At 39.4% G+C, this 487,587-nt stretch overlaps 1 protein-coding gene and 1 long non-coding RNA gene across 11 annotated transcripts, besides 15 other annotated features; one reads left to right on the top strand and one right to left on the bottom strand.

The window, feature by feature from the left end:
* Positions 19,757-20,394: an enhancer, noted in NCBI's record as "OCT4-NANOG hESC enhancer chr12:103115830-103116467 (GRCh37/hg19 assembly coordinates)". NCBI's record gives its function as "activates a minimal SCP1, AML or CMV promoter by ChIP-STARR-seq in naive and primed H9 embryonic stem cells {active_cell/tissue: H9 hESC(naive and primed)}" and the evidence as "EXISTENCE:reporter gene assay evidence [ECO:0000049][PMID:30033119]".
* Positions 30,451-462,872, bottom strand: LINC02456 (long intergenic non-protein coding RNA 2456). Its single transcript, XR_007063427.1, has 13 exons — positions 462,762-462,872; positions 461,050-461,180; positions 460,148-460,246; positions 437,690-437,814; positions 426,956-427,135; positions 393,514-393,563; positions 338,215-338,333; positions 334,825-334,958; positions 328,374-334,114; positions 319,266-319,375; positions 258,558-286,659; positions 52,243-52,340; positions 30,451-35,166 (listed from the first exon to the last, which is right to left on the bottom strand). It is a non-coding gene; the product is annotated as a long intergenic non-protein coding RNA 2456 (long non-coding RNA).
* Positions 201,791-202,990: an enhancer, noted in NCBI's record as "P300/CBP strongly-dependent group 1 enhancer chr12:102933234-102934433 (GRCh37/hg19 assembly coordinates)". NCBI's record gives its function as "activates an origin of replication core promoter dependent on BRD2, BRD4, P300/CBP, MED14 and CDK7 cofactors, with strong dependence on P300/CBP, by STARR-seq in HCT116 cells {active_cell/tissue: HCT116}" and the evidence as "EXISTENCE:reporter gene assay evidence [ECO:0000049][PMID:35650434]".
* Positions 229,136-229,285: an enhancer, noted in NCBI's record as "active region_6885". NCBI's record gives its function as "activates an Ori minimal core promoter by ATAC-STARR-seq in GM12878 lymphoblastoid cells {active_cell/tissue: GM12878}" and the evidence as "EXISTENCE:reporter gene assay evidence [ECO:0000049][PMID:35858748]".
* Positions 258,002-258,061: an enhancer, noted in NCBI's record as "active region_6884". NCBI's record gives its function as "activates an Ori minimal core promoter by ATAC-STARR-seq in GM12878 lymphoblastoid cells {active_cell/tissue: GM12878}" and the evidence as "EXISTENCE:reporter gene assay evidence [ECO:0000049][PMID:35858748]".
* Positions 258,594-258,653: an enhancer, noted in NCBI's record as "active region_6883". NCBI's record gives its function as "activates an Ori minimal core promoter by ATAC-STARR-seq in GM12878 lymphoblastoid cells {active_cell/tissue: GM12878}" and the evidence as "EXISTENCE:reporter gene assay evidence [ECO:0000049][PMID:35858748]".
* Positions 260,607-346,572, top strand: IGF1 (insulin like growth factor 1). 10 transcript variants are annotated; one of them, XM_017019262.3, is made up of 5 exons: positions 260,607-260,743; positions 266,647-266,803; positions 322,756-322,937; positions 324,443-324,491; positions 339,880-346,572. In XM_017019262.3, the coding sequence occupies exons 1-5, from the start codon at positions 260,630-260,632 to the stop codon at positions 339,903-339,905; spliced, it is 528 nt and encodes a 175-aa protein (XP_016874751.1). In that variant the 5' UTR covers positions 260,607-260,629; the 3' UTR covers positions 339,906-346,572. The 10 variants fall into 10 exon arrangements, with proteins under 10 accessions (XP_016874751.1, XP_016874752.1, XP_016874748.1 ...); NM_001414007.1 differs by lacking the exon at positions 324,443-324,491 and adding an exon at positions 262,046-262,127 and having other exon boundaries at positions 260,699-260,743; NM_001414005.1 differs by lacking the exon at positions 339,880-346,572 and adding an exon at positions 262,046-262,127 and having other exon boundaries at positions 260,699-260,743; positions 324,443-324,955.
* Positions 263,028-263,077: an enhancer, noted in NCBI's record as "active region_6882". NCBI's record gives its function as "activates an Ori minimal core promoter by ATAC-STARR-seq in GM12878 lymphoblastoid cells {active_cell/tissue: GM12878}" and the evidence as "EXISTENCE:reporter gene assay evidence [ECO:0000049][PMID:35858748]".
* Positions 263,168-263,427: an enhancer, noted in NCBI's record as "active region_6881". NCBI's record gives its function as "activates an Ori minimal core promoter by ATAC-STARR-seq in GM12878 lymphoblastoid cells {active_cell/tissue: GM12878}" and the evidence as "EXISTENCE:reporter gene assay evidence [ECO:0000049][PMID:35858748]".
* Positions 266,194-266,693: an enhancer, noted in NCBI's record as "H3K4me1 hESC enhancer chr12:102869531-102870030 (GRCh37/hg19 assembly coordinates)". NCBI's record gives its function as "activates a minimal SCP1, AML or CMV promoter by ChIP-STARR-seq in naive H9 embryonic stem cells {active_cell/tissue: H9 hESC(naive)}" and the evidence as "EXISTENCE:reporter gene assay evidence [ECO:0000049][PMID:30033119]".
* Positions 266,694-267,195: an enhancer, noted in NCBI's record as "H3K4me1 hESC enhancer chr12:102869029-102869530 (GRCh37/hg19 assembly coordinates)". NCBI's record gives its function as "activates a minimal SCP1, AML or CMV promoter by ChIP-STARR-seq in naive H9 embryonic stem cells {active_cell/tissue: H9 hESC(naive)}" and the evidence as "EXISTENCE:reporter gene assay evidence [ECO:0000049][PMID:30033119]".
* Positions 276,080-276,249: an enhancer, noted in NCBI's record as "experimental_23075/23079 CRE fragment used in MPRA reporter constructs". NCBI's record gives its function as "activates a minimal promoter by MPRAs in K562 erythroleukemia cells, with activity observed for both the introgressed and non-introgressed 12:102860060 variant alleles {active_cell/tissue: K562}" and the evidence as "EXISTENCE:reporter gene assay evidence [ECO:0000049][PMID:34662402]".
* Positions 320,125-321,324: an enhancer, noted in NCBI's record as "P300/CBP strongly-dependent group 1 enhancer chr12:102814900-102816099 (GRCh37/hg19 assembly coordinates)". NCBI's record gives its function as "activates an origin of replication core promoter dependent on BRD2, BRD4, P300/CBP, MED14 and CDK7 cofactors, with strong dependence on P300/CBP, by STARR-seq in HCT116 cells {active_cell/tissue: HCT116}" and the evidence as "EXISTENCE:reporter gene assay evidence [ECO:0000049][PMID:35650434]".
* Positions 322,508-322,677: an enhancer, noted in NCBI's record as "experimental_23056 CRE fragment used in MPRA reporter constructs". NCBI's record gives its function as "activates a minimal promoter by MPRAs in K562 erythroleukemia cells, with activity observed for both the introgressed and non-introgressed 12:102813632 variant alleles {active_cell/tissue: K562}" and the evidence as "EXISTENCE:reporter gene assay evidence [ECO:0000049][PMID:34662402]".
* Positions 415,178-415,347: an enhancer, noted in NCBI's record as "experimental_23014 CRE fragment used in MPRA reporter constructs". NCBI's record gives its function as "activates a minimal promoter by MPRAs in K562 erythroleukemia cells, with activity observed for both the introgressed and non-introgressed 12:102720962 variant alleles {active_cell/tissue: K562}" and the evidence as "EXISTENCE:reporter gene assay evidence [ECO:0000049][PMID:34662402]".
* Positions 419,488-420,229: an enhancer, noted in NCBI's record as "OCT4-NANOG hESC enhancer chr12:102715995-102716736 (GRCh37/hg19 assembly coordinates)". NCBI's record gives its function as "activates a minimal SCP1, AML or CMV promoter by ChIP-STARR-seq in primed H9 embryonic stem cells {active_cell/tissue: H9 hESC(primed)}" and the evidence as "EXISTENCE:reporter gene assay evidence [ECO:0000049][PMID:30033119]".
* Positions 429,009-429,544: an enhancer, noted in NCBI's record as "H3K4me1 hESC enhancer chr12:102706680-102707215 (GRCh37/hg19 assembly coordinates)". NCBI's record gives its function as "activates a minimal SCP1, AML or CMV promoter by ChIP-STARR-seq in naive H9 embryonic stem cells {active_cell/tissue: H9 hESC(naive)}" and the evidence as "EXISTENCE:reporter gene assay evidence [ECO:0000049][PMID:30033119]".
* Positions 462,873-487,587: the final 24,715 nt, after the last annotated feature.

Raw genomic sequence — 487,587 nt, 5'->3', positions numbered from 1 at the left:
CTCCTCAGACCCAGTACTGGGAACAAATGCCTGTCTAAGTGTTGTATTGTCTCTGTTACTGTTGCTGTCATCATTGTCATCATCTTGTTGTAGCTTTAGGGCTTTTCTATTTGCAAAACTCAGTGCTTCAGCATGAATAGTTAAATGGGGTGAACATACTTCTTTTGAAATTGGCTCTCTGTTATGTAAGCAATGTTGTAATAGAAACATATATATTTAGATTAATGAGCTAATGAAAGATGGTGGTATCGTAATTGTCAAAATATATCTATGGGAGGTAGAGAAGATACAGATTACTCCTTTTTTTAACAGGAAGGAAAACTGTGTAAGACCAGTTATATTTTTTGCTCATAACAAAAATGACCAGTGTGTGGCCCTCTTAAATGATGCTTTGCCACTAGTACCAAATTGGGGGTGGGAGAGAGTCATCATTTTCCTACAAGTAAGAAAAACACCGAGAACACACACACACACACAAGTATATGGACACACACAGAAAAACACACAAACACACAAACACACATACTTGCACATGTTTCTAACTTAGATATGACGGCTTAAAGGAAGAATTGAGGGAATACAACAGACCCTTAGCTTGTAGTAGAAACTTTTAACACTGGAAAGTTCTAACTTTAGAAGGTCTTCTGAGCTCCAGTGGGCAAGAAGCTATTTGGCATACTGTAAATAGACTAGAACCACAACATCAAGGGTAGGAGACTGATAGTTACAGATTCTTCCTTAGAGATTCTCTAGTTACCAACTGTCATAATATCTATTAGCAAACAACAGCAATAAAAAAAAGCATCCTTAGAAATTTGGAATAGAAATCTCCTGTTTTCCTGTCTTTTACGTGGTCCCCTTTTCAAGTACTTTCTTATATTCTAGAAGAAGAGATTCAACAAGCAATTGGATATTATACAAGTGATTCACGCATTAGAAATGTAATTGAATTTAATGAACTTGATGGTCCTTGCCTACCCTAAGATGCTGTGATCCTATAACTTTCATGTCATACAGCTGTGATGACACCATCTCCTTCTGCATCCTATGATGTCATTGTTTGGTACCATAGCAAGTGAGATATGCACCTGTATGTTCATGTGCAAACCATCCAGGAGAAGAGTAACTAATTTTTGTATCAGTTAAAGAACAACTGGTTAATAAATTAATTTCTCTTGGGATCATAACGTTCAACTCCTCGGGATATTATAAAAATCTAACCCTGTCAACACCAACCAAAAACCTATGTGTTCAGTATAAGATGACCAGAATCAACACTTGCATTTTGCATTTAGAAAAGTGAAAACTGAAGAGGCAAGAATCAAAGGCGAAGGTTACATGAGGATCCAGGTCTCTGGTATTTGGGTTCCAAAATTTTCTTGGTAAGCTCGCTTTTCTTCATGTTGAACTGTACCCAATTTATTAACAAAGATAATTCAGTGCCAAAGTTCTAAATTGCATGGAATGGTCACCATGAGTGCATGTGGGAACCCAGGACAAAATAAATGTTCACTGTAATACAAAAGAGATGGTAAGTTGTCTTGAGTATATTTCAGTGTTATTGATATTTTGTCCACAAGATGGTAGCGTACACTTTCCAGTTAATGTAAAGCTGGCCTGTGATCCTAATTTCCCGTAAACTAGAGAATGGTTGGTGTTGAACGAAGGCCAGCCACTCTGGATATCACTCAGTATTTTTTTTTTATTGTGATGAATTGTTGATTTTAAGTATATTTAGTACTGCTATAGCAAGGTGGGGATTCAACTGAAATAAAGAACACTCAGAAATGCATTGCATTCCAGCTTCTTAAAGGGAATTTGAGAAGTGGGAATACTTTGGACATCTAAAAACCACACACCAAGGATCAGATACTGACATTTTTAAAAAAAAAATCCACTTTAGTACATTGTGCAAAAGACATTCAGGATGTCAAGTTCAATTAATCTTTGGTGAAATTTTGCACTGTAACAAAGTTCCTTCCATGAAATGAGTTCAAGAGGACTATAGATGTTTTCCCCTCAAATCCAGAGGGAAAGTAAGACCTTAGATGTTATGACATTTCCATGAGCTAAATAAGAGGGCAGTATTAGCAAGCTAGCCTGCTCTTCTGTTGTGTGCCTCTCTCCCTCAGCTAGCCCCATGTCAGAGGGGACAAGACACAGATGGCAAAAACATCTGGCCTGTCTGCCTCTATTGACCAGAGGGCCTTCTTTGAGGTTCTCAGGCTTACTTTATCTTTTTTTGAACTCTTTTTAAAATGAGAAGCTCAAGTGGGATTTCCTTTCATCTTACTATATTATTTTCAAATTAAATTAGGTCTAATGCCCTGTATCAGAATTACAAAAGCAGGGCTCCAGGGCATATAAGTGACTTCCTATTTTGTTTTTCAGAACAGCTGAGCTCCCCACCTGGGAAGGAGAGAGACAGATGAGCCACGAGCAGAAGGTGGGGTAGAATAAGAGCTGAGGGCAGGAGGGGAGGCCCTGCAGCCTCAACTCTAGGGTTTGCCCTTCCAATGGGCTTCAGCATCAAATCAAGCTTCCTCAGACCTCCAGAGTCCAGCCCTATCACAGCTATCTATTTTATTCCCCTTGTTCTGCAACATGCATCCTCTGATCTAACCTTAGAGAGGTCACTTTGCTGCTATCTATTTGGTTCTCACTGCCTTTATTGTTAGGCTTTGCCTTTCACATTGGTTTTTGGTTCCAGTAACTCCAACCTCAATCAGAAATTCCATGGCTCCAGCTTACTTATGAGAATTTATTTCTCAAACTTTCTCAAGAAGCAATGCAAACGGCGGATGTAGTCACCTTTTTTTTAAGGAGTATAGAGTGATGATTATGAAAATAAGAGAAAAGTATACTTTAAAACATAGAAATAGGCAGCTTTTAAGTCTAGCCATGATTATGACTGGGTAACCCTTCTGCTTTCCATTAAAAACTGGGTATCTTCTCTTCTAGGTCAACACATTTCATGATATGTCTGCCTAACTATATGGCAAATCCAATGAAACCTGATGGGGTTTTCTGTCCCTCTTACCCCTGATAGGGTGTTCTTTACTATAAATAACCCCATAAATTATATGTGATGAGCTAAATATTAGCAAGAGGAGTTCACCTCAAAAAATGCCTCACTCTGTAACCCCCAGAGGCCTTAAGCCTGCTTCTGTGGAGGATTGCAAGGCTCTGTTAAGGCCAGAGTGATGTTAAGATGCTGCAGAAATGTGTAAAGGGGTGGGAAAACCATAGAGATAGAAAGGAAGCAAAGATGGAAAGAGAGCAGCAGAAGAAGGACCCCCGGTGACCACTGGTGACTCAGCGAATAGACTGAATGGGAACTCTGGTGTTGCACCATGCTCTGGATTCTCTACATTTCTGCATTTAAATAATGGTTATGATTGTTTCCTCCTAGACATATACTCTGTCTGCTTGTCTTTCTAGATAACATAAGGCAAAACAGAGAGTTATAGAAACATGGTTCCTCGGTTTGAGATTGAGTGTCTCGAAGAGCTCTTCAGTGTTTTGAGGCACTCATCATCTTTCATGCTTGATCCATTTATCATCTATCTACCTATCATCTATCTATATTACAGTGTAATAATTTTTTTCACTTAATAATCCATCATCAACCTTTTCCCAGATGGTTAAATAATTTTTAAAAGATACGATCTTCAACAGCTGCATTACATTCTATCATATGGAAGCACCAGGTGTGCTTTGGCCATCCGCACATGGTTGGGCATCATTTGACAGAAGCTGTGTGAAGATGGAGTGACTGATCTCCAAGACATTGTTATCTCCTTGCCCATGGAAGAGGGAAATCGTAGGCTGGACTGCACATGTTGAGGAGGAACATTAGCCCTGAATAGGTGATTGTGCCACACCTTCAGACTGAAAGTCTGAGACTCCAGCTGACTGAATGGGCTTCCAGTCATCCAGGCCAGAGCACTGCAGGAGGAAAAACACAGACAAGTGCCACGACCTGGGGCCATTGTTCAGCTCTCTGCAATTGTGGCCTCTTTCCCATTGGAAAGAGGGTCCTGACCTTATAGTCTAAAGGACATGTGCTTGACCCCAGAGTCACCTATGAAGGCAAGTATCGATTGACCTAAGCTCACACAAAGATTTATGTGTGGGAAAGTGGTGCTGCCTGAGGCCCACACTTAAGATTTACAGATGTTCTGCATATAATGTCATTCCTCTGTGTAGTGGAAATGAAGAAAATGTTCTGTTCTTAATTAAGAATCTAGATGGAGTTCAGGAGAAGGCACAGCCCAAAGTGAGCCCCGGGATCTAGGAGGTGGACCAGTGCCTGGACAGGGTGACTGGAGAGCCTACGTACAGGTTCTTTCTGCTACTGGGAAGGTGGAACACACTCTAAGTCCTATTACTATTATGATTAAATGCCCTCATTTCCTCTTTTATCCCAGCTTTTGTCTTTTTCAATAAAAAATAAATGTTCTGCCACGGGGCTGGAGATGAGGCATGCAAGTAGGAAACTGATAGGTTCCCATTGACTATACTCCCCTCTCCCCTTATGCGCTGTGCTGAGGTGGGAAAGAGAAGCAACATGAACAAGTACAGTTGGCTTAGGGGCTATTAGCACTCACCCAGGAATAGGGAGGACTGGGTCAAAGAACCAAGAAGAATGAACCAGAATGTGACTCCTGATGCCACCCCCATCTGAAACCTCAGCTCCAATTCAAATCAATATTTACTAAGCCCTACTTCTATGTCAGGGACTATACTAAAAAATGATAATCAAAAGATAAATTTATTTGTTCATACTACAAATATTTATTGATGGCCTATAATATGCCAGGCACAATGATAGGCCCTGGGGAAGCAATGATGAAACAGATAGAAGATCTCTGCTTTCATTGACCTTCCAGTCTAGCAGGCAATACAGATATTCAATTCAAAACAATTTAGCATTTTAAAAAATCATGTCATTATACCATTCTCTTCCCCACCCAAGTTCTGGATCACCTGAGAGAGACACGGGAGTCAGAATGGTAGAAATCAAAACACCAGGCCCGGCATGGTGGCTCACACCTCTAATCCCAGCACTTTGGGAGGCAGAGGTGGGCGGATCGGTTGAGCTCAGGAGTTCAAGACCAGCCTGGGTAACATGGCGAAACTCCATCTCTACAATCATACAAAAATTAGCTAGGCATGGTGGTGCTTGCTTGTAGTCCCAGCTACTTGTCGGGCTGAGGTGGGAGGATCACTTGGGCCTGAGAGGTCAAGGCTGCAGTCAACCGTGTTTGCACTACTGCACTCCACCCTGGATGACAAAGTGAGACCCTGTCTCAAAAAGAAAAGAAAGAAAAGAAAAGAAAAGAGAAGAGAAGAGAAGAGAAGAGAAGAGAAGAGAAAAGTGAAGAAAAAGAAAAGGAAGAAATAAGCACACCAGCTTTATGACTGATAAAACTGTTTGGAGCATGTGGCTTACTTAGCCAAGAGGGCTTTATAATGTGCCCCTGAACTGAATTTTTTCCACAAAACTATAGGCCTCCTTCACAGGGAACTAATTTAATCATCCGACTTATAGTCCCTGCAGAAAGACAGAGCCAAACATCATTAAGGTTCTCTGCCAATAGCACCCATTGCCAAGCAATCTGTGCCCACTTTCACCTTCTCCTATCTGACCAGCAGCCAACTCAGGATGGCCCTTGCCAATCAGCTGGGCCACACCTCTGGCTAAGCTCTGTTGGTTAAGAGAAGAAAAAGCTGAGATGGGATAAGAGACCAGAATTTTTACTCTAGTAGAGACCCCTCCAGAGAAAGTCAAAAGAGCGCAGGCTAAACACACTCCTTACAATTATGAAGAGTGCTCCAGAAAGAGCAGCCCAGGGGATTGTGAGAGAGCATGACACAGGGGCCTAACTTATTCCAGGAGTGGGGTGTATGAGCAAGGCATGGTTTCTGCTCTCAGGTAATTTACAGCCTCACCAATGGGGAGGGGGAATCAACATAAAACAGTGATGATAAATTATCTACTAGCAACATAAATTAGGTTCAGAAGAAGTATGAAGAGGGGTAGCAATTGATGATTGGCCATCATTATTTCCTGTTCATCTTTTAAGTACACCTCTTACCCCTATTATCTATAGTATTAGAAGACAATGTCATGCAGAGATGGTCTCTGCACTATTTCAATGTGAGAATAAATCAATAATAAAGTAAAAATTTCAGTCATTTAGGGATAAATTCCAAATCTGGATATCTAGGGATTTTTTTTTGTTTTTTTGTTTTGTTTTGTTTTGCTTTGTTTTATGCTTTGTTATTAGATCTGTTGGTTGTCTAAGAAACCACCATATCAATTGAGCTTTATGACATCATGTAAGCAAAATCTGAAATCCACCCAAAAGTGCAAACACATCTCAAAATACTTAAAATAAAAGCTGTTTTTTATTATAAAATTAGTGTATATTTGTTAAATATTTTAGAAAATGCAGAAGTGCCCCATCATTTAAACTCAGCCATGGTTATCACTTTGATATATTACTTCCTTTGCTTTGATTTTTTTCCCTCTGCATAATCTTTATTTTGTTTTCTTAGTGGTTTTGTTTTGCATGCATAATCAACTCTCAGTTATCTGCAATGGATTAACTAATTTGTGGATTAACCATCATTACATATCAGGCAAATAATCTGTGAGAAAATATTAAAGATATCACAAGTCAGTGAAAACCTTTATTAAACACATATCTATTGAATGCTTATTATGTGCCAATCACTCTTCTATGTGCTGGGGAATCAGAGATGAACAAGAAAATATGACTCCACTTCCCATTTAGCCTACATTTATCACCCCTGTATTGGAAGGCATCTATTGTCTGGCATTGTAATCAGCTGACACACAGAATTAACTACGTGAGGGAACATCTTCTCTTCTCTCACCTACAAGGAGAGGAGACATTCTTTACAGCATCCACTCTGCCCCTCACAACCCAGACAAACCAGGTTGGTGGCCCAGCAAAGGGAAACACTTGTGACAACTGTGAATTTTATAAACTCAAGGCTAGAGAGGGAGGTGTTAGGTGAGAAAAAGCAAGATAAAAGAGGAAGCACATTTCAATTCCACTCCTATATTCGGTTTTGGTTTTGTTTTGAAACAGTTTTGCTCTGTCCCCCAGGCTGGAGGGTAGTGGCATGATCTTGGCTCACTGCAGCGTCTACCTCCTGGGTACAAGTGATTCTCATGCCTCAGCCTCTTGGGTTGCTGGGATTACAGGTATGCACCACCACGTCTGGCTGATTTTTGTATTTTTTTAGTAGAGATGGGGTTTTACCATATTGCCCAGGCTGGTCTCAAACTCTTGGCCTCAAGTGATCCTCCTGCCTTAGCCTCCCAAAATGCTGTGACCACAGGCATGAACCACCACACACAGCCTGTTCATTTGAATTTTAAGCTTATTTATATTCACTCTATGTGTTGATTTGTAAAGAAACACTTTTTCAAAAAATTTATTCTAGGCCCCACCCTCTCCAGAAGAAGCTCTCAGTTTATTAAAATCTTTTATGCCTCTCTTAGTTCATGACTAGTATTTTATGACTAGTACTTTATAATATATATAAAATATTGGGATAGTACATATAGTTATATGGATATATGGATATTATATCTGATACATTATTATGTATCCATTATACATACTTATATATTTATATATTTTATATATATTACAGTTGATATATTTTTCATGTCTTCAGGTTATTAGATATCTATAAAGGAATTTTGATTATTTATATTGTCTCAAATTTTTAAACCACTAATTGTTTTTCAATTGATTCTTTTTAAAGTATCAAATCATCTATAAATAAAAATAATATTCTATCTTTTTTTTTTTTTTTTTTTGAGACGGATTCTCGCTCTGTCGCCCAGGCTGGAGTGCAGCAGCATGATCTTGGCTCACTGCCTCCACCTCCCGGGTTCAAGCGATTCTCCTGCCTCAGCTTCCCAAGTAGCTGGGACTATAGGCGCGCATCAACACGCCAGCTAACTTTTGTATTTTTAATAGAGACGGGACTTCACCACGTTGGCCAGGATGGTCTCGATCTCTTGACCATGTGATACACCTGCCTTGGCCTCCCAAAGTGCTGGAATTACAGGCGTGAGCCACCATGCCCGGCCTCTATCTTCCTTTTTAATGCATCTGCCTTTTATACCTGTTCCATGTCTTTTACTCCTGTTCCATTGGGATTAGAACTCCCAATGAATAATAATAGTGGTGATAGCAACATATTTCTTTTGATCTTAGTTTTTGTCAAATATTCTGATATTTAAGTGTTATCTTTGGTTTATGATAGTTATTTTTACCATGTTAAGAAAAGTCTTCTGTTATTAGTGTTTTAGATTTTCACAGAAATGCACATTATGATTTATTAAATAGATTTTGGGCACTCATTTAATGATCAAAAGATTTCCTTTTTTATCTCATATATTATTGGATTCATAATTATAAAACTATTTGCATTTTTTACTTAGATATTCCTTGGTCCAGGTGGAATTGTATTAAAGAATTAAATTGGCTAATACTTCATATATACATTTCCTTCCATATTTATGAGAAGATGGTTTAGAGTTTTCTTTTACCTCAGTATTTTTTTTATCAATTTTGGGCATCAGGTTTATGACACTTTATGGATCAACTGCAAAATTTTGTACTTTTTGTATGTACAAAACTTTTTTTTTTGAGACGGAGTTTTGCTCTTGTTGCCCAAGATGGAGTGCAATGGTGTGATCTCAGCTCACCGCAACCTCTGCCTCCCAGGTTCAAGTGATTCTCCTGCCTCAGCCTCCCTAGTAGCTGGGATTACAGACATGCACTGCCATGCCTGGCTTCTTTTGTATTTTTAGTAGAGACAGGGTTTCTCCATGTTGGTCTCAAACTCCTGAGCTCAGGTGATCTGCCCATCTCGGCCTCCCAAAGTGCTGGGATTACAGGCGTGAGCCACCATGCCCGGCCTGTATGTACAAAACTTTTAATTAGCATCATAAGCATTATATTTTCTTTAAAAGTTTGTAAGAAACTCATCAATGAAATCATTTGGTTTTTCAGTGTGTTTTATTTATTTTTGCTTATTTTTTCTTTTTCCCTAGGATATAGATCATGATGCTTTCTATGTCTTCTTGAATCATCTTTGTTAATTGATGCTTTTACATAAATATTGTTCACAATTCATTGAGGTATCTACTTAGACATTTCACTCATTCTAATTGTACTCAGAGGAGTTGTTTAAAATAATTTCTTAATCAACTACCTGTTTAAATGAGTGCAGTTCTTACCTCCAGTGATTTCTATTATATTTAACTAATGATGAAGTTTTTACTTTTGACTCATCTCTCAGTCACCTGGCATAAGTAATTTTTATATTTATTTATTTATTTATTTATTTATTTATTTATTTATTTATTTTTGAGATGGAGTCTCGCTCTGTTGCCCAGGCTGGAGTGTGGTGGTGCGATCTCGGCTTACTGCAAACTCTGCCTCCTGGGTTCACGCTATTCTCCTGCCTCAGCCTCCCAAGTAGCTGGGACTACAGGCGCCCGCCACCATGCCTGGCTAGTTTTTTTTTTTTTTTTTTTGTATTTTTAGTAGACATGGGGTTTCACTGTGTTAGCCAGGATGGTCTCGATCTCCTGACCTCATGATCCACCCGCCTCGGCCTCCCAGTGCTGGGATTACAGGCATGAGCCACAGCACCTGGCCCATTTGGGATTTTTTAAAAGAAGTGCACATAGTATATTTTCTAAACCCTCGTATATTGGAAATTTTCTTTTGTAGCTTCGCATATAAATTATGACTTCACTATGTATAAAAATATCGGTTACGTTTTTCCCCTTAAAAATTTAGAGACATTGTCCCATGCACTGATGTTATTTTACACCCAAAAGTAGAAGCCAAACGTCAGCCTGACTTCTGTAGATTTGTAGATGTGGCAGATACTGCCAGTTGCTGACTCAATATTCATTCTCTTCTTTCTTACTAACTCTGTTTTAGTTGGGTATATAAATATTCCCTGCCAAAACCATATTTCCCAAACTGCCCTGCAGAGAGGATGGCTATGTATCATGGTCCTGGCCAATGAATTAATTTTAGGTGGAAGTCACCAAATGCAGGCTTCTCAGAAAGGCCCTTAACAGGGAGAGAATCACGTTTGAGCATGTGTTCCTTTTGCCTCTTCTTGTCTTCCTGCCTGGACACAGTGGCTGGAGTCTTGGCAGCCGTCTTGAGAGGATCACCTTCAGAATGTCAAAGGGGAAAGCTAGAAGGAAGCTGCTCCCTTGAATGACACAAGGGCTGCCTTTGGAGCTCTGAATTGCCTCTCCAGATGTATTAGTCCGTTTTCACGCTGCTGATAAAGACATACTGGAGACTGGGTAATTTATAAAGTAAAAGAGGCTTAATGGACTCACAGTTCCACGTGGCTGGGGAGGTCTCCCAATCATGGTGGAAGGAAAAAGGAACATCTTACATCGCAGCAAAGGAGATAAAGGAGAGCCATGTGAAAAGCGTTTCCCCTCATAAAACCATCAGCTCTCATGAGACATATTCACTACCAAGAGAACAGTATGGGGAAAACTGACCCCATAATTCAATTATCCCCCACTGGGTCCCTCCCACAATACGTGGCAATTATGGGAGCTACAATTCAAAATGAGATTTGGCTGGGGACACAACAAAACCATATCATCAGACTTCTTTTGCATGTGAGAAAAACAAAACTTATCTTCTTTAAGCCATCAATTTGGACCTCCTGTATTAGGTAGCCAAACCATCTCCTAGCTAATCACTGAGTAATTAATTGTATTGTCATGATCCTTGTCAAGTTTTTATTCATACATGTATTTTTTTAAAAATTGTCCACAGTCTTGGAGTATGTATTTTTATTTGTTTCCTTGGAATTTAATTGGGCTTTGGAATGATGTGCGGAAGACTATTTCTAGGCAAAGACAGTTTTAATTATTTTTAGTTTGACCTCTGTTCTCTGCCTTTCATTTCCATCATCTTCAATTTAAAGCATAACTAAAGTGCAGTTCATTTGCACAGCTGCTCGCCTGTGCCTAGCAGGCATTTCCTCAGGATGGTTCTCTGGCCCACAATGGAATCTTTCCTACCTCCATCGTGTGGTTCCCTGCAACTCTGAGCTGCACAGCTTGTGCTATTATCAGAATGGCTGTGTACCTGTTACGTCTTCCCTATAGTACTTTGCTCAGGAGAACTCTACCTCTAGAGGGCAAAAGCACAGGGGTAACCACCTCACCCTCACGCCAGTATCGCCACCACCCAACAACCTCCTGCTTTGCTTTCTGGAAGCAGGCTGCAGAATCATGTCTGGAAGCAAAAAGCAGAGCACCCTACAAAATGATCGTAAAAGACGGATCAGGAACAGGATGGAAAGGAAAACTTCTATGGCTTCTTACCTAGTAGAAACGTGACTACCTGGTTTTCTGATGAGTAAAGGTTTTCAGTGACTGAGCCAGACAGCAGAGAATGAGAGAAAAATATAATATTATCCCACCTTGTCCCAGGAGTCCAGGACTGTTCAGTCTTCTTGGGCGATGCATTGGTAGGCCATTGATGGATTTTCTCATTCAAACTCCATAGACAAGAAAATGTGTGGAAAATTATCATAGATTCTGGCAATGAATTGTGTCAATAGTTATGTTCAATGTTGTGATCCGCCCCACTCCTGGCACAAGACGACAAATGTTTATATTTGTGTCCTTGAAAAAACATGCCACATATGAATGGCATGATATTTAACCACATTTTATAAGCTCTTATTGTTATTTTAAAGGCAAGTTGAGTGAGACTCCACCAGGGGCTGTAGAATCATAATTAATAACTCAATAATCTACAAAGAGGCAACTTATTTAATCATTACTTAAAAATTCAGATTATAATTTTTGCTATCATGAATAGTCGTAAATACCATATTATTTCCTCAAGAAAGAATTCCAAGAGTGAGATTATTGTGTCAAAGTTATCACTGTGTTTAAGGTTTTTGGCATATATTAAAGACATTGATTAAGCACCTTTAGAAGTCATCATCTGAATGTCCCTAAGTCTTCTTGTTCTTTTGCAAACCCTAGGTATATAAAATCTTTCTTGACTGGTCTATAATTCTTCTTTACTTAATTTAATCTTCTCAGTAACTTCATAAAATTTTGATGTATTATTCTCCCAATAAGGGACTGTGGTTTAGAGGGGCCATTTGTCCAAGATCATGAAGTAAATAAGAAGCTAGTTAGAAGCAATTGAATTGGAGTTGTTTTGAGAAACACACTCTTAACTGCAAATTCATTGCATTTCCACCTTTCCAAACCACTTTTCCTAGCATCCTTATTTTACAGATAAAGAAACTGATATCCGAAAGATAAAGGAGCTTGTCAAAAGCCGCAAAGCAAGGTAGTGGCATAGACCCAAGTCTTTATTAATAAAATGATACTGTATTCAAGATCAGTTTGTAACAATTATAAATAATATGAAGAACTGATCAAATACAGTATCCCAAAACTTTGTGAATCATTATGGAGTATTTATGCTTTTGTTTCTATAGCCCCAGTAGAGTTTGGCCCAACTTTTCCCAGGGTACTTCCCACTTTACCTTTCTGCTCCAAACAGAACATCATGGAGCTCAAATCCAACCCCAATCTGAGTCCAGAATTTAAGGAAGGGGCAATCGAGAAGACAGATTTCAAGAAGAAAAGGATGCTGAAAAGGAGAGCATTTCTTATGTCCAAAGTGAGGGATCATTTGCACAGCTTTCCCAGTGGAAAAAAAAAAAAACCTCTCCTTGGAATATCTCTTTCTACAAAAATGATTGGCTTTCCCATCTTGTATCCAAAATTTATTTACTTGTCTTTTTTTATGACTATGCAAGGGGCCTCAAGACATTTTTCTCTTTATCTTTGGATTTTCTTTTTTGTGTTGTTCACATTGTGCTTTGGAAAATAAGGTTCCTGTTATGAATGGTTAGCAATTCCAGGGAAGGAGTTTTCATAGTTTCCCAATCATAAAACATAACGTTTCCACAAAAACATCTTTGCACAGACATAAATTAGGAGGCTAATGTCACAATGACCGACTCCACACCCACTATTCTCCCCCATCCTTACATGGCTAAAGATAACTGTATCCATCGTAAAAGAGTAAGTCAGCCTGCAAGCTGCAGCAGCTCTGATGAAGGCTACAATAAGATGGAAAGGGGATTCCCGTGTCAGAATTAGAGTTTTGTTTTGATTTCATTCTAGGACCCACCCACCACTAGCCTCAATTACTCCTTCTGTCCCCACACACAGATGCTATACCACAATGGGCAACTTAATGAGTGATTCCCACACTTTCTGCTTCCTTTCCTGCCTCCTTTGCTCATACTGAATCCTCATCTGAAATACCTTTTTTCTGTCCACTGAGCAAAATTTCAGACAGTGAGATACTCAAATTTTATCTCTTATTCAGGGACTTTTTAGCCACTTTCATAGAAAGAACTAATCATTTCCTGCTTTGTAATCTCATCCACATGGTTTACACAATTAGTTGAAAAATGTCTCCACTATACTGGGTTTTTGTTTTCTTTTATGTCCCTCACTCTAGTCTGTAAACTCTTTGAGAGCAGGCACAGTGATCTTTTTGCACCTGTGCAGCCTAAGCATCTAGCAAAGGGGTCTGCATACATTTCCTGTAAAGATCCAGATGAGCAGTTACAACTACTCAACTCTGTGGTTATAATGTAAAAGCAACCAATATGTAAGCAAATGGAAGTGGCTGTGTTTCAATAATACTTTATCTTCAAAAGCAGGCCGTGGGACACATTTGACCCACAGGTCATAGTTGTCAACCTCTGATCTAACATAACATCTGGCACATGCACACACGCACACACGCGCACACACACACACACACACAGCTCAATAAATGGTTATTGCTGAATAGCCATACTTTCTAATAGTCTCATTATAGTCACCAGATAACATCTTATAATGCCATCATAAAAATATGTGCTTATTATATGTTAGGTACATAGTATTTAGTGGCAGCCTGCAAAACCAAACAATATATATCTTTCTTTGAATCTGTGAGTAGTAACTCAGACTACCTTATCTAAAAAAAGTAGACAAAAAATTAATTTGAAAATGGCATTCCGTGATAGTCAAAATTCTCAGATACAGGAATTGAAAGTTAGTAAGGAGAAAGTATTGGCCCTGTGGTGACTAGCAACTATTCCTGCTAGAGTTGAGAGAGGGCTCTGACCTCCTGATACTGAGAAGTGGTAGGGCAAGGCCCCCAAATACAGGGAGATGGAACACATGGCAGAGGAACCAGCTCTTACATCACTGAGTAATGACAATGTTAATAATAAGTATTATCACTATAGCAAACACTTAACTGAGTAGTATACTTACTATGTGCCAGGCACTGTTCTAAGTACTTGGCATGCATTTAATTTTCACAAAAATCCTCTGAAGAAAGTATTTCTTTTATCTCAAATTTACGATGAAAATGAGGCTCAAAATGGTTAAATAATTTATTGAGGGTAATGCAGCTAGCAAGTGGTGATACTGGCAATGTAAAATTCAAGGATTGGTGTTGGTGTATGCAATAGATGTGGTTCTTAAATACAGGTGTATAGACTACTGAACAAGAATCACCTGAGGAATTAATACAGAGTCCTAGACCTCATCTTTAAAAACACTGAGTCAAAATGCCTGTGGTGAAATCAAATAATCTCTCTCGTTTTTTTGTTTTTTGTTTTTTTAAAGTTGCCCCATGATTCCAATGTGTAGCTATAGTGAATTGAATGGTAGCTTTCAAAAAGATATGCTTTGTTCTAATCCCTGGAACCTGTGGGTGTTACCTTATTTGAGAAAATCTCAGTGAGCCCTAAATTTACTAACAAGTGTCCTTATAAAAGACATGCAGAGGAGATAGAGAGGGAAGAGGAGAAGGCAATGTGATATGGAGGCAGAGATTATAATGATGCATCCACAAGTCAAGAAATACTAACAGCCAGGTTCGGTGGCTCACACCTGTAATCCCAGCACTTTGGGAGGCGGAGGCGAGTGGATCATCTGAGCTCAGCAGTTTGAGACCAGCCTGGGCAACATGGCGAAACTCAGTCTGCACAAAAAATACAAAAATTAGCAGGGCATGGTGGTGCATGTCTGTGGTCCCAGCTACTCAGGAGGTTGAGGTCAGAGGATCACTTGAGCCCAGGACATGGAGATTACAGTGAGCCAAGATCATGCCACTACACTCCAGGGTGGGGACAGAGCCAGACCCTGTCTAAAAATTAAAAAAAAAAAAAGACAAAGAAAAGAAAGAAAAAAATGCTAACAGGCATCAGAAAGCTGAAAGAGGCAAAAACAAATGATTTTCCGCTAAAGCCCCCAGGGGGAATATGGCCCTTGATTTCCACTTTATGAATTCCAACAGCGTGACAGAGGAAGTTTCTGTTGTTTTAAGCCATGCAGTTTGTGGTACGTTGTTATAGCAGCCTTAGGAAAGTAGTACAGAAACACTCTCACTTCTACTTTATAATTCCCAGGCCCACGTAGGCTGAGTATGAGGGAGATATAATGGTGTCTGATTTGAAGCATATACTACATCATGTAAAACAGAATCCCATCCTTGCAGGGTATTGTCTCCCAACTGATGTCATAACCAAGTCTTCATCAGCCACCATCTTTCAATTAGGCCAGCTAGTTCTAAGTAATGGAGGTGTGTAGTAAGACTAGCTGATTTTATGGGCATGCATCCATTGCTGTACATCTGTTGTTGTGGCATGAGATTCTTGATCAGATACAATGCTGTGCAGAATACCATGACAATGGATAAGGCATTTCATTCGTCCATGGATCATGACACTAGGAGAAGTATTATATGTATAGAAGGCAAATCCATTTCTAGAATATGTGTATATTCCAGTGAATGTGAATCTCTGCCCTTTCCATGATGAAAGAAGTCAAATGCAATCAATCTGCCATCAAGTAGCTCACTGGTTCCCCTGTGAATGGTCCATATCAACAACCCAGTGTTGGTCTCTGTTGATGGCAGATCGACTCAGTAGTTTTATTTAGGTTAGCCTTGATTAAGGGGACGTCCATGTTCTTAGCCTATTCCTGCCACCATGACCATTTTGTTCATGGTCCCAATGAACAAGCACTGATGTGGCTGGGGAAAGAGTGATTACATCTACAGGAGAGTGCAACATTCTGTCCATCTAATTATTAAGCATCTCTTCTACAGGGATAACCTGTGGTGGACATTTGGATGAAATACAAATATCTTCACCTTCGGTGCCAATTCTGAATAGTCTACCCACATACTTCTTCTGTAGACTTTCTTGCCACTAATTTTCCAATCCTGTTCCCACTAAGCACCTGACCATCCAACTGCCCATGAATCAACATAGGAGCCATACTTCTGGCCTTCTATCACTTCAAGCATCATAGACAATCAAACATGCTGCTCAGAGTTCTTCCCACAAAGGGAATTTTTCTTCACCACTGTCCTAGCATAAGAAATATGGGTTTTCTCTTGTGGGTAATGGGGAACCTGAGAGAACATTAAACAGAGAATTTTAATAATTAACTTTTAAACAGAGATTTGAATAACTCACCAAGCCAATTATTATATGGTAACAAACCCCACTCCTAGAAATAAATGGGCTCCTTCAAGGCAGAATTCTGTCTTGAAGGGATTTTTACCTATAGCCCCTTCTTAATACCAGAACCCTGATTCTAATCAAAAGTAAAGTCTACTTAGGTTTAAAAAATACATAAAGCAATACCTAAATGTTTATTTAGCTGGGAATTTTGGAAGAAAGAATTTATTGAGAATGTCTAAGCTTACAATCAGCAACACAAACCCTTATACAATGAATTATATAAACATGTGCACTATAAATGTTCTCATATTAGTGTTCAGTTATTTCTCATTAATTAGGTGGTGAGAAGTCTTAGGCCATGCAGCAAAGAGGCTAGTTTTCCAGAATTGGATCCACTTCTTCTAGGCATCCTTGCTGTAATGTTTAATTTTTATTTTAGGGTCCTTGTAGTATTTAATAATTTCCTATTGAATGCTATACTGAATTGCCACAAACTTAGTGGTTTAACACACAACAAATTTATTTTCATACAGTCCTGTAATAAGTCCAAAATCAGGTCACTGGGCTAAAGTCAAGGTGTCAACAGGGCTGATTCCTTCTGGAGGTTCTCAGGCAGAATCTACTTGCCTTTCCAGCTTCTAGATCCCCCTACATTCCTTGGCTGGTGGCTCTTTCTCCCATCTTCAAAGCCAGGAGTACAACATCTTCAAATCTCTCTCCTGACTTCCTGACCTCTGCTTTCATCATTACAACTTCTGTGAAGAATCACAGAAGTGATTCTTCTGACTCTCTTCCCTCCCTCTTGTAAGGACCCTTGTGATACATTGGGCCACCTGGATAATTCAGGGAAACTTAATTATCTCAATGTTCTTAACTGAATCATATCTGCAAAGTCCCTTTGCTATGTAAGGTGACATATTCACAGGTTCTGGGGATTGGGATGTGGACATCATTGGGAGATCATTATTCAGCCTACCGCAGTTCTTAACGCTCTTTACTGAGATGAGTTAATCTTTGCTTGTGAATTGCTTGAAGTACCATTTTTGCTGTTAACTGATTCCTACAGAAGATGTTGCTTTCCTCTGAAAATGCTCCCTGCAGCTTTCTCTGTTAAGGAGAGGGGCTGTGTGAGGCTGCACCCCTGTCCTTCCCAGGTACACTCTACATCTGAGTTCTCTTTGATAATTCTGTTCACTACTGGGAACTGACATTTTCCATGGGGATATTGGGCTGGAATGTGCATTTTAGACCTTATCTGGCAGAATACTTTTCTCCTTGGAGTTGCAGCCAGAAACAAATTCCCTTTTGTACAAAACATGAATACCATCTTACTTTCTGTGAAAACACAAATACCTCCTCCAGCCACACTGTGTTGCTAAAGTTTCAGAGGCCTGAAAAGGAGCACACTTCTTCCCCCACCCAAGTTCTGAGCCAATCAAGAAATAAGACCACCAAGTAAGGCAGAAGAGAAATCAAAACATCACCTTTATGGTTATATTTGAGAATTTTGCCTGAAACACTAAGCAAATAGGCTTCCTAATACTGAAACCTAGAATTAGGCCAATTTTCCCATGCTATGACAAGCAGCATGAGTACTATAGGTCTCCACATGTGAAGTCTTACCCTAGAAAACCTTATGGCTTGGAGACACATGGCAGGACACATGGTTCCTGCAGGCAGCTCATACCTAAGAGCGAGTGGCTGAGCTATGCATACCCACTTCTTTTCTCAAACTCGACAATTAGATTATTTACTCTACTTGCATCAGAAGAGGCAAGAAATGAGACAAGATCCAGGAATGTCCCATTAGTGAAGCTTACTTCACATGCAAGGAAATGGCAGTAACGTTGGAAGGAACTTCCACTACTGCCAATAACACACTTGGCCCAGATAGGTGGATACAAAAGCTAAGGAGTAGTACTAGAGCATTACCATCTCTGATCAAGCTGTCTACAACAGTGTTGCTAAGAATTCTTCAAACACAGAAATGTTATTTCTTATATAATTCTTTCTTTTTTAAAAAAAAAAAAGATGGGACATATGAAATGTCAGTTATATGTAAATTCACTCATAGGCGACTGAGCCAAGTCACACAAACATGTTCTTGTTTTAATTTGTATACATAATTGCCTAATAATCATCCTGGTTCACCTCTGAACAGTTTGCTTTAAGAGGCACTGGTGTTATATAAAAATATACAAAATGGACAGCTTGAGTCAGAGCATAAAGAGCTGTTAAATGACACATATTTACCCTGTCTCCCTGATCCCAGTCTCTTTCCTTACTGATGTTCCAACCAGATTAATTTACTTGAAACCTACTCTGTTCACATTACCTATCCACATGATTTCACAGTCAAACACAGACTCCTTAACCTGGAATTCAAGGTCTCAACCTGTCACCAACCTTCTTTCCTACTAGTTTTCTTCACACACCCTTTGCCTCGAACTATACTCTTCATCATTCTATACACACGGCCAGGCATTTCCTGCCCCTTTACAACTTGTCCCAATATTCTCTCTTTCAACTTTATTCACATTTCCATGTTTCTTGATCCGATCTTCATCCTGACATGCAATTCAAATGTCACAACCTTCCAGCTCAAAGGAATCTTTCACTTCTCCCACCTGCCCATTCAATTCCTCTCTGGGCCTTGGACACTAAGTCTGTTGCAGCAGAGACTACATCATGTTTTTATCTTTTGTTTTCTAAAGAAGGATAGCCATGGATAGTTGTGTGGGTTGTGCATGGTAGTCTTGCCCTGAAACACCTAGCAGACTGCCTAACAAATGAGAAGTACTTGATCAATCATTTTTAATAAATGAATGAATGACTGTGAATTGAGGATATTGGCATTACATTGGTAATTACAATTACCAACGTAATGAACTCAGACCTTAAGACACTGAAAAGCCTGAAGTCAGAACTTAAGGACTAAAAAAAGGGAGACAAGGCTAAAGGGAGCTTAACTCTTTTATCACATGAACTAAGATCTAGGCTCCATTTTAGGTCTGATGAGACTCCTCCATCACGCACGCACGCACGCACGCACACACACACACACACACACACACACACACACGACAGAGTTTCTTCCTAGCCCTGTAGATCCTTCCTTCCAGGATCACTGTGTGTGGTCATCATGGTTGTGCAGGGTCCCCAGCAGGCCTGTGCTTACCTCACTGCACCCACTCCCCACCTTCAGCCCTTGCCAGGACCCATTTAGTAAGAGTCGATCTTACCGCTGAGTCCCTGTCGCCCATACCAGGAAAACTGCTACTAGAAACAATATCCAACGCCAACTCCACTCTTTTCATGGGAACCTACCTGGCTCTGGGAAGAAAGAGTTAGAACATATTATCATAACAATAACCCTGAGAGCCCCCATTGTCAAGAGATCAGATTCTGAATAGGTGGACTGTTCTGGACCTGGATGGCTGCCTTCAAACACAGCTTGCTTATTCAACAGAACTTTGTCCCTGAATAGGTATCACACTCAGAAGAAGGGGAAAACCTAGCAAGATAACAGCCCAGAGCTCTCCAAATGAAACCAGGCCCCTGACCACTTTCCTTACCACTTATGTAGCCAACTGAGATGAGTAAACAAACCAAGGAGTCCTGACAGGTTATCCAGATGGCCTGAGCAGTTAGTGCCACATCTCACCGTTCTCTTATGGACCTCAGTGCCAGAATTTGGAACACATCCATCTGTGCAGACAAGTTACACAGAACTCAGGACAAAAGGTGATATTGCTTAGAATCTCAGATTGCAGGTGTTACAGCTAACAAACTTGGGCTTGAATTCTGATCTACAGCTCACAGGGAAAGTTCACTTTCCCTCATTCGCATTCCACCGTTTGGGGATGTGAATTATGGGATGGGAGGGAAAGAGCCAAATTTTCCTTTGTGCCCTCAGGACAGTATGTAGTTATGAGTACTGATCCTGGATCCAGACAGGCCCAACCTCCACCACCAGGCCTGCCACTGCACTACTTAACATCTCTAAGCTTCAGTTTTCTCATCCGCAAAATGGGACTGCTTATAATAGAACTGAATTCAAAGGTTTCTTGTGAGGGTTACATGAGATAATATTGGTAAAGTGTTTGGTCTAGAGTAAGTCCTCAATAAATAATAGTTACTTTTAAAGGAGAAAATGACATGCAATTCAATAAACATTTTTTTCTAAGTGCTACTATATTAGAACTTAGACTGATTTTCTCTTTTACCAGTTTCGACTAGCTATTATTCTTTTAAAAGGTAAATAGTCCCTGTCATTTCTAAAATTCCTTTATAGCTCATGTGGTTTGAATACCTACCCTAGGCCTGGTCATGTAACACATTTAATACATGAAATCTCTTTTAGCCCTTACTGTGGTTATATATATGCAAAGCAGGTGATACTATTCCTGCTTTATAGCTGAGGAAACTGAGACTCAGGAGAGTTAACTGCTTTGCCAAATGTATTAAGTAGATATATTTGAATCCAAGGGTCCTGACTCTGAAATTTCCTCAGAGCCTAAAACTAATTCATGCGCAATAGCCAAATGAGAACCAAAATATTGACTTTATCCATGACCCAATAAAGTAGAAATTGTCTACATTGAGGAACACAAAATGAGACTCTTCTCTCTCTAGATCCAGACCTGGAGACTCCTGTAGCAAGGGATGGGTCTCCAGTTAGCCACTAAGCTTACATGTCCAGCCAGTCACAAGTCCACCTCACCTCCTACCTGACCCCAGAGGAGAGCAGCTAAAAGAGGATGGTGACATTTCCCAGGTGTCAGTGTTTCCACATGGAGATAGGAAACAAGGGTTAGAGGCAACGCGAGTAAGAAATAGAGGAGACTACACCCATTAGTAAGAAGAAATGGCCTAGGTTCTCATCATCCTGATTTGCCACTCCTACCCAAGGGATGAGGGGCTGTCGGAGTGAGCACGGGCAGAGAACAGCTGAACAGTTCAGCTGAGATGCACCATTTTAATGGAAACATGTCAGGTGAGGAAGGGGAGGTAAAGGGCCTTTTGTAATCATTCCAATTCCAAAGCTCACTTCACACCATCACATCTGTCCATATAGGAATGTACACTGCTCAATAGATAACAGAACTTTTTTATTTCAACTTATAAAACTGTCAGCACAGTTGTCAAAGAAAATAATGCCACCTCTTGGTCAATCCACCTAGTGGGAATGCCACCAGACCCTTGACAAAACCTCTAAAGAGAAGGAGGGCGGAGAATGAATTAGAAATACATATAATAGTGTTTTTATCCCCCTGGAATCAGTTGGGAGCTCTATTGTCTTAAAAATTTGGAAGCCGGATTTCTTACTACAAATTATGAGCCTTTCAGGATGGTGGTTGAAAGTTTGGATTTTGCTGTTAGAGAAATCTGGGTTTGAATTTTGACTTAGTTGTGCAGAATCGTTCTTTTTGGCTGGCTAATATTTGAAATTCCTTCCAATGTTTGGAAAATACCCTTCCTTGTATGAGTCTTCATAGGAGGTATGGCTCACCTCCCACTTTGGAAAGCAAATATCATTTCTCCAACCTCCTTTACAGCTGAACTTTAAGCATGAGGTCTAGAATCTACCAAATAAATGAAGCCAGGTAAATTTCTAAATTAGGAGCTACTGACACTAAGAAATAGGGACCCTGTAGAATCTACTATAGGTCAAGCAAGATCAAGTTCCTATGGTTGCAGTCCAGTGGTGCCAGTGGAAATGTCCTAAATCCGGTATCAGTGGCCTGGGTGTTAGTGTCATTAATGGACCTTGATTCTGGCTAAATAGCTCATGATCTTGGTACTCCTGCCCCCACAACAATTTTGCATATTAGTAATATTCTCTAAATACATTTCTTTTTTTGATTAAATCAGCCAAGTTAATTTCTGTTGTTTTCCATCAATAATCTTCATTTAACATTAGGTAAATTATCTTTTTAAGCCTTGAATATTCTTATATATACTGAAAAAAACCCAGTACCTGTCTCTTAAGGCTGATATAAGACTAATCGATTAACTGAGGGTATGCATGTATATATATAGACAGAGAGAGAGTGCATGTTTACCATGATGTCAAGCACATAAATGTAAATAAATGCTAGCTATGAACATCTGTTCTTTTAAATAACAATGTAAAAATATAATTACTGTGAAGTTTAAGTAGTACTTAATTTCACCAAAAAACTTTAATTAAGCAGAGATGATCAAGCAGGAAGCCCTTTTCTTGATATTTCAAGAACAAATGGTTATTTGCCCATTATCATGTGAAATAACCCTTATGTTTATAATTCAGGAAGAAAGAAACTTAAAAACTTTTTTTTCACTCCTAGTATGTCCTGGAAATATACCTCTTACCAGTAGTGTGTGTGTGTGTGTGTGTGTGTGTGTGTGCGCGCGCGCGCGTGCGTGTGTGCATTTTACATTTATTTTTTAAAGCATTCACATTTTACACATTTCCATATAGGTAAAAACAGTACATTAACTAATAATGCTTTCTGCTGAAAGCAACGGAAAACTATGGCTTCAATACATAAACATTTTCTTCTTTCACATATCAAAAAGCCAAGAGGAAATTTGTCGAGAGTGATGTGATTGTCTAAAAATTCTGCCAGGGATTTAACCTCTTTCTATCATCTGCTTCATTGTATTTAAAGTGATGGTATCACTGTTGTTTCATCACAGTCACAAGATGGCTGTCACACCAATAGCAATTCAATCCATTTGCATTCCAGGTGGTAAGAAGAAAAAGGCAGAAAGAACTAAGTGTCAAAGAATCATACTTTCTGAGTCGAGTTTTTTGAATAAAATTTTCCCTGAAGTCCCATCCAGCAACTTCGAGTTAGAGATTATTGAGTCACACGTGCATTCCTAATCCAACCTCTGAAAGCTTCCAGGGAAAAGCAAATTGTGACTGAGGATGTGTCCAGGAACCCTACGGTGTCTGCCATGAATACTAATATGGTCAAAGCCTAGGTGGATGAATGTCCAAAGATGGCATAAGAAAAACAATCTTGTATCCTTCATTTTATAACAAGAAAAAAGACTAAGGACCATGTATGAAGAATAATGATTAAAATATGGATAATGCAACAATAGCTATCAGTAACTAATATTTGTGTGGGACTTACTATACTCCAGGTACTATTAAAAACACTTAGATAATAATCATTATATGAGAAATTTAAACTACAATAAGAAACAAAGAAGGTCATTATATAGTGATAAAGGGGTGTATTAGTCTGTTTTGCATTGCTAAAAAAGAATAACTGAGATTGGGTAAATTATAAAGAAAAGAGGTTTATTTGGCTCTACAGGCTGCCCAAGAAGCATGGCACCAGCAAAGAAGGCTTCTGTTGAGGGCCTCAAGAAATTTTAATCATGGCAGAAGGCAGAAGGGAGCAAGTGTGTCACATAGCAAGGGAGGGAGCAAGAGAGAAGGGGGAGGTGCCATGCTCTTTTTAACAACAAGCTCCTATATGAACTAATAGAGCAAGAACTCACTTATTACTACAAGGACAGCACCAAACCATTCATAAGGTATCCACCTCCATGTCCCAAACATCTCACTGGGCCCCGTCGCTAACATTGGAGATCAGTTTTGGACTATATCAAGGGGCTAATTTATCAAGAGGATATAATAATTGTAAATACATATGTACCCAACATAGGAGCACCTAAACATATAAAGCAAATATTAATAGACATGAAAGGAGAGCAGATTGTAATACAATAATAGTAGAAGACTTCAATACCTCACTTTCAGCAATTGGCAGATCATCCGGACAAAATATTAATAATGAAATATTGGACTTGAACTATATTTCAGACCAAATAAACCTTACAGTCAGATACATGACATTCCATTTAACAGAGACAGAATACACACTCTTCTCAAATGCACATGAAACATTCTCCAGGATAGATCATATATTAGTCCACAAAACAAGTCTTAACAAATTTAAGATGATTGAAATTATATTGAGTACCTTTTACGACCATAATGGTATGAAACTAGAAATCAAGAACAGGAGGAACTTCAGAAAATCTACAAATATATGGATATTAAACAGCATGCTCCTGAACAACCCATGAGTTGAAGAATAAATTAAAAGGGAAATTTGAAAAATATCCTGAGACAAATGAAAATGGAAACACAACATACCAAAACTTACGGGATGCAACATAAGCAGTTCTAAGAGCAAAGTTTATAGCAATAAATCCCCACATCAACACAAAAGAAAGTCCCCCCAAAAAACCTAATGGTATACCTCAAGAAACTAGAAAAAGAAGAACAAACTAAGCCTAAAGTAAGTAGAAAGAAGGAAATAATAAGATCAGAGTAGAAATAAATAATAGAGACTAGAAAAGCAATAGAAAAGATCAACAAGACTAAGAGTTGGTTTTCTGAAAGATAAACAAAATTGGTAAAACTTTAGCTAGATTAACAAAAATGAGAGAACTCAAATAAAATCAGAAATCAAAAAGGAGACATTACAATGGATATCACAGAAATGCAAAGGATCATGAGACTATCATGAATAATTATACATTGACAAATTGAATAACCTAGAGAAAAATGAATAAATTCCTGGATATACACAACCTACCAAAAATTAATAATGAAGAAATAGAAGAAAATCTGAACAGATCAATAATGAGTAAGAAGACTGAATCAGTAATAAGTTTTCCATCAAAGAAAAGCCTAGTACTTGATGGCTTCACTGTTGCATTCCACAAAACTTTTAGAGAAGAATGAATACCAATCCACCTCAAAATTCTTCCAAAAATTTGAAGAGGGAATATGTCCAACCTCATTTTACAAGGCCAACATTACCCTGATACTAAAACCAGATGAGGACACTACAAGAAAAAAAAAAATACAGGCCTATGTCCCTGATGAATATAGATAATAGTAAACTGAAATCCACAGCATATTAAAAGGACCATTCACCATAATCAAGTTGAATTTTTCCGAGGGGTGCAAGGATGATTCAACATACACAGACCTATAAATGTGATATACACCACATTAATAGAATAAAGGACAAAAACATATGATAATCTCAATAGATACAGGAAAAGCATTTGACAAAATTCAACATCTTTCATGATAAAAATTCTTACCAAATTAGGTATAGAAGTACAATAAAGGCAATACAACAAACTTGTAGCTAACATCATATTCAATGGTGAAAAGTTGAATACATTCAATGCAACCAAAATTCCAATGATGTTTTCATAGAAATAGAAAAACATTTCTAAAATTTGTCTGGAACCACAAAAGATCCCAAATAAACACGGCAACCTTGATAAACAAGAATAAAGCTGGAGGCATCACAGTACCTGACTTCAAAATATACTACAAAGCTATAGCAAGCAAAAGAGCATGGTACTGGTATAAAAGCAGATACATGGACCAATGGAGCAGAATAAAGGCCAGAAATAAACTCATGCATTTATAGTCAATTGGTTTTTGACAAAAGTGCCAAGAAAACACAAAGGGAAAAAGACAGCTTCTTCAATAAATAATGTTGGGAATAAAGGATATTCACATACAGAAGAATAAAATTAGGCCCTTATTTCATATCATATACACAAATCAACCCAAAATGTTTTAAAGATTAAAACATAGACCAGAAACTATTAAACTACCAGAAGAAAACATAGTGGGAAAGCTTTATGACATTAGTTTGGACAATGATTTTTTGGATACAACCCCAAAAGCACAGGCAACAAAAGCAAAAATAGACTAATAAGAATGTATCAAACTAAAAATTTCTGCATACTAAAATAAGCAATCAACAGAATGCAAAGGCAATTTATGGAATGGGATAAAATATTTGCAAGTCATACATCTTATAAGGCAGGGGTCCCCAAGCCCTGGAGACTGGTATGGGTCTGTGTCCTGTAAGGAACCAGGCTGCACAGCAGGAGGTGAACAGTGGGTGAGCCCTACCTCCTGTCAGATCAGCAGTGGCATTAGATTCTCATAAGAGTGCAAATCCTATTGTGAACTGCACAAGCAAGGGATCTAGGTTGTGCATTCCTTATGAGAATCTAATGTCTGATGATCTGAGGTAAAACAGTTTCATCCCAAAACCATGCTCCTGTACCCCAGTTCATGGAAAAACTGTCTTCCACGAAATGAGTAGGCCAAAAATATGGGGACTGCTGCTATAAGGGATTAATAACCCAAATATATAAGGAACTCAAACAATTCAATAGCAAGAAAATAAATAACCTGATTCAAAATTGAGCAAAGGGCATTCTTTCTCAAAAGAGTATGTACAAATGGCAAACAGGCATACATAAGAATGTTCAACCTCACTAATTATCAGTTAATTGCAAATTAAAACCACAATGAGATGTTTCACACCTGTTAGAATGACTACTATAAAAAAGACAAATGAAAACAAATGTTGACCAGGATGTAGAGAAAAGGGAACCCTTAGATACTCTTGGTAGAAATGTCAATTAGTACAGCCATTATGGATAATAGTATGGAGGTTTCTCAAAAAATTAAAAATAGAACTACTATATGATCCAGCAATTTCACTTCTGGGTATATATCTAAAGGAAATGAAATAGTATGTAAAAGCATTCCCATGGTCACTGCAGCATTATTCACAATAGCCAAGACATAGAATCAACCTAAGAGTTCATCAATGGATGAATGGATTAAAAATATATGGTATATATATATAATGGAATTCTATTCAACCTTAAAAAAGAAGTAAATCTTTTTATGACAACATGGATGAACCTGGAGGACATTATGTTAAGTGAAGTTAACCAGGCACAGAAAGAAAAATACCACATGATCTCACTTAAATGTAGAATTCAAAAAAGTTGAACTCAGGAAAGTAGAGAATAGAATGGTTGTTACCAGAGGCACTGGGGTGGGGGCATTGGGGACATATTGGTCAAAGGATGCAAAATTTCAGTTATATAGAAGGAATAAGTTCAAGAGATTTACTGTACAACATGGTGACTAAAGCTCATAACAATGTATTGTATTTTGAAAACTGCTCAGAGGGCAGATTTTAAGTGTTTTTACCACAAAAAGTGAGGTAAAATGTATGTTAATTAGGGTCACTTGAGCCAAACCACAATCCATACATATTTCAAGACATCATGTTATTCACGATGAATACTTACAATTCTTATTTGCCAATTTATAAAAGCTTAAAAATGCTTATATACCTTATTTAATCCTTACAACAACCTTATGAAGTAGGAATTATTATTATCCCTGTTTAGCGTATGAGGAAACCAAGGCACAAAGGAATTAAATAACTCAAAGAAAGTCTCTTAGTTAATAAGTGCTCAATCTGCAATTCAGATACAGGGAGCAACAATTCTAACTCAAGTTTACTAAAAACATAAGAAAACGATCTTTTGCTTATTTTATCTTTTCTTAAAAATAAGGGATTTCTCTGGAAGTCAACAAATATTTAATAAGCCAACCTGAGTCTGAGAGTGAAATTTCCAAACTCAAATGATCAAAATATCAGAACAAAAATACTAGTCAGTCCATTATTTAGCATAGAACCCATCTGTTGGGACTCGTTATCCTAAATGGTAGGCTGTGGGAGAGAACTTTTTCCTTGCCTTGAAAGTATTACCGCTAGTGATATCAGTAATATTCTGCTTATAGGCCTCCTCAACCTGCTGGTATCAGGATGTTTTAGAGAATAGCAGATGCAGAGAAGGCAGCAATCACTTCATGAAAGTGGCCTGAAGTGGAGGCATCACCTCTTCACACCAGCGGAAATAATTCACAAGCCCCAGGGAGTCACCACTCCTGTCAAACACCACCAGCAACAAGAAGTTTAGATATAAGCTAACTTCTCATTGGTTTAAAGCAGTTTTCCTCATTCTTTTTTCATTATTGTTCCCTAAAAAGACTTATTTATTTATTTATTTATTTACCAAGATGGAATCTCGCTCTGTCGCCCAGGCTGGAGTGCAGTGGTGCGATCTTGGCTCACTGCAACCTCCGCACATTTTTTCCTAATTGTCCCCACCATGATATGTAAATACCACATATATATTATATGTCTGTTTATGTAGTGTGGCCCTTTGGAGGTCCACAAACCATCATAAGATCTGAATTTTCTCATCCTCCAAGAACCAATTTTCACCCTCTTGGGGTGATACTGCTTTTGTAAGAACGCATGGTATTACGGACTTCATGTTTGTGTTCCTCCCGAAATTCATGTTGAAACCCTAACCCCCAGTGGAATGGTATTAGGAGGTAGGGTCTTTAGGAGAAGGTCATGAGGATGGTGCCCTCCCGATGTGATTATTGCGCTTCTAAGAAAAGACACAAGACAGCTTGCTTCCTCTCTCTGCTTTCTGGCCATGTGAAGACAGAGCAAGAAGACAGCCACCAGCAAACCAGGAAGAGGAATCTCATCAGAACCTACCAATGCTGGCACCACAATCTTGAACTTTCCAGCATCCAGAACTGTGAGACATAAATTTCTATTGTTTAAGCCACCAGTCTATTTTGTAATTTGTTAATAGCAGCCCAAAACTAAGACACGTGATTCAAAGTGATTAGCTTATGATTCTAAAAGTCATTCTGGGAAATGGAGCTGCCTCATGGCCTCACCAAAATTCTAATAATGGTCAAGTTCCCATAAAAAATTAAGTTAAAGCCTTCCTTAAATGTAGTAGTCATTATTGCTATTAATAGTTTTGGAATGTAGTCAGATTGCAAACATACTTCCACATGGTTTGGCAGGGAACATGTGACTAGCTCTGTCCAGTGAATTGTAAGTTAAAGGATCACATATGACTTCCAGGCCAGAACATTCTATTGCTGGTTCAAAACCTACAGCTCACTTTTCCTCTATCCAGTGATAAGCAAAATTCAAGATGGCAGCTTCTTTGTCGGCCTGGGTTCCAATGGGAGGAAGTATGGAGGAGAGCTCCCAACTGACCTCAGTGCATAAGAGATAGACCACTCAGATTTAGAGGTTGTGTTTACTGCAGCACAACCCAGGTTACCTTGACTGACACATTGGGTCATTCATTTATTTATTTAAATGAATGAGAACCCACCATATGCTGGATACTGTCTTAGGCACTCAGGATATAGTTGTAACTAGACAAATCCTCATCCACATGGAACTTATATTCTAATAGAGGAATCTAGTGAGATCAAATTCAGCAATGCTTCAGCCCAGACAAGAAGGAATATATTAGGGAAGAAAATTAATCCTTCTTCTTGAAGACAAAGCTAAAATTATCAAATTCCATCCCATGATTTACTTTCAACTCTCTTCTCCAAGATGAAGCCAAGTCCAGAGAATACTAATTCCTCTGCCCCTCTCCCAGGACACCAGAGGAATGTAAAATCTTGTCCTTTTAATTTTGAAGGTAAATGATTTGGGAAGGTTATTGGGGAATCTTTGAAGAAAGAGCAGGATTCAGCAAACTGAAAGTGTGAAGGGGCCTTCCAGATTGTAGGAATTTAAAGGGACAGGGATGTGAAAGTGCGGATACCCCTTGCCCACACTAAATCCATCACAGAAGCACCAAGTGATTAAATGAACTAATTTACCAGAACATCAAATTGGGCTCTTAAAAGTGATTTTATTTTGTCTAAGCCCCCATAATATTCACAGAGAGATGTTCATTTCCCACAGGATGAAGCCCATTCTTCCTTAAGAGGAATCCTGGACAGATAATACAAACAATTAAACGGAAATAAACCATTTTAACCACCCCCTACCCCCGACACCCCCAACCTCTGCAGTTCAAATGCTCCAGCCATCAAAGCTGGCCAGCCCAAACCAGCTGCTTAAGATCATCCTTTGAGGTACAATGAACTAGGGCTTTGTTAGATCTGGAGTGAGAAAGGATTTCAAAGACAAGTGCCCTGCTTGGGAAATGATTTCCTGATGACCTCTTCAAATTACATACTTTTTCTCAGAATACAGTTAGGTCCTAGTCCTTATTCCCTCCACTATGAATCTCCCCTAAACCCCAGAGTGAAGCATGGCTAGAAGAAAATGATAAGAGAAATGGTGAGATCTCCCCAACCCATGACAAAATTTCACTGATTAACCACTGCCTAAAAATATAAAATGAACTAGAGACAAGATGTCCTCCATTTCTGACTCTGCACATTCTGGATAACTTGATTCTGTGTCTTTATATCTTGGTTTAATTTCAAAAAACAAAAGGTTTCTAGATGTTAAGTCTTGTAATTAGATCATTTTTAAATTTCTTGCCTTATTGACACTGTCTAATACTAACTAATGCTATTTCTTTTTTCTTTTTTAATTTTTTTATTCACACATAATATGTATACATATGTGGGGGGAAACATGATAATTTGATACATTTATATAATGAGTAAAGATCAAATCAGGGTAATTGAGATATCCATCAACTTACAGCTCTTTCTGAAGATTTTCAATACTTGGGTAATTCTGCTTGGAATTTTCAGCTAAAAACAAACGCATATTTGAGGTTTAACATCAATTGATGCTTTTTTTCCTGTAAAGTTGTTTGAGATAACAATAATTTTTAAGGGATACATACCATAAATTCAGCTGTCTGGCTTTAACCTAGGACTAATATTATTGCTCAGAAATTTATGAAAAGGCTGTCTACATGAAGAATTAATATCATAATATCAGAAGGGAAAAAGAATAGAAAACAAACGTGAATCGATATAGTTACTAGAAGCAAACACACACAATGAGACTCAAGTATCAATTATGTTGAGAATGTTCATAATAATCTGCTGTTAAAAAAAACATACTTGCCTGGAAAACAGGATTAGGAGTGAAAAATTCTGTTTTCTGACATTAACTACATGGATGACCTTGGGAAAGTAACTTTGCACACTGACTGCCAGGCATCGTAGGAAGCGGTTTTCATGAATGAACGCATTTACTCTTCATGTTATAACCTTCATGGCAAGTATTATTATTATCCCCACTTAAGAGACAGGAATCTGGTGTTCAGATAAGTTAAATAACTTACCCAAGATCACAAGTTTCAAGAGCAGGTCCTTTACCTTAACTCTTTCATTACCAGATGATCTTTAAAGTCTCATACAGGCTTAACATTCTGGTCTTCTAAAATCTTTAGTTCTAACACTGCACCCTACTGCTTCCTTTCTAAAATTATGCATAATTCTACCAGTGACATGTTTACGGGTTTTTTCCTCTTAAAATGTTTTATTTTGAAGACATCAGACTGAAAACTTAGATGAAATCTTTTGCTTAGTTTAAAATTTTAAGAGAAGATGAAAAACAAAGAAGGAAGAAAACTCCACTGATTATTTCTTAAACATTTGGCCCAAAAGAGTGACCTGTAGCTGTATGTAAACTCTTACTGATTTTTCTCAAGGGAATGGAGTTATTATCAATCAATTGAAAGAAGCCCAAAGTGATGGAAACCAACAAGCATATGTCATAGGAACATTTATTCATTCCTTTATACTTTTTTTGTTCGTTACTTTTCAAATAGTTCCATTAAACCAAGACTGATTTAGGGCCCTACCATCTCACTCTGATTTTGTTTGTTTGTTTATTTATATATTTATTTATTTTAGAGACAGGGTCTTGCTCTGTTTCCCAGGCTGGAGTGCAGTGGCACTATATAGCTCATTGCAGCCTTGAACTCCTGGGCCCGAGTAATCATCACCATGGCAGTGACCATCAACACACCCAGCTAATTTTTAAAATTTTTTGTAAGGCAGGATCTTGCTGTTGCTCAGGCTGGTTTCAAACTCCTGGCCTCAAGGTAATCCTCCCGCATTGGCCTCCCAAACCACTGGGGATTACAGGCATGAGCCACTGCATCCAACTTGACTCTCATTTTAAAATTGCAAACCAGAAAATCATTGTGGCAAAGTAGCTCAGCACAAGGACTCAGAAGGCCAATGTCTGAATTAAAACCTGTCTTCTATGTATTTGCTAATTGTGAGACTATGATTTAACCTCCCTGTGCCTCACATACTCATGTATAAAATGGAGACAGTAGTACCTTCTTCCCAAGGTTGTTTTGAGGTTAGCATGCCATGGAATACCTATTAAGCACACAATACATGGTGGCTATTATTCCAATTACTTTATAATTATGAGAACGCAGTTTGAAGCTGATATGGTTTGGATCTTTGTCCCCACCAAATTGCAATCCCTAATGTTGGAGGTGGGGGCTGGTGGGAGGTGATTAGATCATGGGGGCAGATTTTTCATAAATAGTTTAGCAGCATCTTCTTGGTACTGTCCATGTGACAATGAGTGAGTTTTCATAAGATCTGGTTGTTGAAAAGTGTGCAGCACCACCCCGCTCCCTCTCTTTTGCTCCTGCTCCTGACATGTGAGATGCCTTGCTCCCCTTTGCCTTCCGCCATGATTGTAAGCTTCCTGAGGCCTCCCGAGAAAGAGAAGCCACTATGTTTCCTGTACAGCCTGCAGAACTGTGAGCCAATTAAACCTCTTTTCTTATAAATTACCCAGTCCCAGGTATTTCTTTATAGCAGTGCAAGAACGGACTAATACAGAAGCCCTAATCGCAAATTTCTAACTCTCCTGAAGCAAATATTTTCTTTCATGAACTTCTACACACTCAGGAAATTTAATTCCTTAAGAATTATGTTAGAGCATTTTCTATGAACCAGACACTATTCTGTATACTTTGAGTATAAGTAAGGCAATGCTTCCTTTGAATCTCACCAGACAGGTACTGTTATTATATCCATTTTACAGAAGAGGAAACTGAGGCATAAGGAGGTAAGAAATCTACCCAAAGTCACTAAGGAGATAAATGATACAGCTGAAGTTGTAATCTAGGCCCTAGGGCCCAGCGGCCCCAGTTCTACATTCTCTGAACTCCCACCCCTGCTTTGCCATTCTCCCCCTACCCTGCCCCAACTCAGGGCCTTTGCATAAGCTGCTCCATCTGTCTAGAACACATCTGCATTGAACCTGGACCCTCCTTCACATGGATAATTCTACCCTTCTCTTTCTCAGGACTTCTCCATCACCTGTTCTACCTCCAGGTACACAACAGGCCATCCATAGTTCTCCTCACCTCTGACGTTCAGCCTCCTCAATGTAAATGCTACACTGTTTCCAGGGGCCCCTGCTTGGCCACCATCTCCATAAAGGTGGGGACTGGGCCTTATTTTTCTTGGTGCCTACCACCACAACATCTGGGAGCACAGAGTAGGTGCTCAGTAAATGTGACTGGTACAAAATCATTTAATTCACCTCTTTACTAAGCACCTAGTAGGTCCCTAGCCTTGTGCTAGCCCTGGGAATACAGTGGTGAACAAAACACAACCAGACAGAATAGTAATAGAAGGATTTTAGAGAAATGGTTAAGTCTCTGGACCTTAAAGACAGATAACCTAGGCTCAAATCCAAGCTCTGTCAAGTTTTGTGAGGCTGGGCAAGTTACTTAGATTCTGTGATGATTAATACTGGGTGTCAGCTTGATTGGATTGCAGGATGTCTAGATAGCCGGTAAGGTGTTGTTTCTGGGTGCGTCTGTGAGAATGTTGCCAGAGGAGATTGACATGTGAGTCAGTGGACTGGACCCACCCTCAATGTGAGTGGGCACCACCCAATCAGCTGCCAGCGTGGCTAGAATAAAGCAGGTGGAAGGAGGTGGGATAAGCTGTCTTGCTGGGTCTTCTGGCTTTCATCTTTCTCCTGTGCTGGATGCTTCCATCTGTTCCTCTTGCTCTTGGACATCAGACTCCAGGTTTTTTGGCCTTTGGACCCTTGGACTACTTACACCAGTGGTTTGCTGGGGCTCTCAGGCCTTGCCACAGACTGAAGGTTGCACTGTAGGCTTTCCTGCTTTTGAGGCTTTTGAACTCAAACTGAGCCACTACTGGCTTCTTTCTTCCTCAGCTTGCAGGTGGCTATTGTGTGGAACTTCACCTTTGACTGTGTGAGCCAATTCTCCCTAATAAACTCCCTTTAATATAGACATATATCTGACTAGTTCTGTCCTTCTGGAGAACCTTGACAAATACAGCTTCTGTGTGCCTCAGCTTCCTCACTTATCTAGTGGTACTATGCATAGAAAAGTATCATCATTACACCATTGCTCTAAGAATTAAAAGAGTTAATTTACTTCAAGTGTGTAGAACAGTCCTGGCCTCCTAGGAAGCACACAGAAAGTCAGCTCTTACTGTTAACTGTCATGGAACTTACATTCTGGGGGGTGGAATGGAGAGAGGATAGACACATGCCAACCCAAAATGTAATACAATGGGATAAGGAGATATTTGGCTAAATGATATAAAATTGCCAGATTTGTAGGTCAAAAATGGTTACATAGAGGCAATTTTATATGGTACAAACTAAAATGTACAGAGAACATAGAGAAGGGAGCAACTAATTTTGCTTGGAGAAGTAAAGAAAAGCTCCATAAAGAAGTTGCACCTTAACTGGGCACAGTGGCTATTACCTGTAATCCCAGCACCTTGGGAGGCTGAAGTTGGAGGATTTCTGGAGGCCAAGAGTTTGAGACCAGCTTGGGCAACATGGTGAGACTTCATTTCTACAAAAAAACAAAAAAGTTAGCTGTGCATGGTGGTGCATGCCTGTAGTACCAGCTACTAGGGAGACTGAGGTAGGAGGATTGCTAGAGCCCAAGAAGTAGAGACTGCAGTAAACCATAATCATGCCATTGTACTCTAGCCTGGACAACAGAGCAAGACCCTGTCTTACAAACAAAAAAGAAATTGTACCCTGATGGAGCCCCACAGGATGGGTAGACAGTCACTGGACAGAGAAAGGGAGAAATGGTATTTAAAGAAGAAAAACAGCAGGAGCAAAGAAGGGGGCTTGATAGAGTGTGACCAACAGACGCTTACAGAACTCAGAATCTCTTTTGGGAATGTCAGAATTGAATACTGGAAAGGAAACAAAGGATTGCTAATCACACCAAGCTCATTCTGCCTTCAATGTTTTAAGTGATATTAGTGTTTTCTAAAGAGTTAAGAAAGCATTATGGCATAAAAGCAAAAAGTATACATGGGTTTTGGTGCCAGAAAGACCTGGTTTGAATCCCAACTCTACTATTTACTGAGTGAGTGAACTTGACGAAATCACTTAACTTCTATGAGCCTCAATATCCTTATCTGTAAAATGGGTTAAATATGACTTACCTAGGAGGATGTTTGTAAAGATTAGAGGAAATGTATATAAAGAATTTAGCAGATTATCTGATACATTAGTGTTTTTCAATTAAGAGTAATTCCTTTACTAGTATTGCTAATGTCTTTGAAGCCTCGGTGCTTTATAGAAAAAAATTCACTGGTAACCTGAAGGGACTAGTAACTCTAATTATAATAAGTCTAGGTGATTGGCTGGGCGCAGTGGCTCACGCCTGTAATCCCAGCACTTTGGGAGGCTGAGGCAGGCGGATCACGAGGTCAGGAGATCGAGACCATCCTGGCTAACACGGTGAAACCCCGTCTCTACTAAAAATACAAAAAATTAGCCAGGCGTGGTGGCAGGCGCCTGTAGTCCCAGCTACTGGGGAGGCTGAGGCAGGAGAATGGTGTGAACCCGGGAGGCGGAGCTTGCAGTGAGCCGAGATCGCGCCACTGCACTCCAGCCTGAGTGACAGAGAGAGACTCCGTCTCAAAGAAAAAATAAATAAATAAGTAAGTCTAGATGATTTAAGGTAAATGCTATGATTCCCCAGTCAGAAGACTTTAAAAAGACCAAGAATTATTGTGCTGAGAAGATGCATACTCCAAAGAACAACTACATCAATTAATACTTGCATAGCAAATGTCCATATGTGAAGTACTTTCCCATGGGTTAACTCATCTGCTAATCACAGCAGGCTTATGATGGAAGTTTATATTAATGGAAGTTCATATTAGTTCCCCATTTGGAGAGAAAACAAGCTTCAGAGAAGTCCTTGCTGAAGGTCCTTAATATTGATGAAAATGTAGACCACGGCTTTGTCTCTTCCTTAAAAGACTAAAAACGTAATTTGTTTGGAAGGTTTAGAATGTTGTTACCGGATGGTCTGTTAATAGTGCAGGAGATTATACAATCATAAAATTTTTGAGTGGGGTTTATCGAAGCCCATCTCCCTTAGCCATCTCATTTTACAAAAGAAAATTGAGAAAAGAGGAATTAAATGGCTCTTCTGTAGTCACTTTGAAAATTCATGGCTGTGCTTCTAGTTGAAGATGGCAGATTTAACATATGCTATACATTACATTCCATCCCCCAAGCTCACTAAAAAGACAGTAAAGGGACTGATTTTAAAGACATTCACTCATAAAGACAAAAAGAATTAGGAGGAAAACAACAACAACAACATTTTGGAAGATGGAAAGCAGATGGTAGAGGGGTAACTGGCTTAGCCGAACCATGAAGGCTGAAATTTAAGTTGACAGTGGGTGAAACCCAGAAGCAACCTGCTTTGCATTGCAAAACCCTGGAAAGGCTCAGAAATTGGAAGCAAGAAGTACATATGAAAGTGGGGATGCAGGTGAGGCAGATACAGAATTTGTTAATTGTTTGAGAAGCAGTTTCTTCACCCTCCTGGCAGGAGACTGAAGACTTACTCTCTGGAGAACATGTTTCAGAAAGATCTAGACAAGGGATGGCAGGCACTACTCAGGGCAGGAGCACCCCCACGGAAAACAAGGAGAATTACTAAAGGGGTACATTCTGAATGGTGAGAATCCCAACCTCCTGGTCTACTTTGGCTCCCAGAAAACTGACAGCCTAAAGACTGAATGATTCTGCTCTAAGTGCTCAGTGAAAACCTAAAGATGCTAATGGTCAGGGATCCTCTAGTGAAACAGCCCAGCCAGATCATCTTAGTAACACCCAGTAGTCAACAAGTCCTATCCATGCACACAGACGTTTCTTCAGCTGCTTCTTGCCCCTCTCTTGGGGTTGCCAGATTTAGCAAATAAAAATGCGGTCTTTGGGACATATTAAAAATGTATTCATTGTTTATCTGAAATTCAGATTCAAATGACTGTTCCCTATCTTGTCTGGCAACTCTGTCCTCTCAAATAAGAATGGACATCCAAGAATCACCAGACATTTCAGGAAAACCTCAACAAGAAAGACAGTAATTTAAACATACTAATGGGGGAAAAGAAACAGAAAGATGAAAAAAATGCAAAGAAAAAATAATTTCAAAAATAGTACCATTCGTTTCCTCAAAAACTTAAGACAGGATACTGTGGCTTTGAAATAAGAACAGTTTGTTATAAAAAGAAATACTCAAATATCATCAAAAGGCTATTGTTAATTACAGTTATTGGAGCAGAAATGAAGGAAAAGCAGAAGTACAGAAAAATAAAAATAGGAAATGGAGGGAAAATTATAAAAGAAATAATTCAAGAAACTTTCCCAGAATGGAGGAAATGAGTTTCCAGATAGAAAGTACCCTTTAAGCACAAAGGATGACAAAATGCTCCCAGTAAGGAAATAGTAAAATAGAAGGGAACAGGTAGGGAGGGAAGGGAGGAAGGAAGGAAGGAAGGAAGGAAAGAAGGAAGGAAGGAAGGAAGGAAGGAAGGAAGGAAGGAAGGAAGGAAGGAAGGAAGAAAGGAGAAGGAAAGGAGAAGGAAAGGAGAAGGGAAGGAGAAGGGAAGGAGAAGAGAAGGAGAAGGAGAAGCAGGAGAAGGGAGAAGGCAGTTGAGCTAAGATATATATATATATATTTTAGTTCCAGGACATCAGGACGGAAGATGCTCAATAATTATTAAGCAATTTGTTTATAGATGCTCTAGTCTAACCTTAATAGAATACAAAAGTTTAATAAGTCTATAAAGCCTTAAGAAATGAAGTTTCATAACAATAATGTTGTACAAGAATAAACACAATGTAGTCAAAAGAACTCCAGGTCAGGAATCACAGACATATATTCTAGTCTTGTTTCTGCTTCTGTATAACCTTATATGTCTCACTTCATGTCTTTGGACACCAGTTTTGTCACCTGCAAACTTAGCTTAGGTTATAACATTCTAAATTCTATTTAATTAAGCAGTCATAACATATAGATTATATAACTGAGTAATTAAACTTTAAAAGTTCATATTTCAAAATACTTATTAAATGCACCAATATTCTCTTTCTTGAATTGCTTTTCCTACTTTTTCTATATTTCATATTATCTTATTTATATATAATAAATTCACATTTCTATAACATTCCACAGGTGTCATTTATTCATTCATTCCCCAAAGTCCAATTGATGCTATTTACAGGTGCAAGATAGACTGTAGTGAATTATACAGTTATGGTACATGTCCTCATGGAACTTTCACTTCGGTGGAGAAGATGGTCAAAAATAGCAATTTAAATAAATACATACTTGCTATACAGGATAAGACCTATGAAGGAAAATAAGATTCTATGAAATAATATAATAAAGTGAACTATTTTTAGAACTAGTACTTAGCAAAGAAATTCCTGAGAAGGTGGCCTTCATTCAGAAAGAAGATAAATAAGAGTTAGGTAGGTGAAGAGTAGGAAGACGCTTATAAAGGGGAGGAGAAAGTACATATACGGGCCTTAAGGGGGAAATTGCACTTTCAAGAAAATGACAGTTGACCTGTATTAAGGGGTGAGATTCTCCAGGGGGAGAATGGTGTGGCATGAGGTTGACAAGGAGGCAGTGGATAGATTGTGCTGGGTCTTTGAGTCCATAAAAAGAGGTTGGATTTTATTTTAAGGGCAATGGGAAGACATTAAATTATTTTAAGCACTGGAGTGACCTCATCTAATTTACAACATACGATCACACTTGCTGTTATTTTATCATTTTGGATCTTTGATACTATGCTTTGGGATAAGTAGTGCAGATATAATATAGCTCATTGTTGAGAAAATGAAGCACCGGAGGTGAGGTGGCCGCCTTGTGAACAGGTTGAATGGTTGGTTGCCATATAAAAGACCCAGAGGAAGACCTTGGGTTTCCCAACTCGAATCACTTAGTACATTGCCTGGCACAAAACAGGAGCTCAATAAATATTTGTTAAATGAATGTACACCACACTAGGACATTTTAGCTACTGAGATCCACGGGTCTTGGTAAAGAAAAAGGTCTATGTGTAAATCAGCCACCAGGGGGCGGGTATGCTTCCCCCCACATAATAGAAACATTGACCTTGGCAAGGACAACTGGTAGGGAAGAAAAAAAATCTTTAACTGAACAAAGTGCTTTCTCCAGTTTATACCAAAAAAAGATTTCATGAAATAGAATTGGCAACATCACAACAGACCCTTTGTTATGTGTTTGAGCTGACCATTTGTCCATGAGACTCAGCTATGGACAGCCTCCTGACTTAGGGTTCCTCTGACTCTTAAAAAAAAAAAAAAAAACAAAAAAAAAACCTCCAAAATAAAGTGTAATAAAAGGAAAGTACAATATCTCCTGACAGAATTCAAACTGTACATGCTGAACAAAAGACTTATTTTTTCCACTCAACCTTGCTGTTTTGAATTTCCTTGAACTTACTTCAAAATAAAGTTTGGGAAGAAGAAAACATTGTCTGTGTCACAGAAATGGTCCAAGATGGCTGGAGGAATCTACCTACTGAAGAGGGCTCCAATCACCCAAGGTGAGATAGGATGACTGTTTAATACATGTGGCAATAAAAACAAATAAAACACATATACACCATAAAAAAAAAGCCTTCGAGGACTTGGGTTCTACCTGCCAAACACATTTTCCCTATTAAATAAAGGTTGAATTTTTGTCAACAACCAATTGTTTGACAATATTGGGTGTGTTTTGCTCTGAGCCAATGCATGCTCTAGACACAGGTTTTCTCTACACACGTTGTCAGACTTCTGAGTTGAGGGATAGGAGAGTTTCCAGAAAGCATCTCGTAAATGTAAGTCAATAATCTATAATCAAACTATGAGGATTGATTGGTCATTCACTATGTACTCAGATTTAATCCTGTGGGAGAAATAAACAAGTTATTGAGACATGGTCCATGTATCAAATAACCAAGTGATTTTTTTTGTTAGTTATTGAGGGTGTTTTTAAATATATATTTTTATTTAATTTGAAGATCCAACATTCAAGTAGCTGGCTGAGTTTAAAAAAAAAAAAAAAAGCTTTTCTTCTGGATGTGTAGGGTAATGAAAAAACTTGTGAAGGTCTAGAAGAGGCCCCTCTTAAAGTTCTATAGCCAATTATAGCACCTTCTGCTATTTGTCCTTCCCCAAATCCTCTCATGGGTGCAATGTAGGCAAAGAGGGTTGGGTGTTTAGAAAGAGTATAGGAGACTTTGTGCTTAGTGTCTCAAATGTCTCACTATTACAAAGCGTTGACCATTTTGGGTTTTGCTTATTTGTTTGTTTTTTTGTTTTAGAAGGAGTACAAATTTCATAATATCTTGTCCCAGGAGCTTCTGTGTAGATGACATTCAGATCTTTGTTTCCTATTTTCACTTAATTATTTCAATAAAAAGGCATAATCACTCTCAAAATGTTTTTTTAATTTTTATGGGTACATAATAGGTGTATATATTTATAGGGTACATGAGATGTTTTGATACAAGTGTGCAACACATAATAATTACATCATGGAAAATGGGGTATCTATCACTGCAAGCATTTATCCTTTGTGTTACAAAAAAATTCAATTATACTCCTTTGGTTATTTTTGAATGTACAATTAAATTATTATTGACTATAGTCACCCTGTTGTGCTATCAAATGCTAGATCTTATTCAATCTATATTTTGGACCCATTAACCATTCCCACCACCCCCTTAACAACCCACTTCCCTTCCCAGGACTTGGTAACCTTCCTTCTACTCTCTAACTCTGTTAGTTCAGTTGTTTTGATTTTTAGGTTCCACAAATGAGTGAGAACTTCTGACGTTTGTCTTTCTGTGCTTGGCTTATTTCACTTAACAGAATAGCCTCCAGTTCCATCCATGTTGTTGCAAATGACAGGATCTCATTCTTTTTATGGCTGAATAGTATGTAAGTATCACATTTCTTTATCCATTCATCTGTTGATGGACACGTAGGTTGCTTCCAAATCTTGGCTATTGTGAACAATGTTGCAACAAACACAGGAGTGCAAATATCTGTTTTACATACTAATTTCCTTTCTTTGAGGTATACACCCAGCAGTGGGATTGCTTGTACATATGGTATTTTTAGTTTTTTGAGGGACCTCCAAACTGTTCTCCATAGTGATTCTACCAATTTACATTCCCACCAACAGTGTATGAGGATTCCTTTTCTCCACATTCTTACTAGAATTTGTTATTGCCTGTCTTTTGGATTCAAGCCATTTTAACTGGGAAGAGATGATATCTCATTGTAGTTTTGATGAGCATTTCTCTGATAATCAATGATATTGAACACCTTTTTATATGCCTGTTTGCTATTTGTATGTCTTCTTTTGAGAAATATCTATTCAAATACTTTGCCCATTTTTTATCAGATTATTAGACTTTTTTCCTATAAATTGAGTTCCTTATATATTCTGGTTATTAATCCCTTGTCAGATGTAGAGTTTGCAAATGTTTTCTCCCATTCTTTTGGTTGTCTCTTCACTTTATTGACTGTTTCCTTTGCTGTGCAGAAGCAGTTTAACTTGGTGTGATTCCATTTGTCCATTTTTGCTTTGGTTGCCTGTGCTTGTAGGGCATTACTCAATAAATTTTTGCTCAGGCCAGTGCCCTAGAGAGTTTCTTCAATGTTTTCCTTTAGTAGTTTCATAGTTTGAGGTCATAGATTTAAATCTTTAATCCATCCTGATTTAATTTTTGTACATGGTGAGGGCTAGGGGTCTAGTTTCATTCTTCTGCATATGGATATCCAGTTTTCTCAGCACCATTTCTTGAAGAGCCTGTCTTTTCCCCAGTGTATGTTCTTTGCACCTTTGTTGAAATGAGTTCAGTAGGTGTGTGGCTTTGTTTCTCTATTCTGTTTCATTGGTCTCTGTGTCTGTTTTTATGTCAGTACCATACTATTTTTGTTACTATAACTCTGGAAGATAATTTGAAGTCAGGTAATGTAATTCCTCCAGTTTTGTTCTTTTTGCTTAGGATAGCTTAGGCTGTTCTGAGTCTTTTTTGGTTCCATATAAATTTTAGGATTTTTTTTTCTATTTCTATAAAGAATGTCATTGGTATTTTGATAGGAATTAATTGGTTTGGGTAGTATGAACATCTTCACAATAATCATTCTTCCAATCCATGAACATGGAGTATTTTTCCATTTTGGGGTTTCCTCTTCAATTTCTTTCATCAGTATTTTATAGTTTTCATTATAGAGATCTTTTCACTTTGGTTAAGTTGATTCCTAGGTATTTAATTTTATCTGTGCCTAATGTTAATGGGATACTTTTAAAATTTCTTTTCCAAGATTGTTCACTGTTGACATATAGAAATGCTACTAATTTTTGTATGTTGATTTTGTATCCTGCAACTTTACTAAATTTGTTTATCAGTTCTAATAGTTTTTTGTAGTCCCCACATTTCTCCAAATATAACATAATATCATCTGCAAACAAAGATAAATTGAGTTCTTCTTTTCTAATTTGGATGCCCTTTATTTATTTCTCGTCTGATTGTTCCAGCTAGGACTTCCAGTACTGTGTTGAATAACAGTGGTGAAACTGGGCATTCTTGTTGTGTTCCAGATCTTACAGGAAAGCCTTTCAGGTTTTCCCCACTCAGTATGATACTAGCTGTGGGTGTATCATATATGCCTTTTATTATGTTGAAGTATATTCCTTCTATACCTAATTTTTTTGAGGGTTTTTATCATGAAGGGAGGTTAATTGTATCAAATGCTTTTTCAGCATCAATTGAAATGATCATATGGTTTTTGTCCTTCATTCTATTGGTAAGATGTATCACACTGATTGATTTGCATATGTGGAACCATCCTTGCATCCCAGGGATAAATCCCACTTGGTCATAATGAATGATCTTTTTAATGTATTGTTGAATTAGTTTGCTGGTATTTTGTTGAGGATTTTTGTATCAATATTCATCATAGATACTGGCCTGCAGGTTTCTTTTTTTCGATGTGTCTTTGTCTGGTTTTGGCATCAGGGTAATACTGGCCTCACAGAATGAGTTTGGAAGTATTCCCTCCTTCTCTATTTTTTGGAATAGTTTGAGTAGGATTGGTATTAGTTCTTCTTTAAATGTTTGGTAGAATTCAGCAGTGAAGGCCTTGGGTCCTGGGCTTTTCTTTATGGGAGACTTTTCATTATGGCTTAGGTCTCATTACTTGTTATTGGTCTGTTCAGGTTTTTTTATTTCTTCATGGTTCAATGTTGGTAGGTTATATGTGTCTAGGAATCTGTCCATTTCTTCCAGATTTTCCAATTTGTTGGCACATAGTTGCTCATTGCTACTGATGATCCTTTGAGTTTCTGCAGTATTCATTGTAATGTCTCCTCTTTCATCTCTGAATTTATTTATCTGGATGTTCTCTCTTTTTTTCTTAATTAGTCTGGCTAAAGGTTTGTCAATTTTGTTTAACCTTTCAAAAACACAACTTTTTGTTTCATTGATCTTCTGTGTTGTTTCCATTTCAATTTTATTTGTTTCTGCTATGATCTTTACTATTTGTTTTATTCTAAACAACACAAGATTAGGTTTGGTTTACTCTTCCTTTTCTAGTTCCTTAAGATGAATTGTTAGTTTTTTTTTATTATTATTTGAAGTTTTTCTTCTTTTTTCATGTAGGCACTTATAGCTCTAAACTTCCCTCTTAGTACTGCTTTTGCTGTCTCCCATAGGTTTTTGTATGTTGTGTTTTGATTATTTGTTTCAAGGAATTTTTCAATTTCTTTTTTAATTTCTTCATTGACCCACTGGTCATTCAGGAGCATATAGTTTATGCTTGTATTTGTATCGTTTCCAAAATTCTTCTCGTTATTAATTTCTGGTTTTGTTTCATTGTCATCAGAGAAATGCTTGATATTATTTTAATTTTTTGAATAATTTAAGAATTGTTTTGTGACTCAACATGTGGGCTATCCTTGAGAATGATTTAAGTGTTAGGAAAAGAATATATATTCTGCAGCCATTGGATGAAATGTTCTGTAAATATCTATTAGATTCATTTGGTCTATGGCACAGATTAAGTCTGATATTTCTTTGTTGATTTTCTGTCTGGAAAATCTATCCAATACTAAAAGTAGGGTGTTAAAGTCTCCAGCTATTATTGTATTGGGGTCTGTCTCTCTCTAATAATATTTGCTTTATATATCTGGATGCTCCAGTGTTGGGTGTATATACATTTAAAATTGTTATATCCTTTTGCTGAATTGACCCCTTTATCACCACATAGTTTCCTGTTACCTCAGTTGTTGTCTTGAAATCTATTCTGTCTGATATAAGTATAGCTATTCCTTCTCTTTTTTGGTTTCCTTTGGCATGGAATATCTTTTTCTACCCCTTTACTTTCAGTCTATGTGTGTCTTTATAGATGAAGTATATTTCCGGTAGGCAAAAGATTACTGAGTATTGATTTTTTTTTTTTTTTTTTTTTTTTTTGAGACGGAGTCTTGCTCTGTCACCAGGCTGGAGTGCAGTGGCGTGATCTTGGCTAACTGCAACCTCTGCCTCCCAGGTTCAAGGGATCTCATGCCTCAGCCTCCCAAGTAGCTGGTATTACAGGCATGCGCCACCACACCCAGCTAATTTTTGTACTTTTAGTAGAGACGGGGTTTCACCATGTTGGCCAGGATGGTCTCGATCTCCTGACCTCGTGATCTGCCCATCTCCACCTCCCAAAGTGCTGGGAATACAGGTGTAAGACACCATGCCCAGCCTGTTTTTTGTTGTTTTTTTTTTTGTTTCTTTTTTTGTAGTTGTTTGTTTGTTTGCTTGTTTTTACCTATTCAGCCAGTCTATGTCTTTTGATTGGAAAGCTTAGTCCATTTACATTCAATGTTATTATTATAAATAAGGTCTTACTCCTGGCATCTTGTTATTTGTTTTCTGGTCTTCTCTTCTTTCTTTCCTTCCTGTCTTCCTTTTACTGAAGATGACTTTCTCTGATAATATGTTTTAGTTTCTTGCTTTTTATTTTTTGTGTACCTGTCATATGTTTTTGGATTGAGGTTACTATGAGGCTTGCAAATACTATCTTATAATCTATTATTTTCAGCCAATAACAACTTAGCACTGTTTACATAAACAAACAAGCAAGCAAAAAGAAAATGAATAAACACTCTGCCTTAACTTCCTATCACTTTTTAACTTTGTGTTGTTTCTATTCATATCTTATTGTACTGCCTATGTCTTGAAAAGTTGTTGTAGCTATTATTTTTGATTGGTTCATCATTTAGTCTTTTTCCTTAAGATAAGAGTAGTTTACATATAACAGTACAGTATGATAATGTTCTGTGTTTTCTGTGTATCTACTACTAAGAGTGAATTTTGTACCTTTGGATGATTTCTTCTTACTCATTAACATTCTTTTCTTTCTGATTAAAGTACTCCCTTAGCATTTCTTACAGGACAGGTCTGGTGTTAATGTAATCCCTCAGCTTTTGTTGGTCTGGAAAGATCTTAATTCTTCTTCATGTTTGAAGGCTATTTCTGCTGACTATACTATTCTAGGATAAAAGTTTTTTTTTCCTTCAGCACTTTAAATATGTCATCCCACTCTCTCCTGGCCTGTAAGGTTTCCACTGAAAAATTTGCTGCCAGACATATTAGAGCTCCATTGTATGTGTTTGGTTTATTTTCTCTTGCTGCTTTTAGGATCTTTTCTTTATTCTTGACCTTTGGGAGTTTGATTATGAAATGCCTTTAGGTAGTCTTCTTTGGGTTAAATCCGCTTAGTGTTCTATAACCTTCTTGTACTTGCATATCGATATCTTTAGGTTTGGAAAGTTCTCTATTATTATCTATTTGAATAAATTTTTTATCCCTATCTCTTTCTCTACCTCCTCTTTAAGGTCAATTACCTTAGATTTGCCATTTGAGACTATTTTCTAGATCCTACAGACATGTTTCATTGGTTTTTTCTTTTTTCTTTTGTCTCGTCTGTGTAGTTTCAAAAGCCTGTCTTCAAGCTTACTAATTATTTCTTCTGCTATCAACAGACTCTGATGCATTCTTCAGTTTGTCAATTGCATTTTTCAGCTCCAGAATTTCTGCTTGATTCTTTTAAATTATTTTAATCTATTTGTTAAATTTATCTGATAGGATTCAGAATTCCTTCTCTGTTATCTTCAATTTCTTTGAGTTTCCTCAAAACAGCTATTTTGAGTTCTCTGTCTGAAAGGTCACCTACTTCTGTTTCTCCAGAATTGATCCTTGGTGCCTTATTTAGTTACTTTCTTAAAGTCATGTTTTCTTGGGCAGCCTTGACATTGTAGATGAGCGTATGAGTCTTGGCATTGAAGAGTTAGGTATTTATTGTAGTCTTTGCAGTTTGGGCTTGTTTGTATTCATCCTTCCTGGGAAGGCTTTCCAGATACTCAAAAAAAAAAAAAAAAAACTTAGTTGTTGTGATCTAAGCTGTATCTACTTTAGGCACCCCAAGCTAGCAATGCTCTGGTTCCTGTAGACTCATAGAGTCTTGAACATGATCCAGAATTCTCTGGATTACCAGACAGAGAATCTTGTTCTCTTGCTTTACATTCTCCCAAAGTCTCTCTGTTCTGAGCCACCTAGAGCTGGGGGTGGAGTGACACAAGCACTCCTTTGGCCACCAGCACTAGGATTGTGCTGAGTCAGATCTAAAGCCAGCACAGCACTGAATATCACCCAAGGTTTTCTATAACCACTCCCTGGCTACCGTCCATGTTTTCTCAAGGCCCTGGGGCTCCAAAATCAGTAGATGGCAAAGCCAGCCATGCCTGTGTCCTTCCCTTCAGGGTGGCAAGCTTCCCAGTCTCCAGACAGGTCCAGAGGTGCTGTCCAGAAGCAAGGGACTACGGTCAAAAACCTTAGAAGTCTACCTGGTGTTCTATTGTACTGCAGCTGAGCTGACACTCAAACCACAAGATGCAGTCCTTCCCACTCTCCCCTACACTTTCCAAAGGCAGAGAAGCCTCCCCCGTGGCCACTGCCACCACAAGCCCACAGTGAGTACTGCCAGACTGCCACCAATGTACCCTTAAGGCCCAAGGGCTCTTCAGTCAGTTTATGTTGAATGCTGCCTGGTCTGGGACTCACCCTTCAGGGCAGTGAGCTCCCCTCTGGCCCAAAGCAGGTTCAGAAATACCATCCAAGAGCCAAATGCTGGGATTGGGGACCCCAAAAGCCCACTTGGTGCTCCACCCCACTGTGGCCAGAGCTGGTACCTAAGGTGCAAGACAAAGTCACCTGTACATTTCTCTCCACTTTTCTCAAGCAGAAAGATCCTTGCCCCACAGCCACCACAGCTGAGAATGTGCTGAGTCTCACCTGAAGCCAGCAAGTCTCAGCGTATCACCAAGGCCCACAGTGTTTTGGATTGTTTACCCGGTTATGGATGCTGGTTATTTAAGGTCCAATGGCTTTTCAAGTTAGCAGGACTGCCAGGACTGGGTTCTTCTTTTCAGGGCAACAGGTTCCCTTTTAGCCCATGGTGTGTCTAGAAATGTCATCCATGAGCTAGGGCCTCACACCTCTAATGGGTTCCCTATCCTGCTGTGGTTGAGCTGGTATCCAAGATGTAAGACAAAGTCCTCCTCACTCTTCCCTGTTCTCTCCTCAAGCAGAATGAAGGGGTCTCTTTTGGAGCTGCGATCTGTGAAGCCTGTGGTTAGGGGAGGAGTGATGCCAGCACTTCCTTAACCACCCCAACTGATGTCTCAGTAGGTCTAATTCCCCCCACAGCGCGCTGGCTCTGGGCCCATTTCAGCATTAGGACTCACCTAGCAGTTGCAGTTCTTGTGGCCCAGGCTGCCTTTGAAATTTATTTGAGGCCCCAGAGCACTTTAGCCCACAGTGGCAAGGCTTATGGGAACTTATGTTCCCATGCTGGGATTGGCAATTACTCTCAGTCTTGGGCTGGTTTAAATGCCCCCTCCATGGCTGGGTGTCATGTGAGTTTGGCCTGTTTTTTACCTTCTACTTGAACAAGGCAGCACTGAGTCAATGTCTCATAATTACTCCACTCTTCCTTTCCCCAGAGCATAGAAATGCTTCACACCATGCCACCACTGCAAGTGGTTTAAGGAGGGGTGGCATTGGTGATTCAGGACTGTTTCTCCTGCCTCTTCTGTGCCTCTTTCAGTGATACAAAGTTAAAACCAGGTACTGTGAGTGCTCACATGATTATTGGAGCTTATGAAGGTGCTTTTGTGTGTGTATAGATAGTTCTTAAATTGGTGTCCTTGTTGGAGGGACAATTAGTGGAGCCCTCCAGTCCACCATCTTGCTTCTGAAGAATTATCTCTAAATGTTGATGAATGTAGTCATCTTTGGGAGAAATGAGTTTGTTTTGAGAATGTTTATGTGAGGTGAATAGTTACTAGTATTTTCCAGTCATTAATTAAAATAAAAAATAAATAAAATTAAAAATTTAAATATTTTCCAAAACAAGAAACTGAATATAAAGTTTCTAAAAATATGATTAGTTTATTTAGCATTCAACAAATATATATTGGAGCCTACAATGCAAAAGATACTGCCTCGGATGCCATGCAAGATTCTAAGAAAGCCTACAGTACACTCTTTCCCTTCAAATATTTTATAAACTGGAAGAGATAGAAGTAGGATAATTAGGCTACCAAAATATGCAATATTAAGCAGACAATGATCAGGGTAAAAAAGCAGGCACAAACTAAGTTTTATAGGGTTTCAGAGAAGGAATTGATTCCACTGCATTTGAGCAAAAGTGCTCTTGGGGGAGCTAGGTAAAGGAAAGAATATAAACAAAGGGGCAGAAATTGGAAATTACTGGGAAATTTTGAGCCATCACATTTGATTAGAAAATAGATTAATTTTAGGGAAGTCCTGAGAATTGAGCCTTGAAAGATCTTTAAGACCTTAAATGCCATTTTAAAGGTTAGCTTAATTTAGCAGAGAGGTGAGACCAGCAAAGACTCATCAGGCTTTAAGAAGATCAATTTGCTGAAGTGGGTGGATCATTTGAGGTCAGGAGTTCGAGACCAGCCTGGCCAACATAATGAAGCCCCATCTTTACTAAAAATATAAAAAATTAGCCGGGCATGGTGGCGGGTGCCTGTAATCCCAGCTAATTGGGAGGCTGAGGCAGGAGAATTGCTTGAACCTGGCAGAAGTTGCAGTGAGCCAAGATTGCGCCACTGCACTCCAGCCTGGGTGACAGAGCGAGACTCTGTCTCAGAAAAAATTTTTCAAAGAAGATCAGTTTGTCTGAGTGTGTTAGATAATTGGAAAAGGAGAAAACAAAATCAAGGAAACAGTCACCAAACAGGCTAGTGCAAGCATCCAAGCAGAAAGATAAACTATGCATTCAGGTGAGAGCAACTGCAGTGGAAAGCAGGGAGTAGAGCCAAGAGCCAGTGCAGAAAACAACCAAACAGAAAAAGTGAGTTAAATAAATAGAGTGATGCAATGCAGAAGCAAATATTTTTAGTTTGCCTGACTCAGGTAACGTTTATACCATTTACAAAAGTAAAGAGGCTGAAAAGGCTGAGTCTGTTTCAAGAAGAGGGGAATGATTTGGGTATTGAACACTCTGGGTTAAGATGCCAGCAGTATACCAAAGGAAAAATCCAGCAGGTAGAATTGAGGGACTATGATCCAGGAGGCAAGAGACCTCTGGAGGCAAGGATTTGGGAGTCATTTCTGTAGAGGTAAGGGGTAGTCACCAAAACCATGGCAGTGCATGAGACAAGGGGAGGGGAGAGTGGAGTAAAGGCAAAAAAGGGAGGAGAGGAGAAGAATCTCAGGAATGCCAAGGAGGCATCATTTAGGAAACTTGAGAAAAACTATCCCTGGTTGAAAGAGAACTACTACTGTAGTGTAGCAGAAAGCATTCATTTCAAGAAGCAAGGGGATGTCAGCAGTGTCCTATGCCCTGTAGTGAGGGAAGGGTGAGAATAAGACTGAGAAAGAAAGAAAAAACTGACTTGGATGGTTTGAGAGTCATCAATGGTAAAATCATTACACCACCAATTATGTTTCAATATTGCAATTTGACCAGAAGTAAGATCCCAATCAGAATTGCAATCTGCAGATTGGAAAGAGATGAGGTGAGAAAGAGGAGCTAGTCAGTGCAGGCTGCTAATTTAACAATTCTAAAAGGAAGGAAAAGAAAGGTAGGGTGCACATTGAGAGGGCATTGTGTGGGAAAGACTGAGGGTCCTTCTTACAGAAAGGGTGAGACTGAAATTACTCAAGAGGAGATCACTGAGTGATATTTGATCATGAGCCCAGGTCAGGGCCTTCAATTTGAAAAGGAGAACAAACCTTCCCCAGATGCCAAAGGAAAGGAAGTGAGTGAAGAACAAAGGAACATTTTGAGACGGAGGGGAATAGTGAGCAGGGAAGATGGATGTTTCCAATGCAGAGGGGGAGCTGGTGGCATTTTAGAGAACTAGGTGGGGAGGGTGAGTCTGAAGATTTGAGAATCATGGAGAAGCTTTAAAACAACCCCTAGGCTGGTGTCAGAGGACACAATAAGAGTAACAAGTAAGGAAGTAAAAGGCTGGTAAGCAGCAGCATAGTTGATTCTGTGTGTGTGTGTGTGTGTGTGTGTGTGTGTGTGTGTGTGTGTGTGTGTGTGTCTGCCTGTCTGTCTCTCTCTCTCTCTCTCTCTCTCTCTCTCTCTCTCTCTCTCTCTCTCTATCTATCTGCCTGTCTGTCTCTTTCTGGACTCCTGGACTCTCAGGATCCTGTGGGCCTTGACTTTCAGATTGGTGACTACTCCCAGCCAGACTTCAAAGATGCAGAGTTGGAACTCCAAGGTTGGCAATTCCAGGCAGTAAGACCATGCCACCTGAGATTGCTGGGAGAGGCTTTTCCAGGCCCCTCCTGCAAGAAAACAGACACCAAAGAACAAGGTAAAGAAGTATGGAAAAACAGGGTTGGACCCTATCCATCTTTTTACTAGTCACTGCACTAAAATGTCAGAATCAGGGAAATGCCTGACCTCGTTTCTTGGGAAGAATGAGGCACATATCAAAATACATAAATCCTAAAAAGCTCGTTGTGAAGGGCAGAGTCCTAATAATTTGTATTTTGATAGCTTTTAAATATTTTTCAAATGGGTGTTTCCAGGAGTAAGGTAAATAGTCCCATTTTTGTGGGGCTTCTGATTAAATTCCAAACATATCAATGTTCTGGGGTGTGTCCAGTGACTCTGATACCTCTCAGCAGGTTTGCCAAGAAAGTGCAAATGTGAGTCTCAGGGAAACAAGGAAACCATTCTCCCAGTAGCAAGTTGCAGGGCTGTGCAAGGGAGAAATGTGCAGACTTTTGTCTCCCCTGTGAAGAAGAGATTAGAATTAGAATGGAATAAATTGTCGATGTGAGCAAGAGCTGTTACTATGTAACAATAACACTTTGTGTTCCATTCAAAGAACTGCAAGCCCTTTGACATGCCCTGAGCTCTTACTTTCTCTCTGGACTCCAAGAAGGGACTTGCTAAGCGCATCCCAGGTCCAGAGAGAATCTGCCCGCACCCCCCACCCCCGCCCCCCGCCCCCTCGCCACGACCAACTTACTGTGCCTCACTCTTTGCTCCTTCTTCACCAGTTACTCTCCTTCTGTTCCTTTTTGCCCACCTCTGCTCAGCCTCCAACACCAAACAGTCCATTTTTGCCTGGAGGAGGAAACAAGACTGTATTGAGCACACAAAAAGACATTTGCTTATTGAGATTGTAATGAGATCCTCAAAAAAGTTGTATAGACAAGTGATAGTCAAAATATTTAACAACACATTCGACACGGTCATCAGCCACCCAGAAACTACAGAAGTTTTACTGAAGCAGAGTGGATTCACCCACTGTGACGGGCATTACTTCTTATTTGCTGGACTGTGGAAAGTTCCCAGGACAGGGTAGGGCATGAGTGCCCAGAGTAGCAGGAATAGGAGATACTTGAGTGGCAGTAACTTTTACCAGCTGGGACAGAAGTATTTCAATGTTTCACCAACCAGTACTGCTGAATCTTAGCCATGACTTATGTCCATATAATAGATAAAAATTGGGCCATGGAGGTGTTAAATAACTCATCCAAAGCCACCCATTGAGTGCTAGGATTGGGACCCAGTGACTCTACTGTGAGGCCTTTTCCACACTCCCCACCTCACTGGCTCAGTACCTCTTCTCCCTCATCTGTCTCTTTCTGCTTAGAGATGAGAATATGTAGTAGTCTGGAGAGGGCATGCAAGGGCACCTGAAGACCCTCTCCCAGGAAAACTCTAAAGGTGTGTCTGTTAACTCTCTGCTGTGGTCCCACTAAAAGTATTCTCCGTAGTAGCAAGGTTAGGGGAGAAGATTGAGAAGAAAGCCTATTATTTCCTCTTTTCCCCCTAATGAGGCAAGAACCTTGTTTCTTTTGTTCCTCATGATGTTGTCAGAGTACAGCACATGATTGATTCCTAATACAATTTTGTCAAATGAATGAGTGAGTGAGTGAATGAGTGAGTGAGTAAAAAGGTATTTCTTCCACTTCTATAGTACCTTATATTTCTGCAAAGTGCCTTTATACTTTATCTCATTGGACCCTCAAGGAGTGTTTAGAAACATTTTTATTTCAGTTTACTAATAAAGAAGCTCGGATGCAGAGAGGAACACTAATTATCACAATACTAACTGGGGTGGAGCCAGGATTGCGACTTGCCAGCTCCCTGTCCAGGGCCCTTTCTCCCACATTGCAGTATCCCCTAAATATGAATAAAAGTTAATATAATTGGAAAAATGAGGTTACTTGTAATTTACAGCCTGTAATATACTTAGTGATGAGCAATGGCAAACAGGAGAACTGGATCTTCTTCTGTCTCCCGTTTACCACCCCAACCCCACCGCAAGTCACCAGACCCAAGCCAGTCCCTCACTCCCTCCAGGGCTCAACCTTGTGACCCTTGGGTAGCATCTGACTTCACCTCTTTGTGATTTTTTACTGAATTTCCACAGGAAATTATGTTTTGTGAACTATGCCAGCTGGCATAGCCCTCCCTTGCACAGCACCCTCACTAAGTTCAAATATGACACTTAATGGAAAGAAAAGACTGCATCCATCTACCTAACTAGGGAAAATATCTACTCATCAACTCCCTCCATGAAGCCTTTAGAGGATAAGGGAATTGAGTGGCTTCATACAGTTGCCTTCCTCTTTGTTCTCTTTTTATCTAATACAGAAGTTTTCAAAGTGTGGTTTCTGTACCAGAAGCATTGGCATCACCTGGGAACTTGTTAGAAATGCAAATTCTAGGCTGGGCGCAGTGGCTCACGCCTGTAATCCCAACACTTTGGGAGGCCGAGGCAGGCAGATCACGAGGTCAAGAGTTCAAGACCGGCCTGACTAACATGGTGAAACCTCACCTCTACTAAAAATACAAAAATTAGCCAGGTGTGGTGGTGCACACCTGTAATCCCAGCTACTCAGGAGGCTGAGGCAGGAGAATTGCTTGAACCCCGGAGGCAGAGGTTGCAGTGAACTGAGATAGTGCTACTGCACTCCAGCCTGGGTGACAGAGTGAGACTCCATCTCAAAAAAAAAAAATAAATAAATAAAGAAATGCGAGTTCCAGTGTCCCAGACCCACAAGAATTAGAGGTTCTGGGGGTGAGGTCCAGGGATTTGTGTTTTAAAAGCCCTGTCGGTGATTCTGGTGCATGCCAAAGTTTGAGTACTACTATTTTCTTATGTCCTGTTTTTTTCCTATCTAAGCCAGGGAATCACTTACTTTCTGTTCCCAGAGGTCTTTGGTGGACCCCTCTGCTCACTCAGTGCTCTAACCCTTCTTCTTTCCACATGAAAGCCTGTACTATGGTTCTGTTAATGACAATTTTAATTTACCTCCATGAAGTAAGGGCTGGAATAGATGATCTGGTGAGATTTTTTGAAATCTAGAAGCTCTGATTCTTCAGGGGAGCCATATCAAAGCAGATGGCTTAAGGAGGGCAAAGGAGGACTTCTGCCTTGTGAGTTTCCTTTTGCTGTAGGCCCCAGGACTGGAGTGAAGTGAGGACACAGGCCAGTTGCCAACTATGGTTACGGCCCCAGGAGATCTTTGATGTTCTCCCCTTGCTGTCTAGGTCCCTGTTTTCAAGAATTTATCAGAATGACCCAGACTTAGTAAATCTGTTCTATGTACCTTGGACAAAATAACTGCTGAGTCAATCCTGTAAGGAGTCTTGGATTGCCAGCCTAAAAACCTGTTTATAGTTGACTTCCTCTGGCAAACTGCTATGAGATGCAAAAAAACAGCATCATCAGTTTGGCACATACTGGACCATTCTCAGCATTTGCATTAGGTAGGTAGTCAGTGCAAGAACAGATCACAAATATATTTTAAAAATCCAATTCCTGCCTCTCTGTCTCCCTCCCCTCTTGCCCCTTCTATATTTTCCAAAATCCCTACCCCTGAAAAGATGACTTGAAGACTCAACAGGAGGATGATTTTTCCACATTCTGAAATTCTGACAATTAAGAAAGAAAGATCCTAATCTCTGTTCAGTTGCCAGGCTCTGATATGCTTTTCCTGTTTAAGCATTCATAATCTACCACTCATTGATACATCTTGCCAACTACAAAAACTACTTAACTCCTGACCTTTGTAAACTTTCCTCCCTCACAAGGTTCTTCAAGTTATGAAAGCACAGTAAGTGGATGGAGATGATTGGGTAGGATAAGACAAAAATGTTAGTCTCCACTGAAGATAACAGGCAAAGGTCCTAGAATTAAAGTTATGAGACATGAGTTCTAACCAGGCCTTTGCCTCTGGTGACATCCTGAGATATTGGGGCAGGTTACTTCCCCATTGTGGGTCACTGCGAAACAAGGGGCTTCAGCAAAGCAGATCTCTAAGCTGTTTTCCAACTCTGATATGGTGACTAAGCAGGTATGACATAGATATGTCCTGTTTAGGAGTGTCAGTGTCCTTATCTGAAAACCCAGGTTTGGTGATAGCAGGTAGACTTCAACTTTTTGCCAATTGGTTTTCGCTGAGAGGAATGTGGGAAAGGGTGTAATGGTTGACTAACAGGTCTGCCATAGATGTGATAGGAAGAAATTCCCAGAGTTTTGTGTGTTTCTTTCATAGTTCTTTCGCCCTAGCAATAGTTGTATGTATCTGTTTAGTGTATTTTAGCTGCCTAAAATATAAGTGCCATCCCGTCATAGAGCCCTGTGCCTGACACAGAGCCTATTAGCTGATAGGTGCTCAATATTTTTTGAATAAATGAATGAGTCTAAATAGCTTAAGGACCGTATCTTGAGCATTTGGCCAACAGCAGGACAAGGCTCCACTAGTACTGGACTCACATAGTTAGAATAACCTCATTCCATTTGTCCTTTAAGGGTCCTTGCCAAACCTGATTCTTATTTCCTCTAAGACTGACCTCAGACCTTCAACTTCATAGGGGAAAGGGCAGTGGTGGTAGGAGGAGGAATTTTCCTGGGATTCAATGAATACCTCTTTTTGATACTGCTTCTTTATAGTATTCACTGAGAGTTTGAATAGGGGGTAAGTAGCTTGAGAAAACGGGTTCTGACTTTCCAACCACCAGGTGAATTTTCATTGACGTAAAGACCCCATTCTCCTCCCTTTTAGTCTTCATTTATGTTGGAGGGTTCATACTGTTATAGTTGGGTATTAGGCTTTACGTAAGGTTGGGAGGAAAGAAGGCTTTCTTGGTGAGCTTGGCTCTGTGGCTTGGCAGTCGCACAATTAAATGACTTTATTCCCAAAACAGATGTTCAAGTTGTTTTAATAATATCTTATGATCCCTCCTCTAAATAAAACAAAAAATCACTCCATCAGAAAGTTCTTCAGGATTAGAAGTTCAAACTCTGCTGTCTGATTTTACCCACCAGAGGGTAGCACCAAGATGAATTTGGAATAAATCCCTGAGAAAACTCAGACATGGTTTGGGATGATTTGTTCTGGATTCTGTGTGAAAGTACCTGAGGCCACCAAGATATGTCTCTAAATGCCTCATAAAGTTTCTGGGAAGACACTGGTCTCCACTTGTTCCTAGGAATAGTGTTGAGACATTGAGTAAATCCTTATAAAGTGGCATGGATTCATATTCTCCATGAACAATCAGTTTACCCAGAAGTTTATTGTGAGCCCTTCCACTGTATGTGAAGTTTGGATTCAATGATTATTGAGGTCTCTTTAACTCAATCATTCTAAGACTTCTTGTAAGAATAATGTATTGACTTTTCCAGACTTGTCCAAATCTGCATTTAATTGGCCTGCAATAAGAAGTGGCTATTGACTTGAGGTATATCCTGGAGAGTCAAAGGATGACACATTTGGTCATATCCTAGAGAGTCAAATGATGACACTTTTGGTCATATATTAGAAAGTCAAAGGATGACACATTTGCGCATATCCTAGAGAGTCCAACGATGACACATTTGATCATATCCTAGAGAGTCAAAGGATGTCAAATGTGTCATCCTTTGACTCTCTAAACTATACCCTGAGTTCATATGAACTTGGTAGGATTGGGGGCTTTCTCTGAGGCCCAGGGACCCTTCTGTTTAGCTTTACATTTTCCCATAACACTCTGTATAATTTTCTCAAATTTTTGACAATTCTGGTTAATGTATCTAGACCCCCCAGTAGTAGACTGTAAGCCTCTTATGAACAAGAACCGTGTATATTTTTTTTCACCTTGGTATTCCCAGTCCACAGAAGAATGCTTAACATAAACAGGTCCTCTCTTAATAAGTATCTATTGAAAGAATGAATAAATGACTAGATGTAATAAGTGAATAAACATTCTTTCCATCAGGCTCTTGAAAAATGGGAAGTAAATTACACATCCCCAAAAATTAACTAATTAAACAAACTATTTATTCAGCACTGGGTGCTAGGCACTATGAGTGGAAAAGTTTCTGATCTTAAGGAACTCAGACTCATGGGAGCAGCAGACAAGAAACTGGATGATTACAGTTGAGGTCACATGAAAAAGGAGAACAAAAGGTTTTATAGAATTACAGAAAGCAATATCTGGCTTCTTCTGGAAAAGATTAGGGACAACTTCTCAAAGAGGATGATGCCCAGTCCTGAAGAGTAAATGAGGGAAACTCAGTGCAAGGAATGTCTCCTTCAAGCAAAAGATCCTCAACACAAAGGGTGAAACTTGTTTATCCCTCCACGTGCATAAATCTCCTATAGGGCCAATAGTCAAAGAGAGGATACAATATAGCACAGAAGTTAAGAATACAGTCCCTGGACCGGGCGCAGTGGCTCATGCCTGTAATCCCAGCACTTTGGGAGGCCGAGGCAGGCGGATCACTAGGTCAGGAGATCAAGACGAGCGTGGCCAATACGGTGAAACCCCATCTACTAAAAATACAAAAATTAGCTGGGTGTGGTGGCACACAGCTGTAATCCCAGCTACTCAGGAGGCTGAGGCAGGAGAATTGCTTGAACCCAGGAGGTGGAGGTTGCAGTGAGCGAAGATAGAGCCACTGCACTCCAACCTGGGTTACAGAGTGAGACTCTGTCTCAAAAAAATAAAAAACAAAAATTACAGCCCCTGAAGGTAGATTCCCTAGGCAGGAATTCTGCTTCTATCCTGCCTATAAGCTTGTGTGACCTTAAGCAAGTTAATTAAACTCTTTACATCTCCATTCTTTATTTCAGAACTAAAATAATAGTACTGATAACCTCATGGGATTGCATGAGGAAGAAATAAAATGAAACATGAAAAGCACTCAGAATAGACCTTAACAAAAGGAAAGACTCAATAAATATTAATTATTATTATAATCATTGTTACTACTGTTGAGTACTTCCTGGATGTGACATGTTGAGGGCATGGTTTGGGGACAATAAGAGATGGAACAGATGAGTTAGTGAGGGACCACACTGATTTGATTTGAAACAACAATAACAACTGTATCAACCCTATCTAAATAATGACCACTAATTTTGGTGCACCCACTGATCTTCCGTGGGATTGTTCTCATATTATTAATTGTTTGAAGAATGAAATTAAAAATCCATGGGTCTTACCATATTACATTCAAACCTGCCTCCTCGGTTCCTAGAACAGATTGGGAAATTAAATCATCCACATCATCGTCATCATCACCATCATCATATTTATAAATATGTGAAGAGCAATCTACCTTTCCAAATTAAATGTTCATTGTCAAATTTGTTTTAAAAACCTTTACTAAGCACCTTCCGTGTGCATGGGAGTCAGAGATGACTATGACATGACTCCTGCCTGCACGGCTCAGAGCCTTATAAAATAGGCAGATATATGCACAGAAAATTAGACTATAATAAGTGTGATAACTGCCACAGGAGAAGTACGCGCAAAAGCACAGAGAAGCAAGAGATAAAGCATAGAGAAAGAGCAACATGTCTGCCTAGGAGTCAGGAAAGTCTCCACAGGCAATAAATAAGAATATGGTGAACAAAGATAGGAAAGTCAAGGACTCTCAGATTCAACCTGATATACCTTCTACGCTTATTAAAGTACCTTGTACACAATGGAGCTCAATAAATAGCTATAAAAGTGTTGAATGGATGAATAGAGAAGCTAGTTTTTCACATCACTCCCTTCTTTTCTACCCCTCCCAACTACATCTTCCCACACACTCTCTTCTACCCCAAGGGGAACCTCCATTTCATTACTCATCCCTTGCACTGCCTAGCCTTTTGTAAACCTCTCAAAAGCCTTCTCTATGATTGCCTAACAAACACAGGTGTCCTGGTTAAAGCTTACAACATTTAAATCATGAGGAAAGACTGACACAAATGAGTATTTCTTGCTAATTTTCCACTGGAGAATGTGAAGTGCTGAATCAGAGAAGAACAGTGTGTGCTATGTGGTCACATAATGACCATGCCATGTCCCACCTGGCCTTTCCCCCTGAACAACCCAGCAGAATGTCAGGTCTGGTGAATTTCACATCTATGTACACAGACACCAAGCACAAGTTCCCACTAGTGCCAAGAGGGCTGAACATGACATGCCCTGTGTCTCCTCACCACTGTATCAGAAGGAAAGGAGATCTTATAGGAATCTAGGGAAATGGGACCCCTAAACCATTCCACAGCTGCAAGCAATGCTGTGCTTCACTCAGGGCCAGCCCCTGCATCTTGTTCAATCCATCTTTCTACTCTGCACCAGCCCCACTTCTGCTCTATCCCTTGGGCACCCAGATTTTATTCTCAGTACTAGACAGCCAACAGTCTAAAACGTCTTCCAAATAAAATCACATTTCCTTCTCTTTTCATCCCCAGGGCATGGTGTGTCCAAACCATGTGCAAACTTCACTCCTCATAAGTCACTTGTCTAATTGACAGAAGAGGGGGTTTTGTTTAGAGACTGACAAAATTCAAAAATTCATGTGACCCATATTCTCCAAATTCCTTGATGGTCTATTGTTTCCCAGGAACTTTGCAACTCCCACAGGCTAGAGAAGGGTCAAGTGACCGCACCCCAATTCTCTCCCCATTTCTCTAGTCTGAGAAGATGAGAAGTTCATCTGGGATTTACAGTGAAGTGTAATTTGTGTGGCCTCCTTGCATGAGGATGTGATGAAGTATTTGGATGCAGAGCTTTTTCTTATCTATAGATTGCACACAGTGCAATACAGAGAACTCTCCATGTTTTGAAAGAAAGAAAGAGAGAAAAGAAGGAAGAAAGAAAGAGAAAGAAAGGAAGGAAGGAGGGAGAGGGAGAGAGAAAGAAGGAGGGAGAGAGGAAGAGAGAAAGGAAAGAGAGAAAGAGAAAGGAAAGAGAGAAAGAAAGAGAAAGAAAGAAAGAGAAAGAAAGAATGAAGGGAGGGAGGGAGGGAAGGAAGGAAGGGAGAAAGGAAGGAGAAAAAGAATGAGAGGGAAGGATGGAAGGAAAAAGGGGGACTTTCAAATATTTGAGGAAGCATTCTAGAAAGTTCTAGGGGGACTAGAAAGTGGTAAGATTACAGAGAGAGAGAGAAATGCAGAGAGTAAGAGAATTGAAGCAGAAGGAAAAACAGGAGGATGAAAACAATAATAACAGGAGGCTCATATCCGGAAGTTTCTTCCTTTCAGCCGATCTGCCACTTAAATGCAATTCTAAGCTCAGAGAAGAGGTAGTCAATATCTGTGCACTGACTTCTGTAGGGTCTCAGAATACCATGGAGTAAATGGGTATCTAAGAAGAGGGTGACATCATGTTTCAGGGAGAGCCCTTCTTTATAATCAGAACCTGTGGGTTGTGGTCTCTGTTCTGCTGACAAAGCAAATGATCTCAGGCATGTCTCCATCCGTCTGGCCTCAGGTGTACTGTATCCTAGTCCAAGTGCAACCCCATCTAACAACCTTCCCTGTGACCACTGCAGTCCCTATCACCATAATCTCTCTCCTGGGGAAATGCAACAGGATCACAAAGAACTGAAAAGATTATCTGGCCCAGGCTCCCCAGACTTGGGCATATATTAGAATCATCTAAGTAGCTTTTAAAACTACAAAGTGCTGGGCTCCGCTGCAGCCCCAGTAAATGGGCACTGCTGGAGGGTGGTCCTGGCTACTGTATTTTTTAAAAGCCCTCTAGGTAATTCTAATGTGCCTATCAGGACCGAGAACCAACTGTTCTAGACCAATCACTGGGAAACAATTTATTGATGTATTCAAAGCTATTCTTGAGTGCCTACAGGATAGCAGGAACTGTTCTGTGCATTTAGCAGTGACCATGACAAAGTGCTATGCCCTTTTATGTTTGACTGGAGGAATACAGACATACATAAAGTAAAGAAGTCAACCGCAGAGTTATAGATAGTGGTATGTTCTTTACAGAATATAAGACATGAGGATGTAATAGAAAGTAACTGGAGGAGTGCTAGGGTGGTCAGAGAAGGTTGCTTTAAGGAGTTAACCTCGGAGCTGTGAACTAAATGACAGAAGAATCCTCCAAGGAAGTCTGGATAAAAAGCATTCCCAGGCAGTGGAGCAGCAAGTGTAAAGGTCCTGTGTGCTTGACTAAGAAACTGAAATGTCAGCATGGCTGGAGCAGTCTCTCAGTAAAACAGGGATAGTGACACCTGCCCCAAAATTATCATATTGTTATCTTTTAAATATGTGTGAAGTACTAGGAAACATTTGCAAAAGAAAAGCCCAATATAAATGCAAGAGGTGTCTTGTTTCATTGTTATCACACCTTTCTAATGTACTTCAGTGGCTCAGACATCCAATGACATAGCCCTGTGACAGCCCACTAACAGCTGTGGTGTCCAAACACTGCACCATGATGCAATTGCAGATTCTGGGCCTGGGCTTTTCTGGGAAGTCCTAGGTAACTTTTGCAGAGATGCAGCTATGTTCCAGGAATCTTCTGTAATAAAATGCTGAGACAGGTTTCCATTTATTAGATTCTAGTCCCTTTACGCAAAAGACAAAGTTGAAAGTGAAAGTCAAAAGTCCTTAAAATACACGAAAGAAAGATGATTTACCATGCTAATAAATTGGGTGGTGGGCTACCCAGATGGCCTCCTCCCAGGGCAATCTGGAAGTTTGCCTTTTGCAACATTCCACAACTTTACCCTAGAGACGGGAATAGACAAAGTTCAATCACATTATCACTTTCCACTCTCTCCCCAAAAAGGTACTTTGGGAAAAGGAGGTTAACATTTTTTTAAGCCAATGTTTGTTCTATTAATGTTTTTAATCATCTTTAATCCCACAAGTAATGTAGCTTGTGTTTTCCTTATTATGAAACTAAAATATTATAGAGAAGCAAAAAGTCACTTTGAATACTACCTTGATCCTCAGAAGTAACTACTATTAACAGATTGTTCCTATGCATTTATGTAATTACATATATGCCCATACCTTGGAAAATATTCAGACTTTTTTTTTCTTTTCACATAAATGGAATCATAGTGAAAGTCTTCCAGGACTGCACAGGATGCTTACTGCAAACAATGTAAACTAAAAGCTATGTATATGGCCACCAGTAGAGGAATGGTTGAATGCATTGTGGTGTATTCAAATTATGTGATTCTCTGCAGCTGTGAACTGAATGATGCCCACCCACATTGAGGAGAGCCATCTACTTTACTCAGTCTACCAATCCGAATGCTAATCTCTTTTGCAAACACTCTCACATCATATGCAGAAATAATGTTCAACAAGATATCTGGGCATCCCACAGCCCAATCAAGTTAATACACAAAATTAACCATCACACTGAGGTTTTTTGTTTTGTTTTGTTTTTTAACTTTTTGTGGACTTGATTTTTCTGTTCCCTCAGTCACGTCTCAGGACTTGGGGATGTGTGGACAGTTACATATATCAAATTGAGGCAGCTGGGGGAGGAAACAGGGACAGGCTCCAAACTTTCCAAGAGAAGTGCAATGGTGGGACACAGAGCAAGAGAGAAGATGCAGTTTGGCAAGCCAAGTATGATGACATCCAAGGGGATAAAGCAATCTTGTCATGGTTCAGGCAAATTGGTAGCAATTAGAACAAGGGAAGGTAAATTCCAGGAGGTGAATGCAGCACAGAGGTGGAGAATTCAGTCTACTTCAACATGCTCAGCAATGGCAAGCCCTGCTAATGGTAGCTGGGTTCTGGGGACTAGGCTGGAATTAAAGGTCAGTATTTCCAGTCCTTAGAGGGAGGCTACAAAGAACAAGGTAAGATCACCATCCATAGTTTTATTCCTTCCTTTCTTCATTCATTCATTAAATATCCTCCCTTTTATCATCAAACATTTCCTATGTGTTAAGTACTGTTCTTAACTGAAAATGCGGATTCTAATAAGAAAAACACAATTCCTGCCGTCCTATAAACACATAAATAATATATTTGCAGAGGGTGACCGATAAGAAATTAGAAAGGATCAAGTGCAGACTACGTGAGATAGGGGTCAGGGTAGGCCTTTCTGAGAAAGAGACATTGCTGCAACGACCTGAATAAAGAGAGGGCTAGAGCCAGATAAACAAATATAAGTGAAGATAGTTCCAGGAAGAAGAAACAGAGAATGTTTAAAAATGAAAATATTCCAATGGAATTGGATTGATATAATCCATCTTGCTTCATTCATTCATTCATCTGCCAAATATTTTTTTAGGGCCCATTGTGCAAACCCCCATGCTGCAACTAGGGGATATAATGATTAACAAAGTAGACAGGATTCCTGCCTTCATAGAGCTTATATTCTATTAGGGAGATAAATAAAGAACAGACATAATGAATGTATTAGGCCATTCTTGCATTGCTATAAAGAAATACCTGAAAGTGGGTATTTTTATTTTGTCAAAAAGGAGGTTTAATTGACTCACAGCTCTGTAGGCTTTGTAGGAGGCATGGTTTCAGCATCTTCACTATTACAAAAAGAACACCAAGGGGATGATCTAAAGCATTCATGAGACATCCACCCCGATGATTCAATTACCTCCCAACAAACCCCAATTCCGACATTGGGGATTTCAATTCAACATACTTAGGTGGGGATGCATATCCAGGTGATATCAATGAACATCAAGTGCAAAGGGCAAAGACATGAAGTTAAGTGTTTAAAGAACTGAAAGACGTCCATTGTAGTTGGGGTCTAGTGGGGTGGGTCTGGGAGAATGACACTAGAGATCAGAGAAGTTGATAGTAGTATGGTCTTGCAGAATATTATAAATCGGAAAAAAGTTTACATAAATTAAAAACATAATGGAAAGACATTTGTGGAAGGCTTCATGCAGAAGATGGGGGCAAGGGATGACATGATCTACTTAATATTTTAAGAAACACATTTTTTAAGTACAAGAATGAACTGGAGGCAAGCAATATGGTCATAGAGATATGAGTTAGGATGCTATTGGAACGGTCTTGGCAGGAGATGTTGGTACCTGGACCACGGAAATAGCAATGGAAACAAAAAGATGGCATATTTAAGAGATACCTCAGATATGGAATCCAAGGCTTCGTTGATGGATTGGAGTTAAGAGATGAAGGCAAGAGAGGAAGACAGGTTGATGCCCAGGTAGACGCTGGTCAGATGAATTGGGCGGATGATTGTTCCATATCCCATGGAGACTCAATTGACTTGCACATACCTCGTCTTCTCTTCTTCTGAATTACACTTCTCACTTTTAGTTAGTGCCTTTTGCAATGGCTAACAAACTGTTCAATAGCATACTACAGTCTCTCCACATGTTTTTAAATTAATTTTATCCTTTATTAAGAAGTAATACATTTACACAATTCAAAAAATAAAATGACACAAGCCTCATTGAATAAGGTGTATGACACAAGCCTCATTGAATAAGCCTCATTGAATAAGCCTCATTGAATAAGAAGTCTAACTGCTACTTCTGTCCCCGTCTGCTCTGCTACCCATCTAGCTCACCATTTTTAGATAATTACCTGTATCAGTTTTGGATGTGCAACAAATGTAGTGGCTTAAAACAACTGTTTATTTAGCTTGTGATCCTATGGTAAGCTGAACAGTTCTGGTCTGGGTGCTGCTGGCCAAACTGCTGAGTAGGCTCATGTGTCTGGGGTCAGTTGGCCATTTGGCTGGAGGCTGAATGTGTTAAATTGACATGGTGGTTATACTGCATTGACTTAGCTTAAATTCAAGTGTATTTCCTAGAATTCCCTTCCCTGTGTAATTCTGGATTAGGGCAGACAACACAAGCTATTTGCATGATACCTGGAAGGTAGAAGTAAAGCAGCAGTCTTTATACTTGCAATGTTGGTGCAGGGCCCAAGCACTGTTGCAACTCACGCATGCCATTGATCTGCTAGCTTACCCTTTGGCATGGGACAGCAGCAAGACACACAATTCCTCCAGCTCCCATGAATCTCCTCCTCTAGCTTCCCTAAATCCTGGGCCAGGCACATGTGCAGCTCCATAGCAAAGGAGTTAGATGCAATAGAAGACAGACATGGGTTCCAGTGTGTCCTCATTCTCTCTTGTTTTGTGCCCAGGTTTTCTTTTTGACTACCTGTCTTGCTTCAGTGACTTCAGAAATAGTATCAGATGCAAAATCAACAGCTTTCCCCAGATCTCCATTGTGGTTTCTGGTCAATAACTTTCAACTGTGCAAGGTCTAAGTCTTATGGTAAATCCCTTATTACATATCACTCTGCAGTTAATAGACTGCTAGATAGGTTACAGGAGGTAAGAAGTGGGTAGGCAGCTGGTTCTTGTGTCTCTCATTATCCACCAGGCCAGTCTGGGCATCTTCAGATGGCAGGCAGAGGGTTCCAAGAACAATAAGAGAAGGCAATTCCCAAATTCTGCTTGCATCACATTGGCCAAAGCAAATCCCACGGCCAATCTCAGAGACAGTGTGGCACAGTATTACCCAAAGAGAGTAGATAAAAAGAGGTGTGAACCTATAAGGCTATTATTGCAAAAAATATGTAACAGGAATGACACAGTATAGATTACTGCCTAGGCATTAGCTTACCACACCCAACTAGCCAAGCCAGTGACCAGAGATAGGAACTTAGAGGTATCTTCTTCACCAAGTAGACTAGGTGTATTAGTCCCTTCTCACACTGCTATAAAGAACTACCTGAGATTGGGTATTTATGAAGAATATAGGTTTAATTGACTCAAGTTCTCTAGGCCATAGAGTGAGCATGGCTGGGAGGCCTCAGGAAACTTATAATCATGACAGAGGGGGAAGCAAGCCTGTCTTTACCATGGCAGAGCAAGAGAGACAGAGAGAGAAGAAGGAAGTGCCGTACAGTTTTAAACCATCAGAACTCATAACTCACTCACTATCACGAGAACAGCAAGGGGGAAATCTGTCCCCATGATCCAATCACCTCCCACAAGGCCTGCCCCCGACACATGGGGATTACAATTTGACATGATATTTGGATGGGGACACAGAGCCAAACCACATCACTGGGCTCCCCACTTTTCCTGCTGTTTCCTTTAAACAAATCATTCAGGCATTTGCCCACAAACTTAAAGTGACTCATGCCCTATTCCCTTATATATATACTGCTAGTTGTCATGCTCTCTTTCTCTGTCTGATTCTTCATTCCTGTTTCACGTGACCTGGGGACAGAGGACTGACCACCCAACTCATTGTGCCCTCCTTGCCCGCAACTTTTTTCCCATTTCCTATGGCGGTGGTATATTAAATTTTTGCCTTCCATCTGAAGAACCAGGAACTACCCCAGGCCAAATTTTCCCCAGAGGTGATAGGGAGAACACAAGTTTCTGCTCCCAGTGGCAAAGCAGTAGTCAGGCAGGTGAAAACTGGAGATGGGTTAGACAAGAGCCTCAAGGGCATCTACCTGCATAAACAAATTTCTCATGTGAGGGATCCCCTAGTCACAGGTTGAGCAACTAGACATCTTCCAGGGATGCCACAAGTTTACTGTGAGAGGCACACTATACACACCTATGTCCAACTCTCCTTCATTTTCTGCTAGGAAAATGAAATGAAAATCCTAATTTAGCTGGAGGTTCTCAAAATAAAATGCCACACGACTTTTGTTGGTTTCTTCTGTATCTCTTCAGCACTTCCTCATGGGAATAAACACAGCTAATCATGAACATATATTTTACTTTCCTCCTTTTTTACACTATATATTGCTCATAACTTTTTGCTTAACAACATACCTTTGCAATATATGGTTTTCTCATTCCTTTATACAGCTGGATAGTTTTTGTATGTGAATGTGCTGTAGTTTACTTAATCAGTACCCCACCTATGAATAATTGTGTTGTTGTCAATCTTTTGCTAGTTCAACAGTGCTATAAAGAATTATCTTGCACTTGTGTCATTTTTATTTATACTGTTGCTCTTTTAAGTTAGCATATTTTCTAGTTTCCTCCAGTAATTATTTACGGAGATGAGATTTTTCCCTTTCTCTATATTTGTTATATTGGTGTTATACAGTCTGAGTATCCAACTTATCACCTGATGATAGACTCTGGAAAGCGCACCTATTCACTATCTTCAGGAGAGTCATTCTTAAACATTCACCTCAGTGGCCAAATAAAAATTCAGATTCCCAAGTCCCATTCTCTAGATCCTTTGAGAAGTAGCTTCAGAGTGGAGCTTCGAATCTGCATGTTAAACAAGCACCTCAAGATCATTAGGAATCATTGATCTGCCACATACATAGAAGTAGGCTTTCAAATATTGCTCATCTGGACCTGTAGAATAGCTAGCATACCAACAGGAAGATATATTCTCTAGAAAAACAACCCAAAATGTAAAGCAAACTTTACATGTAGGTTCATTTATTCTGTCTGTCCTGATAATGGTGATAACGAAACTGCCTCTACAAACCTTATAAAATTAATCACGGAAGAAGGGAGAGGGAGAAATAAAAATACACCAAGCTTGCAGCATATCTGGCATTTACAGTTAAGTCAGCTCACTCTCTAACCTGCTTCCTCATAGTTGTTTGGTGTCTATTGTCCTGGAATTATATCACATTTCAAAATTATATTAATAGTCCCCCTTAACTCCTCATGGATAACAAAACAGTGTGATAGGTTAAGTTTTCCCTTTGAGATATTCCTTCAGGTCCTGCATACCAATGAAACTACCAGCTCAGTTGGTCTGAAGAACCTCACTGACACCAGGTGGTCTGAAGGACCCCACAAGAAACTGACTCACTGAAGAATGCAGTTTCCATATCCTGATGATTTTATTCCTCTTACCCCTACCAATCAATCACCCCAACTCTCTAGCCCCTTGCTCTCCATGATCCCTTTATTAACCCCAGCACAGAAGTCCTTGGGGAGATGGATTTGAGAATCTCGTTACTCAGTACCCTGCAATCAAACTCTTTCTCTGCTGCAAATTCTGCTGCCTCAGTGTAATGGGTCTGTGACTACACAATGGGCATATAAACCTGTTGGTCTTACAACAATAATGATCTCCCTCACTGTATACCATGAGGAGAGAATTGTTATGCTGATGGGATAGGGTGTAAAATCAGAAGGTGGTTGTGAAAGATTGTTCAATTTGTAAAGAAGCCCAACCTATGTATAATAGGCTCTAAGATACTAAGAGGAAGCTTGAGTTCAATAAAGTCTCTTGAGACTCAAGGATTACTGAACTCTTTCTCTGAAAGTTTCCCAACATACTCCAGGAAAACAATAAAGAGTAGGTCACAGTAGTCGTGAAAAGAACCTGAGAACAAGGACTAAGCAGAAAGCCCAAAACTAAGTACAAAGTACACAGTGGGAAATAAGATTCAGGAATGAGGAAATGGCTCTGTTATTCAATTGAGGGCTTTAAGATGGTGTTAGACAGGTTTCCTCTGACTCAAAGTCACATTACCTGGGCCTCTGTTTCATACTTACTCCATTACCCATTATAAAATATTTATTAGTGAGGCTCCTAACTTATGTGCTCTTAAACAGCAATGGTTTTCTTCCCAAACACTTATCTCACATGTTTTTGGGGTGTTTAATTGATTATCACCTGTTTCTCTCTAGCAGGCTGGAAGCTCCATGAAAACAGGAGTGTATCTAAATTTTGCTCCTATTGCTTATCTGGCCAGCTCACTGATGTCATGACAAACCAGAGGCCATATCTAGCTATAAGCATATCCAATGGTGCCTGGCTCCATAAGCATATGAGTAGTAGAAGAAAAGCCAGGTTTGAACTGTGTAGAACTAGAACTAGTCTGTTGAAACTTTTCTGATAATCATACACATAAGACTGTGAAAGCAGAGGATACAGTTCTCATAGATGCCTATGTACAACAAACTTGAAAATGCAGTCTATATAATTGTGAATGCCAGGTGCATTTATTATTTTTCTGTCTTTAATAGGATAAAAAATGAAATAAAATTTATCATTATACCCATGTTTATAGGGTGTAAACCTATACTGACACTATTTTAAAAAGTTTGAGCAACTAAAAGACAATATTTCTTCTATTCTCTTTACAGAAGATGATATTATTAAACCACGGTCATGAAACCACCTTTGCAAAAGTATGACTGATACATTGAAAGAGATCTAACTTAACTGACTCCATTTTGCTTCTAACCACCAACCTGTCTTTGTTCATTCCTGGGCATAGGCTGAACTAACTTTTGGAGAAACTTAGTTTTATAGTTTATAGTTTAAACAAAGATGGTAACAGCCCTTTCTCAAAGCAGACCTCCTTCTTGCCTGGGGACTAGATTGCCTTTTTAGGACTAACATTAATGACAAGATTAGAAATAATGGTTTAGGAGTCATGCAGCTGGAGGCTGCAAGATTCTGACCCTCCCTAAACTGCTCCTAAGATCAGTGCTTGAGATACTTTGCAGACTCTGCATGTGATGGAGCAGCTGGCACCACCCAGATTAATAAACTGACTCATCTGATCTTGTGGCCCCCTCCCCAGGAACTGACTCAGCACAAGAAGATAACTTCAACTCCCTATGATTTCACCCCTGACCAATCAGCACTCCTGGCTCACTGGCTTCCCCCTACCCCCAAGTTATCCTTAAAAACTCTGCTCTCCAATGGTTGAGGAGACTGATTTGAGTAATAATAAAATTCCAGTCTCCCACACAGCCAGATCTGCATGAATTACTCTTTCTCTTGCAATTCCCTTGTCTTGATGAATGGGCTCTGTCTAGGCAGCAGGCAAGGTGAAACCCTCAGGTGCTTACAGTCATATGAAGAAGTAATCAAGGAATATGTTATCAAAAATGTAGTTAGAAAAATTATAATAGGGAGGCTGAGGTGGAAGGATCATTTGGGCCTGAGAGGTCAAAGCTGCAATAGGCTAGGATCATGTAACTAGCCATAGAGCAAGACCCTGTGTCTAAAAAAAAAAAAAAAGAAAGAAAGAAAGAAAAAAGGAGAAAAGCTATATCAATGTGCAGCCAATTAAAATTTTTATTTTGTGATATTTATGGTCTTTATCAGCTTTTTAAAATCTGTAATTTGTTGTGATTTTTTTCTATAATCACAATTTTTATTTTTTTCTTAGTTTCCCCAGAAACCAAGATATGCCTGTGGGCATGCCCCATGACCTTTCCACACATGCTTAGGTAGTGGACAGTTGTACAATTACTTTAAGTTGCAAATAGTCTCAGTTCAGAAAGTTTAATGTCAATCCAAGATATCATTTAAAAATCCCAAGATGACTTAGAGTTAATTCTTCTTTTCTCCTTAGTTTGAGTATATTTCAGGTTGCAGAACTGCAGAGGAAAAGGGGAATCTTTGTTGATTTCTGCTATATATTTTCTACCTTATGCTTCTCTTCTCTACTCCCTCCCTAGGTAGCCAAAAGTTTCTGACCTCTCCAAGGTTAGAAGGGAATAGTAAAGGAAGGTCTTAATGGAATCTCAGAGCTTGCCTGTTCTCTGGACCTGGCCCATTATATCTCCTCAGTGGTGTTTTGATGGGAGTGTCTGACGGTTCTGCACGGAGTCCCTCCCAACTTCAGGTCCCTTGATTCAGGCAGATGTGGATACATTTCTCTTTAATGGTTGCTCTTGATTCCTCCCTTATCCAAGGTGTTCACCTACAGATTCTTGCTGCTGGGATCCCTTTGCACTCCCAAAATCAAAAATGATCCATCTCTGACTCTGTCTCCTGGTAGCACATGTATGGTCCTTAGGAAGTCATTTTGTATTCCTTGCTCCAACATGCCTTGGGAACACAGTCCAACCCCAGTAGAGAAATTTTCTTCTGATAACAGCACCAAAACATTGGGCAGCCCTCCTCTTTTTTTGTAGATTCCCCAGACAGCGGTCAGACCCTGTACCCAACCACATAGTGGCTTCCTCAAAATCTCCTCTCACTACACAAGAAGTGAAGAAATAGAAAATCACCTCGCACCTCTCCCTTTTTATGGTCTTACCTGCCTGAGGGGGTCAAACATTTATCAAGCAGTTCCTCAGGCTCATTTCCTTTATAAATATGCAACTGGCAATCAGGGACTCCTTTTTTGAATTTTTCATCAATTGTATTTTGGAGCCTGCTTATAACTTCAATGTTAACACCCCATTATAGTCTTAATTGCCTTTGTTTCATTTCATGGTAAGCAGCTGTTTTCTTCTTTGGACTGCTAAATTCACTATCTGTAAAGAAAGACAGTGTTTATAAAATGCTAGATATCACCAGTTCAAATTAGCTCACTCTTTCTCTTATATTTCCTCATTTTTAACTCCTCTGGAAGGAATAAAATTGCACTGAAACACCTTTGGTCAATGCGTGGGCCTATATAAACACAAAATTAATTAATTATTTTAATTAACTAGTTAATTCCTTTAACATTGAAGAGGTATTGAGCATTTCTTTTGTGCAAGTCATTCTGCTAGGTACCAAAAAATCAAGCCACAGCAGAGGTTGTGTGAAGTAAAGATATGTGTATTATTCAGTATTGATTTCCTATCCCTTCTTTTTTGCCTAAACTCTTCTCAAAACCCAAAGAAGCTAAAAACCATACTGGAAGGAGGATTCTGCTAATGATACCTCAATGCCTTCCCTCAATGTAATACTAAACTACTTCACCTAAATAGATTGGAACTAAGAGGCTGTCCTTATGTTCTCCAAAGAGTGTCAGCCCTCTTAGCAGTATTTGTTTATTAACTCACAGGCACTAGACTCCAATGTGGTAGTTCCTCTGCCCAAGAGTGAACTATGAATTCCGCCAATGTAAATTTCCATCTCTCCCTGGCACCTGAATCTTCTCCTCAACTTCTGCCTTGATTCTTATTTTGAAATTAGTTATTTTCATTTAAATTAGGCCTTTCAAACCGCATTATTTGATGGAATTCTTTACAGCTCCTCTTGCTAATGCAAGTTGGTGACTAATTCCTAAGTCCTAGAAAAATGACTTTTTCTTTTTATTTTTTTCTATCTTTAGGGGTTCTGTTTGGCAAGGATCCTTCAAGAGCCCTGTTAAGAAGACAGAATACTTTTCTCAAGTGTTAACTTCCTCAATCAAGACAGGCTCTATTGAGAGTTGGATCTCTGTCTTGCCAATAATCTATGCTTTAGATGGGGGGTTGGGAGGAGAGTAAATGACTTTCCTGGAACCCAGGAGAATGAGTGACCTTAGATGACTCCTCCCAGAGACTTCTGAGAAGAAGCTGCAGCTGCCATTTTAGTTTTCTTACAGACAGTATTCTGTGTCTTTTTTTTTTTTAATGGCTTCAAGGAGTAAAATCAAATATATCTTCTTTATGACCATGTCAGGTTCTACTTCTGCTAAGTACTAAAGGTTTTCTTAGGTCTTAAAACAAGTGTCAGGGGTGTAAATTCTATAAAAAAGAAAGAACTGGATGTTCAAAAAACAGACCACATGGTGGCCACTTGAAAGTACAAGTTTATAGCAAATGGCTGAAACTTTCTAGTAATGCTGAAATGATTTTGTTTAAGTGTAATGTTTCCAAATATTTTTCAGGATTCATTTGGGAATGATTAAGATAATGTTACATCTTTTCAGTGTTATGAAAAAGATGGCTTTCAATCGGAGAGAGATTTCAGCAGGTCACTAAGGAAATAAAGCCAACCTAGTCATCTTCTCCCCCTGGTATGTGGAGGGAATGAGCTTTTGTTATTAGGGCACCTCAGGACATGCTAGTTGTCTGCTGAGTATCCAAAAGAATGAAGAACATGCACCCTCAGGAGCTCCCTGAGGAGTTTAGAACTGACTTTTAGTTAGAGTAGGGTATTGCTATCATGCCCATGACAACCTTGGAACCTCAGAAGGCATGCCACCAATTTGCTCTGCAGTCCCAGCAAGGATATGCTTCACTGCATTATACAAATATACAAATAAAATGAAAAGGACTGGTCAGAAGCATCTGGGAATGGGTCAAGAACAGAGTCTGTAAGGCATAGTTAGCCAACAGCTGAATGGGTGTTGTGAGGACAGGGTGTCTAGTGGTGGGGAAGCCCCTGCATGCATTTGGACAAGCCCTTGCTGACAAGGAGGTCTGCTGGATGTTTTATGTTCTGAATACATTCCCATGAAGGTTAGCCTAAAGCCACTGATGCATAATGGGGAGAGACACAGCTTAAACAAGGTAAGAGAGAAAAAAGCAAAGTTGATGCAGATAAAATATGATTTACAAGTCTCTGGGTTGGTGCCCTAATTGGTTCAAGAAAGGAGGGAGCAGAGTTAGTGAAAGTCCAGGCCAGAAAGCATTTACAGACTGGTCTTATTGACAATAATGAAATTCCAAATTAATATGGCTATATAAATCCTAAGGACATGCTATTTCATGGATTTATATAAGGTGGGGGGTGTTGGGGGAGAGAGAGGTTATGTTTAGTAATGAAGCATGTAGAAAAATGAATGAGATTATAGGTTTCTGGAGGCCAAGAACTCTAAAGTCAAAATGCCTGGGTTCAAATCCTGGCTCTGCCTTTTTTCAGATATAAAACCTTGAGCGAGTCACTTAACATCTCTATGCCTCAGTTTCCTCATAAGATTGTTGTATTAATCTTTATAAACCACTTACAGTGTCCCTAACACATAAGTGCTCAATTAATATTACTTATTATTCTTCTAATCTTATCATTATCATCATTATTTTAAACATACATCTGTAAAACACATTGTATTAGTCAGGGTTTTTCAGAGAACCAGACTAATGGAGTTCATATGCATAAAATATACTGTTGGGAGCAGGCCCCCCAAAATCTGGCCATAAACTGGCCCCGAAACTGGCCATAAACAAAATCTCTGCAGCACTGTAACATGTTCATAATGGCCCTAATGCCCATGCTGGAAGGTTGTAGGTTTATGGGAATGAGGGCAAGGAACACCTGGCCTGCCCAGGGCAGAAAACCACTTAAAGGCATTCTTAAACCACAAACAATAGCATAAATGATCTGTGCCTTAAGGACATGCTCCTGCTGCAGTTAACTAGCCCAACCTATTCCTTTAATTCAGCCCATCCCTTCATTTCCCAAAAGGGATACTTTTAGTTAATTTAATGTTTATAGAAACAATGCTAATGACTGGTTTGCTGTTAATAAATACGTGGGTAAATCTCTGTTCAGGGCTCTCTGCTCTGAAGACTGTGAGACCCCTGATTTCCCCCTTCACACCTCTATATTTCTGTGTGTGTGTATTTAATTCCTCTTGCGCTGCTGGGTTAGGGTCTCCCCAGCCGAGCTGGTCTTGGCAAGTGGCATCCATCATGGGGGCTCAAATCCAGGTCGAAGGGTCACCAGAGTGATGGCTGGAACAAAAAACTAACTGGAGGACACCCAAGTACTCTTAAAGCAATCCCCATGGTGAGTAAGAAGAGGAGCTCAGAAGCATCAGGATAACAATGGGACAGGTGTGGGGTCTGGTTCATTTCACCTTGGAACTTTTTCACACTGATAATGAGGAGGAACGAGAATATAACGAAGTAACAGAAGAGGTTACAAAGCATGTTTATTTACCAGCTAAAGCTAAAGCAGCAAAGGAAGGAGAGGTTCATCCCAACCCTTCTACACCCCCTTCTTATTATTTTGAAGAAAAAGACCCTCCAGATTTTTCTTTACCAGAGGACACTGGGAGAAAAGTAGTTGCCCCAGTGACTGTTCAAGCAGCACCTCGAATGACCACTCTTAGTTCTATTCAGGCAGGAATTCAGCAAGCTAGACAAGAGGGTGATTTAGAGGCTTGGCAGTTCCCTGTTAGAATACATCCCCCAGATCAACAGGGAAATATTATAGCTACATTTGATCCTTTTCCTTTTAAATTCCTCAAAGAATTTCAACAAGCTATAAATCAGTATGGACCAGGTTCTCCTTTTATAATGGGACTGTTAAAGAATTTTGCTGTTTCCAGTAGGATGGTTCCTACTGACTGGGACACTCTTACTCGAGCTTGTCTAACTCCTGCTTAGTTCTTACAATTTAAAACCTGGTGGGCAGATGAAGCTTCCATTCAGGCTGCTCCCAATACCCAGGCCCAAACTCAAATTAATATAACTGCAGACCAACTTTTGGGGGTTGGCAGCTGGGCTGGTTTAGATGCACAACTGGTCATGCAGGATGATGCCATAGAATAGCTTAGAGGAGTGTGCATTAGAGCTTGGGAAAAAAATCACTTCAAGTGGGAAACAATACCCTTCCTTTAGTGCTATAAAACAGGGACCAAGAGAACCATACATTGATTTAGTAGCTCAGTTATGGGAGTCTCTTAAAAAGATGATTGCAGATTCAGCTGCTCAGGATATAGTGTTGCAGTTATTAGCTTTTGACAATGCTAATCCCGATTGCCAGGCTGCTCTGTGACCTATCAGAGGGAAAGCACATTTACTTGATTATATCAAGGCCTATGATGGTATCGGAGGTAATCTGCATAAAGCTACTCTGCTAGCACAGGCAATGGCAGGACTGAGAGTGGACAAAGGAAATACTCCATTTCCTGGAGCTTGTTTTAACTGTGGGAAGCAGGGTCACACTAAAAAAGAATGTAGAAAAAAATCAGCCAGTCAGGCCGCCAGATGGGGGAAAAAAGAAAACTGCTGATCCTGAAAGATGTCCAAAATGTAAAAAAGGAAAACATTGGGCTAATCAGTGTCACTCTAAGTTTGATAAAGAAGGGAACCCAATTTCAGGAAATGCCATGAGGGGCCCATCCTGGGCCCTGTTCTAAACTGCGGCATTTCCAGCTCAGGCCATTCCCTCACCCCCGTACAATGTCTGTCCCCCACCACAGCCGGTGGTGCCGCAGTAGATTTATGCTGCACAAAAGCTGTAAGCCTTCTGCCTGGGGAACCACGCAAAAGGTCCCAACAGGAGTCTGTGGACCCTTGCCAGCAGGGACAATAGGATTACTTTTAGGAAGGTCTAGTTTAAGTTTAAAAGGTGTACAAATACATACAGGAGTCATTGATTCAGATTACAATGGGGAAATTCAAATTGTTCTATCTACTTCTGTTCCCTGGAAAGCAGAGCCAAGAGAGTGCATAGCACAGCTCCTGATTGTGCCGTAAGTAGGAATGGGAAAAAGTGAAATTAAACCAACAGGAGGATTTGGAAGCACAAATAAACAAGGCAAAGCAGCTTATTGGGTAAATCAAATTACTGATAAACGTCCTACCTGTGAAATAACTATTCAAGGAAAGAAATTTATAGGTTTGATAGATACAGGAGTGGACATTTCAATCATTTCCCTACAGCACATGCCATCCATGTGGCCAGTTCAACCCACTCAATTTAACATAGTTGGAGCTGGTAAAGCCCCTGAAGTGTATCAAAGTAGTTATATTTTGCATTGTGAAGGGCTCAATGGACAACCTGGGACTATTCAACCAATTATAATTTCTGTACCTATAAATTTATGGGGAAGAGATTTATTACAACAATGGGGAGCACAAGTTCTAATTCCAGAACAATTGTATAACCCTCAAAGTCAACATATGATGCATGAAATAGGGTACGTCCCTGGTATGGGACTAGAAAAAAATTTGCAAGGTTTGAAAAAACCGCTTCAAGTGGAAAGACAAAGTTCCCGCCAAAGATTAGGAAACAATTTTTGATGGTGGCCATTGTTAAGCCTCCAGAACCTATGCCTTTAAAATGGTTAACAGATAAGCCAATTTGGATGGAACAATGTCCGTTAAGTAAAGAGAAACTGGAGGCTTTAGAGAAATTAGTTACTGAACAATTAGAAAATGGGCACATAGCTCCAAAATTTTCTCCTTGGAATTCTCCAGTTTTCATAATTAAGAAAAAATCAGGTAAATGGAGAATGTTAACTGACTTAAGAGCCATCAATTCAGTTATACAACCTATGGGAGCATTACAGCCAGGATTGCCTTCTCCTGCTATAATTCCAAAAAATTGGCCTTTAATAGTCGTAGATTTTAAAGACTGTTTCTTTACTATCCCTTTAGCTGAGCAAGACTGTGAATGGTTTGCATTTACAATTCCTGCAGTAAACAACCTGCAGCCTGCTAAGCGTTATCATTGGGAAGTGTTGCCATAGGGCATGTTAAACAGTCCCACAATTTGCCAGATGTATGTGGGGCAAGCAATTGAACCTACTCGTAAAAAATTTTCACAGTGTTACATATTCACTATATGGATGATATACTTTGTGCTGCCCCCACTTGAGAAATATTACTCCAGTGTTATGATCACTTGCAAAATTCGATTTATCATGCTGATTTAATTATAGCTTCTGACAAAACTCAGACTATTACTCCTTACTCCTACTTGGGAGTAGTAGTCTTAGTAAATGACACTACCATTGTGCCACAGAAAGTAACCATACGTAAGGATCAACCAAAAACGTTAAATGACTTTCAGAAGTTACTAGGGTACATTAATTGGATATGACCTGCTCTAGACATTCCTACCTATGCCATGAGTAATCTGTTTTCTATCCTTAGAGGAAATCCTAGTCTTACTAGCCCTCGGCAATTAACAAATGAGGCTGAGGCAGAGTTACAACTAATTGAAAAGCAAGTCCATAAAGCTCAAATAAATAGAATAGATCCAGAGAAGACTCTAGATTTGCTAATTTTTTCATCTCAGCATTCACCTACTGGTGTTATTGTCCAAGAACAGGACTTAGTAGAGTGGCTTTTTCTTCCACACACTAATTTGTGGACTCTAACTCCTTATTTAGATCAAATTGCTACTATGATAGGAATTGGGAGAACTCGGATTGCTAAATTACATGGATATGATCCTGGAAAAATTATTGTCCCTCTCATGAAGGCACAAATACAGCAAGCTTTTATAAATAGTCTTACTTGGCAAACCCATTTAGCTGACTTTGTGGGTATTCTCGATAATCATTTTCCTAAAACGAAGCTGTTTCAGTTTTTGAAATTAACTAATTGGATTCTCCCCAAAATAACTGAATTCAAACCAATTGAAGGTGCTGAGAATGTTTTTATAGATGGGTCTAGTAACGGTAAAGCTTCTTATTCTGGCTCGAAAAGTAAAGTTTTCCAGACGCCCTATACTTCAGCTCAAAAAGCGGAACTTGTAGCTGTAATTGAGGTATTGACTGCTTTTGATATGCCTATTAATGTGAATTCTGATTCTTCATATGTGTTTCTTTCCACACAGTTAATTGAAAATGCTCAGTTATGATTTCATACAGATGAACAACTGATGACTTTATTTACCCAATTACAAACAGCAGTTAGGAGTAGAATGCATCATTTTTACATCACTCACATTAGGGCTCATACACCTCTTCCAGGACCTTCGACTAAAGGGAATCAAATGGCTGATCACCTAGTTGCTAATGCAATATCTAATGCTAGACATTTTCACAATTTAACCCATGTTAATGCCTCTGGTCTCAAACACAGATACAACATTAACTGGAAAGAAGCTAAAGCTATTATCCAGCGATATCTAACTTGCCAAATTGGTACATTCCTCATCTTTTACAGGAGGAGTTAATCCTTGAGGATTGGAACCTAACTCTCTTTGGCAAATGGATGTCACACATGTTCCCTCATTTGGGAAACTAGCTTATGTACATGTACGTGTGGACACCTTTTCCCACTTTGTCTGGGCTACATGCCAATCAGGAGAGTCTTCTGCCTGTGTTAAATGTCATCTTTTGCAGTGTTTTGCGGTGATGGGCATTCCAGCTTCTAGTAAAACAGATAATGCCCTAGGCTATACTAGCCAAGCTCTAGCTACATTTATCTCTACATGGAATATTAAACACATTACTGGTATCCCATACAATTCTCAAGGACAAGCCATAGTGGAAAGAATGAATCTCTCCCTAAAACAGCAGTTGCAAAGGCAGAAAGGGGGAGACAGAGAATATGGAACCTCACACATACAACTGAATCTAGCACTATTAACTTTAAATTTTTTGAGCCTGCCCAAAGGTCAGATATTATCAGCAGTTGAACAGCATCTACAGAAACCAGTTGCAAAGACAGAAGCAGAACAACTGATTTGGTGGAGAGATCTGATAACAACAAGTTGGGAAATAGGTAAAATAATAACCTGGGGTAGAGGTTATGCTTGTGTTTCTCCAGGACCGAATCAACAGCCGATTTGGATACCATCAAGACACCTGAACCCTTAACATGAGCCAGATGCCAAGGAAGAGACTCTGGGAGGATCCCGAGGACCCCCCAGTTGCAGCCATGTTGAGACTGACACTGAGGAGGACCCCAACTGTCATGAGCAACACCCATAGAACACAGCCACCCACCTGGGGACAGATCAAGAAGCTGTCTTAGATGGCGGAAGAAAACCTGAGGAAAGCGGGACAACCAGTCACAATGAATAATTTAATGGTAGCTATGATAGCAGTTATCACCACTGCTGTGAGTATTCCTTCAATAAGGGCTGACACAGAGAACAATTATACTTACTGGGTATATTTATCAATCTTGGCTGGCAATAATGCCTGGATGCAATCACTTTATGACACAGTTACACATGCTTTCTGATCTCAGCATTTACTACAATAAATCTGCTCCTATAATTGAGGCATACCACCCTCAAAAACCTATTTGTAAACAGGATTGGACCCAGTTGGAAAAAATAAATGTACTTTTTTAGGAAGATTGCATCGCAGAACAGGCAGAGGTTCTGCACAACGATTCCTATGGAAACATTATTAATTGGTCCCCTAAGGGGATGTTTAGCTTGAATTGCACCTCTCAGTCTGCATGCCATGGCCACACTATGTTCAGCTGGTCTGAACAAAATGGCCAGATGGTAGATACAATAAGAAGTACGGCAAGAGTTCCTATTATCTGGAACCATGGCGGTATAGTGGCACTTCAACCTCAAATGATATGGCCTGCTCTAGGAGCTTAACATAAGGATTGAAAACTGAAAGAACAAATATTTAAAGCATCCCATGCAAATCTGACCTTAATGCCAGGAACTGGAGTGCTTAAAGGAGCTGAAAGTGGATAAAAACACTTGGAAGCTCTGTGATTTCAATGATGGTTGTGCTTTTAATCTGTGTTGTGTGTCTTTGTATAGTCTGCAGATGTGGATCCTGACTCCTGTGAGAAGTAGCTCACCGTGACAAAGCTGCCTTTGTGTTTATTGATTTGCAAATCAGAGAAGGGGGACATGTTGGGAGCAGGCTCCCCAAAATCTGGCCATAAACTGGCCCCAAAACTGGCCATAAACAAAATCTCTGCAGCACTGTAGTAAGTTCATAATGGACCTAATGCCCATGCTGGAAGGTTGTAGGTTTACAGGAATGAGGGCAAGGAACACCTGGCCTGCCCAGGGTGGAAAACCGCTTAAAGGCATTCTTAAGTCACAAACAATAGCATGAGAGATCTGTGCCTTAAGGACATGCTCTTGCTGCAGTTAACTAGCCCAACCTATTCCTTTAATTCAACCCATCCCTTCATTTCCCATAAGAGATACTTTTAGTTAATTTAATATCTATAGAAACAATGCTAATGACTGGTTTGCTGTTAATAAACATGTGGGTAAATCTCTGTTCAGGGCTCTCAGCTCTGAAGGCTGCGAGACCCCTGATTTCCCACTTCACACCTCTATCTTTCTGTGTGTGTGTCTTTAATTCCTCTAGCACCACTGGGTTAGGGTCTCCCCAACCAAGCTGGTCTCAGCAATATACTATATTATACATACTTGGTATGTATATAATAAAAGAAAGAGAAAGTCTTATAATAAGGAATTGATTCACATGATGATGGTTTAGTTCCAATCTGGCTCCAAAGGCCTGAGAACCACAAGAGCCAATGATATAGTTCCCATCAAAATTCTGGCAGGCTAGAGATCCAGGAACAGCTAACGTTTCAGTTCAAGACCAAAGGCAGGGGGGAAAAAACCAGTGTCCCAGTCAAAATCAGTAAGCCAAGAATTTTCTCTTACCTAGGGAAGGGTCAGTCTTTTTGTTCTATTTAGGCATTCAAACTGATTGGATGGGGCCCACCCTAATTAGAGAGGGCAATCTGCTTTACTCAGCCTGCTGATCTAAATTTAATCCTGTCCAAAAACAGCCTCAAAGAAACACTCAGAATAATGCTTGACCAAATACCTGAGTTCCCCATGGCCCAGTCAAGTTGATACATAAAATTGACCATTACAAACTCACTCCATGTCAACTTGGCACCCATATACAACTCCTTAACTCAAATTTAACCTTCCAATAAATATAAAATAACATGGCTATAATTCTGCCTAACTTGATACAACTATCCCACATGCAACTAAAAATACATCAACTCCTTCCCCAGTTGAGGGAGTAAAGTCTTTGAATGATGTTTACCCTTCTTCTTGATATTCCATAACTTAAGTTCCATGATGTAAAGTTAACAACATTTCAGTACTATGATATAAAGTCAGTACATCCTGTATTATATGATAAAAGGATAAAGAGGGAAGAAAACAAAGATATTTGCAGAAATTTGTGATACCCACACACATATTCATAGCAAAATAAGGAGGAAATACTCATGACAATTACAATTCTCATTTCTGTAACTGGTCATGTGGTTACAACTTATATTTATAACTGCCTTCTTGGAAGTTATAAATGGGTAGTGTTTATACCCACCCATTCCTGTGTTCCTTTTACTTTAAGCAGGCATCTTGGCTGCTGGTGGTTTGTGTTACCTGGTGGACTGATCCAAACCTTCATTACTGAGGGGTCTAGGTCATTAGTAATCCTGCTTGGACTGGCTTGTTGTATTTTCTGGTAACTTTAGTCACAAGCCATGGTAATACTAAGAGACATGCTAAGGGATCTCTAGTATTCAGACATGCTCTATCTTACTTCCATTGACAAGTAGTTATCCAATTTCCTCTTGGTAGTCAGGATCAATCATCACAGTCAACACAGTAACTCTCTTCTTTGCCCGCTGATTCAGAGGCATGAGGAGTACAAAGTGGCTGGATGACAGTTCAGCGAAATTATTGCTACATATCTTGGTGGAAGCCTTCCTCCCTTTGGAGCTAAGACTGCTAGGCCAGCAAAGCATAAGGTTGTGGGAACAGGAAAAAAAATGTGTGAATATGTCAATAGGGGTAATAGTGAGTTATGCTACTTCCATTTCCCCATTGATTCCTGGCCTCATGAATCCTGGCTACAGGAGAAACACATCATATATTGCACACTGATTCAGAGCACACCTAACCATCTAGAAAACTTGCCCCGGCCCTGCAAAATACTGCCACCTAGCTGGCACTGTAACTGAGTCTTCAAAAGGTCACTATACCATTCTAACAAGACAGCCGCTTCAGAATGGTGAGGAACATGGCAAGATCAGGGAATTCCATGCATATGGGTTTATTGCCACACATTTTTTTTGTTTAATTTGTTTTTGCTGTGAAGTGAGTTCCTCAATCGGAAGCAATGCTGTGTGAAATACCATAACTGTGGATAAGGCACTCTGTAATTCCACAGATGGTAGTATTGGCAGAGGCATCACATGTAGGGAAGGCAAAAACATGTGTCCAAAATTAGTGTCTATTCCAGTATGAACAAAACTCTGCCCCTTTCATGATGAGAGTGGTCCAAAGTAATCAACTTGCCAGCAGATAGCTGGCTGATCACCCCTTAGGAATGGTACCATATTGAAGATTTATTGTTGGTCTCTGCTGCTGGCTGACTGATATGGTTTGGCTGTGTCCCCACCCAAATTGCATCTTAAATTCCCATGTGTTGTGCGACAGACCCAGTGGGAGGTAACTGAATCCTAGGGGCAGATCTTTCCCATGCTGTTTTCATGATAGTGAATAAGTCTCACGAGATCTGATGGTTTTAAAAAGGGGAGTTTTCCTACACAAGCTCTCTTCTCTTTTCTGTCACCATGTGAGATGTGCCTTTCACCTTCCACCAGGATTGTGAGGCCTCCCCAGCCATGTGGAACTGTAAGTCCAATAAACCTCTTTCTTCTGTCAATTGCCCAGTCTTGGGTATGTCTTTATTAGCAGTGTGAAAATTGACTAATACAGTAGATTGGTACCAGTAGAGTGGGACACTGCTGAAAAGATACCCAAAAATGTGGAAGCAACTTTGGAACTGGGTAACAGGCAGAGGTTGGAACACTTCAGACGGCTCAGAAGAAGACAGGAAAATGTGGGAAAGTTTGGAACTTCCTAGAGACTTGTTGAATGGCTTTGATAAAAATGCTGATAGTGGTATAAACAATATGATCCAGGCTGAGGTGGTCTCAGATGGAGATGAGGAACTTGTTGGGAACTGGAGCAAAGGTGACTCTTGTTATGTTTTAGCAAAGAGACTGGCAGCATTTTGCCCCTGTCCTAGAGAGTTGTAGAACTTTGAACTTGAGAGACATGATTTAGGGTATCTGGCGGAAGAAATTTCTAAGTAGCAAAGCATTAAAGAGGTGACTTAGATGTGGTTAAAGGTATTCAGTTATATAAGGGAGGCAGAGCATAAACGTTTGGAAAATTTGCAGCCTGACAATGTGATAGAAAAGAAAAACCCATTTTCTGAGGGGAATTTGAAGCTGGCTGCAGAAATTTGCATAAGTAACAAGGAGCCTAATGTTAATCCCCAAGACAATGGGGAAAATGTCTCCAAGGCATATCAGAGGTCTTCATGGCAGCCCATCCCATCACAGGCCCGGAGGCCTAGGAGAAAATGGTTTTGTAGGCCAGGCCCAGGAGCCCCATGCTGTGTGCAGCCTAGGGACTTGGTGCCCTGTGTATACCAGCTGCTGCAGTGGTGGCTGAAAGGGGCCAGCATAGAGCTTGGGCCGTGGCTTCGGAGGGTGCAAGCCCCAAGCCTTGGCAATTTCCATGTGTTGTTGAGCCTGAGGGTGCACAGAAGTCAAGAATTGAGGCTTGGGAGCCTCCACCTAGATTTCAGAGGATGTATGGAAATGCCTGGATGTCCAGGCAGAAGTTTGCTTCAGGGGTGGGGCCCTCATGGAGAACCTCTGCTAGGGCAGTGCAGAAGGGAAATGTGGGGTTGGAGCCCATACACAGAGTCCCTACTGGGGCACCATCTAGGGGAGCTGTGAGAAGAGGGCCACCATCCTCCAGACCCCAGAATGGTAGATCCACCAACAGCTTGCACCATGTACCTGGAAAAGCCACAGAGACTCAACACCAGCCCATGAAAGCAGCCAAGAGGGAGCCTGTACCCTGCAAAGCCACAGAAGCAGAGCTTCCCAAGACCATGGGAACCCACCTCTTGCATCAGTGTGACCTAGATGTGAAACATGCAGTCAAAGGAGATCATATTAGAACTTTGAGATTTGACTACCCTTCTGGGTTTCAGACTTGCATGGGGCATATAGCCCCTTTGTTTTGGCCAATTTCTCCCATTTAGAACAGCTGTATTTACTCAATGCCTGTATCGCCATTGCACACCCAATTTTATGGCTTGGTGGGTCAGATAACACCCAGTTCATGATGGGCAGCTCAGTTTGCATGGTACTTGGTGATCCATGGTTAAGCATTCAGCCTCTCCTAGAGTCCAGTAGGAGGTCAAGAGCTGTTTCTCAAAAAGAGAGTAGTTATCTGCAGAGGATGGAAAGGCTTTGTTCCAAAATCCTAAGGAACTATGCTGAAATCCACTTATAGGGGCCGGCAAAAGCTCCAAACAGCATCACTATCTGCCACAGACACTTCAAGGACCATTGGATCTTCTAGGTCATATGGTCTGAGTGGCAGAGTAACTCACACAGCAGCCTTGACCTGTTGCAGAGCCTTCTTCTCTTCAGAATCCCACTCAAGGCTAGCATCTTTTTGGGTCACTTGGTAAATGGACTTGTATTAGTGCATTCTCATGCTGCTATAAAGAACTGCCTGAGACTGGGAAATTTTAAAAGGAAAGAGGTTAAATTGACTCACAGGCCTCAGGAAACTTACAATAATGGCAGAAGGCACCTCTTCACAGGACAGCAAGAGAGAGAATGAGTGCCGAGCAAAGGGGGAAGCCCCTTATAAAACCATCATATCTCGTGAGAACTCACTCATGAGAACAGCTTGGGGGAAACCACCCCCATGATTCAATTATCTCCACCTGATCCGACCCTTGACACATGGGGATTATTACAATTCAAGGTGAGATTTGGGTGAGGACACAGAGCCAAACCATATCAGGCTGAAGTAACTCACTCAAATGAGGAACATTTGCCTCTAAACTTCAAAGATGCTCAGTAGGCATTGTGCCTCTTTTCTGGTTGTAGAAGCCAGATGTAACAACTTATCATTCACATTAGAAGGGATATCTCATCATGCCCCCACACCACTGGACCCTTAGAAATTTCACTGAGGTAGAAGATCCCTAAATTTTCATCTGATTTATTTTCCATCCTCTGACATGCAAATGTATTAATAATAAGTCCAGAGTAGTGGCTAGTTCTTGCTCACTAGGTCCAATCAGCATGTCATTGACCAGTGTAATGTCTTGTGGAAGGTCTGGCATGTAATGGCCCAAAGAATGGCAAGGTCATCAATATCCCTGTGAACTAAATTATGATATAACCTGTAGAGTTGATATTTGTGTAATATATAATAATAACATATTAAGTTGCTATTATGATATAAACTGGGAGAGATACCCCTGAGATAGGACAATGAAGGTATATTACTGGCCTTGCCAGCTAAAGGCAAACTGCTTCTGGTGGTCCTTAATTGACATGTATGGAGAAAAAGGCATTTGCCAGATCAATATCTGCATACCAGGTACCAGGGTATGTATTTATTTGATCAAGCAATAAAACCACATCTGGTATAACAGCTGCAATTGGAATCACCGCCTGGTTAAACATATTTGTCATTCTCCCAAGATTCATCTGCCTGCACGGGCCAAATACGTGAGTTAAATGGGGATATATTGGGAATCACGATTCCTGCATCTTTCAAGTTCTTTTATGGTGGCACTAATCTCTGCAATCTCTCCAGCAATGTGGCGTTACCTGTGGTTTAAAATTTTCCTAGGGAAAGGCAGTTTCAGTGGCTTCCACTTGCCGTTTCTCATCATAATATCCCTCACTCCACAGGTCAGGGAACCAGTGTACAGATTCTGCCAGCTGCTTATTTCGTCTATTCCAATTACACATTTCAGAACTGGGGAAATAACTACAGGATTGTTTCAGATCCACTGGGCCCATTGTGAGACAGACCTAAGCTAAAACTCCATGAAAGCACTTGACCTGTAAGCCCCTACTCTGACTGGTGGACCATAGTGACCTTTTGGGTCTTCTGGAATTCATGTCAGTTCAGAGCCAGTGCCTCAAAATTCCTGAAAGATCTGATTCTTTTCTTTTCCCCAATGCAGAGTTACCCTAATAAAAAGCTATAGGTACTTTTGGAGAAGAGTGGAAGAACATATTGATAGTATAGACTTTTAGCAGTGTGCCAGGGTTCTTCCTCAAGAAACCTGGCCTCCCCTATACTGTAGTGATACTGGGTCTGTAAACTGGATCAAGGTATCAAATTGGTTGTGGGGCTGTGATTCTTTGTTTTTATTATTCAGGTTAGACATTGATTCACTTGACCTAGAATGTTTTTGCTTCTTATCAAATCAGGTGAAAACTTAGTAAGTTTCTTATCCATTTCACTCCCAAGGACACCATGATCAACCAGCCAATGCCACAGGACTGCATGACTCAGACTATTCTGATTGCTGCTTTCACTCATCTGTCCATTACAGTAACCACGTCCACCTTGCCTTTGGTACTTGAGTGCTGCCACTTGGTCCCTGCCATTCCAGGATCCAGTTACTCTCCTTGCATTTAGGTTTACCAATTCAGGGATTGCCATTCCCACTGTAAGGTCTCTGTGATTGCAGAAAAGGGCAATCACAGAGCTCTTGGATGTGGGACTCCTCTGACAAATTTATTTCTTAGGCTTGATGAAAGGTGTGTTCTCTGGACCCTTTCAGGGTGGTTGAGTAAGTCTCCCAATCTCCCTAAGCCCCCGAATCCCTTCCTCTACATTAAGCTAAAGCAAGCCTGGCATTTCTAACTTGCTCAACATGGGTCACCTTTTGGTCTATGTTTTAGATTACCCATCAAACTGTTAGAGTTCTTTCTAACTCCCTGAGCTGCAACAGTAAATGCTAAATTTCTGCTTAGTGAGCCCATATCAATCAGTCTGATTCAACCTTATTTTTCCACCACCATTATCCCACACCTTTAATATCTATAACCCTACATATTCTCAGATATTTGTTTGTATTAATTTAAAAAACTCCAACAGTTATTTTGGAAAGTGCTATGCCTCTTCATGTGTCATGCTCTATACCTCACCTTTAGGGGCCTGCTGGAAATTGAGTCTAGTTATTTGTCTAAAAGCAATGAGGTATTGTGGAAGTGGGTTCTGAGGAGAATAATCATTTCTTGCAAGGTAATTGTCTCAGGGGAGGCCATTCAGTTTCCTCAAGCAATAAAGGGTTAATTCCCTCAGACAGGGGAGGGTAGACCACCCACTAGGGGTGGAGAGGCAAAGAAGGCTTAGAATTTAAGACTTTAGTGTCCCCATTTTCATCAAGGTCATCCCATACATTCCCATTCCAACTTTCAGGACCCTACTTCTTTTCAACCAATGACCTCACTTTAACAGTAGACATCCTTTGAGGCCAGGAGTTCAACTTGCATTGTAATCCAGCCAGTTGCAGGATGAGACTCTGGATTTATAACTCAGCAAACCTGGCTCTGCAGCTGCAGGAGATGAAGGTCTCCTTCAAGGAAGACAGAAACTTTCAGGTCATTTATGCAGCCTTTCAGCTGGGAATTTGAATCCTGAGCTCATCCTTTTCTTTCCCCACTTTGTCCAGCAACATTAGCAGCAACCAATTCACTTCATTTTACTCATTCGTTTGACTAAAATGTTCAAAAGTATTATGTACATAATTACCCAAATCTTTGCTTCTCAAAAGTGGTCGATTAGGAGCATCCAGTGGTCATATTTTCTGTTTATCTATTGCCAGAGCACACCATGATTATCAGTTTTCTCTTTACTACTGGAAATAAAGTCATCAGCATTTTAAATCTAATCAGATTGGACAGCCAATTACAGCAGCTATAAAACCAATTCAGAAAAACCCATTCTTAAAATTCTGTTCCTCTAAAACCACTCTCAGTTCCAAAACCTATATCAGTCAGGGCTCTCCAGAGAAATGGAACCAATAGAATGTATATATAGAGAGAGAAAGAGATTTATTATAATTGGCTCATGCGATTGAGGAGGCAAGCCAGTCCCCAGATCTGCGGGGTGAGCCAACAAGCTGGAGACCCACCAGAGCTGATGATTTAGTTTTAGTCAGAGTCCATAGGCCAGAGAACCAAAAATGCCTATTGCATAGTTCTTGTCTGAAGGCTGGCAGGATCCAGACCCAGGAAGAGCCAAAGTTTCAGTTTGAATATAAAGGCAAGAAAAAACCCAAAGTCCCAGTTAAAAGGCATTCAGCCAGGAATAATTCTCCCACTTAAGAGACAGGCAGACTTTCTGCTCTACTGGGCTTTCAACTGATTGGGTGAGGGCCACCCACATTAGTGAGGGCAATCTGCTTTACTTAATCTACCAATGTAAATGTTAATCTCATCTAAATACAACCTCACAGAAATCCAGTGAATAATGTTTGGCTAAATATCTGGGTACCCTGTGGCCCAGTCAAGATGGTACAAAATTAAGCATCATACACATCAAAATAACCCACCCTATATTAAGTTATTATATACTGAGTAATATACGGGAAATGAGAAGTTGTGACTTATAATAAGCATTTTTCACTCAAGCCAAGAACCACCTCAATATATGCCACGATCAGGGAAACAAGTTCTACTGTCAGATGTGCATGAGTTTCAGTGCTACTTCTGCCACATAGTAAGTCTCAGTTTTGTTTTCTGTAAAACTGGGCTAATGAATTGGTGTTAGCATTGGACAATGCTAAAATCAATTAATGTGAAAAATCTTATCATACTACCAGCACAAAGTAAGCTCATCTACCTTAAAGATCAGACATACCAAGAAGTAAGCCATGAATAAAACTGATAGCACACCTTCTCCCATGGAAGTGTCAGGACCAAATCTACTGTGACTCACACTTCTGTTTACTCGAGACACCATCAGCAGTCCCAAGTCCAAGCCTCTTCACCTGGAATTTTATTCCGACATGGCTCAATAAAGCCCTGAATCTATTCCAATCTCCCACCTCTCCTCAACTTGAAAAACTCATGGACTATAATCAACTAAATCTAAATCCTCAGCTCCTTCTTAGAACCTTTTCTTTCCCTCTTGTTTTAGGTCAAAAGTAACTTTCTCCTGAAGACACAGCTTTCTCCCCAGATTGTTTTCTCTTTCTACATCCCTTATGCCTCAGACCTCAGATTCTCCTGCAATGTGGATATCTTTACTTTTCAACATCCCCTCCTTGCTTGAAAAGAAATTCCCCTAAGCATCTGTCATACAATTGCGTCCCTCACTGCCTCTCCTTTTTGCAACCACTCTGCACCTTCTGTGAATATTTTAGCATCTAGCTCACAGTCTTTCTCTGCACCATTACACTTGTCATCATTTTTGATGCCTTCAAAATCACTGGAGACAGTCACTCACTTTTTCTTATTTCTCCAACTCAAGCAATTTTTTTCTCTAACACTGTTTCATGTCATCCTTTTCACTAGACAATTCAGGTCTCGTAGTCCATGATTACAATCTCCCAAACTTCCTTGCATATATTCTCAATCACCTCACCCTTATTTCCTGCCATTTTACCTACCTGGGAAAAGCTCAAACTGAATTAAAACCAATTCTCTCCCTAACCTGGACCTGTACCTGAGCAGCCAAAACTGGAAGGAGAAAAACACAAAACTCTGCTTACTGGTTTTCCTTCAAACTCATGGCTACCAAGTTCACATCGGTCTTCAGGGTTGCCTGGCAATACTCCTGCATTTCCCTAGTCAATTCACTCTCTCCTTCTCAAGACAGTTATTTCACACTATGTCTTCTCCATCCTTCTTCATCTCCAGCACTCTCCCTATTCCCTACTCCTGGCTAATGGCCTTGGTTCCTGTTGCATAGAGAAAACTGATGCAATCAGAAGAGGATATCAGATTTTCCCATTGTCAAATATACATGCACCCTATATCTGTAACTATTTTCTCTGCAAATTGTGGTGGGTAAGAGCAAGTGCTTTGGAGCCACACTGCCTAGGCTCAAATGCTGCATCTGCCCCTTCTCAGATCTTACAGAAGTGCCTGAAAAGCTCTATGCTCAGCTGTAAAATGGAGAAAATACTTACATCTACCTCAGCAGCTTGGGGTGAAGATTATATGAGTTGATTCATGTAGACAAAGCAGGTGTTCAATAATCTTCACTTCCTTCCTTCCAGTAAACAGACTGTCCTCTCCAAGGCAACTTCTTGTATCAATCTCTTGATCTGTACCCCTCTCACCTCTCAGGGTGCTGCTCTACATCCTCTCCCCCCAGAATCAGCATTTATCCTCCTGGTCACTAAGTCATAACCAACATAAAACATGCTGTATTATCTCCTGAAATTTAAAAATACAGCAAAAAACACGAACAAAATCCCTCCCTTTCATCCTATCTAGTTAAACTCTGTAAAAGAGATATCCATATTTATCATTCCCAGCTCTTTATCTTTCACCAGGTTTTTATTTCTGCCACTGCACCAAAAAGCTTATTGCCAAGGTCTCTGCTATTTTCCATTTGCCAGCTCTGTAGACAATTCTGTCTTCAACCTGACTGACGTTGGAAGCAGCACTTCATGCAGGTAATCTCACCTTCCTTTAGAAAGCTCATTTCCTTTACTTGGTTTCCGGCAGCCACACATTTCTGGTTTGTCTCCTGCCTCACTGGTTGCTCGTCTTCAGTCTCCCTTATGGGTTTCTTTTTTCTTTCTTCCAAGAGCATCTCTGGGTTTGGTCCTTAGGCTTTTTTTCCCTGGGCTCTAAATATCACCCATACTCTGAAGGGTGCTGAGTTGAATCCTTAGCACTGGCCTCTCTTTTAAACTCCAGACATGTGTACCTGCCTACCTGACATCTATGTGGATATCCAACAGGAATCTCACACTTAACATATCTTGTTATTTCCACACCATCTTCCCACTCCAGTCCAGATTCCTGTTATTCATCTCATCCCTACCTCTCCACCTCATTTTAGTCAATATCATCATCCACTCTAGCAAAAAACCTGGAAATCATTTATGATTCCTCTTTTTGTGTCATACCTCACATTAAATCCATTATGTTGGTCCTGCATCCAACATTTATCTGCACACTTTTCACTCCTTTCACCCTTTACGTAGTTCAAGCCACTATCTTCTCTCTCCTGGACTGCTGTCAAATCTCCTCAGTGGTCTCCTGGCTTCCACTCTTGAACCTCTAAATTCTATTCTCTCTGCAGCACCAAGAGTGATCCTGGTAAATATAAAGCAGGCATGTCAAGACTTTGTTTAAAACCTTAAGCATCTTCCTGCCATAAATAATGTCTAAGGTCCTTCCACTGACCTATGAGCTCTGTATGATCAGGCCTGGTCATCACTGTAACCTCACTTCCTCCATGTTCCTCTATGCCCACATTGGTCTGCTTGATGTATCTCCAATACATCACACTCTTTTCTGTTTTGAGACCTGAATCACCCTTCTCTCAGACATTTTCACACCTTACTTGTTAATTTCATTTGGCACGTTATCTAAGATAGAGTCCCTTAGAGTCAGTGACAATGCTATGTAAAAGTAATCTTTCCCTTGCAACACTCTCTATTCCTTTACCCTGATTTGGCACTCTCAGTAGTTATATTTCTTTGATTTTTTTTTTTTTAAGACAGGGATTTTGCTCTTGTTGCCCAAGCTGGAGTGCGATGGCATGATCTCTGCTCACTGCAACCCCCGTTTCCCGGGTTCAAGGGATTCTCTTGCCTCAGCCTCCCGAGTAGCTGGGATTACAGGTGTGCACCACCACGCCCAGCTAATTTGTATTTTTAGTGGAAACGGGGCTTCACCATGTTAGCCAGCCTGGTCTCAAACTCCTGACCTTAGGTGATCCGTCCACCTCAGCCTCCCAAAGTGCTGGGATTACAGGCGTGAGCCACCGCACCCAGCCTATTTTTTTTTATTTATTCACAGGAACGTTTACTGATGGCTCTTATTTTTATTTGTCTTCTGTTTATGTCTGCAAGTCTTAATGGGTGTGGGTGTGTCCATTTATTTATTTGTCAATTATTTATTGAGCATCTACTATTTGTCATATACTATATTATGTCTTGGGCATACACTAATTACATACACAAATTACATACCATCCTCATTCTCATATTTCTTAAAGAAACTGAGGAAGAAACAAACATTCATGAAATAATCACAGAGGTAAATATGTAATCAAAAACAGTGATGAATGCTATGGCAGAAAAGCATAGGGGGAATAAGAAAATACTTAACAGGAATGTGACTTATGTGAGGGGTTGAAAATGTTTTCCAAGTAAATAATGTCCACCAATTTCAATTTCCAATCTATATTTTTCCATCACCATCTTCAATTTTGATCATATAACCACTTGGTCAAAGTCTAGTCACACAGAAGCTTCCTGACCTTTTTTTCTCCATTTCCTGGAAGATTTTGTCATCTGCTTGCAACATAGTGTATGGAAAGAACTACAGATTCTAGGAATCCCAGTTCTTCCACTTCCAGTCCTAGGAATCTCAGTTCTGCCACTTGCAGCACTGAATACATAAACTCTGAGTAAATAATATAAACTCTCAGAGCTTTAATTTTCTTAATTATAAACTGACAAATTAAATATCCATATTCATAAATTTATAAATTTGATTTCTGTTTGAAGTGCTTAGACACCTCATTTGTGAACCTTACATGAGTTAAATGTTTGTACATTCACTACTCAGATATGCCTGAATGTATCTTTCCTTCTCTCTTTTTATTTTTTGAGGTCTCACATTGATATGCCTTGGATTTGTGTCCCGACTTAAACCTCATGTTGAATTGTAATTCCTAGTGTTGGAGGTGGGGCCTGGTGAGAGGTGATTGAATCATGGGGGTGGTTTCTAATGGTTTAGCATCATCTCCTAGTGCTGTCTCGTGATAGAGTTCTCACAAGATCTGTTTGTTTGAAAGTATGTAGCACCTCTCACTTTTCTCTCTCTCTCTCTCTCTCTCTCTCTCTCTCTCTCTCTCTCTCTCTCTTTCTGTCTCTCGCGGGCCATGTGAAGAGGTGCCTGCTTCCCCTTCACCTTCTGCCATGATTGTAAGTTTCCTGAGGCATCCCTAGAAGCAGAAGCCCATGTAGCCCACAGCACTGTAAGCCTGTTTGATTTTAATAAATTACCCAGACTCAGGTATGTCTTTTAGCAGTGTAAGAACTGACTAATACATCCCAAACTAAACATCATATTACAGATGCAAACACACCCATTTTGTACAAGGGAAACACAAAGTTTTCCCAGGAGTTTCTATATTCACTCCTGATAACATCTAGAATTCTCTTATTGTTGGGGGTTATGGCAACACAACGGGACAATATCTTCAAGCAATTCAGAGTGACTTTTGTGTTCTAGATTTTTTTCCATAAATACAAGTTGTAGTATTGATTGAAAGTTTACCTTTTGGTTTATAATCTATAAAACATATTTTCTTGAAAATATAAATAGGTTATATTGTATACCCTTCCCTTATTCTTGGTAAAACTGAGAAGTTTCCTTTCTACATTATAAATCTTGCTATCTTTCTCCTTATGAGTTGTGTTTGCTTTCAGTGTCTGGTGATCCTACTATCTTTCCTGGTATCATAGGAGCTAGCATTTATTCTGTGCCTATTAGGTACCAGGTACTGTTCTGAGTGTTTTACTGATATATTATGTAATCTCCACCCAATTCTATATAGGAGGTAGTGTTAATACAACCATTTTGCAGATGAAGCAATCTGCACCTAGAGGTAAATGAAGTTACCCAAGTTTGCATGGGCAGTAATAAGTAGAATAGCTGTAATGTAAATTCAAAGAGTCTGGTTCCAAAGGCTGTGCTTTCACCCATCATTTCCAGGCTGAGTAAGAAAGATGACAGTGAGACACCCAGGAGTCTGTAGTTCCTAGGGTCCTTTCTCTTTTTTTCTGGATAGTGTCTGAAAGACCATCTACTGTAAGGCCAGTTGGCTGTTTTAAACTCTAGTTAGGTTGCTTATCTGTGTTAGGTTCTATCATTACCTCATGTACAAAGAAGAAAGGTCTCTCCTTCTATGTACAACTAATCTCTCTCTCTTTAAAACCATTATTTAATTCCATCAAAAGAACCCCCTCTTTCCTGTATGGTCACTTTCCCTGTCTCTCCTAATTATTTTCCCATCCTACATAAATATGCTCAGATCTGTTCTATCTTTAACAACAAAACAGAAAACATAACAACAAAAAGCAAATTAAAACCTTCTTAAAGCCTATCTATTGCTCTTAGTTCCATTCTACTTTTGGCTTTGCCCTTGGCCAATTGAATATCTAGAAATAAGTATCTACACTTGCTGTCTTCACTTTTTAACCTCTCATTTCCTCTGTAACCCACTGGAACCTATTCTGTGCCCCCACTTTACCACCAAAATAGTTCTTTTCCTGTTCTCCACAGTTTCTTAGTTCCTAATCCAGTGGTTTTTATCTTCACTTGGCATTGTTGAGGCCCTCCTCATTCTTGAACCTCTCTTCTCTCTTGATCTAGGCCCTTTTCTTTTCTGTTTTTTTTTTTTTTTTTTTCTCTTTCTGGTTGGCCCTTAAATCTTGGTGTTCTCCGGGGTTCTGTTTATAGAACTGCTGATAACTTCCCGGTCAACACTACCATTCCAAAGCTCACTCCTCAGCTCCAACTTGGGTATCCAACTGCTTCTCAAATATCTCCATTCAGGTGTTCCACAGACACCTACAATTAACTTCTTCATTTTCTTACCAGAAAACCACTTTCTTCCCATTGATCCAGGTGCCAAAATCAGTGCCCAAATCTCAACACTTCCTTCTCCATTGCACCCAAGTTATATAAATTTTACCTCTTAAGACTATATCAAGAACACCCCTTCACCATTCCGCTGCACTTCTCTGCCTTAGGCACCCCTCCTCTCTCATTCACTAAGTCACTACAATGTCCTCCTATGTCTCCCTGCCTCAGTCTTTTTTTTTTTTTTTCCTTTGAGACAAAAGTCTCACCCTGTAGTCCAGGCTGGAATGCAGTGGTGCGATCTCAGCTCACTGCAACCTCCGCCTCCTGGCTTCAAGTGGTTCTGCCTGTCTTACCCTCTCGAATCTCTCCTCCAGAGTGGTCTCTCTAAAATACATTTGGTCACTTTTCTGGTTACAACTCTTTGATGGCTCACCTATTGTCTGTAGGATAAAGCCCATACTCTTTATCAGATCACAGTAAGTAATTCATGATCTCTTTTCTTCTATTTTGCCCCATCATTCCCTTCCCACAACAGCCATCCCAAACTTTTTGTAAATCCTATAACATATCATGCTACCTTATTTCTTTGTCACCCTTGTACACACTAGTTTCTCTGTGTGGAATTTGATCATTTGTCCAATTGAAGACGCTTGAGCAACCTTCAAGTCTCAGCTCAAATACACCTCTTTAATGAAGTCTTCATGACTCCCCCATGCTAGATAAAGCCTTCTTTCTTCCTTGCTTCCATTTCTTTCATAGTTATTTGTACATCTAGATCTGGCTTTACAAGGCTCTCATTTATTGATTCAACAAAAATTTATTGAGCCAGAGAGTAATAAACAAACCATATTAACCCTGTCCTCAGGATCCTTACATTGTAGCAGGCCAGGTGGATTGACATTGTAATAACTATTTGCTAAATGAGTGAACTTATAGACCCATTCTCAAACATGTCTATGATTTCACATTTGGAGCTTTCTATCAGGAGAGGCTGTTGGATCCCAGCAATTTACCTAAGCACTTCAGTCTCCCTCAATCATAAGAAAAAACCCCACAGAATCCTCAAGAACATTTTCAACTTGGAAGTCTCCTGGATCAGTCAGGAGCTGAGATATTTATGTCACTGTATGTGATAGGGGATGATGACCCTAGTGAAGAGAACCACCAAATACAGATGTTTCTTGACTTACAGTGGGGTTATGTCCCAGTAAACCCATTGTAAATTAAACATATCCTAAGTCAAAAATGCATTTAACACACCTAACGTACCAAACATCATAGCTTAGCCTAGTCTACTTAAGCACTTACATTAGCCTACAGCTGAGCAAAATCATCAAACACAAAGCCTGTTTTATAAAAAGTGTTGAATATCTCATATAATTTATAGAATACAGTACACTGTAAGTACAGTATGAGTTGTTTACCCTCATGATCGCATGGCTGACTGCGGCTGTGCTTGCCGCTACTGCCCAGCATCAGGAGAGCATATTGCACCACATACCACCAGTATCCTGGAAAAAAGATCAAACTTCAAAATTCAAAGTATAGTTTCTACAAATTGCATATTACTTTTGCACCATCATAGAGTGGAAAAATCATTAAGTTGAACCATCGTAAGTCAGGGACCATCTCTAGTTGTGAAGATAGTAATAGGCACTCAAAACTCTGCCCAAAGGAGACCTGCATCTTCAGAATTTCTCCAGAAAAGGTGAGGTGAGGGTAGGAGACAGGAAGGATGCCCTAGATGATAAAATTAATCAGAGCAAAAAAAATTAGTAGATAATTAGTGTGGTATACAAGTATAAGAGACACAAGGAGGAACTTTTTGCTACAAGATTCATATCCTGGCCCAAATCAACATGATAAATCCAATAGCCAAAGGAAGACTGAAAAATAATCTTGATCAAGGAGACATTGTGTGTCTACTGTGAGGTGGCCCCACTGTAGGTCAGATGCTCTGAGGAGAAGGAAGGCACAATCCTGCATTGTGCCTGCCCAACAGGAGCATGTGGGCCTCAATTAGCAAAATGAAGACATCCCAACACAAAGAAATTGCAAGTCTACACTATCCCATGTCATTTGGAATATGAGGTAGGTATTATTGCATTTACTTTACACACAAGGAACAGAAGCTGACAGAGATCAAATGTCGATTTCAGAGTCACACATCTAGCAGAGCTTGGATTTAAACCCAAGTTAGCCTGACTCCTAACACAATCTGATTACTGAGTCACTGGCACAGTCTAGATAACTTGAAGGGTTGGCATTTCTAGACTTGAGTGTATGGTGGTCTGTCTTCTCTGAGCAGGCATTTAAACCTTTGTTTTCAAAAGGGAACTGATTAGGCAACTGTGAATTTCTGGAGATTAACCTGTGAACAGGGACCCTTGTTTATATAACTCACCTAATGTGCATTCAATTGTGTTATAAAGAATTTGAACATGCAAATATTTTTGAAAACAATAACAACAAGAAAAACTCCTCCAGCTTACACTTAGACTTGGCACCTCCACCCTTCCCTGAGGCAAGATGTGAGAAAAAAAATATAATTATCATCCACTGAGCCATAGACTCAGGCCACAGTTTTTTACCCTGGTATTAATCAATGCACATTTAGCCCTAGCCAATGTACACAAACCCAGGGTTCACAGCTTCTCCCTCTTCTCCACTCCACCCACTGGCTCAGACACACACTGGAGCTCAAAAGAGCTTTCAGGTAGAGCCCTGGTCCTGTTACCTCACTCTGTGGCAAAAGCAGGGAAAGTGTTTGGAATGGCAGGCTTTCCAAAACTGGGGGAATCCAAATCCAGACAGACACCCAGAAAGTGGCCAAGCATTCTTTGGTGGGGAGGATTCCAGCAGGCAGCTTCTTAGCTTGGTAATTGCTCATGTACCATGCAGAGCTCCTCTGGCTGAGCTGGGGCTCCCTAGCTACAGCTGTACCATGATCTCCTCCGATCTAGACAAACTGAGTGCGGTGCCTCCCTGGATGTGCTCCAGGAACACCAGGACCCACAGACAGAGCCCAGGCACAAGCAGAGGTCCTGTTTGTACCCTTTGGTCATCTGATGAAGGCTAAACTCCTTCTGAGAACAATTTGTTTAAATGCTTAAAATAAAGTGCAGAAGATTACAAAGAAAGTCCATTATGTTAAAGTGATTATCAGGTCTTTGAAAAATCAAATTTATCATGGGCTTATATAATACTGAATTAAATAACAAAATCTTCCTTCCCCTTTTTTATTTAAACTAGGTTTTTCAAGATTATACAAAATAATCTCAATATGCATAATTACACCCAGCATTTTTTCTCTTTGTGATGAAATTCTAATCATTTCACTCTCCTAATGATACATAGTTTAGTTCTTCCATACTCATTCATTCATTCCACTCAAAAGTATATACTGAGCAAGATATCATGATCATTTCTAACCTGGGATCAAAAAATGATGCCAACTAGCTAATGCTATCCACAGTCATTCACCTACATATGGTCTGTGACTGCTTTCACATTCCATCAACAGGGTGGCAATAGCTGTATCTGAGACTACAGGCTGTCAAAGTAAAAGATATTTATTACATAGCCCTTTTTAGAATAAGTGTGGCCACGCTTTATGTGAAGTGTACGGGCTTATTAGAGTTTACAGTAACTTTCAATGCAGTGTTATGTCAATTTACCAACAAAAATCTGTCTTCAGTATAGAAATTACTACAAGAGGAATGAATGGTAAGGATCATGGAAGGTTTCCTAGAAGAGGTAACATTTTAGTCGTTTTTGAATCGACAGAAGTTGGCCACAGGAACAGGTTTTCTGTGCAGAGGATATTGCATGTTCTGCAGTCTGATAGCATGAATGGCATTGTGTTTTGGGGAATTTTAAGCATTTCACTATCACAGACATATAGAGCTCTAGAAGGGAATGGCAAGAGATGATGAAAGAACAAGGCAGGGATCAGACAATAATACATTTTATGTGCCATATTAAGGAGCTCAAATATTCTCCCATAGATGTTGATAGCACTGCTCAAGAGAACATTCTGCACTGACAGACATGTTCTAAAGCTGTGCTGCCCATGTGATATCCACTTGTTATGTGTGGCTACTGAGTACTTGAAGTGTGGCTACTCTAACTTAGGCACTGAATTGTTTATTTCCTTTAATTTTAATCAATTTAAATTTATATAGCCACATCTGGCTAGTGTCTTTCATCTAGGAGATAGAAATTGAATTAAGTATTTAAATAGACAAATGGAATATCAACTCTTCTGTTTAACAAGATTAGTCTGGTTGTGGATGAACTGAAAGAAAGCAAGACAGGAAAGCCAGTTAGAGACTAATCAATAGCTCTGAAAAGACAAGATAAAGTTCTGATCTAAGGTAGTAATGGTTTAAATAGAAGGATAGTTTTGAGGTATGTTAGGAAAGAGAATTGACAGGTGTCTTTGTCCACTTAGTGTTGCTGTAAAGGAATATCTGAGGCTGGATAATTTACGAAGAAAAGATGTTTATTTGGCAGATGACTCTGATGATTGGAAAGTTCAAGATTGGGTATCTGCAGCTGGTGACGGCCTCTAGCTGCTTCCACTCATGATGCAATGCTGTGGTGAGCTGGCATGTGCAGAGATTACATGGTGAGAGAGGAAGCAAGAAGGGCTGGGGCAAGCCAGGTTCTCTTTAACAACCAGCTCTCCTGGGAACTAATAGAGTGAGGACTCACTGACCTCCAAGGGAGGACATTAATCTATTCATAAGGGATCTGCCCTATGACCCAAATACCTCCAACACTGGGGATCAGATTTCAACATGAGGTTTGGAGGGGACAAACAGCAAACCATAGTGACAGATCTTGGTGATCAATTAAACATGAGCTATGAAGAATAAAGGAGGAGCTAAAACTGTCTCATTGGATCCTGACTGCACAGAAGGGTGGGTGCTAAGACAGGTGTGAAGGATTAAGAGTAGGCTTGGTGTGGCAAGTAGAAACGGAAAAATGAGGAGTTGCCTGTGGGCAATATGAAGATGGGTACCCAGGTCTAGTGAGGGCTCTGTGTTGATGGTACAGATTAAGTACATTAACTGGTGGAAAGAACAGTACCATGTGAGCCAAAAAAAAATTAGCTTCTTGTCTTAGTTCTACTCCCAACCAGCTGGATGATTTTGGACATGTCTTTCTGGCCTCAGTTTAATCACCTGTACAATGAGAGGGTGATGGACCATAGAGTTAAGCAATTTTTTTTTCTCTAAAGGGGAAGATAGCAAATATTTTAAGTTTTGAAGATGATATATGGTTTTTGCAGTATATGCTCCTCCTCCTTCTCCTCTTTCTTTTTTTACAGCCCTTTAAAATATAAAATCATTCTTAGCTCATGTTCCGTACAAAAACAGAGCTGCAGTTCGCTGATCCCTGGAATAGCTAATCTCCAAGATTCATTTAAACTATAAATTGTTTTGATAAGATAATATGTGAGCTTCCCTGAAAAAAGTAGCTTTTATTCCAGTAGTTTAAGTATATTTTTAACTGAAACATAACACACATATAGAAAGGTACACAAATGATAGGAGATCATTTTGATGACATGTTATAAAGTGAATGCACTCATGGAAATATCACTGCCCAGATCAGGAAACAGAACAATACCAGCACCCCAGAACCTCCTCTTGTGTCCTCTTTTGTCCATGTATACTCAACATTTAGCTCCCACTTATAAGTGAGAATGTAGTGTTTAGTTTTCTGCTCCTGTGTTAATTCACTTAGGATAATGGCCTTCAGCTGTATAAATGTTGCTACAAAGGACGTGATTTTTTTCATGGCTGCGTAGTATTCCCTGGAATATATGTACCACATTTTCTTTATCTAGTCCACCATTTATAAACATCTAGCTTGATTCCATGTCTTTACCATTGTGAAAGTGCTGCAATGAACATACACATGCATGTATCTTTAGGATAGAACAATTTATATTCCTTTGGGTATATACCCAGTAATGGGATTGCTGGGTTGAATGGTAGTCCTCAGTTCTTTGAGAACTCATCAAACTGCTCTCTGCAGTGGCTGAACTAATTTGCATTCCCATCAGCAGTGTATAAATGTTGTCTTTTCTCTGTAACCTCACCAACATCTGTCATTTTTTGACTTACTAATAATAGCCATTCTGACTGGTGTGAGATGGTATTTCATTGTGGTTTTGATTTGCATTTCTCTAATGATTAGTGATGTTGAGCATTTTCTCATATGTTATGGGCCACATCTATGTCTTCTTTGGAGAAATGTCTGTTCATATCCATTGCCCACTTTTTAACAGGGCTGTCGTTTTTTGCTTGTTGATTTTTTTTTCTTTTTTTTCTTTTTTTTTTTTTTTTTTGAGACAGAGGCTTACTCTGTCATCCAGGCTGGGGTGCAGTGGTACTATCTTGGCTCACTGCAACCTCCGCCTCCTGTATTCAAGTAGTTTTCCTGGCTCAGCTTCCCTGGTAGCTGGGACTACAGGTGCGTGCCAACATGCCCAGCTAATTTTTGTATTTTTAGTAAAGACGGGGTTTCACCATGTTGGTCAGGCTGGCCTCAAACTCCAGACCTCAGGTGATCCAGCCACCTCAGCCTCCGAAGGTGCTGGGATTACAGGCGTAAGCCACTGCACCTGGCCGATTGTTGATTTTTTAAAGTTCCGTATAGAACCTGGATATTAGACCTTTGTTGGATGCATAGTTTGCAATTATTTTCTCCCATTCTGTAGGCTATTTAATCTGCTGATAGTTTCTTTTGCTGTGCAGAAGCTCTTTTGTTTAATTAGGTCCCACTTGTTACTTTTTCTTTTTGTTGCAATTGCTTTTGGAGTCTTTGACATGAAATCTTTGCCAAGGTCTATGTCTGGAGTTGTATCTCCTAGGTTTTCATATAGGGTTTTTATAGTTTTAGGTTTCATGTTTAAGTCTTTAATCTATCTTGAGTTGAGTTTGGTATGTGGTAAAAGGAAGGGATCCAGTTTCAATCTTCTGCATATGGCTAGTCAGTTGTCCTAGCATGATCTATTGAATAGAGAATTCTTTCCCTGTTGCTTGTTATTGGAAACTTTTTCAAAGATCAGACGGCTATGTAGGTGTGGCGCTTTATTTCTGGGTTCTCCAACCTGTTCCATTGGTCTATGTGCCTGTTTCTGTACCAGTACCATGCTGTTTTAGTTACTGTAGCCTTGTAATATAGTTTGAAATTGGGTAGTGTGATGCCTCCAGTTTTTATCTTTTTGCTTAGGATTGCTTCAGTTATTTGGGCTATTTTTTGGTTCCATATGAATTTTAAAATAATTTTTTATAATTCTGTGAAGAATGTAACTGGTAGTTTGATAGGAATAGCATTGAATCTATAAATTTCTCTGGGCAGTATGGGCATTTCAACAATATCGATTCTTCCTATCCATGAACATTGAATATTTTTCCATTTGTTTGTGTCATCTCTGATTTCTTTCAGCAGTGTTTTGTAATTCTCACTGTAGAGATCTTTCACTTCCCTTATTGGCTATATTCCTAGGTATTTTATTCTGTTTGTGGCTATTGTGAATGGGATTACATTCTTGATTTGGCTCTCAGCTTAGACATTATTGTTGTATAGAAATGCTACTAATTTTTGTACAGTGATTCTGTATTCTGAAACGTTACTTAAGTTGTTTATCAGTTCTGCCTTTGGGCAGAGACTATGGGGTTTTCTAGGTACAGAATCATATAGTCTGTGAAGAGAGATAGTTTGATCTCCTGTCTTTCCTATTTGGATGCATATTATTTCTTTCTCTTGCCTAACTGCTCTGGCTAGGACTTTATATACTGTTTAGTATTAGAATTTACCTCAACAGTATGTTTACAAGATTCATTCATGTTGCACATAAGAGTAGTTTGCTTATTTTCATTTTTGTTCTATACTTTGTTATATTAATATGACAATTAATTTATCCATTCTATTATTGACATGTATTTTGATTGTTTCCTGTTTGCAATCACTGTGATAGTGCTTCTATGAAGATCCTTACATCAGTGCTTTGATATGTGACCATATATACGGAAATGGAATTGCTGAGTCATAGTAGTATGCATATTTTTAGCTTTTTAGATACTGCCAAACAGGGTTACAAAGATATTATACTAATCTTTACTGCCTCAAGCAATTTGTAAAAGATATAGTTGTTCTTTATACTGCTTCAAGCAATATATGAAAGATCTATTTTATCACAACACTTGGTAATGTCAGCCTTTTTAATTTTAGCAATTCTAGTATAGGGTATGTCTGTGTAGATTTATTCAAATTTCCCTAGTGAGAAATGAGGTTCAATATCTTTTATATATTTATTTGCCATTTAGATTCCTGCTTGCTCATTTTTCTATTGGGTGCCTGCTATACAGGTTCTTCATATATTCTGGATATGAGCACCTTATCTAATACATGTATATTACATGTATCTTTTCCCACTCTTAGGTTTGACTCTTTATTCTCTTAAGGTTATCTTTTTATGATAGAAATTTCTAACTTAAACATAGTCTAATTTATCAATCTTTTCCTTTATGGTTAGCTTTTTTGTGTCCTGTTTAAGAAATGTTCATTCATGTATACCCTGTTGGCGGGAATGTAAATTAGTTCAGCCACTATAGAAAGCCACTTTGAAGATTTCTCAAATAACTTAAAATTCCCATTCAACCCAGAAATTCAACTACTGGCCATATACCCAATGGAAAATAAGTCATTCTACAAAAAAGACATATGTACTCATATGTTCATTGCAGCACTATTCACAATAGCAAAGACATGGAATCAACCTAGATCCCCATCAACAATGAACTAGATAAAGAAAATGTGATATAGCCTGTAATCCCAGCACTTTGGGAGGCCGAGGCGGATGGATCACGAGGTCAGGAGATAGAGACCATCCTGGCTAACACGGTGAAACCCCGTCTCTACTAAAAATACAAAAAAAATTAGCCGGACATGGTGGCAGGCACCTGTAGTCCCAGCTACTCAGGAGGCAGAGTTTGCAGTGAGCTGAGATCACGCCACTGCACTCCAGCCTGGGTGACAGAGCAAGACTCCGTCTCAGAAGAAAAAAAAAAAAAAAAGAAAAAGAAAGTAAGAGAAAAGTATACTTTAAAACACAGAAATAAGCAGCTTTTAAGTCTAGCCATGATTATTATGACTCCGTCTCAAAAAAAAAAAAGAAAAAAGAAAATGTGATATATACATACCATGGTATACTACACAGCCATAAAAAGGAACAAAATCATGTTCTTTGCAGCAACATGTATGTAGCTGGCGGCCATTTTCCTAATAAACTATTGCAGGAACCAAATACTGCATGGTCTCACTTATAAGTGGGAGCTAATATTTAGTATACATGGACATAAAGATGGGAACAATAGACACTGGAGACTACTATAGGTAGGGAGGAAGGAGGGAGGCAAGGGTTGAAAACTACCTATTGGGTACTATGCTCAGTACCTGGATGATGGGATCATTCATATACCAAACCTCAGCAACATGCAATTTATCCATGTAGCAAACATGTACTCCCCAAATCTAAAATAAAAGTTGAAAGAAAAAAACTGAAATGTTCATCTACTCCAGTGTCATGAAAATATACTCTTATGTTGCCTTCTATAAGTTTTATTATTTTATCCTTCACAATTATATATACATTGCACCTGGAGTTGGTTTTTATATACAGTGTGAGGTGGAAGAGTCAAGATTTATTTTTCCCATATAGAGAGCCAATTGACCCAGCAACATTTATTGAAAAGACTATCTTTTCCTCTGTTTGCAGCATTACCTTTGTCTAATATTGTGGCCATACACATGCAGGTCATTTTTTGGAGCCTCTATTTATTTCACTTTTCTAGTTATCTGTTCATAAACATAGTACCTCATCCCTCTAATTAGATCTTCTTTAATTTCCCTTAAAAATATTTTATAATTTTCTCTATTGAAGTTTCACATTTCTTTTGTAAGATTTTATTTGTAGATATGTGATGCTGTTTGATGCTATTGTAAATAATATCATTTTAATTTGTTTTATTCTCCAGTTTGTTTCTAGAATATAGAATAACAATTAATTCCACATCTTGATCTTGTTTCTAGTGGCCTTGCTGAATTCACTTACTAATTCTCATCTTAGTAATTTTTAAAACCACCATCAGCTCAATGGCTGGGCATCTGAACGAACCACAGCTGGATTTCAAAGATTCACCCAGGCCTTAGATATTCTCAATGTCATTCATGTAGTGTCAGCAACTGGGACACAGTACAATCATAAAACAGCTCTAACCCAATCTTAGTGTGACCTCAAATCATGTATGTTTGTATCTACAGATATGCCTAATTTCCAGAGAAAACATCACTTTGCATAATTACAAATTTAATGATCAGTAAAACAAAGAATGGATATGTTGTTTTTGCTGTTGTTTCTGTTTTTTTTTATTCTTAAGGAAATTCTTTAGTAGCGAATATCATCAAGTAAATGGTGATAACTACTGATGAAATTTCAATTAGTTGTCGGGCTCTATTAGATCCTGTGGAGATACTGATCATAAAAGCAGACAGTTGTTTGAAATCAAAGAGGCCTAAGAGATCAGCCATTCCAATATACTTCTTTTTACAAATGAGGAAATAAACCCAAAATGGTAGTGATTTACTCAGTTTCAGAGCTGGTTAGCAGCTCTGAACCAAGCCAGGTGCCTCAATTTCTCAGCACAATGGCCTTTACCACTAAAACCATGCAAATTGACCAGCATCGTTATTTTAAAAAATAATTCAGTTAGAGACATTAAATAGTTTTTTAAAATTCTGGGCTTGAGTCTTGAGTCCCACCTACCTTGATCACTGGGCTCTCTCTTTACCTGAGAGTCCCCAGCAGCATCACTGCAACATCTCCAAACTGACTGATGGCAACAGGAGAGCACCTAATTAAATTAGTATGTTCTGCCTTGATTATTTACAACTTGATAGTTACCCCATAAAATAGATTCAAAATTCAGCTTGCCAAATGATCCCTCAGTCAAAATATCTTCAGGAAACTTGCATACACTTACCTACATAAGCCACTTTCTCATTCTGCTTGAATTTAATTAATTAATTAATAAAAGACTTCCCTAAGTGATCTGGGACAATCCACAAAGCATGGGAATTAAAAATGGGTATAGGGTCACAATTGTAGAATACCAAGCCCAGGGCCACTTCATTCATTCATTCACACATTTATTACTAAGTACTTCACTGAGCACTTATTATGAATCAAGCCCACTACTAAGTGCTGAGAGACTCAGATGGATAAGGTGTAATCTTTGTAACAACATAAATTTTGTAACAACTCATGCATTTACATGGAGACATGCAAGCAAACATTAGACTCATCAGGCCCCAACTAATAAGTTCTTAAGAGAGGTATATGCAAAATGCTATAGGAAAACTGAGAAGGGACCAGTTGTATCTTCTTGTAGAGAAGGGGAGACAGTGTCAGGAAATGTTCACAGAGGAAGGAACTTTTAAATTGGTCCTCGAAAAGGAAGAATAATTTCACCCATTATCTCTTACCTGGAGACCATCATCCACCTTCTCCCTGGCCTCACGTCAGTGAGGAATAGACCTATTCATGCTTCCTGCCCACCCACTCACATAGCAACAATGTGAGCTTTGCACAACAATTCAGACTGCACCTTCTTTCATCAAGCCCTCCAATGGCTTCCCAGTGAAATTAAAATGAAATCCAAAACTTTTAGATAGTCTTCAAGACCTTATATGATCTAGGTCTTGACTGCCTCTCTCCTCATTGTACTCCAGTTTCACCTCCACCAACCTCTATCTCTATACCCCAGCTACTCTGGTCTTCTTTATGTTTACGTGTGAGTTCTTTCTGAATATCACATTTATGCCAAAGTAAATTTTTAGGCCTTCAAAATATTTATTGTGGAAAAAGAATCCAACACCATGAAATTAAATGTCAAAGAATGCTGTCCTCCTTCTTGTCTTTGCACTTTGCACTTGTTCCTTCTGCTGAGGCTGCTCTGTCCCAGATCTCTGGAGAGTTGAGGCCTTCTCTTCATTAGGATGTCAATTACTGAGAGGTCTGCCCTAATTATCTTAGCTAAAATACCACACCCCTCCCATCTGCCCCATACACATACACACTAACTTACTCTCTCCTTCATGATTCTGTTTTACCTTATTCATTACTCAGTAACAAAATAATTTTATTTATTTATTTTCTACATTCGCTCATCTTCATAATTAGAACATAAACTCTCTGAAGTCAGGGACTTTATTTTTTTTTCCACTAATTTTCCAGGGCCTAGAACAATGTTTAGCAGATAATAAATGCTCAATAACAAATGAGCAAATGAAGACAATGTAGGGAGGTTACTGTAAGAGTTCCTAAATACTCTGCTTTTATTCTCTAATTACACAATAAACTAGTTTTGTTGGTATCAAAAATTTTAGGGAGAGAAGCACTAAAAATATGCAAACTGTTATGTAGCAACCTCTTGAGCTTTTCTTGGTTCAGATGACATCAGCTCACCGGAATGATTGAGGATACAGGGACTACATTTTTCCCATCTGGATCAGTAAAAATCTCAAAGTAAATCTTGGCTTTTTAATTCTGTTTTCATTGAAGTTCTTTGATTTTAACAGCCAATTGCCCAGCCTTTCTGTAAAACATTTTAGGACATGGGTATGATGTATTTAGGGAACTGTCAAAATGTAAATTGATGTTGTAATAGGTTTTCAGCAGTCAGTCCCTATGAAGCAGTAAAAGCAGTGTTCAGAAACTTAACTGTCAGAAACTCCAACCAATATTCCAGTGTGTGCCTTGTAAACCTTAAAAGGCCTTTCACCAGCTTTAAATATGACCTTATGGGTCTTATAACGCTCCTATATAATCCCCAAAGAAATCATAAACATGGCAAGCTTTATTTCCATCTACTAAGATTATCACAGAGCTTTCCACTAGCACTGGTTCCTGTAAGGTTCCCAGAGCTGTTTATTAATCCTTTATGCCCCCAATCATAGTTGAGTAGGGTCTGGTGCTCACCCACAATCTGGGTGGTGAATGTCTTCAGACTTTGGATGAAGGGGAACAACTTAAACATAGATTTTGGTTTGAAGAAATTTTCTCAGTGTGTATTTCCAATTTTATTCACTGCTTGGAGTTGAAAAGGAATTAATAGATAAAGCAGTTCATGAAAAGATTGAATGAACTAAGTCACAGAAAGTAATCAGTAAAATGTTCTGTGAGTTCTCAACAAATGGTAGCAATTAGCTATGATTGCATTATATTTATATCATGCCATTTAATTCATGGTGATAAAATATGATTTTGTGTCTGTCTCCCATCAGATAGGGAACTAATGTCCAGGGGACTGATTTCTGCAGCACCAGAAATTAGCAAATTACCTGAAATATATTAGTCATCCAAATTATGCTTCCTGACTTGACCTGGTTCAGAACACAGAGCACTGGCTTCTGGGTCCCACTCTTTCACTGATTAACTGTGAAACATTGGGTAACTTTTCTTAGCTCTACCAGGCCTCACTGTCCTCATTTGTAAAAGGAAGAGGTTGGATTTTATGGTCTCTGAGGTCTTTTCCAGTTCTAACATTTCATGGCTCTATAAAGCATTGCTGTTAAGGAAGATTACTAGGAAATGTTGGAACTGAATCCTGTTTCTCTTTGCCTGTCCTGACCATGTCCTCCACATAGATGAATTATCCAGGCTGATTTCCATGCAATCCGAGTGATAGTCTTGCCATTATTAAGATTTCATCTTAGACTTTAATAGTTTATTCCAACCCAGAAAACATGGTGGGAGGTGGAGATGGCTATGAACCAAATGCTACCTTGGCCACTTTGCCCCACTCTACTTCCTAAGAGCCTATGTGTGGGTTATGGAGGCCCATGGTTTCAGTTAGCAAATAGTTATTTGATAGTTTAATTTAAAACTTATTTAATTCAAAAAGGTTTAATTCAATTCAGCAAATAATTGTTGCATGCCTACTGTGTGCCAGGTACTCATTAGACTCTACAGATACAGAGATAAATGATAAAAGTCAAAATCTGTTATGACTACAAAATGCTATCTATAAGATTAATAACATCTTATTTATTTATTTATTTATTTAGATGGAGTCTTGCTCTGATGCCCAGGCTGGAGTGCAGTGGCCACGATCTCGGCTCACTACAACCTCCACCTCCTGGGTTCAAGCGATTCTCCTGCCTCAGTCTTCTGAGTAGCTGGGATTACAGGTGCGTTCCGCCACGCCTGGCTAATTTTTGTATTTTTAGTAGAGATAGGGTTTTACTATGTTGGTCAGGCTGGTCTTGAACTCCTGACCTCAGGTGATTCACCCACCTCAGCCTCCCAAAGTGCTGGGGTTACAGGCATGAGCCACCGCACCCAGCAGATTGATAACTTCTTCACAGCTAAGTTGGACTTATTTTTTTCCCAGATAAAGACAACTAGATGTAGAGATACGAGGCTGTCTTTGTTTGTTTGGTGTGGCTATAACAGAATATGTGAGACTGGGTAACAAATAATGAAAAGAAATTTATTGTTCAGTTCTGGAGAATGGGAAGTCCAAGATCGAGAGGTCAGCATCTGGTGAGGGCCTTCTTTCCAAGTCATCCCATGGCAAAGGTCTCAAAAAGTAAGGGGGGAGGGAGGGAGGGAGAAATGGAAGGAGAAAGAGAGAAAGTAAAAAGGGGCCGAATTTCCCCTTTTATAACAAACTCACTTCTGCAATCATGACATTAATCCATTAATTCCACCCTCATGGCCTAATCATCCTCATTGGGCTCTACCTTCCAATACTCTTGCATTGAGAATTAAGTTTCCAACACACGCTTTTTGGGAGATACATTTAAATTATAGAAAAGGGCAAATCAGTTAAGTCCTAATATAAGTAAAAGAGAAAATAGAGGCCTTCTGGGCTCCACATGATCACAGATATAAATAATTAGCACAGAGCATAGGATTCAATAAATGTTATTTTTCTTCTCCATCTTGTTTAGGTTAATACCTAGAAGTCATTCTGCATTTCTCTGCCATTCATTCCCAAGTTGTCAGGTCTGCCTTATTAATATTTCTAGAATTTAGCCACTTCTCTACATTCCAATCTAAAACAAACTTCAAGTTTCTACTATAAATCTCTTTGTATTAACCTCCTAAATTTTTCCTATTGCCAGTCCTGCCTCCATCAATCCATTTTCCATGCTGAGACTGAAGTGATTTTTCTGAAATTTAGATTTGGTCATTCCTATTTCCACTGCTTAAACCAGAGATGAGGAGCAGGGGACAGAGTCTAGAAATGTTTAGACATGTAGCAATCAATAACTAGTCATCTAGGGTGAGGAAGTAAAGGTTATGAAGAAGAAGGAGTCAGGAATAATTTACACACTTACAACCTCATTGAATAATGGGTGGTGGTGCTATCAAAAGAAATGCAATGCAGGAGAAGCAGATTCAGTGGGATGATGGTATAAGGAATGCTATGACTCACTGCCCAAGATTTAGACTCTTATTTCCCTAGTTGCTGGGCGTGTGACTGCTGATGGCTAATAACAAAGACTGTCTGTAGGAATGGCCATCAGCAACTGCCCTGGTGTCTTTCCTTCAACTCACACCTACGCCTTCATGAGAGCTCCTTTTGACCAAGTAATGGAGGAAGAAAAATGCCAAACTAGGAGCACAGATGGGTTAACTCAGTCTATAGGTACAAGCCAAAAATGATTGCTGCTGCAATGTAGCTCTACTCAGAGGTATCTCTAAAAGATGGTGGTGAGAAAAAAAAAATCCCCCCAATGAGTAGAGCTTAAGCTTAAGATTATCCGCTTGATGTGGAAAGAGAGGTGGCTTCAGAAAAGATTACTTATGGATTCACAGGCAGTGGTGAATGGCTCAGTTGATTGGCTCAAGGCCTGGAAGAAAATCTGGAATATCATAAGCAAGAGGATCTGGAGAAAAGGTATATGGATTGGTCTATGAGAGTGAGCACAAAGTGTGAATAATGATGTATTAAGGCCCACAAATGAGTGTCTAAAATGGAAGAATCATAAATAATCAAGTACACAGAATAATTCAGCCAGTTGACATCAGTGATTTGTTAATCTGGTGATGGCACAATAGGCATTTGAATAGAGTAGCCATGGTGGGGAGTATAGAAGCTATGCATGGGCTAACAGGATGGGTCCTCATTCTTTTCGCTACTCTAGCTACCATCATTGCCAAATATCCCCTCTTCCAACAACAGAGACGCAACACTGAAAACCCAATATGAAACAATCCCATAAGGATCATAACCAGTCACTTGGTGGCAAGTCAACTGAATTGAACTCTTTTCATGCTAATTAGGAAAACAATTCATTTTCACTAGAATGGACACATATTCCAGTGATGGGTTTACCTTTCCTGCCCACAGAGCCTTAGCCAGCACTATCAGGAAGCATAAAGAGTATTTGATCTCCAACGTGAGATCTTCATGACATCAAATTCTCCTGCCCTATCCTGCTTCCTTCACTCCCTCTCATGAGTTCTGCTGCTAATAGCACTTCGCAAAAAACTCCCAGCATGCATATCTTCTTTTAAGTGTCTGTTATCCAGGAAAACCAATTTAAGACAGGTAATGAATTCAGTCTAGGTTGAGGTGATTGCAGGACACTCAAGCAGAGATATTGCATTTTTGCATATTGAAACTACAAGAATTAGACAAGATTATTCAGTGAGAATGTGCAGAGTAGCAAGAGTGGTACACGGAGAATAGAATATGAGGAAAACCACAAAAAGGAGGAAAAGGAAGTAAAACAAACCAAGAGAGGGTCAAGTTGCACCAAAAAGTCCAAATTTAAAAAAAAGACTGAGAGATGCGGCAAGTTGGAGGTTATGGATGACCTTAGCAAGAGCTCAAATTGTGGGGCTAGAAACAAAAGTGAGGTGAGTTAAGGAACACATGGGAGGTGAGGAGGTAGTGGCAGTGAGTAAAGACTAGGGGTCAGATATTCAAATACAGGGGCCAGATAGGTGGGGTAAATGGATAAATTAACTTCAATAAATAATATGTGTCCAGGCCTACATGGTCCAGGTACTATAATAGGCACTTGAGTTTTCAGTAGTGATGTGAGAGGAGACAGAAAAAGTAAGAAAAACTGTAGTTTCAGAATTCTTTAAAAATGAAGAAAATAAGAGGGAAATGAAGCAAAGAGCAAATTCCAAGTGAATGAGGGGGAGTAAGGAAAGATTTCTCTGAGGAGATGACATTTCAATGAATTCCTTAATAAGAAGTCAGCCATGTGAATACTTTGGGAAAGCATATTATAGGCCAAGAGAAAATAGTAAATGTGAAGACTCTGAAGCAGGAATGAGCATCTATATATTCCTAATAAAGAAGTCAGTATGGCTGGAAACTGTTAGCAAAGAGAAGGGTGTCAGGAGATAGGGTAGGAGAGCTAGACAGAAGCCAGCTTAACTCAGGCTAGTTGGCCATAGTAAAGACCATGATAAAGTGCATCTTGGAAGCCAACTGTTGAGAAAGCCAAAGGTCAAGCATAAGAATGAATCATGATGGTGATAATAGGAAGTGGCGGGAACTGTGGCAGAGTGGAGAGCATTTATCTAACTTAAAGAGGACAGTTGCTGATCAACAACAGCTAATCAGCTCTACTTAAGAATATGGACCCAGCCTGAATATCACAATTCTAAGAAAAGTAGAAATCTGGATTCTTAAATAAAATCTTCCAATTTCTAAGTGATGTCATTCAATTCCAATCTTGTTTTTTAACTAATCTGATCCAAAACACTGTGCTGATCAAACAGTAAATCTGAGGCTAGACTTAGCCAGCAGGTCTCCAAATGCAAGTCCTGGTTCTCAACATTGTTCTTCCAAATTTAGATGAAAAGGGGAGACAGAGGGTAAGAAGTAGCTAAAAGAATAATATGCTGCTGTTTTAGTCAGGGTTCTACAGAGAAATAGAATAATAGAATTTACATATATCTATGTATCTCTATCTCTATCTATCTATCTACATGGGGTACTGGGGAGAAATACTGATTTCATTGTCTCATGTGATTATGAGGGCTGACAAGTACAAAATGTATAGAGGAGGCCAGGAGGCTGAAAATTCAGGTAAGAGTTGATGTTTCAGTCTTCAGTCAGAATCCCACAGAGCAGCAAAATGGAAGCACAGGCAAGGTTTCTATGTTGCACACTTGAGGAGAATTCATTGTTTTTCACAAAGTGTGTCTTTGCTTTTAAGACCTTCAACTAATTAAATGATGCCCACTCATCTTATGGAGGGTAATATCTTTTACTTAAAGTCTACTGATTTAAATGTTGATGCCATCTGAAAAATATCTTCACAGCAACATTTAGGCTAGTGTTTTTACCAAACAATTGGGCATCATAGCCCAGCCAAGTTGGTACATAAAATTATATATCACAAGGGCCAAGAAAGCTTTAATTTATAATGAGATAGGTTTGAACATGTTTATACTCTGAGAAGACTGTAGTAAGGAAGACAGGAAGAAAAAGGAAAGGAAAGAAAAGATATACATAGAATGAGTGAGGCCTCAAAGGAGCAGGAAGTAGGATCATGGGATAGAGTGAAAGGATTGGCCTTGAATAGGAGGAGGACACCCTCACTCTCTAGAATAGGAACTAACAAGCTGTGCCCCAAAGGCCAAATCAGTTAGTTGCCTGTGATTTTGTTAGCAGCAGTGAATCTATATGGGTCTGCAGCAACTTGATCTTTGCCTCCTCAGAAGAAAGAATTTAATAGAGGAGTGAAATGCAGAGGGAGAGACCAAGGTAAGTTTTAGAGCAGGAGTGAACGTTTGTTAAAAAGCTTGAGAGCAGGAATGAAAAGAAGTAACATAAAGAGGGCCAAGAGTGCAACTTGAGAGATCCAAGTGCCTTGTTTGACCTTTGACTTGGGGTTTTATATGTTAGCGTGCTTCCAGGGTCTTGCATCTCTTCTCCCTTGATTCTTGCCTTGGGATGGGTTGCCTGCATGCACAGTGGCCTGCCAGCACCTGGGAAAGGCTGCATGCACAGTGGGTTTACTGATGTTGTGCTCATGCTCATTTGAGACATTTTTCCCTTACCAATTGAGCATTCCTAGAAGAAAGTCATATACCAGTTAAATTCTGCCATTTTGTCTCTAAGTATACATGTTTGGGCCCACTTGCCCAACTCCTGAGATCTTATTGGGAAACTGCTGATCATCAGTTTCAGATGTTTTCTACATGTTGGGAGACTGCCTATCCCTGGCACCAGCTGTGACCAATTATTATTTTAGAGAGACAGTTTAACAACTGCCTGACAATCACCTGATTGTCCCCTGACATTCTTGGTAGAGAGGAGGCCCTTTCCTGCCCTGCCTATGTCTGCCTAACTACATATTCTAACAATTGTACAGATTCTAGAGCTAAAAATAGTCACTGCATTTTTAAAAGGTTGAAAAATAGTAAAAAAAAATTTTCAGGAACATGAAAGTTATATGAAATTCAGATTTCAGTATGTATTAAGTTTTATCAGCACACAGTCATGCCAATTCATGTAACTGACTGTATTAGTCAGGGTTCTCTTGACCTATAGATTCATATTGTCCACTGCCCAGAAACTGCCAATTTATCAAGACAGGGGAATTGTAATAGAGAAATATTTTAACATGCAGAGCCAGCTAAACAGAAGATCAGAGTTTTATTATTACTCAAGTCAGCCTCCCTGAAAATTTGGAGGCTAGAGTTTTTCAAAGATAGTTTGGTGGGCAGGGGTACTACTGATTGGTTGGTAATGCAGTCATAGGGGTGTAGAAAATGGTTGTCATGTGCCTAGCCCTCTTCTAGGTGGGGGCCACAAGACTAGTTGAGCTGAGAGTTGTGGGTCCAGGTGGGGCTATTCAGTCGTCAGAAATGCAAAAGCCTGAAAAGACATCTTAGGTTCTACAATAGTGTTGTTAATTACAGGAGTAATTGGGGAAGTTGTAAAGCTTGTGACCTCCAGAATAATGGTTGGTAATCACTTAACTATGCCTACATTTTAGCAGAATTCAGGCCCCTCTCATCCTCCTAACCTGGTGGCTTTTCATTAATTTTACAAAGGTAGTTTAGTTTTGGGAAAGGCTATTATCATTTCAACTATAAACTAAATTTATCCCCAAATTAGCTTAACTCATGGCCAGAAATGATCAAGGGCAGTTTGGAGGTTAAAGGTAAGATGAAGTTGATTAGGTCAGATCTCTTTCACTGTCCTACTTTCCTCATGTTATAATTTTTGCAAAGGTGATTTCAATCATTTACATATTGTCAATGGCTACTTTGTTTTTTCAATTTTTAATTGATACATAATAATTATATCTATTTATAGGATACATGTGATATTTTGATAAAGTATACAATGTGTAATGATCTAATCAGGGTAATTAGGATATCTATCACATCAAACAGTTATCATTTCTTTGTATTGGGAAAATTCCAAATATTTTCTATTTTGAAATATACAATAACATATTGTTAACTACAGACAACCTACTGTGCTATCAGACACTAGAACTTATTCTTTCTATTTAACTGTATTTTTGTACCCTTTAACCAGCCTCCCTTCTCTCCCCCTTTATCCTTCCCACCTTCCCAGCCTTTGATAACCATCATTCTACTCTCTGCCTCCAAGGGATCAACTTTTTTTTCTCCCACATGTGAGAAAGAATATGTGATAATTGTCTTTCTGTGCCTGGATTATTTCATCTAATGTAATGACCTCCAGTTCCACCCAACTTGCTGCAAATGACAGGATTTTCTTCTTTTATTAATGGTTGAATAATGCTCCATGTCAATGGCTGTTTTCTTAATACAGCAGCAGAATTGGGTTTAATGCCCTACAAAGCATAAAAGATTTACTACCCAGTCCTTTATAGAAAAAATTTCCCAGTCATCAAGGGTGTGGTCACAGGCATGTTGACAGTATAGAGAGCACATGTGGAATGGCAGCATAAGTGCTCCAATTAGGCTGTAGCTGCTGAGCCTGCTGAGAATCTTACAAAGACTGGTAAGGAAGCGGGCTCCCATGAGGGCTGCAGGGCAGTCCTGAGTCTCCCACTAGACAATAATGGTGGAGGCCTCATAATCAGGAAGATGTGGGACACTGGTGTTATGGACCCAAATCAAGTACAACTTCCTTGTGTGCTTTTGCTCAGAAAGAAGCCTCAAAAAAGGGAAGGGAGGGGAGTCAAATGCATATGCACTCTCTTTTTTTATTCATTACTGAAAAAAAAAAGTTAGAAAATAGAAAAGAAAAACTATAATCTCTTGGTAGACATCATGAAAAACAGTGCATACATGTATCAAAATATCACATGTATCCCATAGATACAATTATTATGTATTAATTAAAACTTGAAAAAATAAAGAAAGCAGCCATTGACAATATCTAAATGATTGAAAGCACCTTTGCAAAAATTTTAACGGTGAGAAAAGTAAGACAGTGTTTCTCAAAGTGTTGCCTGAAGATGATAGGCATTAGTTTCACTCAGGGATGCTTCAGGTTTGCTGAATTAGAACTTCCAGGGCTGGATACAGGAATATTCATTTTTAACAAGTGTCTTGGGAGATTTTGAGATGCATTAAAATTTTTGTGATTTATTTGTAGACTAATAAAACAAATAATTATCAAACAATAATTGCAACATTCTGTTAAATAAAACCTCCAAATCCAAATTCATTTGAACATGTAATACAGGTTGAAAGTTAAATTTACATCTGATTCCATGAAACAGAGAATATGGCAGGCTATAGCATCATTTCAAAAAGTCTAGTCTGTATGTGGACAATCACCACATAGTTTGGTAGGGGCACAAATGAATGTGGGTAGAATGGGAATTATGAGATTTTCTGATCTAACTGAATAATGTAATAAAAAGTATCAAATCAAGTCAGTGTGTAGAAACTAGTATCCAAAAAAGTAAAATAATTTTATTCCTTCCTGTTTGCCTAGCTAGAATTTTTTATGGTTAAAATCAATTTCATATGTCTTAGCTGCAAAACATTTAAAAGCCCCTGCTATGGTATAAATGTGTCCTCCGAAATTCATGTGTTGGAAATTTAATCCCTAATGTAATAGTGTTGGGAAGTGGGGCCTAATGGGAGGTGTTTAGGTAATTCATCCATCTTCATGAATGAATGAATGCCAGTATAAAATGGGCTTTCAGGAGTGTGTTCACTGCCTTCTGCTCTACTACCATGTGAGGACAGAGTTCCTCTCTTTTTCCCTTCTGCCTTCTGCCATGTGACACTGTCCCCTCCATCTTGGTCTTTCCAGCTTTCAGAACTCTGAGAAATAAATTTCTATTTTTTATAAATAAACCAGCCTCACATATTGCATTATAGTGGCACAAACAAACTCAAACAGTTTCCTCAAATAATTCATTTTTCTTTGCCTACTCAGTCTTCATGCATGGCAGAAATAACCTTTCCATTATTCCATAACTAACATCATTCTTTGAAGGCAGCTACTAAGATGAAAAAAAAAAAAAATCAAATGGTTCTCAGAAAATCCTAGCACAATGTAAACAGTGGAAGGTACAGAGAAGACACATGTTGTAGGCTGAAATTACAAAGCAACAATTAAAAGTTGGATCACTGGTTACCTTGAGTTAGCCATGTTTACCTTAGTTATGCTGGATCTCAATGCTTTGTGGGAAAAAAAGTAGAAAATGAGCCTTCATCATGGATGTCCAGAAAATTAACAGATGACAACGGATACCCTCTCCATGAGGTTTGCTGCATGCCAGACACTGTGCAAAGAGCTTTACGTGCATTGTCTCATTTATTTTTGCCACAACTGTGTGAGGTCAGTACTATTATTCTATCCATTTTTTTTTAGGTAAGGGATCAGAGATTTAGAGAATTTAAGTGACTTGAACAAATTTAAACTGGCTAACAATGACAAAACTAGACTTTAAATGCAGGTCTGATTCCAGAGCTGCTTCTTTAAATCACTAGGTCAGGTGACTACTGGAATATCTTAGAAATTCTCTAAAATACCCAACCGAGTTAAAATGAATGTTTGGACTCTTAAATCCTGTCCTTTAATTTCCCATTCAATATATACAAGAACAACTCATGGGCCTGATGTGTAAGCCAGAACTCCAGTGATTGGTACCTCCGTGCATCTATAGAGGATTTTTGCAGTTCAGTATTGAGCATCTATCAAGCCATTTGGGGAATATAAATACATTATCTCTGCCTTTAAGAACCTCACAAATGTATTATGAGTAATTGTACAAGAAAACAAATGGAGAACAACACAAAAGAGTCATGTGTTCAAGAACTAAAAGTCATAGATAGCTTGGTTAGTTCACACATTGACACACTGAACTGGTTCATAGGCCTGCTCGTCAAATTATAAGAGGAGAAAACCAAAAAGACATAGCTGAACTATTTTTTTTTAATAAAATACGAACATTTTAGTGCACTTGAAGTGGAACAGAAATGCTAAGTTATAAACTAGTATACTGGGCTATGGGTCTACAAACTGGTAACAGGGGCCAGAAGTTTGGCTCCTGTGGGGTAATGATACAAAGGCTGCATGTGAGAATGAGCAGCTACAATTAGCCTTCCACTAATAAGAATTGTCCCGGATGTAAACACCCTGTTAGCAACTGGTGCCTACTGCTCTAAGTTTGTAAGACATTGAGGTCCAAGGCAAGAAGAAGGTCATAGATGTAGCTTTACTACCAGAAATTTTAACAGCCATTCAAACTTGGTGTTTGGATAGCTGAAGACTCCAAGAGCACCACAGCACAAAAACTCTACACAGTCACTAGCAGACCTGCTTCTTTTAATTGGGATTTAAGAGACAGATTGAGCCCATTGATATGGAAGGATGAATACAGAGAAAGACAAAACACTCAAAGAAATCTAGTGAAGGGCAAGAGTGCTGTGGAAAATATTGTAGATTGGCTTAATGTCTATTCCCAATCTCCCTTTTACTTATCTTTCTGTACTATAGAAGCTAGAAAAAGAAATACTCATTATTCCAGCTTCTGTTGCAGCTATGGAAGGCCATGTGACATAGTCATGGATGGTGAAATAAAGCAGAAGTGCCTAGGAAGACATATTTTTTTCCTGGAAAAAAAAAAAAAAAACAGACAAAGCCTCACTGGGATAAAGTCCTTTTGACCTTCACCCTTTTTCATATCTAGAATGTACACATTATGCCTAGAGGCACACACCCATCTTGTGAAACTGAGAATAAAAGATTACGGCGCATAAAGGCATAAAGGAGCTGGATCATTGGTGACATTCTTGAATAGTTGCACAGCCCTATACTGTCTACTTTGAAATCTCTTATGTAAAACAAAAATTCCTATTGGTGAAAGCTAGACTTAATGAGGTTTTTCTGTTTATCTGAGGTATATTTGCAGTATCCCTAACCAATACAAGAACTAACAAAATTAACTATATAAACATAAATTGACTAAAGAGGAAATAATGTTTGTATATAAATTCTGACAAAGGCTTTGAAAGAATTACTTTTAAAAAGTATAAGAAGATAAATGTTAATAAAAGAGTAATTAGGAGGCAGAAGGCAGAGATGGAGATGTCCAACACACTTTTACAGGGAATTCTGGAATAAGCAAAGAATAATAGCTGAAAAGCGATATTTTCCAGAATTAAAAAAAAGAATGGAATCCCCAGCTCAAAAATGTATATGAAAGATCTATTAACATATGCATAATTTAAATGTTCAAAGAGAAAAAAAAGAATGGAAACTAAAAGGCAAAATAAAACTTTTTTAAAGAAGAATCAAGTTTGAAAAGAAACCATGTAGAACATTTCCCCCTTCTGAATAGACCTTATATTTTAGAGCATTTTTAGGTTCACAGCAACATTCAGCAGAGGTAGAGATTCTATATATCCCCTGCTCACACAAATGAACAACCTCCTTCACTATCAATATCTCACATCAGAGTGGTACCTTTGTTACAATCAATGAACTTACATTGACACATACTTATCACCCAAAATGTGTAAACTACATTAGGACTCACTCCTAATGTTGTATATTCTATGGGTTTTGACAAATGTAAAATGACATGTATCCACCATTATAATATCATACACAGTAGGTTTACTGCCTGAAAAATCTTTTATACTTTGCCTATTAATTCCCACTTCCCTACTTAGTCCCTGGCAACCACTAATCCTTTTACTGTCTCCATAATTTTGCCTTTTCCAGAATGTCATATAGTTGAAATCATATAGTATTAGTATTTTCAGATTGGCTTCCTCCACTTTGTAATATGCATTAAAGATTCCTCTATGTCTTTTCATGAATTAATCTTTCATTTGTTTTTAGTACTGAATAATATTCCATTGTTGGGATGTACTACAATTTGTTCATCTATTTACCTATTAAAGCTTTTCAGGGTTGCTTTCAAGTTTGTCATATGAATAAAGCTTCTATAAACAGCCATGTGCAGGTTTTTGTGTGGACATAAGTTTTCAACTCATTTGTGTAAATACCGAAAAATGTAATTGGTAGATCATACAGTAGGAGTATGTTTACTTTTATAAAACTTGTCAAGCATCTTGCATAGGTGGCTGTATGATTTGCATTCTCACCAGCAGCCAATGGGAGTTCCTGTTGCTGCATACAACCTGCTAAACATTTGGTCGTAGACAGAGTACTAGCGTTGTGACATTCTAATAATTGCGTAATGGTGTCTCATTATTGTTTTAATTTACATTTCCCAACGACATATGATGTTGTGCATCTTTTCATATGCTTGTTTACTATCATATACTTATTACATATCTTCTTTGGTGAGATACCTGTGCAGGTATTTTGCCTATTTGAAAATTAGGTTATTAGTTTTCTTATTGTTGAGTTTTAAAAATTCTTTATATATTTTGGATAATAGTCCTTTATCTGATATGTCTTTTGAGAATATTTTCTCCAAATCTGTGGCTTGTCTTCTCATTCTCTTGAAAGATATACATTTTTAAAATAGAAAATGGCACTGAAACTTGAAAAACACACACAGACCTATGGATGGTAAAACAATAAAGTCATTGTAGACATAGCTGAAAACAGTACAAGAAAATTAGAAGACAGGTCTGAGCAAATCACCCAGAGTTGGAAAACATGTAAATGCTATTAAAATATGTGAAACAAAGGGTGAGAAGTTCAAACAAATATCTAACAAGAGCTCAGGAAAAAGAGAAGGTGGGAAATAGGCAAGAGGTAACCATCAAAGTAATAATGTAATAATGGCTAAGAATTTTCTACAATTGGAAACAATTTTTTTAAAAATCCATCTTAATACACCATGGGAGTATCAGAGACAAATAAACTAAATTTAAAATTACAAAAACCAAAAAAATTGATTATCTACAGATGAATGAGTTCTATAATTAGGTCTATATAAACATCTTACCTGCACTAAAATTTGTCAGAAGACAATGAAATAATGTCTTTGAAGTGAGGGGGGAAGGGATATGTGAGGGTAGAGCTCTATATTTAGCTAAACTATTATTCAAGAGTATAGGTAAAATGAAATCATTTGCGTATGCAAAAACAGAAAATTTACTATTCACGTACCTTAACAGAAAGATTTAGTAAAGGCTATAAAGAAACAAGAAATTTTACCCAGAAAGAATGACAAATAAACAATGGTAAAGAAAGAAATATTGACTGCAAAAAAGGGGATATGTTGTTAATTTGAGAGAGCATAAGGGTGGATGAAGAATGTTAAAAATCTAATGGAAATATAGTCTTCTAGGTGAATAGCTTTTATAGCACTCTTTATTAAATAAATCTTCATCTTCATCTTATATTAAATTCCTATATAGATAATTTATTTTGGGCTTCCTATTATCTTCCTAGTGAGCTATTTGCTTTTTGCCAAATCAATATCATACTATTTTGATTATCTAACTCTATAATATATTTAAAAATCTGCTTGAAGTTTGTCACCCTTTTCTAATTATTTTCCAAAATTTTCTTGGCCACTTTTATTTTTCATGCACTAAACCTGAGGTCAGAATACCTTCTCTGTAGAAAGCCAAATAGTAAATATTTCATACTTCTGTGGCATACAGTTTATCACAACTACTCAACTCTGCCATTACAGCATGAAAGAAGTCACACACTGTATGTAAATGAATATGTATGGCTGTGTTCCAATAAAGCTTTATTTACAGAATAGGCAACTGATTAGACTTGGCTAGTAGGCAGTTTGTCAGTCCCTACACCAAACCATTTCTTACTTCCAATTTATTTTCAATACTAACCTGACTTTCCCATATTCCTTTGCCATATTCCGTCACTTCAAGGTTGGTTACTTTAATTATCTAAGTGTCAGTTTTCCCTAATATTTTGGATACTGCACCACAGTAATAGCGTCATACTACTTTGGAAGTCTGTGTATGAAACTTCGTCTAGTTGAAGACAGGAGAAATCCTTTCCTCATCTTTATGACTCCAAGATCTAATTGAGTATTTAACACAAAGTAGATGCTCAATGAGCACTGTCAGAAGAAGGTAGAGAGCTAGGATGCTGGAATCTATTCTAATACCCTTGTTTAATACTGGTAAAATCAAACAAGATACAGATATCTTGGCCATAAAATCTTTTGCTCAAATTTTAAAATTAAGTTAATGAAAAAATGGAGAGACAAGTATAAAGACGATTACAATACAGAGAAGTAAGGGCTGAATTGGGGTCAAGCTCTATGGGAACCAATGATTGGCACATAGAGGTCAGAGAGGATGTCATACATAGGTAGGAATTTCAAGGATCATCAGGAATTAACAAGGAAAGGGGGAAAGGGAGAAAGGAGAATGCTCTAGGAAGAAGAAAAGTCACTTAAGAAGTCTTAGAGGTGAGAGAGAACATGGCTGGAACTGCAATAGTGCAGAGGGGCTGGAGCTGGGGTGAGAAGTGGGATAGGGAGTGAAGCAAGGGGTAGAAAAAATAATAGACAAATGAAGTGAATAGTAGGGAGCAACCTGTATCTAAAGGCTAGGTTTAAGGGCACAGTCTTTTATCTAACAGATTTTTCCAGGCTTAGCAAGCAAAGCTCTGGATGAAGTAAGGGTGATGGTTGTATCTAGGCAAAAAGAAATACTAGAGTCTTGGGTAAGTTGTGGTTAGCATGAAGCAGGGGAGGGGGAAGAAGCCTTGGTGCGAGGGGGCCAGAGAAAGATCAGCCAGTTGGACAGTCAAGAACATCTGCTCACAACTGTAATGGGAGCAAAGGGAGGAGGAACACACTTAAGCCCAGGAGCTCGCCTGCCAAACAGTTGTCAGTGTGGGATTCTCTTGTTCCTGCTTGTACTCTCCTGATCAAACACACAGCAGCAACACAATGTGCTCTCCCAAGAAGGGAAAGGTTTCAGCATTTGGGGACTAGGGTTGAGGGGGGAGGTGAAAGGGAACATCTGCTCTGTGAAGCCACTTGAAAAGTAATCCTCTGGTCACTTGGGGAAAACATCTGGGCTGCACACCCCAGACCACCAGTGGTGCAGTAAGTGGAGAAAGATTGGAGGAATTGATGAGGAAGGAGGCAGAATGGACACAGAATGTGCCGTAAGCTAGAGAACAATGACGTGGGTTTCGGGAGAGTGATGTGGCCCCTCTGGAAAGGTCAGTCACTTGGGGACTCTTTCAGGCAAGGATAAAAGGCAGATGGGGTTTTCACCCACTGAGTTCACTGAAAAGGCTTACTTGATTCATGCCACCCCTAGCCTCTCAATCTGCAGGGTGCAAAAACACCAAGTGGTGAGCAGCTACCATAAGAAGAGAAGAATAAAACTTCCGAAGGCTTCCCTCGTGTTTAAGAAGGTATGTGTGGACAGGAAGGAAGGGAGTCAGGACTATTTTTGAGATGAACAGAAGGGCTCCTTGAATTCGACATGTTTCTCAGGCCTTATCTTTAATCTCCAGTCAATCTATTAATCTGGGAAATTCAACTTGACTTACTTCAGGTAGATTAGAATATCACAGGTTTTCTTCAGTTCATCTAAAAGTATTATTTGAGTTTTTATCCTTTTCCTAGGACTATGCAATACTCTAAGCAAATTTAGAGGACTGTCTCTTAGTCATTGGGAGTTGTATAGAGTTTTTCAATCCTCCAAGGTCAGGAATTTGAGGAAAATGACATACAGAGAAGCAAATTTCCTTTAAAGGACCATGTGACTGATAAGGAAGAGATCCTGGGCTGGACTAGATTTTCTGACTTTGATTCTGATTTTTTTTTCATAAGCCCATGATTTTTTTTTCTATGTAGAAGGACAATCAATAAACTCTTTCTTGCTGAGAAGGTAAGATGGCCAAGCAGAGGACAGTTAGGGAGACATTGCAAAGCCAAGTCTAGAATAAAGTGTTTGCTTCAAACCATGTGACCATTCAACATTGAGAAAAGTGAGGGGCCAGAAGGGAGAAGAGAAGAGAGAAAATATTCTCCTTGGATGAAGGAATCAAAATGAAGTTGGACATGGCTAGTCTTTCCCTACATATGAAAAAGATTTAATTCATACACATTTTTGTACTACAAAGTCTCATTTCTGGAACTCCAAGTTGGAACAATGGGGGACCTTTAGACACCTGGGTCTCGACGCAGTTGTGAGAAGTAATGGCTGCAAAAGAAAATTCTAGAGCCAGGAAAAGGCATAGACATGGTTACTCTGCATTGTACAATCATTAAGTCCAGGCACTCTGTTGGGTTCTTTACATCTTCCTAACAACCTTTGAGGTGAGTGTTACCTCCCTCACTTTATGGAAGAAGAAACTGAGGCTCAGAGAGATCACACATCTAGTGAGCAGGAAGAGAAAGACAGAAGAGATCTCCAGCCTCCTCTGCCATAGATATTTTGTATGACTGGGCTCTATAACTGGGGTCAGCTTTACTGAAGTTCAATGCATATCACCTGTTACTATAGAAATGTAGTCTCAAGTCACATCTCATCATATTACTCACATGTTACCCTTGTTTCTGGACCCAAAATTTTATACTGGACAGATCAGGTTAAAAGGAACCAACAAAGACCAGCAGAAGTAAACAAGTCCCAAAGGGCAGGCTGGTATGTATCTGAACCTGATTAGGCAATGCTCTATTCATTCCAACTGGTGGCACAGATTGGGTGGAAATGGACGGATCCGGAATCAGAGCTGTCACCTGGGAAGAATGAAGGTAGGAGGACAGCTATAGGAGCTGCAAGGAGTTCAGTCTCATGTTCAGGATAGCACCATGAAGGAATGGCAACAAACAACAGGTGGAATCCACACAAAAAGGCAGAGGCAGCTGGCACCTGGGGAGCAGGGGCCCACCCACCAGAGATGAGGACTGTAGTTCTTGTGAGGGAGCTGGCAAAACAATGCAAGTTCTGCAGCAGTGGGCAGTTGAGCAATGGAGAGGCTGATACAGAGGAACAAGATAGGAATCCAATTTCCAAGAGGATAGATAGTATAGGCATATCTCTTTACCTGAATTTAACCTATTTCTAAAAACCTGTTAAATAGCAAATGTTCAAATAATTGGAGCTTACAGGAGTCCCTTATTTTAAAATAGAATAATAATAATAATAATAAAAATACATTAGCAGTCCTTCCTAAAACCTCAATGTTCTGACATGGCACGAAGAAGTCATATTGCAATCCATTAAGGATTTGTGCATAATATAAACCAACATACTTTAATAATTTTTCTATTGTCTCATGTGTAGAAAAAAATTGTATGCATGGCATATGAGAACAAAATTATAATAAACATACATTTGTATGCAGTCATTTGCTTAGTACGCTTTATATCTTCCAAATTTTCTTTCAATGAAAGGACTTCACACAACATTTCAGGCTCACCAAATTTCCCTGCAGTCTTTTCTACTTTCTTAGGAGACATCACCACTTAATTTGGGGGGATGACCATGACAATGTATAACATACTCATTTCTGTAGCCTGAAAGTAACCAGAGACAATACATAAACAAATGGGTGTGGCCGAGCTCCAATAAAATTGTATTTGGCTGGGCACAGTGGCTCCTGTAATCCCAGCACTTTGGGAGGCCGAGGTGGGCAGATCACCTGAGGTCAGGAATTCGAGACCAGCCTGGCCAACATGGCGAAACCCCGTCTCTACTAAAAATACAACAATTAGTCAGGCATGGTGGCGGGTGCCTGTAATCCCAGCTACTCAGGAGGCTGAGGCAGGAGAATCGCTTGAACCTGGGAGGCGGAGGTTTCAGTGAACTGAGATTGCGTCATTACACTCCAGCCTGGGAAACAAGAGCGAAACTCCATCTCAAAAAAAAAAAAAAAAATGTTTTTACAAAAGCAAGTGGTGAATTGGACTTGGCCTGTGGACCATAGCTGGCAGATTTATCTTTTAAGAAAAAAAATTCTGTCTTGATACCAATGGACTTGTTTCAGGATTCTCAGAATCCATGGACTTGAGTTTTAAAAATTCAGACTGAATTTTATGCTCAAAATATGTTCTTATGTCATTAACATACTTTTGATTTGTCATGGATAAAATGATGTTTTTCTTTACAACTGGCAAGAGTTGTTTTCAAGGTTATCTTTGAATGAAGAGACTAAAATCTATGTATGTTTGTGTGTGTGTGTTGTCATTCGACAGTATCTTTAGATATCTGATTTTGAAGGCAAAAATACAAGGATAATGCAATGGTTATGCCTATAATTCCAGCACTTTGGGAGGCCAAGGTGGGAGGATCACTTGAGTCTGGGAGGTCAAGTCTACAGTGAACAATGATTACACCATTTCACTCCAGCCTGGACAACAGAGGAAGATCCTGTCTCAAAACAAACAAAAAAAAGAACAAACAAAACCCTCACAAAGATGAAACCTACCTAGCCTAAGTACTTCAGAAAAGTTCTTCATCCCCCAATTTCTTCCCCATGAAAAACATAAAAAACAAACAAAAACACTACAAATGTTTGTAACTCAGCCAGGCATAATGGTTCATGCCTGTAATTCCAACACTTTAGGAGGCTAAGGCAGGAGAATCACTTGAAGCCAGGAGTTCGAGACCAGCGTTGACAACAAAGTGAGACCCCCACCTCTACAAAAAAATTAAAATATAAAAAAAAATTTAAAATAAAAAAATTAAAAAAAATGTTTCCAACTCTTGGCCAGTTCAGCCTACTTCTTTCCTAACTTGGCATTTATGAGGTGCCTAGCATCTTGGTAGGCTGGCAGTCAGATAGAACTATTATATTCCTTCTCTTTCCTGCCAAAGAAATGATTTCATGTCTACTGTCTACTACTAGTTTGGCAGCACACAACCACAGCAACGAGCTTTTTACATTCAGGCATAGATAGGCTTGCATACAATTTCTGATCTGCACTTTCAAAGCTGCTCCCAAAGAAGCAACAAAAACACATGAAGAGGATGATGAAAAGAGATAATGATTTCATCTCTTTTGATGATATTGAAAAAGAGATGATAATGAAAAACTAACAATGATACTCCTTACCTCCTCTGAAATCCCAAGGTTAGAGCTGATTGTAAATCAACTCCTGGGCAAAGAAAAATTCATTAGAGTGTTCAATTCATCAATTCTTCCATTGCATATTTATTGGATACCTCTTTTGTGTCATGTGTTCTATAATCATTGGGTATAAGAAAAATAAATAAGACACAGTCAAAATCCTTAAGGAATTTCTGGTCCAGAAAGAATAACAGCAGCCAAGGATAGTTGCAGTTTTTGTGTGAGTTTTGGCAGTTTGTGTTTTTCAAGGCATTGGTGTATTTCATCTAAGTTGTCAGATTTATAGGCATAGAGTTGTTATTATTCTTTTAATGTATGAAGATTCTGTAATGATATTCCCCTTTATTCCTGATATTGGTAATTTATGTCTCTCTATTTTTAAAAAGGGTTTTCTCGGTCATTTAGATAGAGCTTTTTATTAATCTCTTTTAAAATATATAATGGCTTCATTTTTTTCTATTATCTTTATTTTCCATTTCATTGCAATGTATGCTCTTTATCATTTCTTTTTTTTTTTGCTTTCTTTGAGTTTAATTTTATCTTCTATTTACTGTCCCTTTAGGTAGAGGCTTTGATTGCTTGTTGTTCTTCTTTTCTAATACACACATTTAATACTATGATAATACTAAATGCTAAAATAAGTATTTAATACTATAAATGGCCCTTGAAGCACTACTTTAGTTGCATCTTACAAATTTTGATATATTGTACTTTCATTTTTATTAAACTCAAAAATGTTTTCTAATTTCTCTTCAGACTTCCTCTTCACTCACAGGTTATTTAAAAGTATGTTGTTTAATTTCCAAATATTTGTAAAATTCCCATATATCTTTACGTTATTGATTTTAATTTTATCCATTTTATGATCAGATAACATACGCTGTATAATTTAAAGTTTTTTACATTTGTTAAGTTGTTGGTTTTTTTATTCTTCACTGTGGTCCAGGATATGGTCTATTTTGGTGAACATTCATATAGAGTTGAAAAAAATGTGGTTTTAGTTCTTGTGTTCTATAAATGTCAATCAGATAAAGTTCATTGGTTGTGTTCAAGTCTACTATATTTTTGTCAGTTTCCTTCCTAATCCTTTATCAATTACTGAGAAAGGACTGTTGAAACTTCCTATACTTATGGATTTGTCCATTTCTCCTTTTGGTTGTATTAATTTTTGTTTCATGTATTTTGAAGCTGTTTTTGGTATATATACACATTTAGAACTCTTATGTTTTCTCAGTGAATTAACTTTTTTTTCATTACGCAATTTTCTTCTTTATCTCTGGTAATTTTTTATGAAGTCTACTTTGTCCGATATTAATATATTCACTCTAGCTCTCTTTTCATTAGTATTTGCATACATTTTCTATCCTTTTACTTTTAACCTATCTATAATATATACATTATATTTAAAGTGGATTTCTTGTAGATAGCATATAGTTCTGTCTTTTTTTAACAACAACAAAAAATCTATCTCTGTCCTTTAATTATTGTATTTAACTATCTACATTTAACGACATTGTCGATATGGTTAGATTTATGCCTACCATTTTATTATTTTTTTCTGTTTGTCCTCTCTGTTTTTCTGTTCCTCTGTTCCCCCTTTCCTGCCTTTTTAATTATTTGAATACTGTTCAATAATTTCATTTTAATTTCTCTGTTGGCTTTCTGGATATATCTTTTTGTATTATTGTTTTAGTGGTTACTGTAGAGATGAGAATATTGATGCCTAACCTTTCACAGTATGGTTAGAGTTAATATCTTACTACTTCAAGTAAAATATAGATGCCTTGCAACCAAATAGCTTCCTTTACTCTCACCCTTTATGTTATAGTTGTCACATGTATTGCATCTGCATAGACTGAAAATCCCATCAGACAATGTTAGAAATTTTTCTTTCAACAGTTATATAAATTTTTAAAGAATTTTAAGATGAGAAAAAAGCTTATTATATTTACCCAGCTATTTGCCATTTCTGTTGCTCTTTCTTCATTCCTGAAGTCTTTAGTATCTGGTATAATTTTCTTCCATCCTGAATAACTTCTTTTAGCATTTATTTTAGAGCAGGTCCGCTGGTGACAAATTCTCTCCATTTTTCTTTCACCCGAGAAAGGTTTCATTTTTGTTTCTCATTCCTGAAGGATATTTTTGATGGATACTAAATTCTGGGTTGATAGTTTTTTTTTCTTTCAGTGCTTTAAGGATGTCATTCCACTATCCTCTAGTCTCTGTGCTTTCTGATGCAAAATTATCAGTTACTTGATGCAAATCAGCCTTTTGTATTTCAAAGCCACTGCATTTTGAGGTGTGTTGTTGGATAACAATAGATAACTGAAAGATCCTCAAACTCTGTATTCTGGTCACACTGAACCTCTTTTAGTTTTTTGAAAGCCATTCACTGTCTTTCTTCTGAGGCTTCACACATATTATTCTCTCTGCATGTGAGCTATACCCTTACACCCATAGCACACATCTATGGCACTCTTTCAAATGTGCCATATTACCTCCTCATCTTTCAGGTTTCAGGCTGTTTCTTCCACCTAAAGGATCTTCTTTGATGCCCCCTGCTCAATGAGTCTAAATCAAGTGCTCCTCCTACATACTCTAACAACACAAACTGTGCTTTCCATATCACAGTTCTAAAATAAAATAAAACTTGTATGAGCACCTACTACATGCTAGGTCTTGCACTAACTGTTTTGCATGAATCTATGAAACAACCCTGTTATTGCTTCTATTTTCTCAGTGAGGAAACTGAAGAACAGAATGGCTAATTTACCTGCCCATAATCACAGAGTACAGCTAATTAGTGGTTGAGCCAGGATTTGACCCAGACGGACTGGATTCAGAGCCAGGTCCTTAGCCACTATTTTAAGCGGCTTCTAAGTTACCCCACTACATTATAATAATCGTTATACAGTTCTGTATAGCTAACAATAATCTAGGCTTTGTAAAGAAAAAAACTATGTCTATCTTGTTAATTCTTGGTATCCTTATTGCTTAGCGTAATTTATGGTACATAAATGACAATCAGTAACTATTTATTAACTGTGTGACATCAAAATACTATACTTTATTTCCCATCTTATCTGTATGTGTTGCCTCTATACTATGAATTTCTGTAAGTTAGATATCTTCAATTTTCATCCATCCATCTCTAGATTCAGAAGCCTAAAATATGGTAGCTTTTCAATAAATATTTCACAAATGTATGATGGTTAAATGAAGAGAAAACATGTAGTGTGGAGGTTAACATGTTTTATGGATCAAAAACAGTGCATAGACCCTACTTAGTGGAGCCAGGAACTCAATATCAGTGGTAAATAAATGAAGGTTAAATGCAGACAAATAAGGGCCAGGATTTCTGGACTCAATTCTCTATCAAAGGTTATAAAACTCACTAGTAAGTAGTCCAAAAAATTGAACATAAAATAATAATATACTATTTTTAGCCTACTAAATTATTGAATTGAAATTAACAATACAGAATTATTAATTTAGCAAGGATATAGTGAAATGATGCTAGCATTATCATGCTCATGAAGATTTAAATTGGTATATTTGTATTAAGTCATTAAAAATATTCATAGACTTGAAACCATAATTTCTTTTACAAGAGTCTATTCCTACAGAAATAATGAAAAATGTGAACAAAGATTTAGGTGCCTGCATTAGTTAAGAACTGCTTTAAAAAGTCAGAATCAGTTGAAACTATATAGACCTTAAGTTTTTGTTTAGTAAGACATGGAGACATGATCAATCACCATCTATATGCATAGAAAAAAAGCCTAAAAGAAAATATTTCAAAACATTAGCAGTGATTAGCTCTGGGTGATGGAATTACAAGTGATTTGAATTTTCATTTTTATACTTCACTGTATTTTTCAATTTTTCAACCATTGGCATGCATTATTCTTTAATCGGATGAAAACAATAAGTGTTACCCAAAAAACTGCAAACTAAGTTTGCAGCTGACCACAAGATCCATCATAAATAAACAAGCTGGAGTGAGCCATTTCAAGAAAACAGACGTAATAACTGACAGGGTGGTGGGAAAGCATGCAAGCCAAAGGCCCTTCTCCTTTAGCAAAGGAAAGATTATGTTGCTAAAGACACCCTGGGAAAAGAGTGCAGGCATCAAGGAACAAGAAGATCCAAGAATTGTTGGAAGGAGAACATATAGGTTTACATCTGCCTATTAAATATGTCTTGGAGGAAACTTTAAAGCAAACAAATCCAAGCTCTCCAGTGGTCTAAGTGAACTGCCAATCCACAGTCAGAGCCAATTCAAGCTTTGGATCCTTAACTTGAAGGCTCTTAGTGGGAAGGGAATTGGAGACCTAAAACCTTAATTCATAGCCCACACCTCTCCATGTGCACTTTGTTTGGCCTGCACTTTACTCAGGACCTGCTTGGTTGATACTTTCAGTCTGTTGACCTCCCTCCCCAAATCCCTGATCGTGTCTGGTCACCAGGACATTTGAGAGATTATGCAAGAGTTCTCTCTAGCTCTCCATCTAATTGTCCTGCAGGAAACGAACATTTTCATACATCAAAACCTCGTTCAAAAATAAAAGTGAGGATTTCATTTCTTCTTGAGTCTGTACTGCAATCTATGTCATGGACATACTGTACTTAGTTATATTGCAAGGACAATGTCTAATAATCCTCTTTATATTTCCATAGTGCCAACCCCAGTTGTGGGCAATATTTCATACAAGTGATAGAAGACTATCAATAAATATGGATTGATTGATTAATGTTTTTCCATTGATGCTTTTCCAGAGATGGAGTGGCAAATGCATTCGTTGCATTGAAGTTGCTGTTCCTCCTCTAATACTATATAATTGGATTTCAAAAATTGGTCACAGCACTTTTTCTGAAGTGCTGAAGAGATCCCCAAATAGTGCCCCAAGATGACATTACCAATGTATTGGCACGCAGGAGAACGTCTATTTGCCATCTATTCTTTTTTGTTTTTTTTAATACTTTAAGTTCTGGAATACATGTGTAGAACATGCAAGTTTGTTACATAGGTATACACGTGCCATGGTGGTCTGCTGCACCCATTAACCTGTCATCTACATTAGATATTTCTCCTAATACTATCCCTCCCCTAGCCCCCAATGCCCTGACAGGTGCCAGTGTGTGATGTTCCCCTCTCTGTGTCTGTGTGTTCTCATTGTTCAACTCCCACTTATGAGTGAGAACATGTGGTGTTTGGTTTTCTGTTCCTGTGTTAGTTTGCTGAGAATGATAGATTTCTGCTTCATCCATATCCCTGCAAAGGACATGAATGCATCCTTTTTTATGGCTGCATAGTATTCCATGGTGTATATGTGCCACATTTTCTTTATCCAGTCTATCATTGATGGGCATTTGGGTTGGCTCCAAGTCTTTGCTATTGTGAATAATGCTGCAATAAACATACATGTGCATGAGTCTTTATAGTAGAATGATTTATAATCATTTGGGTATATAGCCAGAAATGGGATTGCTGAGTTGAATGGTATGTCTGGCTCCAGATCCTTGAGGAATCACCACACTGTCTTCCACAATGGTTGAACTAATTTACACTCCCACCAACAGTGTAAAAGCATTCTTATTTCTCCACATCCCCTCCAGCATCTGTTTGCTGACTTTTTACTGATCACCATTCTAACTGGTGTGAGATGGTATCTCATTGTGGTTTTGATTTGCATTTCTCTAATGATCAGTGATGATGAGCTTTTTTCATATGTTTGTTGGCTGCATAAATGTATTCTTTTGAGAAGTGTCTGTTTATATCCTTTGCCCACTTTTTGATGGGGTTGTTTTTTTCTTGTAAATTTGTTTAAGTACCTTGTAGATTCTGAATATTAGCTCTTTGTCAGATGGATAGATTGCAAAAATTTTCTCCCATTCTGTAGGTTGCCTGTTCACTCTGATGAGAGTTTCTTTTGCTGTGCAGAAGCTCTTTAGTTTAATTAGATCCCACTTGTCAATTTTGGCTTTTGTTGCCTGCCTTACAAGAACTCCTGAAGGAAGCACTAAATATGGAAAGCAAAAACTGGTATGAGCCACTGCAAAAACATACCAAATTGTAAAGACAATCGATGCTATGAAGAAACTGCATCAACTAATGGGCAAAATAACCAGCTAGCATCATAATGACAGGATCAAATCCACACATAAAAATTTTTAACCCTAAATGTAAATGGGTTAAATGCCCCAATTAAAAGACACAGATTGGCAAATTGGATTAAGAGTCGAGATGCATTGGTTTGCTGTATTCAGGAGACCCATCTCACATGCAAAGACACACATAGGCTCAAAATAAAGGGAGGGAGGAAGATTTACCAAGCAAATGGAAAGCAAATAAAAGCAGGGGGTGCAATCCTAGTCTTTGATAAAACAGACTTTAAACCAACAAAGGTCAAAAAAGACAACGAAGGGCATTACATAATGGTAAAGGGATCAATGCAACAAGAAGAGCTAACCATCCTAGATATATATGCACCCAATACAGGAGCATCCGGATTCATAAAGCAAGTTCTTAGACACCTACAAAGAGACTTAGATTCCCACACAATAACAGTGGGAGATTTTAACACCCCACTGTCAATATTAGACAGATCAAGGACACAGAAAACTAAGAAGGATATTCAAGACTTGAAGTCAGCTCTGGACCAAGCAGACTTAATAGATATGTACAGAACTCTCCATCACAAATCAACAGAATATACACACTTCTCAGCACCACACATACTTATTCTAAAATCGACCACATAGTCGGAAGTAAAACACTCCTCAGCAAATGCAAAAGAATGGAAATCATAACAAACAGTCTATCAGACCAAGGTGCAATCAAATTAGAACTCAGGATTAAAAAACTCACTCAAAACTGCACAACTATTTGCAAACTGAAAAACCTGCTCCTTAATGACTACTGGGTGAATAACGAAATTAAGGTGGAAATAAATAAGTTCTTTGAAACCAGTGAGAACAAAGACACAACGTACCAGAATCTCTGGGACACAGCTAAAGCGGTGTTTAGAGGGAAATTTATAGCACTAAATGCCCACAGGAGTAAGCAGGAAAGATCTAAAATCGACACCCTAACATCACAATTAAAAGAACTAGAGAAGCAAGAGCAAACAAACTCAAAAGCTAGCAGAAGACACAAAATAACCAAGAGGAGAGCAGAACTGCAGGAGATAGAGACATGAAAAACCCTTCAAAAAATCAATGAATCCAGGAGCTGGTTTTTTTGAAAAGATTAACAAAATAGATAGACAGCTAGCCCGACTAATAAAGAAAAAAAGAGAGAAGAATCAAATAGACACAATACCAATGAAAAAGGGGATATCACCACCAACCCACAGAAATACAAAGTATCATCAGAGAATACTATAAACACCTCTACGCAAATAAATTAGAAAATCTAGAAGAAATGGATAAATTCCTGGACACATACACCCTCCCAAGACTAAACCAGGAAGAAGTTGAATCCATGAATAGACCAATAACGAGTAATGAAATTGAGGCAGTAATTAATAGCCTACCAACCAGAAAAAAGCCCAGGACCAGATGGATTCACAGCCAAATTCTACCAGAGGCACAAAGCGGAGCTGGTACCATTCCGTCTGAAACTATTCCAAACAACAGAAAAATAGGGACTCCTCCCTAACTCATTTTATGAGGCCAGCATCATCCTGATACCAAAACCTGGCAGAGACACAACAACAACAAAAAATTTCAGGCCAGTATCCCTGATGAAAATCGATGTGAAAATCCTCAACAAAATACTGGTAACCTGAATCCAGCAGAACATCAAAAAGCTTATCCACCATGATCAAGTCGACTTCATCCCTGGGATGCAAGGCTGGTTCAACATACACAAATCAATAAACATAATCCATCACATAAACAAAACCAATGACAAAAACCACATGATTATCTCAAAAGATTCAGAAAAGGCCTTTGATAAAATTCAACAAACCTTCATGCTAAAAACTCTCAATAAACTAGGTATTGATGGAACGTATATCAAAATAATAAGAGCTAATTATGACAAACCCACAGCCAATATCATACTGATTGGGCAAAAGCTGGAAGCATTCCCTTTGAAAACTGGCACAAGACAAGGATGCCCTCTCTCACCACTCCTATTTGACATAGCATTGGAAGTTCTGGCCAGGGCAATCAGGCAAGAGAAAGAAATAAAGAGTATTCAAATAGAAAGAGAGGAACTCAAATTGTCTCTGTTCACAGATGACATGATTGTATATTTAAAAAACCCCATTGTCTCAGCCTAAAATCTCCTTAAGCTGATAAACAACTTCAGCAAAGTCTCAGGATACAAAATCAATGTGCAAAAATCACAAGCATTCCTATACACCAATAGCAGACAAACAGAGAACCAAATCATGAGTGAATTCCCATTCACAATTGCTACTAAGAGAATAAAATACCTAGGAATACAACTAACAAGGCATATGAAGGACCTCTTCAAGGAGAACTACAAACCACTGCTCGAGGAAATCAGAGAGGACACAAGCAAATGGAAAAACATTCCATGCTCATGGATAGGAAGAATCAATATCATGAAAATGGCCATACTACCCAAAGTAATTTATAGATTCAATGTTATCCCCATGAAGTTATCATTGACTTTCTTCACAGAATTAGAAAAACTGCCTTAAATTTCGTATGGAACCAAAAAGAGCCCATATAGCCAAGACAATCCTAGGCAAAAAGAACAAAGCTGCAGGCATCATGCTACCTGACTTCAAACTACACTACAAGACTACAGTAACCAAAACAGCATGGTACTTGTACCAAAATAGATATATAGACAATCAGAACAGAACAGGGGCCTCAGAAATAGCGCCACACATCTACAACCCTCTGATCTTTGACAAACCTGACAAAATCAAGCAATGGGGAAAGGATTCCCTATTTAATAAATGGTGTTAGGAAAACTGGCTAGTCATATGCAGAAAACTGAAATTGGAACCCAACCTTACACCTTACATAAAAATTAACTCAAGATAGATTAAAGTCTTAAACATAACACCTAAAACCATAAAAGAAAACCCAGGCAATACCATTCAGGACATAGGGAAGGGCAAAGGCTTCATGACTAAAATACCAAAAGCAATGCCCTCCATTCTACAGAATAAAGTCCAAGCTTCTTAGGCCCCAACAGTCTCACCACAGCATTTCTGCCATTACAGGATCACATGCATCCCAAGCAATTGCTGCACTTTCATGCCTCTCAGTCCCCAAATCTAATCACTTGTTTTTCTTTTATGTATCTATCAGTTGGCTTTTAGTTCAGTTGTAGCATTTATTAACTCAAACTTGGAATCTTAGTATTATCCATAATAGCATCAGTCTTTGAGAGTCAAAATTCCTTTCTTTAGCATCAAAAACTTTCATGAATTTCTTCCTTACAGAAGGCAAGGACTGTGTCTGTCTTAGCCATTCGTGTAACTCTAGTACCCAACACAGTAGCTACCCACATGGTAGGTGCTTTTTGTTTTTGTTTTTGTTTTTTTGACAGAGTCTCACTCTGTCACCCAGGCTGGAGTGCAGTGGCACAATCTCAGCTCACTGCAACCTCCGCCCTCTGAGTTCAAGAGATTCTCCTGCCTCAGCCTCCCAAGTAGCTGGGATTATAGGTGTCTGCCACCATGCCCGGCTAATTTTTTGTATTTTTAGTAGAGACAGATTTCACCATCTTGGCCAGGCTGGTCTTGAACTCCTGACCTCGTGATCCATGGGCAAATTATATCCTTTAATTGATAAGTATATAATAACCAAATGTGATTATGAATTTGCATTTTCTCATGAATTTACATTTCAGAAATTACAACAACATCCATTATTTTTAAATAATGGTCAAGTTTAAAGTATAATAAACTTTCTCTTTAGGGGGGTTTCTGGTTATTAAAATATTTAATACAGTTAAGTATATATAAGTTATTCAGAGAATAACTACTGACATCCAAAGACTTCGAAGACAGTAAAAACTCAATACTAAAATTAGACCGAACATAATTCTCATTGTTATTATGATTCAGGAGGCACTTCATGACCAAGCAATACCCTAGGGCCATCATTATGCACCAATTGCTCTTCCCAGCAATAATTGTTAATAGAAATTTCTGGTAGTTAAATGCCAGATTAACAAGCTGTTCCTGCCTTTGGAGCCCATGTGTACACAGGCTCTGCCAGCCCCAAATTGAATGAAATATATATTGGTTCTACTGTTTTTAGAGTTTTCTCAGTAGAGTAATTCAAAATCCAATTGCATTTGGGGGGATTTCAATTGGTCTCCAACATGGCCAGTTTCTACACCTGCCTCCAAATAATATGTCATTGATCAAGCATATTATGTTGGCATTGGTTAGCAATCCCAGGCTCTACTTTTTGTGAATATGTGTGACCTTAAGAAAATCATTCAGCTTCTGTCTTGTGGAGTTTCCTTTTCTTTACATTTTAAGTTCTTTATTATCTCTATTATAATTATCATAATTACCACCATAATCTTTCCCTTGTGTTTTATAGAGATAATCATAGTGTCTACCTCATAGTGTTTTTGCACGGGCTACACATATTGACAATACTTCTCAGGTAATAGATGCTCAGATAGAACATAACCATTATTATTATTGTGATGTGGTTTATTCTCTGCCCATCATTGAATAGAACTCCTGACCAAAAAGCATCATCCCCTACCCACCCAGGAAGGCTTACTTATCCATTCAATTTATTGAGTGTTTATTTGAGTCTCCACTTGTGCTCCATTCTCTGAGTCAGGCATCAGAGAAAATAAAGATAAAAGAGACCTAGTGTCTACTCTAGAGGATCTCAGAGTCTAACAGGGGAAACAGACACACAACTCGACAGGTATAAAACAATGTGGTATGTGCATACCCACTGACAAAGATGAGGGATTTCTGGGGGAAATAATACCAATGCAGGGTCTTAACAATAAAAGAGAGAGCAGAGCAGGGTGCAGGAAGAAAATGATGAGCAGTCACTGGGAAGAAGATATTCCAGATAGAAGGAACACCTGAACAAAGACAGAAAGGCAAGAAAGAACATGAGTTTGCTTCAGAGTATGGGGACTTCATATGGTTTGAAATTGCTGAAATATAAAATACAATGTAAGAAGTGGCAAAGTATGGGAGTGGTCAGCAGGGGCTAGATCACAGACGAGCTTTTAGATAGTGAACCACTGAATGCTTTAAACACAGACCTGAAACAGAGAAGTGGCACTTTTCACTGCCTCACTGTCAGAGTTCCCCTGTTCATGAAAGGTTCTCTAGACAGGGTAAGATTGAACTATGGCAGTGGCCCAAGGCAGGAAGCATAGGAAACCGTTTGCTCTTGAACTAATGAGTGCCCAGTGGGAAGTCCTATGTAGTTGATTAGGTTTGGGTCAAAACTCCCAAGAATAGAGAATTTTAGAAATGTCCATTTGGATTGCCTCCCTATTTTCCAAGTTAAGCCCAAAAGCTGGACAGACAAATGAGCTTGTGTAGTGAGTTTCTAAATCTTTGAACAAGTCCAGAGGAGACCCCTTACTTCATGGAAGCTGTGTGTCCTGGCCTTAACCTGCCCATGTCGGTTGTGCTTACAGCCCACTAGAGCCTGCTCTGTGTTTAGGACATAATTAGTGGAAACTGAGGGGTCTGTGCTTACAGACTAACAAGGGTGTGCTCACAGGTGCCTCACAGGCCCATGACCCACTGCTTGTAGGCTTGTATTCCAAGAAGTTCAGCATTCCCACAGCTCAGCCAACTTTGGACATAAATGTCCCAAAATCAGCAAATAAATGCTGTATTGTGGCCAAGGCAACAGCAGCTGCTTCTGAGAATATAATGGGGTAAAGAAGGGACACAGAATGCTTTCCACAGGAAACAGGAATAAAATGAATTAAAACTCCAATGCTGGATTTTTATTGTTAAGAACCTTTTAAAAAAGATATAAACACCCTATGTTTATGCAAAGTAATGTGGAGAATTGGGTTCTTGATCTAGATAGTTTCAAACAAAAATATTTTTAACACATTCATCTAAAATATTTGGATCATTGAGGGAAACATCATTTATTGTTTGAGTTATCTGGAATTCCCCACTTCACTGGATTGTATAGACACAGTTCTGAATTATATTTGTCCCAAAAGAAAATACCAGAAATTCTGAATTGAGAAAAAGGGCTGACATTTGAGGGAGGAATGGGCCTCCTCAAAGCAGTCCAAAAAATTTTTAATAGCTTCAGAAAAATCAACAAGAAAGAAAAGGGTGTTGTAAAATGCTTTTAACTTTTTCTCTTGTTCTCAAGCCTGCACAGAGCCCCTCTTCACCACAGAGTAGAAACATGCTCCTTCAAACTCAAAGCAGCCTACCTGAATGATCACATTTAAATCCCATTTAATCTGGAAGAATATGAGCAAACATCTGCCAACACATCAATAATGAATTTGGTCACTTGGGTCTAGGGCAAGAAAGTCATCCAAGATCGAAAAGGATGCAGTCTTTGAAGGTGGCCATAACAGGGTTCGTCACAGTGTGTGACGGATCTCAGATGCATTTCTCTTGAAGAAGCCAGAGTACAAATGAATTTGAATTTTTAGAGAACAGATAATCCAATGACTGAATCTCGAAGATTGTAAGAATGAACGCCAGGATGTTAATCATTCTCCTCCTTGTCCTCAGTGCCCTGGGCCATCTGTCCACCTAAATATTTAAATAAGATTTCAAAGCATCAACAACATGCATCATCTATCAACAGCTTCCAGGCACTGGAGAGGTATCATGATGGTCCAGATTATCTGGTTTTCTTAAGCCTTTTCAACATGTAAGATGCCTCAGTAATATACTCACTCACCTACACGAAAACATACACACCAGATGATACAGTTATAATTCTTTTGAAGCTTGTTTATGAATGATACCAAAGTATAACTATGTTTTTATCCACAGTCTATAGAGACAGCCAGATCTGGCCTTCAGATGCTTGACAATTCCACAGTTCTCTTCACACCAAACCTCAGTGCTATTAACTGGTAATGTATTTATCTCCTGTGGTCAAATTTCTCCAACCAAACTAAATTTCCTGGAAGGCAAAGATTGGGATTCTCCCTTTGCTTGTCTTTTTCATAGCAAAGTATTGGTTATGGGATGGGCTCAGTGAAAGTTGTATGTGAACTCAGAGGTACATTTAAAAGAAAAACACATGTTTTCTGGTTTATGGCTAATCCAATCAGACTTGTCAATTTAAAAAGATAAAAGACTTAATGATAGCTTTTGGAACCCAGGAGTTGGTATTTTGGGGGTAATTACACATCCTCAATGAAGAAGACACTTGGCTGGGTGTCACTGTAGCTCTGAGCCCTCCGTATAGCTCATACTATACTCCTAGGTCACTACAAAAAGACCTAAAACTCAGGGCTTAACTTCTAGGAAATAAGTGCAGGAACCTCAGTTATAAAGACCAATTTGTATTTTCTATCTGCCAGTTTTGGCACATTTCACCATGAGAACACAAGTTCTGAAATCCCCAAAGAGGCCCAGAAGATTACCAAGCTAATCAACAAAGCAGAACTGGCTTTGGTGCATATAAAGGGATTCATCCCAGGGAATTTTGCAAAACTTGAATATATGGAGTACGTAGCCCTAGTGATTTCAAATAAGCCAAGGGAAACAAATGAGGCTTTATTTGGGGTTATATAAAATGAGACCATGTTAGAGACACAAATCACAGGGGGGAAATGTTTCAAATCCAAGGAAAACCACAGCTAAACGTTCTCTGTCTGGACAGTTTGCCCTTCAAGAGATGTGAATTTACCCGAGGTCAAATAGAGACCAAGGTCAGAGGCAGGACCTGAAATAAAACCCTTAATTTTCAATTTGCTCCAAACCCAGGCTGAGTATTACACCCAAGGCTAAAATAAGCATTGTGTCAGAAATCTGTCAGCCTTGAGCAAAAGGAAATAAATTATTTGAAGTCATAGAAATCCCATTGTTAAACAATTTGGTTTTAGGCTACATTTAGGCACTTTGAAATGTGTAGAGGGTTCCACAGGGAAATAGCTTGCCAATTGGGCAGTGATATTGAGAAATGCTCAAATGCCCTGTGTACCCCTATGTCATATACAAAGTGCTTTCACATGCACTATATCATTTGATTTTCATAGTCACTTTGTAAAGTACACAGGACAGGAAAATATCTCAGCCTTTTATGGAGAATACTGGGGCCACAAGAGGTTAAGGAATTTTTAAACTCTAATGGCTAACAAGGGGTAGTACAAGACTCTGAGTCTGCTGCTGTTTATACCCATCATGTTTCAATAAATAAATGTATATTCTCTGCTCTCACTGATTGATGTGGGCCTCTGCATGCAAGATGGAAGGAATATAAAGGAAGAACTCTTGGTCTCAAGGAGCTGGTTGGGAAGACAGGGCTGATAACAAATACTGTTCTTCATCAAATTTAAGAAGCTCTTAAGTTATCAAAAGATCTATTTTTTTCCCAATGGTGTTAAAGTGCGAAAAAACATGGCTGATGGTGAATTGTAGGATGTCAAGAATTAAAGATGTGTCCCAATTTCAAAAAAGTTGAACGTGAAAAAGATTTAAAGATTTCCGTCTTAGAATCCAAGAACTAGGGTAATCCAAGACAATATTTTATAAATATAATATATTATATATATAATACTGTCTTAGATTATATATATAATATATAATAAACATAATATTGCCTTGGATTTTATATCTGAGAGGTATCAATGTCTCCTTTCAGTTGCAGAAACAGTCTACAGTGGAGCAAGGTGAACTAGTTAGTAAGTGGCCAGATTGGGGTTCAAACCCAACTCTATTGGCTTATAGAGTTTGATGAGCTGATGGGGTATGAATGAGACCGTGCTCTGTGGGTGAAATGTGTGACACCTTTTGAGGTGTCTCTGGTTGGAATTTCCTAAGGAATAGACAAGCCACCTTGGGTATGGTGTAAACCATAGCATAAGATACTCTTCAGGGGACTTTAGGACAGCAAATCTTCATGTTAATATGAAGCATGAACCCTGAAAAAAATAAAATAAGTACAGATTTCTGAGTAACTGAGAGGGAATTGGATTTAATACTGTGCCCAGACACCTTATAGATACTGGCCAAAGCTAGAAGTGACAAATGCTACCAAAGCATAGATAGAATTTTTCAAGACCTTGAAATTGCCCACATCAAATGAATCATGCTGATCTTGAAAAAAACTAACTCAGTCCTATGACCATGCTACTCAGAAGAATCTGTCCTCTCAGCAGCCACTTTGTTGAGTTGTAGAGGAAAGGGAATGGATTCTCTGTCTTTGTAAACAAAGAAAGCTTAGAGATAGCAGGAATAAGAGAAACACAAGTCTGATAAAACAGGAAGGAGATGAAGGGAGACCTTTTCAAGCCTAAAGACAATTGATCATTCAAATTACCCTGTAAATACATATTATCTGTAAAGGCACCTTTTACCGTACTGCCCCAAAGAATGCTCATTCCTTGGTCAAATAAGTTTGAGAAATTCTGAATGTTATATTCTTATCCTAAAGGCTCACAACTCAGATCAGCATATTAAAGACACTGATAAATCCGGCAGGATGGAGACCTGCTTCACTTTAATAGCATTTAGGTTGGCAGAATTGAAATTCAACCCTGGTCTATCTTTGAAGCTCATCTTCATAACCACTCTGCTGTACTCCTCTATTCTAAATGAATATTTTTCTCTTCAATTTTGAACAAGCTAAATTAAACATAAAAAGAGAAAGTAAAACACACATATCTATATGCCCAACACTAGAAATTAAGAAGCATCAACATTTTGTCATTTGTTTCTTATTTTTTACATAAAAAAAAATGGAACGAGAACATTCCAGAGTTGAAGAGTTACAAAATTGAATTCCCTTTTGTTCCCCTTCTCAGTCTCTCCCTTGCAAACACTATACTGAAATTGGTATATATTCTTAGAAGTGATGTTTTTCTATTTTATAACATACATGTTCGTAAGCAGTATCTAGCATTCCACTTTTTAAAAATGTTATATAAATACTATCATACTATATGTATCATTCTAAAATTACTTTTTTCATTCAATATAACATTTCTAAAGCTAATCTAACTATTATTTAAACTGTTAAGTGGCATTTTATCATATGAAGACAACAGAGTTGATTTATTTATTTTCTTACAGATGGACATTAAGTTACTTCCAACTTTGCTATTACCAAATAATAGTGTAATAAATATTCTTGTTCTTGTGTCCTTGTGCACTTCTAGGGAGATTCCCTAGGGTATATACCTAGAAGCAGAGTTTCAGGGTCATGGAGTTTGCATATTTCCAATCTTACAGGAGACTGCCAAATTACTCTCAACTGACCTTCTTGTCCTTATTCTATTTAGCCCACACAATCCCAAAACACAAGAGAAAAATAACAGAGTTTTGCAAAAAGAGTCAGCAAACTTGAGGTCCAAGCTCTAACTGTGACCTTAAGACAGTCACTGAAAATTTTTCCTTCTTAGTTTCCTCAGCTGGAAAATGGAGTTGATAATACTTTGCCGAACTTATTCCCTGGGCGTTAAAGGTGAAGACAAACAAAATTGAGACAGTGAATGTGCTTTGTAAACTAGGAGTGTTGAACCATGTTAATTATTTCTGTTAATAAATACACACACATAAATCAATCATTTTTTCAAATATCTGAGTGTCTACTGTTTAGCATGCATTAGTAACAATTTAGCTCTTACACAAAAGAAAATGTAGGTTAGTGACTATAGTTAATTTTTTTCAGTTTCTTAAGTGCCACGGTAGTAGTGATAGGGAAAGGAGGCAGGAAAATTCTGGGAAGAAGAGGGCAGGTCCCTGGCAAGTGCACCACCCTAAAGCCTGGAATCATGGCCCAAAGTGAGAACACACATTACTGTTTTCCCGCTTGAATGTTGCCACTTCCAAAACCACCCATGGCCCACCCTGCCCCTAATCCTGTGCCCATAAAACCCCCCAGGCTCAGCCAGCAGAAGAGGCAAAGAGGAGAAGCAGCAGGATGTCATAGACTATGGTTGGACATGGAGAGAAGCAGCTTGACTTCATAGGGTCATCTTGATGGCATTGCTTCAGAGAGGAGTCCAGCTGGGAATGGCTGGATTCTGGAGAAAGATGAACTTCCTGCTCTGTCCCCTTTCAGCTCCCCTTCCTGCTGAGTGCCACTTTAATCAGCAATAAAATCCCCCACATTTACTATCTGCAATTCGTTTATGCAACCTCATTCCTCCTGGATGCCGGACAAGAACTTGGGTATGGGAGCAAAATGCTGTTGCACTGACCTTCCACTGAGCTCTTAACACTTAAGCCATCCACAGACAGCAAAGCTAAAAGAGCGTTAAATATAACACTATTTCTGGAGCTTCAAGGGTTGCAGGTGCCCCCCTAGATGCTGCTGCAGGGCTGCATGGAGCTTTGCTCCTGCTGATGCCCAAAAGTGCTCGTCCTGGCTCCTGCACCCTCTCACCTGTGCCTCCCATCCTGTGAGGGTTGGAACATAGCAGGACCAAGTGAGTGGAGTCTGCCCCTGCTGGTACTAAAGCAGCCAGATAGTTCTAGTACTAATGCACTCCAGTTCCTGCCTGCAAAGGGGTCAGGGAAAATTTCCTGCTTCATTTTGAAGGATTGTCTGGAATACATCAGAAGGGTGAGTACATGCAAAAAGGTAGATCTCTCTCTTCCTGCCCTCAGACTTTCCTGTGAGCTATGCCACTTGCAGGGAACAGGATGCAACACTGCCATCTCTATCTTTTGGGTAAAAGGAACGTTGGCTCTGTTTCTCTCACAGAAGTCTTGCTGTCGCATAGGACCAGAATAAAGTCCTGAGGCAACTGAATGCATCTGGCCAAGGCCACTCCTCAGTGTTGCCAGAAGGCCCCCAAATCCAGTCCCCAACTGCCCATCAAGTCGTTGGACAAGAACTCCAGACTTTTCTATGGTATCTTTCCTTTCTTCTTTCACAGTTTGAAATGGCTCCTATCCTTTCATAATGTTAAGTGTTTTGCTGCAAACTGCAGAAATATTAAGTAGAATGAGCGTTGGCTCCAGCAATCAGATATGCAATTCAGAACAATCTGATTTCCATTTGTTCTTGGAGATGCCGTCCCCTCCCCAACCCCAACAGCTGCAGGCACACATGGCACGCAGTGGCTCCCATCTTCATGCCCTCCCCTCCCAGCTGGGGCACTTGGGCACATCTGCAGCATGCACATGCCACGCCCAATGGCCACAGGCGGTGGGAGAGAACCACCGCCGCCACCAGGGCTCCAGGGCAGTCTTGGGGGCCAGGGACCCCATGTGGCCAGCTGGCCAGAGTTTCCTGCTCACCACCCCCTCCTGCCAAGGGCGCATAGAGCCATCCCTCCCCTGACCAAGGAGTTCAGCTTGGTCTGAACTGGGGGAGGGATGCAGTGATTAAAGGAACCAATTTGCATAGGGCAAGGGGTTCTTCTCCTTAAGCTGTTTTTTTCCTCTTTCCTTTTCTATGCAAGAGGGTTCTTTTGCTACCTCAGCACTCTGCTTATAATAGGGAGGCAACAGAGGAATAACCTCCACCAGCTAACGACTGCAAAATTGGCAAGGGCCATCTAGGGCCTAATCCAAATGAATCCATGCCACTCCTGAGATACCATTTTTGTCCCAAACTCAATTCCAAACTTTGGGTTGAAGCCTTAGAAAGGAAAACCAGATCTGAGGGATACAAAGTGAGGCAACAGGCACCGTATAAATGCGCAGGACCAATTCCTGCAAGTTAAGCTCCTGCTTCATGGAAGGAGGCCATGTGCCATGGCACAGATAAGGCCCAGGGAACTCAAACATTGCCGACAGTAGGGGGGATGGAGGCGTGGGTGAGTGCAGACAATTTGTAGTCTCTAGGCCTTCCTTGCTTCATGGGCGCAGGTCGCAATGGCACCCGTGGGTGGCGTCCGTGTAAGGTTGCCAGATCTTGGGGATAACAAAACAGAAAAGGGGGATGCCCGCTTTCTCTCTCCCTCACACCCTGAGTTTTCACTGAAAGAAGGAAGGAAAATGAGGGAAGCCTATTTCCCTGTCTTTCAGAATGGACAACCAGCTATCTTCACCATCCTCAGTCTATACTCCTCTGGAGTGTATCCCGAATCACTGGGACTGCTTTGACCCTCAGACTCTGGAAGAAAAATGCCTCATAGCCCTCTGCACAAAGATTTGGCCAAACTATAATCTGCAGGAAGGACTGGCTTGGCCTCAGGAAGGAATCATTCATTTCGATACCATCCTGCAGTTGGACCTTTTCTGTAAACATGAAGGCAAATAGTCTGAGGCCCCATATGTGCAGGCTTTCGAGACCTTGCAGGGCAAGTACCTTGCCAACAGTGTAGGATTGATCCAGCCCTCCTACTTGCCCTCTCAGGAGAGGCTGCTAGGGGCAATCCCAGGGAACTAAAGAAATAAACCCCAGAGGCACCTCCAGCAGGGGAGCCAGTTCCCTCCAGCCCTGCTCCTCTGGGCCTACCCTGTTCTCCCTTTCCAGCTTCTCTCTCACTTGCTCCCTCCTAGAAATCCTTACCCTAGACAAGCCCCAGTCTCACTCTTGCCCCTCCAACAAATACCTGGTGAATTTGGCCCCAGTAAGGTCCAGGTCCCCTTCTCTCTGCAGGACTTAAGGCAAATTAAGGGGGATCTTAGCAAGTTTTCAGATGACCCTGACAGACATATAAAGGCTTTCCAGAATTTAACCCAAGTATTTGTGTTTTTGTTGTTGTTGTTATTGTTGTTGCTGTTGCTGTTTTGAGATGGAGCCTCGCTCCGTTGCCCAGGCTGGAGTGCAGTGGCGTGATCTTGGCTCACTGCAACCTCCAAGGTTCAAGCAATTCTCCTGCCTCAGCCTCCTGAGTAGCTGGGATTACAGACACCCACCACCATGCCTGGCTAATTTTTTATACTTTTAGCAGAGACAGGTTTTCACCATGTTGGCCAGGCTGGTCTCTAACTACTGACCTCAGGTGATCTGCCCACCTTGGCCTCCGAAAATGCTGGGATTATGAGCATGAATTCCCGGCTGAACCCAGGTTATTTGAACTCTCCTGGAAAGATGTTATGTTACTTTTGAATCAAATCTTGACTAACTGAGAAGCAGGCCACTCTACAAGCAGCAGAGGGATTCGGGGATGAGCTTTGTATCACACATAGTGTCAGGGAAGGGGTTGAACTTTATCCAACTGGAAGAGAAGCAGTACCATTGGATGACCCTGGATAGGATCCCAGTGATGAGATGGGAGAATGAAAGAGGAGTTACTTTCAGGTGTGCATAATAGAGGGCTTACGCAGGATTAGAACTAAGCCTCTCAATTATACCAAGCTATCCAGGACAGTCCAGGGATTTGATGAGAATCCTACTGCCTTCCTGGAGAGGATAAGAGAGGCCTTCATAAGGCACACATCTCTATCTCCTGCTTCAGTTGAGGAACATCTAATCCTAAAAGATGAATGTATTACTCAGGAAGCCCCTGATATCAGGGGGAAGCTGCAGAAAAAGGCCCTGAGACCAGATAGTACTTTAGAGAACCTCCTCAAAGTGGTCACCACGGTCTTTTACAGTAGGTCACTGGAATAGATTCTTAAATTTATTATACCCAAATAAAGACCTGGGAAGTTGACAGAGTTATCGCCATCAACCCAGAAGAGCACCCAAAGTTCCAATGTAAATAGATGGGGGACATCAAGCTAAAAATCACAAAAGATAAGTTTTAATAATTAACCTTCCATGGATATCCTCCTTATAGTCTTGCCTATGCTTGCTGTTTTTACTTTTTTTCTGTTCTATATCATGGGGTACAATGTTGTTTTCAGAACGGTTAGTATATTTCACTTATTTCTGTAAACTTTGGCACTTGATTCTCTCCTTTTAGCTCCTCTTTGTATAACACACATTTGATCCATGCATACTTAACCTTGTAAAACTTGTTTCTTCTCACCGATAAGCCATCAAACTCTAAACAGGCAACTGGAGCCTTGGACGATGGCTCCCTTTTGCTAGGAACTCTTAGGTAGACCTCTGGAAGAAATCTGACTCCCATTCTCCCCAAAACAACGCCCTCTGGCAGCAGGAAGTAACTAACTTCCTGTATTCTAACTGCAGTTAGATGTGCCTCTTCAGAGGGGGGAAAAGACACGGACAGGAGGCAGGGAAATTCTGGGGAGAAGAGGGCAAATCCCCACCCTCAAGCCTGGAATGGTGGCCAAAAGTGAGAACATGCATTCCTGTTTTCCAGCTCTAATGTTGCCTTTTCCAAAATCACCTATGGCCCTCCCAGCCCCCCATCCTGTGCCTATAAAAACTCCAGGCTCAGCCACCAGAGAGAAGAGAAACAGCTGGACACTGGAGACTATGGTTGGACATCGGAGGGAAGTGGCTTGACTTCAGAGGGACAGCTTGATGGCATTGCTTTGGGGCCAGACTCCAGAGGAAGATTATCTTCCCACTTCATTTCCTTTTCAGCTCCCCTTCCTACTGAGAGCCACTTTCATTGGCAATAAAATCCTCCACATTTACCATCTCCAATTTGTTCATGCAACCTCATTCCTCCTGGATGTTGGACAAGAACTCGGGTGCAGGTGCAAAAGGCTGTCACACTGACCCTCCACTGAACTGTGAACACTTAAGCCATCTACAGATGGTAAAGCTAAAAGAGCGCTGACTGTAACACTCTTTCTGGGGCTTCAGGGGTCTCCAGAATCCCCCTAGACACTGCCATGGAGCCACACAGAGTTTTGCTCCTGCCAGTGCCCAAAAGTGCTAGCCCCAGCTCCAGTTCACCTGTTCTCCCCCTTCCTGTGAGGGGTGGAGCACAGCAGGACCAAATGAGTGGTGTCCATCCCTACCAGCACTGAAGGGGCTGCTGGCTATTTCTAGTGCCCGGGCACTCGAGTTTCACCCATGAAGAGGTCAGAGAAAATTTTCTGCTTCAGTAGGTGCTTTATCACAAACTTCTCATTGTTTATAATTCTAAAATTCACTTGTCAATTGATTGGTTGAAATTCAAAACAAATTTTCTTTTTTGTGTTATTTATGTATTATTGTTACATAATAATTGTACATGTGACTTTGTCCATTAAACAACTATGACGAAATAAGCCAACAACTGAAGAACAAAAGGAAGAATGAAATAATCTTCATTGTGAACAATAAAAATCATTCTACAAAGCAAGCTTAAGCATGGCTTATGATTCTCTTAAGTTGTTTCTAAAGATGTACCACTTTTGAATTTCTTGGGGTTTGCAAACTCAAACTAATAAGACAAAACAAAACAAAAAACCAAGGCACTTGTAATCTATCCTTTGATTTTGAAGGAGGTTGATAGAGTAGGATAAATAATTCTTTCACAAAGATATTTCACTGATAACGTGTTCATGTATTTATTCAAATTGAATCTGTTTTCTGAAAACAGCTTTATTATCTCCTAGTGTTAGTATCTCACTCTGCTTTTAATTACACATAACTGAGTAGTATTCACCATCATTTGCCAGCCAACCAACACAGCACTATGTTCTTCAAAGAACAATGCATGCTCTGATTATCTTTACACTGAATTGTTCACCTGATAAAAAATGAAAATATATACCTGTAACTTTTTGTGAGTTTCCTGTTTCTATTTCTGCTCTGAAGAAAGTGGCATGAGTTAACTAATAAATTGGCAACCCCACTAGCTCAAAAGCACTCCCCTGGGGAAATACGTGTTAAATTAGCATTGCTGATCAATGCTTTCAAGAAGACTATACAATTATAGCCAGATAAACACATTTCACATACAATTTGAGGATTAATATTAGTCCCTAACAACCTAGAAACCAAGATCATAATTACAGACTGCCATTTACCCTCATTGTCCAGGTAACTGGCCCTCAATATATGACCAGTTTGAAACCTGGGAGTCTTGAGAGAAAGCATCGGGTCTGCTGCAAAACAAATTTTTCGAAAGAACACTGATTAGGTGATCTGTATCCAAGCTTGTCTGTAAATATTTTAAGGGCAAACGGAACCAACATATACAGAGTACAAGGTATATGTAATAGAAGATATGCTAAATAATTTTGCACATATTATGTAACATATTCTCCCTAACAATCCTGTGATATAGTCTTAATAACCCCATCTCACAAATAGGGAGCTTAACTTAAGGTCCAGAGAAGTCAATTAAACTGCCTGAGATCACACAACTAGAAAACAATTGAGTCAAAATTTGGACCCAGGACTGGTGCTACACAGAAGTGCAGTGGTACTTCACCATTTACAACACCAAGTCTATATGAAAGTAAATGCCAGTGAGTGGCAAGAAAAGGTGTGATAGCTCTGAGAATGTGTGTGCCCCTGGCCAGAGCCACTTCAATCTTCCAGTAACTCATGAGCAGTAAATGTGGCAACTCAAGTATTAGTTCTCTGTCCAGCAAGCATTAGCAGAGAAGAAGGAACTACAAAAAGAAAACATGTTTCTTAGGGATTACAGACAGAACTGTTTTCCAAGCCTGTCAGAGCAGAGTGACCATCCTGTAATGACTAACATCTGTATAGCTCTCCATGGCTTACATACGGAAGGTATCTGTAAAATGTAGAAAGATGAAAGAGAATTTTGATGTATGATAGTTGGGATCTTAGAGACTTTCTCATCTTTTGTTGTTGTTGTTGTTCAAATAAGTGCTCATAAATCAGAGAGTATGTCTACACTATATATATATATTACTATGAACATGAAGGTATGAGAGAACTATTGAAACTAAACATGAAATCAAGTAAACCTCTTCAAGGACAAAATTTCTTTCTATCAAACCCCATTAAAATTGTATGTGAAGCTGCAGTAACCAATTGGTACAAATAATATAAAGAAAATTCCCATTCACATCAACAACAAAAACTAAAAGAAAATTATAGATCAAATTTCACTTAGAACATAGTCTGGTTTTGATATCATTGTTAAGCTGGCCTTACAAAATATGTTGGCTGGCTTCCCATCTTTTTTTATTGTTTGGAACAATTTGAATAAGATGGGAATTATCTATTCCGTAAGGTTTTGCTGGAATTCACCCATAAAGTCATCCAGGCCTTGTGCCTTTTCTTAGGAAATATTTCTGGCTTCTGTTTCAATTTCTTTTAGTTTATTGGCCTATGGTGTTGGGCTCATTTTGACAACTTATATTTTCCTAAAATATTCTGATCATTTAGTTTCTCTATGGTTAACTTTTAGTTTTATGTTACTGCATACAGTGAACATGGTTTATATAATGTCAGTCTTGATGAGGCCTTCCTTCGTGGCATGGTATATAACCATCTTTTGCACCTGTTCCTTGTCTCTTTGACTAAAAGCTGTATTATTCCTGTTTATTGAATTTAAAGTCCTTTAGTTGGTATTTGATCCTATATACTTCAGTGTTGATAGTTTTACATTTATTCTTATTATCTTAATTTATGTTTTTCTCTTGCCATATTATTGCTTTACTGCCCTTGAGCATTTGGATACACTGTGCACATTTTTTGTTCTATTTTCCCTCTACTGCTTTAAAGTTATACATTCTGTTTCTCTTTCCAAAATAATGTAGAATTAGTCAGCATTTCTATTCACCCCCAGCCCAAATATGACAAGAAGCTTAGCATGTAGTTACTGCTTTTAGCTAACCCACACATTCCCAAACTCTCAATGTAGCCTTAGTTACAACTTAATAATTTTGTGAAATGGGGTTTTTAAAATACAGTTAGTATTTATAGCGTTTCCTTTGTTCATCATTGATTCTTATATTCTACTATATTCTTAGATTCATTTTTCTTCTGGTTAGACTATATTATCTAGTACTAATAGTTTTCCTCCTCCTCCTGAGAGGGTCCTTGATTGGTAAAGTTTGTGTGATCTTGTTTGTTTGAAAATGTCTTTACTTTATGCTTACACTTGAATGAAAGTTTGCCTGATTATTAAATTCCAGATTTAATGGCAGTTTTTCCTCAAGTATTCTGAAAATATTTTCTATCATATTCTTGTTTCTAATATTGTTAGTGAAAAAAAAAATTTAAACTGATACTCATTCCTTTGGAGATAATCTCATCATTTGCCCTTGTAGCTTTTAGGAATCAATTTTCTACTTTTTCTATTCTAAAGGTGTATGACAGTCTAAGGGTTGTTTTGTTTGTTTGTTTATATGAGATTTTATTTGCTGGACTCTTTAAATATTCTCTCTCCTCTATTTTAACTATTCTGTCTTTATGATTCTTCTATTAGGTGAGTACTGGAACTTTTGGATCGAGTTTCCATGTCTCTTAGCTTTTCTTTCTTCCTTTCTACCTCTTTTTTATTAATATTTCATGTGGTGTTTTGAAAAAAAATTCTGTGTTTAGGTTTTTGACTCAGTGGTTTGCTCTTCAACTCTATCCAGTACAGTATGTTGTTTACCATACCTAATGAATTTTTATACACAAGCACATATGTACATACACACATGGATGTACACACATATATATATACACGTACATACATACATATTTCATCCCAGGTTGTTAATAAGTTATTATTTGTTTGTTTACATTCACCTGTTCCTGTTTTATGAGCTACTGTTCTGATTTCAATAATTTTTGTTTTACCCCTTTAAGGATATTAAATTCCTAAAGTCCTTTTCTCTCTTCTCTCTTTCTCTCTCTCTCTCTCTCTCTCTATATATATATATATTTTTTTTTTAATTTTTATTTTTTGAGATGGAATCTCACTATGTTGCTCAGGCTGGAATGCAGTGGCACGATCTCGGCTCACCACAACCTCCACCTCCCAGGTTCAAGTGATTCTCCTGCCTCAGCCTCCCAAGAAGCTGGGACTACAGGCGCATGCCACCATGCCTGGCTAGTTTTTGTATTTTTAGTAGAGACAGGGTTTCACTATGTTGGCCAGGCTGGTCTCCAACTCCTGACCTCATGATCCACCCGCCTCAGCCTCCCAAAGTGCTGGGATTACAGGCATGAGCCACTGCTCCTAACCTATATTATATATTTTTAAAACTTTTACAGTTCAATTTCATGATGAAGGCTTTTATAGAAACATTAACAAAATGCAGGAATCTGCTACATTTCTTTTTTAGTATAATTCAATAGCTTAATTATTATTTTATTTTTTAAACTTCGTGATCCCTTAACAATCTTTAAATCGTGACACTAACCAACTATCTTTACTTATGGTTCAATTACTGTTTCCTTTCCTATTACTTTTCTAATTTATTTATTCTATAAAAACAGCAAAGGTTTAATGATAACAGGAAGATGTTTTGCTTTATAGTACCAGATGCTTAAAAACCTGGATACTGTTAACTTTCATGTGACTTTCATTTTTGCATTTTCTTTTGTAAAAGCCAAAGTTGTATTTGTTCTTTTCAGAGTTGCCCAGCTCTTTTTCCTTTGTCCAAAATGGTTCTAAATAGAATATAATAAATCAGTGTAGAATCAATTTTATTCTAAATGAAACCCAAAAAAGAAAAGTGCCTTGCATCATTAAGAAAAAAAAAATCCTCAGTACCTCTAAATTAGTATGTAGAACAGTAAAAAGTTAAGATTTTCTGTAATTCATTTTTATTTTTATTTTTATTATTATCTTATTATTATTATTATTTTTTTTTTGAGATGGAGTCTCACTCTTATTGTCCAGGCTGGAGTTCAATGGTGCGATCTTGGCTCACCGCAAACTCCGCCTCCTGGGTTCAAGCGATTCTCCTGCCTCAGCCTGCCGAGTAGCTGGGATTACGGGCATCCACCACCACGCCCAGCTAATTTTTTGTATTTTTAGTAGAGACAGGGTTTCTCCATGTTGGTCAGGCTGGTCTCAAACTCCCGACCTCAGGTGATCCTCCAGCTTCTGCCTCCCAAAGTGCTGGGATTACAAGCATGAGACACTGCACCCGGCTCTTTTCTTTTTAAATCATAAATTAGTTTAAACTGAAAGTATGAGGCTTCCCAATACCTTAGCAAATTATTTGAAGTTTGAAATATTTACTCTTTCATTTTATGTTGCCTTATGATTCTGCGAGATTGTTCCAGCAGAGACAGAAGCTTTTCTTTGAAGATGCATTTATTGGGGAAAGTCATTTGCAGGATTCTACTGTATTTTAAATTAGTATTTAAATCGGTTATTTACATTCGCTTAACCCAAATTTCTCCCCAAATTTGCTTTAGCAAAGTGACTTTATGGGTCATTGTTTCTCCATGTTATTATTTATATGTGTAAAAACTGGTCTAAGAAAAATATTTTTGCCATTTTTACTAATGAAATGAGGGAAGAGAGGAGTGTTTTTAGCTTTCTATAGTTATGACTTTAGGGTAATAGAAACAAAACTTCTTTGCATCTCACTTTTCTCAGTCCTCTCTTGAGGTGCTTTACTGATGGGAATGATTTCTATATGTTCCCTTGGCTCCAAGAGGTCCTATTGCACCAACTTACTTTCTTTGCTTTCCTCTCTATAATGTAATGATACAGTACTTTTTTTTTTTTTTTTAAGATAGAGTCTGGCTCTGTCACTCAGACTGGAGTGCAGTAGTGTGATCTGGGATCACTGCAACTTCCACCTCCCAGGCTCAAGCATGACTCCTGCCTCAGCTTCCTGAGTAGCTAGGACTAGAGGCACATAGCACCAATACCCTTGGCTAATTTTTGCATTTTTACTAGAAACGGTGTTTCACCACGTTGCCCAGGCTGGTCTGGAACTCCTGAGCTCAAGTGATCTGCCCACGTTGGCATCCCAAAATGCTGGGATTACAGGCATGAGCTGCCGCACCTGACAGTAAAAGCTATTTTATCCAGCGGGAGAGTGGAAAAGTTGTTGTTGATTAAGAGTTAATTCCTGTTGATCAAGATTGTGTCCTCTTCTGATTTTCTTTCCATTCTCCTGTCTTACCACCCTGAAAACAGCTATTTTTAATCCCATAGTGGTCTAGTATTCTGTTGTGTGATTAGGTCACTTGGTGTACAGTGGTCTAGTGGAGTCAAGATTCGCATTGGGTGTTCAAAAATTCCAGCTGGTAAAGTACCAATAACATAGTTTTCCTGTATATAGATCACTATAGGATAGGTCAGCAAAGATCTCTATTGCAATCTAATAATAATCTATGCTGCTTCATTCAGCAGAAACTCTGCTTAAATGAATCTTCATACTAGTAAATTCGATTTTTTTAAATGAAGCAGTTAATATTTTTAAAAATTAGTTTCATAAACACACATATCCTGTCTAGCAGTCTGGCCAAAAATACAGATTTGGTTATTGGTATTAATTTATAGCTGGTAATTTGCCACTTTTTATAACCACTATAATTTTTATGTTGTCACTAAAGTGCCTGCTCAGTACTGTCTATTAAAGACAGACTCTCACAAACACTAGAAAAAGGAAATGTCCTCATCCTTAGTACAGTGTTAATGTAGACAAAATAAGAGGTTTATTCTTTCTGTCATATAAGAACATTGCAAGTTTGTTTTTTTCTTGAATCTTTTTGTCCACCTCATGTTAAGCCAGTTCTGGTACCACTTCCTATTCTTTCTTACTTCAATTTGGTTCCATTTCTATGATTTCTTTATTTTCACTGATGTTTTGTGATGGTTAAGTATAATAAATTTAACTAACTCTGATTTATTTTCTACAGTATTTGAATAACATACGAGTGACCACCCAGTCACTATTACATTAAATATGTAATTTGGGCACCAAATTTAAGGTGGAACTACACAAAAACAGACTTCATCGCTGTCCATTTTTAAAGTATGAAATTTAAATGTTGAAAATATTCAATCTGGAATGGCAGTATTCTTACCTTCTAATTTAAGTTAATTGGTTCATGTTAATTTCTTATCTATTTGATGTTTAAACAGCACTTTCTTCTACTTGTATCTACTCTAAGATGGAAATGTTATACCATGATAGCTTTTGCTACCAACTCTCAACCGCTTAACTTACAGAGAAGAATATTCATTTAGGGGGATTTTGTGCTTTATCTGAGCTCAGAAGTAATGCCAGAAAATGTTAAGCATGTACTTTTTAAGAACATATAAGGATTTTAATTGTCCTATTACCATGCTATTTCAAGTGAACTAGAAGTATTTCACAGTAGTCTTGAATTATAAGGTTGAGATGTATGTATCAGGACCTCAACTTAATGTAAAGTAAATGAGGAGGTTACCTGGCAGACTTTTTCTTTTTAACTTTTATTTTAGGTTCAGGAGCACATGTGTAGGTTTGTTAAATAGGTAAACTTGTGTCATGGGGGTTTGTTGTACAGATTATTTCATCACCCAGGTACTAAGCCTCTTACCCAGTAGTTATTTTTTCCTGGCAGATTTTTAAAAATAACTGGTTTAATCCATAATCCCATAACAAACATAGCTTCACTTCAATATTTACTTTATCTGTCCATTCAACAATGCTCCAACAAGAAGCCAAGAAGAAATTACTTAGAATTACTAAACAATTTTTTTATTGATTAGAAAAATTACTTTCTAGGGTCTTTGAAGCCTGGATATTTTTTGTCTTCCCTATCCATGGAAGCTAAAAAAAATCATGCAAAATATTCAGGTTTATATATTAACTCTCTCTTACAGGAAGTTGCCATACCTCACAGTTCAAAGTGTATTCTATAGATCAGCAATGTTAAACTGATATGTAATTGTAATTTGCTAGGTAGCAAAAATGATTCAAGAAGAAAAACAACCTACCATTTATTTACCTTTGTACAGGCGATTGCTTAAGTTACCCTGCTTTTAATATTTGCACTTGGATAAAATGCCTATTTATATATAGGAAAGTCACAGTGCAAGATGCTGCTAGCACAGGCACAAAGTATTAGAAACTATTTTGTGAAGATTAATGATTGTATTAAGTAACTGAACAAATAAGGTCCTTGTCTGATTGGTTCACCAATGCTATTTCCTATGATAAGTTTTCTACTTCTTGACCTTGCTGTGACCCTGTTGCAGTGTAGTTATTTCTCATGGGTTTACTGACGTTTGCTTGTGAGTTTATCTTCTGCAACAGAATTCTGATCCCTGTGTCTTGAGCTATAGTGTCTTCCCTATGGCTTATGGCTTTCCATTTTGGGTCCCTGCCTATACGTGGCTTGTTGTGAAGCAGTCCTAACTTACTTCTGGGATTTCCACTCTCCATTTTTGTCTATGGATTGGCCTTTGAATAAAGAAAAATTATCTTTCTGTTTCAAAATGTAATTTTTATTACTTCAGTATTTAAATATGTCCTTTATCTTATTTTCCTGGGCCTGGGCAAGAAGGAAAGATTTCAGTATGTGCTCATTCAATTTTATTTGTACTTCTAATTGTCATTGCCTTGTCTAGTTCAATATGATAGTATTCAGCAAGACAAGGTTCACAGTAGCTATATCTTTATTGTGTTTCAAAAATAATTTGTTATATGGAATGTTTTTTCTTAAATTTTGCTTTGAGATTGACATTCAAGTCTTTAATCCATCTTGAGTTAACTTTTGTACATGATGTAAGGAAGGGGTCCAGTTTCAACCTTCTGCATGTGGCTAGCCAGATAACTGGCTTCTCAGCACCGTTTATTGAATAGGGAATCCTTCCCCCATTGCTTGTGTTTGTCAGGTTTGTCCAAGATCAGATGGTTGAAGGTGTGTAGTCTTATTTCTCTTTTCTGTTCCATTGGTCTGTGTCTGTTTTTGTACCAGTACCATGCTGGTTTGGTTACTGTAGCCCTGTAGTACAGTTTGAAGTTGGGTAGTGTGACTTGCTTTGTTCTTTTTGCTTAGTATTGCCTTGGCTATTCAAGCACTTTTTGGTTCCATATGAATTTTAAAATAGTTTTTTCTAGTTCTGTGAAGAATCTCAGTGGTAGTTTAATAAAAATAGCATTGAATCTATAAATTGCTTTGAGCAGTATGGCCATTTTAATGATATTGATTCTTCCTATCCATGAGCATGGAATGGTTTTCCATTTGTTTGTGTCATCTCTGATTTCTTTGAGCAGTGGTTTGTAGTTCTCCTTGTAGAGATCTTTCATCTCCCTAATTAGATGTATTCCTAGGTATTATATTCTTTTTGTGACTATAGTGAATGGGAGTTGGTTCCTGATTTCGCTCTGGGCTTGACTGTTGTCGGTGTATAAGAATGCTAGTAATTTTTGTACACTGATTTTGTATCTGAGACTTTGCTGAAGGTGTTTATCAGCTTAAGAAGCTTTAGGCTGAGACTATATGGGATTTTCTAAACATAGGATCATGTTGTCTGCAGCCAGAGAGAGTTTGACTTCCTCTCTTCCTATTTGGATGCTCTTTATTTCTTTCTCTTGCCTGAGTGCCCTGGCTAGGACTTCCAATACTATGTTGAATAGGAGTGGTGAGAGAGGGCATTCCAGGTTTACAAGGGAATGCTTCCAGCTTTTGCCCATTCAGTATGATGTTAACTGTGGGTTTGTCATGTATGGCTCTTATTATTTGAGGTATATTCCTTCAATACCTAGTTTATTGAGAGTTTTTAACATGAATGGATGTTGAATTTTATCAAAAGCCTTTTCTTTCTGCATCTGTTGAGATAATCCTGTGTTTTTTGTCATTAGTTATGTTTATGTGATAAATCACACTTATTGATTTGCATATGTTGAAACAATTTTAAAGCCTGTTTGGTCATGATGGACAAGCTTTTTGATTTGCTGTTGGATTCAGTTTGCCAGTATTTTGTTGAGGATTTTTGCATCAACATGCATCATGGATGTTGGCCTCAAGTTTTCTTGTTACATCTCTGCCAGGTTTTGGCATCAGGATGATGCCGACCTGGGAGACAACCTAGACCAATACCATTCAGGACATAGGCACAGACAAAGATTTTATGACAAAGGTGCCAAAAGCAATTGCAACAAAAGCAAAAATTGACAGATGTGATCTAATTAAACTAAAGAGCTTCTGCACAGCAAAAGAAACAATCAACAGAGTAAACAGACAACCTACAAAATGGCAGAAAATTTTTGCCAACTATGCATCTGACAAAGGTCTAATATTCAGCATGTATATGGAACTTCAACATATTTACAAGAAAAAGTAAACAACCTCATTCAAAAGTGGACAAAGGACATGAACAGACACTTTTCAAAAGAATACACAAATGTAGCCAAGAATCATGTGAAAAAAGCTCAACATCACTGATCATTAAAGAAATGCAAATCAAAACTACAATGAGATACCATCTCACACCAGTCAGACTGGCTATTATTAAGTCAAAAAATAACAGATGCTGTCGAGGTTGTGGAGAAAAAGGAATGCTTTTACACCGTTGGTGGGAGTGTAAATTAGTTCAACCATTGTGGAAGACAGTATGGTGATTCCTCCAAGACCTACAGACAGAAACACCATTCAACCCAGCAATTCCATTACTGGGTATATACCCACAGGAATATGTCATTCTATTATAAATACACATGCATGCATAGTTAATCACAGCACTACTCACAAAAGCAAAGACATAGAATCAACCTAGGTGCCTATCAGTGGTGAACTGGATAAAGAAAATGTGGTACACATACACCATGGTATACTATGCAGCCATAAAAAAGAAAAAGATCATTTCCTTTGCAGGAACATGGATGGAGCTGGAAGCCATTATCCTTAGCAAACTAACACAGGAACAGAAAGCCAAATGCCACATGTTCTCATTTATAAATGGGAGCTAAAACAATGAGAACACATGGACACATAGAGGGAAACAACACATGCTGAAGCCTAGTGAAGGCGAGAGAGTGGGAGGAGGGAGAGGATGAGGAAACATAATTAATGGGTACTAGGCTTAATATCTGGGTGATGAAATAATATGTACAACTCTCATGACACAAGTTTATCTAAATAATAAACCTGCACATATACCTCTAAACTTAAAAGTTTTTTTACAAGGGAAAAAATTGCTTTGATGTTATTATTAAAATATCTGTTTTCTCATTGAATTCACAACATCTACCACCGTTCATAATTTTGCTTTTAAACTTTCAAGTTATGTTAAATAGATTCCATGGATGCTTTTAGTTAAAACTAACATCTACTAACATCTGTCATCTTGTACTATATTAGTACTATATTGTTTTGGAGCTTTCCTTTTACTGATTTTATAAATTGCTACTTGTAAGATTTTCAAAATTATTTTTTAAACCTCAGTGACTTTTATCTTGATTAGGAATCAGAAAGTATCTTCTTAATTCCCTAGTTTTCTCCCATCTGTCCCTCATTTTATGGTCTTTGTTGATGTAATCCTGGATTTTAAATCCAAATAATTTATAATAATACTGTTTATTTTGTTTTCAACTGAGAAAAAGATTGAAATCCTGTAACCATACTTATGGTAATTTGGTCTTTTCTACTTTCACTGGCTTCCATTCTTACACCCAAAACATTTATACTGCTACTTTACTAGGCTTGATCATTTTGTTTTGCTTCTATTTTCAGTAGGTTAAAGAATGACTTCAAATAAAAATTTTCAAGAAGGGTACATGATTAACCTATTTTCTCAGTTTATATGTGTCTGTTTTGTTTATCATTGCATCTAAAGTGCCTGACATCGAATAAGTATGGTTATATTTGTAGAGAAAAACTCAGTTCAATAATGTTTTAGTACTTTCCCAGGAGTTCGAGGTCAGTCTCAAACTCCTGACCTCAGGTGATCCACCCACCTTGGCCTACCAAAGTGCTTGGATTATATGTGTGAGCCACTGCACCCACATGAAAGAGTAAGATAATTTGGTTGCACATAAAATTCTTGGCTTCTAATTATTTTTTCTACCTCAAAACTCTGTAAACATTGAATTTATCAATATGAAGAAGACTGAGCCTAGATTTTTCTTACTATTATTTTTTCTGTCTGTATTTGTGTTAAATTTTTCTTTATCCTCTTACTCCAGAAATCTCGCCTGGATGAATGTAAATTTAATTCTCTTTTCACTGATTTTCTCTTGGAATGGGGTGAGCCCTTTATATCTTTAAATATCTCTCACTTCATTTCAGTTAAGATTGCTCTGTCTTATATTTTTAATTAATAATTTGATTCTATTTGTGCTGTTTTTCCTTTTTTTTTTTTTTTTTTTTGAGTGGAGTTTTGCTCTTGTTGCCCAGGCTGGAGTGCAATGGCGCAATCTCAGCTCACCGCAACCTCCACCTCCCAGGTTCAAGCAATTCGCCTGCCTCAGCCTCCCTAGTAGCTGGGATTACAGGCATGTGCCACCACGCCTGGCTAATTTTGTATTTTTAGTAGAGACAGAGTTTCTCCATGGTGGTCAGGCTGGTCTCGAACTCCCAACCTCAGGTGATCCACCCACCTCAGCCTCCCAAAGTGCTGAGATTACAGGAGTGAGCCACCGTGCCTGGCCTTTCTTTTTCTTTCTTTTTTTTTTAATTTTTATTATACTTTAAGTTCTAGGGTACATGTGCACAATGTGCAGGTTTGTTACATATGTATACATGTGCCATGTTGGTGTACTGCACGTATTAACTCGTCATTTACATTAGGTATATCTCCTAATGCTACCCTCCCCCCTCCCCACATCCCACAACAGTCCCCGGTGTGTGATGTTCCCCTTCCTGTGTCCAAGTGTTCTCACTGTTCAATTCCCACCTATGAGTGAGAACATGTGGTGTTTGGTTTTTTGTCCTTGCAATAATAGTTTGCTGAGAATGATGGTTTCCAGCTTCATCCCCGTCCCTACAGAGGACATGAACTCATCATTTTTTATGGCTGTATAGTATTCCATGGTGTATATATGCCACATTTTCTTAATCCAGTCTATCATTGTTGGACATTTGGGTTGGTTCCAAGTCTTTGCTATTGTGAATAGTGGCGCAATAAACATACGTGTGCATGTGTCTTTATAGCAGCATGATTTATAATCCTTTGGGTATATACCCAGTAATGGGATGGCTGGGTCAAATGGTATTTCTAGTTCTAGATCCCTTTTTAAGGAGAATGATTTATTTGTTTTTTTGGTTCTCTGTTGTCAGCCTCCATATCTTTCATCTTCTCTTTCTAGTTTTACATTTTTTTTATTTTTTTCCTCCCTGAATTCTAGAGCAGCTCGATTTATCTTTTACTCCACTTCTGGGGTTTTGTGCAGCACTAATCATGCTCTCTACTGCCTCCAATGTGAATTTCAACGTCTTTATCCTATCATTTCCTTTTTCATCTCATTCTATTTTCTTTTTTAATTTTTTTATCATATTCTATTTCATTCTATCTTATTAATTTCATATTGGTTCATTTTAATTGCTACCTGCTATTTCTAAAGAATTTTCTGTCATTTCCCTTTGTATGGTGCCAGTTAGCCAGTTTAAAGAATAATGAGGATGACCCCCTAGGGCAGTGCTACTCAAAATGTGGTCTACGGACAGGTACTATCTATAAACTACTTGTTACTGGTCAATGATAAGTATGCTTACTTCTAAACTGTATCAGTGCACAATGGGGCCAGATAAACACTCTCAATTTCTGTACATGTCTCACCTTTAAAGGAGGGAGAGGGAGCATGCTGACAAGTGGCAAGAAGTCCCAAGACCAGCACTGGTCTGGACCACATTTGAGTAGCACTGCTCTAGGTGATTACAGAAAAACAAGATAGAAGGGAAACAGATCCTCTGTATCTTTGCCCTTTGTCCCAATGACACTCTCTCTAGACCATTATATGAAAGAGGAATAAACTATTGAAACACTTTATTTTTGGTTACATATATACATATATATATACGTGTGTGTGTGTATATATACATATATTTATTTATTTATTTATTTTTGAGACAGTCTCACTCTTGTTGTCCATGCTGGAGTGCAGTGGCATGATCTTGGCTCATTGCAACCTCTGCCTCCCCCATTCAAGTGATTCTCCTACCTCCCAAGTAGCTGGGCTTATAGGCACATGCCACCACACCTGGCTAATTTTTGTATTTTTAGTAGAGACAGCCTTTGCCACATTGGCCAGGCTGGTCTCAAACTCCTGACCTCAGGTGATCCACCCACCTCAGCCTACCAAAGTGTTGGGATTACAGGTGTGAACCACCACACCCAACCGGTTACCTTTTTTTTTTTTTAAGAATTTTTGCTTACACCTTAATTAATACACTACAATAGGCCATTTTCAGAAATAGGTTCTTCCTTTGAGTATTCCAATACTTTCCTTTATTCTATAATTTTTTATGGACCCCACACTGATTTTATTTCATCTTTAATCATTCTTAAGCATGAAAAACTGTTTTTAAACAGAGTTTGTCCACAGAGAAAGTATGTGGGTTGGACTTATTCTATGGCATGTGATGGAAAAATCTCCTTTTCAGCTATAAAATTGGTGGAGGTGGGATGTACAGGGTGAGGTTGGGTCAGTGCACTTCATTCCAGCCCAATCTCCAAATTGTATCACAATTTCACTTAACACACCTCTTCTACATTCATCGCCTTGTTCTCTGATATTCTGAGCTCTGGGTATTTATTTAAAGCTCATTTCCTATTATCCACTGTTAAGTTCTTTATTTCAGCATCTGCCTCTTCCCACCATGGGCGCACAAGCGCGCGCGCACACACACACACACACACACACACACACACACACGCGCACATACCCATGCACAAAGGGCTTTATATTTTGCCAGGACCTGTGTGCTGGGAAGGAGTAGGAACCTATCAGAATTGTGCAGGAGGTGAGGCACACAGGAGGGAGATAAAGTTTAGAGATTGCTCGCACTAAATCAAACATCAGTGGGGGTCCTAGGTTTTTTTGTTCTGTAGTTTTCACAACGGGACTTGCTAACTGATTGGATATGAAAGAGGAGGGAGAGGGAGCATGCTAGGAGAAATCCGAAGTTTTTAGTTTGAATGACTGGGCAGATAGAAAGTATAGTATTTCGTTAAAGAGGGGCAGATGTGGCTGGAAAGAGGATGATTTTGGTTTCATACGAGCTACTGTTGCAATATCTCAGTAGAAATTTCTAGTAGAAGGATGTTTATACAGTCAAGAGGTATGGACTGAGTACATAGATTTAAAAACTATCAGTATGTGAGTAAGAACAGAAGCCATGGGCATGAGTGGAACTGCTTGAATAGAATGGAAGAGGAGGTAGCTCAGATGAATGCTAAGGAACTATTTAAAAGGTCAAGTGGGAAAGAAGGAACAAGAGAAACAGATAAAGACAAAGCTACAGAGGAATGAAAACATTAGAATGTAGTCATGGGAGCCAAAGAAAGAAAATGCCTCAAGAAAGAGAATATCCCACAGGGACAAATGCCACTTAGAGGTTAAGCCAAATAAGTTCTAAAAATCAGCTCTCTTGATTGTAGAATTAGGTTGACTACCCAACTCAATTTTCAATGTTATTGTGAGTTGTTTCTAAATCCTTTAATTTATATGTATTTTTGTGGGAAATCAAGAAATGCTGCAGTGAAGCTGTTCTCCAGCTGGCTTGCAAAACAGAAGTCTATACTACTACTGAGGTTTTTGTTGTTTTGTTTTGTTTTTAGTATTCTTGCAATCCTTCTTTATCGGTCAAGGACCATTTGGTTGCAAATAATAGTATCCCATTCAAATTAGGGTAAGACAAAAGTGGAATGTTTTTAAAATAATACAAGTGTAAATTCATAGAACCCAAAGTCAGGAAGTCTAGTGAGGCCTCATAAGAGACTGGAATGAGGAACTGGAAAGTTGTCAGGGACCAGGATAGCTACTTTCTTTCTGTGTCTCTTTCCAAATCCTGTGGTCTCTTGTCTCTGTTTTTCTTTCTTCATCTTCTAATCTACCGGTCTCTGCAATCCAGATCTCTATTTCTCCATGGACAGAAAATAAAACAGCCCCCAAGACATCTCTACCTACCTTCTCTCTTTCAGCCCTACCTAAGCCTGCATAGCATTCTTGTGTCCCAATATTCTAGAAGAAAGAATTGATTGACCAAGTTTGGATCATGTGTCCATTCTGGATCCTACTCATTGTGAGCAGAGCAAATCATGTGTCCTTTCCTTACTGGGGAATTGAGAGCTCACTCTGACAAAGAAGCACAGACAGGGAAATTAACTAAATTGGCTGCTGCATCTTCTTGATCCCATCAAGTTCATTTTTCTCCTCAACTTGCTGTCTTCACATTTCATCTTGTGTATTTTCATTCCAGAATGTCCTCTTCTCAAGATTCTCTGTACTTATCTTTAAAAAGTCTGTGTCTGCTTGTAACTTATTAACAATTCTTCTGGTACCCATTAAAAAACCATTTTGGAGATAATCATCTTCATGTTCTAAGCCTAAGACATTCATTCCTCTTTTCTGCTATAACTTTTCACAGATCTAGAGAATTTCTCTTTTTAGAGTGTATTTTCATCCCTCTTGCAGGTTTCCCTTTTATTCTTCAAAAAGGGGGTGTATCAGTTCATATTCACACTGCTGATAAAGACATACCCGAGACTGGGAAGAAAAAGAGATTTAATTGGAATTACAGTTCCACATGGCTGGGGAGGCCTCAGAATCATGGCAGAGGGGAAAAGGCACTTCTTACATTGCCGCAGCAAGAGAGAATGAGGAGGAAGCAAAACTGGAAACCCCCGATAAACCCATTAGATCTTGTGAGACTTACTCACTATCACGAGAATAGCACAAGAAAGACCAGCTCCCATGATTCAATTACCTCCCCCAGGTCCCTCCCACAACACGTGGGAATTCTGGGAGATATAATTCAAGTTGAGATTTGAATGAGGACACAGCCAAACCATATCGGGGGAGATATCTGTAATAAGTGTTTGCTGCTAATAGGATGTGTGACTTTGTCCCAACCTATGAAAAATACCCCCACTAAAATACTAGGATGAGGAAGGATGAGTTGATGTGAACAAGTTCTTGCCCAAATACCATCATGTTCCAGGCCCGCATCTGGTGCTGCTCTAATAGAGTGAGATAGTAATTTTCCCTCCCCTTTTATTCTCTAAACCAATCAAAGACAAAAAGCTATGGTTCCCAACATACATGAATGTCTGGATCTTTAAGATATTTTAGCTTTCTTTCTTTATTGTTATTTTTTTGACAGAGTCTTGCTTTGTTGTCCAGGCTAGAGTACAATGGCACAATCATGGCTCACTGCAGCCTCAACCTCTTGTTCTCAAGATTCTCCCACCTCAGCCTCCAGAGTAACTGGACCACAGGCACGTGCCACCATTCCCAGCTCATTTTTTATTTTTATTTTTTTGTAGAGATAGGGTCTCGTTTTATTGCCCAAGCTGGTCTCAAACTCCTGGATTCAAGCGATTCCCCTGCCTTGGCCTCCCAGAGTGCTGGGATTACAGGCATGAGCCACCACACCCAGCCAGATATTTTATCTTTAATCTGTCAGAGTTTCACACACAGTATGTGGCAAATGTTTAGTAGTAGTTTGAATCTTTTTTATCTAAACTGCGAATTTGATCATGTCATCTACCTGCCTATAATTCTTTAATGTGTCCTTGAATGCAGGAGAGAATTCAAGTTTCTTTGTCTGGAATTTCAAGCCCTTAATAAATTGGCCCCTACTTCTCCCAACCCCAGGAGAGAAGTACTAGCTATATCCTCACATGCATTCTAACCATCTGCTTGCGATTCAGCTATCTACAATGCACTCTCATGCTTCCACATCTGTATTGCCTATGTCATTCTCTCTGCCTCAGTCCTCTCTCCCCTTATCCCTCTTTCTGCAAGGTAAACTCTCACTGAGCCTACCAGCCTCAGCTCCATCATAAATAAAGTGTCTGGGGCAACCTTCTCTGACACTTGGACAGAGTTAGACTTTCAGTCCTCTCTGCTCCCACGGCACCTACACGTGTATATGCTTCTATTAATGCACCTGATGCACCTGGTTGGAATCATTTTTTTTTTACTTGTCTGTTTCCTAACTACACTGAATGCTCTTTGGAGACAGGAACCACGTATTTTTTATCTCTGTATGTCTAGTTTCTACCTGGAATCAGGTGATAATTCCTTAAATATTTAATAAATGAACCAATTAATGTTTCAGTATTAAAAGTGCAAATATAAGAACGAAAACACCCAGGTTTGTAATACAACCCACAGTCATTATTTTAATATAAATTCATTAAATAACCAACTGTTCACTATTGTATGTTCAATTCCTTTTCAAGAAGCATGAGTAGTTATAGAGCCTCTTAGTCCTTATTCATAATAACACATGTGCATCCATGAACACCAGTCATTTTTAATTATGTGCTCGGAAACAGGGAGGTAAATAAAATGTGTATTTATTGGCAAAGTTCTTCAGCTTTCTCTTTTGTCACATGAGCCAAGAGAAAAATGGATCATTGTGGTAGCTCATAAGGGAAATACTAATGAATACTCTCTCCTTTCATATGCTATTTTGAAGCTTACAAAGTACTCTCACATCCCATGTAATCCTTAAAACAGTCCTGTGAGTTAATTAGAATGAGTATTGTAAACCTATTTCACAGATATGGACACCTTAAGGATCAAAAGGTGAAATGATATGCCCAAAGATTATTCTGCCAAAATGTAAAAAAGTAGCCCCAAACTCAAATCTTCTACCTCCAGTGCTTAAGTACTCATTTCATTTAACCAGCTAGCAGAAAAACCCAAGTAATGTATACATTCAGCAGCTTAGTTCCAAGACTACAATATCAGTAACAATTTATTTTGGTTTATAATTTATATGCTATACAGAAGGTTTCACATCCTTTCATTTGCTTCATACAACAGCCTTGTAAAGTAGACTGGACAAATATTCTTATACCTATTTAGTAGATGAGAAGTCTGAGGTCCACTGAGACTAGGAGATTCTCTTCAGGTGAAACAAAGTTGGTCAGTGACAGACCTAATTCCTGATTCTTTGCTCTATCCATTCCCCCTAGTTAGCCAGAATCTGGAGATAATTAAAAGGTTCACCAAATCTTAGAGAGTTAGCTAATTCTGGAGGAAGCCAGAAAGATAAATAGAAGTAATTAGCTCATGTCTAGACAGCTCTAGAGTTGTCTCAATGGCAGTCATCCTGATGATGCCATCCCTTTTGTTCAGATTTCTTAAGGGAGGGTCTAAATGGATCTGTCATATCCCTGGTTGTGTTTTGTTCAGAGTAGCTTAATGTTGACTGGGAGGTGTGTTTCTAATTCAAATGGAAAATCATATACTATCAGTCTAGAGAAAATGTAAACTGTTCATCACTTAGGAAATGTATTTCGAGCTCTTTGAATTTGTACATTTCTCTCTAATGAACGTTAAGCCTGGGATTTATATATTCCTTTCCTTGCACCTGAGCACATGCACTTCCCCAGTATACATGTTCACGTCTGTGTTTGCACACGCACACAGATCATACACAAATATGCACATAGCATTGCATGATCACCCTTATACACGCACATACTTTAAACACACACACACACATCTTTTGATTATACTCCCCTTCTCCAATGGCAGGATATGTAGACATATAAGACATATGCATATCCATTTGGATAATGTCTCCCCTCCTGCCCCATGCTGCCTCACACTCCTTTAATTAAACATACACATACACACTTACACACAAAATGTCAAATTTCACAATGATTAAGAGTTATGTCAACTTTCGGGTCCTGAATGTGCCTGAAGAATTATTTGAGCTTCACATGAGGGGCTGAGACTGCCGAGGGAGGATTTTCAGATTCTGAAGTAAGGAGGAGAGGGAAGCACAGCAGGAATGCCAGATGGGAGACTTTTCTATTAATAAAGTCAACAGCTAGAAAGTCATTCCAGTTGAAGGCTCCTATCCACAAATGTCTCCCCCACTCAGATGTCATAATATTTCACAAAAACCTTCCCCAATGAGCTGAGCTTGGACACTCTCAGGTAATCCTTCACCCCAGATAAAGTCCTCATGGAGGAGTAGAAAGACCACTGGACACTGGAGACAGATACCTAAGCTTGACACCCAGTTCTCCCTCTGTCATAGCCTATTTTCTGTTGCTATAATGAAATACCTGAGACTGGGTAATGTATACAGAAAAAAAGTTAATTTTGCTCACAATGCTGAAGGCTGGGAAGTTCAAGATCAGGCAGCCCATCTGGTGAGAGCCTCAAGCTGCTCATAACAGAAAATGGAAGGAGAGTGGGTGTGTGCAAAAAGGGACCAAACAGGAGGCCAAGAAGCCTCACAAATGAGCACAAATGCTTTGCAAATATCACTAGTAAGCAGTTTCTGGGTAAAACCGTATTTCACTTTGGCAATTTGTGGGGGCAGGCTTTATAACAACCCACTCTCTTGGGAACTAATCCATTCCCAAGAGAAGAAGAGCTCACTCATCCCTGTGAGACAGCATTAATCTATTCATGAGGAATCCACCCCCATGACCCAAACACCTCCCACTAGGCCCCACCTCCCAAAACTGCTGCATTGGCAATTAAACTTCATCATGGGTTTTGGCAGAGACAAATCACTTCCGAACTAACAGCTTCTTAAACTTTCTGAGCCTCAGTTTCCTCACGTGTTAAAAATGAGATGATAATCTTCACCACTTAGTATCATAGTGAGAACTAAATGAAATGTGATGACATATATATATATATATATTTATATATATATATATATATAAAACCAATCACAGTTTCTGATACACAGCAAGCTCTCAATTAATGATAGGACTAATGTTATGTTATACTCTAAACATGAGATGTTACACAAAGCCAAATTGTCTAAGGCATACTTTTTATAAAATAGATATTTCAGTTGAATTCCTCATTACAACATTAACAACATTGGGAGAAAAAAACAAAATTTGGATTGTTGATAAAAAAACTAGTCAAGGATTTAGGAATCTTTTGTATGATGCTTTGATTTCTCAGTATCTAGAAGAAATGATTTCTGTTTTGTATGCTTTTACTTAACCATATACATTTTGAGGAAAAACAAAAACAAAAACTGATTTCCCAGAAAAGGTATGAGAATCAAGAATCTGGAGATCTGAGCTCTTTTCTAACCAGACAGTGCCCTAAAGTGAGACACAGGTGAAATGAGTATTGACAAGGCAAATTTCAGAGTGCCAACAACTAGCTAGTGTGACTATAAGTTCGGAATATTTGCCCTCAATAGTTTTTAAATTGCCCATAGAAAAATGAGAAAAAAAGTGTCTCAAAGATCAACTAATAACTTGAATAACCTCCACATCAGACTATCAAGCAGTGAGGTCTCTGTGATACAGTGAGAAATAAATTGGAGTCGAAGTCAGATGCTTGGGATACCTATTGAAGCTTCGGTTTCCTTATCCTTCGAATGAAGTTAATATTAGTATCCATCTAGTAGTCTTACTATAAAGATTAAATGAGCTCTGCATGTAAAGTGCTTACAGCAATGCTTAGAACACCTAGTAGTGGTATTTTTACCCACTTCATAGGTTTATTGTAAGGGTGACATAACTAACTGCAAATATTATTTTTAGTTTTTTGTAAAATATATTTAATATCAGCCAGATGTATTTTGAGGGTGGGAGGTTCCTAACTCAAATGTTCACTTTTGTTCCTAACTCAAGGGTTCACTAAAAGGGAATCTCTATAAAATTTTATATCTAATTTTACTTTTTACATCTAAAAAATTAGAATGTTGGACATGCTCTCCCTTCTTCTCTTCTCTCTATTCCTCTTACCTCCCCTCATAAGCACTCAGTTCTGCTCCACTTCACTAAAGAGAACCCCTCCCACCCCACCCCCACAAATTGTTAAAATGAAACAACTTTATACAGAAACTGCTTACCAGCAATATTTGCAAACATTTGTGCTCATTTGTCAGGCTTTCCGGCCAAATATGGCCATCCTACAAAGCTGTAATAAAACATGAAATACACATTTCCATAAAACAGTTAATAAAGCTATAAAAGTTAAATAGCTCATAATAAGCAACCATATAAAAACATGCAGCATCCTAGCTCTGGATCATTAACTTTCAACAAAGCTTGGAGGAAAATTCATTCCATCCTTCTAAACTGCCCAACTCACAGTGTGGAATTGAATCAAGGGTATTGTTCCCAGGACTCCACTTTGAAGCCAGAGAATTTCACAATAGCTTCAATGAATTGAATCTAACATGATCAGATTCCTCTTACCAAGGTAACAATTAATTTACAAGGAGACTTATTGAAGCTCTTGGAATCCCTGCATTCGATTTGAGAATAAAATGGGCATTTTTTGCTTATATCCCTAAGTGTGATATTAAGCAAGGCGTGGACATTTGGTTTTGCCTGCCCAGCATCCAATTTTCCTTCCCAGTGGTATCTTATTTCCGTTCAGGGAGATTCTGTTATAATGGATTGTTGGGAGTGTGTGGGTATCCTAAAAAATACAGCCTCATCTTCCACCAGTCAGTGACAGAGTGTGTGATCAACCTATGCCAATCAAACTTTGCTTCTAGGACTACCATGAATCTTGATCAGACTGATAGCAACAGGCATGAGGTGGGGAATCAACAGTTGGTAGTCACTGTTTTTCTCATTTCACAGTAGCAACCTCTTGGGGCAGTTCAATAATTCCTGCTGCCTTGCCCCCTTGACCTGTCCAGATTCCACTACCTATCAGTCTCCAACTTGCTAGCTTTCTCTTACAAATTGTAAGTACCCTATCTCCTTCTAGCAAATTCCTTTTCTGCTCAAGTTTTCTAGAGCTGTTTACTATTACTTGTCGTATAAGATCCTAAGTGCAGAGAGTACCAAGTAATAATTGTCATTGATTCTTTTTTATTTTCAAGAAAATAAACACACATGATACAGAAAAATACCACCAAAAGTAAGAATTACACAACGATAATTTGTCCACCTCACCATTCCTCCATCAAAAAAAAAATTATCACCTATCTTGGGTTTGTCTAATAAAAATTATGTCTGAAAGAAATTAAATCAAATGGTTGTCAAAATTTAGAAAGTATTCAACGAAAGGAAATTCATAAAACCTATATCAAAAATTTAACTGAGGAGGTATAGACTAGAAGTTTCTATTCCACAAAAAAATGATTTCGAATCTCTTAATAGCTGAGAACTTTTATAAATATTTGTAGCTGGGTTCAGTGAGTCACCTCTGTAATCCCAGCACTTTGGGAGGCCAAGGAGGGCGGATCACAAGGTCAAGCGATCAAGACCATCCTGGCTAACACAGTGAAACCCCGTCTCTACTAAAACAAAAAATACAAAAAATTAGCTGGGCGTGATGGTGTGCACCTATAGTCCCAGCTACTCAGGAGGCTGAGGCAGGAGGATGGCTTGAACCCTACAGCTGGAGGTTGCAGTGAGCCGAGATCGCACCACTGCACTCCAGCCTGGACGACAGAGTGAGACTCCATCTCAAAAAAAAAAAAAAAAAAAAATTGCCTAATGGCTTGAAAGGCACCAAGAAGAAACAAAATCCCTGTGAGTTGAGACCTTATAGATTACAGTTACAGTTGGTGGCCCCAAATTGTTTGAGGTTAAGAGGATTTATGATTTATAAAAGACTAGCATTGTTAGCCTTTGCATAAAACAGCTACATCTCACAGGCTCATTTTTACTGGGAACAGTTCACTGGAGCCAAAATGATATAAAAAATGAAATGCCAGCCTCTATACCTTGTTCAAATGCCTTTGCCTTTCAGGCCAAGTCATGTTAAGTGGAAAAAAAATCAGTTAGAAACTTGGGAAGTAAACTGGTATTTAATACAATTCCATCAGATCATTTTCTTTCTCCCTGAAGTCCTACTCACTGAAGAAATCTTAATTAAGAAGAAGGCAGAGATTTTGTCTAAATGCATATGTGATGTATTAAATATCTGACAGGCCGTTTGCATGCTGACTTCACATGTGGGCCGGGATGGAGCACCAGGCTGTAACTAGGCTCAAGGGCAGCTTGAAGCCATCACTGCTGAATAATGGCTGCTGTCTTTTTAAAACTCTCGGAGGTTCACATTGTAGGTTCCCTTCCAGTTTCCAGTGGTATGAGAGACACCGCCAGTATAAATCTTGTTGTCACAAAAGAACAAGTTATAGTATATATTCAACCACACACATACAAAAACTTTCAAATAACATTAACTTAAACCCACAAAACCAAGAAGAGTCAGAAGCAAAGCTGAAACTCTGTCCTTAAGTCACCCTCATTGTGTTTGGATCTTGAAGAATCTCAAACTCATCACAAGGTATCACCAGGGCTGTGTCTACACAATACTAAGACAATAAGTCAAATTGGCTTTAAAAAGGAAAAAAAAAAAAGAAAAGAAAAACAAGAGAAAAAATATCATAGTTCAAGTTGAGTTGACAAAATACAAACCAGTCTCCTTTTGTGATTTTTTTTCATCTTAATATGTGGACCTAGACACCCTATCCAATCCCCATAGAGTACCAAATGCTGAAAGAAATAGAAGGGAAGACTAAGCCTGGAGCAATTTGAAGATTTTCTTCCTAGCATCATGGGTTCTTCAGAAAGACTTTTATGAAAAATAAAAAGTGTTACTATTATCTGGCTCTGGTATGCATATTGTCTCTTGGTTCATTCAAGAGTCAAGTCTTGAATTTTTCCAGGGTCACTTGATCCGAGTAGTTAGGAGACCTGGCTGTTCTTGGAAATGATTCTGAAGAACTGTAGGCATTGTCAAATCTGAGGCAGGAATGCCGTTTGTGAACCTGTAAGTGTAGGTAGTTAAGGGCCTGTGTTTTACAACCAGACAGACCTGTGTTTCAAACCCAGTCCGGTAATCCCTTACCAGCTGTGTGACCTGGGGAAGGGAGCTCACCTCCCTGAATAGTGGATTTTGCACCTGTAAAATGAATCAAGGAACACCCACCTGGCAGGGCTGTCATGAGGATTAAGTGAGAGACTCATGAGGCTCTGAGCACTGTGCCTGGTGTGTGATAAACCTTCAGTAAATGGTCCCTATATCGGTGAGCATCAAGCATTTCCAAAGGGAAAAAATAAGACAAAAACTCTTTAAGATCAAGACAGGAGGAGGCTGAAAGTTTCTAGATGCAAAAAGAATTTGCTTTCCTGATACATAAAATAACTTTCACACAGGGAAGAGACTGCAAAAGTGAATCATTCATTCCACAAATATGCCAGCTATGCACCAGGCACTGGGGAATTTGAAGATCAACAAGATAGAAATGGTCCCTGCCCTTCCAGAAAATAACAGTCTAGAGGGGATGCAGACACAGAAACAGGCAATTACAGCAAGGAGTCTGGTCAGGGTCCCATCTCTCTTACACAGTGCCCTGGTGCCCCATCCCCACCACCCACCCCCAGAAACCACATCGGAGCCCCATCCTGTGCTCACATCCCACTTCCTGCCAATCCAAAGAGGAGACTTGAAATCATTGACCCTGACCTTCCCGGGTTACAAGTTCTAATAAGATGAGCACACCAGCTTCCAGCCAATGACTGAGCTTTAGAGCTCCACCTTCCTAGACTGCTGTTATGACCTGAATGTTATGAGCTAAATTGTGTCTTCCCAAAATTTATATGTTGAAGCCCTAACCCCTAATCCCTCCCAATGTAACTGTATTTTGGCCTTTAAATAAGTGATTAAAATAAAAATGAGGCCATTAGGATGGGATCTAATCTAATCTAACTGGTGTCCTTATAAGAAGAGAAAATTTGGACACACAAACAGAGATACCAGAGGTGCGCACACACACAGGGAAAAGGCTATGTGAAGACACAGGAAGAGGATGGTCATGTTTAAGAAAAGGAGTGAGGAACTATAAGGAATAAAAATACATTGCCAGGAAAAAAAGCATAGTATGTAGAATTATGAAGTTTTAGAGCTGGAAGGAACCTTTATTTTTATTTTTATTTTTTGAGATGGAGTCTCACTCTGTCACCAGGCTGGAGTGCAGTGGTGCAATCTCAGCTCACTGCAACCTCCACCTCCCGGGTTCAAGGGATTCTCCTGCCTCAGCCTCCAGAGTAGCTGGGACTACAGGCATGTACCAACAAGCCCAGCTAATTTTTGTAGTTTTAGTAGAGATGGGGTTTTACCATGTTGTCCAGGATGGTCTCGATCTCGTGACCTTGTGATCCACCCCCACTCAGCCTCCCAAAGTGCTGGGATTACAGGCGTGAGCCACCACGCCTGGCCAGGAAACCTTACAGGAAACGTTTTTATTCCTTTCATTTAACAGATGTGTATACTGGTACCTAGAGAATTTAGGTGATTTGTCCAAGATCACAGACATGACTAGAACTAGAACTGAAACTAGAAGCCAGATTCCCTAACTCCAAGTCTATTAAACATCACACATTGCTCTACCTTTTCTCCAATTATTTTGATACAATAATTAACTTACATAAAAATACCTCATATCCGAACTTCCGGTTGAATTGCTGTTTATATAAGAATGTATTATAACTATTTGAAAAGCATTTCTGTAGCAGGCAAAATGTAAAAAGATGTAGAAACGTGGCCATGTACATGCCCAGCGTTTCTCTTTTTATCATTTCTTCATTCATCCTTTGGCCTCGTGCTATGTGTTCAATGCTGTGCTTGATGCAGAAGAAAACAAGTAGAAGATACAGTCCCAACTTATAAGGAGTTCTGTGCACACACTAGTTGGGAAGACATTTCTGTAAGTAACTGTTCAGTTGGTTACTTAGCAAATATATGACGAGCCCCTGCTCTGTACTAGATAACTCTGTTAGGTTCCAGAAACGTAGTGGTGAGTTTGGGTAAGGTTAGGCTGCTGTAACAAAGGAACCAAAATAATCCAGTGGTTTAAAGACTGAAGTAAATGACTTCTTCATGTAATAATTTGAGGTAAGTGTTCAGGTTGGTGGGTAGCTCTACCTCACTTGGTCCCGTGGGCCTACATCCCTCACCCTCTGCCATCTCCTGCAGCTTTGTCATCCAGCCTCTATATGGGGGGCACTGAGTCATAGTTGGCTCCAGCTGTCAACAATAGAAAGGAGAAATAGAAGTGGCACCCAGCATTTGTGCCACATTTGATACGCCAAAATTTAATCACATGGCCACACATAGCTGCAAGGGAGGCTAAGAAGTAGAGGTAGCTAGGCAGCATGCGTCTAGCATAATTCTGTCACCTTGTGTCTCCCCACAAAGAGGAGAATGGGCTTGCAGAGATGGCTAGTTGTCTTGGCCCCAGCATGCAAAGCCTTCACAGTATCTCTGTATGCATCCACAATCTATCTAGGGAGACAAAATAATAAAATCCTTACAAATTACAGTAAATGTCATAAAGGAAAGGTACATGATCCTTAAGAACATAGAATGGGAGGACTGACCGGGTCAAGGCCGGAACATCCAGTCAGCAGGAAGAGCCCATGAAAAGGCCTGGATGCAGATGATGGGGGAGCTGGTTAGAAGCTCAGATCCTGGAGCCAGACTTCCTCTAGAAGACTGAAGAAGGTTTGAGTCTTAGCTCTAGAACTTACTGACTGTGAGACCTTGGAGGAGTCATTTAACCTCTTTATGTCTTAGTCCCTTGTTTGTGGAATAATAAACATTATTATTATATAATATAGCAATAACTATAATTATTATATCAGTACCTTTGTTATGAGGACTAATTGTAAATGCTATACTATAGGCACATACTAAATATAGCTAACACTACCTAGGGATATGGGGAACATCCATCTCAGGTCAGAATTTTAACAAGTAGTAATCTAGGTGAAGAGCTGTCTGGTAGTGGTTATTTAGGATTTTCTAGGCAAAGACACAGGCTTTTATTATTGCAAGTAATTCAAGAGTTTCTATCTCTTAGTCTGTGAAAAAACCCAGGCTTGACCAAATATGCTCATTCCATGGAACGAGGGGAAATGTCTAACTAGTCCATCTTTGTGCTGCTGCCACCAGAGTAGGAATAAATCATGTTATTTGTACATTATACATTGGTACAGGAATTCTCAAGGGGTGGCAACAAAGAACTTCAATGTATATAGTCAGGTGGACATTCCCTTTTTTTTTTTTTTTTTTGTCGACTCAAAGGAAAAACTTCCCCTTCACTGAGGGTTTGCTGAAAATCAACTGATCAAAGGCAGATTAATAGGGGGAAAAGCATACAGGTTTATTAAATCATAGTTTTATATGACGTGGGGAACTTCAGCATGAAGACCTAAGGATATAGGGGGAACTATCCATTTTATGTGTAGGTTAAGGAAGTATGGACAGCTGTGTAGAAAGAGGATGGAACAGAAAGGCTATGACCTAATGCTACTAGACTAAGTGGCGAAAACCAGCAAGGACTGTCTGTCTAGATTCTTCTTGGCCTCTCTGAGCAGCGTTCCTTCCTTCTGGGTGTGGGGCAGGACCTTCTCTGGAATGAGGATCTTATGACCTGCAATCAAGCAGGTCAGATAATTTATTTAAGTCTAGTTTTTACACAGAAAGGAGGGAAGGGGTTAGAGTACTATTTTCAGGTTTTATGGCCGGCTTTGGTGAAAAGGGGGTCTGTTTTCTTTTTTTTTATTATTATACTTTAAGTTCTAGGGTACATGTGCACAACGTGCAGGTTTGTTACATATGTATACATGTGCCATGTTGGTGTGCTGTACCCATTAACTTGTCGTTTACATTAGGTATATCTCCTAATGCTGTCCCTCCCCCCTCTCCCCACCCCACAACAGGCCCCGGTGTGTGATGTTCCCCTTCCTGTGTCCAAGTGTTCTCCAAAAGCAATGGCAACAAAAGCCAAAACTGACAAATGGGTTCTGTTTTCTACAACCCACTTTGGGGAAGAAGGATTCTAATGTCTACAGCAAGCCTCAGGGTAGACTGAGGGGCAGGAGGGCAGGAGAAAGTGACAGAGAAACGTTTGCTTCTGAGGCTGCTGCTGAGGCCTTCATTTTGAGGTGTTATATTTTGAGCCCCAACAGTCTGTGCATATTCCTTTGTGTTTTCAAAATCAGTGAATTTCAAATCTAAGTTCCCCTTACACTGCGCAGTTCATGTGTTCTACAATGGTCATTTGGGGCCTCCTCTCATGCCTGGCATTAGATAGATCCGGGGTCTTCTGTAGGACCCTGAAACAGGGAGTCCCCCTTATCCACCAAGCACTGTAGAGATGCATTAGTTCTGTTTTCTCTTCTGGTGGTCCCTTCAGATCGTGGGACTGCAAAGTGACTCTGGGGAGCCCAGTGTTTATTTGTGGCCTCTGCCACTGTCCCCTCTGAGATCAGCCACCTCCTTGGAGCACTGCCAGGGAGTGACGATGTAGGAACCTTGTCCACTGCTCCCAGAAACCACAAACCTCTGCCCCCTTCCTACTGTCTGAGATTTCTTTTTTTAGCTTGGGAGAATCTTCCTCCCACTGTTTACCTTTTCCTCAGGGCTATCCTCTCTCTCCTCAAACTCTCTAGACTAGAGCACCTAGAAAATACCCTCAGTGGCATGGAATTTTGAAAACAAAAGCCAGGAAAGACAATTGTTTATATCCTTCATTCCTTGCCACATACCTGCCTGAGACCAAGGAAGCAGGCTCCTGCTGCCTGCTAAGTTGGGGAACTGCAGAGGAGGAAACCCAGGAAGAAGGAATGAAATGGGAAATAATTATCTTGCTACAACAATGGCACCTGTGTTTCTGTCCACCTAGGGAGCCATTTTTATCAGAAACTTCCAAATTTGCCTCTTTCAGAGGTCTCTCCTTCCCTTTCTGCCCCAAAGTGCAGGACTCCAGCAACAGCAAGTCGGATACCCTGAGAAGAGGCCCCCAGACATTGTGTGTGCATGTTTGCTTGTTTTAGTGTGCTTGCATTTGTTTCGATTAACAGTTGCACTAGTTATCAATGATTAAATGTCTGCAGTTTTTTCACATAAAATCAGGATATCTTGGCTTTTTTTTTTGGACTCTTCCAAAGTACCGAAGCTGCATTCCCAAATGGCGACAGTGGAGCGCTGACTAGTGAACCTTGTCCTCCTTCAGATGGAGTGCGCGTCACCTGGTTTCCTACAGAACCCAGCACCCCTAACTCCCTAAAATCCAGGTCTGGTGCCAGATGCCAAGTATCATTTAATTGGGATACTGTTTTCTAACCCTACAGATCAGAGGAAAATAACTATTTTATGGACCCATGTTTAATGTAGAGAAGTTAAAGGCAGACCAAGAGCAAAGAGGGCATTTTTGCTTTAGGAAAAGTGGGAGTGAGGGCATTTCCTTGTGGAAGTGAAAATATTTGCACATGTTTAGTATGCGTGCGAAGTGTGTCTGGGTCTGAGAATACAACTTCAGAGTAGAGTTGCCAGATGAAATACGGGATACAGTTGAATTTGAATTTCAAATAAACAATGGATTTTTTTTAGTGGGAGTATGTCCCAAATATTGCACAGGCAATATACTTTTAGTTTAAAAAATCATTGTTTCTCCAAAATTTAAATTTAACTGGAAATTTTGTACTTTTTTCCCCTCCTAAATCTAGCCATCTTACCGGAGAGGCTGTTGGAAATCAAATCTGTCTCCTTGCTCATTTTCTTTACCTGCCATGCCTATTTCCTGCTATGGTGGTGCAGGGAAGGTAGAAGCACAGGCTCTAGAGAATTCAGAATTGCAACCTTTAAATGTAGATAGCAAAGGCTGCATTTCGAATCTAAATATGGACCTTGAGCAAGTACAGACAAAGAGAATGAAGCTTCTTTTTAATAAGGATCTTAGTACCCAGAGAGAAGACTTTTGTGTGAAAATATCAGAGATTTGGCCAGGTGCAGTGGCTCATGCCTGTAATCCCAGCACTTTGGGAGGCCGAGGTGGGCAGATCACCTGGGGTCAGGAGTTCAAGACCAGCCTGGCCAACACAGTGAAACCCCGTCTCTACAAAAATTAGCCAGGCATGATGGCGCATACCTGTAATCCCAGCTACTCGGGAGGCTGAGGCAGGAGAATCACTTGAACCCGGGAGATGGAGGTTGCAGTGAGCCAAAATCATGCCATTGCACTCCAGCCTGGGCAACAGAGAGAGACTCTGTCAAAAAAAAAAAAAAAAAAAATTCAGAGGTTTTAAGAACATAAGATCCCAGTGGATAGTTTTTTGTTTTTTTTTTTAAATCGAAAACAGATCTGAACAAAGATAATTCCCTAACCACAACTCGTCAAGGGGTTTTAGCAAATGCTTAGTGAGAAGCAATTAGACATTACTATGTGCCATATAGTTTCCCAGGTCACATATGATTGTGTTTGTGTGATCATTAAACTAGTTGTGATCTTCATTCCACTCATTCTCAATTAAATCTTTGTTAAAGAATTGGAACCATTCACAGGAAGTGTTTTAGATAGATTCCTGGGCTGCGTGTGTCTGGGTTCTACCTGAATACCACAGTCATGACTTGGGTTCTCAGAGCAGTTAATATTTTGAAACCCACAGGTTTGGGATATTTGGAAACAGATGGCTGATTAAGAACCTGATTCCAGGCAGGGCGCGGTGGCTCACGCCTGTAATCCCAGCACTTTGGGAGGCCGAGGCGGGTGGATCATGAGGTCAGGAGATCGAGACCATCCTGGCTAACAAGGTGAAACCCCGTCTCTACTAAAAATACAAAAAAAAATTAGCCAGGCACGGTGGCGGGCGCCTGTAGTCCCAGCTACTCGGGAGGCTGAGGCAGGAGAATGGCGTGAACCCGGGAAGCGGAGCTTGCAGTGAGCCGAGACTGCGCCACTGCAGTCTGCAGTCCGGCCTGGGCGACAGAGCGAGACTCCGTCTCAAAAAAAAAAAAAAAAAAAAAAGAACCTGATTCCTGTCTTACAGTATGAAATGGTGTATTAGTCAGGGTTCTCTAGAGGGACAGAACTAATAGGATGGACGTATATATGAAAGTGAGTTTATTAAGGAGTACTGACTCACATGATCACAAGGTGAAGTGCCACAATAGGCTATCTGCAAGCTGAAGAGCAAGGAAGCCAGTCCGAGTCCCAAAACCTCAAAAGTAGGGAAGCTGACAGTGCAGCCTTTGGTCTGTGGTCAAAAGTCCAAGAATAAAAAAGCTAAAGAACTTGGGAGTCCAACGTTTGAGAACAGGAAGCCTCCAGCACGGGAGAAAGATGGAGGCCAGAAGACTCAGCCAGTCTAGTTTTTCCACGTTCCTCTGCCTGCTTTTATCCTAGCCGGGCTGGCAGCTGATTAGATGGTGCCTACCTGGACTGAGGGTGGGTCTGCCTCTCCCAGTCCACTGACTCAAATGTTAATCTCCTTTGATGACATCTTCAAAGACACACCCAGGAATAATACTTTGCATCCTTCATTCCAATCAAGTTGACATTCAATATTAACCACCACAAATGGGAACTTGAAAATATAAATGGGCACCCCTGCTATCCAGTGACCCGCTGATGAGTGGCAGAAAAGGACATGTGAATGGATTGTTATAATACAGTGTGGTAAATCTGTGATAGAGGTGGGTGCTGGATCCTACAGGGGTGAGAATTCTGTCCAGGTTTGACATGTTCTTGGAAGGTTTCCTTAAATAGGTAACACCTGAGCTGAGTCTTAAAGCATAAATAGAAGGTGAGTGAGAAAAGGGCAAAGGTGCACTCTAGACAAGGAGGTCATTACACACAAATCAGAGGCCAAGAGAGCTACAGTGCCACCTAGAAGTACAGTCATCACTTGGCATATGCCAGGGATAGGTTCCAGGGCCCTGCCTCACCCCTCCCATCTACTCAAATCTGCACATACTTAAATTCCACAGTTGGCCCTGCAGAACCAGCATATATGAAAAGTCAGCCCTCCGTAATACATGGGTTTCACATCCTGCAAATACAATTTGAGTTTGGTTGAAAAAAAATCCGTGTATAAGTGGACCCACACGTGTGTTGTACAAGGATCAGGTGTAATGAATGGCCAAGTGCCAGGCAGGGAGAGATGAGAGATGAGGCTGGAGAAACAGGTAAGAGCAGGTTGCCAGGGCTTTGTGTGTCATGCTAAGAAACTCAGATTTTCTTTCATGATCACTAGCAAGCCCCCAAAGCATTTTAAGCAGGAGTGACTGGCCCTACTTGAATTTGAAGTCAACAATAAGGAGAGAGCAAACAGAGCAGCTACAGGGAGACCACTTATACGAGTATTACAGGATCAAGGTGAGGGTTGACCAAGACATCAGCTACATCAGTGTGAGAGAAAGGGAAGAAATTAGTGAATTTAATACATAATTAGGAGAAAAATCAATAGGATGTAGCAATTGATTAAATGGGGGAATATGAGGAGCCTTGGATGAGATCAAGTAGCCAAAGATGACTTCCAGCTTGGGTGATTGGGCGATGCCAACTAAAATAGAGAATACCAGAAAGGGAAGAAGATGAATTAAATGCCTGTGGAATATCCAGATGGAGATAATACAGGAGGCAGGGCTGTTTGTAAGACCTTCAAAGGCCCAGCACTTATTTCTGGAAGCCCCATCCCACATCATAGCAAATATACTGAAATTTATCCACGTCCCATTAAATATAACTTTTGCAATAAAAATTTGAGAGGATTTTTACAGTTTTGATTTTTGAAATTTTTTACAATTCATTTAACTTTTGATTGGTTATGGTTTTTCCAATTGTGTGGAGATTGAACTTTTTAAAATAACAAATATATTTTTGTCATGAAATTGACATAATATTGTGTTTTAAATAGGCATTAAGTTTGCCTTCACCAGGTGTTTTTGATTTTGGAGTCCATTGTTCTTTGATTTAGGTCTCACAGGTATTGGCAGGCCCTTGTAAAGCTCAAGGATATGGGCAGCTAGCCCATTGTGACTAACACAAAATGGCCTTGTGAATAGACAGTTGAATAGATGCTCAGGAAAAGTAGATTTTTACAAAGCAATAATAGATCAGTTCTGGGTAAGACCATAAGAGTGAATTTAAACACCCCAAGAAAATAAAAATTGAGAAAAGAACTAAAGAATAGAGAAGGGAAGAGCTCCAACATATGACAAAGTTGGAGAAAGGAGGATTTTTCAAAGGAGAAGATAAGAATGCAGAGAAAAGCAGGAAGAAAATGAGGTCAGAGAACCGAGACAGCTAAGTATATAAAAAAGATTATGATTGATCATCAACGTGCTGTCAAATGAAGAGGAGTGGTCCATCTAATAAAAACAAGACTGAAAGTCCCCAGAAGATTGGGCTGGTTATCTCAGCTAGTGAAGAGCCACAGCTGATCTTACAGAGAGCATCTCTAGGGACAGGGAGTCGTAAACCTGAGAGTTGAGGGAGCTGAGGAATGAAAGGGAGATGAGAAAGTTGAAGTAATGACTGTAAATATTTGTATGAGATGGAACGAGGAAAAATAGAAAAATTGCTAGAGTAAGACCTGGCCCAAATGAGACAGTTAGTGTTTGTTCAGAATAGGAAAGGTTGGCGCACTCTTCCAAGCCAAGGAGAAATGGCCAAGACAGATAAAGATATGGAAGTTAATAAAGAAAGGATGGTTGGTGGAAGATGGCCTGGCAACACAGAAGAGAGTAGAGCCCGATCCGAGGGCCAGGGTGTTCCTTGAATGGGTAAGAGGATATCTTGTCTCCTGGGACTGCAGCACACAGACATACTAATTGTTTGGACTTCAGCATATGCTCATTTATTACCATTATTTCTCCATCTGAACATGTCCTGTCTTTCAACAGGACTGTAAATCCCAGAAAAGATTTATCTTTTAACCCAGCCTTTTGCTCCATATATGAGGAGCCCTTGTTTTGGGTTAAGACACCTTAGAGATCATGTAGAAAATTCTCTCTTTAAAAAAGAAAAAGAGATTTCAAAGACATATGTTCATGTTTTTCATAATAGCAAAAGAGATTCTCCTGATTCCAGGGGCAAGAATTTCTCTTTCTGGCAAGTCACATAATTAGAAGAGGAAGAGGAAGAGGAGGAGGAAGTAGTTGGTCTAAAACTGAAAGGAAATTGAATTCCCCTTCCTAGTCAGTTATCAAACATCTCTGAGGTTATCCAAACCCTGCTTGGCCTTATTGATAGCATTTATTCATTCAGCAAATATGTGTGGAGCCCCCTCCTTGTGCCAAGCCCTGCGAGTCTAGGCTCCTATGTGGATTGACAAATTCTGAATGACCATTAGTCAATATATAAAGCAATTATCTTTATTTGCCCTCAGATGCCTCCTTCCAACTCCAAAGGGTGCTCAACTGCTCAGCAGTTCTAGAACTTAATGAGAAACTCTCTGCTAACCCTGTCCCAAGTTTTTCTCCCCACCGCAGAGCAGATACAACCCGCTTTGAAGACTCGGGTTGGCTCTGGGTTAGAAGTGGGTTTGGATTGGTTGTGTGGCATGAGCTGCAGAAGATGAGGAATGAGCATACTGACGTGAACCCATATTAGTCAGGAAAATTCTAAGAAACTGTTCCCAAAGTGAGGCGGTAAGAGGATTTTTTCTCCTCTATTAGACTTATATAACTTGTAAAATAACAGGCTGCCATTTTAGAATAGTTGGTGTTGGCATGATGTTATCGTGAAAATTACATGAAACTATTCTTTTTAGAAAATATTACTTCAGGTTTTAGGTTAAAACTTGATGCCAAACACAGATGAGTAGTTGGTTTACACAATTATCGCCTTTTTCTTAGAAGTAAGAGCAAAACCTCAAAACATGCCACAGCAGAAAAGCTATTTCTGTCACTGGCTAACAATTGAAGGACATCCATAAACCTTTGGAAATTAATATCCCCAGGAAAATCTATTTGACGAAAGTCACAAGGAAGTTATTAACTAGAGTTAAGTCACTGACAAGAGATATTATTAATGATCTCATCAAAATTTTAAGTGCATTTAACTATCACATTGCAAGCCTTATTATTGACGACTCAGAGAATATTAAATTATTCTACAGTAGTTACTTGGCTAGAGATCAAATGAAAAAAGATGAAAAGCTTAAGTTCTAGGTAATTCCATAATTCTTTAGGCTTCACACAATTAAAAAGTTAGAATCATTAGCCTTTCTGTCTCCCCGACCCCCAAATCTACTGATTGTTAATGCAGTGGGTTTCTTTTAATTGTTCATTGTTCCCTGTTTCTCTTCCAAATGCTGACGCAGGAAGGATGAAAGTCAAAAAATCTTCCAAGCTTTGGTTTTCCAAAAGCAGTTCAGGAAGTTCAATTTATTTTCAGATTGGAAGAGATACTTTCAAGTACACTAGGTCTTTAATTGCAACTCCTCAAGGACTTTCCACAAGAAAAAGAGGCATTCTCCTTCCCGCTCAATTTTCTCTCTTTCTCTGAGATCTTGACCCAACTTTCAGGTTGATATCAGGTTAAAATCTAGGCCTTGTCTTTGTTAATAACCCCAATAAGTGCTGCAGCTGGGCCAAGCACCAAGGATGGGTAATAATAAATTGTGTGTGTGTGTGTGTGTGTGTGTGTGTGTGTGTGTGTGTGTAAAACCTTTTCAGGAATATATATTTTATAATCTTCTTTTCTAAATTGTACATTTCTGAAGATAGGTAAGAAAATATTCTCTTCACTTCAGAGCCCCTAGTTTGACATTTACTGAGTTCCTTTCATGCATGCAGCACCATGCCAGGAGTTGGAGAGACAAAGGTCCATGTGAGATGGTCCTAGTTTTCAAGAAGATGCAGAAATAAAAACAAGCCATTCAATACTCCGCAAGATGAGTGATGCAAACAGTGTACTGGAAAGTCTAAGATGCAGAGAAGAGTGGAGTACCTAACCCATCACAGATGGAATTAAGAGAAGTGCAAGGAAAGCATCCTGAGGGGGTGATGCCAGCAGTGAACCTTGAAGAAGGAGTAGGGACTAGGCAGGAAGGAAACTTGCATTTTTCAATGTCTACAATGCGCAGGTGCTTCACACATGGTTTCCCATGAAATCTTTTAACACCCTGGGGAATAAGTATTATGAGCCTCTTTTTGCAGATGAGGAAACTGAGGCTTAAAGAGAGTAAATAACTTCAGTAAACTTGCACATGACGGAAGTGAGATTCCAAGTTTTTGCCCATAACCACTGTAGTCTATCATATCTGCTGTATCCCCCTGAATCTTGTATCCTGGGTCTGCCATTCTGATTTCTGTAGAACTTTTATAGACAATCCCCTTTGCACACAGAGACCTGGCAAACCACATGCTATAGTTTGTCTCAGCCAGTGTTCAGGATTGCTGCGGGTGGCCACAGGGCATCAAGTATTCTTGCAGACAGAACCTTTCCTGCAGGCTCAGCACCCTTCTCTTCCATAATGTGAAGCATTCAATGCACAGACCACAACTTTTGGCACTTTAATAACCATGCCTCCCTTGCTAATTGGCTCATTCATAATGAGATGGAGAATTTATTTTTCCCCTCTTAACAGCTTGTGTCAGAGGATTCTTTTCAGAAGAAGGATCATCCTTGATAAGAAAATGTCTTGAGAAGCCATCTTAGGATAGCCGAGTCCCCATGGAGCATAAATGTAAACTGGTGTCAAAGCTTCAAAGAAGGGAACTTAGTAAATTCATGTAAGACAAAGAGAGTTTAGTTGCTCCTGAGACAATGGAAGGAGAAAGGGAGAAGAAACTTAGAGAAAGTGTAGATAAGAGAAACCTATGGTGTGATGTGACTTTTCTGTGACTTTCAACTTCCCTGAAAAGACTCTTGTCACACTAAATGCTTGGTAAGACTAAATGCTCAGGACTTTTCGTGAAACCTGGTGAAGGAGAAGTTTCTATATGCAGAAGGGGTCCTGAAAAATAAGCCAAAGAGAAAGTCTAGAGGCAGAATGTGTTTGATCTACAGAGGTACTGATTTGATCCATCAAAATGTTGTATTGCTATTGTCATTGTCATTGTTTTTAATCTGAATACATTGACAACATTGTAAAATTCAGCTTATCTCACTTTTTAAAATCCAGAAATTTTTTCTTGAAATAGAGTAAAGTATCTGGGAAATCTGGGACCACAGTCCACAAGGAAATAATTGGCAGGAGATGGATAAGACTGCCATGTTACATGAAGCACACAGTGTCCAACTTGCCAGTCCCCACCACCCCATATTACCCTATGTAAGTGAGTGAACTTACCTAGTTTCCCTCATTTACATTATCTATCTGGCTGCAATAGGCTTCTAAGTTTGTTACCCCTACCATAAGGCTGAGAAACAATCATAGATCTGTTGGTGGTGGGAACTGGGGTTGCAAGCAATTTCTTCTTCTTGAAGACAAGGGGCAGAGAGACCCCAGCTAACATCTGGGTTGTGAAATTATGCTTTCTCTAGCTAGCAAAGGAGGCCAAAAATGATCAGTCATTAATGATTAAGTAAGGACTTTAAATGTAGTGTATCTTCTCATTCTCACAAAACACCTGATCAGTGAATATCACAATTACTTATATTTTACAAATAAACTAAGAATCAAAAAGGTTAACCTGGCCAAGATCCAGTCTTCTTTAGATGAGAAATGAGGTGTGAAACTGGGACTTCAAGGACTCCATTCTTTCTCTGTGTCTCAACCCTTTCCTAGACTGTGAGATCCACTGCATCTTCTTTTGTATTCTCCCACATTATCCCAGCTAATCACCCAATGAGTAGACAGTTGGTGACCTTTATTGAGGCAGCTGGTGGCAAATTGTACAGAATCCTTTGGCCATGATTGATTGAGTCTTTTTGGCTCTAAGTTAAGTGGCATGGGAGAGTTGGCAAATGCTGGTCCCCTCTCCAGGAGCTCTGTCCTTTTAGTCTTTGGCACATGCCTCCATGTCTATGTTTTCTATAACATGCCCCAGATGTGGAATAATGGTGCGGCAAAGCGGGAGTGTACAGCTTGGGATGAACTCGGGGAAGGGTGGCCAGGAGGACTGGCCTTTGAAAGTCACATGGATTTGAGAACAATGACTGGTGAACAATGGTTGGGCAAAATGAAAGAAAATTAAAAAGAGAGCAGAGAGAAAGGAAAAAAAAAAACTACTGGATTAAAAGCAGGGACAGCATAAAGAAAAAAGAGAAGCAGAAAAGAAGAAAGAGGAGGAGAAAGAAAGAGATGACTGTACAGGTGACTAAGGGAGAAAATTACCCCCTGCAAATAACACAAAAAATTCCACTAAAGAGACAAGAAACAGCTTGGAAGAGAGAGAGAGGACGAGCTATTCCTTTGCTCTCAGGTCCTCTCTTCCTACATCCTATATCTGCACATTGTGGCATCATGCAAATCCTTTTCTTACCTCATCTACCATACACAACCTCCAAAGGCATTACGTTTCCCCTTTCCAGCCTAGGCCTGGATAAATACCTCCTTAGCCCCTTTGGCATAAGCAACAAGCTTGAATTTTTTTAAAGGACTTTACTAAGAACCAAGGAAAAACAGAAGAAAATATACAAAAGTGTAGCAAATGGCTAAACATATCACTATAGCTTTCTAAGAATAAAATACCAAAATATGATGTGCAAGTTGCCTGATCCAACCCTAATTCTATCGTTCATTCATTCAGTCAATAATTACTGACTGCCTATTAAGTGCCAAGCACTGTTTCAGGTGCTGAATATCAATCAACCAGCAAGACAGGAACAGTTCCTGGACTGCCCAGACCCTTCTCTCCTGTTATCTTTCACCAAGCAACCTGCATGGCCAACCCTCTGCATCTTCTTCTACATGTATGTGTTTATACTCTTTCACTTGTGTATGACTGAAACCCGATTCAAACTATCTTAAGCAAAATTGGGAATTTATTGGCTCATATAATTAATATGTGGCTTCAGGCATGGCTAGATCCAGCCTTCCGGATTTTCTTCAGGAACATTCTCTTTCTCCCTCTGAGTTCTGGGTGCCTCTTCTTTAGCTTCATTTTCAGACAGATATTTTCCATATGGTGGCAAAATGGTTACAAGCAGCCCTAGGCCTACCACATGTCCTTACCGTGCCTGTAACTCAGAAAGCATCTTTACTAATAAAGCCAATAGAAGTCCATGGGAGACCTCTGATTGGTCTGGCTTAGGTCATACAATTATCCCTGAATAAATTATGGGATCAATTTCAGTCCCATATGTAACTTAAACATACAGTGGTGGTCACAAACATGAACCCACAAAAAAAAAAAAATTTGCAGTAGGTATCCTCACTCCTTTCTCTGATTAACTAAGGATCAGAAGTTTTTGAGCATCTTATTTGGAAATCAAAGGAGAGAGGGAGTATTCTTAAACAAGACTAGGTTTAAGGACCCACTTAATGAAGAACCAGCTCACTGATCCACCTCCAATACTTCCTCAAGGAATTTTTCAAGGTCTCAGCTGACACTGATGTGACTTCTTCATCTTTGCATCTCCTAGAGGGCCCAGCACAGCAATTTGCCTACAGCAGGCACTTTGAAATGCCAGCTAAATTGTCCTTGTAAATGCAGTAGAAGGAGAAAAAGATTAAGAAGAAGTAGGAAAAGGAAAAAACAAAAGGAAAGGAGGAATAAAGGGAGTACAACATGGTGTTTCAGAGCCCATATTCCAAAGTTTCTGATGTTCAAATCCCACACTACTATCTTGCTATCATGGACAAGCAGTAGACACTCTGAACCTCTGTTTTTTTATCCTACAATGAGTGTAACGATACTTTCCTTGCAGGAATCTTGTAAAAATTACATGCAAGGATGGTAGTGAAGCTCTTTAGCCCAGCTCCTGGTAGGTGACACTCATCTAATGATAATTTCTAACATACCTTTCTTTTATCCCCAGTGATACTGCTTGGGGTAGGGGGATAGAGAGGGGCCAAGTGAGGCCCTTCCCATAGGCCATGAACAGCATTCTGGAGAAGTTCAAAATGCGTTCCGAAAAAAAAAAAAAAAAAAAAAAAAGCCTACAACCAAAAAACTCAGACCATTTCTAGAACCCAATCCAAACCAAACCTTCTTGAAGGTCATACGTGTTCTGAGGTTTCATTCCACTATTTTTCACTTATACAGTCCTCAGCCCTGCCAGGGCTGAGCTAGAATTTGAGCTCACCATAGCCAAATACCACAAGGGGAAAAAAATGCCCAAGCCCTTTGCCCTGAATATATTTCCAGCCCAACAGAGAACTGAAAGCCCTGGAAAGCTCTAGGCAGCCAGTGACCCCAGCAGCCACCTTTTCAGAGTAGCTTCAGGGCATTGGTTTGTGGGCCTCAGGTGCTGACCACAGCCTTCAGCCTCCTCTGTTACCTCGATGGCCACATATGCAGAGAGGGCTCACAGCAGCCCTTGGGCTTTGCTGAGCCAACCACAGCTCTGATGAGAAAGGAAGGCTGCCAGAGTGGGATAAGTTGACTTGTTTTTCCAGAAAGTATCTTCCCTCCAGCAGGGCCAATGTGGAATATAGTCACAGAGCTGATACATGCGCACTTTCTTTACAGAAAAGAAAGTACTTCAGTTCTTATCCAGTACACTACATGCTCAGTAGTTTGCTTCTTGCCAAAGTAACAGTATGAAGGAGAAAACATCATGGGATCATTCAAGAAACTGAGTAAGACAACTTTTTACAAAGAGAGAAGGGAAAGAAGAGGGAGAGGGAGGCAGAGAAAAAGGGAAGGAAGGAGGGAGGGAAGTGGGGAGAGAGATAAAAACACTGACATCTTTTGGAGGTGAAATGGAATGCTGTGCGCTATCTTAGAACACCTTGTGCTTTCCAGTGATCCCCACGACTTTGCTGGAAATGAGGAAAGTAGTTGTAGGAAGAATGGGTTCTAAGAAACAGGCTTTCTGCACTTAAGAGTTTCCTCTTAAGGCGAAGATGAACTGAGAGACAGGAATCTCTAGTTAAGATGGCCAACAGACATTAATTACCTTGGGTAACAGGTAATGGGTAAGAGACATTGATTATCAACATTGATTAAGCCAATGTTTAAATTTCTGAAAAAAAAAAGTGTGCATGTGTGTGTGCATGAGAGAGAGAGAGAGAGTCTAAAGCCTTCCTTGTATATTACGCACTCTGACTTGGTGGTTTCAGTGCCTAGAGACAAAGAAATCTCAAATCTGAAACCCAGCTCTACCACTTACCAGTTGTGTGACTTTGGGAAAGCTATTTAAGCTCATCTTTTTTTTTTATTGGTAAATGAAGATAAACTACAGCCTATTGATGAGGATTAAATGTGATAACATTCGTAACACATGGTGCTGGTACATAGTAATCACTCAATAAATAACTATAATCATAACTATCATCAACACTATTATTCCCCAAAAGATCTATCACTCCAAAAGAAGTTACAAATCATTGGTCTCAGTCATTGCCAAGCTCCATGCCAATTCTAGAAGTCTGTCTATCTTTCTACTCCAAGTTACCAACCTGCTCTCAGCACAATGTTCTTCCCACTGAGAAAAGGGAGAAGACAAAAACTGCATGCCCCTCCCCTCTCTGATCTTCTCCTTTGCACCCTTTCCTCAACACCCATACACACATATGCACAGCCCTGATCAAGGCCAGTGATTTCAAGGAACATTTATTATATGTCTATGCTAAGCACTGGTATCAAACACACAAGAAAGGTCCCTATAATGACGTGAGATCAGCCAAGACCATGACAGCCCTGGTCGATGGAAGTGATTCTCAAATTTGAGTGAGCATCAGTCACTGGGAAGGCTTGTGAAAACACACACTGCTAGGCTATATCCCCCAGAGTTCCTGAGTGAGGCCTGAGAATTTGCACTTCAAACAAGATACTGATGCTCTGGGTTGGGAGCCGCACAGTGAGAACCAGTGGCCTGGGATTAGGAATGTTTCTCGAGGCAACTTCACAGCCACTGCTGGGAGGTGGTGTCATAGTAATAGAACCCAGAGCCACTATATGAACTGTGTACAACTGGGGTCAAAGTCATCTGAGATTCTATTCGAGATGCTGGATATCCCCCAGGATCTTGAGACACTGGGGAAGGAAGGATAAAAGTAACTGATGTCTCAGCATTTATCCTGAAAGTTCCTAGAGAGCAGGGACTGTCTTAAGCTTCCCAAGACACACATTTCCTCCTCCCTGCTTCTAGAATCAGGATTTTTTTCACAGTAGACTTTCAGTTAATATTCACTGATTGAATCAGAGGAGGGACCTACCTGCAAACTGGGCCGATAAAGCAAACTGCAATCACTCAATAAATATTTATGGAGCACCAACTTTTTACAAAGAATTCAAAGGGTTCCAACCTCAACTATTATTTATTATTACCAATACTATTATGCATGAGGATCTAGCACAGTGCTTAACACATAGTGAATTCTCCATGAATGTAATTTCCCTTCTACCCCCTGATTACCAAAGTGGTATTCCAACCTCCACCGTCTCACTCGTTTCCTAGCCCTCTTCTCCTTGGGCAAATGATTTTTGCTAGTGCTTCTTTGAGATAATTATGAAATTTTTTCAGTTTCCTACCCCACACACATGACTGCAAATATGCCCATTTCTCTAAACATTGTTATCTTCCTCTCTGCTATTTTCAAAGAATAAATGTCCTCTAAAGTTAATCCTTCCACTTGTCCTTTGTTTAGCTGCCCTTAGGCACTTAGGTCCATTAATAGTGCTCCTCTTCTTTTTAAATCTTGAGCCTCCCTCTCTCCTCTGATTCTCTCACCTCATAAAAAAACAAAACAAAACACCACACATTCTTTAAAAAAAAAAAAAGAAAGAAAGAAAAAAAGCAAATACATCAACAAATGTCCCCTCTCTCTCCTCCATCTCCATGCAGCTCCTGCTCTCCCTCTCTCCCTCCCTTCCCAGGCAAATTCTTGGAAATCTAGGCCACCCCTTGCTGATTTTACTTCCTCCTTTCCTCACCCACAGCAGTCTGGCTGCCAGCCACCCTTCCAATGACTCTGTTCTTGTCAAGGTCACGCTGACCTCTGTATTTACAGATCCAGTGGTAGCTCCACACGCCTTACCTTACTTGACCTTCCTAATCCATTTGGCACTGGGGCCCACTGCTTCCTTGAAACTCCCTGTTCCATTGAATCTATCCTTCTTTCCAACTGTCTCCCACACACCACTCCTCAGATGTCCGATGAGCACTTCAAACTCTGTCAAAATGAACTTTGTCTTTCCATGCAAACCAAACTATCCTCTTCCATTTCTTATTCATGATGATGGGTACTGATATTCACCAGCTCACCTAAACCAGAAACTTTGAAGTCATCCTCAATTTGTCTTTCTCTACCCTCCATATATAATTGTTCACTGAATTCTATTATCTATATTCCTTTAACAGCTTTGGGATTCAACTGCATCTCTTCTTTCTACTACTGCTGCCTGTTTTCAGGATATCACCACACCCATCTGAATTATTTCAGTGGTCTCCTAAGTGGAAGGAACATCTTCAGCCTCTTCTTACACCAAACAATCTGCCGTAAAGTAAGTGGATGACAGTATGGCATAGTAGTTAAGGGGACAGACTGCCTTGGTTCAAATTTAGGCACAAGTCTTTATCAATCAAGTGATATTAAGCAAGTGACTTGTCTTCTCTGTGCCTAAGTTTCCTGGGCTGTAAAATGGGGATGATAATAGTAATCTTCCCCATAGGGTTTTTATAATATCAAATGGCTTTACAGTATGCACAACAGTGCCTAGTAAATAGTAAATTTTCATTAAGTATTGTTTATTATTATTATTATTATTATTTACTGCTGCCAGAGTAAACATTAAAAAATAAATTTAATAAATCACTCCCTCATTTTAAAATAAATCAAGTCTACAACACAACAGACAAGGTTCTCCTTGTTATGTTCCCAGCCTGCTCCTTCAATTCAATCTCACACTCCACTCACACTCCACTGAAATTCACACTCCAGTCATATAGTGCAAATCATGCACTTGTAAATTCCTGAAACTCCACACACAATTTCTCTGTGCCTGGTATACTATTACCCTTCTTGTATGCCACATAAACTCATATTCATCCTTCAAATCCCTTCAATCATCTGTGAAGTCTGATAATTTTCTACGAACCCCAAATAGAAAAAAAAATCACTATTTTCTATTAACTTACGTAATACTTCGCACATACATGTTATATATACATATGTGTGTATATACACAGACACATACTTCACGCTGTATTGCAGCATGCAGATACTTGCACATCTGTCTCTTCTAGAATGTAAGTTCTTAGAAACAGAAACTATCTGACTTAGCTCAGGGTAGAGAGAACTTGCCTCATAATGGGCTCTTATGACATTAATATTTTATATTCTTATGTGCCTCATAATTTCCAAAAAATATTCATAGCAGAGAGTCTCCAAAGATGGCCATCACCAAGACCTTCTCCCACTGTATGTATATGGTGCTCCATCTAGCAAGAAATAGGAGACTGTTTCTTTCCCCCTTGAATTCAGACTGGCCTTGTGTCTGCTTTGACCAAAAGAATGTGGTGGAAGTCACATGTTGGAACCCTTGGAGAACTGGCCACTTCTGTTTTCTCCCTTTAAAAAATCAGCCACCATGTAAGAAGTCCAACCACATTGGGACCCAGGTTACAAGAAAGTAAGAGCCTTAACAACCAGGGGCCTGTGGACAACCAGAGGAGGCCATCTCTCCCTCTTCTTCCTCATCACCACCACTCAGGAGAAAAAGCCCAGTCATGTTTCAGAGCCAGTCTGCCCCCATTTTTGGGTAGGGTGAGCAATTGTCACCCTATTTGCCAGGGATGTACCTGGAATATTTGCAATTTTAGCACTGCAAGCCCCACATCCCTGGAACCCCTCAGTCCTGGGCAATCTGGGACAGTTGCCCACCCTCCTTTCAGGATACCTGCCACTGTCGCTATCCTGTCCTGGATCTCTGGAGTGAGCCATTCAACTGTTACCCCGAGAGTTCTCTGGGTTGGAAAAGGAAATTTCTTTCTTCCAGGGCCAATTTCCTCATAAGCCAAAGAATCACTCTCAATTCTATTTCCCATCTCTAACCAGACCCAGTCACATGATCCAGTAGAGCTTGCCAGAGGTTATAACAATGAAACCAACTAATACAATGAAGACTGTCCCAAAATTATAGAATATAAATTCCCTCTAATTATCAATGCCCAATGATATGAAAGCCCAAATGTTAAACCTCAAAGTCCCCTTATAAAGCTCAAAGTACAAAAATCTAGATACATAAAATAAAAAACTCTTTTCTCTTCAATTTCTTTATCTGCTCAATCTCAGACAGACGATACATGGGTTCTTTCAGCAAATTCTATCCTATCTTCCTCAGGAACTGATAAAGTTCCCCTATCTCCTAAAGTACAAGGCTTCAGCTCTGCCAACACCCTCCCCATATCAACCCACCACAAGCAAATCTGCGCACTCTAGCTATTACTACACAGTTCAGTGACCTCCTCAGAACACATCCAGTAGATAATTCAGACATATAGTGCTGTTGTCAACCACAGACCACCATGGGGACATGATGTTATCTGGGAGAAGAAGGTTGAGAGAAAAACATCAATGGATCAAGATAGGAACTTGAAAGGTAGTTCTTTTCACCCAAGCCAGTGAGAGATGGAAGGCATTGTCTCAGAGGGTCTTGTCTTAGCTTCTAAGTATCCAATTCCCATATCCAGGTAAGACGACTACTCATTTTCTGTCCTTGGAGGTCCATAACGTTTTTCCTTATATTTCAACTAGTTTCTGTGAGTTTCTGTTCTCTGCAGCCATGGAACCTTGACTGAAACATTATTCTTAAGAAATTACTTATTAGGGATGGTACTTTTCTGTATACCAAAGATCCCATTCATTTGGTCCCCTGAAATGTCATCTTCCACAGATTGAAGAAGCTATCAATAAAGTGCATGTTCAATACAGTAGGAAAATGAGTTCTGGGAATGTAACTGGGAAGATAAGAAGCATGAACAGAATTTTTAAAATTTTAATGACTAAATTGCATTTTTACTCATTTATCAACTTTTTAAAATATTAACACTGTAGGATCTATAACAGCATTTCTATTTTAGGGGGAAGCTTCCACAGACATGTATCATAGTGTGATTTAAGATTTATAAAATTTCAGAATGCTCAGAAATATCTCTGCCCAAAATTACAGCCCTTATTATGGTTCCCAAACTGCAAACATGTGAAATAGATGAATACAAAACAGATGGATCAAAGGACATTATATGTCTTTTTAAAAAAAAACATAAAACCCTAGAGGTTTCAAGAATAGCAATGGAGAGAGAATCTTCATATTGGAGTGGGGGTAGGGATATTGAATCTTACAACCATGGTGCTTGTTCCAAAAATTCACGTTCACCATCCTGTGAACATCTCTCACTAAGAACAATTACCACTGCTATGGTAGCCTAGGGAAGAGCAGAGGGCACTCCTCCGTCTCCCCCCACCACTTTCACTTTCTGGTCCAAGTATGGACACATGAACCTTCCCTAAATAGTCTGCACTACAGCTTCAGACCAAGCTGGAATGTTTAAACAAGACCTTTCTAAAGGCTCAGTAATAACAAAAGGAAATAAAGAGCTGATGTAAGTGGGAATCCTCCCTATCCCTGTGTTCTAGAAAAAAAATTCATTTAAACCACCTGCTTTGCCCCCTCCATCACCAATTACTATTACCACGGCCCCCTACGGAAGTCCAGAAATTTGTCAGGATCCTGCAGCCTTGGGTTCCTCCTGCCTGGTATCCTGTTCACAGATGCAGTCTTTGCTTCTGCATTGACTCTAACAGTACACAAGAAATCAGCGTCTATTCACACTTCCAAAAAAGGCTCATACACACACACACATACACAATACAGTACGGCACAATCTAGACTCTACTAAAAATTTAATATGGGAATCCAGAGGAAGTGAGGACTTATATCATATATATCAAACGAATGAAAAATCTCTTCTTGAACATCTGTTATCCCAAAATCCCCTTCTCATTTTGGGCCACAGGGCATCTCTTCCTTTTGCCCCTCTCCAAGAAATGCCAATGTTCTGGCTCCCCAGCTCTCTCTCATCTCTCTGTCCTTCCAGTCCTCTCACCCCCTTATCCCTTCTGGATCCATACAAGCTCCTTTCCTTGCCTCACACATAGCAGTTTAGCAATCATCTTCTGCTACTTAAATGTGCCCTTGGGATCTCAGCCTCCTCCACTGGAAATTTGCCAGAGAATTTCTTCCATCTAGGTACAGTGTATTTCTATGAATAATTCTACTGAATAATACCTTTTCTGTTTTTGCATAGAAATAAACCCAGAAAATAATATAACATTAGAGAACCTACTTTACAAATATTACCTACCTTCCATGGTCACAGACCTCAACCTATCCAAGTTTCAGGCCTGCCCGCAAATGCTGGGCATCATATTGAAACCAGAACTATCCAGAGACACAGGTTCCTCCATGTCTAGACTCAAGGGACTAAAACTAGGACAAAGAAGCTTAAGACCTATTTTTTACTATCTGAGAACCTATCTGTTAGTCATCTGGTTGACTCAGGAAATGGCTTCTCCTTTCTGAGAAAACCATACCTTCCCATATGGGCATGACCTTGCTCAGGAGGCTATATATGGTTACATAGCAGAAGCAGCATCGGGCCAGCTTCATGGGTGTGCAACCTGTGCAGTCACACAAGGTCCCAGGCCCAGAAGGGCCTCATAATTGGTTTGATGCTCTGCAGTCAATGTCTTAAAATTTCCAATCATCATTGAGCAAGGGGCCCTGCCCCACATTTCCATTTTGCACTGGCACCCACAAATTACGTAGCTGTATGTGAATGTACCTTGTATTTACATAACAGGAACACATGCAGAGAACAGGGAGTGGGTCTGTTCATCATAATGGCCTTAGAAACAGCTGTAGAAATGATCTTAGTAGTCATTACATACAAATTTTCTTCAACAGATGAGAAAATGGAATTCCAGAGATGTGAAGTGAATGCCAGTCTCACAGCTCATTGGTGGGAGAGCCATTGCTTTGTCCAACTCCAGGGGGCACCAGCCTCATTGTCTTGCAGCTTCCCAGGTTACCATCCACCTTATTTTCTATGTGAATGGTGGCTCAGAGGTACCCACACGATGGCTCAGCACTAGGGTCACCAAATAAGCACCCTGTCGCCCAGCACCAGCCAACCTCCAGGGTACATTCTCCCTGCCCAGGCCTTTCTTTTCTTTCCTCAGTCCACTAGAATCATGCACTTGGGGACAGAAAAGGCCAGATTGTCAAAAGAAGTAACCAGAACAGGTGCTTGGAGAATTAGAGGTTTCTAAATGGTGAAAGAAACCAGAAATTCATAAAGAAAAGGAGACTCAGAAAACATTTTTTGTTATAAGTTAAATTTCGTAATGCTGGCAGGAAGATGAAAACACTAGAAAGGCAAGGCTGGAGTGGGTGGCTGACAGCTGTAGGCAGCTGGAGTGCAGAGGAAGAATAGGAAGACCATTAGTGCACAGCAGTGGGAAAAGGACCTGGAAATAATGAACGGAAAACCCTACTGAGGAGCGAGGTGACACAATTAGAGACACATAATAGGCCAGTAACACAGTTACTTAGTGCCTTTATTCTCCGCTAAAGAAGTTTTAATTTGCTACTAAGAATTTTTATGTGCTAACATATGCTGCCTAGGGGAAGGAACACGTTGTTCAGATCTCAAGGTCATTGGAGCTGGGTTTCGAGGCTTCTCCAAATAGGGCATATCTGAGTCCACTTCTGGCAGGAGGTATGATGGAGGCAAGACCTGCCTCAGAGAACAATCCTGCTGCATTCATTCATGTATAGACATTGTTCAGCCCCTGTGAATGCATGGTGGTGTTTAGGAATTCTCTTTCTATTGGAAGATCAAAAAGAATAACAAAAACCTTACAAACTACAACCCATATTAAAGTTCAGCCCCAGGGGGTAATATCAGATGGGAAATATGAATTTAGTGAAAAAGCATCTGAACATTTGGAGTAAATTTGAAAACAGAACCATCTGGTATATAATCGGATCCATCCAGTAGACTCCACACTTTGTACCACCAGCTGCTGTCAAACATGAGATTATGAAACCTTGAAATAAATGCTCCCCTAAGCCTGATTTCTTGTTTCAGGGTTAACTTGAGGCAGAGCTGCAGACTGCCGAGATGAAACGCTGGGATCTTCTTATAGAAGCTTTTCTTCTAGGCATACTTCTTCCTTTCAATTCAGTTATGCATGGTGGATATAGAGGGGACTCCAAACCCAAGAGATGAGATTGGAAGAGGGGCCTATGAAGACAAGTCTTTTTTTTTTTTTTTTTTTTTTTGAGACGGAGTCTTGCTCTGTCACCCAGGCTGGAGTGCAGTGGCGTGATCTCAGCTCACTGCAAGCTCTGCCTCCCAGGTTCACGCCATTCTCCTGCCTCAGCCTCCCAAGTAGCTGGTACTACAGGTGCCCGCCACCACGCCCGGCTAATTTTTTGTATTTTTGGTAGAGACGGGGTTTCACTGTGTTAGCCAGGATGGTCTCGATCTCCTGACCTTGTGATCCGCCCACCTCGGCCTCCCAAAGTGCTGGGATTACAGGCATAAGCCACCTTCTTTAGTGTAAATCCTGGCTTCTCTCCCATCTCCATAAGTGGCTCTTCACCCTCCTTCCATTCATGATTCCTCCATGGCCCAGCATAGCTGGATAACCTCAGAAAAGGCATGGTAAGAGAAGTAACAGCCTGTATTTAAATGGATGTAAGAATCAATGTTCTAGGGCTTTCTTTAAACTTCTGGTTTTAATAGGAAGAGGAATTATTAGAGCATTAAGTAGTCTCGATGAAAAGACAAGTGGGAAAGAAACAAGAACATTCTTCCTACTTCTACTCCTTAACTTTTCTTATTTCTTTTGTCCATCTCTAGCTCGTAATGTTTTAAAAACTGTTGGTCTGAGCAGATCTTGCTTCCTTTCATGACAGAACTATCGTGAGTGTGGACAAATACAAGGTCCCCGTTGATTTCAGTCTCATAAGAGAGCACTAACCTATGAGAATCTGGAGTGCACAGTTGATCCAAGAGTTTCCTTTTATGTCGTCAAAATCCAGGAGCCATTCTCAGCCCCTCACTCATTACCTACATCTAATCCATCAGCAAGTCCTTTTGGCTCTATCCCCAGACATATTTCAAACTTCTCTCCACCCTTATCCCCTTTGTCCCAGCTGACCATCTCATAAGTGGTCCTGCCCTGCTCACTGTTGCCCCATCTCTGTCCTGTCTTCACCCAGTAGCAGAAGGGAGTTTTGAGAACCTTCACTCAAATGACGTTGTCCTGCTTCAAACCCTCCAATGGCTTTCCTATTGCACCTAGAATAAATCAAACTCTACCACATCCTAAATGATCTGGCCCCTGCCACCTTCAGACTCATTTATTATCACTGCTCCTCTCACTTACAGCACTACAGAGACACTGGCCTTCTTGTTTCTTGAATAGGGCACATTTGTTCCTAGCTAAGGGTCTTGGCACGAGTCATCTCTATGCCCAGAATGTTTTCTTCCTGAGCATAGCTTTTCTTCGTAGCTTCCAGCTTCTTGCTCTGACCACCCATGTAAAGTAGCTGCTGCTCTTTTCTCATCATCCTATTTCCTTCATAGTACTTAACACAATCTGAAATTAGATACCTTATGTATTTGATTATTTGTTCATTTCTTGCCTCGCTTCTCTCACTAAAATGCAACCTCATTAATTGGGGGTGTTTCTGAATTACTCATTTCTGTGTCCCCACCAATGGTTAAAAAATACTTGTGAAATGAATGGATTCCTGGCTGGGGATGCCACAAAGAGATTTAATAGATTAAGGACACTTTATGTATTTACTACATTAAAGACATTTAATACATCCTATCTCTTTTCAAGGCTTAAAAGTTCAATGATGTTTTAAGAAATTAGAAGAAATAAGACCTGATGTTTCATAAGTCAGTAGGGTGACTATAGTTTATGATAATCTATTGTATATTTCAAAATAGCTGGAAGAGAATAATTTTAATGTTTGTAGCATAAAGAAAAGATAAATATTTAAGGTGATGGATCGCCCAATTACACTGATTTGATCTTTACAAATTATATGAACATATTAAATTATCATATGTACCCTGAAAATATGTATATCTATTATATATCAATAAAAAATAACTTTTTTTTGAAAGTTCACTGATTTCAGAGCATTATTTGAAAATATGGGTCAATATATCGCTTTTGTTTGATAACTATAGACATGTTTATCAATGAAAATGATTTGCCTAGATGTCATACACTCCCAGTACAGCTCATTTTTCCACTGGCATGTAGTTATCAGCACAGTAACCACTCCCGTGCTTGCTTGTGAAGTATCCAATCATTTACAAAGTGCATCCACCCAGTGACATCCTGAACTCCTTTCACAGCAGCCCCCTGTGGTCATCAGGAGAAGAATGACTTTTATTTCACCAGTGGGGAAACTGAGGCTCCGTGTCATTAGCTGACTTCCCACAAGGGTTCAGAAACAGGAAGTGCACTTGAGCTCAAGCCTCTGGCTTCCCACTCTGCCGGGCTGCCTCTCATTATCTCATTTGTTGCTCACAGTATCCCTGGGAGGTCAGAAGGGCAGGATCGTAATCCCTGTGACATTCCAGCGAAGTCTTCACATTACTCATATGCATGCCAACCCTGGCTAGGAAACCCCCATGTGCACAGATCAAACTGAAAAACAGGATGACACGGGTTCTCTTAATGCCACACAAGTGGCAGGGCAGGCTCTATCAAGTTGCTGCTCTGTACGCAGCACAAAAGATGAAATGATGCTGTCTCTAGCCCCACCTACCCCAGCACCCAAATCACAGCCTTCAGGGTCTCTCGGATTCCTCTCTCTCCTTTACCATCACCCACCTACCTCTATATTGAGTCAACAAATACTGTCAGTTCTCCCTGCCGCTTATCATCATCTCCTCTCTTGGGCCACTCTTCATAACTTAGCTGTGAATCAGACTGTCTGAGATCAAATCCCTGCTCTACCACTTCCTAAGTGGAGTGTGACCTTGGCAAATTATTTTACTTCTCTACAGCACAATTTTCTAATCTGTAAATAAGTAGTAAATAGAACTGACCTTGTAGGAGTGTTGTGAGGACTGAATTATCAATGTATATAATACATTCAGAACAGAGGATGCACCATGGAGCTGTGAGCTATAATTATTATCATTAGTGTTTCTAGGTTCTTGTTAACTTTCCTCTGAATTATTGTTTTAGCCTCCTAACTAGACCCCCTAACTTCTATCCTGACTTCCCCCTCCAATCCATTCTCCATCCCCAGCCAGAGCTGTGTTTCTAATATGCAAACCTGACTGTGGCATATTCCCTGCTTAAAAGCCTTTATTGATTCCCATCTCACAAAAGGTACAGATTTGATCCGTTAGCAGGTCACACAGGCTGTGCCATCCTCACACATGTCCCCTCCCCACCACATTCTACCCTCTAGCCATATTGACCTACAACTCTCCCTCCATAAACATGATAAATCCTTGCACACATCCCTAACTTGCTATATTCTGCCCCTGCTGCTGCTGCTGCTGAAAATTGAGTTCCCTCTGCTTTTACTTGGAAAACCTCTACCCAAATTTTAAGCCTCAATTTAGATGTCACTATCTCTGTGGAGTCCTCAGTCACTTGCTGGCAGAAAGTAGTCTCCACCCCCAGACAAAGCTCCATAGACACCTGGCATTGCCTTCATTAATAGAATTGTTGAACCTTCTTCTCCACCTTAGTACTTAGTACCACACAAGGCACATAGTAGTTGCTCAAGGACTCAGTGCTAGACTATTTTTATGTTTTTTCTTGCCTCTACCATGTGTCATGCCCTAAAGACCAACTGAGAAATCACAATCAACATTAACATTGGGATTTTCCAAACGCTGGACATACCTGTTGACTTTGGTGCACCAGCTCTGATTGCAGGGAGCAGAGGTGTTTAGAAAGCTGCAGAAGAGATGACTCCCGGAATCTGCACCTGACCTCTTAATTCATCCCCCAGCATGGTGCCTTTGCAGCGAATGTCCTCACAGTCCACAGGAGCCAGAAACCCAGGCAGCATTTTTTATTCTTGCTTCATCTGAACCATAAGCAAGTCCTGTCCTTTTTGCCTCCCAAATATATCCAAATGCATCTGATTCTCTTCTTCTCTGCAAGCCACTATTCTAGTCCAGGCCACCACCTCTCACCTAGACAAATGCCACCCTTAGACAGTCTTCTCCTTCAATGATCACCCCTCTATGGGCCACTTGTAACAGACTTTCTTAACATATAAAGTGGGCCATGTCACCCCTTGGCTTAGAATCCTCAGTGGCTTTTCACTGAAGTTTGAATGAAATTCAGTCGTTTCCTGAACACTGTGACCTGGCCCACAAGGCCCACAAGGTCGTGATCTGGCCCCTCTATCCTTCTCCCACCTCACTTTATACCTCCTCAGGTTTACTCATTTGGTTACAGCCTTACTGGCATTCCGCCAGGTTGTAAAACACATCAAACCCTTTTATACCCCAGACCCTAGGCACCTGCTGTTCCTACCATGTTAAACCCTCTTCTTTTTGTTTTTCATCCTCTTGTCTCAAATCAGAGCAGCCTTCTGTGTCTACTTTAACTGAGATAGATCACCCACATCAGTGATTTTCTGTCTTGCCTCCCAAGTTATTTCCTTAACAGGACCACATTTTTTTTTTTTTTGAGACAGGGTCTCCATGGACTCTGTTGTCCAGGCTGTGGTCTGTTCAACCACAGCTCACTGCAGTTTCGACCTCCCAAACTCCCAAACTCAAGCGATCCTCCCACCTCAGCCTCCTGAGTAGCTGGAACTACAGGAGCACGCCACTATGCCCAGCTTTAAAAAAAAAATTTAAGATGGAGTCTCACTATGTTGCCCAGGCTGGTCTTGAACTCTTGGGCTCAGGCGATCCTTCCACCTCAGCTTTCTAAAGTGCTGGAATTATAGGTGTGAGCCACTGCACCCAGACTACCTTTTCTAATTATTGTATATATTTGTTTCTTTGCTTATTTTTCTTGCTCTTTTCTCCCTCTACATAATGAAAATTTCATGCAGCCAGTGATCATGTCTGTCTTATCACAGCAGTAGAACTTAAAAGCAATGCCCAGAACATAATAGATGTTCAATATATATTTGTCAAATAACTGTTGAATCTGTGTGATTTTGGACTAAGAAATGTTCTTTACTTAGTTCTGGGGAGACGGATTCAAATGCCAACATGAGAATTGCTATAAACATTTGAGGAGTCTAAGTGTGTAGACCTGACCTATAGGAAGGACCACTTATGCCTACAGCTAACACTTTCTAACTCTATGAATTTTATTTCTTTTGTAATTTTGACACAGCTTCTATTTTTAGAAAAACAAATAACAGAGAATAGGTTTCAAAAGTGCATTCGACCCAGCAATTCTATTACTGGGTATATACACAAAGGAAAATAAATCATTCTACCAAAAAGACACATGCACTTGTATGTTAATCACAGCACTATTCACAAAAGCAAAAACATGGGATCAATGTAGGTGCTCATCAATGGTGGATTGGATAAAGAAAATGTGGTACATATACACCATGGAATACTATGCAACCATTAAAAAGCACAAAATCATATCCATTGCAGCAACATGGATTGCAGCTGGAGTGAATTATCCTAAGTGAATTAACAGAAGAACAGAAAACCAAATACCAGGCATTCTCACTTATAAATGGGAGCTAAACATTGAGTATACATGGACGTAAAGATGAGAACAATGGACGCTGAGGTTACTAGAGGGGGAGAAGAGCATGGATTCAAAAGCTACCTGTTGGGTACTATGCTTACTATCTGGGTGATGGGATCCTCTGTACCCCAAACCTCAGCCTCACACAATATACCCATGTAACCAACCTGCACATGTCCTCTCCGAATCCAAAAGTTGAAAAAAAGTAGCTTTGAAAAATGTATTACTGCGTGATGTTATACACATACATATCTCTGTGTGTGTGTGTGTGTGTGTGTGTGTGTGTGCATGAAAAGTAAAGATTTCCAGAGGAAACAAAGAGAGAAGAGGTGGTTATAGACATATAAATGGACTTGAATAATTGATATGTTACCCATGAGTTTTGTGAAAGAAAAAGGGAACTTTGTTCTATTTCTCTAGGTTTTAAAGAGAAGGGAAATAAAGCCTCATAAAATTTATTGCATTGCTCAAAGATGATGCTGTGGCTCTGTGTGTGTGTGTGTGTGTGTGTGTGTGTGTGTGTGTGTGTGTGTGTGATGGAAGAGTCAGGAAATGGCAGATTGATGACCCAAGCAAAACCCAATCACACAGTGGAGAAGCTCTGTGGACTGACTCATACACTTTGCAGATTTCCTATAAATTTGTAACTACAGAAAAGAGCCAAATAGATTGGATTGCTTTCTTTGTTCTTTCCTTCCTTCCTTCCTTACACCCACAAATCTTGGTAGAGTTTCTGTTGTATAACAGGTAATAGGCACTATTAAACCAAAAGTGATAAAGACATAGTCTCCTGCATTCAGGAAACCCACATGCCTGTAGAAAAGACCGACGTGTAAACAAGGACTAAGCCAGAAACATCCCAGCTACGAAAGCAGGTATGAATTACAGTAGCAGCCATATGAATTTTACTTAGGTGTGGCTAGCACACAGGGTTATGGTAAGGAAAGCTTCTTAGTGATGGTAAGAACGGCACTGGGCTTTGAAGGTTACATGGAAGTTTGGTGCTTGGTGCATCGTCAGTTAAGTACTGATATGCCAGGCAAAGGCAAGAGCCTGGGAAAAGATCCTACACTGTCATCCTGGGTCCTTCAGCTCTATTACATTTGTTCACCTTGTCATAAAGGGCAGCCCTGCCTAGGCCTAGTGCTGGGAGGGAGCCAAATGCCCTTGGAGAATTGAAATCTGCTAAGGAAACACAAAACAGAAATGGCTTTACACTGGAGAGAAAGTAATCAAGGAAAATAAATAAATAAAAGGGATCAGAGTAGCAGAGACTTTTTAAAGGGGCCCCCAAGCCCTTTGTTTTCCAGATGAGAAAGGGATTACCTAAAAGCAGGCATTAGAACCAGTTCAAGGCGCCCTCCCTTCATCACGCTGCCCTCACCTCCCGCATCCTACCTGTGGGTGCTGCAGAATCAACCCACATCTCAGGAGGAGGAAAGTGCACTGGCGGCACCACCAGGGAGTTCAAGTTCAGACTCGGCCACTTCCTTGCTGGTGACTTTGACTTCTCTGAATCCCAGTTTCCTCACTGGGGAAGCGAAAGTGAGGATATTACCTACTTTGCAAGACAGTGTGAACAGAACAGAGAGCACGCAAAGCTGCGCTTAACAAGTCTCATCACACAGCCCGCTTTTGTAGTGGCGAGGCAGCACCTGGAGGGAAGGCCTGCGCCTCCACAGGTGGCTGATGACGGGGCTCTCCAGCCTCAAACGCTGGAAGGCTTAGTGCCTGGAGTGCCCTCCAAGGGGTGCTTGCTCCTCTGCCTGCCCTTGCCGGGCCCCTCACCCGACGCCGCGCTTCACCCTGACACACACAGACTTTCCATGGCTGGTGGTCATGCTGCCCTGCCCTGGGAGCACATCTGCCCAGGATCACAGAGATGTCAGGGGGAAGCCGCTCTGACTTGATCTCAGGCACAACCTGACACTGGAGTTTTCTTTCACCAGTCAGCAGAGGAAACATGTGGGATGAATTAACTAAGCCAACCAGGGAAAGCAACGAAAGCAACGGCAGTTGGACTTCAATCGGTTCCCAGACAATGGAGCGTGGGGTGAGCCCACCTCTATCCAGCAGGGCAAGGGGCCTCCCAGGTACATTCAAGGACCCCCCACCCCATCCCCTAGAGAGTTGTCCCACCCTCAGGCCTAGGATGTGGGATTTGAACCCAGGCAGTCTGATTCACAGCTAAGGATTTGATCTCTCTCTATATATTTTTTTAGGAGACAGAGATAATAGTGACTTGACAGAGACAACGGGGGGAGCTTGAGGAAGAGCAGCCTCAGACCTTAGCTTCATGTTTGCAGGTCAAGAATACTGGGGAGGAAAGTCAGAAGGAAAAAAAGAAGCCCTACATTTTATACTTATAGTCCAGGTGAAGGTTAGGCTGGGGAGAGAGTTCACAGTCAAGGAAAAGAAGAACTGGAGCTGTAAGGGCCTGACTACCCTGAGAAGCATTTCTTTCCCATCTACAGGTAAGTCTGTCCTCACAAGTTAATCAGTAGCTTCTTTCCAGCCACCCATTCCCCAGGGGTCAGAGAGCTAAATCCTGAATTTGCTACTACTCCTTCCTCCTCCCATCAGCTGAAACATCCCAGATTTTCAGCACAAACTTCTCCATCGACTACCCTGACCAGGGCCAGGTTTTCCATGGAGGCATGTATGCCTGGCCAGGTGATCCCCGGTTTGGAAAGCACAGTCTGCACTGACAGGTGTCTGCCAGGGCTCACACACAACTAACGCAGAACATCCTCTCCTTTCTAGGTACATGGTGTAAGGGGCTGGTTAAGGAGCAAGGGGGATGAAACACACAGTGTCCTTGTATCTAACAAAACACTTGAAATGGGAAACAAGGAGGGGCACTGATAGATCTTTCTCCTAACTGGAGACTGCTGTCTCAAATCTTGCTGGCAGACAGCCACACTAGGGTGCTTTTGTGACATCCTGCTGCTTCCAACCAAGTGAAATGAATTTTTGTCCTCCTTGGGGAGAAATGTTTCTCTAAGACAGCCTGAAGGAAGGAAGACAGAAAGTTAAAAAGAAGATTAAATATAACCGGCACTGATATGGAGTCTTGAATAACCTTCAGAAATTCCAATAGCATTATTGCCTCTGCTCTCATCAGAGTTCCACACCCCTTTTCCCTGCCAGAGCACGCTTCTAGCATTTTCTGCAACTCCTCCAGGTTCTCTCTGAAGGTGAGGCAGCCCACCGAGGCTGTCTCCATTGCCTGTCTCTGTGATTGATGGTCACCATCATCCCTCCTCCCCTAGGCGCCTCAATCTGGACGCACTTAATCAGGTTCTGAGATCATGCACGGGAAAAAGAACACATCCTGGAGAGTTGGCTGGCTGGCCGCACCACCTCCAGGGTCACTGAGAGCTAACTGACGCCATGAAACATGGAGCACAAAGCATGGGTCCTATTTTCCAAAGGATTCCAAGAAGGGGTGGGCAGCCATAAGCTCCGGTGAGTTCTCCTTGGTAAAATCTTCATGGGAACCCGGCCACTGTGAATGCTAGATTTTTTAATCACACAGGGAGTGTCTTTCTTTCTTTTTTTTTTCCTTCTTTTAAACTGTGGTAATATATTCATGATATAAAATTTACTGTTTTAACCTTTTTTAAGTATACAGTTCATTGGCATTAAGTACATTCACATTGTTGTACAGCCATCACCACCATCCATCTCCAGAACTTTTTCATCTTCCCAAACTGAAACTCCATATCCATTAAACACTAACTCCCATTGGCTCCCTCACCCCAGCCCCTGACAACCACCATTCTACTTCCTGTCTCTATGAATTTGACTACTATAGGTAACACATACAAGTGGATCATACAATATTCATCCTTTTGTGTGTCTGGCTTACATTACTCAGTTTAATGTCTTCAAGGTTCATCCATGGTGTAACATGTATTAGAATTTCCTTCCTTTTTAAGGCTGGATAATATTCCCTTGTGTGTGTATATATGTATACACACACCTGAGTGTCCATTGACAGATAAATTAACAAAATGTGATATATAGATAGATCATATATAATATCATATATATGTATAGATATACATTATGTATATAAAAATGTGATTATATATATATATATCACATTTTGTCTATTAATTCATCCATCAATGGACACTAGGGTTGTTTCTGCCTTTTGGCTATTGTGAACAATACTGCTGTGAACATGGATGTACAAATGTGTCTTCAGGACACTGGCTGCCAATTCTTTTGGGGTATATGCCAAGAAATGGAATTACGGGATCATATGGTAATTGTATGCTAAATTTTTTGAGGAAGTGCCATAGTGTTTTCCACAGTGGTTGCATCTTTTTACATCCCACCAGCAGTGCACAAAGGTTCTAATTCTTCCACATCCTTGCCAACACTTGTTATTTTCTGTTGTTTGTTTGTTTGTTTCATAACAGGGCTTTCTTTTTTTTTAATTTTCCTTCTAAATGGACAACTTGTCTTTTCCAGTGTGAAGAATTTCCAGCTCACCCTACTTTTATCTGCCATGGTGTTGTGGGGAGGTCATCTTACTAATAATATTCTTGTAAACACTCCCTTTCATGAAGGCCACAGCCCCTGTGGGTCTGAGTTAAGAACTAAAGTGCTTTCCAGAGTTCAGAAGTTTTAGGAAATTTATCTCCTGATGGAAGAAAATCCTATAAGTGACTGCTCTTTTCCATTTTTGCTAAGAAAAGTTACTCCCCCTTTAGGAGGAAGAAAATAGGTGCAGGAATAAATAATGTGGGGAACTTAAAGAAATGAAGGCTGGGATGTCTGGGAACTCAGCTCCTCCTGTGCAGCTGCTGTGTGGATGTGTAGACTGAGCAGCCACTGAACTCACTGACCCTCAGTTTCCCCATATAAAAGTAAAGAGTAATGCTTGTACCATGGGATTAATACCACATTTATATTAAAATGTTCTTTTTTATATATAACATATCTTTAATGTATACAATTAAAAGCTGTGCAAACCCTTATAAAAATGGGATGCCATCCATACTTTTCTGTATTTTGGCTTTCTCACTCCACATTTGCTCATTGAATTCCCTCCAAATCAACTGGCAAGCTCTGTGTCAATCTTTGTAATGGCTTCATCCATGGTTGACTGTGCTATAATTTCTTAAACCATCCTTCTTGGTGGGAATTTGGCTTTCCTGTTCTCCACATGGCAGCTTGGATGTAGTGTGTGGATAGTGACTCTGCGGCTCAGTGTCCCCCAGGGGCACCCTTTCTCACTCAAAATAAGATCCAAAGGCCACACAGAGGCCCACAAAGTCCTAGATTATCTTTGTACCTCCAACAGCCCCAGCATCCCCTCTGCCCAGTATTCTGTGCTTCACTTGCTCTGCTCCAGCCTCACCAGCCTCTGTACTGCTCCTCAAACCTGTTACTCATGTTCCCATTTCAGGGTCTTTGCACTTGCTGTTCTTTTGGATCTAGAAGACTCTTCACAGGCATGTACATGGCTTATGCCCTCACCTCTTCCTGGACTCTATTTCAGCAAGGACTTCCCTAGTTTCCCAGTCTAAATAAGCAACTCCCCTCTCCCCTCAGCACCTCCTATTTCCCTTCCCTCCTAATTTTTTTTCCTAGCACTTATCACTCACTTGTGTATTATCTGATTCTCCTCATTAGAGTGTAAATGCTACAAGGGCAGGCATTTCTCTGTTTTGTTCTATATGTAGATAGATAGATAGATAGATAGATAGATAGATAGATAGATAGATAGATAGACAGACAGACAGAGAGACAGACAGATGACAGAGAGAGAGAGAGATGAAGTTCTATATCTTCAGTAACTCCATTAGTGCCTGGTACTTAGTAGGGTTTGATAAATTTTTATTGACCAAATGAGTGAGTGAATGAATGAACCTACATAGGTCAATGTGGGATGTGGGCCATCATGGAACACAGAATAGCACGTTATCAGAACCAGAACAGAGACCATTTTTGTGGCCATATGAAACTAAAACATCCCAAATTCCTAGCAAGGAGGGATTCAACACAACCTTGGAACTATACTGTATTTGAGAGCTACATATCAACCACAGATATACACACTAACTACTCACTGAATATAAAGAGCTCATTCCATGGAATAGAGTGGCTATTCTCATCTGAATGTGTGTTGTTCTTGTTATATCCATACACAAACCCATCTGGTTGCATGTAGAGAGGTCCATATCAGGTAGATTAAAGATGAACAAACACTGTGACAAAATGGCACAGTAACTGAAAGCTCTGGCCCTGGAACCTGACTCCCTGGGATTAAAGCCCACTTCCCTCTGAGCGAGCTTGGACAGATTACTTAACCTCTCTGTGCCTCAGCTTCTCATGTGTCAAATGGCAAGAAGAGTACGTATTCTTGTTGCAGGAGTCAAATGAGTTACTATATACGTAAAACACTTAGAACAGTGGGTGGCTAGTTTGGTGGCCTGTCTGGAGACAGACTGCCTGGGGTAAATCTTGGCTGTGCTACTTACTAGCCTTGTGATCTTAGGCAAGTCACTTAACCTCTCTGTGACTCAGTTTCATCAACTATAAAATGGGCATAATCACAGTCTCTCCTCTGAAGAATGTTGTGAGAATTAAATGTGTTAATAACAATATTATAATAACTCCACAGAGTTACTGTAAGGATTGAATGAAAGGATGAAAAAGGCTTAGTGCAGTGCCTGGCATATAGCAAGCAGTGATGGAGAGGAGGAGGAGTTAGAACAGGAGTGTGCTCAGGACATTAAGGGAGTACAGAACATACGCTTTGCAGGAGCCAAAGATAGAAAGGTGACGTTCAGGGGGCTGCAGTAGACTGTGTTAGCTGCTTCTCCTCCCTGGGGATGATCACACTTACCTCCCTCTAGGAGCAGACTTAGCTCGGTGACTCTTTGTCTAGCAAAATGTGACCAGAGTGCCATGTGTTACCTCTGGGAAGAAGCTTTGGAAGTCAGTGCATGGCGTCTCATGTTCCTTTTTCCTTGCCTCTGCCACCATGGAGCATGGTTTGAGATGAAGCCTCTGTCATTCTGAAGGACTGAACTCCTGTGATGATCAGACTACTTTTGCTGGCTTGAAATTAACATGAAACACACATGAAAAACAAGTGTTGTTTTAATCCACTAAATCTGGAACTGTTAGTTGCTGCAACACAACCTGGCCTAAACTGACTGAAGTTTTCTTGGAAGAGAAGAAATTTTAGCTGAATCTTAAAGGTTGAGAAAGAGTCAAGCAAAGAAAGTAGCGAGGCTGTTCCAGGCAGAGAATAACATGTGGAAAAGATCCAGAAGTATGAGGTGGCAGGGAATGTGCAAGCTGAAAGCACCTTGGTATTGCTAGAACCTCAAATCAAGGAGGAGAATGCCAAGAGATGAGTCTGACAGGTGGATGGGTGGTAGTCAAATCAGAGCCCCAGCATGCTGAGGTGTTCAAACTTTGTCTGTGGATTGTTGGGGAAATGCTTCAGCCATCCCCCATTATCCTTATGGGGCCGAAGTCCATGACACATTCCTTGCATGGTACCTAGTCAAGGGTCACATAACAATAACTGACTCCTCCTTCTTTGTCAAAATATAAGCTCACAGCTCTTCCATCTGGCATTTAAAAACCTACATAAATGAGTCCTGCCTATCCCACTGCCTAGCAACACGAATCCCTGGTCATAATGGCAAAGGTCTACTTTACTGTCAGTGGAATGTGCTTTGTCAGTCCTATTTTTCAACCTTTGCAATCTTTGATGCATTCATATTTCCCAGGTTCAGGAGAACCTCTTTTTTCCAAGTCTCATGTTTCCATATGGAGGTTCCTCCATTAGTTAATATTCCTGGCCTCTCTTGGTACCTCCAGTCATTTTCTCCTTGGGGTAAACAATGACTAACCTGACTGGTGTTTGGAGGAAAGAACATAATGTTGAGGGCTCAGCCACTTTTGAGTAGTTTTCTTTTGTGATCTGTCCATCACTGCTGACAAAAAACATTTTTACCTTCTCTCTGCCAGGATGTGGATCTCCAGGATCTGGATCTAGATCTGGATCTCCCTGTGGGAGAGACATTTAACTGCCTGTATTAAGACTAAGTTTACCTGCAAATGACAGAATACCCTAAATAACTAGGGTTTAAGTCAGATAGAAAATTATACTTTTTTAATGTAAGTGATATACAGAGGTAAAGCCATTCTGGATTACTATGATACTTCATGGCCATCAGAAAACCCCGAGCCTTTTGTCTTGTTCCATCATTGTCAGCATGTGGGTAGAACTCCAAAATAGCTTCCTGAGTTCCAGCCATCACATCCACCTTCCAGTTAGCAGGAAGAAGGAAGGAGATGAAGATGGACTTCCCTTTCAGGGCACTTCCAAATAGTTACACACACCACTTAAATCCTATTGGCCGGAATTTGGTCATATGGCCATCTAGCTGCAAAGGAGAGTGGGAAATATGTTTTGTTTTTGTTTTTGTTTTTTCCTGAGGGAACATGTGCCCCACCAAAGCCTGGGAACTCTATTACTAAGGAAAAAGGAGATATGGGATGGGGGGGTGGTGGTGCAAAACTAACAGTCACAACTATCTAATTCTTGAGGGAAATCTTAACAAATCCTCTTAGCCATGGTTGAGAAACCACATTCTCAACAGTTACTCAGTCATCAAGGAGAAATTTGGACCTCTCATTTGGCCTTCCCCCATGTGAGTCTCTCAATTGTTTCAAACTCTTAAATAGAAGAAGGAATTTATTTATTGAAGTCCAAAACCTTCAATGTATCACAACAAATCAGCAGAGACAGTAATCTTAATATATCTGTCTCAATTTTGTTCTGGAAACGAGGTACCAATACATCAAGGAAACGCATGCCATCTCCCCTATCCCAATAAAAACACTGGAAATAATTACAAATAATACAAGTATGAAAATATGACCATTTTGCTATATAAGATAAGCAACTTGTGAGAATAGCATATAACAATACTGACAGATTGCTCTGGAGAGAGACAAATGGAGAAACATGGTCTTATTCCTACCCATCAATTCTAAAGTGAAAGAAAGATGCTAGCCATGTATTCCCAAAGTGCAAAGGGTTGATACATGAAAACTTACTTAAGTGTGTTATAATTTTTTTATTAAGGTGAGGCCAGAGTCCATTTAATACTAAATTACCATGATTTTTTTTTTACCGGCAGAATTGTATCCATTTCATCTTAGACCAACAAAGCTATCCATCATTTTTGTTTAAGGGCACTCATTATTCAGGAGAGAGCATCACTGCTGACAAAACACATTTAAATAAGCAAGATTACTTCTCTTATTCACAGAATGATTCATTTCACGTCACACACACTTCATTTTTGACTCATAAAGTACGTCGCAACAGGCTTTGTAAGACTTATAATTATTGAGGCTATTTTTGGGCCGCTATTCACTGCCTTTTCCTAGCCTCTTTGCATTAATAACCAGTTTTTTCCTCTTCATTATTTAGTATCCGACCAAATAGGACTCGTGTCAGCCAATCGGCATCTTGGGTGATGACTCATTTGCATTCAAAAGCTTAAAAATATTGGGTCCTTATCAACAAAAATTAAGCTTGCTGCTATGGAGGAAGCACTGAGCTGGATCAGGGAATACAGTGGAAAGTAAGACGTGGTTTCTGCTCCAGCCCTTTCTTGCTGAAAATTTAAGTGTTAGGTTACATAGCCACTAAGATCCTTTCCAGCACTGAGACTTGTATTTTAACACAAAATAGTGATTGCCATGGGCCTTCCTGCTTACAGACTGTCTTCATTTGCATTTAGCTCATTTGAACCATGCAGCAACCTCAAGAGAGAGGCATCTCCGCTGTTGGCCCAATTAAACACACCAGAAAACTGAGGCACAAGTTAAAAATAAATAAATAAATAAATAGCCCCTACATAACTTTGACTTTCAACATCAAAATTTTTCTTAAAAATCCCACTCCATATATTTCACAATTCTGGAATTCTTCCAAAAGATCTGGATAAGAGTGTGCAGTGCTTTCAAAGAGTGGTGCCTTGAATTGCCTACATCAAAATCATCTGGGGTGCTTGTTAAACATGCAGACTCCTGGGTCCCATCCCAGAGTGACTGAGTCAGAATCCAGCGTGGGGCCCAGAAAAGTAACAGTTTAACAGGTGATCTCCAGCTTACTCAAGTTTGAGCTTCACAAAAGTAGCCCCCCCACAGGGAGAAAAAGAAGGGTAAGATATTCCAGGCAGGAAGAAGTGAGCAAGCTGAACTTTCCCATGGACATTCATGGGAAACCCAAACTCAGCAACAGGCAAACATTATCCATCGCATCAATTTCTAGATGATGTCACAGACGAACCATCGAGTTGAACATTTTAAAGGGAGAAGGGGGGCTGACACCTTCAACAGCTTCAGTCAGGTGCTGACTGCACAGCTGGAAGGTGGAGTCTGCCTCTCCTGAAACCAGGGACGCTAAATTTAATCCCAGACACAATCTGCTGCCAGCTGCAAAGGTGTTTTGTTTTTGTTTTTGTTTTTGTCTTTTTGAGACGGAGTCTCGCTGTCTCCCAGGCTGGAGTGCAGTGGCGCAATCTCGGCTCACTGCCAGCTCTGCCCCCTGGGTTCACGCCATTCTCCTGCCTCAGCCTCCCGAGTAGCTCAGACTACAGGTGCCCGCCACCACACCTGGCTAATTTTTTTTTTTTTTTTTTTTTTAGTAGAGACGGGGTTTCACCGTGTTCGCCAGGATGGTCTCGATCTCCTGACCTGGTGATCCACCCGCCTCAGCCTCCCAAAGTGCTGGGATTACAGGCGTGAGATACCACGCCCAGCCAGAGCCAGTAGATTTATGTCTTGCCATAGATCCTTTCAGGTAACACACAAAGACGTAATGGCTGCCTTTCCATCTAATTTCATATTTCAAAGTAGAACTATATGGTTCTAGCTAAGGCAGAGGGCTGGGGTCACCAGTACAAACAAGAGTAAGAGGGCTGTGCTCACCCAAGCGAAGGCCTAGGGGAGCCCCTGTGCTCCCTACGGAAGTGTTCTCCACGGCTGTTAATTCACCCAAGCAACTTTCTATCCTTTCCATCTCAGGGTTTCAAGTTCTTCTGCCATAAAACGAAGGTGTTGATTCTGCTCATTGTTTCCCAGAGTGGCATGAAACTGGTTCCATGAGAGGCTGTGCACTTAGAGAGCTCTGCGGTCCAGTAGGAAATGCTGTTTCCTCTACCCTCCTCTTAGACTCTCACAATGAAAGTTTATGTATTAAAGGGTTTGGAAAGTCCTGCAGTGAAGATAACTGCTTAAACTTAACATAGCATATCCCAAATATAATTTGACTAGAGAAGCTTCCCCACAACTTTTGTGTAGACATTGAGCTACATACTGACGGGAGCCATAGAAGAATGCAAGCAGGAACGCTAGCAACTTCCAGCCACAAACCCTTCAAATCCACATACATGCATGCTTCTTCTCTCCTCTCTGGCTACAATAGCAGAAGTGCCCTTTGTCCTGGATTCCATTCCCTCCTGCCTTTTCAGTAACTTTACACTATTCATTTCCACTTCTTTCCTGTATTTTCCAAACTCTTCTTCCACCCTCACAAACCATTTAAACATAGCCATGTGTCTCTTCCTAAAGAAAAACTCTCCCTGATCCTCACTTCTCCCCCAGCTATCCTCCTCCCTTTTCTTTCCTCCACAGCCAGACCTTCCCAAGAGAAATCAACTCTATGTCCCTTGTCTTTCCCCATGCATTCATCCAGCTTCTCCAACCTGGCTTGTGACCTCAACACTCAAATGGTTCTTGCTGGAGTCACCAATGGCCTCCATGTCACTAAATCCAAAGGACAATCTTTTGGTCCTTACCCTCCATCTCCTCTCCACAACATATAACACTGCTGATCAAGCCTTCCCTCTCAAAATGCTCCCTTCCCATGGCTTAAGGAATACAACCCTCTCCTGGAACTCCCTCCCACCCCTTTTAATTCTACTCCTCTGGCCTCTCCTTCCAAGATTCATGGCTGTTTATCCAACCTGCAACCTCTAAGTGTCAGAGTCCCTCAAGGTGAGTTTTCAGCATGCTCATTACCATCTCCAGTCCAATATTCTCTCATGAAGACCACGCTTTTATCTCCATCTGCCCATTTGACAGTTCTACTTGAATATCTCGGACAGGCCTCAAACTCAATATATTCAGAATGTGATCTTCCTTTTACAATCTGATCGTTCTCCAGTGTTCTTAAAGTTAACAAACCAGAAACCCATGCTTCATTTTTAATATCTTCCTTTCCTCATCTCTCATATTGACTCCAGCACTGGGTTCTAACTAGTTTAGCTTCCAAGCAGCACTCAAATACATCCATTTCTCTCCATTTCTACTTTCACCACCATAGCTGAAACTGACTCAGTTATCACCTGCTCTACTGCAATATCCGGGCCCTGTTTCCCCTACTAGTCTGCTCCTATTTTTTCTCCAGACTTCAACTAGAATTATCCTTTATTTAAAATCTGTTTAAGTAATTTTAAGATAAAAACAGAAATCCCTAACACGGTCTACAAGATCTTGCCCCATCTGGTCCCTGTCCTCCTCCCAGCTGTTCCTCTATCCACATAGCCTCTTACTCTTGGTACTGTGTGGGCAGAGATGAGGAATGGTGATGAACATTTTGCAAGGCACAGGACATCCCCCACAACAGGTATTTATCCAGCCCCAAATGTGAATAATGCCAAGGTTGAAAATCCAGGTTTGAGCTGATATCTTCCCCCTAATGGTTGACTTAAAATTCCAGGCTTAAGCCAATCAAGATATTCACCTGACCACTATTTAAGACCATCAAAGTATTCACCTGACCACTATTTAAGACAATCAAGGTATTCACCTGACCACTATTACTGGTCTAGAAGTGAACACATTTCCTAAATTGCCTTAATCTGATTGAAATGATGGACTTCTCATCACATGGCTGGAAAACAGGTGTGCTCTCTCTCTCTCTCTCTCTCTCTCTCTCACTCTCACTCTCACTCTCACTCTCCCCCTCCCTCCCTCCCTCCTTCCCTCTCTCCCTCCCTCCTTCCCTCTCTCCCTCCCTCCCCCTCCTTCCCCCTCTCCCTCTCCCTCTCCCCCTTCTCTCTCTCTCTCTCTCTCCTCTCTGTCTCTTTCCGACCCCAACATGGGTTAGAAACAAGAAAGCACACCACCCCCACCTGCTACTGACAGACAGCTTAGAAAACAGCCTAAGAACGCAGCTCACACACCAAGAATGGTCGAGTAGAGAAATAGAGAAAAACTAAACTTTATGGCATTGTTGAGCTACTGGATCATCCAGACCTGAAGTCTGCCTTACTGCTGAACTTCTTACTATATGAGATAAATAAATGTCCTAGTTGTATAAGTTAGTATAAATCATGTTCTTTGTTACTGGAGATACCTTGTGCTAATTGGCTTAAGCCTGGAATTTTAAAGTAACCATTAGTAAGGAGGAAGATGTCATTAGCTTAGACCTGGATTTTCAACCTTGGCACTATTGACATTTGGGGCTGGATCAACTTGATCTATATAGTTCCTTTCCGTCCTTATATTCAATGATTTTATGATTCTAGATATGGCTAAGACCCTTCCAGCCCCACATATATTCAGTGGAAAAGTAAGGAGAAGGCAGGGAAGATGACATTTTAACCAAATTAAAGAATACATACTTCTTTTCTTGCTTACCAGTTGGGCCGCTCCACATTTTCTATTCTTCTCAGATCTATCAGGACACGATGTTAGGCAGACAATTTATTTTACTAAGATAATGACAGGTGTGTCTGTGACCCCATCAACCTTGCCTTCTGCCTGTTCCCATGGTTCCAATCCCAAACAGCTGTTCCTTCCCGCCTCTGATGACCTGAACACTTAGGAGCCATCTATGCACCATGCAACCTTGTCCATCAGAGCCCCAGCCATGGGAACAGAGACAAGAGTCCACGAGGCAGCTGCTGCTGTCACTTGCCATGACCGCTAGGGCCTGTCTTTAGGACAAACTAGCCTATGCTGCTGAGTTCTGTGTTAGGACAGCATTTGAACCAGACTAGTGATAGCTAGGATTACTGAGTGCTTGTCATAACCAGCACCTAGCCTTGTATCTTATCCCACTGAGTCCTCCGGCCACCCTCAATGCAAGCACTATTATTAACCCTATGTTTTAGATGAGGTAATAGGCCACAGGACGGTTAAGTAATTAGCCCAAGTCCACACAGCTGGTAAATAAAGCCCTTTTTCCTGGCTCGTAGAGAATAAAGGTAGAGTGAATGAAGTCCCTGTGACTTATTTTGTTGTAATTAAATCGATCTTTTCAAAACACTTCAATTAAAAAACAATAGATATGGAAGATAAGTTAACCAAACAGTGCAGAGAATGATCAACTGAAAAGCGAAGTCTCCCTCACTTAGTCGTCACTTTGTAGTTGCCCTGTCCAGCTGTAAGGGGATAAGAATTGCAAAAAGTTTCTGGAAGATTTTTGCAGAAATTCTCTTTGGATGTGCAAAGAAGCAGTTCCTCCCTTTAAACCATCTGTTCCTACCGCCTTTTAAGGCACTAGTCTCAACACAAATTATCCTGTACCTTTCTCCAGCGTCTTTCTTGCCTTCCCCACCTCTTTGCCCCTTCCCAGAGGGCAGGAACTGCCTGTCGCCACCTCCCCCACAGTCATCTGGAGTACAATCAGGGGAGGAGAGCTCAGTAACCACCATCTCTTGAGGAGAGAAAGAAATAAAGACAAAAAAAAAAAAAAAAAAAAAACCTGAAAAGCAGTTTTCCTGAATAGCAGTATTTCCTGTGGCCCTATTGGGCAGCTGTTTCTTTCTCATGTTTGAGTTGTCACTGTAATTTCACAGGCTCTGACTTGTTGCCTAAATGTCAGGGTGAACCCTCAGTTGGACAGTTAAACAAACACATAAGGTCACTGGCAAAGAGAGACATTCCCAGGGATCTGTGTTCTGGAGTCCCCCAAGTGAAGATGGGCCCTCATGTTAATTTGGGGTCCACTCTGCTCTGCCTTCACCACAAACTGTTTAATTTGTTTTGTTGTTCTTTAAGTTAAAGGGCAGCTGTCTCGGAAAGCCCCTAAGAAATAACCTTTCAAACAGGGCCTTCCAAATGCATGAGCTCTTCCAAATGCATGTTGTATTTGAAGTGGTGCACAATCCCACTCACTACTAATCTCAGCACACTTTCCATATCTCCATAGCATTTCTCAATAGCAGCAGCTTAAGAATAGGGAGTAACAAAGATCTATTCCTCATAAAACCAGTGGAAATTGGGCAGTGGGTATTGGATCTCTTGAGGGCCCAATGAATGCTATTCACATCTCAGAAAGATGGAAAGCTGTGGCTCAGGTAAATGAAATGGGAGTTCCATGCCCACACCTGGAGGATTCCATGATCACTGGCTCATGCTACTTTCAGAAGTGTCCTAGTTTAGCAAGAAGAGTTGCGACCCTTTGGTGCACAATAAAAATAAACTAAGATACCTCATGATTACATACTTGCCATCAGTACATAAAGCACTCTTCAATTTTGGACCAGGTAACTAAGGCCTCTCCTTCCAAGATAAGGTATAAAATATGAAGATCTATTCTTGTTTTAATTTCTATTTTTTTTTTTTTGAGACAGGTTTTCACTCTGTCGCCCAGGCTGGAGCGCAGTGGCATGATCATGGCTCACTGCAGCCTTGACCTCCAGAACTCAGGTGATCCTCCCACCTCAGCCTCCCAGGTAGCTGAGACTACAGGCAGGTGACACCATGCCCAGCTAATTTTTTGTGTTTTAATAGAAACAGGGTTTCACCATGTTGCCCAGGCTGGTCTTGAACTCGTGGGCTCAAGCAATCCATCCACCTCAGCCTCTCAAAGTGTTGAGATGACAGGCATGAGCCACCATGCCCAGCCCTAATCTTGTTTTAGACACTTCCGTTTCTCTTTCAATGTCCATCACCTCCACTTTGATGCCTTCTACCTCCTTAGTCATACTCCACTCATCAGCTACCACTACCACCACTGAACAAGACATCTGGTACTCCCTAGTTGCACCACACCTGGACTGATATCTCAAATTCCATCTTGTATGCAATCCTAGAGCATAACTTTATAATTTTAGGAAGTCTTCGTTGATTCATAGTGCTTTCCTGGTGGGTCTTATCTAAGTTCAGAAGGAAAACTTAATGTTTCTCTCATGGGTACATAACAGGGGAGTTGGGTATCTGGATTGTTGTAGAATTGCAACCCTAGCAAATCCCTTCTCTCTAAAACTGACCTGATGTTTAGCATCTCTCAGAAACTGTAGCAGGTTCATGCTATACATATTTACTGAGCACCTACTATGTGGCCAACTCGATGGTTGGCACTTGAGATATATTCATGAATGATACAAAGAACCTCTGCCCTTGTGCAGCTGGCATTCACAGGCAGTAAAGAAGGGGATAGGAATGAAGGTGGAGACAGAGTAAATAATAAACATGATATGAGAAATACTATTAAAAAAAACAAAAAAAAAGGAGGAAAAGAGTAAATCAGGGTAAAAGTGATTAGAAGGGATGAGGGCTCAGATTGCTGTTTAAAATAGTTTAGGGAGGTATCAATAAGAAAGTGCCCAAATAGGTGGCACAGGCTCTTTAACATAGGTGCTCCTTGAATGCCTGCAAGAGGAAGGTGGCAAGTACAGCTGAAGAGGAATAAAATTGGGGCAAGAGGGAGGTAATAGGACAGTGACAGTTGGGGAAAGCAGATACTGAAGGAGCTTTTATTCTAAGGAAAATGAGGAGCCATAGAGATACATGTTGCTTTTTTGCCTGCCCAGCATCTTTGGTTACACTTCCCTAATTTTCCCACCCCTCCCCTGCTTTCAGTCAGATGGGTTAGGTGGGACCGATCAAATGTCACAATTTGGGTTCACACACTCAGGTATGGCAAATCAGTATCCTGGTCATTTGATCCATATTGAGCCTAAAGTAGACATTTGACCCACATTAAGCCTAAAATTCAATACCAGGATTTTCACTGAACTGAAAAAAAAGCGGGGCATGGGGGAGTGGGGTGTGATCTTTCTTCCTAGGTTGCCAAGTTGATGGAGTGTACATCTGGAGTTTTCAGCAGCCATTGTGGCCTCATGAAGCAGAAGCTTGCCTAAGAATGATGCCAGCACAGAGGAACACAGAGCCTTGGAACAGAGAAACAGAAGTCCCCATTGACATCGTTTGAGCACCTGGATTCAGCCTTGCCTGAAGCTGATGTCCCTAGCCTTTTTAGTTATAGGTTAACATTTCCCTTTTTAGCTTGGACTAGTTTGTCGGATTTCTCCTCTTTGAATGGAAAAAGTCTTGACTACAACACTAATGAATGCAAACGAGTTGTCTTTTACCATGGCCTTGGTGTCTTGTCTCTTCAGCCAAAGGAGTAATTAATGGAGGGTGAGATGGCAAGGGGTGAAATGTGAGTTAAGGAGTAAAGTTTAGGAGAACTGCTAACCATACTCCTGTCCTGTAGCTTTCATTGCCAAGACCATTAAATCCCTACCTGTATGTTCTGTCTCACCTCAGTCCACGAGAACTTTTCCAGGCACATGGAAATATTGGCGTCAAATTAAGAACCAAGTAAGTCTTGCATTGAAGCCCCTCTGACCTTGTAACCCAGCTCCCCAGTAACTGACCTCCCGTTTCCCCCTCCCTGCATGTCTAGGTCCTCTTTGCTTCCAAAAGATGCCAATGACTTGATTCCCTTCCCTAAACCTCAATTTCCCTGTGCCTGCCTGTGGTAGGTTGAATTGTTAGCTCTGATTCACACCCTTGCCATGGCCTCTTCGCGGGTGGAAGGTACTTCCCTACCCTTTGACTTTGGGTCTGGTCATGTGACTTGCTCTGGCCAATGGCATGTGGGCAGAAATGGCAGCATGCTTGTTCTGAGATTTGGCCTTGAGTGGCCTTGCGTATTTCCACTTGTACACTTGTGCCTTTGTTATCTCTATGAGAAGACAATGCACCAACGATCCCATTGTTGTCAGGAGGAAGAAGAGAGATTTAGGGAGCATAGTCTCTCCAGCTGCCATTGCCCTAAGTTGAACTACCCCAACCTCGTCACAGACCTATAGCTATAAACCTATAGCTATAAACTCCAGTCAAGCCTACATGAACAAACCGCAATCAATCTGCAAAAGTGTTAGCAGTAATAAATTATTATTATCTTAAGCCATAGAGTTTTGAGGTGATGCTATGAAGCATCTGCTAACTGATACACTGACTTCTTGATACTGACTGCCAATATCACCCTCCTGGCCTATATTTTTGGACATTCATTGATGATCTGCACCTCCAAGACATCCTGGACATCCTGGAGTAAGATATTTGGACTCTGCATATGTGAGAGGAAGGACCCCTCTTTTCTTCTCTGTACAGTTTCCAGATAAAATATAGGATGCCCACTTTAATTTGCATTTCAGATAAAAACTGAATATTTTTTGGTATAAGTATGTCCCAGGCAATATTTGCAAATTTATACAAAATTCAAATTTAACTGGGAATTCTGCATTTTTATTTGCTAAGTCTGGCAATTCTATTTATCTGCTACTCACTCTGTTTGGCTCTGGAGAAGTAAAAAGACACTCCCCCACCACAACACACACACACACACAAACATACACATGCTTCACTTCAGGTTTAAAGTCATATATTCTATTACTATATGGAAAAGTTCTTTGCAGTGAAAGTTTCGAGCACGTGCTTTTGTCAGTCTGTTTAAAGTGATTGCCCTGTGAATATTCTTTCTGAATTCCAAGGCACAGAGGTGAGGAAAGGAAGATATGTAGAATTATTTTCACTTTACACTCAGTTGACTGAATTAGGGTAAGGACTCCATTTCTCTCTAACCATCATGAAAATCAGTTCATTCTCAATACACCAGGGGTGAAAAATAGAGTTAAATACCAGAAGCTACGTATTGAGATTGCAAATGGCTGCTTATCATTCCTCGGTTCATAGAAGGACCATATCTTTTATTGTCAATTTGATTAAAGGCTTCAGCTTCAAAATAAAACTCGTTTCCAAGGGCCTTTCATTTTCCCTTTGATAAACAGGCATAATTCACTTTTCTTTAATGTTATTCCAACTAGCATTATGTTACAATGGGGTTTTTGTGATGCCCCAAAAACATTTTTGAAACTGTTCTTATCTTTCCAGGCTCTTGCTAACAGCCACCACAATACTCTCTTGGGCATAAGTATGCCTGCTCCAGCAAAGACTCCAGAAATAAGTTTCTGGCCTCTGGTAGTTGGATCCCCTGGGTGGAAGGGAGAAAAGGTTGCATATAAATCCTTTTCCATAAAAGGCTTTGTCAAATGGCTGAAACACAGCATACTAAGCAACTTGTTCCAGGTTCATTTTCAATCAGCATTTTGTGAGCACCTCCTAGGCACCAAGCAGTTCATATATTAGTAGCGCTTGGCCTTGGCTGCATATTAGAATCACCTAAGGGGCTCTATGAAATGACTGCTCTCTGGAGCCCTCCTTCAGAAATTCTAGCTCAATTGGTATTGTGTTGAGGTGGGGCCTGAGCATTAGTATTTTTAAAAGCTCCCCAATGGTTCCAAGGTGGAGGCAGCAAGAAGGGCCACTGATCTTTACAGTTTTGTTTATTCTGCCCAGCAATATGACAAGGGCAGCAGCACAGGGTGCCTATATAACATATGAGGCAGTTGCTCTCTACAATGCAGTCTCTATGACCACCTCCTGGAGCTTGGGCCCTCTTTTACGCTCAATTTCATACCATGACAGCTCATGTTACTAGGGCTTTGCAGGACTTGGTTTTGTTTTTTTAATTGAGTCCTCTAAAAAGAGTATATCAATGCTCCAAGCATTTCAGAAAATTAAACTTAACATACCAAACCATGATAGAGATATTTTAAACTTCATATTATAAAGTATTTAACATACCGTCAGTAAAGGAATAGTATAACTAGCCCTCATTGTCCATCACTCAGCCTCAACAACATACACATTTTCCTAGTCTTTTTTCTCCTCTATCCTCCAGACTTTTTGTTTGTTTTGTTTTACTAGATTATTTTAAAGCAAATCCCAGGCATCAGATCATTCATTCTCCTGGAACTACTCCAGCATTTCACTCTAACACCTAAGAACTCTTTTTTTTAATCATGGTAGAATAAACATAAATTTTACCATTGTAAGCATTTTTAAGTGTAAGTTCACAGGCATTAAGTATATTCACATTGTTGTACAACCATCACCAACCAACCATGAGCTTTTTTCATCTTCCCAAGCTAAAACTCTGAATTCATTAAACACTAAGTCCCCATTTCTCCCTGACTCCGGCCCCTGGCAACCACCATCCTACCTTCTTGTCTCTATGAATTTGACTACTCTAGGTACTTCCTATAAGTAGAATAATACAGTATTTGTCCCCTTGTGTCTGACTTATTTCACTTAGCATGATGTCATCAAGGTTCACCTATGTTGTAGTATGAAACACCTGAGAACTTCTTTTCCTTTAGCCAAACCATAGAACCATTATTACCATTAAGAAAATGAATAATAGCTCCTTAATGTCAACTCCTACCCAGTTTGGGTTCATTTTTCTTTGGTTGTCTCAAAAATGTCACTTTACATCTAGTTGTGGAATGAGGACCCAAACAGGATCTATCATTGCTTTTGGTTGAAACGTCTCTGAAGTTTCCTTTAATCTAACTCACCCAAAACCTGGCACTTTTCTGTGTTAAAAAAAAAAAAAAAAAAAAAAAAAAAAAAAAAAAAAAAAAAACCAGATAATTTGTCCTGTAGAACTGTCCACACTTAGAGTTCGCTGGTTACATCTTGTGCCCTGTGATGTGTTCAACATGCTTCTCTTTCCTCATTATTTCCGGTAAATGGTAGATAGATCTAGCGGCTTTACCAATAGCAAACTATTGTCTTATTTTCTGGAAAGAAAACTTCACAGGGAGTGCTACATCCATCATATTGTGCCATTCAGGAGGTCCGCACATAGGTCATCCTATGTTTAGTGATGCTAAGATTGCTGAACTGGTATCACCCTTATCCTTCTATCCCACTTCTGCATCCCACTTTTAACACTGAAAGAAGACTTACACGCCAGCTACTCGGAGTTTACAGCCCTCTGCCCAGCGTTTCTCTTCTGTTGAAAGCGAGGAACAGGTCCAAAGATGTTAACAACTTGTTCAACATCAATTGTTTCTCAATCAATATTTACCGAGCTCCCACTCCTACGAGAACCTGAGGCTCCTCCCATGTGATGTCTCTCCACTCTTCCTCGTGCTTCCATTTGGCTCAGTTCTTTTTTGTTTTCATTTTCCTTTTTATGCTTCATTGAGGTATAATTGATATACAAATAACTGCACATATTTATTGTGTACATTTTGATGAATGTGGACATATGTGTACAACCACGGTACCTGTCACCACAATCAAGGTACTGAACATATCCATCACCTCCAAAAATTACCTTGTGTTATTTTCTGAGTTGGTTTCTTTGTTTGTTGTAAAAACATTTAACATGAGCTCTATCCTGTTAGTGTAAAGTATACAATACTGTATTATTAACTATAGGTAATATGATGTACAGAAGATCTGTAGAACTTACTTGTCTTGCAACATTGCTGAGTTCTTAAAGGCTATGAAAACTGCCTAGAATAGACCACAAGCCCCAACAGGGCAGAAGATACTATCTGTTTATTCCCTCATTGAAATCCCTGGACAGAGCACAGTTCCTAGCACAGAGTAGAAGGATGATAAATATTTGTTGTATAAAAGAAAGGAAAAATGAATAAATGAATGATTCATTTAATTAATTTAATTAAAAGATGCATAAACTTTTGGGGTACTGCTCCAAATGTATGTTTTGTTTCTAATCTCCTTTATGATCTTCATAAAAGAGTGCCCAAAAAGTTCATATTAGATTCTGCCCATGATTTCATTTCAATATGAATTTTAGACACTTGTAAAAAGCAGTGACCCTTTGCCAAGTGCTTTTTCGAGGAGTTCTCACAAGAAGTCAAGGACTGGCACTGAGTTTGCCAAAGGGCTTTGAAATCTCTTATCTGGATGCTCCATTGCCCATCTGTAATTCCCAGAAAGCAGCCACAGTGAAATTTTTAAAAGGTGATTCCCATCATGTCAGTCTACCACTGAAAACCCTCCAATGTCCTTCCATTGTGCTACAAATAAAACTCAAACTCCCAGATGGGGCCCCCAAGTCCCTGCTCATCCTCCCTTGTGTTCTTCTTTCTAGGCTTATTTCTTAGCATCTCTCCTCCCACTCTGGCCTTGTTTCATTTCACTGGCCCCAGAACATACCAGCCCCTTCCCACCTCAGGCCCTGGTAGCTGCTTTTTTCTCTTCCTGGCCTGCTTTTCCCCAGATCCTCCCAAAGCTGGTTTAACCTCACCTGTTGGACCTTCAATCAACTGCCCTGGGACAACTCTATGTAAAATGGGCCTCTTCCCATTACTCTCCAGTCCATCACCCTGGGTATTTGCTTCATAACATTATCACCATACAGAATGAGCTTACTTACTTATTTGTTCCCTTGCTTATCTCTTCTCCATTAGAATAGAAGCTCCATGATGGCAGACAACTTATTTACCTTATTCAGTGCTCTGTTCTCTAAAATTAGCACAATGCCTGGTAGAGAAAACAGGCTCAGTAACTATTGGGTGAATGGATTAAGGTAAATATTTAAAAGCTGTGAATGCAGAATGCCTGAATTGCCTCACATCAGCCTGTCTGCCCCTACCCTGGTCCTCACCCCAGTACACTGCTAAGCCTCTTGACACACTGCCTTAGTCCATTTGGGTTGCTATAACAAAATACTATAAACACGGTGGCTTATAAACAACAGAAATATACTTCTCAGAGTTCTGGAGACTGAGAAGTCCAGCATCAAGACCCTGGCAGATTTAGCATCTGATGAGATCTTGCTTTCTGATTCATGGATGCTGCCTTCTAGCTATGCCCCCACATGGTGGAAGGGAGAAACAAGCTCCCTTGAGCCTATTTTATAAGGGCACTAATGCCATTCATGGGGGCTCTACCTTTATGTCTAATCACCCCATAAAAGGCCCCATCCCCTTTTACGATGACCTTGGGGGTTAGATTTCAACGTTTGAAATTTGTGGGGGATGTACATATTCAGACCACAGCACACATTATAGTTTGGCACGGCCCCAGACTCTAAAAAAGGTTAAAAGAACCCTGATTTGCTCAGCTCTCCAGCTCCATATTTAATTCCTCTAAGGCAACTGGGGGCTTCAGTATTGCAGTCAAGTGATGGGGCAAAGCTAGGCATGCCTGAGATTCGCATCCACTTATGCCAGTGCTCACCCGGCACTGGTGTCAGGTGAGGCTGGCAGGCTTAGGGACACTGGGGTCACGGCCTCAACCTCCCAGGTGTCTGGGGAAACCCTCACCCACAGCACACTCTCGGCCTCACTCTCTCCAGCTCATGGGGACTTCATAGAGAAACAGGATGTGAAGCTAAAAAGACAAACCCCGACCTGCCCATCCTAACCTGTGTGTGCCCCATCGTGCAGCCTGAGCTCTGGAACCACCACACATAGGGCAAAGAGAAGAACATGTCTTTGCACAGCTTCAGTCCTGATCGGGCAACTAGATCCCCGGAGAATATACTGAGTGGCAAAGCCTGAAGCTTCCACTGAGGATTAAGAGCAACAGCCCCAGTGCCTGGGCTCTGCTGGACTCAGTACAATGTGGAAAAATGTGTTCTCCTGTTCACATTTAAAGAACAGAATAAAGATTGCACCTCCTTCTACCTTGAAACTGAGGCCTAACTTCTGAGGCTGTGGCTTATTCCTGGTTCTAAACATTCATGTGATTTCTCAGGTCCTATGTAGACTCTGTCTTATTCTCCTCTGCTTCTCCCTCTGCCCTTTTCCTCCCACTCTCAGAATCAGGGTCCTGGTCCTTATCTCAGTCTCTGTGCTTGGGGCCATGCTCCCTGCTGAACAGGCAGTCCTTCTCTGGATCTACCTCCACACCTTCCCATCAAAGCTTTTTCCATTGCCAATTCCACTACCTTTGCCCACAGCAGCCAACACCCAGATGGTGAGCTATGTTAAGTGCTGTTACATCAAGAGCAAGCAACTTGGCCTTGCCCCTTCTGTTTAGAAGGAGAAAGGGGTGTCCACAAGATCTTGACAGGGAAGAGGAAGTGGTTCTCTTTCCCTCATAAGTACTAAAAATGGAAAGAAACACCAGCATTTCCGATTTGAACTATTAATCTGAACCACATGAAATCGCCAGTATGCTACCTACTAAAATCAGAAAGTTCATATTACCCTAACACATCTCCTAGACTGCCTCTCCCGCCCAGGCACACAAAGCTATTGTAGGCTGTTTTGGACTAATTTGGAGTGAAGGCTTGGACCAAACAACTCTGTGGAGGAGAAAGCCTTACCAACTCTTTTCCCATTGCTTAGGACACTTCAAGCAAAGAATTAGGAGGAAATACTGGTCATTCATTTACTCTGTCCACAAAAATACATTCAAGTTCTATTGTATGCTAGGTATTATGCTGTAAATCTAACATTATTTTTATACTATGTTTACTCCCAGCCTTATTTTTCCTTTCCAGGAAGGCAAACACGTGCTGGTGTTATAATGGAAACAGCACTGGTTTAGGGTCAGAACAATCACGGTTCGGCTCCCAGGTCTGTTTTTAATTAGCTGCATGACCATGAGGGAAGTCCCAGACTCTCAAAGTTATCAGTTTCTCCATTGATAAAATGGGTATAAACATGTCTGCACCATATGTTAAGGATGAAATAAGTTGATCCATATGACAAGTGCACTCGCTATGGGCAGTTTTCCTTCACTCCTCCTTTTCCCATAAACCTTTCATTTATTCTCAAGTTTCCTGGTGGCCTAGTCATGGCCTCTGGTTTAAATAGGCCTGTTCAGCTTGGAGCAGACTCTTATATTAAGTGGGATAAAAGTCTGGAGTAAGGTTCATAGACACTAGGTTAAGAATCCCTGATATATATTTAGGTGTTTCAATACTTACTGGATAACTCTAACCCCAAATGATCAATGTCACCGTTTGCTTTCCTGCTCTATTTCTAGACATATTATATAAACATGGCAAGATCAAAGAGCAATAGCAGTTTGGCTGCCACTTTAGACTTTGCCCCTGCCCGAAGCACTTGGCCAATGTAATCCTTGGTCATAATTAATTGTTGGCAAAGCTACAAGGAGTAGCCCCAATTCTATCCTGTTAGGGGAAGTGTAAATTGAGAACACTTTTGGAAGACAACACTTTTGGACAGTTTTTATTAAAACCCAAAAATGTATATAATGTCTACCCTAAGAATTCACCACTAGGAATATCTGTTAAGAAAGTAGGCAGACATAAGAATATCTGATAAAAAAGTAATTCATTATATATTTGGAGTTTGTTTGTTTTTGAGACTGTGTCTTCCTCTGTCATCTGAGCCAGAGTGTAGGTACAATCATAACTCACTGCAGCCTTGAACTCCTGAGCTCAAGCTATCATCCCACCTCAGTCTCCCAAGTAGCTGGGACTATAGACGAGTAACACTAGGCTCAGCTAAGTTTTTAAAAATTTTTTTTTGTAAAGATGAGGACCTCGCCATGTTTCCCAGGCTAGACTCAAACTCTCAGCCTCAAGCAATTCTCCCACTTCAACCTCCCAAAGTGCTGGGATTATAGGTATCAGCCACCATGTTCAGTCTTAGATGTTTGTTTATAAAAAATCTGAAGGATGGGGCACCCCCAATATTCAACCAGAGAGCCTTGATTAAATAAATTATGGCTACTCATAAAATGGAATCCAATTGAGCTACTAGAAATCTCACATAAAATAAGAAAGGATAATCTATTGCTAAGTGAATAGAGCTAATTATAAAATAGCACAGTACAATTTTTTTGTTAGGAAATAAACCAAAAGTTTAACATTGGTAATACCTGCATGGAGAGATTATTGATGATTTTTGTCATCCTCTGTGCTTTTCTATATTTTCCAAAATTTTTGCAATATATATAAAGTACTTTCAAAATTAGGGGTAGAAAGAATGCATCTCTTTGTTTCTAAGTAGTTAACACGTAAGTAACTATCTAAATAGCACCCTGCCACAGGGGAACAGAGCAGACAGCAGGGACTTCTGAAAATGAGAGAGATACTAATGGCCATTGTTACATCATTGTTAGCAAAGGTCTGAAGATCAACCTTGTTGCAATTTCCATGTTCTGCATCAGTGCATATTTAAACGATGTTGTTGTGAGCTTTCCAAGCTACATAGAAAAGATTCCCATGACCCAGTTGCATTCAACTCAGTGCATAATACAAAAGAATGTCTGGGTAGGAAGGAATCTTCAAAACCATTTTGTTTTGCTCTTCCCTTTCTTAAATGAGGCATCCAAGCTCAGAGAAACCAAGTGAATTGTCTTAGGCCACCGAGCTGGTCATGTGTATGACATTCTGTATGGCATTCTGTACTAAGTACATGGGGGTTCATATGATGAATAGGGAAGGATTACCACAGATTAGGTGGACTTGTCACAAAACATATCAATTTGGAACAAGGTGATGTATGAACAAAAACAGCAACAAGCCACGATAAAACTATTTGCCAGCATTTCTCTTCAGGAGAGTACAGTGTCTGTTTCAAGGAATGTGGTGATAAGCTTACTTGGAGTAGACACTGAGGCCCTGGGGCCATGAAATGGCTGGTACCATGGCTTCAGGAAGAGGGGCAAACTCCTCTGTACAAGAATTGTATTTGTTCCTTAAAGAGGGAGGGAGGGGAAAGAGGAAAGAGATGAGAAATGTCAATTACAAAATGTTGGTGAGTAGATCTTTTTTTTGTGAACTCATGAAATAGCTGAGTTCTGTATACAAGTTGGGGCAACCAATAGGCTCACAAGCTCACCCCATTTTACCAACGACCTTCCCACTTTTAGCAGTGATAGTCCTGTGTCCCAGGAACCCCTCAGTCCTGAGCAAACCAGGGTGGTTAATCCACAAAGGGCAACATGTGCACTTATGGGAGTTAGAGGCCTCTTCCAGCATCTGCATTACAAAGCAAATTTTTACAAATCCAAGAGACTGTCAAGTTTTGCAAAACATTGTCAAATTTTGCCAACAGGTTAAATGAGCAAAATGAGAATGAGAATATCTCTTCTCACATACAAAGAATCTATAATTTTTCAGAAGCCACTGCCTGAGTCATAACAATGCTTTAACATTATTGATAAATGTGAGAGCCCTTATTAGAAGCTTTTCTCTTGCCATTCCTGTGCTCAAAGACTAAGAATTAAATTCTTGCCCTGCTTATTGGGCAACTCACCAAACATCTGTGATGTATGTAGAAATCACAATTTCTGTAAATAAAACCAAACAACCATATGTAAAATGGAGATATAATTATTGCACTCCTTCAAAGTACTGAGGTTTAGATGAGTTCATATGAGTAATGATTACTTAAATATTGTCAGTTTCTCTGGCTTTGGATGGTTAGAGCCCAAGGGGCTGCTGTTTGCATTTATTTTCCATTTTCAAATCTTCTGCAAATATTGAAAGCAAAAGAAAAGTGAAGGGAAAAACTCAACAATCACTCTGCTGGGCCAGAAGCTGCTCCCTAGTCCCCAGAAGCTGCCAACTTTTCTCTCTCCCAGGTTTTCTCTCTTTTTCTTTCCTAGTCCCTCCTGTTCTGAGAAATAGGATTTGGGTTGCCACTCTCTGTGCTCCTTTTACTTCAGAGGAGAATGTGTACTTAAGAGAAAGAGTCAGGCCAGGAGGGAACAGATGTGCCTTCCTCCTGGTCATTCCATTAAAGCCACCTTAAGGTTTGGCTCAACTTTCATAATAGCCTTTCTCACGGTATCTTTGTAGATACAATAGTAAGATGGAGTAAGTGGAAATTGATGTAAAGATGTCAGTTGAACAACAATACTATCCACTAAACTCCTAAGTAGCAATTAGAAAACCCGGTTCTAGTGGATAGAAAAAAATGATTCTCAATCCTGAATGAGAAAAGAATCACCAAGAGAATTTGCCAAAAACAGGGATGCGTAGGGACCCATCACAGGCTTTCTCAGTCTGTAGGACTATATTTCTAACAAGTACCTGTATATTTAAACTACCTCCTCGGGTGATTCCAATGTACTGCCTGGGTTGAGAGCCCTGAGTATAGCATATGTGTGGTGCAGTGGGTCTCATGTGAGTGGTTCTGAGACAAGTGGACTGGAGGGCACACTTTGAGAACCACATCCTGCTAATTTTTGTATTTTTAGTAAAGACGGGGTTTCACCATGTTGGCCAGGGTGGTCTCGAACTCCTGACCTCAGGTAATCCTCCTGCCTTGGCCTAAAAGTCATTACTTCTAACTAGTCACTTATTCCTCTTTGGGCCTGAGCATCGTCATCCATAGTATGGAATAGAGTGTACTCAAAGAGGTCATCTATAAGGCCCCTCCCAGTTCTAACTTTCTATGATTGACAAGGATGTAAAGCAGGAATTGGCAAACTTTTTCTGTAGAGGAACAGATAGTAAATATTTTAGTCCTTGCAGGCCATGTGGTCTTTGATTAGTTGTTACAACTACTCAACTCTGCTGTTATAATGTGAAAGTAGCCATAGACAACATGTAAATTGAGTGTGACTGTGTTCTAATAAAACTTTATTGGCACAAACAGGCAATGGGCCAGATTTGGCCCTGGGCTATAGTCTACCAGAACTCTGATGTAAAGGATAAAAGGAGAAGGGAGGCTCCCTCCACTCTGTGCTAGTCAAAACAACTGCAGTAGTGTGTCTTCTCCAAGATACTACACTTTTAGAATACACTGAGGCACACAGAGGTTAAGTAATATGCCTGATTTAACTTACATGTTTCAAATATGGCCATTCTCTTCTTACAGTAAGACTTTGACATTCTTCTCACCAAGAGCTGGGGTCTATATCTCCTCCTTTTGACTCTGGGCAAACTTATGTCTATGGCACAGGTGGTACTACATGACTTCTGAGCCTAGGTCATAAAAGGTGATACAGCTTATATCTGGTTCTCTTAGGACTCTCACCTTTGTAACCTAGACATCATGCTATGAGAAAGCCTCTCACCCTACGTATTAGTCTGTTTTCATGCTGCTGATAAAGACATGCCTGAGACTGGTTAATTTATAAAGAAAAAGAGGTTTAATGGATTCACAGCTCCACATAGCTGGGTAGGCCTCACAATCATGGTGGAAGGCAAAAGGCACGTTTTATATGGAGGCAGGCAAGAGACAATGAGAGCCAAGTGATAGGGGTTTCCTCTTATAAAACCATCATATCTTATGCGACTTATTCACTACCATGAGAACAGTGTGGGGGAAACCACACCATGATTCAATTATCTCCCACTGGGTCCCTCCCACAACATGTGGGAATTATGGGAACTACAATTCAAGATGAGATCTTGGTGGGGACACAGCCAAACCATATCACCCTGTGAGGAAGTTCACATGGAAAGGAACTGGTAATCAACCCCAAATTGCCAGTTCTGTGAATAAGCCAGTTTGTAAGTGAATCCTCCAGCCACCAGGTAAGCCACCCCAACTGAGTGGAGCAGAGATGAAACATCCCTGCTGAGCCTTGCCCAGATTGAAGATTCATGAACCTAATAAATCATTGGTTTTACCTTAAGCCATAAGTTTTGGGGTGGTCTGTTATGGAGTAATAGATAATTTTCTTTGTATGAGAATTGGATGTTGCCACTTTGAAAAAATGTAAAATATGTGGCATTGGCTTTGGTACAGTAGGCAGAAACCTAAAAGATCTTGAAGAGAATTTTAGTAAAAGCCTAAAAAGCTTCAAGGAGCTACTCCATCAGAAAGAAAAGTGAATAAAATGTTGTTCAAAGCTACAGGAAAAGATCTCCATGTTATATATTACGTAGTGGCAGAAAATTTGGTAATTCAGTCACCTGGGTAGCATGGTCAAAATAAAATGTACCTAGTAGATTTGATGATTTAACTAAGGGGATTTTCAAGAAGAATATTGGGAGAGTTATCTTGCTTCTTCTAGCTGCCTATGATAAAATGTGAGAGGAGAGAGATGAGCTAAAGGACAAGCAATTACATACAAAAGAGCCAGAATTTTCAGGGTTTGGAAGTAAAACTGTGTCTCATCCCTAGCCTCTCCAGGATTTTCAAATCTATAAATGGCTTCAAGGCAAAGAGGATTGAATACAGGGTATGGCTTTAAATCCCTTGTTAAGACCTAAGAAATATTTAAGGTCATACCTCAGAGATGTATTCAGATAAAAGAACTTCTGAGGGTATGAGTGTCATCTCTCACAGATCTTCTCCATTAAACAATAAGGCTTCCAAGAATCATAAGGGTGATGTTCCTCAGGGCACTCACAGAGGTCCAATGCAAAGAAATGCCTTCCTCAAATAGGTCTGTGGATGACTTTTGTCTAGTGGGTACGTGTCAATATGATTCACAGAAAATCCAAAGAGTTTTTAAGAGAATTGTTCTGAGCTAGGCAGGATGGCACATGCCTATAATCCTAGCACTTTGGGAGGCTGAGGAGGGCGGATCGCCTGAGGTCAGGAGTTCAAGACCAGCCTGGCCAACATGGCAAAACCCCATCTCTACTACAAACACAAAAATTAGCCGGTGTGTTGGCAGGCACCTGTAATCCCAGCTACACGGGAGACTGAGGCAGGAGAATTGCTTGAACCCAGGAGGTGGAGGTTGAAGTGAGCCCAAGATTGTGCCACTGCACTCCAGCCTGGGTGACAAGAGCAAAACTCCATCTCAAAAAAAAAAAAAAAAAAAAAAAAAGAGAAAGAATTGTTTTGGTAGAAGCACTGCCAATTCAGACTAAAAGGGATAGAAACTGCATACAATTAAAAAAGTGCTTTGGACTAAGATGTAGACTGAGAAAATTATTCAGCTGCAAATATGGGCTACAGTTTATGGAATATAAAGGATAATTTAGAGTATGGAGCCGAAAGTCAGGGGGGAGACAAGAGCTGTGTAGAACCATTCCCAGGCAGTAGAATGAGGCTTAATCAAAGAACTAGCAACAAGCATCTGCCTGTATTTCAAAACTGTTGTAGTGCCATAACAGTTGTGTGTTTCTTATTTTCTCCCTCTTTGAATGGAAATATCTATGGGGATTATTGTATGAAGTCCCCAATTATACGCTGGGTATGAGAGGAGCAGATATCTTGACTCTTTAGTCATAGGTCTTCAGAATGATACTCAAGTGGTTGTACCCAATGTTATAATAGGATGAGACTTGGGGGTCTTGGAAGAAGGGTATGAGCATATTTTGGATAAAAATTGGTATGAATTATAGTTGCCAGAGGACAAATTGTGGAAGATTGTATTTTTCAAACATAGCCATAACAGTAACTTCAATCTCACATGCTCTTCTTACAAAGTAGTATCGAACCTTGTCTTAGTCCATTTTGTGCTGCTATAATCAAATACTTGAGACTGGGTAATTTATAATGAACAGAAACTTATAAGGAACCCACTTCTACAATAATGAACCCACTCCCAAGATAACAGCATTAATCCATTCATGAGGGCAGAGCCTTCATGGCCTAATTGCTACTATTAAAGTTCCCACCTTTTAATACTGTCACAATGGCAATTAAATTTCAACATGAGTTTGGCGGGGGGGGATTATTCAAACCATAGCAACACCCCTCTATCAAAATGTGATGCTCTGTGATTTCTGAGGCCAGACCATAAAAGGTGATACAACTTCTGCCTAGCTGTCTTGAGTGTACATCCTTGGAACCCAGCCACCGTGCCATAAGGAAACTCAAGCCATGTTGTCCATGTTGAAATTGACAGCCATGTGATTGAGTCATCTTGGAGGTGGTTCTTTCAACATTTGATGAGCCATCCCAGCTAACCCCAAGTGCAGAAAAATAAGCTATCCCCACTGAACCCTACCCAAATTGCAGATCTGTGATAGAAATAAATGACTTGTTTCTTAAGCCATTAAGTGTCAGGGTGGCTTGTAACATAGCAATAGATAACTGGAACACTTAGCAAATCATAGAGCTCACATTTAAACACAGGCATTCTGACTCCAGAGTTCATATTTATAGTTGATACAGAATGCTTCACTGTCCAGATCCCTATTCGAGACTGAAATTCCTGATCATCACCTCAAATGCTGCAAGTGTCGCCATTCAACGGCTCTCAGTTCTCAGGCTTCTACACCAATTGCTCTTGGGTGAAGAGAGAACTTATAACCTTACCCACGGTTATAACCCTTTCCAGGGGCAGTCTGCACCCAACATTTGGTTGATGTAGGGATATAAAAACTCAGCCTCTCTGCTGCAACTTGGGCAACCCTCAAGGACTACCCCAGCTTTAGAGCTTTCCATGGGGTCAGCTAAGGCTTTGTTGCCTCCATACCACAGCCCAACTTCTCTCTTTTCCCAGTCTGCTTATTTCACTTCCTCCCCGGGTGCTGATCCTGAGAAACCTCCCCCAGAATTTCAGCACATGAATCTTCATTGCAGTGTCTTCTGCTTGGGGAACCCAATCTGCAATGCTAGTCTTAACTACACTTAAAATAGTAAGAGTGGAGTGAGGTGTTTACAAAGGTGGGTGAACTAGAGGCATTCAAGCAAACGCATTTGATGGGAAAAGAGTAGAGGGGAGCTCATCTATAAAAACAACTTTTATTGAATGCCTACTGCATGTTGTGATTATAAAGATAAGAGACTATATTTATCTAGAAAAGTTTGCCATCTAATAAAAGATATGGTCAATAAAACATAAAATTACAATACATGGTAGTAAATACTATGACAGGGAAAGACTCTAACAGGGCCATGGAAACCCAGAGGGCCACATCTCTGACCTTGCAAATACAGGAGAACATAAGCTTCATGTAAATATCAGTAAACACTGCAGAAAGCGTAAACATATGGAAAGTGGAAAGTGATGTGGCTAGATAATTTGACAAGGATTGGACCATGAAAGGCTTTCAGTACCCTGGTTAATGGTATGTATTTTGCTTTATAAGAAAATAGAGTTCCACTGAAAGTCTTCAGGAAATGGATCATCAGAGTTAAGTGCACATTCTAAAAAGATCACTGCAGCCACATCTTGGAAGATTATTTTAAAAGTGGCAAGATTAGAGACAGGAAGAGCATTCAGGGTTGCTGTTGTGATCATTCAGATGAGAAATTATGATCTTTGTCATTATTATTATTCACTAGTGCCGATAAAGAGAAATGGGGATTCTGTACCTCTCCCCCTACTCCCTGCCCAAAATTAAACCATCTAAGCTGGGCATTCTATTCTAAATGTGGCTTCCTATACTGATTACATGGAGCAATTAGCTGATTAATCCTCTCCTCCATGGAGAGGCTGTGAAAGCAGAAGAAACAGCAGCAGTTCACAAGTTTCATGAGGGCAAATTAGTTCCTCTGTCCCCCAGCATACCAGAAAAAGCAGCAGTTCCTCAAAATGAAGATCTACATTAATCAGACACTTCTGTGACACACCACTCCTCAGCCAAATGTTGAAAAGCTTTGAGTACTCTCAAGGTACCCCTAAGGAGTGCCTTCCCTGCCTAAAAGAGTGTCATAACCACTTAGGGGACTTTCTTTAAGGATGAGAACATTTCAACTGGCAGCCAATTATCAAGGACATCTAGTACAGCTTGAAGCAGAACATATTTGTTTTTTGTGTTTGTCTTAAAAAGACATTCATCAGCCATCATGTCTTTTGGTTGCAGAAAAGCAGAGACCTGTAAAAAATGCAACAGGGAAAGAACCCTCGAGGACTCACTTTTGTGATTGGCTTGGGATGGAATAATCCCAACATCAGGGCTTCTAAGAGCCCCCAGATAATTGTTGGAATTCTTTAAGATTCAATTCCCTTGAGATCAGAAGGTGGGGAATAGAAGCAGGGAAAGAAGTTTGCATTTTGTTTTATTAACTACAATCCATACACACATAAAAAGTGCTGCAGGAGTAGGTGCATTTTCTTTTGCCCTTCACCTTCCATACTATGAGGGCACAGCAAGAAGGCCTCACTAGATGCCAGCACCTTGATTTTGGAACTGCAAGAAATAAATTTCTGTTCTTTATAAATTACCCAGACTCAGCACAAAATGGACTAAAGCAAGTACTTACCTTCAAAATTTCTGTCTTGGTTGACTTCTAAGGAAACCCGACTAAGAAGTGCCCTCCAACAAAGGTTGTAATAATTTGTACTTCCACCAACAATGTGTGTTTTCTCTTTCCACATCAGTTTTATCCCTACCCCAACTTATCATCATTATTTATTCATTCATTTACTCATTTGTTCATCCATTCACTAGATACCTGCTAAGCATATTCTGTTTCAGACACCTTTCTGGCTGTTGCATACAATACAGGGAACTGGAAATCAGATATACTATCTCCTTTTCCTGTACTCCTGCCATTGCTAAATGTTTTTTAAAGAAGGAAAGTCCAATATTATTCCACAGCTGGAGAAAAGACATTTGAAATACATATTCTCAACTAAAGCAACACATGAGTAAGGGATTCCAACAATCTGTAATCAGCAGTAACAAGATTGATTATCAAATCCTTCCCAGGTTTGCTAAAGGGTGGGGTTGAAGAGAACAGGAGATGTCAGACCCCTGAAGCAGGTCAAGGGGACCTGGGACAGAAGACAATCTTCAAAGATTTTACATGTTGATCTAGACTAGGGTCTGATCCAGGACAAAAAGAAACTGCATGCTGAGCAATTTTGTCACAAGGTTGCAAATGTTCTGCTTTCATGATTTATGGACATGTTTTTGTTTTTCAAACTGCCTGTTTTCATAGTAAAGAGCTTTATTCCCGGAGCGCTCGTTAATGGAGGTATTATTGTTCTCAAAAGAGCAAGAGAGAAAGTCACCGCTACCCTGGGTAAATTCCAGTCTGTCTTCTCTGCCTCTAAACCACGGCTGCCAAGTGTTGGGAGAAGTCTGTCTATTCTGCAATCATGGAGTCCAACCACAGCTGAGCCCTTGCTGCTCTGAATACAGCATGTGTTTGTCCTGGTCAACTCTCCCTTTCTTCTCAGCAGCTACTTCAGGCTTTCTCCTCTCTCTTTAAACCTCCTGCTCTGCTACTTTCTCTTTTGCTCTAAGCAGATGAGCTTGCTTTCTATCTTAAAGGAAAAACTGGGCAATTCAAAGATGGTGAGGCAGGAGAATCGCTTGAACCTGGTAGGCGCGGGTTGCAGTGAGCCGAGATCGCATCACTGCACCCCAGCCTGGGCAACAGAGGGAGACTCTGTCTCAAAAAAACAAAACAAAACAAAAAAAGGATGGGCTCCTCCATTCACAAACCTCTCCACATCTGCCGCCAACCATGGCTCTCAATTACCTGCCCCTCCATCTCGCCTATTTTCTCTGGTCCCCTCCAGCTCATTAAGGTAGCATTTGCCTCCTGTCCCTCCCATTCCCTTCTGTTTCTCAGAGCTTCACTAAAGCTCTTTGGCGTCATCAAATAAACATGCCCAAATCTCTTTCAACTTTAAATGAAAAGGCTTTCCCTGTAAGTCCCCCTATCTGACTCCTCTTTCATATTTTATTGATTGATTGATTGATTGATTGATTGAGACAGAATCCTGCTCTGTCACCAGGTTAGAGTGCAGTGCCTCAATCTCAGCTCACTGCAGCCTCTACCTCCTGGGCTCAAGCCATCCTCCCGCCTCAGCCTCCGGAGTAACTGTGACCACAGGCATAATTTTTGTAGAGACGGGGTTTCAACTTGTTACCGAGGCTGGTCTTGAACTCAAGCAATTTGCCCGCCTGGGCCTCCCAAAGTGCTGGGGTTACAGCTGTGAACCACCACACCCGGCCTCATTTCTTTGATAATTTAATGCCTTGAAAGAGTTGTCCACCCTTACTTTCTTCATATCTTCTCCTCCCGATTGTTCCTAACTCCCTGCATCTTTTTCCACCCAACACAACATAGATATGTTTTTCTTTTCCTCATTTTCAAAACAATAAACTCTTTTCAAATCTCAACTCAAAATCTTTACAGCAGTGGTTTGCCATCATAAAACAAATATCACCTGGGAACATATTAGAGACTAAATTCTTGGGGCCCACCCAAGAGCTGCTAAATTAGAAACTCTGGGATGTGACCCAGTAACCTATGTTTTAGCAAGTCCTCTAGGTGACTCTGATTTATGCTTTGAGTTTGAGTTTAATATTGCCAGCCTCTCCTGTTTCTTTTTAAAACACTTTCTCCACTTGGTTTCTGTAAACTAGTATTCTAACTTTTCTTTTTTAAAAATTTTTATTGTAAATCAATAATTTATAATTGTATAAATTTGTGGGGTACAAAATGATGTTATGATTTACGAATACAGTGTGGAATAGTTGAATCAAGCTAGTTAACATATCGATTGCCTCAGATACTTAACATTTTTTGTGGTGAGGACATTTGAAATTTACTCTTAGCAATTGCAAGGTATACAATACCCTATTATGAACTATATTCACCACACTGGGTAATAGCACACAAAAATGTATTCCTCTTGTCAAACTGAGATTTTGTACCCTCTGACCATTATCTCTTCATTTACCCTTCCCCTTAATCTCTGTAACCACCATTCTACTCTCTGCTTCTATGAGTTTGATTGTATAAATTCCACATGTAAGTGAGAATAGGCAGTATTTGTCTTTCTGTGCCTGGCTTATTTCACTTAGCATGATGTTCTCCAGTTCCATCCATATTGTCACAAATGGCAGAATTTCCTTCTTTTTAAAGGCTATTAATATTCTGTGGTATATATACCACATTTTTATCCATTCATCTGTTGTAGACACGTTGATTTCATAGTGCTGCAATGAACATGGGAGTGCAGAATCTCTTCTCTTCAACAAACTGATTTCAAATATTTTAAGTAGAATTTCTGGGTCATATGGTAATTCTATGTTTAGTTTTCTGAGCAACCTCCTTACAGTTTTCCATAATGGGTGGCACTAATTTACATTCTCATTAACAGTATACCAGGGTTCCCTTTTCTTCGCTGCCTTGTCAACCCTTGTTATCGTTTGTCTTTTTGATAACAAGTGTGACCAACATTCCTATGACCACTTATCTAATCCATGGACCCATCATCTCTTATCTGAATCTTTCATATGAAGTCTACCCAGTCTTCTTGCTCCTAGTCTTGTCCTTTCCCCCAGTGTTCTTCACATTGTTTCTGGAAAGGTCTTGCATTTCCAGACAGTGCTGAGGACTGATTTGATGTTCGTGTTCAAAAATCTAAAGTGAGGCCATTCAGCTTGGTTATGCATTTTCTCCAACCACATTCAGCTGTACAGGTGTAGACATGGAGTTGATGGAGATTCAGAACTGTGGTTTTTCCTTACAAATGTGATGGGAAAAGACATGGATAAGGTACATACACACAGGGGATGGGGTAAAGTGATGGGTCACGGAATGGGTCACAGAATGATGGGTTGGGTAAAAGGGAAATTGAGGGCATAATGGGATAAAGAATAAGGAAACATAGAAGAATCAAAGGATTTGAGATCCCAATAGTGGCAAGGAATGGTTAGAGATGGAGTACGAGAAGAGGTGAGCTGGAAAAATAGAAAATGGCATACGGGGAGTGGAATACTTAGAATGGAGACCTTGGAGGTAATGCAAGTTACCCAAAGTCTAGGGTATATTAGCGTTGATATATGAGGTATGGTGGAAGAACAGATGACTGAATGCAAGGAGGCAAAAAAGCTGAGAAGCCAGGTTGTCAAAGAGACTGTCTACATAGATGCCAAAGTACTTAAGAATGCTAACAAACTCAGTGGTGGAAAGAAGGCAGTGATCCAGACAAGAAATCTTTAATGAATGAAGGGGGCTGACAATAACGACAATGGATAATGGCAACAAGGTGGGAGAGAAGGAGGTATATTCTGATAACTTGTGCTCCAGAGGAGCTGGAGATGGATGAGTTTGGGAAAGAGGGAGAGCAATCATCTGAAAATAGTCATAGGGAATAAGGAGGACTTCTATCCATCATCTCCAGACCCTGGTGTGCATGAAATACAAGAGAAAAAGAAACAGTCTCCACAGAGAGGACTAGGCAAAATCACTGTCCTCCAGAGGCACATGGGTTTCAGTTAAAGAAAAAAGGGGAAGCAGAAGAAGATGAGGAAATGGGGAATTTTGCTGACGGCCTGCTGTGAGTTCCAGAGGGCACAATAGAAAGATCTGGGGGAGGGGTATAGAAGATAAAGTCAGTTTGAGAGATGGACAGAGCAGTCTAGAGAGTCCTCATGATGGGATGTCAAGAAGGATCAAAAGCTTGTAGGGTGACCATGTGGTCTTTAAGAAGGAAGTGAGTAACCAGTTCTGACTGTAACCTCCTTTTTGAGGCTAGTCTTGGAAGCAGTTTTCAGTGAGGAGGTGGGACATGTTGGAAGGCAATATAGTGTTGATGAAAAGCATAAGCTTTGTTAGTCTTATGTAAAACCCCAAAGCAATTCCTATTAAGCTCCCAGTGAATGGAACCTTTCCAGGAATTGTTTGTATTTTTAAGAGAGGCTGTTTTCCTTAAGTAGACAGGGAGGAAGGTATTTTGAGCCTCTGCATCTCACTTCTTCTGACCTGCACTTATAAATGCTGTTTCATTCAAAAAAAAAAAAAAAAAAGAATTGAGTCCCTCCAGCTCTGCTTGAAGCTCTAGGACATAGATTAGTACTGAGTAAACTCTTCCCTGAAGAAATTGAGATAACTTAACCCTCTGCCTCTATATCTATTCCTTAAGGAAGATTTCCTTGCCTCCTTCCTTTTCAGTCCATACTTGGATCAAGTACCTTTGTTACACTCTTTAAAACAACAAACAGAAAAAAGGAACATATATTTCTTGTACGATTCATAGCTCAGCTTGTAAGTATACATTAATTAGTATAATTATTTAATGAATAATGGTCTCCCTGCAGTAGATGGTAAACTCCATAAAAGGAGAGATGGGGTGTGGTTTTACTCATCAACATGTTCTATTTCATGGCATGTTGGCTATTATGCTCAATAAATATTTTATGAATGAAGGAATCAATAAATATATGGATAAGTGTCTACATATTTACATAAATGCATAGAAAGAAGAAGGCATGACTCAAGTGATATGGGAGTTCACAGAGGTGAATCCTCACTTCTAGCTGGTGCAGGGGTTGGGGGCACAGAAGAGATGGCAGGAGGATTAATGAAGGACAGATGGTAAATGTGCTCAACTTTTCAGCCCAAAGCATTGAGATTGAGGTAGGGATGAGGATTCTTTAGCAGGAGCTGAGGGTACACATGGAATGAAGCATGTCTAGAGTGTAAAAAGTAGTCCAGTTTGACCAGAAGGATGGGTGAAATTATGTAATGCAAAGTATGTATGTATATTCGTTTGCAAAGGTCAGCCAGGTTGAATTGTAAAGGGCGTGGGTTGTTATATTGATTTCATAATATCTCCAACAAAAAAAGTTGATGTGATTAACACATCACCCTCCAGGATAAAGAAAGTTTGAAGCAGATTTCTGCAGTCTAAAAGTCTAAATACTTTTTAAGGGAACTCATTAAAGACTGCTCAGAATTAATTCCTTTTGGAGGAGATTTTGCAATTTAAGCAGCACAACAAGTGATGTCTTTTTCCGATAGTGCAGGCCATTGAACAGTCTGATTTTGCACAGGTCCATTACTCAGTGATCCAGTCAATCTGATATACATGTGCATTTATTTCCCATGTCCCTGGACTTTATCGGTAAAGGCTCAGCTTGAGAGTAGAAATGAACAAGGTGTTGTGAGGCTGAAATGGGAAAGAAAGAGCTTAGGTGCAAAGTCCTATAGTATTGCCTTTTCTTGCTCTTTCTTTTTTCCTTTTCTCTCTCTCCCCCCGCTGCTTTTTATATGTTTGTTTTATTTTGCTCATATACACTTACTTAACTAGAACTATGAGATTTAGTATTATAATTCCAGACATACGATATTTCAAGTTAGTCTCTGTTTCAATTACTAAAATCAGACTTCCTGGACAAGGAGAAAGCCTCCACTTTACTCCCAACAAATGGTTGGGACATAATGAACATCTGGAATGTATACTCGGCGTCTTTAGATGATTACTGATAGAACCCACCCCATTGCGTTCTTCCAGGGCTATAAAAACGTGTTAACATAGTTACATCACACATTTCAGCTGGTTTGTATAAGGCATGATTTTACCCCATGACATTTATTTAAGAAAGTAAATCATAGTTTCATTCAAAGAGATGCTGTAGTTCAGGGCACCTACGTGAACCCAGCCTGGTATTTCCTGCCCATTTTCTGGACTTAACCAACTTGTTTGACAATGAACTGTATTAATATTTTCCAGGCAACATAGTTTAGTAGTTCCAAGAGAATGAAGTTTTCTCCAGTCTGGGGTGACCTGGCTTCCATGCGACCAGTTGGATTGCCCCCACTAAAGAGTTGCATCTTGCAGTCATGTATTTCAGTAATGGTTTTCCCTTCACAAAGAAATTCCCTCTTGTATTGTAGGATAAACACAACACTGGGTTTGGCATGCTTGGGACATGAGTGCCACTGAAATTTTTCAAAAGGGCTCAATGGAGATCCTGTGAAACTGGTATTTATAAACAGCAAAAATGCAAATTTGCCACCACTGGTGTTTAATGGTAACAACTGTTATTGTCCAGTTATTCCTGATTTCACTTAGCATAGGTTATCAGTTCTTCCCTCCCACTGGAAAGATTCCCTTCAATCTCCAGCAGCTTTGGGTTTTATGTTTTGTGTTTGGGTCCTAAGAGTTGTTCAAATTTGGATCACAGGAGTTCCTTGCCCCACTGAGCCTGTCCTTGGGGGCAGCACTTGCTGAATAGTCACTGGTTTGGAAACATTTGCTTTATCTGCAAAATCCACAAAAGTGAGGGGGTTGGAAAAGGCCAGATGTTGGGAAAACATCTTGGGAAAAATAGAGGCCCTCTTGGGAAAAATAGATGCCCTCATTGAGAAGCCCTAACTTCTCTCTAAACTTTGAAAATGCTACAGTTGCCTCTGGATGTCTTCGCTTTCCAAAGCAGTGGAGTGAATTTAATAACTTTGGCACCTCGCAGAGAAGCTCACCAGTCCAGGATGTGGGATTGCTACCTCGATGGGAACCCAAGCTGGGAAAGAGCCTGCCAGTGGGTTGGCAGTGCTCTGACGCCTGCAAGATCCAAATCTGAAGTCACCATTTTCCTTGTGAAGAGTCAGGGATGTGAAGCCAGAGAGCAGTTGATTAAAGGGAACTAGTTCAGCTAGTATTCATTAGCCAGGGAAAGTGGGAAAAGAAAAGAGGGAAAAAACCCACAAAGAAGAACTGGGAGCAAAAAGCCAAAATGCTAGTCAGAAAGCATACAACCTGGTTAAACCATACTATCTTGAATTTCAAGAAAGTCAGCATGACTTCAGAAACTGTCTCTAATCTACCATGAGCCCATTTGAGAGTGCCAAACAGGGAAAGTAATAGCCTCTGAAAACCCCCAAACTGCACTGATTCTGGGGCAGGTTGAAAGGAATTTGCTATGTTATTTATCCTAGGACAACATGTAGATGCTTCTTTAACCTTAGGAAGTACAGATAGAGTTTACCCTAGACTCTAGGATTGTAAGAAATAGAGCATTCAAGGCTATTAAGTGGGAATGTTAAGGCTTTTACGTCTCAACAGAACAAAGCCTATCCAAATCAGAGTGTGACACAGTAGATAAAAGTTTGGCATTATGATTTGCTTTACTTCAGTTTCCTACATATAAGGCTCCAGAAAGACATGCCCCAGAAAACCTATCCTTTGCTCTTACTGTAACTGGAAGAGTATAAGTGGCTTCCTGACAGAGTTGGACTTTGCCTGAGATTCTGGCTTGGACTCTTCCAACTCTTGCTTATGGAGACTAATTGTCTATTTATGCTTCTCTGGCTGCTTGTTTTGTTTTGTTATAGGTAACATAGTATAGTGAAAACTCTGCATGAAATTGTAGTGCTGGGTTGGAAGAGCACATAGTGTTGTGTATTAGAACAACCTGATTTTGAATCTGGAATCTGTAATTTACTAGCCATAGGACATCAACCAAATCATTTAACTTCTAGCCCAATTTTCTCTTCATTTATCCACCAAACATTTTTGGGTGTCTGGTATGTTCCAAGAACTGCCCCCAGACACTTTGAACTAAAAATGGAAATAGAGTGATAATTAAATGAGATTATTAAAACTAATATGAAATAAAGTATTCAACATAATACAAACTCAGTAATGGTAGCATTTATTAATATCATTATTAATATATAAATATTTATTGAGCACCCATTAAAAACCAAGCACTAAGCTGGGAGCTAGGGACATACTGGTATACAATAACAGGTTAGTTATGAAGAAGCCATGCTGAACATTAGCAAGAGATGAGGTTGCTGAGGAAGAGAGTGTTTTGAATGGCAGGAGGGGGGCTTAGATGTGATCAAAGGACTCTGAGGAGGCATTGCATGTTGCTGAACATGGTATGTGTGGAAGATGATTTCAGCAACCAGACAATGGCTAGATTGCCATGAGGGAAGACTAGTTAGAAGCTCATGCAATAATCAAGATTTCATCAATCCATTATGGAACAATGCCAGGCAAATGGAAAGGAAGAAGATGGACCTGAAAGACATTATAAAATAAAGTGGAAGAATGAGGGTGAGGTTTGATGAGCAAGTGAATACAGGTGTCAAATAAGCAAGCCAAGACCAAGATAATACTTATAGAGGTTCAAAAGCTTTGAAGAGTAAAGCACAAAACTGAGTAACTAAATACACACCCACATATCTGGGCAGGGAATCTCTGAAAGAAAGGCAGAAGCCCCAGTCAGGGGCTTATAGATAAAACTCCCATCTTCCTGAGACAGAGCACCTGGGGGAAGGGGCAGCTGTGGGCACAGCTTCAGCAGACTTAAACATTTCTGCCTGCCAGCTCTGAAGAGAACAGCGGATCTCCCAGCACAGCACTTGAGCCCTGCTAAGGGACAGACTGCCTCCTCAAGTTGGTCCCTGACTTCTGTGTCTCCTGACAGGGAGACACCTCACAGCAGGGGTCGACAGACATCTCATACGGGAGAGCTCTGGCTGGCATTTGGCGGGTGCCCCTCTGGGACAAAGCTTCCAGAGAAAGGAGTAGACAGAAATCTTTGCTGTTATGCAGCCTCTGCTTGCGATACCCAGGCAAACAGGATCTGGAGTGAACCCCCTGCAAACTCCAGCAGACCTGCAGAAGAGGGGCCTGACTGTTAGAAGGAAAACTTACAAATAGAAAGCAATAGCATCAACATCAACAAAAATCTCCATCCGAAGATCACCAACAGCAAAGACCAAAGGTAGATAAATCCACGAAGATGAGGAAAAACCAGCACAAAAAGGCTGAAAATTCCAAAAACCAGAATGCCTCTTCTCCTCCAAAGGATCACAACTCCTCACCAGCAAGGGAACAAAACTGGACATAGAATGAGTTTGATGAATTGACAGAGTAGGCTTCAGAAGGTGGGTAATAACAAACACCTCCAAGCTAAAGGAGCATGTTCTAACCCAATGCAAGGAAGCTAAGAACCTTGATAAAAGGTTACAGGAATTGCTAACTACAATAACCACTTAAGAGACTAACATAAATGACCTGATGGAGCTGAAAAAAAGAGCTTGAGAACTTTGTGAAGCATACACAAGTATCAATAGTCAAATCGATCAAGTGGAAGAATGGATATCAGAGATTGAAGATCAACTTAATGAAATAAAGCAGGAAGACAAGATTAGAGAAAAAAGAATAAAAAGGAATGAACAAAGCCTCCAAGAAATATGGGACTGTGTGAAAAAGACCAAACCTACATTTGAATGGTGTATCTGAAAGTGACAGGGAGAATGGAAGCAAGTTGGAAAACACACTTGAGGATATTATCCAGGAGAACTTCCCCAACCTAGCAAGACAGGCAAACACTCAAATTCAGGAAATACAGAGAACACCACAAAGATACTTCTCGAGAAGAGCAACCCCAAGATACATAATTGTCAGATTCACCAAGGTTGAAATGCAGGAAAAAATGTTAAGGGCAGACAGAGAGAAAGGTTGGGTTACCCACAAAGGGGAGCCCATCAGACTAAGACCAGATCTCTTTGCAGAAAACCTACAAGCCAGAAGAAAGTGGGGGCCAATATTCAACATTCTGAAAAAAAAAGAATTTTCAACCCAGAATTTCATATCCAGCCAAACTAAGCTTCATAAGTGAAGGAGAAATAAAATCCTTTACAGACAAGCAAATGCTAAGGGATTTTGTCGCCAGCAGGCCTGCCTTATAAGAACTCCTGAAGGAAGCACTAAATGTGTAAAGGAAAAACTGGTACCTTAAAGATCATCAACACTATGAAGAAACTGCACCAGCTAATGGGCAAAATAAGCAGCTAACATCATAATGATAGGTTCAAATTCACACATAACAATATTAACCTTATATGTAAATGGGCTAAATGCCCCAATTAAAAGGCACAGACTGGCAAATTGGATAAAGAGTCAAGACCCACCAGTGTGCTGTATTCAGGAGACCAATCTCACATGCAAACACACACAGGCTCAAAATAAAGGGATGGAGGAAGATTTACCAAGCAAATGGAAAGCAAAAAAAAAGCAGAGGTTGCAATCCTAGTCTCTGATAAAACAGACTTTAAACCAACAAAGATCAAAAAAGACAAAGGGTATTACATAATGGTAAAGGGATCAATGCAACAAGAAGAACTAACTATCCTAAATACACCACACAATAATAGTAGGAGAGTTTAACTCCCCACTGTGAATATTAGACAAATCAGTGAGACAGAAAATTAGCAAGGATATTCAGGACTTGAACTCAGCTCTGGACCAAGTGGACCTAATAGACATCTACAGAACTCTCCACCCCAAATCAACAGAATATACATTCTTCTCAGCACCACATCACACTTATTCTAAAACTGACCACATAATTGGAAGTAAAACACTCCTCAGCAAATGCAAAAGAATAGAAATCATAACAAACAGTCTCTCGGACCACAGTGCAATCAAATTAGAACTCAGGATCAAGAAACTCACTCAAAACTTCACAACTACATAAAAACTGAACAACCTACTCCTTAATGAATACTGGGTAAATAACAAAATGAAGGCAGAAATAAATAAGTTCTTTGAAACCAATGAGAGCAAAGACACAATGTACCAGAATCTCTGGGACACAGCTAAAGCAAGGTTTCGAGGGAAATTTATAGCACTAAATGCCCACAGGAAAGAGGAGAAAAGATCAAAAATTGACACCCTAATATCAAAATTAAAAGAACTAGAGAAGCAAGAGCAAACAAATTCAAAAGCTAGCAGAAGACACGAAATAACTAAGATCAGAGCAGAACTGAAAGACATAGAGACACGAAAAACCCATCAAAAAAATCAATGAATCCAGGAGCTGGTTTTTTGAAAGATTAACAAAATAGATAGACTGTTAGCCAGACTAATAAGGAAGAAAAGAGAGAAGAATCAAATAGACACAATAAACAATAATAAAGGGGATATCACCACTGATCCTACAGAAATACAAACTACCATCAGATAATGCTATAAACATCTCTATGCAAACAAACTAGAAAATCTAGAAGAAATGGATAAATTGCTGGACACATACACCCTGCCAAGACTAAACCAGGAAGAAGTCGAATCCCTGAATAAACCAATAACAAGTACTGAAATTGAGGCAGTAATTAATAGCCTACCAACTAAAAAAATCTCAGGACCAGATGGATTCACAGCCAAATTCTTCCAGAGGTACAAAGAGGAGCTGGTACCATTCCTTCTGAAACTATACCAAACAAGAGAAAAAGAGGGACTCCTCCCTAACTCATTTTATGAAGCCAGCATCATTCTGATACCAAAACCTGGCACAGACACAACAAAAAAAGAAAATTTCAGGCCAATATCCCTGATGAACGTCAATGCAAAAATCCTCAATAAAATACTAGCAAACCGAATCCAGCAGCACATCAAAAAGCTTATCCATGATGACCAAGTCAGCTTCATCCCTGGGATGCAAGGCTGGTTCAGCATATGCAAACCAATAAACATAATCCATCACATAAACAGAACCGATGACAAAAACCACATGATTATCTCAAGAGATGCAGAAAAGTCCTTCAATAAAATTCAACAGCCCTTCATGCTAAAAACTCTCAATAAACTAGGTATCAGTGGAACATATCTCAAAATAGTAAGTGCTAATTATGACAAACCCACAGCCAATATCATACTGAATGGGCAAAAGCTGGAAGCATTCCCTCTGAAAACCAGCACAAGACAAATATGCCCTCTCTCAGCACTCCTATCCAACACATTATTGGACATTCTGGCCAGGGCAATCAAGCAAGAGAAAGAAACAAAGCATATTCAAATGGGAAGAGAGGAAGTCAAATTGTTTGTAGATGACATGATTGTGTATTAAGAAAACCCCATCATCTCAGCCCCAAATCTCCTTAAGCTGATAAGCAACTTCAGCAAAGTCTCAGGATACAAAGTCAATGTGCAAAATTCACAAGCATTCCTATACACCAATAACAGACAAACAGAGAGCCAAATCATGAGTGAACTCCCATTAGCAATTGCTACAAAGAGAATAAAATACCTAGAAATACAACTAACAAGGGATGTGAAGGACCTCTTCAAGGAGAACTACAAACCACTGCTCAAGGAAATCAGAGAGGACACAAACAAATGAAAAAATATTCTATGCTCATGGATAGGAAGAATCAATATTGTGAAAATGGTCATACTGCCCATAGTAATTTATAGATTCAATGCTATTCCCATCAAGGTACCATTGACTTTCTTCACAGAATTAGAAAAAAAAAAACTACTTTAAATTTCATATGGAACCAAAAAAATGCCCGTGTAGCCAAGACAATCCTAAGCAAAAGGAACAAAGTGGAGGCATCATGCTACCTGACTTTAAACTACACTACAAGGCTACAGTAACCAAAACAGCATGGTACTGGTACCAAAACCGATAAATAGTCCAATGGAACAGAACAGAGGCCTCAGAAATAGTGCCACACATCTACAACCATCTGATCTTTGACAAACCTGCAATGGAGGTTTTTGTCCTGACAAAAACAAGCAATGGAGAAAGGGTTCCCTATTTAATAAATGGTGCTGGGAAAACTGGCTAGCCATATGCAGGAAACTGAAACTGGACCCCTTCCTTATACCTTATACAAAAATTAACTCAAGATGAATTAACAACTTAAATGGAAGACTTAAAACCATAAAAATCTTAGAAGAAAACCTAGGCAATACTATTCAGGACATAGGCATAGGCAAACACTCCATAACTAAAACACCAAAAGCAATTGCAACAAAAGCCAAGATTGACAAATGGGATCTAATTAAACTAAAGAGTTTCTGCACAGCAAAAGAAACTATCATCAGAGTGAACAGGCAACCTACAGAATGGGAGAAGATTTTTGCAACGTATCCATCTGACAAAGGGCTAATATCCAGAATCTACAAAGAACTTAAACAAATTTACAAGAAAAAAACAAACAACCCCATCAAAAAGTGGGCAAAGGATATGAACAGACACTTTTCAAAAGAAGACATTTATGTGGCCAAAAAATATATGAAAAAAGCTCTTCATCACTGGTCATTAGAGAAATGCAAATCAAAACCACAATGAGATACCATCTCATGCCAGTTAGAATGGCGATCATTAAAAAGCCAGGAAACAACAGATGCTGAAGAGGATTTGGAGAAATAGAGGAAATGCTTTTACACTGTTGATGGGAGTGTAAATTAGTTCAACCATTGTGGAAGACAGTGTGGCAATTCTTCAAGGATCTAGAACCAGAAATACAATTTGACCCAGCAATCCCATTACTGGGTATATACCCAAAGGATTATAAATCATGCTACTATAAAGACACATGCACACGTATGTTTATTGTGGCAGTATTCACAATAGCAAAGACTTGGAACCAACCCAAATACCCATCAATGATAGACTGGATAAAGAAAATATGGCACATACATACCATAGAATACTATGCAGCCATAAAAAAGAATGAGTTCATGTTCTTTGCAGGGACATCATTCTCCGCAAACTAACACAGGAACAGAAAACCAAATGTCGCATGTTCTCACTTATATGTGGGAGTTGAACAATGAGAACACATGGGCACAGGGATGGGAACATCACACACCAGGGCCTTTCTGGCGTGGGAGGCTAGGGGAGGGATAGCATTAGGAGAAATACTTAATATAGATGACAGGTTGATGGGTGCAGCAAACCACCATGGCACATGTATACCTATGTAACAAACCTGCACCGTCCACACATGTATTCCAGAACTTAAAGTATAATTTAAAAAATACACATCCACATAAACACACATGTATATGCTACATTTTCAGTCAACACTAAGAACAGATGGTACAAAGAGCACCTATCAATCATGTTTCCAATCATTGTTTTGGGAGACTTTTCCTGACTGTAAAATACCTGCTTAAGGTAAAAAAAAAAAATGCAAAAAAGTATTAGAGGTGCTAAAAATCACTTGCCTCATGCTACACAAAGGTTCATAGTCCCACATAGGGTCAGGCACAGAGTCAGTCTCTAGAGGCATAAACATGTTGTAAAAGCTCTCTCTCATTGTTGCTAAAGGGCAGGAAATCATCCCAACTCAAATATCACCTTAGGCTTGAAACTTCTCTCCATTGGTCTAAACAGCTAACTTTCTTATGAGGGAATGAGTGTACTTCTTATTATCTAGAGAAACTAAGCACAGGTGCCTATTTTTGTATTTGTTTGCATGTGTTTGAGTGCTGTGTGCGTTCTAGAATAAGACAAAAAAAAACCCACTGTTTATTTTCTTGTTGCCAATGAGTGTCATCTTCATACAATATTAATGACACAGCCAAGTCAAGTGGTCACAACTTCTCTTTGGAAATGATCAAGAAACAGTAAGTGCAGGAGCCACAGGTGAAAGAAAAATGAGTAAGAAAACTTAGAATTGGAAAATATAATTTATTAACTTGGGTTTTCTTTTTTGCCACTTGGAAAATAGTATTATTACTACTCAGTTTTAGTGAGGGAGGACCAGTGAGCGCACCTTTTGAGAGGCACTGATACGATGGTTAATTTTATGTGTCCACTTAGCTAGGCCACAGTACCCAAATACTTTGTCAAGCATCATTGTACATGTCTCTGTGACTTTTTAAGGTGAGATTAACATGTAAGTCAGTAGACTTTGAGCAAAGGAGATTACCTCCATAATGCGAGTGGTCTCATCTAATCAGTTGAAGGCCTTAATAAAAAGAGACTGACCTCTTCCTCAGAAGAAGAAATTCTGCTAGCAGACTGCCTTTGCTCCCCTCCCTGGTTCTCCAGCCTGCTGGTCTACCCTGCAGACTTTGACTTTCCAAGCTGCCACAATCATGTGAGCCAATTCCCTAAAATAAACCTCTCTATATATACTTGTATACATCCTGTTGATTTTGGTTCTCTGGAGAACCATGACTAATACAACTGGGCTTAACATTTTATCTGGAGCTCCGAAAGAAGCTGAGGTCTTCACCAAGGTATTATGAAAGGAGCAAAGGGTGTCCTAAGAATATCTGAGTGTCTGCAAGGTGTTTAACTCGTGTTAAAGGGTTTGTGCTGGGCAGAGGACAAGGTACTTTTTTTTTTTTTTTTTTTTTTTGAGATGGAGTTTTTCTCTCGTTGCCCAGGCTGGAGCACAATGGCACGATCTTGGCTCACCACAACCTCTGCCTCCTGGGTTCAAGCGATTCTCCTGCCTCAGCCTCCCGAGTAGCTGGGATTACAGGCACCCGCCACCACACCCCGCTAATTCTTTTTGTATTTTTAGTAGAGATGGGGTTTCACCATGTTGGTCAGGCTGGTCTTGAACTCCCGACCTCAGGTGATCCGCCCGCTTCTGCCTCCCAAAGCACTGGGATTACAGGCTTGAGCCACAGCACCCAGACAGGACAAGATACTATTTTGAAGGGTATGTGCTTCCCAGGTAGAGCATTACAAAGGGCTCTTCTGGATGCAGCATCCCCGCTGCAATTGAGTGTCCTAACTTCTGTTTATAAAGGGGACCCCAACAGGAAGCACCCTGAGAAGTTTCCCCAGTTAGCCACCTTGAGGTAAAAGATTGAGTCTGGGGCTCCATGCCCTGCTTTCACGGAGCATAATAAAACTTCCTTAATCAGCCCACATGAAGTATGTGATGCTCTGATGAACCTGCATTCCTAGAGAGTTCACTGCTCCCCAGAAACAAGATCTTGCCTCAACTCTTACAGTGAAAAATCTTTATCAAGTGTAATCATTAAAATCTACCTCCCAAAGTATAAACACTGCAATTAAGCTTTACAAATGGAATATCTGGAAAGGTGAATAGATGATCAATAGGTACCTCAGTTCTTACCCAGGCCTGCCTCTTGTGGGCCTAGGCTCTGATGTAACCCACGTCTGCTATTACATATTTACCTTGAGGCACTGTGCCATTCCCAGAGTTAATCACAGACTTAGTTACACACAAATCTTTGTGTACAAGGGAACATGAGGAAATTAAGACTGTTTTCAAGTCATCCAACTGTGTGAAGGAGGCTACTGACGGGGAGTGGGAGGTAAAAGGGTTCCACAGGTAGGACTCTGAGCTCACAGCCACAGCCTCATCTCCCACATCCCCCCATCACTGTGAACTTTCTCATGCCTACGTAAGTTTGCTCATGCTGTTCCCTCTGCCTGGAATAGCCTTTATCATTGTTTTTCCATCTTGGTGGTGAATTCATGCTTCAAGGCCTAACTCAGATGCTTTTCTGTCTGCCAACCCCTCTTCAACATTTCCAGTCTCTATGAAAGACTGAAGTGAAAAATGAGTGAGCTTAATGGAGATCAAAATTATCTAGAAATGTAATTAATGCATTTATATGGTGGCATCTTTTTATGTAGAGGGTCTTTGTTCCCTGTCTTTATGTTGTGGCTATGTATTTGTTTTTCTAACACAATGACATGTTATTGTAGTGATTTCCAAACATCAGGGTTTCAAACACCACCTACAATTGTGTGTCATAACGGTCGGCCACCTGTCAAATTATTTACTTACTTTAAATATATATGTTTTTCTTGACTTGATGTTCTTAAGACTTATATACATACATTTTAAAACTAAACTTTAAAATATCTTTTTTAAATATAGCATCATTTGCCTTAAATAGAAGTTTTGCTTAAAAGCAAATTCCATAAAAACAAAATAGGAACTTCTGTCTGGAAAGATTTTGGACTTGAGATTCACTTTTTGGTTGTTAAAACGAGAGGTTTTTGCAACACAAAGGATAAATGTTTGAGGGGATGGATACCCAATTCTCCATGATGTGTTTATTTCACATTTCATGCCTGTATCAAAATATCTCACGTGTCCCATAAATATATATACCTACTACATACCCACAAAAATTAAAAATTAAATTAAAAAATAAAATAAAGAGAGACTAATGAGTGCTAGGGAAGCACTGAAGACAGACTAGCGCCAAACTGAGACTTTCTCCTTTGGAGATTCAGGATCAGAAAGGGAATTGTAAATGGAATCATCTCTATACTTAAGTGATTCTTTAACGCCACGTCTTTGACCAGGGGTGTTATAACCCACATTTTGAAAACTAACATGATAGAAATACTGCAGAACAGACAAGGAGACTGGGTTTGAATTCTATTTTGTGAGCACCTAAATTTGTCTTGCTTCTCGAGAAGTCATTTTTCTATCCTCCAACAGCCCCTCTTCCTGGTCTTATTTTTCTTATAAAATGAGGAGGTTGGTTATTTTACTCTTAAAGAGTTTGTGCAATTTTTATATTTTACCTTTATCATCATTTGTTTTCCAGACTTGCATTCATTCAACAAAATGTTTTGAGCTCATGCACCCGGAGTTAAGTGCTGGGAATATGGCCATGAGGAATCCATCCATGCCCTGATGAAGTTTATGATCTTTCTTTCCCCCTTATCAATCTTCCCCTTTTTAAACTACAGTGAGTTGAACATCTATCTTACTTATTTCAAAAGACTTAATAAAACTAAAGATAAGTGTAGCTTAAAATGTATTTAAATCCAGAGCTTTCAAAAAAAAAACCCACTCCTGCCAGAACGCATCCACGGTCAAGAGTGCAGTGGCAGTTTCTCAGAAGTCCACTAGAGGGCGCGCACATTTTTTTATTCCCCAAGAAAGCATTTATGTGGGTCCTGCCCCTGAAGTTTGGCGTTGGTGTCTCTTTTCCCCACATTTTATGCAACGTGGGGCAAGCGTGACGAGTCCTCAAGTTCTCTCACTCCACCAACCCATCCTTACCCCATGCCGTGACTTCTCCTCTGCCATAACGAAGAATTACTTTGCTCACACAACCACAACAGTTTCGTTTCTGTTTCCAGTATTTGCCCTTTTGACATTTTAGAAGAAATAAGATCCAAGTTTGATGTTGAAAAGAAAGCATTGATTTCTTTAGTGAGAGGATTTCTCCTCCCTATTTCTGTTTTCCCTAGTCGTGGGCGAAACACTTCTTTAAGGAGTTAGAGCAGCTCCTTTGAGCAAATCTTCCTGGGGAATCACAGGAATCTTTCTGAGCAGATGTTTTGGAGCTGACATTAGGCCCCTTGCTCGGCAGCATGTTGAGTTTTTGAGGCCCTGTCTTTCCTCTGAGTTTTATATTCTGAATTGACAAGTTCTTGACCTCCAACATTAGTTTGAGCAACCCATGACCAACCCTCCTCACAAACCATGATCCAAAAGAAACATCCAATAGTTTCCCCCAAGTTCTTTGCCTGGTGGTTGCCCTAGAACCTTAAGCCTCACCCTTTATTTGATTCCAAAATTCCCTTACCTCCAAATGTCCATTCTGAGCTTTCCTTGGGAGTAAGCAAAGACATTCATGAAATAAATTGTAAATATGCCCTATTGTACATGGATATGAAATTACCTTTTGGATGAACGCCTCTCCAGTTAACACAGGAAAGACTGGGAACATGGCTTGAGAAGAAAAAAAAAGTTGGGGGGAAGACAGGGAGGGCCTCCTTGCCCACCCCACCCCTGCTTTCTGTGTACCTTAGCCAGCTCACCCTTTAAGGAAATGAACAATTTTTTCTGTGTGTGTGCGAAAGGTGTCAGAAGTTTTCTGAGGCTGTAGCTTTATGCAAATATGCTACTCAAGAAGAAGGCTTTAGGGGAGAGTTATTTATATCCCACAGGCATTACACATGCAAAAGGTGAAACTGTGAATCTCTGAATTTCCAGGAGTGGATGTTCTTATGATAAGCACATCCTTGCGGTTAGCTATTTTGGTGGCCATATCTCACTGTCAGATTTTTGCAGGCAGGAGACTACATAATCATTCCATACTTTTATAATGACCCTAGATGTTTCTCTCCAATGGGACTTCATAACCTGAACTCCTCTTGGGCTTTAGATTTACTACTACCTTGGATTTGTAGTAATAGGTGCATTCATTTCTTTTACTCCTAAACAGGTACATCACTTAGCCATTAAAAAGTAATCTGGTGGCATGTTTATTGCTCTTTCATTTTCATATTGACTCCTGGAATTAGCCAAGAAAATGACCTTTTCTCTAGGAATTATTGCCCTGATCCATTGCTGGCTCACCCTGTCCAAAAATATAGACCATTCTCCAAATTGAAATATACATTAATCACCTCAGGAAATTGCTTCCCCCATTGGAAACTGATAGCTCTCATTGGAATGTTTCCAAAGCACAGCTGATGACAATTACGACTCACTGAAATTTCAGTTTTCTTTGATTGTGACATAAAAACTAGGACATAAATTAAAACCTAATTATCCTTTAAGGGTAATTGGGGTTACAAAACCGAGAGACTGTGAGTCAGTGTGTCAATATCGCTGGAGTACAGCATCTGTCCCCAAAACAGCCTTTCATATGAAATGCTTGTGGATAAGGTTATATCTGTGCACCGAGCATGCCAAGAGAGAACATCAAAATGGGTGATAGACTTGGAGACATATAGTTAGCTTCTAGGACATCTTGGAACAATTAAAGTATGCTAAAACTGCAGTGGGAAGGGGTTAAACAAAGTCCTGGCCTTCACCTGTAATGGTGTCCAATGTTGGAACAAGAACTTAGCACCAAGACTCCAGCCAGTATCTGACTCTCCAAACTTGGTTAAAGAGGTTTTTTCTCATCTGGAAGACAGGTGAGATCAGCTCTATTGTTTTATACAATCTACATCCTCAAAGTCTGTAAGAGAATAGACATTTTTCAGAAAGGGTGTGATCCACAAAAACTGCAGAAAAGAAAAAGATTTGTCACAAATCAAGTGTACAAAGAGAGCTTATTAAAGGAAGCCACGGATTATTATTAAATGCAGGGATTACTCACACATCTGCACATGTGGATAATCCCTGCATTAAGAATAATCCAGGGCCACCTACTAGGCCACCTCTTGATGATACCTCTTAGTGTGCTCTTTGGGTCAAATCCCACCCACTGAAATTTCCCAACATGGTACCCCAAAGCCTCTCATGACACAATCTGCCTCCCTCATTTTGGATTTTCCAAAAGATTTTACTCCCCTGTCTTCCCAGAGAATGTGTCACTCCCTCTCATTGTGCACTGTTCATGTTTTTAAAAGAGCACATGCCCATCATATGACTGTGAAGTTTTCCTCTTTGTCTCTGACATTCAGCTGAAAGCCCCTGAAGGGACTTGACCATATCTTATTCCTCTTTGTTTTCCTAGGGATGTTGTAGTTGGGCACATAGTAGAGCTCACAAAATGTTGCTGAACATAGTGCACCATTGACACAACATAATTCCAGATTTCTAACTTTGATTTCTGAAAGGTAAACATTGCTACAATGTATTAACCACACAGAAGACTCAAACAAACCCAACCCCCTTCCAAACAAAGCAGGTTTGTTTGTTTTTTGTTAGGGCACCCACTTCTACAAACAAATTTCTGGCCCCAGGATAACACAAAGAGCCAGAGTAGGATTTCAAGCAGAACTGTGTTTTCAGTTGATGTGTCAGTCCCCTGAGAGTCATGTGGAAAAAAAAAAAAAGAAAAAATTCAAGGTCCAGGTTATTTCCACCACTCCTGGGAAACCAGGCCTGGAGAGCTCTCTAGGGAAAGAGGTATGTCTGCTCTGGGCTTTTGCAACCTTATTTTATAATTCACTTTCTTATCTACTGCTTCACAAAACCAAAGGGAAATAGGTACAAACTGTATCGACAAAAGATCAGAACTGAATTCTCAATGGCAAAGGCAAGTGTACATTATAAATAGCAAAACAGCTGGCTTGGACCATGTTGCCGGCCAGTCACCCAGTTGAGGGATTTGAATGACATCATAACCCTCGAGAGGGTATTGCTAGCCAGCTGGTGTTATTTAGAATACACAAAAATCAGAGAAAGAAAACACACTCTGGCACACAGACTCCCTCTGTCATACACACACACACACACACACACACACACACACACACACACAGGTTTGAGTTATATGGAAAATTCAAACAACAGGAAAATTGTTTGCCCCCCAGGTACCCTTCTCCCAGAGTGGTGGGGTGGGGAGGGGACAGTGACAGGCAGCCTAGTAGAAGAATAAAGAAAAATGTTCTATTTCAGTTGGGTTTTACAGCTCGGCATAGTCTTTGCCTCATCGCAGGAGAAAAAGTATGAGACAGTGCCCTAAAGGGACCAATCCAATGCTGCCTGCCCCTCCATAGGTTCTAGGAAATGAGATCACACCTCTCACTTGGCAACTGGGACAAGGGGTCACCCGAGTGCTGTCTTCCAATCTACTTTACCCCAGTCACTTCAGGGTTAAAATTGTAGAGTTTGCTGGAGAGGGTCTTATCGTCCTTTCTTTCTTTTTTTGTTTTAAATAATGCATTTGCTCTAGAATCTAAAATTGCTCTCCCATCCCCCATATTCCTTTAATACTGGTAAGGTGTATTAGCAGACGTTTGTGTCTTCATGCCCAGCAGAAAGTTAATCAGAAAACAGATCCTTATTTTCTATGGCAGCATAAGTATTTTAATGTCTGCGAACCCTGTCACTAACACACATTCTTTTAAGGGAAAAAAATGCTTCTGTGCTCTAGTTTTAAAATGCAAAGGTATGATGTTATTTGTCACCATGCCCAAAAAAGTCCTTACTCAATAACTTTGCCAGAAGAGGGAGAGAGAGAGAAGGCAAATGTTCCCCCAGCTGTTTCCTGTCTACAGTGTCTGTGTTTTGTAGATAAATGTGAGGATTTTCTCTAAATCCCTCTTCTGTTTGCTAAATCTCACTGTCACTGCTAAATTCAGAGCAGATAGAGCCTGCGCAATGGAATAAAGTCCTCAAAATTGAAATGTGACATTGCTCTCAACATCTCCCATCTCTCTGGATTTCTTTTTGCTTCATTATTCCTGCTAACCAATTCATTTTCAGACTTTGTACTTCAGAAGCAATGGGAAAAATCAGCAGTCTTCCAACCCAATTATTTAAGTGCTGCTTTTGTGATTTCTTGAAGGTAAATATTTCTTACTCTTTGAAGTCATTGGGGAATTCTATTTAAATTGTGTACTGTTTGCTTCTGCCTAGAACTGTTCTTCACTTTAAAATTTTCATTGTTTCGGAACCGAGAGTTATTTATAAATTGCTGAATATGCAATTCTGTGGAATCTGAAAAATAGCTCGGGGAGATGGATGCATTTGCACAGATATCTGTATGAGTAGAAACTATTGCAAGGTACTTATGCTAAATCCTCCACTTCTGCAGGGCTTCCGTGGTGTCATTACAGAAGATTCCTTTAAATCCTCTCTATGGCTAAGGGCTATAGAGCATGGATATGAACTTGGGGATTTTTTTTTTCTTTTGCAGGTGCAGATGTTTTATTTTTAAGACCATGTTCTTTTGCATGTGTGTATGTGTCTCTGTGTGTATGTGTCTCTGTGTGTGTAACTCATCAGGACTTTATTTACAAGGCATGCTATATATGAAGGGTTGTATTTTAGATGATATTAAAGCTTTTAAATATGATCTTTGGAGCTAAGGTCCCGGAACTCTGCACTTATGCCCAGAGAGAGTGTTAAAGTTAGAGTAAAGTGTAATTTGTTCTTCCAAAAAAGAACTCCTTGACAACTCTTGCTGACCTTGCATATTTGTATAATTTAAACAAATACATACTGTATATGGAAAGCAGAAACTTTCTAAGAGCTGCTTGCCCAACTTTTCTGTTTAGAAGAGGACTTTCATGGGCAAAGTTTGGACTTGGGGTTCTGTGTTATAAAACTCTGATTTTATATTCAGTGTCGTGAAGTCCCTTTAGGTAAATCTGGCTGCTGCTGTCAGTGCACCGACTTCTCGTTTCCGATTGCTGGCCGTAGTTCTAGTTTCCATTCTCAGCAAAATTATATCCTTCAAGACTTGTGTTTTTTTTTCAATTTGCAAGCGCTTTTAAGCTGCTGTCACTGGCTCCACCGATTCAATTGCCTGAGGGCTCAATTCATAAGACGTCTCTGCCACTTAGTGCAGCATTCAGTTGCTGCTTTCAAACACTTCACCACTACGACTTTCCCTAGTCAAGTAAGTGGCTCCAGGAGTTAAAGATACACCCTTGTCAGGCACCTGATTCTGCTGTTCCTGAGATGCCAACACATGCAGGCCACCTTGCTTTCAAAGAAATGACGTCACTGTGCATACATACTATGTGATCTAGCAGCTGGAGTTTTTGTCTCCTTACTTAGGGGATCATAAAAGAGGCTGTGGAGCGTTATCTCTGCATTAATTACAAGTTAAGAAAATTGTTTCCAAATGCACTTTTCATGCTGTGTATGCTGAACACTTCAGAAGTGGAGCTCTTAATAAGTTGTTACTTTTTTCTGTACTTGAAGCAGGAAGTGGTTTGAGGGAGCTGCGTGGTCTTTCACATGTAATTCAGTGGGTAAAGGTGTCCTGCCCAGAGGCAGAGCTCACCAGCTGATTGTACTCTGACTCTCAAGGTATTTCCAAGTGAGTGAGTCGGGGGAAGGGAGTAAGGGAGTGGACTGGAGCTTGGGTCACTATCTGGGCTGCTACAATAGGCATACAATGGAAATAGGTGGCTTGACTGGGGGGAAAAGATTGACTTAAATCCCAGCTGTGCAATTTGTTCATTGTTTCAATGGACAAAAGGCAGTTTACCCAGGCTCATAATAGCATACCTGCCTGGGTGTCCAAATGTAACTAGATGCTTTCACAAACCCCACCCACAAAGCAGCACATGTTTTTAAGACTTCAGTTTTCTATTCACATCGGCCTCATAATACCCACCCTGACCTGCTGTAAAAGACCTGGAACAAACAAAAATGATTACACCTACAGTGAGTATTTTCTTATGACTGTTGCCCTCAAATTTTACAGGGCATTTTCATTGTGGCCCAGACATCTGGAATCAATTAATATTCCATTTATCTAAGATTAAAAAAAAAAGAACTTTTAAAATTTGGGTTTGTGAATGATTTTTGAGAAAGTGTTTTCTGATTTTTTTTTCTTTTTTTCTCATGTCTTTCTGATTCTTCCCTTTTTTTTCTATCATATCTTTCCTTTCTCTCTATTGATTTCTTTTGTGTTTGGCAAAATAAAAGGCCAAGGAAATAATGAACATATGGGACCACTTGTTTCACACTTTAAACTCCTAAGCAAGTTCGGTATTGTTTTCATTTGTGGGAACATAAAATTCTCTGGTTCTCTGTGGGTGTACTGGACTGTTCCCTACACTAAAGGAAAATGCACTAGAGGTTCTGTCTTGTCCTAGAACTGTAAGTACTGAGATTTATCTGACAATATAACTCAGCAAAAAAAAAAAAAAAGAAAAAGAGAAATCTATTTAAAAAAAATCTTAAATTCTTAAGTTCCAGAGACTTATATGTATCGCTGCACTTAAATGTGTTATACTAGAACTATTAAAAATATAGTTTTGACATCTAATGAAGTTTGAAATTCACTAAGGCTATAACTTGAGTAATTTTTTTCCCTGGATTTCACAAAAACTGAAGAACTTGAAGGCATCTACAGTTGCAGGTGCTTAGCCTTCAGCATTGCTATGAACGCAACAAAGAAGGGAGGGGTGGAGAAATAGGATTCGGTAGAATAACATACTTTCTAGAACTGGCCCATTCCCGCAGTGTGGGGGTATGCTCTGCAAGATCAATCACAGGTTTGTTCTTTTGAAAAATGCCACGAGGTCCAGGTGGGTTGGATTTGTTGAGGTTTCCAATGGAAATATTGAACAGGAAAACCCCACTAATTTTACAACCAAAAAAAAAAAAAAATGAGAACTGGATGATAACATGCTTCTTCCAGTCCCAGTGTTTTGGGCTATGTAGGGGGTGGAAGATTTCCATGCGGAGATCTTGTTGAGAAAAATGCAGTAAATGTTCAGTTGAGCTTTTACCTCCTCTTCTATTTTATGTCCATTATTTATGATCATTTGCAAATAGAGGGCGCTTTTCATCTTCAACTGCTTTACAACCATTAACTGAATATTTATATTTTGTTAACGAGAGACAGGGGTTTTGGTTTTTTTTTTTTTTCCTCAGTTGCTGAGGTGAAGGTCTGACTACAAAAAATGGAAATCATCATTAGAATGATGGGGAAAATTTTGCCACTGATATAGAGCCACTAAATTGAGAGTCCATGGAGGGCAAGGAGGGTAGTCAGAAAATAAATGACTGTTTCTCCAAAAGTGATGGGGTTGAATGGACCTGCCACTACTCTGAGGTTCAAAAAAAATGCTCTTCTTATAATTATAGCTTCCAGCATGACTCCACAACCCTTTTAATAGCGCCCCTCACCTAACACCCTGTCAGGGACTCTTCCCATGATGCTGAAAGTAGATGCATCTGAGAGAAGTGAAGCCACTCACCTTGAGAGGCTTCTTGGAAAAAGCCACATCTTTGTGCCACAAGTAACAATATGGAAAAACTTAATGATCATCTTAGCATGGTTTCTACTACTTAGAGTGAGGATGAAGACTTGAGCCACAGGACTGCTGCTTTTGGCAAGGCTGCCGTTTGGCAGTCTATCATTGACTAAGTCATGCCAACCAGGGGTCCCTTGGTATATTTTGCTATAAAATAGATACAGTGACACATAAGTCCCTCCAAGAGATGAAGCCATAATTCCTGTGACTAAAAATAAAATAAAAGATTTTTGCCAGTTTGAGCCCAGTGCCCTATACACAGAAGGGATTCTCAACACGTGTTGATTTGATATTGGACTTGAGGCCAGGGACTTTAGAATACAGGAGTGGTTTCTATTTGAGCCAATTTCATTCTTCGATTCTCATATTTTTTTCTGTTTCTGTTATTTTCTTCTATTTGTGGTTGTGTCAACTGCTGATATGCCCCAGGTAAGGAATCAGTCTCTCTCTCTCTCTCTCTCTCTCTCTCTCTCTCATATTGAGGAAACAAAACAAAAACAAAACCCTGTGATGATATATAGTATTGTCAAAAGCCATTTTTTGGCCATAGTAAATTATTTTTAGTCAAAAATAGGGAATGATGTTTTGGTTAAAAATATTCTGCTCAATAATGAATGCATATACCATCTATGGATGGCCAATATTGAGAGAATTTAAATTAACAAAACTTATTTGGCCCCAAATCTGTACTGAGCACAATTTAACCTTTGATAATTCAAAAGTTCTACCAGGGTCTCAGAGTGATATGGGATCCCACTGTAATAATAGCATCTTTCATTTCCGTAGTAAACGTTTCTAGATATTTTGTCTCAATTCATTGAAATAGGAACCCATAAAGAAAGGGTTCAGGGAGGACTCCTCCAAAGATCCACAGTAGCCAGGGGAATAAACACAGGTTGTTGGATGCCGAGACACGCTCCATCCACAACTCCCTCTGGGTTCTCATGTACTCTATTGGCTTCTGTGCTGGGTAGTCCTGATTAATGACAGTCGTGGAATCGTGGGAGTCAATGCACTTCTGTCCCACCCCACTCCCCTTGCAAGGATCAAGGAGGAAACCTGACCCTCCCTCTGTTTCTTGGGCAGGTGAAGATGCACACCATGTCCTCCTCGCATCTCTTCTACCTGGCGCTGTGCCTGCTCACCTTCACCAGCTCTGCCACGGCTGGACCGGAGACGCTCTGCGGGGCTGAGCTGGTGGATGCTCTTCAGTTCGTGTGTGGAGACAGGGGCTTTTATTTCAGTAAGTAGCCCTCCCTCTCAATGTGCTGCTCAAGTCTAAAGTGTACAGCTCTGTGGATTTACAACCGCAGGGAGTGTGTGAATAACTGAATGAGTGCCCGTATCTGGCAGCCATCCTAGGCCTCTGAGATTCCTCACCTTAAAGTAAGCATAGTGTTTTGGCGGGACTTTGGCAGGTTTTGCAGATCTAGGATGGAATTTTCCTCCTTAACAATTCGTCTTTAACTACTTCCTGCTAAGCCTTCTTTCAACTATTATGATCCACCTCACTATTCCATTCCTTTCAATGAAAGGACAGGACAAAATAACCCTGAGGTATTGATGTTTTTGTTTTCAAAACCTATGGGCGCACATATAAACATATGGAACACATGCAGGGCTGCTTTAAGTGCTATGTGATTTGGAGTAAAATAGTAAGGACTCTCCAGTCATGTGGATCTGGGAAAAAAAATATTAAAGGGCATATCCTAGATGTCTCCATTCAATATGAAATCACCATGAACAGACAGAAGGTTAACTCCCCTTAAAGGCAGGCCTGTTTGCAAATACACAGACTGTCTCTAAATGCAAACTGAAATGCCATACTGATTTGCCCTCTATGCCACTTGACCTTGATTTTTTTGTTGTTGCTCTCTTTTGGCATAGTTCTTCTCCGGGACCCATCAATGATATCACCATCTGGAAAAGGGTCTCTGACAAGTACAGAATCACTTATCTCTTAAATAGCTCTTAGGTGATTAGAAAGTCAACAGCCAGTAAAAAGTAGACAGCCAAGTCAAGGCGTATAAATAATACACACAAGCAAAAGTCAATGATTCCTGTGGGAACTGATCACTTAAAGAATCTAGCTCCCATGCATCTATCTCACTGTATATTATAGGACAGAGAAAGATTTAAAGCCAGATGCTTGTTCCTTATAATTCTTTGGAGTTTTAGAGAGTTCCAGGAAACTGAGCATGAGTCATTCTTAAAGGTTCATATCACTCCAGTGTAGACAGCTTACCTCAGTTACCCACTATGCTTTGAATAGCTCCTGTGATGACTCACACACTTGAAGTCTCTCTCATCCTTCCCAAATGTCAGCCTCTCTCTAGGCAGGTGGGGTATGTGTGTGTATGACTGGCAGGGTAGAGGGTGGCCTGTGTATACCAGTCTGGAGATCAGTAAGGGAGATGGGAAGAAAGAGGCTTGTGAGGGTATTGGCGATCAGTACTTACAGTGGATTTGGCAACAAATAGTTTTTAAATCACTAGTGACAAAGAATCAGAAGTGCCTTCTACTATTTGAATAGGCAAATTCCCACTATTTGCTTCCAGCCAGTCCTTTAATTGAACGAACTCATTTATTTTTCTGGCAATAAAGCAATTCTATCCAGTTCTCTGTTGCAGAGCAGATGAATGAGTGCATTGGGTGAGTGATTTTCCAATAGCAGACTTGTTTTACCTTTAAAATATCCTGTGGAAGATAACTGTGGGACATCACATGATCCAACAGTGGGTCATAATTATTCTATAATTTGCAGCTACTGATCCTCATTTTTTAAAGAAATGAAAAAGTGGTTCTCACTTATTATGCCCAAGGGGACTTTTTTTTTCCTTGATAATCCATTTGTGCAATTTCCTTTGATCCAGTTCACTAGGTAATTGCCAAGCCTAGAAGTGTCCTCTGTTACGTGCCAGGTTGAATTGTGATGTTCAACACGACATTGCTCCAGAATTTCCATGCACAGTGCATGAAAACTGGATCTTTCTATGCCTATGATGTTTGCATTAAATGATGAAAAATTAGAATGGAAAAAATGATTGTTCCTAAGTAACTGTATGATACTTATAAGTGTTTGCACAGACACTTAAGGATATTGGACAACTAAAATGGAAACCAATTTCCAGGTTCTCTTATTCTGTTACTGCAACAATCAAATTTCAGCAAATTTTTAAAAATTGTATCTCAATAACTTGAAAAGGAAATGTTATATATAGCAAATCTTGATTCTTACTATATGACTTTAGCTAGAAAGTGGCTTTGTAAATCATATGTTCTTGTCAGTATTGTCATTGAAAATATGTGTGTCATGAGTTTTGCCTTATAGAATTCCATGACTTATGTTAATCCGACATACCCTCATGCACAGAAGTGTCCAACATACCTTCATGCCCAAAAGTATTCTTGCTAACTTTCTAGTCAACTGGACAATCTTATTTGCCCAAAAGAAATTAGTCCATTTAGATTATTTTCATGTAATTCAAAACATTGATGGAGCATCTGTTATGTGTAAGCATTGAATGAGATATGAATGAGATGCCTAGAAATGAATGAGAGATTGACCTTGTTTTCAAGGGGCTTACAGTTGAGTGGTAAAAGAAAAATGCAACTAAGTATTATTGTCATAAGAGAAAAATAACCATGGAGAATAAATTATATCCTTTATGTTTTTCTTGAATATTTTGGTCTACCCTGCCAAGAATAATACCCTGTCAATGGGCTTCTTGATGCCAAAGGACATATTTATTTACATTTGAATCCAAGTGTCTAGCTCATAGCCTGGATGCTATAGTAGCTGCCCATATTTGATTGTTGAACTGACAGGATTGAATTGAATTGAATTGAGTCTAGTTGAATCCAATCGAATAGAATGGAATTACTTGTTTGGGATCTTGGTCTTAAGAACCATCAAGAATTAAGGTTGTCAAGTACTGTGGACAATACTTCTCACCTCATGGTTATCTAGTTATTTAATAAAACTGCTTTTATTTTTTTTTGAACTGAAAAAATATATACTAACAATGACTTAGAGGCTGCTGCATTTTGGTCATCCCCAGGCTACATTGATGTCTGTTTTGTGTCTGAGCCAATTATTCCTACAGGCATCAATTGTTGTCAACAAATTTCATTCAGTTTCCTTTTCATCCGCTGAGATTTACTGTGTGTGGAGAAGTCAGCTCTAAGCACATAGTCTTTGAAATACTTTTTAGAGGGAAGCATTCTTCCCCACCTCTATACACTGTCAGTTGACTCCTATTATTCTCTTTACACTTATTTTCAAAGTTTTATTGTGGCTGTGACTTTTATTTTAAACTGCTTCAAATCCATTTTGGAAGTACAATTTTTTTAGTAGTAGAAGGCAGTTTCTGATTTTAGTTTGAAATTCAAACATCTAAAAGAAAATTGCCTCCATATCTATCATTTTTGTCAATCTGCAATATTTAACAAGGAGAGTTTTTTTTTAACTCTATTAGAACTGTTCTGAATAAAATATTTTGTAATGCTTACTGTGTGTAGATTGACCCAATGATGTGAATTGAGCTCATATTCCCCTTCAAGCCCAAGTTCCACTACAGCAAGTGAAAGCAACCTTCTAGATTATCTGTTTGTGAACATTATCCCATCATAAATGGAACAGTTCATGTATAATTAATGCAGCTTCCCTAGACATTTTATGAAATGAAAGACCCAATGAAGAGCTAATTACTCATTCTTTCCTATGCATCATAGGGAAGATAGGAGAGCCTATCAGCCAGCCTTGTGTTCTTGCAGTCCTGTGAGAAAAATGGTGGCATAATGGAGATGAAAGCACATTGGGAAGGAGCTAGCGATTTTCTTACTAGATTGATGGAGCCCTTATAAAGGGTGGCTCATTACAACCTCATTTTGCATGAAAAACACCAAGAGAAAAAGAGCTTCAAATGAAATAGGAGAAGTGAAGCTTACCATAGATATAATTTTTGACAGCCATGGTGATTAACCATTTTAACATGCTGCTATGGGCCTGTGGAATTTCTCTCCTTGGAGATTCTTAAAAAATTGACAGACAACCAACCATCTTGGATGGTTTCAATTAAGAGCAACTGAAAGAAAGAGAGTTTCTGGGGTCTTTTTAAGTTTTAAGAGTCTATAAACAGTCCCTTAAATAAACTGTATATGCTTTACCTTGGCGGTCTGGGGAAATGGAGAAGTAAATCAATTAGAAAAGCCAAGTTGGATATTCTTTCAGCTCTTCAGGATTTATAGCTTTTGTAAAACATACTTCCAATGTATAGTTATTAAGAACAGGTCTGAATAAACGAATGGCATTCTTCATGGGTTAAAACAGACTGTTTTGTAAGAGCTTTAAGTGAAACTTTACAATGAACTTTCATTGTTATTGATTGCAACAACCTTCTTAGATCTAGGTTATTATTATTAAGTCAAGCTTCTTTCCTTTGATATATACTGCCCAGAAAACTACTCCCAGACCTGTCGTTCATTAGTTGTAGGAGTTTGGCAGGCATTTAAACTTCCTGGGTCTAAACGTCCTTGTCCATAGAACAAGGGAATTTTATTAAAATAAATGACCTCTTCTAGCTTTAACAGACTCATAGTCTAGGTTGTATTTAACAAAGCTCTGGTGCTATTCAAGAAAGAACAACCTTGGATTTAAGTAGTGACCAAATAACATTTAGTCTCTTTTATCTTATTTACATAGTTTCTGTTGGTCCCCAGAGATAGGAGATTCCACCCAGTTAAAGTAAGAGGAGCCAGATTCTTCGTTTTGTTTTGCTTTAAGCTGGATTTCAACCCCTCGGGGATGGAATAGAAGCTTAGATATGACCAAATACATGCAGGTCTTTTGGACTAAGGAGCCAAAGAAGCACACGCTTCATGAAAACAGACTGTCATTTTTCTTTGTTAGGATAGACCCACTGACAGTTCTCATCTTTACATTCTCTCACTCTCCTGACTGTGAGGTCAAGTGAGTATGTACATTTTTAGATGCCCTTTATTAAATTAGAGGGGACAAATAAGAATCTACAGGTTTCTAAACCTTCACCAAAAGCCTCTTCCCAGCCTATTACCTTTTCAATTAAAGAAGAGAGTGTATAATTGGTGAATTTGACATCACACTCACCCACCATTAGCATTGTTTTGAGTGGGGCTGGATTTGAGTTGCATCATTTTCATTCCTTTTATTGGTACCCCTTAGACTGCCTGCTATGCATCTGTGTGACAGCTGGTCAAAGTTAGGGGTACAGTCACTAGCTGTGGGAAAGCTTTTCTCTTTGAAACTAATTGGTACATGTGGGGTTTGACCTTATGACCCTGGCCTCATTAGTACCACTAAGCTAATAGGCTACAGATATTATTAAAGAGAAGCAATGTGTTTTTATATTGACCCCAAATGCTTGTTCCTGTCTTTAAATAGTAAAGGACCAGTTTCTGCAACCATAGGACCACTAAGAAAATGATGCAAAATTAGAAAATAATTTGCATTTTTTTCTGACATGCTAATGCCCTTCAAGACCATCTCCCTCCTGATGGAGAGTTATAAACAGGAGAGCGAAGGGTTCAAGACCAAGGGCATGGCCTCTATTGCCAAACACTTCAGGTTTGAACCCCAGCTCTGCAACTTACTTGGTGAGTGATCTTGAGCAAGTTATTTAACCTGTTTGTTCCTCAATTTTCTCATCTGTAAAATGGGGCCTGCCTTATAGAGTTGGTGTTAGGATTAAATTAGTTATTATATTGGAATATGTTAACTTAGAATATTGCCTGGCACACAGTAAGCACCACATATGTGAGCTATTACACTTAATTATTCTCTTCTGAGATCAATTGCAGAATCTATTGCCAATGCTGAGGTATATGAACGGCCCAATTAATTACACACTCATTTTCTCTCCTTGGCGGCAGCTGATTAAAAACCTATTATGAGTAGTAAGAATTATGTAGTAGTATTAGTAATAATCACATGAAGAATGTTATGTTTATCTAGTATATTTACTTTTTCAAAATCCAGTTGTATCAGCTCTCTCACTTTGTCTTGACTCCACTTTTGGTGGGCAAAGATTATTGCTTCATGGGACAAATGAGAAATGTGAGACATGAACATTTTGTAACTTACCCCACTGAATGGTTCCAGAAACAAAGCTAGGTTCTCTTGCCTCCAAGAAGTGTGTAGCATAGGGAGATGCTTCCAAAATCCCAGTAGTCTTCTGGGAGATAAGGAGCAAGAATCCCAGGGTGACTAAATTGATTTTGAACACTTTCTTGAAAAGAGGCATGAGAGAGATATCTATGTAATGACCCTATATTTTAGCTTCTGGAAAAATTGAGGAAATTCTAAGAAAACTTCCTCAGGATGCACAAGAAAAGTCTTCTTTTAGAAGAGGCTAATTAGAGGCTGCTGCTGTACAAGACCCTTCACAGACTGAATTCAGACAGAACACTGCAACTCACCTGTATACACCAGGATATGCAGTAGGATCTGGGGAGCTTCTCTTCTGCCCAACTTCAAATCTTCTTCCTCTTCCTGCAAACCTCAAGTGCTTCATTACTTGCAACTATTTGTTTAATTGGTCTTTCTCAAAGACCTACTAAAAAAATGCTGTTTAATTGGACCAAACTTTTTCTTGGGGTGCTATTAGAGTCGTAGTAATGGGAGGTGGTCACAGACACCATAATCCAGGCAGGAAGAAACTTCCCCAAAATAAAGGAGATGTGGGAGCAGCCAGTGGTTGGGATGCAAGACCGCCACCTTTGCTGGTATTACTCAACGAGCTGTTTGAAGACCATTGGTATTGAAATGTATCCTATCTCCAGTGGCTGGTAGGGGAGACATTTTGGATCCAGGAGAGAATTTTGGCATTCTGCTAATTCAATGGGCCTCCAATACTTTGACCAGACATCTTGTGTCGTGCCATCATTGCCCAAGATCTCCATTAGAGCTGACTTCATCTCTTCAGCAGCCTTCCTTCTGGTTTTACAGCCCACACCACAGATTCAGACACAGTGAAAATAGCCACAAGGTCTCTCCCAAGGAGATGTCTCATTGTTCTCGATAACAGCCTGCAAGGGCTTTGCTCTTTTGTGCAGCCAGACATCTTTGACAACCCATGGTGGCAAAAAATCGTTTTCGCATTGAGCTGCCGCCCTGGCAGAGTTCCATCGTACACCTCTCCATGAGACATCCCAAAGAATTACTTTAGGTTGCCTGGAAAGTTCAAACCCCCAGGCCTTATTAGCTGTTAGACTAAGGAGATGACAACACAACATTTTGTTTGTCTTTATCTATACATGAGATCATGTTTAAAACATAGCAAAGAGGTGTTATTTGACAAGCAATTCCCTAACTGCAGTAAGTTGTATGCCTATTTAATGCATTGTTTAGTCTCACATTGGCTAAAGCCACTTAAAGAAGCACTTGGCAAGCTCTAGCTTTTCATTCTTGGCATAGCTGCCCCTCTTACTTTTTCACTGAACCTTAAATACCAAGAAAAACCCTTCACTTACTTTACATCTGGCATATTGCTTTCTGCAACTGGCCAGAACCTTTGCATGTGGCCCTCTGCATTTGTCCTAAGGTAATTAATGGCTTTGCAATATTTGATCATCAGCAGCACAGACACAAAGAGAAATTGTGCAACCAGCAGAGACCAAACAGCCTCTTTTAAATTAAAATCTTTTGCATTAAATGCTCAGGCATTCTGCAGGAATAAAGATTTCCATGCCAAAAAAAAGAGGGGTCAAAAAGAGGGGAGGAAATACCCAAGAACCTGATTATTGATTAAGTATACATCTCTGTAATCTCTCCCTCTTAAAACTACCCGATTGTTCAAAGAAAATAAAATTGAAGATTGCTACAAACTTAGAAGTCCTTGAAAAATAAACTTGTCAATATTATGCAATCTAGTCATGTATCAAAACTGCACTTTTACCCCATACATTCATGTACATGAAAATGATAATAATAAGAATTAGCCAAATGCTGACTGAAATCCAGAGAGAAGTGACATGTGCAAAGTCACACAGCTAATTAGTGACAAAGGGAGAAGATACTGTGATTCTCTTTTCTCATCCCACTGCAGTATTCCTCCATTTAGCAACAATTAGCCATGTCTGTGTCAAAGTTACCTGGTAAATTAAAATGACCAAGAGAAGCCACCAATCAAATTCATCCAAATGAGCATAGATCTTGTTGGTTCCTTCCTTTCAATAAATTCACCTGAGACTTAGGTTAACACTTTTGCTCCCTCGCTGTGGAAATTTGTACAAACTAAAGTGATTCCCTGCCTGTCTCCTATATGGTGTGCAAAGCCTTCACATGTACTTTGGGCATTCCGTCCACTTAAGGTCATAATTTGACTATTATTGTATATTATACTATTCTGACTCTATGGTCACTCTCTCCAATGTCAACTTTGGTAGAAATGCTTTGGAATGACTTAGCAAAGCTGCGCTCCTGGAAAATCTGAAACAGTCTGACGAGTTGTTGGATCAGCTTTTTTTTTCTGGAGATTTCTCTGACTGTCCCAAACCAAAAGAAATTTACACCTGATTTTTTTGCAGACTCCCAAGCAAATACTCTATGAATCTCTTCTGGTTTTCTTCTTTCATCTCTGGTCTTTATGAGGTACTAAAAGGCTCTTTGAGGGACCCTTTTAAACTTTGAAAATTTGTCAGACATAGAAGCAATCCGGAGAGTATTGCTGGGAAGATGGTACTACCTCTGTGCCATTTACCCTGATGAAATGGGTCTTTCATCAGAGGCAAGTGATTTAGAAAGTCTGCACTGAGCCAACCCACATGCAGCCAACTCCTGATTACCTGTAAAACTGGGGAAAGGAGCACCAAGACTTAGAATTCTGGATTAAATGGATTTAAGGACACTATAGATTTTTCTTCTCCCTCCTTGCTGAACCTATCCCCAACCTCTTTATGAGACCAAGTGATGTGGGTTTTTTCATTTTGGTTTTTGTTTTTTTGAGACAGGGTCTCAGTCCATTGCTCAGGCTAGAGTGCAGTGGTGTGAACAAAGCTCACTGCAGCCTCAACCTCCCAGGCTCAAGTGATCCTCCTACCACCTCAGCCTCCCCAGTAGCTGGGACCATAGGCGCATGCCACCACAGCTGGCTAACTTTTGTATTTTTTTGTAGAGATGGGGTTTTACCATGTTGCCCATGCTGGTCTCAAATTCCTGGGCTCAAGTGATCTGCCCGCCTCAGTCTCCCAAAGTGCTGGATTTACAGTCATGAGCCACTATGCCCAGACTGTTTTAAAATCTTACCTTATTCTCATACTCCTCAGTCAACTTTCCCCAAGCGCCATTGGCAACAGAGTTTTTCAGCCTCAACACTATTGACATTTTGGGTCAGACTATTTTTTGCTGGGAGAGGGAGCTGCCCTGTGCATTATACGATAACTAGTAACATACTTGGCCTCTATCCACTAGGTGCCAGCAGTCCCTTCCTCCCAGTCACGACCATCAAGAATGTTTGCAGACATTGCCAAATGTACCCCTGGGGGCAAAATCACCCCCGAGTCGAGATTCCTAGACTAGACAAGTCTCCAGAAGAGAGGCAATTAGAGAGATTGGAAAACCATGAGTGAAAGTAACACATCAATTCTCAGTCACTGTTTAATCCAGAGCCTATGGTCCATTGCCTGGAGCAAGCCATGAGAAGAGTCATTGTGGTTTTGAAAGCTTTTCTCTGAAAAATAAAAGTTCTTCCTATAGGCTATTTAAAACCTTTTGCAGGCCTTTTCTTTCTTGCCTTATAGCCATGGAATTCATGTATTTTAGTAAGAGAAGGAAGGGCAGGCAGAAATGGTTCAGAGTAGAACCCTGTGCTTAGAAGTTTGATTGAGACCACCTGGAGCAAATTAAAAAGAAGTTGGTTATCTTTATTTATTTATTTATTTATTTATTTATTTATTTATTTATTTATTTATTTGAAACAGAGTCTTGCTCTGTTGCCCAGGCTGGAGTACAGTGGTGCAATCTCGGCTCACTGCAACCTCTGTCTCCTAGGTTCAAGCAATTCTCCCGCCTCAGCCTCCCGAGTAGCTGGGATGACAGGCATGCACCACCTTGCCCGGCTAATGTTTGTATTTTTAGTAGAGACGGGGTTTCACCATGTTGGCCTGGTTGGTCTCGAACTCCTGACCTCAGGTGATCCGCCTGCCTTGGACTCACAAAGTGCTGGGATTACAGGCGTGAGCCACCGCACCCAGCCAGTTGTCTTTGACCTTAACATATGTGGCTGTTCCCTTGTCAGGCACATAATAAATAAACTCAATTCCTCACAAGTGAAAAAGCCTGGTTCAAAGGTAATGACCAAATTTTTCTCCTTTTTTCTTGTGCCTTTCCTATCTGAGTCCTATCACAGTCATTCAATTGCTCAGAAACAGTCAGAAGTTCCCCATTTGGGCCTGACCCAGCTCCCCTACTGAACAGTTCTATGACCTTGGAGAAGTCACTTAACGTCCTTGAGCCTTACATAGCTTATCGTAAAATGGGAATAAAAATACACTTCTGAGTTGTTCTGAGGCTCAGCTGTAGAAGTGCTTTGGAAACGAAGGGCCATCCAAATAGTCACAACTGATGAACTGAATTGGATGCTTTTTGCCTTGTATCCCAAATCATGGCTCACAAATTAGATCAATGCCATGATTTCTGTAAAACCTTAGGCAACAATTATAATCTGGAAAAGTTAATTTGGCAGTGTATCTTCTCAACCTCATTAATTAAAAAAGAAAAGCATGTTGCTGCCTCCTGTTCACATATCACTTTACATTGAGACCACCCAAGAGTTAATTAATGTATCTTCAGAATGCTCACTCAGTATCACTATTTCCTCTCATTGGAAGAAGCAGCAAAGAGATGGGGCCTATCATTTTACCACACTGAGCTTGCTTAAAGACTTTGTTCCCCACGAGGTGATTGGGTAGTCACTGAGAGATATCACATATAGGCAAAAGATTTCTATTCTCTCAAGTCAGCTATTGGTGATTTCTGCTTAGCCTCAAAAAGCAGCATTCAGCAGAGGAAATGTACTCACTAATCAGAAAAAGTATCTTCGCACTCTCAAGTTGTACATCCAAACTGTTTTCTTATCACAGCCTGACTTAGGGGAATTAAATTTTTTTGTTTGAGAATGGCTTTGATGAAATCAAAATTGTGAGTTTTATCACCATATGGACCAGTGACCCTGTGGTTCTTCTATCCCAGGGGCCTCACATCCCATGGCTCCCAGAGACACAACATTTGATGCAGTTGTAACACTTTTGAACCACACAATCAAATACTGGCTACTGCTACTGCTGCTACTGTAAATTTTCATTCTCTCTATTTTATCTTGAGCTTTTTCAGAAGAACACAGACTAAGTTTTAAGGGTTTTCCCCCCTCCTGTTTTTCACAGCATCTAGTATGGAGCACTTAATAAAATTTCTTGATTTGATATTGAAAATGTCATTCCAAAAGCTATTTCCTTCTTCCAGTCCCCAGAATATATACCATGACTTACAATTTGCTACTGACATCATTTTGGATCTGAGATTGAAGATATAGGAGAAAAAAGTCAACAAGTCTACTTGAGATGTCACCTCTTAGGACCCCTTCACCACTGCTCCACTGAAAATGCCTAGCTCAAGATTAAGCTAACTCTAGTCAACAGGTAATTTTCAAAGGCTACTGGACCCTCACCAATAAGGTCTACTTATGAAAGTGAGAACAGAACCTCCACTCAGTTCCTCTCTACTTCTATGTGAGTTATTTAAAAGGAGTAGTGTTGGGCAAGGGAAGGTATGCAACAACTGGTACATCCCTGGCTAAGGTATGAATCACAGCTGGAGCACCAGCCCTTAGAGAACACTACAAGTGGTTTCTATTTGCCAATGCAGAATTGAAAAATTAGAGAGCTAGAAAGAACCATATAGAGCAATCTGATCCAGTGCTCTCACTTCCCAGATGAAAGGACCAAGGTCCAGAAAAAACATGATGTGCATGAGGTCACAAAAGTTGGTCGGAAAAGCTGGAGCTACTGGTCGGAAAGCCAAGGCTACATTTCAGTCACCTCATGCTTGGTCCAGAGCTCTTTGCACAGCTGGACCCTTTAAACTTAACCTCAATAAACTCATATGAGGGTAGTGCTCATAACCACAGTCCATACACTCAAAGTGAACTGCTATGTCATATTCTTCTGGTGTAACACCTCAGAATAGTTTCTAGAAAATTAAGCTCTTAGCCATTCATGAAATCTTCATTTACTAATTTCTACCATCCATCGGATAACATCATGAAGTCTCTTTATCCCAAATCTGATCGACCTGACTGTAGGACTGTGTACCTTAATAAACCCTAGTAGTTTGAGGGATTGGAGGCTTACAAAAGAAATAAAGGAAAAAGCTGATTTTAATTTGAAGTCAAGCCAGCATGTTGCATTGCTCTCTAACTCAGAAGTGACCCCAAACAAAAGGAATTATCGATGTGTTGTCTGTCTTCACACATTCCTAACTTGCTAGTCTTCCACGAAGATCTTCCATGAAGAAGCTTAAATTTTCCTACGTAGTTTGAGTTTTATGTTTCTTTCCATTAAAGTTTCCAGCCGTTCATAGACATATTTAGTTTGGCAGAAGGTAGTGGTGACTCACGGAATGAAGAAATTTGAAGGCAAAGCTACTGAAAATGGATCTAATTTCTTTTTGGGGTAATTTGGGAGCGAGCAATTGATAATTTGTCTAATTTTCCTGGTTTCATCAGCTGCCACACTGCCAAATATATGTTCCATATGGATGCTTTGTTATTCCTGAAACATATAACAAATTTCAGCTGCGACTTTATCTAATATGGTCAAAGGGTAAGACTATTGTTGGCTCATTTTCTCATTGTTTTTGGCTGGACACCCTCAATCAATGGCTATTGAGTGAAAAAACAGGATCATATTGAAACCATTTTCAGCATGTTGCTTCCTATGGATCCAACCATTTCACTGTGAGTTTGTCAAGCACAGCAAATGTTCTCTATTAAAGGGATGACTGTGTTCTCAACATGGATGCGACTGCCAGTTAATTGCATTCACCTTATAATTCCAGTCTCTCAATTTGGTGTAGAGATGGTTTTGGCTCTCCAAAGATTCCTTCTTTTCTGCTGATTCTTACCTCCTAGTATGGAACAGATATTTGAGGATGAATTTTGAGAAGATCAATGACACACATACAATAAGCATCATTTCAGGCTTCCCTTAAGTTAGACAGTCTGTGGGCCCTGAGTCATATGAATCATAAGACTTGTGAAAGGTATTAGTGCCACAAATCTGGCTGGCATTTCTGTAGATTATCGGTGCTTTGCATGCAATTATGAAAATCTCTCTTACCAGATAAGTCAGATGGGGGTTCAGTAACATTGCACAAAAGCATCATGATGTGTAAGCTAAAGACAAAGAAAGGCTTACTTCTGGCTGGTTCTGAAGTAGACACTGGCCACTTAGTGTTTTAAAGTCATTCAGTGGATGATTGGTTTCAATGAATATAAATGATTTTGATCTCCCTCCCCAACACACATATCAAAAACAACAGTAATAATAAAGAACAGAAAAGTCTATCTCTTAGAAAAACCAGATTTGAAAACTGGCTAGGGAAAGTGTTTTGTGGCAAGAAACAATCTCTTGTATCTCTTGTTTACAACGGGCTAATTGGTTTGATTAACAAATTGTCTAAGGGGAATGTATCAATGTTGCTTAGGAAAAACAAAGCTTAGTGTGTGAAAATACACATAGACATAGAGTCTTGCTACTCAAAGAAACCTGAGGGCTTTTTAGAAATGCAGAGTCAGGGGCCCTGACCCCAAACCAATTAAATCAAAATCTGCATTTTAACCCGATACCCACAGGATTTGGATGCGTGTTAAGGTTTGAGAAGCCCCATCTAGAGAATGGCAGGAAGTAAGAGGTACTTGCTAATTCGTGGCTCACATTTGATAAGACAGAGTACAAAAAGATCAACTGTCACTGCAGATTTCAAAAATGATGTTAAGGTCAAACCTGCTTGTGGCCATTAACAATATATATGCTGATTCACTGGTATTTGGTCCAGATTCCCTCAAGTTGGTGGAACCTTTCCTCAGAGGAATGATAGAACTGCTCCAAGGATAACCCCATGGCCTGACCTTCTGTGAACTGGAAATTGGAACTTCTAATTGCTGTAGCTGCAATTTCCAAGCCCATCACTGGGGCCAGGAACTGAGCCCCAGTCCTTAAGATCTTGCCAGTTTCTTTTTCAATAGTTACATTTTTCAAGAACAGCCAAGCAAGAGTGCTTCAAAAAAAGAAAAAAATCTAATTGCATTAAGTGGACGAATGTGTGTTTTACTCATATCAAATTTCATCTTTTGTTATGCTCAGCCAGATTCTAATATTATTTCTTATGGGTCTGAGTTAATTAGTTCTATGAGGGTTCCCACTGGGATTTTAGAGAAATGGTTTTAAGGTAAGAAAAGTCTATTTTGGTCACCTATCAGAAGGTGAAGGGTAAACTTTAAAACTGCTTTTCAAAGAGATACAGCTGGCTTCGGGTCTTTACGAGGGTCATTCTGAAACTCAAGTTCCCCAGCCTGAGCCCATTAATGAAGGTCATTAATGAAGGCCTTGATATCTGAAGGGTGTGCTTCTTCAAAGGGACATTGTCCCACAGCAGGGCAGGTAAAGTGAGAGAGGACCAGTTTTTAACTTGTATTTCTTGAAATGACAATAAAAAGAAAGGGGGGCCTTTGGATTGGAGACTTAGAAAATCTTGGATTTACTCAGAACTCTACCACTAAATAACTTGGTAGATTTGATTATTAATCCCCTGGGTCTCAAAACCTGTTGCCATTGAAACAATGATACGTAAATGAACCAAGACATTCCACCTTTGAAATGTGATAATTGTGATCTCTCTTCCCAGTTTGGCAGGGAAAAAAAGTCACTAATATAGTTTTCACATTGTTTTCACACATCTTTTACTTGAACTTTAAGAACATGCCACTTCTTGTCTATATTCTTGACAAGGATAAGATAGTATTGGACTTAGACCAAAACTATATATTTGATTTGTTTAGATTTAATGCATATTATTTTAATACAGTGATATCCCTGACTCATTGGCACTCTACCCATTGAATTAATGTTGACAAGATAATCTCTAATACCTTTTCCAGAATGTTTACTGCTGTTCATGAAAATCTCTAAAATCCCTTAAGAAATCTGACGGATATGGAGATTATTGTTTGTTTCTTTGTTAGTATTCTCTCATTCCTTTTGCTGGGTGCTTTAGTAAAATGTATGGAAGTAAAATTATAGCTCTGCCCAATTTAATTGTAGAATCATCAGCTGGGCACCTGCTCTGTGTTTAGCAATACCCAAGGGAGAATGATGCCATCCCTTCAAAGAGGTTTCTTTGTGGGGGGACCCATGAAATTCCAATCATACAACTGCAGGCTTGAGTCAGATGGGAATAGTTCTCCCCTATGGTATCCCAGTCCACACCATCTATTGAGTGTCTTCTGGTTAGCCAAAACTAATGATGAAAGAAATGAGTAAAGCACAGCTCTATGCACATGGAATTGATATTCTAGAGCAATGTCACAAAACGTTTCCACTCCCACCCCACCTGCATCTAGTCCACAGACATGTTTTGTTTGGTCCACCCAATATGTATTTGTTTTAATTTTGGAAATATAAAAATCAAGAGATTATAAGCAAAAACAAAAGATTAACAACTTCTCTTATGAAAAAAATGGTGCAATCCAGCATGGCTGAGCCTGCATTCTTGAGTGGCAGTTTTTGGTCACCCTTTTATGTGAAGTGTGTGCCCTTGCAGGCTTAATTTATTCATTATATACCTATCTGGCTCAGCATACATTGACCTATGCCACTCCTGCTCCAAATATGCAAGATCTCGTTGGATATTAACTATACGCTTGTCTATTTTATTACGTTCAAGACATATCTATTGCCTTTGTTCTATCACATAGTTACCAGACTAACTGCTGCTGGTTTATATAAATAAGACACAAACCTCATCTTTATAGAACTGTATAGCCCTCCCCAAACAGAGCAAGGGTACAGCTGAGCTAGAATTTAAAAGACAATCAAGTCATTCTGGTGAAGGAAGAAGGCAGATTTTAAAAACTGAACATTCAAAAATTTAGACATCATCAAAGGGATATTTCCTCAAGAGCAAGTGGAGTTTTTAGCCGGTGACCTTGTAAAGCAGGAAAGGCCAGGTTCCCAGCCAATGCAATGGATGGGTTGCACAATCACCCTAAGTGTTGAGCACAGTGGAGACCATCAACCCAACTCTTCAGACAAAACAAGCTGTAGCCTTACAGTTTGTTTTGCACCGAGATCCATAACAGCTGTTACCTATTTACTGGAAGATCCTTCCAGTCCCATCACTATTTAGATCCTCCTCATCGCCCACCAAAACTATTGCAACAGCCTCCTCCATGATCGTGCTATGTGCAAGACTGCTTGAGGCCAGCCGTCCCACCCATGAGATTAATCTTTCCAAAGCAATTCTTATCACTTTATCCCTTTTCTAAACAACATCCAGGGACCATTCATGGCTATGTAAATTGAGTGAGTCCAAACTCCCCAATTTGACAGTAAGGCATTTTACGTAAGGTCTCTATCTGACTTTCTTAATGTATCCCTACAGCAGAGCTCACAAACTGGCAATCTGTAAGTTGTATCCAGTCCTCATAAGTGTTTTTGTGTAGTGAATACAGTGTTTTTACTAAAATTTGAATTATCTGTCAGTATTTACTAAATGACTCTCCACTTCATATTGGCACATGCTTTCTGCTTTACCAAAAACCCCCCACCACTCTCTATTGCCTTGCTCTGGTCTACTTCACTTGCCTGCATGACTTGCTGTAGTCATTGAGACATTGACTTGATTGACTCACCAAGTTTACAAATGACCCCCTACATATTCCAACATCCGACCTATGTGACTTATTACCACCTATTTTATTTTCCTGGACTTTCCTCTCTTCTTCTCTCAAATGTCACCTCCTCTGTAAAATCTTCTACCAGATGTCAACCCTCTTTCCTCTGAGAGAGAGAAGCAATAATATTACTCTTACAGCACTTTGTTTTTGGTTTTTTTTTTTTTTTTTGGTCAGTGTTCCTACCATCTGCTTAACTATAAGCTCTGCAAAGGTGAGGGCTATGTTTTATTAATCTCTGTAAGTTCCCACTTACTCCCTCATACACTGCACTATCCATGTCTGCATGGAATTAATTGTTATTCGTTTTTATGTGGCCTTACAGGCCTAGATTAGTTATGTGTGCCTTTAGGAAGGCAGTAACTCATTTGAAATGTAGACATGGCTGAGTCGGAAGGCCTCCATGGACTTTTCGGTATTTTCAAGTACAGAGTGAGAAGTGCTGTATCTAAAGGAAACTACTAAGGGAATTTAGGTAAACAGAACATGATCCTTTTTGTTGGAAGCTGGCTGTGATCTCCAGATTAAAACACTATTGCATGCCTCATGAGGAGCATCAGCAAATCCTTTAGTATGCACAACTTGTGTTAGAATTGCAGGAGTCAGTCTATTCCTGGGGGCTGGGCTGAGATAATGAATTGAGTCAATGCCAGGTAGAGCACAAATACGCTAGAAAAAATGAAACAGAAAGAACTCCGTATGCTGCATTCAAAAGTGTCAATTTCTAAAGTTTCTGAATAACTAGAAAGGGGCTCGCATTCCTGTTTGCCCTGCAGAAGGATTGTCAACAAGTTACAAGATTATAGAATCAAATCTCAGGCACCAGAAATGGATCCAACTTAGTGAATTTTGACTGGAATGACCAGTTGCAAAATATTGACCAAGAAGAAGAAAGTCATTATTTTTCAATGTCATTAAATTCAGCAATGTTTTATGGATAACTGTGTACCTAGAATTGTGCTAGAAACCAAGGGGAAGCTGAAACGAAAAAGCCAGAGCAGAAAACTAACGTTCATGAACACCCATCATGCTCCCAAAAAGTAACATACAAATCTGCCTTAAGGTTACCTTCAATCTGGTTAAGAAAACAATTCTTACCCATATGTCAGAATAATCATCATAAACCTATAGAATTAAAGTAAGTAATAATGTATAAAAATAACATTTTTTTCTCTTATTCTTCCTGGATATGGCAGATCTCAAAATATGTTTACTGAATTTCCAAAAGAATACAAAAAATTTTCATCCTTCTCTCTATATATACAGTCTTGTGAAATCGTCCACTAAAGTTTAAAAGTAGGTGGAATTTACACCTTCATGTACTCTCTGTCTGCCTGGGTCCTTGGCTAGGTAGAGGCATGGTTGTGTTCTATAGACTGAGAGAGGCCAGAAATACTGGGCAAACAAGCCGCTTTGACTTTGAGTTGATGAAAAGCTTAGGAAAAAATCCCTCCTTTTGTAGAGCTGCCAGGCCAGTCTTTCCAACTCAAGTTCAATGATGCGTCAAAATTCTACCTGGAGTCATGAGGTTCCCCTCCCATCTTATCCTCTGTATCCCCCGGTCCAGATAGGATTTGATGCAGATAACATGGGCACTGTTGGTTGCTTTTCTTTTAGCATGAGGATTCCTCAAAACAGAGTTTTGTTAATAAATTAAGCAGAATTTGAGTGAATTTAAGCAGAGTTTGAGAATTTAAGTGAATGTCTGGGTATATTTGAATAATATTTATTTTGCTATCAGCATGACAACATTGGATATCAAAAAGAGTTCTGAATATGAGGTGAGGAGACCTGGACACCCTGAAAAGCCTTGAATTCGCTGGTTGGCTGGGTTCTGTCAGGCAATTCTCTCCCTTGTCAAATGGGTACAGTCAGCCCTGCCTGCCTACCCAAAGCAGTTTTTTTAGTACCAGGAGAGATAATACCTGTGGAATTGCCACAAAATTCTTAGAAAATCAGGACCCGCTACCAGTTTCCAGAGGTAATTTGAGTGAAGTGTTGTTAGAATTGAGGGAGGGCTAGGCTAGAGTACATCCTGAAGTTGAAAGTGGGTTAGCCAAGATGCATTCATGCCCCTTCCTTTGGAACGTGGGGACTGTCATTCCTTTTTGGGTCATGTATGATTTCTGTGGACTGGAATTACAAGGGCAAATGTAGGAATTGCTGTAATATTGGTCAGTACTTTTCACATTCCGCCATCCCATGAGTAGGGATAAGAGGTTAATTAAATACATCTCTCGGGCAGCAGAAATGATCAAGGCTGTCCCTGGAACACAGTTGCTTCAAAAAGTAGGCTTTTGTTTCAGGGAAGATCTCCCACAGAGAAGCATGGAACGCCAAAGAGAACTATAAATAGGACTATCATTTATGTCAATTATAAATAGATTTGTTCCCTTTTGATTAGAAGATTAATGCTAGCTGAAACTCTGTAGTTGAGCAGAAATGAGGGAAAAACTTCTGACAAAATATTATTACATGCTAACAGTTAGATTTGATACCTTTTCCTCCCTGAAGTATTTTCTCTGATTTTCCCTAAATGAAGACTTTCTTCTCGTTTGAATTTATGTCCAGTTTAGTCTTTGAAGTGCGTTTGTTCATACTTCTTAGCTCCTCAGGATCTCTAGATTAGACAATACACACACACACACACACACACACACACACACACACACACACACACCTTTTTTAAATGGAAAAAATTGAATAAGTTGAATGTCCGTGTTAGGAATTTAAAAGGGGGCAAAACTTTCTCCTCAGATGCTCCTAAGATGGCCACTACGCCCTCCTCCAAAATTCTGCTTTCTGTGAGGGAGATGTTTTACCAAATTACCATGTACATATGGTTCCTTAGCAACCCATATTAACACTGAGCATAATGACCAAAGAGATAAAGGAAAAGATCAGTAGAGGAAGGGCCATAAGCCATCGCTGCTGAGCACCTGCCTGATATGGAGCCATATTTTTTCATTCTCCAGGAAGCGATATCCAATGGGATCCCAACTCTTTACATATGGTTAACCAACTTCTTGTCCTTGATTGTGTTCATGACTTGTCTCTTCCCAGGGCCAGAGAGAGAAATGGCAACTTCCCATCCAAGCTGACTGCCAGGTTCAACCTGGGAGGAGAGATTGCAGGGTGCCTCAGTCCTCTACTGGACATACTAGAATGCTGGTCTCTTCCCTGCTAGGATGACAGGATGGGGAATTTTGCCTGAGTCTGCCCAACTTGCCTCATGGAGGCTTTTGATTTCAGCTACTGCAAACTAAGCATTAAGGAAAGGGGTGCAGGTAGAGACTGGAAGAGAGGGTAGATGCAATGAGTGGAGACCTCTGTGTGGAACTCCTCCCCCACTTGAAATGCCCTATTCTGGTTTCGCTGTGAGATATTTCAAAATGAACTTAACTTGTCAACTGAAAATGTACTGCCTGACCTGAGATTTCTGGAAAAACATGAATCAGAGGTTTGGAAAGTCTGGGTTCTAACTCATAAAGAAATATATTGAATATTTATAAAGATATAACATTCTTAGAACTGTTTCTGTGTGTGACCTCTCTCTTCCAAGTGGCATTGCTCAACAGCCCAGCTCTCATCAGAAGGCTGACATTATGCTGTTGTGCAACTTGCAGCCATAGCAATGTCACTTTGTTAACTGCACTTGCTGTGCATTCAACTATTGAGAAGCCAAACAGCTTTAAGTTTGAGTCAGAAGTTCTAGGCAGGATCATTCTTGTGAAACCTGAACCCTTAGTTCTTCTAAAAAGTCAAAATACATTTGGATCTTGCAAATCGAGAATGTCAGAGCCAATATTTTCCTCTTTAATCAAAACCCAGGAATGGCACGGTGGGTGGCTGGGGCCATGTCCTCCCTTCTTCCCTTTCCCTTCCCCCACACTTCCAGCCAAGATTCTCCAGGCTTGAGAGAGCTGATGTGGAAAAGCAGCTCTGGCCCTTGTGTGTTCAGCCCTGAACCTCTCTGCCAAGCACCACATTAATGGTGGACACTAACGCATTGTGATATAGAGGCATGAGCCTGAAATCACCAATTTGTCCCCAGACTGATAGGTAAACAGCAAATAGGAAAGCCTTCTTCTTCCCTCTCATCCCTGCATTCCCAAATATTTGGGGCTCTATCCAACAGCCTGGATCTGCAGCAAACATTTGCCTCTGACTCAATTGACCCCTTCATGGCGAATCTTACATCCACATTGGATAACTCTACTGGCTCAATCTATGAACAATTTTCAAAATTGAGGAAATAAGGCCCTTTTCCATTCTTAAATAGGCTGGCCTAAATATTCTTGGGAGCTTCATGGAGAGTGTCATGCCCTGGCTTATTCGCAAAGGTGGCAATGGCCTTCAGACTCAGCTAAGACAAACATTGGCACATGCAGGTGGCCATCAGATGTTAATGTTTATCTTGTTCCTCTGTATTGCTGTTATCTTTCAGGGAAATCTAGGAATAGCAGAAAGATGAATCTTTCCTTCCCCATGGGGCATGTACTTCCTTCTAGGGAGTAGGAAGAGAAAACCCTCTCATTCCCTAGACCTCATGAGTTACTCTGGAGGGTTGGTAGTAGCCATGGTTAATGGCAAGCTTCAGAAGGGAAGAGCTTCCAAAACCTTGCCATGATGCCTGTGAAGTGCTGTGAGAGTACTCATGTTTCTCTGGAAGTCACATCATGTGTTTAAGGTAGGCCTTGTACAGGGAGGATTTTGATAGATGGAAAAATTCTGGACACAGAAACTAACTCAATAGAAGAGCACATAGACAGCAAAGTAAGGAGTATGTTTGCAGGTGCATGAGACATCCAGCCAGTTGTTTGGGTGTTAGGCTAGTGCAGAGCAGTGCAAGATAAGCCCAGAAAGATAGGTTGGCACATCTATATTGAAGAATTATAATAGCTAGCACTTTCCAAGCTCTTATATGCATGACACTGTTTTAAGCACTTACATGTATTAACTCACTGAATCACCAAACAACTCTGTGAAATAGGTACTATCATTATCTTCACTTTACAAGTGAGGACACTGAGACACAGAGAAGTACAGAATGTGATTAAAGGCACATAGATTCTAAGTGCAACGAATCCAGGGTTTTAACTCAGGCAGCCTACTCAAGCACGCATGGTACCTGACAACCTTGACAGCATGCTCTATAGAGCATACATTTATTCTTTGCTTCTTCTTCCATCCCCACATCCCTAGCCATGGAAATGCTGAGTAACTTTTAAGGCCAAACTCATCTCTTTCCTAGCAATGCCTCTTCCAACTTCATCATAAGAGAAACTTATCTTTCCCTGTTAGAGGCCTCTCTTTTTTTGTACATACAGTAATTTTCCCAACCTTACTTATATTAGAGTTAAGAATGTGTTCATCTGTGAACTTCTTCAGACAAGAATTGGCATCATATTCCTCTGTATGTCCTCAGAATCTGGGACAGTGATTTGCATGTAGAAAGTGCTCAATTAACATTGCCTGAGTATAATTGAATACCGGAGGCCACTAACTGAGGCCTGAAGAAAAGTTTCCTAATCCTACCATACCTCTTTAAGATCATCTTTCCAAATTCAAAACAAAGCAAAACAAACAAACAAATGCCAAGCTCTATAGGGAACTCTCCCACTCCTGAAAACCTACATCCTATAAAAAACACTTTGGAAAAGCACAATGTAGACCCTCCTAGGCCACACACCTAACACATTATTCCAGCTTTAGCCTTGCTTGACTGTAAAAGAATGCTAATGGCAGCAGTGCTTCTAAAGGCAAAAGCACAGCCACACATGAATGATGTATCTCACTAAGAACTGTGGGGTTCCAGGATTTCTGAGAAGACTCCTTTCATTCTGATAAAGTTCTCAGCTTCTCGACCCCCAAATCCTAACTCCCTGAGGAAGATTCAAAAACACCCAATTTAATTAAAGCCTTTTTTTTTCTCATATTGAAGTCACAAGTTTTCACAGGGTGCAACGTGTTGCTAACCCAGCAATTTCCAGACAAGGCTGCTCAGCAAAGCAGGTGCTGTTTTCTTTTTAGGGCCCATGTCCTTAAATTGCTTTGCTGCTCAGATGTCTCAAAGGTCCAAGTTTCTCTGGCAGATTCCAGCCCAAGCGCTCCTCTTTGACCCAGCTCTTTCTGGCTCAGAAGACTTCTTTTTCCCATAGGTGCAGTTAGCCAATAAGAAGAGAATGTCTTATCTTTTTAAAAAGTACACTTCCAATGTCTTCATTAGTTATCTTCAAACTCAGAGGGTCAATAATCACAGCAAGAGGAGCACCATGCCTTCTGGAAGGATGTCAAATAAGCATGCTGAATGGCCTACAGTTTTGTAATTGGCAAGACCCCCCTAACACAGATTGAGTGTTACAGATCTGCAAAGTTCAGTGCTAAAATATGATTGATTAGTGTGCAAATATTTACTGAGCATCTATTTTATGACAGGCTCTATAACAGATGCTAGGGATATGACATTTGTATGAGTCCATTCTCACACTGCTATAAAGAACTGTCCAAGACTGGGTAATTTATAAAGAAAAGAGGTTTAATTGACTCACAGTTCCACATGGCAGCAGAGGCCTCAGGAAACTTATCATGGCAGAAGAAGTAGACATATCTTTTTTTTTTTTTTTTTTTTTTTTTTTTTGAGACGGAGTCTCGCTCTGTCGCCCAGGCTGGAGTGCAGTGGCGCGATCTCGGCTCACTGCAAGCTCCGCCTCCCGGGTTCACGCCATTCTCCTGCCTCAGCCTCCCGAGTAGCTGGGACTACAGGCGCCCGCTACCACGCCCGGCTAATTTTTTGTATTTTTAGTAGAGACGGGGTTTCACCGTGTTAGCCAGGATGGTCTTGATCTTCTAACCTCGTGATCCGCCCGCCTCGGCCTCCCAAAGTGCTGGGATTACAGGCGTGAGCCACCGCGCCCGGCCGAAGTAGACATATCTTACATGGTGGCAGGTGAGAGAGTGTGAAGAGGGAAGAGCCCCTTCTAAAACCATTAGATCGCATGAGAACTCACTCACCATCATGAGAACAGCATGGGGGAAACCACCCCCATGCTCCAATCACCTCCCACCAGGTCCCTCCCTCCACACATGGGAATTACAGTTCAAGATGAGATTTGGGTGGGGACACAGCCAAACCCTGTCAACACTGAACCAAACTGACAGGGTTCCTGCCTCAGATGCTTAGAGGTTAGCCAGAAAGGTGAACATGGCCAGTGCCAAACAATAGCAAGGAAGGGAGAGATCCCTGTGCACTGGAATCATCTGAGCGGTGAGCTATACAGTATATTCCTCAAGTTTTCTTTCCTTCCCAATGGTTGGAATATCTTTCTCATCGATCTCCCATCTTCTTTTCACTTTCTCTTCTTTTCATCATCTACAGCATGCATTGTTACACACCCACTGTTACAAAAACTGGTATTAGATTTGTTGTGGCAAGAAAGCCTCACTGTCCACAGGCCTACATCTTAGCACCTTGATCTTGAGCTTCTAGAAGTTCTGGCTTCCTGGAAGTTCATTACTTACTCTGCGTAAACAAATGAAATAGAGAGCAATAAAATGCGCTCAGTAATTCTCACATTATTTGTTTGAGATATACTGAAATTATCTACAGAAAGGAGAGCAATACTCTCTTATCCTTGAAGATCAAATGCATCAAAGAGTTACAGGTTTTGATAAAAACTTCATTGATGAACTTAATTCCTATCCAGGAGTCAATTGGTCTACGTAGAAGAGTCCTAAGAATAGAAAAGCTACACTAGGTGTGCAGAACCATTCTTGAAATTCTGTATATGAAACTGTGACTCACTTGATATAACTTTAGAGTGTATGTTTTGACACCTGCTTATTTTCTTACCAGTAGCCTTTCTGGTTTTCCAAAATCTTTCTCCTTGTTATCCACTGACACCATCAGACTAACCTACTATAACAGGTTAACAGACTAAGCAACTATAACTAATCTACTATAAAGATCTTTTAAAGCTTCTTCAAGGCTGAACCTCTGTGACTCTGCATTCCTAGATCCCAAATCCTATCTTCAATTAACAGAGGTTTAGGAGAAATGACCCAAGATCCTTCCTCTGAAAACCCGCCCAAAGTATTATTGAAATCTTATTCAAATTGGAAAGAATGATTTAAAACTAGAGACAGAGATGGAAGTATATTATTGTATTGACAAACAGCATGTAGATATTGAGAAAATGAAATTAAATGTAGCAAGAGAACTTATTTAAGTCTCCCAAATGAGTTTGAAAGAAAGGCAAATGTGCCCTGTATCTGTATTTGCCAACACAGAAAGAGTAATAATAATCATCTCCAGATTAGATGATGAAGGCCTTAGCCTTCAGATGGAAGGCGAAGAAGAGATTGAAAAATCTGGAAATGCAGCATTTTATCAAGTCGAATTTAGTCCCAGAGCAATTGGGCATCCATTTGTCTCCAAGTGGAGCAGTGTACGATGGCTGTTTCCATTCGTGGCAGAGAGCTGCTGGGGCCATCGGAGCAAGAGATGCTTCACAAAGAAAGTGGAAAGCAGCGCCAAAAGGCAAATACAATTCCTGTCACATCCAAAATAGTTCATTTAGCTCTTTATGCTACTCTCTTACTCTTTGTCATGGAGCAATTTCTAGGAGAGTCGCATAAAAGTAGGGAGATTTTTAGCTTTGAGCAGCAAATAAGTGAACTGGGCAAGGAGAGCATGAAATTTAGTGAGGAAAAAGAAAAAGAATGACAGGGGAATAATATAAAAACCCTGGGAAGAAAGCACTTCCCCTGTAGAAAATCTACTATATGAAAAGTCACTCCTCTAAAACAGATATACTCAGGATGGATTTTCTCCATTCGGAAGAGTCCATCACTTTAATAAAACACTTTTGAAGTCTTCATCTCGTAACCTCACGTTTAACATGTCTGAGCACTTCTTGAGAACTCGCCCTCTCTCTATGCTACTGGATGAGACGAAAGGAGAATCCGTGAGCCCGGTGTTCTTTGGAGGCCTCTCTACCTACGCACATTTGTGCTTCACTTCTGCCAAGTGAATATAATATGACAAGGCTTAGAAAGCCCAGGTGATCCAGAGGGCAAGAGTTTGTGTCAAGAATAGAGGTAGAAGAACCATCGAATTATAGGGCTGTAAAAGACCTTGAATTCATAAAATCCCTCCACAGAGAAGGGGTTAGGATTCAACCCTAGAGGAATGTCAGCACAGGCCTCTCTCAGGATGTCCCTTCTCTGACATCCTGAGAGAGGCCTGTGCTGACATTCCTCTAGTTGGGGGGCGGGATGGGGAACAAATAACTTTACTGCCTTCCTGTTCTGCAAACAGAAAACCGTAGCAATGGGGTATCATACCAATTTTTCATTATTATTATACTTTAAGTTCTGGGAAACGTGCAGAATGTGCAGGTTTCTTACATAGCTATACATGTGCCATTGTGGTTTACTGCACCCATCAAGCCGTCACCTACATTAGGTATTTCTCTTAATGCTATCCCTTCCCTTGCCCCCACCCCCCGACTGGCCCCACTGTGTGATGTTCCCCTCCCTGTGTCCATGTGTTCTCATTGTTCAACTCACACTTATGAGTGAGAAAATGTGGTGTTTGGTTTTCCGTTCCTGTGTTAGTTTGCTGAGAATGGTTTTCAGCTTCATCCATGTCCCTTCAAGGAACACGAATTCATCCCTTTTCATGGCTGCATAGTATTCTATGGTGTATATGTGCCACATTTTCTTCTTCCAGTCTATCACTGATGGGCATTTGGGTTGGTTCCAAGTCTTTCCTATTGTGAATAGTGCTGCAATAAACATATATGTGCATGTGTCTTTATAGTAGAATAATTTATAATCCTTTGGGTATATACCCAGTAATGGGATTGCTGGGTCAAATGGTATTTCTGGTTCTAGATCCTTGAGAAATCGCCACACCGTCTTCCACAATGGTTGAACTAATTTACACTCTCACCAACAGTGAAAAAGCATTTCTATTTCTCCACATCCTCTCCAGCATCTGTTGTTTCCTGACTTTTTAATGATCACCATTCTAACTGGCATGAGATGGTATCTCATTGTGGTTTTGATTTGCATTTCTCTAATGACCAGTGATGATGAGCTTTTTTTTCATGTCCGATGGCTGCATATACGTCTTCTTTTGAGAAGTGTCTGTTCATACCCTTTGCCCACTTTCTGATGAGATTTTTTTTTTTTTTTTTTTTTTTTTTTATTATACTCTAAGTTTTAGGGTACATGTGCACATTGTGCAAGTTAGTTACATATGTATACATGTGCCATGCTGGTACGCTGCACCCACTAATGTGTCATCTAGCATTAGGTATATCTCCCAATGCTATCCCTCCCCCCTCCCCCCACCCCACCACAGTCCCCAGAGTGTGATATTCCCCTTCCTGTGTCCATGTGATCTCATTGTTCAATTCCCACCTATGAGTCAGAATATGCGGTGTTTGGTTTTTTGTTCTTGCGATAGTTTACTGAGAATGATGGTTTCCAATTTCATCCATGTCCCTACAAAGGACATGAACTCATCATTTTTTATGGCTGCATAGTATTCCATGGTGTATGTGTGCCACATTTTCTTAATCCAGTCTATCATTGTTGGACATTTGGGTTGGTTCCAAGTCTTTGCTATTGTGAATAGTGCCGCAATAAACATACGTGTGCATGTGTCTTTATAGCAGCATGATTTATAGTCCTTTGGGTATATACCCAGTAATGGGATGGCTGGGTCAAATGGTATTTCTAGTTCTAGATCCCTGAGGAATCGCCACACTGACTTCCACAATGGTTGACTAGTTTACAGTCCCATGAGATTTTTTTTTTTTGTAAATTTGTTTAAGTTCCTTATAGATTTTGGATATTACCCTTTGTCAGATGGATAGATTGAAAAAATTTTCTCCCATTCTGTAGGTTGCCTGTTCACTCTGATGATAGTTTCTTTTGCTGTGCAGAAGCTCTTTAGTTCAATTACATCCCATTTGTCAGTTTTGGCTTTTCTTGCCATTGCTATTGGTGTTTTAGTCAGGAAGTGTTTGTCCATGCCTATGTCCTGAATGGTATTGCCTAGGTTTTCTTCTAGAGTTTTTATGGTTTTAGGTCTTACATTAAAGTCTTTAATCCATCTTGAGTTAATTTTTGTATAAGATGTAAGGAAGCGGTCCAGTTTCAATTTTCTGCATATGGAAATGGGCTAAATGCCCTAATTAAAGGCACAGACTGGCAAATAGGATAGAGTCAAGACCCATTGGTGCTCTGTATTCAGGACACTCATCTCACATGCAAAGACGCACATAGGCTCGAAATAAAGGGTTGAAGGAATATTTACCAAGCAAATAAAAAGCAAAAACAAGAAGAGGTTGCAATCCTAGTCTCTGATAAAACAGACTTTAAACCAACAAAGATAAAAAAAGACAAAGAATGACATAATGGTAAAGGGATCAATGCAACAAGAAGAGCTAACTATCCTAAATATATATGCACCCAATGCAGGAGCACCCAGATTCATAAAGCAAGTTTTTAGAGACCTACAAAGAGACTTAGAGTCCCACACAATAATGCTGGGAGACTTTAACTCCCCACTGTCAATATTAGGCAGATCAACGAGACAGAAAATTAGCAAGGATATTCAGGACTTGAACTCAGCTCTGGATCAAGCGGACCTGATAGACATCTACAGAACTCTCCACCGCAAATCAACAGAATATACACTCTTCTCAGCACCATATCGCACTTATTCTAAAATTGACCACATAATTGGAAGTAAAACACTCCTTAGCAAATGAAAAAGAATGGAAATCATAACAAACAGTCTCTCCAACCACAGTGCAATCAAATTAGAACTCAGGATCAAGAAACTCACTCAAAACTGCACAAGTACATGGAAACTGAACAACCTGCTCCTGAATGAATACTGGGTAAATAACAAAATTAAGGCAGAAATAAATAAGTTCTTAGAAACCAGTAAGAAAAAAAAGACAAAATGTACCAGAATCTCTGGGACACAGCTAAAGCAGTTTTTAGAGGGAAATTTACAGCATTAAATGCCCACAGGAGAAAGTGGGAAAGATCTAAAATCGACACCTGAACATCACAATTAAAAGAACTAGAGAAGCAAGAGCAAACAAATTCGAAAACTAGCAGAAGACAAGAAATAACTAAGATCAGAGCAGAACTGAAAGAGATAGAGACATGAGAAACCCTTCAAAAAATTCAGGAATCTAGGAGCTCATTTTTTGAAAGAGCAGCAAAATAGATAGACCGCTAGCAAGACTAATAAAGAAGAAAAGAGAGAAGAATCAAATAGATGCAATAAAAAATGATAAAGGGGGTATCACCACCGATCCCACAGAAATACAAACTACCATCAGAGAATACTATAAACACCTCTATGCAAAGAAACAAGAAAATCTAGAAGAAATGGATAAATTGCTGGACACATACACCCTGCCAAGACTAAACCAGGAAGAAGTTGAATCCCTGAATAGACCAATAACAAGTTCTGAAATTGAGGCAGTAATTAATAGCCTACCAACCAAAAAAAAACCCAGGACCAGATGGATGCATAGCCGAATTCTACCAGAGGTACAAAGAGGAGCTGGTACCATTCCGTCTGAAACTATTCCAAACAAGAGAAAAAGAGGGACTCCTCCCTAACTCATTTAATGAGGTCAGCATCATCCTGACACCATAACTTGGCAGAGACACAACAAAAAAAGAAAATTTAAGGCCAATATCCCTGATGAACATCAATATGAAAATTCTCAGTAAAATACTGGCAAACTGAATCCAGCAGCACATCAAAAAGCTTATCCACGACGATCATCCCTGGGATGCAAGGCTGGTTCAACATAGGCAAACCAATAAACATAATCCATCACATAAACAGAACCAATGACAAAAACCACATGATTATCTCAAGAGATGCAGAAAAGGCCTTCAATAAAATTCAACAGCCCTTCATGCTAAAAACTCTCAATAAACTAGGTATTGATGGAACATATCTCAAAATAATAAGAGCTGTTCATGACAAACCCACAGCCAATATCATACTGAGTGGGCAAAAGCTGGAAGCACTCCCTTTGAAAACCAGCACAGGACAAGAATGCCCCCTCTCCCCACTCCTATTCAACACAGCATTGGAAGTTCTGGCCAGGGCAATCAGGAAAGAGAAAGAAATAGTTTTCAAATAGGAAGAAAGGAAGTCAAATTGTCTCTGTTTGCAGATGACATGATTGTATATTTAGAAAACCCCATCATCTCAGCCCCAAATCTCCTTAAGCTGATAAGCAACTTCAGCAAAGTCTCAGGATGCAAAATCAATGTGGAAAAATCACAAGCATTCTTATACACCAATAACAGACAAACAGAGAGCCAAATCATGAGTGAACTCCATTCACAATTGCTACAAAGAGAATAAAATACCTAGGAATCCAACTTACAAGGGATGTGAAGGACCTCTTCAAGGAGAACTACAAACCACTGCTCAAGGTAATCAGAGAGGACACAAACAAATGGAAAAACATTCCATGCTCATGGATAGGAAGAATCAATATCATGAAAATTGCCATACTGCCCAAAGTAATTTATAGATTCAATGCTATTCCCATCAAGGTACCATTGACTTTCTTCACAGAATTAGAAAAAACCACTTTAAATTTCATATGGAACCAAAAAAGAGCCTGGATAGCCAAGACAATCCTAAGCAAAAGGAACAAAGCTGGAGGCATCACGCTACCTGACTTCAAACTATACTACAAGTCTACGGTAACCAAAACAGCATGGTACTGGTACCTAAACAGATATATCGACCAATGGAACAGAACAGAGGCCTCAGAAATAACGCTACACATCTACAACCACCTGAACTTTGACAAACCGGACAAAAACAAGCAATGGGGAAAGGATTCCCTATTTAATAAATGATGTTGGGGTATCATACCAATTTATGAGATGGTCATTTGGCTCTTGAGTGGAGGCCACCTCTCAGTGACTCAGCAAAATTTGTCCTCTGCACGGTCCTTGTATCTTGTACCACCTGAGGCAATCAAGTATATTCTGCTTTATATCATAGTTATTTATGAGTTAACGCATCTCCTTACTGGGTCCCAAATTCCTTGAAGGTTGCAACTTTGCCTTGCCTATTCATTTTCACATACTACGCGGCACTTAGGGCAGTGCTTTCAATGTAGCAGGTAACCAATTGTTTTGCTTGCTTTTAAAGTAGTTGTTTTTAAATTGACTTGAGCTTAGTTCTGCAAGAAGACTAGATGAGATATGATTTTGTCATCATAAATTTAAAATGTCCTTAATATTTTCTTAATATTTAATCTATAAAGAGTATTCCTGGCACATAGTAGACAGTAAATAACTTTGTTGAATGAACTTACGCGTAAATACATCAATGACTGACTGCTCATGGAGGGTGCCCCCTTTTTGCCCATGAAGTTGAGGTGGTATTGGGAGAATGCTTTCATTTCCTGATCCTAACTCTCCTGTTGCAGTCTAGTATTGTCAATACAAAGGTGTCATCATTACCGTTAATCCCAAACTGATGTAATCTGAACTTTTGCTCTGTGTAATTACAGATATGGGGTACATTTCCTAGAAAAGAACTGCCCTGGACAAAACTGTTAGGTAGAAAAAAAAAAAAGGAAATTGGGTGTCTTTTTTCCATATTGTCAAGAGCAGAGAGGACCTCACTCTGCCCCCTCCCTCTTGACTCCTCACACCCAATAGCAGCACCAATGCCTGCCACAGAATTATGAGCACTTCAGCCGGGCGTGGTGGCTCATGCCTGTAATCTCAGCACTTTGAGAGGCTGAGGCAGGCGGATCACTTGAGGTCAGGAGTTCGAGACCAGCCTGGCCAACATGGTGAAACCCCATCTTTACTAAAATACAACAATTAGCCAGACATGGTGGCAGGCACCTGTAATCTCAGCTATTTAGGAGGTTGAGGCAGGAGAATCACTTGAACCCCGGGAGGCAGAGGTTGCAGTTAGCCAAGATTGTGTATCATTACATTCCAGCCTAGGTGACAGAGTGAGACGCTGTCTCAAAAAATAAATAAATAAATAAATAAAAATAAAAAGTTACAGGCACCTCAAGGTTGCCTGTTTTTTGCCTACTGTTGCTTCAGTTATGTACTCTCAGTGATCTGTTACCTTCCTTTCCAGAAACTCTGTGTAAATATATCTTAATTCAATGAACAAAGCCATAATGGAGACATTGGAGGCATTAGTAGCCAGCCAGTGATCTGTTGTTTTGTTCATTCAAGAGGAGGTTATCATGAAAATACTCTGTGAGAAACAGAGTTCCAGGATTACACTGGCTTAAACAATATGGAAGTTTGTTTCTCTTATGTAGTAGTCCCAAGATACATAGTTCAGGGCTGCTGAACCATCTGCTGTGCAAAGTAGCTCTATGCCACAAAATCTTCAAGACCCAGCAATTTCTAGATTTCTATTTCACCATCCCAGCATGGTGGCCCTCATCTGCAGGGGCCAAGATGGCTGCTGGAGGTTCAACATTATACCCATGCTCTAGCCAATAGGAAGATAGAAAAAGCAAAGGATGCATTTTGGTTGTCTTTTAATGAAGGATCCCAGAAGCTTTCATGTGACACTTTCACTTATATTTCATTTCCTAGAACTTGAACACATAGCCACACAGAGTTCTAAGTTAGGCTGGAAAATACAGTTAGCTGAAAATTAGGGTTTCTATTACTGCAGAAAGAGGGAAAATAGCTATTGGGAAATTACTAGGAATCTCTGCCAAAGACGCTATCCCTGAGCTCCTTACGTTCTACCACTTGAGTGCCCCAAATCAAGACACTACAAAATGAAAGGTTGATCTAGTGTCAGCCAGATCTAGATGCCAGTCCTATTAGCATCACTTAATGAGCTTTGTGATCTCTGAGCCATTTTCCATGCTATCAAAAACAGCAATAACACCTCCCTATTAGGTTCCTGTAGGATGATATAAGATAACCAGTGGTGCCTAGCACAGTGCCTGGCATATATGGTAGATACTTAGTCAACATTTATTTTTACCATTCTTTCTGCATATAAGACTGGCTCAGCTCCACAGTTTATATCAACTTGGGCACAAAAACATTAACAAAGTTCCTGGCGGCCATATTTCTTGAGCAATTTTATACTCTATCCATTAGCCAGATGTGTTAGAGCAAATGAGCGGCTGCTCAAAAGAATGTCTTTATCCTCACTTGCCTTTTTTTCCTGTTATTGTTGGATGGTGCCAAACAAGACAGAAGCAATTAATAAACTTGTCAGTATCATAAGAGATGACAATTAGAATCAGCAGAGCTTAAAAAGGAGCCTGAAATCATAGGGGTTGAGGTAGTGGGGTTTTTAAAATGCAAAGAGCATGCCTTTTCACTTCACTCTGTTTATCAGGCCAAGCAAACTAAAGTGAAAAGTCACTGTGGAAAAAGGTGAAGAAAAAGGTACCTATTTTGCATCACCCACTATGTCATATCAAGTAAATGAATTAAAATCCCATGTCAAGTACTGGGCTTTATTCCCCATGGTTTCACACCAAGTTTCTCTTAGAAGATACTCTAAGATGCACTAAGCTTTCCCATTCACTTCTGTCTAGGCAGGAAGATTCTACTCAAGTTAAGAAGCAGTGTTGCCAGATGCAGTGGCTCACTCCTGAAATTCCAGCAATTTGAGAGGCCAAGGCAGGAAAATTGCTTGAGCTGAGGAGTTCGAGACCAGCCTGAGCAGCATAGTGAGACCCTGTCTCTACAAATAATCAAAAATTAACCAGACATGGTAATGCATGCCTGCAGTCCCAGCTACTCAGAAGGCTGAGGTGGGAGGATCTCTTGAGCCTGAGAGGTTGACGCTGTAGTGAGCCACAATTGCACCACTGCACTCCAGCCTGGGCAACAGTGCAAAACCCTGTCTCAAAAAAAAAAAAGAAGAAGAAGAAGAAGAAGAAGAAGAAGAAGAAGAAGAAGGAGAAGAAGCAGTGTAATAGAATGACTTAGTGCTCAGAAAGTCTTGAGTTTGGATCCTGGTTTGGGCATTTAATAAGTGAGTGGCCTGAGACAAATAAATAAACTTTTCTATGGCTCAATATTTTCAACTGTAAAGTGAAGATGATAACAGTGTCCATCTCATAGGATTGTTGTAAAAGGTAAATGATACAGCATATGTATAAACCAGATGCACTCAGGTTTTCCAGTCTCCTTGGGTCACGCTTTTCTCCAATATCTACATAAAATAACCTGCAACCCCTTTTCACATTCCATGGGAAGCCCATCCTCTGCCCACGAGCTCTGAAGATTTGGGGTATCATGCTTCTCTCAAGTTATTTCACTCTATAGCCTGCTTCCCAAATATGGCCCACTCCCACTTGTCATTCCTGAAACCATTATTCTATGTTCCCTGCCCCCTTTGCTTCAGCTCATCTAAAGGGCAGGAAAACGCTGGAAGCAGGAGAGTCATGAGTGCCTGAAATTTTGCAGGAGCAGCAGGCAGTAAGAGTGGGAGGACCTGAGATCTATGATAGTGAAAGACATGATGCAATATATTGCCTGCCTGGTTAAAGGAGTAGAAAGGAGTCAAAGATGACTGTAACATTTTGAGTCTGAGTAAGCAAGAAGATAATGGTGCAGATACCAGCAAGTCCAGAGGAGGATTTGACTTTGTTGACTTGACTTTGGTTGACATTGACTTTGGTCAATGGCAAAGATTGACTTTGGTTTCAGAGACACTGATGTATAATAGAGCTTTTAGAAAATAATTCCCATGAGTCACTAGGGTGCCTGTCCAAAGTGCAGTGAAGGGACTGCATAGAAGAAGAGGCTTGGAGATTTCCTTGTACAGGGGATAGCTGAAGCATATTCCCCAACACAATATTAAATTTGTAAATTACCTTTAAAAATAGAAAGAAAATTGCCATTTTAGAGTCTCAAAAGGACTGAGCACCATCTAATTACATCACAAATGATCTCCCAAAAAACTCATTCCTTTAGACCAGGAGATGAGTTTCTATTCATTATTATTTTTGTAGCTAAAATTTCAAATCACAGAATCATAATATATTGCAGTTTGTTTAAGCCTTAAAATGTTCCTGGCCCAAATGCCTCACTTAAATACGGGGAAACTGACATGCTGAAGAGTCTGAGTGACCTATCCTTGTTCACTCAAGTTGAATAATGCTGCCAGAAATTCTACTGTTAGAATTTCTGCTCTCCCTTGCTCATTTTTTCACCTGCAGTCCAGCTACCAAAGATAGGATTTTAGACATTCTATCTACATTTAAAATGTTCCTTCTAACTGCAGCGGAAACACAGGTAGCAAGGAGACAGTGTAGAATAAGGAGCCAGAGGCCTGGATTTTAGTCCCGTGGAAAAAGAACCAGCCGCACTACCTGGAGAGAATCATTTGGTCTTCCAAGTTCTCAGTTTCCTGATTTGAGTAGCAAGGAGATGGGTCTGGATTCGCTCTGAAATGTCTTGCAGCTCTGACATTCCATGATTCTTGGAGAAATCGGCTATCTCCAACTGAATCCACATCTTCCAATCCCACACAAGATGGAGAAGCAGGCCCATCCCAGTATTTGGGGAGGCCCATCAGGACCAAAGCTGTCCTCTCTCTGTGGGGGCTGGAGAAGGGAAGCAGCTGAGGCAACACAACCAGTTTCCTTCCCATTCAGAAGAGAACAATTGAGCTCCTCCCAGGGGAAGCCATGCGGATTTGGACAGTGTGGGGTCTGTCTTATGACAGGAATGGAGGATTTCTGTAGAATGGGGATGCTTAGCGGCCGTAAGAATCAAAGATGGAAGGAAAGCCAAGAGGTCCTTAGGTCCGGTCCCTTGCCTCTAGCTAAGCCTTCCAAGGCAGATGGTTGTCATCCTACATTTAAAGATCTCCAGAGTAGCAATTGCTCAGCTTCCCACAGCGCCTGGGGTCAGCAAGTTTCCCCTTATAATCAAGAAATTCTTCCCGATGTTTAAGTGGAAATGCTTCCAATGTGGCCCGAGTCTGTTTACCCTTGTCTAGTCCTCAGAAGAGATGAGGAATAATCTTCTGTGTAATAATCACTCTTCTTATGCCTGGTGCTGGTGATTAAGTCACTTCTTAGCCTTTTCTTTTTTGGGCTAGATCTTAACTTCATTTTCCACCCAGTTAATCTTTTTTTTTTTTTTTCCTTCTCCTAGCTGGATCTTTTCCAGGTTCTCCAAATGAGCCTTAAAATAGGAGAATGAAATCTGAGTTCCCACTCTAATTAAAACCTCAGCAATGCCAAGTTTTGTGGAAAGATTACTCTCTAGGCTTTCGTTTCATAATTCTCTACATACACCCGCCTCATATTACAATTTGTTGTAGTACTTTCCTGCTCACTCAGGGCCCACAGCTATTTTGTTATAGTACTTGTCTCTGCCAGATGGAGCCCATTTTTGTCTATTTTAAACATCTTTCTGTTTTTAATGACTTCTCGTTTCTAAATTGTTAAAGGTCTCCTTAAATTCAAATCCTACCTTCTAATGTTTCTTTACCTGACTTAGTGCCATCTGAAAAACATTCTAGTCCATTACTCATCATTGAGGAAGGAAACTCAATTTTGTATCAATCCGAGAAGGGCCTGAATAGCACTCATTTCTCCCAATACTCACAAGCATGCTTTGAGCATGAAAAAAAATGCAGGCCACCCCTTCTCCATTCATTTATTCATGAAACATCTTTTGAACAGGGTAGACACTGGACACACAGTGATGAACAGTTTCTGTATCCATTCACTAATGTGTTCCTACATGTGTACAAAATGTACTCCTTAAGCACTTACTCTGTGTAAAACCGTTGCAAGTGTTGTGGCTACAGCAGTGAATAGGGAATAAAAGGCTACTGGCTTCATAGATCCCACATTCCAATGGGTATGGGGGAGGACAGAGAAAAATTACAAGTCAAGCAACAAATAAACAAGACCATGTCAAATTTGATAAACGTTTTGAAAGAAATAATAGGATGATGAACCTGAGGATGGTACTGCCTTTGATGGATTGGATGGGGGAGGTCCCTCTCAGAGGGAGACCCTGAAGACCTTTCAGTTTAGCAGAGTTATGTTATTCTGAACCAATCCCATAAAGCAAACCCACTTCCCTCATGTTTTCTTCTGACAGACCCAGCACTAACTTTTTCTGGGGTGTTCACGGTTTATAATGCCTTGTTACTCAGTAATTGTTTACATTCCCAAAGGACTCTCTCATGTTCTTTAATTGAAAGAAGAGATAAAAGAAGGAATTTAAGTATACAGGCGCCTTTGTTCCTCAGGAAGTTAATGGACATTCCTGGAAAATGAGAGTCCGGTGGTCTATTGTGTGGAGAAAGTGGACTTCAGTACCATGAAACAGATTTCTTCACTGTGGAACTTGAATAGGCTGTTCCTCGACCATCTTGAATAGGCTGGTGAACTTTAAGACTCTGCAAAATAAGATAACGTTTACAGCCGTTTCCTAAGCTTTTTGCACGGAACTTCTTGAACAACTCTTTGGTGAATGCTGAGCTGAAAAGATCTCTTGGATCCTTAGGTGTCCTTTGACATAGGATTTGGCATTTGGGATGTGATTCCAAATCACCAGCAGCCAATGTGCAGGCCAGTCGTCGATGTCTCTGAAGAGTGTGATAGAAAGAAGACCGCAGAGGAAGGCAGGGAGTCCTTCCTGACTTTGCCTCAGCTTCTCTTGTGACCCTGGTCACGTGTGAACTATGCTTCTTTAGTTTTCTCAGATCATGGAATCTTCTGAGAATCTTCTGAGTGTCTAAATGTCCTCTTTCCAGGAAAATCCACAAACATACATAATTATACATCATGCAGAGGGTTGATATGCCTCCTACCAAAATGCATCTCTGAACTGGAGGATTTCTAAGGATCTGTCTGTCCAGTGTGAAAGTTCAAATAGGTTTCTGCTCTGGTCATATTGACATCTTGGTGTTTTGGTTTGTATGCTTGCTTTTAATTGACACATAATAATTGTAAATAATTATGGGGTACACATGATGTTCTGATACATGCATACATTGTGTAAAAGTCTAACAGGGTATTTAGCATATCGATCACCTCATGCCTTTATCATTTCTTTGTGGTGAGAACATTCAATATCCTCTTTTTTAGCTATTTTGAAATATACAATACGATATTGTTAACCAGAGTCACCCTATTGTGCAATAGAACACCAGAAATTATTCCTCTTGTCTAACTGTAACTTTGTACCCATTGAACAGTTTCTATCTCCCCACCTAACTAATGCTCCGCAGCCTCTAGTGACCACTATTCTACTCTCTACTTCTATTAGATTAACTTATTTAGATTCCATATACAAGTGAGATCATATAGTATTTGTCTTTTGACATTAGTTTGGACAAGACCCCAAAAGCAAAAGCAACAAAAGCAAAAATAGACAAATGGGATTACATCAAACTAAAAAGCTTCTGCACAGCAAAGGAACAATTAACAGAGTGAAAAATCAATCTTGGTCCATGTTTTTGATTAGCTTGTGTGCTCCTTGGGACAAAACCAAGCATCCTACCACCTCTCAAGCTTCCTTCAGCCTTCACCACACAAGTGGTGCTAATATGTGTTTCTGCACCTGTGCCAGGTTCCTCTGCAGAGTCCCGAGGTGGCCGTTGCATGAGAGACTGCTAGGGAGGCCAGGGAGACCCCTCCACACAGAGGTACCAGCCAGCCCTGGGGATGCCCCGTTGACTTCTCAATGAGTGAATGAGGTCATTTTTCCTCTGTCTTTTCCAGAAATAGATTCGTTGAGAAGGCATATGCTGAAATGACCTAGCAAGGCAGCAGGAAGGAAGTGACTAGAAAGAGAATCATTAAAAACCCAACTTCTTATTTAAAGGAAAATGGAAACAGGGGCCTGGAGGAATGCTCTAATTGGGAAGCCAGCAGTGGCCCCTGCCTTCCCTCCCAGTGCTCCCAATATGGATTTCCTGCCTTTGGGCACTGTTGGATTTAAAGCTATGAAAGCCTCATACACAGTCTCATCAGAAGGGCTCAGAAAAGAAACAGAGCTTCATGTGCCTTCTTCCTGCCACTTATGTATGGAATCAGTTGGATTAATTAACCCTGTTTCCTCAGTGAGATTGATTCTATCACTCGCTCGAGAAATTCTGATGATTAGGTGTAACCTAACTGATAAATAAAAAATTATAATTTTTTTTTTGCAAAATTAAATGTCCTCTGCTTTGTATAATTACTGTGGTTCTATGGGCAATCATCAGTGGTATATTCCCTTCCACCCTCCTTTGCCACAAATTTTGAATGATCCATGAAAAGATATTTTGATGATGTGGTACTGAAGGTGCCCCAAACCCACACTGCCTTTTTGGCTTCTCTCCATTACCCTAGGAGGTTATAGGGCAAAGGCATAGGAAGGATAGGTTTGGGTTCCTGGGAAGTCTGTCTTCTGAGCTGAATTTTACAATTGAGCAAGTTGGCTTGACTGGCCATCTGACAATCTGGAAAGCTTAAAAATAAATTGAACTCAGTATTTAGAAAAGGCAGCTTTCAATATCAGAAGACTAGCTTGTGTTTCTCGCTTTCCATTTGGCGGGGGAATCTGTGAAGGCTCTAATTTCCTTTCCTGAGACCTGGCTTGTTGTCTTCAGGTGCTAGCTGGAATTCAAAAGGACACAGACTGTGCAAATAAAAAACTCAGGGAAGGGAAAAAGGTCAACATGTGTTTTTTGTTTCAGTTCAGTTTGTTACTTTGAAGGGTTATAATATTTTTTCCTTCTGTTTTGCAATAAAACTGGTTCTGCTACTAGACTGACATATAGATACCTTTATTAGGCAATTATCACAAGAGATATGAAGGCTTTCTGTGTAAGAAAGTATAAGAGGTCTTTCCCAGGACTGCAGTTCTTCCCTTCTCTCCAGTGCCACAGGACGTGATCGTATATTATATACACACATATTAGGAGTTGATATTGCACACAGGCACTGGCATCATTTGAGAACTTATGGAAAATGCAAGTGCTTGAGCACCACCCCAGTACCTGTTGAAACAGCAACTCTAAAAGTGGGGCCTGTTGATCGTGTTTTAATAAGCCATCCAGGTGATAAACATGCAGGCTCAAGTTTGAAAACCACTAGTATGTGTTAGTTATCTTGGGCACTACCTGCTTCAGGAACCCCCACAGAATTATGGGCCTGAATTTCATCCTTTCATGAGGTTTGGGGACAAGTATGTGGGTGGAGAAGTCTTGCCATTTGAAATCAAAGGAACTTCCAGATTCATAAGCCACTTAAACTCTCAGTTTTTTCATTTATAAAAGTGAGAATAATTCCATTGGCACCATAAGGTTGTTGAAATGGCTGATGCACAAAAGGTATGTGAAAATGATTTTTGAACTGCCAGGCACTCTCTGGAATTAGCTATATGGATTGATGATGCCAATACACATTATGGACCACAGGCATGCTGGGGGATGTGGGGAGACTGTGTAACCTGCGTATCCTGTGTCCTCTTCTATATTCTGAGCACCAAGCCCAGGCAGATAATGGCCATTCACTGAGTCTTTGCTGAGTAATTTTAACTAATATTGGGTAAGTGTTCACTCATGCATGCATCACAAGCACCTTGTGAGGTGAGTATGTGCCTCTTTTTGGATGCAACCTGAGAGGTTAAGGAGCTTCCTCACATCACATAGTTAGAAATGGTATGCTCAAGGCTCTTCTTTAAAATGGCATGGTATTAATACTTGCATGTAACCTATGCACTTTTCTTGTGCACTTTAAAATCATCTCTGGATCACTTATAACATCTAATATAATGTAAATTCTATGTAAACACCTGTTATACTGTATTTTAAAAATGTGTATTATTTTTAATTGTTATATTGTTATTTTTAATTTTCGTTCAAATATTTTCTATCCATGGTTGTGGACATGAAACCTGCAAATACAGAGAAGACATTTATGCAGCCAAAAAATACATGAAAAAATGCTCATCATCACTGGCCATCAGAGAAATGCAAATCAAAACCACTATGAGATACCATCTCACACCAGTTAGAATGGCAATCATTAAAAAGTCAGGAAACAACAGGTGCTGGAGAGGATGTGGAGAAATAGGAACACTTTTACACTGTTGGTGGGACTGTAAACTAGTTCAACCATTGTGGAAGTCAGTGTGGCGATTCCTCAGGGATCTAGAACTAGAAATACCATTTGACCCAGCCATCCCATTACTTATATACCCAAATGATTATAAATCATGCTGCTATAAAGACACATGCACACGTATGTTTATTGCGGCATTATTCACAATAGCAAAGACTTGGAACCAACCCAAATGTCCAACAATGATAGACTGGATTAAGAAAATGTGGCACATATACACCATGGAATACTATGCAGCCATAAAAAATGATGAGTTCATGTCCTTTGTAGGGACATGGATGAAATTGGAAACCATCATTCTCAGTAAACTATCGCAGGGACAGAAAACCAAACACCGCATGTTCTCATTCATAGGTGGGAATTGAACAATGAGATCACATGGTCACAGGAAGGGGAACATCACACTCTGGGGACTGTTGTGGGGTGGGGGGAGGGGGGAGGGATAGCATTGGGAGATATACCTAATGCTAGATGACGAGTTAGTGGGTGCAGCGCACCAGCATGGCACATGTATACATATGTAACTAACCTGCACAATGTGCACATGTACCCTAAAACTTAAAGTATAATAAAAAAAAAAAAAAAGAGATGACTGTACTTTTGAAATGCCCTCTGAACTCAAATGATGAAACAAGTGAAATCAAAAAATTTGTTTTTCAAGTAAAAAAAGAAATGGTTTAGCCAGCATCTGAACCCAGGCAATCTCCTCCAGAGCCTGTGTTCTAAGCACTTCACCACACAACGTCACAATCAGTTCTTCATAATGATGCTAAGGAGGGTGGGGTGAGATGACATTCTGGGAGTGCTTGCTCTGTGCCACAAGCTGTCTCAAGCTCTCTTTGTGCCTTAACTCACAAAAACCCTGTAGAGGGAAATGATGATCATCCTCTTTTAACAAGAAAGGAAATGGAGACTTGAGACTGGCCCTGGTGTTAGGTTTCTTCTTTCCAAAGTACAAATTTCTTCTATTGCTTCTCTCTTTGTACCGTTTGTGCACCCAACTTGTCAATCCACCAATCAGTGAGCATTTGTGAAGTGTCCAAATGCCCAGTGTAGTGCTTCTAAACACAGAAGGATGAGATGACAGTGTCTGCCCTCGAGATGCTCAAAATCAAATAGGAAAGAATAGGCCAGTCTTCACAAAACAGAAAAAAAAGGCTAATATACAGTTAAGAGCTTGTTTATGATACATAAAGTAATCATTTTCCATATTTAGAAGGTTAATGGGAATGAGGTCATCACACAAGAATTCTCATGGGGGCCTGAAGAAATTTTGTGTTGCTAGACTGAGACTTCAACAATTTCTCTGAGCAATTATCCTTGAACTGTTGAGTTCAGCATCCCTGCATTGCAGTTTCCTTTAAGTTTGTTACAGTTACCCTGATTATAAGGAGATAGTGACCTGTTATCCTGTTTTTTTCTGTGTTGTTAACTTCTTATCCCTGGTACTGAGAATAGCGTCTACAATTCAGTAGGTGCTCAAGTTTACATGTGACCAAATGTTTATAAAAAGGAGAATAATAATGTGGTGAAAGAAGGACAGGAGTGTTCAGCCAAATTTTGGATTGGATGAGAAGGCAGATTGTCAGGGATATCATGACCCAAACAAAGGTGGAGAGACACCAGATTAGGGAGGAGCCAGGTTCTCCAGAGAGGACCTGAGTTCAGAAGGAGCACAGGAGCAGAGCCTTTGTTATTTAGGATGCAAACTCTCCCACTCCCATACACTGAAGTGTGGTGCTGTCTTGGCAGCTGTGTGTTGAACCTCTCTCCCTACCCCAGAGAAGAAACCTCATACGTACTTGGTGATTTTCTTTTTAAGTTTTTTATTTTTATTTATTTGTTTATGTATTTATGTATGTATGTATGTATGTATGTATGTATTTTTATTATACTTTAAGTTTTAGGGTACATGTGCACAACGTGCAGGTTAGTTACATATGTATACAAGTACTTGGTGATTTTCAAAGTTGAGAGACCAGAGTCCCTTGTCATCAATTTCATTTTCCTTGGTTTTACTTCTACTTAGAAAACCTTTGGATGCCAAACTCAAGTCTTGGTTACGCCCCATGTTTCCTTCAAAGGAAACTGCACTAGTAATTGAAAACAGAAATTGGTTCATTTATTCTAACTCACAGGACACAGGTAAGATCCCTGTCTGTGCTCCACCTTGGCTGTCTCTTTTCTAATCCCGGGAGAAAATCTGGATATAATTCTCTGCTTTGTTGATTAAATTCCTCTGGTCCTTATGCAAAATTGTGGGCTTTCATCAAAATAGGATTGTCTGATAATACCCTTTGACTCAGTAATTCCATTCCTTGGAATTTATTCTTATAAATGATCTATGAGTAGTAGAATGTTATGTGTACAAAGACATTTATTGCTGCATTAGTTAAAATGATGATAAAACTAGAAATAGCCTAAATGCCTAGTAATAGGAAAATGGTTACAGCAACAAATGATGGCATATCTACTCAGTAAAATATTCTGCAGTTTTAAAATTATAATTATGAAAACTATATAGCAATATGGGAAACGCTTACAATGTCATGTTAAGTGGGAAAAAATACAGTACTGCATTAAATTTAGGTTATGGCTGTAGCTATGCCAAAATAATGTATGTATCTGGATGAGAAACAGAAACAATTTTGAAAAATGAAGATAAAGTGATTTGCTGGGATATCAAGATTATGGGTAAAAACTTCTCTATTTCAGTGTCTGCTAAAGTTGTTATAACTTTATGCAATTCAAGGGTCTTGGCAGGCTATGAAACAAGGCTGACTGCCCCATCTGAAACTGAAAGGGTCACAATGCACTGGGTAAGATGTGAGCATGCAAGAGCTATGTCCTAAACTGCGGAAGTGCACAGACTTCTCTCTCAAGGGAAAAAGCCATGCATGGCATTCCTTCTGGCATTCTCTAGAATACCTAGGATAAAACTCTGTGCAACTCCATGTACTCAAATCCTGGGGTTAGTGGGTCCATTTAGATGCCTTCACCCATATTCTTCATTGATATTAGCATCATGTGCCCACAAGAATCCCAGTAAAGGTATCAACTTCAGAGTTCTTCATCACCAGGGAATTCTCTCACTTTCAAGGTGTTCCCGAGTAAGGTGACCTGGCTTTGCAGCTTACTAGATGTATGATTTAGGTCAAGGTACTTAACCTTGCTAAGCCTCAGCTTTCTAAAATGTAAAATGGATGTAGTAATAATGCTGCCTCCATGTAGATACTGCACATGTGTAAATAAGACAAGAAAAGTAATATTTACTATAGTAGCTTAGTAGGAAGCACTCAATAAAGGGAAGCTATTGGTAGTGTATTATTGCAAACGCCCTGATTTTTCTAAATGTCAAGGAGAAACTTGTGTTTAATGGAATAGTTTTCAACTTCATTTGATTATATCTTTGGGTCTTGTTATAGTGCCTTCTCTCTCAGTAGCTAATTAGTATCCTCTAAGTTTGAGTCTTTTCAAGCGTTCACGCTTCCATGGAAGTGTTTTCTGCACTGTGTTTAAATCACGTTAGAGAACTTAACTAAGCTTCAAGCCTAGTAGTGTGGTATGTGTAGTTATTCTGACATTCAGAGAAATGCAGAAGTTCAGGCCAGATAGAAGGCTAAGAGAAAGAGACCCCTTGGTGATGCCACAGATGACTAACCCAGATGGGGGAGATGAGAAGGCTGGGGAGCTAAGAGCCACAGCCAGACACAAGAGAGGAATTTGGTTTGAAAAGAGAGTATTAAGACATCAACAGCCTGGAAAGAGAAGTACAGGCTGATTTGTGACCTGTTGAGCACCAAGAAAAAAGATGTGGCAAAAGAAGGCACAGATGTTCTGAAAAATGCAAAGAATTTGTGATGGCTCAGAGTCCAACTGAGGGAAATGACTGCCAAAGGCAGATCTCAGTGGACCGTGGGAGCACTGGCTCGATGAGAAGACATGAGGAGGCTAGGACTTCATAACTGACCTTTACCAGAGTGTCTTCCTGACCCAGAGCAAGGAAGAGAGATGAAGAGGAGAAGATGAACAAGTCGTTTGAGAAGAAAAATAAATTAGCAAGTCTTTAGAAGTAGATTAAAATATTCCTGAACCAGCAGCCTGCTTTTTACTAAAATTCTTTTTTTTAAGTCATCTTCAATGGCTTGAACTTACAGTTCAGTTAAGAGGATGTGTGTAGCTCTGTCTACATTCTCTCATCAGAACTCCTACTACTCAGAGTCAAAAGCTTCACTTCTTTCCTTCTATCCTTATCATATGGAAGCTGCTACAATACCTTGAGGGTCATTTCATTCGTCAGCCTAAAGGTTACTAAATGTAGCTTTTATATAAACAGGCATCCAGTTAACATAGTGGAGATTACAAAGACCATACCCAGCAGGAGGTCAGTGGATTTTGATATTCTCCTTTTTCCCAAAGGGAAGAGGCTTCCCATTGGGGTTACAAAGTAGCAGGTACTTGGCTGGAAGGCTGAGAAGAGAGAATGGAGGCTGCCCTGTTGAAAGACTGTGTATCAGAAAGGAATGTTTAAATCCTGAACTTAGGCCCTCACTTCTGCTTGAGCAGAGCAGAGCTACTTATGCCTAAGTATTGGCATAAGTGATGCCTCCACACAGCTTTCTCAAACCCAGATGTGAGACAAAGAGAGCAGACAGAAGGCAAGTGTCCAGGGAAATAAAATGGCCCACAAGCAGTTATCCTGGCCCAGTGTCCCTGCACCAAAGGAGCTTCCCCAGCTGTGTGTCACATTAGGTCTCACATTGCGTATTCTCAAGGAGGCCAACTAATTCTGTAACCATGGATAGGTCCTGTGATAAATTGGAAAATGACTTCTGGGGCAACAGTCTCTAGTTCTCAGAAAGGAAATTCACAGAAGTGAGCGGTTGGCCAGAAGGCCAAAAGGCCATTGCCTCAGAGTGGATCCCAAAGCAGAGTGATGTGGCCATTCACAGCATGTTTGAGTATGTAAGAAAAAAGAAAAATAAGAAAGGGTATGATTTCTCCTGCCAATATCATAAGCTGAGAATATTTTTCTTTGCTGAATTCAGTAAAATAAATCAGAGATTTTTCTCGATGGATAATTACATTTGTTAAAAAGCATTTAAGGAGGTTTGGGAATCTGGGCATGATGTTGGTCCCAGATGAAATAAAGATGAGAACATGATTTAGCTTGGAGACAAACTGTAACTTAAACCACACCTCTCTTTTTCTTTTTCCTTATTCATAGTTCATTTCTTCAATTCAGAAAAATAGTTTTCATGGGGGAGGGGATTGGGAGGAGTGCAATGGCTAAAAAACAGGCTCAGTGAAGGCCAGAAGATTACTAAGAAACCTCTTCAGTTGACCTTGAGTTTGCTGCAATATCCAAAGATATATGGCATTCTAAAATACAATAATTTAAGGAAGGCATTTACAGTTTCATGGTCATGTTTAAGCAATAATATATTAAGAATAAAAGGGAAAGAAATAATAGCAGCAAAATCCTGCAGAAAGAAAAGAAATAATGGTCTGATGAGTCCAGATTTTATCTGAAATTCCTGAAATAATGTTATCACACCCTAAATGAACCATTCAGCCTCAGTCTGCATACTTGCTTGGTATTTTGAAAAAAAATAATATAATACCACAACATGCTTGAGCACTCTTCGTATAGACTTTTAAATTTTACTGAACTTAGCAGTAATTTATTTTACCAAAAAAAGAGGATGGCATTTGAAAAACTATGTTTAATCTTTATCTTCTGATTTTATATTCTGGGCAGATGTTGGGTACCAATGGCATAGATGATGTCCTGTCTGGAAGCCCATTCATACTATCAGAGATAACATGTAGTTACGGCTAGACATTTCCAAGGAAACTATGCATCTGTCCACCTGAAAATAAGTGAATATCACACAGAGAACTCATGTAGCATTGACAGACACCAAGGAAATTAGTGAAAGAAAACATTGGCCTATGTTAAACACTAGGAAATAAAGCAATCTTGTCAACAATATTAACAGTCCTCCTGGGGCCGAAAGAGTCATTTGTTTACCTTATGAAGATGCGGCTTTGTGAAGAATAAAAGTAAAAGGCCATGCCCAAGGATTATTAGAAAGACTCTTCTCATACTAATTCTCATTTCTGAGTGCCCACAGAAGTGAGGGCCATCTCTCTTTCCTTAGGACTCCGGTTTTCAAAATGTAGTTTGATTCTATCACCTGCTTCAAATGACTCTCTAAAGGGCTCTTTGTGCCCTACCTTGAGCTGGCTTCTGCAATCCATATGGATGGGCTTGTCTCCTTCCCCTAATCAAGCCCAACTCCAAATTAGACATTTTCCTTCATCAGACTCAACACTGATCCCTGCTTTCCTTAAATTCAGCTTATACATCTTGTTTACATCCAAAATTAAATCTAAAAAAGAGAAAACTCTTGGTTTTCTCATCAAACTTCTCTTCACTACTATACTCCCCTATTATTAGCTAGAAACATTAATATGCCATATATATATATACACATTATTGATTACAAAGTGGGTCGTTCATGACCATCTGGATATTTAGGGTCATCTTTTTAGAAGGGGTGCTTGATATTATCTAGCACATTTGGTTGTTTACATGAGAAACTGAATCTCAGAGAATTTGGGTGACTTGTGCATCCACACAGAGGATTTGGGGCTGTAATCCAATGTTGTTTTCAATATACCATATTGCCTTGTTTTTATTCCCTCTCTGCATATGGCACTGTGCTAGGTGCTATAGAAACATTCCCCAGGACCTCTCAATCCAAGAACAACACTGTTGATACACCAGCATGAAAGGGACATCACACACAACCCAACTGGCACTCAAGTCTGCACCATGCAGTTATTTATATCATGTAACACCAAACCATCTCCTCCCACTCGCCCTCCCTCCTTCCCTCTCTCCTGTGTTCAATCTGTCGCTGACTCTGGCTGCTCCCTTCTCTGCGACAGTGCCAAGAGCTGTTTCTGCTGCTGTAGAGGCTGTCTTCCAACAGTTTACTCCCTGATGCAGGCCCGGATGCCTCTCTTTAAGGAGCGTCCACCTCCCAACACTCTCCCTCCAGACACGCCAGACTGCCCTGGCAGCCGCCACCCCTTCACCTGCCATCCTGGCCATGTCACTCCCACCCCTGGGACAAGGTCCAGATGTGCCCTGAGCAAAAAACAGGTCCCTGAGTGAGGAGACTAATGGGGTGCAGGGCCCCTGAGAACAGAGGGCAGGTGCCAAGTTACAAAGAAAAAAAGAAATGAAAGACTTTAGAGAGAAACTAAAAATAAAGAGAATGTGTTTTAATATCCCTTTGGCTGATTCATCTTTCTGTGGCACCAGAAAGAGGGCGTTACCCTCGACTCACGAATGCCTTATGTTTTGTTACAAGGCCTCTCTTCCCACATCTGAAAGAGTAAAATAACAATAAGAGTGTAAGTACAGGAGATAATGCTGGTGGCATAGCTACAATCTCCAAGCTGGAGCCAGTCTCAGCTTACAGTTGTGTCAGTCTTTCTAAAAAAAAGAAAAAAAAATGAGACAGCTAAGGCCCACGTATGCGATTCCTCAACATCCCTTCTTATTCTTTCTCTGGCAGTTTTCATCTTATTCAGGCATGGGTCCAAGATGGAGTAGTGATTAAGCGGCCTGGTGACACTGTATACTGGGTAACTGCTTATTCCCAAAGCATGGCTGGCAGGAGAGGGAGCCCTGGTTTTCAGTCATTCCAGGGAGGAAATGAAATGCTAATACCTAGCCTACCGTAAACTCCACAGTGGCATAAGCCTTGCTCAAAAGTACATCAGTGAATAAAAAGAATGTCAAAGGCTGTCAGTAGCAGAAGAGGAAAGGAAATAGGAAAAGAAGAGAACAGAATGAGATGAGACATGAAGTAGAGAGAGATGAGAGAAATACTATGCTGGGTGAAAGTGATTGGGAAACCATTTCTGACCATGTATTTCACCACACTCATCCCAGGCCTTGCAGCATTGTTTTGAAATAAGAAGCATTGATATTAATACCAAAAAGCCAATGATTTTAACCAGTGGATTATTTGGGACAAATCAAAGGTAACAAGGGGTCAAGATAAGCCCATACGCCTTATTTGACTTGATTGAAAGATTCATTCTCATAGTGTCTATTCTAGATTAAAACTATTCAGACCAGTCTATACAACATAAAGTTTGGACATTCTTTCAAGAGAACAGCCTTTCATTTACTTTAGTGAATAACAATATCTAGAAAGGCCATCTGCTTCGACCAAACTTTGGAAAGGATGCATTTTTAAGATTAATGGAGGAAGAGGATACCTGCCCAACTAGCTATGTTAACCAATTCAACACCATAATAATAATTGTCAACATTTATATAGTTTACCATATACCAGCCATTGTGCAAAACACTTTGCATACATTCTCACTTAATCTTCATGCCAGTCCTGGGAGGTACTCTTATATATCCTTTTTACATATGAGGACCTGAATCTTAGAAGGTTGAGTCCTTTGCCAAATGAAAGCTTAACAGTAAAGAAACAGTAGAATCCAGACTGTCTGGTTCCAAAACTTGTGCTTTTAGCCACTTCACATATTGCTTCTGTCATTGGTATGACAGATGTCACAGGCAGATCATACTCAAATTCTGTAATATGTTCTAAATAATACAAACAATATAACTAGAAAATGGTAGCTAACTTATATAGCAGGCCCCACTGAAATAATTCAAACATAAAAATGACCTCTTGGCATTTGATTATCTTTCACCTTAGACGTTGATAAACCAAACCATTCCCTTAGGACAATATTTTTCTGTCCAGCAAAGCATTTCTCTTGCCAAAGTATAATTTTGTTGGCTACATCTATCTCCTCCAAGCCCTGGAATCAGACCTAAGCTAGTAAATTGTGCTGTCCTGGCAAGACACTCATCCTCCAGGGCATTGTATCAGGCTAAAGTAATACATCATGTTGCTTCCCACTCTGTCTGCCCATTTCTCCAAAGAGTCCTAAAACAGTAATGTTTCTGCTTTGAATCTCTTGCTGTTATCGCCCCTAGGACTTGCACTTTAGCTTCCTGGCCTTGGAAACCAAGGTGAGCTGAATAGCATTCTTTTCACACCTGCTCTTGACTTGGGCTTCCAAAAGAAAGGAGGCTTTCAACAAAGGGGCAGCCCCATAGAACTCTGCTTCATTCCTTTTAGACTCAGAGAAACAAAAACATTGACTTGATTGGGTAACGGAAGACTTTGGTCTTTTGGGTTATGGGGATTTAGTAGCTGAGAAAGAGTTGCTGAGTAGTGAGGGTGGGGGCAGGTCGTAGAGGGCCATAATTCCTAGAAAAAGATGACCTTGTCCAATTGAGAGGTAGTGAGACCAGCAAACACTGGCAATTAAAAATTAACACAGGCCAAAAGTGAAATCGATGCCTAAATTTGATAGGTTTTCAAGAAAAGTTTATGACATGCAGTTCATAGAAAAGAGAACATTTTCTCAGTGTTCACTTTTAAGATGCCAAAGGTCAATCTTACTTGGAAAGATCCTTCCACAGAAAAGCAGAAATGTACAGGGTCTCCTAGCAAAGTATAAGGCAGGCAATAGATATATTAGAAAATCTTTTTTAAAAATCCTAATTTCAAAATGTTTTACAGCAGCTTTGGTACTACAGTAATTCACTTAATTCCCTAATATGTGTTTGAGTATATGTGTGTACATACTCATGTTATTCTAAACATAAAAAGATGTGGCCAGTTGACAGTAGTAAAAGCTTCTTTCCATATCTTTACTAAGCACATGACAATGTATAACTCAATAATTGCTTTAATTCAAGTTGTGATTTCAATAGACAAAAATTTAAAGGCAAAATATTGACTCTCAAAAGGTTTTCAAGTAAATGCAAATCCTATGAATTCTGGAAATATCAACCATTCAATGTATTACATTGGGGTCTTGGTAATAATATAATCACAATTTTCCTTATATTAGAAATTTATGAAAGGACTCAAGTCTTCCTTATAAAGCCATCAGAGATGTAGGAAATATTGGGAGGTGATTCTCCCTTTTCCACAAATGAAAATAGTAATTAAAATGCTAAAATGAAGACTACTTTAAGATTATTCATATCTTATACAATTTTCCTACTAGTATCTCATGCAAAATAATGCAAACCAAATGAATTTATATTAAATAAGGCGGCCCAGGGAGAAAATCTTGCCCTAAAAAACTAACCGTTCCAAGTTATTCTAAATTGGCAATGTGTCTGGAGTTCTGAAATAAATAACTGGTGTGAAAAACCTAAGTTTCCAGATTCTTCAGATCTTAACTGTAATATTTGGTTGTGTAATCAATCCTTAGTTAATCTAAGTGAAATGCAGGTTCATTTTTATTAGCTAATAATTTCATTTGTGTTTTTTATCAGACATATAATTGAACATTTTCTAGAAATAGCCCTTAAAATCCAGGTTAATTGTCTTACCTCTTTTTTCCTCCTTTCAAAAAAAAAAAAAAAGGGATCAACTTTGGAACCTCTTCCTGTTAGCAAATTTCTAAAGAATAGTTTTATTCCTTAGAACTCAAAGAATAACAAATGTATATCTTAAGAACTAGTTGCTTCCCAACTTGAAAACGTTTGCGTTTTTTTATTATTTAAATACTGACTCTTCAAATCAATGTCTTCCCTTTCCAATGATAGAGTTGAAATAGTTAAAATAAAACTTTCTCAAGAAGCAAGATGGGAAGTTTCAAAGGAAATTAAAGCTGAATGCATTGTTCCAACTGCATTCCCAGAAATCTATAAGAAACACAAACTTATGCAGCATCAGTAGAGGAGGTAGTACCATTTTTGCCAGTGATGAACAACCAGAGTCCTTTGTTCTAGAAGTGATGACCCCGGTTAAATCTCAGCATTACACATTTCCCTTCAGAGATGGAGGGGAGCGAGTTGCTTGCATCCATTACAAAATGTGAGACTCAGCTAATTGGTGTGGTTTTGATGATGCCACAGTTCTGCCCAAAACCCTTGTAACTAGCAAGTTTGCCCTGAAGATTATTGAATTACTCCCCGACCATGCATTATTTAAAGGGAAGTGCTGTTATTATAGAAGCCAGCTGTTTAACCATTGGAATTCTGTCTGTTGGCCAACTTTTAAGATACAGCAGTACATTGTGACTAAACATTATGTCTAGTCATGGAGGAGTCAAAGTCTAGGATAGGTGGTGGCCAACTTGTCTGGTAAGCAATCTTTGGTCTACATGCTATGAAACCTTTGAAGCAAAACTGACAAAATAAATATATAAATTTTTAATGTCAAGACTTTGTCAGCAAGAAAAATTATGTGGAATGTTATACATGCCTATTCATTCTAACAGTTGAGTAAGTGCATGAACACTTCCTCATGCCAGTACAACAGAACTGTTGGACCACACCTTGCTGTAGAAGGGACTATACCAGGCACCGGTCTTTTTTTTTTTTTTTTTTTTTTTTTTTTTCGTAGCATCGAGTAAGGACAATTAAAAAGTGTTTAGAGCATCTTGGGGAACTTCAAATAGATAGAAAACAACTTTTCACCTTCTAAGTTAGAATATATTTGCACCTCTTCCTTGAAGTGGTTTCCAACCATACTGAATATTGGGCCCAAGCCAGTTTTCTCCTTCATCTCTTCACTTGTTATAGAATGTCTGGAATAGAAAAGACCATAGCAGTCATCCACTGTGTTCAACATAGGAATCTTCTGCTAGGATCTCTGACAGATGTTTATTACAGCCTTTACTTAACTGTTTCCTGCAATGGGGAGTTCATTACTTTTCATTGAAATCTGTCCCATATGTAACACTTGTAAATTCAAATTGTTAGGAATGCTTTTCTTATATTAAGCCAATATTTGTTTTTCATTCACCTACCAGCTCTGATTCTGCCCACTGGGACAGAATTATACAGCACCTAATGAAGAGTTTCTCAAGGCAAAGATAAAACAATTAGTTCCATCTCATTTAAAAATTAGTCGAAATGACAATAGTTATAATTTAGAAGTCATTAAAAATAACTATCTCAAATAGGAAAATGTCAAATACTGAAGCCAATTGTTTTATTAGCTTTCTAATAAATTACATTGTATCAGGCCTCTACCTGTAGACCATAGCAGCAAATATCTTTATTGTGGTTCTGGAAAAATAAACAATATGTAGCATTTGAAGATATGGAACAAAACTTTGACCCTCAACTGTGATCTTTCAATTGGCGAGAAATGAGTTTTTTGTTTGTTAAATATTTTGATGTAGAGCCAGAAGAAATCAAGCTTACAGGGCACTTCAAAAGATGAATTAAACTTCAAAAGGCAATAGGTAAACACTTGTTATATTCATATATTCCCAATGACGTACAATGAGTCCATTGTAGACATTATGAGTAGACAAAGAAAAACATCTCTCTAGGATTGTGGTAGCTAGAGATAATTGGTAATTATATTTATGGCAAAATCGAAGTCTGTATACCACTATTTCAACAATATTTTTTAAAAAAACAAATGTAGACATAAGATAAACTTTCTCTATGGAACATTGCAGAAAAGTCCTAAAATTCTCTGTACCTAAACCCATCGATCTACAGACTAAAAAGCATGAGCTCAGAGTTTAGATGAGCTTAGAGTTTGACTGAGTCATGTCAAATTCTGAGCTCATTTAAGCAAGGTGATAAACCAGATGCCTGGTATTTCCTGTTATTTTTTTTGCTGTGATGATGATGACTTTCTATTTTACAAGAGGAAATCGACATGTGGTGAGTTTCATGGTTGTTTACAGTCACCAAGAAGTGAATATACAATCATAGAAACTCTCTCTGCCATCCCAAGATGAAGGTTAATGTCTTCCTCTTATAGCAGACAAGGAGCTCCAGCACCTGTGGGACCTCAGAAGCAGAATTAAGTTAGAGGAGCTTGAAAGGGAAATACTAAATAGGTCCTGGAATCCCAAAGCCTGCCCTTGTCTATCTTCAAAGGCTAACCATGAATTTTGAAATCAGTTGTTTCTGAGTTGGCTAACTTTGAAAGTTTCTGGAGCTCTTCCTACCAGCCCACCCCCAAACATCAAGTTACCATTTCATAATCAACAAATGAATCCCAATTACATCCCATTAGGAAATTTATAGTTTCAACAAAGGGCAATCATTACCTGTAATGGGCAAAAGATACAATGATCACAAAATAGGCCAAGTCACCTTTTCCTTCCTCCCCACCCACAAGAGAGAAGCCAAAGGGTATCAGCTGTGCTTTACTGGCTAGCCACTTAGCAAAAAGTACGTAGAAGTCCTTTGTGGATTACAAAGGACAGTGTAAGCCCATTTGTGTCTTTCCTCTAATTTATAGTTCCAGGAAAAGATTATAAAAACAAAAAAACAAAAAAATATTGTTTACATTGCTCAGGGGACCCGCTGAGACATGGCTTGCCAGGTCCCAGTCCCTCCCAAATGCCACAGCCATTGGGAGTCCACAGGGTCTGCTTCGAGATCTGCACAGCAGACTCTGCCCAGAAAGACCACAAATGAACCCTCACTGAGTTACTACCTCCAGCTGCCCTAAGAATGACAATAAACCTGCCTTACAGAAGGAAGCAGCCACCAGGGTCCTGTGCCAAGCATCAGGAAAGCATTTGGGTTCTTAGAGGTTGCCATGAATGCTGGCCCTTCCAGCAGGGAGGCAGCCAAACTGGTTTGGTAGCAGGCCATTACCATGGGCCTGATCTCCCCCAATGAGGGAGTGCAAAATACATGAGGATTCTGACTTTCCAAACCCTATCCTCAAGTAATGGTGTCATTATTACAGAAACATAGACTTGTGATTTAAAACGTAATGTTTTCTTCTGTCAGGAATTAAGATTGAATACATGTCAGATTAATAAATTGGATTCTTCTGTGCCCGTGATTTATAAAATTTCTTCCATAAAGCCTGAGCATCCGTGGAGAAGACCAGGAGAGATAAGGGAGGAGAAGAGAAAGCAAGTTTCTGTCCCTCTGCCCTTGCCTGAGCTAGAACAGAATCACATGAAAGATGGACATTTCGTTCACTGTTTCAGTTTGGCAGTTACTCAATAAGAAATAGAATTCATTGTTCTGGCCTCTTGGGGTGGTAAGAGAGGGAGCCCTACTAGATTGGTATTGTAATTAGTTTCAAGTCCCAAGACTTCTGTACACGGTCAATAGTGACAATGCTTCTTCACAAACCACATAGGATCCTGGAAACGGTACTCGCAGAAAGCTGGCTATGATTTACTTACGACTTACACTATATGTCAGGTGCTGTGCTATGCATTATTCATACTTGATTTCATTTAATCCTCAAACAATTCTTACAAGGAAGATATTATTAACTCCATTACATAAATGGGAAAACTGAGGCCCAGAGAGCTTAGTGACTTTTCCAGAGTCATACAACAGTTCTCCTGGGCTCCTCAATGAGGCACTTGGGCTTTGCAGCAAGTAGATCTGAGTTTGCATCTTGACTCCACGACTTACTGCATGAATGACCTTCAGCAAGTCTTTGCCACCTCTGAGTCTCAGTTTTCACATTAGTAAAATGAGGAGCCCTTTCCAAACTTAAAAACTCTTTGATGTTCAACCTGACTATATAGTCAAAGCAGTTAAACAAAAAGGCAAACATGTGAGCTGTCCTGCTTATAAAAGCAATGCAGCGTTGCCAACAAGATTAAGAAAACAATGCATGATCTTATTTTAATATTTCTATCATCCTCTGAAGCCAATATATAAGAAAAGACTAGGATTGGGCATAGACAAGATCCTTGCCTACAGGTTGCAAAACTTGGGGAGAGTTACCACAAATAGCATGGTGAATGAGTTAGTGCTAATGAGTGTGGTACAGACTCCGGGAGACATACTGGCATTCAGAAAGATACGTGGGGTCAGGAATCATTGGGGAAGTTTCAAGAAGAGGTTGAGACATTGCAGAATATGTAGGTTGACTAGCTGTGGGGAGAGGCAGGAGCTGGGTGGAAGACTGAAGAAAGCAGATTGCACCCTAACATGAGGCCACTCTGTTTGATTTGTGCAGACAAGCCCACAGGGTATGGCTCCAGCAGTCGGAGGGCGCCTCAGACAGGCATCGTGGATGAGTGCTGCTTCCGGAGCTGTGATCTAAGGAGGCTGGAGATGTATTGCGCACCCCTCAAGCCTGCCAAGTCAGCTCGCTCTGTCCGTGCCCAGCGCCACACCGACATGCCCAAGACCCAGAAGGTAAGCCCACCTGGGTGGGATCCAGCCATCCTCAAGTGGTCTCTCTCTTGTGCATGTGGGTGGGCCAAGCAGAAATCCTGCCCCATAGTCTCCTGGCTTACAAGTCAGAAAAGCTCCTTTGCACCAAAGGGATGGATTACATCCCCATCTCTTTGGTCACTCTGCATTGCAAATTTCCCCTCCCACCGCTATGGACGATGTGATGATTGGAAGATGTTACAAAACAGTGGCTAAACAAACATGGGCTTTGGTGTCAGACAAAAGTGAAGTCCTGGCTTTCTCACACACCAGCTTAGAGCCCTTGGCAAATAATGTGATGTACCCAAGCCTCAGTTTCATCAGTAACATTGGGATAATAATAATATCTACCACATCAGTTTGTTGTCAAAATTAAGTAGCTCATGCATATACTTTGAGATGCTTTTCACATGCCTGCATAAAGTAATTGTTGGACCATCGTTAATGTCTGCCATAATTGCACTTAATAACAAAGCTTGTAACCTTTCAAGTTCTGAGATTCTACAATCTTCCAAAGAAAATAAAAGGCTAATGGGAACTATTCAAAATTCATATTCAGTAGCAAGCATAATTAAACATGAAACATTAAAAATAGAAATTTCTGTTTGGCTATAAGAATGCCTAGACATTTGTAATGATCAAAATCTGCAGGCATCATTTTCTAAGAGCTAGACTGTAAACAAACCTCAGAGGTACCAACTATGCCATCAGTAGTACATAAAACATCTGATGCACATTTAGTCACTTGATCGATTTCTCTTGAATGAGTGAACGAATGAACAAATGAATATAAGAGATTAAAATTTTAGCCATTAAGTAGAAAGAATAAGAACTAAAGAGAAGGTAAAGGAGGAAAAAGAGAAGGCAAGGAAGTTGAGTAAGGGAAGAAATAGCTCTCGTTTAAGTATTTTGGGGACTCTGTTGAAAAAAGAAATGCCAACATGTGGTTTTAATCTTTGGAGCTAGAACTAATAATATTGTGCAAAAGCACAAGATGAGAGATCAAGAAGTTCACCATGACACCTTCGCTGCTTCCTGGTCTTAAACCTCAGCTGAGGCTGGAAGAGGACCATGGTGGCTTATTGGAGATGTGACCCCAGGGAGCCCCTCTGAAGGATGGAAGGGGACTGGGCAAGACCCAACACACACAGAACACAGTAGCCACTGGCCAGGCAGGAAGCAAGGATCTCAGAAAAGACTTTTAGGTGAATGTGGCAGGAAAGCGTGCTTGCTGGGGCAAAGGCAGATTCATTCTTTCTCTTCCCAGGTGACCCAGCGCCTCTTGGTTTCTAACTGGGGAGGGGGTAGGTGTCAAGAGATGAGTCCCAAAGTTCTGGAATGGTGGGTCTTGTGACTGAGGTCTAGACCCCTCTCCAGCATGAGTGCTGTCTCCTGCATCATATGGAGCCTGGGCATTCTGAGCTCATTCAAAGGGACACCATGGGAACCACTTGTTCTCAATGCAATTATTTTTGTGATGTTTACAGTATCAGCCCCCATCTACCAACAAGAACACGAAGTCTCAGAGAAGGAAAGGTTGGCCAAAGACACATCCAGGAGGGGAACAGAAGGAGGGGACAGAAGCAAGTCTGCAGATCAGAGGAAAGAAGAAAGAGCAGAGGAGGGAGATTGGAAGTAGAAATGCTGAATGCAGAGGCAAAAAAGGAAAATGAAGGACAGGAGGATTAAACAGACAGAGGCAAGGATGATGAGAGAGGAGCAGACAGCAAGAATGAAAAGCAGAAAATACAATAGAGGAAATGAAGAAAAGTAGGCCTGCTGGAGCTAGATGATGATGTGATGGAAATAGAAGTAACCTTTTAGAGAATCTCGCTAAGAAACATGGAGAAAACGGAAAAGAAAAATGTAATGCCCTAGAAAGCGCAAAGAAAGACAGTGGCAAAAATGAAAAAAAAAAATAAAAATTATAAAAGAGGCAAAAAAAGACACACTATTCTCTGCCTCTAAAACACAATTAAATAAAAGAATTTAAATAAAAATTAAGGCTTCTATATGCATTTTTAAATTTTGTATGAATCTGTTATGGAAGAATTGCCTATGTCAATATATGTTCAGAGTTAAATATTAGCCCCAAATGCTCAGCAAGACTGAATTGTGTCATAGAAGTTCCCAGATTCCCTTTTCCCGCAATGTCATTGGAGGCTGCATTTCTTAGTCAAGTCCAGGGTTTAGGCCAAAGGGCATCCGGTATTGCCTAAAACCCTGTGAGGTCTGTGAGGTAACTTTTGAGAAGAGGTCACTGCACTCTTCATCTTTTTTGCACTTTGGAATCAGATATAAAAGATGTATAAGTTTGCTAGGGCTGCCATAACAAAGTATCATAGGCTAGGTAGTTTAAACCACAGAAATTGATTTTTTCATAGTTCTGGGAGTTGAAAGTCCAAAATCAAAGTATCAGCCCTTGCAAGGGCCTTAGAGAAGGCTCTGTCATGGGCTCCTCCCCTCGGCTTGTAGGTGGCCTCCTTCTTCTCCCCCTGTGTCTTCACTTCATCTTCCCTCCATACATATCTCTGTGTCTAAACATCCTCTGTGTGAAACAACACCAGCCAGGTTGGATTTGGGCCCACCCCACTGACCTCATTTTAACTTAATTATCTCTGTAAAGACTCTGTCTCCAAATACAGTCATATTTTGACGTACTGGGAGTTAGGGCTTCAACACATGAATTTGGACACAATTCAGCCAGTGACAGAAGACTTCTGATCTCTGATGATAACCACTGCATTTTGATTACAGCTCCTAGAAAACACTCCCCTCCACCACCCCACCACAGATCTATTTTTATATCTGAAACCCTGAGTTTCTGCTCCATGAGAACCCCAGGAACATACTATGTTAGATCTGGAAGAAGCCTCAGAAATCCCCTTATTTTGAAGACTAGGACACTGAGATCCAGAAGTGGGTAAAGATGTGCTTGGGTTCTAAGCTGCTCTTCTTTTGGCCAGGAGACAACAGCACATAATCAAAGTGGGTCAACTAAGAAAGAATTCCAGAAGGAAAAGAGAGGGCAGAAATGAAGGGAGAGAATGAGAGCAAAAGTGCTGGATTTCCCTGAGGGTGAAGAAAAGTTAAATAGAATCACAGAATTCAGATTTTAGAGATCTTCTCCTTCAGATCCCTTGGTTTAATCAGTAGGATTGGGGTCTTCATAGATAATAAAGCAAAAACTCTCGCCATCCTCCAAGTTGTGAATTAGAAGAGCTGAGAAAGGGTACAAGACGGAAGTTCTCTACCAAACAAATGGTGACATTTTGGGGTAAGAATATGACTAACCCAGAAGTGAAGCATTTCATCCAAGTAGTCTATTTTGAAGATGTCATGGTATAAAGGAACCTCCTTTCTGCCTGGTCCTCCATGCCTCTGCCATGCTTTTTACTCCAGGATCACCCTTTCTAGTGGTTCACTGAAAACCCAGGATTACTTAAATATGATGGACATGTTCACGGCTCAATCCAGGAGGAAAAGGTCGAACTGAAAGCATGCCAAAGCCCCACATGGGAGCCAAGCCACTGCTGCTGTGGTTGCAAAGTGGATCCTGGCTTATCAGAGCAGAGAGAAGCCAGGCTCGTGCCTTAGCCCAAGTGGCCAGTCACCTTATTCAGGAGATACTAAGTTCTCCAGCTAAGACATCCATGCTTTGGGACCAGCTGCAGACAGAAGCCAATTCCTACTACAACCATCACCTTAGAGTAGCATATAGACACAGATGGCTCTTCAAAGGACCACAGTTCCATGGAATAACTAAGAATTCATGTCCTGTGGAAAGGTTTGAATAAACTATAATTATACCCAATCATAAATTTCATTCAAGAAGAACTAAAGCAAAGGCAAAGACAGAGAGAAGAAGGAAGGAAGGAGGGAGGGAGGGAGGGAAGGAAGGAAGGAAGGAAGGAAGGAAGGAAGGAAGGAAGGAAGGAAGGAAGGAAAGGGAAGGAAGAACAAAAAGACTTTCTAGTTAAAGAATGCTTAACTAGCAAACTATGTACTATAAGACAGTTCTTTTCGGAATGAGTTTTATCAACTCTAAAGCAATTATCTTGAATGCCTACATGTGATTACTGAATAATATGAACCAAGAAAACAGAAAGAATCTATATTATCTTTCCATTTCCTTCTTTCCAGTATCAATACCCAAGCCTCTAGTGATACATGGCATATAATGTTGGATGGATGGATGGATGGATGGATGGATGGATGGATGGATGGATGGATGAATGGATGGTTGGATGGACAAATGAGTAACATAGGCTGATGAATAGTGGTAGAAAGACACACCATAAAAACAAGTGGCACTTCTGAGATGAAATGATTCCTATTCTCCTACACAAGACAGTGAGGCAAGTACAGAGTAAAAAAGGAAAGGCATAGGAGCTATGCTTATACAAGTATTGTATGTTTGGAATTTCCTTCGCTGGCCAAATTGAAATTGTTCAAGGACCTATTGCTACAGGTGGCAACTGGCTAAGAATTTCATAGTGAATATTATACACCTATTACTCCCCTTAATGTTTCTTTGAAGTAAGCAGAATATTAATAATCATTTAAAATTCCAGTGTTTCAACTTCAATTGTTTCCTAGGGCAAATTGATAATTGTGTGTAAAACTAATTGGAATATGTATGGAATAATCATCCTGAAATAAAATTGGTGAAAAGTATTTGTTATTGGGCATCTACAATGTGCAAACCTCTGTACTAGGCATGAACAAGAGTTATAAGCATTGGAGAGGCTAAAATATAGTCCTTAAGGCTGGGCACAGTGGCTCATGCCTGTAATCCTAGCACTTTGGGAGGCCAAGGCGGGCAGATTGCCTGAGCTCAGGAGTTCAAGACCAGCCTGGGCAACATAGCGAAACCCCATCTCTACTAAAAATACAAAAAAATTACCTGGGCATGGTGGCACGCACCTGTAATCCCAGCTACTCAGGAGGCTGAGGCATGAGAATTCCTTGAACCTGGGAGGCAGAGGTTGCAGCGAGCCGAGATCCTGCCGCTGCATCCCAGCTTGGGTGACAGAGTGAGACTCTGTCTCAAAAAAAAATTAAATAATAAATAAATAGTAAAATACAGTCATTAAGAGTACAAAATGTAGATTCAGACTACCTGGGTTCAAATCTTGGCTCTTACTTGCATTGTGGCTTTGGGCAGATCATGTAACTTATGTGTGCCTCAGTTTCCTCATCTGTTAAATAGGGGCAACAACTGAATCTACCTTATTCAGTTGTTGTGAGGGTTTATTGAGATTGTGTGTGTGTATGTGTGTGAGTGTAGTGTGTGCATGTGTGTGTCTGTGCAAGGAGTGGGAGGTGTATATTCAGAGACACATATTACAGCACTTAAAATGGTATCTAGCACTTAGTAAGCATTATTCAAGTTTTAGTTAACATTATTTTACTTACCTCTGAAAATTGGAGCTATGTGAAAAAGAAGTTGGTCTCCTGAAGTAGAAGCCAGTCTTGTGTCACCAAAAACTTCAAGCCCAAGCTTGCCAACGCTTTTCCATGATGTGGTAGTAGAGTTTCAAGCATGTGGTAGGATAAGAGAACTCAATGACCTAAGAACCATTCCAACCCAGAGAACCCCTGGTTCTATGAATAATTCCAACTTAAATAGGTAGCTTGGCTCTCCCAAGTGAGAGCCATTGCTTCTGTTTCCGGGTCATATAATGAACTTTCAGAAAACCACCATTTTTCTCAACCAGTTAAAATTAAGTGTAATACGTGCTTTCATTTCATGGTGCCTGGGGAAAATTTAATTGTAGTATGAACTCCAGTTATTGGTAGTCTTAAGTAAAATTGCCAAAATAAATAGAAATGCAGGATATTTCTGGGCTCACACAGCTTCCGGGACACTTTAGTTTCTTGGGCTGCCAATCCAGTGCCTTTCACAAGCATTTGATCTTTTTTCAAACATCTCTTGAAAACAAACAAAACCTCACACAGCTTCTAATGTGTGCACTGTTCGAATGTAAGGGTGGAAAAGGAGGCAAAGAAATGAGCTCCCAAAGAGCAATTCCCCTTCTCTCGCCTCCATCCCTTGACGACCTCCCTCCCACTAAAGGGAAACATTGTTTTCTTAGGTAATAAATTCTGCAATTTCTCAAGTCCATTAACATCCACTGGGCAAGATGAGATCTATTCTTTTTATTTGCCCATAGGAAAAGAATAGTGCTTTTTTGCAATATTCACTAGATAACACAGAGTTGACTTTTAATCCAAGGGCAACATTGATAGTCTCTAGTTAAAGGGGAAGCCTTCAGGAGCAATGAAAAGATTAATAGTTTTAGATGAAGCAGAATCCAAATCCCTTTTTATGAGTTTTGAAATATCCAGTTTGTATGCTCACCTCAATACTTAAAGCCCAGTTACTGATTCCTTTGGCCTAAGCAAGACAGGTCAATTTTTAAAGAGGGAGTAGCTGAGGTTAGCAAAAATTCTCCAGGTCCACAAAACTTCCAGACCTGCAAGGTGAAAATCAGCTTTTCTGTCATCCCTAAAGGCCTAACTGGAATCAGAACTTTTCCCTGATGCCCACATATTTGGAGGTCCTTTTTTAATGGGACTCCTTAATGCCTTTAGTGCCATCCCATTTTCATCCAGTGTCCAAAAGAAATGATTTAAAAATATAAACGTATGTTTAAATTCCAGAAGAGAGAAATGGAGATTGAGAACAATAGGGAAATGATGAGAGCTATGGGAAAAGAGGTTTATGAGTCCATGTCTGATTCTTCCAGAGAGCCCCTAAGAAAGTTCTTATCATACCAGGAACTCAATTATAACTTTCATTGCCTATTGTTAGATGAGTAACAGGAGCTAGAAAACATTTTGGAAATTCCCATCTTTATTTTTTTAACTAATATGATTATAGTTTTAAGAACCATTGGTCAAGAAGCTAACTTTTTAAAAAGTGGAAGTATGATGGTTAGAAATAAGAATGCTAAAGGTGCATCAAGCTGATTTTAATTCTAAATGTCCTTGGCAGCAATTTAGAATCTGTAATAAACTACACCAAACAGTTTTGAGGGGAAGGGGATTAGTTTCTCCCCTTCCTTCGTGTGTGTGTGTGCGCGTGTGTGTGTGTGCACCTTTGTGTTCTAGCATTGTTGCACCCATTACAGAGCTGGGGGGAACTATTTTCCAAAATTATAGGTGAGAACAGTTTCTTGGATTGTCTTTCAGTGAAGGTAAATTCCTCTGTAAAAACTAACCATCATTCAGTAAAAACTGCAGGATTCCTTTGTCTTCTCAAAAGCCTGTTTCTCATCCTAAATTAAAAATTATTCAGGAAATAGAGAGGACATTATTGGAGGGGTGGAAATAAGTTGGTTTTCTTTTTATTGTATCTTTTGAGGATCCAGGGACTTCTACCATTTCCCATCTAACATACAGAGAAGGATTCTCTAGGTCCCTGTCTATAGACTGCAGTAACTTTCCTATAGAACCAATTTGCAATTTTAGAAATTTCTAGGTCTAATTATTGACCCATTACAACCAAAGGTCAATGCATCCAGCCAATCTTCCTTCTATCATCCCCTGCCCTTACTTCTATTAGGGACTGGGATTACAGGCAAAACCCATCAAATGCCTCTTCTACCACTTTCCCATTTCTTAACCATTAGCCTCTAACTTCCTCTATTCAGTTTCTCATATGCTTTCATGCCCATTGGGTCAGATAAAGGAACATTCATTTATTTGAGTAGGCATCTGTTATGATCACTCCGGAAAAAAGATGACAATGGGTTACCTTGTCCTCCTGGGCTTCTCTAACTGACATGGTCAAAATGCCCATATGAAGATAAGATGTTAAGAGCAAGATTTATGAAAAGCTGAGTATGATGGCAGCTCTTGTCTCATAAAATAACTCGAAAGTTCCCAGTGAAAGACCAAGAAATTTTACATCAAACCCAAACCGGCCAAATGGTCCAAGCTTCCAAGCTGGGATCCATGGCTAAAGTTTCTACAAAATTCTGGGTACAATGTATAAACATTCACTTGGGGCTTTCTGTCTAGCCAGCACCAAGAGGTCAAGTAATCAAGGACCAACTAGCCCTGCCATCTGTGAAAATATGTGCTATTTTCACGGCTTTAGTTCACAATTATGGCAAGACAAAAGTTCCAAATAATTAGGAGCAAGACCATGGCAGGTTGACGGTTGAGTAAGGTTCTCAATCAGCCGACAATTGTAGAGTTGGGGATGTGCAATGTTTATGTCATGGTGTAAGTATGTGGCATGCTTGACTAGCTTGTGAGGCACTGGAAGACTAGAAGGAATGAAAAATATGAATGAATCAATAAATGCATAGTATAATTACTGTTATTTTGTCAGTATTGTTTTACCTAGGTCACTATTGAATGCTCTGATTTGTCTCTTTATAAATAATAATATGTTTTCTTCTTCAAAAGAACACTAGGATGAAGGTAGAGGTGCTTTTGGCACAATGCCACAATTCTGATTTTTTTAAAACTGTATGCATGCATAAAATGTTCTTGAGCCATTCTCTGCCTTGGAATAGCACTGGCTGGCATTCTGCATGTTTACTTTTATATGCTGAAGGCCCCCATCAACCTCAAACAGAGGCAAATCAATTTAACTTCTCATAGTGTTATTTTGTTCATCCTAAAAGTTCAAGAGAGCCTTCCAAACTTCCAAAATTTCTCTCAATTCAGTGAGGAGGAAAATTCAGAACACAGCATTTGAATGTTCTGCCCAGATTTGTCACACACACAAGGAATGAGTGAAAGAGGGCAACACCCTTTCCTCCTAACCCTGTGAACTCATCACTATTGCATTGAAATGACACCAAAAGGTAAAAACCCTAGGCCTCACATCTCCCAAGAACACTGCAATAGGAGTTACTGCATACACCAGTTTAAGTAACTCTAGCATAAATTGTATGTCAGATGAAACAATGGCATTTTGGAGGCTTAAGAGAAAAAGAATAATCAAATCCAGTTTTTAGGTACTAATGTGCTGAATCTTTAGCACATAGCAGCAAAATTGCTAGAATCTGGTGTTTCACTTTTTAAAATACCACATTTGAACCTTTCAGCAATTCCAAAATCAACTCCCTCTGCGAAAGATAATAAGCTTAAACATTTTTTAAATTTAAAAATGTAACACAAACAAACAGCTAAGCAAACAAGCTGCCCATAAAATCAACAGTCTGGGGAGCCCTGATCCTGAAGTATTTTACAACATCCTTCATGACTATTAAAGGCAACATAAACACCTCTTGTCAGCAAGGGAAACTACCCTTGGCATTTTTTTTTCTTTGTTCCCCAGGCTTTTAAACCATTTTGATAGAGATTTTTTACATCACAGGCAGAAATATTTGAAATAGAGTCAGGTGGTAGTCTTTAAAAGAGTAAGAAAGTTGCTAAGTCAAGATAATCTTGGAATAAAGTCCTCTGATTCCTGGGGATTCCTAGGGATGCCCCAGTCACTAGAAAACAGAGCTGTAAGTCCACTCTCCCAGCACTCAACGGAGCTCCGGAAACCAAGGAGCTAGCTACTGTTTCCCCACATTCAGCCAGAGAAAGGGCAGCACTCTAGCATGCAAACTGCTTTGACAATAGTAACAATTAAAAAGTAAATTAAAAAGAATCATAATAGCTGATATTGATTAGGTACTTGCCCTGTGGCAAGAGCTATAGGGAATCACCTCATTTAATCTTCACATGAAGCTTGCAGAGTGAGTACCACAATTATCACTATTGTATAGACAGGAAAACTCAGGCTGAGTATGGCTAAGTGTCTTGCCAACGTCTTGGGCTAACAAGCGGTCAAGCAGAATCCAAACCCGAGATAGATAGACCACAGTGTGCTAATCAAGCACTGCACTCTCTCCTGCATTTCTTAGTTGATATTTACCATATACAATCTGTCACTTGTATGAGATGGCAGGGGGTTCTGTGCTATTTGTCCTTGTAGAGAATACCACAGGAAGAAAGTAAGCAGCCATGCAATATTTGCTGTTGACCTGAACTCCATTCCATCATTCCTGCAGGAAATTCGCATCCATTAAATGAGCATTTCCTGGTTTGCCACTTTGCTCAAACACTTTGCTTGGATCTGGAGAGGATATAGAAGTGAAGGAAATATGCTACCTGCTCTCAAGGAACTTATGTTTTAGTGGAGAGACAAACATGCAGAATTTACTCTACAGAACATCAATGCTTGAGCAAATGTAGACCCAGAGAGGGCTCTTACAGCACACAAGCCAGAACAGACTGATGGTGCTAACAATTAGGTTCAAGGTTTTTCTAAACAGTAGACTCTCCTGCATACAACTATACCGCATGCCAGGTAAATGACTGAGGGTTATTACATCCAATTATAACACCACTGTGATGTAGGTGCTCTTACCCCACACTTTCATTTTACAGAAGAGGAAATTGAGGACAGCACAATGTAGTGATTATCAAAGGTCACACGACTACTGTGTGGGAGAGCTAGGATTTAAACCAGATGCATAAGATGAGGTCCTCCAAGAAACAGAAGATGAGAAGGTGTTAAATGAGCAGGGGTTTTATTAGGGGGAATTAATGTGTGAACAGAAATAGGGGAGGATAGGCAAAGCCATCAGATTGCAAGGCAAGCCTAACCCCAAGGGAAGGAGAGAGAGAGAGTAGATTGGTTGGAAACATTTTTGGTGGGTCTATGGTCTAAGGAAAGTTCAGCAAAGTCATCATGGAGTTTTTGAGCCAAAGTTGGGCAATACAGTTGCCCAACAAATTTCTGTGTTTCTCAGAAATAGGTCTGCCTCAATGTCCCCACCATACTTGGTCACTGGCTCTTGGGAGGGGCCTGCCCTGTTCCAATCCACTAGAGCCAAAGAAGAGCCGTTGTACTGGCAGGGGGTGGGGGAATTCCTACAACCACATAAAAAGTGGGGTGAGGTTTCCAGAAAAAAACGTGATGCTGGGCTAACCAAAACTGTGTCCAGTAAGTACATATCCCTCACTCTGTTAAAGAAGCAGCCACATAAACAAGGAGTACACGTTTCTCAAAATGTGCACCTTGTTCTTTGGTTTTGAAGTCACATCCCAAAGTGCTGAGTAGATCGCATGACCCTCGCTTTGCCTGGCTGCCAGAGAGGAAAGGCTGATCCAACTCTCCTGGAATTTGAACTTGTGATTCCCTGAAGTAAAGAGATATCAAAGTTGATACTGAGACATCTAAATCATCCTCCACCATTTCACATGTCCCCAGGCCAAGCCAGCAAAATTGCTATAGCACATCCCTTTCAACAGGTAAAGGGCTGATATCTGAGCCCTCTTTCCAATCATCCACTGCTCTTTTCTTCTCATTTTGCCCTTTTTGGGAGCAGGTCAATGCTGAGTTAGTACTTTATGCTGTACAATAAGCTGCTGATATTCCATGCTGGACAGAATTTTCCCAGTATTTTTTATAGAGTGCCAGGCTTTTCCTAGACTTCATGTCATACAATACTTAACTTGTTTGGAGTGGGTGGAGATGGAAACATAGTCTATTGAAAACATCACTGCTTCCTCCCTGAAGTTTAAAGAGCCTATTTTTATCCTTTTAGATTCTATCTCTCAGGCAAAATCTCATAAAGATAAGTGGGGAGGAAAAAAAGGGGGTTATAATACCTAGGGAGTTTGCTTTTGCTAATTGAATACTGTGCTCCTAGACTTCTATAAATACCATTACAAATGGGTCCCAGCTTGTGGTAATACTCACCCTCCTCATTGAGTCTTCTGTCCCATGGCACAGCCTTTCCCTCCAAACTAGCATCTACCCCCATCTGGAAGCATGGGCAGCTCATGATATTATCAACTATTGCTATTGGAAAGTGATTTGGACTTGAAAGCACTAGATATTTTTTACCTCTTGGGGAGGCAGTTTAGCAGAGTGGTTAACTGGTGAGCTCCAGAATCAGAAGGAATAGGTCCAAATTCCAACCACTATTACATCTCCATCATAAGAAATTAGGCAAGTTGTTTATCCTAAGTTTCAGATTCCTTAAAGATAAAACAGTCAAGACAGTAGTACTTATCCCTGAGAGAAGTATAGGAAACAAGAAAATATATGCAATTTACATACATACTACAATCCCCAGCACATGACAAATGTTCAAGTAATGGGAACTGTTATTATTTTAGCCCTTTGTCTATCAGTTTGTTCCTCTGTGACCTCAAGCACATTACTAAATGTTAGCGAGCTTCAGCTTGTACGTGGGACTGACAGGAATAACACCGCATCACCTCATGTGGTGATTGTAAGGATTCAGTGATATTATTTTGTAAACTGTAAAGCCTTTGCAAATGTTAAGCAAGATTATTATTATTGCCGTTGTTATTAGTCCTCAGTGATCTTTTTTTTTTTTTTTTTTTTTTTTTTTTTTTTTTTTTTTTGGAGACAGAGTTTTACTCTGTCGCCAAGGCTGGAATGCAGTGGCACAATCTCAGCTCACTGCAACCTCCGCCTCCTGGGTTCAAGCAATTTTCCTGCCTCAGCCTCCTGAGTAGCTGAAACTACAGGCACACGCCACCACACCAGGCTAATTTTTTGTATTTTTAGTAGAGACGGGGTTTCACCATGTTGGCCAGGCTGGTCTCCAGCTCCTGACCTCAAGTGATCTGCCCACCTCGGCCTCCCAAAGTGCTGGGATTACAGGTGTGAGCCACCACACCTGGCACAGTAATCTTAATTGAAAAGTCTGTGGATAGCTTTCCAAAGGAAAGCTTGGAGCTTGGATAAGAACCAAGAGATAATGGGAGAAGGTGAATGGCCTCTTCAGGGCCTTTTCTAGCACCCTAAATATGCGTGTCTGTCCATAATGGGTAATCATATATATCACAAATCAAACCCTCCACAAACTTATTTCCTAATGTGTTTGTTAACCTTTCCTTCTAAAGGGTAAACTTCTTTAACCAACCCCAGTGAGCTGGAGGATCAATGTTTTCTTAATAGTCTTACCTTCGTTGGTGTCAATAGGAAACAGTATTTACTCACTACTGTTTTCCTTTTAAAAATCTGTCTAGTTGCATACTAGAAACAGTTTCAGCTGGTTTGTTTGTATTGGACAAGCTGCTGAAGTGAAAAGTTTTTGCTTGACTGAATGTGAGACAGTTTCATAACTCTTCAAGAAGTGCACCAAAGGTGGGTGCCAGCTCTGATGACGGCTGCTTCTAACATGCCTCCACTTGCCGCCCATTGTCAAGGGTGGCTGGCGTAATTAAGTTAAGACAATGAGCAAAGCAACAGATGCAACTGAGACCTAGTCCCTGAGTGCTTTTGTTTTGTCACTGTCATTGTCTGCAACAAAGAAGTCACATGTGACAGCCTGGGAAGAGAGCCAAATGCAAACCAGACGATATCCCAGCTGGTTTGAATGGCCTCCACCGTGCACGTGTGTGCATGGGAATCATGCTACTTGGTACAGCATCTGCTTCACTCAAGTGAGTTTCAGCCCATGGCTTTGCTGTGATGCTGAGACAGACCCAGAAGAAACAGACCAGGGAATCCCTCCGCTCAGACTTTACACTTTATACCTTGTGCTTTGAGAGAAAAGAAAAAGAATCTCTCTATTGGAGACAAAAAATAGGATGTATGTGGTTGGTCAATCTAACCTCAATTCTTTTTGCTATAGCCCCCCGCTAATTTAAAGAGTGAAGCATAGATGGTATCTTAATGTTTTCTTGTAGAAATTTGGGATTAATTTGGCTTGAGAGGAAGAATGGAGATTAAACGCTTTATGAGGCTTTCTTTTAATTTGTTCCCATTTCATTCCTGAATATTTTCTTAGTTTGGGCATTGCAGATGTTTAAAGAACTTCTTATTTTGAGCTGGTATGCCTCTTAAACAGAAAAACAAAAGGTAAAATTCAAATTAGTGTGTTTCTCCGCCTGTTAATTAATTTGGTTAGTAGTTAGGCAGAGAGATGGCATCCTTAATAATATCTATTTTGCGGGTTTGATCAGCTACAGACCATCAACAGTGTTGATTGAGAATTGAACAAAAACATTTCAAGGAGTTTGGGAACATTAGGGATGCTATTCTGTGGCCCCATGTGTCCTTCTCTCATTTTTCTAGAGAACTCCTATAAGAAAGCAGAACACGGCCAGGCATGATGGCTCATGCCTGTAATCCCAGCACTTCAGGAGGCTGAGGCAGGCAGATCACCTGAGGTCAGGAGTTCAAGACCAGCCTGGCCAACATGGTGAAACCCTATCTCTATTAAAAATACAAAAAATTAGCTGGGCATGATGGCGCGTGCCTGTAATCCCAGCTACTTGGGAGGCTGAGGCAGGAGAATCACTTGAACTGGGAGGCAAAGGTTGCAGTGAGCCTAGATCACACCACTGCACTCCAGCCTGGGTGACAGAGTGAGACTCCAACTCAAAAAAAAGAAAGAAAGAAAGAAAGAAAGCAGAACCCAATGGAAGATTAAGAACACACATTTAGCTTACGCCTGTAATACCAGCACTTTGGGAGGCCAAGGCGGGTGGATCACAAGGTCAGAAGTTCGAGACCAACCTGGCCAATATGGTGAAACCCCATCTCTACTAAAAAGTACAAAAATTAGCCATGCATGGTGGCAGGCGTCTGTAATCCCAGCTACTACAGAGGCTGAGGCAGGAGAATCACTTGAACCCGGGAGGCAGAGGTTGCAGTGAGCTGAGAACGCGCCACTGCACTCCAGCCTGGGTGACAGAGCGAGACTCCATCTCAAAAAAAAAAAACAACAAAAAAAAACAAAACACAAGTTTACTGGGAACTTAGCAGTAGATGCTTTGCACCACAACAAATGTATCTTAAGTGGTCTTTTGTGATATTTGAGGGAAAGTGCCAGAATTTAAAACAAATGGCATTTCAAGTTATTCTATACAAATGCCCAGTTTCTTTCTACCATCTTTTTTTCCTTTTTGCAGTGGTCACTGAGCTATTTTAGTGAATGTTTTTACACAATGATGCCATCTTCCTTCTACTCAGTCAGTACAAGATGTTGACCATCGACTCATAAAACACTAGCTACCTTTCATGAAGGACTTGGTGATAACTCTCATGTTCCAAGTAGAACCGGAAAACATGTGTAAGAAAACCTGCCGATCCCTATGGGCCTTGGCCAATAGGTATTATTCCCAAGGGGTGGCAGTTTATCTTTTTCCCCAGCCTTCATATTAAAACCTCTCACCTTCTCCAGGTCTCAGGTCTGTGTAATCTCAAATGTGCTTTAGCTCCTCACAATATTGTAACTGTGTGGGTGTTCATTACCTTAGCCAGAAGACAGTTTACAGATTCCAGGTCTCATGGAGAGAACTTTTGTTTTTGGTTATGAACCTCACTGTATACCAATAATTATCCATTACATCCTTCTGTAGAGGGCTCTCTGGCTAGAGATAAAACCAAAAAAAGAAGTACCTCAGGTTTATGCATATAAATGCCAGTTCCTCCTTGATTTTATTTCAAAACTCCTGTCTACATACTTTGCAATTTAAATACATTCAAGGATAAAGTAATAACTGTAGGAAAAGTATTATAATATAATGACTTAGTTCTGCACATCACAAGGGGGTCCCTCATACTCATTCATTCATTTCACTCATTTTACAGATATTTATTGAGCACCTGCAATAACCTGCACACTGCTCTAGACACTGGGACTATAACAGTAAACAGACAGATACATCTCTGGTCTCACAGGGCTTCTATTCTAAGCAAAACTCAATATCCAGGCCGGGTGCAGTGGCTCATGCCTGGAATGCCAGCACTTTGGGAGACCAAGGCCAGGCAGATCACCTGAGCCCACTAGTTGAAGACCAGCCTGGGCAATATAGCAAAACCCCGTCTCTACAAAAAAAAAAAAAAAAAAAAAAAAAAAATTGTCAAGGCATGGTGGCATGCGCCTGTGGTCCCAGCTACTTAGGAGGCTGAGGCAGGAGGATTGTGTAAGCCTGGGAGGCAGAGGTTGCAGTGACCTGAGATGGCACCACCACACTCCAGCCTGGGCAACAGAGTGAGACCCTGTCCAAAAAAAAAAAACCCTCACTATCCTTAAGATAACATCATTGCTTGTTGATGAGTGAATGTTAACACCAAATTAGGAACCCAGGACTTTTAGTCTTGGCATGGTTACTTTCCAATAAAGATGACAATACTAAGAAGAGAAAAATGATTTAATAATGATAATAGTGGCTAATACTTATGTAGTGCTTACCATGTGCCAGGTCTATTGTAAGTACTTTTATATATATTAATTATTTAATCTTTGATCCTATAAGGTAGATATTATTGTTACCCTAGTTTATAGATGAAGAAACGGAAACACAAGAGATTGCCACTCATACAAGTTTACACAGCCAGAAAATAGAAAAGCTACGAGTTGAGCTCAGCCCAGTATGTCTATGATTTTACAGACTCAAAATTAATTATAAGATTTCCTAATCTTCGATTTCTGAAACTCTGCCTTGCTCTAGAGGAAAACAAGAAAAACAATGAAAAATAAATGTCTCTTTTTTACAAAAATTAAAACAGAACAAACTGCAATAAAACAACAGAGGATGAATCCAGAATGTGATTGATTTTTTTTCTTACTAGGAAAGGATCTAGAGGCCAGAAGGCTGGATTTTTCAGGATCTCCTTTCAATCAATGAATCTGTGATAGAAGCAGATGAATCAAATCTCATCTTTGTGTGATTATAAAGCTGTCTGTGGTATTCACGCCACCAGGGGTACATAGAAGATGCCTGAGTGAGGTTTGGCAAAAGTACTAAGGGCCTGTCCACCTATACATGCCCTTCTCAGGAAAACCAAGGTTCAAGCTCTCTATTAGCTCAACTGGTAAGGCGTAAGACATGGAAGGTTGAGGCCCAATGTTAGAAATAGATGGATACATAAAACTTCATCAAGTTAATGTCACTTTTTCTCCTTTATTTATAGGAAGTACATTTGAAGAACGCAAGTAGAGGGAGTGCAGGAAACAAGAACTACAGGATGTAGGAAGACCCTCCTGAGGAGTGAAGAGTGACATGCCACCGCAGGATCCTTTGCTCTGCACGAGTTACCTGTTAAACTTTGGAACACCTACCAAAAAATAAGTTTGATAACATTTAAAAGATGGGCGTTTCCCCCAATGAAATACACAAGTAAACATTCCAACATTGTCTTTAGGAGTGATTTGCACCTTGCAAAAATGGTCCTGGAGTTGGTAGATTGCTGTTGATCTTTTATCAATAATGTTCTATAGAAAAGAAAAAAAAAATATATATATATATATATCTTAGTCCCTGCCTCTCAAGAGCCACAAATGCATGGGTGTTGTATAGATCCAGTTGCACTAAATTCCTCTCTGAATCTTGGCTGCTGGAGCCATTCATTCAGCAACCTTGTCTAAGTGGTTTATGAATTGTTTCCTTATTTGCACTTCTTTCTACACAACTCGGGCTGTTTGTTTTACAGTGTCTGATAATCTTGTTAGTCTATACCCACCACCTCCCTTCATAACCTTTATATTTGCCGAATTTGGCCTCCTCAAAAGCAGCAGCAAGTCGTCAAGAAGCACACCAATTCTAACCCACAAGATTCCATCTGTGGCATTTGTACCAAATATAAGTTGGATGCATTTTATTTTAGACACAAAGCTTTATTTTTCCACATCATGCTTACAAAAAAGAATAATGCAAATAGTTGCAACTTTGAGGCCAATCATTTTTAGGCATATGTTTTAAACATAGAAAGTTTCTTCAACTCAAAAGAGTTCCTTCAAATGATGAGTTAATGTGCAACCTAATTAGTAACTTTCCTCTTTTTATTTTTTCCATATAGAGCACTATGTAAATTTAGCATATCAATTATACAGGATATATCAAACAGTATGTAAAACTCTGTTTTTTAGTATAATGGTGCTATTTTGTAGTTTGTTATATGAAAGAGTCTGGCCAAAACGGTAATACGTGAAAGCAAAACAATAGGGGAAGCCTGGAGCCAAAGATGACACAAGGGGAAGGGTACTGAAAACACCATCCATTTGGGAAAGAAGGCAAAGTCCCCCCAGTTATGCCTTCCAAGAGGAACTTCAGACACAAAAGTCCACTGATGCAAATTGGACTGGCGAGTCCAGAGAGGAAACTGTGGAATGGAAAAAGCAGAAGGCTAGGAATTTTAGCAGTCCTGGTTTCTTTTTCTCATGGAAGAAATGAACATCTGCCAGCTGTGTCATGGACTCACCACTGTGTGACCTTGGGCAAGTCACTTCACCTCTCTGTGCCTCAGTTTCCTCATCTGCAAAATGGGGGCAATATGTCATCTACCTACCTCAAAGGGGTGGTATAAGGTTTAAAAAGATAAAGATTCAGATTTTTTTTACCCTGGGTTGCTGTAAGGGTGCAACATCAGGGCGCTTGAGTTGCTGAGATGCAAGGAATTCTATAAATAACCCATTCATAGCATAGCTAGAGATTGGTGAATTGAATGCTCCTGACATCTCAGTTCTTGTCAGTGAAGCTATCCAAATAACTGGCCAACTAGTTGTTAAAAGCTAACAGCTCAATCTCTTAAAACACTTTTCAAAATATGTGGGAAGCATTTGATTTTCAATTTGATTTTGAATTCTGCATTTGGTTTTATGAATACAAAGATAAGTGAAAAGAGAGAAAGGAAAAGAAAAAGGAGAAAAACAAAGAGATTTCTACCAGTGAAAGGGGAATTAATTACTCTTTGTTAGCACTCACTGACTCTTCTATGCAGTTACTACATATCTAGTAAAACCTCGTTTAATACTATAAATAATATTCTATTCATTTTGAAAAACACAATGATTCCTTCTTTTCTAGGCAATATAAGGAAAGTGATCCAAAATTTGAAATATTAAAATAATATCTAATAAAAAGTCACAAAGTTATCTTCTTTAACAAACTTTACTCTTATTCTTAGCTGTATATACATTTTTTTAAAAGTTTGTTAAAATATGCTTGACTAGAGTTTCCAGTTGAAAGGCAAAAACTTCCATCACAACAAGAAATTTCCCATGCCTGCTCAGAAGGGTAGCCCCTAGCTCTCTGTGAATGTGTTTTATCCATTCAACTGAAAATTGGTATCAAGAAAGTCCACTGGTTAGTGTACTAGTCCATCATAGCCTAGAAAATGATCCCTATCTGCAGATCAAGATTTTCTCATTAGAACAATGAATTATCCAGCATTCAGATCTTTCTAGTCACCTTAGAACTTTTTGGTTAAAAGTACCCAGGCTTGATTATTTCATGCAAATTCTATATTTTACATTCTTGGAAAGTCTATATGAAAAACAAAAATAACATCTTCAGTTTTTCTCCCACTGGGTCACCTCAAGGATCAGAGGCCAGGAAAAAAAAAAAAAAGACTCCCTGGATCTCTGAATATATGCAAAAAGAAGGCCCCATTTAGTGGAGCCAGCAATCCTGTTCAGTCAACAAGTATTTTAACTCTCAGTCCAACATTATTTGAATTGAGCACCTCAAGCATGCTTAGCAATGTTCTAATCACTATGGACAGATGTAAAAGAAACTATACATCATTTTTGCCCTCTGCCTGTTTTCCAGACATACAGGTTCTGTGGAATAAGATACTGGACTCCTCTTCCCAAGATGGCACTTCTTTTTATTTCTTGTCCCCAGTGTGTACCTTTTAAAATTATTCCCTCTCAACAAAACTTTATAGGCAGTCTTCTGCAGACTTAACGTGTTTTCTGTCATAGTTAGATGTGATAATTCTAAGAGTGTCTATGACTTATTTCCTTCACTTAATTCTATCCACAGTCAAAAATCCCCCAAGGAGGAAAGCTGAAAGATGCACTGCCATATTATCTTTCTTAACTTTTTCCAACACATAATCCTCTCCAACTGGATTATAAATAAATTGAAAATAACTCATTATACCAATTCACTATTTTATTTTTTAATGAATTAAAACTAGAAAACAAATTGATGCAAACCCTGGAAGTCAGTTGATTACTATATACTACAGCAGAATGACTCAGATTTCATAGAAAGGAGCAACCAAAATGTCACAACCCAAAACTTTACAAGCTTTGCTTCAGAATTAGATTGCTTTATAATTCTTGAATGAGGCAATTTCAAGATATTTGTAAAAGAACAGTAAACATTGGTAAGAATGAGCTTTCAACTCATAGGCTTATTTCCAATTTAATTGACCATACTGGATACTTAGGTCAAATTTCTGTTCTCTCTTCCCCAAATAATATTAAAGTATTATTTGAACTTTTTAAGATGAGGCAGTTCCCCTGAAAAAGTTAATGCAGCTCTCCATCAGAATCCACTCTTCTAGGGATATGAAAATCTCTTAACACCCACCCTACATACACAGACACACACACACACACACACACACACACACACACACACATTCACCCTAAGGATCCAATGGAATACTGAAAAGAAATCACTTCCTTGAAAATTTTATTAAAAAACAAACAAACAAACAAAAAGCCTGTCCACCCTTGAGAATCCTTCCTCTCCTTGGAACGTCAATGTTTGTGTAGATGAAACCATCTCATGCTCTGTGGCTCCAGGGTTTCTGTTACTATTTTATGCACTTGGGAGAAGGCTTAGAATAAAAGATGTAGCACATTTTGCTTTCCCATTTATTGTTTGGCCAGCTATGCCAATGTGGTGCTATTGTTTCTTTAAGAAAGTACTTGACTAAAAAAAAAAGAAAAAAAGAAAAAAAAGAAAGCATAGACATATTTTTTTAAAGTATAAAAACAACAATTCTATAGATAGATGGCTTAATAAAATAGCATTAGGTCTATCTAGCCACCACCACCTTTCAACTTTTTATCACTCACAAGTAGTGTACTGTTCACCAAATTGTGAATTTGGGGGTGCAGGGGCAGGAGTTGGAAATTTTTTAAAGTTAGAAGGCTCCATTGTTTTGTTGGCTCTCAAACTTAGCAAAATTAGCAATATATTATCCAATCTTCTGAACTTGATCAAGAGCATGGAGAATAAACGCGGGAAAAAAGATCTTATAGGCAAATAGAAGAATTTAAAAGATAAGTAAGTTCCTTATTGATTTTTGTGCACTCTGCTCTAAAACAGATATTCAGCAAGTGGAGAAAATAAGAACAAAGAGAAAAAATACATAGATTTACCTGCAAAAAATAGCTTCTGCCAAATCCCCCTTGGGTATTCTTTGGCATTTACTGGTTTATAGAAGACATTCTCCCTTCACCCAGACATCTCAAAGAGCAGTAGCTCTCATGAAAAGCAATCACTGATCTCATTTGGGAAATGTTGGAAAGTATTTCCTTATGAGATGGGGGTTATCTACTGATAAAGAAAGAATTTATGAGAAATTGTTGAAAGAGATGGCTAACAATCTGTGAAGATTTTTTGTTTCTTGTTTTTGTTTTTTTTTTTTTTTTACTTTATACAGTCTTTATGAATTTCTTAATGTTCAAAATGACTTGGTTCTTTTCTTCTTTTTTTATATCAGAATGAGGAATAATAAGTTAAACCCACATAGACTCTTTAAAACTATAGGCTAGATAGAAATGTATGTTTGACTTGTTGAAGCTATAATCAGACTATTTAAAATGTTTTGCTATTTTTAATCTTAAAAGATTGTGCTAATTTATTAGAGCAGAACCTGTTTGGCTCTCCTCAGAAGAAAGAATCTTTCCATTCAAATCACATGGCTTTCCACCAATATTTTCAAAAGATAAATCTGATTTATGCAATGGCATCATTTATTTTAAAACAGAAGAATTGTGAAAGTTTATGCCCCTCCCTTGCAAAGACCATAAAGTCCAGATCTGGTAGGGGGGCAACAACAAAAGGAAAATGTTGTTGATTCTTGGTTTTGGATTTTGTTTTGTTTTCAATGCTAGTGTTTAATCCTGTAGTACATATTTGCTTATTGCTATTTTAATATTTTATAAGACCTTCCTGTTAGGTATTAGAAAGTGATACATAGATATCTTTTTTGTGTAATTTCTATTTAAAAAAGAGAGAAGACTGTCAGAAGCTTTAAGTGCATATGGTACAGGATAAAGATATCAATTTAAATAACCAATTCCTATCTGGAACAATGCTTTTGTTTTTTAAAGAAACCTCTCACAGATAAGACAGAGGCCCAGGGGATTTTTGAAGCTGTCTTTATTCTGCCCCCATCCCAACCCAGCCCTTATTATTTTAGTATCTGCCTCAGAATTTTATAGAGGGCTGACCAAGCTGAAACTCTAGAATTAAAGGAACCTCACTGAAAACATATATTTCACGTGTTCCCTCTTTTTTTTTTTCCTTTTTGTGAGATGGGGTCTCGCACTGTCCCCCAGGCTGGAGTGCAGTGGCATGATCTCGGCTCACTGCAACCTCCACCTCCTGGGTTTAAGCGATTCTCCTGCCTCAGCCTCCTGAGTAGCTGGGATTACAGGCACCCACCACTATGCCCGGCTAATTTTTTGGATTTTTAATAGAGACGGGGTTTTACCATGTTGGCCAGGTTGGTCTCAAACTCCTGACCTTGTGATTTGCCCGCCTCAGCCTCCCAAATTGCTGGGATTACAGGCATGAGCCACCACACCCTGCCCATGTGTTCCCTCTTAATGTATGATTACATGGATCTTAAACATGATCCTTCTCTCCTCATTCTTCAACTATCTTTGATGGGGTCTTTCAAGGGGAAAAAAATCCAAGCTTTTTTAAAGTAAAAAAAAAAAAAGAGAGGACACAAAACCAAATGTTACTGCTCAACTGAAATATGAGTTAAGATGGAGACAGAGTTTCTCCTAATAACCGGAGCTGAATTACCTTTCACTTTCAAAAACATGACCTTCCACAATCCTTAGAATCTGCCTTTTTTTATATTACTGAGGCCTAAAAGTAAACATTACTCATTTTATTTTGCCCAAAATGCACTGATGTAAAGTAGGAAAAATAAAAACAGAGCTCTAAAATCCCTTTCAAGCCACCCATTGACCCCACTCACCAACTCATAGCAAAGTCACTTCTGTTAATCCCTTAATCTGATTTTGTTTGGATATTTATCTTGTACCCGCTGCTAAACACACTGCAGGAGGGACTCTGAAACCTCAAGCTGTCTACTTACATCTTTTATCTGTGTCTGTGTATCATGAAAATGTCTATTCAAAATATCAAAACCTTTCAAATATCACGCAGCTTATATTCAGTTTACATAAAGGCCCCAAATACCATGTCAGATCTTTTTGGTAAAAGAGTTAATGAACTATGAGAATTGGGATTACATCATGTATTTTGCCTCATGTATTTTTATCACACTTATAGGCCAAGTGTGATAAATAAACTTACAGACACTGAATTAATTTCCCCTGCTACTTTGAAACCAGAAAATAATGACTGGCCATTCGTTACATCTGTCTTAGTTGAAAAGCATATTTTTTATTAAATTAATTCTGATTGTATTTGAAATTATTATTCAATTCACTTATGGCAGAGGAATATCAATCCTAATGACTTCTAAAAATGTAACTAATTGAATCATTATCTTACATTTACTGTTTAATAAGCATATTTTGAAAATGTATGGCTAGAGTGTCATAATAAAATGGTATATCTTTCTTTAGTAATTACATTAAAATTAGTCATGTTTGATTAATTAGTTCTTTTGGATAATGTTGGTGTAATGTGTCATTCCTTAAGAATTCTACTGTTATATACCATTTTTATTAAGGTCATTGCAATAAATAAACATGAAAACATACCCAGAAAAACAAAACTAATCACACACAAAAATGAAGACATCTCATAGAATTTACAGATTCTATTTAAAAGTAAATATGTTTCAAAGGACTTGCAAAAGCTATGTAAGAGATGTATGAATTGTACAATATATGCATTAACAATAAAGCAGTTGTACGTAAAATCCCCTCACTGTCACCCAACAGTGACTTATAATCCCTGACACAAAGTGGTTGGGAAAATATTCTATTGCCAGAAGGTTCACACGTATCAAATAAGGCACATAATATATAAATGGCATCTAATACATTCCCATACCAAGAGATTTATAAGAATGTGATCTCTCAGCATTGAGTTTTTGTTTCAATAAATCGTTCCAATTTTTTACTGAATAGATACTGTGAATATCAAATTCACAACAGCATTTATAGAAGTACAAGGTATAAAGATTGGTAATCTCCCTCGTTTAAAAGCATCTCATTTCATTTTTTAAAAATTCATTAACTATTTGGAAAGTTACCCAAATATAAAAAAAGTCTCACAAGTTTTGTACTTAGTTTTAAGGAAATTATAGTAAAGTTTTCTTTAATATTTTCTCACGTGCCATTGGTGTCCCATCTCACGTTCATTCCTACCTTTGCTCCCTCAAAATGTCCAAGAATCTCCCTGGGACTAACATTATGCGGGCCCCTTCTTCCTCCAAATGTCTTGTTCATGCTCTTAGCATTTTGCCTCCTATAGTCATGGTGTTCTGTACTACTTCTCCCCTCGCTCCACTCCAGACAATCCCTCTCTCCTTTCATTCACACTAGGGTGATCTAGCCACAGCCTTTCACTAAAGATTTTGTAAACAATGAAAAGGGGATGAGTTAAGCACAGGACAGAAAATACCTTCCATTTCAATGGCAAACATCACTATTACTATGAATCCAAGGAATTTCTGGTGGCTCATGTGCCTCCTGTCATCTTAGCAAGATCTTTTCCACTCTTCTGCAAACTCTCCCAGGAACCACTTTCTATCAAACCCTTTATCCCCTCCTTTGGAAAGAACTTATAAGAAAATTATATTGTATTCTTATGCAGGGCAATCTTTCCCCATCCCAGCTTTGCCAGTGGTGGGGGTGGGGGCAGGGCTGGCTCACCTTTTGTTACTGAATATGTACAAAAGGTGTTCTTTCCTAAAGGAAATACCAATTCTATCCCTAAGAGGAATTCTATCTTCCTTCCAGGTCATCTACGTCAAATAACAGCCTCTTTTTTTAAAAGAACATCTTTTTCTTCTGTAAGATCTTTATTGGAGATAATTACCACCACTCCAACAATAAGGGTGGTTAATATTTACTGAGCACTTACTGTGAGTCAGTCATTATGCCAAGTGGTTTACCTATATTATCTCATTCATCCTTCCAACAAGCCTATGCATCAGGCACTATTGTAAACACTGACTGATAAGGAAATGGAGGCTCAAAGACATTACTTAGTTTACTGAAGGTCACAGACCAGCAGAGAAGGCTTGAATCTGGGTCTGAGGACATCAAATCTGGGTCTGAAGACACTTGCTTTTACTACTCCACCACTTACACCCAATCCAGGCATGAGGACAGCTCAGAATACTGACTGATACTTTCTTGTTCAAAATTGGCTTTACACGCTACAGGCAGACACATGGCTAATGGCACCTTTGAGTGATGACCTATTATTGAGTATGATATTATCAGGATAAAGAAGCATTTCTGCACGGTAACCAATGTATCTAATAATGTGTCATTCCCCACTGCCGTTCTTCCACATGTGCATGTCAGTTCTGGATAGTACTTCATGCTATGCAGGTAACACCCAGGGATATAGAGCCAATCTCGGGATACCTCCATGAAGAAAGTTATGTATTGGCTCTTACACAGTCTAGGAATAAACCATTCCCACCTAAGTGAAACTGGAAGCTGATTATAAAGAATCTTACCAAGACCTCTGGCAACAATCCAACTATTTTTCTCTTGACAGCTTATTGAAGTTGAGGTAGTCTCAAGTGCTATGGTTGAATCAGGGCTTCTGGAGAAAAACTGTGGACTTAGAGCCTAGAGTTCCATGAGACAAACATTCCCATATCCCTGCCCTCCAAAGTGGTCTTAGACAGCCCACACAAGCATTCCCAAAGGGTGGAGTGGTGCTGGTCCTAGATAATTTGGGAGACATTTGGCACTGTTGCAATGACTGGGGAGAGCATTTCTGACATTTATTGGGTATGGACCAGGTCTCCAGACATTTCAAGTAGGAGATAATCCTGTTTATAATCACCTAAGTCCGGAATATAACTCCAATTTTTATAAACTCAAAGTGTTTTTGCACAATTTTAACATAAACCGACTTCTTCAGGGATGCAATTACCATACAAATTAAGAAAAGGTAGAACTTTACCAAGTCTTTTTCACTGTTTTAGAAAATCACATCATCAGTGGCAATGCTAATTGTGCTGTTTGAATCTTTCCACTCCACATCTGCATCAGTCCGCACATGCAGCTGTCCCATGCGTGATTCTCCACGAGTATAAACATCTGACCACTTCCGTGTGTTTTCTAGGAGAGTTGTGCCTAAGCATTCTATCTTGTAATGCATGTTATTTTATTACAAACTTTTTTCCTTTTATTTCTACTTTATGTACAGTTCAGGCATCATTTTGCTTTTTGTTAAAATTGTGTATGTTGATATTATCTGTGAATTTCACTTAGGGACATTAAAGGGTAGATCATAAAATATATGTTATAAAAAGGAGAGCTTTGGGTCTGATAGGGTTGAAACTGCTGGGCTATACCCATCCATTATGAGCCTCCCCGAGTCATAATGACAGATGGATGGCAGAGCCTTCGCCCCCTTCTCAGTGAAGCATCCTAACTGTAAAGCTCAGCTGAAAGCTGGTATCTTCCTCACCTGTTTATGGATAGAGATTAAACCTCTGGGATCCCATAAAGGATAATGGTTATAGTTAATACAACATCTGGTTTCTAAATGTTCTTTTCTTCGCCCTGTGATGGAATGAGATGGCTTGTAAAAGAATAAAACAATCACTAAAAACAGGAGCAGATGTAAATTGGATTTGAGACAATTGCAGCAGTACATCAAAAGTAAAATTTGACTTTGAACTACAAGTAAAGTAGGAAATGTGGCCTGGTAGGGAGGTTTTCCTTTTAAGAGGAGATTTAAAAATTGAGTAACTGTGCTATAATTTTCTAACTCCACCTCACTTATTTAATTCAGTGGTTCCTGCTTAGGTGCAAACCTCCTTCAGAAAGAACCCTGAGTAGGGTCTCTCCCTTCAAATGGACATGTAGGGGATAACAGGGATCATAGAAATGTCCCTATACACGTGCTATCGCTGAAGCTATCACTCCACCCCATGAATATGGAACTGTCTTTCCCAAACCCAAATCTCTAAAAGGGAAACAGAGGTGGGAGGTGATTGTTCCTGGAGAGAGGGAAGGAGAAAACAGTAAGAAAGAAACACGACCCAGGATTGTGCTTCTCCATCCTATTTAGTTCAGAGCTTCAAATTCAGCCACCCTTATATGATCTAAAATACTCAAAAATAAGGCTACCCCAGAGCCAAATTTCTTTTTATTTCTTCTGCCTCACTCTGCTTTAAAGATGAATTGGAAATAGAGACATCCTCATCTGTCAACTATCACCAAGTAGATTCTCTTAGATAGTTAATATTGAAAAGCGTCCTCTGGTATCTCTAGACCTCACTGCTATAGTAAAAGGTACAGTGGAATAACTTAATACAGATTTGTGCTAGAATGTGCTGGCTGATTACTTGTCTGCTCTCATATCCATTTCCCAACATTCCCTTGATTTGCTCGTTTTCACAATGAGCCACATTTCTCAGCACCTATGAGCTCTGGTTTCTGGGTAAGTTTGGCCAATAGGAGGCATTAGCAAAAGACAAAAGACAAGAAGAAGGGAGAAGCCAGGTATTATCCCCCTTTTCTCTTTGCCTCCAACAGCGTCTTCAGCAGTACTTGCAGCTCTTGGCTCCATAACCCCTTCCTCCCAGTGCAAGCAGCATTCTGTTCCCCTAGTGGACCTAGATCCATGCAGATGGTTTTTCCCCTCTCTGAGTATCTCTAGCCATAGGGATGGTAGTGATTTTAGGATGTTGTTTTTTCTGGGTTGACTCCCCTCCCTTATTTAGCTACTCATCTCTTCCATCATCTGTATTAAATCCTCTCTGTTGAATGTGCACAGTGGCTCACACCTATAATCCCAGCACCTTTGGGGGTCAAGGCAGGAGGATCGCTTGATTCCAGGAGTTGGAGACCAGCATGGGTAACAGAGTGAGACCTTATCTCTCCTAAAAATAAAAATAAATAAATAAATTTTAAAAAAGCTGGGTGTGATGGTGCGCTCCTGTAGTCCCAGCTACTCAAGAGGCTGAGGTGGGATGATCACTTGATCCTAGGAGGTCAAGGCTGCAATGAGCTGTGATCACGCCACTGCTTTCCAGCCCAGCAGCCCAGTCTAGGCAACAGAGCGAGATGTCTTAAAAAAAAAAAAAAAAAAAAGAATCCTCTCTGTTTAAAATGCCTGGTCTAGAAGGGTTTCTGCTCTCCTTACTAGGCCCTAACTAGTACAAACAGGAATTACATAGTAGTAAGAAACAAGTGCTGAAATCAGGCAGATGTGGGCTTGTGTCATGTTCTAATATGTGCTTTGGACAAATTAAAATGACTTCTGTGGGGTTTAGTTTCCTCTTATTTTGATAATAACAGCAATATCTGCCTCAAATTATTATTTAAGGATTAAACATTATCATACAACAGTTCCTAAACTTCTAGATTTCTCAAAATATTGAAATTTCAAAAAATAAAAGTAGAAATTGAGAAAAATCAACCTGAGGTGTCAAAATCTTTATTTGCCTAAAATAAGGAAATAAAAAAATCATCTATCATCACCATTGTATCACTGAAAATGAATTAATTTTTTAAAAACATGGCAAGAATATAATCTAAGAAAAAAGGGCAGATTCTTTAATTGTGTAAATTAAGCTTTATAGAAAACTCATCATTAATTTAATTTTTTTCATCTTTTTTAATTTTTCTGTGGCTAGATGAAACCACTGGCATAGTCCAGCACTTGTCTGCTTATCAGCTCTTGTTTTGTGTGGTTTCTGGTATTTTTACTATTACTTTTATTATCATTACTTCTGCTATTATTAAGAATGAGAGTATTAATTAAGGATCTAAGATAGCCAAAGTAGAATTCTCTCCATTGGCTTTGTCACATCATTTTCTTTCTTTTTTTTATTTTTTATTTTTAATTATACTTTAAGTTCTGGGGTACATGTGCAGAACGTGCAGCCTTGTTACATAGGTATACACGTGCCATGGTGGTTTACTGCACCTATCAACCCATCATCTACATTAGGTGTTTCTCCTAATGCTGTCCCTCCCCCAGCCCCCCAGCCCTTGACAGGTCCCGGTGTGTGTCACACCGTTTTCTATATATACTCTTAACTCATGGTCTCAACATTTCTGACACTGACCACATTTCCCCCTAATTTGACTCTGACCAGAAAAATCAGGTAAAAAGTGCTAGTGCAGATCCTTGCACCACAATGCAGATGTAAAAATTTCAAGTCTAACATTTTCTTACTGTGTCATAATTCTTTATCTTTCTTCACTCCAGCCCAGCCCAGCCAGCAGACATGCAAAGTTTTCATGTAATAATTTTTAACTACTTATTTGATATTTTCAGGCTGTCCCTTTATAATGTTAAAATAATTTATCTTCAATGTAATCAATTTGAAGGAACAATGCAAATAAGTATGTTGCTTGTCTGTGTACAAACCAAACACTAAGAATTTTTCAACCAGTTTTGCTGGATTCATCAGCATATAATTTTATTCTGCCTTTTACTTTTAGTCATATTTATTCCATAACATATTCTTTTAAGACATCACTATTAGTCTTAGAAATCAATGAAATAAGATTTGATGGTCTGGTCTCTTACTTCTCAGCCTCCAAAATTTTCCATAATGCCAAATAAGAGAAATATCCCTGGTGTAGCAATCTCCAATTCCCTGAAAGAGAAGTGAACTTGAAAATAATTTTCAAGTCCTTTTTAAGCCATGAAGATTTATTTTGAATCTTTCAGTGTGTGCATAGCATTATTCCAAGTCCTCTTCAGGGTAACTCTTGTAGGACCCAGGGTATATCTGTTAACTGAAAAAGCAATTTGAGAACCTCTAAGACTGATTTTTGAAAATGCAGTATCCAAAAAAACAGATTTTAGATGCCATCCCAGCAGGTGCTGGTAACTCTGTACTTGTGTGGAAGATGCCTTCTGTGGGTTTGTTTAGGAGTTGTTTTATGGATACCAGCATTCTTCTCAAGAACACTGAGAATTCTATGCTGTATCCTTGTATGACCAATTGACAAGAATTCTGTGTTGACTTATATTTCCCAGTAAAAGTACGAAGCAAGCAAAAGCAGTCTGATAAGGAAAATCTGTTGGGGAAAGGTTTGCTTAGAGAGTCTTTTGGGCACATTCATGCTCTCTAGGGCTTTTTTGTACAACACTGGTAAGCCAGTTCTCAAAGTCAAACTGATAATACTCCAATACTTACAAGTAGACACTTGTACCAAAGAACTATACGCTCCTGGGTGCTCACACTGCCCTTTGCTTGAGAAGTAAATGAACATAGGAACGCAGATGCAGGCAGACATGAGCATGACAGTTTCATGTGCATTTGTTCATGGTGTTGTCTCTGAAAAGGTGATCTCTGTCCCAAGAGTTGAGGAAGGAGGGCAGACAAAACTTCCTGAAGAAGCAACTAGATAAACCCACTTGGAGTTATTCTTCCAGTAGTTTAAATAGATTGCGCACACAACTGCTCACACTTTCTCACTGGGCCCTCTTGGGACCAATGCTAGATAGTTTTGAGACAAGCAGACAGGATTAGGGGTCAAGTCTGTGAACCATGGAATGCAATTTTCCTCTCCATGAAACTAACTGGCCCTTTTGGGGATCAAACCTATGACCTTGAGCTTGTTAGCACTCTACTCCAACTATGCCCAAAACAAATACAGGTCTGAAGCCAGAGGAGCTCCAAACCACACATAAAAATGTAATCAACAGAGCCACAAGGAAACACATAAAGTAAACACTTTCTATATAGGCAAAAAGAACAGAAGATTTGGAAAGAGCCTACATTCTCTGAATCCCTTAGTCATCTGAAGGCTTACTGGAAATTTCCACGTGGATATCTTCCAACACTTTGACTTCAACCCATTTTCCTCTCTAGTCTTCACCTCTAAAAGCAATTTGCTATTTGGAACTTTCTGTCTATGGCACCATAATTCAGTCAACCAAGTTCAGAACCTTGGAGTTTTCCTCAGCAACACATTCAAACATCCAGTGCTCATTAGGTCATCCTTCAAGGTCATTTATGCTAAATAACAGCCTCTTTTTAAAAATAGAGATCAAAATATGCCAAGGCCATTATTCAAACATCTCTTATATCTTTCCTCCTCCTACCCCCAAAGGCATCACTCTTATTAGTCCAACCTTTATTGCCTTCTGGACAATTGCAATGGCTGCTCACCAGTACTCCTCTCTCAATCCATTTGATATAGCATTTTTAAAGTTTTGCTTGGCATACCTTATGAAAAACTTCAGTGGCCACCATTTTCAATTTGATATCTTTCTTTTTCTTAATAGCTATTGCAACTAAAATATTCACATGCACCACACCTTTGCATAAGTCATTCACCCTACTTGGAAAGCTTCCCCTTGCTTCCCATACATTCAAAGGCTAGCCATCATTTAAGGCATAGACCATGTTTCAATTCTGTATTTCTAGGCTCCTCCAAAATCAATGACTCTTTCTCTCTGTTGAACTCCTGGACCCAACCTTAGCAATATCATTCATCAGGAATCTAATTCTCTATGAATCTATCATTAGTATATTTTTCCTCTATGTAATGGTTTTTTACCCATCATATTGTAAATTTTCTGAAGGTAGAGATTAGACTTTTATCTCACAGGCATTTACTGAGCACTAATGTGTGAGAGATGTTATTCTGGAAATATAATTGTGAGCAAAACAGATTTACATTATGGTAATGAGGAGATGGACAATAAACAAATACATGAACAAGATGCTTGCAAATAGTAGAATTAAAAAACCAAGAGGTCCATATGTTAAAAACATGCATTGAATCACTATTACTAATTCACCTCTTTTCAGGGGCTGGGCAGTCTAATGGAAAAACCAAACCTTTGCAAAATGAATTGTTCCCCCATTCTATCTTAGGTTCCCTTCTCTTTTAGTATTCTCTCTCTTACAAAGTTCATCCTATTACCTGGTTTCCTCTTCCATACAGGTGATTTTAGATTGATGCCTGTCTTTCGAAGTGCAGTTATCATAATCTACTGCCTGACAATCACCTCCACCTAGAATTATACTATCCAATACAGCAGCTAGTGAGCACTCGAGATATGGCTAGTACAAATTGGGATGTGCTGTGGGTATAAAATACATATGGGATTTCAAAAACTTAGCCTGAAAAAAAGAATATAACATAATCAATATTTTATGGCAATTACATATTGGAATGAAAGTATTTTGGTTATATTAGGTTAAATAAAACATATTATCAAAATTAGTTTCATTCTACTTTTTTTAATATGGCTACTAGGAAAATTTAAATGACCCATGGCTTACATTTGTGGCTCTCATATGTCTATTGGACAGTACTGACCTAGATCTACCAACCATTCAGATATGGAGCACTTACTGCATGCCATGATTCTACTTGGTGCCTAATTTCTTATACTGTCAGTACTTCAATCTGGTGAGTCTAAACTGAATATGCTCCTTCCCCTTTCTCATCCCAAGGTTACTCTACACTTCCACTTTGCCACTTTCATCAGTTACTGTGTTCCAACTTTCCAGAGTTAGAAAGTCAGACATCTTTATCTTTTCTCACAGTGCATCATTTGCCAGGTCCTGTGCAGTTCCCTCAATAACGTCCTCTCTGTTTTCTCTTTCCCCACTATTCTCATGCCACTGACATCTCTCAATGGACAACTTAGTAGGTTCCCTGCCTCCTTCTCTTCCCACCCCAGTCTAATCTATATGCTGCTGCCACATCAGTCTTCCTAATCCACCAAAGTGATGTCAGAATAAAAGAATGGTGCATTTGAAGGGGCCTTCCAAATCTCTGTAGGCTCCTTTCAAAATGAGATGAATAGATAAGATTTACAGGGGAAGTACTGCCTGTTTGCCACTGACTATTAATAGCTCACATGCATAATCATGTGAAATCATTCCAATAATATTATGAGAGAGGTATTATTTTTATTATGCCCATTTTGCAAATGGGAATCCCAAGACCCAGGGAGATTAAGTAAAATACCCCAAGGTATGTTAACATTATTTGTGAGCCCAGGTCTATTTGCCTCCAGAGGTGTTGCTCTTAAATTCTATGCTATATTATTAAAGTAATTGGGGAAAGTCTTCATAGTCCTCTCCCCCCAAAACTTGCATCTTTCTAGATCAGTAAATTCATCCTATGTCAGATCAAAAGTCCTATTCATCCTATGTCAAGTTAAAAGTCGAAGTCATTTTTGATGCTGTTCTTTGTCACACTCCAAATGAAATCCATCAGCGAATCTCATAATCTCTCTCATAGAAACATACACCAAATCTTCATATATACACTGTCATCATAAGCCCTGCCACTGCTCACTTAAAATTTAATTTGGTTACTTAATGCTGTAGTGGGTTGAACTGTATCCCTCAAAAAGATATATTTGAGCCCTACCACCCGCACACACACACTTATTAATGTGACCTTGTTTGGAAATGGAGTCTTTGCAGATGTGGTTAGTTAAGAATCCCATGACTGAATCATTCTTGATCTAGGGTGGATCCTAAATCCAATAAATGGTGTCTTTCTAAGAGCAAGGAGAGGGTGATTTGGACAGAGACACTGATACATGGGGAAAGGCCATGTGAAGAGGGAGGCAGAGACTGGAGTTGTGCTTCCACAAGCCAAGGAATGCCAGAAGCCACCAGAGCTGGAAGATGCAAGGAAGGATTCTCCTCTAGAGTTTTCAGAGAGAGAGCATGGCCCTGCTGACACCTTGATGTCTTACTTCTGGCCTCCAGAATTGTGAGAGAATACATTTCTATTGGCTTAAGCCACTCTGTTTGTGGTAGTATGTTGTGGCATCTCTAGAAAAATAATACTCCATCCTTTCATCTTCTACAGTCTGTTCTTAACACAGGAACTTCTGGTTTCCGGTCTTGCAGGTAAGGATCTTAGAAGTCAAAACTCCATTCTCAAAACAAGTAAAAAGCTGAACAGAGTGAACAATCAACAACTCTTTTTGGATCCATAATAGAGGGGAAGACACAAGGCAAACTGCTATCCACAAGACTGGAGACAGAGGCAAATACAGGGAATCATGGCTTCCCAGGACATGCTCATGAGCAGAAACTGCCATGGGAACTAGTGCTGTGGAGGAACACCTGAACTGTAATTGACTAATTACTGGGGACTCAGCGCTGACAAGCCAGATAATTAAAAACTTTAGGGGTCTCAGGAGCTCAACCAAGTTCCCACAGTAAGCCTAAGAGAAAAATCCCCTCATGTTTCCATCAGGGGGAGGGTAAAGGGAACCATTTTGAAATAGGCCGGGGAATTCTGTTCTTAACAAGATCTTCCCCGGAATAAACTAATTAATCAGAGTCTAACCCCCTAGGGTATCATCAGAAACTAACTGACCTGGGGGGAAGGAAATACCCAACTCCATCCCACTCTAGCCATTCTGTTCCACCTAAAAGGGAAGAAAAAAACTGAGAAAGACTTCTGAAGTTCACAGTTCAAAGGCATAGACTCACTAAAGGACTGAGACCTAAGTATATGACTATAGATTGCTTTCCTGCTCCCCACAGCTTACCCCACACTACAAGGGGCTTACTTACCTGATACATCACATCCAACTGCCAAAAAATTATAAACCATACCAAAAGACAAAAACATCATTTGAAAAGACAGAGCAAGCATCAGAACCAAATATGGCAGGGATATTGGAATTATCAGACCAGGAATTTAAAACAACTGTGATTAACATGCCAAGGGCTCTAATGGATAAAGGAGATAGCATCCAAGAACACATGGACAATGTAAGCAAACAGATGGAAATCCTAAGAAAGAATGAAATAGAAATGCTAGATATCAAAAACACCATAACAGAAATAAAGAATGACTTTGATGGGCTTCTTAGTAGACTGGACACAGTTGAGGAAAGAATCTCTGAGCATGAGGATACAGCAATAGAAACTTAAAAACTAAAAAGCAAAGAGAACAAATACTGGGGACAAAAACAGTACAAAATATCCAGGGACTGTAGGACAACTACAAATGGTGTAACATATGTACAATAGGAACACCAGAAGGAGAAGAGAAAAAAGCAAAAGAAATATTTGAAATAATAATGGCTGGGAATTTCCCCAAATTAATGTCAGGACGACAAAGTGTTGCAAGGAGCCAGTTAGTGTTCTACTGCATTGAAAGGTAATAAAATATTCGTAAGGTATTTTATAATGTAAAGGATATTTGTGCTTTTCGTGAGTAGCTTTGGTGAATCAGAACAAACATCACATTGAGGCTGAAGTAAAGAATGAGTGAGAGGTGTGGAAATGAAGAAAAAAATGTGTAGAAGACTTTTAAAAAGAATGTTGACCAGGAGGAATCAGAGAAACAGGGCTGTGGAATTAAGAGATTTTTTTTAATGGAAGGTGCTAGAAAAGGTATTGATGCTAACAGAAATGACAAAGTAAAATGACAAACCCACAACCAACATAATAATGAATAGGGAAAAGTTGAAAGCATTCCCTCTGAGAACTGGAACAAGACAAGGATGCTCACTCTCACCACTCTTCTTCAACATAGTACTGGAAGTCCTAGCTAGAGCAATCAGACAAGATAAAGAAATAAAGGCATCCAAATTGGTAAAGAGGAAGTCAAACTGTTGCTGTTTGCTGATGATATGATTGTTTACCTAGAAAACCCTAAAGACTCTGCCAGAAAGCTCCCAGAACTGATAAAAGAATTCAGCAAAGCTTCTGGATGTGAAATTAATATGCACAAATCAGTAGCTCTTCTACACACCAACAGTGACCAAGCTGAGAATCAAATCAAGAACTCAGCCCCTTCTACAATAGCTGCAAAAATAAAATAAAATACTTAAGAATATACCTAACCAAGGAGGTAAAAGATCTCTACAAGGAAAACTATAAAACACTGCTGAAAGAAATCATAGAAGACACAAACAAACTGAACAAATCCCATGTTCATGGATGGGTAGCATCAATATTGTGAAAATGACCATACTGCCAAGAGGAATCTGCAAATTCAATGCAATTCCCATCAAAATACCACCATCATTCTTCACAGAACTACAAAAAAAAATCCTAAAATTCATATGGAAACAAAAAGAGCCCACATAGCCAATGCAAGACTAAGCAAAAAGAACAAATCTGGAGGCATCAAATTACCTGATTTCAAACTATACTATAAGGCTGTAGTCACCAAAACAGCATGGTACTGGTATAAAAATAGGCACCTAGACCGATGGAATAGAATAGAGAACCCAGAATAAACTCAAATACTTACAGCGAACTGATCTTAGACAAAGCAAACAAAAACATAAAGTGGGGAAAAGACATCCTATTCAACAAATGGTGTTGAGATAATTGGCAAGCCACAGGTAGGAGAATGAAACTGGATCCTCATCTCTCACCTTATACAAAAATCAACTCAAGATGGATCAAAGACTTAAATGTAAGACCTGAAACTATAAAAATTTTAGAAGATAACATCAGAAAAACCCCTCTAGACATTGGCTTAGGCAAGGATTTAATGACCAAGAACCCAAAAGCAAATGCAATAAAAACAAAGATAAATAGCTTGGACTTAATTAAACTAAAGAGCTTTCACATGGCAAAAGGAACAGTCAGTAGAGTAAACAGACAACCCACAGAGTAGGAGAAAATCACAATCTATAAATCTTCGAAAAAAGTTATAGAAATGGCCAACAAACATGAAAAAATGCTCAATATCACTAATGATCAGGGAAATGCAAATCAAAACCACAATGTGTTACCACCTTACTCCTTCAAGAATAACCATAATCAAAATATCAAAAAATAATAGATGTTGTCTTGGATGCAGTGAAAAGGGAACACTTCTAAACTGCTTGTGGGAATGTAAACTAGTACAACCACTATGGAAAACACTGTGGAGATTATTTGAAGAATGAAAAGTAGAACTTACCATTTGATCCAGCAATCCCACTACTGGGTAACTATCCAGAGGGAAAGAAGTCATTGTACAAAAAAGATACTGGCACATGTATGTTTATAGCAGCACAATTTGCAATTGCAAACATGTGGAACCAACCCAAATGCTCATCAATCGAGTAGATAAAGAAACTGTGAGATATATATATGTGTGTGTGTATTATATGTATTATATATATGTGTGTATATATGTAAATGTAAATGATAGAATGCTACTCAGCCATAAATAAGGAATGCATTAATAGCATTCACAACAACCTGGATAGGATTGGAGACTATTATTCTAAGTGAAATAATTCAGGAATGGAAAACCAAACATTGTATGTTCTCACTCATAAGTGGGAGCTAAGCTATGAGGATGGAAAGGCATAAGAATGACACAATGGACTTTGGGGACTCAGGGGGAAAGGGTGGGAAGGGGGTGAGGGATAAAAGACTACAAATTGGGTTCAGTGTGTACTGCTCAGGTGATGGGTGCACCAAAATCTCACAAATCACCACCAAAGAACTTACTCATGTAACCAAATGCCACTTGTTCCCCAAAAAACCTATGGAAATTTAAAAAAATGATCCAGTATAAAGTTAGAGGCTAAAGGTAAAAAAGAGAGAAAAGAGAAAACTTGAAGAATGAAGTCCTTGAGAAGATGAGAAGGCATAAAATCCAAAATCTTGCAGGAGAAATGTTACTTCCTTGATGACAATGGTGCGGCGAGAAGAAGAAAAAAAAAGTGCAGCTGCAAGTAGGTTTATAGACTTAGCAGAAAAAGTAGGGTGTGCCTATGTGATAATGTCTATCTTCTCCATGAGGTAGAGTTCAAGTCCATCACTCAAAGTGAGGATAATGGTGAAGAAGTGGGCTGGAGGGTGAAAGTTTGAAGTGAGCGTAAAAGGTATAAAATGTTCATTGTGGGGCAGGCATGATGGCTCATGCCTGGAATTCCAGACTTTGAGAGGTAGAGGTGGGTGGATCGCTTGAGCCCAGGAGTTTGAGACCAGCCCAGGCAACATGGTGAAACTCTGTCTCTTAAAAAAAAAAATTACAAAAAATTAGCCTGATGTGGCAGCACATACCTGTGCTCCAAGCTTCTTGGGAGGTTGAGGTAGGAGGATCTATTGAGCCCTAGAAGTCAAGGCTGCAGTGAGCCATTATGACACCACTGCACCTGGCCAATGGAGTGGGACCCTGTCTCAGAAAAAAAAAAAAAAAAAAATGCTCATTGTGGCAGGCAAGACAACTTTAGTAGAAAACTACATCAACAGAGAAGGTCCTTTTGAAGTTCTGAATTACAAATATATAGTGACATTTTATCCCCAATATGACTTTCACTATGGCCCCAGGTTGAATGTACAAAGGAGAAAAGTCAAAGTCTTTGCTAAATGCAACATTAAGTTTTACTTTCTTTCAACCTTCAATAAATTCCTTGCAGTCAATCAAAAAGTGTATACTCCATCTGGTATTTATTTTTTGATACCAAAGAATTGTTTGGGGAATATTTTTAGTGTTGCCTTGTTGAAACAATCCTGGGTAATTTTCCATTGCTGAAATAAGTAGTATTCTTTTTGTTTTTGCAGATGAACTAAGAACAAATATGTATACACAGGTTATCTTCAACTCCTCTGTTCTCACTCCTACCTGTGGCCTCACTCCTATCTGTGGCCATCAAGCCCTGCACACTCTGCCTCCTAGGTCGTTTTTCAATCCATCCTCTTTCTCCACATCCACTGCTATCACTCTAGCCCTACACATCAGTGGGACAACATATAGCTGCACATAAGAAAACTCTGAGCCCCACCCAACTGGCTCAGAACTTCTAGAAACTGGGACCCTAAATATCCATTTGTAATAAACTCCCCAACTGACACTTCTTCTGTCAACATCTGTCCACATTTGGAACCCATTCCACCAATATGCAACCTGCATTTTGGACTTCCTTGACTTTGGAAAAAAGCAACTGCACCTAACAGAAAAACAAATCTGAGAAAGAGAAAGAGCATCCCATTTTTGAACCAATACATGATCCTCAGAGACGACCACTTGAGTCTAGAATACACATAGCCATTTTGTGTGTAAGAATTAATGTTTATGGAATGAATAAGTGCATGGATAACAGTTGATCCCACAGGAACGAATGAGGAGGTGCTTCATTCAGTAGTAGTCTACAAGACTTGTCAGGAACTTTGCAATGTTGAAGGTCTGCCAAGGAGGAGAAATGCCCAAGGCCAAGGAAAAGTTTTGTAAGAGGAAAACTTAAAGAGGAGTATGGAAGTTTGAAAGGAGCCACATATGAAATAAAATGTCATTTATTCTTTTCTAATCACAATTTAGTTTAATAAGGAGATTTGGCAGGGAGGGAGCCCTGGTTGGAATAAAGATATTCTGTTAACCAGGGAAGGCAGTGGAGATTACAGTAGCCAAATACACTGGCCTTCCCTAACTTACCAGCTGTTTCCTTTCTGTTGAACGGAAATAGAAAAACTAAGCCTTCTAAACTCAAAATGAAAATAATTTTTTCAGACTCTAGAGAGCATGATCAGGTTCTTACAAGAGAAACGACTTAGCAGTGACTTAATAATGCATCCCCAGAATACAAATTCAAGGGACCAGACATAGAATGTTCGCTGCCTTTCTAATGACATTCACAGAGTTATTTTTATGCTTAATCAAATGAGTCTCAGACAGCTTTTGAATATGGAAAGGATGATACACAAATGTTTGTGCCAATTTCTGGTTATGCACTTTGCTTAAAAATTGACTTGGACTAGCTGAAATTTTGGCTGAAGGGATTTCTTGGTGAAAACACAGTAAAATATGCAGGCATTTCATCTGAATTGAGGGAGGTGTCACTTCACTTTGAGTTTCAGGGTTGTAAAAGGTCAGCTAGGTGACAAAGTGACAAATTCTCATTACACTATTTAACAAGATCTTATAGATTACATGTTGAAGTAGGCAATTTCCATTACCATTTCCTGGATGGGGAATACATTGAAATCCTCTATTAAAAGTATAATAAATTACTCATATCCTAAAAATTAAGCATGTTCCCTTCATTTGCTTTTGCCTTAGAAATGCAAAATTATAATATGATATAATTCTGAACAAAAAGACATAAGAAACGTTTAACTTAAAACATCTGTTTCACAAATAAACAGAAGCTGTTAGATTTAGTTCAAAATTAGAGCACCCACGAGCTGACTGGATTTATGGTAGCACTGTCAACTTAGTACAATTTTCCTTATATGTTATATATCGGGAATAAGACCAGGGCTCCCCAAATACCCCATGGACAAGCAGTTTTCATTTCCCTCGAAGTCCTTGTCTTTATATTTTACCCACGCTGTGCTGGTTTCTAGGAAATACCTGGTTGAATAATGCAAAGCAAGGAAGGGAAGACCCTAGGAAAATCTCACCAAAACGAATTCATTTGAAGAGAAAAAAAAAAATCATTTTTTCCTTGGCGAAAGTAATTTAGTTTGGCTTTCCACATGACCCAAATTCACCAGATAATTACCAGTTCTCTGTTTCTCTTCGTGCCGTTTTGGTCTGGCCTTTGAATCCTGGGTGTACCCACAGTCCAAGGGATTAACTGAAAATTTCCCCTGACATTATTAAACCCATATACCATGCATTTTATGGCCTGCTGCAGGACCCCAATTGCCAGCACTAGGAAATGTGCTCAGGAGATTGGCCCAGGCCCCAAAATCAGATAAAGGGAAAACAGTTATTGGAATAGACTAGTTGTAGTTGTAAACTACATGAGGGCAGGGATATGCCTATCTTACATGCCATTTTATCCCCAGCAGTCAGCCCAGTGCCTGATAGGCACATAGAAGGGGCTCCATAAATATTTCTTAAAAGCATATACAAATGAATGAGTAGAAAATCAAATTAACAACCCCAGAAAGGTGAAATAGTAAATAAATAACTTCTCTTTTTGTTATTGCAAAAAAAAAAAAAAGCTGTCAGATTGTTAGCTCTGTATCATACACACACACACACACACACACACACACACAAATTTGGCTGGGCACAGGCAGTAAGAACAACTACAACAGGCAATTATTAAACTATACTATGTAGCAGGCATTGTTCTAACTAAGTCCTTCCTGTGTATTAATTTATTTAGTCACTGCAAACTATGTTGCAGAAATTATGATACTGTGATTGAGGAGACAAGGAAGCTAAGAATCTAAGGGTTTTATAAACTTCCTCAAAATTTCCCAGCTAATAAGAGGAGAGAACCAGGATCTAAGGCAGTCAGTCTGATGCCAGAGACCACATTCTTAATTGCCATGCTGTATTAACTCCTAAAATTAAACCTAGGGCATGAGGATGGTTGCTGCATCCAGTACAAATGCTGAGGGCCTATGCTCCACATCTCCAAGCATCTTCTGGAAATCATGCCTATGTTTCACGGTATTTATTAGTGACCGTGGTCACTGAAAAAGGATATCCAAATAGATAACTCATATGGACCTTAGCAAAATCTGGGGACATTGTGGGGTATCACTTCTGCTGAAAATCTATGGGTTGGTATGTAAGCATATGTTTACAGAAGGTTCTCAACAGCAAAGGCTGAGAGAGACAGCTAACATGGCCCTCCCCTAAATGGCAAAGCAAGGTACACTGTCCACTTATACTTGCAGGCTCTCCTCCCCATGGTCCCCTCTAGCATCTTCATCCCAACCCTCAGCCCACCACTTTTCTCCCTCCTCCAATCAGGTCACTATCAACTACCCACTAGCCCAGAGAGGGGGTGGGGTGACCTCGTTCTTCCCCTGTTCTCTTTGTAACCTAACTTTATGTCATGGACAACTTGCTTCCTTAAAGACCTTCTCTTTGGATTCTCAAGCTTCTTCCTCTCTCATTAAGAACCTGGCTCTTGCAAGTCAACACTTTAGCATTCGAATCCATGTTTCTATTGTGGGGTGCAAGAATCTATTTTATTAGTTTCTTTCTTCTTGCTGTCCTAATCTAACAATGCTAACTCTCCTCAAAGCAATATGGATGCCTCTGGCTGAACAGGAAAGATATGCTGTAAACATAAGCAGAGATGATATTTCTAAAACAAAAACCTTCCTTCTATGCCAGTGAACTATAGACCACTCAGCTTAAGAAATCATCAAAGCATCATAATTTACCTTGAAGTGTTTAGCTTTGCTGTCTCCTCCCCAAACCTGAGGAAACAATTCTTAGATGTAGTAGAAAGAAGCTCTGGATCTTAACTTTTCTCCTACATCTGCCATTAAGTTGCTGTTAAACTTGGGCTAGCCATGTGTCTGCATTGGGGGATCTTCCCCAGCTGTACAGTTTATGGAACAATCATCTCACTCACTAATTATGAGGCAATTACTATGGGCCAGACCCTCTCTGGGAAGTGTACATGCATTGCCTCTCTTGACCTTACAATGATCTTCAGAGCTAGGGAGGTATTTTTATCCCCATTTTACAGATAAGGCAGCTGAGGCCTATCACCCAGGTATAGTGATAAATTTTGATTCCAATTCAGATTTGCTGGGCTTTGAAACTCTTTCCACTCTACAACTATATAGTGTTTAGATTAGTTTTCAGTGTGTATTACTACAGAGCTGCTAAATCTATCACAAGGGCAGCTTTAAGGGGCAAATACAAAGTCTGAAACATATCTATGCACAGTACAAGAAAGAGAATACCCAATAGTTAGACACCCCAGTCAAGGGACAGAGTCATGGAGATACCCTTGTCCAAGAACATACTAGCAGCAAATGTGATTCAACAAGCAAATTCCCTTTGGTTGACCAATCTGGGTTGATTACATTGATGGGATAATTTCTCACCCTCCTAAGACAAGAACAGAGTTGCAAAATCTTGGGGGAAAAAAAGGGCAAGGCAGAGACCACAAGCATTCTGGCAAAAATCTGATTTGCAGTGGCTTCTCATGTGACTTATTTCTGCTGAAATGATAAGGAGTCCAGGCAGGCTCTCTGGGCAGGAAGCTCCAACGCCTAGGGAGGGAGCCTAATTGGGAAATGGACAATGAACCATACACAGACTCTTGTATCCCTGACACAGCATAAAAACTCCCTTTGCTCTGGATGGCAAACTTGTTTTCCCACTGTGCGCGTGGGAGAGTGATGACGCATTCTGTGACAGTAACTGCGAACAGGTGGGGGGAAAAACAAGGGTCACTTCCAAGAGGGCTGTTAAAACTTTCCCTTTTCAAAGTCTGAGGAAATAATAATGTGGCTGCCCAAATGAAAACCTATCTGTTGCTATGCGTTCAGTGTACACCTTGCTTATCCACTCAAAAGTCTCAATTAAAATCACAGCTGTTATTTATGTATTGGATTCAGATGCTCTCTCACAGCTGTGGCAAAGGAACAAAGGACAATACCCTTGTTGGTTGTTACACCTGCAACTGGGATAAATGGTGGTTGATGTCAGCTGCACTTATATTGTATCTGGAATAATAATAATGCTTTTCATTTGCAGAGAGCTTTACAGTTTATGAAGCCCTTTTGCATGCATTTCATGCATTCACTAAAATTAAACATGGTGCCTCCCTTACAGAAAATAATACAAAGGGATCCTTTTTCAAAAATCAGCTTCTGCATCATGTGGATGGCCCAACATTTCTGCATATTTGAAAATATTTATTACATGGTCATCATGATGACCCTAAGGTTTCCCACTGAACAATTTTTTTCTTTACTATAACAACAATAGCAGCAAATACCACACACACATGCACACACGCATGTTTCCCATTTTTAATTGACTTTTCTTCTTTGCTTATTGATTTGTAGGAGTCACTTACATATTCTAGGATGAGTTCTTTGTCAGATATGTGATTTTTTTCATATCTTCCAGATGCTTGTTTGGTCTGTGATTCACATACATTCTTTGGCCTTTAGAATTAGAAAAATTGCTAGTGATTCTTTAGCCTGACCTCTTCACTCACAGTTGAGGAAAATGGGCCCAGAGAGAGGTTCATGTAGCTACTTAATAATAAGATTAGGAGACAAATCTTCTAACTTTTTCTCCTCGTCTGTAGCTAATAATCTGCACTGATGAATTCTTAAGTTGTGGTAGTCTTACAATTCACACATTGCAACAACAACAAAAAGACTCCTGACATATGCAACAATATGGATGAATCTTAGACACAAGGTTGAGTGAAAAGTCAGACACAATGGGTTATATACGCTGTGGTTCCATTCATATAAAGTTCAAAACTAGACAAAACAAACCTACAGTGATAGAAATTAGATCTATCCCTTGAGAGAGGGTAGTGAAGGCATGAGGAAGCTTTCTCCAGTTGTCAAAATGTTCTGTATCTTGATTTGTGAGATAGTTACATGGGTGGATACATATGTAAAAATTCCTCACACTGTACACTTAAGACTTGTGCATTTTACTGATGTATATATGTTATATATCAGTAGAGAGCAAAGGAGAAAACCAAAGCAAAATAGAGATTTCACTATTCCTCATTAATGTGATGGATATTGACCAAAGAGAGTAATTCTGGCCCTCAAATAACTTTTTAACCTCAATTATTCTTTTTGGCTGATTTCCACTATTATACAAGCCATGAAGTTGCCAAATCTCTACTTCTTTGAATAATCTGGCTCTGCCTTGAACAAGCTGTGGGTTGGGCTAATTGACCTTCAAAGGGTCTCCTAAGTCCAAATTTCTGGGATTTTTTAAAAAAGGGATGCCAATCTCTGAGTGGGAAGGAATGTCAGAAGTTGTCTTGTTCTTGTCTGTTATTTTGTAAGAGAGAAGAGTGAGTTTGGAGAAAGAAAACGACTTGCTCAAGATGGCATCAATAGTAATTTGCTGCAGACCTGCAGGCCTCATCTCAACTCAACTCAAAAAATAACCCATGAGTGCCTGCTATTGGGCTAGGACTGACTCAGATGCTACACTGGATTCCCAGACTCCATAATGTCACAGATAATGTTCTCATTGCACTGTTGTGTGAGAGAAGCAACGATCTCATCTTCCACATACTCATGAGGGCACCAGCAAACAAGGTTAGAAGCCTTCAAAATGAAGCAAGACCAAGGTCAAAACACCAAAGTTATGTAACCACATCCTGTCTTTTCCTGCACTCAAACACACAACCATCAGACAAAGTCTTTCCTTGTCCTAGGGTAATGGTTCTGGGACTCTACATCATGATAATGGAAAACAGTAATTTTAGAATCTACTATATAAAAATTCTACTCATATGGCCTAAAATTATGTAAACCTGAACTTTCCTATTTTATAAATTTCTACTTCCTTTCTGGTGAAACTCGCATTCTTAAGCAAAGCACATTCCTTCTCTTTGAACTTAGCACACATGATGAACTAATGGCTATAGCCTTCTTACAAAGTGGTTGTAGGAACCAAACGTGAAGAGTGTACAATTTACCCCTCAAAGCATGCAAAGTATGAGAATTCCCCATTGTGACCGGAGCATAGCACAGTAGATGCAGGCTAATAGAGAAAGTCAGAAGACATGGATCTGTTTGAATTCTACCGCTAACTAGCTCTATGACCTTTTTTTTTTCCCCTGGACAATCATGTCTCCTTTCTGGACCTCCATTTCTCCATTCACAAATTGAAGAGGTTGTACCAAAGAATCACCAACATTCTTCTTAGCAATAAGTTTCAACAAAGGCTGTAACTCATGGGCCCATTAAGAAATGTTGGAGTCTGGTAGGCTTTATTGTTGTTTCTGGGAGCACTATGGGCAGTGAGGATGCAGAGGGTTAAAGAAGAGGGGAAAAGACTGAGAAGATAGAAGAGGGAAAGGGGAGAAAATTGAAGAGACAATGAGAGGGAGAGACTTCATTGAGGTCTGCATGACTAGCTGCTAGTCAGGGTCTTCAGGTGGCTCCAGCATTAGACTTCTGACCTCCCTTCATTTTCCTTCACAACTGTACCCACAACATATCTGGTTCTATCTTAATCAAGGTGGTCCACAAAAGTCCCAACACCTCACTGTGGAGTGGTGATTGGCTTATAACTATACTTTCCCCACTCACCTCTCACCTCTCCTTCTTCTATGCCATTGCAATCTATCCCAAAACTTCTCTGTGCCTTGTAGGCACAATAATCCACACAACACATTTTCTTCTATTCCTGAACTTCAAGGTTGAAGTCAATACCTGTAACTGCTGGGCCTAATGGAGACCATGTGAATATATAATGCCCACCACCAATCTCCCTTAGGTCTTCCCTTCATGAAGCTTTGCACGGCTCAGAATTTACGTGGGATACAGTTGAGGATTTTTCAACAGTGAGTACAGGATAGGTGCCCACTGTGTCTCTTAAGAAAGCAACAGGAGTATTCAGAGCCTTTATCTGAAAGACGAACAGTTACTCTGAGGGCATAGTTGAGCCCACTTCATGGAGTGGTAGTAAAGCATCCCTTCCCTCAACACCATGGGTGTACAAACCAGATTCAATCTTGTTTTCTAACACCACCATTTATTGAGGCCTAAACAGAAATATGAGCCCGTAGGAGCCACCTCTTGCATTGTCTCTTCACCATCTACAAAATTGAAACCAAACTCCCCAACATGGCATGGAAAACTCTGCATGAACTTTTTACATCTCCATTATAATTTGTAGCAGGTCTCCAAGTGCCTGCTTTGCCTTCTTGAATCTGATGCTCTCGTTCTGTGGTCCTCAAATTGGGTGCAGTGGTTCCATGCATTAAAATCACTGGGGGAGCTTTAAAAATGGAGATGCCCAGGCTATATCCCAAACCTCTTAAATGGGAACCTTGGAGGATAAGATCAGGCCTCAGTATTTTCTAAAGCTCCCTGATGATTATAATGTACCAAAGTAGAGAACAACTGCTTTATTTTCAGTTTAAAGAATCACTGAGGGGGTTAGTTATGAATAAACGTTGTCAGGCTGCACCCCAAGATTACAAATCAGTAAGTATGAGGTTAAGATCTTGAAATGTGTATTTCTAATAGGCTACCCAAGGAATTATGGATGAAGATGGCATGAGGACTACACTTGGAAAAAACACTGCTCTTGGCCCACTGGGTGACTCAGTCCAAGTTGCCGGAGTAAATCAAGCACTCTCACTCTCCTTGGATTTGTTTCGGCTTTGCTCTCTGCTTGGAAGGCCCTCCCCTCTCCCTGACCTCTGAGAGAACTTTTGATTACCTTCCAAATGTAAACTCTTCTCTGTGACTTTTCCTGACCCTTCCCAGGAGGAATTAATCACACTCTCGTCTGAGTTTCCATAGCACTTTGTACATGCTTCTGCTAAAGCATTTATCACACAATATTATGGCTGTTTCTTTATGTGTCTGTCACACCCTTTAAACTGTTCTTTCCTTTTTTCATCTTGCCAGCACCTAGCACAGTGCCTGGGACATAACTCAAGTCAGTAAATGTTTATTGAATTAAATGAAGTTGTTTGTGGAGTTGATCACCATATCAGATGTCCATCTACAAGTGGCAAGACTGCAGACACTGGAATGGGGCACAGGAAAGAGCCTAGTGCCAGAAAGGAGGGTTGGTCATAATGAGGCAGGGTAAGAGAACTGCCCGCCCCAGGATGAGGACTAGGGCATGACTCCTCCAACACAGAGGGTATGCAGAACAGATTCAGGTTTGTTTTCTAACACCAGCAAGGACAGGGGAAATATGTAAGATGGTAATTTAAAGTTCAAAATGGACATGAAGCAAAACTTAAGGCACAGGGATGTAGTAGATGATTATAAGAATAACTGGGGCACTTAATATTTAAATTAAAATAAAACAGACTCCTGAGCCAAAACCCAGACCTACAATCAAAATCTCCATTAGACATGCTGCGAATCTGAACATTTAACAACAGCCCCAGGTGATTCTTATCATCAGTCCAGTTTGTAAAACATGGTGTGTATTAGTCTGTTCTCATGCTGCTAATAAAGACATACACGAGATGGGGTAATTTATCATGGAAAGTTAATTGATTTACCTTTCCACATGGCTAGGGAGGCCTCAAATCATGGCTGAAGATGAATGAGGAGCTAAGTCACACCTTATGTGGTGGCAGGCAAGAGAGAGTGTGTGCAGGGGAATTCCCCTTTATAAAACCACCAGATCTCATGAGACTTATTCATTATTACAAGAACAGTATGGGAAAGACCCGTCCCCATGATTCAATTACCTCCCACTGGGTCCCTCCCATAACACATGGAGTTTATGAGAGCTACAATTCAAGATGAGATCTGGGTGGGGACACAGCCAAACCATATCATCCCATGATCCCACTTGGGTGGGGACTCCATGGTCCCCACCCAAATCTCATCTTGAATTGTAGCTCCCATAATCCCCACATGTCGTGGGAGGGACTATGGTAGGAGGTAATTGAATCATGGGAGCAGTTACCCTCATGCTGTTCTCATGATAGTAAGTGAGTTCTCACAAGATCTGATGGTTTTATTAGGGGCTTTTCCCCCTTTTTGCTGGGAACTTCTCCTTGCCACCACCATGTGAAGAAGGATGTGTTTGCTTTCCCTTCCACCATGATTATAAATTTCTTGAGGCCTCCTCAGCCATGTTGAATTGGGAGTCAATTAAACCTCTTTCCTTTATAAATTACCCAGTTCTGGGTATGTCTTTATTAGCAGCATGAGAACAAACTAATACAGTAAATTGGTACCACAGAGAGTGGAGTGCTGCTGTAAAGATACCCAAAAATGTGGAAGTGATTTTAGAACTGGGTAACAGGCAAAGATTGAAACTATTCGGAAGGCTCAGAAAAAGACAGAAAAAATGTAGGAAAGTTTGGAACTTCCTAGAAACTTGGAGGGCTAAGAAAACAGGAAGATGTGGGAAAGTCTGAAACTTCCTGGAGGCTTGTTGAATGGCTTTGACCAAAATGCTGATAGTGATATGGACAACAAAGTCCAGGGTGATCTCAGATGGAGATGAGAAAATTCTTGGGAACTACAGCAAAGGTAACTGTTCTTATGCTTTAGCAAAGAGACTGGCAGCATTTTGCCACTGCCCTAGACATCTGTGAAACTTTGAACTTGAAAGAGAGGGCTTAGGGTATCTGGCAGAAGAAATTTCTAAGTGGCAAAACATTCGAGAGAAAGCACAGCATAAAAGTTTGGAAAATTTGCAGGCTGACAATACGATAGAAAAGAAAAACCCATTTTCTGGGGAGAAATTCAAGCCTGCTGGAGAAATTTGCCTAAGTAACAAGGTGCAGAACGTTAATCACCAAGATAACGGGGAAAATGTCTCCAGGGTATGTCCAAGACCTTTGCAAAGGCCCCTCCCTTCACAGGCCTGGAAGCCTAGGAGGGAAAAATAGTTTCATGGGCCAGGCTCAGGGCCCCCCTCCTCTGTGCAGCCTTGGGACATGGTGTCCTGTGTCACAGCAGCTTCAGCTCCAGCCATGGCTAAAAGGGACCAAGGTACAGCTTGGATCATGGCTTCATAAAGTGCAAGCTCCAAGCCTTGGCAGCTTCCATATGGTGTTGAGCCTGCAGGTGCACAGAAGTCAAGAATTGAGGTTTGGAAATCTCTGCCTAGATTTCTGAGGATGTATGGAAATACCTGCATGTCCAGGCAGAAGTTTGCTGCAGGGGCAGAGCCCTCAGGGAGAACCTCTGCTAGGGCAGGCAGAAGGGAAATGTGAGGTCAGAGCCCCAACACAGAGTCCCCAATGGGGCACTGCCTAGTGGAGCTGTGAAAAGACAGCCACCATCCTCCAGACCCCAAAATTGTAGATCCACCAACAGCTTGCACCATGCACCTAGAAAAGCAACAGACACTCAATGCCAGCTGTGAAGGCAGCAGGGAGGGGGGCTATACCCTGCAAAGCCACAGAGGCAGAGCTGCCCAAGGCTGTGGGAGCCCACCTGTGCAACAGCATGCCCTGGATGTGAGACATGGAGTCAAAGGATATCGTTTTGGAACTTTAAGATTTAATGACTGCCCTATTGGATTTCAGACTTGCATGGGGCCTGTAGCCCCTTTTTTCTGGCCAATTTCTCCCATTTGGAATGGGTGTATTTAGCCAATGCCTGTACCCCCACTGTATCTGAGAAGTAACTAACTTGTTTTTGATTTTACGGGCTCACAGGTGGAAGGAACTTGCCTTGTCTCAGATGAGACTTTGGACTTGGACTTTTGAGTTAATGCTGGAATGAGGTAAGACTTTGGGGGACTGTTGGAAGGGCATGATTGTGTTTTGAAATGTGAAGCCATGAGATTTGGTAGGGGCCAGGGTGGAATAATAGGGTTTGGTTGTGTCCCCATCTTGAATTGAGTTCCCATATCCTCATCTTGAATGTCCTCATCTTGAATTGAGTTCCCATAATCCCCATGTGTCATAGGAGGGACCCAGTAGGAGGTAATTGAATCATAGGGGCAGTTACCCCCAAGCTGTTCTCGTGATAGTGAGTGAGTTCTCATGAGATCTGATAATTTTATAAGGGGATTTTCCCCCTTTTTGTTGGGCACTTCTTCTTGTTACCACCATGTGAAAAAGGATGTGTTTGCTTCTCCTTCCACTATGATTGTACATTTCCTAAGACCTTCCCAGACATGCTGAACTGTGAGTCAATTAAACATTTTTCCTTTATAAATTACCCAGTCCTGGGTATGTCTTTATTAACAGCATGAGAATGGACTAATACATGGGGCTAAGCCAACATCAGGAAGTACTGGGAAGAGGCAGAAAAGGTTCTTAATGCAGAGGAAACCCAGCATCCTCAGGCACCTAATGATCTGTCCTGGTGGTACTAAGTCCCAGGTGTGATTGGAAGTGAGGGAAGTTGTAAGTTTGTGGGACAGTGGCCAAGGGTCATTCCTGGTTCCCAGGAGGCCACTTCTGACTTTTAGAGAGCCTTAATAGTGAGCTGCACCAGCTGCATTGCAGGTCTTCCTATCTATCCTACCTCCATGAAGCCTGGAGCTGAGGCAGGGATGAGTACAAGATGAGGCATATTATGCAGAGAGGGTCTGGAAGCTGAGAAATGAAGCCAGCACTAACGGAGTGGGTGAGAAAATAAACTAGAACACAAAGAAAATCCAGTCCTGTCTCTCTCAAGCTACAACAGTGTAAAGTTGTCATTCCAGTCAACTGGATAAGTTGTCATTACCCAGGAAAGGCGGGGGGGTTGTAGGTGTTTCATTACCTGGAGTTAGCCAAAGTGGGAACAATCTCCCAGACTGCCCTAAGTTTTGACACTAACTGCGAGTTTGGGGAAGTCCCTAAACTACCTCAGATTTGATAATTATTTAGAAAGATTCATAGAACTCACTGAAAACTATTATACTCACAGCTACGATTTATTACAGAAAAGGATTAGGACCAGCGAAAAGAAAAGACACACAGAATAGAGTTTAGGATTCCAAATGAGAAGCTTCTATTGTCCTCAGTACAAATTATCTTTCCAGCATTGATGTTTAACAATACAGAGTATTACCATCTTGGGGAACTCAGCTCAGTGTCCAGAGTTTTTATTGGGGTTTTATGATATAGGCATGATTGATTGATTCATTAATTATCAATCAATTGATTGCTCACATGGTTGTACCCTGTCTTCAGCTGCACTCCTGCTTTCTTGGATGTTGGGGGTCAGGCTGGAAGAGGCCTGAGTGGTGGCAGGGAAGGTAGGCCTGGTCTTTGCTATCTTAGGAATGGAGTTAATTCTTACAGAACCAAAACTGGATTTTCCTTGTAGTCACATTGCATAGTCATAGGATCAATCTAAGAACAGATTAGAACTAGCACAGCTGTCCTGAAAGTTTGGAATGGAGGTAAAAACATCAAATATATATACACATGGTGACTATATTTCAGTGAAAAAAAATCAATTAGGACTCAATAAAAAATATCAATTAATTCTTGTAGAAAAAAGCATCCATTATGTGCCCAGTACTATTCTAGGCATCAAACCATAACTAGAAGAATACTATAGAAACATGAGATACAATCAAGGATGCAAGAATTTACAATCTAATTGAGGAAGATAATTCAGACAAATGAAATAATAGGCAGAGGTTTTCAAATAGAATGGAGTGGGGCATGTCAAGCTCTCTAATACTGATGATTACTGATGAAGAAATGTGTTGATGATGGGAATGTGTGAACTTATAACTACATGAAGGCAGAAGAGTGTCTGAAGCCCTGAAGGAATAATGTGTAACAGCATATAATTAAGGGCTTAGATGTGAGATATAAGCTATACATGTGAAAGGAGCTCAAGGAGAAGACCAGCAAGGCCTGAAAAAAAAGCAGGAGTTTCCAGACAAACCTTGAAGCAGCAATGATTTGAAGCAGAATGATTTGGACAGAACAAGTGGAAAAAGAAGGCCACCTCAACTGCCCTGCTGGATAGTAAAGAGCTAACTCCATACTATATCTATTTCACTAGAACCAGCCATCTGAGCAGCAGCCTGTACATTCTGATAATGAAAGTACGAAGCAGAAGCTTTAGAATAGCCTTCAAAAGCTGATACACAGAAGCAAATGGCATATTCATCAGGATACTGGGCAATAACAAATATACAAGGCCCCTTCCCACCATCTGCATGAAGCAGCTGCTGAATAATCAAAATATACCACTTAGAGAAGAAAATGTTAAACAAAAAATGGGAAAGAGGGAGAGAGGTCTGTTGCTAGCTGGAAAAGGAAACAAGGGTAACCAGCAGGGAGGGTTGGGGGCACTTATTGAAGAATAGGGATCAACATAAAAGCATCCCCAGAACAGCGGAAGTCATTGGCACAATTCTGAATGACCAAAGAACTTGGAAGACAGCAAAGGTCCCTGAGCAATTTCAAAAACTCTCTAAAATAGCTTCTATTTTACTCCTTACTAATTTATTCAAAATGTTAAGGTTCCAAACATCTCAGTCTGATTTCCAAGGCTTTCTAGAATCTGTTAACAAATCTTTCCTCTGTCATAAATTAATTAAATCATGTATTCAACAAATACTTGAGCAACTCTACAGTTCTAGGCTCTGAGGATTCAACAACCAACAAAAAGTCTCTCTCTTCGTGGAGATTATATCCCACTGGAGAGGGACAGATAAGAAACACATACATGTCTAATATGTAATACAGTTACCAGTTCTAACATGGAAACTAAATCATGGATAAGGGGAAGAGAGAGAACATGGGGTAGTGCTGTTTATATAGGGTGCGAAGGGAAGGTTTCACTAACAAGAGCATTTGAGCAGAGAGCCAAATGAAGTGAGGGATTAAGCCATCTGGATATGTTGGGGGAAACATTCCAGGTGGAGGGAACAGCTAGAGCAAATCCTTGAGGCTGAAATGAGCTTTACCCATAGGCTTAAACATGGCAGGCAATTGGATAAGTGGAATGAGATAGAGTGAGAGAGGTAGGCAAGTGCCAATTTACATAGTATTTTGTAAGCCTCAATAAATTCAAATAAGTTTGGATTTTATTCTGGTTGCAGAAGAAAATCTTTGGAGGGTTTGCTTTATGATTTTATGTGCTCAGTAACAGAACTGGTTAAATAAAAATATGTCCTGCTCTTTTCATGTCTTCTCTCAAAGCATGGCTTCCCTGGTAAAAAGACCATAGTGAAAATTTATTATTTCCACCCTCAACTACTCATCTACGTTCCTTTTATTTTCTCTTCAAATGGCCACTGTTTCTATTGTGAAGTGACCCAAAACTTGACTCCTGAGGGATCTGAGTTTTCAGTGGTTCCTGCCTATATAGAATTGCTATATCTTCCCTTAACTTACCACCAGACAGGGGAATCCTAAAAGGTTCCTTTAGATTCATTTATATTCCTCTCTGATCCCACTGTGTATCAAAATATGTATCAGAAATCTTTGCTAACAGGATCAGTCACCCCAGCCAATACTATGACCCATATTTTCCCTGCCAAGTAGTAAAAGGAGCCTGAAATAGCAGGATGGCAGTATCTGTTGCTTCCTGTGGTTAAAGCATTTCTCCTCCAACTACTAAAATCCTATACATTTATTGTCCAGAGTCACAGGTGTAATATTAATGTGATCATGAGAAATGGCATTCCCATTTCCTTACCTTGGTCCCTGGATTTATCTTTTCAGCAAGAGCCTTCATCATGTATCAAACACAGGAAAACACGTCTCACCTCCAAAATGGTACCCCAACCTTTCAAGATTTCAACTTCAAGTTGGCATCATAACTGAGTCTTACCTCAGTCATTCCACTGTTTTGTAAAGCCAGTTGCTTCCAGGACAGAGAGTTTATAAGAACATGAATTTTCATGTGTGTCAGCCTGTTGGCTTCCTCTCCCAAAAAAGTTTCTTGGTGAGAAGCAACATTGGGTGGGATACTGTGATAGTGAACAAGGAATCTAGATTATCTACAAATCATAGCTTTGGCAGAAGCAAGGTGGGGGAGGAAAGGAAAGTAAATCCAAATCCAAATAGTGCTTATTTTAGTTACGGTATAGTGCTTCCTCCTCCCCAAAAGAAGGAGTTAAATATGGCTCACCAGCCACCATGTGACTGACCAGTATCCTTGGAATGGTATCAGATGGCAGTGTCAGTGTTTGTCACCAGAGCTGGCAAATTGATGATGTCAAGAAACCCTTGGTGAAGGGAAGCTCACATAGTTAAGCTAGGATGTCACTTTCTGCCACCATGGCCACTTGACTAACAAGTCCACTGAGCACCATTGACAAAGCTGAGGACAAAGCCCTTCAAAGGGTAGATTACATTAATCACCTAATAATTGTGGGGAACCACAATGTTACATGGAACTCAAATATTGTAGATTCATTATGAGGGCACATCAGATTAAAGTACACCTGGACACGTCGGAATGTATGGTTTTGTAATCAGAAAACATTGTTCAGAATTTCAATTTTGTAACTATTTTTAATTACAGAAACAAATTTGTAATGATCTACCAAAAAATTATATTGAGTAGCTCAAAAAATCTCTAGGAAAGTCAGCAAATCAGGCTTCGATGCTATACATTAAGGGATCATGTTCAAAATCATGCTACAAAACCCTAGTTGATAAAGACACCACTGTTACCACTACTAAGTGGGTGTGATGATCCACACTCCCATGACTGGGAATTGCTAATTGCCCTGCAGCCATTGCTGTCCCTTGAAATTTGAAGTAATGCTGTTGCTGCCACTCATCACTTCAATAGATCTATGTGATCCTTGAAGTTCTGCATCCATCCCTGTTTTGTCTTTGTGTTTGTGTTTATTTGTATTACTGGAAGGCTTTTTTCTCCAACAGTAAAGTCTAGAGAGATAACATAGAGTTTATAACATAAAACAAAGGAAAGGAGAAAATGAGTGATAAACTAAGAGCAGCTTTTCTATTCTAAAAGAAATTAACCATTGGATGGGAGAACAATCTCAGGAATCTTGACTGGTGTTGATATAAGGTAGGTCACTTGGAAATAAAAAGCACCCTGTCTCCTTCATAGGGTCAAAAGCCCAAAGAGTTCAGTGAAAGAAACCTAGGGTATGTTCAGAGAAACCTAAGGACTGAAGGAATCATTACCTGGTTTCCCAGTTTGTGGCTTGGGAGACTGCAAAACTTGCATGGGAGACTTCAATCCAAAATGAAGATGAAGTAGCAATGACTGAGAAACATGTAACAGTGAAAGTCTAGTCAGAAAAACAGAAACCAACTGAGGCATTTTAAGCAGAAAGAATTTAATACAGGGAATTGGTTACATAAATGATGAAAGAGCTAAACAGCCAAAAGTGGTCACCACCTCTAGAGCTGGAAGGACAAAGAGAGAATACAGCATTACCAGAACCAGAAACTAAAGCCATTTGGTGAGAGTTAAAACCATGGCAGGGATCACTCCATAGGAGCTGGAAACACAAAGAATGGGGTTAACCAATAAGAGCTAAAATTTCATAAACAAACAAAAGTAGCCACTGCTGGAAGCCTCATTTAAAGCAAAAAGGAGGAGAAATGCTCTGGTTCATCTGCTCTGCAGTGCCTCTCATTAGCCAAACCTACCTGAAAACCAGTTGGTAATGGAACCTGGGAAACATAGCTCCCTGCAACAGAGATGGCATTAGCTCTCCAAAGGGTCCAGCAGAAGGCACAGGAGTCTCTCTATGTTGCCCATAAACACTATTGAACTCAACTATCTGATTCAGAGCAGGCTTCAGCACGAATACTGCAAGCCTGGGGTTGCCATGGTCAGGCTGGACGTACTCTGTCTCAGGTCTCATGGCTGGAACACAAGTCATCATTGCGGAGTCACACATGTGTGATATCTAGTGATTATTTCATAACCTGTGACTAAAGCAGCAATGAACACTGATGCCACCATGACCACACTAGGTTCAGGGGTGATGAGATTGAAGGTCATGGAAGAACCTAACTGTGTCATCTTTTTGTACTTGTGGGTCCTAAGAATCTACACTCAGTGAATGTCTCCTATTTTATATCATCCCTAGCCTTTGGTGAGACTTCTTTCCTTTAAGTTGACCTCAGCAAGGTATAACTTGCTATATTAGTCAGCGTTCTCTAGAGGGACAGAAGTAATAGGATAGACATATATACAGAGGGGAGTTTATTAAGTAGTATTAACTTACACAATCACAAGGTCCCACAACAGGCCATGTGCAAGTTGAGGAGCAAGGAAGCCAGTCCAAGTCCCAAAGCTGAAGAACTTTGAGACCAAAGTTCGAAGGCAGGCAGCATCCAGCATGGGAGAAAGATGTAGGCTGGGAGGCTAAGCCATTCTAATCTTTTCACGTTCTTCTGCCTGCTTTTTATTCTGGCCAGACTGGCAGCTGATTAGATTGTGCCCACTCAGATTAAGGGTGGGTCTGCCTTTCCCAGTCCACTGATCAAATGTTAATCTCCTTTGGCAGCACCCTCACAGACACACCTAGGAACAAAACTCTGCATCCTTCAATCCAATCAAGTTGACACTCAGTATTAACCATCATATTCACCTAAAACATGTGTACTGGTCATGCCCATTTTCACCAATTCTCATACCCAGTCCTCTGTTGGACTAATGAAGAGGCTAGCAGCTTAAGCTGTCAGGCAGCCAGACTTTCAAGAAAACATTTGAAGCTGGGAGATGAAAGAAACAATGGACAATTCATTGCACATACTAGTTTGGTTATTTAGGAGAAACTTTGTCTCTGGAGCCAAGTCCTTGAGACCTTCACACAAAATTGGCTTGCTTTCTTCTGGGGAAAGATCCCCTAGGATTATTTGGGCAAAGAAGACATACTAGGCACTCAGCATCCTGAGAGAAGGGTGCCATATGTAACCTTAGTACTTCTCAAATCTACTGGGTCATGAGTTTATACAACTTCTCTATAAGAAGGAGGTGGTACCCCATTTACAGATGAAGAAACTGAAATTTAGGTGATTAAGGCAATTTCCTAAGGACATACAGCTAATGAGTGGTAATACAGTTTGAATGGGTCCCCAGAAGTTTATATGTTAGAAACTTAATTCCCAATGCAACAGTGTTAAGAGATGAGACTTTTAAGAGGTAATTAGGTCTTGAGGGCTCTACTCTCATGAATGGATTAATGCTACTGCGATGGCAGCATTAATCCATTCATGAGAATAGAGGTTATATTAGAGGTTGCTAATTTTTTATTTAAAAAAATTAGCCCTCTCCTCTCCTTTCTTCTCCTTCTTCTCCTTCCTTCCTTCGTCGTTTTCTTCTGCTCCGTCCTCCTCCTCCTCCTCTTCTTCTTCTTCTTCTGCTTCTTCTTTTCTTCTTCTGTTTCTGCTTCTTCTTCCTTCTTCCTTCTTCTTCCTCTCTCTTTCTCTCTCTCTCTCCCACCTGTGTGATGCTTCCTGCCATTTTATAACACAGCAAGAAGGCCCTCACCAGGTGTGGCCTCTCAGTCTTGGACTTCTCAGCCTCCAGAAATGTAAGCCAAATAAATTTCTATTCATTATAAGGGATCTAGTCTGTGCTATTCTGTTATTGCAGCACAAAACAAAACCAAGACAAGTAGCGGACCCAAGTTTGAGGTAACAGCATCCAAGACTATCCTTCTAGAAAACATTTAGGAATCCCTCCCTCCAAAGAATGGAGAAAGGAGGTAAGTCAAGGAATTCTTAGGGTCTAATAACCCAAATTGGACAAATTAAAGTATCCTAAGGCTGAATTAGATCTGATTCCATTGGGATTCATAAAGATTACAAGGGAAAAATAGGCAGGCATTCAAGACATTGCATTGTCATAGGATTCTGGAGCCTTGTCTAACATCAATTATTTCCCAAACTCTTCTTTTATTTGCTTTGGATTATCAGTGACCCTCTAGTATAGCCTAGACAATGGAAATATTGCAGCAAATTACACAATGCCATTACATGGTGAAAGGAACCTACTTAGGTTGATGGATTTACCAATCAGTGTTCCCTATGATTCACCTTATCTGAGGGTTGGAAGAGGGAAAAGAGGAAATTGCTCTTCTTCCCACTTGCTTTCCAGCACAATATACCTCTCCTGCCCCTTCTCCCTACCCCAGCTCACATCTGACTACCTTCCTCTGGAGTGGTCTCTCTCATACATTATTTGTTGGGCAGGAACTCTAGGCAAGGCACTTTCCCACCTGGGAGGGAATTTTAGGGTGTTAGCTTTCCAGAAGTGGAGTGGAAGGCCATGCTACTGGTAAGCCCAGCTCAAGTTCAATGCTTCCTATTGCACACACTCACTTATTCTATAAAACAATACTTGTAAAGCATGAGACAATCCCTTCCGGCCATGGCCTGTCACTGCAATTCCCATCATTATGCTAGTCTTTCTGTCAGGGCTTCTCTGTCAGTCTCCTGGCTTGGGGACTCTGAGGTTCTCTCTCTTTTCAGAGAGTTTGTTTCATCTCCACATTCTAGCATCAAGTTAAACTATTGTTTTATGAGAAGTGTTAGAACAGAGAAAGGAAGGGGGGAAGTTAGGGCTGGTCTTGCTCTCTGGGTCCCAAGAGAAACCTGGTTCTTTCCTGTTATCTATCTTCTCCCTTCAGCCCATAACCTAGGTCTTTTTAGAGGATGTCCTTTTTCCTGTCTCTGGATTAAACAACTGGGATCTCTGACTTTTGGTCCTGAGGGCTTTATCTGTAGCTCTGCATTTATTCTGTATCCTCTTTGATCTCATCCCTCTTCCTGCCTCAGTTTTTCTCCCTTTCATACCCCATCCCCATTCCCCAAGCTTGATTTTCCTGACTCTACCTTTTCGTGTTCCCTGATCTCTCAGGTTATTGTCCCAGGAACTCAACCATCATGATCTTTTCTACAAATAACTTTGGCACTACCTGCTCACATCTGACACAACTATAGGTCCTGGCCTCTTCCTCCATCCTAGACAATGCTATTTTCCTTGAAAAGTCTTGTTCACAGCTTCACAATGCACAGCTGCATTTCAAAGCAATAGTTATTGGTTCCTACTATGCCAGCAAAATACTTAAGGCTACACTTTTTTCTATTTTAACAAAACATTTTTAACCAATCATAACTACTTTTTTCAGATCTTAGTGCATTCTTTCCTAGAGAGAACACTGGAAAACATACACAGCAAATCAGAATATTCCTGCAAATATGTGTGTATGAAATGTTTCGGTGTAATGTTAAAGTTGATATGTTTCTAAGAACAAGTTTTTCTCCTTTCCTCTCTTCAGTGTCATAAAACCTTAAAACGCCACCAAAAACCTCCATAATCTATTGGGAAATTGTTCCTCACATATTCCTGCTTTTATTTACCATACACATAGGCAAGTCCATTAAAAGGAAAATTTATGTTGTTCAGTGTCAAAAGCCAAAAGGAAAAAATGTATTTCAGAATGAAAAAGAAGCAAGCAACTACAAAGTCAAAAAATTCTGGAAAAACTTCAAGGAATGATGTAGTAGGACAAGCGAGAGATAATTGAGGCAGAGAAAACTGATTTTTTGTAGATGGATTTCTTAAGCCAGAGAAACTCTGCTAACATCAGTTCCCACATGCGCCACAAAACTCAAACTACAATTTAAAGCTACTCTAAGGAAATTTAGGTACCAAAAAGCAAGATATTTCATGGACTCATAGTTTCAGAGCTGGGAGGGACTTGAAAGATCAGTTATCCAAACCATTAAACTGCAAAAAGATAGACTTGTATAAAGTGAGTGCTGGTACTGGATAATGGAATGACAGCTAACATTAATCACAGAAAACTTACAAACTGACATGTGCTTTCTGTACATTATCTTATTTCACCTTACAATAGCTCTAGGAGGTCAGTATTACTATTATACCTATTTTTCAGATGAGGAAATTGAGACCCAGATGGATCAAGTAACACATTCAAGTTTTCACAGGTAGAAAGCAGCAGGGCTGATGTACCTATGGTGACAGCCTGACTGCAGAGACCTCTTAACTACCAAACTGTATAATCATCACAAGAATTTGGTCAATTCAAACCTCTGGTTAAACCTCTCCGGTAATGAAAGCAAATACATTTAGGAAGGACTTTTTGGCTTTCTGGCTGGATGGTTCCTGTATGAGTTAGCACAATCTAGTTTGTGCTACATTAACAAACAATCCCCAAATCTCTATGACTTATAACAGAGGTTTATTTATTTCTCGCTCATGGTACTTTGGGTTGGTAGTGAGTTTGTCTTCACATTGTCATCACTCAGGACTCAGGCTTGCAGACCTGCATCCTCTGGAATGTTGTTGGTCACCATGGCTGGAGGAAGGGAAGATGTCTCCTCCGCTGAACCTAAAGGCTTCTACCTGAAGAGACGTACATCAATTCTGCTCACATTTCATTGGCCAAAGCAAGTTACATGGCCACACCTAATTTCAAGGATTTGGGGAATTGTGGTCTAATATGAGGATCACTTGCTAATACATTATATGGCTTGAGAACACTGCAGGAAGAGAAAGTCTGGAAATATTGATAAATAGTTCTAATGACTGCTTTAGTACCAAATTCACAAAATTGTCCTGTGAGCTCACTTGACTCTAGTGGTGTTGACTAGCCCTAATAAGAGTTTGGATGTTGTCCCCACCCAAACCTTATATTCAAATGTAATCCCCAGTATTGGAGGTAGGGCTTGCTGGGAGGTGATTGGCTCATAGGGGTGGATTTCTTATGAATGGTTTAGTAACATCCCCTTGGTATTGTCCTCACGATAGTGGGTGAGTTCTCATGATATCTGGGTCATTTAAAAGTGTGTAACACCTCTCCTCTCTTTCTCTTGTTCCTGCTTTCACCATGTGCCATGATTGGAAGCTTCTTGAAGCCTCCTGAGAAGCAGATGCCACTATGCAGCCTGCAGTTCCTGTACAGCCTGCAGAACTGTGAGCCAATCAAACTTATTTTTTTGTAAATTACCCTGTCTCATTATTTCTTTATAGCAATGTAAGAATGGCCTAATACAAGCTCTAACTCTGTAATGTGAATTTGTTTGTGTACTTTGGATTTATTTGTGTACTTAATGAACAAGCCGAATTCCAAATTATTTGCTACCTCTGTGGCTCTTTTTAACCACTGAATACACTTTCCTTCAAGTGTAAAATTACATAGGCAACACTTCAGACAAAATTGCTAAAAGGAAGACTTAAATAAAATCCCATATTCCAACTCATAAGCAGAAAAATTGAGATTCTGTGACATGAGATAGCATATGCAGAAATTCCTAGCATATTGCCTGGCACAGAACAAGCACTCAATAATTGTTAGCTTCCTTAAACATTTCAGACTCCAATTAATCTTTCTCCAAGAGACACATCTATCTCAATAACTGCCAAAGATTGTTGAAGTCTAGCAACACTTCTGGCTCTAATACTGATTACCAGACACATGGCATACTATGAAATTACAAAGACAAAAATGAATGACCTTGGAGGGGGTTGTCCCAAAGCTCTTCCCCAGAGAGAAAATGGTGAAGATAAGTTAGTTCTCCGAGCCAGTAATTTTCACGTGAGTTGAACTTTCTAGAGCATGGCTCTTTCTAATTAACTAGAACAGTTTTCAAACACTTTTGACACATGCTGGTCCTCATTGCCACCCTCTTTGTCATGCGATGACACATTTGTACAGAATACTGGACGCAAAGGCAGGTGAAGGGCAATAAAGGTTGTTTTCTCAAGAAGAAAAAGCAAAACCACAATTGGCACAATGGAATTTTCCTGTTAATTGCAGGAAAGATAGACTTGGGTGTCCAAAGGCAAAATGCAGGAAACCCCACACAAAAGTGAACCTTGGTAACCAGAATTGTAGATCTTGGGGGAAACCCATGGTATGAGAGCAATTCCCTTTGAGAATTTAGAAAACAAACAAGGGCAGTGCCAATCGCATAATTCTGTTCATTCCTTTTCTGATTAAAACCAGGATCAAAGGAATACCAGTCTACTAGAAAAAAAAGAGGATATTTTTTACTGGCCTCACCCATGATGAAGACACTTTGATGATGGAAGATCCCCCTAACTTTATTCTACCTTACTTGACCCCAGATATGAATACCTACAAGTGAAACCTTGCTTCTTCATTTTGCAATATGAAGAAATGCTTGCTGGGGGAACTTTCTAGCCGGATACCCTTGAATGCACTTCCTGATGAAGTGGGAGATGCGCCAGCTGCCACTACAGATGCTGAAAGAACTGGGAACAAGTGAAGCTGATTGTAATAATATGTTGCACAAGACTGAAGGAGCTATGGTGATGGAGAGCCCCAGTACAGTGTGGAGGTACCATCCAGCTAAACAAAGGCCAAGGCAAAATTTGGCCCATTCCTCTAGCACAACTATGAGGATTACTTGCTAATATATTACATGACATGAGAGCGCTGCAAAGTATCTCTTAAAAAGAAAAAGAAATAGTAGCATCAGGGAGAAACTGAAAGGTTTTTGTTCCTAGGAATTATAATTGGCAATTTAAGTAGATTGTATAGGCTGTGATTTCAGAGACATGGAGAAGGCTCTCAGCCAAGAAATATATCATTTTACTACTTGCAAATGCTATCATTTCCATCAATAGAGATATATTTAAGTCCTGTCCTGTTGTTAAAATAAAAGTTTAGGGCTTAGTAAATCAGCGTCAAATCATTTATACCTGACTATGAATTAATTAGTATATTACCGTCCTAGCCCAGAGATTTGTTGACATATCCCAGCAGCAAAATGGGGGAGAAAGAAAAATAAAAGAGTGTTTCATGTTTGAAGGAGATGTTACAGCATACAGGAACAGATTACTTTAGACTTCAAAAGCAGAGGGGTGGGAATGAGGTTTCTGGGGATATAATACAAAGAGGAAGACAGATAGTGAAGGCAAAGGTAAAGTTAAATTTTATTCCTTCATTTGAATGTTTTTGTTTGTTCAATAAATTGATTGATTGATTGATTGAGCCATTTGCAAAACACTGGATTTTTTAAGGCTAAGAGATACTAACATTTTAGGCCAAAGATGAAGACTTAATAATTAGTATTGTTTTTTTCTTTTCACTACTTGTAACTGCCTTTTCACTGCCTAGAATACCACCAGGCACATGTCAGATAATAAATATTTTTTTCATGACTGGATAAGTGAATGAATAAAACTAAAGCTCTAAAAGCAAATAAACAGTGTTTCCTTCAAAGTTATCACATGGGAGATTGTGTACTTTTTCCAATCATTTCTTTATTGCTCAAAACATATCCAGACACTCTTCTATGAACCACCAAGGCAAGCGACAAAGTCCATTTAAAATCATCAGTGGTACTGACATGGTTTGGCTGTATCCCCACCCAAAACTCATCTTGAATTATAGTTCTCATAATCTCCACATGTCATGGGAGGAATCCAGTGGGAGGTATTGAATTATGGGGGCAGTTTCTCCCATGATATTCTGATGATAGTGATTAAGTTCTTATGAGATCTGATAGTTTTATAAGGAGCTTCCCCCTTTTTGTCACTCTCATTCTTCTCCTTCCTGCTGCCATGTGAAGGACGTGTTTGCTTCCCCTTCTGCCATGATTATAAGTTTCCTGAGGCCTCCCCACCCCTATGGAACTGTGAGTCAATTCAACCTCTTCATTATAAATTATCGAGTCCTGGGTATGTCCTTATTACAGACTAATATAGTAAATTGGTACCACAGAGAGTGTGGCACTGCTGTAAAGATATCCCAAAATGTGGAAGTGATTTTGGAACTGGGTAACAGGAAGAAATTGGAATCATTGAGAAGGGTCAGAAAAGGACAGGAAAATGTGGGAAAGTTTGGAACTTCCTGGAGACTTAAAGGGCTCAGAAGACAGAAAGATGTGGGAAAGTTTGGAACTTCCTAGAGACTTGTTAAATGGCTTTGACCAAAATGCTGACAGTGATAAGGACAATGAAGTCCAGGATGAGATTGTCTCAGATAGAGATGAGAAACTTCTTGGGTGCTGGAACAAAGGTGACTCTTGCTATGCTTTAGCAAAGAGACTGCCTTAGAGATATGTGGAACTTTGAACTTGAAAGCAATGGCTTAGGGTATCAGGTGGAAAAAATTTCTAAGTGGCAAAGCATTCAAGAGGAAGCAGAGCATAAAAGTCTGAAAAATTTGCAGGCTGACGATGCTACAGAAAAGAAAACCCCATTTTCTGGGGAGAAATTCAAGCCTGCTGCAGAGATTTGCCTAAATAACAAGTAGCAGAATGTTAACCACTAAGACAATGGGAAAAATATCTCCAGGACATGTCAGAGACCTTCATGGCAGCCCCTTCCATCACAGACCTGGAGGCCTAGGAGGGAAAAATGCTTTAGTGGATCAGGCCCAGGGCCCTCCTGTTCAGGACATGGTGGCCTGCATTCCCACTGCTTCGGCTCCAGTCATGTCTAAGAGGGGCCAATGCACAGCTTGAGTCATTGCTTCAGAGGATGCAAGCCCAAGCCCTAGCAGCTTCTACATGGTCTTGGCCCTGTGTATGTGCAGGAGATAAGAACTGAGGTTTGGGAACCTACGCCTACATTTCAGAGGGTGTATGGAAATGCCTGAATGTCCAGGCAGAAGTTTGCTACAGGGGTGGAGCCCTCATGGAGAACCTCTGCTAGGGCAGTGTAGAAGGGAAATGTAGGGTTGGAGCCCCCACACACAGTCCCCACTGGGGCACTGCCTAGTGGAGCTGTGAAAAGAGGGTCACTGTTCTCCAGACCCTAGAATGGTAGATCCACTGACAGCTTGCACTGTGCACCTGGAAAAGCCAAAGGCACTCAATGCCAACCCATGAAAGCAGCCAGGAAGGGGGCTGTACCGTGAAAAGCCATAGGGGCAGAGCTCTTCAAGGCCATGGGAGTCCATCTCTTGCATCAGCGTAACCTCGATGTGAGACATGGAGTCAAAGGAAATCATTTTGGAGCTTTAAGATTTAATGACTGCCCTATTGGATTTCAGACTTGTATGGAGACAGTGGCCCCTTTGTCTTGGCCAATTTCTCCCATTTGGAAAGGGGGTATTTGCCAACATCTGTAGCCCCATTGTATCTAGGAAATAACTAACTTGCTTTTGATTTTGCAGCCTCATAGGTAGAAGGGACTTGCCTTGTCTCAGATGAGCCTTTGGACTTGGACTTTTGAGTTAATGCTGGAATGAGGTAAGACTTTGGGGGACTGTTGGAAGGGCATTGAATTGTAGTTCCCGTAATTCCCACATGCCATGGGAGGGATCCAGTGGGAGGTAACTGAATCATGGGGGAGGTTTCCCCTGTGCTATTCTCATGACAGTGAGTGAGTTCTTACGAGTATGAGATTTAATGGTTTTATAAGGAGCTTCCCCCTTTGCTTGGCTCTCATTCTTCTCTTTCCTGCTGCCATGTGAAGAAGGACATGTTTGCTTCCCCTTCTGCCATGATTGTAAGTTTCCTGAGGCCTCCCTAGCCCTGCAATTGTGAGTCAATTAAGCATCTGTCCTTTATGAATCACCCAGTCTCATGTATATCCTTATAGCAGCAGGAGAATGGACTAATATGGGTACCAAGTCATATTCCTCGGTGACGTATTTTTTTTTTATTTTTCTTGTTGTCACAAGTCCAACAACAGGTGAACTTTCAAGCAAGTCCTATTTTTTAACAAAAAATGAGATATAGTTTTATGAAAAGGTAGACTAACTTTCTTGTGGCATGACCAAATCTAAAAGGGAATCCCAATCACTCCAAGAAAGCTCTAAGAAATTGTTGGGCTGATTGGCTAGCCCTCCCAAGAGGCTACCTTGAAAGATAATTCTTATTTAAATATTTAAATTTTGGATTATTTGCTATTAAACAACAAATGAACAAAAACATATTGTATTCAAAACCTACTCTATGTTTCCTTCTATTATTCATTAAGTACATCATTTTAAAAAGATAAGATTTTACAAGTATATACTCCAGTAGGGCAGGACAATGATGTATACTTTGTTTGCATCACCTCATCTCATCACTCAGCCAAGATGTAGCTTAGGTAATAACTATTACATGTATACAGTAAGGAATCCTACACATATATCTCCACCTCTGACCTATCCCCTGAACCCTAGATTTATATTTTCAACTGTCTACTAAACTCCCACTTGGATGTATAATACTTATCTCAAACTCAACAAATCTAAACAAAATTTTGCATGCCCTAGTTTTCTCCCTCTCAGTTAATGGTTCCACCATTCCCCAGTTGCTTAAGCCAGAAATCTAGGAATCAGTTTTGATTCTATTCATTCCTTTAATCCCCAGACACTATCTATTAGAAAATCTTGTGAGTTCTAGCTCCAAAATATTTCTAACCTCTCTACCACTCCCATCCTAATCCAAGCCGAGGATAACTGGGCCAGTACAATAGCTTCCTAAATGGCCCTTTCTACTTTCATTCTTGCCTATAAATCTTATCTCATCAACCAGACTGATCTTTCAAAAATATCAACCAGGCAATCTAAACCCTCTAAGACATCCCATTACATAAAAATCTAACCTTATTGCCATGGGGGCAGAACCCTTTGACATGGCCTCAGCCTCCTCCTCTTCCAACAACTCTACTGCTTACTTGCTCTGCTCCAGCCCCTCTGCACTGTTCACTGTTCGCAGAACCACTAAGCTTACCATGGATTCAGCCCCTTACACTTTGCCTTCCTTCTGCCTAAAATTCCCTTCCCCCAAACCTTCACAAGTCTGATTCCTTCTCATCACCAGGACTCTGTTCAAATGCTATCTTCTATCTAAAATCTCCACACTCTAGCCACTCTCTATTCCCCAACCCTGCTTTATGTTACTCATATGACTAACCATATCTGAAATTGTTATTTTGTTGTTGGTTTACTGTCTGTCTCCCCTACATCTCAAACACGAGTGCCACGAAGTAGGAATTTTGCTTAGCTTGTTCACTGCTAGAGTTTAGAACACACTTGGCACATAGCAGGCACAAGATAAATATCTGTTGAATGAATGATTAAATCAGTATTCAATAAACCATACAAATTGCATGATAGTTGTATTAGCCAGAGTTCTCCAGAGAAATAGCACCAACAGAAGATGGATGGATGGATAGATAGATAGATAGATAGATAGATAGATAGACAGATAGATAGATATAAGAGGATATTTATTGCAGGCATTGGCTCATGAAATTACAGAGGCTAAGAAGTCCCATGATATGCCATCTACAAGTGGGAGACCCAGGAAATCCAGTGGCAGAAGTCAATCCAAGCATGAAGGCCTGAGATCAGAGGAAATGATGGTATAACTCCAAGTCCAAGGCCATAAAACTGAGAACCTTGTGGTGAGTGGGGGCATTGTTTTAAGTCTTGAAGTCCAAAAGCCCAAGAAATAAGAACTCTAAGACCCAAGGGCAGGAGGAGTTGGACGTCCCAGCTCAAGAAAAGAGATTAAATTCACCTTGCCCCACCTTTTTTTTTCTATTTGGCTCTCAATGGATTGGACGATGCTCACCCACATTGGCAAGAGTGTATCTTCTTTTCTCAGTCTGATGATTCAAATGGTAGTGTCTTCCAGAAATACTCTCACAGGCACACCCAGGACAAATGTTCTACCAGCTATCTGGGCGTTGCTTAGGCCAGTCAAGTTGACACATAAAATTAACCAACGAAGTAATTCTAACAAAGATTTATAACCAGATTACACTCTTCTGAAGCTAAAGAACTGCTAATGGAGATAGCAGTCATCAGTTACTGTGATAGTTAATGTTGAGTGTCAACTTGATTGGATTGAAAAATGTGAAGTATTGTTTCTGGGTGTGTCAGTGAGGGTGCTGCCAAAAGAGATTAACATTTGAGTTAGTGGACTAAGAAAGGCAGACCCACTCTCAATCTGGGTGGGCACCATCTAATCGGCTGCCAACATGGCTAGGATAAAAGCAGGCAGAGGAATGTGGAAGGACTAAACTGGCAGAATCTTCTGGCCTCCATCTTTCCCCTGTGCTGGATGCTTCCTGCCCTCAAACATCGGACTCCCAAGTTCTTCAGCTTTTGGACTCTTGGACTTACATCACTGATTTGCCAGGGGCTCTGAGGCCTTTGGCCACAGGCTGAAGGCTGCACTATCAGCTTCCCTACTTTTAAAGTTTTGGGACTTGGAATTGCTTCCTGGCTCCTCAGCTTGCAGACAGCCTATTGTGGGACTTCACCTTATGATCATGTGAGTCAATACTCCTTAATAAACTCTTAATAAACTTTCATATATTAACCTATCCTATTAGTTCTGTCCCTTTAGAGAACCCTAATACAGTTACATAGACAAACCATTGGATTTAAAACTAATGTGTTCACACAGGCCTGGCTAGGTTACTAGTTGTGAACCTATATTAAGTGTTAGCTGGTAAAGGGATCTTAACAGGGTGTCACACTAGTTTCAGGATCTTTGAGTACTAGATAAAATGCCTCCTTGGGCAGGTGGAAGATGACTGAAATAAAAAAATGTGCATATATCATCCTGGTCAGTCCTCACAAGGTGCAGAAAATGACCAATGCTGGCATTGATTGACTGTCCTTCTTTGCTTCTCTCTCCTTTTAAGAGTGTGGAGTCTATTGGAAAAGAAGCATTAAATGAATTCACAGCATTATCTTACCAAATCCCTGTAATTATTTTAAGTATGTGGCATAATCTGTGCACAGCCAGTGATTAAGCCATGCCACAATTAAAACAATACCATGAAATAATTACAAAAGAGCTAGACAGACTGTGCTATCTCTCTGCTTGGTGTCCAAATGTTACACAGAAGAATGTAATTCTACTCTGCAGAGACCATTAAAATCTTCCAACGTATTTTTAAATCCCTGGCTGTCTGAGGGTGAGTGAGGTCAGGGAAGGCTGGGTGACAACAAAGAGTGGGGAAGAATCTTGAATGAAGCTTGGGCTATTTAGATAAGCCTTTCATCACAAGAGAGAAAATAACTAAAAATAATTCTTGAGAAAATACATTTTTTTCTCTTTATAAAAATGGATTTCTGTCTAATCAGAAATCCAGATAGCTTGGCTGGACTACAGGACCTATCTAGAAGACAGAAAGACCTGGCTAATATTTCTCCATTTAGACTGAAGCTACAATTATTCTCCTAGTCAGAGCAGATGAAGGAAAGGAGAAAAAATCCAAAGGCTAATGTTAAATTCATTATTTTACACAGTTATCCACACAAGCCCAATGGCATGAATAAACAGTTTATGTGTATGCATCTCTATGTTAACAATACTTTTGCAGGTTGCTTTCATTGATACTATCATTGTTTTTATTTCCAACTAATGACAAGAGAGGCAGCCCATAAATACAGGTTAAACCACAAAGGAAGGTATCTGGCACAAAAAATTTGCCCCAGATCAGTGGAAAACAGCTATGAAATAAGTAATTCCAACTGATTCTTTTATTTGAGTCCAAGGCTACCTGGACAAAACCATACAAATGGAATCATCTTGTGGCATTATATGAGGGAATGAGAGAATTTGATTTGGTGGAAAGTGTCAGGGCTTACCTTAGTTCAGCTGGTCCTAAACCAGTAGCATTTGCATTGCTTGGGGACTTCCTAGGAATGCAACTTCTGGAATCTGAACTTAAACCTACTGACTCAGGAACTCTGGGGGTGGGGGCCCAGAAATAATGTGTCTTAGGAAGCCTTCCAGGTGATTCTGATGCCCACTCAAGCTGGAGAGCCATAGCCTTTGAGTCTCTTCACTCTTTCATAGAGAATTATAAGGATCCAAACATGCCATCACCTGGGTGTTCCAGGCTTCTCCTTTGGCTCTAATCCCAGCCTTCTCATATGCTAGGCGTGTGAGTAGAAACAGAAATAAACTGCCAGCTAAACTCCTCTCTACCCCTGAGGGGAAGGTTATAGGTAGACCCATCTGCAAAACCAAATCAGAGAAGCTAGAATGTCGTGTATTTTCTCTGGATAGAGTGATGCTATTAAGAATAAAGTAATTTAGGGTAGCATTATACATTGGATCTTAGATCTAAAGAGTAAGAGATCTTGAGTTCTTTGATTCCTAGTTAAATATTCTTCAGTACCTGACACTATATTTTGACTGTATTGGCATTCTGTAAATTTTGGTGTAAGTAAATAAAGTACAAATTACCCTACTTATGGGAGACACTTACTTTCAGTTCTGTTTTCTCTCTACTGTCTTCACCTGGCCATGTATATCATCCTGAAAAAAAAAAAGAAGAAGAAGGAATGGCCATTTCCCAGGTTCCCCAACTTAAAAGTCAGACCTTACTGGAAAGGCATGAACGTTATTCATTCATACTTCTGTTCATTCAACCAATGCTAACTGTGCATCTGTCACATGTCAGGCACTGGGTTAAAAACTGGAGAAACAAATTCAGGTATGGCATTGCCATACACCTGGGAGCACACAGTGTGCTATAAGGGAACACGCATAAGTAATTAAGGACAATAAGGTCTTCTAGTTGCTATGATCATAGGGAGCACAGGATATGGCATGCATACAAGATGGTATGTTTGAGTCTACTTCTAAGAGTCTGGAGGGGTGTCTGGTAGCCTTGTGCCTGAATATACTCCATAGATATTTCTATGCCAGCTTGGACTAAACCAACTCTGTAAGGATTCAGAGCTTGTTATGTGACCTGAGATTCATAATGACCAGAATTTGTCAGTTTGGAATCAGTCAAGGACAGGAGGATTTGAAAAAAATTTTTCCTTAGACAGAGTCATCTGAACATTTTCACCACATACTACTTTTTTGGGACTGTCTACCGAATCTGTGTGTCAGCTCACTTGTGCCTCCTTGACAACTGAAGTCAAGGCCGAATGCTTGGCAAAAATAGTTCAAGCAGCATGCCACCCACTCCCCTCTCTGCTGCCACAGTGATTCTAGACTCTGTGCAAAACCACCCTAAGCAACTAGGGACCATAACTAAGGAAATTGATTTCCTTAAAAAGCAAATGGAAGGGAGTTGCCAAAAGAGTTTCTAGGAGGATATGCATGGAATTTGGGATTTTTGATTTGTGTTTCTACAAACCCTGGGCAAGCTGCCCTACTAAAATTACCATTAAGTTGAATTTATGACCAAGTAATGGTGCATTTCTCTCGTTAAAGACAAATCTTCTCTATCTGTCTGGGCTTGAGCGTGACCTGCGTGGGAAAACAATAAATCACCAACCCTGCACTGCTTTTTTGTGTGCCTCGGGACTGGAGGGGGATGCCAAAGCACTTAAGGTCAGCTTTGTGATTTGTGTCTCAGGAGGGCAGAAAAATCAGTTTGAGGATTTGCTAAAGGATCAACAAAATAATTGATAACCAGTGCACTGGCATGATTCTGAGGTTGGAATGCCTTTGAAACAGTTCCCAAATGGCACCAGGGATTAGGAAAGATTCTTGAACAGAGAATGAGTTATGTGACCTGGGATGTACTTTAACTCTGCCTTTGACCTGGGTGTCGTCGTGAAGAACACTTGGCCTCCATGACCTCATCGTCTGTCAAGTAGGTAGAATAATGGCTGCAGCCCAGATGGAACACACAAAACATCCAGAGACACCCTCCAAAAGCTGGCAGTTATTTCTGGGGGCTTCCACAGCTTTTTTATTAAAATAAGAGAAACAAAAACAGATGAAAATAATACCTAATTTTAATCCTTAATTTCAAATTATGGGATATTGACTGCTAATGTTTTTGCTTGAATTTTTCAGTGCTGCTTGTCCTTCAAATTTCTCCCTAGAATAAACAATAATTGTAATATTTTATATTTACTAAGTGTTTAAAACCCTGGGCCAGGTACTATACTAAGCCCTTTACCTGCATCTCCTATAATCCTCACCACCACCTCTTCAGGTGGGGATTTTAGTTCCATTCTGTAGGTTAGAAAACTTGGGTTTGTGGAAGCCAACCCACTGATGATGTTGAAACTCAAACTCAAACTAGACTGTTCTGGAGTTTGTACTTATAAGCACTAAGAGAGGAAATAACAGGGATGATGAAGGAAATTCTACCTGTTCTTAAATTTCTAGATCAAATTTTTCAAATGCTAGATATAAATTCTTAATATTAGGAGGTTTAATAATTGGTTGGTTGGGAATTTCTCTTTTACTCTTACAATACAGAGGTCCATTCAATACCTGTTCCTTTCTCTCCCACTGACAATTAACCATATCCTTCTATTTCATATTCAGAATATTTAAAGCAGAAGAATTTTCAAGATAAACCCTCTACTTTAACTTCATTCAGCAGTCTCACTCCCTTCTTTGGCAAGTTTTATACTTTTTATAGCTTCTGATCATATCATAATATAAATTATATTATCAAGGAGTTAACTATACATTCTTCAAAACCTTATTCCCTTTAAGAACTTATAATTTATTCCAAGCATTTCTGAGATAAATTATTACAAATCTCATGACTCCATGTCCTCTGGGAAATTCATACTTAAAAGGCTTTCTATACAAATACAAAATATATCCAGACTTCTTTGCATTCTAGTTTTGGGGTCTGTATTTTCTCTGTCTCTCTTCCCACTGTTGTGAACTGTTTTTCCACATGCTGTCAGTGTGGCCTCACTGGTTATAATCTATCTTGCTTTATAAATAATTGTCTACATAAGTACCTGAAGGCAGATCCATGTTTCTACTGTGAAGTAAAGTGCACAAGCTTTGTGATACATATTTTATATTATCATTTAGTTTATTATACCTGTGAGGTCACAACAGTTTGCCTGATGGTTATATTTGACCAAAGATGTAAGTTGAATATGAATATAAGTTGGATTTTTTGCAAGTTATACATACATATATAGAAATAGAAATAGATTGGTGTATGATGATGTGGGAGATATAGATATCACACATGGGTGTTTTAGCTTAGACTCTTTGTAGACCAGGCATAATACTGAGAGAAACCATGAGTCTAAATTGGTGGCTGTTCTGAAAAACATGCATAAAGCCCAGAATTCAAGCTAAAACATTACTTACTACAATGTTTACTTATACTGCAATACTTTATACACAAAAGTCACTTAATAAAAGCTAACTAAAGAAAATCTTACACAAAGGCATTCAATGCCAAACCATTGAATGGTTTGCTAATGTCTTTTTCTTCCCAGATCCACCTATGCTGCTCTTTGAACTTAAGAGTATGTAAAATATTTCACATGTTAAGATTTTTTCCTCTTTAAGAACATACCAAATATTAATAGAATTAAAATATAAGTCAGACTGCAAGAAAATATTTGCAAATTATGTATCTAACAACTTTTATGCACAATATATTTTTTAAACTCTCAAAAATCAGTAATAATTTTTAAGAACTAGAAAAAATATTGTGACAGACACTTCACCAAAGAAGATATACAGATGGCAAATGTATTAGTTCATTTTCACACTGCTATAAAGAACTACCGGACACTGGGTAATTTATTAAGAACATAAGTTTAATTGACTCACAGTTCCATGGGCTTAATAGGAAGCATGACTGGGAGGCCTCAGGAAACTTAAAATCATGGCACAAGCTGAAGGGGAAGCAAGGCATACCTTCTTCCCATGGTGAAGCAGGAGAGAGTGAGTGTGGAGGAACTGCCACACACTTTTAAACCATCAAATCTCACGAGAACTCACTACCACAAGAACAGCAAGGGGGAAGTCTACTGCCATGATTCAGTCACCTCATGCCAGGCCCCTCCCCCAATACACAGAGATTACAATTCAAGATGAGATTTGGGTGGGGATACAGAGCCAAACCATATCAGCCAATAAGCAGATGAAAAGATTTTTAACACTATTAGTTACCACAAGAATGTACATTTAAGACACAATGAGATACCACTACATGCTTATTAGAATGGCTAAACTTTAAAAACTGACCATACAAAATGTTGGTGAGAATATGGAGAAACTAGAACTCTCACAGACTACCAGTGGGAAAGTAAAATTGTTCCACGACTTTTGAAAAGTGTGGCCATTTCTTTAAAAATTAAACATGTAATTACCATATGATCCAACCATTCCACTCATAGGTATTTATTTACCCAAGAAAAATAAAATCATGTGTCTATGTAAGTATTTATATGTGAATGTTCACAGCAGCTTTATCCCTAATAGCCCCAAACTGGAAACAACCCAAATGTCCATCAGCAGGTAAATGGAAAAACAGATTGTGGCATATCCATACAATGGAATGCTGCTCAGCAACTTAAAAAAATGAACTACTGGTACATGCAACAACATGTCTGTATCTCAAATCAATTATGCTGAGTGAAAGAAGTCAGACAAAAAAGAATACATACTCTAGAATTCCATTTATCTAAAATTCTGTAAAGTGCAAACTAATCTATAGTGATACACAGCAGCTCAATAGTTGCCTAGAAGCTGGGGTAAGAAAAGGGAAAGGGAAGAACACAAAGAAATTTGTGGAGATGATGGAGATGTTTACTGTTTTGATTAGGTAATGCTCATCGGTGTAAAAGTATGTCAAAAATTCTCAAATTGTACACTTTAGATTTTTCAGTTTATTGCTTGTCAATTATACCTCAATAAAGCTATAGCAAAGAGAAAAAAAAACATACCAAACAAAGGAAAGGGAATAAAAGTGATTGCAGAATCAAAATTTAGATACAAAAGAAATCGAACAGATCAAACCATCTACTTATCTATTTTATGGATGAAGCAATTGAGGCCTAGACAATGGTTATTCACTAGGTAGACTAATTAGGAACACTAAAATAACAAAAATTAACAAATTTAACATTTGGTAATTCAAAAAATGCATCAAGTAGTCACCTTGGTGAAAATCAGAATTTTGTTGTATTTGCTTACATTACATCTGGGGTCATAATATCATAACATGTTCAATGTGTAGGGCTTCTAAGTATCTTAATCCCATTATGTTCCTAGTAATGTCAATTGGCTTGATTGAGCTCACACAGTTGGTGACACAGCAACAATTTGTGTCTCTAGATTCTCATCTCAGACTCTACCCTTTAGAACAGATTCACAGAGCTGGAAGAAAAGTCCATACCTGAAGAATTAGCAGTCAGATGACCTGATGACCCCCAACTGGGAAGAAAAAAGAATTATGCAATCCAACATATGGGCATCTCTCTTGCCAAAAGCACCCCTGCAGAAATTACCTCTTTGTTAGGTTGTGCAAACTTCCACTGCTCACAGAAGCTCACCCCTAATCCCTGCTTCAGCTTGGGATTTGTCTGCTACAGATTCCTGCTAAACAGGAGGCAGGCACAAGTGGGAAGTCCCCAAGAGGGAGTAAACACAAAAGAAATCTATAGACTGTCTACAAAGGAATGAGTCACCAACTAACAGGAAAAATAGTACTGAGAAGCATCTGATAGTCTCTTCTCACAAACAGATTACTAGGTGTCCAGGTTTCTATTGCTGTATATTAAGCTACCCCAAAATTTCATGACTTAAACAGCAATAATTATTTAAGAATTTGCCATTTTGGCAGGTCTCAGCAGGACAGCTTATCTCTGCTCCATGTGGCCTAACTGGGGTTGGATGACCCACCTCCAAGATGGCTTACTTTCATGAATGGTAAGTTGATGCTGCCTATTGGTTCCTCTCCATGAGGTGGCCTAGGCTTCCTCACAGAATAGAGACTAGGTTCTAACAGCAAATATCCCAGAGATAGGAAGTGGAAATAGCCAGTTTCTTGGTATATAGTTCGGACCTTACCAGATCAAGTGCCAGTTTCCAGACCTGTATCTTAAGAAACTGCCACAGCAACACTTCTGCCATGTACTATTGGTCAAGTAGTCAAAAACCCAGCTTTAAGGAAAAGGACATAGACCACACCCAACCTCTACAAGGAAGAAGTTTCCAAGAATTCAGGGGCAATATTTTAGAGCCATTACATCAAAATGCCACATAATCACTACAGTTAAAAAGTACCTGGAGGCTGGACATGGTGTTTGAGGTCTGTAATCCAAGAACTTTAGGAGGCCAAGGTGGGAAGATCACTTGAGCCCAGGAGTACAAGACCAGACTGGGCAGCATAGTGAGACCTGGTCTCTACAAAAAAATTAAAACAATAGCCAGGTGTGGTGGCACGTCTGTAGTCCCAGCTACTCAGGAGCCTGAGGTGGGAGGATTGCTTGAGCCCAGGAGATCAAGGCTGCAGTCAGCTGTGATCGTGCCACTATACTCCAGCCTAGCTGAGACCCTGTCTGAAGAAAAAAAAAAAGTACCTGGACACTTTTGTTGGTTTCTCTTTAAACCTTCACTCTCTGATAAGAGAGTAAAGGACTGTGTGTATTCACCTTGACCACAATCCCAGTACTGTAAACAAGACTGGGAGACATTCTCTGCTGGCTTGTGTGTGATCTGGCATCCACTTTGTTTTCACACTTTATAAATAGAAATGGTAACACTGCATTTTTAAATCCACCTAAAAGCTCTCTGTAGACAAGGATTTTATCATGTTATAGTGCCCCAAACTTAGTAGGTACTTACCGATATTGCAAATTGATATAATAAACCAAGTTGGCCCTATACAACTGTCAGATTTTTTGGTAAATATTTATCACCTCAATATTTGGTAATACGATAAAAGAGAAATGGAAGCTATGACTTCTTCCTTCACCTCACCATTAGGTGGCAAGTGTAATAAAGGAAATCTTAGACAATATTCTGCTACATAGAAATATCTATTAGCAAGCAAGCTTCAAAATAGTCATAGAAACTATTCCCCTGGCTTGAGGAAGTCAGTCCCTGATATCTATCTTTTAGGCACTCCAACAAGCTTTACAATAATAATCTAACAGAAGAATCAGCAAAGCCTGTAATTGGATCAGGTAATAGAGCCTTGATTAAATAGGGAGGTGTAGAACCAAAGTTCTAGACCCAGGGGATACTCTGAAGATGTAAGGCTTCTGGGCTTGATGGGTCCTTCAATACTGTTCCTTCAAGGACAAAGATGCCTGTGTAATCTTTTTTCAGCCAGACATACATTGGACACCATTTACTTATCCCCCAAAATTATGCTCAACATCCCTTACCCTCATCAATGAACCCTCTGGTGCAGATTTAAATAGCAGCATCTGTATTCCTGCATTAGGTGACCTCACACTGGGAGCCTGAAACCAGCCATGGTGAGAGTATTGATGGACAGAAATCAGCAAATGCTACAAATCAGGACTCTACTCCTCCCCAGAGCTGGTTGTTAAACATTTTTTATTACATTACTGTAACTAACTGGCCCTAAAGTATTGATTAAAGTTAATTTGTTTACATTATTTATACTGGAGTATTCAAAAGTAACTTACTAATAACGTAATATGTAAATATTAATTGATTATATTAATTATTGTATACAGTTCTATATTTAAATGAGTAGGGATGTGTAAGTGTGTGGGGATGTGTGTGTGTGTGTGCGTGTGTGCACCGTAAGTGAGGAGTTGTTTGTCTAATCTTTCCAGCTCAATATATTCCATGAAGTTTTCAGTGACATCATATTGAATACAATAGAATAGCATTTGTCCAGCAGGACTGAATTAGATCACAGTGTAAGAGCTTTTATATGATTAGCCAATTAAGGTTAAGACTGATCAAAGATAGAATGACATACTAATCCAATTTTAATTGTATTTTCATTGAAAATTCTGATTTCTCCTAACCTGAGGCACAGTCCATAATTTTATGTGCAGCATGATAAGAAACACCAGAGTTCAAGTTTCAACTTTGGCATATCTTACCTGTGTGACCTCAGACTAGTCATTTCTGAGCTTCAATTTTCTCATGTGTAAAAGGGGGTGATAAAAATGAGATTATCCATGTGAAAGCACTTGCAATTTGTATAATGCTGTAACATACTGATAATTTATTATGAAAGAGCCTCACAAAGAACTAGTTTCTAAAATGTTAATAGATCAGGGGCTGGGCATAGTGGCTCACATTTGTAATCCTAGCACTTTGGGAGACCAAGTTAGTAGGATTGCTTGAGCCCAGGAGTTCAAGACCAGCACAGGCAACAGACCGAGACCCCATCTCTACAAAAAATACAACATTTAGATGGGCATGATAGCATGTGCCTGTAGTCCGAGCAATGCAGGAGGCTGAGGTGGGAGGATCGCTTGAGCCTGAAAGTTGAGGCTGCAGTGAGCCATGATCGCACCACTGCCCTCCAGCCTGAGTGACAGGTGAGAACTCGTCTCAAAAAAAAAAAAAAAAAAAAAAGGCTAGGAATGTCCTATTCTTCTTTCTTTAATGAGAAATAATAATTTTACATTTTAAAAAGAATTTATCTGTCAAAATCAAGAGTATTAAAATTAACTTTTCTGGATTCTCTATGATTGCAAACAAAGCCTGATCACAAAACTGTCATCAGTTACGTACACTTTGACACATTAAACGTCATCATCCTCCTGCGATGTATATGGGATGTTCTAGCTGAGGCTCACTGCCTCAGAACCAGCTCAGGTCCTGCAGTTCATTGCCTGTCACTAGTCTATATTTACAGTGTTTCCCCCAGTGAACTATATCTTCACATTTTTTCTTTCCGTTTACTTCTTTATTATAAAACACCCTCCTCTCCCTACCCCATCCACACTCACACATATGGAGGAGGAAAAAAAAATGGCCCTGAAGTGTCTGTCCTTTAATCTAATTTTCATTTTCAGTAAACACTGCTCCACCTTACCCCCACTTAATAGGTGCTGGAACTTTATTTGTATTATTCCATTTATCTCTCTTCAAAATATTCTCTTTTAAAATATAAGAAAACAAACTGAGCTTCAGAAAGTTTAGAGACTTGCTCAAGGCTCACAAAGTTCATAATTAGTATAACCAGAAACGATTCTCATTTTTCCTTGCTAAGAATCCCTCATAAGCCTTATAAGTGAAATCACAGACTCTCAGAAATCAGTCTATTTTAAAAGGTCTTCTACACCACACAGTAGTTTAATGGCTGAATCTCTTATTTCCCATTAGAACAATGAGCAGTTGTATTAAAACTGTATGTCTGACACTGAAACGTACACTTGTTAAAAAGCGTGCTTTTTTATCTTTGAACTCCTAGTGAGTGTCCCAATGCTTTGGCAAAGGGAGGCGTTTAACAAATGTTTGTTCTTTAATGAAAGAATGATTCCATTGGCCATGCATTCTGACCAACTGAACACCTTCAGTGACAGAAAAGGCACTACTGCCAGAGGAAACCATCACCTTCAAGACCTCCTAATGTCAAATTACTTGTCTAAAAACAAAAGAAAGAAAGGAAGGGAGAAGGGAAGAAAGGAAAAAATAAAACTTAAACAAATAAAAGGCTCACAGTGGCTCATGTCTGTAATCTAGCATTTCAGGAGGCTGAGGTTAGAGGATCACTTGAGCCCAGGAGTTTGAGACCAGCCTGAGAAAACACAGCAAGACCTCATCTCTACTAAAAAATTTTGAAAAAAAGCAATTAGGCATGGTGGTACACACCTGTAGTCCAAGCTACTTGGGAGGCTGAGATGGGAGGATCATTTGAGCCCAAGAGTTTGAGACTGCTATGAGCTATGATTGTGCCACCACACTCCAGCCCGGGTAACAGAGCAAGACCTTGTCTAAAAATTAAAAAAATATATAAAAATAGAGGCTTCCCAGGAATAGACTTAACTACTTGAAACAAACTATTTTCAAATGAGATGCACTGGCCAGGAAACCAAGCAAAGACAGACATCCTGCCTCCTTTACTCCCTCCAAAACAAACCACATTGCACTCTATAACAAAGGAATGTTTTTTTCAATAAGAGCTAAAAGATTCAGAAGACTACACTGTTGTTAGTAAATGGAGAGCTTTCGTTCAATAGTCAGTTCACAAAAATAACTCGAAGTTAACTATGGAAACTGTGTCAGTTTTGAAAGTGATGAAATAATAATGCACATATGCCATAAAAAATAAGCAAAAAGAAGATTATTTGAAGTTTAGAATTCTTTTTGGATTAACATTTTATACTTTTGAAATTTCAGAGTTCTGGGGTATGTTCACAGCTGCTCTGATTCTTCAGACATGTATAAGTTAAAAGTGCCTCTCTTTTCTCAACAGATGAATAAGTGAGTGAGGAAGAAAGTGGCCCCAAATGAAGTTGTTGTGGAAATAGGCAGGGCTGGATCATTCACGGCCTTGCAGGTCATGGTGAGGAGTTGAGATTGAGTTGCCTTTAGAAAGGTAATGGGGAAACACTGAATGATTTTGAGCAGGGATTTGACATGCTCAAAATTTACTTATATTTTTAGAATGTGATAAGATTTATGTTTTAACTTTGACTGCTGGGTGGATGATGTAGTCTACGAGGACAAAAGTAAAAGCTGTGAGATCCTCTGGTTGACAAAGAAGTCCAGACAACAGATGATGACAGCTTGGACCACACTAGTGACAGCAATAATGGAAAAAAGTAAATGGGTTTTATATTTATTTCGGAAATAGAATCAATAATTATAGTGGTTACTGTTGTATTGGATGTATGAGGTGAAGAAGAGAAAATCAGGAAAACACTTGAGTTTCTGGCTTAACCAACTAGGTGGACAGTGGTACAACTTACAGAGATAGGCTTAGGGTGGAACAGGCAATGGTTGGGGCAAACCAAAAGTTCCATTATATATATGTTAAGTTTCAGACATCACTTGGTCCTCTGGGTATGCATTTGTTGATTTGAATATCTGTTAAATCAATGAATATAGTTCTAATTTCACTTAGGATACAGAAACTGCAAAAGAATGTCACTATCACCAAAACAGGAAAAGTTGGTAATCTAAACTCTTAAATAATTTACACTGCCTCAGGAAAAAAAAAAAAAAAAAGCTGAAAATCTACAAAATAGTTTTCAAGTTCATCAGTGCGCTGAGGTTGATCAGTTGAACTAAATTCCTAAGGGTGAAAGGCTCCTCATAGGTAACATAGGACACTCAAATGTTTCACCTTTTAGGGAGAATAGGAGGGAAGGGAGGCAGTTATTGGAGTCAGTAAGATGAAAATAGATGAAATTTAGCACATTCTTAAAGGACAAATGTGGACTAGTGTGAAAGTGTAGAATCTTCAGGTGCCACAGGCACAGGCAAGTCTGCACCCACTCATGGGGTTCTTGATGGGTCTCATCTGAATATTCACAAGAACGATTGAGGGCAGGTAGGAAGCTGGAGAAGGCGCCTCTTGGTGGCACAGGTGTACAGGGTCTGCTGAGGTTTGAGAGAAGAGCAGGAGTGTCTAGGGAATTTCTTTTTTTTTTTTTTTTTTTTTTTTTTTTGAGACGGAGTCTTGCTCTGTTGCCCAGGCTGGAGTGCAGTGGCGCCATCTCGGCTCACTGCAAGCTCCACCTCCCGGGTTCACGCCATTCTCCTGCCTCAGCCTCCTGAGTAGCTGGGACTACAGGCGCCCGCCACCACGCCCAGCTAATTTGTTTTTTTGTATTTTTAGTAGAGACGGGGTTTCACCAAGTTAGCCAGGATGGTCTCGATCTCCTGACCTCGTGATCCGCCCTCCTCGGCCTCCCAAAGTGCTGGGATTACAGGCGTGAGCCACCGTGCCCGGCCACAGGAGTGTCTATGGAATTTCATCTCTCAATGGGCTCTGCATGAGTACAGTATGGTGAGCAGCTGCTACTTCCCACAGCCCAGAATGTTCTCAGATAGGAAGTAAAATCTGTCGCTGTTGAGATGATAGAAAGAACATGTTCACATCCCAGACATGACAATGCTTTTATATGAAGTAAAATGAATCTGCCACTGAGGGAGGGACATGAAACCCTGTCATGTCCCTATTTCCAGGCAAAGGTAGGCTGCTACTGGGAAAGTGGTAGAAAACTTTCTCATGCGCAGGATCCTGCACTAATACAAAGAAGAGGACTGCTATTGCTGGGGGCGGAGGCAGAGTTCACCTGTTCAGCGGGGAGGGAAGTACAGGAAACCTACCTGCACTCTAAAACATGGACTGAAAAGGAGGCAAAGGCTTGTCATGGGAGAGACATGGGGGTATTCAAAACAACTGACATCAGGCTCAGGAGCACAGGACCTGCCTGAAACTAAGGCTGGAACAGGAGAAGTGAAAGCTTCCAACTCCAGCATGAGTCTTGCACAGAATAACAAACAACTGAAGTCTCTAGGCTAGGGTAAATACAAGAACATGGAGATAAATCCCCCCAGTGGCAAAGTCATACATGGATTGCTGAAAGCTGAGAGTGAAGAAACATTTAGAAAATTCCTCTAGCACTTCAGACCTCACACTAAGGATAAGGTAGCACTTGTCTACCGCAGGAGGAATTTGAAGCCTAGGGTTCACTGAATATAACAATATATCAACACGACAACAGCAAACTTAAACTCAGCTCATGTACATATCAGAGAGCCTCAACTGCCCAAAGACTCATGATCTAACAGAAGAAGAAGCATGCCTACTGCTGGGCATAAATATTATTTAGCTCAGTTTCTAGTGTTACTTTGTACACATTATCTGGTATGTAAACAAAATTGCCATATACACAAAAAGCAAGAACATAACAACCCATTGTCAAGAGATTAAACAAACTCAGAATTTGGTCCAGATGTTGAAACTAACAGACAGGAACTTTAAAATAATTATAATTAATACGTTAAAGGATCTAATGGAAAAACTATAATACATACTTAAAGAGATAAAGATTTCAACAGAAAGATGTATTCTTTTCCTAGGGGTACCATAACAAATTACCACAAACTGGGTGGCTTAAAATAAGAGAAAATTATTCTCTCAGTTCTAGAAGCCTCAAGTCTGAAATCAAGGTGTCAGCAGAGCCACACTCCTGGAGGTGCAAAGGGAAAATCCTTGCTTTTTGCAGCTTCTGGGGGCAGTCAGCATTCCTTGGCTTTCTTGACTTGTGGCCACAGCACTCCAATCTCAGCCTCTATCTTCACATTGCCATCTCCTCTGTCTGTCTGTGTCTTAACTTCTTCTGTATATTACAAACACACTTATCATTGAATTTAGGAATCACACAAGTAATCCAGGATGATCTACTCTCAAGAACCTGAACTTCATTCATCTGCAAATACCCGTTTTCCAAGTAAGATAACATTCACAGGTTCCAGGGATTTGGACATAGATATATCTTTTGAGAGGCCACCATTCTACCTACTAAAGGTGGAAATCCTGAGAATCAGATGGTGTCATCAGCACAATAATGGGACACCCCATTATTACCAAAGATGTCCATGTCCTACTTCTCTGAACCTGTGACTATATTACCTTACATGGCAAAAGGGACTTTACAAATGTTACTAAGTTAAGGATCATGATATGAGAATATTATCCAGGATTATCCTGATAGGCTCAATGTAATCACAAGGACTGTGAAAGAGGGAACCAGGAGAGACAGAGTAATTTGGAGATGATTTGCAGTTTGGCTTTAAAGATGGAGAAAGATGGAGAAAGAGAACATGGCTTTAAAGATGGAGAAAGAGGTCCTGAGATAAGGAATTCAGTTGGTCTCTAGAAGATGGAAAAGGTAAGGAAATAGATCCTCCTGTAGAGTCTCCTAAAGGAATGCAGCCTTACTGACACCTTGATTTTAGACAAGTCTGAGACCCATTTCAGACTTCTGAATTCCAGAACTTTAGTATAATAAAGTTGTGTAGTTTTAAGCTAGTAGCATTGTGGTAATTTGTTACAGCAGCAATAGGAAACCAATACCAATGGAAATTCTAGAGTTTTTTTATTATTATTATTCCTTTGACAACTTTATCTGTAGACTAGACACAATGAGGAAATAATTGATGAACTTGATGACAGGAACTACTGAAAATTAAATAATTAAATGCATGGGAAAAAAGAACAGATCATCCAAAAATTAGGGAATAAAACCAAACAGTCTAATATACATGGACTTGTATCTCCAGAATAAGAAGACAGCAAGAACCAAAGAAATATTTGAAGAGGTAATGATCAAGAATTGTCTGAAGTAAATTGAAGGCAAAAACAGAAACAAAAAGCAAAAAAAAAAAACCAGACCAAAGAATCTCAGAAAACTCTAAGCAATATAAACAAAAATTTTAAAAACACAGCTATGAAAATTGTAGTCAAACTGCTGAAATTCAAGTTTAAAGAGAAAAATCTTGATGTAGAAGAGGAAAAAGGAAACATTACATAGGGAGGAAGATAAGAATCACACCAGACTTCTTTTTAGAAACTATGCAGTTCAGCAGATGATGTAACATCTTCAAAGTAATAAAACAAGCACAACAATAAACTGATAATGATATATCCAGCAAAAATAGCTTTCAGAATAAAGATAAAATAAAAACTTTCTCAGACCAACAAAAGCTTAGGGAATTCATTGCCAGCAGACCTGCAACTAACCTATTGAAAGTTCTTTAGGCACAAGAAATATGATACCAGATAGAAAATTACATCTGTGTGAAAGAATGAAGAGCATAGAAATGGTAAAAATATGGTTAAGTATAAAAGATGTTTTAAATTTTGAATTCCTTTAAAATATAATTGTCTAAAACTATAATAGTAACAATATATTATGGGGTTGATAATACACACAGAAGTAAAAACTGTAACAACAATAGCACTAAGGTTGGAAGAAAGGAAATAGAAGTATATGTGGTAAAGCTACTACACTCTATGTAAAGTGATACATTTGGAAGTAAACTGTGATAAGTTAAAGATGTTTAAATCCTAGAGAAACCACTAATAAGCCAATTTTGAAAATAAATATAATAATGAAAAATATTTAGTTCAAAAGTAGGCACTAAAAGAGGAAAGGAAAAACAAGGAACCAATGGGACAAGTAGAAAACATTTAGCAAGATGGTATATTTAAACCCAAACATATCAATACTTACATTAAATACATCTGGAATTAGCACTCCAATTAAAGCCTAACATTGTCAGGTTGGACAAACAAGTAAAATGCAATTATATGTTGTCTACAATAAATCTACTTATAAAGACAAAGGAAAAAGTAAAAGGATGGAAAAATTATACTATTAATTAAGGGAAGCTGCAGTGCTTATATTAATATTAGCTAAAGTAGTATTCAGAATAAGGTATATTAACATCAACATTATGTAATTATAAAAGGGTCAATTCATTAAAAAGACATAATATTGCTACATGTATATGCACCCAATAAAACTCCAAAATAAAGCAAAATCTATAGAACTGAAAGGAGAAATAGACAAATATACAATTACAGTTGGAGACTTCGGACACACCTCTATTACTAATTAACAGGACAAGTAGACACAAAAAATTAGTTGATGAGTGATAGAAGATCTGAATAATATTATAAACTTAATTGACTGTTTTAGTGTGCTTGGGCTGCTATAACAAAATGCCAGCCATAGGCTACAGGTCTTAAATTACAGAATTTTTTTTTATCACGTTTGTGGAGGTTGTAAGTGTGAGATCAGGTGCCAGCATGTTTGAGTTCTGGTGAGGGTTATCTTTCCAGCTTTTAGATGGCCACTTTCTCTCTGTGCTCTCACCTAGGGTAGAGTTGGGGAGTGGGGAGCCGAGAGAGAGAGAGAGGATCTTCCCCTTAGAAGTACAACAATCCCATCATGAGGATTCCCATCCTCATGACTTCACCTAGCTATAATTACTGTGCAAATGCCCCATCTTCAAACCACATTACATTGGTAGTTAGGGTTTTAACACATGACATTCAGTGATGACAGAAACATTCAGTCCATAATATTCCACCCCTGGCCCCCCAAAATTTATGTTCTTATTGTATGCAAAGTACATTTATTTCATCCCAACAGCCTCAAAAGTCTGAATTTATGCCAGCATCAACTCTAAAGTCTAAAGTCCATAGTCTTATCGAAATATCATTTGAATCAAGTATGAGTGAGACTCAAGGTACAATTCATCCTGAAGCAAAATTCCTCTTCAGATTCAGCTCTGAATCTGTGAAACCAAACAAGTCATGTACTTCTAAAATGGCGAGCCAGCCATAGGAAAGACCTTTCTATTACAAGAGAGAAAAATAGGAAAGAAAAGGATGATTAGTCCCAAACAAATCTAAAACCTAGTAAGATACATTCCATCAGATCTTAAGGCTCAAGAATCATTCTCTTTGACTTGATTCTCTATCTTCCAGACCCACTGGGGTCCTATCTTCAAAACCCATGGGGGCAGAGATCCTGTATTCATGGCCCTTCCAGGCACCCTGTCCCCAGCGTTCTTCAAGGTGTCCTGATCCTTCAGCACAACAAAGTGGTCCTGGCCTCACAGCTTCAAGAAAGAGGGCATCTGACTTATTGAAAACAAGATGGTGGCTCTGTTAATTTCTGAATTACCTTTAGGGTCATTTTTCCTCTTATTGAAGGATAGCACATGTTCACAGCCAAAAGACTCTTTCATCTTTTCCCCCACAAATCCTGATGAGTCTAATAACCTTCCTTCCTTTAGTCCTTTCTGCATCTCCTTCAGTTTAAACTGGCAATGTTGCTGCTTATATAGTCCCATAAGCTCTTCATTGAATGACAGTCCAGGCACACCCTTGGTGTTCTCTTCTGAATACTTTTTCATTTTTTTGCAATATACGTAGGCTGAAACTGTTCCAAATCTTCAAATTCAGGTTCCTTTTTGCTTAACAATTCCTTCTTCAACTTATCCTTTAACAATCCCTTCTTCAACTGTCTCTTATCAGGTTTTAGTATAAGCAGTCAGGTGGAAGCAAGCCACTTCTTAAACATTTGCTTAGACATATCCTCAACTAAATATCCAATATCATCATTTGCAAGATCTACCTTCCACAAACACTAGAACCCAAACATAATTCAGCCAAATTCTTTTCCATATTATAACAAAGATCGCCTTTCTTCCAGTTTCCAAAAATATGTTTCTCATTTCATCTGAGAGCTCATCAGAATTGCTCTTAACATCCATATTTCTAGCATGCACCTCAAAATACTTCCAGCCTCTATTCATTACCCAATTCCAGAGCCACTTCCACATGTTTAGGTATTTGTTATGACAGAACTACAAACACTTTTCAGTACCAAAATATGTATTGGTATGAATTATCCAGAGAAACAGAATAGAAGATAAAGATATAGATGAAGATGTAAATATAGATATATATTTATTAGAAGAAATTGACTCACATGGTTATGGAAGCTAGAAATTTTCAGGATCTACAGTCATCTAGCAGGAGGACCAAGAAAGCCAGTGAGATACTTCTTCTCTGAGTCCAGTGGGTAAGGACCAGGAGAGCCAATGGTATAAGTTTCAGTCTGAGTTCAAAGATCTGAGAACCTGTAGATCCAAAGATGTAAGTTCTAGCACAAGTTCTAGGGCAAAGCCAGGGAACAATCAATGTCCCAGCTGGAAGACAGTCAAGCAAAGAGTGACTTCTATTTTTTTCTTCTTTTTGTTCTATGCAGGCCTTCAATGGATTGCACGAAGCCCAACCATACTGGGGAAGGCAATCTACTTCACTCAGTCTACACAATAACTCCCTTCTTTTTCTGCTGATTCAGAGGCATGTTCAAAGTGTCCAGGTGGCACTCTTATCTTGCAGTTCAATGGAATCATTGTTGTGTCTCTTGGTGGAACCATTTCTCCATTTGGAACTAAGACTTCTAGGCCAGCAGAGAACAGGGTCATAGGAACAAGGAAAAAAAAGTTTTGCTAGTGGGTCATTAGCAAATTGTGAATGTGAATGGAATGTAATTGTGAATGGTGCAACTCTCACTTTTCACCCATTGATTCCTGTATATCATACAGAACTATCTATAAACTAGGTCTGAGTAATCTTTTCTCCTATCAATTGATCATAGGTGCTATAGTTTGAGTGTACCCTCAGAATTAATGTGTTAGAAATTTGGTTCTTGGTGCAACAGTGTTGGGAGGTAGGGACTTTAAAAAGTCATTGTGGCTGGGTGCAGTGCCTCATGCCTATAATCCCAGCACTTTGGGAGGTCAAGGAGGAAAGATTGCTTGAGTGCAGGAGTTTGAGATCAGCCTGGGCTATGTGGCAAAACCCCATCTCTACAAGAAATAAAAAATTAGCCAGGCATGGTGGTGCACGCCTGTAGTTCCAGCTACTCAGGAGGCTGAGGTGGGAGAATTGTTTGAGCCCAAGAAGTTGAGGTCACAGTGAGCCAAGATCACACCACTGCACTCCAGCCTGGGTGATAGAGTGAGACCCTGTCTCAGAAAGAAGAAGAAAGAAGAAAGAAGAAGAAGAAGAAAGAAGAAAGAAGAAGAAGACATCATTGGGTCCTTAAATGGGATTAATGTCACTCTTGAAGGACTCAGTTAATTCTCTGGGGAATGAGTTCTCACTGTCATGGAACTTGATTCATTACCACAAGATTGGGCTGGGGGTATTATAAACTGAGGCCACTCCTCATGTTTTGATCATTTCACACACACCCACTTCTCCTTCCACTTCTCCATCATGTTATAATGCAGTATGAAAAGCCCTCACTGGAAGCTGCCACCATGCTTTTGAACCTTCCAGCCTCTAAGGCTGTAAGCCAAATAAGCTTCTACTCTTTATAAATTACCCAGTCTGCTTGATTCCGGTATAGCAACAGAAAATGTACTAAGATGATAGGGAGCTCCTCATGAGGCCATAAGTGCAGACTGAGGGAGAGAAGGCAGTGTAACAGGAGTTGAAACCATTGGCATTTAGACCACTTCTTTGTGTAACTTACTTGTGCCTTTGGGGCTTTCTTAGGTCCTATCACATATATACCACTTCCATTTGAAGTGGTATATGCCCAAACTTATGGCTTGGTGAGTCAAAACACCATGATGGGCAGCTCAGGTTGCACCGTAACTTTGTAGCCCATGATTAAGCAGTCAGTCTCTATTAAGGCCTTGTAGTAGGCCATCAGCTGTTCCTTAAAAAAAAAAAAAATAGTTATGTGCAGAGGATGGCAGAGCTTTATTCCAAAATCCTAAAGGACTATGCCTAAATTTACTTATAGGAGCCTGGCAGAGGCTCCAAATAGCTTCCCTACCTGCCACTAACATTTTAAGCACCATTGGGTCTGTTGGATGATATGATGCAAGAGCCAAAGCAGCTTGCACAGCAGCCTGGACCTGTTGTAGAGCCTTCCCCTGTTCTAGGTTCCACTTAAAATTAGCAGCTTTTCAGGTTACTTAGCAAATGGTCTGGAGTAACATACCCAAATGAGGAATATGTTGACTCCAAAATCCAAAGAGGTCCATTAAGCATTGTTCTTATTTTTTTGGCAGTGGTGGGGGGTGAGGGGGTTGTCACCCTTAGGCATTTTACTGAGATAGAAAGTCTTTCCATTTTTTGTCTCATTTATTTCCCACCTTCTGAAATGCAAATGACTTAAGTCTAGAGTAGTTGCTACTTCTTGCTCACTACTTCCAAACAGCATAATGTCACTAATATGACAAACCAGTATAATATCCTTTTGAAGAGAAAGATGATCAAGATCCATGTGAACTAAATTATGGTGTAAGGCTGGAGAGTTGATCTACTTCTGAGGTAGAATAGTGAAGGTATATTACTGGCCTTTCCAGCTGAAGGCAAACTGCTTCTGATGGTTTTTATTGACAGGTATGAAGGAAAAGCATTTGCCAGATCAATAGCTGCATACCAGGTACCAAGGGATGTGTTAGTTTGCTCAAGCAATGAAATGCAGCAATTGGAGTCACCTCCTGGTTAAGCTTACTTAACTGCTATTCTCCAAGATCCATCTGTTCTATGCACAGGCCAAATAAGAGAGTTGAGTGGGGAGTAGTAATCATCACCCCTGCATCTTTCAAGTCCTTGATGGCAGCACTAATCTCTGCAATTCCTCCAAAAATGCAGCATTCCTTTTGGTTTGCTATTTTCCTCTGTAGAGGCAGTTCTAGTGGCTGCTCCCACTAGGTCTTTCCCACTACAGTAGTCCTTACTGTGCAGGTAAGGGAACCAATGAGGGGATTCCAACAGCTGCTGAATGTATCTATTGCAATTATGCATTCTAGAACTGGAGAAATAATCACAGGATGTGTTCAGGTACCCATCGGGCCCACTGTGAGATAAACTGGAGCCAAAGCTTCACTAATCACCTGACCTCTATAAGCCCCTACTCTGACTGGTAGACCACAGTGATGTGTTGAGTCTCCTGGAATTACTGTCAGTTCAGAGCCAGTGTCCAGTAATCTCTGAAAGTTCAAATTATTTGTTTTGTTTTTTTTCCCAATGCACAGTACCATTAAAAAGGCATAAAGCTCTTTGTGGAATTCTGGGAGGAATATTAACAGTGTAAATATTTGTCCACGTACAGGGGTCCTTCCTCAAGGGGATCCAGCCTTCCCTTCATTCAGGGTATTCTGAGTCTGTAAAGTGGTTCATGTCTGGAAGTGATTGTGAGTGAGGAGCCATAGTTCTGTTTTCATGATAAACTATTTCCCCTCCTCCATGACGCCAGCTTTCACTGGGCTCATTAACACCATTTCCTTCCCTGGCCCCTGCAGCCCCAAGAGTACTAATAGCTCCCTGATGTTGCTAGTCCCTGGGTGCCTCACTATCCTTTGTTGGTTTTCTTATCATGGCTCTGACATAGTCTCTTCACAAATCAGTTCTACTCTTCAGAATATGCTGTGTTTCTTCTGTGTTTCTTGCCAGAACCCCTTGACTGATCCACTCTTACTTGCTTGTGTTTTAAATTAAAGTCTATTTCTGCTTTCCTGTTTCTCTTCTCTACCTCTCAGACAATTAATCTGGAGCCTTAACTGGTGACAGTCTAATGATATTTCTGCTTCATTTTGGCTTGGATTATTTATCTTGCAGGAATTAAAAGAATTAAAAGGCAAGGAATAAGCTATTGCATCTGGTGCTTCCTACAGTTAAAAAAAAAAAAAAAAAAAAAAGAAAAGAAAAGAAAAGCACAACGCCTAATGGGGCTCTTTGGATTTTGGAGGCAACATATTCCCCAACTGGGTGTGTAACTCCAGCCCATTTGCCAAGTAACTCATCCTACCAAACATATTATATAGTTAGCTTTTTTATAGAGCTTTCTCTGACTTTTCCCTCCACTCCCAAGCAGGTTTAAATGTTTCCTTCTCTTTGCTAGCAGTTATTACATATTCCTTCATCATAATACTTATCACATTGTTCTGTGACTGTTTATATACACCTCTCTCCACTAGACTATAATTCCTGTGGGACTGTGTCCTATTTATCTTTCTACCCCAGCATCTAACACATGCATAGTCCATAGCAGTTATTCAGTAAGCTTATGATAAATGAGTTAGACAGGGAAGCTAGATTCCTCTATAATCCAGGTACACTCTAAAGGTAAATCCACTATCAATCAACAAGTCTATAAATTGCCAGTGTTCGATGCCAAAAAAGTTTTCTCCAATATTAGTTGGAAACACACATGCATTTGAAACTTTCCAGTCTTTTTGGCTCATCCATATTCCTTAACAATACCTTAGTTGAACCCTCCACCCAGCATAGGACCACAGAAACACACATTTACAGAGTTTAAGTACAAGAATCTCCTATACACACACATGGACATTGTCATACTCCCCAGCCCAGGTAAATCAAAGGGAAGCATTCTTTTCTCCAGCTTCTCCAACCTGGAAACACAAGCAGAGGCAGTGAAATTCCATACCTAATACAATTTATCCTCTCTTGCCTATTTTCTGTAAGCTAACTTTGGAATCTTAAGGTTTTAAGATAGATCCTAAATACTAAACACCTCTATGAAAATGCTATTTTAAAGAGTTTTGCAAGGTTACACTCTGGGAGGCTTCAGTTCATGTGCCTTTAGCTTCCACAAAACCTATGTCAATCTGTTGTTTTCTACTCCATATGGTCTGGAAAATAACTCCTCCCTTTTCCACTGCAGGAAGCTAACTCTACAGCAGAAGCAGTGAGTCACAAGGACAAGAACCAAATGATATGGACGACCCCATCACAACAACTCAAGCTGGTGTAAACATTCTCACATGGCATGAGAATGAAACATAATGCAGTGCTCCCTCTCCCCAGACCTGGGTCACATTCCTCTATGGATTAAATGCAATAGCAGTTAGGTTTTAATTGCATTCCTTTGAGCAATGTCATTTATTTTACCTGTTGTTTACCATTAAATTTATGTCCTGGAAGATGTTGATAAAACTACAAGAAGGAAAGTATCCTTTTGCTATGGTTTGAATAGCAAACCAAAATTTGTGTTGAAATTTTATCCCAAATGTGGCAGAGAATTAGTCCATTCTCATGCTGCTAATAAGGACATACCCAAGACTCGGTAATTGATAAAGGAAAGATGTTTAATTGACTCACAGTTCAGCATGGTTGGGGAGGCCTCAGAAAACTTACAATCATGGTGGAAGGGGAACCAAACACGTCCTCCTTCACATGGTGGCAAGAGAGACAAGTGCAGAGAAAAGGAGGGGAAAGCCCCTTATAAAATCATCAACTCTCATGAGAACTCACTCACTATCATCAGAACAGCATGGAGGTAACCGCCCCCATGATTCAATTACCTCCCACTAAGTCCTTCCCATGACCCATGGGGATTATAGGATACCTGAGAACTTTGACATGTTTCTGACATGCCCTGAAAACAGCTGCCACATTGCCTCAGTGATTAACATTCGGCTCCTCATCACATATGCAAATTTCAGCAGCCGGCTTGAATTTCTCCCAAGAAAATGGGTTTTTCTTTTCTGTCACATAATCAGGCTGCAAATTTTCCAAACTTTTATGCTCTGCTTCCTCTTGAACACCTTGCCACTTAGAAATTGCTTCTGTCAGATTCCCTAAATCATCTCTCTCAAGTTTAAAGTTTCACAGATCTCTAGGGCAGGGGCAAAATGCCGCCAGTCTCTTTGCATAGCAAGAGTGACATTTACTCCAGTTTCCAACAAGTTCCTCATCTCCATCTGAGACCACCTCAGCCTGGACTTTATTGCCCATATCACTATCAGCATTTTAGTCAAAGCCATTCGACAAGTCTCTAGGAAGTTCCAAACTTTCCCACTTCTTCCTGCCTTCTTAGCCCTCCAAGTCTCTAAGAGTTTCCAAACTTTCCCACATTTTCCTGTCTTCTGAGCCCTCCAAATGGTTTCAACCTCTGCCTGTTACCCAGTTCCAAAGTTACTTCCACATTTTCAGGTACCTTTACAGCAGCGCCCCACTCTCTGTGGTACCAATTTACTGTATTAGTCCCTTCTCCCACCTCTATAAGGACATATCTGAGACTGGGTAATTTATAAAGGAAGGAGGTTTAATTGACTCACAGTTCCACAGGGCGGGGGAGGCCTCAAGAAACTTACAATCATGGTGGAAGGGGAAGCAAACACGTCCTTCTTCACATGGCAGCAGGAGATGTGCAGAGAGAAGTGGGGGAAAGCCCCTTCTAAAACCATCAGATCTCATGAGATCTCATCAGATCTCATAAGAACTCACTCAATATCATAAGAACATGATATGGAGGTAACCGCTGCCATGATTCAATTACCTCCCATGGGGTTTTTTCCATGACATGCAGGGATTATGGGAGCTACAATTCAGTATGAGATTTAGGTGCGGACACAGCCAAAACCATATCAGGCAGTATTGAGAAGTGAAGCATTTAAGAGGTGATTGGGTCATGAGGGCTCTGCCCTCATGAATGACTTAGTCTATTCACAGATTAATGAAATAGTGAGTTATCATTGGAAGGGAACTGTGGCTATATAGGAAAAGGAAGAAAAACCTAAGCTAGCATGTTAGCGCACTCAGCCCCCTTGCCACGTGATGCTCTGCACTGCCTCAGGACTCTGCAGCATCCCCATTAGCAAGAAAATGTGGCATATATACACCACGGAATACTATGCAGCCATAAAAAATGATGAGTTCATATCCTTTGTAGGGACATGGATGAAATTGGAAATCATCATTCTCAGTAAACTATCACAAGGACAAAAAACCAAACACCGCATGTTCTCACTCATAGGTGGGAATTGAACAATGAGAACACATGGACACAGGAAGGGGAACATCACACTCTGGGGACTGTTGTGGGGTAGGGGGAAGGGGGGAGGGATAGCATTAGAAGATATACCTAATGCTAAATGACGAGTTAATGGGTGCAGCACACCAGCATGGCACATGTATACATATGTAACTAACCTGCATATTGTGCACATGTACCCTAAAACTTAAAGTATAATAATAATAAAATAAAATAAAATAAAAAAACAAAAAAACAAAAAAAAAAGAATCAAAACTTAAAAAAAAAAAAAAAGGCTCTTACCAGATGCAGCTGCTGAACTCTGGACCTCTCATCTCCCATAACTGTAGGAAATAAATTCCTTTTCTTTATAAATTAGCCAGTTTCAAGTATTCTGTTATAGCAAGAGAAAACAAACTGAGACACCTTTCTTATTGCCAACTACTCCCTTTTAGCTTGTTATACTCTAGCCACCCTGAACTGGTTAGTGAGGAATTATTTAAAGCCCTCAAATGTGACATTGGTCTCCTTTGCATATACAGATGGCTTATGCCAAGAAAATTCTCCTAAACCAGAAGGTGAATAGAAACTAGTTTAGAGAAATGCAATAACAGTCAAATTTAAATTATCCTCAAGGGGGAGTAGCATAGGAGATGTCTTGATAGTATGACAGACAGCACTGGAATTAAATTGAATGCAATGAATTGAGTGAAGAGGGATGATAAAGTGTGAGGAACCCTGCTCAACACCTTCCTTTTAGTATCCTATCTCATTTAATCCATTTAATCATTTAATAATTTAATCTATGGCTGGTAGGTATGATTAACCTCGTTTTACAAATAAGGAAACTGGGACTCAAAAGGGCAAGTAAGGGACTGAAGCTTTACTGTATTTTAACTAAATGAACCTTTGAGTTAATAGGATTGGTGATGGGGATGGGAGGGTTTCTGCTCCAAACAAATTAATCTTCTCATTGCTTTCATCATCCTGCCCCACCCAAACATGTATTCTACTTTTTCATTTCTGTGCCTTTGCTTCTTTCCTCCCTGAAATGTCCTTCCCACTGCCGTCTCTGCTAATCTAAACCTCAGATCCCAGCTCCAATTCCATTTCTTCTGAGAAGGCTTATCAGATTGTTCTGTGCACAGAGAATATACCCTTGCTGAACTTCCATGGCCTTTTTTTCTATGTTTTGCTCACATGACACTTGTCATATTTTAGCTATTTGTCATATTTTAGCTATCTTTCCAAGTGTGTGTCTTTTCTTTCCAACTAGCTTATAAGCAGCCCAAGACCAGGTACAGTACTTGATCTTGATTTTAGCAGCCCCTGTGTTTCCCATCATTCTTTTTTTTTTCAGAGCAGGAGTGAAAGTTTATTTAAAAGCTTTAGAACAGTAAGGAAAGGAAGGAAAAGTAAAGTAAAGTACAACTTGCGGGAGGGCCAAGTGGGCAACTTGAGAAACCAAGTGCACTTCTTGAGAAACCAATTGGGCCTCATCATTATTTATTTTGTTTTATTTTTATTTTGAGACAGAATCTCACTCTGTCACCCAGGCGTGCAATGGCACAATCGCGGCTCACTGCAACCTCTGCTTCCTGGGTTCTAGTGATTCTCATGCCTGTCTCCCCAGTAGCTGGGACTACAGGCACCTGGCTAGTTTTTGTGTTTTTAGTAGAGACAGGGTTTCCATGTTACTCAAGGTGGTCTGGAACTCCTGGGCTCAGGTGATCCACCCACCTCAGCCTCCCAAAGTACTGGGATTACAGGCATGAGCCACATGCCCGGCACACCCCATCATTCTTAAAGATAATTCTGAGCACCCAGTATAATACCAACATATAATACACATTTAGGGAGAAAGGAGTGAACAGTTTTTAGAAGAAACATTTCAAAACATTTCAGAACACGTCTACTGAAGAAACATTTCAAAACATGTAGAAATGTTAGATGTTGTGGGAAGATCAATAAGTGTCTTGTACATGTATATGTCCTATGATTCTGTAGTATTGCTAGGTTCTCATTTGCCATAGAAAAAGTAAATCTATTTACTAAAATTATTAACTAAATAAAATTAAGAAATAACTAAATTCTTCTATAAGAGTTTTCAATAGCAACAGCTGAAACAAACACACAAAAAGGACAAATCACCATAACCTGAGTTAACTGGATTATCCTATTTTGTACATAAGCTTCCCTTACATGGCTTCATTTTTCCTTGAAAGAGAATGTACCTTTCTAAAAAGGTGTTGAGAGTCAAAGGGCATTCGCCTGGGACCCAACAAGCTACTTGGATGGCCCTGTTTTCCAACCACAAGCCATAGAAAGAGTGATAGAGTTGAGGAAGGTAGTCAGAAACAGTCAAAATCTCAACTGAGTGAGAAAAATAAACTTAAAGAAAACCCAGGCCAAACAAACAGCTTCACTGAATGACCCACTCCTTCAAGGGAATTGCCCATTCTTTAGAATCATAAATCCTTTTTCTTTCTTTCCTTTGTCATGTTACATGATTAAGTCTTCTAGTTAACAAGAAAAACATCCAACTTACTTATGTTCAATAAATTCCCATGAAAAGGACAAAAACTGGAAATGTTTTCAAGCTGAGAAGCATTAAAAAAAAAAATCAAAAGCATCCATCAAACCATTCTGAACCAAATTAAGGCATTTAGCACCATCTTGGCAACCTGAGCCATATGCCCTACCCTGTCCACCCAGCAAGGACCATCTAAGAAACCACAGGAAGCTCATCCCAGCCTCCTTCAGCAACATTCCTCAGTCTCAGATCAGGCCCAACCCAGCCTGGGATATCCCAGACACAGACCTCAGAATGTAACCTACATATGTTCTTCAGTATTAGGTTATTTCACTATCAAAGCCTCTTTTACGAAAAATTTAGGGGTAAAAAATAGGGAAGAAAAAAATCACCTATAATTATACTTTTTAAGCTAGCAAAAGATTAATAAAAGTCTAGACAGATTTCTCCCTCGAAACCTTCCCTCACCTCCCAACCAATTCTCATCTCACCAAATGGCATTACCATCCACCAATGAGGCTAGAAAGGCTGCATATATTTAGCAGTCAGCCTATATTTCTCTATATATATCCAATTAACCAGAATTTTTCTAATAGCTTTCACATTTATTCTTATAACATCTCCACTTCATCAAATATTTAAAGGGGTTAACATTTTGAAAATATTAAACCAATGTTCTTTTTTGTTGTTCTTTAACTATTATAGCCCCAGAGAATTACCCCTATGGCAAGGAGAGGATTATGACAAAGAGGAAGTGCCAACAAGACAGGAAAACACAAAAAGCTTACTTGTCTAGCCTCTATGGCAAGCTTGTCCAGTCCATGGCCTACCAGCCACATGTAGCCCAGGACAGCTTTGAATGAGGCCCAACACAAATTTGTAAACTTTCTTAAAACATTATGAGAGTTTTTTGCAATTTTTTTTAAAGCTCATCAGCTATTGCTAGTGTTCGTGTACTTTATGTGTGGCCCAAGACAATTCTTCTTCTTCCAGTGTGGCTTAGGGAAGCCAAAAGATTGGACACCCCTATTCTAGAGAATTGTGAAGGAGAGAGAAACAGGGGAAGCATGTAGTATAAGAAAAAATAAACCTCTGGGGTTGTAAGCCATCAAGATTGGAAAATACTTTGTCACAGCAGCAGTACCTAGCCTATCCTGACTGCTATTCTGGGTTACACCACACCCAGAAAGCCCTGATAAGCAGATTGATGCTATCTCCAGCATCACCTAGAGGCATTCCAAGCTGACAATCTCTTGCTCTGCCTTTTCTCTATCTCCTGTAGAGGTGTCATAATGCTCAAATCACTCATAAGAAGTTAGAATAGGTATGGCTCCATGTTTGGAAGAAAACAAGAGTATGGTTTTCAAGATTTATGTGAATCTTAGGTTATAACTTGAGGTTCAAGTCTCACCATTCCCAGGTATACTCCGTGCCTCATCAATTCACATCTCCCTGCCTTCTGTCCCCTCCCAACCACTACCAATCATCAGCAGGAAATGTACCTGTGTAAACCATGTCTAGCCTTCCTTTCACCTGTCCTCATTTCTGTTCTTACTTCCCATCAGAGATCTAGATTTAATAATTCTTGTTTTCTTCTCTCACAGTCAACATTTTAGAAAACATGACCAGTATCTCCTACAAAAGAAGCCTGATTTTAATCATTGTTTTCTACCAATGACCAGAAAATATACTTCTTGTGGCCTCCATAATATCACTGTAACATCTCTTACCCTACAAATTGTCTTTTCAAAAGCAGGACATGGTGTGTCCTAAAATTTAAGCTTCCAATGTAAACAGTTACATTTTCATTGAGATGAATAGGTTTGCCCTTTCCACTGTTGCAAATAAACCGAAAACAGTACACTACTCCCTGGCTCACCATCATTAACTTTTAACAGACAATCCACCTCGTATTAGCAACGATTGAAGGAGCCATGCAAAGATTGAACAATGAGACAGGCTTTGCAGCAATCCCTCAAGGGCAAGGAGACTTTGCAGACAAGGTACCTAATTCCAAGAGTAAGAGAAACTAAATCATTCTTTCAGGTTCTTCTTGGCTTTTTGGGTTCTGTGGTTCTGTGATAATGCAACAAAGCTATTCTAAAGCCACTTAAGTCAGGTTAAGAGATTTTTTAGTTTAAAATTCTATACTTACTGGAATTGTTAGAATTTAGGGCCCACAAAATTAAAAAAAAAAAAAACTCCAATACCCTTGTATGTCAGAGGATAATTAAATATATTTGCTCATAGGAAGAGAGAGAAATAAAGTTTTTTTATTTAAAACAAAAGCAAAAATGTAATTGATTCAAAGTAAATTGAATGACTGATCTTTAGAAAAAAATTATTTCTTAAAAAAATAAACATTTAGTGGCACTTACTATCTGGCATTCTTCTAAGTCTTACAACCACTCTGTGAGGCTGATAGACCCATTTTATGGATTGCAAAAAGGAAACACAGAGAAGTAATTTTCTCAAGGTTATACAGGTAGTAATTGAAAAACGCCAGGATTCAACCCAGGAATCTGGTCCTAGACTCTGTGATTTTACTCACTCCGCTGCCACTTAACTAAGAGATCTTGAATAGAAATTTCAGGTTGACTAGAGATTTCTGGAAATCTTCGAAGAATTTCGGGACCCAGAATGACTTTTAGGCATATCTCCTGATAATAACCCACCAAGAGATCATTCAACCTGTGCTAGAACATCTCCACCAGTAAGAAACTCACTATGTATCAAGACGACTCATTGAACAAATGTAGTTATTAGTAAGTTCTTGATTCTGTTATGATAAAATCTATTTTTGTTACAATAAAATATTTTCTTGTTGCATCATCTATTAATTTTGATTCTATTCTTTTGAGTATGTAGTATAAATCTAAGCTCTCATTCTCATGTCTTCCCTTCAAATATATGAAGAATCATATATCATATATAGTTTCAAGAATCATTACGAGCCTCATCACTGTCCCCTAAACATAATCTAGTTTGTCTGCATCACTCTTAAAGTGGGCTGCATATAACTGAACAAAGTACTAAAGCATGGTCTGATCAAGGCTGGATATGACAATACCTTCAATTTCCTTAACTCCAAGTTTCTTAACAATATTATGTACAAGAGACACTAACTCTTTTGAGTGAGTCATATCACATCAACAATTCATATTGAACTATCACTTATTGAACTATACATAAAATACAGTATAGTTCCAAAAGAGTACAGAAAACATATGTACAGTGTGAAGAACTAGAATAGAAATCAACATCTGTGTATTCACAACTCAACTTTAGAAATATAACACTAAAGTGGTAGAAACCTCCACATACATCTCTCTGTTTGAGGCTCTCTTCCCGTTCCCCAAAGTAAGCATTAGATGGTATTTTGTGTTCATTTCCATGTGTTTTTCATTATGGTTTTACCAAACATGTGTCCTTAAACAATAAATTGCTTAATTTTACCTTAAAAATATTTTATAAATGGAGTCATAATGTGTTTATTCTTGTTTCACTCAATATTATGTTATGGAGAGTCATCCTTTAAGTTCATTTTATACCTTTCACTGCCAAGAGGAATCTATCCAAATTTTTCCCATAGGGTGAATAAAATTTTACATTTATCTCTGTTACATAGAATATACCCATCTCTTTCATCTTAGAAAACATCTTACTGAGTAAGAAAAACCTTAAATTGGTATAGGGGTACTGCCCACACTGTAACCCCTGGATCCCTTCAAACACAGAAGCCCCAAGTCTTAAAGGAATTGCTTGAGAAGTAACTACGCTTCCATGATTTAAACTACATACTGAACAAAATGGTCTTTAATTAAAAATAAAAAAGTCAGGTGCCTAATAAATTTAAAGCTGATTTTGATTAAGCTCAAAGGCAAATTATAATTTTATATTATTTACCACAGGTGTAAAGTATGCACATTTAGTTTTTTTGAGCAAATAGATTTCTTTAATTAACATTTTCAAGTGATCTTAGCACAGAAAGTCATTATGCCACTTGAAAATAAGGAACTTTTAATTATTATGCAGGATATTTTTAGTTATCCTCCATAATAATTAAAGGACTATAATTCTTGGTAAATATAGAAGCAACACTAAATTCCTAGAATCAGATAATGTGGAAACTCTGAAAATCCGTTTAATTCTCTCTCTCTCTCTCCATCTCTGTCTCGCTCTCTGTTTCTCTCTTCTCTCTCTTCTCTCTCTCTCTCTCTCTCTCTCTCTCACACACACACACACACACACAGAAACATAATACATTATAGTAAATTACGGTAAAGGACTATAATTCTTGATAAATATGGAGGCAACACTAAATTCCTAGAATCAGATAACATGGAAACTCAAACTCCATGTTTAATTATATCTGTCTCTCTCTCTGTGTCTTTCTCTCTTTCTCTTCTCCCCCACCACCACGCACACAAACACACACTCCTGAAACTCATAAGTAGATGAAACAATACCCCGAGGTACCCTTTAAAAATCAGAACTGCTAGTCTGCAGGAAAAGAGCTTAATTTCCTCTCTTTTCCCCTTCTAATCTTCTAGTGGAGGTGCCAAATAGCAGCAGAAACATCAAAAGGCAAATGAAAAGGAGGACAGAGGAGAAAAGATCCTGGTTCATGCCTGTCATTTCCATGCAATCTTTTATCACACATTGACTAGGCATAATAGGGAGGTGTCAATAAGTAATGACCTTAGGACAGTAGAGGGGATCACTTACCTATCATTTTAGATCAAGGAGCCCCTGTTATCCAATAGTGGGAGAATAAACACTGATAAACACACCTCACTACTGTATTTATTTAAAAGCAAAGCTAATATACAGCAGGGAGAATGTTCAAAAACCATTATCCTGTCCTGTCCTACTAAGAATAACATGTCTACAATCCCTATTAATTTTTTCAACCAATAGATAGGTACATATTCAACTTGAATGAAAAGCCAACAAATCATCTAGAAATATTCTTATTTTCCACCAATGTTTTGATGAAACCTGATGGTTTAGGTATGTAGAAAAATACATTAGTCAGGATAGGCAACTGCAATAACAAACCACCCCTAAAAACCTCACTGGCTTGTACCAAAAATAGTTTACTGCGGCTCACACTACTTGCCAGGGCTCTTATCAATTGTCGGGTCAAAAAGATCTCTTCCCCAATTATTCAGGATGATGAAGGCTCTACCATATGGCCTTCTTGGTCAATAGAGAAAAGTAAAAGATAGATGGAGACGTTTGTGTGGACTCTTCTAAGATTCATATCAGAGGCAATATATGTCATTTCGAGCCCATTGACCACAACTAACCACATGACTCAACCCAACTGCAAGAATTCTAGGAAATTTGGGGGAACATTACTGTCTTTGCCATAAAACAGTATCCAAATCCAGACTTTATGATGGTAGAAAGTTAGCAATCTCTCATTTTTTTAACCTCCTTTCTCTACCAGAGAAACATTCATGAAAACCCAATAAGAAAGGCAAATTTTCAATAGCCCAGGAAACTAGCAGTGTTCATCAATGATCTATCTGAATGCAATAAAAAATTCTACTAGTCAAAAGGCAGAAAACCTGTAAACAATTTGCAGAGGCATGTGGACAAAAATACATTAGAATAAATTCATCCATTTAGTCCGGGTTTTTGCGTTTAAAGTTTGCCTTGGCTGGCCTTGGTTGATTCAGAGTTGCTGCCAAAAGCAGCCTGGGATATTTCATTACCTCCTCAATCAGCTACTCATACCAGTCTCTGCAGTTCAATTTAACTGTGAGTACAGATAGCTGGGAAGAGCTTTAGAGGCTTGACATTTCCTCTTAGTGAGAAATTTAGTAGGATAAGAAAATTTCTTGTTAGGCAATCAGAATTCACATGAAATAAAAGACTGGAAAACACTATAAAATAGGTAAGGAGCTATGCATATCAACCAGTCTCCCAGCTTATGATATGAGGTTCCTAGCAGCAAGTGATGGGAAGCTGGCACAAATCAAAGAGAATCCAGCAACCTTTTATAACTGATATTGTCCTAATAAGTAGTTTGGGATATAAGCAATGACCTCTGAGTAATTGTTTTAAAAAAGGTACTGAATGGAGGAAGAGAGTAGAACAATATTGACCATCTTAGAAAACAGCTGTAATGCAACACTAAGCTCTATTTGCCCAGATTAGTAGGAACCTTTACTATCGGTTCCCTAGAGATCCCCATTCCTGAGTCTAAAAACCCTCCAGGATGCTAACTCATCTTATAGAACAGTCTTGCCTGCTTCTCCTTGATTCTGATACCAGAAATAAGATGCATTTCCTTGAGGATAGAAGATCTACTATAGTTTCTGAAATCTGGTTGAGAGGCGGGGACTCCCTTCTCTCCAGACCCTACTCGTGGAATACAGGGTGTACCTTGGTGCCACTGAAAATACTGCGGCCTCAGTTGCCCTTTCCCTGGCTCATGGGGCAAGGGTGTGATAAAAGAAAAACTTCAGCCAAATTAAACTTAAAGGAGTTTAATTGAGCAATGAATGATTCATGATTCGGGCAGCCCCCAGAATCACAGCAGATTCACAGACTCCAGGGGTGTCTCCTGGTCAGAAAAAATGTATAGACAAAAATGTTAAAGTGACACACAGGAATCAGAAGTGAGGTACACAAACAGCGAGATTGGCTACAGCTCCACGTTTGCCTTATTTGAACCCATGCCTATTAAGAGGGAGACATTTCTAATTATTGCCTCTTGTATTCTAAACCATGGAAAAAGGACCTAACAAATTATGTCCTTCTAGAAGAGTGAAGGCCTCCTGGCAATGTTCTCTTTAATCCATGATGTGGGTTAAGAGGAGTTTTGACTGATTATGAGTCAACATATGTACCACTAAAGTTTCTCACCCACCTTGGGCCTTCATCTTTTATCTATTAAAGTATAAGTTTATTTATGTATAAGGCTGGCTTCCCGCAAAATCCTTCACAAATAAAATTATACCCTATAAGTGCACATTATAGACCCACTTTTCATTTCTGTTGCTCATAGAGGCATAAACAAGGTAAAAATATTCAAAGGTAAGAGTCTCATGATAGTAGAAGTTTTGACCTGTGATCTTGGGAAAAGCTGTTCACATCAAGGATGCCATCTTTTTCTGGGGAGAAACTTTCCTGGTTAGTTTTACCTTAAGAGTTCCAATGGGTGTACAGTTCCAGGAGTATGGAGGGACCCTTCTCAGTTGTGAGATTATAAATCCAAGGTTCAAGGCTCCAAAGTTTTACTGTAGTGTGGATGGCAAAGATAGTCTTTCTCTGATGTTTTCAGAAGATCCAATCTACGGGTTCCCGATTGTGAAGGTCTTTACCTGGTGAAAATACATGGTAGCACAATAATCTACTGTTACATCAGCCCTCTTGCATGGGAAAGCTTTTATACAACCAGAAAACATGCAGTGAAAATGACAATTGAATGAAATCTCTTTATAAATGTTTAAATGACACATTAGGTAGCCAAATGTACCTGAAGCTTTGATTGCCTTCCCAGGAATATGAAACCAAACATTGGTTTTAAAATATTTCCACTATCTATAAGTCACCACATCAGTATATTCTATTTGGATTATTTTATCTTTTCCGTGATGAGTCATGGAATGCAGAACCTTTAGTAACAAGAGCTTTAAGGACTCGGGAAGGACTAGGAGGCTGTCCTGGTTCTTCATGAGTCCATGCTTAACATCAGACTCATGTCCTCTTGAATACCAGTTGTTTCTCCAATTTAGATGCATAGCACTGATAACTAATGGGTTATCATAGGTAATTTGACTTAGACCAGGGAGTTCATTTAAATTGTATATTTAAACAATTTTAGTATTGGCTGATTTAGCATGATAATCTAGAGCTTGATTTTGAAAGGTTTGTTAAATACCAAATGTTTAAAACATTGGATATTACCAAATAGAATCTTAGGTTACCATAAGTCATTCATTTAGCCAAAATGATAACTCAAAAATTTTTAAAAGGACAAAACATTCTGATAAAGAGGAGACTCAGCTTTCCAAGCAAGACCCAATGAAGATAGCATTAGGACAATTGACTCTGTCTCCTTTCTTTCCTTCCCTCCACTTTTCCCTTTTGTAGCTTACTTAAAAGGTAAACTAAAACCTTTTATCTTTTAATATTACATAAAAATCCTTTTTAAAAGAGAAAAACAAATTTTATGTTCCCATTAGTGTATTTTTTATGTTAAAGCTAGTTTTTAATGACATTTTATAAATCTATTGTTTTAATTAGTTTGACCATAAGGTAAGATTTTCATAAACCTTTTATAACCCTTTACAACTTTTTTTCTCAGAGCAGAACAATGTTCTAAGAAAACTCTGTTGTTCTTCTATTCCAATGTCCAATTTATAGAAAAAAAATGAATAATGCCATTTTAACTTTAGCCAATACATTCACACATAGAATCTCTTGTAATTAATTTTTATAAACCATTCACAACTTGTTCTAACCTTTAGCTTTTTAATTCAAAATAAATCTTTAACCCTCTAACCTAGACAAAAATTTACATTCCCATACTTTCTTATAATCTCTCACAAAAACACATTTTATTCCCTTTACAAACCTTGTATGTAAACTTATTTTTTCAGTAGTCTCAATTACATATTAAAATGTTAACTCTTAGCATCTTTTACTTTTGGTGAAAACCTTGGTAAGGGATTTTAATTATGTACTAGGTGTGGAGCCTACGACCCAAACAGAAATGCAGATAAGATCTGAGCCTTTCCAGTGTCTAACTCCATGTGTCCCAGGCCTTACCCAGCTGTAGAGTAGGCAAGCTGTACAGTTAAGAGTCATAGTGGCATTTTATGAAGCATTTAGGAAGCCTAATCACCTTTAAATTGTAAAACGGGGGAAGAGCCAAGATGGCCGAATAGGAACAGCTCCAGTCTACAGCTCCCAGCATGAGCGACGCAGAAGACGGGTGATTTCTGCATTTCCATCTGAGGTACAGGGTTCATCTCACTAGGGAGTGCCAGACAGTGGTCGCAGGTCAGTGGGTGCACGCACCGTGCGCGAGCCGAAGCAGGGTGACGCATTGCCTCACTTGGGAAGCGCAAGGGGTCAGGGAGTTCCCTTTCCGAGTCAAAGAAAGGGGTGACGGACGCACCTGGAAAATCGGGCCACTTCCACCCGAATACTGCGCTTTTCCGACGGGCTTAAAAAACGGCGCACCACGAGATTATATCCGGCACCTGGCTTGGAGGGTCCTACGCCCACGGAGTCTCACTGATTGATAGCACAGCAGTCTGAGATCAAACTGCAAGGCGGCAGCGAGGCTGGGGGAGGGGCGCCCGCCATTGCCCAGGCTTGCTTAGGAAGCTCCAACTGGGTGGAGCCCACCACAGCTCAAGGAGGCCTGCCTGCCTCTGTAGGCTCCACCTCTGGGGGCAGGGCACAGACAAACAAAAAGACAGCAGTAACCTCTGCAGACTTAAATGTCCCTGTCTGACAGCTTTGAAGAGAGCAGTGGTTCTCCCAGCACGCAGCTGGAGATCTGAGAACGGGCAGACTGCCTCCTCAAGTGGGTCCCTGACCCCTGACCCCCAAGCAGCCTAACTGGGAGGCACCCCCCAGCAGGGGCACACTGACACCTCACAGGGCAGGGTATTCCAACAGACCTGCAGCTGAGGGTCCTGTCTGTTAGAAGGAAAACTAACAAACAGAAAGGACATCCACACCAAAAATCCATCTGTACATCACCATCATCAAAGACCAAAAGTAGATAAAACCACAAAGATGGGGAAAAAACAGAAAAGAAAAACTGGAAACTCTAAAAAGCAGAGCGCCTCTCCTCCTCCAAAGAAACGCAGTTCCTCACCAGCAACAGAACAAAGCTGGATGGAGAATGACTTTGACGAGCTGAGAGAAGAAGTCTTCAGACGATCAAATTACTCTGAGCTACGGGAGGACATTCAAACCAAAGGCAAAGAAGTTGAAAACTTTGAAAAAAATTTAGAAGAATGTATAACTAGAATAACCAATACAGAGAAGTGCTTAAAGGAGCTGATGGAGCTGAAAACCAAGGCTCGAGAACTACGTGAAGAATGCAGAAGCCTCAGGAGCTGATGCAATCAACTGGAAGAAAGGGTATCAGTAATGGAAGATGAAATGAATGAAATGAAGCAATAAGGGAAGTTTAGAGAAAAAAGAAAAGAAAAGAGCAAAGCCTCCAAGAAATATGGGACTATGTGAAAAGACCAAATCTACGTCTGATTGGTGTACCTGAAAGTGATGGGGAGAATGGAACCAAGTTGGAAAACACTCTGCAGGATATTATCCAAGAGAACTTCCCCAATCTAGCAAGGCAGGCCAACGTTCAGATTCAGGAAATACAGAGAACGCCACAAAGATACTCCTCAAGAAGAGCAACTCCAAGACACATAATTGTCAGATTCACCAAAGTTGAAATGAAGGAAAAAATGTTAAGGGCGGCCAGAGAGAAAGGTCTGGTTACCCTCAAAGGGAAGCCCATCAGACTAACAGTGGATATCTCGGCAGAAACCCTACAAGCCAGAAGAGAGTGGGGGCCAATATTCAACATTCTTAAAGAAAAGAATTTTCAACCCAGAATTTCATATCCAGCCAAAATAAGCTTCATAAGCGAAGGAGAAATAAAATACTTTACAGACAAGCAAATGCTGAGAGATTTTGTCACCACCAGGCCTGCCCTAAAAGAGCTCCTGAAGGAAGCACTAAACATGGAAAGGAACAACTGGTACCACCCGCTGCAAAATAATGCCAAAATGTAAAGACCATCGAGACTAGGAAGAAACTGCATCAACTAACGAGCAAAATAACCAGCTAACATCATAATGACAGGATCAAATTCACACATAACAATATTAACTTTAAATGTAAATGGACTAAATGCTCCAATTAAAAGACACAGACAGGCAAATTGGATAAAGAGTCAAGACCCATCAGTGTGCTATATTCAGGAAACCCATCTCACGTGCAGAGACACACATAGGCTCAAAATAAAAGGATGGAGGAAGATCTACCAAGCAAATGGAAAACAAAAAAAGGCAGGGGTTGCAATCCTAGTCTCTGATAAAACAGACTTTAAACCAACAAAGATCAAAAGAGACAAAGAAGGCCATTACATAATGGTAAAGGGATCAATTCAACAAGAAGAGCTAACTATCCTAAATATATATGCACCCAATACAGGAGCACCCAGATTCATAAAGCAAGTCCTGAGTGACCTACAAAGAGACTTAGACTCCACACATTAATAATGGGAGACTTTAACACCCCACTGTCAACATTAGACAGATCAACGACAGAAAGTCAACAAGGATACCCAGGAATTGAACTCGGCTCTGCACCAAGCGGACCTAATAGACATCTACAGAACTCTCCACCCCAAATCAACAGAATATACATTTTTTTCAGCACCACACCACACCTATTCCAAAATTGACCACACAGTTGGAAGTAAAGCTCTCCCCAGCAAATGTAAAAGAACAGAGATTATAACAAACTATCTCTCAGACCACAGTGCAATCAAACTAGAACTCAGGATTAAGAATCTCACTCAAAACCGCTCAACTACATGGAAACTGAACAACCTGCTCCTGAATGACTACTGGGTACATAACGAAATGAAGGCAGAAATAAAGATGTTCTTTGAGGCCAACGAGAACAAAGACACAACATACCAGAATCTCTGGGACGCATTCAAAGCAGTGTGTAGAGGGAAATTTATAGCACTAAATGCCCACAAGAGAAAGCAGGAAAGATCCAAAATTGACACCCTAACATCACAATTAAAAGAACTAGAAAAGCAAGAGCAAACATATTCAAAAGCTAGCAGAAGGCAAGAAATAACTAAAATCAGAGCAGAACTGAAGGAAATAGAGACACAAAAAACCCTTCAAAAAAATTAATGAATCCAGGAGCTGGTTTTTTGAAAGGATCAAGAAAATTGATAGACCGCTAGCAAGACTAATAAAGAAAAAAAGAGAGAAGAATCAAATAGACGCAATAAAAAATGATAAAGGGGATATCACCACCGATCCCACAGAAATACAAATTACCATCAGAGAATACTACAAACACCTCTACGCAAATAAACTAGAAAATCTAGAAGAAATGGATAAATTCCTCGACACATACACTCTCCCAAGACTAAACCAGGAAGAAGTTGAATCTCTGAATAGACCAATAACAGGAGCTGAAATTGTGGCAATAATCAATAGCTTACCAACCAAAAAGAGTCCAAGACCAGATGGATTCACAGCTGAATTCTACTAGAGGTACAAGGAGGAGCTGGTACCATTCCTTCTGAAACTATTCCAATCAATAGAAAAAGAGGGAGTCCTCCCTAACTCATTTTATGGGGCCAGCATCATTCTGATACCAAAGCTGGGCAGAGACACAACCAAAAAAGAGAATTTTAGACCAATATCCTCGATGAACATTGATGCAAAAATCCTCAATAAAATACTGGCAAAACGAATCCAGCAGCACATCAAAAAGCTTATCCACCATGATCAAGTGGGCTTCATCCCTGGGATGCAAGGCTAGTTCAATATACGCAAATCAATAAATGTAATCCAGCATATAAACAGAGCCAAAGACAAAAACCACATGATTATCTCAATAGATGCAGAAAAAGCCATTGACAAAATTCAACAACGCTTCATGCTAAAAACTCTCAATAAATTAGGTATTGATGGGACCTATTTCAAAATAATAAGAGCTATCTATGACAAACCCACAGCCAATATCATACTGAATGGGCAAAAACTGGAAGCATTCCCTTTGAAAACTGGCACAAGACAGGGATGCCCTCTCTCACCACTCCTATTCAACATAGTGTTGGAAGTTCTGGCCAGGGCAATTAGGCAGGAGAAGGAAATAAAGGGTATTCAATTAAGAAAAGAGGAAGTCAAATTGTCCCTGTTGGCAGACGACATGATTGTATATCTAGAAAACCCCACTGTCTCAGCCCAAAATCTCCTTAAGCTGATAAGCAATTTCAGCAAAGTCTCAGGATACAAAATCAATGTACAAAAATCACAAGCATTCTTATACACCAACAACAGACAAACAGAGAGCCAAATCATGAGTTAACTCCCATTCACAATTGCTTCAAAGAGAATAAAATACCTAGGAACCCAACTTACAAGGGATGTGAAGGACCTCTTCAAGGAGAACTACAAACCACTGAGGATACAAACAAATGGAAGAACATTCCATGCTCATGGGTAGGAAGAATCAATATGGTGAAAATGGCCATACTGCCCTAGGTAATTTACAGATTCAATGCCATCCCCATCAAGCTACCAATGACTTTCTTCACAGAATTGGAAAAAACTACTTTAAAGTTCATATGGAACCAAAAAAAAGCCCACATTGCCAAGTCAATCCTAAGCCAAAAGAACAAAGCTGGAGGCATCACACTACCTGACTTCAAACTATACTACAAGGCTACAGTAACCAAAACAGCATGGTACTGGTACCAAAACAGAGATATAGATCAATGGAACAGAACAGAGCCCTCAGAAATAACGCCGCATATCTACAACTATCTGATCTTTGACAAACCTCAGAAAAACAAGCAATGGGGAAAGGATTCCCTATTTAATAAATGGTGCTGGGAAAACTGGCTAGCCATATGTAGAAAGCTGAAACTGGATCCCTTCCTTACACCTTATACAAAAATCAATTCAAGATGGATTAAAGACTTAAATGCTAGACCTAAAACCATAAAAACCCTAGAAGAAAACCTAGGCATTACCATTCAGGGCATAGGCACGGGCAAGGACTTCATGTCTAAAATACCAAAAGCAATGGCAACAAAAGACAAAATTGACAAATGGGATCCAATTAAAATAAAGAGCTTCTGCACAGCAAAAGAAACTACCATCAGAGTGAATAGGCAACCTACAGAATGGGAGAAAATTTTTGCAACCTACTCATCTGACAAAGGGCTAATATCCAGAATCTACAATGAACTCAAACAAATTTACAAGAAAAAAACAAACAACCCCATCAAAAAGTGGGCGAAGGACATGAACAGACACTTCTCAAAAGAAGACATTTATGCAGCCAAAAAACACATGAAAAAATGCTCATCATCACTGGCCATCAGAGAAATGCAAATCAAAACCACGATGAGATACCATCTCACACCAGTTAGAATGGCAATCATTAAAAAGTCAGGAAACAACAGGTGCTGGAGAGGATGTGGAGAAATAGGAACACTTTTACACTGTTGGTGGGACTGTAAACTAGTTCAACCATTGTGGAAGTCAGTGTGGCGATTCCTCAGGGATCTAGAACTAGAAATACCATTTGACCCAGCCATCCCATTACTGGGTATATACCCAAAGGACTATAAATCATGCTGCTATAAAGACACATGCACACGTATGTTTATTGCGGCATTATTCACAATAGGAAAGACTTGGAACCAACCCAAATGTCCAACAATGATAGACTGGATTAAGAAAATGTGGCACATATACACCATGGAATACTATGCAGCCATAAAAAAGGATGAGTTCATGTCCTTTGTAGGGACATGGATGAAATTGGAAATCATCATTCTCAGTAAACTATCGCCAAGAACAAAAAACCAAACACCGCATATTCTCACTCATAGGTGGGAATTGAACAATGAGATCACATGGACACAGGAAGGGGAATATCACACTCTGAGGACTGTTATGGGGTCGGGGGAGTAGGGAGGGATAGCATTGGGAGATATACCTAATGCTAGATGATGAGTTAGTGGGTGCAGCACACCAGCATGGCACATGTATACATATGTAACTAACCTGCACAATGTGCACATGTACCCTAAAACTTAAAGTATAATAAAAAATAATAATAATAAAAAAATAAATTGTAAAGCATTTCTGGCATTAATTTCTTTTCATAAATTGTCACGACTTACACATACCATGTATGACATGTTTAGACTTTCTGACCTGCCCTAAACATCCCTCTTTTTAAACAACCAGTCATTTTACTTTAGGACAATAATTTACCAAAAAACATCCTTTCTTATGTAAAATCTCTTTATAACCTTCTTTGCATAGCTAGGGGACATGGATAATTCCATATATCCCCAGGCCTTATTTAGAATTTAATGTCTTCAAAATAAATTGAACAATTTTCAAAAGTCAAAGCAGTTTATGACCTTAAAGCATTTAGCAAACCTAATATCTGACCGGCATAATTTAGACAAAATGTGTTTATTTTATCAATAATCTTTAAAGCTGTTTTTATTTCCCAGTAATTACTAAAGTTACATGAACTAAAAGGCCTTACAGTTTTTATTTTGCTTTCAAAATATTTTATTTAAGCACTTGTTTTTGTTTAAGCCAATTAATTGGAGCTCTTTTATATAAACATTACACACAACACATATATAATTACACAAATAGACAGACATAAGAAGATTACTACAGTAGTTATAAGATTTTTCATTTGCCAGTTTTTAAGTTTCTTAATTGGTTATTGGCTTTAGGGTGGAGCCCTAGGAAGAACAGGGCCAGGAAATGGGTTTCTGGTGCCTCCTGTTTTTCCCAAGGAATCCAGGCTCTTAGAGCTTGAATATCTGCTTTTAATTAAGCTGACTTTTAACCATAGCACCCTTTAATAATATCCTTTTAAAATTTCTTATTACCCAGTTTGGCCAATATTTCTGGTTTTGAACTTTACCAAAGGTAACCTCCCAGGTGCTCAGCGAAAGGAAAACTTAGGATAGTCCATGGTGGAGAAGAGACTAGACAAGGTTATGTAGATATTAAACCAGAAAAGGCTTGCTTTCTAAGCAGGGAATTGAACCTGGACTTCTAGTGTGAAAGGCCAAAACCTTATGTACCAAGCTATACCACAGGGAAAGTTCCACTGTTCTTCCCAGAAGGAGTCTAGAGTAGTTAATTTTGAGCTTGTAGAGGCTTTTAACTACTTAAGATAATTTTTAGAGCTAACTATGACATAAAACCTAAAATTCGTGTTCCCTGGAAGGTGGAGACCAAGAGAAAGTACTGCCACGTGGTTACAAGGTCAAGCTCCCAAGGACATGAAACAAGATGGAGACCCCATCCAGTTTTTCATTTGTTTGTTTCAGGGACCTGCAGGAAAGTTTGTTATTGACCAGCCTGCTGGGCCATCTTGAGCAGCGAGCTTATGGGGTCCTAAGCCCATGTTTTATCTTAAGGCACCCCTTGACACAGAAAAACAAATTCATAGCACAAATATATCAGTTTAAGACTAGCCTCGGAATTCTTTTTTGCATTAATCAAAACTTTACAGAAGAGATAAACAGTGACTTTTTTCTTTTTCTTTCTTTTTTTTTTTTTTTGAGATGGAATTTCACTCTTGTTGCCCAGGCTGGAGTGCAATGGCGTGATCTTGGCTCACTGCAACCTCCGCCTCCTGGGTTCAAGTGATTCTCCTGCCTCAGCCTCCCGAGTAGGTGGGATTACAGGCACCTGCCACCACACCCAGCTAATTTTTTGTATTTTTAGTAAAGATGGGGTTTTGCCATGTTGGCCAGGCTGGTCTTGAACTCCTGACCTCAAGTGATCCGCCCACCTCAACCTCCCAAAGTGCTAGGATTACAGGTGTGAGCCACCGTGCCTGGCTTAAACAGCAATTTTTACCATTTAATCAACTGTCTGCACAGAGAGGGAGAAGCCAGAAATCTGACTGGTAAGAAATTCTTACCCTTTGGCCTGCATGCCAGGTTTCTGTGTTTCCTTTCCCTAAGTGGCCCCGGTAACCCAGCTTGCCACACCATCCCATTGGGGGACAAGCTGCATCATAAAGGAAAATTATCTTTTTTCATTCTGGCCAGAGTAAAACACATGTGATAAACAGACATTAGCCACTCTGCTTAGCACCCAATATCAAACTGACAAGGCTTAAATTTGCCCTCAGCTGGGCCCCATCATCTTTAATCCAACCTCTGACTAGGAGTTTCAACACATGGTCTCTGGGCATGATGGTTGCCCTGAGTAACAGAAAAGATGAAAAACAGAAAGGAGAGAGAGAAAAGGTTTGCCTATGGCAGGGTGGGGAAGGCAAAATGCTCAGGAAGACCAGAGAAAAACCAACCCATTGCAGTGATACTGAGAAGTTCAGGCGGCTGCAGCTGCTGTTGTAAAAGGATTTTTTTTCCAGCAGTCCCATCAGCTTTCAAGTTTTCCCTTTTGGGGGAGGAAAAAGCTCTCCGTGTCCCACGATCCTAATTCTGTCACCCATAGTTGTCAGCAAAGAGTGCAAGGCAGATTATTCCAAAGAAAACAGCAGTTGACATCCCGTAGTGCCAACCCTGTTCTTAGCCAAAAGGGACTTTACCAAGAGCCCTCATTTGTAAATGTACTTCAGTGCATTGTTGTTCATTCGGAACGTTCCACTGTAAGTTACCTTTAGTAAGATTTTGCCATTTCTGTAAGACTTCACTGCCTCCCAGGCCTAAAGTATAAGCCAGAAGGAACTCAGTTTTCCAGAAATTAAGGATTCCATTTTTACCTAAAATATTGGCTTTACTCTCAGGCTCTCTTGATTAACTTATCCAATGATTTTTTTTCCTACCGATGCAGGCAAGAAAAATGAACAAAAGGGTAGAGCACAAAAATCCTTGTGAATTTTCAAAAGCCAAACTCTATAACCCCTGAAATATTACTGCTTACTACCAGTTCCTTTCTGACCCAGTCAGATGTAAGAGGCCTCTAACTGGATCCAAGCCAGTTAATTCCCGGATCAAATCTGTTCCTGGACCCAGTCCAGTTTCTGTCACAACTCCAAACCCAGTTTGGATCAGAAATTTGCCCAAAGAAACTCAGAGAGCTCAAAACACAAATCCGTGGAGCTCCAAAATCCAAGAGGGAACTTACCCACGATGCCCAGCTGCTCTGAGAGATCAATGGACACAAGTGGGTCCTGCAGGTACCTTGCGTGTTTACTCAGCACTCCTGGGGGTCACTAGAAGCTCCACTTTGGATCCTGCTTCTGACATTATCTGATAAAAGAAAAACTTCAGCTGAGTTAAATTTAAAGGAGTTTAATTGAGCAATGAACGATTCACGAATTGGGCATCCCCAGAATCACAGCAGATACACAGAGACTCCAGGGGTGCCTTGTGGTCAGAACAAATTTATAGACAAAAAGTTAAAGTGATGTATGGGAATCAAAAGTGAAGTACAGAAACAGTGAGGTTGGTCACAGCTCTGCGTTTGCCTTGTTTGAACACTCAGCAGTCTATGAGTGGTTGAAGTATGACCACTGGAATGGCCAACACTCAACTATTGTTACGGTGCATACTATTAAGTTAGGTTTTCAATTTTGTCTGGCTATTAAGCTAGGTTACAGTTCATCTACAAGGACTCAAATATAGAAATACAGAGTCCTTCTCAGGCCATATTTAGTCTGCTTTAACAGATGCCTGTATTAATCTGTTCCACACTGCTAATAAAGACATACTCAAGACTGGGTAATTTGTAAAGCAAAGAGGTTTAACGGACTCACAGTCCCACAAGGCTGCCTCACAATCATGAAGGAAAGTGAATGAGGAGCAAGGTCACATCTTACATGGCAGCAGCTAAGAGAGAGCTTGTGCAGGGGAACTCCCATTTATAAAGCCATCAGATTTCATGAGATGTATTCACTACCACAAGAACAGAATGGGGTAAACTGCCCCCATGATTCAATCTCCACGTGGCTCTGTCCTTGACAGGTGGGGATTATTACAATTCAAGGTGAGATTTGGGTGGGGACACAGCCAAACCATATCAGTGCCATACTAGCAGAGTCAAGCCGAGTTGAACTGGGACCACTTCACACACACACCAAAAGTTACTAGCACTTAAAGTGGGTATATCATTTAGAGGGAAGTCTGTCATTGTCCCTGTTCCAGGACCAGAGCTGTGGCTCAGAGATTTTGCCCAAACGTAGAGAAGCACGCTGTATAACAGAATACTTAAAATCTCTCCCCAAAGAAATTGACTTCATTTCCAACAAACCATGGACAATTTCAAGCCTAAAGTCACTCTCAAAAACAGTGAAAGTTTGTGAAAAGCAATTGGGAAAAAATTGATAGATTTGTTAGAGATATAGCCTAAGTTGTAAGCTGGATGATTTGCTATAGAGAAATAGAAAGCAAGACATCTGGGAGGAACCCTCTTAGGGTCAAAACAAATCTCAAAAACTGACCTCAGGAACAATTTTTTAAGAAGAGCCCAAATTTTTGGGTCAGTTTGTAAAACAATCTATATTCCAGGGCATTGTTGAAAGCAACAGAGCCATCAGCCAGCAAGTAAGTAGTGGAGCATAATACCTGGGTATGACCAGAGAAAAAGACAAAAGAGAGCTCTCCCAAATCCACTGTGTTGCCAGCTGACTGTGAGCATATCAAACTGCATCCCCTGAGAAACAACTTTATAGACTTTATGCTTCAGAGGAAGAAATAAATTACACCAAAATAATCTAGTCAATCAACAAACAAGTAAATAAGCAAATAACAACAAGCCCCAGAAGACCAGTACCCAGTATTATTACAATATACTACCTAAAATTTTTCAACAAAAAATTATGAGACATATAAAGAAGCAGGAAAGAATAAGCAATACACTGAAAAAAAATTGTAGACAACAGAAACTGCCTGGAAGACTTACCAGATGTCAGATTTAACAGACATCAGATGTCAGATTGAACAGAAAAAGTTTTCAAAGTAGAGATTATAAATAATTTCAAATAATATTTTCAAATAAAATGGGCCATGATTTAAAAAGTATGATTACAATGTCACATCAAAAGACACCTAAAAGTGAAAAAGCTAAAGCTAAAGACAATAAGAAAATTTTGACTACATCAAGATAAAAATGACTCATCACTTAGACTGAAACTCCAGGAAGATTAACAGCTGATGTCTCAGCAGAATTAATTGAGGCCAGAAGGACAACATATTCAGAATGAACCAAAAAAAGCAATTATTAACCAAGAATTCTATATCCACCAAAATAAGGTAAAATAATGACATGTCCTAATAAAAACAGAGGGAATGTGTTGCTAGCAGACCTACCTTATAAGAAGTACTAAAAGAAATTCATGCTACAAACAAGTGAACCCTGAGAGTAATTGGAATATATATATGAAAAAAGCAAAAAGAACCAGGAAAGGTAATTATCTAATTGTAAAAGTCAAGGCATTTCTTTTCCTTTCTTCTTCTAAAAGATTTTAAAAGTAATTGTATAAAGAAGTATATAATGTGATGTTGAGCCTATAACATAAAAATGTAATATTGGTCAATAATAGAACAAAAGAGGTGGGTGGGGGCAAAGCTGTATTGGATTAAGGAAATGACTTCAGATGGCAACTTGTATGCACAGGAACAAATGAAGAGAACCAGAAATGATAAATTAAAAGGCTAACACAACAAAAGCTATAAATGTGTGTGTGTGTTTGTGTGTGTCTGTATTTGCTCTCCTCAATATCCTTAAAAAACATAAAAGCGTGTAAATTTATCATTACAACAATGCATTGTTGGGTTTGTAATATTCAGATATTAGATGTAATAGATGTAATATGAATAAGAATAGTATCACAAAAATGGGGGGAAGGGAACAAAGGTATATAGAAGTAACATTTCTGTATCTCACTAGAATTAATTTAGTATAAATCTCAAACTGATTATTATAAGTCACAGTGTATATAGAAAAACCCTAGAGTAACCACTAATAACTCAAAAATATAGTGAAAAAATAATTTAAAAAATTAAAATGCTACATTATAAAATATTCACTTCATGCAAAAGAAAGCAGTAAAGCAGAAACAGAGGAACAAGAGAAACATGAGATATATAAAAAACAAAAATGGCAAACATAATTCCAACTATATCAATAATAGCATTAAAGGTGAATGGACTAAATAATCCAGTCAAAAGGCAGAGATTCTCAGACTAGATCAAAAAACAAGAGTCAATACATGCTATCTATGGGAAACACACTTTAGATTCAAAATACAAATAGACTTAAAGTAAAAAGATGAAAGAGAAATATCATGCAAACAGCAACCACAAGAAAGTTGGAATGGTTATACAATTACCTGACAAAATATACCTTAAAACAAAAGATATTACTATAGATAAAAGAAGATGTTTTTTAAAAGGTCAATTAACCAGAAAGATACATCAATCAAAAATATATATGCACCTAACAACAGAGCACCAATACATATGAAGCATAAATTGATTTAAATGAAGAGAGAAATAGACAATTCATCAATAATTGGGTACTTCAATACCCAATTTTCACTCATGGGTAGAACACTAAGCATAAGAACCACAAGGGTGTAGGAGATAAAAACAGACATAAGCACCACCTACTGGCCTGGAAGTTGAATGGTGCAACACAACAGGAAATCTGCTGACTCAAGTGCAGAGTACTGGAGAATGAAATAAGCTTCCTGAGACTTCCATCACCCTGAGCCCACAGGAGGCAGTGAGTGAGGCTGCTCACATGCTTAGCACATCACTACAACAACCAGCATTTGAGAAAGTCACCATACAAAGGCTATTACCAAAGAATTTATACAGACTCTTTGCCACTGAAAATACCCAGAACCAAACCCAAAGGACACTACACCACATCATACAGTACAGACACCTCCTCAAGGGGGCAAAATAATCCTGTCCAAAGGGAAGCAAAATTAAAAAATAAGAAGGAGAGACAGCTTATCCAGATAAGAAACAACCAGGGAAACAACTCTGAAAGTATGGAAAAAACAGAATGTAACAACACCCCCAAAGGGGAATACTAACTCCTCAGAACAAATCCTAACCAAAATGAAGTCTTTGAAATATCAGATAAATAATTCAAAATACTGATTTTAAAGAAGCTCAGTGAGATCCAAGAAAAAGCAGAAAACCCATACAAATAGAAAAGCAATTTAGGACATGAAAGAAGAGATAAATGTCATTTAAAAAAATACACACACACAAAACTTCTAGAAATAAAAGATTCAGTCAAGGAGTTACAAAATACATTGAAAGTGTTAACAATAGGCCAAGTGGAAGAAAGAATTTCAGAGCTGGAAGACAGGTCTTTCAAATTAACTCAGTCAGACATAATATTTAAAAAATTTTTTTTAATGAACAAAGCCTTTGTGAAATATAAAAGTGTACAAACCTGTAAGTTATAGGTATTCCAGAGGGAGAAGAAGAAAAAGCAAAAAGTGTGAAAAACCTATTTGCAGAAATACTTCAAGAAAACTTCCCTGGTTTTAGGAGAGATTTTGACATCCAGATACAAGAAGCTCAGAGAATTTCTGGATAATACATTGCAAGAACTTCACCAAGACTATCCAAAGTCAATGTAAACAAAATAATCCTGAATGGCAAGAGAGAAGTGTCTAATTGCATTTATATATATATAATCATATCGGACTAGTAGCTGTCTTCTCAGCAGAAAACTTACAATCCAGAAGAGATTGGGGGTCTATTTTTAGCATCTTTAAAGAAAAAAAAATGCCACCCAATAATTTTATATCCTGTCAGATTAAGCTTCATAAATCAAGGAGAAATAGGGAATTCATCAACACTAGACTGGTCCTCCAAGAAATGCTCGAAGGAGTTTTGTTTTTGTTGTTGTTGTTTTAGTAGAGATGGTGTCTCACTATGTTGACCAGGCTGGTCTAAAACTCTTGGCCTCAAGCAATCCTCCCACTTAGCTTCCCAAAGTGCTGGAATGACAGGCATGAGCCACTGCCCAACCTCAAAGGAGTTCTAAACATGGAAATTAAACAACAACATTCACCATCATAAAAGATCACATAAGTAAAAAGCTCACAGACCTTATAAAGCAATTACACAATTGAAATCCCAAGGCAATCAGCTAACAACAACATGATAGAAACAAAACCTCACATATCAATATTAACCTTGAATGTATGTGGCCTAAATGCTCCACTTAAAAGATACAGAGTGGCAAACTGTATAAAAAAGGAAAACCCAAACATGTACTGCCTACAAGAGACATACATACTGGCTAAAGACAGCTATAGAATCAAAGTAAATGGGTTGAAAAAGATATATCACGCAAATGGAAAACAAAAGCAAGAGAGAGTAGTCATCCTCAATCAAATAAAACAGACTTTAAACCAACAACAGTTAAAAAAAAAAGGGGGCAAAAAAGGTCATTATAAAATGATAAAGAAGTCAATACAACAGGAAGATTTAACTATCCTAAATATATCTGCACCCAACACTGGAGCACCCAGATTCATAAAATAAATACTACTAGACCTAAGAAAACATATTGATAGCAATATAATAAGAGTGGGGGACTTCAGCACCCCACTGACATCACTAGACAGATCATCAAGGCAGAAAATCAACAAAGAAACTCTGGACTTCAACTGGGATGTAGACCAAATGAATCTAATAGAGATTCACAGAACATTTTATCTAACAGAATATACATTCTTCTCACCTCCACATGGAATATATTCCAAAATTGACTATATATTTGCCCATAAAGCAAGTATCAATAAACTCAGAAAATCAAAATAATAACAAGTATCTTCTCAGATCACAGTAGAATAAAATTATAAATCAATACCAAGAGGAACTCTCAAAACTACACAAGTACATGAAAGCAAAACTACTTGCTCCCAAATGACCTTTGGGTAAATAATAAATTAAGGCAGAAATTGAAAGACTTCTTGAAACAAATAAAAATAGAGACACAACATACTAAAATCTCTAGTATACAGCAAAAGCAGTGCTAAGAGGAAATTCTGTAGCATTAAATGCCCTTATAAAAAAAGATAGAAAAATCTCAAATTAACAACCTAACATTGAACCTCAAGGAACTAGAAAAATAATAATAATCCAAACCCAAAACTAGTAGCAGAAAAGAAATAACAAAGATCAAAGCAGAACTAAATGAGATTGAGATTATTTTTAAAGACATAATGAATCAATGCGACAAAAAGTTAGTTTTTTAAAAGGATAAACAAAATTGATAGATTGCTAGCTAGATTAACCAAGAAAGAGAGATTCAAATAATTATAATCAGAAATGAGAAAAGGGACATTAAAAATGATGCCACAGAAATACAAAAGATCCTCAGAGACTACTATAAACACCTCTATGCACACAAACTAGAAAACCTAGAGGAAATTGATAAATTCCTGGAAACCTACAACCCTCCAAGATTGAACCAGGAATAAATAGAGATCCTGAACAGACCAATAATAAGTAATGAAATTGAGTGAGTAATAAAAAAATCTTTCAACAAATAAAAGCCCAGGACCGGAGAGATTCATAGCCAAATTTCACCAGATACACAGAGAAGAGCTGCTACCAATCTTACTGAAAATATTCCAAAAACTCAAGGAGGAGGGATTCCTCTGTGACTCATTCAATGAAACCAGTATCATCATGACACCAAAATCAGGCCAGTACACGCACACAGAAAAGCAAACTACAGACTAATATCTCTGATGAGTATAGAGGCAAAAATTCTCAAGAAAAAACCAGCAAACTGAATCCAACAGCACATCAGAAAAATAATTAATTATGATCAAGTGGGTTTTATTTCTGGGATGCAAGTACGGTTTAACATCTGCAAATTGAAAAGGGTGATTCATCACACATACAAAACTAAAAAGAAAAACCATATGATTATCTCAATACATGAAAAAAGGCATTCAATAAAATCCAAAGTCCCTTCATAATAAAAACCCTCAACAAACTAGGCATCAAAAGACCATACCTGGCTGCTCTGCCTATGGAGTAGCCACTATTTTATTCCTCTAAAAAAAATAAAAATAAAAATAAAAAAGTACCTAAAAATATAAGACCCACCTACAACAAACCCACAGTCAACATTATACTAAATGGAAAAAAGTTGATTGCATTACCTTTAAGAACTGGAACAAGACAAGCATATCCAATCTCAGCATTCCTATTGCACATAGTACTAGGAGCACTACTCAGAGCAATCAGGTAAAAGAAAAAAAGCATCCAAATTGGAAAAGAGGAAGTCAAATTATCTCTGCCCACTGATCACATGACCATATACCTAGAAAACCCTAAAGACTCCTCCAAAAACCCCTAGACTTGATAAACAAATTTCAATATACAAAATAAACATACATAAATCGACAGCATTTCTATACACCAATAACATTTAAGCTGAGCGCCAAATCAAGAACTCAATCTCATTGGCAATAGCCACACACACACACACAAAATACCTAGCAATTAATTTAATCAAGAAGGTGAAAGATCTCTACAAGGAAAACTACAAAATACTGTTGAAATAAATCATAGATAACACAAATGGGGAAACATCCCACACTCATGGATTGGAAGAATCAGTATTGTTAAAATTACCATACTGCTTAAATTAATCTACACATTCAACTCCTATCAAATTACCAATGTCATATTCCACAGAATTAGAAAAAAATTCTAAAGTTCACATGGAATCAAAAAAGAGCCTGAATAGCCAAAGAAATCCTAAGCAAAATGAACAAATCTGGAGGCATCACATTGCCTGACTTCAAATTATAATACAAGGCTACATTGACTAAAACAGCATGATACTAGTACAAAAATGGCACAAATATCAATGGAACGGAATAGAAAACCTGGATATAAAGCCACAAACTAACAATCAACTGATTTTTGACAAAGTCAACAAAGATAAACAATGGTGAAAGGACACCCTATTCAATAAATAGTGCTGGGAAAATTGGCTAGCCATATGCAGAAGAATGAAACTGGACCTCTATCTCTCACCATATACAACAATTAACCCAAGATGGATTAAAGATTTAAATGTAAGACCTGAAACTATAAAAATCCTAGAAGAAAACATAGAAAAAACTATTCTGGACATTGGCATAGGCAAATAATTTTATGATGAAGATCCCAAAGGCAAATGTAACAGGAATGAAAATAGACAAATTGGACTTAATTAAACTAAAAAGCAAAAGAAATAATCAACAGAGTAAACAGACCACCCACCAAATGAGAGAAAATATTTGCAAATTATGCCTCTGACAAAGGACTAATATCCAGAATCTATAAGGAATATAAATAACTCAACAAGAAAATAACAACCCCATTAAAACTTGGGAGAAGAATATGAATAGACATTTCTCAAAAGAAAAAATACAAGCAGCCAACAAACACATGAAAAAGTGCTTAACATCAGCAATCATCAGAGAATTGCAAATTAAAATCAGAATATCATCTTATACCAGTCAGAATGGCTACTATTAAAAGGTGAAAAAACAATAAATGGCATGGATGTGGAGAAAAGGGAACATTTGTACATTATTGGTGAGAATTTGAACTAGTTCAACCTCCATGGAAAACAGTATGGAGATTTCTCAAATAACTAAAAATAGAACTACCACTGGACCCAGCAATCCCACTACTGGCTATCCACCCAAAGAAAAGGAAACAATCATATCAAAAAGGCATCCGTATTTGTATGTTCATTGCAGCATTATTCACAATAGCCAAGTCATGGAAGCAACCTAAGTGTCCATCAACAGTTGACCAGATAAAGAAAATGTGGCATACATACACGATGGGATACTACGTAGCCATAAAGAATGAAATTATGTCCTTTGCAGCAACATGGATGGAGCTGGAGGCCATTATACTAAGTGAACTAACTCAGAAACAGAAAATCAAATACCACATGTTCTCACTTACAATAGGGAGCTAAACAATGGATACACATGGACCTAAAGATGGAAATAATAGACACTAGAGACTCCAAATGAGAGGAGGTTGTGGAGGGGAGCAAGGGATAAAAAACTATCTATCAGGTACAGTGTTCACCATTTGGGTAATGGGTAAACTAGAAGCCCAGTCCCCACCAGTACACAATATACCGATGTAACAAACAAGCACATATACACCCTGTGGATAAAATAAAATAAATAAAAAGAACTGGGAGTCCAGAATAAAACCATGTGTCTTTAGTCAACTTATTTTTTACAAAGGTGTCAAGACAATTCAATAGTGAAAGAATAGCTCTTTCAACAAATCATTGCTAAAACAACTACATAGCCACATGCCAAAAAAAAAAAAAAAAATGGGCCCTTACCTCACACCATAGGTAATAATTAATCCAAGATGGATTAAGAATATACACGTAACAGCTAAAACTATAAAACTCTCAGAAGAAAATATAAAGGAAATATCTTCATGCCTTGGATTTTGAAATGGATATGACACCAAAAGCATGAGCAAGAAATGAAAAATTAGATAAGTTGGCTTTAATTAAAATTAAAAACTTTTGTGCATCAAAGGAACTATCAACAAGGTAAAAGAAAACCCACAGAATTAGAGGAAATATTTGCAAATCATATGTCTGCTAAGGGCATAGTATGCAGAATATATAAGAACTCTTACAACTCAACAATTCAACAATAAGAAGACAATTTTAAAATGAGCAATCTCAGAAAACATTTATCCACAGAAAATATACAAATGGCCAATAAACACAAGAAAAAAATGCTTGACATCATTAGTCATGAGTTTCCTGGGGCTGCCATAACAAAATACCATAGAGCAGGTGGCAGAAAAAAATTTTTTCACAGTTCTGGAATCTAGAAGAACAAGATCAAGGTGTCAGCAGGTTTTCTTTCTTCTGAGGCCCTTCTCTTTGGCTTGCATATGTTTGTCTTCTTGCTCTGTCTTCACATGGTCTTTCTTTTGTGCACATAGATCCCTGGTGTCTCTCTATTTGTCCTAATCTTCTCTTCTTATAAGGATATCAGTCAGATTGGGCTAGGGCTCACCCTAACAGCCTCATTTTAACTTAATTACCTATTTAAAAGGCCCTATCTCCAAACACAGTCACATTCTGAAATACAGGAGATAAGGGATTCAACATATGAACCCAGGAAGTTTGGGGAAGATAATTCAGGTCATAACCATTATAATGGGAATGCATATCAAAACCTTAATGAGATATCACTTTATACCCAGTAGGATGCCTAGAATCAAAAAGTCATATAATAACAATGTTGGAGAAGATATGGAGGAATCGGAATGCTCATATACTGCTGGTAGGGATGCAAAATGATGTAGCCTTTGGAAAACAATCTGAAAGTTCTTCAAACAGTTAAACTTAGGGTTACCATATGACCCAGTAGTTCTACTTATCGATATATACCCAAGAGGAATGAAATCATATGTCTACATAAAAACTTTTCCATCAGCTAATTAATGGATACATAAAAATGTGTTGTGTCTATATAGTGGGATAATATTCATCTATAAAAGGAAATAATCTCAGCACTTCGGAAGGCCAAGGAGTTGCAGATCATCCTGGGCAACATGGGGAAACCCCATTTCTACAAAAACAATTAGCTGGATGGAGTGGTGCACGCCTATAGTCCCAGTTACTCAGGAGGCTGAGGTAGGAGGATGGCTTGAGCCCAGGAGGTGGAGGCTGCAGTGAGCTGAAATCGTGCCACTGCACTCTAGCCTGGGAAACAGAGCCAGACTCTGTCTCAAAACCAAAAACAGGAATAAAGTACTGATAAATGCTACAATGTGGATGAACTTTGAAAACATTACACTAAGTGAAATAAGCTGATCACAAGGGCCTCGTGTTATATATGATTCCATCTATATGAATTGTCTAAAACTGGAAAATCTATAGAGACAGAAAGTAGATTAGTAGCTGCTTAGGGATATGGAAACTGGTGGACAGGCAGAAGATAGCTAAAGTACATGGGTTATCTTTTTGTGGTGATTGAAAGGTTCTAAAATTGACTGCAGATATGGTTATGCATACCTCTGTATATAATAAAAAATAATTGAATTTTATACTTGGATAAATTTTATGGTATGTGAATTATACTCAAGAAAGCTGTTAAATTTGAGATATATACATAGAAAGAAATATATAAATATCATATTACAGTGGGGTGTTAGTTCCCTGAAAGGATACTAGTCAGATTGGACTAGGGCTCACCCTAACAGCCTCAGTGGGGCTGCTGTAAAAAAGTTTCAGAGATCTTGGTGTATTAAAACACCACAAAATTAATTTCTTACAGTTTTGGAGGAGAGGAGTCTGGATCAGTTTCACTGGTATAAAATAAAGGTGCTGGCAGGGCCACGTTCTTCCTGGAAGCCTTAGGACAGAATTTGTTCCCTTGTCTTTTCCAGTTTCTAGAGGCCACCAGTACTCTTTGCTTTTGGCCCATTTCTCCATCTGCAAAATGCATCACTCCAATCTCTGCTTCGGTCAGCACATCACCTTCTCTCTTATGAGAACCCTTGTGATTACACTGGGCTTGCCTGGATAACCAAGGATAATCACCCCATCTCAAAATCCTTACCTTAATCGCACCTTGAAAAGTCCCTTTTAACAAACAAATTAACATTCACAGGTTCCAGGAATTAGATATCTTTGAGGGGCCATTACACAGTTCATCACAACTAGAAGGTAAATTGGAAATGAAATGGACATTCATTGTAAATGTTGCATCTAGGAGTAGAAACTCTGAATAGACTAATAATCCTTGAAAAAACTGAAAATAAAGAATTGCTTCCTTCAAATCCTTTGGGTCTAGGTGGTTCTACAGGAGAGGTCAGCATTTTGTGAAGATCTTTTCTGCATGCATTACAAAAGGACTCTCTAAAAATTTTTACCAAAGACTGTATAAGGTATTGTTAACTTTCTATCCACATATCTAATTTCCTACCGGATATCTCTTTTCTATAAAGATGTCTCACAAACACCTCAAGCTCAACATAGCCAAGGCTGAATTCAACCTCTACCTCCACAACTAGTTCCTTCATATGTGGTGTCTTATATATTTTTGAAAGTGTATATATTTAAAAACCTATCTGGCTTAAGCCAAAAAACAACTTATTAGTGCACATAAAAGAAAAGGTGCAGGGGGTGGGGCCAAGATGACTGACTAGAAACAGCTGTGGTCAGAGGCTCCCACTGAGAAGAATGAAAACAGCGAGTGAATCCTGCACTGACAACTGACGTATCCAGGTTCTCTCACTGGGACTGACTAGGTGATTGGTGTGACCCAAAGAGAGCAAGAAAAAGCAGGGTGGTACGATGGGCCACCTGGGAGCCACCCAGGGCAAGGAGAGCTCCCACCCCCAGCCAAGGGAAGCGGTGACTGAGTGTGCTAACCTGCCCAGGAAACTATGCTTTTTCCACAGATCCGTTCAACCCACTGATCAAGAGACCCCCTCGTGAGCCCATGCCACCAGGCTCTTGGGTCCCAAGCAGAGAGCTGTAAAGATTCTCAGCAGCCACTCTGCTAGAGACTGCCTAAGACTACTGAACTCCTGAGGGGAAGGGTGGACACCATCACTGCAATTGTCTGCTGCCTAAGATGACTAAGACAATGGAGCTCCAGGCAAGAGAGGCGGCAGCCATCACTGCAGCTCTAGTCTGCCTGTTTCCCCTGCTGGACTCAGGAAGACTGGGAGGTTCGAACCTAGGGAAAATTCCCCACAGCACAGCACAGCACAGTGGCTGTGGCAGATTGTGGCCAGACTGCCTCTTTAGGCTGGACCCTGACCCATCCCTCCTCACTGGGCAGGGCCTCCCTAAAGGAATTTTAGCAACTCCAGCCAGCGGTTTACAGACAGAACTCTAATCTCCCTGGAATGGAGCCTGTATTAGTCTGTTCTCATGCTGCTGATAAAGACATACCCAAGACTGGGCAATTTACAAAAGAAAGAGGTTTAATGGACTTACAGTTCCACATGGCTGGGGAGGCTTCAGAATCATGGCAGAAGGCAAGGAGGACCAACTCACGTCTTAACATGGATGGCAACAGGCAAAGAAAGAGAGCTTGTTCAGGGAAATTCCCATTTTTAAAACCATCAGATCTCATGAGACGTATTCACTGTCATGAGAACAGCATGGGGAAAGACTCATCTCCATGATTCAATTACCTCCCACTGGGTCCCTCCCAGATCATACGGGAATTCAAGATGATATGTGGGTGGGTACACAACCAAACCATATCATTCTGCCCCTGGACCCTCCCAAATCACATGTCCTCCCATTTCAAAAACAATCATGCCTTCCCAACAGTCCCTCAAAGTCTTAACTCATTTCAGCATTAACTTAAAAGTCCACAGTCCAAAGTCTCATCTGAGACAAGGCAAATGCCTTCCACCTATGAGCCTGTAAAATCAAAAACAAGTTAGTTACTTCCTAGATACAATGGGGGTACAGGCATTGGGTTAATATGGCCATTCCAAATAGGAGAAATTGGCCAGAACAAAGGGGCTACAAGCCCCATGCAAGTCCAAAACCCAGTGGAGCAGTCAAATTGTAAAGCTCCAAAATGATCTCCTTTGACTCCATGTCTCACATCCAGGTCACGCTGATGCAAGAGGTGGGTTCCTATGGTCTTGGGTGGCTTCACCCCTGTGGTTTTGAAGGGTACAGCCTCCCTCCCAGCTGCGTTCACGGGCTGGCATTGAGGGTCTGCAGCTTTTCCAGGCACATGGTGCAAGCTGTCAGTGGATCTGCCATTCTGGGGTCTGGAGGATTGTGGCCCTCTTCTCACAGCTCCACTAGGCAGTGTCTCAGCAGGGACTCTGTATGGGGGCTCCAATCCATACGTTTTCCTTCCACACTGCCCTAGCAGAGGTTCTCCATGAGGACCCCACCCCTGCAGCAAACTTCTGCCTGGGCATCCAGGCATTTTCATACAACTTCTGAAATCTAGGCAGAGGTTCCCAAACCCTAATTCTTGACATCTGTGCACTCACAGGCTCAACACTACATAGAAGCTGCCAAGGCTTGGGGCTTGCACCCTCTAAAGCTATGGCCCAAACTCTACATTGGCCCCTTTCAGCCATGGCTGGAGCATCTGGAACACAGGGCAACCAGTCTCTAGGCTGCACGCAGCATTGGAACCCTTGGCCCGGCCCATGAAATCACTTGTTCCTCCTAGGCCTCTGGGCCTATGATGCAAGGGGCTGCTGTGAAGACCTCTGACATGCCCTGGAGGTATTTTCCCCACAGTCTTGGGGATTAACACTTGGCTCCTCGTTACTTATGCAAATTTCTGCAGCCAGCTTGAATTTCTTCTTAGGAAATGGGATTTTCTTTTCAATCACATTGTCAGGCTGCAAATTTTCTGAACTGTTATGTTCTGCTTCCCTTATTAAACTGAATGACTTTAACACACCCAAGTCACCTCTTGAATGCTTTGCTGCTTATAAATTTCTTCCACCAGATACCCCAAATCATCTCTCTCAGTTCAAAGTTCCACAAATCTCTAGGGCAGGGACAAAATGCCGCCAGTCTCTTTGCTAAAACATAACAAGAGTCACTTTGCTCCAGTCCCAACAAGTTCCTTATCTCCATCTGAGACCACCTCAGCCTAGATCTCATTGTCCATATCATTATCAGCATTTTTGTCAAAGCCATTCAACATATCTCTAAGGAGTTCCAAACTTTCCCACATTGTCTTGTGTTCTTCTGAACCCTCCAAACTGTTCCAACCTCTGCCTGTTATATAGTTCCAAAGTCGCTTCCACAGTTTCAGGTATCTTTTCAGTAGTGCCCCACTCTACTGGTCCCAATTTACTGTATTAGTCTGTTCTCATACTGCTGATAAAGACACACCCAAGACTGAGCAATTTACAAACAAAAGTTTAAGGGACTTACATTTCCACATGCCTGGGGAGGCCTCACAGTCATGGCAGAAGGCAAGGAGGAGCAAGTCACATTTTACATGGATGGCAGAAGGCAAAGAAAGAGAGCTTGTTCAGAGAAACTCCCATTTTTAAAACCATCAGATCTCATGAGACTTATTCACTATCATGAGAAAGACTTATTCACAGCACGGGGAAAGACTTGCCCCCCATGATTCAATTACCTCCCACTGGGTTCATCCCACAACACATGGGAATTCAAGATAAGATTTGGGTGAAGACACAGCCAAACCATGTCAGAGTCCCTGAGGGAAGGGGAAACCATGGTCTCCACAGATCAGCCAACTTAGTCTTTCCCCCGCCGGCTCTGAGGAATCTGGGCAGTCCGGTGACTGGGATTCCCCCCAGCACAGCGCACCCCCTCTGCCAAGGGGCAGCCAGAGTGCTTTATTAAGTGGGTCCCTGAACCCATGCCTCCTGACTGGGTGAGACCCCCCAACGGGGGTCTCCAGACACCTTATACAGGAGTGTGTTCCCAATGGCATCATGTTGGTGCCCCTCTGGGACTGATCTCCTAGAGGAAGGAGCAGGCAGCCATCTTTGCTGTTCTGCAGCTTCCACTGGTGATACCTCCAGGTGTGGGAGGGACCCAGGTAAATAGGGTCTGGAGAGGATCCCCAGCAAATTGCAGCAGCCCTACAAAAGAGGGGCCTGGCTCTCAAAAGAAAAACAGAAAGCAACAACAACAACAGCATTAACAAAACAGTCCCCACCAAAACCCCACCCAAAGGTCAGCAGCCTCAAAGATCAAGCTGGATAAACTCACAAAGATGAGAATCAATGAAAAAATATGCTGAAAACTCAAAAAAGCCAGAGTGCCTCTTCTCCTCCAAATGATTGGAACACCTCTCCAGCAAGGACACAGAACTGGGCGGAGGCTGAGATGGATGAATTGACAGAAAAAGGCTTCAAACGGTGGGTAATACTCAAAAGAAGACATTTATGCAGCCAAAAGACACAAGAGAAAATGCTCATCATCACTGGCCATCAGAGAAATGCAAATCAAAACCACGATGAGATACCATCTCACACCAGTTAGAATGGCAATCATTAAAAAGTCAGGAAACAAAAGGTGCTGGAGAGGATGTGGAGAAATAGGAACACTTTTACACTGTTGGTGGGACTGTAAACTAGTTCAACCATTGTGGAAATCAGTGTGGCGATTCCTCAGGGATCTAGAACTAGAAATACCATTTGACCCAGCCATCCCATTACTGGGTATATACCCAAAGGATTATAAATCATACTGCTATAAAGACACACGCACACATATGTCTATTGCGACACTATTCACAATAGCAAAGACTTGGAACCAACCCAAATGTCCAACAATGATAGACTGGATTAAGAAAATGTGGCACATATACACCATGGAATACTATGCAGCCATAAAAATGATGAGTTCATGTCCTTTGTAGGGACATGGATGAAGCTGGAAACCGTCATTCTCAGCAAACTATCGCAAGGCCAAAAAACTAAACACCACATGTTCTCACTCATAGGTGGGAACTGAACAATCAGAACACATGGACACAGTAAGGGGAACATCGCACACCAGGGCCTGTTGTGGGGTTGGGGAAGCGGGGAGGGATAGCATTAGGAGATATACCTAATATTAAATGACGAGTTAATGGGTGCAGCACACCAACATGGCACATGTATACATATGTAACAAAACTGCATGTTGTGCACATGTACCCTAAAACTTAAAGTATAATAATAAAAAAAAAGGTGGGTAATAATGAACTTTTCTGATCCAAAGCAGTGTGTTCTAACCCAATGCAAGAAGCTGAGAACCATGATAAAACATTACAGGAGCTGTTATCCAGAATAACCAGTCTAGAGAGGAACATAAATGACCTGATGAAGCTGAAGAACACAACACAAGAACTTCACAATGCAACCACAAGTATCAATAGCCAAATGGACCAAGTGGAGGAAAGAATTTCAAAGCTTGAAGACAATTTTGCTGAAATAAGACAGGCGGACAAGTTTGGAGAAAAAAGAATGAAAAGGAACAAACAAAACCTCCGAGAACTATGGGGTTATGTAAGAAGACCAAACCTACAACTGATTGGGGTACATGAAAGAGACAGGGAGAATGGAACCAAGTTGGAAAACATACTTCAGGATCTCATCCAGGAGAACTTCCCCAACCTAGCAAGACAGGTCAACATTCAAATTCAGGAAATCCAGAGAACTCCAGTAAGATACTCCATGAGAAGATCAACCCCAAAACACATAATCATCAGAATCTCCAAGGTCAAAATGAAGGAAAAAATGTTAAGGGCAGCAAGAGAGAAAGGTCAGGTCACCTACAAAGAGAACCCCATCAGACTAACAGTGGCCCTCTCAGCAGAAACCCTATAAGCCAGAGGAGATAGGGGGCAATATTCAACATTCTTAAAGGAAGTAATTTCCTACCCAGAATTTCAAATCTGGGCAAACTAAGCTTCATAAGTGAAGGAGAAATAAAATCTCTTTCAGACAGGCAAATGCTGATGGAGTCTGTCACCACCAGGCTGGCCTTGTAAGAGCTCCTAAAGGAAGCACTAAATGTGGAAAGGAAAAAATGGTACCTGCCACTGCAAAAATACACTGAAGTACAAAGGCCAATGACACTGTGAAGCAACTATATCAACAAGCCTACAAAATAATCAGCTAGCATAATGATGGCAGGATCAAATTTATACATAACAATATTAGCCTTAAATGTAAATGGATTAAATTCCCCAATTAAAATACACAGAATAGCAAGCTGGATAAAGAGTCAAGACCCATCAGTGTGCTGTATTGAAAAGACCCATCTCATGTGCAAAGACACACATAGGCTCAAAATAAAGAGATGGAGGAAAATTTACCAAGCAAATGGAAAGCAGAAAAAAGCAGGGGTTGCAATCCTAGTTTCTGACAAAACAGACTTTAAACCAAAAAATATCAAAAAGGACAAAGAGAGCATTACATAATGGTAAAGGGTTCGATTCAACAAGAAGAGTTAACTATCCTAAATATATATGCACCCAATACAGGAGCACCCAGATTCATAACACAAGTTCTTAGAGACCTACAGAGAGACTTAGACTCCCACACAATAATAGTGGGAGACTTTAATACCCCACTGTTAATATTAGACAGATTATTGAGACAGAAAATTACCAAGGATATTGAGGACTTGAACTCAGCTCTGGATCAAATGGAACTGATAGATATCTACAGAAATCTCCACCCAAAAACAACAAATATACATTCTTCTTAGTGCCACATGGCACTTACTCTAAAACTGATCACATAACTGGAAGTAAAACACTCCTCAACAAATGCAAAAGAACTGACATAATAATAAACAGTCTCTCAGACTACAGCAGAATCAAATTAGATCTCAAGATTAAGAAACTCACTGAAAACCACCCAACTACATGGAAATTGAACAACTTGTTCCTGAATGACTCCTGGGTAAATAATGAAATTAAGGCAGAAATCAAGAAGTTATTTGAAACCAATGAGAACAAAGAGACACTGTACCAGAATCTCTGGGATTCAGCTAAAGGAGTATTAAGAGGGAAATTTAGAGCACTAAATGCCCACATTAAAAAAACTACAAAGATCTCAAATTGACACTAACATCACAAGCAAAAGAACTAGAGAACCAAGAGCAAACAAACCCCAAAGCTAGCAGAATAAAATAAATAACCAAGATCAGGGTGGTACAGAAGGGGAGAGAAACATGAAAAACCCTTCAAAAAATTCAATGGATCCAAGAGCTGGTTTTTTTGAAAAAAATTAATAAGATAGACTGCTAGCTAGACTAATAAAGAAGAAAAGATAGAAGAATTAAACAGACACAATAAAAAATGATAAGAGGGATACCACCACTGACCCCACAGAAATACGAACAACCATCAGCGAATACTATAAACACCTATATGCAAATAAACTAGAAAATCTAGAAGAAATTGATAAATTCCTGGACACAAACACCCTCCCAAGACTGAACCAGGAAGAAGTTGAATCCCTGAATAGACCAATAACAAGTTCTGAAACTGAGGCAATAATAAATAGCCTACTAACCAAAAAAATACCCAGAGCCAGACGGATTTACAGCTGAATTCTACCAGAGGTACAAAGAGGAGTTGGTACCATTTCTTCTGAAACTGGAACTCTCACAGACTACCAGTGGGAGAGCTAAATGGTTCCACTACTTTGGGAAAGAATGTGGTAGTTTCTTAAAAAATTAGACATGCAATTATCCTCAGCAAACTAACACAGGAACAGAAAACCAAACACCGCGTGTTCTCACTTATAAGTGAGAGCAGAACAATGAGAACACATGGACACAGGGAGGGGAACAACACACACTGGGGCCTGTCGGGGTGGGGGATCGGGAGAGGGAGAGTATCAGGATAAACAGCTAATGCATGCGGGGCTTAATACCTAGGTGATGGCTTGGTAGGTGCAGCAAATCATCATGGCGCACATTTACCTGTGTAACAAACCTGCACGTCCTGCACATGTATATTGGAACTTAAAATTAAATTAAATTTAAAAAAAGAAAAGAAAAAGCGCAAGGGAGAGGATGACATAGGCATAGCTAGATTCAGTACTTAAAGGGCATTCTCAGAATTTTCTTCTCTCTCTCAGCTCTGCTTTCCACTGCGTTGGCTCCTTTCTCGCAGACATTCCTCTAGTGGGTTCAAGATAACTGCTTCAGCTCCAACAATTCACACTCCCATGCCTTTTTCAACAAGTCCCACCAAAGCTATCAGACTCACTCTAACTGTGTCAGCTTAGTTGCTGTGACCAACCCTGACATGTGGCTGGGAGAATGTGATGCACTAATTGGTCCAATCTGGTTCATGTGCTCCACCCTTGGAGCTGGAGGTGGAATCAACTCCATCTAAGAGCACATGAATTGAGATTGAGCAGGAGTTGCTCCTAGTTGACAATTGAGACATAATTACCAAGGATATATACTGACTAGCCACAACCACTGTCCATTCATTACAGACAATGTTTCCTGTCTCAGTAGATGGCATCAATCACATGCTCAATCTAGAAACCTGGGAATCCATCTTTAGGTCTTCTTTCTCACTCTCACTCCATATCTAGCACTGTATTATTACCAAGTCCTTCTGACTCTTTTCCCATAAACGTCTCTTAGATTTCTCAAGTTCTTTTTCTATTCACCCCTACCACTCTAGTTCCAAGCCTCCAACATCTTTCTCTTGGATGGTGCACTGGCATTTTAACTGATCTTCCTATATCAACTTTTAAACTCACTTTAGTATATTACCTACACTGGAGTTGGAGAGATCTGAAAACTAAAATATGAACATGACACCCTTCTCTTCTACACCTTCAGTGATTGCCTATTCTTCTCAGAATAGAGAGGTTTGTGCACCATCCCCTGTCATGAACTATATAGTGCATTTAACTGAGCCTTGTTAAGTCCTTAAATGTGTCATACTCTCTTTCCCCTGTATCATGGATCCTCTGGCTACCCTGTCTTCTTGAAACTGCATTCCTCCACACCATTCACTATCACATGGCAAGCCCCTACCCATCTGTCTAATCTGTTTGCATTGCTATAAAGGAACACCTGAGACTAGGTAATTTATAAATAAAAGAGGTTTATTTGGTTCATGGTTCTGCAGGCTGTACAAGAAGCATGGCAAGAGCAGCTATGTCTGGGAAGGACATCAGGAAGCTTCCACTCATGGCAGAAGGCAAAGGGAGGAGGCATCACACAGCAAGAGCAGAAGGAAGAGACGGGGTGGGAGGAAGGTGGCACTCTTTTTAACAACCAGATCTCACGGGAATAAGAGTGTGAACTCACTCAGTCTCACAAGAATGACAAAGCCATTCATGAGGGATCCACCTCCATAACCCAAACACCTCCCACTGGACCCCACTTTCAACACTGGGGATCAAATTTCAACATGAGATTTGGAGGGTACAAGCTATATCACCATTCTTCAGATCTCAGCTTAGACACTGCTTAGACCAGAAAAACTTTCCTGATACCCTTAGTCTGGTAAGGGGTCCTCCATTAGGCAATTGTGGCACCCTACACTACCCTATGATAGCAGTTATCATACTGTATTACAATGACCCATGTGTTTGCCTGAATATTTCACCAAACTTTACATTTTATGATAGAAGTAAAGATGAGTACTTGTTCATCGTGGCATCCCCAGCACCCACAGCACAGTTTCAGTGTAACAGGTGCTTAATACTTGTTAAAAATAATAATAGCTAATGTTTACTAAGAGCCTGATATGTACCAGCTACTACTTGAAGTGTTCTACATGTGCTGACTCATTTAATCCACCGACAGTTAATCCACCTTCTGGTTTATAGATGAGAAATCCAAGGCATAGGAGGTTTGAGTGAATTACAAAGGTCATAGCACTGAAGGTTATGGAGCCAAGATTTGAACCTAAGCAGTCTGGTTGCAGAAGCCAAGTTTTTAACCACTATGCTATATTCTTAAATGTACACGAGCATGCAAAAATGCTGTCCTAGATATTTTGAGGAATACAAAAATGACAGGGGAAGTGGAATAAAAAAGTATACAGATACATAAAATACCCAACAGAGAATTATATAATATAAGGCTTTCTCGATTTTAGAACACACAAACAGTAACAAAATCTTTCTGTTTGGTGAGGTGGGATTTGCTCACAGAGAAATATTTCAGTATAAAAATTCCTGAATTCAAATATGTTTGTGATTCAATTATACAGTGGCAGTTGATATTTATGTTGAAAATGAAAAATAAGACCAACAAGTTATTCTGGACACCAAATCATGTTTAAACTGCTACATTTATGTTTTGAAATATTTTTCTATAACTGCTAAACTTTTCAACAGGACCAGCTCTCTGACATTTCTTAAGAATTCCCATACAAAGTCTAGTTTTACCTGCTTAAAAAAAAAAGATATTATGACTGTCTGATACCTGGGTCGATAAGTAATTAAAGTAAAGGAGACTTCCCTCACAATCCCCCAAAATTAAGGTAAAGTTTAGGGAAAATGTTTTATAAGCATAACAAAAGTAGTTATCAATTAATCATTACTTCCTTCATTACAAGAGTACTTAATAAATGCTTTAACTAGTTCTAAGACTGTTCAAGGTAGATATTGGAACACATAGAGAATAAAAGCCTACTTTGCAAATTCAACTGAAAGAAATGCTACTGTTGATATAATTTGTGAGTCTCTGAACCCAGTTTAACGAGGTTGTGGTTAAAGTGATACAGTTTTTAGTGACCAGGAGCATCTTCCAAAAGAAACAGTGACCACTTGCTGATGATGATCAAAAATACTCTTGGTAGAATCTTTCTAACAAGTATAAAATAATATTGCTATTTTATTACATTGATGGAAAATGTTAAATTAATAGAATTGTATGCACATTCATGATAAATATGAGTGAGTTTGACTTTGTCTCTGAAAATTGGGAAGGTGAATGCATTTAGTGATGCTCAAATAACAATACTCTTAGCATAGTGAATGTTAGAATAGTCAGTCTGCAGAGGAAATATGTAGATGCTCATTCTCTAACATGTATTATTTAAATTGGCCTAACCACAAAGAGTGAAGAAAAGCTTACCTTTGTGAATTAATTGATGACCATCTTTGAAGTTATGATCCTCTGAATATAACAAACCATTAAAAACATATTCACTGCAAGTAAACATCCAATTTGGACCTGTTTAGTGAAAGGACAGTTTGAGACAGATAAAAGGCTGGACATTAAGATAATTTTGAAGAAATTTTTATTAAAGGAATAAATTTAACAAAATGTTAGTGAGTAGAGATGCTTAGAATTAAGATTTCATAAAGAATAATAACAAAGACCTATAATTCACTTTTCCATCTTGGAGAAGAGTTTATTCTCAGGTTTAAAATGTCCCAAATATTTTTGTTCTAATAACTATTTCCTTAGGAAACCTTTTGTTTACATGTAGCCCAAAGTTAAAATTTTATTCTTATACAAATGGTTATAAATTCTTAATGGAATTTATCTGCATTTACAAAATTATCATGTGACCATTTCAACATATATAAATGTTATATTTGCAAAATAAGAAACTTATTTTGTGAATGTGATTAGTTCCAGAGAGTCCGAGTATGACTCTCTAAACCAACACTGCAAAATTTCCGTAAAGATTAAAACTCTTCATAGGGAAAGAAGTAATGGCTGAAAAAGAAAGCAAAATAATCAGGAATAAAAATGAAAAATGTAAAATGTTATTTTCTATGAGTGTCAAACTTGAATAATTTATTCATTAGCTTTGTTAGCTGAAGAGAAAGTAATTTTGAGTAGTTACTGTAAAAGGTCAGATGGAAAACAAATTTCCTCTGTGTCAATAGGTTAACAAAATGTTATGCTTGCTGACTGTAGAAAGAGGGCAACTCAGAGAACACTTGACCTGATTAGCTCATCAGCAACCCATTAGGAGGTTTTTCTTGGAAAAGAAATGGGGAACCCATTTGCACTATTTTCATTACCTTCCAGACTTTGTATGCTGTTGTGTAGCAGATGCTTAGCTACTAGTGGGCACTTGATGAGCAATTACTGGAATATCTGAGTTCTGGTTTAAATTTTCAGGAATCCTGATCCTTCCAGGTTCCACAGGAAACTAAAAGGGCAAATATTTCACACAAACGTTACCTTCATGACCAACTTCCATATATACATTCAAAGACATATGGTATACACAAATAAGTGATATATATAAGTACAGTCATGTGCCACATAATGACATTTTGGTCAATGACAAACTGCATATACATTAGTGGTCCCATAAGATTATAACAGAGCTGCTAATACCCCTGAAGGCCTTCCAACGGGACAAGATGTGGAGGTGGAAGACAGCAATATTGATGATCCTTATCTTGTATAGGTCTGTGATGGTTAATACTGAGTGTCAACTTGATTGGGTTGAAGGATGCAAAGTATTGATCCTGAGTGTGTCTGTGAGGGTGTTGTCAAAGGAGATTAACATTTAAGTCAGTGGGCTGGGGAAGGCAAACCCACTCATAATCTGGGTGGACACCATCTAATCAGCTACCACTGAATATAAAGCAGGCAGAATAACGTGAAAAGACTAGACTGGCCTAGCCTCCCAGCCTGTATCTCTCTCCCGTGCTGGATGCTTCCTGCCCTTGAACATTGGACTCCCAAGTTCTTCAGTTTTGGGACTCAGACTGGCTCTTCTTGCTCCTCAGCCTGCAGACGGCGTATTGTGAAACCTTGTGACCTATTGTAGAACCTTGTGATCATGTGAGTTAATACTTAATAAAATTCCCTTTATATATCTCTCTCCTATTAGTTCTGTCCCTCTACAGAACCTGACTAATACAAGGCCTAAACTAATGTGTGTGTTTGTACCATAGTTTTTACCAAAAACTTTAAAAAGTAAAAAATTAAAAATAGAAAAAAGCTTATGAAATAAAGATATAAAGAAAGAAAATATTTTTGTATAGCTGTACAATGTGTATATGTTATGTTTTATGCTAAATGTTATTACAAAAGAATCAAAAAGTTAAAAAATTTTAAAGCTTGTAAAGTAAAAATTTAATAGTAAGCTATGGTTAACTTACTGAATAAAGAAAAGTATTTTTAATAAATTTAGTGTAGCCTAAGTGCACAGTGTTTATAATGTCTACAGTAGTGTACAGTAATGTCCCAGGCCTTCACATTCACTCACTACTCACTTACTGACTCACCCAGAGAAACTTTGAGTCCTGCAAGTTCCATTTATTGTAAGTACCCTATACAGGTGCACCATTTTTGAATCTTTTATACCATATTTTTACTGCACTTCTTCTATGTTTAGATATGTGTAGATACCCAAATACCATTGTGTTACAGACACCTAAAGTATTCAGTACAGTAACATGCTGCACAGGTATGTAGCCTAGGAGCAATAGGCTATACCATATAGCCTAAGTGTGGAGTAGGTTTATGTACACCACACCACACTACACCATCTGGGTTTATGTACATATGGTACACTCTGTGATGTTCACGCAATGATGAAATGGCCTAATGATGCATTTCTCTGAACATATCCCTGTTAAGGGACACATAACTGAATGTATAAGCTTGTACATATCATGTATAACTCATGTTTAGATAAAACAGGTTGGGGAGGAGAAAGAGAGAGAGAGAAAGAGAGAGAGAGAGAATACTGTAAATATTTAAAGTTTGTGCTTACCTGCCCCCAACTTGACTCTGAGCTTCTTAGACGTAGAAGCTTTGCCTCCCAAGTTTCTAACACAGTGTCTGACACATCATAAATGTTCAGTAAGTGTTTTCTGAATGTATTTTTCTATTGACTGGATGTTCACAAGTCCTTTCAAAATAAATGTGGGTTTTTTTAAGTGGTGTCAACAGATATACCTGCATGTTGTCTCAATTTTGTTCATGTATACAGATCTCTCTACTTCTTTTAATAAATAATAATTAATTGGTAGGGCAGAAAATATCTTAACCTCCACATTCCTAAGGTTTGTTTTATGAATTTTGACTTCTGACTTCTTTTTTGGCCAAAATGATTTCTCACATTTATATATAGTGTTAAAAAGTTCTATGTACAAATAAAGAACTAAGATTTAAGTATTTCTTCCTTATTTTTAGGTTTAAAAAGAATTATGTGTTTGAATGGTGCAATTTACCTGCTTTATGTTTTGGCTAATTATTTTCAGTGGAATCTATCATTTAAATTTTATTTATTATCTAAGACTTTAAAAGTGATTATAAAAAATTTGAAAAATAAATAAAATCACAATGGACCAATATAAAGATCCTGTAACTCTGGGACCAGCCCAAACTGGGCCCATGTTGTTAATAACAAAATGTTGAGTTACCTTGTAGTAACAGAGCCAAAAACTGCAAGTCATGAAGCCCAGGCATGCACAACAGGAAAAGCTTTGACCTCTAACAATACCCAAAACAAATGATTTCTCTCCTCAAAGCCAACAAGACTGGAACATGACTGGAACCATAATACCAGAACTCTTTCTGAAGCAAGGGGTCTGTTGACCCAGAAGATCTAGAGCTAAAATTCACTTCAATATACCTTACCATAACTGGTCAAATTTGAACCCCTGCAATCAGATTCTACAAATCTACATTCCTAAATCTTTTCTCTTGCTCTCCAAGCCCATACACTTGCTCCAGACCCCAGATTGAGGAAACAGATTTGAGCTCACTCCTGACTCCTTGTTGACTCATTTTGCAATAAAGTCTTTCTTTTCTCAAAAGCTAGTGCTATAGTTATTGGTTTCTGTGTACATCAGGTAGTGAACCCATTTGCTTGATAACAATTCTGAAAACAAGGAAAGATATGAGTGTATTTATGAAAATAAATACAATTATTTTCATAAAATACTATATCATGAATTAATATTCAATAAAATTACAAAAATTATGGATTCTGGAAGTACAGAAAGAAACCTGAATCAAAAACAATGAAATACTGAGACAAAAGAGAACTAGAAAAATTTTAAAGCTATAATGAAGGAAATAATGTCATATAAATATCTTCTACATTACTACAAGTAGAAATTAAAATAGCAACACCACTGTAGACAAAAAAAATCACTTGTAAGGTTAGAAATGCTTGAGAAATTATCCAACAATATGAAGTAAATGAATCCAAAGGAGGAAAATGATAGATATAAAAAGACTTTGTTTCTAAAGAAATGATCAGAAGAAATGGAACACAGGTGATAAAGATATAATAAAATAACTATCTTATTTATCTGTGGGAAAACTCATGAAATCAGTAAATCAAAAAGGCTTCTTATGAACTAGGCAAAATTAATTTTAAAAAGTCATCACCTTAAAATATCCTGGTGCTATTTTTAAATTTCAAGGAAACTGAAGCAATTCTATAAGCATTCAGGTAAATGTAAAAGATTTCCTACAACTTCCAATTCCAGTAACAGCATTTCCAGTAACGAATTAGTCTATTCATAACAATTCTAATTGCTAAACTCATTTTCTTAAAAGAATCAAAGAAGGCTAGGAGCGATGGCTCACCTGTAATCCCAGCATTTTGGGAGGCCAAGGTGGGCAGATTGCTTGAGCTCAGGAATTTGAGACCAGCCTGGGCAACATGGTGAAACCCCGTTGTTACCAAAAATAAAAATAAAGCCAGAAGTGGTGGTGAGTGCCTGTACTCACAGCCATTCAGGAGGGTGAGGTGGAAGGATCACTTGAACCTGGGAGGAAAAGATTGCAGTGAGCCAAGATCCCACCACTGCACCCCAGCTAGGGTGACAGAGTGAGACCCTGTCTCAAAAAAAAAAAGAAAAAAAAAAAAGAATAAAAAATTTCGAAAGATTGTGAGGATGAGATACCAAGCCAAACTCTAGAAGAGAGCAAATATTCAGAAAAATGAACACCTCATTAAGCTGCTTTCTTTTTCCCCTGAGGAAATTTTCTGACCTAGATAAAATTGAGCTGAAGTTTAGAGGGCCTCAAGGGGCATGGGGTATATAAGTCAAGGTCCAGATCCATGAGAATCCAAATAGGAGACAAGCACATTAAACTAAAACTCTGAACTAAGTAAATGCACTTTCCTAATCACAATCCACATGTAGGGAACTTTCTAAGGGTGAGATTTCATGCTGAGCAGAGAAGGGGGAAATCGAATCTTTAAAAAGTTGTCCCTTAAAACTGGTAACCACAAGTGAACTCTTGCATGGATTTTCAGCCCTGTCTCACATTAGTGGAGTGGTCCAGGAATCCTCAAGCTGTAAATTTAGTTTAAAGTAATTCTGGGATGGTTATGCGCCTAGGGATCCAACAGGAGTAAATACAAATTCTAACTAGAGGAGGAACTTTAAGGCCTAGGGAATCCCCATAAATAATTTTTAAGGAAACGTGGTGGTACATAGTCAAAAATAACCAAGCCCACAAGGAAAAATGATACCATAAGGGAGACCAGAAACATGAACGGCCAGTGAAAAGAGAGTCACAAAGATGTCAGATATTGGAATAGTCAGACACAGATTATAAAGTGAATAGGCTTGTAATGTTTGAAGAAATAAGTCAAGATTGAAAATACCCAAAGGGAAGTAGAAATATGACCTACAAGATACGAAAAAGAACAAATAAGAGCCTTAAGAAATAAAAATACAATATCTAATTTTAAAAACTGAATTGGATGTGTTTAGCAACATACTGAACAAAACAAAAGATAAAATTGCTGAGCTAGAAAATAGGCCATTAAAAAACTCACTGTAGCATAGAAAGAAAGACCAATACAGAAAATATGAAAAACAAGAGACAATAGAAGACAAAGACATGCAAAGATTGCTTTGCTTGGAGAAGAAGGGAAGAGATGTGTAACACAATATTTGAAGAGATAAATGACTGGTAGTTTTCTACAAATGATGGAAGATACCAACCCACATATTCGAAAAGCTGGAAGAATCACAAGCCAGATAAATTAAAATGTACCCAAATTAGATATTTCAGAGTCAAAAGTATAGAAAAATAAAGACAAAGTCTTAAAAGCAACCAGAGAGAAGAATAGATTACTGTATTAATTATACTTTATTTTCTTTATTCTTGATGTTCTGGCATCTGAGGCCTCACTGACCAGGAAAGGACTGCCCCTGCCAGGGTTACATAATTCCTAAAGATAGCAAACAACTCACAACTTTCACATGCAATCTAACCAATCCAGGGCACAATCCCCTATCTCCTCTATGTGGCTCTTACTCTTTAGGCCAATATTCAACTGCCTCAATCAACCCAGGATCAAATATCAGACAACTCAAGACATCTCCTACAGCCCAGAGCCTGCTGAAATTATTCAAACTAGCCAATCCTGAAACCATTCGCCCTGCCTCACCTATTCTTTTATAGTTCATTTTACATGTCAACTTGACTGGGCTACAGGGTGCCCAGACATTTGGCCAGACATTACTCTGGATGTGTATAGGAAAGTGTTTCTGGATGAGATTAACATTTAAATAGGTAGGCTGAGTAAAGCAGACTGCCTTCTCTAATGTGGGTGGGCCTCATCCAAATAGTGGAAGACCTGATTAGAATGAAAAGGCTGAGTAAGAGGAAACTCCTCCTGCCTGAATTCTTGAACTGGGACATTGGTCTTTTCTTTCTCTTACCCTTGAAATGAAAAATTGGCTCTTCTTGGCTTCCCAGTCTGACAACTTTTGAACTGGAACTTACACCATCAGATCTTCTCATAGGCTTTCAGACTTGGACTGGAACTACTGGACTGAAATCAGCTCTCCTGGATCTCCAGCTTCTTGACTTCAGATCTTGAAACTTCTCAGTCTCTATAATTACCAGAGCCAATTTCTTATGATAAATCTATCTAGCTATCAATCTCTCTACCTATCACATTATTCATTCTGTTTCTCTGAAGAACCTTGACTAATACACATTCCTTTATACAGAAGCCACAATAATGCCTTTTGACCATGTTTTGTTTCCATTCTTTCTGCTTCCTGACCAACCTGGTGTTTCTCCATGTGATATTACATAGCATGCATGTCCCCTCCTGTTGAGAGCTGTGAAGAACAAACTATCTTTTTAATGGCAGTAGTCTCCTGATCTGATGGCCTCAATATACCTGAATTATAATAAAACCTATATTTTAAAATAATTACCTTGAGAGAAACAACAGTTAGAAAAGACAGCTGACTTCTCAATAACAACAATGAAAACTAGAAGACAAAGGAATATCTTTGTGTCAATGGTACTAACTGCTAAAATAGAATTCTATACCTAAAAATATAAATATTAAAAATGAGAGTATAATAAAGATTTAACATACAACTATAAATTTGGAGTTTGTCATCAAAACACACTTCGTAAATTGCAGAAGAGAGGACTATACTAGAAGAAACACAGCAGTATACAGATGACACTTAGACAATAGAGAATGGAAAGCAGAAATTTTAGAAAAAATCAAGTAGAAATGAAAAAACAAAAGGATATATATACACAGCATGTATGTATAAGATTCTCAAAGGAAAAAAGCAAATCAGTGCCAGAAAACAAAATTTTAAATATGTCATTAAAGAAAACTTTGTTAAAATAACAAAATACTTTACATATTAAAGGGAATACCATGTACATAGGAAAATTTTCCCAGAATGATTACCACCAAAATGTAATAAAACTATTGTACCTTAAAAAATATTTTCTTGTTATTTAAGCCAAAAAAGTAAATTACATACAAGAAGGAAAGTTATCATTTAGGCATAACTCTTTTAGATATGGAAGACAATGGAGAGATATATTTCTTACTCAAGGCCAAGAAAAAAATGAGTCAATGATTTTGTATCCAACTTAAGTGACCATCAAATATTAAAAGCACAACTGAAATTTAGAAGCATGCAAAAAAAATTCAGGGAATATTATAAATCTTCAATAATTAAATTTTAAAAATGTAACAATGACACAATAATAGACAAATCACTAAAAAAGAAGATAATATGAAAGTGATCTTATGGGAATTTAATATATTATAGAAGTTACACTTTAAATCAATCAGGAAATAATAGGCCTTTACGTAAATGGAACTGGTATAATTAGCTTCATATACAGATGAAAAAAATTAAAATTAACATTCCTACCTATGCCACATGGAAAATATCTAGACAAATTTTTAAAATAAACATAAAATCAATAAAATTACTAATACAAAATATAAAACATTTTTAAACTTCACATTAGGAAAAGCATTCTCAAACAAGGCTTTTTATCTAACAATTATTTAACAATTATTATAAACAAATTATTGTTAAATTTGACTATATAGTAATAATAATTATTGAGTACTTATTATATGCCAGAGACTATTCATTATTTAAGCCATTTAACATTCACATCAACCCTGTGAGGTGATTTCTATTATAATCTTAAGTTTACAGGTGAGAAACTTGAGAATAAGAGAGGTTAGGTAACTTACCAAAGATCACACAAATAGTTTCAGAGTGGGGATTCAAACCCAAGTCATTTGCTTTTAAAGCCCATACTCTTAACCACTATGCAATATCCTGCTCTACTTAAGACACAAGAAATAGAGTTTAAAAATAATCACTAGGCTTGGATAAAATAACTGTAACACAAATAATATAAAAAGGATTAATATTTGGGACAAAATAAAGAACTCGTACAGGCCTACAAGAAATTGAAAAGCAGCCCAAAAGAAAACTGGGCAAAGGATAATTCACAGGGAAAGAAACTTGAGTGGCCAGTATACATATGAAGAGATAATCAACTCAGTAGTAATCAAGAAAATGCAAATTAAATAATGAGATACTTGTTCACATTCACCAAATTAGCACTAATTTTAGAAGTTTGACAAAATTAAGTGTTGAAAAGATGTAGAGAAATCACCATTATTATATACTGCTGATGGAAGAATAAATAAGTACAGCCATTTTGAAGAATAGTTTGACAGTATCTATTAAAACTCAAAATGCTCATATCCTATAAACCAATAATTTCAATTCCAGGACTCTTTCTTTAGGAAAAAGTCTGCACTGGTAGACAGTTATAAGCATTGTTATTTATAATAATGAAAAACCAAAAGCAAACTACATGTCCATCAACAGAGGAATGTGATTATGTGTATATGTATTTAATAAAATTCTGTGCAACAGTTAAAACAAATGAACAAGATCTAAATGTCTCAATACAAATAGATATGAAAAATATAGTGTTGAGTGAAGAAGTGAAACAATCTCTGGAAGTATAAGCCCCAAACTTCAGTCTGAGGTTGAGGTTTTGGTGAAGAGAAAATCAGGCAAGAGAGTAGAAACAAAGGGATCTTTAGGTTTATCTTCTCTTGTCTTTTTCAAATGTGAACGTATCCATGTTTTGTTGCGTAATTAAAATTAATTTTTAAAAAGTTTGGCAGTAATCAAAATTAGTAAGTGTGGCAACAGAAAGTACTCTATCAATAATGAGAGTTTTCATCAAATTTGTTAAATTTAAATTCAAAGTGCCATGTTTTGCAATGTCATATAGCTTAGGTTCATTATCTGTTAAAGTGTATCATTCTGTGGCCAAGGTCTTTGACTAAGCTTTGGTTAAAATAATAGTTATAATGATAGCAATATGTTTCAATGTTATTTAATGAGAAACTTTGAGTTGTTGACACAAGTGCTTTTAAAACACAAAGCATTGGACTAGATATTGCCCTTTGTTTTAGCTAAATATTGAAGAAGTTCAGAGAATATTTATATACCAGTTACCATAAAATTTAAATTAAATCTATACTTATTCTGTATCATGTTATCTTAACATTGAATTTCTGCCTAAGTTTACAGAATAAGACAGTTTTCTTATAATATTCAAAGGTTTGTTTTAATAATTTCAAGAATTGTTGACTTGTAATGTTGAGAATATAAATTTTTGTTATAGGAAACTACATTTTTTAGAACATTGGCCCTAGAGAATTGTCTTTGTTTCCATAAAACTGTAAACTGTATTCGCCATAGTTTGCATTTGCTCACAAAGTTTACAATAGCTAAACACACTCTCTGACCTTCTTCCCACCCTAATCTTGTTACAATTAACTCAACCAGACTATATGGCTTTTCTTGGAGTGGGAAAAAAATCTAATGAAGACTCTTTTCTTGCAGAACTTATTTTTGCAAGTAAATTAAATAAGTGATTCAAACATATTATTTTGAAGGTAAAAAATGGAATCTTATTCCATTGCCCATGATTCATCAAAAAATTAAAGTAAAAGTTATAAATGGAACATCATGGATGTAGCAATTAATAGTCTGCTTTTCCCTTTAAACAAATTCTCCATTGAGAAAGATTTCAACATAAAAATAAAATTAGGAAAAGATACTAAAGAAAGCATGAGGTATAAGACAATAATCTCTTGAGTGAGAATGGTTTGACTAAAACCATTTTTTAAAAGATGGATGAATTCAACTATATATAAATAAAAAGTCTAAGTACCTAAAGAAACAAGCAAGCAAAGTCAAAGCACAGCCAATAAATTGGAAGAAAGCATCTGCAATACAAATTATAAAAGGCTAATTTCATAAAATGTGTAAGCTCAGGAAAATCAATATAGAAAAATGGGCAAAGGTCATAGACAGATAAGAAAAAAAAGGAGTACAGACAAAAATACAAATTCATTTTTTAAAACGAAAGGAAAAACAAGAAGATGCTGATTTTCATTTATCAGATGAGAACAAATTTTAAGAGTTTAATAATATGAGGAAATGGGCACTCATACTTTCAGGTGAGAATTTCACTTGGTACAGTCCCTATGGAGAGTCACTGGGCAATACCTGTTAATATTTTCAATACATGTAAGTATCATCCCTGTATTCTACTTTTAAAGTTATCATTCACATATATTCAAACAAATGCACAAAGAGGGAGCTAAAAACAATTCACTATAGCACAACTTGTAATAGCAAAAAAACTGGAAATAATCTAAATTCCCATCAATAGAGATTGCTTAAATAAATCATGGTGCATCCCTAGAATGGAATGCTAAATACAACTATAGAATAGTATCCAAGACATCTTGTTACAAGGAAAAGGCAAGATACAGAGCAGAGTGTAAAATATGCTATCATTGCAGGTCTGTTTTTAGACTGTATATATATATGATAATATGTATACATAATATCTCAGGAAACACAAATAACTGATAGCTGTGTTAGGACTGAGGGGCAACATTTATTTTCATTGTCTATTTGTTGACGCCTTTTGAATTTTTTTTTTTTTTTTTTTTTTGAGACGGAGTCTCGCTCTGTCACCCAGGGTGGAGTACAGTGGCTCGTTCTTGGCTCACGGCAAGCTCCGCCTCCTGGATTCACACCATTCTCCTGCCTCAGCCTCCCGAGTAGCTGGGACTACCAGCGCTCACCACCACGCCCGGCTAATTTTTTGTGTTTTTAGTAGAGATGGGGTTTCCCCGTGTTAGCCAGGATGGGCTCGATCTCCTGACCTCGTGATCCGCCCGCCTCGGCCTCCCAAAGTGCTGGGATTACAGGCGTGAGCTGCCGCGCCCGACCGCCTTTTGAATTTTTTTTGTACCAAGTGCATATATTACCTACTTTGAAAATTAACTAAAATTGGGTGGGGGAGAATTTGTAAATACATGCAGATGCTTGATCAACTTCACAATTTGTGTACAACATAATTTTCTAGGAAGATTAAAGAACAGCCTGAAAAACTTGAGACTAAACATAGTAGCCATAGATCTCAGAGTGCACATCTGGGTAAGTAAACTATGTCAAGAGAGCAATAGAATTTTATAAATCTGAATCTCAGCTACCTTTCTCTTGTGTGCAGTTGTGTCTAAGTTCCAGGGAGCTGACAAAGTATTGAGATATTGGCAGGGAGGAGGGAATAGAGCAGATGTAGTGTTGGAATCACTTCTCTACACAGACATACACTGAGAAATCTACAATCCCAATTGGTCTTCCATCATCAGCCCACACAGCTTAGCAAGAAGTTGTTCTTATTCCTGTCCGAATGGGCATTTCAGGATCTCCATTTCCTCTGCTTCTTCAGCACCACACTAAGAGTGGAACAGGATTCTTTTTGCTCCTGTTTTCATGTCACACTAAAGAATATGACTCTCTTTTGGGAGGTCGAGGCTGGCAGATCACTTGTGGGTCAGGAGTCCGAGACAAGCCTGGCCAACATTGTGAAACCCCATCTCCTCTAAAAATACAAAATTAGCTGGGTGTGGTGGCACGTGCCTGTAGTCCCAGCTATTCAGGAGGCTGAGGCAGAATTGCTTGAACCTGGGAGGCGGAAGTTGCAGTGAGTTGAGATCGCACCACTGAAATCCTGCCTGGGTGTCAGAACGAGACTCCATCTCAATAATAATAATAATAATAATAATAATAATAGAATATGACTTTCTTTGAGGCTGACACGGCATTATCATCCAGGGGCAGGATGCCCAAGTCATATCACCCACCCATACCCAAGCTTCTCTAAAGTCTGGCACCATGCCTTGTCTGTCAGCCTGGAGGCAAGAGACAAGGACCCTCTCTCTGGGACCTCCTAGACTCCCCATTTTCATTAATTCTCCTCTATATAACCTCATTCCTCTCAGCCCCAGGGAATCTTTTTCTTTTCTGGTAAAGTAAGTAAAAGCCATATTATTTCTCAATGTTTCTCAGAAACATTTTATCTATATTCTCAATCTTCTAACTTCAGCTAAAGCTTAGACTTTTTGAACACCTGCTTTTTTCTACCACATTATATCATTTACCTTTGAAATGGATCTCAGGGCCAACTCTCCTCTTGAAAGCAGAGATTCTAAACAAATAAGAACATAAGTTAGTGTTCAGTATTAAATATTGATCTGCCTCAAATACAATAGAAGACATTTAAAGTGGTAGGATCTTAGAGTTAGATACTTAGGTTCCCAAATTCTGACCTTCCATTTATTGGCTATGTGATCTCGGGCAAGTTGCTGAATGTTTCTATGTATCAGTTTCCTCATTAATAAGATGGAAATAATAACAGTACCTTTCTCATAGCATTGTCATAAAGACTTGATGAGTTCATAAGTGAGTGCCTACTAGGTAGTATGGGCTCCATAAATGTTAGCCACTATTGTTTTTAGTCATAATAGCAGCACCATTTTGTATAATCATTATGTTAAGTTTTTACATCTCTATTCTAAAACATCACTGGTTGTTCATTGCCCCTGCTGTAGTGTATTATAGCAAATTTTCATCCCCATATGGGCTTACAAAGAACTATTTGAGAGAGAGGTGTTAGAGTTGAAGATAAAGGCTAATGCTCTGGGTGGTTTCAGAGAACAGATGTAGAAGACAGACTGCAGAACGCAGAAGAGACTCTTGTCTCTTACTCCTACTCAGTGAAAGCTTCCTGTGTCCAAGGTAGATGGCATAGTAAGAATGGGTAGAAATGTCATACCACTTACCAGCTCAACCCCACATTCCTCCTCAGGGCCCTTTCCATATTTCACTATTAGAAACTCCTCTAGAATTTTGTCAAACATGCCTTTTTTTAATTATTTTTTAATTTTTTAATTTTTTTTTTTTTTTGAGATGGAGTTTTATTCTTGTTGCCCAGGCTAGAGTGCAATGGCATGATCTCGGCTCACTGCAACCTCTACCTCCCAGGTGCAAGCAATTCTCCTGCCTCAGCCTCCCAAGTAGCTGGGATTACAGGCACCAGCCACAGTGCCTGGCTAATTTTTTGTATTTTTAGTAGAGATGGGGTTTCACTATGTTGGCCAGGCTGGTCTGGAACTCCTGACCCCAGGTGATCCACCCGCCTTAGCCTTCCAAACTGTTGGGATTACAGGCGTGAGCCACTGCGCCCGGCTCAATATGCCTATGTTTTAATGCTACTACAACTTCATATTTCTTCTCATGTTTTCATAAATAAAGAGGAGATAATAATAATTTCATGAATAATTATTGGGAGATGAATTCCTCCCCAACCCTCCCAGTTAGGAGAATGTATATGGAAGCAATTGTTACAACCTGAAAATGTTCACTGATGAACTAAATACCTGTGAAATTATTTTCCTCTCAATATCCCTCATGTAATACACTGACATCTACCCTCACGGAAAGTCAATCTTTATAACATTTAACAACACAAAGCACACAGACTGAAGAGTGAAATTTAAGTCTTGCAATATGAAAAAGACAAGATAGACACCTCAAAAAGGATAATTTGAATATAAAAATATGAAATGAGGCCCTCAGGAAAATCTATGAAGCCAATGAAATTTTTTTCAAAAACTGACTCTACATGATCACATCAAGAAAAATCAAAAACATAAAGAGAAGAATGTCATATTCTACTGTCATACCATTTGTCAGAAAATGTATGCCAAAGTCAACATCTGATTTATTCCTTGTTTTAAATCAATGCATAGTTACAAGCTAAATTTTATAAAGAGAAATAAAATAAACTTGTTTTAATGATTTTTGCTTTATTTGCTAATGCCGTAATGAAACCTTTTATTAACTATATACCGTAAAATTTTTATCCCCATTTAAAATGGATGCCTATTAAAAGTAGGCTTTTTCTAGTGCCTATTTTGTGCTTATCATTGGGACTTATTGCATAACAAAAGCAGAACCCAAGGACTTTCAAACTCAAATGTTAAGTTCTATTCCTTGTTCTCAGTTGAGAATCCCACACGAAATGAGAGTCTTCATTATCTTTCCAAACCTCAGACAACAGTATGCATAATAAGGTACCATGCGTTCAACTTTTGAAAAATGGGTTCAATTTTACAGTCTTAAATTATAAGAATGGCCTTGAAGCCATAATATTTGGAAGAAACATTAGATATAACATCATAAAGCTACTTACCATTAAGTTGGTTGCTACTGTATATAGCTCAAATATCCATACTTTAAATTTATATGTATGGAAAACACAGATTATAAGATTAGCACTCACTATAGCTTTCTGACTGGATCTAAGCCTACAGCAGATATAGATTTTTCCCCCACACACTATCTCCATTAACAGAGACAAATAAATAAATAAATCTAGGCAAGTTGCTTTGATTAAAACCATATATTCAGAGTATGCCTTGCAGGATAGTTCTGCTGGGCTAACCATACCTCTGAGGGCCAGACATCACAGCATGTGTCTCTGATTCATATACTTCCCTGTGGATGACCCAGGGAAAGGTTCAACGTAGAAAGAAAGATGGCTCAATCTTTCTCAAGTCCTGAGGAAAAACAGGGGGAGTTTGTTCATGGAGCTAGTCACCTTTTAGGACGTGAAAACAACCAGACTCCATGGCTTCTGGCATAGTCCACTCTTCTCAGATTTCACCATCTAGAATTTAACATCTTTATCAAAAACACCTTTTTCTAGATTCAATAACAATTAAACTAAAGTACTATGGTAATGTTGGAATTGAGATTGTCTCCAATATTACTGTCTAAGACTCCATGACTAATATGGCAGAAGATCATAAGTGAAACTAAAATAAAGAATCTAAGGCTAATGTGCTTAACCTGGGGTCCCAGAGTAAAATTTGAGAGATTCATGGTCATGGGAGGGAGGAAAAGATACATTTTTTACCAAACTCTAACTTGACATTTTTCTTAATTCTAAATAAAGTTAATAAACCACCATAATATTAGCAGCATCTATGACTTAGTCACCAACAGAAATCACAAATATTTTCATACCACCCTATAGTTGCAATGTATATCTAAAAAATAACATTTACATTTATCTCTATTTCAAAATTATAGTAGTAGCTAATCTGTTGCTAAAATTGCATGTGCTTATAGTCTTCTTGCTATAGATGCTCAGTGTAACGTGGGTAACCAACTATTGAGGAACTCTGTACTCCATAGTCACTTAGCCACCACATCTCCCACCTCTCACATGGGGGACCCAGATCCATGCTGCTTTCCAGTATCTCCTATCTATAATTATTGATCCATCATTGAAAGTGGTGAGTCTTTAATAAATCAAATTAATTGTAACTAGCTATAGTCAGCCTTCCATATTTGTGGGTTCCGCATCCATGGATTCAACCAACCACAGCTGGGGGAAAAGTGGATAGTTGATGTGGCAAGAATCCGTTGGTCAGAAAAAATATAAATACAAATATATTTTTAAGTGGATGGTTACATCTGTATTGAATATATATGGACTTCTTTCCTGTCATTATTCTCTAAGTAATACTGTATAACAACGATTCATATAGCATTTGCATAGGATTAGCTATTACAAGTAATCTAGAGATGATTTAAAGTGTACAGGAGGATGTACATAGGTTATATGCAAACACTGCACCATTTTATGCAAGGTACTTGGGTATCTATGGATTTGGGTATTTGAGAGGTTTCCTGGAACCAATCCCCCACAGATACCAAGGTAAAACTGGAGAGTACTCACTTTGGTAGCACACATACAAAGTGCTATGGAGATACAGAATGGAGAGTTTGGCTCTGCCAGGGGAGGTTAGATTTGGTTCACAGGGAAGGTATTCCCAGAGCTAGCTCTTAAAGAAAGAGGCTTGAAGAAAACACAACATACACTATACTCAATGATACATTGGTAGAAATATTTTCTGTGCTGAAAAAGACATATGTTTAAGGTTAAAGTGGCTCTGAAATCATCCAGAGAGAGAGAAACAAAAAGTATGCCTACATAAGAATAAAATTTAAACTAGTTGACTTATAGTAAAACATAAAAGATAGAACTTAATCTTGACTCATTCCTCCTGAAACCTCACCAAAATGGCACTAAAGGATTTTAAGATATAAACCCACAGGTAAAAAGAGAATAGCAGAAGAGATAAAGAAATTCAAATTTAGAAACAAGAAAGCAGATGGACAAGTAAAACTCCCTAGCAAACCAGAGAAAGGTGAAAACAAACTGGCCATGAAGGAAGAGCAGAACTAAGCTGATTTGGACTGCAAACTCCAAGAGGGCCTGAGGAATTGGAAACCTCAGGTATCCCAGAAAGTGACTATGAAGGTGAAGCTGAAAATGGGTGAACTGATGGCAAGTCTGAATAAGAAACAATAGGATTCCTAGCTCTCCAGTTCACTCCACATCTGGGTGAATACTCTTCCCCCACCTTGGAAGAAGGTTGAAGGCTTTCTTCTCTTGCATACTGAACCAGACTTAGTAGCACCAGGCTTATAGAGAATTGAGATAAGGTGTGCTACTAAAAGAAAAAAAAAAAAACTGGGAAAATGTTGGAAAGTATATCGTGAATGGTGATATTTGGGAGCCTCCATTTCCAACTTGATTCCCAGAATACTGGTAGCAAAGATTTTAACTCTCAGGCAGGGGACTGAACGAATATTGCTCTGGGAAAATTAAACCACTGAAGATTGTGTGTGTGTGTGTGTGTGTGTGTGTGTGTGTGTGTGTGTGTGTGTGTATTTCTTTGGGAGACTTCCAAAGGTAGGAAGTCTCCCAAAGAAATGGCCCATTTCTATAACCAAACATGAAGCACACCATTTAAAACCTACACACAAACACAAAACCTCTTAGCTCTAAAGTGTGCTGGGACTACCAAGAGCAGCAGACATGTAAGGAAAGACTCTAACATTAAAGAGAAAAAAACAGAAGCAAACCAAGAGGCAGAAGGAGAAACTTGGAGGAAAGGAATCCATTCTAAAAGCAGAATAAAATCTCAGAAATATAATTAATATCTTCCATAAGATACTACATCCATGAGCAAAAACAAAATATAAAAACAAAGTTCTTAGGGATTAAAAGTATGGTAGGATAAATGAAAACTCAGTGGAAGGGTTAGAAGATAAACTTGAAGAAGTCCCTAGGAAGTAAACTAAAAGATGAAGAGTCATTTAATCTGTTTAGCAGCAACAGATAATTAAATCATTTTTTAAAAAGACAAAAAGCTGAAAAACAGGAGAAAAAGAAGAGAAAAATTAGAGGATCAGCTCAGGAGCTCCAGGAGATGACCAAATAATAGTTTACAGAATAAAGAACAGAAAAAAAAAATGGTGAAAAGATTATCAAAGAAAAAATACAAAAGAAATTCTCAAAGCTAAAGAGCACTAGTTCACAGTGGGAAGAAATTACTGAGTCTCTAAAAAAAATGAATATAACCGGACCCACACCAAAGCAAATAGTTATGAAATTTTATGCTGACAGAGACACACAGAAGTTCCTAAATTTATCCAGAGGTAATAGTTCTTATGCATAAGATGAGGGATCCCAGTGGTATTGAATTTCTCAGTAGCAACACCTGGAAGACAAATTGTATGTCTTCAAAACTGTGAAAAAAACACATTCTATTATTGAACTACATATTACTTCATATCCATTACTGAATATGTACTTTAGCTGTATGACAAAGGGCAAAGTATTAGAATCAACATCCAGCCAAAATCAAATGTCACTATCATAGAATAAACTTCTGAGCTACAAGATTAAGTTGAAATTTTATCTTTCAAAAGTAAAAGCTATTACAATTTTATTAAAGGTTTTAGTAATCTTTAAAAAAAATTTAACATGCATGAAGAATTTCTCAATATAATTTTGCAATTAGCTACTAAATTGCTCCTCTAGCCACTACAGTTCCCATATGAAAGGCCCGAGGCTCATTTTCAGGTGAAGTCAATGGAGAAGCAAGCTATATTTTAGCTAACTCTGCTGACACAAAGTACTATTGTGGTAATGTCGCCACCAAGTTATTAGGTTCTCCTTTCTCTCTAATGGTAGCTAAGGAAAAGATTATATTGACTTAAACTCCTGGACTCGAAGATTTGGTCAAAAATGAACCAATTTTATTAAAATAGTCTCACAAGTTAACTATACTGCTTTAAGATGCTTTTGAAATATTTCCAAAATGCACTTAAGATTGTTGTCCTCCCTTATACTTTAATTTCAAATATTTTCATCTACATACTTCTATTTCACACAATCGCCTACAAAACCTTGTCCTTGATCTTAGATTAAGACTGGGAATAAAACCATGTAACTGAATACCAAGATAGTAAAACCACCTCTGAATTTTTTCTGCATACCAGCTTTCATTGCATGCCCATCAGTTTCAGCATCCACACCTGGAGTAGAATTATACAAGATCCTTAAAGCAAGTATAAAGTGAAAAATATGTGCATTATCAAGATACAACATGTTAGTATTCAGTCTTGTTATGCTGGTTTAGGATTTTCAAAGATTTCAATTAAGTCTTTCTTCTGTACAAGGGCATGCCACCATGCCCAGCTAATTTTTGTATTTTTAGTAAAGACAGGGTTTCACCGTGTTGGCCAGGTTGGTCTGAACTCCTGACCTCAGGTGATCTGCCTGCCTAGGCCTCCCAAAGTGCTGGGATTACAGGCATGAGCCACCAAGCCCGGCCAGCCTTTTTAATATAACAGGTCCTATTCAACCTTATTTGTCCATCTTATATAAGTTCCATATTCAAACTTCTTGTATATTAAAAGGAGTTCCATATTTATACTTCTTGTATATCATATAGTTCCCTTCTATAAAAAGAGTGATAAAAGTAGACCATATTTATGCTTTCAACAAGAATTTCTTTTTTAATGTACTATAATTATTTTCACACAAATGAAGGGTATAAACAAAACTTTATGTGATTCCTAAATCACTCACATTCTTCATTATATTTCTTCTACTGTCAGTAACAACATAAGACAACTTAAATGAATGATTTTTCCAGAAAATTATAAATTCTTAAAGCCAAATCAAAAATAAGTAAAATAAAAATCTAGGCCAGATGCGGTGGCTCCTACCTGCAATCCCAACACTTTGGAAGGCTAAGGTAAGAGGATTGTTTGGGCCCAGGAGTTCGAGACCAGCCTGGGTAACATAGGAACACCTGTCTCTACAAAAATTTTTTTAAAAAAATAGCTGACAGTGGGGTGCATGCCTGTAGTCCCAGCTACTCGGGAGGCTGAGGTGGGAGGATTGCTTGAGCCCAGGATGTCAAGGCTGCAGTGAGCTGTGATCATGCCACTGCACTCCAGTCTAGGCAATAAAGCAAGACCCTATCTCAAAAAAAATCTAAACATACCAATAATCATACAGTAAATTAGAAAAGATGACCAGAAATTACTCAGTGATATACTAAACTCTTGAGAGTGGATTGCATGCATGTCTTCCCAACTCTGTTTTCAGCGACATCACATTTATAGCTTGAAATCTACCATGATGGGAATATTTACATCACAGAAATTGGCAACGGCTACAAAACAAGGTTTTTTCTTTTCAGAGACCTAGTTGTTGAACATTTACCAGCATATTCCTGGAATTAATCCTCTATCCAAAGTAGCTCAGGTCCAGTGGTTTCCCAGTAAAGTTCTGGCAAACATTCAAGAACAAGTGATTACTGTATTACAATGCTTGCTATTTATATTTAAATTATTTTTCACATAATCTTCACATTCTTAATTTTACAGCAAAACTCTTTGAACAAGTTCTTCATACTCTCTGTCTTCAATCCTCCCCATCCCCACGTTTATTTTGAATCCATTCCAATCAGGCCTTCATTCCCAGCACTCTACTGGAACTGCTTGTGTCAAGACCATTTTGACCCCAGTGTTTGACAAATCCAATGGTGAGTCCACATTCTTATCTCACTCGACCAATTAGCACTATTTTACACAGTTGAATATTACCTTTTCCCTAAAATATATTCTTCTCTAGGTCATTACACTCTACTAGTTTTGCTCCTATCTACTTGCTGTTTCTGAGTTTGCTAATTTTTCCTGATCTTCCTGATATTTTAAAGCTGCCCAGGGGCTCAGCCCTTATCTCTTCTCTCAATCTATACCAAATCCCTAGAAGATCTCATTCACTTCAAAACTTTATATGAATTATATATGCTGGTGAATCTCAAATGTATGACTCCAGCATGGACCTCACCCTTGAACTCCAAATTCATGTATTCAACAGTCTATCACACCTCACTATCTGTTTATCTAATAGACATCTCAGATTTAACATGTCTAGATATATAGTTTATGCCATGATGAAATAATTCATATAATATTTATCCTCCTACAACAAACAACTCTAAAATTCAACAAAAATAAATAAATAAATGGCCTTCAGACACTGGAAGAAAACAGTACAGGTGCAATTCTTGAGAGAAGAAAAAAATCCATAAGGTAAACTTCATGTTCTCCCTGGTTTTTTGCCTGTGGGCACCTTATGAATAGTAGCACAGAGAAGTAGATCACAAATAGAGAGCAGATATCTTGCCTAATAGAGAAAGCAAAGTGAAATGTGTGAGGCAAGTTAACAGAGAAGAGAGAGCTGCATAGAATTATAGTCCCATTTGTTTGTATAGAGATCCACTTTAGTATCTGCATGAATATTAAGCTATGCATGCACAGAGCAAGACTCCAAGAGATCGGTTAGGGAACAACTACTAAAAGACTGTGAGATTAATGCAAACTTCACAGCTCTTACAATGCCGAAGATGTTCAATTTTTGATAAGCCAGAATGAAGAGATTTGGGAATACCTTGGACATTTAGTTTGGATCCCAGAAAGGGTATTTCTTAAGTGAAGAGTTACTCTATCACTAGATTAAGGGCTATTCCAGACCCACCCAGAGAAAGCTTAAAATCAAGTAGGATAAAGATGACTGAATATATTTCCTGCCATCCACAACAAAACTCAACCTTGCTTAATGGAATACATGCTCTTGGCATACTCTATCAAATTTGTAACAACATAGCATCATAAATGTCCAGCATACAATAAAAATTACTAGACATATGAAGAAGCAGGAAAACAAGAGCCAAAAACAGGAGGAAAAAGTCAGTGGAAGCCCAGAGATGGCACTAATGTTGGAATTAACCGACAAGGACTTTAAACATGTTCAAGTATTAAAGACAAAGATGATTGTAGTAAGTAAACAGATACAGACACTGAAAAGAGAATAAAACTTGGGTGGAGAAAGGAATGAAAATTCTAGAACTAAAAAACTTATCTGAAATGAAAATTTCACCTAATAGCCTTAATACTAGAGTATACATTGCCAGAGAAAGATTAGCTTTGGAGATTAGACAAAAGAACTACCCAATCTAAAGCATAGAAAGAAGAAATTTAGATTAGAAAAGTGAACACAGCCTCAGTGGCCTGTGGAACAATATTATATAATCTAACAAATATGTAATTAGAGTTCTAGAGGGAGAGGAAAAAGATATCAGAGGGGGAAATTTAAAAAACACTATAGTCTCATATTTTCCAAGAAGTTTAACTAATCAGATAAACACAAATAAAACCACACATGGACACACTACAATAAAACTGCTGAAAGACAAGGAGTGAGAGAAAATGTTAAAAGGGCACAGAAGGGGTAAAAGACATATTACATACAGGTGAGCAACAGGAATGATTGCTGTCTTCTCATCAGAAACAGTACAAGCCAGATGACAATAAAATGTGACATATTTAAAGTACTGAAAACATAATCAACAAGAATTCTATATTCAGAAAAAAAGTTTTGATATTGAAGGCAAAACAAATATATTTAGATTTTTTTAATCTGAGAGAATTCATAAATAGGGGCAAGACCTGAACCTTAGGCTTAAGAAAAAGGATACTGGCTGGGCACGGTGGCTCATGCCTGTCATTCCAGCACTTCGGGAGGTGGAGGTGGGCCGATCATGAGGTCAAGATATCAAGACCATCCTGGCCAACATGGTGAAACTCTGTCTCTACTACAAATACAAAAATTAGCTGGGCATAGTGGTGCATGCCTGTAGTCCCAGCTACTCAGGAGGCTGAGGAAGGAGAATCGCTTGAACCCAGGAGGTGGAGGTCACAGTGAGCTGAGATCACACCACTGCACTCCAGCCTGGTGACAGAGCAAGACTCCATCTCAAAAAAAGAAGAAAAAAAAAAAAAAGAAAAGGAAAAGGATACCATGCAGAAACTTGTATCTACGAGGAATGAAGTATACTGGGAAAAAAAAGGGTAAATATAAATGACTCTCATTTCTCAATTTATTTAAAAATTGGCTAAAGCAAATATAAAAGTGTTTCATTGTATTTGTAACATATGTATAACAAACAGAAAGACATAATCTAAAATGTGTATGCAATCAATAGCAAGCCAAGATAAATGATGCAGAAACTGGCAAAACTAAAGAAATAAATGTACAAGTTCCTACATCCAGTATGATATTTTAACACTACTCCCAGAAATCAATTTTCTAAAAGTTGGTATGATTAGAAAAAGATCTCAGTCCATTATTGGAAGGGTAAAAAAGATTAGAAAAAGATTTGATCAATATTATGACCAATTGTACTTTCCAAAAATGTTCTCAGCAAGATTTACTGTCCCACAAACTCTTCCAGACCTAGTCATACCCTCATTAAGAGGTGAAGTCTATATCCCCTCTCTTTGTCAAAATGGACAGTACTCTGTGACCACCAAAACAAATGGAACACAGCAGAAGTAGGGCTGCATGACTTCCAAGACTAGGTCAAAAAGTTGATACAGTTTCTACTTGGCTCTGTCTCTCTCGTGACATGAAACTTAGGAGCTCTAAGCCAGTCGCTTCCCCAAAGCCATTGCAGAGGCCATATAAAGAGATCATTTTAAAACAGAGAGAGATTCCCAGCTTATAGCCTTTAATTCAGCACAAACTAGCTGACACTGAGTGGAGTCTGCCTTTGAGATACTCCAGCTGATGCTGAATGTAACATAACTAAACTGTTACCACCAAGACTTGCCAAAATAGCAGAATTTTGAGCCAAATAAATGCTGTTGTTTTAATCTACTATTTGGGGGACATTTGTTACATAGCAATAGATAACTGAAACAATCATTATCAACCAATACTATCTGATTGACATTTATAGAACACTATAACCAAACAACTACAGAATACATAATCCTTCAAGTATTCATGGTACATTAATCAACATAGGTCATATATTGGGCATAAATTTAAAAGGATTAATACCATACTAAATTAGAAATTAATAAAGGAACTAAGTTAAAAATCAATAACAAAAATATATCTTGAAAAAAATACCCCAAATATCTGAAAATTAAGCAACACAGTACTAAAGGATCCAAAATCAAAGAAGAAATCATGAAAGACATTTTAAAATACCTTGAAATAAATGAAAATGAGAACAAAACATAATAAACATTATGAAAGGCATCTAAAGAAGCACGTAGAAGGTAATTTGTAGCTTTACTAGCTTACTTCAGAAAAAAGGAGAAAGGTTGAAAACTCTTAAATTCCCTCAAAACTCTACAAAATTAAACCTAAAGGATGAAAATGTAGGCAACTAAAAAATAAAATAATGGAAATCAATGAAATAGAACACAAACAAGAGAAAAATTAATAAAACGAAAAGCTAGTTTTTTGCAAAGTTTAATAAACCTGGTAATATCTTACCAAGACTGACCAAAAAATAAAAGGGGAAAAAAAAGAAAAAGAAAGAGAGCATCTGGAATGAAGGAAGGCACATCACTATAGATGATGCAAATAGTTAAATAATAATAAGGGAATATTATTAACAGCTAAATGCCAATTAATTTGACAAGTCAGAAGAAATGGGCAAATTCCTTGAAACACGTAAATTACAAAACTGACACAGGAAGATAGTTAAGAAAAAAAAAAAACAGAATACTCCTCTAAGGTAGTCCCCTTTAATCCACTGGGCATACATTGCAACACCCTCAGGGAATGCCTGAAACCATAGACAATATCAAACCCTACACATACTATGGTTTTTCATATACATGCATACCTATGATTAAGTTTACTTTATAAATTATCCACAGTAAGAGATTAACAACTTCTCTTTGACATATATTTGACTTCTCTTTGGTATATCCTAATTGCCAGCATCACTATGCTCATGCTTTGGGGTTATTATTAAGTAAAATAAGGGTTATTTGAACACAAGCAATGTGACACCATCACAGTCAATCTGATAAGAGAGGGATAGTAAGTGGCTAATGGGTAGGTGTCATATATAGTACTGACAGCTGGACAAAGGGCTGTTTCACATCCTGGTGGGACACAGCAGGATGGCAACAGATCTCATTATGATACTCAAAATGGTGTGTGATTTGAAACTTACGAATTGTTTATACCTGAAATTTTCCATTTAACATTTTCTGATCACCGTTGACCATGTTCATGTTCCACTGAAACTGCAGAAAGTGAAACCATGGGTAAGGGAGGACTACTGTATCTGTAAAAGATATATTGAATTTGTAATTAAAATTCTTTACATAAAATAAATTCCAGGCCCAGATGGCTTCAATGGGGAATTCTTTTAAACTTTGAAAGAAAAATTAATCCTAGTCTAATGTGAGATCTTTCAGAACATAGAAGAGGAGGGAATTCATTGTATGAGACAAGCACACCGTAATACTAAAACTAGATAAGAACCTTGCAAAACATGGAAAATTACAGACCCACATCTCTCATGCTTATTGTCTCAAAATATCTTCACAAAAAATTAGCATATCAAATCAGAAAATATATACAAAGAATAGTACCTCATGAGCAAGTGGGGTTTATCTCAGAAATGCAACGTTGATTTAGCATTCAAAATTAAATCAACATAATTCACCACATTAACAGAATAAAATGGCCACCTCACTAATTACCTCAATAGAAGCAGAGAAAGCAGTTTATAAAATTAACACTGTTTCCTGATTTTACAAAAACTCTCAGTAAAGAGTAATAGAAAGACACTCCTGTATATTTGCATTCATCTCCTAACTTTAGCCTTTGTACCTGTAAAATCTATTCTCAAAAGAACAACAAAGTTATCTTGTTAAGACATAATCAGATTAATTTCATTCTTTGGTCCAAAACATCATGTGGCTCCAAATTTTGCTCTGCATTTTAATTGGAAAGATAACTTAGTTATGTGTATAATCTCTAGAGCAAGTGCTAAAAAATACAGAGATATAGAACACAAGTGAATAGAGAAATCAAAAATAGACTATCAGAAAAGGACAGCAGGTAAAAAGAATAGAAGACAAAACCAGAGAGGATAAGTAAAATAATAATAATAGTAATAATATAAAGGTAGATCTAAATGCAACCAAACCAATAGTTACTTTAAAGGCAAATAATTGACACACCAATTTAAAAAAATGATTAGATGGGAATTTAAATTAAAATACTTTTTAAAAAACACTTAATTGTATGAATTTATTTGTGCGTGTGTGTGCGTGTGTGTGTGTGTGTGTGTATTATACATTAAGTTCTGGGATACATGTGCAGAACGTGCAAGTTTGTTACATAGGTATACACGTGCCATGGTGGTTTGCTGCACCCATCAACCCATCATCTACATTAGGTATTTCTCCTAATCCTATTCCTCCCCTTGCCCCCCACCACCTGACAGGCCCCAGTGTGTGGTGTTCCCCTCCCTGTGTCCATGTGTTCTCATTGTTCAGCTCCCACTTATGAGTGAGAACATGTGTTTGGTTTTCTGTTCCTGTGTTAGTTTGCCAAGAATGATGGTTTCCACCTTCATCCATGTCCATGCAAAGAACATGAACTCATCTTTTTTATGGCTGCATAGTATTCCATCGTGTATATGTGCCACATTTTCTTTATCCAGTCTATCATTGATGGGCATTTGGGTTGGTTCCAAGTCTTTGCTATTGTGAACAGTGCTGCAATAAACATACGTGTGCATGTGTCTTTATAGTAGAATGATTTATAATCCTTTGGGTATATACCCAGTAATAGGATTGCTGGGTCAAATGGTATTTCTGGTTCTAGATCCTTGAGGAATTGCCACACTGTCTTCCGTAATGGTTGAACTAATTAACCCTCCCACCACCAGTGTAAAAGCATTCCTACTTCTCCATATCCTCTCCAGCATCTGTTGTTTCCTGACTTTTTAATGATTGCCATTCTAACTGGCGTGAGATGGTACAGCATTGTGGTTTTGATTTGCATTTCTCTAATGACCAGTGATGATGAGCTTTTTTTCACAAGTTTGTGGGTTGCCTAAATGTCTTCTTTTGAGAAGTGTCTGTTCATATCCTTTGCCCAATTTTTGATGGGGTTGATTTTTTTTCTTATAAATTTGTTTAAGTTCCTTGTAGATTTTGGATATTACCCTTTGTCAGATGGATAGATTGAAAAATTTTCTCCCATTCTGTAGGTTGCCCGTTCACTCTGATAGTTTCTTTTGATGTGCAGAAGAAGCTCTTTAGTTTAATTAGATCCATTTGTCAGTTTTAGCTTTTATTGCCACTGCTTTTGGTGTTTTAGTCATGAAGTCTTTGCCTATGTCTATGTCCTGAATGGTATTGCTTAGGTTTTCTTCTAGGGTTTTACGGTTTTAGGTTTTATGTTTAAGTATTTAATCCATCTTGAATTAATTTTTATATAAGGTGTAAGGAAGGGGTCCAGTTTCAGTTTTCTGCATAGGGCTAGCCAGTTTTCCCAACACCATTTACTAAATAGGGATTCCTTTACCCATTGCTTCTTTTTGTCATGTTTGTCAAAGATCAGATGGTTGTAGATGTGTGGCATTATTTCTGAGGCCTCTGTTCTGTTCCATTTTTCTATATATC

The sequence above is a fragment of the Homo sapiens genome, chromosome 12 (assembly GCF_000001405.40).
Source record: "Homo sapiens chromosome 12, GRCh38.p14 Primary Assembly".
NCBI lineage: Eukaryota > Metazoa > Chordata > Mammalia > Primates > Hominidae > Homo > Homo sapiens.
Note: the sequence above shows the minus strand (reverse complement) of the source record. Positions and strands in the feature narration are given on the sequence as shown.

Bases quoted from the DNA above. Each gene is read 5' to 3' on its own strand.
- IGF1 (XM_017019259.2), top strand. From the start codon at position 260,630: ATGTGTCAGTCCCCTGAGAGTCATGTGGAAAAAAAAAAAAAGAAAAAA. The intron at 260,744-266,646 runs GTATGTCTGCTC...TTTCTTGGGCAG, and splicing joins AGAGCTCTCTAGGGAAAGAG to GTGAAGATGCACACCATGTC. The intron at 322,938-324,442 runs GTAAGCCCACCT...TGATGTTTACAG, and splicing joins ACATGCCCAAGACCCAGAAG to TATCAGCCCCCATCTACCAA.